The 469,517-nt window shown below is 50.2% G+C and overlaps 3 protein-coding genes and 1 pseudogene across 4 annotated transcripts; 2 read left to right on the top strand and 2 right to left on the bottom strand.

The window, feature by feature from the left end:
* Positions 1-8,623: 8,623 nt before the first annotated feature.
* Positions 8,624-16,738, bottom strand: CHMP6 (charged multivesicular body protein 6). Its single transcript, XM_008013207.3, has 8 exons — positions 16,591-16,738; positions 13,891-14,000; positions 13,711-13,798; positions 13,065-13,151; positions 11,728-11,793; positions 11,446-11,526; positions 10,336-10,390; positions 8,624-9,659 (listed from the first exon to the last, which is right to left on the bottom strand). Exons 1-8 carry the CDS (start codon positions 16,651-16,653, stop codon positions 9,604-9,606), a joined length of 606 nt encoding a protein of 201 aa, XP_008011398.1. The 5' UTR covers positions 16,654-16,738; the 3' UTR covers positions 8,624-9,603.
* Positions 16,739-36,922: 20,184 nt separating this feature from the next.
* Positions 36,923-39,952, top strand: LOC103243706 (uncharacterized; annotated as a pseudogene).
* Positions 39,953-42,948: 2,996 nt separating this feature from the next.
* RPTOR (regulatory associated protein of MTOR complex 1) lies at positions 42,949-454,586 on the bottom strand. 2 transcript variants are annotated; one of them, XM_008013198.3, is made up of 34 exons: positions 453,619-454,586; positions 377,868-377,970; positions 359,631-359,713; positions 300,790-300,948; positions 271,285-271,431; positions 247,073-247,248; positions 210,683-210,742; positions 181,448-181,548; positions 180,529-180,673; positions 164,880-164,955; positions 156,518-156,619; positions 148,092-148,175; positions 145,838-145,948; positions 124,611-124,685; positions 121,613-121,678; positions 121,126-121,317; positions 119,692-119,832; positions 112,486-112,603; positions 111,446-111,586; positions 110,445-110,603; positions 98,560-98,678; positions 85,464-85,567; positions 84,520-84,703; positions 82,653-82,763; positions 66,232-66,337; positions 60,638-60,752; positions 59,069-59,193; positions 56,919-57,023; positions 51,709-51,815; positions 49,275-49,402; positions 48,169-48,255; positions 47,085-47,201; positions 46,666-46,795; positions 42,949-45,072 (listed from the first exon to the last, which is right to left on the bottom strand). In XM_008013198.3, exons 1-34 carry the CDS (start codon positions 453,778-453,780, stop codon positions 45,004-45,006), a joined length of 4,008 nt encoding a protein of 1,335 aa, XP_008011389.1. In that variant the 5' UTR covers positions 453,781-454,586; the 3' UTR covers positions 42,949-45,003. The 2 variants fall into 2 exon arrangements, with proteins under 2 accessions (XP_008011389.1, XP_072861578.1); XM_073005477.1 differs by lacking the exon at positions 453,619-454,586 and adding an exon at positions 422,799-423,133.
* Positions 400,365-401,907, top strand: LOC140708795 (large ribosomal subunit protein eL31-like). Its single transcript, XM_073005597.1, has one exon. The coding sequence runs from the start codon at positions 400,635-400,637 to the stop codon at positions 401,160-401,162; it is 528 nt and encodes a 175-aa protein (XP_072861698.1). The 5' UTR covers positions 400,365-400,634; the 3' UTR covers positions 401,163-401,907.
* Positions 454,587-469,517: the final 14,931 nt, after the last annotated feature.

Raw genomic sequence — 469,517 nt, 5'->3', positions numbered from 1 at the left:
GCTAGAGTGCAGCAGCGATCTCGGCTCACCGCAACCTCCACCTCCCAGGTTTGAGCAATTCTCCTGCCTCAGCCTCCTGAGTAGCTGGGACTACAGGTGTGCACCACCACCAGCTAATTTTTGTATTTTTAGTAGAGACGGGGGTTTCACCACGTTGGCCAGGCTGGTCTCGAACTTCTGACTTCAAGTGATCCACCCGACTCGGCCTCCCAAAGTGCTAGGATTATAGGCATGAGCCACCGAGCCCTGCCAGCACCTTGCTAATTTATTAAGCAGAAGATTCTGAATATAATTTGAACTTTTACTGCTGACTCAGGGGCAGCATCGTAAATATAAGTTAGTGAGGAGGTTGTTACATCCAATCAGGTAGACACTTCCATTAATGAAGTCTAAGGTCACATTGATGGAGTTAGCAGCTGGATCCCACAGTTAACTCGCAGAATGTCTGCCAGCAGGCAAGGTTTCCTATTTTCCAAATGCATCACTGCCCAATATAGTTTTCTTTGAAGCCAAGAACTGACCTTTATGGGCTTTTTACTGTATTTTGTTGGCATGTCATCTGGTTGACTTTGGGTACAACTCTTGCCGTCATTTTGAGTGTTGGTTCTGTCCGTAATTCACTCTGTTGACTTCCCTCCCAGCACTGAGTGATACCATGAGAGGTCTACATCCCCTCCAGGCTGAGGCTGAGCCGTCAGTTCTCATTGGGAGCAACTGTTCACCTGACTGCAAGACCACCTACAAACACACCAGCGTCAAACTCATGTTTCATGATTGAATCTACAAGAATATCATAAAGACTGACAAGTACACACCAGAAGTCAGAGTAGTTCTGACCTTACGCTGACCTGCTAGCCCTGGACCGCTAACCCGGGCCCTGCCCTGCCCTGCGCAAGAAAGAAAAGGAGATGAGAAAAAGAAAGGAGGAGACCGAAGAAAGCGAAAGAAAAAGAAATGGGTTAAATTTTTCATGAAACACTCTTTGCATGGACTTTTTCTTCCTGTTTTTAGTATTTTTGGGCTGGGAGTGGAATAGAAAAATGTGAAGTAAAGATACCCACTTCTAGTCAACATTGTACTGAGGCTTTAACCAGGCAGTCAGGGAAGGAAATGAAAGGCATCCAGGTTGGAAATTAAGAGGTGAAACTATCTGTCTTTGCAGGTGACCTTATCTTGTATATAAAAAATCCTAAGGATTTCACTAAAAAAAACAAAAACAAAAACAAAACAAAACAAAAACTAATAAATAAGTTCAGCAACATTGCAGGAGACAAGCTCAATATACAAAATCAGCTGTATTTCTGTATATTTACAATGAATAATCTGAAATTGAAATTAAGAAAATTTCATTTACAATAGCACCAAAAATAAAACAGTAATAAGCCGAACAAAAGAAGTACAAAATTTATACTCTGAAAACTACAAAACTTGGTTGAAAGAAAGTAGAGAAGAAATGGAAAGGCACCCTCAATCCGCGGACCTGGACTTCATGTAGTGGAGATGGCAGCGCTCTCAAAACGCATCCACAGATTCAACGCAACTCCTATCAAAATCTCACTTGGCTCCTCTGCAGACACTGAAAAGCTTATCCTAAAAATTCACATGGAAATTTGAGGGACCCAGAATAGCCAAAACAATCTTGAAAAAGAAGAACAAAGTTGGAGAACTCACACTTCCCAATTTCAAAGCTTACTACAAGGCTGCCATGAGGAGGTAAGAATAGACACACGGGGCCATGGGACAGAACGGAGGGCTGGAAAGAAGCTCCCAGCTACAGGCAGCAAGTGTCCACACGGTGCCAAAACAATTACACAGGGAGAGAGCTGTCTTTTTAACAAATGACGCTGGGACAGAGAAATACCCACGTACAAAAGAAACAAGTCAGGCCGGGCGTGGTGGCTCACGGCGTGGTGGTTCACGTAATCCCACCACTTTGGGAGGCTGAGCTGGGCAGATCACCTGAGGTCAGGAGTTCAAGACCAGCCTGGCCAACAGAGTGAAACCCTGTCTCTACTAAAAATTAGCTAGGCGTGGTGGTGTGTGCCTATAGTCCCAGCTACTTGGGAGGCTGAGGCAGGAGAATCACTTGAACCCAGGAGGCGGAGGTTGCAGTTAGCCAAGATTGTGCCACTGCACTCCAGCCTGAGCGACGAGAAAAACTCCGTGTCAAGAAAAATACATAAATAAAAAATAAAAAAAAACAAAAAAATAATTAGCCCAGTTGGATGGTGTGCATCTGTGGTCCCAGCTACTCAGGAGGTTGAGGTGCGAGGATCACCTGAGTCCAGGGAGGTCAAGGCTGCAGTGAGCTGTCACACCATTGCACTCCAGCCTGGGCGACAGAGCGAGACCCTGTCTCAAAAGCATATTTATATAAATATAAATAAACTATAAAACTGTTAAGAAGAAATCATAGACACAAATCTTCATGATCTTGGATTAGGCAGGGGTTCCTTAGCTAGGACACCAAAAGCACAAGGAATAACAACAAAAATAAACTGGATTTCATCAAAATTAAAAACTTTTGTGCTTCAAGGGACACCATCAAAAAAGTAAAAAAGACAACCCAAAGAATGGGTGAAAATATTTGCAAATCATCTACCTAATAAGGGTCTAGTATCCAGAATAAAGTATTACAACTCAATAAAAAGACAACTAACCCAATTAAAAATAGGCGAATGATCTGAATAGACATTTCTCTAAGATATACAAATGGCCAGTAAAACCCACGAAAAAATGCTCAATGTCATTAGACATCAGAGAAACACAGGTTGAAGCCACAATGACGTACCACCTCATGCCTGCTGGAGTGGCTGTAATCAAAAAGAAAATAAGAGTTGGTGAGGCTGTGGAGGGACCAGAACCATCACACACTGCTGGTGGGAGTGAAGTGGCACGGCCACTGTGGAAAAGAGTGTGGTCGTTCGTCACACGGATGAACATCCAGTTACAACATGACCCAGCAATTCCACTCCCCCGTGCAGACCCAAAAGCAGACCCTGCCACACAGAAACCTGTAAAGGAATGTTTTTGTTTAAAAATTTTTTTTTGTTTTATTTATTTATATCAGATGGAGTATCGCTCTGTTGCCAGGCTGGAGGGCAGTGTGCGATCTTGGCTCACTGCAACCTCTGCCTCATGGACTCAAGCAATTCTCCTGCCTCAGCCTCCACAGAGCTGGGACTACAGGTGCGCGCCACGACGCCTGGCTGATTTTTGTTTGCGTGTTTTTTGTTTTTGTTTTTTTTTTTTTTTGAGACAGAGTCTCGTTCTGTCACCCAGGCTGGAGTGCAATGGCATGATCTTGGCTCACTGCAACCTCTGCCTCCCAGGTTCAAGCGATTCTCCTGCCTCAGCCTCCGGAGTAGCTGGGATTACAGGCATGCGCCACCACGCCTGGCTAATTTTGTATTTTTAGTAGAAATGGTGTTTCTCCATGCTGGTCAGGCTGGTCTCGAACTCCTGATCTCAGGTAATCCACCCGCCTCGGCCTCCCAAAGTGCTGGATTACAGGCGCGAGCCACCTGAGCCGGCATTGTTTTGTTTTGTTTTGTTTTTAAAGACAGAGTCGTGTTCTGTCGCCCAGGGTAGAATCCAGTGGCACGATGAGGTCTCTGCAGCCTCAAACTCCTGAGCTCGAGTGATCCTCCTGCCTCAGCCTCCTGAGTAGCTGCGATTATAGGCGCCCGCCACCACGCCTGGCTCAATTAAAGACAAACACACACACACACACACACAAAACCCCAAAAAACAAAAACAAAACCACCTCCTCCCCCCCCCCCCCCCCAAAATACTGGTCCATACGATAGCACAGGTGAGCCTGGAAAGGCTGTTAGGTGAAAGTCACAACAGATGCCAAGGTACAGATTGCACCTACAGTGCCGGACAGGGGGCTTTACGGACCGCGGGGCTGCTGAGGGCGGGCCGGGGACCGGATGGGGACCAGGAGGGTGACCGCTGAACGGTACAGGGTTTCTTTCGAAGAGATGAAAATGTTCTGAAACTGGCTGTGGTGATGGCGGCGGGTTTGTCAATACCACGCAGGACCCCTGAGGTGTACTCTTAAAATGGGTGAGTTGCATGGCAGGCGAGTAATATCTCGACAGAACTGTTGCCACAGAAGAAAAAACCAAAACCCAAACCCACCTCCAACCGCGGGGCCGCTGCGGGAAAAGACAGCTCAGCGCGCTCTCCACGCCCCTTTCTCCCGGGGCTGCGCCCACAGCCCCTGCCGCCCGTGCGCTTCCCTCCCGGGATCATCGTCCCCACGCACCGGGTGCTCACTCCTGGGTCCACCCGGGGCTCGCCCACGGGCCCTCTGCAGGCAGCCAGGGGCTGTCCCGGGTCGCTCTGGAGCGCTGGGGCTAGGGGTGCGGATTCCCAGGGAACGCGCCGGGTGCTCCCTGGTGATCCCCGGGAAGGCGGCCCCGCGTCCCGCGCAGCCGGGTCCAGCTGCAGCCAGGAAGGGCGGGGGGCGCGCGTGGAGGGGCGGAGGCGGCCGAGGTCCCGGCTCCTCGCAGCCTCCGGAGCCCGCGGCGTTGCCATGACGACGCCCGTGAGCCGCCCGATTCTTCCCGCGCCGCTGCCCCGGGAAGGGCTGGGCTGGGCAGGGCTGGGCGGGGTCCCGGGGCGCCCCTCCTTCCAGAAGCGTCCTTACCCGAGGTTGGGTGGGCGAGACCCACCCCCGGGTAGGGAGCGGAGGCCAGGCGGGGATATCTCGGGTCCCACGATCCCTCCCGCAGGTCCAAGGACAGCCCCACTGAAATAACGGGAACGCCCACCTCCTCCCCCAAGAACCCCCGCAGAGCGCCTGGGGCCTTCGGAGGCGGGTGTCTGAGAAAGGCGCAGCTCAGGGTCACTGGAGAGAGAAAACTCCGCCCTCACAGCCCCGTGGCAATGTCCCTAGCAACTCCGCTCACAGCCAGCGAAAAGCAGCCAGACGTGCATCAACCAACAGCAAGGGCGGCACCGGGATTATTACCCAGCAGGGAAAAGGGACAAGCATTTGGTACTTGACAGCTTCATGAGGACAAAGACTTTGTGCAGAGAGAAAGGCGCCAGAAAGGTGACCCATGGTCGGCTTCTGTTTATGTGACATTCCCGGAAAAACATTATGGGTTGGAGGATAGATCAGTGGTCACCAGGGGCTGGTGGGGTTGGGGGGAAGGGGCAACCCTAAAGGGCTGGCGGGAGTTTCGGGGGTGATGGAAGGTTATTGTGGTGGTTACACGAGCCCACATGTGCTGAAATTACAGCACTGTAGGTAAAATCGATCTTCTGTTTTCCTGGGGTTTTTTTTTGTTTTTTGACACGGAGTTCATTGTTGCCCAGGCTGGAGTGCAGTGGCGAGATCTCGGCTCACTGCAACCTCCGCTTCCCGGGCTCAAGCGATTCTCCTGCCTCAGCTTCCTGAGTAGCTGGGATTACAGGCGCCCGCCACCACACCTGGCTAATTCTGTACTTTACTTAGAGACGCGGTTTCTCCATGCTGGTCAGGCTGGCTTTGAACTCCCGACCTCAGGTGATTTGCCTGCCTCGGCCTCCCGAAGTGCTGGGATTACAGGCGTGAGCCACCTCACCCAGTAGTCCTGTATGATCATTGTTTTAAAGCTATTAGCCTGGGCAACATAGTGAGACCGCATCTCTACAAAAAACAAAAATTAGCTGGATTTGGGGACACATACCTGCAGTCCCAGCTACTCGGGAGGCTGAGGTGGGAGGATTGCTTGAGCCCCAGAGTTCCAGGCTGCAGTGAGTCATAATTACACCACTGCATTCCAGCCTGGGCAACAGTGAGACTCTGTCTTAACACACACACACACACCCCAAACTATCAGTGCTGCTCTCAACATCTGTCTGCTGGCAGCCTGGAGGGGCTGCTGGATGCTGTTGAGTTGGATGGACCCTGTCCCCGCAGCCCAGCAAGCACTGGGGCCGCACTGTTCTCTCCAGGATTATGTAAAACGGGTCATGGTTTCACTTGGGGTTTCTTTAATCACCATGGTCGTTCTGTTCAGTGTGGTTATTGTTCCTTCCACGCTTTCTGCTATGGTTTGAATGTTTGTCCCCTTCAAAACCTGTTGATGTTTCATTGCCTTTGTAACAGTATCGAGAGTGGGATCTTTAGAGGGTGGTTAGGCCGTGAAGGCTGCATCCTAACAGCGGGGATTGGTTCTAAAAGGGTGCGGTGGCTCCCCTCCTGCCTTCCACCAAGTGACAGCGTAGCTGGACGGCCCTCCCAGATGCTGGCACCTTTCCGGTACTATGAGCCAGTTGACCGTTTGTCATAAATTACCCAGTTTCAAGCATTCTGTGATAGCAGCACAAAATGGACAAAGCGTTTCTAAAGTTGAGTGCCTGAGAGACCAAATGTCAATATGTGCAGACAGTTTACAGGCTGGGGACAGAAGTGGACTCAGAGCTGGAAGAGACCCCCAAGGGCCACCCCCAAGACTGCATTTGTGAAGAAACCAGGGCCCAAAGGATTCTGCAGCCAAGCCAGCCAACAGTTGGGATTTGAGTTTGGAGCAAACCATCTTCCCTCCCCTGAGTACTTGCTCTGCGCAGGAGCTGGCTGAGCGCGGGCACGCAGGGGTCAGGGGCCCCATCCTGTCCAGGCCGGCCCCTCCATTCTGTCCCACACATTTTTTTTTTTTTTTTTTTGAAAAAGTCTCGCTCTGTCGCCAGGCTGGAGTACAGTGGCATGATCTCGGCTCACTGTAACCTCCGCCTCCCAGGTTCAAGCGATTCTCCTGCCTTAGCCTCCTGAGTAGCTAGGATTACAGGTGCATGCCACCACGCCCAGTTAATTTTTCTATTTTTAGTAGAGACGGGGTTTTACCAAGTTGGCCAGGATGGTCTCAATCTCTTGACCTCATCATTCACCCACTTTGGCCTCCCAAAATGCTGGGATTACAGGCGTGAGCCACCGCGCCTGGCCCGTCCCACACATTTCTAACTGCCACACTGCCGGCACCACAGCCAAGTGTGCCTTCCAGAGAAAGTGTCTGCAGCCTCTGAAAACAAGGACACCATTTCCACATTATGCCCCATTCCCTCCCTGAGAAGTCCTCTGTGGCTGGCGGGCTCCAACACCCCTCAAAGCTGCTGGTTATGGCTCCTCTACGCCCCTTCCCCACTCTCTGAGCCACCCTTTGTGTGACTCCCCCACCCTTTGTGTCCCTCTCTCTGCAGCCTCTCCTCCTCCAAGTCCTCCCCAACCCCCCCCCCCCCCCCCCGTCCCCAGGCATCTCTGGCAGGACACCAGCTCCACCCTGAGGTTCCACACCTAATTTTGACTTGTGATTGTCATGGTCCTGTGTCCCCAACCTAGATTAGGAGATCAGGTTGGTCGGGCTCCAGCCAGCACTGGGCTCTGCACTGACAGAACTAGGAGCCAGCCAGCCAGGCCACACCAATGCCAGAGCTGGGAATCAGCTCAACGTCACCCTGGGTTGTCCAGACAGACCCTTACGAGGTTCAGGAATGAACACTGGTACGCAGAACACGCTGATTACTCAGGCTCTCACTTCTTGGATAGTAGGAGGGAACATGGACCCCACCCTGCCCCCGACTGTGCTGCAGCAGGGACGGACGGTTACTGGTGTTCCCTGGATGGCCTCCTGGGCTCTGACCAGGAACTTGGCACAAGGGGTTGGACAGCTGCTCCAGTCAGGGCTGAGAGCAGAGTCCTGCCACAAAATGCTGTCAGAACACCTGGCCTCTCTGGTGGAGGCCCCTGGGTTCTAAAGGAGGCAGAGGGAAAAGAGGGATCTGCCCCACTGGCAGGGTGTGGAAAGGCTGTGACTGAGGCCTGGGACCTACAGGAGCCAAGGCCCCTCCAGCCGCACCTGCAACTCCCCAGTGCAGGCTCCTGGTACCTCCATGCAGTCTGGGACCCTGAGCTGGTGCTCCACGGGCCTGGGACGCACTGCTGCAGGAAGCAGGTCATGGGGCTGGAGCCTCATCATGAGACGCCCTCCAGGCTGCCTGGCAGTCCTGGGGACAGACAGGGGGAGCCCCAGCCAACTAGTTTTCTGCAATTCCCGCAAGGGTGGTTGGAAGACCCCCTCACCCCCAGCTGACATGTGCACTGCAGGAGAGCTGCCACCATGCGGAGAAACAAGACTTTCCCGAAAAGCCAGGTCTTCAGCTTCCTCAGTCCCGAGACCTGGCAGTGCAGGGTGTGGAGCCACCCCTTGGGGGCACCTGCCCAGCATGTTCCCCGCACATCAAGATTCCCACCTGGACGCCAGGACCCCAAACCCACGACCCTCTGGGGGCACCGCACTGTCTGCGTCCCTCCATGAGTGCCCACCCTCAGCCCCAGGATTACACGAAGCCACTGGAGGGAGACAGGCCGTCAGCCTGGTCAGAGCAGCACCCTGGCCCTCAGAGGGCAGCTGCCCAGAGGTGGCCCTCAGGGCCCAGAGCCTCCATCTCACATGTGCAGAGCCCAGGCCTGGCCTGGCTGGGCAGGCGCCCTCCAGTGAGTGTCCCCATGTTGGTCAAGGGGCCGGGCTTCGGTCAGGGTCACCATGGGGGAGGGGCCACACAAACCCACCCACACTCCCACAGAGGGAGCCACGCCTAGGTGCCCACTGCGCCCAAGTCCACGAGGCAGTGGGCGTGCAGGGCCAACTTTAATACGGGCTGGCCTGTTTGGGGGTCGAGATGGCGGCTCCCTTTGTCCTTGTGGTTTTCCACAGGCAGGGGCAGTCCCAGCGAGATCGTCTCATAACCAAACCAGCCCTGTGCACGAGAAGTCACGCCATGCCCCACAGCCTCCAGTCCTGGCTGCTGGTGGCTCAGAGGCCTGCAGGGCAGGAGGGTCCTGGGTCTCGCAGTTCCATGAGCCCCAGCCGCAGGGACCCCCGTGGACAAACTTCGGGGGCTGCACCTGCTGGAGCAGCGTCTCCCGAGCATCGGAGGTCCTTTCGCAGCAGGGCCGAGCCCTGGTGGACAGAGCCGTGAGTGGCAAGCGGGGAGTCAGAGCTCTGGGTGTTGTCAATCCAGCAAGAACACCCCTGGTCGGCCACCTTCAAACGGGAGGTGGGCGTCTAGGGCGTGGAGGCAGAGGCACGGAGAGGTTCAGCACATGCTGGTCTCCTTGGGGTCCGCCCACCAGCAGGGAAGCTGAGGTGCGCCAGAAGCCAGGCCAAGGGAGGGGCCCCTTAACGGAAGCCTGCACCAGCGAATGGGAGCAGCGAGGAGCGAGAGGAAGTGCGGGGACCCCAGGGTCTGGAGGTGTCTTCCTCACAGACGCGTGAGCCACGCGGGGGGCTGGGACTGCAGGGGAACAGCACCAGAGGCATCGGGCCTGGGCCACGGCCACCAGGGGAGCCACAACCAGCAGAAGCTGGGCTCAGCCGAGGGTTTAATCCAGAACGAGAGCAGGCCAGTGGCGCCTGAGTGCGTTCAGGCTCGAGGTCGCCAGGAGACACTCTGGAGTCCTCCTGCACGTGTGCCTGTGTGGCTGTGGCTCTGCTCAGCACCGTGCGCGCTGGGCTCCAGGGAACCCGGTCAGGGGCTGGCCACGACCCAAACTCTCTGTGGGCCACAGTCCCTGGGGCACCCCCGCGAGTCCCGCCAGAGGAGGACACATTACGAAGCTGCCACCAGCTCCGCCTGCCTGGGCCTGGCCTTGACAGGGACGTTTTCTGTGGAGGAAACAGAGATGTTTATGACACGCCAAAGACCCACAGGCAGAGACCTCCAGAGAGGAACGAGGCCACAGGGGCGGCAAGGGCCAGCTCAGGAGGCTTCGCACTACGGAAGGGTATGCCCAGCTCTGGGGGAGGTAAATGACAAACAGGAAGCCAGTGGGGCTGACAGACAGGGCCAGGGACACGGGACAGTGGGCCCCAGAGAGAAGAGCCCCAAAGATGGGTAAAGGAACAGAACAAATGTGGATGGATGATTCTAAAGACTCAGGTTCCCAGCGGGCAGGGTGGAGAGCCTGGGCTGAGCGGTGCCACGGGGAGAGCCATACCTGGCTGATGGCTAATCCTGGGCTAGACCCTGGGAATGAGCTGGAGTTGCTAAAGAAGCCTTTCCCAGTTCCGATTTCTGAATGTGCCTCTTGGAATGGGGTATGGCTCTCTTACGAGGTTACCCAGTTACCCAACCCCTGGGAAACCCAAGCCAAACCCCAAGGCCAGGCACACATGCCCCTGAGCCACATAGCCAGGCACGCAGGGCTCAACCATGGCCCAGGAAGGCCGGGACGACCTCAGACAAGTGGGAAGGGCTGGGAGCATTCTGTCTTGCTCCCTTCTAGAATCCTCTGTTCTCCTGTGAATTCCCACCATTCAAAAGAATCAAGCATGGAAATACCTGGGATCTTCTCAGGAAGGGGCTCGGAGGGAACCTCTGGCAGCTCTATTTGTTCCTGCAAGAAGCAAAGGGTAAGGCCATGAGCAGGTGACAGGTCGGCCCCGGGCTTCCTGGGCCTCTGTGAGAGTACACGGATCCTGTCAGTCAGCAGCTCTCAGCTGGAGTGAAAGCGGGACAGGAACGTGCTGCTCAGAAGACCCAAGTCTGCACCCGCCCCAGCTTCTGGCACCACCAGAATCCCCCGGGAGGTGATGCGGCTGCCACCGTGGAGGCTCCTCCCAGCAGACCCTGAGGCCCCGAGGGGCCGTAAGGTGGCCACGTCCTGGGTGTACCCCAGAGACCCTGGCTTTCAGGGACCAAGGGGTGGTGACACAGACACCCAGGTCACGCTGGTGTCCACCAGTGTGGGGCGGGCTGTGGTACAATGCTGTCCCAGCGAGCCTGGCTGCCTAAGCCAGCAACGGTGCTTCCGCCTCTCAACTGGCCTGCCCTGGAGGCCCCCGAGGACTCGGACCCTCAGGAGAAAGTAACTGAGCCGGCAGGTGGGCGCAGCGCACCACGGGCCACACAGCACCAAAGCACTGGGGCAGCTGGCAGCAGGGCTGGGGCAGAGGCTGGCTCTGGGGGCACCATGAGAATCTGGCAGACTGAGGCAGGGGCCCACAGAGAGGACAACCCCTTTGTCGGGGAGTGAACTCAGACTCAGAGCCTGGATGTGAGCGTGGGGCCAGGACGTGACGCCCATGGCAAGGGCCTGCATAGGGCGTGAGTCAGCAGCCACGGCTGGGGAAAGCCAGCCCATGAATCAAGCACCACATCCGTGACAGCCAGGCATAGAAAGGGGCCGAGGCACCAGGAAGGCCCAGCCTCGCAGCTCCATCCAGGGCACGGGCCAGCCTGCCTGCACCAGACTGAGCAACCCTGAAAACCACGTCACCTCAGGTAGAAAGCTAGTCACAAACCCCAGACTATTAAGGGACACCACATACGGCATCACCACGGGCAGGGCCTACTGGGGGTCTGAGCTCTGGGGATCCCATTGCCTGAGTAACTGCTCAGTCCCGGGGGTCCCGTCGCCCGAGTGACTGCTCAGTCCTGAGGGGCCGTTACCTGAGTGATCGCGCTCAGCTCCTCCAGGATGGCGTCTTCATCCTCCTGAGTGAAGCTTCCTGCCAGGAGCTCATCTATTTGCTGCAAAAGGACAGGTGGTGGTGAGAGCAGCGAGGAGGAGGCCCCTCATGGAGGAAGGAGACGGCCTGTGGCTGGGTCTCGTCCCCTTGAGAGAAGGCGGCCGCTGTAGGGTGTGGGACAGTTTGGTCCACATAGGGGTGGACAGAGGGTGGCCCTGTGGGTTCCCACAGTTGGAGGCAGGCTGCTCAGGGTGCCACCTACCCGCTGGTACTCCACAGCCTCCTGCGTCTCGTCTAGGATCCTCTCCACCTCTTCAATGGACATCACCTGTGAACGAGGGTGACGGGGGGGGGGGGGGGGGGGGGGGGGAGGGGGGTTGACTCTTGTGGGTGGGGCCAATCGTAAACCCCGACAGAGGCCTCCTGGGCTCTCATGGCCACGGCCTCACCCCTGTTTATTTTTATTTATTTATTTTTCAGAGACAAGGTCTGGCTGTGTTGCCCAGGCTGGGCTCAAGTGACCCATCCGAGTAGCTGGGACTACAGGTGCATGCCACCACACCCAGCTCCTGTCTCTGTTTAAATGAGGCCAAGCCATGTGTGTCCCAGGCATGGCCCCGTCCTGAGGCCACAGGAGCTGTTCCATGAGTCTTTTCAGAGGCCACGACTGCAGTGCTCTGATGCCCGCTGCCCCTTCTCACACCTGAGTCAGCTCTCACAGCCACAGGTAAAAATAAGCAAAAGGTGGAACATTCTGGGCAGGTGACTTGATTTCTTTTGAGTGGCAAAGTCAAAGGGCCACTTGTGCTTGACCAGCACACACCACCAGTACTCACCAGACACTTGGAAAAGTGGCATAGCCAGACCTCCTGCCAGGTGAGTCCCCAACTAGCCCCACCCACTGGCCCCCCAAGTCAGCAGTGTGATGGGGTTGGTGGTGGAACGTGGTATGGCCACGCTGGGCTTCACATCCATGCCCAGCCTGAGACGAGGCCGGTATTCACCTCCTCCAGGAAGCCTTCTTTTTGCTCTTATCGCCCTGGCTGGAGTGCAGTGGCACAATCTCGGCTCACTGCAACTGCTGCCTCCCGGTTCAAGTGATTCCCCTGCCTCCGCCTCTTGAGTAGCTGGGTTTACAGGTGCCTGCCACCACGCCTGGCTCATTTTTGTATTATTAGCAGAGACAGGGTTTCACCATGTTGGCCAAGCTGGTCTCAAACTCCTGACCTCAGGTGATCTGCCTGCCTCGGCCTCCCAAAGTGCTAGGATTACAGGTGTGAGCCACCACGCCCCACCACCTCCAGGAAGCCTTCTGTGATTAGTTTGCCGGACCCCTCCCTACCCTCAGACTTCCCCTCTATGTCACTTCGGCGCCTGGGGACCCAGTTCCCACAGTTCCCACAGTTCCCAGCCTGTGCCGCACCCCGCCCTCAGGTCACTGCATCCCTGCTTGCCTGGCAGCACCCGACACATCTCTCCTGCCAGCCTCTTGCCCTGTGTCTGACACAAACACCGTGGGACACGCCCCCCACCCTACCCCCAACTCCAGCCCCACTGGGCTCCCCACGCCTCCATGCCCCTGGCCCTGCAGAGACCCACCTGGTGCATCTTGTTCAGACACTCATTTCCAAACTGCAGCCCCTCCATCACCTTCATTTCGATCTGGGTGAACTCAATACTCTGAACCTGAAAAGGAAACCAGAGCAGACGCAGGTGCTGAGGATCCGGCATGCCCTCCTCCTGGCCCAGGGGCAGGGTTCACACCACGCTGGGCGGGTGCTGCTGGGCGTGAGGGCAACTCCTGACACCTGCTCCTCCCTGTCCTCTCCCGCTGCCAGGTGGGGACGCGCAGGACGGAGAAGGTGCCGGGGAGACACTCGGGACCGCTGGTTGCTAGTTAGTAGCTCTGGTTACCCAGGAGCAGAACCACGCCGCTCGGGTCCCTAACGCCAGGGACACTGAGTCCCCCACGCAGACCCCTGACCTACCCACATCACCCAGGCGTGGCCCAGCCTTCCCCACCTCAGTCCTGCGAGAGACAACTTGCCCCCCAGCCCCTTAAGACCATTAGCTTCCTGGCAGACTCCCCAGGATTCCAGCCCCGCCCCACTTCAGGTCAGCTTCAGCCCCAGGCATCTGAGAGGAGGAGCTTTCCGTTCTCGGGAGAAATTCCGACGTCCATGCAGCCGGGCAGAGCTGCCTCCAGCTGCACCTGCACCCCAGGACGAAGCACCCGGCCACCTACCATGGCCTCCAGGCTGCTGATTTGGTTCTCTGTCCTGTCCAGGAGCTGCTCCTGGTATCGCTTCTTCTTGAGCAGCAGCTTGGCCCGTCTGCAGAAGGAAGCCCGAGAGTGACCCACTGTGGCCCTGCCCGGCGTCCCACCCCAGCCGACAGGGTGCCCACGTTGCCCAGGCCCACTCACTCCTTCCTGCCGTCCCGCAGCAGCTGCCGGGCCAGGGCGCGCTCGCGCTCCAGCTGCTGGGCAATCCTCTTCTGGTACTGCCTCAGCTTGTCCCGCTGCTGCTTCAGTTGCTGCCAAAAGAGAGCGGGCCTGGCGTCACCGAGCCCACGCTGCAGGCCCTGGCCGTGCTACTGAGCGCCGGACACGGAGGCCAGGCGACACTCCACGAGTGTCCTTCATGGGGCAGGGGTTGTCTCCCAGGGGACAGGTGGTGCTGTCTGGACACATCTGGGGGGTGGAAGCCAGGGACACTGCTCCACATCCTGCCACGCATGGGGCGGTCCCACCAGAGGGTCCACCTGGACCCCACAGTCCATCACAGGGATGGGAAGGACCGCCGTGGCATTGCCGTGGGTCCACCCTTGAGCCTGTCCGCCAGCGGTACGAACGCTCTGGGCTCAGGTCAGGGAGCTGCTGCCAGGACCTCAAAGGCTCGGACTCGGCCGGGCGCGGTGGCTCATGCCTGTAATCCCAGCACTTTGGGAAGCCGAGGCGGGCGGATCACGAGGTCAGGAGATCGAGACCATCCTGGCTAACATGGTGAAATCCTGTCTCTACTAAAAATACAAAAAAAAAAAATTAGCTGGGTGTGGTGACGGCGCCTGTAGTCCCAGCTACCTGGGAGGCTGAGGCAGGAGAATGGCGTGAACCCGGGAGGCGGAGCTTGCAGTGAGCCAAGATTGTGCCACTGCACTCCAGCCTGGGCGACAGAGGGAGACTGCATCTCGGGGAAAAAAAAACAAAAGGTTCGGACTCGAGAACATGCAGGTAGTAAGTACCCAAGTGCCAGCAGCCACACGGCCAGGACAGGACTCAGACATCCCCCCAGCATCTCTCCTTGGGCTTCAGCCACATGAGGTGCCTGTGGCTTCCCTGCCCCTTTGCCCACCGTTCAGCTGCAGGGACACGCACTCGGTGATGTGCCCCGTGGCCCCGCTGACCGCCTCTCATCTGTGTGCCGCCCCAGAGAGGGCACTCGGCCACTGAGGAACTTCAGCCAGTCCTGCCCTATCAGGCCCTTGAGTTTTCCAAACGTCATCACTTCAGACAATGATAAGCCCATGCAGGCACAGGGATTATGGCCTTAAGGCAGGAGGCTGAGGGGAATTAGCTGGGTCAGGGCCTGTGTGCCTCTTTGAGGCTCTGCATAGGAAGAGAGTGCTCCCTCCACCCTCGGAGTCTCCGCTCCACAGTGCCAAGACCTGTGGGTCCTCCACAGTGAAAGGTGCCCCCTGCCCAGCCCCACTGCTGGGGAGACCCAGGGGGCATAGGTGTGGCCAGGCTGCCCCCTGTAAAACGAGGTCTCAGTGGAGGGTCACAGGCTGCATGGGGAACACCTGTTATCCTAAGAAAACAGAAAAAAAAAAAAAAAAAGCAATCATTTGTGCTACTGTGTGCTAAGGATGCTATTCCCAAGCACCCAAAATCCTGGGGAGACCTACGTCAGCCGGGAACACGGGTCTGCACAGCCAAGAGCCCACAGTGGCCCTTGGCAAGCGCTTGGCAAGTGCTTGAAGAGAAACCGGAACTGAGTCCTTAAAGGGAGGGGAGGGAGTGCCCTGGGGCTGCCAGGGTAGGTGGAGGGCGGACGATGGAGGCTGGGCCCAGCTGTCTTACAGGCAGCTCGGGACGGTGCCCAGCGCTGTGCCCATCTTCTCCAGGGACAAACGTGCCCGTTGTTTCTTTTCATAGCTTATGGACTCAGATGCCAAGGTAAGATCCCCTCTTTCATTTGCATTCGCTTCTCTTTTAGTGTAAAATTATTTCTGTTGCACAAAATTTAGAAAAGCAAGCATCCGAAAAAGCTAGCCCTGCTCCCATTTCGGGGTCTCTTTCATGACACTTTTATCCCGTTACAAAAATGGACTATTCTTAACCCACCGTGTCCCTGACATGCCAAGCGATTCCTTCTCCTACAGAAGCTAACTTTCACATGGGAACAGGCACCACCACCGGCCCGGCTGTGCCCCGGGGGGTCAGTCTGGAGTCGCCACAAACAAACGCGCCAAACAGCGTAACACGGAGGTCCTGCACCCAGGCGCTGCGGAAACCCGGCAGGACCCCGGCAGGCGTTCGGCGCACCTGGCGGCCGCTCCTCGGACCAGGGCAGACTTTCTTCCAGTCCTGGCCTGGATGGGGCGAGGGAGAGGGGATGGCCCCGCACGGCCTCGCGAAGCCGGGAGCACCGAGGGGGCTCCGGCCCAGGGCACCAGGGGGCAAATGAGCCGCGGGACGTGGGCGGGGGCAGCGACTCCGGGAGAGCCGGGACCCCCGGGGCCGGGACCTGCTCCTGCGGGCCCAGAGCCAGGGAAAGCCCAGCGCCGCGCGGACCCCACGGCCAGGCCGCCAGGCTGTGGCCAAGCCCCGAACGCCGGCGTCGAATCCCGCAGTCAGCGGCCGCGCCCACCCCGGCGGGGCTCGCAGAGGCGGACGCGCGGGCACGGGGGAAGTGGCAGCCACGGCGCCGCGCAGGAGACCCCGGCCCGAGGCCCCGCGGGCGAGGAGGGCGCAGGGCGGAGAGGCCGAGTGGCCCGGCTGCGCGCCGCGCCTCAGTTTCCCCACCCGAACGCGGGGGGCCGAGGGCGCGGGGCTCTTCCGGCCCCGCCGCCCGCCCCGGCCCTGGCCCTGGCCCCGGCCCCGGCCCCGGGCCCGGGTCCTCACCAGGATGGCCTTGTCCTGCTCCGTGACACGGCTCTGCTTCTTGCGGCCGAACAGGTTGCCCATGGCGGCGCCCGCCCCCCGGCCCCGGCCCCACCGAGTCCAATCGCTACCACCGCCTCACGGCCACCGTAGCTCGGATCCTCCCGCTACGGCGGCCGCGCCGGGCCAGGCGCCGCGGAACGCGAAGTCCGAGCACCTTCCCCGGCCGCGAGCTGTTGCCGCGGGTTCGAAACCACAGCCCGCTGGTCTTGGCGACCGCCGCGAACACCGCGGCCTCCTTGGACCCGTACAGAGAAGTGGCACGGATACGTGGATGTTAGGGCCCGGGATGTTCTAAATGACGTGTTTCCGTGCACTCTTGTGGTGCAGGTGAAGGCGAAAATTTCTTATCTCCTAATTAGATGGAATCCTTTTAGAGTAACATAATTCAACCTCCTCAGGCTTTCAGGAATCTTGTGCAGGAATGACTGCCCCTACTGGTTCTGAACACAAAATGCTGCGTTTAGTGATGTGATAGCCAACATTTTGCACTTTTTTTATTTTTTATTTTTTTTTGAGATGGAGTCCTGCTCTGTTGCCCAGGGTGGAGTGCAGGGGCATGATCTCGGCTCACTACAACCTCTGCCTCCCAGCTTCAAGTGATTTTCCTGCCTCAGTCTCCTGAGTAGCTGGGACCACAGGTGCCTGCCGCCATGCCTGGCTAATTTTTGTTAGTAGAGACAGGGTTTCACCATATTGGTCAGGCTGGTCTTGAACTCCTGACCTTGTGATCCATCCACCTCGGCCTCCCAAAGTGCTGGGATTACCGGCGTGAGCCACCGCACCTGGCCGTTTTGCACTTTAAAGTGTTCCCTGAAATGCACCCAGCAGCGCCCCTTCACCCAGCCTTTCAGCCCTGGAATCTCCCCTCTTCCACTGCGCTGCTCCCTGTCTGTAGATCAGTGCCAGGAGGAGCCCAGCATGGCCAGGCTCAACTTCTCCTTCCAAGGAATCATGGCTGCATCCCCCACAGAAGCATCTTCTCTGGGGGGCTAAGAAACACGCGAAGGGGGATAAGGGATAAAAGGGAGAAGCCACCTGCTTCCAGCCCCTGGTTCCCACCTGAGTATCCTGGCTGTGGTTCCCCAGCATTCACTAAGTGTCACAGAAAAGCACTTAGCCGAGGATGGCTTGAGGCCAGGAGTTCAAGACCAGCCTGGCAACATAGCAAGACCCCCGTCTCTACAAAAAATATAACAAATAACATCAAAAGAAGAATAATTATCACCTGTTCCAAACCTTTGGACTCCAGAACCTTCACTGAGGTGAGGGGGCCCCTGAGTTTTTGTGGGGTTCCTCTCCCACCCTCTGATTTGTCTCACTAAAGACATCTGCAGTACTTTTTCCTTGGTGTCCATGGGGACATTGGGAAAAAAAGACTTGTTACTCCCAGCTCCTCATGCAGGAGGAAGAGCTGGGTAGAGAAGGCGTGGTCCCCGGCTAGGGATTGCCCCACCGCCTGTGCCCACAAACCTGGGTGAGGACAGGGATTTTTGTTCTCCTGCCCAAATGTTGCATTTCCAGAGACCACCCTGGCCTGCCACGCCCCCATCCTGTGCCTATAAAATCCCCAAGACTCTAGCAGGCAGACACACAAGTGGCTGGACGTCAAGAGCAACACATTGGCTGGACGTCGAGAGGGTGTGGAGGAGAGCATGCTGTTGCTCTGGGAGGCCACTGACCGTGGAATGGTTTGGCCAGGACGATCGGAGAGAGCCCAGGCTGCTCAGTGGTCCCACTCCAGGGGAAAACCCTCCCACTCCATCCCCTTCTGGCTTCCCCCGTCTGCTGAGAGCTACCTGCACTCAGTAAAGTCTTGCACCCATTCTCCAGGCCCAGACATGATCCGATTCTTCCGGTCCACCAAGGCAAGCACCTGGGATACAGAAAGCCTGTCCTTGTGATAAGGAAGGGGGTCTAATTGAGCTGGTTAACACAAGCCGCCTACAGACGGCTAAACTAAAAGAGCACCCTGTAACACACGCCCTCTGGGGCCTCCGGAGCTATAAACATCCACTGCTAGACACTGCCCGTCTGTATGCTCCCCCGGAGGTTTGAGCAGTGGGCACTGAAGAGGCAAGCCGCTCCCCCTGTTGCACGCCCTGCGAAGGGGACAAGGGAACCTTTGCTGTTCCACTTGGATCCGATTAGTGTGCATCAGTGGATCAGTGTGATGTTCAAGGACACCGGGCGATGCAGATCTGTGGCAGGCACTCCGAGTCGGGGAGCTGTGACGGTGTACTGCTGACCAGGTCGGGCAAAAGCAAAGGCTTCTGTTGATCTTTGCAAACTGGTATAGAGGGAAAAAGCGTTAGGCAAGTCGCTAGCTGGGTACCAGGTGCCAGGGGAGTGTGTTCATTTGTTGTAGAAAAGATATTCCTGATGGGGCCGCAGCTACTGGGATGACTGCGACTGATTAAATTCTCCACAATCCCCATTATTCTCTAAGACCCGTCTGACCTCTGCACAGCCCTGAGAGGTGAGTGACACAGGTTGGACCTTTGTCCCCACCCAAACCTCAGGTTGAAATATCATCTCCAGTGTTGGAGGTGGGGCCTGGTGGGAGGTGACCAGATCCCAGGGGCAGCTTCCTCATGCATGGTTTAGCATCACCCTCCTGGTGCTGTCCTCGTGACGGCGAGTGAGGTCTTGTGAGGTCTGGCCACTGTCTCTCGTTCCTGCTTTTGCCACGTGACATGCCTGCTCTCACTTCACCTTCCACCGTGAGTCAAAGCTCCTTCAGGCCTCCCCGCAAGCTGAGCAGGTGCTGGGGCTGTGCCTGTACAGCCTGCAGCACCGGGAGCCAATTAAACCTCGCTCTTTTCACCCTGTCGCCCAGGCTGGAGTGCAGTCAGTGGTGCGATCTCGGCTCACTGCAAGTTCCGCCTCCAGGGTTCGCGCCATTCTCTTGCCTCAGCCTCCCAAGTAGGTGGGACTGCAGGTGCCCACCACCATGCTCGGCTAATTTTGTTTTTGTATTTTTAATAGAGATGGGGTTTCACCGTGTTAGCCAGGATGGTCTCGATCTCCTGACTGTGATCTGCTGGCCTCGGCCTCCCAGTGTGCTGGGATTATAGGTGTGAGCCATTGTGCCCAGCCATTAAACCTGTTCTTTGGCCAGGTGCGGTGGTTCACACCTGTAATCCCAGCACACTGGGAGGCTGAGGCAGGTGGATCACTTGAGCTCAGGAGTTCGAGACCAGCCTGACCAATGTGGTGAAACCCTGTCTCTACTAAAAATACAAAAATTAGCTGGGTGTGGTGGTGCATGTCTATAAGCCCAGCTACTCAGGAGGCTGAGGCTAGAGAATTGCTTGAACCTGGGAGGTGGAGGTTGCAGTGAGCAGAGATTGTGCCACTGCACTCCAGCATGGGAGACGGAGCGAGACTCTGTCTCAAAAGAAAGGAAAAAAACAAACCTCTTTTTTTTTTTTTAGATGAAGTCTTGCTCCGTCACCCAGGCTGGGGTGCAGTGGCATGATCTTGGCTCACTGCAACCTCTGCCTCTCAGGTTCAAGCAATTCTCCTGTCTCAGCCTCCTGAGCAGCTGGGACTACAGGCCCGTGCCAGCACACCCGGCTAATGTTTTTATATTTTTATTAGATATGGGGTTTCACCATGTCAGTCAGGCTGGTCTCAAACTCCTGACCTCAGGTGATCCGCCTGCCTCGGCCTCCCAGAGTGATGGGATTACAGGCGTGAGCTGCTGCGCCCAGCTGGTCTTTTGACTCTTTGATGGAGGCACTCATCTCTGCAGTTCCCAGGGTTCAGTATTGTTTTGAGTTTACTGTCCTGGCACAGGGGAAGTTCTCGTGGCTTCCACTGTCCCCTTACAAGAGGCCACATGTGGAGTGTGCCCATGGCCATGTGCCCCTCATTCAATTACACATTCAAGAACTGGGGACAAACTAGAGGGTGGATCAACGTGCTCAACTGGCCCCTGGGAGTCAGACATGGGCTGAGGCTCCACCTTTCATCTCATGACCGAAAATCCCCCTTTGATTGGTGGTTCACAGTGGTGTTTTGAGTCGTCAGAAATTGGCATTGGTCTGGCCAGGCGCAGTGGCTCACATCTGTAATCCCAGCGCTTTGGGAGGCCAAGGAGGGTGGATCACCTGAGGTCAGGAGTTCCACATCAGCCTGGCCTAGCATAGTGAAACTTCGTCTCTACAAAACTACAAAAATTAGTGGGGCATGGTGGTGTGTGCCTGTAATCGCAGCTACTTGGGAGGCTGAGGCAGGAGAATTGCTTGAACTTGGAGGTGGAGGTTGCAGTGAGCTGAGATCGCACCACTGCACTCCTGCCCGGGCGATAGCACGATACTCCATCTCAAAAAAAAAAATAGAAATTGGAATCCATTTGATGCCAGTGTCTTGTCATTCCTGAGACTCTTGAGTATTTCCCTCCCCCTGTTACATGTTACTTTGGTAAACAGGTGCAGGTCCCTTAGGGGGAGTCTTCCCGTGGCTTTGCTGCTGTACTCCTCGCAGCAATGCTTCAGGGGTCTCCCTCAAGGAACCTGCTCCCCACTCACGGGCTCCAGGTCTGTGAATTGGCTCAGCCTGGAAACTGGTGAGAGGCCGTGGCTGTCCACTGTGGTGACTCAAATCAGGTTTGGCCGCCAGACCCAGAGTTTTGTTTCTGTTGCGTAAGACAAACGGCACTCTAGTCTCCCAACCCTTTGTTTCATCGGGGCACTGTGATTCGCCGGAGGCCCCTGCAGGCCTTGGCACCCTGAGTGCCAGTTCCTCCTGCCGCCGCTGGCGCACACAGCCCGCATGGGACTTCACGGCGGCAGGTGCCTCCTGTCCTGCTGCTGCTCTGGGATGTATCACCCCATGGAGATCAAGGAGCCCATCTCAGTCGGGGCACCCCTCTCCCCGCGGTCACACTTGGCCTACGAAGGAGAGCAGCAGCAGGACTTTTCAGGGGGCAGGGGCTCCCCTCGCCAGGCTGTTGCTCACGTCCGGGAAGGTGGTGCTCCTGAACCTGTGGGGCGTGGCTGGGTGTGGGCGTGCAGGTCACACTCACGGACTGCCCCTGTCCTTGGACCTTCGGGTTCTCTCCTCCACAGCAGGCCGTGGAGGCTCTGGGGTCTTGGACTCGTGACCTGCGGGCCTCTGGGTCTGAGCTTCAGCTGTCACACAAGGGAGCTCTTAGCTGATACCCAGCAGAGCCAGCAAGGCCCCCAGATCAGGGACTTCAGCCCCCTCTAGCGTTCGGATTCGGCGTTCTCAGTCCAACCCCCAATCCACTCCCACAGGTTCTCCCCAGGTTCCCAGCAATATCTATCTGAAATATCTCTGAATTCTTGTAGCATGTAAGCCACGGTTTGCCAAACTACAGCCTGTGGGCCACATCCGGCCTGGAATCTATTTTTTTTGTACAGCCTTTGAGTTAAGAGTGGATTTTACATTTCTTAAGGATTGTAAAACACACACACACACACACACACACACACACACACACACAATAACAACACCGAAAAGGCGGAGGAACGGAGGAGGGAGAAGGAGAGGAGTGAGAGCGAGGTGGCCAGAGGCTGAGCGAGGTGGCCAGAGGCCGCATGTGGCTCACGGAGCCTGATATTTACTGTTTGAATTTTTTTTTTTTTTTGAGACAGAGTCTCACTCTGTCACCCAGGCTGGAGTGCAATGGCGCGATCTCGGCTCACTGCAACCTCTGCCTCCCAGGTTCAAGCGATTCTCCTGCCTCAGCCTCCTGAGTAGCTGGGATTACAGGCACCTGCCATCATGCCCAGCTAATTTTTTTTATTTTTTTTTTTGTATTTTTGGTAGAGATGGAGTTTCACCATGTTGACCAGGCTGATCACAAACTTCTGACCTCAGGTGATCTGCCCACCTCGGTCTCCCAAAGTGCTGGGATTACAGGCGGGAGCCACCGCACCCGGGCGCTGTTCAGTCTCTTACAGAAAAAATTCCCAAGCCCCCACATGAGCTATTGTCTCCTGTGTGGCGCTGTCCTGGATCCCTAAGGTTTGATGCTAATTGTAGGCCTCGTGGCAACAGGAGGTGGCTGCTGTGCTGGCTTGAGGAGGACAGGTAACCTCTCGCGAGGGTCTCACAGGTGGGCTCAGAGGGTTTTCAAACTCAGGAGCATCAGCAACCTCAGCCACCACCGCTCCCACTGGCAAGGGAGCCTCGGGGCACCCTGGCAGGAGCAGATCGTGAGTTCTGCGGGGTTCCGGGCGCTGCCTCCTCTCTGGGTCAGGGGTGCCGTCCTGTCAGCGTTCTGCCTCTCAAGTGAGGACACCGGCAAGGCTGTGTGCTCGGCTGACACTGTGATCAGGTGACGCACAGGACTGAACATTGTGTTTGATTTTCAGCAATGTCAGCCCTGTAGGGACAAGAAACAGCAGCTCCTGTGGGGGCTGCCACGAACATTCTCTGCCTCTCAGCTGCCCTGAGGTCTGGGAGGAGCTGCTCCTGCCAGCCATCTGATTGCTGTGAACACCCAGTGCGTAGAGGAGGAACCCCCAGTCCGCAGCCCTGGGGCGTCCTTGTTGTTCTGCTCTGAAGGGCAGCAGCCGCTTGGGCACCCCGGCACCAGCCTCATCCAGCCCTTTCTTTCACCCAACCAGAGGCCACGGCGAATCCACTGCGAAGCGGGGCCTGGCACCCCGTTTCCCGTTGGCAGGAAGCTCAGCCAGGCATTCACACCCTACGGACGATGCAAACTGTCCCCAGATGCCCTGCTGGGACACTCCTCGTGCTAATTCTGTACCATTAGGTTCCAGGCAGGAGACAGACTCCACACCAGTAATTTGAACAGGAACATTTAATATAAAGAATCATAAACTGGAAAAGGATGCGTCACTATTAAAAGGTTACAAGATAACTCGGAGGAATACAGGAATAGCAGTGCCAGAAGCAGCACGTGTTTCTAGGACAGACAGGGAGCACACGGGAAGAAACCAAGAACCTGGAAGAACATTCCGCCGCAAGGCTGGGCCTGGCTCTGCTGGACCCTGCAGGCTTCCCCTGCCCATGGTGGAGGAAGTTGCCCTGGGCTCTGCTGGAACCTGCAGGCTGCCCCTGCCCGCGGTGGAGGAAGTTGCCCTGGGCTCTGCTGGACCCTGCAGGCTGCCCCTGCCCATGGTGGAGGAAGGTGCTGCAGGGCGAGAGGCTAGCTGTCCGCGGGGAGCCTGCCTGTTGGCCGAGAAACTCGCTGAGGGGTGCATCTGGGCCAGAGCTTTTCCCGCAGAAACTCCTTTCAGGTGCTTGATAATCCTGCTGGGGAGTGCGACAGACGGGCGGTGTCTGCGAGAAGCAGCCCATGGGTGATGGAGACTCATGGAGGAGTCACCCGCACACAGAGCCACTGGCAGCTTCAACAAGGAAGGGGCCAGACAGGGAGGCCCCTTTCTCTGCCAGGCCTTGCTGCAACCTCCAGCGCCCTCTCCTGTCAAAGTGTCACGCTGAGCTGGCCCGTAGAGGAGAAATGTCTACAGGGTCCAGCTCCACCAGCACAAAGCAGGCCTAGGAAGGGTGGACTTGGAGCTAAGGGCTGACAGTGGCACACCGCCGAGCCTTTAATTATGGCAGCAGTGGTGCCATGTCACTTCCAAGACCAGGTCATAAAAGATGACACAAGGCTGGGCGTGGTGGTTCACACCTGTAATCCCAGCACTTTGGGAGGCTGAGGCAGGAGGATTGTTTGAGCTCAGGAGTTCAAGACCAGCCTGGGCAACTCAGTGAGACCCCCCCATCTCTATTTAAAAAGAAAAAAAAGATGGCTGGGCATGGTGGCTCATGCCTGTAATCCCAGCACTTTAGGAGGCTGAGGCGGACAGATCACTCAAGGTCAGGGGTTTGAGATCATCCTGGCAAACATGGTGAAACCCCGTCTCTACTAAAAATACAAAAATTAGCTGACATGGTGGTGCACATCTGTAGTCCCAGCTACTTGGGAGGCTGAGGCAGGAGAATTGCTTGAACCTGGGAGGAGGAGGTTGTAGTGAGTTGAGATTATGCCACTGCACTCCAGCCTGCATGACACAGTGAGACTCCATCTCTAAAAACTAAACTAAACTAAATTAAAATAAGACACAGTGTCTACCTGGTGTCTCCTGGACTCTTGTTCTTGGAACTCAGCCACCAAGTCAAGAGGAGCCAAGCAGCCCCTGGAGGAGCCCCCAGGGCAGGAACCGCCCATTGGCACCACCTGGCCAGGCATGGGATGGGCCTTCTTAGAAGAGAATGTTCTAGTTCCCTCATCAGCTGAGCCACCCCAGCTGATGTCGCATGGAGCAGAGACGAGCCTTCTCTGGGGTACTTTGCCTAAATCACAGATTTGTGAGCAAAGTAAATGTTTGTTATTGTTTTAAGCCACTGAGTTTTGGGGTGATTTGTTACACAGCAAAAGATGACCAGAGCAATGGTTGTAGGTGCTTAGAGAAGGCAGCGGGAAGATTTGAAGGCATCGGCGTCTGCCTTTCCACGGAGAGGCATGTTCTCCCCTTTATTTGGAGGCCCAGTTCTGGGACTGGTCAGGCCGGGGAACTGGCAAGGGGTTGCCACTCTCCATTAGGGTATTTCATGGCAGGTCTGGTTTTTTTCTTTTTTCTTTCTCTTTCTTTTTTTTTTTTCTTTTTTTTTTTTTTTTTTTGTGAAACAGTGTCGCTCTGTCACTCAGGCTGGAGTGCAGTGGTATGATCTTGGCTCACTGCAGCCTCTGTCTCCCAGGTTCCAGTGATTCTCATGCCTCAGCCTCTCAAGTAGCTGGAATTACAGGCATGAGCCACCACACCTGGATAATACTTTGTATTTTTAGTAGAGACGGGGTCTCACCATGTTGGCCAGACTGGTCTCGAACTCCTGACCTCAGGTGATCCACCCACCTTGGCCTCCCAAAGTGCTGGGATTACAGGTGTGAGCCCCTGCGCCTGGCCTAGATCTGGGTTTGTTATTGTAGAGTGTGTGTGTGTGTGTGTGTGTGTGAGAGAGAGAGAGAGAGAGAGACAGGTCTCATTGTTGCCCAGGCTAGAGTGCAGTGGTGCTGTTACAGCTCACTGCAGCCTTGACCTCCTGGGCTCAGGTGATCCGCTCCACTCAGCCTCCCAAGTAGCTGGGACCACAGGTGCACACAAGCACACCTGGCTAATTTGTGTATTTTTTGTAGAGATGTGGGGGGTTTCATTATGTTGCCGAGGTGGGTCTCGAACTCCTGATCTCAAGTGATCCTCAGTCCTCATCCTCCCAAAGCACTGGGATTATAGACAAGAGCTGCCGCGCCTGACCTGGCTTTTAAAAAAATGATCAATTTAAGCTTTCATAGACTGTCCATCTTTTTCAGTTCTGGGGATGCTTGACCCATTGGCCAAGGGCCCTGACCCCTGCAGCACTCTGCTCCCAGCTGGCCGCCCCTTCCGTCACCATCTCAGACTGTTGGTCTTTGCCACTCCAGGGTCCCATGAGAGATCAGGGGACACAGTCTTGTTGGCGGCGTCTCTGTCGTCTGTGGCCTGCAGAGCTCAGAGGCTCCTTGTGGGCAAGTCGCAGGCCTTTGTAAAGGGAATGTTTTGGGGATGTGATGAGGGACAACCAGTGGGTTGCATCTGACGAATCCATTTGACATTCCTGGCTCTCTATGCCGTTAGATTCTTCTCTCTGTGCTCTACTGAGAAATCCCTGGCATCTCAGCTGGGTCACTGTTAAGTCCAGCTTTCTTTCTTTCTTTCTTTTTTTTTTTTTTTTTTTTTTGAGACAGTCTCATTCTGTTGCCCAGGCTGGAGTGCAATAGCGTGATCTTGGCTCCCTACAACCTCTGCCTCCTGGGTTCAAGCGATTCTCCTGCCTCAGCTTCCTGAGTAGCTGGGATTACAGGCGCCCACCACCACGCCCAGCTAACTTTTTGTATTTTTAGTAGAGACTGGGTTTCGCTGTGTTGGCCAAGCTGGTCTCGAACTCCTGACTTCAGGTGATTTGCTTGCGTCGGCCTCCCAAAATGCTGGGATTACAGGTGTGAGCCACCGTGCCCGTCCAAGTCCAAGTTTCCAGCAACAAATAGAGCGAAGTGCTCTGGTTTCTCACAGATGCTCAGGCAGACAATTAAGCCCAGAGTCCCTGGAGTGCACAGTCGCCCAGACAGTGGGATCCACGCTTACCATTAGTCTCCAGCTTGAATTAGCAAAATCGTGATAATCTTGGGGTGTGGCAGGTTTTTACTTTTCTCCCTGGAGTCAGCTGGGATCTCAGTCCAGTTATGGGGTTAGAGGCAACCAGGGGTGATGGGCCTGGATCTCAAGGGGTATCAGCCTCCTGCCGCAGGCAGGTGCTTCAGGCGAGGTCTCCCAGGGTGGGAGCTGCCTCAGATAGGAAGGAGGGCGGCTCCTGCCGGCAAGCAAGGCTGAGTGGGACTCCCTGGGCAGGGGGTCAGGGTTACCTCTCAGCTCCTTCCAACCCCACTTCCCCCCTGCTCTGCTCTAAGGTTTACACAGGCTACCTGGGGAGGCTGAGAATTTAATTTCCATTGTAATCTTCCGAGCCGTAGGGTAAAACTTGGGAAATCATTTTCAGATGCCGCGGTCTTGCTACCGGAAGATTTTCTTCGCTGGTCCTCCTTGTTTTCTGATTTTCTCCCTCTGACTTGAACTGAGACTGCAGGGCTCTTATGTGTGATTTTAAAGATGTCATCTTTCCCCTGCTATCGGAAATTGCCAGTCTGCCCCTGGTCCTTGCAGGCAGCAGGGGGCATTCCTTCTGAGGCTCTGAGGGAGAACACGGCCCATGCCTCCCGCTGGCCCCGGTGACTGTGGGCAGCCTTAGGTGTCCCTTGATTTGTGGAAACATCACCCTGTCCTCTGCCTTCATCTTTCCAGCGTGTTCTCTCGTGTTATGACTGTGTCCAAATGTTACCTTTTTATAAGGACAATATAGGTTATATGGAGGAACCTCCCTGGCACCACCTACCTTAACTAATGACATCTGCAATGATGCCATCTCCAACTGAGGTCCCGTTCTGCAGCGCTAGGGGGCAGGACTTCAACCCGTGAGTTTTGGGGAGGCACAATCTGCCCTTAACACAGCCATGAGGTCAGCACCTAAGCTTTGCCCGGAAAACAGGAACCCTCTGGGCATTTCAAGAAGGGGAGGTATTTAAAACAAGGATTAAGTCCTTCAAAAATCATTAAGAGTTGGAGGAATGAAGGCCGGGGAGTCCCATCCCTGGATCTTGGGGACATGGCGAGTGTTTAGAGTCGGGAGGTTGCAGGGACCACAGGAAACCCTTGGTGATGGCCACAGCTGCCCCCAGCACCACTGTGAAAATGCCCACCCGCCACGGCAAGACCTCACGTGGGCCAGAGCCAGGAACAAGGACACGGATTCTTCTACTCTCCCACTGCCCCCATCTCACAAGAGCCCTTCCTGCTGGGAACACTCGCCCGGGATCCCTCAGCAGGCAGCATGGAGCCAAGCTGCCTACCCACAGCCGACCTGGAACACGAGATGGGAAGGCTGGGGGGGATCCAGGAAGGTTCCAATTAGGAGGTGACATTTGGGGTGGCCTTCAAATGACACACAAATGGGGAGGCAGCCGGTGAGATGTGGTACCTGTGAGGCCAATGATGTCAACATGACTTTCATCCAATTGTTCTCTCCGCCCAGGTGTCCACCAGCCTCTGGGGGTGGTGCTGGTGGCTCCACTCCACGGAGGTGGCCCCAGGCCTTCTGGGTGCAGGAACTGACCAATGCAGTCACTAATGGAGGAAGCCCTCCCACTCTCTGTCCCTCATCTCCTCTTCCCTGACCATGCGGCCAGCTTCGTCCTAGGGCCGGAGGGCCCCCCGGTGGAGAGGGCAGCCCTCCTTCTCCACCTTCCAATCCCAGCCTAGTCAGCTGCAGCCAGGGCAGGTAAAGGCCTATGGTTACCGGGCCTGGGAGTAGCACCCACGCCTGAGCCCGTGCCTAGTTGGGAGGGAGGGAAGGTGGGGCTGAGAAGCATGGAGAGAGGGAAAGGGTTTCACTGTGTCGCAGGTGACCTGCCTGGGCTGCGTGCTGACGCCTGGCTTGGGCCAGGAGATCCTGGGATCATGAAGCGGGGACTGCACCTGTCCTGGCAGGTGCCCCGCATCGGTGGGGCCCAGGGGATGTCGGGGAGCTGCCACCTTCTCCACGCCCCTGGCGGGATCTTCAGGGTCAGACTAAGCAGTGGTGACGCAGGGAGCAGAGAAAATGATGAGCCTGAGGAACATTCTGGAATAAGTAAAAGAAGCAAATCCCCAAGGCATGGGCGGGAGCCCGGGAAGTGCTGGTGCCGCACACAAGCGCGGGGTTGGAGGGACCCGCGGCTGCAGACACTCCCTGGCGGCCTGGGGAAGAGGTGTTCCTGGAGGGGCTGGCGCCAGCGCCGGGGAGGACGGGGCTGCTCCCAGACGGGGCCCCGGTGGCCCAGAGGGAAGATCCTGCCTGGTGGGGACCCTCAGGGACCCGTGGAGTAGGGGCGCTGGGTTGCAGGGGGTTAAGGGTGAAGACATCTTTTGGGTGCTCGAGAGCTGCGGTAGAAACGGGGCAGGAAGGGGTGGCGCGGGGCCTCGGGGCTGACGTCCCAGCAGCCGGTCCCGCCCCGGCGGGCAGCGGCGACCCCCGCGCCAGGGGAAGGAGCAGCGGCTGCGGCGGCCACGTGGTGGCGCTGCAGGACCAGGGAAACCGGTGGCCCTGGCAGCTGGGGCGGCTCCCAGACCCCGGTGGGAGAGACCCGGACCCCGGCGGGCGGCTCCCAGACCCCGGTGGGAGAGACCCGGACCCCGGCGGGCGGGACCCCAGACCCCGGCGGGCGGCTCCCAGACCCCGGTGGGAGAGACCCGGGCCCCGGCGGGCGGGACCCCAGACCCGGGTGGGAGAGACCCGGACCCCGGCGGGCGGGACCCCAGACCCGGGTGGGAGAGACCCGGACCCCGGCGGGCGGGACCCCAGACCCGGGTGGGAGAGACCCGGACCCCGGCGGGCGGGACCCCAGACCCGGGTGGGAGAGACCCGGACCCCGGCGGGCGGGACCCCAGACCCCGGTGGGAGAGACCCGGACCCCGGCGGGCGGGACCCCAGACCCCGGTGGGAGGACCTCAGCCCGGAGGAGGCGGGACCCCACACCCCTGCGGGAGACACCTGCAGACCCCTAAGGGGCCCCCAGACCGCGGCAGGCGGCCCCGGAGTCCTCGCGGGCCCCTCCGCTGTGCAGGAGACGGGGCGTCCCGGAACCCCGCGGGGGCGGGGCGGGGCACGGGGAGTGGGAGGCCCTGTGGCCGCGGGACCTGCGGGGCTTGAAGTCACTCCCTCACTCATTCACTCATCCATTTATTCACCTGCTCCCTCCCTCCCGCTTCACTCATTCCTTCCTTCATTCATTTATTCACCTGCGCATTCACTTCCTCCCTCATTCATTCATTCACCCCCTCATTCACTCACTTCCTTATTCACTCATTCATTCACCTGCTTATTAACTCCTTCACTCCCTCTGTCCCTCACTGACTCACTCACTCATTCACTCCCTCTCTCACTCATTCACTCCCTCTCTCACTCATTCATTCCCTCTCTCACTCATTCATTCACCTGCTCATTAACTCACTCCCTCCATCCCTCACTGGCTCACTCATTCACTCATTCATTCACTTACTCGTTGATTCATTCATTCACCCACTCTTTAACTCTCTCACTCTGTCTCTCCGTCCCTCACTGACTCACTCATACATTCCCTCCCTCCCTCATTCATTCATTCACTCACCCACTGCCTCACTCATTCACTCATTCATTCATCCTCTCATTCACCCACTCATTCACTCACACACACACTCATTCACTCATTCACTCACATACACACTCATTCACTCATTCACTCATTCATTCATTCGTCATCTCATTCACCCACTCATTCACTCACACTCATTCACTCACACACACATTCACTCACACACTCATTCACTCATTCACTCACACACATTCACTCGTTCACACACACATTCATTCACTCATTCACTCACACACACATTCCCTCACTCATTCACTCATTCATTCATTTCATCCTCTCATTTACCCACTCATTCACTCACACACTCACACATTCATTCACTCACACACACACACTCATTCATTCATCCTCCTATTCACCCACTCATTCACTCACACACTCATTCATTCACTCACACACTCACACACTCATTCATTCACTCACTCATTCACTCATTTATGCACTCATTCACTCACACAGTCACACATTCATTCACTCACTCATTGACTTACTCATTCACTGACTCACTCATTCTTTGACTCATCCACCCACTCACCCACCCACTCACCCACCCACCCATTCATACATTTGCTCATTAACTTTTTCACCCACTCATTCACCCACTCACTCACTCATACACTCATTCATATTCATTCATTCCTTCAGCGCCTACCATGGGCAGGCCCTACTCTGAGAACTGCAGTCCCTTTGTCATGGGGTTTGCATATGACAGGGGATACAAGGGAATGGAGGGGGTGCTGAGGTGGAGGGATGCTGCTGGGTAGTCAGGGAACTCTTCCTTGAGGATATGGGATCTGATCTCAGGAGCTTGAACCCCAGATACAGGGACAGCGGGGTGACAGTGCAATGCCAGGACTGGCTGGTGGGTGGGACATGGCAGCCCCGGGGCTGGTCCGCCCCTGTTCTCGGCCAGCCAGAAGCACTTGGCCCTCACCCAGGAGGGAAACAAGCTTGGAGGCCATGGGTCGACCTGGTGAGAGCAGCTGGATGGGCAGGAATGGCCCTGAGGGGAAGGGGCATGGGGGCGAAGTCAGCTTTTGGCCTAAGCCCCTGGGCAGACGTGATGCCACTTAGCAGATGACATCGGCTGACACAGGGGTCACAGGCTGCACATACACCACTGCCCCAGATCCCACACAGCCAGCCTTCCAGGAGGACGGGGGACCGTCTGCATTCCATGGGGGAAACCGAGGCAGGGAGGAGTATAGCGGCCTGTGTGGGGTGGAGCTGGGACTGCCAGGCAGGCAGCTGCAGTGGCCCCCCGGGAGTGATGGTGGTGGCCGGAATCAGGCGACTGGGAGGCTCACATGCCTGAGGGGACATGAGCAGCCAGGAGGGGGATCGCTGGGGCCTGGAGGGTGTGTTTTGGGTGCGCTGTGCCTATGATCTGAAGCTCGGGAAGGATGCTGGGCGGGATAGCTTGAAGAGAGCCAGGAAGGGGCCAGAAGACCAAGCTTGGGGCAGGAGGAAGCTCGGGGAGGTGGGATGAGCTCACATCAGCTGTGGCCACAGGAGGCTGCCACAGGCCCTCAAATGGTCCTTGCGTCCCCACTCACACTGCGCTGGGTTGGTCTGAGTGACCAAGGGCAGAGCAGAGCGATGGCAGGTCACTTTTGAGATTGGGTCATTAAGGGCACGGTGGCCTCCCTCTTGGCTGACAGCTGGATGGCCACCCCTGGGAGACCCGAGCCCGGCTTCCTGCTGAGCCACTTCTGGTCTCCTGGCCTGAGAGTGTGTGCGATGATGTCAGCTGCCTTCAGCTGCTGAGTCCTTGGGTCACTTATTGCGCGTGATAGATGATGAATGTGTGTGGCACAGGCCGCCCCTGGAGTCAGAATTCTGCAGCTCTGCTGCTGGCTGGCTTCATCTCAAGCCTGGGAGGCTGCCGGAGTCGCCTCCACGCTCATCTGAGTGGTTGTGGGCAGGAGGCCTCAGTCCTGGCCACAGGGGCCCCCCTAGGTGACTTCCCCCAGAGATGAGGGGATCACAGAGCTGGGGGCCGGGCTGCTGGCCTCGTGACCATGAGAGCAGTGGGTCCCTGGGGCTGCCTGATGTTCGCCTGTTTTTCTGGGCTGTTCCAGGCCTGGATTTGTGTCTCATGACTCAGGCCCCTTAGGGTCCTTGGCGAGTCCTTGGATTCTAGTCTGTTCATGCTGCTGTAACAGAATTCAGAGACTGGTTAATTTGTGAACAATGGACATTTCTTTCTTGCGGTTCTGGAGACTGAGAAGTCCAAGGTCAATGTACTGGAGGTCCCGTGTCTGGGGAGGGTGGCTCTCAGCTTCCACTGTGGTGCCTTGAGCACTGTGTCCCCCTATGGCAGGAGGCAGGAGAGCAAAAGGGAGCCAAGGTGTGAAGCCTCTTATACAGGCCTTAATCCCACTCACAGGGGAGGCGCCCTCATGACCCAATTATCCTGAAGGGCCCCGCCTCTTAATACGCTAGACTGGGGATTCAGTTCCAACGGGGGTTTGGAGGCACACGATGTTCAGACCAAGGCAGCAGGCACCCTCCCTCTCAGGTCGCTCTCTTAAGAGACTTCTGTTTCTCACAGCAAATCCTCTCGCTCGAACCTGGAGGGACCAAAGGCACGACCGAAGCCGCGTTCTCTGGCGTCAGTTTGTATTTTTGTCAATGAAAAAAAATGGGGCCGGGTGCGGGGGCTCAAGCCTGTAATCCCAGCACTTTGGGAGGCCGAGACGGGTGGATCACGAGGTCAGGAGATTGAGACCATCCTGGCTAACACGGTGAAACCTCATCTCTACTAAAAATACAAAAAACTAGCCAGGCGAGGTGGCGGGCGCCTGTAGTCCCAGCTACTCGGGAGGCTGAGGCAGGAGAATGGCGTGAACCCGGGAGGCGGAGCTTGCAGTGAGCCGAGATCCGGCCACTGCACTCCATCCTGGGCGACAGAGTGAGACTCCGTCTCAAAAAAAAAAAAAAAAAAAAAAAAAAAAAGGAAGTGGAATTCATATAACGCGCAATTAACTAATTGATTTTATTTTTATTTTTTAGAGACAAGAGTCTCATTCTGTCACCCAGGCTGGGGTGCAGTGGCAATTATAGCTCACTGCAGCCTCCAACTCCTAGGCCCAGGCAATCCTCCCACCTCAGCCTCCCGTGTAGCTAGGACTACAGTCTGTGCCACCACATCTGGCTAACAACGAACCATTTTATTTTATTATTTATTGATTGATTGATTGAGACAGAGTCTTGCTCTGTTGTCCAGGCTGGAGTGTAACGGTACAATTTTGGCTCACTGCAACCTCCGCCTCCCAGGTTCAAGCAATTCTCTTGTCTCAGCCTCCCGAGTAGCTGGGATGACAGGCATGCACCACCATGCCTGGCTAATTTTTGTATTTTTAGCTTAGATGGCATGTTGACCAAGCTGGTCTTGAACTCCTGACCTCAGGTGATCCGCCCACCTCAGCCTCCCAAAGTGTTGGGATTACAGGCATGAGCCACCGCGCCCGGCCCCATTAACCATTTTAAAGTGTACATTTCAGTGGCATTTAGTGTATTCACAATGTTGTACAACCACCATCTCTATCTGGTGTCAAAACATTTTAATCACCCCAGAAAAATACTCAGTAAGGGCCAGGTGCGGTGCCTCACACCTGTAATCCCAGCACTCCGGGAGGCCGAGGCGGGCGGATCACCTGAGGTCGGGAATTAGAGACCAGCCTGACCAACATGAAGAAACCCCATCTCTACTAAAAATACAAAATCAGCTGGGCATGGTGGCTCACGCCTGTAATCCCAGCACTCTGGGAGGCCGAGGCGGGCGGATCACCTGAGGTAGGGAGTTCAAGACCAGCCTGACCAACATGGAGAAACCCCGTCTCTACTAAAAACACAAAATTAGCTGGGCATGGTGGCGGGTGCCTGTAATCCCAGCTACTCGAGAGGCTGAGGCAGGAGAATCATTTGAACCCAGGAGGTGGAAGTTGCAGTGAGCCGAGATTGCACCATTTCACTCTAGCCTGGGCAACAAGAGCAAAATTCTGTCTCAAAAAAAAAAAAAAAAACAAACTTAGTGTCACCGCTCATTCCTCCTCTCCCCTCAGCCCCTGGTACCACCAGTCTCCTTTCTGCAGTTGGGATGGTTTTACCTATTCTGGATATGCCATATAAAAGGAATTGCACAATATGGCCTCTGGAATCTGGCCTCTTTTATTCCATGTGTTTGCAGGAGGCATCCTCATCATAGCATGCTTCAGTGCTTCCTTTTCAAGGCTGCATAATATTCCATTGTGTTTATCTATTCATTCATCGTTGCACCTTTGGTTGTTTCTGCCTTTTGGCCATTATGAATAATGTCCTATAAACATTCCTGCACAAGTTTCTGCATGGACATGTTTTAATTTCTCTTCGGTGTATATCTTGGAGTGGAATTGCTGGGTCCAATGGTGATCCCAGGCTGAACTTCTTGAGGAACTGCCGAACCATTTTCCCCAGTGGCTGCACAATTTTCCATTTTCACCAGCAATGCAGGAGGGTTTCAATTTGTCCACATCCTCATCAACTTGTGATTTTCTGGTTTTCTTTTTATTTTTTTTTAATTGTCAAATGATCCTTTATTGAAGTATTTTCCTTTGTGCTTCTTAACTAGCTGGGCTTTCCCCAGCACCATTGTTGATATCATCTATGTCATGAGGGTGACGGCCATCAGCATTGCGGCCCGGAGACTGGGTAGTCCCCAGGATCTTTGCAATGGCTCCAGAGAGTTCTCTGGCTAAAGGTCAGTGCCGCATCTGTGGAGCAATGTTGACGATCTCATCAAAAGTGACATTTCCACTGTGTTTAATGTTTTTCTGTTTCTTTTTGTCTCCTGGCGGTTCCTTGAGGGCTTTGATGATCAGGACAGAGGCAGAAGGCACCACCTCACTCTGGGCCTGTCTGTTCTGAATGGTCCGTTTCACTGTAATCCTCAGACCCTTCCAGTCGCTGGTTGCCTTGGCAATGTCACCACCAGCCTTTTTTGGAGACAGACCCATGGGGCGGTCTTGGGAGCCAGCACAGATGTGACACCGACTTTGCCCCCGCTCACCTCAGGTATATGACTTTGACCTTGTTTTTTTTTTTTTTTTTTTGAGACGGAGTCTCGCTCTGTCGCCCAGGCTGGAGTGCAGTGGCGTGATCTCTCGGTTCACTGCAAGGTCCACCTTCTGGGTTCATGCTATTCTCCTGCCTCAGCCTCCTGAGTAGCTGGGACTACAGGCACTTGCCACCACACCCGGCTAGTTTTTTTTGTATTTTTAGTAGAGACGGGGTTTCACCGTGTTAGTCAGGATGGTCTCGATCTCCTGACCTGGTGATCCGCCTGCCTCGGCCTCCCAAAGTGCTGGGATTACAGGCGTGAGCCACCGCGCCCGGCCCAGTCTCCTCCCTTTACAGGCTGTGAGGATGGCATCCTGCACACGGTCAGGGCTTTCCTAGCCAGCTGGGTTGGCAGCAGCGCCTCATCTGGATCTTCCAGTTAGGCGAGAAGCTGGGCTCAGAGTATGAAGATGGGGTCGGCTGTGTTACTGCCCAGGGGCTCCTCCTCCTGCAGGGCAGGTCATGCTACCGTGCCAGTGACAAACTGCCTCTCCTGCATCCAGCCCCTCCTTGCTATGGCTGGGGGCCTTTCTGGGAGCCCTTAAGCTCTTGTCTCTCACAGGGATGGTGTGCGCCACCCAGGCAGGCTCTGTTGGTCCAGATCCCGTGCCCACCTGGGCCTCTGCTCCACGCAGGTGGTGGCTGGTTCCGCTCCACAGTCTGCATCTACTGCCTTTTCTTTCTCCTTCTAACATGGAGGCATGGAGGGGGCTGTGGCTGGTAAACCCAGTGTGCCTTGCTTGCACTCCCTGGCACCTTCTGGATCCCAGGCTGCTCGCTGGGGGGCTGTGAGAGGCCCTGTGCCGCCCTGGGGCTGGTGCTTTCTGGGCTGGCTCCCCCAGTGCTGGGTTTGGGGGCCCCTCGCTGCAGGGTGGGACCTGGTTGGCTGCAGGTGGGACCTGGTTGGCTGCAGGATGGGACCTGGTTGGCTGCAGGTGGGACCTGGTTGGCTGCAGGTGGGACCTGGTTGACCCAGCAGCTGCTGAAGGTGGAAGCGGCCGGCAGTTGGGAGCTGGTTCTCTGTGGGGCGAACTCTGACCATGGTGAGCCAGGCAGGGGCCAGGACTGGGGAGCGGTTGGTGGGGGTATGCAGGCAGTTCTCTGGGCCTCCCCTTGCTGGGAGGTGAGGCTGGGACCCCATGTGGGGAACCCCTAGCCCCCAGCTCCTGCCAGCCCTGAGTTGGAGGCTGTGGAGCTTCCTGGCCCCACAGCTTGTCCTTCCTGGAGGGCCCTGGGGATTTAGACCCTCTGGCAAAGCCTTTCCACCCACCCCTCCAGCTCGCCTGTGGTGGATGGTGGATGACCCTGGAGGGCAGCCAGGAGAGCCTCCAAGGGGAGGCCAGAGGGGAACCCACAGCTTTGAGGTACCCCGTGCCTCTCCCTGCAGATGCGGCTGTGGTTCTGTTGGCCCCGCCAGGCTGTGGGGATCTCAGTGGGGGTCCTGGGGTCTGGGCAGCTCTTCTGACCTCATCAGATGGTGTCTGCCCTCCAATGCTGAGCTGTGAGTGACATCAGCCTTCTGGGCCGGGAGGCCACCTGGTGGGATGACTGAAGCAGCCTTGGGTAGTGACCTTGGTGGCTGTTGCTGGTGGCTGTGAGCCCTGCATGAGTGTCCCTGGCCTCAGCGCTGGGGGCTCCTCACTTCCCGGCCCCTGGAAGCAAACTCGGAGTGTGCCTGTGGGGCCACAGGCTGTTTGGAGGACGCTGCAGTGATGGCCTTCTGGGAAGTGAGAGCTGGGTTTTGGAGGAGGAGGTGGGAGGTGGGGGGTCCTGAACTGCCTTTCCTGCCATATCAGGACCCAGGGCCGGGGACAGCGGGTGTCTCAGGGGCTGCATGGACGATGGGGGAGGAAGTGCAGGCTGGCAGGGGAGGGGTGGAGCGCATGGGCTGCCTGGCCCTGTCGTGGGCACATGAAGTCTGGTTTGCCAGGTGGGAACTGAGGGACCTGTGCTCCAAGAGACACATCCAGGGGCTGCGATCAATTTCCAAAGGGCCTTTTCTCCTTTCAGCGATGCTGTTAAGAAGGACAATGACTCATGTGCCACAAGCATCTCGGGAGAACCCATGAGCTCAGGAGCCGGCGACAGACCCCCATTCAGAGCGCTCTCTGCACAGCTACACGGCAACCCCGCCCCCACCCGTCGGGACAGCTCCGCAGCTGCAAAGGGCGAGCGCTTGGTTCTGAAGAGAGGGCCCGGCGCCACGGCTCTCCTCCATGAGCCTCAGGGACCCGGTGACCACGGCACCCCCAGTTCTCCCCAGAGTTGCTGTTCCCACCTCTGACTGTGAGGCAGGTGGCGTGGCAGAGGGAGCTGGCCTGAGATGTGGGCTCCTGCTGTGAGCGGCACGGTGGGGTTTGTCATGCTGACACCGATGACAGAGGTGAACTCATGGCCCCCCAGCCCTGGGGAGCAGAGACCCCACTTCCAGGCAGCAGCGGGGGTAGGTGCATCCAGGCCACCCAAAGCTCTCATCCCAGCACCCTCCATGGTCACAGCCCTCCACCAGGCGGCAGGTCACGCCATGCCTTCTCTGTCCTCACAGTGGGGTGGCGGGGCTGGGCGTGTAACTCTTGTCCTGTGTTCTGTGGACACTGGTGCCTGGGTCACACAACAGTGGATGGAGCCTCAGAGCCCCAGGAGCCCTGTGGCTGCTCCTGCCCCTGGGATGGCAGGGCCAGCACGGGGACTGTGGGGCCCAGGAGGAGGGACCCCCCGGCTCATTATGCAGAGGAGGCCGAAGTTAGGCCGACGGGATGCGCAGGGGAGGATGGGATGGGCAGGGAAGCCATCTCAACAGCTGCAGGAGGCTCCTTCCCAAGGTGGAGGAGCGGGAAGGACGGGCAGGGCCCACGCGGTTGGGCTCTTCCTCCTCCAGCTCAGGAGCCACCGACAGGATATGGCCTCATCTGGGTGGCACCAGGTGACCAGGCCCAGCTCAGGGTCCGCTCTCCTCTGATGGTCCAGGTGGATACCGTGCAGCCCTGGGACTTGGCACTGGCTGAGCTGTATTCTTCCCAGCTCCCAACCCCTGTGGCACCCGCAGTTGTGAAGTCCTCAGGTGTGACCTCGGACAGGGTCCATCAGGTACTTCCCTGGTGCCCGTGCCGTTCTGGAAGCTTCTGTGATCTTGTTTGCTCACAGCACTCCTGCCTGCAGTAACTGTCCCCATGTTAAGATGAGGTACAGGCTGGGGCTTGGAGGTGCCACGGTGGTGTCAGTGTCCCTGGGCCACCTAGCAAACCACCGTGGGCCCAGCAGCCTGAGCAGCAGGCCTGTATTCCCTCCCACCCACCCCGTCTGGAGGCTGGACATGGAGATAGAGGGGCCTCTGGGCTATCTTCTTCCTGGACCACTCTCCCTGGCAGGTAGGCTGTGTCCTTGCATGGCCGTCCCTCTGTGCACAGCTGTGTCCTAATCTTCCTTCTCATAAGGACACCGGTTCTATTGCATTAGGGCCACCCCAGTGACCTCGTTTCACTGTACTCACCCGTGCAGAGGCCCTGTCTCCAAACACAGCCTCAGGCCCAGGTGCAGGGATTCCGGTGCTGGGGCTTCCGCAGGCGGATGTGGGAGGCCCCGCTTGGCCCCTGCCCTGGCCTCCCCGCCTGCCCTGTGTCCTTCAAGGCTTCCTTCCTGGTCTGTCCCTGACTCTGAGGCTCTGTTCCGTCTGGGTACGTGTGGGCTCCGGACCCCGGTAACTGAGTCTGAGATGCAGACCCCCAGAGGACAACTGCTCTGCCACCTCCCGAGGGCGATCTGCTGAGACCCCTGGAAGGGGGCCAGGTACAGATGTGTGTTGGAGGTCACAGCTGCCCATCTGGGGGGTGCCTGTGGTCCCACCCAGCAGAGCTGAGATGAGCAGGAGCCCCCATGAGAGGTAGCCTCAGTGGCTGACACTCCTGTGGGCACTCCTTGGTGGGACAGCCCCTGTGGCCACCCCTGGCCCTCATCAGTCCCTCGACGGAGGACTGAGCGTTCCTCCACGTGGTGTCACCAGGCCTGGCCCCTTCGCCACAGCCACGCGGGGTCTGGTAGCAGCAGGGGCAGGTGTGGGCCTGACTCAGCCCTCGCCTCCCCCGAGGCCGGCTTCTGATGTGCGCCCATCCCCATGTTTACAAGCACTCGATTTGTACTCAAGTCTCAGTGACAGAAAAACTGATGCTAATGGGAAAAATATGACTCTCTCAACAGACGCCCGCCCGGCACAGCGGCGTGAGTGCCAGGCGTCCTTGCCTGAAACAAACTGCAATTCAGTGCAGAATTCCAGGATTCCATGGCAACTGCTCGCGCCCTGCGTTCCGGCCCTGGCTGGGGCTCGGGAGCAGCCGCTGTGTCACGGGGGATCGACTTGTTTACCGGCAGCCCCAGGCACTCGGACGTGGTACCAGCTCCCCATGCCTTGGCCCTGAGGTCTGGGAGGCCCAGTGGGGCCGGTGCTTCCCCCAACCCCACTGAGCATCTCCTCGCCCTGTGCCACCCACCTGCTGCCCAAGACCCCTGAGTGTTCGTGGGCTCTGCCTGGTGGGGGGGTCTTTGGCTTGCAGACAGGGATTGGTTGGCAGCATAGTGTCCCCTAATGATGTCCACATCCTAACGACGTCCACATCCTAGTGGCAGCCTGCGACTACCTAGCTCGGGGGATCCAGGTTGTATTTGAAACGAGGGTTGGATCAGCTGACTTTAAACTAGGGAGGTGACCCTGGAGCATCCAGGGGGGCCCAGTGTAATCACAAGTTCCTTAAAAGTGGAGAAGGGGCTGGCGTGGGGCTCACACCTGCAATCCCAGCGCTTTGGGAAGCCGAGGCAGCAGGATCCCCTGAATCCAGGAGTTCGAAGCCAGTCTGGGCAACAAAGTGAGACTGAGTCTCGACTCTTTGTAAAAGTAAACAAAAATTAGCCGGGTGTGGTGGCGCATGCCTGTGGTCCCAGCTCTCAGGAGGCTGAGGTGGGAGGATTGCTTGAGCCTAGGAGGTCAAAGCTGCAGTGACCATGACACACCCCTGCACTCCAGCCTGGGTGACAGTGAGACCCTCTCAAAAAAAAAAAAAAAGTGGAGGAGGGAGGCAGGGCGGGTCAGGCTCAGTGAGGAGGTGAGGACTGGACCAGCCACTGCTGGCTCTGGAGAGAGAGGAAGGGGCTGGAGCCATGGGCTACAGGCTGCCTCTGGGAGCTGGAACAGGTGAGAAAGGGGTCTGTCCAGGGGAGCGCAGCCCGGCCAAATCCTGGATTTTAGCCCAGTGAGCCTGAGTCTGCATCTGTGTTGCTCTCAGTGGCCACAGCTTGTGGACGTTGGTGGCCGCAGCCACAGGAAGCTTCGGGCAGAGTGGCTCTGTCATTCTGGGGACACAGGGGCCTCGAGGCCAAGGCTGTTCTCAAATCTTGGCCCTCCGTTCTCTGCTGTGCCCCCGCCCCGGCCACACCCACCCAGCCTCCATGTACCCACGTGTCCCACGGCAGGCGCTGCTGCTGTCCCCGGCCTGGCTGACCCCCACGCCTGCCCACCCTCTAAGGACCTTGTCAAGAGCCTCCAGAGGTGCTTTCCCGGCCTCTGCCCCTCCCAGGGCCACCCAGGCTGCAGTGACTGGAATAAGGGATGACATGAACACGAAGAAAGCCCTGAAGGGCCATTCAGTGCAGTGCTGAGCGAGAGAGGACGTCCTCAGGAGGCACGAGCCCTGGTGATGAGGCCGTGGTGGGTGGGGACCAGCAGGTAGCAGGCGCCGCCTCTGGGTCCCGAGCTGCCACTCCCACCAGCCTGCTCCAGGGTGGGACATGCCTTGCACAGGCAGCACCTGTAGGTCCAGAGTGTGTGGCTCCCCCAGCCCCAACCCACCCCCCAGCCCGAGTGTTGGAGCAAACGTCTCTGCACATGGCCTTGGGGTGGTGTTAGGACCCAGTCACTGCCACCACCCGACAGACAGGGCTTCGGGCAGGTTACTCAATGCCTGACACCCCACATCTGGTCAGGGGACAAGAGCCTGTTCCCAAGCTCTCCAGGAAGTCAGGGCCCTGTGGTGGTGCAGAGTGGCTGACATGACCGTCCCCACAGACCCTTGTCTCCCACTCACCCTGCAGGACCATGCCCAGGCCTGTTGCCTCTGCTGTGGCTTCCAGAACATTCTCCCCAGCTGCTAACCCCTGCACAGACCTTCCTGCTTGGGAAAAGCCCCAGGGGACAGACCACGACCTGCAGACAGAGTGTGATCTAGAAACAGGAGCCTTTAAAGAATTAGCCAGACAGGGACAGGCGTGGTGGCTCACGCTGGGAGGCTGAGGCAGGTGGATCATCTGAGGTCAAAAGTTCAAAACCAGCCTGGCCAACATGGCGAAACCCCGTCTCTACTAAAAATATAAAAATTAGCCAGGTGTGGTGGTTAATTACTCATTACTCGAGAGGCTAAGGCAGGAGAATTGCTTGAACCCAGGAGGCAGAGGTTGAGGTGAGCCAAGATCGCGCCACTGCACTCCAGCCAGGGTGACCGAGACTCTGTCTCAAAACAAAAAACAAACCCAGAAAGAGTTGACCAGAGGGATGTGCAGATGTGATTAGGACTAAGGACCCGCACAACCCGAGGTGGGCGCGGCCCCAGGCCTGGAAACACTTCTGGGCTGCATCAGGAGGAGAAGTGGTGGTGGGCGCAGCTCAGAGGCCCTGAAGTGGAAGGGGCCACGAGCCAAGGAGAGCGGAGGCCTCCAGAGGTGGGGAAGTGGCTTCTCCCCCAGCAACTCTGACGTGGCCCAGATTTCAATGCAGACTTGAAAGGGGCCTCTGACTGTGAGAGGGTAACCGTCATTTTAAAGAGAAAGAAATGTGGGCCGAGTGTGGTGGCTCATGCCTGTAATCCCAGCACTTTGGGAGGCTGAGGCGGGCGGATCACGAAGTCAGGAGATTGAGACCATCCTGGCTAACACGGTGAAACCCCGTCTCTACTAAAAAAAAAAAGAAAAATACAAAAAATTAGCCGGGCACAGTGGCGGTCGCCCGTAGTCCCAGCTGCTGGGGGGGCTGAGGCAGGAGAATGGCGTGAACCCGGGAGGCAGAGCTTACAGTGAGCCGAGATCGTGCCACCGCACTCCAGCCTGGGCGACAAAGCGAGACTCTGTCTCAAAAAAAAAAAAAAAAAAAGAAATGTGTCCGGCTTACGTCACAGCACAGCTCTCACCACAGAACGTGCTCCCCAACGTGGGGTCTGTGCCACAGGGCTGGGGGGTACTGCCTGGGAGGAGCATTGCTGCCCAGGAGATGAGGACCGAGACCTTTGCACACCCCTCAACATGCCAGGCCCCCTATGGCTGTGGTGCCTGCCTGGAGAGTGCCCAGGATGCAGAGCTGCTGTTGGCCCTGGGGACAGCAGGGGGACCTGGGCAAGGTCCCCCCACCCCCAGCTCTCCTCTGATCTACAACCCCTGCGGTGGGGGTGGGCAGTTTTCGTAAAGACACAGCCGCCAGCCAGAGTCTGCGCGTGTTGTTTACTGTTTGTCCTGCTCTTAGCTTCACATTGCCATTTTGTGTTTTGTCAAAGTCTTTCTCAATTAGCATTGGGTAAAATAAATAGAGATAAGGAGCCTTTAGGCTGGCGCGCTCTCAAGCCCTGGTTGACGTCGTGATTGAATTTCCGCATCAGACCTGTGAAGACAGCCCACGTGCAGGTGGCACGCGGAGCCCGTGGGGGCGGCTCCAGGGCGGAGCGGGCGCAGGAGGGTCTCGTCCCCTCTGGAGCCACCTGCCTTTTGACAGGTAGTGGTTTTGTCTCAAAACAAACAGAAATGCGTGTTAGGTAAGAATCGAGTTGAAGGACTGGATGGGAAGCTGTGTGTGCGGGTGGAGCTGGGCTTCTGGAAGATTCTGGTGTTGCCGCCTGGCATGCCCTGTGAGCTGAGTGAGGCCGGGACTTGTGGGGGTTGGGGCTCTCTACACCTTCCGGACCTGGTCTGCTCGCTCGGCCCAGACGTGGGGATGGGATTCGTGCCGGAACCTTCTTCTGGTGGGAGCTCGCATTCCAAAAAAGAGCAGCGGAGCGGCCGCCTCTGTCCCACCTTGTCATGTCCCGGCCAGCCCCAGCTCAGACTCCAGCTCAGCCCCCTGAAGACCAGGTGTTTCTATGACCAAACGCAGCCAGGCACGGTTCCATCCACCCAGAATATTGGCCACGGCAGGACGCCAGTCACACCACAGGGGAGCCGGGCCTCGCCGCACCCGCTCTCACTCCCGTGGTCGTGGGCCTCTTACCGCCACAGTGAAGCCACTTGGTTCCTCCACCTCTCGATAATCCTGATTCCCGACGAACATGGAAAAAATGCTTTTCAAAATACCATCATTGCGGTTGTGTTCTGTTTGCAAAACTGCTCACACATACCCTGAGGCCCCTCCTGGGTGGGACTGTCCACACAGCTCCTGTCGGCACCACAGGCCCAGCTGCAAGCCAAGGTGGCATCAGCATGGGCGACTCAGGGCTGGAGATGGGGCTGGTGTCACCCAGAGCCGTCTAGGACCCAGCAGTGCCTCTCACCTGTGTGTGATGAACGTGTGCGGACAGAGCAGGGAGACCACGCCGCCTGCATCTGTGCCCCCAGGGTGCCAGCCGTGGTGCCCGCACATGCGTGTGCTACACCCGTGTGCGGGCACAGGCACGGAGACCACAGGCCGGGCCGCCGTCCCTGCGCACGCGGGGAAGAGCAGCCCTTCGGAGGGAAAGGAGCCCTGTGGATTAAGGCAGGGGCTACACTGCCAAGGACCTGCCTCTCCTGTGCGTGGCCACTGAGGCCCCTGATGACAGCGCTGTGTGAGAGGGGCCAAAACTAGAGTCTAGAGACCTGGAGGTGCAGGAAGGGTGGGCTGTGGAGGAGGCGCTGCGCTCCTCCTGTTCAGTGATGTGGCCAGCAGCCAAGGACAGCCCGGCCCCCCGGGCGGCTTTCTTCATACCGCCAGCTAGAGGGGCGTCTCCTTCTTCCCCTCTCTTGGTTTCCCGAATTTCCAGTGTGCCCCAGCCGGCTAGGAAATGTCCCTGCTTGCGTGCACTGACTGTGAGAGGCGGTGGGCCTGGCTGGGCAGCACCTCTCGCTCGCTCTTGGCCTGATGGGGACGGCTGCTCCAGGGACCCGCAGGAGCCCCAGCGCCTGCCTCTCCTCCAGGGCTCGCTCTGGGGGTTTTGCTGCAGCTAATGCTCTGATTACATGGAAATAAAATGAGGTGTTGCCCCTTTCAACGTCTCGGAGAAACAGAACAGGAGAGGGACAGAGGCGCTGCGGCCGCGGGGGTGCACCTGGATGCTGGTGCTCAGTGGGAAGCCACTGTCAACCCAAGCCCTCCCCATCCCTGACGTTCCGGACACGACAGCGAAGACAGACAAAAGCGAGTAGCAGGGCCCTCCTGCCGTCATCAGCAGCTAAGGCAGCAGCCAACGTTCACACTGTGGGGTCGCAGCAGCCGACACCCCGCGCCCCGGCAAGTGGCAGCTTCACTATGTACAGCAGGCGGCCGTGGCCTGGTGGCCCGGGTCGCGCCGCTATCTGACGCGCTTCTCCACCGAGTACACGGAGATGTAGTAGTCGTTGCTTCCCACGGCCAGGTGAGGCTGCAAGGAGGGAGCAGAAGGGGTGGGCAGGGGTTCAGGTGCGGACACTGCGGGCCAACCCACATCCTTAGGCAGTTCCTGCCGGGGTCTCAGGAATCCCTGCGCCCGCCTCGCGCCCGGAAATGCTGGGCCGGTCCCCCCCGTCCTCTCTGCAGGGCCCATGCATGGTGCACTCCGTGAGGGGTGTGGTGCTGCCCCCGGGCCCTGCATGTTTTTTTCAGCACTGCCCCCCAGGGACAGCTCTGGGATCTAATGTCACACATGTCAGCAGAGCTGCATGCCTGAAGCCTGAAGGCATGAACGCAAGAAGGCAGGTGGGCAGGATCCTAATCTAAAGACAATGGCCTGAAGCCACGTGGGGAGGCTGCAACCAAGGCCAGAGAGCCGTGCAGGTGGGGCCCAGCTGCACAGGGGACGGGGTGAGGACTCGGTCACACAGGGGATGGGGTGAGGGTTGCACAGGGGACGGGGTGAGGACTCGGTCACACAGGGGACGGGGTGAGGGTCGCACAGGGGACAGGGTGAGGGTCGCACAGGGGACGGGGTGAGGGTCGCAGAAGGGACGGGGTGAGCGTCGCACAGGGGACGGGGTGAGGGTCGCAGAAGGGACGGGGTGAGGGTCGCACAGGGGACGGGGTGAGCGTCGCACAGGGGACGGGGTGAGGGTCGCAGAAGGGACGGGGTGAGGGTCGCACAGGGGACGGGGTGAAAATTTGGTCACACAGGGGACGGGGTGAGGGCCGCACAGGGGACGGGGTGAGGGCCGCACAGGGGACGGGGTGAGGGCCGCAGAGGGGACGGGGTGAGGGTCGCACAGGGGACGGGGTGAGGGCCGCACAGGGGACGGGGTGAGGGCCGCAGAAGGGACGGGGTGAGCGTCGCACAGGGGACGGGGTGAGGGTCGCAGAAGGGACGGGGTGAGGGTCGCACAGGGGACGGGGTGAAGATTTGGTCACACAGGGGACGGGGTGAGGGCCGCAGAGGGGACGGGGTGAGGGCCGCAGAGGGGACGGGGTGAGGGTCGCACAGGGGACGGGGTGAGGGCCGCACAGGGGACGGGGTGAGGGCCGCAGAGGGGACGGGGTGAGGGCCGCACAGGGGACGGGGTGAGGGCCACAGAAGGGACGGGGTGAGGGCCGCACAGGGGACGGGGTGAGGGCCGCACAGGGGACGGGGTGAGGGTCGCACAGGGGACGGGGTGAGGGCCACAGAAGGGACGGGGTGAGGGCCGCACAGGGGACGGGGTGAGGGCTGCACAGGGATGGACACCCTGAGCGACCCTGCCTGGAGGTCCCCAGGGATGGCTTTAGTGCAGGGTCTGAGGGCAGGAGCTCTGCCCGACCACTGTGCATGCGCCATCAATTCTTCCCAGAGTGACGAGACTGGAGCTCTGCTTCTGGGGTGAGTGCAGGGTGGGGCAGGGGCCCTGGAGATCCTGGGCCCCGGGCAAGTCTCTCCCTCAGGTGGCCAGTGGACCCCACTGTGGTGTGGGGTGCCCAGGCAGGACCCCTGCTGTCTGGCCCCCTTGCCTCCCATCCCTCGCCCCTGGCCCCCGGCCCCCAGCCCCCAGCCCCCACCCGCCGCTGCACTGACCCAGTGTGGGTGGAAGGCCAGGCAGCTGATGGCGCCGACCCGCTGGCCCATGAAGCCGTCGTAGTACTTGATGTTGTTGATCAGCTCGCCGCCCCCATTGTAGATGGCGGTGAACTGATTGACGGAGCCACTGTGGGGAGAGAAAGGGTCCCAGTGTCACTGCCCTCTCCTCTGAGGATGGAAGAAAGACAGGTGCACAGGCCGAGACTGCAGGGACAGGCTGGCTCGGGGCAGGTGTGACCCTCTGGTCACTCTCACTGAGGACTCGGGCCTAGCAGAGATCTTTTGTTTTTATGTCCCAACAGCAGTGAAATCCTCCCCTGCCCTCCTTCAGCTCCTGTGGGGCAGGCACACAAGAGCCTCGTGTTTGCACAGAGGCCGGAGGCGGGGAGCGGGGAGGCCAGGGAGGCGGCGCCTACCATGCGATCAGGTCCGCCTGGGGGTGGATGTCCAGGGCTGTCAGCCCCTTCACGATCTGAAGCACATTCACTGACTCGGGCATCCGGGGATCAAAGATGCGCACGTCTCCGTTGACGCTGCCAAGAGAGGGTCACGGTGACACCTCCACCCGGAGCTCCCAGGAGGGGCCTGACCGGGGGACGGCGGAACCGGGTGTGGGGGTCGCACGCCTGTTTGCACACACACTGCTCAAGGAAAAGGCTGCCTGGATGCTCAGCGCCCCCCCGTGAGGCTGCCCAGGCGGGGCCCAGACACGCCCCCGCACTGGTCTCAGGGCCAAGGCTGCCCCTCGAGCTCCCTCAGAGCCAGAAAAGGCCTGGAGCTTTCCAGCCTAGAGAAATGGCCACGAGCTCAGACGCAGGAGGCGGCTGTGAGCTACTGGTTTCATTTCCAGCCAGAGATTAGATTTCATGCAACAGGGGCCTGCAGTCCCGGGAGACAGAGCCTAGATGGCGGGCTGCGGCCTGAGGGATGGCCTGGCCCTTCTGAGGCCCCATGGCTCCTGCCTTCCACCCTAGCAGGTGTCCATCCCGAGAGTTATGTCTGGTTTTTATATCACAAACAAGGGGGGAAAGAGCATCTCTTTGAAGAAACGCTGGCTTTGTGTTCATAAATTACATTCTGCTCTCCCTTTAACAGGCAAATAAATATTCCCTGCTCTTGGTGCTGTATTCACCAAGCAGCAGAACTGAGTTTACGTGCAGACAACTGCCACATGCCTGGCGGATGCGCCGCCCCTGCCGCTCGGCCACCCCTGCTGTGGAGGGAGAGCCGCTGCCCAGCTCCCCCCGGACCCTCCGCGCGGCAGCCCAGGAAAGTTCCCACAGCGCCTGCAGGTCAGGTGTCCCCCAGCAGGGGGAGCAGCCGCGGCCCTGGGCCCCTGGGGGCTGTGCCTGACCTTTCTGGCCAGTTCCAGGGCAGGAGTTAATTACTGCCCGAAATGCCATCCCCTTTCAGCTGTTTAAATACCAAGGACATATTTTAAAAGGAGGGGAAAATAATGTTTTTACAGCAGAACGGCTGCTAACTATCGGTGCTCCTCACCTCACGCTCACGATGTGGCCGTCGGGGCGCTTCTGCAGGGAGGCCTTCACCACCCAGGCTGTGTGCTCCCGGTACGTCATGACGCGGCTGCAGGGGAGGGGGCGCGCTCAGCGTGGGCTTCCCCGAAGGACGTCCCCACCCTTCGGGGCTCTCACCGGGGGCTGCCCAGTTCTGCCTGTGCCAGCGGGTCCGCACCAGGGACTGCCCACGTCTGCCTGTGCCAGCGGGTCCGCACCAGGGACTGCCCACGTCTGCCTGTGCCAGCGGGTCCACACCAGGGACTGCCCACGTCTGCCTGTGTCAGTGGGTCCGCACCAGGGGCTGCCCACGTCTGCCTGTGCCAGGGGGTCCGCACCAGGACTGCCCACATCTGCCTGTGCCAGCGGGTCCGCACCAGGGACTGCCCATGTCTGCCTGTGCCAGCGGGTCTGCAGGCCCTCGCCTGTCTGCTCCCCAGGAGGAGCTAGTGCCCACGCAGGGTCAGAGCCCCCTCCAGGTGACCTGCTCCAGCAGAGACCCCCTGTGTCCTCCCCAGGCCGGCTCAGGGCTGGGCCCTAGGTCACCGTCAGGCCTCTGGAGGACTGTCTGAGCCACATGGGAGCTGCCCAGGAGGTGGCAGGCAGTGGCAGTATTCTGTTTAGGTGAGCACAGAGGTGGCAGGTGTCTGGCTGGGGCCCCCGCCTCACCCCGATAGCCTTTGCCTCCAGTCCACTGGCTCATCCCACACGGCCTGTACCCTGTGCTCCTCCACAGGCTGTGGGATGGGCCTCTGTGGGGGAGCCCTCTGTGGGATGGACCTGTGTGGGGGAGCCCTTTGTGGGATGGGCCTCTGTGGGGGAGCCCTTTGTGGGATGGGCCTCTGTGGGGGAGCCCTTTGTGGGATGGACCTCTGTGGGGGAGCCCTCTGTGGGATGGGCCTCGGTGGGATGGGCCTGGCGGTTTTGGGGAGCCCAGCAGGACTGGCGTAAATACTCCATTGTGGGCTCCTGGGAAGCTTTGCATCTCACTGAGAAACCTGGACCCAACCAACTGGCAGTGACACGGCCTCTACCACCTAGAAGGCATCCTGCCACCACTGGGGGAGGGAGAGGACAGGGCCAAGGTACCATTCGCTGAGTGCCATCCTTCTGTCATAGACGCGGATGGAGCCATCACCGAGGCCAGCCACGATGAGTGAGCGGTGGGAATCACAGGACAGACTCGTCACGCAGCTGTCTGCTCCCGTGGGGATGTCCTAGGGCCAAACACAGGCAAACACAGGAGCCCGGTGAAGACCTGGGCACTGAGCTGCCCTCCCTGCTGTCCTGCAGTACCAGGACCCCTCTTGCTGCCTCCCTGGCTGTGGGGATCCCCCTCCCTGGCTGCAGGGGCCTTTCTCTTTATCCAGGGAAGCATCAAAGGCCCAGGGAGCCCAGGAGTCCCAGGGAGAGGCAGGGGCTGGCAGGGCACTGAGTCACACCCTTGTCTGTTGGCCTTGGAGGGACAGCCCTGGGCGCCTGGGCCCCAAGCCAGTGAGGCAGAGCCCAGCCCCACCCCGAGCGGCGGCCTGCAAACGCCTCTGGGAAGGACTGGCTGTCAGTGCCAATTAAACTTCCAACCTCTCTCTGCTTCCTAAAAAGGAAAGCAAAGCACATTTTGGCAAGGACTCCTCACTGGCTACTTCTCAGAACTTCTAATGAGCTACGGGATGAGTCCAGGAGGGGTCGCCTGGCTCCCTCGGGGGCTATAAGTGCTGGAGAAGTGGGGGTGGGAGGCGATGGCACCTGCCAGGGACGCAGGAGGAAAAGGGCCACGAGAGGGAGAGCGCTTTCCATGCATGAAGGGCGGTGCTGGGCTGTGTACTCCAGGAGGAAACCCAGGCGTGGGGACGATGGGGCCGGACCCCTGCGAGGGGCAGAGGTGGCTCTGGGAACACCTGCTGCGCTCTGTGCCTCCACGCACCTCTGCAGGAACAGCACCTGCCCCGCAGGCCACCCAGGCCTCTAAGCCCCAACTGGTGACCAGACCCTGGGGATCAGGGTGTCCACGCTGTGCCCTGAGGGCCATGTCTCGTGTGGAGCCACAGTTCCAGGCAGGCCCAAGACCCCTCCACCCCAAAGAAGGTGCCATGAAAGCTGCTGGTGCCTTGTGGGATCCGTGGTCAGGTCAGAGGAGACGCTGCCCACAGGGAGAGGCCTGGGCCAGGTTCTCGGGCTGCTGCTGCCCAGAGCAACCACAGCGGCTTTGAGCAGCTGAGGGTGCCCAGGCCTCCCCTCTGCTGGGCCTGCACCACACCGCCCTCTACGGCAGGGCTGAGCCCTCCCTCCTGACACCAGACGGCCTGGGAGAGAGGCTGGGGACGGCCTCTGCTCCGCACCTCTCCCTGGGGACCCGGAGGAAGGGAATCCTGGCTCTAAAGCCACCTCAGGCACTGTCCCTCACAGTATCTGTGGTCTCGCCTCTGCTCCAAACGAAGTCAATGCAGTTAGATTTCTGCTGAGCGCGGCCTCCTTAGGTCTCTACCACTTTTCCAGGCTGTTTTGGGCAAAACCAATGTACTCTGCTTTTTGTCAAAACTGAAAATAACAGATGCTTTAAGAGGCAAAGAGGCTTCTGGCCAGGCGCAGTGGCTCACGCCTGTAATCCCAGCACTCTGGGAGGCTGAGGTGGGTGGATCACGAGGTTAGGAGATCGAAACCATCCTGGCTAACACGTGAAACCCCATCTCTACTAAAAATACAAAAAAAATTAGCCGGGCGTGGTGCAAGCGCCTGTAGTCCCAGCTACTTGGGAGGCTGAGGCAGGAGAATGGCGGGAACCCGGGAGGTGGAGCTTGCAGTGAGCTGAGATCACACCACTGTACTCCAGCCTGGGCGACAGAGTGAGAGTCCGTCTCAAAAAAAGAAGCAAAAAGCCTTCTGTAGTGGCTCACACCTGTCATCCCAGTGCTTTGGGAGGCCAAGGCAGGAAGATTGCCGGAGCCAGGAATTCGAGACCAGCCTGGGCAAATACTGAGACCCCCGTCTCTACAAAAAGTTTAAACAATTAGCCAGGCGTGGGGGCGCGTGCCTGTAGTTCCAGCTACTTGTGGGGGTGAGATGGGAGGATCACGTGGACCAGGAGGTTGAGGCTGCAGTGAGCTGTGACTGCACCACGGCACTCCAGCCTGGGTGACGCAGGGTGACAGAGTGAGACCCCATCTCAAAAAAACAAAAACAAACAAAAAACCCTACAAATAATCATTCTAATTTACAACGGCTCACCCTACTGATTTCTGACATTCCTTAACTTGCAGAGAGAAGACCCTACTTGAAAACACTCAGAGCTGGCACAGGCTGAGCCACACTAGCGCGGGGCTGAACGCTGCGGTTCACCTGCATCCACCGGACTCAGGCAGCCCATGTCTCCTCCCGGCATTGCCCAGCACTGTCCTTCCAGGCCCTGCCTCCGCCCCCGGGACGGCCAGGCCTCACCGCACACTGTGCTGGGCTCTGTGATGAGGACCAGCCCTGCACACACTGCCCCACAGGCCTGGGGCTTGGGGGACACCCACATGGTTACCTGCACCTTCATCTCACGGTCTGTGTCCCAGATCCGGACGATCCGCACGTCCCCCGAGCTCATGAGGAGACCGGTCTCCTGCTCCCAGTCCACCACCATCCCAGCTCCTGGAAAGACACAGTGGGACATGGCGTCACCCCGTGGGCCCTCGCCTTGGGCAGGCTTTGGGGCCTGCTCTGGGCAGCCACTTGGCCAGTGGCTCCAAGGAACCCCTGCCACCACTGAGCCCATCTGGTGGGTCCATATGCCTCACATGAGCTCCTGCTGGGGCCCCTGGTGTGCCCCACGTCCAGGCTGGGGCGACAATTCTGAGCTGGAACTCCAAGCCTTCCCCTGACTCGCCTATGACCCAGGCATCTGCTAGAGGGAGCAGTGCCTTCCAGGAACGTCTACGATGCCCGCCGTCTGGAGCAGAGCCTTCCAGGAACGTCTACGATGCCCACCATCTGGACACCTGGGCAGAACTGGTAGGTCTCGGTGACTTTAGGAAGGCTGTCAAGGCTTGAAGATGAGGGTCCTCCTTTTGGCCCTGTCAAAGCTGGAGGAGGCCAGTTCTTCTGAGACAAACAGGAGCTCAGCATGGGCCACGGGCTGGCAGACTCCAGACAGCCAGGGGCTGACTCCTGACGGCCGGCGTCAGCAAGAGATGGACGGAGAGAACGGGGCAAGGGCTGCCCTTTGTGCAGGGATTAGACAGAGCAGAGCAACCCCACCTCACGTGACGGCCTCTATTTAAAACCAGATTCAGTTCTAGAAGTGTAATGGTAACTATTTTAAATACAGAAAGGAACACCACAGTAATCCTTGACCCACCACTCAGCTCTAACTTTGCTAACTTTTTACCACTGTTTGCTCTTTTTTTTTTTTTTTTCTTAGAGAAGCATAATTTTAGACACAGTAAACGCATCGTCTGCCTCTGCCCCTGCCCGTGCCTGGGAGAGCCATCCCGTGGGCTGAGGGCGCCCCCCAGGGGCCGCTGAGGTTCTCCTGCTTACGCACGCCCATCGACGACGTACCACGCCTTCCACATTTCAGAAAGGCTCTTCAATGTCAAAATGGGGCCTCCCTCCTGGCGACTTGCTTCTTCACTGTTAGGCTTTGAGGATTTATCTGGCCCAAGACACGCAGCTCTGGTTAACTCATTTAATCTTGTGTTACCTTCCACTGTACAACTAACCCCGTCATTTGAGCTGCCCCTGGCTTTGTGAACCATGTCACAGTCAACGACTTCACGTGTCCTTGCAGGTGGAGAAGGAAGCGCCTAGAAGCGGAACTGCCAGTTGTGCGTCTTGCATGACTCCGATCTCCCCAGGGAAGGCCATTTCATTTCCCAAATGGGTGACCATCTACACTCCTGGCAGGACACACACAAGCCAGTGTCCCCAAATCCTTATTGATGTGTGGTGGTTGCCGTTTTTTTCACATCAGACAGTCGCACATATTTTTATATATATTCTGTAACTCATAGATACTGCAAATATCTTTTCTTATTCTGCCACTTACATTACAACCGTGACGTTTTTCTTGTAGTCATGAAGAAGTTTGTAGAGTCAAACCTATCGACGTCTTTACCCTCGGTCTCCTGTTCAAGCTGTCGTTTTGTTCCTCACGGTTATGAAGATTTCCTCTTGATTTTTCTTTGAAAGGGTTAGGTCTCTCGCTGATATGTTGTGTGCATAGTGTGAGATAGGGGTGTCACCGCATCTTTTTCCATAGGGCACTAGCTGTCCCAACACCATTTAGCAACATGGCTCCTCCCGCAGTGTGCAGAGGTACCCTGTCATTTGTGGCCCTTCTGGGCTCACTGCTGCGCTGAGGGCCCTGGTGCCTCTTGGCCCGGCTGCCCTGCAATTCCAGCTTCTTAATGCCGTCCACGCCTCTTCAATATTACCTCGGCTGGTCTGCATTTTATAAAAATCTCTCCTGGGAATATAATCAGAAGTGTATGAATAAATGCACAGATTAATTTGAGAACTGCCAGTCTCACGATGATGAGTCTTTTCATCCACGGCTATGGTGCTGTCAACACTGCATGGGTCTTTTATAGTCTTCATTTAGAGTTTATGCTTTGATGTGTGAAGAAGGAGCATGTGTTGGATTCATTCCTAGGTATTTTGCAGTTTTTATTCCCGTGGTCCATGATTTCTTTCTTTCTTTCTTTTTTTTTTTTTGAGATGTAGTCTTGCTCTTTTGCCCAGGCTGGAGTGCTATGGTGTGATCTTGGCTCACTGCAACCTCTGCCTCCCAGGTTCAAGTGATTCTCCTGCCTCAGCCTCCTGAGTAACTGGGATTACAGGCGCCTGCCACCACGTCCAGCTAATTTTTGTATTTTTAGCAGAGAAGGGGTTTCACCATGTTAGTCAGCCTGGTCTGGAACTATTGACCTCAGGTGATCCATCTGCCTTGGCTTCCCAAAGTGCTGGGATTACAGGTGTGAGCCACCACGCTTGGCCCATGATGTTTTATAATTACATTTTCTAGTTGTTAATTGCTGGCATACATACATTCTTTATTTTACTTTTGAAATGCAGTCCCAGGCCAGATGTGTTTACACCTGTAATCCCAGCACTTTGGGAGGCCGAGACAGGAGGACTGGTTAAGCCCAGGAGTTCAAGACCAGCCTGGGCAACATAGCAAGACCTTGTCTTTACAAATAACAAAAGATTAGCCAGTGTAGGCCAGGTGCAGTGGCTCACACCTGTAATCCCAGCACTTTGGGAGGCTGAGGCGGGTGGATCACTTGAGGTCAGGAGTTCGAGACCAGTCTGGCCAACATAGTGAAATACCGTCTCTACTAAAAATACACAAAATAGCCGGGCATGGTGGCAGGTGTCTGTAATCCCAGCTACTCAGGAGGCTGAGGCAGGAGAATTGCTCAAACCCGGGAGGCGGAGCTTGCAGTGAGCCAAGATCCGCCATGGCACTCCAGCCTGGGCAACAAAAGTGAAACTCCGTCTCAAAAAAAAAAAGACTAGCGGTTGTGATGGTGGCGCCTGTGAACCAGCTACTCGGGAGGCTGAGGTGGGATGATCGCTTGAGCCCAGGTAGTTGAGGCTGCAGTGAGAGCAAGACCCCATCTCAAACACAAACATAAACACAAACAAAAACAAAAAAGGAAGTGTAGTCCCTCTACTGTGATACAACTGAATCCAGGCAGGAAGAAATGTCCCAGCAGGTCAGAAGCACGAGCCGTGGTGGATCACAGGCTCTCAACTTGCAGCCCTGTTCCTCCACTGGGAGCTGGGAGTGAGGGCCCGTGTGTGACCTCAGGGAGCCCAGAGCTGTGCCTGGTGGCCCCAGCCCACAGCTGACACGGCCTTCGGGGACTGGGGCCTGGAGCTCTTATGCCTAGCGAGATGCCTCTGCTGCCTTCCCCTGTGGCGAGAGCCTCGTTCTCTGACCCCAAGACCCATGAAGCGCAGCACAGGCTCCTGCTCCGAAGGAAGCACTGGGGGGTCTGGGCTGAGAAGGCCACTTCTCCTCAGGGCTGCTTCCTGATCTGTAAGCTGGGTTCCGCTGTCCTGACCCGGACAGACTGAGAGCCCGTGGGACGGCACAGGCTGCAAGTCTAGTCTCCTGCAGCGTGGCCCAGGAGTGGACGTGTGGATGCTTCTGGGGGGTCTCAGGGACCCCGGGGCCAGCCGGGAGTGGACGTGTGGATGCTTCTGGGGGTCTCAGGGACCCTGGGGCCAGCCTGTGGGTGCATCCTTCCAGCACTGCATTTCTGGCAGGTCCGAGCCTTGGACAGGGTGGGAAATTTTCACAAAAGCCAACAAGAGAAAGGGCAAAGCAGAGCCAGGGCTCAGCCAGGCGCTCCCGTGCTGAAGCCCAGCTCCTTCCACGGCACCCCTGCCTCTGAGCGACCCCAGTGATCTTTCCTCTCTAGCAAATGACACAGTGTCACCAAACTTGGTCTTTCGGAGACGCACACAGTGGCCAGTGAGTGGTCTGACCCCCAGGCTGGCCATCCAGCTGTCTCCCGGGACCCCTCCCGGACCAAGGTCCTGGGTTGGGGCTCACTTCTCCTGCCCTGTCCCAGGGAAGCTGTCATACCCCAGAAGAGGGTTGCCTCATGGGGGAAGCAGAGCCCAGAGATCAGGACAAAAGCAACAGGAAAGGGCCTCCGTGGAGTGTGGGGTGTGGATGGTTTATTCTGCTGGATGAAACTTAAGAACACGGCTACATTAAAAAAAAAAATCCAACATTCCAGGAAATGTCCACCCTGGAGCTGTCCCCATGACGTCCCCTGAGGCACATGAGGGTTGGCATCTCCTGGGACAGGCGCTTGGACAGAAGGGCAGAGACAGAGCCACGTGACCTAGGGCAGAACCAGGGCAGGCCCCACACGGATGGCTGACCACAAGGTGTAAGGCCACATCCACAGGCTACAGACGAAGACAGAAATCACAAACCGGCAGGAACCGGCAGAGGGGGGCTGGCAGGGTAACCATTCACTCAGCATCGCCAAGGGCTGCAGGATCCGCTGAAGGGCGATGACTCCTAGAGGTGAATGCCTGGCGCTGCGGAGGGGCCTCTGGAAATCCAGACTCCAAAGCCTGACCCTGGGAGCCTCCTACTCCGCCTGAGTCCTTCCAGAACGACCTGCGGGCCCATGCCCCGGCCCTCGTCCAGGCCATGCAGCAGTGCAGGCAACACGCAGAACTGTACCCAGAGCCTAACTCCGCCTGAGTCCTTCCAGAACGACCTGCGGGCCCGTGCTCCAGCCCTCGTCCAGGCCATGCAGCGGTGCAGGAAACACGCAGAACTGTACCCGAGCTGACACTGCAGCCACTCCGTCCCCGCAGCCTGGGCAGGCCAGTGAGTGCATGAGGCCCGGTGGCCATGTGCACCGACCAAAGAGGAGTTAAATTTGGGCCCAAAGAGCGCGTGACGCAGGTCCTTTAGGCCCTGCCAGCAGTGATACTGTCCCAAGCAGCACATGTCTGCAAGCCACGGATGAAGGTTGGGGACAGGGGCACCCACGAGTGGCTGACCATGCCCAGGGCTGGGACTCCGGCCAGGCAGTGCACTCAGGGCCCTGGGGCTCACATGCTTTCGGGGACATTGGTGGGGAGCTGCTGCTTTAGGATTCTGGGGACTCTGAGGTGGAGCAGCCTGTGTAGAGACAGCCCCAGAAGGGCCTTGGAACTTTGAGAGTGCCTGCAGCCCTGGAGCACATTCTGCTGCGGGGAGGAGCAGGGCGGACCCACCTCGTGTTGTTGGCAGCATGTCCGAGAGCCCCTGCCACGCGGTCACCATCTCTGGGTTCTTTTCCAAATCAGCAAAATTCTTCCAGACCCTGATGGCACCGTCGTCTGGGGAGGGAGAGAGGGAAGAATGGGAACCAGGCCCGGCGCTGGCCCGGCCTGTGCTCTGTGTGTGGGGGTAAGAGGCCTTCCTGGTAGACGTGCTGCAGTGACCCTGGGCAGGCAGCTTGACTTGCTACCCATGGTTCCAGATCTCCGGGTGCCTGCCGACTCGACTCTGCCCTCAGACCCACAGCTGGGTGAGCCAGGAGGAGGAGTCGCAGCCTGGGGGATGGGAGACCACAATCCTGTCCCACCCTGGCCACAGAGCTCAACTCCGAGTGAGGTTTGGCTGCCCTGGGACCTGGCGCTGCCCCTTCCTCCCTCCAGCTCTAGGGCATCGGGTTCCCTGGTGGGGAGGCAGGCGGGCAAAGCTTGGTTGGGTGGGTGGGGCTGCGTTTTACCCTCTGGTGAGCCAGCCTGTGCCAGGAAGCAGAACGAAAGGCCAGCTTCACAGAGGACACCTGCACCCTCCGCCCCGTTCCTCTCTGTGCTCCAAAAGAAAGCAGCCTTGACTTGAAGGGACAATGCAGACATCTGGACTCTCTGCCTAAGATGCGGGCGTGGACGCCGTGCCCTGCTCCTAGGGGCTTAGAATGGAGCAAACGGCCCTCTGTGTCCTCCAGCAGATGCGCAGGGAGGTCAGCTTGGGTGTGGGGAAAGCATGTGGGTCCTCTGAGCCTTCCGGGAACCCCGCCCCCTGGCCTTGCCAGACCCTCCTGAGTGGCCCTCAGGTGCTCTTCAGGCCCCAAGCTGATTGGCCTGGTGGACAACGGCCTCGCCTCCACCCGCCTGCCTGTTCCACTCTCCGCTCTCCACCCCACAGCACACGCTCCCAGTTCTGGAGCCCGTGGCCTTCTCCTGCTGTCCGGAGCCGGCTCTGTAAAGGACCCCGGCCCGGCTCCAATGCCTGCTCTCTCAGCCAAGGAACTGCCCTCTCCCTCTAGTGCTCCGAGATGCTCACATCTGGCCTCTCTGAAACCGTGGGCTGAGCCTGGCTGGTCCCTTGCCCTCTCCGCCCCAACTATACATCTCCTCCCGGTCACATCTGACAGCTACAGGGACAAGGACGGGCTTTTGACATGGGTTGATGCTACTTGGTCCTGAGGTGGCAGTGCTTGGAGGAGGCGCTGCATGAGGACACGTCCCCATGGCCACGCCCCTCACCAAGAGCCCACAACCATGCTGAGGGCTGCGCACTTGCCAGGACAACCAACTCGACACTCTCAGAGGCTCAGGTGTCCAGGGGCTGGAGCCGACAGGAACAGGCTGGGTGGGATCTGGGTGTCTGCCTTCACTTCTCTCAGCTGTGCTAGCCTCTCCCGCCTGCCTCCCAGCCAGTGCTCTCCAATCTCTACAGGATGTACTGTGTGACTGACAGCGACTTCTCATCAGTGACAGGCAATAGACGCATGTTTTTAAAGCGCTAAAGAAAAACGACTGTCAATGTAGGGTAACTGACGTGGAAACGATTGTTCCAAAGTGAGAGTGAAACTAAGACATTTCAGACCCCCTCCAAAAAAAAACCCCTCAAAACCCAAGAAAACCAAAACCAGAGTGAGACCCACTATGGCAATGAACCACTGGTCAGTGACCATGACGGTCAACGATGTCCTTTCGGGCACAGGACGGGACTGGAGGAGGGTGACTGCCAGCTCCCGGCGGGGACAGCAACTGGCAAATGAGCCAGTGATGCCAGGAGACCAGCCGGGGAGGACCTGGCACGTGTTGTGGCTTGGGGCATCCTCCCTGATTCTCGGGTGTCACGTGGGACCCACCCGGTCTCTCACAGCGGTTTAAGGACAGAGGCTGTTCCTGGTGCTGGAAGAGCCAGAGGACTGAGATGAGAAGACAAGTCCCTGGAACCCTGAAGGACAGGGTCATCTTTGCTTTCCTGTCTGTGCTGCTGAAACCCTTCCCTCATATACCTCCCACGTCGGAATGAGCAGGGCTTTCTGTAAGACAGATGTGCAAACACATCTCAGGATCGCACACCCTCCCTGCCACTCCTCCAGACTCCGGGTTCCGATCCCGGCTGTGCAAAGCCCGCTCACCTGTGGCCGTCAGCAGGAGTGAGCAGTCCTGACCGTTCAGATACTCCATGGCAGTGACCCTTGTGTACCGAGGGTTCCCATTGTGGAAATAGTCCAGTTTCTCCCCTTTCTCCCAGTCCCAAAAGCTTAAGGGAAGAAGAGAGGAATAAAAAGGTCATTAGGAAACTGCAAACCCAAATGACAGTGAGATACCTCCTGAAACCCACCGGGATGGCTGCTATCAAAAAACCACACACTACAGCCGGGCACGGTGGCTCACACCTGTCGTCCTAGCTACTCGGGAGCCTGAGGCAGGAGGACTGTTGGAGCCTGGGAGCTCAAGATCAGCCCGGACAACAAAGTGAGCCCCTGTCTCCAAACAAACAAACAAAGAGAATAATGGTGCTGGCAAGGATGCGAGAAATCGGAGCCACAGGCTGTGTGGGTGGGAAGGGAAGAGGATTTCCTGTGGAAAACAGCCTGGTGGTTCCTTCGAAAATTAAACAGAGCATCACCATATGGTCCAGCAATTCCACTCTGGGCGTATCCCCAAAAAACAGAAAGCAGGGACTTGAACAGATACTTGTACACCAATGTTCACAGCAGTGTTATTCATGATAGCCAAAAGGTGGAAGCTGCCCAGGTGTCTACGAACAGATGAGCAATGAGACAAAGTGTCGTCTGTCCGTCCACACAGTGGAATATTACTCAGCCAGGAAAAGGAAATCCTGACGTGCTATAGCTTGGGGGAATCTTGAAGACACTACGTTGAGTCCAATAAGCCAGGCACAAAGGGCCAAATTGCGGGTGATTGCACTGGTATGAGGCTCCTAGCGTGGGCCACTTCAGAGAGACAGAAGGTAGAACACTGGCTCAGGTGGATGCAGGAATGGGGAGCTGGTGTCTGATGGGGACCAAGTTTCGGTTTTGTGCAATGAGAAGGTTCTGGAGACCAGTGGGGGTGACGGTCGCATAACAATGTGAATACGCTTCATGCCACTGGCTGTGCACTCAAAACGGTTACAATGGCAGATTTTAGGCTATGTATGTTTTACCACAGTTTTTAAAAAGAGAGGAGAAAGAAATGGAGGTGCGAACCACAGGGATTTTACAAACTCTAAACTCTAAAGGGAACCCTTCCCACTGTCCTCCCCGATGAAGCGGGTCATCTCTCCATCACGTAAGGGCGATACTTGCTGTGGGTTAAACTCGCTTCTCCCCTGGGGCACCTAGCGTCTTCTCACTGCTTGTCTATCACATACTTGCTTCTGTGGGCAGGGCAGCAAGCCGGGCCCCCTGTGTACACCTCTATTACAAGTGGGATCGGGGAGCCCCTGCCACTCCTCTGTGACCTCCCTCTGGACTGTCTTTCAGTGACAAGGACAGAGCCAGGCCCGGGGCAGGTGTGGGCGGGGCTCGGTCAACGAGGAGAAGGTGAGTAGGGGCGTTTCTCGGGAAACAGTGCTAAGGGCCTCGGGGTGAGTGTCTTGCATCGGCTTTTCAAGGAAGAGGAGTGGTGATCGGGGTGAACAGGGCATCGCTGGGGCTGCCGGTCAGCCAGAAGGGAGGTCCGACAAGCACGGTGCATACCAGATGCTGTCCTTGTCGGCTACGGCGATGCACGGTGTGAAGGGGTGGAACTTCACCACAGAGGGGACGCCGGGATTCCTGTTCAGAAATATCTGGTCGTCCAATCTCGTAATGCCTGTCAAAAGAAACACCAAAGAGTGGATTCAGGAGCCAGCGTCTTTCCCCCCCCCTTTTTTTTTTTTTTTTTGAAAGACAGAGTCCTATTCTGTCGCCCTGGCTGGAGTACAGCGGTGCGATCATGGCTCACTGCAGCTTCCACCTCCTGCTTAAGCGATCCTCCCGCCTCAACTGCACGTAGCTGTGGGTACAGGCGTGTGCCACTACACCTGGCTGCTTTGTTTTTTTGTTGAGACAGGGTCTTACTAGGTTGCCCAGGGTAGTCTCAAATTCCTGGGCTCAAGCGATCCTCCCACCTCGGCCTCCCTAAGTGTTGAGATTATAGGCATACTCCCAGCCAGTCTTTTTTGTTTTTTTTTTTTTTTGAGATAGAGTCTTGCTCTGTCACCCAGGCTGGAGTGGCGAGATCTTGGCTCACTGCAACCTCCGCCTCCCAGGTTCAAGTGATTCTCCTGCCTCAGCCTCCTGAGTAGCTGGGATTACAGGTATCCACCACCATGTCCAGCTAATTTTTGTATTTTTAGTAGAGATGGGGTTTTGCCATGTTGGCCAGGCTGCTCTCGAACTCCTGACCTCAAGTGATCCACCCACCTCGGCCTCTCAAAGTGCTGGGATTACAGGCGTGAGCCACCGTGCCCAGCAAGCCAGTCTTAATTTACAATAAATATTCACAATGTATCTTATCATGGCCGACGTCAATACCTTGTGGACGTGGAGAGGCACAAAGGAAGCAGAAGAAAAGCAGGGACTGAAGGGAGGGGCCTGACCACCCGCTGAGGGGCAGGCACGTCTGGGCTCTCGGGCGACGGCAGCCACTGAGTCCCCAGAGTGAGGGCCCAGGGCCCTGGCCGCAGGGTCCATGCCTTTGCTCAGAACCCCCAAAGCTCCTGATGCCGAGTTGGATACGTGGAAACATTCAGCCGATGCTTGTCAGCAGTGGTCAGGTTCATATAAATTATTTGAGTCGGATTATATGAAGAAAGTGCTGAAGGTTTCAGAATAAGCTGGGTAGGGCTCTGATTCGTAACAGACTTAAGGAGGAGACACAGGTGTGGCCATCAGGATCCACACTGCAGCCAAACTCTGGGGGTCTTTCAGTCTAGAAAGATGACAACTCAGAAATTCCTTGATTGAGGGATCTATTACAGAATCACAGATTTAACAGAAGAGGGGAACGTGGACTTCACCACCAGGCCCCCAAACACGAGCACTAGGAAGTAGGTCGCTTGTGACTCTGAAAGGCTTTGTTCTAGAAGGAACCATAAAAGGAAGCTAAAAATGCAGAGGGCGTCAAGATGGATCCAACACATCTTGGTGACTGAGTGGGCAGCAGGGGGTCTGTGGGTGCACAAGCCTGATTGTCTGTTGCAGTGCCAGGGACACAAGCCGGGCTGCCTCCTGGCCTTGGCTGTGGTCACCTGCGTGGCCTCTGGGCAACCAAGAGGGTGTCTTGGGGACCCCCAAGCCTTCCTCAGCTGGAGACACAGCTCTAGGTGGTACAGAGCGAAGCCACCTGACTTTTACTAACCATGTCCTCACCTGAACTTCTGGTCTGGCCCGGAGGACCGCGTGACCCGCGTGACCCGGAGGACCACGTGACCCGGAGGACTGCGTGCCGGAGGACCGTGTGACCCGGAGGACCGTGTGACCCGGAGGACCACGTGACCTGGAGGACCGAGCCGGCCTCAAGTCTTCCTTGTGGGGAGTGGTAGGCTTGTGCTCTGGCAGGAAGTGAGACAGCCAAGTATAAAGTGGTCCCCAGAGAAACTCCCACCGGCCTGCACACTGGGACAACAGTAGGGAGCCATAGAAGTTGGTGCCCTTTGCAGAGAGAGGAGCCCGGCTCTCCCAATTCGGGGTAGAACCTGGGATCCAATCTGAGGCGGGAAGAGCACCAGCAGGACTCCGGCTTTGCGGGGAGGCCCTATTTACGGTCTTTTCCTTCTCGCCCAATAAACCCTGTCCTTCTCACCCTTCAAAGTGTCTGGGAGCCTAATTTTTCATGGTCGTGTGACAAGGACCCTGTTTTTAGCTGAACTAAAAAGTCCTACAACAGAAGGAGCCTACCCTCGGGGCACAAGGTCAAAGCTGTGTGACGGGCACTCTGCTGCAGGCCGCTCTGAGCTGGGCTTAAGCACAGCCAAGGCCACCCACCCCCAGCAGCTGACAGCCCCTCCGCTTGTGCCTGGCACTGTCCAGGTGGCACCAGGGCCGCAGCGTCTGCAGGCTGAAGTGTCGCTGATGCTTGGTGTGTGCACGGCACCTCGGTGAGCTACTCTGTTTCCAACACTGTCAGTCCCCAGCTTCAGTCCTTAAACAGCAAACACCCAGAACCACGGAAAGGAGAGGCATGCCAGGTTATATAAGGAGGGTCCGCACTCACAGAGGCGGGCAGGCCCGAAGCCTTTGGTGTGGCAGCAACACCGTGTTACCCTATGGTCCCTCCATTCGCAGCTGCAGGGATATTTGGACAGAGTTTGGGCATAATCTAAGCACTGACAGACAAAGGGAAACCCCACCCAGCGTGTGTTCGGTACATTTGAAAATCAGTGCGTGACGGCCAAGGTCGTGAACGTCACCCAGGAGAAGGCTGAAGAGCCGGGCAGGGGCCTGTGTGGCACAGGCTTTCGCAATCCTGCCTCCTGGGTAACGCCGACTTCTCTGGTTCTCGTCCATCCACAGGCATCAGTTTCTCCTTTTTCTTAACGCTCATGTCTTTCCCAGCACACAGTTGGCTGTTAAATGAAAATAAACACCTGCACTGAATCCGAATTCTGAGGACAGAGGACAGGGAGGAGGGCGTGGCCTCACTCCTCAGTGGCTCCCGGCGCTACGCCTGCTGGCACCGTCCCCTGTGTCTTCAGGCCTCATTTGCTGGTGTCTCTAGCGGCTCGCAGCTCCTCCTTTGTGTGTCTGGACAATCTCTCTCCCTTTTTTCACAAAGAGAACTCTCAATTCTGGTTCACAAAGATACTCTTTTTTTTTTTGTCTAGAAACCTCCGTTTTGGGTCTTGAATGCCAGCTCTGTTTCACGCCCTGCTCAATTCTGACCACAGGCTCCAGGCCAGAGCATCACCTTGGCCGTCAGGGGTCAGCTCATCTTCCGATGTTGAACTGTGTGAGCCAGACTCAGCTCCCAAGCCTGTCTCAGGCAGCAGGCAGCCCCCGTGAGCTGGCCATCCCAGCTAGCAGGCTGGGGGGTCCTAGAAAACTGCTAACCTCCAGGAAAACGGCCTCCTGTCACCGCCACCCGGAGGTGGCTCATCCAGCAGGGTCGTCTGTTCTCTCTGCTGGAGAAGGCCACCCTGGCTGCAAGGTTCAGTGGCGGCATGCACCGGATCACAACACGGGATGTTTAAACCTGGTCTGCCGCCAGCTCTTCAGATACACAGAGGGCTACAAACAACCACAATTAGCTTTCGGCACAACAGCCACCGTCTGTGTTAATGCGAGACGAACCCCAGGCCTTTACAGGGAGAGCTGTATGGGAACACGCTTCAGAAATGCCGCTGGTACCAGAAGTCAGCAGTCTCTTCGGTGCTCAGCAGAGTGGAGGCGTGAGCTGGGCCGAGGCATGCTCGCTGAGGACGAGCTCACGGCGCCCGTGCTGCCTGCAGGCAGGGCCTGGACAGAGTGCGCAGGTCCCTCAGCTTTGGCAGGAGGGACGGTATCTGTCTTACGGGTCACCAACCCCAACTTCAGAAAGTAACCCAAAATAATCTTCAGACTTTTACAGGACAGAGATGCAAAGTCAGAACAATAAACCCGCTCACTGGGGTCAGAGTCCTTGATTCTTGATGGGGCTGATTTGGTTGGCGGCAGTTTGAGGTCCCCCAGCCAGAGCTGGCTCAGTGGTGGGAGCCCATGGCCGCGGGGTCAGGGGAGGAATGCGGAGACACCACGGCTGCTCTGTGCCCTCAGTGTCCTCAGTGGGGCCACAGGGCTGGGCCTGGGCCTCTGTACCCTCCTGGATTCTGGGGAGAGGCCAGGGTCCCTGGGATGGGGCTGCCTGACACCCTCATTGCTGTGTTGACTCTCAGGGCCTCCCTGCTCCCCACAGTCTCTGCGACCGGGGTCGCCTGCAGCCCGGACCTCTTCCGCAAGGAGCCCCCTCTGCTGTCTGTGGCAGCACACACGGCCCCTCCCGGGCTGCTCCCTGCCCCTCCACGCTGCGTGCAGCTGGGAGAGCACACGGTGAGGCAGGCGAAGGGGACATCTGCCCCTCCACGCTGTGTGCAGCTGGGAGAGCACACGGTGAGGCGGGCGAAGGGGACATCTGCCCCTCCACGCTGTGTGCAGCTGGGACAGCCACATGGTGAGGCGGGCGAAGGGGACATCTGCCCCTCCACGCTGCGTGCAGCTGGGAGAGCACACGGTGAGGCGGGCGAAGGGGACATCTGCCCCTCCACGCTGTGTGCAGCTGGGACAGCCACACGGTGAGGCGGGCGAAGGGGACATCTGCCCCTCCACGCTGCGTGCAGCTGGGAGAGCACACGGTGAGGCGGGCGAAGGGGACATCTGCCCCTCCACGCTGTGTGCAGCTGGGAGAGCACACGGTGAGGCGGGCGAAGGGGACATCTGCCCCTCCACGCTGCGTGCAGCTGGGACAGCCACACGGTGAGGCGGGCGAAGGGGACATCTGCCCCTCCACGCTGTGTGCAGCTGGGAGAGCACACGGTGAGGCGGGCGAAGGGGACATCTGCCCCTCCACGCTGCGTGCAGCTGGGAGAGCACACGGTGAGGCGGGCGAAGGGGACATCTGCCCCTCCACGCTGCGTGCAGCTGGGACAGCCACACGGTGAGGCGGGCGAAGGGGACATCTGCCCCTCCACGCTGCGTGCAGCTGGGAGAGCACACGGTGAGGCGGGCGAAGGGGACATCTGGCATCTGGTGGCAAATCTGGGAGAAGGTTTAGGAAAATCATGACTGAAGTGTTGGGTGATAGAGCTAGCCACCATTTCAGGGACAAGGTGGAGGCCACAGGTGAGGAAACCAGGGCCTGGCATTTTCACTTTCTGTTTCCAGGGAAGGACACGCCATCTGCAGGGCCTGGCACAAAGACACCCGTCCGGGTGGGGAGATGTGGGCTCTCAGAGGCCTTCCCTTCTGGAAATATCAACGTGCAAAGTTCCGCTTCCATGAGTTCCACCCGTGCTGATAATCCTGCGGGCTAGGGGCTGCCCTTGCGGGGGGAAGAGGCAGGGTCCTGGGACAGCCCTCTTCCCAGGCGGTGGCTGGGCTCCCACCTGGCCCCGCCCCCCACTCTGGGCTGCAGAACCTTGAGTGGCAGCAGCTTCGCCTCCACCAGCCTTGATGTGCTTATCTGCAAGGGAGACGGGGTGCAGGGGGCGGGTCTGTTGTGGACAGTGGATGGCTGGAGAAGGTTGTGCATGGACTGCGGGGGGCCTGCTCACGGGGGCCCTCCCCCAGCCCCCACCCCCAGAATGAGCTCCTGGCTGGCTGGTGGGTGCCCTTACCCTTCTGGATGACTTGCTGGGCCTGCCTCCTGACGCGGCTGTTTCGCAGGAACCGCCACTCCCGCTCCTTGCGGATCTGACTCTCCAGGTCGTGCTCTTCTGGGATCTTCAACAACAGAAAACACCCAGTTAAGCCCAGCAATGAAACAGGGTCGTCTCTCAGTATCAGTGGGGGACGGGTTCCAGGACCCCTCGGATAGCAAAACCTGTGTGGCTCAGTCCCTGATGTGAAAGGGTGTGGCACCCGCGTACAAGCAGCACGCGTCCTCTGGCACACCTCAAACCCTCACTAGCTTGCTCACCATACCCGATACGGCACCCTCTGGCACACCTCAAACCTGAGCTAGCTTGTTCACCATACCCGATACGGCATCCTCTGGCACACCTCAAACCCTCACTAGCTTGCTCACCATACCCGATACGGCACCCTCTGGCACACCTTAAACCTGAGCTAGCTTGCTCACCATACCTGATACAGCGTCAATGCTGTGTAAATAGCTGCTATGCTGTATTTTCAAAATTTGGATTGTGTTTTGTTGTATTAAATTTATTTTTGTTATTTAAATTTGTTTTTTTATCCAAAATTGGTTCATCTGCGGATGCAGCTCCTGTGGACATGGAGGGCTTGGCTGTAGTTATTTTCAGATAAAGGCACCTCTTTCTCAAAGGCTGAAGGCTTTGGGCTTCTCGTCTGGTGGCGCACCCGAGGCACGGGCTGTTGGTAGGTCCTACATCTGCTACAAAACACATTGCTGGTCCCCTCCCCGGAGCTGGGAGAGGCGCTCTCCACATCTGTGTTCGCTAGTGTTGGGGCTCTGAGACCCCTGAGTGAGTGGCCTGTAGGTGAGGCTGACAGGTTGATGGGAAGCAGGGCCTTGGGAAATGCCTCTCCAGGGAATGGGGGGTACTGAGGTCAGCACCGAGCAGCAGGGCAGGGGGACACCGAAGTGCCACTTCAAACACTGAAAACACAATCAGGAGGCAGGTGCGCGTGAGGAGACACGGCCTTTATTCTCTCTCTGATGCCAAAGGGAAGCAGGCAGCTGGCTGGAGGATGAGGGAGGTTACGAGGCAGGAGGAAGACAGCCTCACGAAAGGCGAGGCCGGGCCCTGAGAGGGTGCGCGACCTTCCTGGGCAGCAGAGGGGGTGTCCCTGGGCTCCCGACGGTAGAAGAGCTAGGAGGGTGCTGAGCTGCAAGTCTGGCTGGGGTTAAACTAACTCGTGAGACTTTAGTGCCCTTCTCTAACAAGACAGCTTCAGAAAGACCAAGTTAATTTTCACTTGAAATTTGCAGACGCCGGACATGCTGCTGTCCTCTCTTCCCTGAGCAAAGGTCCTCACTTCTGGACCTGCGTGTGCATGCCTGTGTGTGCGTGTGCATGTGTGCGTGTGCGTGCATGTGTCTGTGTGCACGCACATGTGGGTTGGGGTGTGCACGTTCAGCGTCTAGGAGAGGTCCATACTTGGCAAATACTAACTAGGATTTAATCGACTTTACGCAGCAGGATGGCCACTTGTCTGTGTAACACAGATGCATTTCCTTAAGCATACATTGACCGTTCAGTCAATCTGGCTGAGTCTGTTCCTTGCTAAGAAACTAAGACTTGTGAAGACCCAAAATACAAAAGAAACGAAATAAACAAGATAAGAACCCTAGTTCCTTTTGGCTCAAAACAACTCTGTCTCGACAAAGGAAAAAGCCTGCGTTAGTTATTAAAAAGTCGCTTTCTCTGATAGAAGAAATGGGAATAAAGACTATGGCGCGTGGCCATGTTTGTGTCCCTGCACGTAAATGTGGCAAGAAAATGGTTTCTCCATGTGGGGTTTTAGGCGGTCATTGCAGGTGGTTATTATGTGCAAATGTTTACACAGCATTCTTTGTGTCTCCTCCTCCAATGCTTTGTGTCAGCTCTGATGACAGAACAGAAACAGGCAAACCCCAGACCTTGCGTCTGACCCTGTGCTCACGGATGGCTGTGGCTCAGTTCCTAGTATTTTACTGCTCTGCTTCCATCTTTTTCTTCTTAAAAGTCAAAAACCACACTTGACAACGCGGCCACAACACAGCAAAAAAGACATCCAAACCCGGAAACGATAACCACAAAAGGTGGCAAATGGCTCCCTCCGCACATTTTCTGGTTTAGAAATAACCCCACAATGGCAAACGGGATAGACTGTGGATTCTTAACAACCGGCTTCACTTTATGACAATCCTGAGCTTATTAGAAAAGAAGTGACAAATGACCAGTAACCTAGACCAGTAACAAGAAAAGACCCACAGCCGAAAGACTCAAAGCTGCGCAGGAACAGAGATATTGCACTTTCATGAGACTCGGGCTTCTCTGGGAATAAATTAGAGGAAGAGTCTAAAAGGCACTTTCCAGTGGGAAGGGAGAGGAACCCGATGCGAATTCCAGGTCCTTGGCCCGGCACTCTGTGGCCCCGGGTCTGAGCTCGGGCAAAGAACTTGGGGGCAGACACGGGGCAGCTTCAGAGCCTCAGCTTCGAAGACAACAGAAACGAAGACTGCAAGGTCGAGAGGGGGTCTGTGCCGGAACAGGGAGGGGCACCAGGACGCCTGGAGACAGGAGCTGAGGGGTTTCAGGTGGACTGGCATTTCTCCTGTTGCCATGGCACTGCAAGGGCCCTCTCCCAGCCCAGGAGCTCTGCCTCTAAAGGTAGGTGGCTGCCACTTCCCTAGTCTGAGCTCAAGGAGAGAGCCCACAGCCTTCCCTTACAGCCCTTGCGGGGCTGGGAAGAGACTTCCTGAACGGGAACTCGGTTCTGAAACCACCCCCAGTGTCTGTGTCAGGACAACCAGCTATGACCACGAGCGTCACAGGACCAGCAGAAGTGGAGGTGCGGTGTGAGGCAGGAGGGAGCGTGGTGGATGGAGAGGCCAGGGGAGGGCAGATGCCGTGGAAGATGCGGGCACCCTCCCTGGGAAGCCAGGATGTGACCGCCGCTCAGCACAGAGGCAGCAAATGACACTGCAGCTCTTCATCATCGGCCTGTCACCTCCTCTCCACCTGTTTCTCTTCAGGCTGAATAAAAGCTTTTCAGTAAACAAGGGCCCAGGCCGAGTGCAGGCTGAACCTCCCTGTAGACAGAGCTCCTGGAGGCTGTGGGTGCCGCTGATCCTGTTACATGATGAGGATCTTGACACTCCTGTTCCTCACACCTCTTGGCTTCCACTCAGACAAAAACCAATTAAGATTCTGAAGCCTCCCACAGAAGCGTCAGCTGAAAGCCAATGAAACACAGCTCCTTTCCTGTTGCAAAGAAAAACCTGGGGCTCAGAAACAAAGGGAGATTAGAGGGTCCCCAGAAGACTTACGGGAAAGCAGCAGTTTGGGGCAGTTTTGGGGTAAATCCTTATCTGTGGAATCTGGGAGCCCTAGGGCTGAGTCTTATTCAATCTCTCTGAATTTAGAAAGTTCAGGGTGCAGGGGATAAAATTCAAAACAGGAACATGACTATCAAGATTGAGAAAGACTTGGGTGAAAGGCAAAAGGGGAGAGGAACCCACGGGAAAAGATTGCTAACACATTAAACGCTTACGCTCCGAGCTCCCTCCCTCTCCACCCACTTAGCTTCTGATTACATGAAGTAAGGGCAAATTTGCCTTTTCAGATGTGCTTTTCCCCTTGACGCTTTTCATTATTTTCCCCACTGTTTAGCAACAAACTATCCCCCTCCCCACTGAACAATAAAGTCCCCCTTCATGAACAGAGGCAGCAGAGGAGGTGGAGGAGGAGGAGGAGGAGGAGGAGGTAGTGGTGTGCGTCGTGAGTCCACAGGCAACAGAGCTGATTTGATTCTGCCAATGTCTCGTGTGCATTACATCCAAGGACACAGCCTTTGCGTTACCACAAATTGCCAAGCTATGGAGCAGGGAGAAGCTCTGGATGAAGCTGGGAGCTTGCTGCGCGCATTCACTCCAAAACACACATTTACATCATCTTTCATGTGACTTCAGCACAAGAGGGAAAACGGTCTCTTCTCCCCGTAACATGAGGTTGATGGAGATGTAATTACATACAGTGAATTTCACCCTCTTTAGGTACAGGCGGAGTTTCGACACATGTTTACGGTCATATGACCACCCCTAAATCAAGATATAGAACAGTTCCATACAGTTTTGCCTTTCCTGGAATGTTATATAAATGGATTGCACAGGATGTGGTCTTTTGAGCAGCTTCTTCCATTTAGCATGATATACTTGAGATTCATCTGTGCCACTGCATTTATCAATAGTCCACATTTTTTTCTGATGAGTCTTTCATTACACCGTTACATCAGCTTCCCTCTTTACCAGGTGAAGGAAACTTGGGTTGTTTCCAGTTTTTGGTAAGTATGAATACAGTCACTATAAATACTTACATACAGGTTTCTGAATGAACATGTTTTCACCTCTCTTGGTGAATATCCAGGAGTAGAATGGTTGGGCTGTATGGCAGGTGTATGTTTAACTTTGTAAGAAACCGACAAACTTTTCCAAGGTGTCTGTAGTATCTTGTAGTTGCAGTAGCCAAGAATGAGGGTTTTCTTCAGATGCTCTGTGTCCTTTGCCAGTACTTGGTAGATTTCAAGATCCGAGGCATTCTAACAGGTGTGTAGTGGGATCTCACTGCAGGGGTCCGTACTTTCCTGTGATTAAGATCCTTAAAAATGAGCATCATTCCATGTCCTTATTTGCAACCTGTATATCTTCTTTGGTGAGGTGTCTGTGCAAATCTTTCGCCATTGTTTTTTAATTGGGTTGCTTATTTCCCTATTATGGAATTTTGAGTGTTCTTTATGTGTAACAGCCACAAGATCTTTATCTTATGTGTTTCATAATTTTCTTTCAGTCTGTGACTTGTCTTTTCATTTTCTTAACTGTCTTTAAAAAGCAGTTTTTGGCCGGGCGTGGTGGCTCATGCCTGTAATCCCAGCACTTTGGGAGGCCAAGGCGGGCGGATCACAAGGTCAGGAGATCCAGACCATCCTGGCTAACGTGGTGAAACCCCATCTCTACTAAAAATACAAAAAAAAAAATTAGTTGGGCGTGGTGGCGGGTGCCTGTAGTCCCAGCTACTCGGGAGGCTGAGGCAGGAGAATGGCTTGAACCCGGGAGGTGGAGCTTGCAGTGAGCCGAGATCGCGCCACTGCACTCCAGCCTGGGCGACAGAGCGAGACTCTATCTCAAAAAAAAAAAAAGCAGTTTTTAATTTTGATGAAGCCCAACTTATCATTTTTTTCTTTTTTGACTTGTGCTTTTTGCATCTTATTAAATAAGTCATTGCCTAACCCAAGATCAGAAATATTTTTTTTTGTTTCCTTCTAGAAGTTTTATAGTTTTAGGTTTCACACTTAGGCTATGATTCACTCTGAGTTAATTGTTGTATAAGGTGTGAGGTATGGATCAAGTTCTTCTTCTTTTTTTTTTTTTTTGTGGCAAATGGATGTTAATTGCTCCAGTACCAATTTTTGAAAACAGTATTTTTTCTCCATTGAATTGAATTGTTTTTGCACCTTTGTTGAAAATCAATTGAACGTATTTATGTAGATCAATTTCTGGGCTCTCTATTCTGTTCCATTGATCTATGCGTCTAATCTTTCACCAATCCCACACCATCTTGATTACTTTTTTATAGCAAGTCTTGAAATAAGACAGTGTGAGACTTCTAACTTTGTTCTTCTAGTTCAAAATTGTTCTGGTTATTTTAGTTTGCTTTTCCCCACAAATTTTAGAATAAACTTGTTGATTTTTACCAAAAAAATCCTATTGGGATTTTGATTGGGGTTGCAATAATCTATGTATCAATTTAGGGAGAACTGGAATCTTAATATTATTGAGTCTTCTACACCAGGAGCATGGTCTCCATTTACTTAGGTCTTTTGCTTTCTTTCATCAGTGTTTTATATTTCCCAGAATACAGATCTTTCACATATTTTGAAAAAATATTCATACTTAAGTATTTCATGTATTTTGGTGCTATTTTGAACAGTATTGATGTTAAATTTCAATGTCCAATTGCTCATATGGAAATACAACTGATTTTTGTATAATGCCTTTTTTTTTTTTTTTTTTTTTGAGACAGGGTCTTGCACGGTTGCCCAGGTTGGTCTTGAACTCTTGGGCTCAAGCGATCCTCCTTGCCTTGGCCTCCTAAAGTGCTGGGATTACAGGCATGAGCCACTGTGCCTAACTGGAGCTCGTTAATACGATGCTGAGGACTTGGGAATCTGTGCTTTTTACTCTTGTGATCTCTTTGGTTTTCATACAGAAAAATGCTGCCTTCATATACTGAGTTGGGAAGTGTTCACTCTTTAATTTTCCGTGACAGGTTGTGCAGAAGTGGCGTTATTTCTTCCTTAAAGGTTTGGTGCGGTTGCCAGTGACACGATCTGGGTCAGGAGTTTTCTGTGTGGAAAGCTTTTCGTTAAAAACTCATTTTCTTCTCTAGATGCAGTGGCTCATGTCCATAATCCCAGCACTTTGGGAGGCTGAGGTGGGGCCACTGCTTGAGCCCAGAAGTTTGAGACTGGTCTGAGCAACACAGTGAGTCCCCATCTCTGTAAACAATTTCAAAATTAGCTGTGTCTGGTGGTGCATGCCTACAGTCCCAGCTACTGGGGAGGAAGAGGTGGGAGGGTCGCTGGAGTCCAGGAGATCGAGGTTGCAATGAGCAATGATTGTACCACTGCACCTCAACCTGGGTAACAGAATGAGACCCCATCTCAAACGAAACAAGAAAACTTCATTTTCTTGAATAGACAGGAACTATTCAGGTTATCTCTTTGTTACTGAATGACGTTTGGTAGTAATCTCTTCCAAGGAATTTGTCTGTTTCATCTAAATTTTAGAGTTTATGGACAAAAAGTAGTGATGGAAGGTATTGCACTGCCGAACCCCAGCTTGGGCAACAGAATGACACCCCATCTCAAACAAAACAAAACAAAACAAGAAAACTTCATTTTCTGGAATAGACAGGAACTATTCAGGTTATCTCTTTGTTATTGAATGACATTTGGTAGTAACCTCTTCCAAGGAATTTGTCTATCTCATCTAAATTGTAGAGTTTATAGGCATAAAGTAGTGACGGAAGGTATATTTCTGGGCTCTCAGTTCAAATCCACTGACCTGTATGTCTGCTCTTAAGCCAATGTCAGTGTCTTCATTAGTGCAGTTATGTAGTACGTTTTGAAATCAGGAAGTGTGAGTTGTTTAATTTGTCTTTTACAACATTTTTCTTTTGTGTTATTCTGGGTCCCTCACGTTGCAATACAAATTTTAGTATCAGCTTGTCAATTTTTGCAAAAAAGCCTGCCAGGGATGGTGCTGATGGTGCCGAATCTGTAGAGCTATTTGGCGAGTTCTGCCAACTTCATGTTAAGTCTTCTGACCGATGAATGTGTGATTTCTTTCCCTTTATTTAACTCTTCTTTAGTATCTCGTTCAATAATGTTTCAGTGCAAGTCTTACATTTCTTTTGCTAAGTTTATTCCTAAGCATTTTATTATTTTTGCTATGACTGTAAATGAAACTGTTTTCTTGATCGCATTTTTAGGGTTTTCATTACCAGTGTCGGGGAATCTGATCCAAACGGTTACTGGATATTGAGCTTGGGGGTACAATACTGCTGCATTGGGTTTTAAGTTCTGAGACTTTATTAAACTGGATTTCGAATGACTTTCAATATTCTGGATCATGTCATCTGTGAACAGAGATGGCTTTATTCTTCTTTCCAATATGATGTGTTTTATTTCTTTTGCTTGCCTAACTTCCCTGGCTATAATTTCCAGCACAGTGTTGAAGTGGCAAGAGAGGATATGTTTGTCTTGTTACCTTCTTTTGGGGAAGATATTTTTGTGTGTACAGAATTCTAGGTTACAGTTTGTTTCTTTCAGCACTTTAAAGATATTACTGGACTATTCTGTCTTACACCATTTCTAATGAGAAATCTGTGGTGATTCTTGTCCTTGTTCCCCTGTAAGTAATGTGTCCTGCTCCAGAGGTCTTCAAGGTTTTATCTTTATCTTTGGTTTGTGGTGGCTTAGATATGATATGTCCGGCTGTGTGTGTATATGTGTGTGTGCACGTGCATGTGTGTGTGTGTCTGTATATATCATGCTTTGGGATCTTTGCTGGATTGGTAGTTAGATGTTGGACTCTTTTGTATTGTCCTCAATCTCTCAGATGATCTGCAATCCTGTTTGTTTTTTTCCCACTTTTTGTAATCTTTGTGTTTCATTATGGGTACTTTCTATAGACCTGTCTTTAAATTCACTGATTTTTTCCCTCGGCTATTTGAGGTCACAGATAAGCCTCTGGGGAGGCATTCACTTGACTCTTAGTCTCCAACTCTCTGCTGGAATCCCTCATCTGTTCACGTATATTGTCTGCCTTTGCTATTAATGCCTTTAGGTCACATTAATCTTGGTTATTTCCACTCCATCTCCAATAGTTCCAACATCTGGGTTGCCCTTGAGTCTTTCTCTGCTTTGTCTCTTGATGGCGGGTGTGTTTGTCTTATATTTTTGGGGTATCTCATAATTTTCCTTTGTTCTTTTTAGTAGACATGGGGTCTTGCTGTGTTGCCCAGGCTGGTCTTGAACATCTCGGCTAAGTGATCCTCTTGTCTTGGCCTTCCAAAGTGCTGGGATTACTGGTGTGAGCCACCATGCCCAGCCTCTCCTAATTTTTGAATGAATTCCAGACTTCATGTGCAGAATACCAGAGACTAAGGTACATATATATACACATATGCATGCCTGGAAATGGGTATGCCTCTATTACTAGACTTAGCGAGTTCAGTCAATCCAGCGAGGCACTGAAATGGGCTTGGATTTTACTGTTGCTATGGTGACACTCAGCACATGGCCAGCTTCAGATTCCTCTCACGCTACCTCGTGCTTAGAGCAGGGTCTGGGTTTCCGGAGGGTTTTTGCCAGGGTTCCCACCCCACCACCCCTTGGTTTTGGCTTTCCTCGTGTGTCTGCACCTTAGAGGGCTTCTCTCTCTATGCCCTTGTGCCTCTGCCAGAGCTCAACTGCTGTGCCTGCTGCCTGGAGCCTGCTGGCCTGGTGGAGGGGTCTGAAGGGCTCTCTATTGCTCTGGCCCAGACTCTGACTGAGGCAGGGCCTGTGTCTCTGGGTCTTGGGGCGGAGCCTTCTCAGTGACTCTGCCCTGCTCCCTGCAGTGTGCCACACATGGCAGGTTCTTGCCCTGCTGGAGACGGAAGGTTTTCCTTTGCTGTTCTTCTGTGGCAGTGGGTCTCTGCCTGTGCTCTGGGGGCGACAGGGTTTGCTGCCTTTTGTCAGGAACTGCAGGTTATGTTCTGTGGCGGGCAGGGCAGGAGAGCCTGCTGCAGGCCCACACCTCTGAGGGTGCTCTTCTCGTGACGGCCAATCTTCCGGGTGACGGCCCAGTGGACGTGCATGACCTGTGCAGCCTGTGGCTCCTGAAGGTTTGAGATTCTCCACTGCTCCACGTTCAGTCTTGCACAGTCCACTGCCAATTTCAGGTGAGTGTCTCCCCGCCGGCCCCTTCTGCTCTGCTGGAGGGAACTGGCGCTCACGGCCCAGCTCTCCTTGGAGGCACCTCTTCCCTTCCCTGCTGGGCAACTCACTTCCCTGCCACCCCAGTTCTCTGATGGGTTCAGGAAAAGTCAGAATTTTACAGTTTTTCTGCCCTTTGCTTATTTCCAAGGTGGGAGTGGTGCTCCTTCCAGCTGTCTACACGCGGAGGTGGAACCCGGCTGGGGCTTTTGCCAGAGCGATGCTTCCCACACACTTGAGGCTGAAGGAACTGCCCACAGGAGCCTCTGCACGTGCAGCCAAGCAAAACCAGGATAAAACTCTCTAAGAACGAACGGTCAGAATAACTGTGTATTTAATTTAAACAATACTGAATAATCACAATGTTCTCTGAAACAAGACTGTCTGACTCGGCTGACAAACCTGACCCTTGACTGTTTAACACTCAGCAGTCGTTTACCAGACAGGCGCTGGCACTACGGTCAAGCGTGGAGCAAGGTGAGCAGAGTGGCACCACACGGTCCCTGCCCTGGCTGCCAGAGGAAGCTGTCCTGCCGCTTCGGAGACTGTGAGCACCAGAGTCCAGCTGGTGGTGGCCGAGTGGAAACAAAGTCAGAGAAGCTATGTCTCCCACTTCCACCCACCAAGTGCGTTCTTCATGCAGCTTCCATCCAAAACCAACGACTCATTCTATTCTGGTCTTCCTGGAGGGGAATCGACCTATCCATTTGCTTTCCTTCTGAACTTTCCAGGAAAGAACAGGAAGCACCCGTTTTAGAAGCTGCAGCTGGGGTGGAGCCAGCTGTCCTCCTGAGGCGGGTGAAGCCCACAGCAGACTGAAGTGGATGAGCTGAGGATGAGCTGGGATGAGCTGGGGATGAGCTGGGGATGAGCTGAGGATGAGCTGGGATGAGCTGGGGATGAGCTGGGATGAGATGGCGATGAGCTGAGGATGAGCTGGGGATGAGCTGGGATGAGCTGGGGATGAGCTGAGCTGGGGATGAGCTGAGCTGGGGATGAGCTGGGGATGAACTGGGGATGAGCTGAGCTGGGGATGAGCTGGGATGAGCTGAGCTGGGGATGAGCTGGGGATGAGCTGGGGATGAGCTGGGGATGAGCTGGGATGAGCTGGGGATGAGCTGGGGATGAGCTGGGGATGAGCTGGGATGAGCTGGGGATGAGCTGAGCTGGGGATGAGCTGGGGATGAGCTGGGGATGAGCTGGGATGAGCTGGGATGAGCTGGGATGAGCTGGGGATGAGCTGGGGATGAGCTGGGATGAGCTGGGATGAGCTGGGATGAGCTGGGGATGAGCTGAGGAGGAGTTGAGGATGAGCTGGGATGAGCTGGGATGAGCTGGGGATGAGCTGAGGATGAGTTGAGGATGAGCTGGGATGAGCTGGGATGAGCTGGGGATGAGCTGGGATGAGCTGGGGATGAGCTGGGATGAGCTGGGGATGAGCTGGGGATGAGCTGAGCTGGGGATGAGTTGGGATGAGCTGGGGATGAGCTGGGATGAGCTGGGATGAGCTGGGGATGAGCTGGGGATGAGCTGGGGATGAGCTGAGCTGGGGATGAGCTGGGGATGAGCCCGGGATGAGCCGGGGATGAGCCGGGGATGAGCTGGGGATGAGCTGGGGATGAGCCGGGGATGAGCTGAGCTGGGGATGAGCCGAGGATGAGCCGGGGATGGGCCGGGGATGAGCTGAGCTGGGGATGGGCCGGGGATGGGCCGGGGATGGGCCAGGGATGGGCCGGGGATGCGCCGGGGATGGGACGGGGATGCGCCGGGGATGGGCTGGGGACGCGCCGGGGATGAGCTGAGTTGAAGGTGGCACAAGGGAACTTCTCAGGCTCTGCCTGCTGCAGGTTTGTATAAAGAATGTCACATAGTGTCATTCTCAGAGGAGAAAAAACAAAACAAAACAAAGCAAAACAGAAAAAGTCATTTTTGTTGGAGAATGTATGACAGGACACTCAACGTTCATCGCATAGTGGTAAAAGGAGACTGCAGCCGTGCACACAGAGCAACCCCAGTGGTGGGAGGGAACCCTGTGTGGGGACTGTGGCCATCTCAAGTCACTTCTTCACTGTCTGAGTTTCTAATGGTGCACGGAAACCCCAGCTGCACAGCCGCAGATCTGATGACAGGCAGCGCAGGTTCCGCATCCACCCTCCAGCCGCGGATGCTCTCGGGAGTGGCCGAATGGAAATCCCCGCTGTAGCTTTAAGGGCTGTGCGAAATCAACCGGGCTCTGTGCGTGAGGCCTCCCAACAGTGTATCAACTCTTAAAGCTTTTTATAGTTAAAAATGGTATTTTAGTCTGTTTTAAATTGCAAAACCAATAACTGTTCTTTCTAAAAAATTCACATCACCCAGAAGTAGATGATGAAAAAAAGAATAGTCCTCTTGCCTGGCTCCAACCCCACCTTCTAGAAGTCACTGTGTGGCCAGCCTGCTGTGTAACTAGCCAAGCTTCCTCCCATGCTTGCTCCAGTCTACAGAAGCACAGAGTTTGTGCAAGCATTTTGTACAATCTGATTATTTTACCTTGTGGATCAAGGACATCCAACGAAGCCCTCATAGAAAGATACAACTTAAAGAATTTTAATGGCTGTATAGTATTCTATCACATGGATTTATCATTTTAAATTAACTCTCCTACTAAGTCATTTCTTTTCAACTTTTTCCCATTACAAATCATGTTATCATGGACATCTCTGGGCATAATCATTTCATGGAAACTATATTAGTGGTTTCTAAGAATATACGACTCCTAACAGGATTGCTGGCTTTGCAGGTATACCCATTTCTAATTCTGACAGTTACTGCTTAATTGCCCTAAGCAAAGGGAGTACTGCACCCACCCAGCACTAGCGTCTGAGAGCTCACATCCCCTACAGCCTTGTATGCCAGCCTCTGGATAGAATCAAGTTTTGAAACTTTCCAACTGAGAGAAGAAAAAAGTCATATTACTTCTGTAATCAGAACACAATTCAATACATCTTTATCTTTTTGAAGCACAGGACAGACCATTTTTAATATTCTTTCATGGTTTCTAATGCAGACACGAGCTCTGTAAACCAACATAGGGAAGAAAGGAGGTTGTTTCATCAATCAAAGGTGAGCCACATACAGAACATGGTTCTTTCTGGTCACAGAGACATGAAAGAAATCTGACGGTGAACTAATGAAAAAGTGAGCGGAAACTGTCCTTGCCACGGTGTCCTTGGATGCTCGTCCTGCTCGTTGCTGGTTGTGTGTTAGTGTAAACTCCTCATTATTTTGTGACTTGGTAACTATCTTAGTTTCTTAGATACCTTTAAGAAGTTTTGGGTTTGCAGTTCTTCTGTTCTTTTTTAGGTTCAATCCTAGCCTTAGAGCTATTTTTAGTTTACATGTGAAGCAGGCTAATGACAAAAAGTTCCTAATGCAGTTTGTTACACAAATGTCATTAGATTATGAATTAAATCAGTAAAATAATAATATCTTTATGAATACCACCTAGAAAAAGTAGGAAAATATATATATTTTTAAACAAGATATAACATGTCCTGCTTCCTCTTCTAAAGTTCAGAAAAGGTCTCTAATGTTAAAGAAACCCCTAAGACTGTAGTTGCCATCAGGAGTTACAGACAACGCCGACCACAACAGGGCACTCTTTTCCATCACGACAACCAGAGTGAGCGTGTGTTTTCAAATACTCGGCAGGGACAGAGGAATACAATCGTTTACTCATTCAGCAACCGTTTCCCGATTAACCTCCTGTGTGACGGCAGCTCCTACATGCATCTCCTTGGACTAATCTCCTCTGCAGTGTCCACACTGCAGGACCTGCTGGAAGGGCCAGACCACAAGGCTGACACCTTCCAGCCCCTCTGTGTAGGTGGGAATTCTCAGATGTGCAAATGGAGCAAGATGAGGGCAGAGAGAGGGGCTGCTAATCTGAGGAAAGGGAGAGAAGACTCTGGCTTGGGGCTTGCACACACCGGAACAGACAGACACACACGAGATATACACACAGACACAGAGACAGAGATGCACACACACACATCCACAGACACACACAGGGACACACATACTTAGAGACAGACAGACACACACACACGGCCTTCCACATGCCTCTGGGGACCTTCCTCCTGTAATCAGCTGCTGTGTACTTAAAAATGCTTAGGAAAGGAAAGCAAATCCTTTGGGGAAAAGTCAAATTCATTTTTAAGTTTAAGAGCAATGAGTTTTGGATTATCTATGCCATTTCTCTTTCATCATAGGATAGATGACTGAGAAGAGGCATTTTTCAAGGGCTTCAAGAAAAGCCCCTCATTATCACATCAAGAAATTATGGTCATGTACTGCCACTGCCATTCCAGCAAGAGGGGAGACCAGACCATCTGGGTTTCTTAGTCGCCTGACCTTATCTGCCTTAAGCACGAGAATCCATCAAAGACACCAAGCTTGTTAATATTAGACTAAATTCCATTAACTTTTCAACAGACTGGGCCACAGTTCTAAAGGACAGCCTGGCACCCCCGACACAGTGTCCAGCCACCTCCCAGCTCCGGCTCACTTAAGAGTTTGGGTGGCTCCTCTTCCTACATCCAATTCCAGAACTTGTTTATGCTTTCCTTTCCTAACCAGAAGCCTCCTAGTGATGGGAAAGGGCCCTTCCCTTTATCTGCAGGGGATGCCACCCTCATGCCACCACAGGTAAGCAGGGGTGAGCCCAGAGGGGACAATACCCTCATGCCACCGCAGGTAAGCAGCGGTGAGTCCCGAGGGGACGCCACCCTCATGCCTCCCGCAGGTAAGCAGCGGTGAGTCCCGAGGGGACGCCACCCTCATGCTTCCCGCAGGTAAGCAGCGGTGAGCCCGGAGGGGACGCCACCCTCATGCCACCGCAGGTCAGCAGCGGTGAGCCCGGCAGGTGGGCCTGGTGGGGGGCTTGCGGACGAGGACTGAATCCAGCAGCCTGAATGATCTCCCGGGGTTTGTTTCTTTAATACTTTTTCCCTGACTCTAAAGGTGCTTCAGGCTTAGGGTAGAAGAGACACAAAAGAAGCCCAATTCAGTGCCGTCGTGGGCGGCACCGTTTGCCAACCTCCAGTCAGGAGCAGGCTCTTCTGGTCTCCGTCGTGTGCACATCTGTGTCTGCGCATGGGAAGCACGGCTCTGACTGTTCTGTGATCCGGGTTCTTGGTCGGCATTGTATCTTTTTAAGGAATGTTGTCATGAGCACTTCCTTAGGACACTATTTTTAATGTTTAACTTTTCAGTAGCTCCAATAATATCTCATCAAATATTTCATAACTTTTTAACTATTCACGCTCTGTGGACATTTAAGTGAATCTCAATTTTCATTCTTATAAATAACACAGAAGTCATCTGTATCTCTGATTATTTTCTCAAGACAGTATTTTAGGAGAGTCATGACCGGGTCAAAGGGAATGGCAATTTAAGGTGTTTGATGCTTCCTGGCAAGACGCTTTCTAGAACAGCCGGGCCACTGTCCACCCAGGTTCATTTGAGAAGTGGGAGGCGAACTCCTCTCTCTTTGCAGTAAAGGGCTCAGTAGTTCAAGCTTTATGGCTTGCCTGCCTCAGGGGCTGCCTGATGGTTCTGTGTTTTTATGAACAGAAATCAGCATTCACTATGAGGACAGGAACACAGGGGCTGAGCTGTCAAGGGGTCTAAATACCATTCACGGAGATGACTAAGATGCAAGCTTGATATACAATCGAGCATAAGCTGAGAGTTTCAGCTTTCAATTATGTATGAGGGAAGAGGAAGGTTTTCTCAGAATGTGCTTTAGATTTACAGAAAATCTCCACGAGTTTCTGCCGGACTCTGGCAGAGAGATGAGCACCGGGACTGTGCTGACAGAGCAGCTCCTGCCCTGTCCCTTGAAGAGGCCCAGCGCTACCGCCCTGCCCCAGCCTGCAGGGCCAGAGCCACCGCGTCCACAGCACGCGGCACTTGTCAGGGCTGTGTCAGGGTTGAGCCTCAGAGACCGACTTGTGGTGTAACCACAAACGCGCTGGGACTGGCTGCAGCAGGCTTGGTCTAACAGTCTCCAGACCTCTGTGCCACCCAAGCGTGGCCTTGGGATGGGTCTCACGTGATTTTCACCATCAGGGAGTGGGAAGGCCTGTAGTGACCCTGTCAGTTAAGGCAAAGTGACACCTGTCACACTGACAAGCTCCGGCAAGGTAGGTTTTCTCTTTTTGTTTGGCAACAGGAAGGTAAATGAAGTCTGTTTCTTTTGTGGTTCTACCTTAACCGTGAACACCACTACCACAACCACTACCACAACCACTACCACAACCACTACCACAACCACTACCACTACCACTACCACTACCACAACCACAACCACTACCACTACCACAACCACAACCACTACCACAACCACTACCACTACCACAACCACAACCACAACCACAACCACTACCACAACCACAACCACTACCACAACCACTACCACAACCACTACCACTACCACAACCACAACCACTACCACAACCACAACCACAGCCACTGCCACTGCCACTGCCACAGCCACAGCCACTGCCACAGCCACAGCCACAGCCACAACCACTACCACAACCACTACCACAACCACTACCACAACCACAACCACAACCACAACCACTACCACAACCACTACCACAAACCACAACCACAACCACTACCACAACCACAACCACTACCACTACCACTACCACTACCACAACCACTACCACTACCACAACCACAACCACAACCACAACCACAACCACTACCACAACCACAACAGCAACACTCCCACAGCCACAAGCCCTGAGCGTTTATGCTCAAAGACGTGGGACGGACACACGTTTGCTAGGACTCTACTCTCAACCCGGTGCTCTGGGCATACCTTCATGACGGGCTGGGCGAAATAGCGGGCACTCCAGTCGCAGAACCCCGTCTGCACCGTGGCGGAGATGAAGCTTTTGTGTCCAGCAGCATCGTCTGCGTCGTCTGCAGTCTTCAGGGTTTAAGCAGGAGGGGTGGAAGGAAAAAGAAACACCAGTCAGTCATGCCACTGTTAAGCTCAAAAGAGCTCCAGCAGGGGACAAAGGCATTGCCGGGTGCTCCGGGCTGCCCCTAAGGACAGCACTTCTGTGCTCTGCTCACTTCCATATCCTGGTGACCGAGAACCCCTGAACATCTGGCCTGGGATTGAGGGGCCTGGGCTGAGAACCCCTAAATGTCTGGCCAGGGATTGAGGGGCCCGGGCTGTGAAGCGTGAGCCACGTCTGTCCCATCATCCCCAGGGCCGACCCAGCACAGCTCCCAAGTCAATTCTAGCCGACTGTCCAGACAGTGCCACGTGCGTCCCTGTGTGCTGGTCTATCAACCCCCAAAAAGCCTCCGCCGCGTGGTCCCAGGACGGCTCCCCTGATGGCCCCGTGACAGCAGGCTGAGAGCGGGGACTCCGTGTGACGGAGCGTGCGGCTGTGCAGGCCGGCTGGGCTCCCAGCCCCTGGAGAAAGAGGATGTGGAGCTGAGGAGGACTGAGCTTTGCGTGTTTCCTGTTGTGGAACCTGCGGCGGCCAGGGCTGTCAGAGTCTGTGTGTGTTTGTGCAGTGAGGCTGGGCACCAGGGGTCTCCCGTGCTATGCCATATGCGTGGGGGTGGGCCTGCTGGCCTCTCTCCTGCTGTGTCTTGGCACAGGGAGCTCCCCATGATCCCAGGGCAGGCGCAGTGAGAGGTGCATCCCCCCCACCCTAGGCAGCTGCTCTGGCTCCGCCGTGAGAGCCATGGCCCAGGGCGGGGTCAGGTGGGGGCGCTGCACGTGCCGGCGGCACTGCTCCCCAGGACCGCGGCCTCCTGTCCCCATCAGGGGCTGGCCAGGAGGCTGACCCTGCACTTGGGGCTCGGTGGTGGTTCTCGCTCCTTCTCTGCCAAGACACGGAAAGTCCAGGTGGGCTGGGGCTGAGCAGCACCTGTGGGGACCTGCCTGCCCCTGCTGTGACAGCTCTTCTACCCCAACATGGCCATTTCTGCTCCAAGGCACCCTGCAAGGCGGCCACTAACTTCTTTTAAAATCACTGAATGACCAAGCGAGCCCCGGACCCCACTCCGTTGCTGAGTTGATCATGCTGTCAGAACCCAGAGCAGCTGGGTGTGCTGGGTGCGCCCTGAACCACCTTCCTGAGCCCCGGTACCCTCAACTGACAAAGTGGCAACACCTGGACGAGACAGCCAAGGTCTCCAGACCAGCCGCCGCCTCACAACGCTCGCACAGCCCCAGCAAAACAAAGCACACATTCCTCTCTCCAGAAATTTCTTTTTCAACTTAGTTAAAGGCAAAGAGAGCGCACCTATTTATGCAGCGTACTGGGACGTTCACAGAAAAGACAATACATTCAGAAGAAACGCTCTGCAGTGCAGCTGCCCCTGAGGGGACGCAGAGTGCTGTAGCCCAGGAAGGGGAGAGCCGGGTAACTCCACGCTCCTGTTTCGTTACATGGAAGCTGCCAAGAATGGTGAACCCAGAACTAGGGGCAGAGAACCGGGACAAACCTGGCAGTACTCCTAAAGAGTGCAGGCAGGGGGTGCATGAGCAAGGGGCAGCGCCCGGGTCTGCAGAGGCAGAGAGCAGCCTACAGACCCAGGACAGCAGGGTGGGTCCCGTCCCATCCCACGGCGACGTAAACAGCCTGAGGCCGAGGCCATGAGCCCCGTCTGAGGAGCAACGCTCTCAGTGTCCAGGTCACGAGGCAGCCGGGGCTCCGTACCTGCTCTGGGCCCTTGTCGAACATCTTCCGTGTCCGGGGGAACTGGTGGGAGTGAGGGGTGTACTGTGCCCCCGCAGGGCCTGTGGTGCCCGGCCGGCCAGAAGGCAGGTCTCGACTGACCGGCTGCTTGGCCACGTCGTTGGTCAGGCTGGAGCTGCTGGTGCTGGACGCTGGAGGGGAGCCCCTGCCATTGGGAGAAAAACAAACACTGCATTCTCTGTGGAGTCTGGAGCTTCGAAGGGAAACATGGAACAACTTCCTGGGCCACCTGCACCCTCCCAGATACCACCAGGGCCCAGGGTGTCCTCAGTCTCCTGGCACACCAGCTGCTGGTGCCGAGTCCATGCTGCTCAGTTGCCCGCCTGGCAGGGGGTAGGGGTGTCCCTCATTGAACTCCAGCGCCCTGGAAGGCAGTGTGGACAGCACGAAACCAGCTCAGAGCCGAGTGGGCCGGGATGCACGAGCTCAGCGCACAGCAGTGCCACGTCCTGAGGTGCAAACACCTGTTGGTTACCCACTCGGAGATCTAGATCCCCTCTTAAGAACTCTGAAAGGCCACAGAGACCAGGCTTAGTTCAACTTTTGCCAACACGATGTGCAAATGAAGGGTTTCTCAAGATAGGGGAGAGCTCAGGCAGGGTACCGGGGTGTCCAGGAGGGAGAGGGAAAGAGAGCGCCCGTTAGAGAGCGGGGAGGAGACAAGGTGGGTGCCGGGGTGTCAGAGAGGGAAAGAGAGCTACCGTTAGTGAGCGGGGAGGAGACGAGGTGGGTGCCGGGGTGTCCAGGAGGGAGAGGGAAAGAGAATGCCCATTAGAGAGCGGGGAGGAGACGAAGCCAAGACAGGGCGGGGAAGGAGGAGGATGGGGAGGCCGGCTCAGGGAGAGCTCAGCCCGTGGGGCCCTGGTCACCACCGTGGACCTGCAGGCTGAGTGGGCAGCACTTACCCCGCCTGGTGAATGTGCACACCCTTGTTGGTGGGGCTGGCAGGGGCCGACTGTGTGAGGGAGGAGGTGTCCAGGACGCGCTGCGGCCGGGCATTCACGGTGGCCTAGGGGCAAAGGTATGGGGGTGTAAAGGTCAGACGGGACGCGCTCCATGGAGGCCGCCACAAGAAGCAGAGGCTGGTGGCTGCCATGGAGCCGCTTCAGTCCCAGAAAAGGCCTTTGACCGAGGAAGCGCCAACACCAATGGAAGGCCCCAGCTAGATTCCCCCCAAATGCAACCCTGAAGCTCAAAGGGCATATTCTTTACTCTTAGAGGACATGCACCCGCTGGGCCAGCCCTGGCGTGGCCGTGGGAGCCGGGACGTCTGGGGAGGAAGCTCTGCCTGAGGCTCCTAAGGGGTCAGGGCCTGAAGCCTCTGAGATGGACGAAGGCCCGCCCTCCTCACCTTCCCTGCCAGAGGGACGGCTCCTGGGCGGCCTCAGTGTCCTCCCCTTTGCCTGAGGCTGGGCCTCTGCACCGTCCTGGCCTTGAGTCCGGTGCTCCCCAACACCTCAGCTCCGGGGTCAGAGGCTGAGTTGAGGGCCGGGAAGAATCCACCAGCCACGCTCTTTCCGGAGCTGGGTGACAGTGGCATTCGTGGAGGATCAGGGAGGGCTTCATCTACCCAGGACCTGGCTGGTGGGCATGGGGTGGAAAGTCACAGCAGCCCGAGGCCTCCACGCAGGCCACTGTTTACACCCCCGTGTTCCTCAGGAGGCCATGGAAACTGTCCAGGGTGCAGCAGCATCAGGGAATGCCTGCAGGGGGCTTGGGCTCTCTACAGCGGCAAAATGGGCTCTGCTGCCTCGGCTGTGATGGGGCCTGGAACTCAAGACCGCCCTTAACACCCCCCTGGCCAAGGGGCTGTGGTCATCCTTCCCCATGGGCGACATGAGTGGTGCCAGGTGCACTGCACGGACGGGATACCTTCATCTCCAGGGCAGATGTGGCTGAAACCTGCCCTGGGGAGGGACACACTGGCAGGGGGAGGGGACGGCTGCTCCCGGGGGGGGGGGGGGGAGCAGGGTGGTGCACAGCTGGCACAGCTAGTGGGCAGCATGAGGCTCCAAACCACCCCTTCAATGCAGCCATCTGCAGATGAAGCCGAGACCCTGGACCCTGTGAGCCTCCTGCCACAGACACCTGCAGGGCTTGAAATTCTACCACAGAAAAAGGTTTGTACCAGCTTGAGCCCTGGCATTCAGGGGGTAAGTGGTTTTGCTTTGATTTTTTAAGCGGGTTTTCTGTGGATCTGGAGACCAACTCGCGGCGTTAGTGAGCATCTGTGAGAAACCGTGCAAGCCAGGGCGTGTGCTGCCCGGCCGCCGACAGGACCTCGCCAGGGCCCGGCTGCTTCGGGGCGGCTTTGTTCTGAACGCCCTGCGCAACGCGGGGGCCGCGGGTCCCACTGGGTTCTGAACTCCAGAGGCTGTGTGTGTTCGGAAGGGCCTGATGGTGCCGGGGTAACCTCCTTTGGGATCAGGAGGACGGGGCCAGCTGCTCTGTGAAGGTGCCCACCGATCCCGCAGGCATGAGCCATTCCCTGAGCGCCGGCTCATCCCAGGCTGCGCTGCAGCCAGTCAGAACCCCGTCCTGTGGGTTCACATCTGCATGGAGCCTGCACTGTCTCACAGCTTTTTTTTTTTTTTTTTGAGATGGAGTCTGGCTCTGTCGCCCAGGCTGGAGTGCAGTGGTGTGATCTCGGCTCACTGTAAGCTCCACCTCCTGGGTTCATGCCATTCTCCTGCCTCAGCCTCCCGAGGAGCTGGGATTACAGGCGTCCGCCACCTCGCCCGGCTACTTTTCTGTATTTTTAGTAGAGACGGGGTTTCACCATGTTAGCCAAGATGGTCTCGATCTCCTGACCCCGTGATCCGCCCGCCTTGGCTTCCCAAAGTGCTGGATGTCTCAAGGCTTTTAATTATTCACTTAGAAGTTAGGAACTTGAACCTGCAATTCAGCCAACAGAACACCAAGGAAAACAAAACAATCCTGCAGTCTTCACTCATGTAACATCGATGCTTCCCAGATCGCCCTTTCCTTCAAAACGCAAATAGCAAGAAAATGGAACCATAACTCGTCTTGAAGCAACGTTCCTATTTTATAAACAACAAGAGTTGTTCTTTCTGAACTTGTTTTGTTTTGGTATTAAACTATTTGGCCAGCCCTAGACACACACAGCCACCCCACAAAACCTGCCAGACATATGATCCCTTCAAAAGTCTAAAAAGAGAAAAGCAAGTTTTCGACTCTGAACTTTATATGTGCCTTCTCAAAATGTCTGGAAAAACAGTGGGAGGTGACGGGGAAGACAGAAAACTTCTGGAATTGAAATGAAGCCTTCAGCAAAACCCACACATGCTCAGACGCTCACGGAGCACAAAGGCTCAGGCGCTGCTGGGCTGAGGCGGGTGACTCAGGAGCCCTGGGGTGTCCCGCTCAGCTGCCCGGGGTCTGTGCAGCTCCCGCCCCACCACCCTGCATGGAAGTGCCCGCGGGAGCACCGTGTGGGAGCTGTGGTGACGAACCCTCTGCTGTGTCCATTCTTCTGGGAAGGGAACTGATCCTGGCCTCGGCAGGAATTCTCACAGCCCCTGGGGTTATGAGATGAGATCATCCTGCGTTCACATGGCTTGTACTTGTAGCTTCTGTCACAAAACTAATTTTCTACCACTTTTGGAAATCTCGTGAGAGATGGACACACCCCTGGTTCAGGAACCCCCCTCATGTCCCCCGCCCGACCGATTAGTGTAGTGACTACAGGGTGTCAGCCTGGGGGAAGCCTTCTTTCAGCCATGCACTTCCTATTTGTTCAACAAAGATTTACTCAGCGTTGATTGTGCTGGATGTGGCTCCAAGACTGTGAACACGAGCAGCACGTCCCTCGGGGGTGACCTGGCAGACCTGCCTGCCTGCGGCGTCGGTGTGAGGACAGGGTGCTCAGCGAGCAAGGGCTGCGGGGCGCGGCTGGGGCAGGGGCAGGGGCAGAGGAGGAGCAGGGAGAGTCCTTTCTGCTGGTCCCTGCCACCATCTTAGCGCAGCACCAGGAAGGGTGACTAGAGAAGGCACAGCGCTGGCAGAGGCTGGGTTTGGAGGTGCGAACTGGAGGGCATATATAGCCCATGATATAGCCAATACACCCCACATAGCCTCAGTGGGCCCAGACCTGCCTCCAGGACACAGCGCCCTTCTCAGCGTGTACACCCCCAGAACCCCAGCTCGCTCACAGCCTGCAGTGGTCTAGGGTGTGCAGACACGCCCTCTAGGGAGGTCTGAGTCCAGAGAGGACGGCAGCTGTCAGACGGTCAGGGTGACGGCTACAAGACAGGGCCATTCTTCCGCTCCCCAAGCCAACCTTCAGCGGTGGCAAAGAGGACTTTGCTAACAGTCGAATTCTCAGCACAGACGCTCTCTTGGGCCAGTGTACACATAAACACTCTTGGAAGATGGAGTCCTGGGCATCTTTTATCCACCCCTGCCTGTGTGCAGCTGGTGGAGCGGGGACTGGAATGAGACCCACCCTGTCTCCTGTACTGGGAGCGCCACCTCACAAGGACACGGGGGGTCTGAGCCAATGCAGATAAAAATACCATGCATTTCAGAGACGTGGACAGTGAATTTTCCCGCTGGGTCTTGACACAGGGCTGCGGATGCCAGCGCCAGCTTCTGGCTGCTCTATCTTGGGAGGAAGTGGAGTATTTCAGAAATGTTCCTGTTAATTTTATATCGAGGATCTGGGCTCATGTGTGAGAAACTCTTAAAAAGGGATTCCCAGAGGATTATCCAGAGGCACTTTGGGGCTAAGAATAGCGCAGAGGCTGCGGGCTGCTTGGTGGGGGAGAAGAAGCCCCTGCAAAAGCATGTGCTGCTATTTCTTCAAGTCATTTTTCTGCAAACTGCGTTTCCTAGATACATCCTACGAACTCTTCCTTTGGAAAAGTATGTCCTGGGTATTATTCCATTAAAGCAACATGGTGACTCTTAACTAGCTGCCCAGTAGTTACAAAGGAAGCCTTAAGGAGTTTCACTTGGTGCCACGGCGCCCTCAGTCCTAGGTGCTGCGGGAAGAGAACTCCACGTCAGTGGAGGCTGAGGTGTCTCAGCCCACCAGCTCCCTCCCTCTTCAGAGCCAGGCATGAGGGAAGGCTCGGGAGGTTCTGGAGTTGCTGTGGCCCCTTTTCCACAGAGGATGGTGAGATGGCCAAGGAGGTGACGGCGACAGACGCGGGTGCCGACAATGCAGCTTGCTGTGTGGATCCCTCTCTGCACCTGGGCGGCACAGGGACACGGCTCTGCACTTCTTACCACAGCCCTAGTGGGGTGGGGGTCGTACCACGATCCCAGTTTTAAGTTTTAGAGATGGAGAAATGCAAGCTGAGAGGCAACAAGTCACTGGCTGAAAGCCAGCAGAGCTAGAATGGGGCTCAGGGTAAAGCTGGTGCTGTCCCTGCCTGAAGGAGCCTCAGGCCCTGAGAGCCACCCTAGTGCCTCGTGGCTATGAACCCCTGTGGGGGTGCCCGTGGGGCAGCCGCTGCCTGCAGCTCCACAGAACAGTCTCATTGAGAACAGATTCCTGGCCACCACCCCAGAACCCGGAGTCTGCATCTCCACAGGGGAACAGGGCATCTCCATCTGGATGGGCTCTCCAGGGGCACTTCTGCTCTAGCTGGGCAGGGGCCCACGGGCCGGCATTGGGCTGCGTGGCTCTAAGGCAGGGCCATGTCTGATTCTGTAATCCAGGCTGATGCTGCCCTCGTTCCCCAGGTGTGCAGGGAGGGGAATGAGCACGCACATGAAAAGCTTTCAAGCCGTAGACGTGACATGTGTCCAGGCTGTTCATTAGTGCTGCTGGTGTGCCACATTCCGGGGGTGGCTCTTCCCACTGTTCTGAGCATCCCTCCTTTGGGTGGAGGTGCAGGAACTAAGACAGGTGAGGCGAACGCTCGCGGAGGATGCAGAGAGTGGTCACGCCCGTGGCTTGGTGGGAGAGGCAGGCGGACACTTCCACGCAGCAGGTCACCACTGAAACCAGGCAGGGGTGGCACGGGCAGCACGGCCTTCAGGGGCTGGAGGTAGAGCTCACGATTCCCGGAGGGGCCCTGAGCTGGGAGAGAGCCCGATGGCGTCAGAGAGGTGTGGTTCTAGAGGGAGGGACGACGGCGACAACAGAGAGCTGTCCGTCTCAGTTAAGGAAATGCTGTTTGACGAAATTAAAAAGAAATCAGAATATCTATATGCAGATCGGCTGAGATCACTGGAAGAGAAATTTCAGAGAATTTCAGAGGTAAAGACAATTTTAGCAAGTGCAGAACTACTTTGGTCGAGAAGCTAATTGCAAACATGCTGAATTAAGAAATCCTTACGATTCAGGCAGATTGAGAGAACAGAGGGTAGGGACAAACAGACCAGGCTCTCTGGGTTCTAAGAGATGCTGTCAAGTAGGAGGAGAGAAAATTCTGACATGACAGTGTGATTTTAAAACAAATGTATCCATGGCCAGGTGCAGTGGCTCATGCCTGTGATCCCAGCACTTTGGGAGGCCAAGGGCAGGTGGATCACTTGAGGCCATGAGGTGAAGACCAGCATGGCCAACATGGCGAAACCCCGTCTCTACTAAAAATACAAAAATTAGCTGGGCATGGTAGTGCGCGCCTGTAATCCCAGCTACTCAGGAGGCTGAGACAGAAGGATTGCTTGAACCTGGGAGATGGAGGTCACAGTGAGCTGAGATCGCGCCACTGCACTTCAGCCTGGGTGACAGAGTGAAACCCAGTCTCAAAAAAAAAAAACAAAACAAAAAACCCTATCCATAAGTAACTCACGGTACGAAAGCATGAAGCCAGGTGTCAGGCTTAGGCTGTTTAGTGCTTTGGCATATGCTTTCCTGGGTATCTCAATCTTTATTTTCACTCTCTTTTTTACTTTGTTTTGAGATGGGGTCTCGCTCTGTCACCCAGGCTGGAGTGCAGTGGTGTCATCTCGGCTTACTGCGACCTCTGCCTCCTGGGTTTGAGCAATTCTTGCGCCTCAGCTTTCTGAGTAGCTGGGACTACAGGAGTGTGTCACCACACCCAGCTAATTTTTGTATTTTTAGAAGAGACTGTTAACCAGGCTGGTTTTGAACCCCTGGCCTCAAGTGATCTGCCCACCTTGGCCTCCCAAAGTGCTGGGATTACAGGTATGAGCCACTGCACCTAGCCAATGTTTATTTTCTTTATCAGTCACTTAGGTCTTCATCTTATAAGTAGATCAAAATGTCATGGGATCCTTGGGGTGTTGCTTTGCCAGCCAGAAACCTCTGGGACTGGTGATGCCTTTGCCCAAGTTTTCACTTGGGCCCACTGGACTTGTTATGCCCATTCAGCCTGGCAAGCTGTGCTTGGTTCACACTGCTGGCCTGAATCTCACACCTGCCAAAGGCAAGCCAGGTGCAGAGTGGCGAGAGTGAATGTGGGGTCCAGCCACTGTGCAAGCCACACATGCAGGGCAGCTCTAGGCACTGGCATGGGTGCCAGCTCCCTGCAAGGCTGTGGCTGGGCCAGGTGTACTACAAGCAGCTTCAACAGCTGGCACTGGGGACCATGGTGGCACCTGGAAGCTTGGAGACACCAGGAACTGTAGAGCCCCAGAGATGGCATCAGAGCCCTATCTTGGGGAGCCCCTAGGTCTGGGTTCCCTGAAGGGCTGCAGCTCTTCTCTTCTCTCCTTCTTGTTGTCTGCAACATGGCAAGCAAGGGGCATGTTTCAGCCCTGTGTTATAGCTCTTGTAGTCCTGCCATTTGGCGGGTCCTGAGTTCTTGTCCTGCGTCCAGGAAGAATGAGGTACATGGACAAGTGGAGGGTGAGCAAGCTGAAGAGGAGCTTTATTGAACAACAGAACAGTTCAGAGGAGACCCACAGTTGGTAGCTCCTCTCCAGAGGCAGGTTGTCCTGAGTATTCTGCTTTCAGCAGAAAGGAGACCCTGGAGTGGGTAGCTCCTTTTCACAGCTGGTTTTCCTGACGTCTGCTTAGCTCTCAGCAGAGAGGAGACCCTGGAGCGGGTAGCTCTTCTCTCAAGGCAGGTCATTCCATTGTTTCCTCAAGTCTGGCTGAGTCCGGGGTTTTTATGGGCTTCAAAGAGGAGGAAGTGTGCGCTGACTGATTCATGAGCAGCTATGGGCAGGCTCGGAAAAAGCACCATAAGTTCCCATTCTGGTCCATCAGCCCAGCCCCCAGGCTTCAGGCTGTCCCTGGCTTGAAGGTGGCACTTCACCGTGGACCAGCCCCTTTCCGCCCAGGACTCTGTTTGCCTCCTGCCATCATCCACAACACCCAGGCTGATTGTGCTGAGGGGCACCTGCAGGCTAGTGCCAAACTGCCCTCAGTCCCTGCCCTCAGCCTCCCTCCCATGCTCGTTGGTGCCCAAAGTCCAGAGGGGGCTGAGGCAGCAAGAGGTTGGCATGTTAGCCCTGCCTCGAGCGTGTGCACAGCTGGTGGGGTTGCAACGGCGCCTGGGTTCAGCCTCAACTTTGCTCCGAGACTGAAGTGGGTGCCAGGAGCAGGGAGAGGCCAGGCAGCGGGAGTAGACACTTCCGAGCCTGCGGGCGTAGGGGTGCTTCCTGGGCCCCTGACAGCACGGAGGAGCCATGCCAGGTGGCTGCAGCTGTGCCTGGGAGGATGGGGTTCCTGCCTGCTCCTGGGATGCCTGGATCCAGAGCTGTGGCTGGGCGGCTGCAGCTGTGCCTGGGGAGCATGAGGCTCCTGCCCTGTCAGTTTGGAAGGGGGGGGGGATTCCTCCTGTTCCTGCCTCCTGCCAGCTTCGTGGAGCACGTGGCCCTGGCCACGCCTCCCCAGCTGTAGCTGATGTCATGGCAGTGGCTGCTCCAAGACAGGCTGCCATTGCCATCAATTTGACCTTTCGTTAAGTACACTCATTTCTCATCTCTGTCTGCATGTATGAGTCCTGCAATAGAGGCAGCGGCCAGCGCATGCACACACTCTTCACAGCATCAAGAGGCTGCAGCAGTGCTTCTAGGTGAGTTTGTACATTTATGCTCACACATTTTCTCATAAATTATAATATAAGCAGTGATCATGAGCATGTGTGCCCTGACAGGTGACCACCTGTGGCTTGAAGGTTCTTTCTCGGCATTGTCCTAAAACCACACGGCGAGAACTGCTGGGGCCACAGGCAGGCTCCTGAGGGGCGTCAGTCCCTTCTTTCTACTTCTACATAGTCTGAAATTTTCCTCAAAAAAACCTAAAAGCAGGCCAGGTGCAGTGGCTCATGCCTGTAATCCTGGCATTTTGGGAGGGAAATGTGGGTGAATCACTTGAGCTTAGGAGTTTGAGACCAGCCTGGGCCACATGGTAAAACCCCATCTCTACAAAAAATACAAAAATTAGCTACGCATGGTGGTGTGCCCCTGTAGTCCTGGCTACTTGGGAGGCTGAGGTGGGAGGATTGCTTGAGCCCAGGAGGTCGAGGCTGCAGTGAGCAGTGACTGGATCACTGAACTCCAGCCTGGGTGACAGAGCGACACCCTGTCTCAAAACAAAACAAACAACACCCCCAAAACTAAATCAAGGGAAAAGGAAGCTAAAAGCAAAATGAAAACCCGAAGCCTATGGAATGGGAATCGAAATACATCAGACACACATGAAATCAGACCACATCTCTGGAGCTGTGTGGGTTCTCTCATACAGAGTTGGTGGCAATTTCTGTATTTGAATATAGAATTCTACGGGGCATTCCATAGTAATAAGGCTGTTTTAGACTCTGATGAACAAAAATTTGGCTCCAGAGTTAAATATCTAAAATAGGCTCATTTCTCTGTAAAATGAAATTTAATCCCTTCAGTTCCTAGAGCAGGAAAATAAGGCATTTCTTGAAATTAAAATGAAGACAAGAAAGATTTATGCTTCCAAATGCTTTAGTAGCAATGTTTACTCTTGAACCCACACACACTTATATACGCTCAGACACACACACACACACACACACACAAGCTCATGCTGCATTGTGCTATGTACAGCAAGGTCTCTAGCAGAGGACTTCTCTTGACTCTGGTCTCCACTCCTCTGGCTGTGGCGTGTCTGCCAGAGTGACGGCCATGTGCCTTAAGGTCTGTGTGTCATTCTAGGACAGCAAAGCAGGCACAGAAGGCAAATGCCACTTTTATGGGGGTTTCTGGAGCTCAATCAGATAGCACGACAAGGTCCTGTGTTCAAGTTGCTGTAACCTGCTAACATGAAAGGTACATGCAGGTGCTTAATTGCCTTACCACGGGGGGAGAAGGGGGCGGGCCGTCCAGCTAGACTACGTGTCACACACAATCCAAAAGGGCGCTGGGCTGTGGAGGCCGTGCTGGGACGTTTGCTGCAAAGCAGAGAGCAGTGGCTTGTGTGCTACACATGCTTCCCAGGAGGAGCTATTTAACAACTGGAGGCCGGGTCCACAGGAATGCACTTAAGAGTCCTTATATTTCAAGATTAGGCACTCGGATTACAGTTTAAAATAATTCAGGCTAATTTTTTTAGTAAGGTTAAATACACTAAAGCCACTGAAAAATAAAGTTAAATTGGCTGAATACTGATTTCGTCAGGATAAAAATACCCAAGAAGCTAAATTAATTGGGGGAAAAGGATCAAACCTAAATAGCGCTGGCCTCCAACTGTGCAGTAAGGACAGAGCAGGGGTGGTCCAAGGCCACAGCCATCCTGTGCCTCCAAGAGAAAAGAAGAAGCCACCGGACACTCCTGTGTGTCAGAGAACTGCCGGCTGAGACGGCGAACTGGCCCTCAATTCTAAAAACTTAAACCATTTATCAATGTTCATAAAAAGCTTTTAGAATTATTTTAGTGAAAATGGCTATTTAAAACCCAACCTTGAAATTTTAAACTAAAAGTGGTAGAGGCTATTTAGAGTCTAAAAGGGCAGTGGGAAGTGGTAAGAACTGATTTTCCCTAATCCGTAGCAGGCACATGTGATGATTTCAGTCCTAATCCTCCAGGGCATCAGCTCATCTCAGAGGCCTCGGGACCTGCTGCTCTGGCTTGGGGGCTCCGTGGGTGGTTTCCTCAGGGGTGCTTGTGCAGTCTTATGACTTTCTTTTCTTCCTTATTTCCTTCCTATCTGCTTCACTGCCTCCCCCTCTTGGTCTCAGACCACAATATGTAGCAAACATACATTTTTCAACATTATTTTAAAAGACACGGTCTTGCTCTGCCACCCAGGATGAAGTGCAGCGGCACAATCATAGCTCACTGTAGCCTCGAGCTCCTGGGCTCAAGGGATCTTCCAGCCTCATCCTCCTGGGTAGCTGCGTCCACAAGTGCTTGCCACCACACCTGGCTAACCTGTTACTATTCTGTAGAGATGGGGTTTCACTGTTTTCCAGGCTGGTCTCAAAACACCTGGGCTCAAACAATCCTCTCACCCTGGCCTCCCACAGTGCTGGGATTACAGGTGTGAGCCACCGCACCCAGCCTAAGTTTTATTTTTGTATTTATCCTATTCTTAGTTTAAAAGCAAATAATTATATTATTTCTTAGTTTTCCTACCGCATAATGAAAACATTAACTTAATTGACTGGCTATTTTCAATAGGCCAGTGACACATAAAAGAAATTGGAGGAGACGGCCTGCTGCCTGGGGATGAACGTCGCCAGGTGCCTGTGCAGCTGGCCACACCACACGGTGACGAAGGAAGCAGCAGAGTCCGCCGCAGGGACGCGGTGACGAAGGAAGTAGCAGAGTGGTCCGCTGCAGGAGGGGAGGCCAGTGCAGAATTAAACAATCTGGATCTTTCTAAGTTGGCCAATAGGCTACTTGTGACTATTACCTGTGATACTATAAAGAACAGGCTGGGCACAGTGGCTCACGCCTGCAATCCCAGCACTTTGGGAGGCTAAGGCAGGCAGATTACGAGGTCAAGAGATCGAGACCATCTGGCCAACATGATGAAACCCCGTCTCTACTGAAAACAAAAAAATTAGCCAGTGCGGTGACTCACGTCTGTTGTCCCAGCTACTCGGGAGGCTGAGGCAGCAGAATTGCTTGAACCTGGGAGGTGGAGGCTGCAGTGAGCTGAGATTGTGCCACTGCACTCCAGCCTGGCAACAGAGAGAGAATCCATCTCAAAATAAATAAATAAATAAATAAATAAATAAATAAATAAAAGAATTGAAGCAGCAGCAACTGTAGACAGTAAGGTGATTTCAATCTGTCAGGAATAAGACATAACTAGACCAACAGAAAATAACTTAGTTGAAGGAACCGAAAGCCACACAAATATAATATCAGCAAAAGTTGCTGAGGAGCTGCAGGAACCCCGGCTTGACGGCCGGCCAGGACCCAGAAGGCCGCAGCAAATCAGAGGGGAGACTCGATAGCTCACTTGGAAAAAGCAATGGACGAGGACGGAAAGCCGTGGCTCCTCAACCCTGCAGACCCTGGCAGTGAGTGACACCCCAGTCAACTCCGCAGCGGGGTCGGATGAAGACGGAGAACACCGCGGAGGCTGCAAGAGTGTGGCCTTTCCCTGCGTTCTTCTTGCAACATTTCTGTAAGCTTTTGAAGTTTTATCAAAAAGTTACAAAAAATTTGTTAACTGCTATAATGAGTGACTTCTAATTCCATGTAAATCATCCAACTTCCATAAGCAACTAGAAAACCAGGAAAAATACTGTAAACAGCTGTTTTTGGACACTGGGTGCTGGGTGTCGCAGGCCTGTGATCCCTGAGGGAAGGGAAATAAACAGCTGCCCTGTGTCCAGCTTGCACGTGGTTTCAGGCAGTCCCAGGCCACAGCGCAGAGAGGGTGAGCCCAGCGCTTTCAGGGAACAGGAGACAGAGACTGGGGCTCCAGGGAGGCTGAGGTGGTGAGAATTTGCAGGACAGAGCACTGGAGAGGGGAAAGCTTCCAAGGTCTGCAGGGGAGGCCCCCAGAGTCTTTGACTAAGTACTCATCTGCTCACGGTAGAGTGACAACCCACGAGGTAGAGAAAACACAGCGGGAAGGGGGTAGACCAAACGCCCAGAGCTCACAAAAGGGACTGAGAAGAGTTTACAGTCTCCAAAGAGAAAGGACTAAAATCAATGACCTCTGCTTCTACCTTAAGAAACTAGGATGAGAAGAGCAAATTAAACTCAAAGTAAGCAGAAGAAAGCAAGCTTTACTGATGAAAGCATCAATCAATAAAATGGAAAACGGTCAAACGACAGAGAAAAACCAATAAAACCAAAAGCTGATTCTTTGAAAAGTTCCCTTTAGCTAGAATGGCCATGAATAAGAAACCATTAGCTAGAAGGGTTTTGAATGAGTCAAAAATGACTGCTGTCAGAAATGGAAGAAAGGTCTGGGTGTGGTGGCTCATGCCTGTAATCCCAGCACTTCAGGAGGCCAAGGCAGGAGGATCACTTGAATTGAGGAGTTAGAGACCAGCTTGGGCAACACATTGAAACCCTGTCTCTAAAACAAATTTAAAAATTAGCCGGGTGTGGTGGTGTGCACCTGTAGTCCCAGTTACTTCCAAAGCTGAAGTGGGAGGATTGCTTGAGCCCAGGAGTTGGAGGCTACCGTGAGCCGTGATCAGGTCATTGCATTCTAGTCTGGACAGAGTGAGACTCTGTCTTAAAAAAAAAAAAACAGGCGTGGTGGCTCACGCTTGTAATCCCAACACTTTGGGAGGCTGAGGCAGGACGATCCCTTGAACCCAGGAGTTCAAGACCAGCCTGAGCAACACAGGCAGACCCTGTCTCTTATAAAGAAAGAAAAAAAAAAATGGAAGAAGGGCCAGCACTGTAGCTCACCCAGATATCAGAGGATCCTGAAAAATAATGGCAGTCCTCAGTCCTCCCCTAACTGCCTTGACAGGGGTCAGTAAATCCGGCGCCCTGCCCACACGGGAGCGGCGCAGACAGTGTTCAGGGTGTACTGTACATCTCCAGATTCAAGATGTTTGCTGAAGCTCACTTTGTTTATTTTCTAAACCGTGGTGTGGACCCGGGCACGCCTGGGGTTCCTCGCGTGCACTCATAACCCAGAATCAGCAGCGGGAGCGCCCGGCACGTACCTTGTAGGCGATGCTGTTGAGGACTTTCATGGCCACGTCTGAGACCTCTGGATAGGGGTCAGCAGCCAGGTGCAGCAGGACTCTCCAAATCTGAGTGTAAACGCTATTAAAGGAAACTCCTAAGAGAGAAATGGGAGAGGTTTTAGTAGAAAGTAGCTGCCAACGAGGCTTCTAAGGCAGCTGCATTTTCTGAAACCCTAACCCTGGTATCGGAAGCATTGCTTTAAAGAGTCGAGGTTACAGGAAGCCCCCGTTTTGTTATTCTGGCAATGGGTCCTGAGATTCAAGAATCCTAGCTGATCACGAGGCTTGATCACATGGATCCATCTTCTGACGCTGAATCTTTCTAAAAGGAAAACTGCATTGGAAAGGGTGTAACTTTCCTTGAAATGCCTCAGCAGATTGGAGGGGACAACCACACCCCTGGAGGAGCATCTGATGTCACGTCTTAGATTTTTAGGAGCCTCCTTGGCCCACGGGTAGTGGTGCATGTGGCCTGGACGTCTGCACCGCACCAAGTTCAGCACGTGCTGCTGTGCACTGTGACCCAGACAGCGCTTCCCGCCCACCTCCGCACGCCTCCTGCCCACCTCCGCGCTGGCCCTGCTCTGAAATGCTGGGACTTCATGAAAGGTTGATGTGCTGTGACTTCTGTCCCTAAGCCTCTCCCGACTCACCCGACACTTGATACAAGGTCCTGTGCTGTTCGTTTGGATACAAATACAGACAAGGCAGGACCCAGCAGGGACTCGGACTCGTTCATAAATAACAACAGTGAGTCGTGGGCACGGAGGGAAGCGCTGAGGCTTTGTCAGTGCGGCTGCTCGGTCCTATTTAATTCCCCAGCAATCCTACAGGCGGGTATCACCCCCAGCATCACCGAGGAAGGTGAGGCCCAGAGGATGAAGGATGTGAACGCGCACCCATCTGACCTTTGAGCCATGCCACATCCACAACACTGCGCAGCCTCAGAGAGACGCAGGAAGGAGCAAGAGTGACTCCTCCTGTTGGCAGTGGGCTAGGAGGTGAAGGGTGGGAAGGTCTGGCAGAAGAGGCACGAAGGAGCCGGGCTTTGAGGGGAAGGAGGATCATTCTCTGGGCAAAGGAGGGTTGGAGCGAGGGTGGGTAGCACAAACAAGATCTAAGACATCAAACAATAAAACGCAGAGGTGATGGGGACGTGGAGCCTTGGGGGATACTCGACAGAAGCCTGCAGGAGCAAATCAGAGATTGCGGGGTGGGGGCCGTGAGCACTTGGAAACCAGAAGGGAGGGGCAGGCACTGACGGCTTCCGGCGCAGTCAGCATCGGCTGAGGCCAGGGAGGAGGCTGATGGAGCAGGCGTCGCGGAACCGGTGTCCATGCCACGCTGGATCCAGAGAGGCAGAGAAGGGAAGCAGCAATCCTGGTAGAGGCAGCAGGTCCAGCAAGGGTTGGGCTGAGGACCAGAGGCACTGAGTGTGGAGGGCAGAGCAGGGCCAGGTGGTGCCTCCCCTGCCTGTGGGCACCAGGAGTGCCAGTTTCCTGCCAGGCCTTACCCCGGAGGCCGAGGCAGGCAGGGCCCTGCCCTTGGCACTGGGAGTTGAAAAGGGATCCAGCCACCATAGAACTCCATCTTCTTTCTTTTTGGGGAAGCTGGACAATTTGCTGAGAAGCAAGTGCTTGTTCATTAGCGAGTCAAAGGATTTCGAGTGAGGCGTGATTCCAGGCCACCCGACTGCTGGCGAAAGAGCTTAGGCATCGAAAGCCAGTGGAGGACCTCGTCTCACTGCGTGCACATGCTGTGCACGTGGAGTGGGTTCTGCACGGCCCGGTCAAGTCCATGGAGATGGAGGTGGGGTGCGAAAGTCAATGTGTGTGTGGGTTCTGCAGATGCCTGCGGCCACCTATGGCTTCCGTTCAGCGAGCCCGAGACGGGCTCTCCTTCAGCTCCACGTATGGAGGGCCGGTACCCCTGCTGCACGCCCCCACCGTGAGTGCAGAGGTCAGGGAAGCCCCGCGCCCGCGGCTCCTGAAGAGGCCACCACGAGGAGTGTGTGTTGCAGTGAGTGAGCGTCTCCAGGACTGAGCCGTGTGGAATCAAGAGCTCAGCTGCCATCAAGGAGGTCACGCTGTGCCGCTGTGCCGCTGTGCTGCCCGTGCTGGAGTGAATCATGAGAGGCTGGGACCTTTTCTGGGAGCTGACATGTCTCACCCCACAGGGCAAGTTTACAGTCTTCAACCAAAGGAAGCATTCTTCCCAGGGACACGTCCCTCGCAGGTCTTGCCCATGCACATATGCACCTGGCAGGCGGTCCCTGTGCTTGAGCCTCGCACCCAGGAGGTGGCACTGGGGACGTCTTGGGAGTCTAGGGCCCAAGCACACCTGGACTTCGGTGCCACAGCACCACGCAGATGTACCTTCTGCTCAACCGTGGTCCTGCACCACGTGGACTGGGACAGAACCGAAGCCTTCCAGCTCAGATCGCACAGCTCTGCCACAGCCGTGTGGATTCACAAGCAAGTCTGAGAAATGTAAAATCGGTCCAGACTCCGTGGGCACACTCCCTAGACTCTTCTCTATCCCAGCGGATGCCGGCTCCTAGGAACTGCTCCATGCAACACAAGGACATCGGCGACGGCTGTGTCCTGTTTTTTTAAAGAGTGGGCGGGTGGGCTAGGAGATTTGGCTTTGAATTCGCCCCTGCAACAGGCCCTGGTGAGGAGGAGATGTGGCCTCACTGGAGAAGTTTGCTTCCGCCTGGCTCCATGACACCCTCCACCGTGGGTGACAGCATGGCCCCACAAGATGCCTATTGATGACTGCCCGCCTGAGACCCACTCCCCTTGATTATTCTGGGGTCCTGGGATCCCCACAGCTGAGTAAGGCATCGAAGCAGCTCCCCGCGAGGCTCAGCTGCCAGGTGAAGGGGCTGTGAGGGGCAGCTGGCCTTACATGAGAACCCGCCTCATAAAACCCGGGGGCAGGGAGCAGGCTACGGCGAAGAAGAGGGCACTGGGCACACCCGGAACCCAGGGCTGGCGTGGCAGGAGGCCCCCTGCTCCCGGCTGCCCTGACGGAGTGCGAGGAGGGTGCAGGCTGGTGGCTGCTTGAGCATCACCCATGATGTGGGAGCCACAGACGTGGGCACCAGGGGTCTAGGTCAGGGCTCCACAGGACACTCCAGGAAAGGACCTTGGCACTGTGCGGGGCACTGCCGGGGCAGGGGGATGAGATGGATTAGCTGCTACTGTCACCTAATTTTTAAAAACAGATTTTTATTACGGTTGGCCCTCTACATCCATGGATTCAACCAACCACAGATCGAAAATATTTGAAAACAAAACAAAAATACACATTAAAAAAAAACAAACAGAAAAACAACAACAACAACAAAAAAACAAGAGAGCATGACCACTGCTGACACACTGTGCTGGATTTGGTATTCTGAGGAATCTGGAGACAATTCAAGCACGGTGGAGGACGTGTGTGGGGGACGCAAAGCTGTCACACCTTTCCTAGCAGGACTGAGCGTCGTGGGCCCTGGGTCCTTGGGGTCCTGGAGTCCCCTACGCGTACTGAGGGACAACGCTATTGCTATTGACCTTCGTGCAGATTTCGACTTATATCAAAGTCGAAATACTGTTTGTGACTCAACAGGGGGAAAAAAAATCTAATTTTTGCCAGCCTGTTTGCGACAGTGGATTTTATAACTATGTACTAGTAAAAAATATGACGCTGTGATCAGGGAACTGCTGTCTTTATTTCACGTCTTTCCTTGGTTTGGCCACAGTCTTCTCTCAGGCTCTGTTATATGAACTGTCCTGTTGTAAAATCTGCCGGTACCCAAAACAGACCGCAGAGACCCTCCCATCGGATTCGAGTCCACCAGGAAGGAGGTGGGGCTGCCCGGGTCCTGCCCTGCAGGGAGTCAGGGACCAGGGCTGTTGAGCTTAGAAAGGGCCCTGCTGGCACTCACAGAACTCCCTGTAAGCACGGAGAACCTATTTTCATGTCTAGACTAAAAGTAATAAAAGATCATAACAAATGGTTTTAGAAGTTATTTTTCAGAGCAATGGCCACAGCTTTCCAAATAGCGTACAAGGCAGGGAAACTGACTCAGAGCTCTGGCCAGCTGAATCCCAGAAGCTCTAGGTCTGGCGGACCAGCTCAGAGAAGAGGTTCCTGCAGGCGACAGCTGCCAGCCGCCACCCGAGGCTGAGGCGTCGGCAGAGCAGGTTGTGCCCTCCGATGTGCTCACTCAGTCTGTGGCAGCCAAGACCCTCTGCCATCCTGGGGAACCAGTGTCCCAGGCCGAAGGCTTCCGCAGCAGCCCCTTTCTTGTGACCCCTCCTGTCCCCTCAGGGGCTGCACCCACGACTCGGTGTGACTGTTACGAGAATCACGCTGACCAGCTGCTCTGCCCTCCCTTCCTCCTGGGCCGGCCAGAGCTGTGGGCCCTGCAGCTGCCCACAGGGAAAATGCAGCACCTCCCGGGCCGGGTGAGCGGCGCGTCTGCATCGTCTCCTCAGCGTGCTCAATACCCCTACGAGACAAACTTAGTAATGGCCTTTAGTTAAGGACTTTTGCCCTAAAACATAATCCTGTAGCACTGGAAAACTGTTGTCCATTTTCTCACCGCTGTCTTCTGACGAGAGTAAATCCGATCTCTGGGTTGTGAAGCCTTCCTTCCAAACCCGCATCGTTCCTTTGGCAACAGCCCTGCTTAGCTTTCTTTTGGTTGAGCAAACACCAGGCTTTTTTCCTGCAAAGGCAGAAACCAGTACCTTCTCCACCCTGAAGCCCAGACCTCGAGGCCTGGCCAGAACTCACTACTGGGGGTCTCTGGAGCTGCACGCAGGGCTCGTAAGGACTCTTTCAGCTTCTTGATGCCTTGGAAAAAAGGAAGGAAACTAGTTCTAGGTACTCAAGAAGGTGAGGTGGGAGGATTGCTTGAGTCCCGAAGTTCAAGGCCAGCCTGGGCAACATAGTGAGATCCTGTCTTTAAGAAACATTAAAAAAATAAATGAAGGGAGAAGCAGTTGCTATGGCCCGTCCTGTAAACACCAATGAAGCAGCAACCGGCCAGTGTGTGCAGCTGAGAGGCCTGGGTGGGCCTGGAGTGCAGGGACCGCCGCTGTTCTGTGGCCTCCCAGGAGCCGGGCAGTGCCCCAGTTTCCAGGCTTGGGTCTCCGGGCTCCTCTGTCCTCCAAGGGCGGTAGTTCTGGCTCCCAGACTCTGAACGAAGTAAAGGGGTCAGGACTGGACACCAGTTCTCCCGCAGAATCTCGTGTTCAGGTGTGGAGAGCACAGGCGGCCTGCGGGGCTCTGGCTCTGCCGCTGGCCGGGCCCCCAGCTCCTCCTCTGGGTGAGCAGGGCACTTCCCACAGCCGCACCAGGGCCAGCTCCACACTCCGCGGGGCTGTGCTCCTTTCTCGCCCTCCCCTCCCTTGCATTAGTCCATCCTGGATCCATTTCTATGGTAACACATTTTCAAAACTGTAAAAAATGTCACCGTATTTAGCAGAGTCGTGAAAACTGGTCCCGTCTAGCCCAGGCCTCTGATCTGTGTCCCCACCAGTGCTCTCGGGATGAGGCTTTCCGCGGGAAGAGCACTCTCAGGCCACCAGAGCCCCGAGCAGAATTAACTCTCGCCTCGTCTCTCAGCACGGGTGTGCCTGGACTCTGGCCGTGACGCAGGGTTTCGGGAGGGAAGGCGGGTGGAGCACATGGCAGCGTGGTCCCCCATGGGACTGCACTCTAGCTGGCAGCGGGGGCTGGATGGATGAGCGTGGGGGTGACGTGGTGTGGGGCCATATGCATGGGTGTCTGGGGGTGAGGAGGGCACCTCAGGCTGGGTCCCAGGATGTGTGGACACAGGCCACAGACCCTCTCCAGCCGTCCTTCTGTCCTGAGCAGCTCCACAGCCACTCGTGCGCGTCAGGAACACAGATGAGTGCAGAGGGCAAACGCATGGGCTGGGGGCCGGGACAGGTGAGGCCTGTGTCCACATGTCCATGCGTTAGCAAGGAACAACTTTATAGGACTGTGGTGGTGACGATGGTGACATCATGCTTTGATGTGCTGGGTCAGGCACCTACATGGGGATCCCAGCGGTGGGCCAGGGAACCTCCCAGCAAGACCACCTGGCTCTGAGCTGCACAGACGGCAGAGGGGCTGGGCCAGGGGCTGCAGGCAGGTGCAGTGGAACAGCTGCTGCTGAGGTGGGGGGCGAGGGGGCTGAAGGAAGGCCTTGAATATCAGGCAACGGTTTGGCCTCTACAGAAAATGCGGTTTTAATGAAGGCTTCACCTGGAGGGTAGTGAGGAGCTGGCATGAGAGGGGCCTGCCCAGCTGTGGTCTGCACAGAGCAAGACCCAGGGCAATGAGGCCTGACGGGATGGGGGCACTGGAAACAGGAGGGATTGATTTAGGGGATTCTTGTGGATGTCAGGTCAGAGGAAGGGCTGAGTGAGAAACAAGCAGGATGGAGACATCAAACAAGATTCTAGAACCTGAGACAGTGCTGAGACCTGGGTTCCCATTTAGTTTCACAAACATTTATCCTGCCCCATCACGGGCCAGGCACTGCTGGGGGCGGGAACCTGGGCTCCATCAGTGATCGAAGGAAGCCAAGTACCAGCCAAGGGGCTTCACTGCCACAGGGGAGACGGGAAACACGTGACTGAGGGTGCAACAATGCAAGTGCTCTGGGGAAGGCAGAGCGGGGAGGGCGCTGGCGATGGGGCTTCTGGGGGGCCGGGAAAGATGGGGAGACATGGGCGCTCCAGGTTGCCATGGTTCTGAAAGCCTCTGCAATCTTCAATGAAAGGGCCTCAAGAGATTGCAGTTCTTTGGCTGAAATGAAAGAAATTGGCTGGAAACAGGGAAGTGCTGCGCGTAATGGGGTTCTGTGTAGGTGATGAATTCTGAATGCTTAGGTAAGCACGGTGGTTTCCAGGTAGCGTAAGCGACAGCTTCCTGAATATGAATGAGGCTGGCTTTGCGGGGGCGACTTTGTTTCTCTCCTTCCTAAACTCCAGCTCATTGTGAAACTCTTCCCTGTCAAATTTCCTAAGATTTGAATGATATACGAATAAAACTCAGTTTTCGAATCAGACTGTGTAAGAAGGATGGTGGAATGGGGACTCCAGCTCCTTCGAGAAGACAGAAAAGAAAGAAGGGGCAGAGGAGAAAGCTCATGGAGGCCACGCCCCTGTCCTGGCCCCAGGCTGCTGTGTGCTTCCCGTCTGGGTGACCCTCAGATGAAACTGATTCTTCGCCCTGTACTCCACTGAGACTAGTACCGAGGATAACAGCGGCATTCACTCATCACAGACAAGAGCTAAGTTTCACACAGGAGTTGGGTGGGGTCCCCGCGGTCCCTCTCGCCTGTGGACAGCACCCAGGACCTCAGGCATGGCACATGCACAGTAAACACGAGCCTCAGCAAGTTAAGCCACCTGGAAACTCCACAGTTGTGAACTTTCTGCAGCCTTCACCAGCAGAAGGGGAGACGCCCACGTGGTATCCAAAATGCCCAGGGAGAAAGGGAGGTGCAGTGGGCACGGGGACCTGTAGACAGAAGCTCTTAGTGGTGCCATGGTGACCCAGAGCCATACCGCCTGGCTTGAGCTCCCTGGACCAATAAAAGGTGCAGTTCTGCATGCTGGCAGGCCAGGTGCAACTTTTTATTTTGATTCTTACTTGACGGCCAGATACGTGTGAGTGGAGGGACGGGAGTGAACTGAGAACGCCACAGAGCACGGGTTGGGCAGGGCGGTGGGGCGACCAGGCCCTTGGCAGACGGTCACCAGGTGAGCACCGAGGGGTGATGCTGCTGTAGCTTCCTGTGAAAGAGGAAGGCCAGCCGGGTGTGGTGGCTCACGCCTGTAATCCCAGCACTTTGGGAGGCCGAGGCGGGTGGATCACCTGAGGTTGGAAGTTCGAGACCAGCCTGACCAACATGGAGAAACCTTGTCTCTACTAAAAATACAAAATTAGCCAGGTATGTTGGCATGTGCCTGTAATCCCAGCTACTTGGGAGGCTGAGGCAGGAGAATCACTTGAATCTAGGAGGTGGAGGTTGCGGTGAGCAGAGATCATGCCATTAAACTCCAGCTGGGGCAACAAGGGCAAAACTCTTGTCTCAAAAAAAAAAAAAAAAAAAAAAAAAAAAAAGGAAGGCCACAGTGAGCACACGGCCCCAGGAGAGCCACAGTGGAAGCAGGGAGACCCGGGAGGGAGCTGCGACCACCAGGCCAAAGAGCTGCTGGCTCAGGTGGCTGCAAGGCGGGGAGGAGACTGGCCACAGATGCCCTGCCGAGAGAAGGATGTGTGGGGGTACAAAGAGGAGTCTCTGACTCCTGCCCAGGAGTCAACCTGAGTAAACGCCGGTCCCCTCGGCTGCAGAGGGAGGACGCGTGCTTCTGCAGGGAGGGGAAGGAGATGCCCAGAGCCGATGGTACCGGCTTCGACACAGGTGGCACTGGGTTTGCCTGTTCTGCACTTTTGTGCTCCAATGTGCATGCACAGTGGCGGCACGGTCAAAATATCTGGCCAATATGTGGAAGAGTCTCAAGCTCTCTGTCTGACTCACAGGAGTGTCCTCAGAGGAGTGTCCCTGCAGGCTGGGGTGCGGGCAGGGTGTGCTCTGCTCTCAGGATCTCTGAGCTGAACTCGGCCTTGTTCTTCTATGGCCTGTGTATGGTTCTTATACTTTTTAGGTGGTTGAAAAAAAATCAAAGGAACAATATTTTGTGATGTGAAGTTATGCAAAATTCAAACTTCAGTCCACACGGTTACATAGCAACATGGCCAAGTTCATTCACTCATGCGGTCTCTGGCTACTTTTGCACCACAACGGCAGCGCTGGGGAAGTGCCAAGGGGCAGTCCCACCTGCAAAGCTCTTTCATAGGAAGAGTCTGCAGACTCCTGCTCTAACCCACACGTGACGGCAGGGAGCCACCACCTTGACCTTGGTGAGCGTGAACGGGGGCAGAGGTGGCACTAACCTGCTGGAGGTGCTAGAGAGGTACTCACAGGAGCTGTGGCCGGGGCCAGAGGAAAGGTGTAATCAAAACAGAATACTATGAATTTACATTTTCTAGTACTTAAAAAAATATTCAAAATACCTTTTTTCATTGCAGATTTATAAGTAGAATTTCTGCAGACAGGTTTTAAAAGACACTTGTAGGCTAGCCTGGAAACCTAACCACTATATATAACAATTCTATTTAAAAAGTGTATTCCAGTTCAAAATAAACATCTTACAAGTGACTTCAGAGTATATTTCATTGGTGACTTGGCAATACCTCGATTTATACTCTAATATACAGTGTCAACTCTGCGTTTTCTGGGTACTTGGCATATTTTAGCAGACAACCAAACACACAAAGCTGCAACGTTATTTCTCAATGAAAATTAACAAGTTGGTCTGTCTGGGCTAAGCTGGCATGTCTGGGTTGTTGTGTAGTGAACCTTTCAGTTCTCCATACCCTGGAGGGCATGGTGCAAGCTCTGGACTCATTCTATCCAGAGGTGCTCAAGGCAGCAGCTGGCCAAAGCCGGGAGCACACCCACAGGCTTGCCCGGTGGGAACTGCTTTGGCGGATGCCCTGCGTCTGTTTCAGGTCTTTAGGTTCCCATGCGCTGCTGTCTTTGTGGCTGGACTGCCGTCCCCAGGAACCACAAGGGAAGTAGAAAGAGAGCTTGAATCTGAACGCAAGTGAAAAGCCCATCATCAAAGCTCACGAGATGGAGATGGCGGGGGGAGCGAGACGGCAGGGGGAGCGAGACAGCAGGGGGAGCAGGCGGGGGGAGCGGGCGGGGTGGGGGAGACGGCGGGGTGAGTGGGCCAGAGGAAGACGGCAGTGGCGGGGGTCCCGCAGACCTGAACACACACATTAGGAAGGAAGAAAAACTCAAAAGTTAATGAGCTATTTTTATTTTGCACTTGAGAACTGAAACAGGACAAGAGGGTGATCCTAGAGAAAACAGAAGAAAGGAAACAAAACAAAGTACTGGAATAGAAAAATAAAGATAAAATAATGCAGTAAATTCACAAAGCCTAAGTTAGAACTTGAGGACACTAAAGAAATGAACAAATATCTCAGAGGATTAATCAGTAAAAAGAGGAAAAGGCAAATAAACAACAATAGGAATAAAAGGGGACACATCTAAAGAGACAGCGGATTGGGAATGACAGAGCAGCTGGAACAATAAAGAGATTAGAGACTCATGAGAATACTGCAGACAGCCTCAAGGGAAAGGATGAGAATACTTAGCTGGATTGAATAAAATCCTAGAAAAATAAAAGTTTTTGAAGCTAGCTTAAGAAGAAATAGAGAGTGTAAATAATCCTATCAGCATTAAAGAAATGGAATACAGAATTCAAACCCACCCTCACAACGTCACACTAGCCCAGACAGCTCAGGGGCAAATTCAGGGGAGGCTTCTCGGCAGGTGCTGCCGGATGGGCGCTCTGAATGCCAGGGGAGCGGTACCATATGCCCGAGAAGAGCTTCCCCACCGAAGCCCAGGCTGGGGGCCGCGAGGGCCGGGGCCCAGCAGAGCCGGGCGCAGCGAGTGAGGGGTGTGTCGGACGTGGGGCTCCATGGTGGCAGGGGCTGAATTCTGAGTTTGCTAATTAAAAAAAGGAACAAAAAGGAAGAAGAAACCAGAACCAGCCTCACAGTGCCTCACAGTGCCCCGACAGGAGAATGGATAATGGAGTCATGGCAGATAGCAGAGGTGAAGGAACAAAACCTAGATGACCACCAAAGATACAGATTGAAGTCAGAGCCAAACAAACAGGTTTTGCAGGCCACGCGTTGTGTGATGGCGCCAACAGGAGTTTGTAAAAGCCTCTAAGCAGGTACCACGTATGTGCCAGGGCTCACGGCCAGAGAGGGAAAGGGTAACGTTACCAGAGGGAATGGGACTGGGGTGGGCTCTGGGGCTCGACCTCTGTAATTCCTTAAGCTGGGAATACAACACACACACACACACACACACACGCGCGCGCGCGCGCAAGTCTCTGTAAATTTTTACATGGCTAAAATGTTCCTTAATATGAAAAAAATTCAAGTGAAGCCGGTCAGCCATTCTGGATAGTCAGAACAAGAGGAGAGGAGGCTCGTTTGGTTAAGCCCTAAATCTGTTACCAGCAGTGTGAAGATGAACACAGCTACACAATAAGAAAACACAGTGAATTCCTGCTTCTCCTGCTTTACATCAGCAATCCTGGTGGTAGAACCCAGGCACACACCATTCATGGCAGAACAAGAGAAGAATCCGACCCTTCTATCAGATTTCCATCTCCAGGCAGTGCTGCGTCCAGCTGCTGGGATGGAGGGAAAGTTCTGTGGAGATTCCACAGGTGGGCAGGGCAGGCCCCAGCCCCGACCGCAGGACCCTCTGCCGCTCACTGTGGACACCCTGTGTTGGGGCCGATCTGGGCACTGGAGGACGTGAGCAGCTTCCTGGCCTCACCCACTGGGGCAAGGAGCACCCCTACTGTGCCCTAGTTGCACCTGCGGGCAAAACCAGCCACGATTGAGAAGCACTGCCCTGCATCACTGGGGTGTCCAGCACTCATGAAGAACGCTCATCCATCTACGGAAGAAAGATGGAAGGTTCTGGCAGCCTTCCTACCCGGCCAAGCTAGCCAGCGCCCATGGCTCCGGAGCAGCCTGTAAAATACCATCCCATCACAACAGTGATTTCAACTTTCCCACTTCCCCCAGCAAAACATCCTCACGTCCTCGCAGTCCAGCTGACTTTTATTCTCTTTTGAACAGATAGCTTCGACACCCACTGACCTGATGCAGACACAGGTTCGTGCTGCTCTGTGTCGGGAGGAGACCCTCGGCCCTCGGAAGCAGAAAGGGGCACGCGGACTCACCGATGAGGGAGTTGAGGGAGGAGTAGGAGCTGGCGCGGCGCATCTTGTCGATGGTCTCGAAGGACAGGATGTGCTCCTCATTCTCGGGGCTGCCCAGGGTACTGCTGGCACTGCTGCTGGTGCTGAGGTTTCCAGGGGAGAACGCCACCGCACCACCGGCTGCCCGAGACACAGTGGGGTCAGTGGGGTGCTCCCGGGACCCTCCTTTTGGTCTTACAGTTAATGGCATGACTGAGATATGTATTTTCTTCTAAATAAAGCTCAGCACACCCGGGCACAAACACACCCTGGTACACACACACCCTAGCACACACACCCTGGTACACACACCCTGGCACACACACACCCTGGCACACACACCCTGGTACACACACACCCTGGTACATACACCCTGGTACATACACCCTGGCACACACAGCACACCCAGACACAAACACCCTGGTACACACACACCCTAGCACACATACCCTTGCACATACACCCTGGCACACACACCCTGGCTCACACACACTCTGGTACACACACCCTGGTACACACATACCCTGGTACACACACACCGTGGTACACACACCCTGGTGCACACACACCCTGGTACACACACACCCTGCTACACACACACACCCTGGTACACACACCCTGGCACACACACAGGCACAGGCACTCACTGATCTCCCTGGGATCCAAGCTCCCCACCCACAGACTGGGGCAGGGCACGGCCCTCCAAGGAGCCACCACTTCGCCTGCGACTGCACTTGAGCTCTGCACTGGTAACGCGCCCGCTGGCTGTTCTGGGGACTGGCCTATGCTTCCTTGCCAGGCTCACGTCTGGAAGGGTGACTCCAGACGAGGACAGCTGGCTCATCACCATGGTGCCAGACGGGACTTCGGGGCATGCACTTAGAGAAGGGGCAGGGGCACAGTGATTCTTGCTCAGACAAAAAGTTTTGGAAAATACAAGCCCAATCTCTCCCAATCCAAGAACCCAGTTTCCAGGATCTTACATTCCTCTGTCAAGCTCAGGTTCTGCAAAGATTTGTTGAGGCTCCTGGCTGTGGCGACAGCACGGATGTTTCCGTAGGAGCTCACGGAACGAAGTCTGGGGGTGCACGGGCTGTCTCGCACTGGGGTCAGACTCCCTCCCTCTGGGAAAAGAAGGAGAAAGACAAGTTACGACGGGCTTCCAGGCGCAGGCCGGCGTGTCTTCTGACACTCAGCAGCTGGGACACTCGGTGACGGCAGCTGCTACCTGTGCTGGAACGAATGTGAACGCAGGAGCTGCGCAGCTCAGGGAGACTCAGACGTGAGCAGAGGCTCTGCGGGACGGCACTGGACAAACGACAACCGCTTGTCGCTCTGTGGATATTAAATTACAAAAGACAACGGGGAGAGGCTGATGGCTGTGGCCTGTCCAAGCGCACACGAGGTGCGTGGTGACGTGGGCCGTGAGCCGTTCCCCGGGAAGCCGCAGCAGAGCAATGACCGGCCGCACTCAGTCTGGCTCACCCTTCCCCCTTCCTGGGCTTCCTATAAGCAGTGAGGCTTCACTGTTGATGACAAGCCTCTGCACGGCAGAGACGGCTGTGTGGCAGGGGAGGGGCTGCCAGCAGCGATGAGACAGGAACTGTACTCTCCAGTCAAAACGACACGTGTGAGAAAGGACTCCTGATGTGACTCACCGAGCCACGGAGCCAACAGCAGTGTGATGAAATGACTCACGGCAGGAAGGCGGCCCCTGCGCTTTTCTGCAAGCTCCTATTGCAGAAGTTTTGTCATATTCAAGGTTTCTGTGAGTTTAATTTCCAAAAAGGGTAAAAAGAAAGGAAAAATGTAAGAGGGTCAGTGTGGCCCTCTTTCCTGTCCTTTCGAATCTGACAGGTGCCTAAAAAGATGAGAAACACAGGGACCCCTTGCGGAGGGATCTGGGAAACCTGAGCTTAGACTCTGCGCGAGTCAGCAAGCGGCCAGCCGTCCTGAGACTGGGCCGGGGCCTGCACTGGAACCGCCAGGCAGGTGCTCAGCGGGTTCACAGAAGACGCCGTACCTGTGGTCGCTGGAGAAGGCAAGGGGTAGTTCTTTTCCTCTTCTATGAACTGCAGGGCCACGGTGCAGAAATTGCTTTCGTACTGAACCACGAGATGACTCAGAGCCACCACCAGCTCCTGCCGAGAGGGAGACGGGACAGTAACACTCACTGGGGCCGGAAGATGACTGAGGAGCAGCAGTGAGACTTGAGTCACCCACAGAAAAGAAAGGTTAAGACAAAAGCGTGCTGTCGGCGTCAGAAAAAGGGACCATCCCTTTTCGAACCCAGAAGCCTTGAACAGCAGTGCTGTGGAGATGGCAGGCCACCGGCTCACGGGGGAAGCCCAGAACGCCTGCCAGGATCCTCACCACCGCTAGATGCGCACGACGCGTGGGGGTCTCATAAGGACACGGTGAGTCACAGGACTCCAGGCGGGGAAAGGCAGGAGGCCTCACAGCCTCTCGCTTACGGTCACCACTGGGACCCCGGCTGAAAACGCCGCTTTAGATCACACCCGATGGCTGGCGGCCTTTCTGAATCTGAGCACCCCAGGGCCGAGCGCCCCGGACAAGCTGAAGCCTGCTCTTTTCAACACACGTGAAACTTTCACTGGAAGACGTTTCTAGTCCCTAAGAGGGAATGGGAAAAGTTGTGGAACTAAAACATCATCTTTAGGCCCAAATGCCTTGGTCCAAGGAAACAGACACAATTTGCCTCTGTTTTAGGACAGTTCAGTGCCGTGACAGGAACAGCTGGAGATCCTAGAAGTCACTGGGAAACAGAAGGGGGATGTAGGGTTAAAAAACAGAAGGAATGCTTTTTTCCCTACGACAACTTTCTCTGCCTTTTTTTTTCTACAAAGAAAAAAGATGGATTCTTAGCAGAAAGCCAAGTGCTGCGACAGGACCCCTTGCTTGCTGCGTGATGCTCCCGTCTCCGCAGCGGCAGGATGAGCAGGCTCTGGATGGGCGCCCACCAGGGACCAGGGTCTTCTCGTGGCCGCCCACTCTCCGCCTACACACTCTCTGTCCACGCACTCTCCCACCCCAGCTTTACACGCCCTGGGCTTCCTCCTGTCGTGCTTTGTGGCTTCCCTGATGCTGGCCCCTCACTCTCCTAGCTCCAGGCTGGCTGTCCAGCTGCCGGCTCTTCACCTGCACCCCAAACTCTCCCTGCCCTGTGAACTGTGGGCACCGTCCACTTTCCATTCAGCCTGTAGCGCCCTCTTGATTTGCACTGATGGAACTGCAAGTCTCGCACTGCTCAGAATGGAGCCCTGGCATCACCCTCCACTTGCCCCTCCCGCCCTGCTGGGCACCAAGGGTCGTGGCCCAGTGTGCATCTTCACCGCCATGGCCCACACCCGGTTCTGGTGCTCATCTCCAACTGCCTAAGCCACTGTCTCAGGCTCCCGGACAAACCACAGAACCCCCGCTGCCTTCCCTGTGCGGAGAGTGAGGCGCTGCCCAGACGGGGCCTCCGACAAAGCGAACACCCACCGGGCCCCTTCCAGAGAAGATCAAGGCTGCACCTGTCTTCAGAAAGTACCGATTTTTTCCCTTTCCTTCTGACATCAGGTGAGAAAAGCCAGAGTTGCGCCCTGGCATGGATTAACGTGCACTGAGGTGGTGGGCCTTTCGATTCAGGGGAGGTCAACAGGGGCCACGTCCATTATTCAAGGGGAACATCCAGAGAGCACTCACTCCCGAACACACATCCTGCTGCATACGGCGACCTCGCTCGGAGCCGCACATCCTGCTGCAGATGGTGGGCCTTGCTCTGGAGGCTGCTGCCTGGCACACAGCAAAGAGTTCTCCTTTGCGTCAGACCCTTCCTGCCCTTCCTGAATGGAGCTGGGCTCTGACAGCAGGACACACAGGCACCGGCCTTCTTTGGGACATTTGTGCAGAACCCATCAGAGGGTCTGGCAGAGGGGCTCAGCCAGGGGTGTGGGAGTTCCCCTCTCTCTCAGCTTTTGCAAGATGATCTTGGCTTGTGTTGCCACGTGACCCCTTCACCCTGGGGGCTCCCCAGCAGCACACAGACGGGGAGGCCACATTAGTGGCCATGGGCTCCACACTGACCAGCCTTCCAAGGTCCTCTGACCAGTCGCTTGTCAAAGCCATGGTCTGTCTTCCTGATCCCTGGCTGGGGCTGAGCAGCCTCCCTCGAAGGGGCAGCTTCGCCTGGACTCACACTTCCACCTGTCAGCTCAGCCTTTCCTGTCGGCTCCCCACCTTCGGAGTCCATGCGTGTTCCTAGAACCTGCTCCTTCATGGCCGGCCCCTTCAGTGAGGAGCAAGTCTACTCTTCTGTTGCTCAGACCCAAACCCCGGGGCTCCCTGTCTTCCTCTTTTCTCTACCCTCTCCACCTGCGAGCAAGTGCTGTGAGCTCTGCGTTCAAAGCGTGCGTCTCTTCCTCCCTGCACCATCCCTGCAGCTGGGCGAGCGGCCCTTCTGATCTGGGCAGCCAAAGGCAAGGTCCTGCCTCCAAACCCCTCCAGGCCGCTGATCACGAACAACAAGGCTTGTGCGTGGCTGGGCCACCTGCCCCACTGCCCTCCTGGCCTCTTGTACCTGGCCCTCTGATGGGTATGCCCCCTGCTCTGGGCCCCTCCCTGTGGCAAGGCCTCCCTATGCCCCCAGCCCCATCCATACTAGCTCTGCTCAGCTGCCACCCCGGCCTACCACCCTCATACCCAGCCCCTCCCCCAGCTCCAGGAACACTTTCTTGAGAGAAAAGCTAGGGTTGCCCTGCGGGGTCACTGAGGCCCAAGCCGGCCCAGCACACAGCACGTGCCTGACAAGTGTGTTCTGGGGGAGTGCAGCCCTCCCTGCAGGGGCGAAGTCTGTAACACATGGGTTACTTTCCAACTGTGAACTGGTGCCAGGACTCAAGGACATCTTGCTTGGGCACATGCCCTGCCCCGCTGGGGACCCACGCACCTCCCGGTGTTGACATGGCTGGACTGACCATGGGCTGCCGGCCCACCTAGCCTCCGCCCCTTGCCCACCTGCCCTGAGGGTCACCCACTCCACATTTCCAACAACATGCCACTGGGCGGCTAATATTTGTCTTGTGACCTGTGCTCAGGCATCATAAAACTCAGCTCCCGTGACCACGGCAGGCCCGAGCAGCGCCCTGGGAAGCATCCTGGGAGGCCAAGGCCTGGGATTACAGAGTGGATCCCGTGAGCCCAGGAATTGGAGGCCAGCCTGGGCAACACAGCGAGACCCCATCTCTACAAAAAAGAAAAAAATTAGCCCAGTATGGTGGCACACGCCTGTGGTCCCAACTACTCAGGAGGCTGAGGTGGGAGAATCGCTTGAGCCCGGGAGGCAGAGGTTGCAGTGAGCTGAGATCACGCCACTGTATTCCAATCTGGGCGACAGAGCGAGACTCCGTCTCAAAAAAAAAAAAAAAAAGGAGGATGGATGTAACCTTTTTGGTATCCAGTACACACTGCTTCTATGGAAAAGCAGCAGTAACACCCTCCTGTCTCCCGCCCCAGAGGGCGGCAGGAGCTGCTCAACCAGGCCTGCTCCCCGACCCCAGCCCCACAGCGGGCTCAGGACAGGCCCTGAGGAGAGGCTGCAAGAAGGGGGCTGGCTCCATACCTGCCAGGCTCCTTGCTGCTTGTGCCTGTGCCCAAGTCCCCTGCAGAGCACCGTTCCCACTCATGGTGGTTGGCAAACAGGAGAGAAAACCAGCTGTGATGTGGCAGGACTCCATGACGAGGACGGAGGTGCACCCCCGGAGCTGGCACCCCCAGAGCTGGTGCACCCCGAGTAGGCCACTCCCCGAGTCGGCACAACCCAGAGTCAGTGCACCCCCCGAGTCGGCACACCCCCCAAGTCGGCACACCCCAGAGTCGGCGCACCCTCTGAGTTGGCATACCCCAGAGTCGGTGCACCTTTGGAGTCAGTGCACCCCAAGTTGGCCACCCCCCCGAGTCGGCACACCCAAGTCGGTGCACCCCGAGTTGGCACAACCCAGAGTCGGTGCACCCCCCGAGTCACTGCACCCCCCAAGTTGGCACACCCCACAGTCCGTGCACCCCCTGAGTCGGCACACCCCAGAGTCAGTGCAACCCTGGAGTCGGTGCACCCCAAGTTGGCACACCCCCTGAGTTGGTGCACCCGAGTCGGTACACCCCCTGAGTCAGCACACCCCAGAGTCGGTGCACCCCCCGAGTCGGTGCACCCCCCAAGTTGGCACACCCCACAGTCCGTGCACCCGAGTCGGCACACCCCAGAGTCGTTGCACCCCTGGAGTTGGTGCATCCCCTGAGTTGGCACACTCCGAGTCAGTGCACCCAATTCGGTGCACCCCCTGTCGGTGCACCCCCTTAGTCGGCACACCCCAGAGTCGGTGCACCCCTGGAGTCGGTGCACCCCGAGTTGGCACACCCCCCGAGTCAGCACCCCCCGAGTTGGTGCACCCCGAGTTGGCACACCCCAGAGTTAGTGCACCCCTGGAGTTGGCACAGCCCCCGTCGGCACCGTCCCCAGAGTCAGCGCACCCCCTCAGAGTCAGTGCACCCCTGGAGTCTGCGTGCCAGTGCAGCCTGCTTGGGGAGGCCTCCTGGTCACACGTGAGTGATGGTGTCTTTCTCTGACTCCTCACTACCCTTCCTCCCTCCAGACATCACCCTGCCAGCTGAGGTTATCAGCTCTGTTTGCTGCTTCTCCTGCTAGAACGCAAACCCCCTGAAGCCGGGAAGCATCTCAAGTGCCTGATGTGGTACCCAGCGCTGGGCAGACACCAGAAAAATACTTGCTGCAAGAGTGAACCCTGTTAGATTTGTAAGAATAGAGCACTTATTGAAGGCACATTCTTGACAGCTGGAGCCTGGCACTCACAGCTCCTGCCTTCAGCCTCACCCCACTGCCCCTCCTGCCTGCTCAATGGTCCGGCCACGTGGAAGGAAGGTGGCCCTGAGCCCCTCCATCTTCCCCACGCCTGAGCCTCTGGCCACTCAGAAGAGGGGTGGCCCTGAGCCTCTCCATCTTCCCCATGCTTAGGCCTCCGCACACGCTCCTCCCACTTATCCAGCCCCTCCTGGGTGACGTATGACTCACCCTCCATAACCAGGTAAGAGCTGCCCCTCCACAAAAGCCTCTGCCTACCCCCTTCCCGCTCAGATGCAAGCACAGGCCCAGCTCTCAGGAGCTCCAGAGCACTCCAGGCAGCACTTCTCCACAAGGCTCTGGTGTAATGACTGTATCTGTATCTGTCTCTTTGATTAGACTGCATGCTCCTGGAGGGCAGGGGCTGTCATCCCCCCTGCTCCACACGCCCTACCCAGCGTCCCCGAGACAGCTGTTTCCCGGTCGGCAGCACCTCCTCTGAACCCCATGGTGTCCTCGCAGGCCACATCTCCAGGATGCAGGTTCAGCAGGTGGCCGTGCAGGCGAGTGAATGCCGAACCACTCCCAGTGGAGGGTGAGCTTCATCTCAGTGCCCCAGCAGCCAGGACCACACCACGGGACACAACCCGGGACGGACACCCAGCCCCAAGATGGCTCTTGGAGAACGCCTCACAGCTAACGCCCTCTCTATTTTCACATTGTTTTTGTAAAGAAGAAACAAAGCTTTCCTTACTTTCAAAAGAATTTTAACAGACAAATCGCTGATTTGCTGCTTTGATCAGTGATGTCCACTAAAGGTGATTTGATTCGGGAAAAAGAATCTGGCAGGGGCTGAGAGAAGCCAGGTTCAGAAACCCGGCCATGAGGAGAACGTGAAGATAACAAAGTCAGAACCAACAGAAAAGGCTCGCCAGAGTCTCACTTCATATTTTCAAGATCTCAGTAGAAAATGTAGCATCCTAATGACTTGGGCTAATTCTAGAAGGGAATGCAGGATAGAACGTGCCTCTCCACGCTTCGTCTGTCTGAGGGAAACCCGGCCAGATCACGTCCCTCCCAAGTAAAGCGGCGGCATCTGCTCTCCCAACAAACAATCTCCAGCCCCTGGTCCACGGCCCGTCTCCTGATAGAGCCCGTCTCCAAGAGAGAGTCATACACAGCCCGCACAGGAACGCGTGAGGTCCTGATAGAACCCATTCCAAGAGAGAGTCACACATAGCCCGCACAGGAACGTGCGAGGTCCTGATAGAACCCATCTCCAAGAGAGAGTCACGCACAGCCTGCACAGGAACGCGCGAGGTCCTGATAGAACCCATCTCCAAGAGAGTCACACACAGCCCGCACAGGAACGCGCGAGGTCCTGACAGAACCCATCTCCAAGAGAGAGTCACACACAGCCCACACAGGAACGCGCGAGGGGAGACACAGACTCCCCACCCAGAAAGCAGCTCTGTGCTCCAGCTGTCGGATGAGTTCTCTGCAAGAGCAGCCTTCGATCTCACCAGCAAAGGAGATCGGGAAACCAGTGTCTTCCTAAACACCCCTTTTGCGCTGCAGTGGGTGGGGGAATTTGAGGGTGTGTGGAACCAACTTTTTCTAGGGGTGTGAAACCTTGGACAATCATCAGTGATGTTTCTACATTTAAACAGGTGAGTAAGTTTTCAAGTTTATAAAACTGTTTTGGCCAGGCACGGCCACTCACGCCTGTAATCCCAGCACTTGGGAGGTCGAGGCGGGCGGATCAGGAGATCAGGAGATCGAGACCATCCTGGCTAACACAGTGAAACCCCGTCTCTACTAAAAATACAAAAAACTAGCCGGGCGCGGTGGCGGGTGCCTGTAGTCCCAGCTACTCAGGAGGCTGAGGCAGGAGAACGGCATGAACCCGGGAGGCGGAGCTTGCAGTGAGCCGAGATTGTGCCACTGCACTCCAGCCTGGGCGACAGAGCAAGACTCTGTCTCAAAAAAACAAACCAAATCAAAACAAAAGTGCTGACATACGGGGGGTGTGGGGGGACCCAGGCCACAAACCTTCCCGCCACCTGTGGGCGGCTGCGTCTCTTTGGAGCCGCAGTGGTGCCTGTGTGCGGTGCTCCCAGGCCGGAAGGAGACTGCTACACAAGCTGCCGGGAGGCGCGACCTACTAAATGCCTTTACGTGAAGCAAACACACGGGTGTCTGGTAAAGAAACGCATTTTGGAGAGAATGAAACATGTAAAGATCTGCTCTCGAAATGACACACAGTGGAAACTGAGTGCTCCCTGCTGCGGTCAGGGCCACGCGGGCTTCGCCCCAGGTGTCGCGGGGTCTGGCCTGGGCACCCTGCTGCTGCCGGGCTGGGGGTTCACGCACCTTCCGGACCATGGGGCTCCCGTCGCTGACCAGCTGGGCCAGCATCATGGCCACGTTGTGGTCAATGGTGGTGGAGTGGTCCGTTCTCTCTGCAGAGTTGCCCACGAACGTGCCAAGGGCGAAGACCGCCGCGCAGCGGACCTGCAAGGCAGCAGGGGGTCACACGCATGTCCCACGCTGGGCCATGCTGCAGCCTGCCTTTCTGCCAGGGCTGTGTGCAGGTGAATCCAACCCCACAGGTGCTTGCTGAACAGCTCTCCAGGCCCCAGGCTCTCCTCGCACTGCCAGAGAGGCAACAGGGAAGGAGGTGGGGAGCAGCAGGGGCAGCCGCCCAGCTCCAGGGCCGGACGGCCAGGCTGCAGAGGCAGGAGCTGCATTGCCCTGGGAACTGAAAGACCAAACCAGGCGCCAGGGAATGTGCTGATGAACAAGGCAGGAGTTAGAGGAGGGGGCTGGGAGGGGCCACAGAGCATGGGAGGGTGGAAAGAGGGGAAGGTGCAGGCACTCCTGGAGGCAGAGGGGCATGGGGGTCCCGGAGTGCACCAAGCACACAGGCCTCAGCCAGGGGAGCGACACCATGTGGTCCTGGGGTTCGGGGACCCTGGCTGAGCCCCTGCCTCCAACACCACGTGGTCCTGGGGTTCGGGGACCCTGGCTGAGCCCCTGCCTCCGACACCACGTGGTCCTGGGGTTCGGGGACCCTGGCTGAGCCCCTGCCTCCGACACCACGTGGTCCTGGGGTTCGGGGACCCTGGCTGAGCCCCTGCCTCCGACACCACGTGGTCCTGGGGTTCGGGGACCCTGGCTGAGCCCCTGCCTCCGACACCACGTGGTCCTGGGGTTCGGGGACCCTGGCTGAGCCCCTGCCTCCGACACCACGTGGTCCTGGGGAGAAGTGACGGTCCCTGACTTGCTTCCTCAGCTGTAAAAATGAGCAACACCCTGTACCCTGCATAGGGCAGGGCGAAGTGAAGCGTGAAGGCAATGGTGCATGCAACTCCCAGAGTTCCAGCCTGCGGCCATTCTGTGGGCAGCGCCCTGCGCCTTCCCCAGCTGCACCAGGCACAGCCACTGGCCTGTCTCCTTCCCCGTAAAGTGGAGATCTAGTAGTCCTTGCCTTGAAGGCCGCGGTGAGGACACAGAGCAGCATCCAGAGAGCGAGCACGTGACCCCTGCCTCTGAGGTGCCCTCCGGGACCCCCGCTTGCAGCTGTGCCACTGTCCCCGGGAGTGCACTCTGGGCCCGGGTGCAAAATCCCCAGGGGCGTGGCTCTCCTCTCACTAAGGTTCCACGGTCCTACTCTTGTTAGCGCGCAGCCCTGAAGTTCCTGGACGTGGGCCGGCCACACCTGCACACGAGCAGACCTCTGCCTCCCCCGGGAGCTCCCGCAGTCAGCAGCCAGGAGGATGGGTCTCTGAGCCCCGCCGGACTCACCTCGGGAATGGGGTCGGAGAGGAGGCTGTAGAGCTTCTCATGAGCGCTGTCCCTCACGCCGCACCACCTCGCCGAGTCGAAGTTCTGCCAGATCCTGCCAAGGCAGATGGCCACCCACTGGCGCAGCAAGGGGTGCGGGTCGTTGAGCTGCTCCAGGCAGATGGCAATGAGGTTTCCCTGAAGGCAGGCTTCCTGCAGAGGCAGGACCACAGACAGGTGGGCCTCTGCCTGCCAATGGCGGGCACGTGGTGGGTGCCTGTGCGGGACGGTGGTGGCCACCCGTTCTTGGGAGGCCTTGATATGCTCAATTTTCCCCATTGTAAATTCCTGATTCCTATTCACCCTGCAAATGGCTGGCTAGACGAAGGGCCCGAGCCTCTGCTGGACACCCCCTCGCCCCCACGTGGCACCACGTTTCCCAGTGGGCCCAGCTCCTCTGCAACGTCAAGGGTGGGCTCTGGGGGCTGGGGGTGGCTGGGGTGCTCACCTGCCCCGTGTTATAGCTGTTGACGATCACGGCGAGAATGAAAGCCGTCATGGTCCTGTGTTCGGCCTGGAAAACAAAAGCCAGTCTCGGTTGTCCCCCCTCAATGGCAACTCTCATTCCCAAAGCACAACAGCGTGATCCTTTCTGAATCTTCACGATATGCGTGGCGCATAATTAAAGTAATGAGAGCCAGCTTTGCTGCTGGATTTTGAGTGGACTCTACAAAAATGAAAAGCCATTTTCAAAGGCCTGAGAGTTCTGGGCTCCCCTCCCAGAGTGAAGAGACTACTCCTTGGAAGGCCTAACACTGCAGGACGGGCACAGACCTGGTGGCTGTCTCATCTGTCACAGGCCAGCCACGGCTGTCGGTATGAAGCACCCGGACCTCACCTCCCCAGCCTGCCCAGCATTCTGTGAACGCACGGTCCTGCAACCGGGGGCTTTGGCAGCAAAGCCATGGAGGCAGCCCTCGAACTGTGTTTCACTGTTTTCTCCTTTCTGCTCTTCTACTGTGACTCATTTTCATTCTCTCCTGTCCTCTGTGCCTCTGCTGACCTGGAAACCAGAGTCTATTTGTAAGTTTTTAGTGGTGCCTTAGTTTTTTACGTGCACACCGCATGGTCTAGTGCGTCCTACGCTAGACCAATAATCCAATAATCTTGGATTATTGCAGGGCTCCCAAGGTACCCAATTCCTCCTCTTGTTTGACCCTCCAATTCGCCATGAGTATTCTTCATTTTTGCAAAGCTTTAGATGTGCCAACATGTTTGCCAACTTCTTGGCTTTTTGCTGTGTCCCACATCTTGCTTTTCCCTCCTGGTTCCGTTTCCTCCTCGCTGACATGTGGTCTTTCTAGCCATCGTCTGTAGGGTTCGGAAGGAGTCAACTGTTGGTGTCTAAACGCTGCTTACTGCACCCCCATTCCTGAGTGGTGACTGAGCTGGGTGCGGGCGACCCGACCACGGCTGCTTTCCTCTCACGCCGAGGGCTCCCCGTCCCCTGCCGAGAGCCACTGCTGATGAGAGGTCTGCTGTCGGGGCCAGCGCTGTTTCCTCCTTTGCTGACAACGTTTGTTCTGGGAACTTTTAAGGTTTGTCTTTATGCCTTTGATATTGGCTGTTTTCATTATGATGTGCCTGTGTATGAATTTGTTTCTCTTTAACCTTCTCAGGATTCATCCTGCTTTTAAAATTGGAACTCTCCTTTCTTCAAATCTGGAAAATTCACAGCCACTATCTAACCAAAAACCGCTTCTCCACTTATTCTCCTCTCTCGTTCTGAACCATGCTGGCTACATGGTGAGCGCTTCCAGCCCAGCTCTTAGCCCGGCTTTCATATCTTCTCACTCAGCTTCACGGACAGCGCTCCAGGTGGCTCCTTCACGAACCCTCTTCTTGGCTGTCTGTTCTGTGATTTAATTCATCTCCCGAGTTTTCAATAACAGTGCATGTCTTTTCTTTTTTACAGCTTCGATTTGTTTTTTCAGATCTGCTTACGAGTTTAGAAAAATCAATCATTTCTGAGGATGAGTAGGAAGCTCTGAATATTTTCTCGTAACAGGCACAAAGCGCTGAAGAAACAAAACAATGGTTGACGGTTTGACAGAATCACACCAAATTCTTTCCAGTTAGTCATTTAAGAATATTTATATTATTTATTTACTTAGTGGAGACAGGGTCTCACTCTGTTGCTCAGGCTGGAGTGCAGTTGTACAATCACAGCTCATTGCAGCCTTGACTTCCCCGGGCTCAGGCGATCCTCCCACTTCAGCATCCTGAGTAGCCGAGACCACAGGCGTGCGCCACAACACCCGGCTAATTTTTTGTAGTTTTGGTAGAGACGGGGTTTCACCATGTTGCTCAGGCTGGTCTCGAACTCCTGAGCTCAAGCAGTCCACCAGCCTTGGCCTCCCAAAGTGCTGGGATTACAGGCATGAGCCACTGCACCCAGCCTCCTTTTCATTCTTTCAAACATGGCTGTCTCCTCAAAACTTCCACAGGCTGGTGGCTGAGGTGGGGCCATTCTTGTGAGCTTAGCTCACTCTCGTGCCCAAGTCGCCAGTGGGCATTCTTCCTCACTTCTTCTTGTGGGATTTGCTTTCTTCCTTATTGTTAAGAATGGGAAGTGATGGTTTCCAAAACTGACATAAAGTATAAACTTTAACTGCCTGTGATGATGTTTCAATACAACACAAAGTGCATGTACTATTTACCTTTTGGAAAACAGTCCTGTTTGTTTTCTGTGTTTTAAAAAATCATTTAGCTTAGAAAACCAACTAGGGGGTGAAATTACATACAAAAGTTCCTTTATACAGCCAAAGCCACCTACCACTGTGTAAACTAGCTAATATACTTAAATATTCTGGCAATATTTAGTTATGGTAAAGAATTATTTAGGATATATTTTGTTCTCATTACTAACCTGGGAGCTAGAAATAAAACATTATGAAACATTTACAGAATAACTATATACCCTATTCATGAATTACTAATTTTTAAACAATTTAATACAATAAAATATACTGAAAATGTAAACTTTCGAACAACCTTCTTTCCTTACTTTCCTCTCTCCCTTCCTTCCTGAAACGAGGTGCTTCGATATCTTGTTGTGTTCCAAGACCTTCCTAGGTGCCGGAACCATCACATTAGAGATGTGCCAGTGCTTGCTAGTCTAATGCAGTGGACAGCAGGGAGAGTTGATTTGACCATTTTGCAAAGTGCCAGTGAAAACAGACTAAAATAAACCAAAACAATCCATGTGTCCGGGTTAACTGCGCTGTTATTTAGAGACAGACATGAAACAACAGCTGCACTCATGGTGCTGAGCAAAGGGCCGTGTCTAACATGAAGCAGTTGCTGACCCCGCGGATGTGGCCCCTGCTGTGACCCTTGACCTTCCTCCTGTAGCCCCCGTCAAAAGGCCCCACCACAGTGCAACATGTGGGCAGAGGCGAGTGCTGAGTCCTAAGCCCGTGGAGAGGGTGCTGCCCAGTCCTTACTGGCATGTAGGGGTCCGCCAGGACCGACAGGAAGTACTTGTGGCCGTTGTCCTTCACGAGGTCCGCCTGGCACGACTGGAGAGAAAGAGACAGAGGAGAGGCAGTGAGTGCAGCGTCCCGCAGATGCCTCAAGCTTCTCGTTGTGCACGAACAAATGAGGGCATGGACTTCTTAGACCTCAATTATTTCCTCCTCTCAAGCCCAGTTTTCATTTGAAAAACAGCTGCAGCGGCGCCTTGGCTAAGGGGAGGGATCCCACAAACGCCCAGAGGAAAGCAGCTCCCAGACATTCTTTCACACCGCCGGGGTGCCTGCTGGGGAGTGTCCTGCAGCCCCTGACTGCACCCCACTCCTCTCCAGGCGGCCCACTCCCTCCCTCTGCCCTCCACACTGGAGCACATCCAACCAGCACTCACTCGGAACCAGCCTGTTCGTGCAGACCCGGCCCCGCTCAAGCTTTTCTTGGGGGTTTGCTTGGACTTACAAAATACTGAAAAGCAATCATGTGCGTGAGGCAGTAGCTCCCAGTGGTTTGTGTGCAGTTCCACTTGAGCAGGCGCTTCCCACTGGCCCGACTCACCTTCACAGGCAGGCCCCAGGTGGGAGGTTTCCTGGTGCTAAAGCTGCTGTCAGGCAGGGGACCTTCCCACGCTTCAGGCCATTCTGTGCCTGTCCACACAATCACAGACACACGGCCATGGCTTGCCACAGTCGTGAGGACCTACTGTGTGCTGCCAGCACAATCGCAGCCTTGTGGCCATGGCTTGCCACAGTCATGAGGACCTACTGTGTGCTGCCAGCACAATCGCAGCCTTGCGGCCATTACTCGCCACAGTCATGAGGACCTACTGTGTGCTGCCAGCACAATCGCAGCCTCGCGGCCATGACTCGCCACAGTCATGAGGACCTACTGTGTGCTGCCAGCACAATCACAGCCTCACGGCCATGGCTCGCCACACTCGTGAGGACCTACTCTGTGCTGCCAGCACAGTCACAGCCTCACAGCCATGGCTCACCACAGTCGTGAGGACCTACTGTGTGCTGTCAGCACAATCGCAGTCACGCTGCCATGGCTCGTCACAGTCATAAGGGCCTACTGTGTGCTGTCAGCACAATCACACGGCCATGGCTCACCACAGTCGTGAGGACCTACTGTGTGCTGTCAGCACAATTGCAGTCACGCTGCCATGGCTCGTCACAGTCATAAGGGCCTACTGTGTGCTGTCAGCACAATCACACGGCCATGGCTCATCACAGTCGTAAGGGCCTGTGTGCTGTCAGCACAATCACACAGCCATGGCTCGTCACAGTTGTGAGGACCTACTGTGTGTTGTCAGCACAATCACGTGGCCATGGCTTGTCACAGTTGTGAGGACCTACTGTGTGCTGTCAGCACAATCACAGCCATGTGGCCATGGCTCGCCACAGTTGTGAGGGCCTACTAGGTGCCGAGCACTGGGTATTTGCACCCAGCTGAGCACAGAGGCTCATGTCTATAATCCCAGCACTTTGGGAGGCTGAGGCAGGCGGATCATGAGGTCAGGAGTTTGAGACCAGCCTGGCCAACATGGTGCAACCCTGTCTCTACTAAAAAATACAAAAATTAGCCGGGTGTAGTGGCACGCACCTGTAGTCCCAGCTACTCGGGAGGCTGAGGCAGGAGAATTGCTGGAACCCGGGAGGTGGAGGTTGTAGTGAGCAGAGACTGCACCACTGCATTCCAGCCTGGGCGACAGAGCAAGACTACATCTCAAAAAAAAAAAAAAAAAATATGTGCTCAGGTCGTGGAATCAGAGATGAAACCACACATGTGAAAGCAGTCTGAAACTGTAGTGCAATGTACAAATCATGGACGCTGTGTTTCTTGGAGAGGGACCCACAGAGCATGGGTTTCTAGGATCAATACCTAGAAACTGATCAGTGACAGACATTGCATCCACAGAGTGAGGCGTGTGTTCCGCCAGCTCCCAGCATGCTCCTCTCCAGAGGACGAAGGTCATCCAAGGACAGAGGACCGAAATTTTAAGAACTGGTTGTCTGAGGATCAAGAAGAGAACGACTCTTCAGTGCAGCCCTGCATGGCTGGCCCTTTCCCACTGAGGCAGGAGTGATTTTGCAGAGGGAATCTGTTGGTTATGCAGCCCAGAAGCCCCTGACCCCGCTATTTCTCAGGGGTGCTCTTATAATGAGGTGTTTCTGCCTCACATCAATACACTGATGAGGCGGGTTATGGGCTGGGCTGCTGGAACAAGAGCTGAGTGTGATGGGGAGCGGGTGGTCAGGGAGCCGGGCGCCAGCCTCAGATTGCCAGCTGCTCCACCGAGCTGAGGAGGCCAATTAAGCAGGCAGTTTTCAAGCAACAACTGGCTTTAGCTGGAGGTTTTGACAAATAAACTGAGACACATCGACCGCTGTCCATGTAAAGACTCAGCCCAGAGGGCCAGGGCAGCAGAAAAAGCACCCAGTTCTGAGAATGAAGGCACATTCCTTTGTTTTAACCGGAGGTTTCACAAGTCAAATCGAAGCCCACGCATTCACAGTGAAGTTCCTCAAACATGTCTCGTGAGCGCGTAACGAAGCATCACTGACTCAAATCTTACTAATTCTGAATTTCAGGCATGAAATCAGGGTGGGAGAACTTAGATGTGCCCTCGGTATCAGAGTCTGGCAACTCTGTGGTGTGTACTACCAGATCTCTGTGTCGGAGTCTGGCAACTCTGTGGCGTACACTACCAGATCTCTGTGTTGGAGTCTGGCAACTACGTGGTGTATACTACCAGATCTCTGTTTTGATATGGTCATCGTGCCAGGTGGGAACCATGGATGATGATGCCTTTTCATACCTTCATTTCAGCGCTCAGCAGGGGTCATTTACATATTGGTTTAATACACAGATTTTCACTAACTCAAACCGCCCCCACCCTCCCCGCAGGCAGGAACCTGGGAGCTCCCACTTCACTGGCTGAGGGGACTGGGGTGGACTCTCTCAGCTGCTGCTCACTAGCCCAAATTACAAGCACACTTGGACCAAGGGCCTTGTTACACAGAAGAGGAAATAAGACTTGAAACTACACACATGCAGAACGGCAGCCAGCAGGCGACACACACACCCTGGGTGGCACGGGCTTGGTGGGAAGACCCGGCAGGCGACACACACACCCTGCGTGGCACGGGCTTGGTGGGAAGACCCGGCAGGCGACACACACACCCTGCGTGGCACGGGCTTGGTGGGAAGAGCCGGCAGAGACTAGGGGCTCAGAAGAACGGCACGGTGCCAGCAGCACGAATCTGCCAAAGCCACCTTCTCAACAGGCTCCATCTTGCTGTGCTCATTTTCTCCAGATCAAACTATAGTGGTGACATGTTAAGGCCAGAGTAGAAAGCAGGTGCAGAGGAAAGAGCAATATGAATTTTTTTTTTTTCTGAGCAAGCCCCCTTTCCTTACCACACATTGAAGCCAATTTTGACTCTTCTGCGTGTCACGATTTCAGGAATTTATATATCTTTTAATGGGGAAAAGGGAGGTGAGGAAGGGAAGAGCAAACACAAAGTGGGAAGATGCAAGCATATATTCATTGTTGGAGCAACTACAGATGTGGTTTGCAAACAGATACGACAATGGGGCAGAGACCAGGAGGAGTCCCTGGCCAAGGCCCTGCCTTCTGCAAGGTGTACCCATAAGGCCAGGGCGGGCTTTCTTCCTCTGAATATTCTGGCAAAAGATGTCATGGGAAGAGACCCTCCCTTTATTCTCCTTAACGAAGTTTTTAAGGATTATTTTATGGAGAAGCAGGAACACAAGAATTACGCCCAGGCTAACAGACCACCATGCCTGACGGAGAAGGCTTAAAGAGGCAGGATGATGAGCCAAGCTCTGAGCAATTTCATGCGAACACCCTGCCACTCACGTTCTGATATGAACACAGAGACAATCACAGAGCTACGGGGCCATGGTTCATGTCCACTGGGTAGAAGTCTCTCCCTTGTTATGAGCAGGAGTGCTGGAAAGCAAAGAAAGTTTCCAACAAGAAAATAGCTCCTGAGTGAGCCTTCGGTGGCCTGTTACCGTAACATGAGGATGCTACCGGGAAGCCATCTGAAGGTAGATGGAGGCGGTGGCCTGTTACCATAACATGAGGATGCTACCGGGAAGTCATCTGAAGGTAGATGGAGGGCTGCGCTGAGATGTTTATATTTGCAGTTTTCACAGTGGTGGGTGCTAATAAAACTGGTAGTGCCTGGGAAAATAATACCAAAATAGGGATTTCTGTTTACTGGTCACAAGAGCTCACTGTTCTTCACGACTTCAGCAGAACATCCACTGAGCAGTGGAAGACAAGCTTTCCACCTCAGGCCTTCACCCTTGGGCACAGTGCATTCCCCACTTGCCAAGAGGTAAGATATTTAAACATAAATATATATATTAATATAGACATATTGATTTTCTATAAATGGTTAATTCTAATCCACCACTTTGGGAGGCTGAGGTGGGCGGATCATGAGGTCAAGAGATGGAGACCATCCTGGCCAACACAGTGAAACCCCATCTCTACTAGAAACATAAAAATTAGCTGGGCGTGGTGGCACGTGACTGTGATCCCAGCTACTCCGGAGGCTGAGGCAGGAAAATCACTTCAACCCGGGAGGTGGAGGTTGCAGTGAGCTGAGAGATCAAGTCACTGCAATCCAGCCTGGTGACAGAGCGAGACTCTGTCTCTAAAAAAAAAAAAAAAGCCCTTTAGTTATTCTCAGGCCAGACATAACTACGTCTACAGTGGCCCTGAATGCTGTGTCTGATGTCCATAGCAAAATCACTGGCATGCTTTCCATCTTTTTCAATCTTTTTTGTGCATGTCCTAAAATTTGTAGGCATCAAGGATCAAACATTAAAATGCTACAGACAGGTACAGACTGAGACATCCTCTGCTCCTACATGTAATCCTTATTCCACTGCTCATCTCTTCCGGGGGACCCGCTGTTCAGCCCGGGCTGACTTGGGTTCACACGTCTGTATGTCCACACGTCTGCGCGACTTCCCCAGCACAGACCGAGTGCTGTCCTGCCGGGCCTGACACACTGTCCCTGAGGCCACACTGAGTCATGGTAAGTAATGTCCTCCCCCATGTGGCACTGACAGTGAGATTCTTCACAGTCTGGTGTCAATAACCCAGCAGTGTGACAGTGGTGACTGAGAAACATTTCTGAATAAAGAAACCCATCTTCCCCTTTCTCTTCAGCTTCTCAGACTTTGGGGCACACCGAGCTCATTTTTTTGCAGCTTCGGGAATGTGGCCGACACACAGAGCTCATTTTTTTGTGGCTTCGGGAATGGGGCGAGCTCCCTCTGCCTGTTGGGCCTTTGTCCTCTCCACCTGGGGCCCTGCCCCCCAGCACGGCCTCTGCAATGGCTTCTCTCCCCACCCTTTGCAGGGACTTGGACTGCACTTCCCAAGCTGCTGCATTTGAGTTAGCCATTTCAGCTCTGTGAGGACAAAAACGTACATTATTAGTCTTTATTAGTCCCAGGAGGCAGCATGGCCTGGTTCCTGTTAGCCGGTCAGTAAACGTTTGATGAATGAATAAAAGAACCCACGTTTGTGCTGTGGAGAAACATCACAATTTCAGATCATGTATGCCAATCACACCAGGACCTGCTTCCCACCTAAAGCTGCTCTGTCTGCGGTGAGCAGTGGAGGGGCTCCCTGTGCCCAGTGTTGCCAGTGGCAGGGCTGGCAAAGGAGCCCTTGGACCTCACAGAGCCCTGGGCATTTCTGGCTGGAGCAGGTGTCTGAGCTGGAGCTTTCTGGGCCTGCGATGAAGCCAGCCTTGACCTCAGGTCAGAACTGTGGTGCCTTTCCCATCTCAATCCCAATACTAAGAAGAGGAAACACAGCAGCGAAGGAGTGCAGGACAGCAGCCAGCCACGAGCAGGGGGAAGCCAGGCTGGGGCTCCCCTGCGGGCCTCCTCAGTGGTGGGGGGCTCGCTTTTGGCTGACCAGGCTCCCCATCCCCTCTCCCTCGCTTACACCCAGCAGGCTGAGCTGAGATTTGATCAGGCTCCAAGCAGCCTAACCATAAATCATGGGGCCCTTAAGTTGCCACACAGAGACAGCCTCTGTGGTCGCCCTCGGCACAGCCTGCCATGCCACCTCCACCTGCTAGGCCCCGTTGTGCCCATCCATCTTGCAAAGGGCGAGCCGTCACCCCCGCCAGCGCTTGGTCTACTCTGCCTGGGTGCAGGCAAAAGAGCCTGGAACTGGAATGGCTGAGCGGACAGCCCCCTCCTGCTTCCTCTCTCTTTCGTTCATTTCATTCTTGGCAACCCAGAGGCAGCTGATACAACTGTCTCCCTCCGGCCAAACACCTCCCACCTTCCCAGGGGGTACCGACAGACCTACTCCACTGCCGCTTGGCCTGTCACCAATGTGCTTGTCCACCTGGCCTGGTCTCTTCTGGGGTGGGTGGTCTCCCAGGACCAACCCAGTGCCGGGACAGGTGGCCCAGCTCATGTGGTCCGGCTTCCGTGGGGGTGGGAGGAAGGGGCCTCTGCCTTTCTGGTCCCCAGTTCTCCCGGGACAGCACGAGGGTGTGTTGGAATCTGCCCAGAGTAACACCATTCTGAGGGCTCCACATGGAACTAGGAGGATGGCTAAAAAGGAGCCATTCTGCACGGCAGTGCTACTTCTCAAATGATGAAAGCGTCACCCAGAGTCCCCTCAATAGCACCTCCTTGCCGATTACAGTTTCTGTGGAAGACGCCGGCTTCACAAACATGCTCCCTGGCAATGCAACCTTGCTGATTTTCTGCATATCACAACCTCTCTAGCTGGGAAATTCCATGGACCATCAAGGCAATTAAACTATGTTAGATGAGCAGGGGGAAGGCTAGGTGACATTTTGGCCGTTCCTGGGACTCACCCAGCTCTGGGCACGGGTGCGCTCCTGAGTACTGCTCAAGGGCCCCTAGCTGGCACAGCTCCCCACAGGAGGGGTAAAACCGTGTCCACCATGTCCACGGACAGTCAGCTGGAAGATGGTAGTGCAGGAAGGTTAGCTCAATAGGGGCAAACTGAAAGAAAGAATACTAAAAATTCCCAGAAATGCAAAACAAAACATAACAAAATCAAACAACTCCAAGACTAAGCCTTAAAAAATAAGCCTATATAAATAACAAAAGGAAATTAAAAGAACTATATTTAGACCCTAAAAAGATAATGAAACTGCAGGAAGGAGTAAGTTTAACCACAGACATAAAGCAGTTTAGGTAACACAAGCCCAGCCCATCCAAGCAACTTCCTTCCAAAGAGCAGCCTGCTCCGGAAGGGGCAGCAGCGGCTTCACCCAGGGGAAGCCTGACCTCAGCCGGGTTAGCTCCACCTCAGCCAGGGACCCAGGCCAGCGCCACCAGGGATCTGCCATTCCAACAGCACGCACCCTCGTTATGACGGGACCAGAAGGGCACTCCCCTTTGGGGTCTTCCTCTCCAAATACCAATCTAATCAGGACAAAAACATCGGGCATGGCCGGGCGTGGTGGCTCACGCGGTCAGGAGATCGAGATCATCCTGGCCAACATGGTGCAACCCCATCTCTATTAAACAAAATACAAAAAAATTAGCCGGGCGTGGTGGCACGCGCCTGTAATCCCAGCTACTCAGCAGGCTGAGGCAGGAGAATGGCATGAACCTAGGAGGCAGAGGTTGTAGTGAGCCGAGATCGTGCCACCACACTCCAGACTGGGCGACAGAGCGAGACTCTGTCTCAAAAGAAAAAAAAAAGAAAAACACACACACACACACACACACAAAACGGGGCAAATCACAACAGAGGGCCAGTCTACAAAATCCCTAGTACCCCTGAAAGCCGTCAAGCTCATCAAAAACAAGGAGAGTCTGGGAAACTGTCACGGCCAAGAAAAGCCCAAGAAGACACGAGGACTCAATGTCATGTGGGATCCTGGTACAGAAAAAGGACGTTAACAAGAAAATCTGATAAGAGTATCAACTGCAGTTAATGAGAATTGATTAACATAAGTTCATTGATCGCTGTGACAAACGCCGTACTAACAGACGATGTCAACAGGGAAAATTGGGTATAGGGTACACGAGAATTCTACTACCTTTTCAAGCTTTCTGTACATCTAACACTGTTCTAAAAAATAAAATGTGTTAACATAGAAACTATAGGAACAAGAGTTCAGGACACAAGCAAACAAAATCCCAGCACAGGAGGTAAGATGTTTGCTCAGGTCCTAACTAGACGAGCCCTTGCCAGGGCGCTGCCTTCTGCTGTGGGACCAGCAGGGGCACATGCTCTAGATGGCACTCTCTTGACCACTTGGTGAGACTGAGTCATCGCTGGGTGAAAGAGAAAGCGAACCTTGCACATTTTTTGAATTGAGTTTTGTGTGTACGTGTGTGAGAAATTGGGAGTGAGGAAAAGTGGAGAAGCAGGAAGAGGAGAGGCTATCAACGCCAGCAGACATGAACTGTGGTGAAATGACTTTGCAGAGAAAACAGTAGAGAATTTGAGCATGGGAAGGAGAACCGGCACAGACGTGGGGGCTGCAGAAACAAAATTCTAAGACTCTCTCATATGCCTTTTCCTCATAGCGCGGGTTCTTTCTGGGGACCACAGCAGCCTGTTCCTAGGGGGAAGCCTCTTCGAATATCCCAATCCAGACTTACTTCATGAACACCGTCACAGAGTCTCTTTCCAGATCCACTGACATTACACCCTTGGAGTTCCCTGGTGGTACCATAAACACAACTTTATTAACTGTAACTCAGAAGGTCAGCCTGGACTGAGTATTAATTTTATCTACGAAAAACCCTCATTTAACTGGAACTTTGCCTACGGGAGTCCTTAATTAACTCTCCCCTTCCTAATCTTGCTAATTAGCAGATAGACAAATGATAACAGCAGGCTTGAGGAACTTATTAAAACAACCACTGCCACCATCCTTGCAAAGTGTGACCAGCGGGGGACAGCTGTGGCCACATCTCCTGGACTTTCTCATTGCCAAGTTCTGCTGCTCTTTCAGCTCTGGTCCCATCACATGACCCTAAGGACAATTTCAAAAAATACTCTGCCATGTTTGCTTTCTGCTCCCCGATCCCCTGTGTTTTTCTGCACTGTGTGAAAGATGCAGATAGCGTGACGCTTTGCCCAGAAATATTCCTAAGGAAAAGGACGCTTGCTTCCATGAGCACAAAGCCATGATCACACTCCAGACACGTGACAGCCACACAGTCCTCCCGCCTGACACGCGGTCCAGAGTCAAACTCCTCCAGATCCTCCCGCCTGACTCGCGGTCCAGAGTCAAACTCCTCCCGATCCTCCCGCCTGACACGAAGTCCAGAGTCAAACTCCTCCGGATCCTCCCGCCTGACACGTGGTCCAGAGTCAAACTCCTCTGGATCCTCCAGCCTGACACGCCGTCCAGAGTCAAACTCCTCCGGATCCTCCCGCCTGACACGCGGTCCAGAGTCAAACTCCTCCTGATTGTTCACATTCGTCCTCTGTGAGCCTCTGGTTTTTGATCCAGGATCCAACCAGGAACTGCACTTAGCTGATATACATCATTAGGCTTGAGAATAAATCCCCCCACATTTTTGGGGGCATTTCTTGAATTAAAAATCTAGAGCGGGGGAGGCGGGTGTGGTGGCTCATGCCTGTAATCCCAGCACTTTGGAGAATGAGGCGGGAGGATCACTTGAGGTTGGGAGATTGAGACCAGCCTGGCCAACACGGGAAACCTCATCTACCAAAAATATAAAAATTAGCTGGGCTTGGTGGCAGGCGCCTGTAGTCCCAGCTACTTGGGAGGTTGAGGAAGGAGAATCGCTTGAAGCCGGGAGGTGGAGGTTGCAGTGAGCAGAGATCGTACCACTGCGCTCCAGCCTGGGTGACACAGCAAGACTTCATCTCAGAAAAAATAAAAAAATAAAATAAAACCTAGAAGAGAACAGTACAGTTCTTTGTAGACTGCCCCACAATTAGAATTTTTTAGCAGCCTCATTGTGGTATAAGCGACATATAAATTTGACGTACAGAATCTGACCATTTTGGATGTACGTCTACACCTGTGAAGCTACCGCCACAATCTAGGTGGGGTCTGGCCCCCCAGACGTTTTCTTCTCACCCTGTGCCCCCACCCTCACGTGTCCCGAGCAGCAGCTCATCTCCTGTGACTACAGTTTGCATCTTCTCGAGTTTTAAATGAATGGAACCATACTCTTTCACTCAGTCTAAGTATTTTGAGATCGGTTCATGCTTTTTTATTGTTGAGTAGGATTTCATTGCATGGAGAGATTGCAGTTTGCTTATTCATCCACTTGTTAATGTACATTTAGGCTATTCCCAGATTTTAGGCCATTATAAATAAAGCTGCTAGGAACATTCATGTACAAGCCTTTGTGTGGACATGCTTCCATTTCTCTTGGGGAATACCTAGGAATGGAATGGCTGGATTGTATGCTGAGTGTGTGCTAAGAAATTGTGAAATAATTTTGCAAAGTGGTAGTGCACGCTTTGCACTGCCCTCGGCAGCATACGAGGGTTCCAGTTCCTCCACGGCCTTGCCAACACTTGACGGCATCAGCTTCTTAGGCATCTACTTGGTGTGCAATGGTAGATAACTGTGGGTGCAGTTCGCATTTCTCTGGTGACTAATGATACTCAGCATTGTTTCATGTGCTTATTTGCCATTCGTACGTCTTTGGTGAAGCGTCTGCTCAAAACGTTTGCCCACTTTTCTTTGTCTGCTTGTGTTTGTTTTCATATTGAGTTTTGAGAGTTCTTTCTATACTCTTGCCACTAGTTTGTAACAGAAAAACGATTTGTCAATATCTTCCCAGTCTGTGTCTGGCCTTTTCATTCTCTCCATGTCATCACAGGGCAGGTGTTTATATGTATGGGTCTATTTCCTGACTTTCTTCCTGTTCCATTATCTGTTTGTTCATTTGATGCTATTTCCGATCTTGAGTACTGTGGATTTACAGTCACTCTTGGAATCAGGTAGTATGTCCTTCAACTGTGTTTTTCTTTTTCCAAGTTGTTTTGCCTACTGTAGGTCCTTTGTATTTCCATGTGGATCTCAGAAGCAGAAACCATGATAATGGATGATCTCTTCATTTATTTAGGTCTTCCTTCATTTCTTTTCACAATAGTTTGCAGTTTCGGTGTACAGATCTTGCCTACCTTTTGTCAGAATGTATCCCTAAGTATTTCTTTTTTTTAGTGGTACTGTAAATGTTCTCCATTTTAATTTCAACTTCTAATTGTTGATTGCTAGTGTATATACATAAACTGAATTTTGTATATTGATCTTATAACCTGTAAACTTACTAAACTTTTTCTAGTAGCATTTTAAAATAGATTAAACCGGATTTTCCACATAGGCAATTACGCTGTTTGAAAATACAGTTAAACCTCGTCCTTTTGAATCTGAATGCCTTTTATTCCTTGACTCACTCTACTACCTAGAACTTCCAGTACAATGTTGAGGGATGTGACAAGAACAGATGGCTTGATCTTGCATTCAGTCTTTCACCATTGTATGGTGTTGGCTGTAAATTTTTGGAGATGCTGTTTGTCAGGTAGATGAAGTTCCCTTCTATTAGGAGTTTGCAGGGAGTTTTTTTTTTTAATCAGAAGTGGATCTCAGATTTTGTTAAAATACTTTACATCTCTTGAGATGGTAATATGGTTTTTATCTTTTTTTAATATGGTAAATTACACGGACTTTTCTCTCTCTAAAAATAATTCTCTAATAATCTGAAGAGGCATCCATTGATTTTTCAATCCTTAAACAGGTTTACATTCCTGAAATAAATCCCACTAGATTATGTTTTATTGTTTTTATATAGCATTGAATTTAATTTGCAAAAATTCTATTTGGCATTTTTGTACCTATGTTCAAGAGAATACTGGTCTGTAGTTTTCTTTTCTTGTAATGTGTGTCTAAGCATTGGTGTCAGGTAATGCTGGCCTCACAGAATGATATGGGAAGGTGCTGAGATGTCATCCAAATATGCCTGCCTTCATGTTCAGTAAAATCCACTGGCAGAGTCACCGGGACCTGCAGTTTTCTTTGGAGTAAAAGTTTTCACTACAAATTTCATTTGTAGTGACAGGCACAGTGACTCAGGCTGTAATCCCAGCACTTTGGGAGGCCAAAGTGGAAGCATTGTTTGAGCCCAGAAGCTCGAAACTAGTCTGGGTGATGTGGTGAGATCCAATCTCTAAAAAAAAGAAAAGTAGAGTGCTATTCACATTAACTATTCACATTAACAAGCTCTTCTTGAGCGAGTTGTGCGTGTCATGCGAGGAATCAGAGTTATCAAATGTTCTCCCATCAAGTTGCTCATGATATTTGCTTATCATCCTTTTGATATCCCCAGAATCTTTAACGATGTCACCTCTCTCATTCCTGATGCTGGAATCTGTGTCTTTGTCTCCTTATCAGTCAGGGTGATGTTTCACAGTTTTATTCATCTGTTTTAAAAAAATATGTTTTGTTCAACAGATTTTGATGTTTCACTGTTTTCTTTTGTATTAGTCTCCAGTCTGATCTGTATTATTTCCTCTGGCCAACAGCTTTGGGTTTACTCCACTCATGCTGCTCTCTTAAGGTGGAAGCCGAGGTCTCGGGTTGGAGACGGTCCCTCTTTTCCAACGCATCGTCTAGCAGCTGCTACACATTCCCCTCTCAGCACTGCTCAGAGCTGGGTCCATGTATACTCAACCTATTTATTTTACATCTTAATATACATGTTTATATAATGGATTTATTTAATGCAACTATTTATAATTATATGTACATTATATATGATATATACATACTTAGAGTAATAAATATTTTATATAAATCTTTGTTATTCATGATTTATAATATCTATGTATCTTAATATTACATATTTATATTCTATTTTGTATTAAGCATATATATATTAATATAATTTACTTACAATGTTATGGAATAAAATGAAAATCATTTATTTATCTAAAAGCTTCTGTTTCTAAGTGCTTAGAGACATTCCTATTACCTATCACTGATTTGAGTTTGACTCCACTGTGGCTGTAGAACACGCCTGTAAGACTTCAGTTCTTTAAATTTGTTGAGGTTTATTTGGCCAACGGTCTGGCCTGTGCCGGCACAGGCTCTGTGCACTCCGTGGCTGCTGTGTGGCATGTTCTATAAACATCAGGGCTCAGCTGCTGGAGAGTGCTGCTCAAGTCCCTGCTATTCTTACTGATTTCTCTTCGGCTTGTTACTTGTTACTGAGAAAGGGGCACTGAAATCTCCAAATGTAATTGCGGATTTATCTATTTCTCCTTGCAGTTCCATCAGTTTTGTTGGATGTATTCTGAAACCGTTATTAGGTGGATAGACATTTAGGACTGCGACATTCTCTTGATGAACGATGAATGGACTTCTGCAGCATTAGGGAATGTCTGTCTTTATTGCCAGCAACATTCTCTGCTCCCAAACCTCCTCTGTCTGATGTTAACATAGGCCCTGCAGCCTTCCTCTGCTTAGTGCCTTCATGGCAGAGATTTTCCCATCCTTTTACCTTTAATCTACTCGTGTCTTTATGCCAAAAGTACATTGCTCGTAGCCATCGTATGGTTTTTTCTTGCTCTTCAACCTGGCGGCCTCTGCCTTCTCATTGCAGTGTTCGGTCTCCACTCCGCAGTACGGGCAGGATTAGGTGTCCATCCATCATCCCGCCTTTTTCTATTTGTTGCATCTACTCTGGTTATCTTTTTCCTTTCGTGTTGTCTATATCTATGATTTCATATCATCTATGTTGTCAGCTAGTTAACTGCAATTCTTTTTAAAATTTGAGTGGCAGCTTTAGGGTTTATGGACTACTGCAGTTCGTCTTCAGGCAGGTGATACAAGACCACTTCAAACAAAGCCCAAGAATCTTACAATAGTATTTCTTCATTCTCTCTCCTCTCCATCTTTTTGCTACTGTTAGCACACATTTTGCTCTTACAAATGTTATGCATTCTGTGGGGTGCCGTGGCTTGTGCCTGTGATCCTGGCTACTCGGGAGGCTGAGGCAGGAGGATGGCTTGACCAAGGGAGTCTGAGCTTACAGTGACCTGTGATCAGGCCTGGGCAACAGAATGAGACCTTGTCTCTTAAGGAAAAAAAATTAAGAGTGCAAAAGGCTTATTGAAAAAAAATTCATCGTACATTGTTACTATTTTTCTTAAAAAATTATCTTTCAAAGAAGATTTACATAAAAAGAAAGAAATCCCATATTTATCCACATAGTACTTATTTCTGGTGCTTTGAATTCCTTTGTGTAGAACCGTGTTTCCCTCTGAAGAGTAATTCTCCTCAAGCCTAAAGGACTTCATGTTTCTTGTAGTGTGTCTGCCGGGGATGAGTTTTCATCTTTTGTGTGTCTTCAACAGTCTTTATTTTGCCTCCATTTGCAAATATATTTTCAGTGGGTATAGAATTCTAGGTTGACGGTTTTTTCCCTTTCTCTGCTTTAAAGATGCTGTTCCGCTGTCTGCCTTTTCCATCTGTAGGAAATCCGCAAGAAGAAACCTGCTGTCATTCTCACCTTTGCGCCTTACTAGCTTTTTACTGGCTGCCTTTAGACTTTTGAATTTATCACTGTTTTTCAAGCAATTCGATTGTGATAAGCCTTCGTGTAGTTTTCTTGTGCTTAGGGTTTGCTAAGCTTTGTGGATCTGTGGGTTTATAATTTTCATCAAATTCAAAAAAATTTTAGCTATTGTTTCTTTAAATACTTTTTCTCCCAGCCTCCTTTATGGACCCCCAAACAGTATGTTATGTCACTTGCAGTTGTCACACAATGGAATGATATTCCTTTAATTAAAATTTTTCTTTTTTCTTTTCTTATCGTGCTTCATTTTTGTTTGTTTCTATTGCTATTTTCTTTCTTTCTCAGAGGCAGGGCCTCACTCTGTTCCCCAGGCTGAAGTGCCATGGCACAGTCATGGCTCTTTGCAGCCTCGACCTCCCGGGCTCAACCGATTCTCCCGCCTCAGCCTTCTGAACAGCTGGGCCTACAGGCGAGCGCCACCATGCGTGGCTGAGTTTTGTATTTTTTCATGTAGAGTCGAGGTTTCACCATGGTCCTCAGCCTGGTCTTGAAATCCTGGACGTGAGTCGTCTGTCTGCCTCAGCCTCCAAAAGTGCTGAGATTATAGACGTGAGCCCCGTGCCTAACCGTTTACTGCTTTTTCCTGCAATGCTTAACTGGTTGTTAATCCCAACAAGTATATTTTTTCCCATCACATATTGCCATTTTTATCTCTAGAAATTTAAGTTGGGTTCTTTTTATATTTTCCATGTCTCGATTTAACTTTTTGAGTATGTGGAATAGACTTGTAATATTTTAATGTCCCGGCCTGCTAATTACACCATCTGCAGCGGTTCCGAGTGGGTTTTAATGGGTTGGTTTCCTTTTCTTCATGACGGGTCACACTTTCCGGATTCTCTTTACCTGCCCGGTAATTTCCGGCTGGTGGTGTGGAGTGCAGTGTAACCTGGCATGGGGAGTGAGTCCGGGGGAGGCCCTCTGGGATCAGAGTCCTGGGAGAATCCTGGAGAGACGGCTTTCTTCACGTGCTCCCCTTGGTGCTCCTTGTCCTGGGCAGTGCCATCGCTGTCAGATCAGTGTCCCCACTGTGCCCTGCTCTGTCTCACGCAAACGGCACACACCTCCTCCCCATGGCACACGGTGCTCTTCCGTCTTGTCTTCTGCCCGAGGCCACCTTCTTTAAGGCCTCCCCCTGAATCCCTCAGAGCTTCTGGCACAATGGGACACAGGGTGTGCCCCACAGGTGCTTGGGAAATGAGGGTGGTCCCAGGTTCGCCCTTCTGCTGGGCCCAGCCTGAGTGGGCACGAATCCTTTTCAAACTCTTAAGTGTGCCCTGAGGGCCGGCTGGCAGCAGCAGAGGGATGCTGAGAACACTGGGAGACTGGCTGGCCTCTGTCTGCGCCTCCGAACCTCTGAGCAGGCTCTGTGATCTTTACAAGTGGACCTGTCTGTACATCATGTGCACCCCGATCTGCACAACGGCAAGCCCCAGGAGTCACGGGGACGCGGGGGGCTGCAGGAGGCACTCATCATGCGGGGGCGGAGCGCCGGAGGACCACCAGCAACACAAGGAGGGGCATGCACACATTATGCCGGGTGCACACATCATGGGGGGTAGGGGTGGAGCTCCGGAGGACCCATAGCAACATCCATAGCCAGATGTGGGGAGGGGAAGGGAGTGGAGGAACGACCCCTCAAAAACACAGGGAAACCTCATCTCTGAGAAGGTATCGCCAGGGTAACGATGGAAGGAAGGGCAAGACAGGTGAGGTAGATGAGGCTCAGTTTCTACCAGAAACACTTCAAAATGCTCCTCAGTGGAATGATTGCTTTTAAATATGCAGGTGCAACAAGCTGGTTAAGAAATTAATTCACAGGAAGGCCTGTGGTGCCTGCAGGCAGTTACAAGAACACTGCAGGCAAGGGCATGCCCAGCAGGCTGTGGGAACAGCTCCCCAAGCAGTATTGAGCAGATAACCCCTTCAGCATCATGAATACGAAACCTGAGGCCCTGGTATCTGCCTGGAGCAGGGTGTAAAACGAAGGCGCGCTGCAGCCTCTGTGCTCACGGCCACGTTCTGCCATTTGGGGCACTCGAAACTAACAGGCCCTGGGAGATCAACGGGACCAAGAGCCAGTTTTGAACAAGACGCCCTGCACTGCAACACGATGATGGGCTGTGGATGCAGCGAGAACGTCACGATGAAGGCGGTCCCCTTTCACCAAGAGCCACCCCTGAGACTGAAAATAAAGACATCATCAATTTCCAGGTCCTAAAAGGTACTAAAAACACGAAGTCTGAGAATCAAAGTTGGCTTGGACACGTTCCTGCAGCACTGGAGGGGCTGGGGCAGCGATGGGGAGCAGGCTCAGGCAGCTGTAATCCCAGACCCCTGCATGCGGACGGCATCTCCTCCGCCCCTTCACCCTGGGCTTTGCGTCACATGAATGTCACCGTTTTGTGCATCTGGGAGCCTCTACACATGGTCCTTCATCCATGGCCAGGTGCCAAGACATTTCTAAGTGTGTCCATGTAGATGACTGAAGACACTGGGGTAGGAGAGAAACCATGTTTCAAAATGACTTCCTGCCAAACACCCTTTGTTTACATAATGTGACTCTTCGATGAATCTGAAGAAGAGTAAAATAGAAATGATCCAAACCTCTCGCTTCCTGACTCACAAAGTCAAGCTTTCTGTTTAGCAAGAAAAGGTTTTAGTGCAACAGAGGCAGGCAGGAGAGATGTGAGATTTACGTGGTGCCCCTTCCTGGTCCTGTTCCTCTATCATTTACACAGCAGTTTTGCACAACCTGGTTCTGAGCTCTGGAACTGTGGCTGGAGGCAGACAGCCTAAGGATCGCTGCCATGATTTTGCAGAGGCAAATCATGGCCAACGAGGTGAAAATGACTTGTCAGAGCAAATGCGGTGATGGGATCAAACTCACGCTTTTAACTCTTAAATCCAGGGCTTTAGCCAATCTTTCAAAGCAGTCATTCTTTATCCGTAGTTTAATGGGTGGCAGGGAAAATATTTTGCTGAAATATATGGTATTCCGGTCACCATTATGGAGTGTTCCCTGGTCACAGCCAGGTCTGCAGCACTGGGCCCAGGAGCGTTCAAGGTTGAAGTGAGGTCAAGGTCAGCCTCAGCTGCGCTGAGAGGAGGAGAAGCAGCTCCTGGCATCCAGCTCAGGAAATCAGGAGCAGAGATGGCAAGCATGGCAGCCGGCAGAGCCATGGTCAGTGCCCCAGGCCCAGAAAAAGAGTGAGAGATCCCGGAACCGGAAGAGGGGCTGGAGGCTGCTTCTCGGAGAGAGCATATACACAAAATCCCAGGGCATCTACAAGAACCAGCGAACTAGCAGAAAATCCCAGGGAATCTACAACAATCAGTGGAACTAGCAAGAGGGCAACACTGCTGCTGGGTGGGATCGACACACACCTCCAAGGTGGAAGCCCTTGCCGCCTCCCCCCTCCCCTGCTTTGGCGGCGGCCTCCCCCCACCCCCGCTTCGGCGGCGGCCTCCCCCCTCCCCTGCTTTTGTTGCCACACCAAAGTCCTAGGTGAGCCCTTGGGGTGTGGGGAGGCTATGGTCAGGGCTGGGTGCGGAGAGCACAGGGGCTGAGCAGGGGCCCAGGGGTCCGTGGGCAGCACAGTTGGGGACCTGATGGCCTGGGCTGGACCTGAGTCAGCAGGGGCTGTGGGTGGGGGACACAGCAGTGGCTTTGTGTGGGGTGTGCAGGGCTGATGGATGAGAGCGTGCAGTGCAGCTCGGGGTGCCTACCAGTGCCTGCACAGCGGGGGCAGTGAATTTGGCTGAACAAAGCCCAACGTGGCAGCTTCAGCAAGCACAGCAGGTCCTGGTGGCCGGTGCAGCATGGCCAACAGGGCTAAGGATGAGGCCGGGTCTCAGTGCCAGTGACTGGACGGAGGAGCTGATAGAATCTGGCCCAGGGAGTGCCACGGCAGCAGGCAGGAGCCCCGGGGGCTGTAAGCTCCGTCCACTCTCCCCTCACCTGCCTCACAGAAAAGGAAAGGGTGGCCTTTCCCGGCTCCAAGCCATGGCTTCTCCAAGGTGGTCTTGGCATTCTCCCATACCTGCTCTGTGACTCTGCTAAACCCTCCCTTTCCCTGTGTGGGCAAGGAGCTCCAGACCCAGGCAGGAGCCCAGCAAGGTAGCTACGTGGCCCCTGCTCCCTCCTATGGGCGGTGCCTCACCAGTAAATAGGATGCAAATTCATGCTGACTTCACAGGGGATGTAGGAGTTAAGAGACTTTGCATATGAAAGCCGCTGGACAGGGCGCCACACACACACACACCCAAGTGCCCGTACACATCACCACCCCGGCACACACATGCACCCAGCAGTTGGCTGAAGTCCAGGGGGGAACGTGGACCTGCTCTTACAGGCCTTCCAATGAGCTGCTGGGGTTGGTTTGCTTCAAAACCAAGCAGGGAGCAAAGCCAGCCTTGCCCAGATGCCGGCTCCTCCATCCTGCTCTCCTCACCCAGGGCAGCAGCCCTAGAGCAAGACTGGCTTGGCTTCTACCTGGGGCTCCCCGCCAGCCTGGCTCCGACCCCACCTCTGTATCACACCCGTGTCCCTCTGCACATGGACAGCTAAAGGCAAAGACATCTCTGGGACACCTTTGTCCCCCAACAACTCTGCAGAGGGCAACATATCCCCCAACTCCATTCCCAGCACACACCCTTTGTTCCAGAATCTTCACATTCTGTAAATGGGCCCTTCCCAGACCCTGTGCACCACTTGGTACTGCTCTCCTCTCCACTGTGCCACGAGGAGCTTTCCAGCTTCCCGCAGCTGAGCCTGCCACATTTTCCTTCGAGGGTCTCGCCTGCCATCACCACTGGGTGGACAAGGTCCCCCAGTCTTGGCCTTGGGCCAGCCCTGCTCCCAGGCCGCACAGGGCTCCTGACCAGTTGTCTCTGGAAGGCTCCCTGAGCCCTGGCCGGCCACACAGGCTCCAGCCCGAGTCGCCTCTCCCCACCTAGGCTTGGTGCCACCGCCCTCTCTGCCACCCTCCTAGCCCTGCAGCCTGACCTCCTCCGCCCATGCACCTGGAGGAAAATGCCCCCACCCCGTGTTGCCCCACAATCCACTTGACTCCCAGGCCAGGCAATGTTTATAAACCACAGCTTCATTCTTTTGATGTCTTTGTTCCAAAATCTCTAATAATCCTCCACCTGCTAAATGATGTTCAGCTGCGTCTACCTGGAACTGTGTACCCTCCGCCTGGATGGGGCCTCGCTGCGTGTCCCTGCACACAGGCCACACGGGGCGCGGAGTGGCCTGCCCTCCTCTAAACGTCTTCCTAGCCGGCCCTGCCACCTCCATGTTTGGACCCCTGCCTGACATCCACCCTCTCAAGGCCCTTCCTGGCATTTCCAGTTCAGCATAGGCCGGGTCCCGCCCACAGGACTTCTCAGCCCCACTCCTCTGACCCATCTCTCTGGTAGCTCCTGGAGGAGGTGACCCCGCCTCACAACAGGGCTGGTGTCACCTGCAACCCTCGCCCGCACCTAAGCATGAGCCGCTGGGGACAGGGACAGCTGACCTTGTGTCTCTCTTAACATAGCTAAATATGGGTCCCTGGCCTAGATGATTGAGGGGTGAACATGTGGCTGCAGGGCCAGGGCTGATGTCCATCAAAGAGGGCAGAGTCGGGCAGCCCCATGTAAGGGGGTGGCCCCTAACACCTCGGGGCCTGGCCCAGACCACCTGTTCAGGGTTGAGGAGGGGGCGAAATGCAATGGTGGGCACAGGAGGGGCCGATGCGGGGTCTGGGCGAGGCAGAGGCCAAGTTCACTGCCATGGCGGGGCTGTTTCCAGCCAGGGTCAGGAGCACAGGGGGAACCTTATGGGGGGTCAAACATAGGCAGGGGAACAGAGTACAAGGCACCAGGGGAAGGCCAGGGACAGGCCAGGCCAGCGAGGACAGAGCGCAGGGCACCAGGGGAAGGCCAAGGACAGGACAGGTGTGGGGGACAGAGCACAGGGCACCAGGGGAAGGCCAGGGACAAGACAGGTCGGGGGGGGACAGAGCGCAGGGCACCAGGGGAAGGCCAGGGACAAGACAGGTCGGGGGGGGACAGAGCGCAGGGCACCAGGGGAAGGCCAGGGACAGAACGGTGGGTGGGGGGTGGGGGGGAACTGAGCACAGGGCACCAGTGGAAGGCCAGGGACAGGACAAGCCGGGGGGCGGGGGAGACAGAGCAAAAGGCACCGGGGGAAGGCCAGGGACAGGACAGGCGGAGGGGGAAGACTGAGCGCAGGGCACCAGGGGAAAGACAGGGACAGGACAGGTGGAGGGACTTAGTGCAGGGTACCAAGGGAAGGCCAGGGACAGGACGGTGGGGGGCGGGCAAACTGAGCACAGGGCACCGGGGGAAGGCCAGGGACAGGACAGGTAGGTGACAGCCCTCATGACCCAGAGGTGGCTGCCGAGGTGGGGCGTGTCCCATTTTACCCCGGAAGAGAGGACGGGATTGGCTACGGCGCCTGGCCAGGGAGCGAGGCTGGAGAAAGGGCAGGCCGGAAGCACAGGGCTTGGCATTCCCAGAAGGGCCGGCGGGTTCACATCACCCTGGGGAGGAGGGCGGGGATACTCACGCTGTCCACTGCGAGGATCTTGGCCCAGATGAAAACGAGAAGTGGCCGCAGCTCTCGGGCCGAGCTCTGGAGCAGCTTCAGCACGTAGGGGAAGATGCCGACAGACAAGGCCTGGGGGAGAGGGAGGGCGTCAGCGCGCCAGGGCTCTGCCTGTGCCGCAGCGAGGGAACGGGCAGCAGCAGGGGTGCCACGCGAGACCAGCTGCAGTGTTATCTTCAGCACATATGGGAAACGCAACAGGAATGAATGGGCCTCACTTAAAGTAAAGAGGGGCTTCCTCCAGATTTATTCATCTCTGATTTATTCCTAGAAGCTGCCACGTACTGCTAGCCTAGACTGGTGTCAGGAGACTGGAATTAATCGGGCGGCAGCTTTTCCTTGTGGAGGTGCAGGCTGCTTGCGCCTGGGGCCCTCGCCTGCCCTCGGTGGCCCCGTCCGCTCTCAGCAGCATGGCATCAGGCGCCTTCACTGTGCTGTTCACATGTGAGCCACGGCCACCTCTCCGTGACGGCGTGGCCAGCTCGCTCAACACTCACATCAGAGCTTCAGACACACCTTGGGAGAAAGATGCCTGCCCTAGGAAAGGCAGGGAGGAGCAGGGGTCGCCCAGGGGCTCGCTGGAGCCCGGTTCTGGCCGCGTGTCATTCTCAGGGGACTCTGCCCTCAGAGGCAGGGGAGGGACAGCGTGGAGGGCATTGCCACGTGGAGGATGCCTGGCAAAGTATGGCTGCACTCGACAGGCAGGGGTTTCTGCTGCGTCCTCATCTCAAAGCTGCTGGAATTTCACAGATATTCCAAAGGTATCCCTTTCCAATAAGTGAGGTCCCCTACAACCAAGACAGGAAGTGGTGCTGGGACCCAGGCCTGGGTTCCTTCCCCATGAAAGGCCACATTTAACAAGGAAAGAGCAGTTTCTCTGGTTCAGGTGCCTGGGCCCTCACCTGAGAGGCAAAATCTGTACCTGTGAAAATACATTTATCCAGCCTTGGTTCATGTGTTAGCAAAATAAAGGGAAGAAATTGGTTTTAAAATATTAATCTTAAACATGAACCTCTTTCTAAAATCTTATGAATACATGCTTCCTGTCTTCTTAGAGTGCCAGCAATACCACGCAGGCCTCTCCAGGATGACCGAGTGACCGAGTCACGCCAGCCTCCTCCGATGACTCAGGCCCCGACTCTGTTACAAGCTATTTGTGGCCTCAGGCACCTGGAGTGAAAATGGCCCAGTGGTGAGTGTTAAATGATTTTTCCTAGTTTTGGATGTTTTCTCTCCTCCTTCGGTGCTGGACTATCAATTATCACTCTTTGTCAACATTATATGATGAAAATAAATACACCAGACCCCAGGTACCCACCACCCAGCTTCCGTGACAGCGGCTCCGCACCCACCGCCCCACCGCGCTGCTCCCAAGCACAGTAAGTTAAGGCTCAGATGTCATGTGATTTCACTGGTGAATATTTAGTGTCTATCTCTAAAAAAATTAGGTCTCTTTTATGAAAACACGATCCAGTACCATTACCACACCCAATAAAAACGAACAGTGATTCTTGAATAACATATAAATCCAGCTCCTATAAAATTTCTGATCGTTTTATGAGTATTCATTTTTGGAACTTCAACAGAACCAAGTAAGGTTTACTGTACACGGCAACTGGTCGTAGGTCTCTCGAGTTTCCTTGACTCTGCAGTTCCCTCTCAGCCTCCTTTAACTTTCCCCGTGAGTTATTTGTTAAACGCGTGTTGCTTCTTGATCCTGGCTCTGCCAGGCTTTTTTTTTAGTGGCCATCACTACTCTTCTATAGGATGAGGAACCAGAAAAGCGTTTCCGAATTGTGCCTGTCATGACGGTGAGCAGACAGTGCTGAGGATCCAGACTCCTCCTGGGGGAAGCAGCAGCACGAGGCGGGCGCTGCGTCAGGCTCAGGGGCGCCCTGCTCCTCCCCAGCGCTGGGTGGCCGCTCAGGAAAAGGTGACCAGCCAACACGCTCACTCCTATGTCTAACATCGGACGTACAGAGGGGCGACAACCCCAGAACCCCAAACGCCAGGCAGCACTGCAGGCTGCACGGGTACAGAGGGGGCTCCTTGAGGGCCTGAGGATCGACAGGACACCACCACGGTGGACACACTCGCCCTGGGTCTCACGGCTGCGGGTGGCTCTGGATCATGAAATACATGCACAGACTGAAACACGGAGCCTAATTTCTGTCCCACCTCCCTCAGCCCCCAGGTTAATGAGGAAGGCACGTACCAGGCTCACTGCCCAGGGACCCAGGTCCAAAAATCTTCCAAGCAAGTCCAATGCTCTCAGCCGGTGCACTTGGCTTAACAGCACCTGGAAGAACAAGAAGAAAATGGTATCACTGCAAACCATACTGGTGTGCAGCCCCGAAAGGCTGCTGCACGAGCTGCCAGCTTCAGAGCGGTCTGACCACAGTTCAGATCTGTCTGCTGCCTCAGTCACAGTTACCTAGAGCCAGTGCTCCTTTCCTTACAAGTTCATGCTTTTAGACAGGTGAAGAAAACATGCTTTATTCCTTTATTACACAGATAAAACACACTCAATGTAGATAATATTAGAACAAACATGTTTTACTTGCATTTAAAAAGCTAACTCGCTGGTGATATTTTGGTACATGAACCCAGACATTGTTCTCTATGTCCACTTCTCTTATTGATTCTGAACTAGATAATAAGTGACTATATTTCTCAGCTCCTTTTTTAACTAAATAATGCACCGTGAACATTGTTCATTTCACTAGGTATGTACTGACCATATCATTCCCAATGCCAGCACAGTACTTCCATTACACAAATGGACACGATTCTTTTAAACAACTTCCCCACTGATAGATATTTAAATTATCATCAAAATGTTCCTACTTTTAAAATTTTTATTTATTTATTTTTGAGATAGGGTCTTGCTCCATTGCCGAGGCTAGAGTATAGATGCCAGATCATGACCACTGCAGCCTCAACCTCCTGGGCTCAAGTGGTCCTCCCACCTCACCCCCGAGTAGCTAGGACCACAGGTAGGTGCCACCATGCCTGGTTCATTTTTGTATTTTTTATAGAGATGGGGGTCTCACTACATTGCCCATGCAGGTCTTGAACTTCTGGCTCAAGCAGTCATCCCACCTCAGCCTCCCAAAGTGGTGGGATTACAGGCGTGAGCCATCATGCCTGGCTGAAATGCTGCTCTTATAAATAATACTGTGATCAATATCCTAATAGGTACATCTGCACACTCACATGATTTTTTTCCAGTAAGATAAATGTGAGTATTAAAAAGGTAAGGTCGGAGCATAGAACTTCAGTTACCAAATGACCGTGCGGCTGACCCCACTCACACTCTCGATGGCACCCAGCAGCGCTCACTGGGGTGTGACTCTGCACAAATTACTTAACATCGCTGAGCCTTGATTTATTAATTCATAAAACACATACAAGACAACACCTGCCCGTAAGAGTTGCATTAAATTAAATAACAAATTTAAAGCTTGTGGGACAATACTAGCCCATATTACACTATCATTAGCCAACAGGACAGGGGAAAATACATCCTTTTCTTCTGGATTTCTTGGATTTCAAGGGGAGTACATTTTGCAGGTTGATGGGTCATTTCCACAGTAAACTTGCCCTGCATGCCTTTAGTTTTCTACTTCAATATGTGGCTTTTTCTTATTGACACGTCAGAGTTCCTTATAAATTAGAGTGGGCTTTGCCAGAGGTTTTGCACATACTTTTTTTGTTATATCAAAGTTTCACACTTTTTTTTTTGAGACAAAGTCTCGCTCTGTTGCCCAGGCTGGAGTGCAGTGGCGTGATCTTGGCTCACTGCAAATTCCACCTCCCGGGTTCACACCACTCTCCTGCCTCAGCCTCCTGAGTAGCTAAGACTACAGGCACGTGCCACCATGCCCGGCTAATTTATTTTTGTATTTTTAGTAGAGATGCCTGAACACACAGACCCCAGGAGGCCCTGACCTGGCCTCACTGGAGGCCTCGGAGGTTTTCCCTCCCTGCAGGAGAAGATGCACAGGACATAGCTGGGCAGCGGGTGCTGGAGGTGACGTGAGGGGGTTACCGCGTTGCAGGTGGAGAGGCTGGAAGAGCTTGGGTGTCTGAGGATGCACAGGCCATCGGTATGACTGAGGTCAGTGACAGGAAGGGGGTCGGATCAGGAAAGGCCCCGCAGACAGTGTGCAGAGAGGTCAGTTTGTCTCGAGATCCAGAAGCCACTGAGCGATGTTAAGCAGCAGTGACTGGTCCAGTGTGCACGCTTTGGGGACAGGCCTGGCAAGAGGCGGGAAGTGGGGGAGGCAAGTAGAAGCGGGTGGGCTTGACCAGGGTGCTGAGATGGAGATGGGGAGGAAGAGACTGTAGCACTGGCCAGAGGCTGAGAGAAGAAGGGGTGAAGAAAAGCAAACTCTAGAAGAGAAGGTTTGGGATGAGTTTGGAAACCCTCAAGAGAGGCAGGGAAAAGGGACGAGGAGGCCAGTGAGGGTGGAGGACAGGGAGGAGGGGAGAGGAGATGGCAGCCATCTGGGCTACGCTCCTGGGGGTCGGCCAGCACGACTTCCATGGCGGAGCCACCGAGTCAGGAGGATGGGCCCTGTGGGGCCGTGGAGAGGGAGGAGCTTCCCTGTTGGGGGCGAAGAGCGCTGGCAGGGGGACAGGGAAGGTCACAGGTGGCAGCAAGAGGAGGTGGTTAGCCAGGCTGGAGGGGCAGCAGACAGGGTGCGGGGGGATCCCAGCATGTCCAGCCCTGGGGGCAGAGAAAGAGCAGTGGGAATGCGGTGTCACTTCCCTTCTATGTGCCTGGAGCCAGCTCCCACGCGGGGTTCACCATGGACCCAGGAGTGGCAGGTTTCCCGTGCTGGCGATGCTGAGAGTCTCTGATTAAGAGGCTGGGAAAGGAACGTGGGACTGCTCGCAGGATATGTGAACTGGAACCGGATCCCTTTCCCGTGCTGAACCTGGGGGATGTCGCATGCCACTGCTGCCTGGAACTCGGGTTTGATGGGCCAGTCGGTGGAAAAGCACGGGCTCTGGGGCCGGCTAACCTGATGTTAACCCTGCCTCCATCTCTGCCCAAGTATTGGCTTAAATTCCTAACTTTGGGAAACTTCAATATCGTTATCAAGAAAAATGGAGACAACGGTACTTGACTTGGGCTTATTCTCAAACTTGAGTGAGACAGAGTCCGCAAAGCATCTAGCACAAAGCTGTGTGCACCAGGGTGCCCAGCGGATGTAAAGTCACTATCGTAGCATTTGGCTTCCGGATGTCTCCACCATCCAGGGTTTTGAGGACTGACTCTCTGTGTGTAGGGACACTAGGCTGCCTGAGGCTCAAGTTTCTAGATGGCCCAGGGAGAGGAGAGGAGGAAGGTCTCGCCATGGCTGCAATCATCAGAAATCAAAGACATCATCAGATCTAAAGCTTACAGAGATTGTTTTCTGATTCTCTTTGTTATTTCCAACACTGTAAATAGGGACAAGCCTCCGTTTCTAAGGTCAATAGTTGTAGAGCAAATGGAAGAAGTGGCAGGACGGGGTGAAGAGGTCTCATCAAGACCAGTTCCTGTTACTGTTTTACCAGGACACTAGCCTGGCACTAGAGGTCTCCTTAGAATGTGCTCCTTACAAACAACAAAAGCAAACGGGACGCTGGTTCACAATCACTACCGCGATGTGGTCCTGAGTGTCGCACTGTAGGAGCTGCAGGTGCTGAAGAAACACCCGCTGAGGCCTTGGTGGCCCACCTGCCTGGGAGTCGGCGTCAGAGGTCTGTGGGCAGCACGGGATTTGGTGCTGCAATTATTTCATTTGCAAAGAAACATCGTCAATAAAGAGTATTGCGGAAAATGTTAAGTACTGTTTTTTTTTTTTTCAAACATTACATCATCTTCCTGCCACCTTTTGTTGATTTACATTTTTTAAAAACTGAAGTCAACAAAAAGCAAAGTTATTTTTAAAATAGGATTGGCTTTTAGGAAAAAATGCCAATGTTGTTTTTGTACTTAAAAACAACAAAAACAAAAATCTCCTGTTTTGGACCATCCCAGGATCTATGGAAATTACAGAAGTAAATGATGGTGAGCTGAGTGACTTACTGAGATTTACTTTCCACCGGTGGTAACCCAAACTAAAGATTAACCATGGTGGCCGGCATGGTGGCTCTCGCCTGTAATCCAAACACTTTGGAAGGCTGAGGCTGGAGGATTGCTTGAGGCCCGGAGGTCGAGACCAGCCTGGCCAACGTGGTGAAACCCTGTCTCTACAAAAAATACAAAAATGAGCCGGGCGTGCTGGCGCATGTGTGCAGTTCCAGCTACTCAGGAGGCTGAGTCAGGAGGGTGGCTTGACCCCAGGAGCTGGAAGTTGCAGTGAGCTATGATCACGCCACTGCAATCCAGCTGAGGTGACCAAATTAAAACAGAATTGCTAAGGCTGTCAAATTTCATTGGCCTTGTACACAAAGAGAGTGCTCAGACCGACATACTGGAAGAGCTGCTTCATGAGAAAAGATTCTCCAGTTCCAGCCCTGGAATGACGGGTGCTGCAGGCCAGGGTGCCTGATGAGTGGGGCGGTTTTGGAGTCCCCGATGTATATGGTATGTATAATATCACTCTAGTTTGTCACGCTGCTGTCACTTGGTAATGATCCCCTGTAGTTTCAGACCCCACGTTCTATTTGTAAAAAAAAAGATGCACGGAGAGAGAGCAACTAGACTTCCTAAATGAAATGCTCACACTGATTTGTGACATCTAGGAAAAGGGACTAAAACTTCATCCTATAAAATCACTCTTGGCCAGGCGCGGTGGTGCACACCTGTAATCCCAGCTACTCAGGAGGCTGAGGCACAAGAATCGCTTTAACCCAGGAGGTGGAGGCCGCAGCGAGCGGAGATCGCCCATCAGCAGAGGACTGGATGAGGAAACTGCGGCATCTATGCATCATGGACTACTACTCAGCCAGAAAAAGAATGGAATCGTGTCTGTTACACCAACATGGGTGAAACAGGAGGCCATTACGCTCAGTGGAATAACTCAGAAACAGAAAACCAACTGCTGCATGTTCTCACGTAGAAGTGAGTGGGAGCTAAACGACGGGCCCACAGGGACACACAGGTGGAATAACAGGCACTGGAGACTCCAAAAGGTGTGAGGGGCTGAGAAATTACCTATGGGGTACAATGTCCACTACGTGGGTAGCAGGTTCACACAAAGCCTAGACTTCACCACTACGCAGTGCGCGCATACAAGAAACCTGCACCCGTATCCCCTGGATCTATTTAACAGAAAAAGGGCCAAGCAAATAAATGAACACATAAATATCACCGTCACCTTTTTCCTGAAAAAGAAAGAAGAAAAGTCACTTTCTCTCCTTTCTTCCATAACCTAGGTGCTCTTCATTCCCCTGCCTGGGCTTCCTGAGCCACCTGCGGGGGTGCACAAAGCAATGAGTTCCAGGCGAGCCACTGCAGACAGAGGGCAGACACACCCTGCAGGCCATGAGAGTCCGGAGCGCCTCGTGAGAAGATGGCGTCCAATAGACACCATCAATCAAGGGAGTGGACAAAACAGCAGTTTTTTTAAACATTGTATCTTCCTTCTTGTTCCTCTGTTTATTTATATTTTTAAAAGTTAGAGAGGATATTGAGGCTGGAAAGCAGGAAAGGCCTGTTCCACGCTCACATTTACAGGAGGGGCTGTGACTCAGCCGGGCCTGATGAGACACCGCGCATGACCCTGGAGGGTCACCAGCCACTGCCTCTGGCTCAGGGACGAAGTGGCAGGGATTTGGAAAACCAGGAAGTGTGTAGGAAAATTCCCTTTCCCTTAAGTAATGTTTTCTGACTTGCCAAGGCACTAGAAAATAACTTTAAGGATTACAGGGTTCCAGACTTTGGCAAAAATAAAGGCTCTGAAGAGAAAGCGCGGGGAAGTGAGCCGAGTTAATGAGAAACAAGCCAGCCCCGGGGGATACGTCAAATGAAGCCGATACCCCATTACACTTCATCTTTCCCTGCTTTCTCGTTAAGTGTAGGTCTGCCCAATGATCCCGGCTGGGCACAGCCAGGAGACAGACCCTCCAGAAGGAGGAGGAACCTGCCGCTCACACCTGCTGGAAAACCACGCGGGAAATGCCCCACACTCTGACCGGGGCTGTCTTCGCATACGTCAGCGTCAGAAAGCTGCCTCCAGCAGATCTTCTCCTTCCTTGAGGGAGTGTGGGTGGCCAAGGGAACATTGAAAGAAATCAAGAGAAGGCCATTTACAAAAAGATTATTTGCCAGACCCCAAGAAACTGGATGAAACATGCTTGGCATCAGGCCCTGCTTTGGAGAGGGCCGATCTTACTCCAGCACACTGCTCAAATAGTAGGAAGGTCAGTAGGAGAGCCAGTGTCTTCTGAGGGACATCTTGGTGACCCAGGTGACCAACAGAAGCCGTGGGGCCCAGCATGGGCAACCCATGGTGCGACTACCCCTGGTCATCCATGGCCCACACAGCCAGCCACCTTCCTGCACTCACGGGAAGGGAAAACGCGGGCTTCTGTCAAATGTTTGGTTGCGTTGCTGCTATCACTGCGTGTTCTTGGTTTTGAACATGAGCCAGTTTATTTGTTTACACCCCACTCTACAATCTCAGGATAGTCTTAAATGAATCTAGGTACATACAGGAGGAACAGTAATAATGTCTGTATCCTTTTTACAATGTCCAGAAAGCAGCCGTCATAATGTAGCAACAGCAGCTGAAATACACACTGTGAAATGTGGTACAATGTTGTTTTATTTTGTAAAGATGGAGTCTCCCTGTTGCCCAGGCTGGCCTTGAACTCCTGGGCTCAAGTGATCCTCCCCGGCCTTGGCCTACCAAGGAGCTGGGACCGTGACACCAGGGCAGCCGGCTGGCACCCGGCCTTGGCCTACCGAGATGCTGGGACCATGACATCAGGGCAGCCGGCTGGCACCCGGCCTTGGCCTACTGAGGAGCTGGGACCGTGACACCAGGGCAGCCGGCTGGCACCCGGCCTTGGCCTACCAAGGAGCTGGGACCATGACACCAGGGCAGCCGGCTGGCACACTGGTTCTTTGCTGCCCTCCTGAGACAATGCCAGCGAGGACAGGCCGGCGGTAACATCTTCAGCACATCCACGTGCACGGTTCCTTCTCCCAACTTCTCTTTCGCTGGCTGAGATTCTTGGGGCAAAGTCCTGAACGAGGTGAAGCCTCAGTCCTACAGCGCACCTGTGACGCTGGCTGCCACTGCTGCAGCACAGACTGAACGGCGGAAGGGAAGGCTGCCGAGGCCATGGCTGTGATGGAGATAAACTGGACCCCGTTTTCTAATGATCTCTCAGAGGCGGGATGAACACCTGGTCCAGTGAAGATTGGTGTGCTGTCCGTCAGTGTGGTGAGCGGCCCTAACCGGAAAGTGTGAGCTTTGGAAGGAAGCAGGGCAGGTGGGGGGCGCCACTCACCGCCCTCTCCACGGAGGCACCGCCACCCAATCTGCTTTCTGGGAAGGCGAGGACCCCACTCTGCCGACTGTCAGAACTCAGCACCGTACCGGAGGTGGGGCTCTTCCTCTGTGTGTGGGGAGCCACTCAGCTTTAAACCAAAAAGGGCGGGGCCTGCTCATTCCCTGCCTGCTGCTGGGCAGCCCCTCTGCACGGCCACGCACAGCTTCTTGCCAAAGTCCAACCGCACCACGCCAATCACAAAAACACTTTTCCAGCTTTTAAATTGAGTTCTTAGACCTTGATAGCTACACTGACCAGTGGATTTTAAACTCCTTTGAATCTGACCCAGCCCACACACCTCCCCACAAGCACTCATTCACTGAAACAAAAGTTCTGTGGGATCTTTCTAACTTCACTACCTGTGACAAACTCTTCAATTTCCGTGGCCTCCCAACCTATCTGTGACCAAAAACCAGCCAGCAGGACCCACCGCGCTGACCTCCCAACCCACAAACCGGTCACGGTCCGCATGTGAACGGCACTGACACGACACAGGCCCTGTGGGCGCTGGCATCTGAAGGGCGTGTCCCAATAGGGCCTATTTGTTACAGCAGCCGTGACAGCCCCATGTAAGGGAAGGGCTGCCAGCTTCTGGGTCTGTGAGCTTCAGGGCGTAACCTATGGGGCTGGGCTACAAAGCCCGCTCCACCCACTCCCGCTGGTCAGCATCTGCTCAGGGAGCCTCCTCCCTCCTCTCCCAGGATTCACTGCCAGCTCCTGTCCTTTCCGAGAGAAGGAGGCAGTGGTGTTGAGAGCCCGCGCTGAAGCAAAGCCCATCTGGAGCAGAATCTCAGCAATTCCTCAAGTGGAAATGGTAGCCGGGGAGAGGGGGCTGGTGGACTGGCTGATGACTCCCCAGTCCCAAAGTTACACTTCACTGAGGGTGGAGGAGGGAAATCAATGGCTTTAGAGGAAACCCTTTAGGAATGAATGTACGATCAGCCTAGTGACTCCTGATTGGATCTGTGTGATCCGTTCACCCAAATGCCACCTGACCCACGTGCCATCATCTTCGGGGCAGAGGGGCTAGGATGTCAGTGACCCACAGGGCTCAGGGAGACAGAAGGCACTCCTGGGTTGTGCAGGCATCTGGTTTCCTTCCTGTGGGACCTCGGCAGTCTGGCCCGGTCTGAAGAGACTCACCTGCAGGACGATGGGCAGCTGTTCCGGTGGGTTCCGGTTCTCCACGCCCATGGTGAGCCACACCTGGAAAGCGGTCAGCTGCTCGGCGAAGAACGGGCTGTGCTGCAGGGCAAACAGAGAAGGTGCTCGTTAGGGCCACGTTCCCAGACGGCCTGGTCTTGCCCACCCCTGCCACCTGCCGACCACCCAAACCTTCACAAAGGGACCACCCTGCAGGGCTGTGAGGATGCCAGGCATCTGAGAAGCAGGCGCTCTGGGCATGTCACAGAGGGAGAGTCTGGGGGGTGTGCAAAGGGACCAGAGACGGGCAGGAGAAGGGAGCAGCTGAGGATGACTCCAAGGTTTGGCCAGGGCTCCGAGCTGCGGCTGCAAGAGGAGTGTGCTGGGAACCAGCCGTGGACACGTGGTGCTCACGACAGTGGCTGGACAAGGGAGTGAAGACACCGGGGGCAGAGGACCCCATGAGCGTGTGGATCAGCAGGCGAGTCTGGCTGGGGACACGCTTGGGAGTCACGGTATGTGAACCTTTTTTAAGTTAAGTGAGAAAGGAAAGGGACCCAGGATGGAGCCTCTGCTATGGAGACCAACGAGATGAGATGGGGCCACAGAGGGGCCGGTGGGAGCCCAGCCATGGAGGGAAAGCAGAGCTCAAAGGTCTGGACGCCAGGGAGCAACGTCCAGGGCAGAGCCACAAACCAGCCGTGGGCCAGGCGAGATGGGGAGGAGAGCTGACTGGGCCCTGGATCAGCAGCGAGAACGCTCTGGAGTTGGGCAAAAGCGTAGCCGGAGTGGGTTTGAGACAGGGGTGAATTCGGTTTTGGGTGCAAAGGGGAAGAAGAGAGGCAGGTAGTGGCTGGAGAGGGACATGGGGTCAGGAAATGCTTTCTGTAGATGTGGAGTAATGGGCACAGGACGCCCGTGAGAAAGGCCCAGCTGGGGGCACGGAGGGTGGGGAGAGGCTGCTGGAGAGCTTCCTCGGGCTGGCTGGGGGACAGGACTGGATGCACAGGCTGGGCTGGCAGAGCAGGGCCACTCCCCAGGGGAACCAGGCAGGGGGCAAAGCCAGGGGGCCCAGATGCAGAGAAGTTGGGGGAAGGCGGGAGGGCCCGGCAGAGGCGTTCGCGCGACTGCTGCTTGTTTCCTCAGCGAAATGGGAAACGAGGGTGCTCTCTGGAGTGAGAGTGGGAGAAGCGGTTGCAGCTGGACAGGGAAGGCATGCAGGTGAGGGAGACCAAAAAAATGCGTGGGGTCAGAATGTCAGGCAGCAGCAGGGCCCCACGAGGGGGTGACATGAGTTCTCTGTGGGCCACGCCGGCTGGGCCTGGGCTCCCGGTTAGCCCAGCCATGTGCGTGCAGGCACAGAGTGGAGGGGGATTCGCTTGGGTGCCGTGGAGCAGGCGGGCAGCAGGGCTGCTGGGCCCGCGGCTGGAGAGTGTGAAGGCCGCAGGGGAGGCTGCCGTCGGAAGGTCTGGGAACTGAGCGGCCAGGCAGGAGCAGTCCGGCCTGATTCCCTCCACGGAGAGTCACTTCCACTTAACACACAGCTCTGCCTTCCCCGAGCCCCAGACACAAAGAATTAAAAAAACAAAAACAAAAACAAAAAACCAACCCAACCACCAGCCTCTCTCTCCCATCTACTATCCTCTCTTCCCTGTTTGTTTGATTTTGCTCAGGGGGAAGGTGGGTGGCTGCAGTTGGAGGTGCGTGTCCCGGTGAGAGGAGTCGGGAGGAACCCTCCCTCCGCTCATCTGGCCAGGGCCGGCTGTGCCCCTGGGTTCCAGTGAATGTGGACACACGCGGACAGGCGAACGCCAGGAGCAGGGCAGGTGCCTCCGTGAGCCTAAGTCCAGGAGTGCTTTCAGCAGCCTCCACAGAGGAGCCTGGCGGGCAGAGTCCCCTGGCCCCACCTCAGAAGTCAGCTGAGAACACTCACTACGTAGGAATCTGTGCTCCTGTGCAGCCAGCTTACAGAAACTTAATCACAATTGGAGGGCAACCTGTGGAGTTGGCATGAAGCCCCCAAAGTGATTTTCCTGTTTTCAAGTGCGAATTATTCATAAATCGGTTAAAAAAAGTCTCATTAAGTACCCCCTCCTCCACATCCCGTGAGAACGTCGTTCTCCTGAGTTAGAGAAGGCTTGAGTCTGTGAATGGAAGTCAGGTAATTCAGATAATTACACCTCTTCTTTCTTTCTTTCGCATTAGCTTTGCCTGATGGATTTTCACATCTTCCTCACTGCTGGAGTCACCACTCCAGGCAGAAAGAGAAAAATTCCTGACTCTTCACCTCAAACTGACAAGAAAGGAAAAGCACACCTTTGCCCAGCAGGTGCACAGTGAGGCCCGTGCAGCTCCCTAAAGCCAAGGGGAGGCTGACAAAGTAGAGCCACCGCCCGCGGAAAAGTGGCCAGCACTTTATATGATGTTCTGGAAAACATGTCGAGAGCGGCCCGTGTCTCTACCCACGATTCACAGGGCTGATGTTTTGGGCCAAATATTGAGATTTCCTCTACCCCATGAAGAGCTCCTGAGCTGGCCCCTGTGTGCAGGGGAGCGGAGCCATTCAGCGGGACGGAGAGCTCACAGGTCCTGTTGGGCTGAGTGTCTGGGTTGCCTGGCCACAACCGCACACCTGGCTCTCCCAGGACGATTCTGATGCCAGGAGTTTTGCTCTGTTGTCAGCCTGTGTGCCAGGCAGTTTGGCATATTCTAAAAACAGGGGCAGCAGACTGAAAATGGGAAGGCCAGCTGAGAGGCTGAGAGCCTCTGAGTCGCACCTGAGTGGAACCCGCCCAGCTGGACTTCTGCTACCATCAACCTGAGCATACCTGCCACCTTTCTCACCATCCAGACATTCTGAGACGGCTGCTCTCCGTCCTGACAGTGGCACAATACATTTGCCACTTACAATGAGCTTGCTGCTTAAAGAGGGTAAAAGTTCACTGCCAAGGGGACATTCTGCCCCTCTGTACGGCTCTGTAGGGACATTCTATCCCCCTGTACGGCTGCTCGGTTTGCAGAAGGGTTCCCTTTAATACCCCCAAGAAAATCAATTAGCCCAAGCTTTCTACTGCAGGGGAATCATTCTGGCTTCTCCTCCTATCCCAGTAAACCATTTTTTTTTTTGAGACAGACTCTCACTCTGTTGCCCAGGCTGGTGTGCAGTGGCACGATCTTGGCTCACTGCAACCTCTACCCCTGGGTTCAAGCAATTCTCCTGCCTCAGCCTCTGAAAAACCTCAATCTTGATAGGGCTCTACATCACTGTTAATAGAGAAAAATCAGAAAGTGAAATTTTAAACGATACCATTTACAACTACGTTGAGGGAGGAGAAGGCTCCATATTATAGAGGTGGTGACTTCTCCCAAATCAATCTGTAGATTAATTGTAATCTCAATGAAAATCCAGCAGGTTCTTTGCAAAAATTAACATACTGATTGTAAAATTCACATGGAAATGCAAAGGACCAAAAGTAACTGAGGTAACCTCGGGAAAAAAACGAAGTTGTGGGACTTAGTCTACCAGCTTAGAAACTGTCGTGTAGAGCCTGTCATTACAACTGCGTGGTCCTGGTGCAAGGAACGAGAGAGCAAAGGACAAACGAGGGAACAGAGGCAGCCATGTGGACACGGTCCTTGGTGCAAATGAGGGAACAGAGGCAGCCACGCGGACACAGTCCTCAGTGCAAAGGAGGGAACAGAGGCAGCCACGTGGACACAGTCCTTGGTGCAAATGAGGGAACAGAGGCAGCCACGTGGACACGGTCCTTAGTGCAAACCCCACCAGTAAGCCAAGCATTCACGGGGGACGTGAACTGTGAGCAGATGCAGGTCCAGATGTGAAGGGAAACACACAGGCTGCTAGCTCAAAGAGCATAGCGTCTGCTCAGAATGCTCATCGCAGAGGAAATAAAGGTTTCATAAAACAGGATACCAAAAGCCCAAACCATAAAGGACAAAAATTTGACTAATTAGATTTTGTTAAAATAAGGACATTCTGTTCATCAAGAAAAAACTTTAAAAAGTGAAACTCCACAGAGCAAGAAAGTTATTTGTGATAGGTGACAAATGACTTGTATTTAGAATAGACACAGAACCACTACGGATCAGTAATAGATAACACACAAGAAAAATGGTCAAAAGTCAAACAATTTACAAAAGAAGATACTCCAATGGCCAATAAAAATATGAAACAATGCTCTATTAACCATCAGGGAAATACACGATTAGCTCTTAAGGAAATACCTTTCCATACTGAACCATAATAGCCAAATAAATAAATAAATAGCAGCTAGAACTCTCGAATGCTGCAGGCAGGAGTGTAAACTGACTCAGCCACTTTTCAGAGCGCTCTGGCAGCATCTGTTGAAGCTGAATATGGGCAAACCCTGGGACCCTGAAGGGTCACTCCGAGAAATGTGCAGGAGGGAGCAACCTCTGAACGGGAGGACAGCCAGGAAGGGGAGGCCTTGGCCTCAGGCACAAAATTGGCGCTAGCAGGTGGGGTACCAAAAAAAAAAATCAGTCATCAAGACAAATGATATTTCAGTGCAATATTTACAAAGATACAAATTAATGCAAAAATCCATACTGAACAAGATATCAACATTTCAAAGGGAGGACCAATATCACAGAATTCCCTTTTGTCTCAGGCTCTGATGTGACACAGTCTGGCTCTAGCCAGCAGTGTTAGTGAGGACTGAAAATGCCCAGGGGCCCTAGAAGGGACACATGAATGTTGGGACACCCAATGGCGTCCACCTCGCAGTGAGTGTGAGCTGTGGCGTGTGAGCTGCAGTGCCGTGTGAGCTGTGGTGCAGTAAGAGTGAGCTTCAGTGTCGCTGAGTGTGAGCTGTGGTGTCATGTGAGCTGCGGTGAGCTGTGGCGTAGTGAGTGTGAGCTGCAGTGCCATGTGAACTGCAGTGCAGCGTGAGCTGTGGTGCCATGAGAGTGAGCTGCGGTGCCATGAGAGCGAGCTGCAGTGCAGTGAGTGTGAGCTGTGGTGCCGTGAGAGTGAGCAGCAGTGCAGTGAGAGTGAGCCGTGGTGCCACAGTGCCGTGAGAGTGAGCTGCAGTGCCATGAGTGTAAGCTGCGGTGCCGTGTGAGCTGCAATGCAGTGAGAGTGAGCTGCGGTGCACTGTCAGCTGCGATGTGGTGCAGTGTCAGCTGCGATGCGGTGAGTGTGAGCTGTGCTGTGTGAGCTGTGGTGCTGTGTGAACTGCAGTGCAGTGAAAGTGAGCTGCAGTGCAGTATGAGCTGTGGTGCAGTGTGAGTTGCAGTGCAGTGAGAGTGAGCTGTGGTGCAGTGAGAGTGAGCTGTGGTGCCGTGAGAGTGAGCTGTAGAATAGTGAGAGTGAGCTGTGGTTCCGTGTAAGCTGCGGTGCGGTGAGAGTGAGCTGCGGTGTGGTGAGAGTGAGTTGCGGTGCGATGAGTGTGAGCTGTGGTGCGGTGAGAGTGAGCTGCAGTGCAGTATAAGCTGCAGCGCGGTGAGTGTGACTGCAGTGTGGTGTGAGCTGCAGTGTGGTGAGCGTGACCTGCGGTGCAGTGTGAGTTGCAGTGCGGTATGAGCTGTAGTGTGGTGTGAGCTGCAGTGCGGTGAGAGTGAGGTGTAGTGCGGTATGAGCTGTGGTGCGGTGTGAGCTGTGGTGCAGTGAGAGTGAGCTGTGGTGCAGTGAGTGTGAGCTGTGGTGCAGTGAGTGTGAGCTGCAGTGCGGTATGAGCTGTGGTGTGGTATGAGCTGCGGTGTGGTGAGAGTAAGCTGCAGTGCGGTATGAGCTGTGGTGCGGTGTGAGCGGTGCGGTGAGAGTGAGCTGCAGTGTGGTGTGAGCTGCAGTGCGGTGAGAGTGAGCTGCGGTGCAGTGAGTGTGAGCTGCAGTGCGGTATGAGGTGTGGTGTGGTGTGAGCTGCAGTGAGAGTGAGCTGCAGTGCGGTATGAGGTGTGGTGCAGTGTAAGCTGCAGTGCAGTAAGAGCGAGCTGCAGTGCGGTATGAGTTGTGGTGCAGTGTGAGCTGCAGTGCAGTATGAGTTGTGGTGCAGTGTGAGCTGCAGTGCGGTGAGAGTGAGCTGTGGGGCGGTGAGTGTGAGCTTACTCAAACAATGCTGAGTGACAGCGGGCAGGCACAGAGACTACACCCTGTGTGACTCCATGCATCCGAGCACAAAACGGGGCAGGAAAGTGGCCACTGCTGGGGAAGGGAGGAGCTAAGAGGGGCGCCGAGGGGGCTCACGGGCGCTGCTTGATTTGGGTGTGATTCCACGAGTATGCTCAGCTTAAAACTTCACCAAGCTGTACATGTATGATGTATACACTTTTCTATGTGTAAGTTATACCTCCAATAAGATAAAAACAAAAAGAACCTAGTGTGTGGTCCACGTCAGTTATCCCCGGCTTGTCCTGACACCCCAACATGGTGAAATCATTCCCAAATGCAGAATATTGATTCTCGTAGTTTAGCACAGATAGAGTAAAATCCTTGAAAAGATACTTGGCAAAGATACCTGGCACAGAAATCTAAGTATCTATTTAGAAAGAGCACACACGCAAATAGAAACTGCATTATTTTATAGAAAAGCAGATTGTCCTGATCTCTTAGAAGTACTGAGTGAAGTCAGCTCGGAGTACAGAAAGGCCAGTTTCCCGAAGGTTTCCAAATATCTGTTTGCGGCAACAGGCCCATAGCTCTTCGGAAGAGCGCAGGCTCTCCGGGGCCACTCTGGCAGGCGGAGGGCGGGCAGGCGGCGTCTGTGAAGGTTTGCCACTCTGCAGGAGACCCTGTCATTGCCCCCAAGGTTTGTGGTCCAGCAGGGAGGGCGGGAAGGCCTTTGTCGAGAAGCCCAATGTTGATGCCAAGCACATGGGGGGAGCTGGCTTCGGCCTCATGGTTTAAAATGCGGGGCGGTCTGCAATGCCCTTGAAAATGCATGAATACAAAGATGGGGCAGAAGTAAGTGGTGGGCATGGGGTGCTCACTGTAAATTTCTTCCAGCTTTGCTGTAGGTTTGAAAATTTGCACAATCAAATGTTGCCAAAACATCAAGCAATAAGGGGAGGGTAACAGAAGATTATAAAAGAGAAGAAAGCTCTCTTAAAAGGCCGTTTTCTCAGTCATCCCATCCGTGGGGGCATGTCAAAACCATCTGAAGTTAAAACACCCCACACAGGCATACCACACACACTTCATGCACACCCACACACGCGTGCACACGCACGCACGCACCCCCAGGCTCCTGACTGCGTGTGTTAGAAGCTTCCCCGATGGCTGTGATATGCACTAAAAGTTAAAAGTCTGGGCAGTGGATGGAACCCTTCCTGACCATCGGTGCCTGTGCCCTGGGCTGGAGGGTGACACTCTCGCATCAGTGACAGCCGGCTCCGGGGCAGTGGCCTGCACATGAATTCCCAAGGGCCCTGTGCTGGGCTCTGTCCAAAGCACTTTTCCTACATTAACTCACTCTGTCTTCCCAGCGCCCCTGGGGTTGGATACCACCGTAATCCCTCCCTTAAATGAGGAGACCGTGACACAGGAGGCGACCAAACTTGCCCTCGGTGGCACAGCTAGGCTCTGTGGCTCTGAGGCCTGATGCGGTGGTGTCTCAGGCACAGCCCCAGTGAGAGGCGGGGGTGCTGGTCCCCTCCGGCTTCTGCCCAGGCTGCTGTCCCCCGATCCCCGGCCTCCCCACGTCTACCGCACCTACTGATTCCTCCCTTGCATTCTGCGTGGATGTGAGAGGCTCCTCTATCCTCACAGGTTTCTGGAGGGCAAGGCCTCTGTCTTATTTATCTATTTTCAGACTCGACGCCTCACATAAGGCAAAAGCTCATTAAGAAACCATGAGGGGGTCCAAGGGAGCTGCTGCGAAGGCCCGGGGCCACCCTCACTCGCGGGTGCTGTGACTAAACCAAGATTCCGCCCTAGGGTAGCTCGGCTCTCCAGCGCCCGTGCAGTGTGGCTGGGGGCAGAATGCCCCTCCAGGGCTCAGCACCAGACCCTCTGTGGGGCACTGTCCCACAGGGCTGAGTCAGAGGACTGGGGGAGATCCACAATGCGTCTGTGGCGAAAGGGCTAGAAAGTGTAACATGATCACCACTCACAGGGAGTGAGTCTGCATGAAGAAAAGCGGATCTGTAATAGCAAAATTTAGATAGGATTGTTTTAAAAGTTCATTCTTTCAAAGTCTAACTTTAAACCCTGGTTGACTCGATGTTTTAAACTCTGGCAACTACATTTTTTCCAGGCAGGTAAACAAAATCTCTGACACCTGAGAGTCCTGGGCGCCACCCCGAGTCTGGGGGCTTTGAAGTCCAGGTGCCCAGAGAAGCGGCTACCGCCGCAGATGCACAGCACACCCTTGGAGGGACTCACCCGAAACGCAGTGCCTTCCTCGATGATCGTCGGCAGCTGAGACAGACAGATGTCAACAGCCAGGTCCCAGGCTTGCCTGCGGAGAGAACAAAGGAACACCCACTGAGCATTGTGGACGGGCTTCCACACGAGGCCACTTCACGGGGCACAGGAGGAGCCGGCTGAGCGTGGGCAGCAAGGGTCTGGGCAGAGGCCATGGCAGCTGGCGGGCGGCATGTTTACCGTCTCACTGCTGTTCAGCTTTGGGCTGCAGAAGACGTCCGAGGGGAGGCCAGGGGAGAGCGCAGGCGGGAACGCTGGTGCTGCCAGCATTCTCACCATTTTGTTTGTCACATTTTTTTCTCTTTAAAACAAAATGAGAAAAACGCCTGGGAAAAAGACACGAATGCTTCCCATTTTCTGCTGTGGCTTCTGACTGTGACTTGAACCCAAGTAGCAGCAGCCCATGTGTTCCAAGCAGCTGCGGTCCCTGCACAGGCTCTGATGGGGCAGTGTCCTGGAGGGATGTGGGAGAGACACCGGGGCCAGGCCAAAATGCCCCATCAGGAGGGGTCAGCGTGCAGTCAGGGAAAGCGGTCCTGGCAGTCAGGGCTGAGCTCTGTGCTATGATGGTGCCGTCGGGCCCACCCCCGTTCCTTCCCTGCCTCCCCTCCACTGCTCCCTGGTGTGGACGGCCACCTGCTCAGTCAGTCCCTGCCGCCTCCCCGTGGGTCTCACCAGGCACCCTGCAGTCTGGGGTCTCCTCCCATGCATACAGCTGCTCCCCGCAAGCCACAATGACTCCACAGACCACCCAGGTGATGTGCTTCCCCTGTCGAGACCCCTTGTCATAGTAACCGACCACACTGTCCCTCTTGAGTTCTCCCTCTTGGACATTACAAGGCTTTCTCCTCGGGCCTCCCTCCCGTCACTGTGAACACAAGACAGCCTCCTCCCTGGGCTCCCGACCCCATCCTTCAGGGCCGTGCCGCCGCAGCTTCCACAGCCCTCTCCTTGCCTGCTCTCATCCTTGCTCAGGGCGCCCACTGCCACCTGCTCACTGACACCCCCAGACACTATTTAAAACAGCCTCGCACCTCTCTCCAGAGCTCCACACCCCGATTCCATCGTAGGACTGGCCAGCAGTTTGAATTGGACCTAACACCTCCAGGCCAATTCCTGGGATTCCCAGGTGTAGGCAACAGCCTTGCGGGGCACCCCCAGCCACCATCACCGTCGCCACCTTCCTAATGTGGCCTTGCCAGAGTCTCAGTGTTGTCCTAACAGCCCCCTCCCAATGGGCCCCTCTGCCAGCACCTCCGTCCAGGCCAGCTGCCCTGTGAGCGTTCTCGGAGGCTCTAACACGGCACCCCTAAGCCCTTCTGTGGCTCTGGCCTTCTCGTGGTACCCCAGGCTTGGCACACCCCAGCACCTCCGCCATCTCCGGCCCTGTGGCGGAGGGACAGCAGCTGCCTCTGACTGACCCCTGCTTTGTGTCAGCTGCTCTACAAGGACACTGTGGGGCAGACATGATCATGAGACTGTTTCATCCCAGAGAGACAGAGCCCTGTGCCTGAGGCCACAGAGCCACATGCTGAATTACAGACATCCCGCAGGTGCCCTGGCATCCAGCCGTACCCAACTTCTTTCCCAGTGCCAGGCACATAGCCGGCTTTCAATAAGCATTGGCTAAACGAGTGGGGGCGAGCAGGAAGGCGCTCTCTGTGCATGAGCAGACCTGTGTGAGTTTCGAAAAGGAGAGAGGGAAGAAAAGAAGGTCTGACCGTGAGCCACGAGCCTGGCCTCTGCTCCCAGCTCTGCTGCCCACTAGCTCCGGCCCAGGGAGCGGCTGACCTGCCTGCCTCCCTGCCTTGTCCAGAGGATGAGGGCCTGGCCAGGGAGCCCATGTGGGAGGCCGCCTGGTGAAATTCAGCGTGTGGCTCTGGGGCCTTGGGCACGTGGCTTTGTCTCTTTAGGATCCGTGTCACCATCTGTGAAATGGACTCATGATCATGTCTCCCTCACGGGGTCCTTGTAGAGCGGCTGACACAAAGCAGGGGTCAGCGAGAGGCAGCTGCTGTCCCCCCCCCACAACATCCAACATGAACTCTAAACTGGAAGTGAATAATCATCTCACTCTCGGCACGGCCACAGAGCACAGTCTTGATTTCCACGGATACAGGTTGAATATCTCTTTTCTAAAATGCCTGGGACCGGAAGTGTTTTGGATTTCCGATATTTTCAGGTTTTGGAATATCTGCAGGTTTTGGAATACTTGCATATACATAATGAGATCTCATGGGGATGGGACCCAAGTCGAAGAGCAAACTCCATTTATGTTTCATATACCTCTTACACACACAGCCTGAGGCGAATTTTACACAATTTTGTGCATGAAATAAAGTGCGCCCGTGAGGTCGGGAGGGGAACTGTCCACCTGTGGCAGCATGGTGGCCCTCACAGAGTTTTGGATTTTGAATCATTTTGGATTTTTGAATTAGGGATGCTCAACCTTCATGGTAGGGATGGAGGAAGGACAGCAACCCCTTCAGCCCTACTCCCCCTTTCTGCTAGAAATACGTTCCTTGTGGAAACCCAGTGACAGTCAGTATCATGGATTCTGCTTCTAGCACTGTGCTCTCTTCTCCTGGGTAATTTTCTAAGAGACTTGAGGACTCTGTGTTATTTTTTAGGCTAATGACACTCCGTGCTGCTGTGTCAAAGGGCATATTTTCTCAATGTCTTAGTAAAGGACCAAAATGAGAATGAAAAATGTTAAAATCAGAAAAAAAGTAAAAATTTAAGATGCACAAAGGGACTAAAGAACAATTTTTCACTTTCAAATACATGAAATATATTTCAATTTTCCCAAGACTGGCCCTCTTTGCACAAACATGCCCTTCTCCTGCCAATAGAGTTAAGAGGCAATCAGGAGATAATCAAAAGCGCCTCAAAGTACGTGCAATAAATAGCTCCCACACGCCCCGTAAATCCCCAGCTGCAGGCAAATGGCATTCAGCAGCACCAAGGGAGACTTACTCCCTCAGTAAAAGCAGCAAAGCCAATTATTGCAATTAAACTCTATAAAGATGCCTTGAATTTAATCAAATAAAAAGTTTCTGCTTCAGGAGTTAGAAGAAAGTATGTACAAGTTAGGGGAGGTGGAAGCGAGAGAAGGGCAGAGAGGGTGTCTGGGCTGTGGCCCGACAAGACCAGCGTGGCGCCCAGTGTGGCCTCGGTCAGTGCTGGGTGGGGCACCTTTGGAACTGTGCCTCCCGAAAGCCTATTTGCACGCTCTCCAAGGCCTTTGCTTGGCGCTGAAGGCCTGAACTGCACTGGAGACATGGCTCAGCACACTGGACAGGATAGCGCCCAGTGAAGCTGTGTCAGAACCACGGGTGACAATCTCTCTCGGACTCGTGACCCATGTCGCTGCAGTGGGACGCTGTGCTCCTAAAAGGCTGACAGCCCACCTGGATCCAGCCCGGGGGTGGGAGGCGGGGACTGACCCAGCTCCACATTTCACAGACCAGAAAAGCAGCCCCAGATGGTTCTGGTTTCACTGATGCAGAGGCTCAGGAGGCTGCAGGGATGAGACAAAGCCCAGGAGGAAGGGCTGTGGCTCGGCGCCTGGACGATGCTAGGAGGCTGCTCAGGGACGTCCGGCTACCCAGGGCTACGGACTCGAGGCAGAGCTGTCTACATGAGATGAGGAAAAGAACTTTGTTCAAGTACTAATGAGAAGAAAGGATGTAAAAGAATACCTACAAACTGCTGAAAGACAAATGCTGGAACCCGATTATTAGCACACAGTGAAGTGGCCCTGAACCTCAAGCTACGGCTCAGCCTGGGTCCAAAGGACAGCCCCACTCAGAGCAAGGCAGGGAAGACGAGGTACTGGGAGGAGCTCAGCCTGGCACCGCCTGCTGAGCAAGCCAGGGGCCCTCTCAGGGCCGTGGGCGGTTTACTTATTTATTTAACCAAATTAAAGGGCCAGATTAGATGACCATAGGGCTCCCATTAAATTCTAAAATTGCACGACAACCTTTTTTTTTTTTTTTTTTTTTTTTTGAGATGGAGTCTTGCTCTGTCACCCACGCTGGAGTGCAGTGGTGCGATCTTGGCTCACTGCAACCTCCGCCTCCGGGTTCAAGCGATTCTCCTGCCTTGGTCTCCTGAGTAGCTGGGATTACAGGAATGCGCCACTCGCCCGGCTTTTGCATTTTTAGTAGACACGGGGTTTCATCATGTTAGTCACGCTGGTCTCCAACTCCTGATCTCAGGTGATCTGCCTGCAGTGGCTTCCCGAAGTGCTGGGATTATAGGCGTGAGCCACCGCCCCTGCCTGCACCACGACCTTTTAAACAGCAGAACAATGGTATTCTCTAATGAGCATTTATCTGTTGATTAAAACTGGCTACATTTTCTAGGATAAAATCAACACAAACTTGCAGCTCTAATTTGGGATTCCCAACTAAAGGCAAGTGGGAAAGTGGGTCCTGTGTACACGAGAGACCATGGTGGTGGGCTTCGGGAGTGGCCAGCCCTGCGAGGTTTGGCAGCACACGACAGCAGAAGGTGGGAGGGGACCGGGAAGGTGTCTGGATTAGCACTTCCCACAGCCTGCGATCACGCCGCCTGGAGACGCAGGGCTGGAGGGCTGGAGTGCAGATCTGAGGGGAGGCTGTGATTAGCTGTGACCAGCTCATCTGCATCGTGGGCTCCTCCCCGCCGGCAGCTGGGGGCAGAGGGACTTTCTAAGCCGTTGGCTGCTCTGATGAGTCACTCGCCTGGAAAACATGTCATCCAGGCAAGAGCTGGGTTTTCAGGAAACAGCCCTGAGATGGCGGGCGCCCAGGAGGTGGGCTGGAGGAAAGCCGTCCAAGTCCGCACAGCCTCCATCTGCACTTATCAGTCAGAGAGCGGCGCCCGCCCCGGGAACAGAAAGCACAGGTTATTACCGCGGAGAAACGCAAGGTTTCAGGACCCCTGAAATTGAAAGTGAAGGAGAATGACTCCCCGATGACTTTGCATCAAAAATTAAACAGGAAGCCGGCTCTGAGTAGTCATCACTGCTGCCGCGGCCTGAAGCGAAGTGTAAATGCAGATTACTTTGTGTTTTAACCTCAATTTCTGTTAGGCTTTGTTCCCTTTTTCCTCTTGCTAAAAATTCAACCTCTCCATCACCACCCAAGGAATATAATAGCTAGACCGTAAATTATTTATTCCACATGCTCTTTTCTGCTACCTTTCCTGTGTGCTCCCTGGGGATGTATACACTTTGGTCTATTGATGAGGGGAGGAAAGAGCTCTGGGCATTGTGTTCGTAGCAGACAGCCGTGCAGAGCCCCCTGTGATGCTCCTATGGCGAGGAGCCCACCTCCGCAGCGGCTCAGTCCTCAGCTGCAGTTGGCAAAATCTAGTAACAGAGGTGAGCCCGATTCCGTTTCTGAGCCGAACGTTCTCCATCTGTGCGTCTGTCTGCTTCTCGCTCCTTTGTGCCTCCCTCCCTGCCCTTGTTAAGGAACGGGATTTGAGCTGGGACATGCCACTCAGGGTGGAGGCCACATTCCCTTCCTCCCTGGATGAGGCTGGACCAGACATTGCCACAGGACAGGGGGGCGACGGGCGTGTGAGTCTAAGTCTGCCCCCCGGCCTGAGGTGCCTCATTCACTCCTCATGGCCTTCCCACCTGCTGGAATGTCGCCCCAGTGGCCAGCAGGAGCATCCACGGGGGATGGGAGCCTCCAAGACAGGAGTCGCCTGCACCCTGACACCTGGGGCCACTGCAGCCTGTGCTGCCTATGCTCACACATGCCCATTTGTAAAGCACCTGGATCATGGGTTCCCAACGAACCCGTGTTTCAATTAGCACACCTAACTACCTCCAGGGAGGAAGGCAAACCATTCAATGGAGTTTTTCTACACTGACCAAGCTGGTGTCTCCAGAGGGGTGTTGGCTGCATGCCCTCCGTATCTAGGCAGGTACCAAGCCTTTACAGCCAGGTACCAACATCTTCCTCATCTCCGGCTCAGCATAGAGGCTCCAAATTAAAGACGATTACCAAGCCTGGGTGGTTATCCCCTCCCTACATCTGCAACGTGGTAACATGGTGGAATGGACTGGCTTCTTGTTAAATTTTACTGTGTGCACAGTGACACACAGGGACACACAGTGACACACAGGGAAACACAGTGACACACAGTGACACACAGGGACAAACAGGGACACACGGATACACAGGGACACACAGGGATACACAGGGACACACAGGGACACACAGGGATACACAGGGACACACAGTGACACACAGGGACACACAGGGATACAGGGACACACACGGATACACAGGGACACACAGGGACACACAGTGACACACAGGGACACAAAGGGACACACAGGGATACACAGGGATACACAGGGAGATGCTGCTGCCCTCTGTGGAAGTCACTGTCATCAGAGATCTGACATCGCTGTCTCCAGAGCGTTGGCGGGATTCCGATGGACAGTGATAAAGTCATGCATCAAATTCATCACAAGCGGCAAGGACTGCTCACACCTAAGAAGGCCTGGGGTTCCCCAATCTTCCAGAAGCCTCCCTCCTGTCCAGACTAGTAAACTCACTCATGTTAAGGATCGTGGTGAGAGTGTTTAAGAGTTAGAATTAGACTTCGGATGTGAACACGCCTAGGACAGAGTGGAGGTGAAATTCTGCTACGACGGACTCCACAGAGTCAAATGCCTTATTGGAGTGGGGTTTTCTCAGGGCACATCGACTGAGGAATCAGTCTCCGCGGGGAATGGAGAGGAGGCAGTGCTGGGGCCTGGTCTCTGGGCAGTGCAAGTGCAAGTACATGACTCTCTGAAACGCGGGAAGGACGTGGAGCTAGTGCAAGCGAAGCCTCTGTGCTTGCCTCTCCTCCCTCCTAAGCTCCCTAATTGTGTAGCGGATTTGACACATCGGAACCACACACGGCTGTTACGGAATCCCCGCTGGGAAGCAAAGAGCTGCTTTAAAATGATGTTCCCTGCTGGGCGCGGTGGCGCAAACTGTAATCCCAGCACTTTGGAAGGCTGAGGTGGGCACACTGAGCTCAGGAGTTCAAGACCAGCTTGGGCAACATGGTGAAAACCCATCTCTAGAAAAAATACAAAACAATTAGCTGGCCGTGTGCCTGTAGCCCCAGCTACTTGGGGGTCTGACGTGGGAGGACTGCTTGAGCCTGGGAGGTTGAGGCTGCAGTGAGCTGAGATCACACCACTGCATTCCAGCATGGGTGACAGAGCGAGACCCTGCCTCCAAAAAAAAAAAAAAAAAAAAAGATGAAAATGATGCTCCCTGTCACGGTAAGCCTCTGGCATTCCCGAGGAGCAGTGCACCTGCGATCTCACCTCAACTACCAGACTCCTTTTGGAGGTAATGACGAAGCCACTGGACAGCAGTGGCCCGTGCAAGGTGGCTCAGTGCAGGGGCGCTGTGGCACGCAGCAGCCTCATGCCGTGAGGAGGCTGTGCACGAGCGGCTTCGGCAGAGCACCTGAAAGGGTCTTTTACAAACTGTCGGCACTCAGAACTGGGGGGTGGCCTACTACCGTTAAACTAATTCCGATACATTTTTTGCACATGTAATGAACAGATACAGGCTGACAAACCTCCATTTTTGGACATATGTTTTGGTGGCAGTGAGAGGAGAGGAAATGAGAGAACTGGGTGGAGCTGGGGTTGGGGCAGGGTGGGGTTGGCACTGGGCAGTGGCCAAGGTGGCAGGTCCACCTCAGTCAGGTTTATCCTCTAGAAACTGAGGCCGGTGGAGCTGCCCTGACTCCAGGAAACCAGGAAGACGCCACAGAACAGAGTAGCTGGCGGGGAGGATCTGTGCACCCCTTCAGCGTGGGATGTGCTGTCCCGGCTCCTGACCAGCCAGACCACATTTCCAGTCTTTCTTCTCCTATGAGGCTTAGGATCTTCTCCAAATCTAAAGCCCAATTTTTACGTTCAATTCCCTATCAAAGTTGGTTCATGATATAATTTTCAGCATTAAATGGAACTGACTAGTGTTTACTTTTGAGCTCCAGATTGATGCTGGCAGCCTTGTTGCTGAAAACCCTCTCCAGAGAACATGTGTGAAATGCAAGTGATTCTCCTGAAATTACATCATCATTGATTTCTGTACAGAGAACTCTTTAATATTACTTATTCCCAGCACAGAAAGAGAAGAAGCCACGATGTCAGACCTTGCAGAAAATACCCCCACCTGGAGAGGACCCTTGGACACGCACAGGAGGGGCTGAGGAAGAAGAGTGGGGGAAGCGTCCTGAGACTCAGCCGCAAGTCGCCCTGGACGCCGCCCTCCCCATGCACATGGCACTGCCATGTGTATGGGCCGCCCCCTACGCTGGGAGCCGAGGCACCGATGGCTTCACCTAAGCCTCTGACCCTAGGGGTTCATGGCCCAGCTTGGAGCAGGCAGGCTGCAGGCTGCTGTCTGGTGGGATGTGTCCGGTTGGGCTCGCGGAATGCTTTTTAATGCCACATTAGATATCAACATCGAATAATCAGATCATTAAAAATGAAAATATGAACTTTTGGCTACTCTATGACTGGCAACTGTGGGCCAAAACCGCCCCACACAGCCCTGGTTGGACTGAGCATAGCCCGAGTGCTGCCCTACCCATGCCCGTGCCCTCCTGGATGCCAGCCCGGTCTTCCTGCTGTCTGACAGCCCCCACGCCTGCCTCTTAGGCAACTCTACCAGTCATGTTTCTCCTCATGTAAAGAAGTATTCAATTATTTCTTCCGTGTGTCTCTAGTTCTGAATTTATGAACAATAATGCCTTAGCCATAAAGACTCTATTTTTAAAAATGGCTTTTAGTGCTTCGAAGGCTTAGAAAATCTACAGGCAGATTTTTAATTAGCCAAAGTAATATTTATCTATTTTTAGAATGGAGAACCATCACCCCAAGTGTACCACCCTGGCACAAACATCATTGATGTTTATTTGTAAATCTATTCAGTGTTTTATTGCTATGTGTACTACGTATTTTACCATAGATATTAACTATATTGCTGATGCAATTTGGTGTTCTGTTTCTCATTTAACATATCTTTTGCATAGTCATGAATAAAATGTTAAGACTGCTTCCATTTTCTTTTAAGTATCTAGATCTTAATTTACATTCCTATTCTGTTAGGTAGTAGAGTCATTCCCAAATTTTCCCTCTTAAAACCAATGTTCCGACACGTGGCTTGATTTGTCTTTGTCTTCCAGAACATCCCATCAGTCCCGTTCCTTGGTTTTTCCTTAGCGACCCGCTTCAGTTACGCTCCTGAGCCAGGTCACGGTTGGTTGTGGGGCAAAGGGGCCGGGCATTCAAAGGCAGGGCAGGCTGTGGGCAGGCAGGTGGGTGGCCACCGGGGCCAGCACTGTAAAGGCCGTAAAGCCAAGGCAGGGGTCAGGGGTCAGAGGCCTGAGGTCAGTGAGGTCCCAACCAAGGGCAGGCCCGAGCCAGGCAGGTCTTGGCCGGGCATCGAAGGGTGGGAGTCACCGAGATGACTCGGATCCCAGGACAGGGCTGCCAACTCCCCAGCAACTTCTCATGTCCAGCTGGAGGGAAAACCCCAGGGTTCTGTTCTGCAGGTGGGATGTGGCTGACTGCAGAATGCAAGGAACGCCACCAGCCACAGGGTTCTCATATGAGGCGCACGTCCTTCCTGAGACCTTGCACGGGCTCCTGCTCCCAGGAACATGACTACAGCAGGTCGCTAAGTGCCACTCCCTGCTCGTCTCTGCCTGATCAGACTCATTCAGACACCGGGGAAGCTTCCGCACGCTGACAACGATGCTGTGATCCGCCAGCACAGCGGCCATGTGTAACAAGAGGCGACAAGAGCTTTGCTCCCTGGTTAAATGCCACTTCTGCCTGGGTGCACTCCTGTCCCAGGGATCTGCCTGAAACAGAAGCTCATGCACATACATATCATGACTCAGCATGTACACCGCTGAGTCAGCATAGGGCAGGCTGGCGCTAGACGGCTGGAGCCACGGCCTGGCCCAGCCATGCGGGTCCTCACGCACCCCAGTTTCCCATCAGTAAAATGGGCATATTGACAGCAAAAACTGTAGCTTTATAGCAGCACCTGCTGTGAGAGGGAGATGGCCTAACAATTATAAAGCTTCAGAACACGCCCAACACGCAACAGGCGCTTAATCACCCTATTCTTACATGACCCCTGTGGTCACCTGCCATGACTGCTGTGCCTCAGGGGAGCCGTGGTCAGATCGCTCCCTAGGCTCTGCGACTTCACTCTCAACCTCTCCAAACCCCAGCATGGTTCACCAGCTGAGGTGGACAGGTTCGAGTGTGGCCCCAGGACTTCTGTCCCAGGTGTGGTCTCTCCCTGGGAGTGCAGGTGGGACCTGAGACTGCTTTCGATCAGCAGAATATGGCAAAGGTGACGGCTGCCGTGACCGTGTGTGGCACTAGGCAAGGCTGCAGCATCCGGCTCCTGTGCTGGCTCTGAGGGGTGGGAGGCCATGCTAAGGACCCCAGCTGGTAATATTAAATAGTTCTGTCAGACAGGAGAAAGACGGGGGACGCTGGGTGGTCTCAACTGCAAAGGCAGCCTTAACCTGGTGGGACGCTGCACAGAGAAACTGGCTGAGTCCCACAACAGGCACCAGACCTGGAGGCTGTGTGCTGTTCTGAGCTGCCGGGTCTGCAGGGGCACTGCTGTCACACAGCAGTAGATGGCCGGCACCCTCCCTAATGCTGTTTCCGCCTGCAAATTCTATTTTCCACGAGTGGCGCTGGAGGAACTCCTATTACTAAGCAGAGGGAGACGCGTCCATTGGAAGGGCCATGACTGGTATGTAATCTGTGAATTAGGTTTTCTTCTTTCAGCACAAATCAGCTTCAATTCGGCACAGCGGCTCCCCTGGGCGTTCGCATTCACTGCTTTGCCATGAAGCCTGGAGGCCAAGCCTGGCGTGAGTCACTCCCACTCACCTCTTCCTTCCCGCGGGCCGAGCGGCTGACTAAGACTCCCTTTGTGCTCACGTCAGTCGCCAGGGCAGGACGCAATGCATGCCCAAGGTGTGAGTTTCAAAAAGAAAAAGGGAAACATCCAAGCGTGTAAAGCTTCTTCTGCCGGTTGAGGGTGAAACCCCAAAGCCACCCTGGCCGTCGGCATCAGCGGGGTGAGTTCTAGCCGCATGGCTGGTGGAGCTCACAGGTGTGCCCACTGGTGACGGCACGGTGGCCCACTCTGAGCACCCCACAGGAGGAGCCCTGCCCTTCACCACTCCTGGCCTGGTTCTTCTTCTGTCTTCATCCCTGAGGTCCATCAAACCCAACCATGCGGACACAGTGACACCCAGCAGAAGGTTGCCAGGGACCAGGAGGAGGCCAGGGCAGTGCTTCCCTGCCCCAGCCTAGGAACTGAGGGGGTCGCTGCTGTGATTCTACATGAACAGAGTTCACTCCCCTGTACCTGGGCTGGCCTGGAGGCCCCGGCTGCTGGCAGTGGCGGCACCAGTGGCTGCTCCAGCGGCCGGGTGCTGCTGGCTGCTGTCTTCTAGGCCAGCCCGCAGTCACTGCCGCAGGCCTCAGCAGGGCGTGATGATACACAGCCGACCGGGAAGAGCCACTTTCCCGGATGAGGAGAGGAAACATGTCTCTTGCAAACAGGCTGTGCACTTGTGGCAGAGCTCCTCTGCGCTGCGCTTCCTCCTCTCTCAAGGGCCCCGTCGAAATGGGGCTGGCGGTAACAGCAGACCCAGGTAAGGCAGGTGAGATTTTCTCTTACAGCAAGACACTGTGAGGGAGGGGGCCAGGATCCCCTTCAGGTTGGGGGCACCACAGGGCAGGCGGCTCACGGCTGTCAGGCCCTCTTCTGGGTGGCCTATGTCTGACAACCAATGCAGAATGCAGGTGAGCCCACTCACCTCCCATCCCATCCTCAGAGCTCCCCAGGGCTGGTGGAGGTGAGCCTGACTTCTCTCTCCCCACCCCTCCACCGCTGACCCAGGGCTGGTCCACTCACGAGCAGTGTCGTGACACCAGCCTCCATCTCCGCTTGCTTCCCAAAGAGCCTGCCCCGCAACAACCAGGAGGATGCACCCAAAAGGGAAGCGGGAGGACGTAACCCCAAAACAACCAGGAGGATGCACCCAAAAGGGAAGCGGGAGGACGTAACCCCAAAACAACCAGGAGGATGCACCCAAAAGGGAAGCGGGAGGACGTAACCCCAAAACAACCAGGAGGATGCACCCAAAAGGGAAGCGGGAGGACGTAACCCCAAAACAACCAGGAGAATGCACCCAAAAGGGAAGCGGGAGGACATAACGCCGCAGGCCACGTATGGTGGGATGATGGACCACGCGGGCTGGAACACTAAAGACGCACATTAGCCCAAGCAGAGCCTCTGACACATTCAGGAAGGTCAGAACCAGGAGAGGAGAAAAATCCGAGTGTCCACAGTGACCGTCAGGAAAAGGGGCTTCAGGGCACCCATGTGATGCTGTCCCCAGGTTCTCTGGGCCTCTGTGGATTGCGATATCACCTCATGATTCTCTAGCACAACAAACAAGCACAGGCGAGGGCTGGCTCTGTGAGGCTCCAGGAAGCGGAGTCTGCAGAACAGCCAGCCTTTTTCTCGGGCAGGGAAGGGCAGCCCCAGCAGGGCTGGGAGAGGCTGCAGCTAGGCCTAGACGAGGACCTTCTGTAAAGCAGGACTGATACAAATGCCGGCACTCAGAAAGCTTCTGAGGGGCCAGTACTAGAAAGCAGTCTGTAGACGGAAGAGGTGGGATGTGGCTGCCCCATGCCAGCCTCGCCACGCGGCCTCTAGATGGAGGGGGCGATGTGGCTGCCCCACGCCAGCCTCGCCACGCGGCCTCTAGATGGAGAGGGGGGATGCGGCTGCCCCACGCCAGCCTCGCCACGCGGCCTCTAGATGGAGAGGGGGATGCGGCTGCCCCACGCCAGCCTCGCCACGCGGCCTCTAGATGGAGGGGGCGATGTGGCTGCCCCACGCCAGCCTCGCCACGCGGCCTCTAGATGGAGAGGTGGGATGTGGTTGTCCTGTGCCAGCCTCACCACACGGCCTCTAGACAGAGAGGTGGGATGTGGTTGTCCTGTGCTGGCCTCACCACGTGGCCTCTAAATGGCCTCGCCATGTGGCCTCTAAACGGAGAGGTGGGATGTAGCTGTCCCACACCGGCCTCGCCACGCGGCCTCTAGATGGAGGGGGCGATGTGGCTGCCCCACGCCAGCCTCGCCATGCGGCCTCTAAACGGAGAGGTGGGATGTAGCTGTCCCACACCAGCCTCGCCACGCGGCCTCTAGATGGAGGGGGCGATGTGGCTGCCCCACGCCAGCCTCGCCACGCGGCCTCTAGATGGAGAGGTGGGATGTGGTTGTACTGTGCTGGCCTCACCACGTGGCCTCTAAATGGCCTCGCCACGCGGCCTCTAGATGGAGAGGGGGGATGCGGCTGCCCCACGCCAGCCTCGCCACACGGCCTCTAGATGGAGAGGGGGGATGCGGCTGCCCCACGCCAGCCTCGCCACGCGGCCTCTAGATGGAGAGGTGGGATGCGGCTGTCCCATGCCAGCCTCGCCACGCGGCCTCTAGATGGAGAGGGGGGATGCGGCTGCCCCACACCGGCCTCGCCACACGGCCTCTAGATGGAGAGGGGGGATGCGGCTGCCCCACACCGGCCTCGCCACGCGGCCTCTAGATGGAGAGGGGGGATGCGGCTGTCCCACGCCAGCCTCGCCATGCGGCCTCTAGATGGAGAGGGGGGATGCGGCTGTCCCATGCCAGCCTCGCCACGCGGCCTCTAGATGGAGAGGGGGGATGCGGCTGTCCCACGCCAGCCTCGCCACGCGGCCTCTAGATGGAGAGGGGGGATGCGGCTGCCCCACACCGGCCTCGCCACACGGCCTCTAGATGGAGAGGGGGGATGCGGCTGTCCCACACCAGCCTCGCCACATGCCCCTCCCAGCACCCATCCTCGCCCGCTCACCCCTCCTGGCTGCTCTTTGTGCTCTGGCTCTGGTCTTTGAGCACGGACACCAATGTGATGCCACTGTCTTTAACTCTATGCAGCTAAGCAGTCAGACAGGTGCTTTTACATCTGGAGAAAACATACGCCAGAAGGAAAAAGGTTTCCATGGACTGATTCCTGGTAAGGGGAATCTGCAAGCCTGGAGACCCTGCCCAGCCCCACTCTGAGTGCTCAACCGGCTCCCAGCACTGAACTAGTTTTTGATCCAGGATCTGATGTGGCACTGACCCCTTCAGCTCTTTTTTTTTTCTTTTTCCTTCTCTTTCTAAAATAAATTTATTACAAAAACCTGTCTCAGAAGAAATAGAGACAGCATTTAAGGCCTTACTTTACTTAAAGGAATAAGGCCATTTTGAGAATATACTCTTTCAAAAATGCTCTATTTATTTTAAAAAATGTTTATTTTAAATATTTATTCTAAATATTGCAAAGGCTTTTCAAACAACTCTCTTTTACAGCTCTGTTATTCATGGATTCATGAAAAATAAATGTGTGGTGGTTTTATTTACACATTATTTAAATGGTGTACTTCAATTTTCTTTTCTCCTTATCAGGGTTCTCTATTTTATCTTACAGACTCTTAAGAAGGACACAGATCATGCATGCTTTAACTTTTTCTGTTTAAAGTCCAAGTGCTGTGCTGGGTATAATGTATTTTGATCTATCTCATATAAATGTTGACTATAAATATTAAAAATTAGATTATTTCTAACTTTTCTGGAGTGGGTGATGGGTAGTGAGTTTAGATTCCTTCTTGCTTCTCTGCAGTTCCAGTGTTGAGGGAAAGTGGTCACGTATACATTTAAAAAGAAAACACAAAACACTAGCTAAAGTCAACCTGGCCAGGAAAATATGCCATACAATAGCTTCTGAGGCTAGGAATACATTAATCGCTCTTTTAAAAATATTCATGTTGTTAGGGTTTCTCCCATTGATGAACAGAAATATTTTTCTTTGTTTTAATACCATTTTAGAATTTGCCCAAACCTGCTTCTGTTAGGGCAGCCACAGAACAGAAAGAAACCAAACGTCTTCAAATATAATGTCCAGACTAAAAACAAATCGCATCGCTGTTACTGTGACTGCCATTAGGAGTTGCATAAATAGCAGCTCAGCAATGGGACAGAACTATAATCAACACTCATAAAAGATTACACTTATGAGCGTGTGTGTATGTGTGAGAAATAAGCATAAAAACTAATTGATCGTGAGCCCAACAGTTTAATTCTCCAGGGCGATCTTGGATGCGCTTCATAAATTCAAGTCAGCAAGTTATTTTCTCACTACTGGTTTCTAAAAGGTCAGAAACTCTCTTGCAAAGTGCTGCCCCCCCGAATTGCAGAGCTGTGAGGTTTCAGCTGGCCGCTGCTCCCGTGCAGTCCTAAAAGGCCCTCCAAGCTTTCTGCCCTCCGAAGGAGACCCCCATTCCGCCGTGAGGAGATCTCTGGGAGCCCTGCATTTAGCTTCACTTGTTAATGCTACACGGGGCCCCCAAGTTAGATGTGGGGCCTCCCTGCCCAGCTCTGGGCAATTCCATGACATCACAGTGCTGCGAAGGGCAGGGGAGCACAGCACCCGGAGGATCCTGAAACACTCACCACATCGCATGCATGTACGTGGGCGGCAGACGCGGGCTGCTGACGGGAGTGCAGTTGTACGACCTCATAATCCTTTCCGCCAATAAAAAATTTCGAAACAGACTAGCCACCAGTAAGTCCTGTCTGAAGAGCTTTTGGAAGAGATCTGAGGAGAGATCAAAGATAAAAAGGAATCTTCAGTGACTTGTGTCTAGCATTTAAAGTCAAATACACAAATTCACTTCTATCAAAAATTGCTAAAAACAAGTTGGGACTAATATGCATATTTCCCATCAGCACCACACACTCATGCTGAAACACACACACATGCTTACACACACACACGTGCACGAATATACATGCATGCACACACGCATGTGCACACATGTACACAATGTATACAGATACACACCTATACAGATACATACACATGTACACACATGCACACAAATACACATGCACACATATGTAAACACACAAATACGCATATGCATACACACGTGTGTACACACACACGTACACGTGTACACACACACAGTGCACATATACATAATGTGAACAAACACCCAAAATCAACCAATCAACAAACAAAAAACACAAACAAGTCTTACAACAGCAATTCTGGTTTTCGGCCAACGTGAATAATGCCAGTGACTCTGAAGACAAGCCGCTGGTGCGCGGTAAAGGCTGTGCGAACGGTCAGGGCCAACGCTGACACGCAGTCTCTCCACACCACTGTTCTGAGGACCCGGCGTGCAGTAACTCACCCCCTCGCAGAAACCTCCTTAGGTGGTCTCATTCTACTTTTCAGCCCCTCCCACTGTCTTCCTCACTAGTGAGGCACTCATGGATCCTATCTGACTCCTCTCATGTCCAAGGGTCGGCTCCCCGCACACTCAAGGCCATAGCCTCCCTCCCCAAGGCCCGGCCCGCGCCTCACCCCGAGGGAGCACGTTCCACGCGATGGTGTCTGTGATGGCTGTGAAGATCCAGTTCAGCTCACCCAGGGGCGTCCTCCTGTCGTTCAGGCGGCCAGGGATCCTAGAAAACACCGGGCGTTCTCATGAGTGATGCCACAGCTCTGAGAGCAGGGAATGGAGGAGAGGTTGCAAGAAAAACGGGCGCAGGTGGCGAAGGGCTCTGAGCAGAGGGAGGAAGGGTCTGAACAGACCCTCGGCGCATGGCCGGAAGAATTAACCTCTCCATGAGCTCACAGCTCAGAGCTCAACCTCCATCTGCAGCTTTCCTCCCTCCCGCACACCTCCAAAACGACTGCTTCTTCCGGTGTCCCCAGACATACAGACCAAGCCCAGCTCGTCACACACATGGTTCCCATGGACCATGGACTGGACCCCAAGGGCAGTCCGTGGCACGTACTGAAAGCAGTCCACATCATGCTCTGCAGGTTTACATCTCAGCCAGCGAACGCTGTGGAAGCTCACCATCCACGCTGGGGGGAGTCTCGCCCACAAGGTCTACTTTGCCCCTGTGTATTCAACACGCAGCTGATACCCACGACAGGGATGTGAAGATGGGCAGTGTGCGCCCAGGTCCTGTCCTAAGGGAGCCGGGTCTGGGGGAAGGACAGGTAACAGGCAAATGAACAAGCACACGAGTGGTGCCAAGTGACGGCAGATGACGCAGAGACAAACATGACAGACAGTGGGCGGGGGATGAGGCTGCTGCTGTTTCGCACAGGGCAGGCGGCACCAAGGACCACTCCTCAGCCGGGAGGACAGAACCATGACTTTTGCAGCAACTTGGATGGAGCTGGAGGCCATTATTCTAAGTGAAGTAACTCAGAATGGAAAACCAAATGCCACGTGTTCAGAGCCATGAGCATGATTCCGCTATCGAGATTTAGCTGAACAGCAATTCCCACCGTAGGAACCATCTGATGGCACCGTCCTCATAGGAATAATATTCAAAGAGGCGATGCATCAGCGACACAGGGTAGCTGAGTTAAGTGAACTTCTTTTCTTAAATTGTTGTTGTTGGAGTCCTGTTGTGTTGCCCAGGCTGCTCTTGAACTCCTGGGCTCAAGGGATCCTCCCAGCTCACCCTTCCAAAGTGTTGGGATTACAGGTGTAAGCCACCATGCCCAGCCTAAGCGAGCTTCTTAATATAATTCTTCAACACATGCTCTTTCCTCCCACTAAATGCCTTTTCCTTTAGGAATAAAAAACGTCTTATTTCTTCAAAATAGGCTCAGCGATAGCATAAGAAAAATGAGAAATTGAGAAGTCGGTATAATATTCTGAAGCAGCACTGTGGCTCAAACAATGCAAGAAGTCTCAAAGATTTCCAAATTCAAGAAAAATTTTGACCTCCACAGGGGAGACCAGTTTGCCCAACATCAAGGTTTTGCAGTCAGGCTGCTGGCCAGGGCGGGGATGACTGAGAAGCACCTTCTGTGAGCCGTGTGGGGAGGGGAGGGAGGGCAGGCATCATGACGGATTCCCACCATTTAAAAGAAACCAGGGCCTGGAGGTGAACACACGGCACAAGGACAGCAGAGTCGTCTCAGCCCCTCTTCCTTCTCCCCAGCCTGCTCTCGCTTCAGAACAACCATGTCCACTGCGTGCAGGAGGAACGGCCAGGCTGCCTGCCCTCCGACCTCCGAGCAGGGGAGTGAGGAAAAGCAAAGGCGCCCGTCCACCCAACAACCTGCGACAGAGCTTGGCCCACGGAGGGATGTGAGGGTGGGGCGCACCTCCCAAAGAGAAGACATTTCCTTATGAAACGCAAGCAAATAGCCCGGGAACTCATTTTACCAGGTGGCTCATCTCAGCCCTCAAGCGCCAGTGCAAAGAGGGGTGGCTGCTCGGGACATGGCCCAGGGAAACAGCACAGAGAAGGGGCATGGGGGGCATCGTAGGGTGGACATGGCCAGTGCAAACAGGGGTGGCTGCCCGGGACATGGCCTGGGGAAACAGCCCGGAGAAGGGGCATGGGGGGCATTGTAGGGCGGACATGGAGCCCCAATACACTTGTGTCTTGGGTCCCTCATCTGCAGATGAGAAACACATATGCTGAAACCTTTTTAATGAAATTATTGACAAGATCGTCAATAACAATGTTCCGCAAAAACACTGCCTCTTTCAAGCTACGGGACTGCCACCGAGCGCCACTGCCCTCCTTACCAAAGCCGTGCAGAGGAGGGAGGGCACCCAGGCCACACGCCGAAGCTCTGTGGTCTAGGACCAGTAAACACACAAGTGGCCCAAGTGTACAAGGAAGGCGGGCACAGGAGGTGCTGATCTTGAGCATCCTGTCGTGGGTTCTCTCTTCTCTCTCAACGTATCTGGAGTTAGTCAAACTATGAGGGCAGAGGACCATCCCCAAACCTCAAGAAGAGAGGTGCCCAGGGCAGGGTGGGACCAACTGCAGAGCTCAGGTCCTCGCTGCATGGGGTTCAGACATGTTACCCTCCCAGCACGACTCTAACAACATGCCTGGAGCACTGTCAGCCCGGGAAGTGCCCAGAGTCTGCGTGTTCAGAGTCACACAGACACAAACGATTGACTGACTGATACGGCGTCACTCCAAGTCCACACTCTACATTACACGGCTGGTCTTTCTGATGTGCGGAGCCCCCATCGTAAGGCAGCTGGATGCGTCTGTCCCTGCCCTAAACAAAGACACTTCTATCCTGCATGAGTGTGCGCTGGCACTACCTTCTTTATCACGTGTAAAAGTCGGGAAAATCTACATAGCTCATTACATCAACTTCCAGGAACCAACCAAGCCTGAACCGGAAGCACGATGGGGACGGGGGATGCAGGGAGATGTGTGGCGCTGTGTCATCTGCCCTCGTGGAGCCCGAAATTCACTCCGAAACCGACAAGGGAGAAATGATTAAACAAACCATGCAACAACCACAACGCAGCAGCTACAAGCAATTAAATTGTTATGAACATTTCAATGATATGGGACAATGCTTTCTAACATTAAGAAGCAAGATAAATACTCTATCGTCACGATGACATCAAACATGTGCAAGAGAGACAATTGGAGGAAAAACCCTCAAAATGTGATCATGGGGATACTCTTGTCTTTATATCATCAACATTGACTGCAATGAGTGTGCCCACCTGAGTAACAGGGAATCGTCGAAACCCTGGCTCCTGCATCTCCTCATCCTGGGCCCTGGTGATGCCGGGGAGGGAGCCTATGGGTGCAGCACAGCTCAGGCAGCTGCGGGGGCCAGGACTGCATCTCGGAGGAAGGGCAGGGACCATCACAAGCACAGACAGACCATCTGCCCACAGGCTGTTTGCAAACCAGGACTGAACGCATCCCTAACGTGAGCCCAGGTATCCTGAATGGAGTGAGGCTCACAGAGCCCCTGCTGTTCTTGAGTCTGTGACCCCTGGTTAACAGAAAGCTGCATTCTGAGCAGCAAAGAGCTTCCCATGAGGTCACACCCCCAGCACTGTCACTGGATGGCCAAGCCGTCAAGATAAACAGAGGCCAGATAGCACCAGTGTGTACTTAGTTGTGTTTTTACAAATTGGTATCTTGTGATAATCACCAGCAGATAAATGCAAAGCTAGATTCCCCCAAAAGGGTCCTGAAAATCCCACTGCTCTCTTCCCTAAGCTCATCGTGAAACTAGACAGAGCCATCTGCCCGGCCAACTTCAGACAGACCCAGAAATCATTCAAGTAGATAAACCAACCATCCGGTGAGTGAAATCTGATGTGACTTCTTGATCCAGCAGACCTGGTCCTACCGGGGGTGACCATGTGGAACCGAGTTTTCACGTCACATAAAATTAAATCTTTACAGAAACAATTTGTTTCTGGTTTCCTTTCTGTGCCTGATCTAACTAATGCTGGGCCTCGCCCAACTTGGGAGGTCACTGGGATCATGACGGGACCAGAGAAGAAGCCTAGTGGCATGGGGTGTCCGCATCAGACCGTTTCATTCTAGAAGTTTCTTTAAACCCTCAAAGGGTTAATGATCAAGGTGGCTCTTTAAAAATTTAAATCCAGAGTGTTAATCAAGGACTTCTATGCGAAAACCGTAAAAAACCACAGTTCAGGAAAAGATCCCTGAACTGGGAGACAAGAAAACTCAAGCGCTGGTCCCAGCTGTGCTGTGGCTGGATGACTCGTGGCGCCGGTTACTCTGCTGAGTCAACACAGCTGACCTTGATGCAAAATGGCGACTAAAATAAAACAAATCACACTCCAACAACCGATGTGGCATGATGCCAGGGGTGGCCCCCTGACAGGGCCCACACCTCCTCAAACTCTCCTTCGCTGCCATCGCCAGGAGGGTTTATCTCCACCTCCCCCCACACTTCCCGGGCTCACCTGCGGCATTCAGTTTCTTGCCAGTATTTATCTTCCATACCCCAATATCCAGGCCATCATGGTGACTCCGGCCCCGCTAGACGCTGGCAGAACTTCAGCATCCATACCCCGTTTGTGCAACCACCGTAGAGTGCCAGGCCAGCTCCGAAATGCCAAGCAGGTGCCCTTCCCCTAAGGCCCCTTCTTCTTCCCTGACACCTCTGGCTGTCCCCACCACCACCCTCTGCTGGGAACTTGTCACTCAACAAGAATGACTGTGTCCCCGGCCCTCGTCTTTGATTGTCCACCAGCTGCCTGAGGGGTCACAACCTATCACAGTCACTCTCCCAGGGGTGCTCCCCCCTTCCCCCTCCTCCCTCCCCCCTTCCCCTTCCCCCTCTCCTGGACCTGCCCGGCTCCCTGTCATCTGCCCTGTCATCCTGCCTGCTCCCCACTTCCAGTACAAGGTGCCACCCACTCCTCGGGGCCCTGTCCCTCCCTGGGTCACCCACAGGTGCCCATCTGGCAGGTGCTCACCTCCCAGTCTCTCCTGGTTCCTGCTCTCACCCGGATTCTCAGGGGTGCCTTCAGCTCTGTCTGCACTCAGGAGCCACAACACATGATCCCTTCCCCATGGGGTGGCCGCCTCACTGTTGTCCCCAGCCCCATCCATGCGGAGGACAAGGACTAGGGGCAGTGAGGTCATCAGGACGTCTCCCCTGCCGACCCCCCCCGCCTTCCTCTTCCTTCACCTGCAGGCCTAAACTTGGCAGCCAGACGGACAGGGGCTTGAATTTGGCCAGAGACTGGCTCTGTGACCGTGGACTGGCTGCCTAGCCTCTCAGAGGCCTGGATTTTCCTCAGCATGGACATTACACTACCTCCACCAGCGCTGCCAGTCGGGCACTCATGCCATGCCTCCTGCTGTGTGGCTCGGCAGACCCAGGCCCCCAAGTCACCCACCTGCCAAGCCCACCAAGACTTCCTTCCCAGTGCCCTCGCCAGGCAAGTCTTATGTTCACATGCTTTTCAGACGGAGCAACTGAGGCTCTAGGAGGGTGTATCTTCCACTGGAGACAAGCGGCGGAAACCAGACCCAGGCCCTGCAGCCGCCTCGCAGGGACACGAGGACCAGGGATGGGCCGGGGAGACCGCTGGCTGCTGGGGTTCAACACACAGTGGCTGCTGGGGCCTTATGCCTGTCCACCCTGGGGAAAACCCATGTGGCCCTGAAGCTCGCACTGGATAAGCTCTCCGTGGGCCCCTGCAGGCTCCTCTTACCTGCCGTGCAAAAGCTGGATTCTGTCCTCGCCATCCTTCCCAGACACCTCCTGCCAAGCCCCTCACTCCAGGGGCCGCCCAGCCTTGCCTTTCCTCATTTGCTGAATCTGCGGATCCTGACCGTCTCTCCCCTGGCACCCTGCTCCTCCCTTAGTGACGTCTGGGAGCACTGCATCGCCAGCTCTTTCCACACCCCGGCCTGTGCTCCAGCAGCGGCCTGCTCCTTCCAGGTCTCACCACAAGGCGCTTTCCTTCACCCTCGACTTGCCTGGCATCGCAGCTCAAGTGTAACATGTAAAATCAAGCACAATGTCATCATCTCCACTGCTGGTCCCCACTCCAACAGTCCCTGTGGATTCGCTTTTCACTGAGGCTTGAAACCCCAGAGGCCCCAGGCCCTCGGCCGCTCTCTGTCCCTGCAGTGGGGCTAGCCAGGCTTCCCACCTCCAGATGCCGCTTCCCACCTCCTCTGCAGCACCCGGCAGCCAGGCCCACGAGGCGTCCAGAAAGCATTCTCGGGCCAGGCCCTTCTGCTCTGGCTCACACTACGCAGGCTGATGGCTCTTAACACACAGCTGGGTCCCCAAACCAACAAGGTTCGCCATTGATCATTGCAGTGGTTTTCCATTACTTTTTAGCCACTCAAACAAAATCTTATGCAGGACAAAGGAAAGCAAAACCCCTCTGGCTGGAGGAGTGAGGGCCAAGAGCCCAGGAGCTCTCTGACTGCCTGCATAGAAGCTGCGTCCACGCCCCTCGGGTCTCGAGAATTGCTCCGTGGAAGCCGTCTCACCAGCCAGGAGGGTGCTCTGCATGTGATGGACTGTCCAGCTCTGAGTGACAGGGCATGTGGAAGCCACCCCACCAGCCAGGAGGGTCCCTGCACGGGACAGACTGTCTAGCACAGGATGACAGCTGAGATCCTCCTCTCAATTTCTTTGGTGCTCAACTAATCCCTTACTTTTTCTTTTTCTTTTATTACCCACCATTGTTCCACTGTTAATTTTCTGTGTAGCTAAATTCCCGTGGACAATGACTTGCTTTCCTCGGCATAAATCAATCTCACAGTTCCCGGCAGCTCGTTAAAGCACATCGTGTGATTTCCACAGTCCACAGGCCTGGGCCACGTCACTTCCTCACTTAGAAAACAGCTGCTCGCACTGATGCCGATGGCTGTCTGCTGCCTGTCGACATGGGCTGGGTCCTTGGCGGGAAAAAGTGTGGTGCAGGCACAGCCCCAGCTGGTATGCACAGGGGCTGGTCCAGTGTTCAGATGAGGCCTTGCTCTGTTCTGGGTGGCCCTGTAGCACAGCGGAGCTACAGAGACTGGCCACCTGCGAGTTGGACTGGCAGCTCTCTCTCCAAGAGGCCTGCAGAGGCTGGGCCACCTGTGAGTTGGAGCAACAGCTCTCTCCATGGGGCCGGCAGAGCCTGGGCCAAGTGTACATCAGGTCCATCTTCTGTCCTGGCCTCTGACAGGTGTTACTTCCAACAAACCTTGTGCACCCCTAGCTGCCTAGTGTCTGCTCCCCAGCACAGCCATGCGGCCAATGTGGTGGAGGCTAACTCAAGTGTGTTTACCTTCCTTGTGCTATTTTCTGTTTTTCCCCATCTTTCTATTTTACCGAATACGTTGCTTTCCAGCCATGTCAGACTTGTCAGTCTCAAACATCCTGTGTGCTCTGCTCAGACCACCCTCCTGTCTTCTTGGCTTAGGGGACACCTATGAATCCTTTATCATTTGGCTCAAGTCCTGCCTCCTCTCAGGACACTCCGCTGGGGCCTCTCCCACCCCAGCCCAGGGGGCCCCCGCTGGCGGCTGTGGCTTTGATGCCTGCCCAGAGGACTGTGAATGTCTCTGCCGTAAGAGACGCTGCAGTCCAGGCTGTGTCTAAGCTGAGGCTTGCAGCTCTCTGAAAGTGAGGACTAAATTCTTTCTTCATCTCGCTGTTACGATGCTTAGCATGAAGCGTCGGATACAGAACAGGTGCCGCATACATACTCGATGAGCCAACGGGTGAGTCCCCACTGAATGATTGTCAGGCTGTACACAAACAAAACGTCAAATGAAAAACTACGGCTTCCAAGAAATAGGACAAACTCACTAAAAATACTCACACGATGATAAAAAAGAAAACAAGATAATACAAATCATCCCCAATTGCATCATCTAAGAGGCTCGTGAAACACTCTGGTGGCCATTCCCCTAGATTATCTCTTTGTGCACAAAATCAAAAACATACCCAAGAATACACTTAGACAAAAGTCTGGAAGGGTGTACACAAAGCGTTAATAATGATTATCCTGGCATGCTGGAGAAAATGCATGATTTTAATTCTTTTTGCTTATGTGTACTTAAAAATCTATCCTGAAAACATACAACTTACATATTAAAGAAAAAAAACCTTTCCCCCCTTTTTTTAAATAAGAAGGAGGCTATAGCAAGTTTCCTGAAAAGGGAAGATATTTCAAAACTGTCTTACGAAAAAAAAATTTTTTTGAGATGAGGTCTCACTCTGTCACCCAGGTTGGAGTGCAGAGGCTCGATCTCAGCTCACTGCAACTTCCACCTCCCAGCCTCAAGTGATCCTCCCACCTCAGCCTCCCAAGTAGCTGGGACAACAGGCACACGCCACCACACCTAGCTAATTTTTTGTATTTTTGGTAGAGATGGGGTTTTACCATGTTGCCCAGACTGGTCTCAAACTCCTGAGCTCAGGTGATCTACCCGCCTCGGCCTCCCAAACTGCTGGGATTACAGGCATGAGCCACTGTACCCGGTTAAAACTGTATTATTTCAAAAATTTATATCATCTCAGATTAAATTCAATTAAAGAAGGAGGTCGGGCGCGGTGGTTCAAGCCTGTAATCCCAGCACTTTGCGATGCCGAGACGGGCGGATCATGAGGTCAGGAGATCGAGACCATCCTGGCTAACACGGTGAAACCCCGTCTCTACTAAAAAATACAAAAAAAACTAGCCGGGCGAGGTGGCGGGCGCCTGTAGTCCCAGCTACTCGGGAGGCTGAGGCAGGAGAATGGTGTAAACCTGGGAGGCGGAGCTTGCAGTGAGCCGAGATCCGGCCACTGCACTCCAGCCTGGGCAACAGAGCGAGACTCCATCTTAAAAAAAAAAAAGAAGGACACACATTTAAATTTAAACGACTACTATGAAAATGACAGTGTAGAGAAGTTTGGGCTGGTTCACTTATTGCAAATAATTCATTACTTACAAAGGTTCCATGACAAGGTCAGGGAGGTGAACTGAGCAATTTCTTTATGGAAATAATTCTTTTGAAAATCCAGGTCAGTGCCTAATGGTTAGATTACTAGTAAGAGGAAAGCTATACATATGTATCTCAGGCTAGGGGTTCCCCACGGTGGGGGCTGGAATAACTGGGGGCTGCAGATCAGAGTTACTGAAAGCAATCGGAGCACGTGCACAAGCGTGACGATGGGTTCATCCAGCTTTCAATGAACGCTGCATTGAAACCATATTATAAAGCATGCACGTTATACATATGGTAGAGGGAGGCTGAGGCTTGTTGGAGAGGGCGTGGCTGTGTCCCGTGGGTAGAGGGAATTTGGGACCTTGTTGGAGAAGGCGTGGCTGTGTCCCGTGGGTAGAGGGAGGTTGAGGCTTGTTGGAGAGGGCGTGGCTGTGTCCCGTGGGTAGAGGGAGGTTGAGGCTTGTTGGAGAGGGCGTGGCTGTGTCCCACAGGTAGAGAAGAACACACGTGATGAAATGCAAGAAAAATCCCGCAATATATCAAAGGGTAATACACCATGAGCAAGAGGGGTTTACCACAGAGATGCAAGACTGTTTAACATCTGAACATCACTCATGTGATGAACCATCTTTACAGGGTAAACAGCTGTACAACCCCCTCCACAGACACAGAGGAAGCCGCTGACGAATTCCAACACCAACTCATGCAAAAAACTCTCGGAAAACTAGGTCTAGAAGTGCACTTCCTCAACCTGATAATGGATACCTACGAAAAGTTCACAGCACATATTAGACTTAGTAGATTCAAACAAAATGTCTCCCTGTCATTGATCCTGACAGATCAGGGCTTGAACAGCCAGCTGTACTGCTTCCATTTAACATCACACTGGAGACATCAGGCAGTTCAAAAAAGCAAGAGAAAGAAATTAAAGACATAAACATTGGAAATAAAGAAGTCAAACTGTGTGTATTTTCAGATGATATAATTACACACATAGAGGATCTTAAGAAACCTGTAAAACAGCTCCCAGAGCCAGTAAGTGAATGTAGCAAGGTTAGAGGAAATGAGGTCACTATGCAAAAATCAATCACGTTTCTATATGCTGTACTAAGTAATTTTTAAACAGACATTAATTTAACAAAAGATTTGCAAGACATGAACAGATAAAGCTATAAGGCACCAAGACAACTAAACCGGTATGTGATGATTGTGGAATCTGAAACCACTATGCTCATGGGTCAGAAGACTCCCTATTACTAGGATGGTAATTCTCCTCAAATTGATCTAGATTTAATGTAATTCCAATCAAAATCTCAGCAGGCTTCTCATTAGGACTGATAAACTGATTTTTAAATTCATATGAAATGCAAGGATCTATAGCAGCCAAAACCATTTTGACAAAACAAAACAAAACAAAATAAAAACAAAAACAGACTTAAAATAAAGCTACAGTGATCAAGGTAATGTGGTATTCCTATCCTTATGCCAATAAAGATAGACACACAGATCAATATAATAGAACTATACAGTTATAGTCAAATGATTTTTATCAAAGGCACCAAGGAAATTCAATGACAAAAAGATAGTCTCTTCCACAAATAGTGATGGAACGATTTGGTATCTATATGGAAAACAACTATCCTTGACCCTTATTGCATACTATATTAAAACAACAACTTGAAACGGATCACAGACTTAAAAGTTAATCATAGTTCATTACGTTCATCATAAACATGAACGTTAAAACTAAAAGTTTTAAGAAACAGAAAATCTTCACAACCCTAGGGTAGGACACAGATCATAAAATAAATGGTGAAATCAGACTTCATCAAAATGAAAAACTTCTGTTCCTCAAAAGACTGTTTTATTTATTTATTTGAGACGGAGTCTCGCTCTGTGGCCCAGGTTGGAGTGCAGTGGCACGATCTCAGCTCACTGCTAGATGGACTCAACATCTGCCTCCCAGGTTCACACCATTCTCCTGCCTCAGCCTCCCAAGTAGCTGGGACTACAGGTGCCCAAAACCACAGCTAATTTTTTGTATTTTTAGTAGAGACGGGCTTTCACCTGATAGCCAGGATGGTCTTGATCTCCTGACCTTGTGATCTGCCCGCCTTGACCTCCCAAAGTGCTGGGATTATAGACCTGAGCCACCGCGCCTGGCCTACACTGTTTTAAAAATAAAAACACAAGCCACAGACTGAACAAAAATGTTCACAATATATAGATAGGACAAAGACTTGTGTCCAAAACACACGAAGGGCTCTTGAAGACAAACACCACAATTTGAAATTTGGCAAGAAACCTGAACATCCACTTTATTAAAGAATATAAATTAATGGCTAATAGCAGCACAGAAAAAGCTGCTCTGGCATAATTCGGCAAGTGCAAATTAAAATAATAATGATATTGTGTTATACTTCGGTAAGATGGCTGGGCGTGGTGGCTCTTGCCTGTAATCCCAGCACTTGGGTGGCTGAGGTGGGCGGATCACTTGAGGTCAGGAGTTCAAGATCAGCCTGGGCAACATGGTGAAATCCCATCTCTACTAAAAATACAAAAAATTAGCTGGGCGTGGTGGCACGTGCCTGTATTCCCAGTTACTGAAGAAGCTAAGGCACAAGATTTGCTGGAACCTGGGAGGCGAAGGTTGCAGTGAGCCGAGATTGTGCCATTGCACTCCAGCCTGCACAACAGAGTGAGACTCTATCTCAAAAAATAAAATAAAAAAAAATGAAAAGACAGAATGCCAAGTGTCGACATGGATGCACCACGACTGGCATGCTGTTACTACTGGCAGGAACTCAGGTCAGTAAACCACTTTGGAAAACAGTTGGGCAATTTCTTATAAAGTTAAATGTACACCTATCATATGACCAAGCCATTCACTCTTAGGTATTTATCCAGGAGAAATGAATATATATGCCCACACAAAGACTTGCACATGAATATTTATAGCAGCTTTGTTCATAACAGTCAGGACGGAAACAATTTAAACGTGCATCAACAGGTGAAACAAACTGTGACACACAGGATGATGGGCTGTTACTTACGATGAACAGGAATATGCTACTGATACTCCCAACAAGGAGAAATCTCAAAGGCATGATTCTGAGCCAAGGAAGGCAGACAGAAAAGAGCACATACTTCATCATTCTGCTTACAGAAAGTTCTGGAAACGTCAAATCTAATGGAGAGGGATTAACTGGGACAGGTACAAGGGGACACATGGGATATACCCTGACTCTGGCGTGGCTCCACAGGCACAGTGCTCTGTCAAACTCATCAATGGTACAGTTTAAGTGGGTGTGTTTTATTGAATGCACCTCAATAATGTTGATTTGAAAATGTGAAAACAAAGGAGAAATGATCGCATTTTCAAACAAATAAAAACAAGAACGTTTTACCAGCAGATCTGTACTAAACTAAAGGGGACTCTGTTTTTGTTTCTTTTAGCAGACGGGGTCTTGTTCTGTCACCGAAGCCGGAGTGCTGTGGTGCGTCACAAGCCACTGCAGCCACAACCACCCGGACTCAAGTGATCCTCCCACCTCAGCCTCCCAAGCAGCTGGGACTACAGGGGCACGTCACCAGGCCCAGTTGATTTTAATTTTTTTCTGTAGAGCTGGGGTCTTGCTATGTTGCACAGGCTGGTCTTGAACTTTTGGTCTCAAGCAATTCTCATGCCTCAGCCTCCCAAAGTGTTGAGATTACAGGTGCACGCCATCATGCCTGACTTTTTTTTTTTTTTTTTTTTGGTAGAGATAGGGTCTTATCATATTGCCCAGGCTGGTCTTGAACTCCTGGCCTCAAGTGATCCTCCTGCCTGCCTCAGCTTTCCAAAGCATTAGAATTACAGGCACGAACTACTGTGCCAGGCTTTGATTAGATTTTAGTAGCATGCATGTTGTAGTTTCTAAAGCAGTTAACCAGAACTATGGTCCAAGGACCATATCTAGCCAGCAGCAAGTTTTTTTAAGCCCTCCAGGCTAAGAATGGTTTTTAGATTTTTAAAGCGTTGTAACAATAGGAAGAATATGAGGCAGAGACCTTACATGGCCTGCAAAGTCTAAGGCATATAGTACCTGGCAGTTAACAGAAAAAAAAGGATGCTCAAAGTATAGTAAAAGAATATAAAATTAACAAGCCAACAGAAGAGAAGAAAGGTGTAATAAAATTGCTAAATCAACTCAAAAGATGGTAAGGGAGGAGAAAAAAGAAAGGTTAAATAAAGGGGGCTTGGCCGGGCGTGGTGGCTCACGCCTGTAACCCCAGCATTTTGGGAGGACGAGGTGGGAGGATTACCTGAGGTCAGGAGTTCAAGACCAGCCTGGCCAACATGGTGAAACCCTGTTTCTAACAAAAATACAAAAATTACCCAGGTGTGGTGGTGTGTGCTTGTAATCCCAGTTACTTGGGAGACTGAGGCAGGAGAGTCACTTGAACCCAGGAGGCAGAGGTTGCAGTGAGCCGAGATCACGCCATTGCACTCCAGCCTGGGCGACAGGAGTGAGACTCCATCTCAAAAAAGAAAAAACGGGCGAGGGGAGGCTAGAATAAAAAGCAATAGGAAAAGAAAGGATGAAGTAAACAGGAGGCAGACTTAAACCCAAATATGTCAATTACTACTCTAAATGTAAACAAACTAAATAATTAAAACCAAACATTTTCCAACTCTATTTAAAGACAAAACTACATAAAAGCTAACTACATTGCCAACAAACAGATATACCTTATCTATACATGGATAAAAAAGATGCATTCTGCCAACACTAACCAAGAGACAGTTGTTTAGCTATGATACTATAAAAACGTGGACTCTAAGGCAAAAGGCATTACCCGAGATAAAGGGTGACATATCTTGATGATAAAAGGTTTGTTCATTCTCCCAGGAAGGGTAAGTGGGTGCGGTTAATCTGGCCTTCTTCAGTTCGGAGAGGGAATGCATGTCGTCAAAAGGGAAATGAGCTTTTAGAGTAAAATATAAAAACTTGTCCAAATCATTTCTTCAACAAGAAGAGGCTGTTAAGATGAATGTATAAGCAAAGAAAATTTTTAAAAAAGAAAAAAAATCAAAGAAAAAAGATATACGTATATGCAATATTCCTAATTAAAAATGGGACAGATTATAGGAAACCATAATATGGCACAAGGCTGATGATGGCAGAGTAGGGATTTGGGGCAAGGTTGTTCTTAGAAAACGACGAGGTATTCACAACACTGATGCGAACTAAAGTACAGGCCATTAAGGTGGTCAGCATGTCTAGGTTCCCAATTAACATAAGACAGAGATCATTTAAATAATAAGCTTTCAAACTTTTTTGATCATGAGCCCTAGGACGATTTTTGGTGACCAAACACACATACACAACCACATATAAAGATACATATTCACAGTTTCATACTCTCTCCATGCGTCCAAAAAACAAAAACAAAAACAAACAAACAAAAAGAGAGAAACATGTTCCAGCAACAGAACCAAGGAACACTCGTCTTACTAGGAAAACAATGATATTTTCTTTTTTAAAATGCTGGCTGTGACCTACCTAACTGGTTTCATAGCCACTAATCAACCATGACTTGAAATCTGAAAAACGTTGACTTAAATGAAGCAGTTGTCAATTTCTCCAGGAGGATATACTGGCTCAGGGGTATCGAAACGGTTTGGTGTGAACACGGCACCGGAGAGACATTAGAAACTAGAAAGTTCCACAATTCCACCTCGGCATAAGCTCACTGGTCTTTTAAAAACCACCAGAGGCGGCTTGTTTTTTTAACAATTTTTAAAAATCTCTGCTCGGTTTCTAAATCAAATGGTTCATATGTACAGTGCTGCCATCTCTTTGGATCCCATCTTTCCGCATTTAATGGCTCCCCTAGTATAGAATTCTGCTCATCTTTACTTGTGCAGTAAATGTAAGTTTGAACTCTGGAGGAAGTTTCCCTGACTTAACAGTAAGCAGAGTTAATATTACAGGAGATAATTCACCTTTTACCTGACTTATGATAGAACGAGAAATTACTGCCCCTTCCTGGAGTCAGTCAACAACAACAATGGACAGGAACGGCCACTCTGGAGGCTGCAAACAAAAACCAAAGGGAGAGATGGGGCCACAGCGAAGCGAGGGGTCATTCCCCATTTTCTTTTTCAACATGTTGATGACATAATGAAAAGCAGATTCTTTTTTACTAAACGGGCAGATTCCAAAGCCCTTCAGAAAGACATCTGAGCCCATGTTTATTTTTGAAGCAATCCTGCAAAAGCGGATTTTCCATGGGCTTCCCAGTGTCAGGGCCGACCTTCAGACAGGCCTATCCTGAGAGGCAGTTGCAGCAGTCATGTGGGAGAAGCCACCTCCAGGCAGAGCCTCCTGAGAAGCTGCCGAAAGGCTGGCCACACCGGGAAGGGCAGCTCCTAAAATAAGGGGAAGGAGCACAGGCCCCAGCGGAGCCGGGGTGGGGAGCACTTCCCTCTGGAGGCACTGGCCGCCTCCAGGCTGTCTCCAGACGCCCCTCTCACCTGCACGCTGTACCTCACCCAGGAGCTTGTCTGCAAAAATCTGGCCTAAAGAGGGTGGGAGGGTGGGAGGAGGGGAGGGTGAGCTTTCAGGATGGCGCGTGGAGCTCTCCTGCTGTGGAAGTATCTTTCACGAACACTCCACGGTTTTCTGACAGAGATTGCCACCAACTTCCCCCGACTGTCCTGAGCTCATCTGGATCTTTCTGCCTCTGAAAAGATGCTGAAATCCCAGAGTCACTTCCTAGCCTGGTTGTAAATTCTGTCTCTTCCTGTGAATTTGTTAAAACACCCCAGGAAAGAGTTTCCAAATACAGCCAGCCTTGTGTGGTTATGCCTGATTTCTGGGATAATCCTCTGAGGTTCTCCTGGTGCGCATGCATCACACAGAAGGTCAGCACTCCTCCTACCACCGGGCACCCAGGGCTTGGGTCCAAATGACCGGTCTCTCCTCCTATGCTGTACATGTCCCCTCTTTTTGTCAGGTCCACATGGAACCTGCCCTTTGAGACCAGGTATCTTGATGCATAAAACTCACGCCACTTTCCTCAGAATGCACACCCACAAACACGCGGAGGGACGTGAAGGGACGGACGTCCTCCCACGCGCGAGCCGGAGCAGAGTTGAGGGTGGCATCACACGGACCCAGGCTGGAGTCCTCCAGGCTCGGCCACTCCTAGCTGTGTGACTTTGGGCAGGTTAGTTAACCTCTCTGAGACTCAGTCACTTCATCTATAAAATGAAGGAAACACCTCCGCGTGGGCCTGGAGCTGTCTTCGGGGCTCACTGCTGTCCTCCCTGGGACAGGCGTGGGACAGGATGCCTTTGTCTCTGCAGATCTATGTCTTGCTTTAGGGAAACAGGGCAGGCAAGCAGCTCTCCTGCACTTGCTTCTGAATTGTCTTCAGCCCAACAATCCTTCATATTTCGGGGAGGCACATTCTGGTCTCCAAAAACAGCTGTAAGACACAGCAGCTATACACGCAGCCACACTGAATCTGTTTGGGTTATCATCCATGGAAATAACCTTAGAGATCTCTTAGCCTCTTCTAGCAAAAGGAGTGCTTGCCCGCCTTCTTAGGCGAGAACACCATGACCCTCCTGCTGGCCGTCAATCGTCCCCGCTCCCTCTACAAACGAAGTCACTAGTCAGGATTGTGCCGCCACCCCTTCCGTGGCCACTGCGGGTCACACCACTGATTCATGGAGCAAAATGTCCTTTGTAGGTAGCCATCAAGCTCCTAAGTGCCTCAGTTTCCCCATCTGATGCAGTGGTCTGAGTCAGACTCACATAGGCCACTGTAGACCCATTAAGGGCTGCCAGGTTAGCGGTGTTAATTCTAAATACTGAAGCTACATATGCCTCTTTCAAAGAAGGCCCTTGCCACACAGCCCGAGCTCGTGCCTGGTCACAGGCTGTGGGGTTCCCCGTCTGGAATGCTGCCCCCTGGTCCTGACATGGCTGCTCCCATCTGGCCAGGTGGTCTCAGTTCCAGTGTTGCCTCTTCACTGGCCTCACCAGGCTGCCCAATGAAAGAAGCATCCAGGAACTCTTGTGTGCGACCACATGGCATTCCTGGTACACTCACACTCCTCTTACGTGTGTTTCTTCCCCTAATCAGGGTGTAAGTTAACAAGCGAGGACTTGGCTCCAGAGCCTAGGACAGGCCCTAGCACACAGCAAGACCATGGCGGATGTCTGCTGAATGAGCGGTGAATAAACAAACACGCAGAGAAACACATGCGGGGTCTGAAAGTGCGCTCGAGCCTGGAACCCGAGGCCCCGGTGACGAACTGGCCGCTCACACATGGCATACTGGCTTAGAGGTCAGAAGACACACGCACCTCAGAACTGGGAGGTCTTTCTCTGGAGGGCCACAAGGTGTAGCGACCAGGCTCCGATAGAGGGGACCATGCAGCACGGAGCAGCAAACTCAGAAGCCAGCAGAGGTGGGCGGGGGCAGACACAGGCTCCACCACTAACAAGAGACCCTCGTGTGACTCTCTGACTCTCAGCAAGTTCTTCCATCTCCCTTGCCTCAGTTTCCAGAAGTTTAGATGGAGACGGCCTCAGAGGTTGCTCGCTGGGCAGCTGTGATAAGGACCGGAAAAGCTGCCACACACCTGGGGTCCCCGGTTGTGCTGGCGACTCACGCCACACTGCTTTATCACCGACTGCAAGTCTGCAGTCACGCACGAAGGAACGACAGTGGAGCGTTGAGTCCTGCAGGATACACAGATCCAAGGAGGCACCCCTGCCAGAGGAGGCACTCCGGACACCCCACTAGAACCAGAGCCTGCGAGGAACCGAAGGGCCATGCGGGCAATGGAGCTGGAGCAACAGACTCTCAGGGAAAGCTAAGGAGGAACGGCAGACTGGACAGAGGGAGGTGCACCTGCCGAACTACGACATGTCTGAAAAAGAGGCATTGACGGGGGCTGAGCCTCATCCCAGTCATGTGGCCGCAGTGATGTGTGCCCCATAGGTACTAAGCTGTCTGAGACAACTCCTACACAAGAGCAAATGCCAACACCAGAAAGGACGGCTGAGGGGCACTGGCCAGGCACACGCTCAGCCTCACCGTGGCCTCTTCCTCACTCTGCGCCTGGGAGCCTGCCTTCAACGAACGGAAGCTGCCCTCCAATCAACCTGTGCCCCTGCATCTCTGCAGAGCGAAGGCTTCCTTTAGAGACATCCAGACACATGTATTTTCTTTTTCTTTTCTTTTTTTTTGAGATGGAGTCTCACTCTGTCACCAGGCTGGAGTGCAGTGGCCTGATCTCAGTTCACTCACTGCAACCTCTGCTTCCTGGGTTCAAGCGATTCTCCTGCCTCAGCCTCCCGAGCAGCTGGGACTATAGGCGCGCGCCACCACGCCCAGCTAATTTTTGTATTTTTAGTAGAGATGGGGTTTCACACTGTTGGCCAGGATGGTCTTGATCTCTTGACTTCGTGATCCGCCCACCTCAGCCTCCCAAAGTGTTGGGATTACAGGCGTGAGCCACCACGCCCAGCCCACATTTTCTTTAGGATGCTGGAGGTGCCTAGCCATGAGGAGGTGGCGTGAGTGCCACAGATGTTACAGCTCCGTGCTCTGCTGCGCAGGCCTTTGTTTGGATGACAAAGACCAGGGTTTGGGTACCACTGTGAAGGAAACGGAAGATCTCTGTGCTGTGTGCAGGTTCCCTGGGGTGACCTCTGAACCTCTCACATTCCCCCTTGGCTGCACGTCCGCAATTTCATCTCAGAACCAAGCCTCCTCCACGCCCGCCGACCCGGATGAGCTACGGGGGTCTTGCTGGGGTGTGTATCGAACACAACGGGGACCCAGTGCCCGTCTTCCCTCTGCCCGTGGGGGCACCTGAATGAGAGGTGCCCGGGCACAAGGACCCCAGTGCAGCTCCATGTGCCCCGGCGTGGGGCGCACGGGAACACTGAGGAGGCTGTGCTCGGGCAGGCAGGGGTGCTCTTCTGCTAGGTGGCGGCAGTGCCACGTTTCTGCCAGTTACTCACACTCCCCTCGCTCGGCGATCTCTTGGGTTTTGTTTCTACCTCTTCATTTCTAAGTCAGCGTCTAGTGCCTCGTTCCTCATCTCAGCAGTGACTGGCAGACGTTAATGAATTACTGATTTTCACCTTCACCCGCCAATATTGTATATTTATGTTGGAAAGAAAGGTACTTTTTGAATCAAGACTTGGATCTTTTGACAGTTTTCCTTTCAAACATAATCCATGTGTATGACTTGTCTCAGTGAAGTGAATTCTAATCACAGCCGCTGTGCCTCTGACGCGAATGCCGCCCCTCGCCCAGCCCTGTGTAGACCTTCTAGAGGCCTGGGTCCCGTGCTCCGTTCACACAGCTCATGCTGAGGGGAAGGAGAGGCAGGCTCCAGGGAGGCTACCAGCAAATCCCTATCCCAGCTTGTCCTAACGGTATGGTGCTCGGCAGGCCCCGTGCCTGCTGGGTGCCTCAGTTTCCCCATCTTTTAAAAGGTAGGTAACAACAGCACCTACCCTTGAAGGGCTCCAGGGAGGACTAAGAGGTAATGTTTGTAAAGGCCTCCGCTCGGTGCCTGGCACCATCGGGGCTCAGTAAATGGTTCCTAGGGTCACTATCATTCCCGAGGAAGCGTGGACAGCCACGTGCTCTCAAGCAGCGGCTCCTGGGTCTCCTTACGTTTTCCGCACTGCATTCCCAGGCTCAGATTAGACAGAATTCCCACAGAGGGGAACCAGAGATCAGCTAACACAGTGCTGAAGGTTTCAGAGTCAGAGTCAAACCCAAGCTTCAGGGTTGCAGGGCTGCAGCCCTGCGCCTGCTGTCCCCGGTCCACAGGGGCGGCCGTGCTACCAGAGCCTCCGAAGCAGCAGCACACGGAAACTCATTTATTCACGACGCTGGATTGTTAGCGGTTTAAAATATGCTGTGTACACAATCAATGTTAATCATGAGTGAGTTCTGGGTATGCTCTGAGCCTTCAGTGATCAGAATACTAACTAGCAGCCTCGTGGAACAGGTTCACATCTCTCAGGTGCCCCGGAGCTTTCTGAAAATTCTAATATTTCTAGCACTGTTTAAGCGTTTCATTACTTTGTTTCAGGGCTGAAAAATGCCCCTTAATTTCCAAGCATGGATCTTATTGCCACTCTCTCAAAGGATTCGGGATATAAATACGTACTGCAGCAGCAACAGGCTTATTCATCAAGCTGTAGGTTAGCGTAGATAATTAGAAACTGAGGGGTCGCTGGAGGAAGGTTCACTATAATTTACTTCCAGACACAGCAGCTTAATTAGAAAGCAAATTCCTCCCCTAGCTTTAAAGACTGCTAAATAATTATGCACAAACTGCCCGATCTTCTCTCGTCTTGTGCTGAGATGCTAAACAACATGTTTTGCCCATTTGACAAGAGTGGCGAAAGCTAGGAAGGGGTTAATACTGGATTTCCTGAGGAGCTTTGATTTTGAGCGCCGCTGTTTGAAATAAACTGCATTTATTATGGAAGACATATCGTGCGGCAGTTCTGAGGAACGAAACCACCCCGCGTCTCCAGGGCTGACAAAGACGAGGATAATGATATGATTCGGGTTGGATTTCTGACCGTCTGGGGGCAGCAGGGACGCTGTGCCCTGAAACTGCCATTGAGCTGGTGAGGAGGCCAGGTCACAAAAGCCGGGCCTTCCAAAGGGCATGAAAGTGGTGCTGTGCCACACTTAGCCCCCAAACCCCAGACAGCGGGGTCCTGAGGCTCTCTGCTGGGGACTGCCTGCTGTGCACTTAGCAGCACGGCGTCTCACCGCTCAGGATGGCCCCGACACTGACCCCTAGAGAGCTCTGGCCTCGCAGACCTGGCACACCAAGGGCCAGGCGTTGTAGGACGAGGGTACATCCTCTCAGATGGCAGCAGGCAAGGACACATGGGCACGGGGCAGGTACCTGCCGTGCAGGTCTCTGTGTGCCAAACACACCTGCCCATCTGTCACGTGCGTGCTGATCACCACCTGGCATCTACAGCTTGCACTCAGGATCATCCTTCACATGCTCCCAACGAGGGCCGCCGGGGAGGGAAGGGGTGTGCAGAGCGGCCACCGGGCAGGGAAGGGGTATGCAGGGTGGCCGCCAGGGAGGGAAGGGGTGTGCAGAGTGGCCACCGGGCAGGGAAGGGGTGTGCAGGGTGGCCGCCAGGGAGGGAAGGGGTGTGCAGAGTGGCCACCGGTTAGAGAGGGGGCGCGCAGGGCAGCTGCCAGGGAGGGAAGGGGTGTGCAGAGCATGGGGCAGACCTGGTTTTACCTCCTGCAGGTTATGAAGCTTGACGGAAACAAGAAGCCCAAGAACACTGGCCCGTTAGTCTCCTTGCATCACGTGACTTGTCACCCTAGTCAGGTGAGACCCAGGAACCAACGTCATCCTCACGCTTAGTGGCAACAGAGGTATTCTCGAGGGCAAGAAATTTCTATGTCGTGAGTTAAGACAAAAGAACGAAACTGCAAAACTAGTTCTTCAGAATCCCTAAAAAGCTGGCAAAAGCTAAGAGTAAATCAAGTCCAACCCCAGCTAGTGTACGCACAGGTACCCCAGGCTCCCTGGCATCTGCACATGCACACAATCTGTTCTGAATGGGTGTCACTCGAGATGTCACACAGGTGCGTTCTAGGTGCTGTGTTGTTGTGGGTTTTCCACCCCCCCGGTCTACAGTCCTTAGGATTCTGTTTACAATAATGAACTGCTAAAACATAAATGAAATCAGACCAAGCACGAGAGCCTGTTTCTGTCCGGTCTTAAAACTATAATTAAAAACAAGTTATCCCACCATTAACCTGGATCCAAGATCAGTTCATGTAAGGAAGGCAGGGACGCCCATGCAGGTTCTCTGGCTCTAGGTTCAAAGGTCATCTCTCTCCTGGGAGGGTCTTGGCGAAAAGGACAGCAAATGCAAACGCTTCCCCAGGGAGGTCACGTCGGCACGGACGCGAAAGTGACGGATGACTGCGTACGTTTTAACGTAGGTGTGACTCAAGGAACCCGGAGCTCCGTCTCAAGGTGGACAGGAGGGCAGTCATGTGTGCAGGGACATGGGGGTGTCACCCAGACAACCGTGTGGCTCTCACCTGGCACCCACTGACAGCTCTGCCAATATTGTGCAAATGTTTGTATTAAAATCTCTCAACTATTCAAAAACGTATATATTTTGAAATATTCCTTGGCTACTTATGAAGTTTGTGGACACACATGCTGCCTGGAGGGAGGCAGTGCCTCAGCCCCGCTTGGCGCAGTCCTGAGGCCAGGAAGGCCACTCAGGTGAATGTACATCATAGGGTGCGGCTTCCGAGACCACACCGCTCCTGCTCCCACCTGTGATGGGAGGAGCGGCCTCAGAGGAGCACCGTCCTGCTGTCTCTGGAGCAGGGGTCAGGCGGTGACCCTCCACATGTCAGCCCCAGAGTCTGGGAGGAACAATTCCCAAACCCCCTGAGGGACGGGTCCCCCAAGCAGGAGCAGGCAACTAACTTCTGACCACTGCATTTTAGGAAAGTGTTGGAAAAAACACACAAAAACTCAAAAAGGTTTTGTGCATGTCAGATGCCTCCCTGGGAGGTGGCGTGGCCCTGCTGGCCACATGCTGTGACACATGGGAGCCCTATCCATGGTGTCCTTCCCTGTGGCACGGGCAAGGAGGCTCCAGAGGACATTCCACAGATAGTGGACACTGCCACATTTCCAGCCCTGTAAGGAGGGAAGCTGGTTACAGCGTCTACTTCCAGAACACAACCTCTGGGCTTCCATGTCAGAGAGGTGACTCCCTCGCCCGGCGCACGCTGGTGACAGGCACAGCCTGGAATGTGCTGGGGGCTCTTCCTCAAGCACCCTGGACCCAGCGTCACACTCAGGACAGGGGACACACAAGGACATCGCAAACATGGCTGGCGTGCTCAGCGAAGGGAAACAAGGGGGCACTCGGTCTTGGTTGCCTGGAACACAGGGGTCACATTCATCAGCAGAGCTTGATGATGATCTGTTTGTCTCTGAACTGTACCGCACGGCTGCTTTCTGAGTGGATCTGTCTCCCCTGACACATGGGCTAGCATTACAGGAGTTAACATATGCTGATGGGACCTCCGTGGAAAAAAGAAGGGGCCCTGAAGTAGTAGAAAGGCTGGCCAAGAGGGTCTGAGCCATAGAGGTCACTGTAACCAAGATCAACATATTTCGAGAAGAAATCTTCGGAAAATGAGAAAGTATAAAAATAATGAGGCTTTTTTTTTTTTTTTTTAATAGGAGTGTCCTCTGAATATAAAAAACACAGCAGCATGAAATATACTATTAAACATAGATGTGCTGAATTTTCTGCCTCACTTTGTAACTGCAAAATCAAATCTACTTCTTAAAAACTTTTCTTTGGCTGGGCATGGTGGCTCACGCCTATAATCCAAGCACTTTGGGAAACCAAGGCAGGAAGATCACTTGATTAAAAAGATCACTTATTTAAAAAGTAACTCATGTCCTTTGTAGATAATACAATATGCAAAAGACATGGCCAGGCGCAGTGGCTCATGCCTGTAATCCCAGCACTTTGGGAGGCCAAGGCAAGCGGATCATCTGAGATCAGGAGTTCAAGACCAGCCTGGGTAACATAGGGAAACTCTGGCTCTACAATAAAAACCAAACAACCGAAAATAAAAATTAGCCAGGCATGATGGCATGCCTGGCTACTTGGGTGGTTGAGGTGGGAGGATCATTTGAGCTCAGGAGGTTGAGGCTACAGTGAGCTGAGATGGCGCCACTGCATTCCAGCCTGGGCAGCAGAGCGAAACCCTGTCTGGAAAACAACAACAAGAAAAAAACCACACACAACCAAACAAAAAACCTTTCTTATGAGACTAAACATAATTGAGGAACAAAATATAAAAATTAAAAAAACGTAAAAATAGTGTTTTAAGTGGAGAAGTCACTCTGTGCATGTTAAAAACTGATGTTCACTTGGAAATAGAGCTAGTGGCAGCTGTGGCTGGGCAGCTTTTGGAGCAAAGATCTGGATTTCTCCAGTGCTGTATAATTCTACAGTTAGGAATTTGTCCTAGCATAAAAAAAATAAACATAATTCAGCCACTTGCATTCAATGTAACCTCTGTCACACTATGAGGGGAGGTACCGCGGGAGTTTACCCTGCAAGTGTGACGTGGGTTCCAAGTGGAAAACACTAAAACAGGTGCTTTTGCTGAACTGCTTTCAGAAAACAGCAGCTCAGACCCAAATCCACACACTTTCAGAAGTTATTCTCAATAAAGACTGAGGTGCCCACAGTGACTGTGATCTGGTTTGGCTCTGTGTCCCTACCCCAATCTCATCTTGAATTGCAGTCCCCACGTGTCGAGGCGGACACCTGGTGGGAGGTGACTGGATTATGGGAGTGGCTGTTCTCGTGACAGTTCTCACGAGATCCGCTGGCTTAAAAGTGTGACACTTCCCCTTCCCTGGCATGCTCTCGCTCTCCTGCCATATAAGATGTGCCTTGCTTCCCCTTCCCCCATGATTGTAAGTTTCCTGAGGCCTCCCTAGCCATGCAGAACTGTGAGTCAATTAAACCTCTGGTATTGATAAATTGCCCAGTGTGATGGTTAATACTGAGGTCTCCAAGCTCTGCAGCTTTGGGAGTCGGACTGGCTTCCTTGCTCCGCAGCTTGCAGACAACCTACTGTGGGATCTTGTGACTTTCTGAGTTAATATTAATCAATAAACTCCCCTTTACATTTATATCTATCCTATTCGTTCAGTCTCTCTAGAGAACCCTAATACACCCAGTCTCAGGTAGTATCTTTATAGCAGTGTGAGAATGGCCGAAAACAGCCTGCTAAGCCAATTCACCTCAGCGATGGGCCTCGAGAGCATGGCCTCTCCGGTGCCTTGCCATCTCTCTCTAACTGCAGTGAGACCAGGGCAATGATGCCTGGGAGTAGTCAGTGCCTCAGCTGATGGCAGATGGAGAGGCGTGGGAGACGCTTACAGAACTACAGGAATGTGGAGTGACAGCAGCCACCATCCAAGCTGCAGCTCTGGGAAGTGCTGAGAAGGCAGAAGTGTCTGGCGGGAGGTGGCCATGGGCTGAGAGCCGAGGCCGTGTCAGGACGTATGATGCCCTCAGCACTGCTGCTGCCTAGTGAGACCCGAGTGGTGTCCCTTTGCAGGACAGAGACAGACCCAGAGCAAGGAGGTGCCCAGTGAGTGCGGCTCAGAAGGGTCAGGAGGGAAGGATGGGGCTGCTCTGACTCCAACGTCCATATTTTTCCCAGCACACTCTCCTCCTCACACCCCGAATCCCTAAGCAGGGTGTGTTTTGAAAACTGCCTACTATTAACAGTTCATTGTCTCTTTAAATTTAAAAATACAATAAACCTTTAGCATTTAGCCACCTTCGTAGCATCACTTGGCACAGGAGAAGGGGAGATGCGAGAAAGACGAGGACACTGCCCTAACCTCCAGCAGTCACGATTGCACTGGCTGAGAAGGGCCTTTCGTGCTGGGGAGGGAGGGGACGCACTGGCTCTGGGAAGAACACGAGCGGCTGCAAACGCTAACGTCATGATTTAGGGAAAAGGCGTCTGATGAAAATGACTAACATCCACGGTGGATGGGGGAGGGTGTTTGCTTCTTTTTCAATCCTCACTCAATCCTATTTTAATAATAAGAGTGAAGGTATCTTCCCAGAAACAACAGAGCATGCTGCTGTAGAATTCACATCCTCTCCCAAATCCACGTCTCCGTTTCCCTGCACCCCTCGCTCCCCAGGCCCATGGCTTGTTGTTTGCAGTGGTGGCCAGCCCTGTGCTGCCTCTGGTCAGCACTCTCTGGCCTACTCACTCTCGTGAGGCTTTTTTCCCTCCCCTACACTATGTATTACTTTTACTTCAGTTGTCAAACAGCAAAATGACTTCTGCAGGTGCACATGCTATGGATTAGAACACGTGGGTGGATCTGTGGAACCACACCAGCATCTAGGCCCCACCCAGGCCCCTCCCGCCAGCCTCACAGCCACACTGTCCACCCCTCTAATCCCTGGCGACAGCTCATCTGTTCTCCGGCCCCTTGTTCTGTCTTTCCCAGAAGGTAACGGAAAGGGAATAGAACCGTGTGCTACCCTTGGAGACGGGCTTCTGACACTTAGTGTGATACTTCTGGGAACCACCCGAATGGCGGTGGATACAGAAAGCCTGTCCCTTTTTCCTGTTGAGCAGAATTCCACCATACAGATGCTCCACAGTCTGTATCCATTTGCCCTGCAAGGGACATTTTGGTTGCTTCCGGCTTGGGGGAACGAACAGAGCTACCACAAACATTCACGCACAGGTTTTTGTGTGATCCTAAGATTTCACTCTTCCGGGGTACAGATCCAGGAGTGGGAATGCGGGGACACGGTGGCAGGTGTGTGGACATTTATGAGAAACTGACAGTTCTTCCAGAGTGGCCGCACCATTCTGCATTCCCAGCAGCTGCGATGCGAGTTCTCAACACAGGGTTGGTCAGCCTTTTAAATGTCATCCATTCTAACAGGGACACACGGTGCTGTCTCACTGGGTTTTAATGCATATTTGCCATCCCTAAATCCTCTTTGGTGAAGTGTCTCTTCACGTCTTTTGTCTATTTTCTAATTTCTTTTTCCCCCTTATTTTTGAGTTCTGAGATATCTTTATACATTCTGGATACAAGTGTTCTTTGTCAGACATGTGACTCGCAAATCTTTTCTCCAAGTCTATAGCTTGTCTTTTCGTATTAGCAGTGTCTTTCAGAGAGTAAACATCTTACATTTGGATGAAGTCCAATTTACCAATTTTTTTCTTTTGTGAGTCACGCTTAGGATGTCATGCTGCTGTGCACATTTTAAGTTTTGGAAAGAAACGGGAGGCAGCTTGTTCCGACACCAAAATCTTGTTCAAGGGAAAACCTCCCTGGGTTGGGCAGACCACAGTGGGGCTGTCCTGAGACCTGAGCTCTAGGCCAGCCCTGCCCGAACCAGGCAGAAAAGGTCACCCAGGAGCTGAAGTGGACTAAATACCAGGTTCTCTTTCAGTCAAATAAGGGGTTTGACTCAATAACTTAAAACAATTTTTTGTCGTAATCACTAGGTGATTTTTAACAGCCCTTTCTGCGCTGGAGACGTGGAACTCATGGTGCTGTCTGAGCTCACGTGACTCAACATGCACTGGCAGGGCCCTGTCCGGAGTAGCCACAGGCACAGGTGACCAGGGTGGACAGAACAGCACACAGCAGCCATCCAGGACGGAGACGAGACACTGACCCACACGGAGATGGAGGTGTGGGCAAGGCTCGGGCTCCTGCTACCCGGCGGAGGAGAAAGGATACTGCGGCCCTCCCACCTCCAGAGGAAACCATGGAAATAGCCACAGGGAGGGACAACAAACGGAAAATGCCAAGACAGTTTTCACCCAAGAGCTGCCTAAATAAGCCAGCCCAGCAAGGATAAAATATAACTGCTGAAATATTAATGGATATGGTTTATTTAATAAATTAGATATATAATATATATACACAGGTGAAGTGTCCCTTTATCTGAAATGCTTGGAACCAGAAGTGTTTCGGATTTTGAATTTTTTCAGATTTTGGAATATCTGCATTATACTTACCAGTTAAGTTTTTTGGATTTATCACTAATCCGAAAACACAAAGTCCAAAATGCTCCAAAGAGCATTGTCTTTGAGTAGCATGTCAGTGCTCACAAAGTTCTCGATTTTGGCCTTTCACAGCCAGAATCACTCATACCTGTAATCCTGGTGCTTTGAGAAGTGGAGGTGGGAGGATCGCTTGAGGCCAGGCGTTCAAGACCAGCCTGGCCAAATACGGCAAGATGCCCATGTCTATTTCTCTTTTAAATTCATTTAAAACTTTTTTTTAAAGTTTGGAGTATTTTTGATTTTGGATTTTTAGATCTGGGATATGCATCTGGTACGTGTGTGGGGAGGGGCAGAAGTGGTGGGGGCAATCTATACGTTACAGGGAATAGAGAGTTCTGAAACTCAGACAACAGAGGGGGAAATAAAAGCCCCAAAGAAAGTGCACAGCAATGACCAGTTAACACATCTCATGAAATCTCATCAGGGAACCAAACTAAACAGAAGGGGAGGGGAGCACAGATCATTTAGTCCCAATTTTTTTTTTTTTTAAGTTATTTTCCATGTGATGCTTCTCAGAGACTCCACTATCTGTTTAGCCTTTGGAAACAGTCTTTTCAGTCACAGCTTGCACTGCTTGGAAAGCCTCTGGACACTATGCTCTGTTAGGCACCCATGCTGGGGACTGCTCACTTAGCACATCTGACAGACCACTCCACATCAGGACCAGCGCAGCTTCCCCGGCCTTCCTACTGGCCACATGGCCACGTTCCCCGGCGGGAGTGAACCACGATGGAGCTCACCGTGCCCTCGTGAACGCAGACACATAATATTTTGTATTTTTCCTGATACACAAGGCAAGTGTTTTCACAAGAGAAACTTGGAAGTGGGTTTGCTTTTCCTGCCTAATGTAGTAAATTCAGGCCCTAATATTAAGATACAACTTTGTATATTAAGGTGTAGAAAACAATTATCTTGCATGTTAATTCCAGAAGAAATGGGGTTCCAAGCCACAGGGTTTAAAATAACTCCAAAGTTCTTCCATGCTGCCTGGATGACTCAGGATGAGTCACGATGAATCCGACGCACAAACAAACAGCACAAGGCAGTGCAGGCCACGCTCCAGGTCCTGAGACGCCACTTCAGATCCAAAGAGATCACAGCGAGGGACAGACAGGTTGGCCAATGGGACCGGAAGGATTACGGGAGGCAAGTGCCACTGACTCTTCATGGGAGGCCTGACTTAAACCCCGTCACTTCATCGCTCAGGTTCTGAAATCAGTTTGCCCTGAGATAGTAAAATGGAAATTGGATGGAGACAGGTGGGTAGGGGATGGAAAGTTACAGAATATTAAAGAGATAGTTTCAGAAAATAAGGTAAGAGCTAGCTATGATCTAGCTGCCGTTTCAGTGGCAGCAGAAATGATCTGTATGCGAAGTGCTATGTTCTTGTATTGGCTTAAAGTCTGGAGATTTTTTAAATGTTCAAAGGAATCCAGCTTTTTATTATTTTTCTTTTCATATGGCCCATGTTTGGTTATCTCCTGCACTAAGCCCCAGTGTGACAATCACAACCACAGCCTTAATCAGAGAACAAAAGAACATAGCCACATGAAAGGGAACATGCCACGCTGATAGAAAGTACTTCTGAGAAGCAAGAGCCTTCAAAAAGGAAAAGAAACTCATCAGATCCAGAGAGCCACAAGAGCTTAAAAATCCTACTTACTTTTCTATCAAATCCAATGTGACGCCAGGCACCAGACTGACACATTTCTGCATGCAAAACCTGCAGAGAAAGAAAAGAATGTAAGTGAATGGCACGAATGGAACAGTCACCCGGGAAATTCAACAGACCTGCAGAAAAAGGAAAGAGTTAAAGGTGGGGACAGGGACTGCCCTAGTGAACAAGTACACTCGGATTTCCTTAATTCGGCAGTTTTAGATTCGTAAAGAAAATTTCATTGCCATCCTGTCACGGCGCGAGACTACAGAGCTGCCACAGTGCGTTGTCAGGAGAAAGGAGAGAAGCCATTTGCAACCACATGAAGCCCAGTCCCTGGAGAGGAGCGCCGAGATGCTTAATAAAGCTCAGTCTCCAAACGGGATGCCGGAGTGGACTGGACTTGCCACTTCTTTCTTTCTTAAGGAAGTGAGCTGGGGAGCCTGCTGGAGTAGAATAAATGAGTAGCCTCAAGGCACACAAAAGAAATGCAAATGCAATGATGTCACGTTCCTAATCATAAAATCCTACAGGTCATAGCTGGCTTCATGTCTGAGGCAAGTCCATCCTCAGGAGCGCGTGTGGAGCCGGACAGGCTTTCTCTACTGTGACGCCAATGGGAGGCAGGGAAAGCATCTCTCCTCCCACCCGGGCTGCTGGCATACAGTGGGGCAGAACCAAGGCCGCAGAGTAAAAAGCCAACACAGTATTTTTAGTAGGAGAAATACAAAATGTTTAATTCACCTACTTTTAAAATTAAGAACAAATAACACACCTTAAAAACATAATGGCAGGTGCAGAGCAAGCACGCACATTTCCAAAACACACTCACGGACTGTTGGCTGGAAGTGAGCGATGGAAGAAGCCTGGAGAAGGACAGTAGCCCAGGGGAGGGCACAGTACAAGGGTCAGGCACTTTCGGGGGAGACGTGGAAGTGACTCCTCTATGGGGGATGGCGGACCCAGGAGGGCACCCATAGCAGTGGGATAGGAAATGGGAGAGGAACTGAGAGATCCAGAACCAGGATGACAACGAGCTGAGGTGTGAAGATGGTCTCACTTCTGCAGCCCTGCAGGGCGAGGGGAGGCTGAGCTGGCCGTCCTGGACCCCATGCACGGCTGCCAGCCACGCTCACTCTCTCAAGAAGTGATACCTGGCTCAGCCAGCAGAGAGGAAGTTATATTCTTGGTGGTGGCTGCAGTAGTCAGTGTTTTATTGTTCAAAGAGCCGAGAAAATAAAAGTGAGGCCCACGTTTGCCTGAAGCTAGAGAGCAGCCCTTTCCCACGGCGTCAAGTGTCCCGTGTGGCCCCGATGCTTCCCCGAGCCAGTCAGTGCCACTCTGAGTGGTCTCCTCTGCTGGCTTCACTTGCAGATGCTCTCCTTGGCTGTGCCCAGACACCTCTGCACCAGCGCAGATACATGCAGCTCCTACGGTGCTCCCAGGCAAACTAGAATTTCTCTGTGGATAAAAATGATCTACAGGAAATGCATTTTCAAATCTGAGTCCTATGCGAACCATGCTACTTTGTCTTTTTATCCATAATGTACTTATTGACTGGGATTTCTGGAGTCCAGTAATGACAGAATCACTTATATCAGACTAATCCTTTTGCCAATAATGATAAACTCTGGACAAAATATTCAAAAGCCATTTGAAGATTCTGAACAACAAACAAATGCAGGCAGAAACTGGAAGGGCCGTGACCCCTAGAAAACGAGAATAGCCCTGGATGAATCACCTTCATCTGGCTTTTCCCAGGGGTGCTCCTCACTCACACGTCACGTGGGGGATAGCATGCAACCGAAAGGCAGCAGCCTTACTGGGCTGAGACCACGTTCAAGGCTGCCAGGATATTGCAGGCAAAAGCCCTAGGAAGAAGGGAGCCAAAACCCGCATGTAAACCTTCCCCAAGTCGGAGGCTGGCTCCTGAAGGGCACACACACAGGATAATATTCCCGGGATCCCCGTGGAGGACAGCAGGAAGGTTGAAAACGCAGAGGAGAGATTTTAACATCTGCTTGCCACTGTGAAGACAGAGGAGATCAGGTCCTGCCAAATTACAGGGCTTGATCACATCTGAGGCATTCCATGGACACCCCAGAGGGATTACGAATCGCATCTTAGAACTAAGATCAAAGCCAAAAGAGCCTAGTTCTATAACCAAGCCTCTACAAGACCAGTGTAACTGCCCAAAAGAAAATAACAGAATCTAGAATGCCTACAATGCCTCATCCACAAGGTAGTATACTATCTAAAATCAAGAGAAAAAACCATCAGTAAAAACAGATCCATAGTTGGCCAGATATTGGAATTAGACAGAGACTTAAAAATTATAAAAATAATTATTGGCTGGGAAATAAGCATTATTATAAATTCACTGAAAATATAATGTTCCCTTAAATAAAAAATTAAAATAGGATTATCATGCAACTTTATTATAGTATGGCTATACGAATAAGAGTAGCATGCATAAATCAGTCACTTCGTACACAAACTTCATTTTAGCCAAAAATGTAAATTATCTTTATACCAGAATTGCTAACAACTGGTTTCACGTTTTACACGATTTCTTTCATTCCCCTACATTAGAGTGTTACTGAGCAATGAAAGGTCAAAGACCGGGCAAAGGCAGAGGTAATAAAAATGGCTCAAAAAATCCATAAAGCTGAATAGAATGATAATATAACACAGCTGATGCTTATTTGGTGCTTATTATCTGGTGGTCATTGTTTATGTCTTTTATACTGATTGTTTTAATCCTCACATTCTGTGAGGTATTATGATACATTATACAGATGAAGAACATCATAAATTAGGTACATTGTAGTAAAGATCAAGAATATTAAAAAGACAATGAAAATACATACAAAGCTTCCAGAAAGAAAGAGCAGATCACATTCAAAGAAACAAGAATCAGATCAACACAGGATTCAGGAAGACAATGGAGTGGTGTTTTTATTGATTTTATTGATTTTATTTATTTTTGAGACAGAGTCTCGCACTGTCACCCAGGCTGGAGTGCAGTGGTGTGATCTTGGCTCATGGCAACCTCTGTCTCCAGGGTTCAAGTGATTTTCCTGCTTTAGCCTCCCGAGTAGTTAGGATTACAGGCTCCTGCCACCACGCCTGGCTCATTTTGTATTTTTAGTAAAGGTGGGGTTTCACAATGTTGGTCAGGCTGGTCTCGAACTACTAACTCAGGTGATCCATCCGCCTCAGCCTCCCAAAGTGCTGGGATTATAGGTGTAAGCCACCACCCCCAGCTGATGTTTTTAATTTATTAAAGAAAAGTAAGTTAAAACCCAGAATTTTGTATCCAGCCAAACTGTCATTCAAATGTGTGAGCATGACAAAAATACTCTCAGAGGCACATATGGCCTCAGAAGACTTGTCACACAAAGACTCATGAGGAAGACACTTGCAGATGACAGGCTAAAGTTAGAGGGGAGAAAACTCCAAGAGACGCTGGAGGAGATCTATGAAGTGATGATGACACATAACCTTGGTAACATTTGTAGTTGTCTTAAAATGAAAAGCAAAAAGGTGGGGGCGATATCCATCATAACCAGGATTGAAAACCTACATATAAATCCGCAAGAACATTAAAAATCTGACAGAAAAATGGATGAACAGACATCTCAAAGATGAGGCCATACCTATGGCCACTGAATATGAGGAAATGCTCGACATCATGCGATATCAGAGAAACGTGAATCAAGGCTACACGAGATATCATTCTAAACCTACTCAGCAAAAATGTACAAGAATGGCAATGCCAAGAACTAGAAAGGACGTGGATCAGAGGCTGTCTCCATCACCACTGCAGGAGTGTAAAATGGCACAACCACTGGGAAAGCACCTTACCGTGATCCCTTAAAACTGAACATTCCTATACACTATGATCCGGCAACTCTGCTTTTAAATACATATGAAATTCTTGCATGTGTTCAAAAGAACACATGGAAAAGAATGTTCAAAGTATCACTGTTTATAATAGCAAAAATACAATACAACACACCAAAGCAAAGCAAAACAAGTAAGGAAAGAAGCTGGAAAAGCTCAAGTGTCCATTAAGGAGTAGCAGGTGCACACAGTGTGGCATATTCGCAGAGTGGAATGTTACAGGCAGTTAGAGGGGGGTACTCTAGCTAAACACACATGGATATGGAGGAACACTAGCAACACAAAGCTAAGTGGAAAATGTCCACATTCCAACCAAAAGCATTTTTTTTTTAAAGAGTCCTCAAAATCACATTCAGCACTGAAGCCTTTAACAAATTTAAAATCTGAAAGAAAAGTAATGGTTTTAATGAACGCACACAGATGCATAGTAGCAATTTAGAAAGGGCATGGAAGGGATGATGAGCCCGGCACTCAGGGCATGGTCACGGGGCGGGGGTGGCAGGCGCGTGCACACCAAGGGCCCTGTGTGGTGAGCGCAGGTCATCATTAAGGTCTGGGTTTTGGTTGGGTGGTGGTTTGGGGAAACCCATTATGCTATAAAAATACCTGTTAACTAACTACTTAAAAAGAGGCCAAATATGGACTAGTGATGAGTGTGGCATGAAGGAAGAATTATGACTGATCCAGGCTGGGTGCGCGAACAAGTGGCCTCGAGAGTTCTATGATGTTAAATTAAGTTTCGCCTAAAGGCTGCCTCCGTACACGTTTTACATTTGGCCTAATGGTTCCATATACGTGGTGATGTATAAACAGCCTGGTCTTGTGACAGGCAGCTGAGTCTCAGACTACCACAGACGGCCAACTGTTCAAACCGGGCTCAAGCAAGGCAGATCCCCCGTATTCTCTGGAGTCACTTTCCTTTCTGCCCATGAAGGTATCCAGCCAGTGGCAGTCCCGGAGTCGCTCTGAACCTATTCTGGTTCTGGGGCTGCCTGATTCAAGAATGGTTTTTTGCTCAATTAAACTCTGTTAAATGTAATTTGTCTAGAGTTTTAACAATGAAGAACAAATTAACGTTCAGCTCGGTAACCTTGTCAAGTATCATACAAGTAACTACTGAACGCTGTTTTCATTTTTGAGAATGAAAATTCCTTTGTTTCCTCCTAATTAAAAAACACTCCACATGTATTTACCATAAAAAAGTGAAAAATTTGTATAAACCCACCACGTTGAGATAGTTTCGCATTTTCATATTTACCTTTTACGCAACACTGAATCATGCTGATTTATTTTAGAATAAAAGCAAATAGCGGCCACTACAAAAACCCAAATCATACAGATGTGTGTCACGCAAAAGTGCATCGGTCTAGCCTTCACTCTCCCATCCCACTGTGCCGAAGCGGCCTCTGTTATGACCTTCAGGACTTGGCCCAGGCATAGACAGTCATCCCTGGGGGACTGGTTCCAGGACACCACCACCCACCCCGCCTAGCCACTCCTCCCCACGGACAGACGCGCTCTAAAAACTCCTGAACAAGGAGAGCTTCCCGGTTGGAAGGTGAACACACGATGTGCTGGAGTGTGGCACCCCCTGCTCTCGCCAACATGCAGAGCTCCCCGTTCTCTAGTGGTGAAGACATAAGTGGCTTCCCTGGAGGTCTTGCCATCAGCATTCCCTGTGCAGTTCCACAGCGAAGGAGAGGAAAAGGCCCTCAAAACCCATCCCTATCATGACTGTCACTGTCATTGTGAAAGCTGATCATACAAACTGGGTCATTCTTGTCACACCCAACTCAATCAGAGTCAAGGGGCCAGGGGAAAGCACTTGGGTCACAAAATATCCTCGAGGAATGCAGTTCTCTGCCAGCCTGGCCGCTGAAACTGCCTGCTGTCACTTGATACCAGTTTTAACTAATGGCGACTGACACAACCTGCTGTGACTCGGACACTAGTCTCACCCACTCACCAGTCGGAACTTGCCAGCTCCCCAAAACCTTAACGCGTGTCAAAGAACCTTCTCAAAGAGCAACGCGAAACACTTCTCCTCTTTATAAAACCTCCAACCTTTTCTTTGTTCATCAAGAGATACTGAAGCCCACCTGGTCTGCCTGTATGCCTTCAACTGTAAATCTTGCTTCCCAAATAAAGTGTTTTACATTTAGAGATTCATCTCTCTATTTTATTTGACTGTGACTCCAGTCCCAACCATCCCTGCTCATTTGTAGTCTTTGGTAGTTGCTTTTCTGTAACCTGACCAGAGCTTTTCGTTGTAATGAGTGGGACAGAGAGGCTGTAGGTGGTTTACTTCACCTCGGCTGGCACGTGAAGTCTCTAGAATTTATACTGATGAAGGTGTCATTGAAGCTTTCACAGACTTGTGTATTTTAACCTAGTCATACAGAGACACAGCAAACTGCTGGAGGGGTCTGGCTTTAAATATTCTTTTTCAAAAAAGGAATTTTTGAATATAGCTCAAAGTGGCAATAAATACACAATTAAAAGTAAAATAGCACTTTGGGAGGCCAAGGCGGGCAGATCACCTGAGGTTGGGAGTTTGAGACCAGCCTGACCAAAATGGAGAAAAAAAAAAAATACAGCATTAGCCAGGCGTGGTGGCGCGTGCCTGTAATCCTAGGTACTCAGGAGGCTGAGGCAGGAGAATCTCTTGAACTCCGGAGGCGGAGATTGCAGTGAGCCGAGATCGCCCCACCGCACTGTAGCCTAGGCAAAAAGAGCAAAACTCTGTCTCAAAAAAAAAAAAGTAAAATAGGCTGGGCACAGTGGCTCATGCCTGTAATTCCAGCACTTTGGGAGGCTGAGGTGGGCAGATCACCTGAGGTCAGGAGTTCAAGACCAGCCTGGCCAAAAAGGTGAAACCCCATTTCTACGGAAAATACAAAAATTACCTGGGCATGGTGGTGGGCGCCTATAATCCCAGCTACTCGGGAAGATGAGGGAGGAGAAATGCCTGAACCCAGGAGGCGGAGGCTGCAGTGAGCCGAGTTCAGGCCATTGCACTCCAGCCTAGGCAACAAAAGCGAAACTCCATCTCAAAAAAAAAGTAAAATCAGCCAATTTCTTCAACTCTCAGCATTTCATTTAATCCAGCAGGTTAAAAAAAAACCCAAAGAACTAAACATCCCCATATGAAACTAATGTGCCAAATCATGCGATATTTGTAACTAAATTTAAAAGTAAGTGGTTTTTTTGGCTCATGCCTGTAATTCCAGCACTCTGGGAGGCCAAGGCGGGAGGATCACTTGAGGACAGGAGTGTGAGACCAGCATGGACAACATAGTTGAGTCCCTGTCTCGACAAATAAGTTAGCTGGGCGTGGTCAGAGGACTCAGGAGGCTGAGGCAGGGGGATCATTTGAGCCCAGGTGGTTAAAGATGCAGTGAGCTATGATCGTGCCACTGCACTCTAGCCTGGGTGACACAGTGAGACCCTTTCTCTTAAAAAAAAAAGTATGCCTTTCAGTATTATTAGAAGAAAACAGAGTAGGAGTGACTTTCCTAACTTGCGAACGTTAAACAGCTGCACTTTGTAATGTACAGAAAAGCTTACTCTATTCAGGAGCTTCTAGGCCAGTAATCAGGACAAGATACAAATTAAGTGCAAGAGTTTGCTATTTCTTAGTTGTCCTCCGTGCTACAGAAGTAAGTTAGCAAAAAGGAAAACCAATTATTCCATTAGTAAGAGAAATACAGATGAACACCTCATCTGAGCTTTCTGCCAACCAACATAATGAACCGATCCCATCTGTCTTGTTCTGCACTACAGCCCCATTGGCAGAGCTGGCTGGATGTCGGAGGAGCCCCTTAGGCGCCTGCGGGATGCAGGAGCCTGGCCGGCAATGGAAAACACCTTCCATGGGAACAATGCTAATTACAAGGGCTCTGCCATTTGGGTGCAGAAGACATTAAAAAGTTAAGATAATTTGGTTATAAGGAAAATATCAGTTTTTTTAAAAAGAAATGATTATTTAAGTGTTTAGGTGGTAAAACATCATGATGTCTGTAATTTAGCAAACATATCCATAAAAACAAAACAACAAGAGCAAATAATTGTAAAATGTAGGTGATATAACATATACAGAGTTCGCTTCATCATCCTCTCAACTGTTTCACAGAACGGTTGAAAACTGTCGCATAGTAAAAAGTGAAAGGGATGGGGACAGAGACGAGAGAGAGGGGCAAGAGAGTGTCAACACAGGCACTCCTACACTGATGAGTCAAGTCAGGAAATCATTTAAGGAAGCCACCTTCTATTTTCAAAGAAGGCCAAGACTGAAAGGCAGGCTCCTTGCCTCTCCCTTCTCCACTGTCCTTGAGATGATCAACAGTTGGCACAAATTTGCAAAAGCAGAAAACCAACTCTTTCCTAAAAAGGTAAACCTCTTCCACGGAGGTAATCATGACTGTCACCCACAGGAAACACACACGCAGCACACAGCAGGCTTCCACCTCCCCCAGTAGCTCTGGGGTGCGCCTTGCCCTGGAGGAGCCCATTTACAGCCAGCTCGTTTGGGACAACTTCAGATTCTCCGCGCTCCTTGGCCTGATTCAAATCTTCATGTGTTTTTACCTAAGAAACTATCAATAACATGGACTGTGTTTACACTACATACCGACAGAGCTAAGATGGGAGTAATACCCAGGTTGCCTGAAGGAAGTCAAGCTGAGTCAGGAAGTGGGGCAGCCACAAAGCACTGGAGTTTCTCACGTGCAAATGCCTGCAGAACTCGGGTCCTCTCACCCCGTGACCCCTTGAGAGCCAGGGCTGCTCAGTCCTAGTTCAGTACAGAGATTCCATGACTGCGGTGCTGAGGAACAGCTACAGGGCAACGGCTGGGGCTGCCATCCTCGGAAACCAAGGTGTTCCAGGATCAAGGGAAAGCGTGCCTAACGGCAAGAGGGCATTTCCCGCTAAATATACCATTTATTTTCACATGTGACTGCTGGGTCCTCACCCATTCTTGTCTGGGATGTAGGATGGCCTTGTGGTAAACCCATAAAACTCAGTTCTTTAAAAACAAGTGATTCTTTTAAATTACAAAGAACCAATACTTAAATGACACATCATTATGTATCTTTCCTGCCGTCTGATTTGTTCTTTCTATATAAAGAAGCTGTGCCCTTGACCCCCAGCCTTCCCTACATCCCACAATCCACTGTGTCCATTTCCGCGCGCATTCACAGGGTGGAGGAAACACGGGCCAGCCAGAAACCAGACGCTGCCTCCGCAAACAGGGCCAAGAGGGTGCTGCAGCAGCGCCAAAGGCTCAGCACTTACTACTCAGTGACGACCCCTGAAGAGCTGACCCCACGTGAAACACAGGCCAGCGACATGCTGGGGGACCGGTGCTGCTGCAGGCTCCAGGGCTGCCTCGCGCGGCTCATTTTAGAATCAATCAGTCCCTATGACAGGGACGAAACCGAGGTCGCTGCATAGCTCTGACCCAAAGCCAAGCCGTGACTCTCTTCCAAAGTACAAGTGAGAGAAGAGCTCAGCTAGGAGAGTTCTAAACGGGGTTGGAGAGCAAGATAAGCCACACACAATCACAGCTCCTTCTGCAACCCAAAGATCAAACAAAAGACCCTCCGGTGCAGTGCAGGGGCCTTTGCTGGAACAATGCAGACATTAATTTCTCTCGTCTTCCCATAGCAATAGGCCTCTCCCTATTAGGAGGTTTCTGAAAGCTAGAGTTGGGATTGAAATGTAGTCAAATGGGCGGTCCAAGCCCAGTCTACTGAGATTCGATCTCGAGTGAGATTTTACTCCAGAAGAAACTGCCAGATGTCTCGGCTGTTGCCGAGGTCCCATGCGAGACAGCGTGGCAAAATGTACTCTTAAAAATATCCACAAGAAAGGGCCCTTTTTGAGTAAGTTCTGTGTATTTGAGACTTGGGAAAGTTCTTCCTATTAAAAATTGTGAAATCTTTGACCGAGTTCCTTTTCGGCAGCACCAGGTCTAGCTCCTCAGCACCCTCTGGGAAGCAGAACCGCAGGGCAGCCACGGGGAGGATGCGTTGTCTTGGGGTGGCAGCCATGAGCTGACCCTAAGATGAGGGAACTGAAGGCAAAGCTTAAGATTCTATTTGCCAATTTAAAAAATTCCTCTAAGTTATCTTGTCAGTTAAAAAAATTAATTACAACAAAAAACTGAAATGCACACTCCTCCATCTGCCTAAGCCCTCACCCTTCCTCCTAGCTCACACCAGGCAATGTCACCAGAGAACCTGAGAAAGATTCAGACTATGGCCACGACATCGCCCTCCCAGTTTAGACTGTAACATCACCCTCCCAGTTTAGACCAGAACATCGCCCTCCCAGTTTAGATGTGTGTCATTATCCTTCCTGTCCTGGATGAGGGGCAGTTGAGGTTCAGAAGATTCTGAAACTCACCCCTGGCTACCCGGCTGGCTAAGTGGCTGGGCATAAGAAACCTCCTCTGCACCCAAAGACCACAATGGGTGGAGGCGACAGGATCCTGGAGCATCTTAGCCAAGTCAAAAGTCACACACAAGTGTATGCCCCTGACAACTGAGAGAGCATGCTCAATGCACTGACAAACTCAATTACGGAATCCGAAAGAAAAGAGGAAGACAGTTAAGGTGAAAGCTCATGAAAAGAAGGAGGAAGGAGAGGCCATGTGAGTGAGGCCCCAGGGTGGGGGGGGCGGGGAGGGGGGAGCTGCAAGAGCCACCCTGCCACAGGCTAAGAAGGAACTTACTCTGTGACTCTTTACAACTCACCTGATGTGTGTGCAAATTCCTAATATGTAAAATAAAGGTAATCTAAAAATAGCATAAACGGCGCAAATATGAAAAGTATATGTATCTCAAGTCACGGTTCTGTTCCGACCAGACAGCACCCGTGTGCAGCAGCCCTGCCGAGATGTCTTCCACCAATCCCCGTCTAGCCCAGGCCGCCTCTGACGGTCAGAGGGCGTCAGTAGCCGTTTTTCCCAACAGACGAGTTCAGAATCTGCTAGAAACAAACCACTGTCTATCCAGTTGTCCTCCTAAGCATTTAAACCATGGTGGTTTCTGCACCCAATATCTAAAATTAAACAGACTTTTTGTACATCCCTGTCTCTCGCTGGTCCCCGTCCTCCTAACACCCAAGTTCTCCCTTTCTGTCTTCTCCACTGGTGGCTCCAGTTATACTTAGGGAAACTGAAGTGCCCAGAACGTGATTCTGAAATTCATTGCACACAGGATTTCAACTTCTTATGATTGGGACATTTATCAATTAAGTCGTCTGGTAAGAACCAGATTTTTGATCCAGCTGCTTTGTGGGCCATGTGCCTGTGCCCATTAACTTAATAGAAGCAGATGGACACGATGAGAACACCACTGGTTGAAGGCTACTGAGCAGAAATCCAGCCAGAGGCGTGGAAAATGTCCACAGGGAGTGAGTTTCCGGCAGCAGATGAGAGTCGCAGCAGCACGGAGTCGGGCCAAGGAATGGAGCCTGGATACCCTCGGCTCCTGCAGAGCCTTAGGCCACCACAAAAACAGGGGGCTAAGGAAGAGCACCCTGAGAACGGAGCTCACTCCTGGCATTCTGGGGGCAAACGAGTGAACTCACATAGATTTTCCAACTAACTTTGAAATGCACACTGTGTTGTTCAACATGCCTGAAACAGTTTGTCCATGAACTCCTGAACTGGGTGGGGGGTAGGAAACTATGCCAAGAGCTGGTTCAATCTGTCCCCCTTGCTGCTTTTATCTGCTTGTGTTCCTGGTCTACAGTTTCGACGCTAGGTCAGCAGCCTCCAGATACACGCCACTGAGGGTCTCTCCCAACTGCCCTTAAGAGGCAGATTCCACAAGCAGATGAACCCCACTGTGTGGAAGGGGCAGCACCTGCGGTCAAGGAATTTCACATTTCTTTTTTTTTTTTTTTTTTGAGACGGGGTCTCGCTCTGTTGCCCAGGCTGGAGTGCAATGGCACCATCTCGGCTCACTGCAAGCTCTACCTCCCGAGTTCACGTCATTCTCCTGCCTCAGCCTCCTGAGTAACTGGGACTACAGGCGCCTGCCACCATGCCCGGCTATTTTTTTGTATTTTCAGTAGAGACGGGCTTTCACTGTGTTAGCCAGGATGGTCTCGATCTCCTGACCTTGTGATCCACCTGCCTCGGCCTCCCAAAGTGCTGGGATTACAGGCGTGAGCCACCGCGACTGGCCAGGAATATCACATTTCAATGTCCACACAGGAAAACTCCGACTGTGATGGAGTCATCTCCCCCTTCTGTGACGTCAGCGCACGTAGGCACGGCAGAAGCATGAGGAAATCCACACGCTGCCTGTGCCGAGGAGCTCCTCGCCAACTACAAGTCTCTCTCTTCAATTCCCCCAGAAAGCCACGGAGGCGCCCACTTTCACAGGACAAAACAGTGCCTGCTGACCTGGCCAGAGCCCTCAACAAGACTCCAGACAACGGAAGGAAACTGAGAGTGAACTGGTTCTTATTTTCATTTATCTTATGGACAATTTTGGTGTTTTTATAGGAAGAAGTTTGTATCACTGAATGGAAAGCCAGCTTATGGGAGCACACATGAGCTCGAGTCCTCACGCCTAGTCCCACAGGACCATTCAGCGTGGGGTCTGCGATGAGGCTGAGGACAGCCAGGGGCTCAGAAGGTGCATCTCAGCCCACGGCTGTGCTTCTGTATCAATTAACAGCATGGCTTCTCCAGTGACTATGACAGGTACAAACTTTTTGTCTTGGTTTTGTGCTAAGCCACAAAGACATGGTCCAAACACATGGCAATGTCCAGTCCACGACAGCACACAGATGTCTGGTTCCCCTCCAAGACAAACAAGAGCAAAATGCACTCATGGGCGCTGCGGCCGCAGACACCACACGTGAGGTGTCACGACAGTTGTTCTTCTTTCTCTGAGGTCTCGTGATTTTACTGTCCGGATCCTCAATCAACATTTTATTCTTTTAAGAGCTAAAGTCTTGCGCCACTCTGCCATGTGGGCTGGAGTACAGTGGCATGATCTCAGCTCATGGCAGTAGTAAACTCCTGGGCTCTAGTCATCCTCCTGCCTCCTTCTCCCGAGTAGCTGGGACCACAGGCGCACCACCATGCCGGGCTAATTTTTTGAAGAATGTTTGGCACAGATTGGGTCTTGCTCTGTTGCCCAGGCTGGTCTCAAACTCCTAGTCTTAAGTGAACCTCCTGCATGGACCCCTTGAAATGCAGAATGACCATTCTTTAATCATGTGAGGTGCGTGGAAAACGCGATGAAGAAAAACACAACAGAATTAAAATGGAAGGAAAACTTTAGAAAGACTATTTCTTTGTGATTTTTCTAACTGCTCTTTCAAATGAGATGGGTAAATGACTATTCCAAAGGGTGCCGAGCATATAAACAGCTGATGATTTTCCTTCTTCAGAGGTCCTGGATTGCATTTGGTTTAATAAGGAAGAGCATGGGATTAGGGGAAGCAGTTTCATATACCCTGAAGAAGGTTAATTTTCTATCTGACATCAATTTTTATCTGTCATTAACACAGGATCCTAAAAGCTGCTCCCAAGAGCAGAGAAGTCACTGGTCCAAGCATCTTGTAGCACAGAAAGAGTGATGCGGTGTGATTTTAAAGTAGTGTTGGTGATTTGATTACTCCATGAAAAACAATACTTTTTCAGAGTTGTTATATGCTCATCAAACTAAAATGGCAAACTTTTATGGAGTAGATACAAATGCCCTTAAGTTTTGTCTTTTCCCAATTTGATAAACTGCATAATGAAATAACATTGTATCTAACCCCAGCCAGGGATGGTCCCTATAAAGAACCCTGCTGGGCAAAGAGCTCCTTCCCTCTTCAGCCTCTGGCATTCACCTTTTCTTTACACAATTCCAAAGTCACACCAGCAATACATCTATTTCTGTCATTTCTGCAGAAGACAATTCTCAAAGTTAAAAATAGATCCAAAGTTCAAGCTACACTTATTTAAGACATCATCACACCATTTACAAAAATTAACAAAATAGACCCTAAATGTAATAGCTAAAACTATGAAAAGTGCTGGAAGTCAGTGCCGTCAAACTTCATAACCTTGGATTAAGCAATGGTTTCTTTTTTTTTTTTTTTTTTTTTTGAGGCGGAGTTTCACTCTGTCGCCCAGGCTGGAGTGCAGTGGCCGGATCTCAGCTCACTGCAAGCTCCGCCTCCCGGGTTCACGCCATTCTCCTGCCTCAAGACTCCCGAGTAGCTGGGACTACAGGCGCCCGCCACCTCGCCCGGCTAGATTTTTGTATTTTTTAGTAGAGACGGGGTTTCACTGTGTTAGCCAGGATGGTCTTGATCTCCTGACCTCGTGATCCGCCCGTCTCGGCCTCCCAAAGTGCTGGGATTACAGGCTTGAGCCACCGCGCCCGGCCAAGCAATGGTTTCTTAAACATGACCCTAAAAGTACAGGTAACAGCAACAACAAAATAGATAAGATGGACTTTACCAAAATAAAATAAAAAACGTTCCTACCTCAAAGGACTCCATCTCAAAAAAAAAAAAAAAAAAAGAAAAAGAAATAGGCAATAAGCCCATATAAAGATGCCTGACGTCGTCAGTCACCAGGGAAATGCAAAGCAGAACCGTGAGACACCACTTCACACACAGCAGGACGCTGGAACCAAGAACACCAGAGACGCTTTCTCTAGTCCTGCTTGAATACTCAAGTTTTTAATAGTTTTCAACCACATATTTAAAATTATCAGTCAATTTGGAAATAACATGAAACCAGGTGATATTTCCTGTCCAAACGACCTTTCCTGTCCCTTCCTCCCACACTGGCCTCTGCTCCCCCTTCACTTTATTTTTATTTTTTGGAGACAGAGAGTCTTGCTCTGTTGCCCAGGCTGGAGTGCAGGGGTGCAATCTCGGCTCACTGCAACCTCTGACTCCCTGGTTCAAGTGACTGTCCTGCCTCAGCCTCCCCAGTAGATAGGATGACAGGCACATGCCACCATGCCCAGCTAATTTTCGTATTTTTAGTAGAGACGGGGTTTTGCCATGTTGGTCAGGATGGTCTCGAACTCCTGACCTCAGGTGATCTACCTGCCTCGGCCTCCCAAAATGCTGGGATTACAGGCGTGAGCCACCGTGCCTGGCCTCCCCCTTCACTTTCTAATAAATAACTCAGCACTTGGGTTCACCAAAAAGATTCGGTCCAGATGTCACTGTGGGGCCTTCTCTGTCTCTGGCCTTGTAATCCTGGTCCTTTCTTGCAGCCACGTACGGGACCTACAGGACACAGTCTTTCCCCTGCAATATGCAAAGTAGGGAACATTTTCTCTCGGAAAATAATGTTGTGTTGAAAATGGCACTTTCATATATGTGTGATGTGGGGCCGTGTAATTAGAGCAATCTTTTAGTAAAGAAGTTTGGCAGGGCCAGGCACAGTGACTCACGCCTGTAATCCCAGCACTTTGGGAGGCTGAGGTAGGCAGATCACTAGGTCAGGAGTTAAAGACCAGCCTGGCAAATATAGTGAAACCCCATCTCTACTAAAAGTACAAAAATTAGCTGGGCGTGGTGGTGGGCGCCTATAGTCCCAGCTACTTGGGAGGCTGAGGCAGGAGAATCGCTTGAACCCAGGAGGCAGAGCCTGCAGTGAGCCGAGATCACGCCACTGTGCTCCAGCCTGGGAAGACAGAGTAAGACTCCATCTCAAAAAAAAAAAAAAAAAAAAAGTTTGGCAAAAGATATCAAGAGCTATATACTTTGACCTACTGATCTTATTCCCAGAAATATATTCTAAGAAATAGTCCAAAATGGCCGGGTGCGGTGGCTCACGCCTGTAATCCCAGCACTTTGGGAGGCCGAGGTGGGTGGATTACGGGGTCAGGAGATCGAGACCATCCTGGCTAACACGGTGAAATCCTGTCTCTACTAAAAATACAAAAGAAATTAACCAAGCATCGTGACGGGCACCTGTAGTCCCAGCTACTCAGGAGGCTGAGGCAGGAGAATGGCGTGAACCTGGGAGGCGGAGCTTGCAGTGAGCCAAGATTGCACCACTGCACTCCAGCCTGGGCGAGAGAGCAAGACTGCATCTCAAAAAAAAAAAAAAAAAAAAAAAGAAATAGTCCAAAATAAGAAAATATTATTATTTTTTTCTTTTAAGAGACAGGGTCTCACTCTATTGCTTCGACTGGAGTTGTTTTTTGCTTTTTAAGAGATAGGGTCTTGCTATGTTGCCCAGGCTAGAGTACAGTGGTGCAATCATAGCTCATCATAATTTTAAACTCTTGGGCTCAAGTGATCCTCCCATTTCAGCTTTCCATGTAGCTGAGACTACAGCTGCATGCCACCATGGCCAGCTAAGGAAAGACGAACAGGAAAAAAATCCTTGCAAGCACTATAATTTTATAAGAAGGAAATGATTAAGTAATACTATCTATAAATGTGATGGAATACTAAATTTGAAAATATCAGTAGCAATATAAGTGATCTTCAGATTTAAAAACAATATAAAATACACAAAATTCCAAATAAGTAAAATTATGTGCATATATGGAGAAATGTATGAAGAATATGGAATCACGAAAACAGTGGATTCTGGGTAATTTTTCTTTCATTTCTTCCTTTTCATTGCTTACTATTATAATATTGTTTGTGCAATAAATTAAAAGCTAGCAAAGGCTCCCTCTGGGGTTCTTACAATGATGGGTATTTCTGGGTCATGTGGTTTGAGAGCCAAACATGTGGGCTGCGTCCGTTTTTCATCCTATGTCCAGCAATGCTGTACCCTGACGCCAGCACTTCTGCGCGGAGAATAAACTTGATCTTCGGTGGGAAACCATGGCTGGCTCTGCCCCCTGGCTTCTGTTGCACTTTAGTATTTTCAACATTCTCAACTACCCCCTGAAGCATCTGCGAAGAAGAAAACAACTCAAGAAGCCTAAAATCAAGGTAAAGAAAAGAGAAGACTGGGTGGGTGTGGGGGTCACACCTGCAGTCCCAGCACTTTGGAAAGCTGAGGTGAGAGGATTGCTTAAGGCCAGGGGTTTGAGACCATCCTAGGCAACATAGCAAGACCGCTACCTGTTCAAAAGAGAAAGAAAGAAGACTAAGAACAAGTCAAAGACAGAAGACTAAGACCAGGAAAGTCACAGGAAGAAAGGAGAAAAGCAGTACAGAGCAAATGGCTGAAAACAAGAAGAAAGTCGGAGTAAAAGCCCTGCAGAAAAGGCTTTCCCATCTTCTCCACTGCAGGAAACAGGTGTTCTGCCTTTGGGTTGAAGCAGTGGCTGGAAGCTCACCCTGCACACGGCACGCAGCCCCGGGCTAGGCTTGTTGGGTGGCTGAGGGGCCAGACTTACACCAGGAGGATGCAGACAGCAAGACAGCAGGGGACCAACAGACACAGGCCCAGGAACCCAAGGGAGGAAGGTGCAGAGACCCTGCCAGACGACACACAGGCGGGCCCGTGGAGTAAAGCCGCATTTTAAAGCAAGCAACTTAATTACCTAAAAACCTTCCACAGTAGAGGGGCAGAGAAAGGGAATGATGAATGACTTGAGGACAGACACTGTGTCCGCATCCTCCTTGATTTCTCTGTGGCATCTTACAGTCCCCTGCACACAGCGAGTCCTCAGAAAACACTGCGGGACTGCAGCGCCACAAACGCTACTTTTCACAGCTTCCCAGGGGCCGCCCCCGTTCTGTCCCTGCTGAAAGCTCTATAAAGTCCCCAGTGGGCAGCTGGTTCTCGTGTAAAGTACGGCACGGCATCAAGTAAAGTGATAACATGTAATACCTTCAGCTCACGTTGGTGAAGGCAGGCAGCATGGAGTAGTGAAAATAATACAGGATTTGGGATCAGAAGATCCAGGCTCCTGTTTGGCTCTGCTATAAATGAAGCTGTCCACCCCGGACGGCCGCACACGGAGCATCTGGTACCTCTTCGGTAACACAGTGATGTTTTATGCACTACATCTGCTTTGACGAGTCTGGGTTATTAGCAAGAGCAAATGTGACACCATACGGGAGAATACTCTCTGGACTGTGAAATAAGACACAATTCATACTCAACAGCTTGCATTACATTGCGGGTCCACTTCCAAAGCACTCTCCCGTGCCGTCTGTGTCACCATGCAGCTCCCGTGCCGTCTGTGTCACACGGGAGTGTGAGCATCATCAACACACAGGCATTGTTGAGAACCAAGAACTTAAGGGGAGTAGAGATGAGACCAGCTGATGTCCAGACTCCCAGAGTCCCCGCTTTCTCCGGATGTCACAGCACCCTCGAGTCACACCAACAGGACAGGAGGCTTTTAAAAACTTGAGGTGTTTTGGCTGGGCGTGGTGGCTCACGCCTGTAATCCTAGCACTTTGGGAGGCCGAGATGGGCAGATCACGAGGTCAGGAGATCGAGACCATCCTGACTAACACGGTGAAACCCCGTCTCTACTAAAAATACAAAAATTAGCCGGGCGCAGTGGTGGGCGCCTGTAGTCCCAGCCACACGGGAGGCTGAGGCAGGAGAATGGCGTGAACCCGGGAGGCGGAGCTTGCAGTGAGTGGAGATGGCGCCACCGCACTCCAGCCTGGGAGACAGAGCGAGACTCTGTCTCAAAAAAAAAAAAAAAAAAAAAAAAAACAAAAAAAACTTGAGGTGTTTCTAATGAGCACAATGATCTGTGCTTCTTTCAACGAAGAAATAGAAAAATAGGGAGTGATGGTTTACATTAAAGCCTGACTCAGCCCTGTTCTTCTGACAGCCCGAGAAGAGGGCCTCTGTCAGGGTTCAGCACCATACCCCCTGCGTGTCCACCGGGAGCTGTCTGGAGGGAATCAGAAGCGGTCGATGTCTGAGGCAGCTCTGTTGCACAACAGAACACACTGAATACAACCAGGCACCAAGCGTTCCTCTTCCAGAAAGAACAGTTTGCTGGCAGTGCCACAGTGACTGCACGTCCCCAGTAAGGCTACCCATCCGTCCCACCAGCCTGCCCAGGCGCCTGCCTGGAGGAGGGCCTGGTGCCAGAGGAAGCAAATCCAAGTAACATCTAGGAGCCGGCCAGCTCGGAGCAAGGCTGCAGGGCTGCCTCGTAAACAAACAGACCGGCCAGGCCTCGGCGAACGGTTCCAACCAAGTCCTCGGTGTAAAACATGCCCCCAGTGGCCTGCCTTGGAGCAAAGCACAGGCACAAATCAAAATAAAAGAAGGGCCTTTCCAACAAACTTCAAGTCCAACAATTGGCAAGGGAGTGAGAAAGAAGAAGAAAAACTGACCTATAAAAAGCAGAGACATTGTAAATGACTGTCTTCCCATGCGCCCCCAGAATATACTGCTTCAACAGCCACGGTGGATACTAAAACCCACTGCCAGAGGCGCTGTTCACCAGAGTGGGGCTTGGCTGCAACTGCAGCACACCGTGGCATCCACAGTCTCTCTCTGTGGGAACAAAAGATCCCCACTAGCTGTGTCTCTCTCACAGTCCCTCTGGGCTTTGGTGACAAACTGCAGGTGAAGCGACAATGTCCAGGGCCAACAACAGCGCCTGTCTGCCTGTCCCAAGAGTGGTGGTGCTGCTCCCGGGCGGCCCTGTGTCACTGGCTCGGCCACACGCCTGCTTTCTCTGGCGGGAGAGACCCAGGAACAACTCTGTGCCTCCCAACAGCACAGTGTCAGCGCACGCCGCCTGCACACACAGCTCTCCAACAGCACAGTGTCAGCGCACGCCGCCTGCACACCCGGCTCTCCAACAGCACAGTGTCAGCGCACGCCACCTGCACACACCCGGCTCTCCAACAGCACAGTGTCAGCGCACGCCGCCTGCACACCCGGCTCTCCAACAGCACAGTGTCAGCGCACGCCACCTGCACACCCGGCTCTCCAACAGCACAGTGTCAGCGCACGCCGCCTGCACACCCGGCTCTCCAACAGCACAGTGTCAGCCCACGCCGCCTGCACACACCCGGCTCTCCAACAGCACAGTGTCAGCGCACGCCGCCTGCACACACACGGCTCTCCGACAGCACAGTGTCAGCGCACGCCGCCTGCACACACACGGCTCTCCGACAGCACAGTGCCAGCGCACGCCGCCTGCACACACACGGCTCTCCGACAGCACAGTGCCAGCGCACGCCGCCTGCACACACACGGCTCTCCGACAGCACAGTGCCAGCGCACGCCGCCTGCACACACACGGCTCTCCGACAGCACAGTGCCAGCGCACGCCGCCTGCACACACACGGCTCTCCGACAGCACAGTGCCAGCGCACGCCGCCTGCACACCCGGCTCTCCGACAGCACAGTGTCAGCGCACGCCACCTGCACACACACGGCTCTCCGACAGCACAGTGTCAGCGCACGCCACCTGCACACCCGGCTCTCCGACAGCACAGTGTCAGCGCACGCCGCCTGCACACCCGGCTCTCCGACAGCACAGTGTCAGCCCACGCCGCCTGCACACACGGCTCTCCGACAGCACAGTGTCAGCGCACGCCACCTGCACACACGGCTCTCCAACAGCACAGTGTCAGCGCACGCCACCTGCACACACGGCTCTTTGAGAAAATCTGATTTTAAAAGCCCTGCATGTATTAAGCCTTTTAAGTGGTGATGAGCAGGCAGAAGGTAATGACGAGCAGAGCTCTCAGGTCAGAAAACCCCGGTTCAAATCGCAGCCCTGGCCCTGCCCTTGCACAGCCCCAGGCAAGTTCACACCTTGATGTCTGGCTGCCATCACTTACCTTTCACTTACTTGATGAGGATACTGGAACTATAAAATAGGAATTACTGAGATTAAAAGAAACAAAAAGTTTTAATATGCACCTGGTACTTAATAAAAATTAAATACACATTAGTCTGTTCCTTAAGATTTTTGCTCACAAATTCAGTAATGACCTCACAGTGCTAGAGCTGGTGCTTTACTGAATGAAACAAAGTCCAAGCCATTGGATGAGCTGTGTGGCTGGTGAAGTCGCCACAGGAGAATGGGGGTAGCTGCCCCTCAGGGAGCCCGGGGTGGGGGGTGGGGGCGGGGAAGAGACCAGGCATGTGGTGGGGAGGGGCGAGGACCCAGGTATGCGGGGGGAGGGGTAGGGAGACCAGGCGTGTAGGGGGAGGGGAAGGGGGTCCAGGCATGTGGGGGGAGGGGCGGGAGAACCAGTCATGTAGGGTGAGGGGCGGGAGAACCAGTCATGTTGGGGGCAGCACTGGTGGTCCCTGCTGGACTGGGGTCAACCCAGCACCATTTGGGTCAAATGACAAGGAGGTCCAAGGGCTGCCCAAAACAATGACGTCTTCAGAAAAATTGCTATTGTTTTTGGATGTGATATTAAGGAAGACAATCCAAGACAAAGATGTACATTTGTATTTTAAAAGCAGCCAAGCAGTGGCAGATGAAGGCAGGTGAACAGATTTCGACTCTGGCCTGTGCAGTCCAGGCACTCATTCACGGCCCTAATACCTGAGGTGCCCCCACACCACACTTCTGTACACACCTCTATGCACAGAAATTAGTGTCAGGCCTGTAATCCCAGCACTTGGGGAGGCTGCAGTTGGAGGACTGCTTGAGGCCAGGAGTTCAAGACCAGCCTGCACAATATAACAAGACCTCATTTCTACAAAAAATGTGAAAAATTAGCCAGGCATGGTTGTGTGCACCTACAATCCCAGCTACCAGGGAGGCTGAGGTGGGAGGATTACTTGAGCCTAGAAGGTCAAGGCTGCGGTAAGCTGTGACTGCCTTGCTACACTCCAGCTGGGGTGCCTGAGCGAGAAGAAGGGCAAGTCAGATCCAGCAACAACAGCTTCCCCCATGTGCGGGGCGGGGCCTGGAGGCAGGCATGGCAGTGACCAGCTGAGGGACACAAGGGTTCAGAACTCCTGGGAGATGCCAGCCGGCCGCCACCCACCCCACCCCCCCCAAGTCCGAATGGAGGCAGCAGGGTTTCCTGTGTCATTCCTAAGTCCTCTCAGGTGATGCCTTCCTTCCATTACACAGAAAAACAAGAAACACAAACAACCAGGGTAAACACCTATGGCTGGGAGGGAGAGGGGGCATTCCAGGTAGAGAAGACCTGATTACAGGCCGGGCGCGGTGGCTCAAGCCTGTAATCCCAGCACTTTGGGAGGCCGAGATGGGTGGATCACGAGGTCAGGAGATCGAGACCATCCTGGCTAACACAGTGAAACCCCATCTCTACTAAAAATACAAAAAAATTAGCCGGGCGTGGTGGCAGGCGCCTGTAGTCCCAGCTACTCGGGAGGCTGAGGCAGGAGAATGGCGTGAACCCAGGAGGCGGAGCTTGCAGTGAGCCGAGATAGTGCCACTGCACTCCAGCCTGGGCGACAGAGCAAGACTCCGCCTCAAAAAAAAAAAAAAAAAAAAAAGAGAAGACCTGATTACAATGTTGAGGGCTGGACAGGAAGGGCAGAAAGCTTGGGAGGTACCCCCTTCTGTCCTGAAGCTTAATTGCACCCGGAGGGAAAGAACTAGGCAGTGAGGCCCAGGAGGGCCAGCGGGCAGCGGGAGTGTCCTCTTGCTGGGGTTGTCCTTTTGTTTTAGGCATGAGAGGCTTATGCAGGTGTAATGACGAGGAAAGCGCTGGCAGAGGGACAGCCTGAGGAAAGAGGGATTATCTCAGCGAGGTCAGGATGTGATAGCTGGATGAGCTGCAGTTTCTCAGAGGCAGAAGAGTACGTCTAGAAGAGGGCCAAGAACACAGCTGGGGCAGATCATACATCCAGGTGCAGGAAGAGAGGCCAGTCAGAGAGTGGGAGCTACAGAGAGGCAGCCGCAGACCCCAGGGCAGGGAAGGAGGTGGTGGAGGGGGTGTCCCTTGCTTCAGCTCTGCAGCGGACTCCTCAGGGGCAAGGATTAGGAACAGGCCAGAGAGGCTGACAGCTCAGAAGGCAGCGATCGCCTCGACGGTTCTAGGAGAGCTGCTGGAGTGGCAGGAAGGCAGGGGGCTGCCCCGGGGCCGAGAGAGGCAGTACACGCTGTATGCTGGGAGAAGCCCAGTGGCAACAGCAGCACAAACCAGACACTCTAAGGGGAAGACGCACAATTTAAGGAAAGAGGTCGCTAGGCTTAGGTCAGTTGCTTTCTGTGCTTTGTTGCTGGTTCTGATGGGGAAATCTGAGTCCACACATCTGTGGATTGGAAGGTAGGGGTCTTGCGGACAGCAAAAGTGAAGAGAGGAAGCGTCTGAGGCTGGTAAGTGGGAACCACAGGCTGAAGGCGCTACCAGCAGTGCGTTTTTCCTCATAGAGAATGCAAACAGCATGGCCTCTTGAATAGTAACAGAGAAGATGTATTCACAACCGACAATATCGTTGTCCTCCGTTAAAAACGGTCGGTGACAGACATACCTGGATCCTGAACCTGCCTGTCCCTCCGACAGCCACCGCCATGCCCAGCTCCAAGCCTCACCCACCCGGGTGAGCTGCCCATGTTGGATATAATTTGTTCCTCTGTGTTCCCAAGTGCCCTGGGCAGCTTCCTCAGGAGAGCCCGGACCACGCTGCCGCTGAGCTACGAACGTGGCTTCTCCAACAGGCTTCCATTTCCTGGAGGGCTGCTACGCTGCGGAGGCAGGTCCCTCCTAAAATTCCTGTCGGAACTGAGGACCCGAAGCGACAGTGCTAAGAGGCGGGGCTTTAGAAGATGGTTACATCCCAAGGCTCCACCGTCCTGAGTGGGATTTTAGCAACCTGATTTAAGGCGGGGGTGCTGGAGGAACGCAGCCTCTCCTGCCTTCTGCCTCCTGCTGTGTGAGGATGCGCGGTCCTCCCAGGAGGCCATGGGAAAAGACACCACCTCGAACGCAGAGAGCAGCCCTCACCTGACCCCAAAATCGCCGGTGCCTTGACCTGGGACTTCCAGCCTCCAGAACTGGGAGAAATAACTCTGTTCTTGATAAATTACCCAGTTTCGGGGGCCTGTCCAGCAGCACTGGTGGGCTGAGATAAGGGTGGAGACCCCCGTGTGACTGGCTCTGCAGGCCAGGCCAGCCCCCGCAGCTGCACAGCACGTACCACAAAGAAGGTGCTGCCAACAGAAGAAATCCCAGCCCGAGCTTCGTGGTCATGGACCCCACGCTCCCTCTCGTGTCCTGGCCACCATCCTTCTCTCAGATGCCACACTGGGCTGCTGGCCCAGATGCGTTCAGGCCTCTGAGCAGGTCAGGGTGAGTGCCTCACAATGCCTTTCTCCACCTCCTCTCACTGGTGAAACTTCACTCATCACAGGGGGTGGCATGAGGACACTCCAGCAGCAGTGATGCCGCCTGCCTCCAAGGCAAGCAGAAGGAGTGTCCCTACTCTCTCCTCTGTCTCCAAGAAGAGCACTGATCAGAGGGAGCGCCTCTCCCTGGAGACCCTCTTTTCCTGGCGCACAGGGACTGTGGCTCATAACCCTCATGACTTAGGTGTTTACCAGCTACCTGGGCCAGGCCGGGAACTCAGAAGTTCTCATTGCACAGAGTCCTTTCAACCTGCGAATAAGCAGCACTCGGGCTGTTCCCAGCGACACTGGTGACGGTACTCAAAGTTAGGTTTAATGCCCAGTCTCAGAGTGCACTGAAATGGCTTCTGAATCCAGTTTAAATTGTTCTATGTACCGACTATGCATCTACAGCAACATTTACTCAGCAGTACAAATAACGAGAAACCAAAGGAGGCTAACGTCTCCTGGATTAATTCACACCATTTTATAACAAGGCTGGCAACACCATGCCACCATCCTTATGGGTTCACATGTCAGCTTGGTTCTGGCATGGGACACCGTGCCACCCTCTACACAGGCCTACATGATGGCATGGCTCTGGCATGGGACACACGCCACGCTCCATACAGGTCTATGTGACAGCACGGTTCTGGGGTTCCAACAATGATGCCATCGAGACAGGCATTACCTCAGCACAAGTCAAATGAGGATGAAAATGGCTTCCGCAATACACTGCCCAGTTTAACACAAGTCAAATGACTACTTTTTTATTTACAAAAGGGTCATGAATGCCTCCTATTAAATACGGAGCTGAATGCACTGCCAGTTTTTGCATGCAATGTGACCTAACGTCACTGATTAAATACAGAGGCATGTGCATGCTTAGGCACATAAGTCAGAAAAGAAGCCAAACTACCACTAAAATGCCCAGAAGTTTAAGAAGAAGATACAAAGAGGCAAACAAGTAGTTCACTGGTCATTGTGTGATAAATGTGATATAAGTCCGTTGTTCAGCAGGTATGATTTCAAGCAAACACTGAAGCTAATTTGGAACATAGTGATGATGGCAACAAACAGAAGACAACAAACGCCTTTCTTCCCATTAGACACGGACAGTGAGGAGGCCTGGGACAGGCAGGAGTGAGGCCAGGGGCTGAGCACTCTTTCCCGCGCAGTATTCCACCCCAGCTGATTTCTGAGAATTACACGAATAACTCAGCAGCTATGGGAGACCCACTGTGGGCTCAACTGCATAGTCTTAATTCTTTTCTGAATGTTCCTTTTACGTTAAAAGAATACTCTGTGTACACTTGCTACCCTTGAGTCCTTCAGACACATTTCGGATGGATGCATTCAAATGCTCACAAAGTCTTTGGGACTCACTAAGCGGCCTACTGGGACTCCAAGTGAGATCATGCACTCCCTGGCTCTCCCGTTAGACAGACATGGGAGAAGGAAATGTGAGCCGACAGTGAATGACTAGAAGGGAAGTCCCAACATGAACCAAAAACATAAAGGCAAGCAGCTCTTAAAAAAAAATTCAGGGGCTGGCGCGGTGGCTCACGCCTGTAATCCCAACACTTTGGGAGGTCTAGGTGGGCGGATCATGAGGTCAGGAAATCGAGACCATCCTGATTAACATGGTGAAACTCCATCTCTACTAAAAATACAAAATTAGCCGGGCGTGGTGGCGGGTGCCTGTAGTCCCAGCTACTCGGAAGGCTGAGGCAGGAGAATCGCTTGAACCAGGGAGGCAGAGGTTGCAGTGAGCTGAGATTGCGCCATTGCACTCCAGCCTGGCGACAGAGCAAGACTCCGTCTCAAAAACAATAAAATAAAATAAAAAACATAAAAAAATTCATGTAACACTTTTTCTTAGGGAAATAAGGTGATTTTTAAAAGGCTCTCTGGGTGCATAAAATTTGGTCAAATTAGTCAATAGTTAGGCAGTGGCCTTACAAATATTTTTTTGGCTTTTACCATTACTAATTACACTGCGCCTTGGGACAGCAATTTGATATAGTCAGCAGATATTTAAAAATTTCACAAAGGTTGTCTGTCTACTCTGTTCAGTCTTCAAAGTTTGGCAGAATTCACTAGTAAAGGTATCTGGGTGGGGGGTTATCTTTATATGGTTGTTAACAAGAAATTTAATTTCCTGAAGAGATATATCCTATCCAAATTTTCTTTTTCTTCTTCTGTCAGATTTGATAACTTGTGTCTTTCACAGAATTTATCCATTGCATCTAAGATGACGAATTTATTGGCACATGGTCCTTCATGATTAAAATGATTCCCTTATTCTCCTTTCATTTATTAATTTTCGTTTTTGGAGACAGGGTCTCACTCTGTGGTCTATGCTGGGCTGCAGTGACGTGATCACTGCCCTGCTCACTGCAGCCTTGATGCCTCTCAGCTCAGGTGATCCTCCCACCTCAGCCTCCCAAGTAGCTGGGACTACAAGCGTGTGTCACCACGCACTGGTAATTTTTGTATTTTTTTGCAGAAATGGGGTTTTGCTATGTTGCCCAAGCTGGTCTTGAACTCCTGGGCTCAAGCAATCCACCTGCCTCGGCCTCCCAAGTGCTGGGATTACAGGCGTGCGCCCTCGCACCTGGCCCCTTACTCTCCTTTTAACGTCTGTAGGATCAGAAAGCATGTGCCCTCCTTCATTTCTGATGAAGGTCATTTGTATCTTCCCTCTATTTTCCTTGAGCACTGTATGAAAAGTTTTGACAATTTTAATGAACCTTTCAAAAACTATCAACTAGTTTCATGAATTTTCACAAGTTTTTGGGTCGATTTCTGTTTACTTTTGCTCTTTATTCTTTTTTTTTTTTTTTTTTTTTTTTTTTTTTTTTTTTTTTTTTTTGAGACGGAGTCTCGCTCTATCGCCCAGGCTGGAATACAGTGGCCGGATCTCAGCTCACTGCAAGCTCTGCCTCCCGGGTTCACGCCATTCTCCTGCCTCAGCCTCCTGAGTAGCTGGGACTACAGGCGCCCGCCACCTCGCCCGGCTGGTTTTTTGTATTTTTTTTTAGTACAGACAGGATTTCACCGTGTTAGCCAGGATGATCTCGATCTCCTGACCTCGTGATCCGCCCGTCTCGGCCTCCCAAAGTGCTGGGATTACAGGCTTGAGCCACCGCGCCCGGCCTCTTTATTATTTCTTTTCTTCTACTTACCTAGGGTTTAATGTATTCTTTTTCCTTCTGGTCTTAAAGAAAAACTTAGACCATGTATTTGAGAGTTTTCTAATTAAAAACTATAAATGGCATTAAATTTTGAGATCAATTATTGCTGGTATATGAACACCTAGTTCAATAATGATGCCTGTTTCTTTCCATAGTGACAAACAGTGAGCTTACAAACAGCAGTAAGAAAGGGTACAGTGCACACCTCTAGGTGGACCTTTGCAAGCATTTCTATATACTGCTAACAAAGAAAAAGGACTGCCAACTAAACAGGTACGTTACTTATTGTAAGATCCTCCTGGACCTCAGACATGTTAAGCGTGAAAATGCACATGCTGGATCAGGCGTGGTGGCTCATTCCTGGAATCCCAGCACTTTGGGAGGCTAAAGCGGAAGGACCACTTGAGCCCAGGAGTTCAAGGATGCAGTGAGCTATGACTGTATCACGGCGCTCCCACAGAAGTAAAAGTGAGAGACCCTGTCTCTATTTTTTAAAAAAGGACCAGATGTGGTGCCTCACACGCTTGTAATCCCAGTATTTTGTAAGGCCAAGTGAGCTTAGGAGTTCGAGACCAGCCTAGGCAACATGGTGAAACACAGTCTCTACAAAAGATACAAAAACTAGTCGGGTATGGTGGCATACAACTGTAGTCCCAGTTAGTTGGGGGGCTGAGGCGGGAGGATTGCTTGAGCTCGAGAAGTTGAGGCTACAGTGAGCCATGTTCACACCACTGCACTCCTGCCGAGATGACAAAGCAAGATCATGTCTCAAAAAATAAAAAAAGCACATACTAGAATCAGTGAATTATGTTAGATGACCCTTACTGTAAACAGATAACTACAAATGTTCACATTTCTTCTGCTGGTTATGGAGCTATCTTGTCTTACTGGGGGTCAGGAATTCTAATACTGTTTTAGTGCTAGAATCTTTGCCTTATTCCCAGCTTCGAAGGGAAGACGTCTCAAGTCCCTCCACTAGGCTGATTTGCTGAAGAGCTCTGACGCTGCCTTTACCAAGTTAAGTAAGTCGTGGTAACCTCCATTTAGACATGAGAGACTACCGATGACAGTGATCTCAACTTCCTCCATAACGAGAGAAAAAGAACAGGACAAGAGGGAGAGCCCCAGGAAGGAAATCATGGCAAATGAGTGGCGCTGGGCATGAGAAGAGAAGCGGAACAACCACAGTGGAGGCTGTCAGTTCGGGGGCCCGGGCACCCAGCTTTGAATCCTGGCTCTACCAGTTACTCTCTAAGCAACCTGAACTTCCTCATCCTGAAAGCAGCACTAATGCTAGTCCACACCTCACAGGCGTGTGGTGTTAGGTGAGTTCATTAGTGGAATGGCTCCAGCGATGCTTGACAAATGCTAACTACTGTTATCCCTGTAATTGTAAAATGTCAACCAAAAAGAAACAGTTGGACAAGTGGTAAGTGGCTCAGCAGAGGTGAGAGAAGTGAAGCCTTCGACCTGGATGGTGCAAAGTCAAAATGAAGCACTCGGCTCTCAAAGCCTGGTATGAGCAAGGATCAAGAAGGGAGACAACCAGGTCTCTCGAAGGAAGAACGGAGAGCAAGTGCCCAGCTGAAAACCTGGGAGAAGAGTGTCCAGAGGCCCCGGACGCCTCTTCCCACACCGGCAGGGCTCTCAGGCAATGAGACCTTCTGGATGCAGACATGCAGCGGACGGCGTAGGGTTGCCTTATCTTCCAGATTCGCTCTCTTCATTTTGCTTTTCATCTGTTTATTGCAGTTTTCCCCTGGCTCTTTAAGGCGAACATTTAATTTTTCTTGTTTTTTTAATCTTTGTTTTCTGACTAAACGTATTAAATCCTCGCCTGCTTTGGCTACATACACCCCACAGACAGGAAAAGTGCTATTACTAACATCTGGCTGTATTTTATCAGTTTTAAAGTATTTCCTCTTTAATCCAAGGATTTTAAGATTTTAGTTTTCAGACTTTTGTTAAAGCTGTCCTTTCGTTACTGAGTTCTAGCTTCATTGTGTGTGGTCTGCCATGGAGTTTACATGAAGCTGATTCTTCTGGATTAGTAAAGCTTTCTTTGTAGTCACGTGCATGATTTATTTCTGTGAATGGTCCGCATATGTCCACATTCCCTGCTGGATGTATGGCCCTGTGTGCCTCTATGAGGTCTGGCTAATTAATTCGGCGACTAAAGTCTTCTCTGTTTCGCTTCCTTTGTCTGTACTTGGTGTCTCTGTATCTAAGCACATTTCTCATTCATCTGCTTCGATCCATACTTACTTCAGTTCTCATCTTACCTAGTTCAAGGCCATGTTGTCAGATGCACACGGATTCATGATCAGTATATACCTTCCTGCTTTCCTGTTCCTTTTACCACAATACAACATTTTCCTTTGCCCCTGTCAATAATGTATCTCAGCTTCTGCTTTGAGTCATATTGGAAGTAGCCACCTCAGATTTCTTTTAGCTCATATTTCTCTTTTTCATCCTTTGATTTCCAACCTTTGAAAGGGGTCTTGCCCCGTCACCCAGACGGGAGTGCGGTGGCGCGATCACAGCTCGCTGCGGCCTTGAACTCCTGGGCTCAAGTGATCCTCCTGCCTTAGGCTCCAGAGTAGCTGCGACCACAAGCATAAGCCACCATGTCTAGCTAATTTTTAAATTTTTAGTAGAGACAGGGTCTTGCTGTTTTGCCCAGGCTTAAATGTTTTGCTTTAAACGTGTGTCTCATGGACAAGAGACTGCTGTATCATAATTTTAACCAACACAAGAATCATGGCCCTTTGAGAGGTGAGTTCAATTCATTTACAGTTACAACTTTACTCTAAAACATTTTAGCCATCGTATCTTACACTTTCTATTTACTAAGCTTGTCTTTTCTCCTTTTCTACCTTTTTTTAGAGAGAAGAAAATTTTCTTTCCTTAGATATTTAAACTTTGTCTCTGCCTCTCGCTTTTCTCCCCTTCCCTCTAGCTCCGTCCTTTTGCTGGGAATTCCTCAAACAAGCTTCCCAGCTTCCTGGTTTATTCTTGGCCCTATCTATAATGTTGCTTTTCAATCTATCTCTTCAATTATTCCACCAATTACATTTTTCATACTCAATGCTTCCAACTGGTCTTCCTTCCTGTTTCTTCTTATTTCTAATTGTCTTTTACCACTTTGAATATATTTATTATTGGATTGCTTCTTGCTTCTCTTTTCACAAGGGCGGTGGGACAAACCCTCTTTCCTCCCTCTTATTTTCCGTCTTTCTGAGCCCCAAACACAGCACAGCAGGCCGTGTATATCAAGGGCAACTGGGAGGAGAGCCGAGCGCCCTCAGCCTTGCCTGCACCCTGGGGCCCTCACCACCTCCACTGTCTCCTTCGGTCTCACCCCTCACCCCAACCCCCAGTGGGGACCCAGCCATCTCGAGGGAGCAGCAAGGTCTCCGGCTGTGCTGCTGAGTGGGCTCCCTCCAGGATCCATCAATCTCCCTCTTTCCTGTGGCACCCGAGGACAGGGTTCAGCCGGGGAGTCAGCAGCCCGTGCCCCTCCGTCTGCTTCAATTCCCTTTCTTACCGCATCCATCAGATGGTTTTTACATGTCATCTTTTTAAAAGGGAGCTCTATTACAATACATTATGATATTCATCTTAATTGAGTGTATGTCAAGAGACTGGAACAGTGAGAGAACACTGTCTAGTTTGGGGAGAAAAAAATATTCTTTGGAAATGGCCTGGAAGCCGCCGCGGGGACTGTGTGAGATCCATGATGCTGAGGCTCTACTGTGAAAGGCTCCACATTATAAAGCCGTTTCTCCAGACGCGAATTCCAAATTAAACTCGCCTACTACTAAGGTCTAAGATAGAGTGGGATACTACAAAAGAGCATTTTATTCAATAATGTGTCCTGGTTACTTCACCCTCTGGGAGCACCAGTGAGCTCCTCTCCCTTCACACATAATGCGCGAAGACACAGTCATCGGACTGTTGTTGAAAGGAAGCAGCAAAAGACCCAAGAGCACTGGATGGGCAGAACAAAGTGTGTTCTCTGGCAAAGCAGATATATTTTAGAAGACTCCTTGGAGAACAAATGGTTAACTCTATCATCAAAACCACAAGAATTTATGTTTCTAAAGGTAATTCTGAATGATTCTTGGTTGAGTCATCAAGAAAAAACACGAAGCAAATGTCAGAGCAAATGTCTGAAATGAGACAGGCACTGCAAACCGCTTAGCCTGGCCAGATAGAGCCACGCTGAGCCTCCACCCCACCTGCGTGCCAGGAGATCTGTGCCTCTTCCGTCTCCTGCAGGCAATGCAGGAGCGAAACTTTCCACGCTGACAAATCCACGTTAATGCTCTATCATTAACATTTATACTCCTGGAAATCCTTCAACTTAATTGAAAGAAAGGAAATAAGTTTTCTGACCTCTTTTCAATCCAAAATAATATCTATCATTTTCATTAATAGACAATACTAGTGCACGCAGCACAGTGCAATAGACATCAATCTGTTTTATAGCAAGTCCCACAGCAAATTAAGTCGCACTGGGTTATAATTTTCAGTAGTATACAAATAGACCCATAATAAATCTAAAATGGTATTATGCCACTCAATCAAAGAAGTAGAAAACAGCCAAGGGAAAAAATATACTTTGGATTCTTACACTGTATTGACGTACATGGTGAGTAAGATAATAATTTATATGGAAAGTAATGTCATTGCTCATTTTGGAATTATTGAAATCAGTTTTTGAAAATGAAAAAGACTGAGGCAAAAATGAAAAAAAAATTAGAGAACAATATCTTCCAACAACTAGTTCATCATCAAATAAGATTCATAAATACACTTGCCACCAAATACAAATGTACACATTTTGTCCAAATGAAGCAAAGCTGTATGCTATTTACCCAGCACACCGCATTCTGCAGCAGCTGTGCCAGCATAATGAGAGCAGCGTGCTTAGAAACCGTTCTCTTATTTACATAGGAAAGGGAGGGAGGGAGGGAGGGAATCCACCTTCCTGAGCATCACCCTTCTCCAGGTCACCTGCCGACCGGGCAGACACGCACAGCCGTCATCTGCAGCCCAATCCTGGTTCCCTTTTCTGGAGCAGGAAGTGCCAAGCTACAGCTCCCGGGCCAAATCTGGCCAACTGCCTGTTTTCTTAAAGAAAACTTGATGGAGGCCTGGTGCGGTGGCTCATGCCTGTAATCCCAGCACTTTCGAAGGCTGAGGCAGGCGGATCAACTGAGGTCAGGAGTTTGAGATCAGCCTGACCAACGTGGTAAAACCTTGCCTCTACTAAAAATACAAAAATTAGCCAGGCGAGGTGGCGGGTGCCTGTAGTCCCAGCTACTTGGGAGGCTGAGGCAGGAGAATCACTTGAACCGAGGAGGCAGAGGTTGCAGTGAGCTGAGACTGCACCACTGCACTTCAGCCTGGGCAACAGAGCAAGACTTGGTCTCAAAAAAAAGAAAAAAGAAAAAAGCAAGCTTGACTGGAACACAGCCATGCTCATTGGTTTATATATTGCCTGTGGCTCTTTCGTGCGGCCAACAGCAGACTTGGGACTGTCTGGCCTGAAAAGCCTAACCCAAGTGCGTCTGCCCCTTCACAGAACCAGGTCTGCCGACTTCCATCAGAGTGCTAGGCTGAACCTCCCCACCCTCATACTCCTGATGCCTAAGTCCTAAAGCCCTAGGCTCTGGCTAAATAAAACATGGAACTTCAACATAGTGAAATAGTAAAATGATACTTACTAAGAGTCGCTAATGATCTAGGGCAGGGAACTCTAGTATAATGCTAAGGGTTAAGGATACGAAATAGTAAATTCTGTCCACTTCCATCACTGCAAAATGTACATGCACAGAAAAAAGGCCAACAGGCAATACATCAAAAAGTGAACACTAGTTGTCCTTAGATGGTAAAATCTTGGATAATTTTTTTCTACTTTTAACTTTTTAGCAATTTTCTGAAAAGAATGTGTATTTCATTTTTAATTAGGAAATAAATTGACTTTTCAAAATGAAAAAATAAAACTGTAATCCTAAAAACATATGTAATTACTGTCTGACAAACTATCTCATTCTTCCACTGGGGGAAAAAAAAAAAGCCCTGGTGGTTTTTAACTTAGCTCACACAAAACTACACATTTCACTTGATAATTCTTTAATGAACATAGTCCATTACCACTCACAGGCTACAGACACCCAGCAAAATGTCATGTTCAACCTAATTTCAGCACTTCAGTATGGGAGAAAGCAGTTTACTGTAAAAGAGCTGCCACCTGAGACACCGCTCAATTGTTCCAGGCAGTGGTTATCTGATGACCACTGTCTGCCACTGTGGCATATTGATTTCAAAGTCCCTCTTATGGTAACTGTATCAGTTTGTTTTTCACTGCACTTCCTACTAAATGCTTACCTTAAAAAATCTGACTGTGTCCTAACTCCCACAAGGATTTCAGAGGCTACTGGGATGATCCACCACGTCTTGGTAGAGAGAAAGCACATTCCCCAGTCAGAGGGCAGGTACCCATTTCAGAAATAACAAGGCCAGCAGCCCTCAGTGTGAAAGTCTGCTTCTTTATTTTATTTTATTTTACAGATGGGGTTTCCCTGTGTTCCTAGGGCTGGTCTCAAACTTCTGGGCTCAAATGATCCTCCTGCCTCAGCCTTCCGAGTAGCTGGGACTACAGGATGCACTGCCACATCTGGCCCAGGCATCTTTAGGAGGGCACGGCTGTGCGCGGAGGGAAGCCAAGTCCTTCCCACTCATGGCGGGAGAACGAAGTGCCTGAGAGACACCTGTCTACTCGAGGAAATGCACTGGGTTTGTGCTTGTTCTCTCAACACGGGACACCTCCAGTCTGCATGTTGGGGCCTCTATCTCCCTACTCTGCATCTCCTGGCTTTTCTATTTCCCATCTCGATCCTTTCCCATGGCCTCCTGTGAGCCCCCACTGTAGCCTTCCAGGCCATTCATTTGGGTCCAGCAGTGTCTCTCTTGCTATGGGTCCTATCTACTGTGTCCTTCATTTCAAACATTACAGTGCGCCAGTCTTCCCGCAGCAAGGACACCAGTGTAACAACTGCTAGCACACACAGAAAGCGCCTTCATACAAACCAGAAATTACGTGAGCGCTCATAGTACCCGGTTCAACTTCATGTTGTTGAAAGAGGCACTGAGAGGCAGAAAAAACAGTCTTGAAAAGAAAAGAAAAATGTTTGAGGTGATGGATAAGTTGGATAGATCCCAGTTACCCTGATTTTGATTGTTACGCATTGTATGCATGGATCAAAATATCACCTGGACCCCCAAAATACATACAGCTATCATATATCAATTTAAAGAATGCAAAGCAAATTCATTATAAGTTACTCAGTCTGTTGTATGCTGTTATAGCAACACAAAACAGACAGACAGACAAGAAAAAGTACTATAAAAGAAGAACCAAGCAGAAAATCACCCAGGGGCCTATAGGCTGAAGCTTCTGCAGACGCACAATGGACACTGCCAGGGAACAGGCCTCCTTTCCACTCATTTTCCCGTCCCCCACTCCCGATTTCCTGCATGACTGCTTTGGTGCCCCCGAAGATAGGAGGTGGATCGAGATGGTGGAATAAAAGGCTCCACGAGTCCCATGTTGGCCAGGCTAGTCTCGAACTCCTGGCCTCAAGCAGGACTGTGGGTGAGAAGGCAGGAGACTGTCCGGAGTGTTAGGCCATCTTGACAGAAGCCTCAAGAGTGTCCTCGGCCGACAAGCAATCTGCCTGCCTACCCTCCCAAAGCATTGGGGTTACAGGCGTGAGCCACTGCACTTGCTATTTTTCTATTTTCTTTATAGAGACAGGGTCTCCCTATATTGCCCAGGCTGGTCTCAAGCTCCTGCGCTCAAGGGATCCTCCTGCCTCAGCCTCCTAAAGTGCTAGGATTACAGGTGTGAGCTACCACGCCCAGCCCTCTTCCCTTCATCTCCAACAATTTTGGGGTAACAGTAAAAGGAGGTCTCTCCCTGAGTGGAAACCTGCAGCACCAAAGTCTGGGGGGGAGGGCTAGGGACAGTTAGTGTGAGGGCTGCACCACAGTCACCCCAACATCATGAACCCCCAGCCCTGGGGTCTGGGATCAATTAGGACTTGGCTGCAGAGGCAGAGCAGGAAGGCCAAGTTTTCCTCCACCTAGCAGTTAAGGACACCCTCAGGCAGCCTTGCCCCTCCGGCCCCTCCCAGGGTGTCCCTGGGGGCCCTTACTTTGCTGTGCTGTTAGCCCCCCGTGTCCACCCAGGGCTGTGGGTGAGAAGGCAGGAGACTGTCTGGAGTGTTAGGCCATCTTGACAGAAGCCTCAAGAGTGTCCTCGGCCGACAGCACGGTGTCTGCTGCACAGCTGCACCATTCGCACGGCACCTCAAGGGAGAGGTGTTTATCTACTAGCCGGTAACAGCCACGACATATAAGCTTTTCAGCAAAACATAAAATGGGAAAGTAGATATTAAAGAGTGCCAAGATGGTCTGGGGAGAACACTGGATTTGGAGGCAGGAAACACATACATCCCATTGTGCGTTCTGCCGGTGATGTCGGGGCTGAAATGTGGCTTCTACCATCTTGGAATATCACACACATTTCTTCAGTTATGTTCCCAATGGCTATAACTTTTAAAAAGGATGGAGATAGAAAAATCATGGCTTTCTTTTCATTGCTAAAAATAAATGGAAAGATTACGCTTCAACTCAAGCAAGGGATTCAATGACTTCCTTTTTCAGAGTAGCCTTTCCCTCCCCCGGAAGAAAGTCCGGTTTCCAGTGTGGCCAGTCCTGGTACTAAGACACCTCCGAAGTGAACAAAGGTAAGGAGAGGGCGTTCCTGGAAACCACAAAGCAGCGAGCTACCCACGAACAGATCAGAAGGAAGAAAGGATCTTGAACTCTCAAAGAGTAAAACCCAAGCCTCCACCAGGAATCCTGAATCCTGAATGACACAAAAAGAAGACGGGGTACACTCATGTCTGTCACGTGGGCTCCTGGGACGACGTGAATGCCTGGGGCCCACATGGGCTGGGATTCCTGTGGGAGAGCCCAGGTGAGTGGGTCCCAGGGGCACAACAGGGGCCACTCACCAGCGCAGGGCGATCTTGATGGGCGTGGTGAGGCAGGAGGTGAACAGGTCAGCCGGGAGGTCAGGGATCATGGGCAGCAGCTCGGTGGCCTCGCAGGCTGCCAGCTGGATGCAGTTTTTCATTGATGGAGGCAAAGGCATCTGAGCAAGAGGGTGATTTGGGTTGATTGCAGCTACCTAAAGGGCAGAACATTTGGGAAAAGAGAGTGTGACTTAGCTGCTGGTCACAACCAAAGAGTAAGCTGGAGCTGTAACACAGAAGGAAAGAAGAAATCAACTCAGGCAGTCAGTTTTCACCAGAAAGTCCTCTGGAGAGAGGCACCGCTGCTGAACTGTCTCTGGAGGCCAACTGTAAGCCTGGAAAACTGGCCATCTCATTCCCTTCTGATGGCACAGCCTGGTTACGTCTCAGTCAACTCTGTTTTCTTCCCGGTTTTCCTCTTTGCAGGCCCCTACTTACCCTAGGATTGTATCAGTGTCCACCAGGTCTTTCATGGTGTCTTATGGTTTATTTATTTATTATAATAATAATAATTATTATTATTTTTGAGACGGAGTCTCGCTCTGTTGCGCAGGCTGGAGTGCAGTGGCACAATCTTGGCTCACTGCAAGCTCCACCTCCTGGGTTCACACCATTCTCCTGCCTCAGCCTCCCGAGTAGCTGGGACTACAGGTGCCCGCCACCACGCCCAGCTAATTTTTTGTATTTTTAGTAGAGACGGGGTTTCACCGTGTTAGCCAGGATGGTCTTGATTTCCTGACCTCGTGATCCACACGCCTCAGCCTCCCAAAGTGCTGGGATTACAGGCGTGAGCCACTGCGCCCGGCCCCTTATGGTTTATTTTAAATGTTCAATCTTTAATCCATCCTAACCTTATTTTGTTATGTTTAATGATATGGGAAGATGTTCAGGTTATGTGACCTGAACTCCATCACCCACAAAAAAGCAAAGCACAAAATGTGAGTCTGAGTGGGCTGACTAAACCGACCTATCAGAAGAGACTGGAAAACAGACAGAGCGAGTGAGTACGCACGTGTCCCCGAGTGGAGCGAACGCGCATCCCCGAGTGGGGGATTAGGGAGGGTTTATTTTCTCCCATCTTCATCGGATTTCTCTAAATGTTCTACAAACAAATGTGCAATAATTTTGTAAATGACGAGTTAATGGGTGCAGCACACCAGCATGGCACATGTATACGTATGTAACAAATCTGCACGTTGTGCACATGTACCCTAGAACTTAAAGTATAACAAAAAATTTTTTTAAAAATTTTGTTATCAGGGAGAAAGGTGGGGTGTTTTTTAAATTCAAAACTTAATCTCTCTTTAAAGTAGGGATAGGAATGCCGGTTGATATTTATTTCAATGAGACTTTGGTCATGTAAAACTATCATATGTGAAGCTGATATCACGGTGCCATTTTAGGAAGAAAAGCACTGAGTGAATTGTTGTTTACTACTAAAATGCACAGAAAATTTCACTTTTTACCAAACGAAATCTAATTGAAAGTGTAACTCTTCCTTCTTTTTAAATAAGGCATTACATTCAAAGGTTTAAAAAACGATAGGGCTGTCTGATACATGAGTTTGCTACACTGCCAAGGATAAGCAGGTGGGTTCCTCTTTTACCAAAAAACCACAGCACTCAGCAAAACCCAGGATCCTTATACTACCAAGTACAATTATTCCAGCATTGAGATTGTGATCCCTTTCCCTGGCTACCGACATTGCCTGTATGTGGCCATTTCGGTAATCCACAAGAGGTTTTGCTGTTGTTTTCAGAAATAATGAAGTTCCCAAGAATTCCTGGCATTTTGGCCAGTAAAATTTAATAAGCGTAACACACAAGGGATTATGTACGCACACTGCTCTGCCTGCTCCTGGAAATAGCTGACAAGAGCTGGACAATATCAGAACCAGTTCCGCCAAGTAGAATGCTTTCAGCTGGGGGTGTCCTCAGACACCGTGGGCTGCGTGCAGGGCCCACCTGCTGGAAGGGAGGCCCCGTGGGCCCCGGGAGAGCTCGGCTCGCAAAGCCCCTCCAGCGGCATCGTCGAGGCTGGTCCTTTGTTGCAGGGAGAGGGGAGAGGAGAAAGGGTAGCAGGAAACAAAGGGATAGAAAGAGACAGGGAACAGACCAAACAAGAACACACCACAGGCTGTGGAGACGGAATCTGCATTGCCTTCACTGCAGTTACCCTGAAATGTGATGCCTGGGCATATCATGCAGATAGCTAAAGGAATGAAAACACAAAACCCCAGAAATGCTGATCATGTAGAGCCACATGGCTTGCAGAACTCCTTCATTCACGTGTCTACAGATACCTATTATTCGGCGGTAATGGAAAGCATTCTGCTGTACGGCCCAATCTCGTCTGCCCATCTAGGCCGGGGACGTGGAACGACAAGGTACCGAACGAGGCTTCAGACGGAGAGCACCTCCTGCTAATGTGGGGTCGTGGAACAAGCGGTCAGCATGAGGGCCGGAGCATCACATGACAGAGACTGGTCGTCCCAGATCCAGGGCCTGGACACTGTTTGTGACTTACACAATTCCTAGGGCTTGTTTTGTGAACACCACAGGGACGAGATCACTTTTCTGTTTACTCAGACTGTGGCAGGCCTCCATGAAGAAGAGGCGCTATTATAAATGAATATTATAAGTGACGATGAATATGAGGTGGGGGTGAGATGTATCCAGAACACATGGCTTTTAATCACCAAGGGCTACGATGTGTTTCACGGCTTGACGGGGAGAGAACATGTCTGTGTCTGCGTTTTTGCTCCTTCCTTGCGCCTTCCTTTTAGTCACGAAGTTCTTAGTATTTGTCGCAGCCCTTTCACATATATTATTTCATCTGCTTTTTACCATCCCCATGAGGTTTCAGCTCCATGTTAAAAGAGCTTTGACGATGAGGACACAGAGGGCCCAAGGATGACACGGACTGCCCTGCAGCTGGGCCAGCACATGCATCCAGAGTGCCGGGCACTGCCCCTGATTTTAGGGGCACCATTATCCCATTTGGATCCTCCTGAATCTCCACCAAACACCTACGACGCCAACATGAAAGCTGCCGAGCCTTCTCCAGACAGCACTCCCAGTGCTTTTGGAATGAAATACACACAGAGGTGTGTTCACTCACAGCCACCTCGCACAGCGGTGATGCTACAGAATGCACTGTCATCTGACTCTGGCAAAGTTTGTTTTCAATATCTCAAATTTCTCAAATGGAAGGTACTAACGACTGCTAGTTTTATTAATAACCCATTCTACCACAGGAACATTAAACCCAGAGTACAAATCAAATTCTCATATACTTAATAATATAAACTTTTCAATAAAATCTGCAATTTCTAGAGGAATGAGGTTTTTTTTATGACAGTAAATTACATGTAGCATATAATTTGCCATGCTAACCGTTTTAAATGTACAGTTCAGCGACGTTAGGTATATTTACAAGCTGCGCAACAATCACCAAGCATCACCAAGGAGTGGGTGATTTTAAAGAAGAGGGAAGAGGGAAGGGAAAATCACGTTTAAAACCATTTCCTGGGCTCTGGGGTCTAGGCTCTATAAGCTAAAACAGCATCAGCGACGCAACCTGCTCTACACAGAAAATTAGTTTCCAGGTCTGCTGTGACAGGCCCACTAAGCCAGATGATGGGTCCAGGCACGATGTGGACCTGCACCTATTCAGACCCGCATCACAAAAGGCGGATGGGATGGGTGGGAGCGGCCATGTGAGCCTGGTGCTGGGAGGGCACGGGAAGGCTGTGAGGAAGTGCTGACTCCTGTGCTTGATGGAAACGCACTCTCCCTGGCCTCCGGAAAGGGGCTGGGAGGGAGGAGAGGGGGAGGCATCTGAGGCAGACCTCTGCAGAGTGAAGCCCACAGTCCTGAACTGTGGGGAGGGAGGAGAGGGGGAGGCATCTGAGGCAGACCTCCGCAGAGTGAAGCCCACAGTCCTGAACTGTGGAAGGCGCCATTTGCGATGTCTGTCTGGGACTGTTGGCAGACTTGTGTTATTTTAATCAGCACCACTACCACTGGCCCTGTAAGAATGGCTGGCAGAGGATTAAAAAGGAAACAACTTTAAGTGGGAGGAAATGGCCCTTTATGCAAAAACTAAGTTCAATATTCCTATTTTCCTTTTCAAAGGGATATGTATATAGCAGAAATATTGCAAAAAATACCAGTGTGGTTTACTAGTTTTAACTTTTCTTTTTATAGAACCAGGTGTGGTGGCTCACATCTGTAATCCTAGCACTTTGGGAGGCTAAGGTGGGAGGATCCCTTGGGCTCAGAAGTTCAAGATGGCAGTGAGCTCTGGTGGCACCACTGCACTCCAGCCTGGGTGACAGAGCAAAGCCATCTCTAAAAACAAACCAAAAAAAAGCCCCCCTATATGAAAAGCTTTTCTTTTTGTTAAGTTGCTGTTAAATTTACTGTCTAACCATTACTGAGAAGTGAGCAACAGGTTCTTCCACCACAGCCTCTAAACACTGCAGTCCCTCCATCCATCCAACAGTCCTCCCACCACAGCCTCTAAACACACACTGCAGTCCCTCCATCCATCCAACAGTCCTCCCACCACAGCCTCTAAACACACACTGCAGTCCCTCCCTCCATCCAACAGTCCTCCCACCACAGCCTCTAAACACACACTGCAGTCCATCCATCCAACAGTCCTCCCACCACAGCCTCTAAACACACACTGCAGTCCCTCCATCCATCCAACAGTCCTCCCACCACAGCCTCTAAACACACACTGCAGTCCCTCCATCCATCCAACAGTCCTCCCACCACAGCCTCTAAACACTGCAGTCCCTCCATCCATCCAACAGTCCTCCCACCACAGCCTCTAAACACACACTGCAGTCCCTCCATCCATCCAACAGTCCTCCCACCACAGCCTCTAAACACTGCAGTCCCTCCATCCATCCAAGAGTCCTCCCACCACAGCCTCTAAACACACACTGCAGTCCCTCCATCCATCCAACAGTCCTCCCACCACAGCCTCTAAACACACACTGCAGTCCCTCCATCCAACAGTCCTCCCACCACAGCCTCTAAACACTGCAGTCCCTCCATCCATCCAACAGTCCTCCCACCACAGCCTCTAAACACACACTGCAGTCCCTCCATCCAACAGCTCCTCCCACCACAGCCTCTAAACACACACTGCAGTCCCTCCATCCATCCAACAGTCCTCCCACCACAGCCTCTAAACACACACTGCAGTCCCTCCATCCAACAGTCCTCCCACCACAGCCTCTAAACACTGCAGTCCCTCCATCCATCCAACAGTCCTCCCACCACAGCCTCTAAACACTGCAGTCCCTCCATCCATCCAACAGTCCTCCCACCACAGCCTCTAAACACACACTGCAGTCCCTCCATCCATCCAACAGTGCTCCCACCACAGCCTCTAAACACACACTGCAGTCCCTCCCTCCATCCAACAGTCCTCCCACCACAGCCTCTAAACACACACTGCAGTCCCTCCATCCAACAGTCCTCCCACCACAGCCTCTAAACACACACTGCAGTCCCTCCATCCATCCAACAGTCCTCCCACCACAGCCTCTAAACACACACTGCAGTCCCTCCATCCAACAGTCCTCCCACCACAGCCTCTAAACACTGCAGTCCCTCCATCCATCCAACAGTCCTCCCACCACAGCCTCTAAACACTGCAGTCCCTCCATCCATCCAACAGTCCTCCCACCACAGCCTCTAAACACACACTGCAGTCCCTCCCTCCATCCAACAGTCCTCCCACCACAGCCTCTAAACACACACTGCAGTCCCTCCATCCATCCAACAGTCCTCCCACCACAGCCTCTAAACACACACTGCAGTCCCTCCCTCCATCCAACAGTCCTCCCACCACAGCCTCTAAACACACACTGCAGTCCCTCCATCCAACAGTCCTCCCACCACAGCCTCTAAACACACACTGCAGTCCCTCCATCCATCCAACAGTCCTCCCACCACAGCCTCTAAACACACACTGCGGTCCCTCCATCCATCCAACAGTCCTCCCACCACAGCCTCTAAACACACACTGCAGTCCCTCCATCCAACAGTCCTCCCACCACAGCCTCTAAACACACACTGCAGTCCCTCCCTCCATCCAACAGTCCTCCCACCACAGCCTCTAAACACACACTGCAGTCCCTCCATCCAACAGTCCTCCCACCACAGCCTCTAAACACACACTGCAGTCCCTCCATCCAACAGTCCTCCCACCACAGCCTCTAAACACACACTGCAGTCCCTCCATCCATCCAACAGTCCTCCCACCACAGCCTCTAAACACACACTGCAGTCCCTCCATCCAACAGTCCTCCCACCACAGCCTCTAAACACACACTGCAGTCCCTCCATCCATCCAACAGTCCTCCCACCACAGCCTCTAAACACACACTGCAGTCCCTCCATCCATCCAACAGTCCTCCCACCACAGCCTCTAAACACTGCAGTCCCTCCATCCATCCAACAGTCCTCCCACCACAGCCTCTAAACACACACTGCAGTCCCTCCATCCAACAGTCCTCCCACCACAGCCTCTAAACACACACTGCAGTCCCTCCATCCATCCAACAGTCCTCCCACCACAGCCTCTAAACACACACTGCAGTCCCTCCATCCATCCAACAGTCCTCCCACCACAGCCTCTAAACACACACTGCAGTCCCTCCATCCAACAGTCCTCCCACCACAGTCTCTAAACACACACTGCAGTCCCTCCCTCCATCCAACAGTCCTCCCACCACAGCCTCTAAACACTGCAGTCCCTCCATCCATCCAACAGTCCTCCCACCACAGCCTCTAAACACACACTGCAGTCCCTCCATCCATCCAACAGTCCTCCCACCACAGCCTCTAAACACACACTGCAGTCCCTCCCTCCATCCAACAGTCCTCCCACCACAGCCTCTAAACACTGCAGTCCCTCCATCCATCCAACAGTCCTCCCACCACAGCCTCTAAACACTGCAGTCCCTCCATCCATCCAACAGTCCTCCCACCACAGCCTCTAAACACACACTGCAGTCCCTCCCTCCATCCAACAGTCCTCCCACCACAGCCTCTAAACACACACTGCAGTCCCTCCCTCCATCCAACAGTCCTCCCACCACAGCCTCTAAACACACACTGCAGTCCCTCCATCCAACAGTCCTCCCACCACAGCCTCTAAACACACACTGCAGTCCCTCCATCCATCCAACAGCTCCTCCCACCACAGCCTCTAAACACTCACTGCAGTCCCTCCATCCATCCAACAGTCCTCCCACCACAGCCTCTAAACACACACTGCAGTCCCTCCATCCATCCAACAGTCCTCCCACCACAGCCTCTAAACACACACTGCAGTCCCTCCCTCCATCCAACAGTCCTCCCACCACAGCCTCTAAACACACACTGCAGTCCCTCCATCCATCCAACAGTCCTCCCACCACAGCCTCTAAACACTGCAGTCCCTCCATCCATCCAACAGTCCTCCCACCACAGCCTCTAAACACACACTGCAGTCCCTCCATCCATCCAACAGTCCTCCCACCACAGCCTCTAAACACTGCAGTCCCTCCATCCATCCAACAGTCCTCCCACCACAGCCTCTAAACACACACTGCAGTCCCTCCATCCATCCAACAGTCCTCCCACCACAGCCTCTAAACACACACTGCAGTCCCTCCATCCATCCAACAGTCCTCCCACCACAGCCTCTAAACACACACTGCAGTCCCTCCATCCAACAGTCCTCCCACCACAGCCTCTAAACACACACTGCAGTCCCTCCATCCATCCAACAGTCCTCCCACCACAGCCTCTAAACACACACTGCAGTCCCTCCATCCATCCAACAGTCCTCCCACCACAGCCTCTAAACACTGCAGTCCCTCCATCCATCCAACAGTCCTCCCACCACAGCCTCTAAACACACACTGCAGTCCCTCCATCCATCCAACAGTCCTCCCACCACAGCCTCTAAACACTGCAGTCCCTCCATCCAACAGTCCTCCCACCACAGCCTCTAAACACACACTGCGGTCCCTCCATCCAACAGTCCTCCCACCACAGCCTCTAAACACACACTGCAGTCCCTCCATCCAACAGTCCTCCCACCACAGCCTCTAAACACACACTGCAGTCCCTCCATTGCTGCCAACCATTTGTGTCAAGCTTCTGAAATATAACACTTTTCATACCAACACCACCTTTCTTCCAAGTCAGCACTGGAACACAGGAAGGCATGGGGTGGTGGGGCGAGTCTCCAGTGTTTAGGAGCCACATGAGAACTCAGCAGGTTTGAAGGGGACTTCCTTAGGGACCAAGAAGTCTGTGTCTTGTCTAGTGGAGAGGCAAAGCCCCCTGTGGTCCAGACACTGCTGGGTTTGTGTCTGCTGTGCCTATCTCAGTCTGCACCCTGAGATGCACAGGCGCTTGGCCTAACACCTCCTGAAGCACACTGGACACTGCAAGCATTCTGTGGTTGCCAAGTGAGCAGTCGGACAGGTAGATGTAGAAAGAGCTTTATCGCAAATATGCCTACTAGAAACTCCACTTCCCGATTCAGTGTGATCACTGACAGAAACCCCACCTACTTAAGAAGACCCCAGAGCACGTTGATGTATAGACAAGACGACATGCCCTTTCACTGCAGAGGTTCCAAGAGCAGGTGACAGGCAATGACAGTGCTCCACTCACCTGGTACCTGTCTGCCAGGCCCAGAAGGAAGCATGCTGAATTCCTTCTTTCCCACCACACTACTGGGTGTATGGAAGAGTACATAGGAGAGCTCTTTGCTTTAGGTGTATTAGAACCAATAATACATATATTAAATATATATGTGTGTGTGTATATATATATATATATACACACACACACACTTTTTTTTTTTTTTTTTTTGAGAGGGAGTCTTGCTTTGTCGCCTAGGCTGGAGTGCAGTGGCACAATCTCGGCTCACTGCAACCTCCACCTCCAGGTTCAAGCGATTCGCCTGCCTCAGCCTCCTGAGTAGCTGGGATCACAGGCACCGGCCACCAACACATCCAGCTAATTTTTGTATTTTAGTAGAGACAGGGTTTCGCCATGTTGGCCAGGCTGGTCTCGAATTCCTGACCTCAAGTGAGTCGCCTGCCTCGGTCTCCCAAAGTTCTGGGGTTACAGGCCTGAGCCACTGCGCCCGGCCAAAACCGATTGCATTTCTAAAAAACATCCTGATATTCAAGCCAAAGCGTTCTGCCAATGAACATTCTTCTAAGGGTGGCTAACCCAAGGAAAAAAAAAAAACCTATTTGAACAGATGAGTTATTTCCTATATATTGTTTTGGTTTTGCATTTATCTAAGATATTGACCCTGTAACTGAAACGATCTTTCAGAAGCAGGCCTGCGTGTAAGGCTGAGTACTTGGGATTGGCCAAGCTTGTGAACAGTGCCCAGGCCTAAAAGTGACCAGTTCCAGCCCGGAGCCACGGTTTTCCTGAAGAGCAAGCCCAGGCTGAAGTGTGCCCAATGGGGTTTCTCCTGGGGAGCCCGGGGACTCAAACACAAGAAAGATTCTCATCTTTAAACGCTCTCCAGAGTCTTCTGGAGGATTTGGGAAGGATCCAGAAAAGTCTTGCGATGCGATACACAGCAACCAGATCCAAAAAAGACATCTGCTGCATCGTCCCCACGCGTGGGTAACGTGGAGTCAGTGCACGCGCAGTTCACGAAGTAAGCGGGCAGCTCACCCCAGGCCTGCCATCCACTCCCTGCAGAAAGCACTGCTGTGGGGGCAGTGGGGACCACCTGAATGGCACTTTGTTTTTTTTTTTTTTTTGAGATGGAGTTTTGCTCTTGTCGCCCAGGCTGGAGTGCAATGGCATGATCTCAGCTCACTGCAACCTCCACCACCCGGGTTCAAGCGATTCTCCTGCCTCTCAAGTAGCTGGGATTACAGGCATGAGCCACCACATCAGGCTAATTTTGTATTTTTAGTAAAGACTGGGTTTCACCAATGTTGGCCAGGCTGGTCTCAAACTCCCAACCTCAGGTGATCCGCCTGTTTCAGCCTCCCAAAGAGCTGGGATTACAGGCATGAGCCACCACGCCCGGCCTCACATTTTCTAAATAAAACGTTAACACTGGGCTGCTTCTTTCCCTTCTCAAATCCATATAAGAGGCATCTTTATAATGAGATATGGTACTAATAACTCCAGAGGAGTCTTTACCAAGTATTTTCTGAAAATAACATCTCTTCAGTAACACTTTTAGTTCTGCCTTAAAGTAACTTTTATTCTCAATTCAACAATACCTAATTACAATGGCCATCTTTGCAAAGTTCAAAGAAAGGCTGAGGCTGCTAAAGGAGTCAGTGTATTACTTATCCAACTCTATTAATAGTCAAAGATATTAATGTGGCATCTATCATGTGACACACAGTGTACCAAAAACAGCAGATGCAAAGCAGAAGTCGTATTTTTAATATACCATTGATATAATTATGTACATCAAATATTAGATTTTAATTTAAAAACCAAGTTGTGCCTATTGCTGGCAACTATCACATCCAGGCTGAGAGAGCAGAAGGAGCTCCTTCTGGTGGATGAAGACTTCCAAGGACGTGGAGAAGCCTCAAGCCTGCCCTTCCAAGCCCAGCTACAGCCCCTTCATAACAACAGTTTGTCACAATTACCCTGAGTTTCCCCTAAATGAAGCATTCATTATTTCAAAGTCACTTAGCTATTAGCAACTCAACAGTTTCTAAATGCTCTGCGATCATTCTACAACTCTGTGAAGATGGTCAACCAGAAATTACGCTAATATCTCTCATAGTCGACTAAAGGAGATACTGGAAATTCTGCACTCTCTCTGTCAACAAGAGATTTTCAGGAGGAAGGCTTAGCTGACCAGTGGCAGGAGGGGGAGAAAGAGCTAACTCATGGCATATTCTTCGGGTAGTCTCTAGCAGAGGTGGCTAGTAGCCAGGACTGTGCCAGTAACCAGGACTGTGCTAGCAGCCAGTGCTCTGATAGTAACCAGGGTTGTGTTAGTAGCCAGGGCTGTGCTAGTAACCAGGGCTGTGCCCCCAACCCTTGCTGCCAAGGGCAAAGTAGCAAAGTGAGTTATAAAAGCAGCAACTGGGTTTAAAGTACTACTGGCTTTATGATTTGTTCCATGATTTCTAGCCCACGCAGACACCTTTCCCAAAAACTGATGACCTCTTCCAGACCTGGCAATGCCCAGCACTCCGGGCACACTGCTGGAGCTCCCTACACAAGGGGATCATGTGTCCTGGCCTCTCCTGCCTCTGTCACTGACGTGCCTTTCCTACCTGTCTTTATGCTGCCAACTTCTTATGTTCTACAGCTCAGGTCAGACATCTCCTTCTGGCCACCCTCGGTCCTTGCGGCTTCTTCTCTGCATGGCGGAACCTGCAAGAGGGCCCTGCCCCCTGCCAGATGGGTGCCTTCACCCCCGGAAACATTTCGTTCATCATCAGCTGCTGTGTTTCTGCTTACTTAACTCTAATGAACTGAGTATAAGAGAGAGAGCCTTGGCTAATTTCAGGAGAGAGACAGGAAGACAGGAAGGGTTCCAATTCTGTTAACAAGGAGGAGAGGGAAAGCTGGAGAAACTAGGAAGAGCTGAGCAGAAAGTGGGTGTTATTCCCAGCGCGCAAAGGACAATCTAATAAGGCCGGATCCAGACACACGTACTCACTCCACCTTCCAAAACAAACACCAATTAGAAAGGAACGTATGTGAAGCACTAGGAATGTGCTGTGGCATGGCACCAAAAGCAGTATGTGTATGTGTGTGTATGTGTTTAGGTGTCAACATGTATATACATGTGTATGTATGCATGTGAGTATACAGGACTCCATGTGTATATAGGTGAATGTGTAGATGTGCACGTCTGTCTGTATGAGCATGTACCTGTGTATGTATGTGTGCATGTGTGTATGTGTCCATGTTTCTGTGTGCATGTATATGTGTGTATATTTATGTATGTATAGGTAGGCATGTATATATGTGTATATAGGTGTATGGGTGTGTATATGTGCATGTATGTGTGCATGTGTCTGTGCACATGTGCATGTCTGTATGTGTGCACATGCATGTATATATGTGTGTCTATGTGTCTCTGGGTATACAACTGTATGTGTATGTGCATGTGTGTATATGTACATGTGTGGACATGTATGTGTATATGTGTGTCCATGTGCACATGTGTGTGGCATCTATGCATGTCTATGTGCATATCTCTGTGTACATATATGTATGTAAATGTAGGTGAGTATACGTGTACATGTGTGCATATGTTGTCTACGTGCATGTGTATGTGCACATGCCCGTATGTGCATGTGCTTACATACGTGTGTGTATGTGTGTGTACCTGCTCCTCCTGTACTCGATTGTGCTGTGTGTCTTCACCCTTCCTCCAAACCTGGCCTCTGTGCGCATGTGCTGCCATCTCCCTCCGAAATGACCACGGTCCACGCTCCTCCTCCAGCCAGCTCCTCCCCTCATGTACTGGATGCTGTTCCCTTCACACCTACTTAAGGGCCACCCTCATGAGCTCTCTCTCTCTCCCACACATCAGCATCAGCTTTTCCCTCTCTGCCAGGTTACTCCCATTAGCACAAACACATGCTCTCATAATGTCCATGTAAAGAAAACAAACCACCCTCAGGAGCTTCCACACAGCATCGCCCACCCTCGCTTGGATAGTTTAGAATCACATGAGAGCCCACCACCCTGCGCTGAAACTGCTTTTGTTAAGTCCAGCTATGGCCCTGTGTCCACAAACGCAACAGTCCATCCTCAGTCCTCATCGTGTGAGCCGCTCAGCAGCACAGCAATCAGCAAACGGTCCCTACTTCTAGAAGGCTTTCCTGAGGCTTTTCCTGACTTCCTGAGGCCATGAGTCCTGGTTTCCCTCCAACTCCCCGGCTACTTCTCTGGTCTGGTCTGTCAGTGCCTCTCCATTTACCAGACTCTACACACACCACCGAGCACAGGCCTCGACTGGCCTCTCCTCTCCAGCCACACGAACCACATGGGGGCTCGTCACCACCCCGTGGCTTCAGTCATTGTCTGTTCCAGGATGACATTGACCACCTTCTGATGCACTCTCAGGAAAGTACAGCCAGGGTTTGTCCACTTGTGTGCTGCTGTATGCCCTGTCACCCTTCCTAATTTACAGGAGATGCTGAACAAACATCTCTGATGGGACCTCACACCCCACACTGCCTGAGCAGAGCTCTTGTGTCCTACACCCCAAGACCTCCATCCAGCCTCTAGCCTCGTGGTCCTCCTGGCTCAGGAGACAGCCGCTCCATTCCACCCAGGCCAAAAACACTGGTGTTGCCTTTAACTTCTTTTGCTTGCGTCCTCCATCTAACCTTCATCCTTCACTTGTGCAAATCACTCGTCCTTCACAATGAACCCCTGATGCAAACATTTGCCTTGCCAACATCTACCACCTTAGTCCAAGCACTGCCACCACCTGCCACGGCCTCCTGCACTGCCCTCCACCTGGATGGCCCTCACACCAGCACCACCCTCCACTCGGAGCCCCCACACTGCCAGGCAGGAGTCTTGTTAGTCTGCTCATTAGCCAAGCCAGCAGGGGTCAGCTGAGTGCCTAGCATGGGCCAAGTGCTATTCTACAGTGCACGCCACTCTCCTGCTGGGTCACGGGCTAACCCTCAGTTTCACATCTTGAGAACCTTGCCAGACTATTTTCTGAAGCACCGTACCATTTTACATTCCCACCAGCAGTGTGCAAGGATTCCAATCTCTCAACATCCTCACCAACACTTGTTATTACCCATCTGTTTTATTGCTGCCACCCTAGTGGCATGAAGTAGCACCTCACTGTAGTTTTGATTTGCATTTCCCTGATAATCAATGATGTCTTTTTCTTGTCTTATTGCACTGGCTAGAATCTCCAGTACTTCTATTGAATAACAGTGATAAGAATGGATATCCTTGCCTTGCTTCCAATCTTAAGGGGGAAATATTCAATCTTTTACTGGTAAATAAAAGGATGGCTGTAGGTTTTTACAGATTTTTAAAAAATCTAATTGAAGTTCTTCTCTATTCTTAGTTTACTGCAAGTTTTTTTTTCTCTCTCTCTCATGAATAAGTGTTGTGTTTTGTTGAAAGAGTTTTCCGCATCAATTGATAGGATCATATGATTTTTCATCTTTAGTCTGTTGGTACGAAGTACATAATTAATTTTTAAACACTAAGCTAGACTTCTACAGCTGTAAAAAATTCCCACTAAGTCACAGTATATAATTCCTTTTATAAATTGCTAGACTGATTTGCTATTATTGTGTTTGAGGATTTCGGCATCTAAGTTTGTGACAGATACTGGTTTGCTGTTTTTTATTTTCTTTGTGAACGGTGTGTCTGGTTTTGGCATTAGGATAATAATAGCCTCATAAAATGAATTGAAATGTGTTCCCAACCCTTCTATCTTCTGGAAGTGCTTGTTCTTTTTAAATGTTTGGCAACAGTCTCCAGTGAAACCACGTATGCCTGGAGATTTATGTTTCAGACAATTAGAATCAAACAACAAATTCAATTTCTTTCATGATTCTAGGATTATTCAGATTATCTAATGCTGAACAGATAATACTCAGAACAGTCAATTGGTTGAATTTTGGTAGCTGGGGATTTTCGAGGAATTGGTCCGTTTCCTCTAAGTTGCTGAATTTAAGAGTGTAAAGTTCATTATTCTTTGAATGGCTGCAGGATCTGTAGAGATTTTCCCATCTCCCTCTTGATTCTTCTCTGTTGTTAGTATTGCTAGGAATGTATCCATTTTATTGATTTTTTCTGAGAATCAGCTTTTGATATTTCTCCATTGTTTTTCTGTTTTCAATTTCAATGATTTCTGCTCTTTATCATTTCCTTTCTTCTGACTGTTTTCGGTTATTTTACTCTTCCAATATCTTGAAGCAGGAATTTATATTAATAATTTGATATCTTTCCTCTTTTCTAACACAAGCATTTTAGTGCTATAAATTTCTCTTTCAATACTGCTTTATCTGCATCCTATAAATACAGATATGTTGTATATTCTATTTTCATCTAATTCTATGTATTTTTTAAAAATTTCCCTTGAGGCTTCTGACCCATTATTTAGAAATACGTTGTTTAATTTTTTTCATAGATTTTTCTCTTGTGTTTATTGACGTGTAGCTGATTCTCTTGTGGTTAAAGAACACATTCTGTGTTGTTTAAAACTTGTTGAGGTTTATTTTATGACCGACCTTGATTAATGTTCCACGGACATTGGAAAAGTGTGTGTATTGGCTGCTGTTGGATGGAGTGTTCTGTAAATCCCAAGGTGATACTTACGGCTGACATTTCAACACGGGTGATCACTGCATCTTCAAGAAAAGATGGTCTAACTTCTACTTTTCTGATCTCTACGCCTGTTTCCTGCCCTTGCCTTCTGAGCAAACGGGCTTATCGTGTGATGCTGGAGAGGATGGGTGAGAATGAACACCTCTTCCGTGTTTCTGACCTCAGTGTTCAGTGAAAGCACTTACTTCCCATTTGCCCCTCTCCTCTCATGAGGCTCCACCTTCAGCCAGAAACTCCACTGCCCTGTGTCACCAGGATCCCTTGTGAATCCCTTGTGAAAGACATCTGCCTCAGTGTCGGGGCAGGGTGAGCCCCCTCGGCCTCAGTGTTGGGTGCAGAAGTGTTCCTGCGACAGCAAGCAGCGCCAGGCAGATGGATCCTGCTGGGATCACAGTGTCCCATTCTGCATCTCATAGTGCTGGCCATCATCTGTGATCCAGAACATCAAGCAATTTCAGATAATACTTTTAAATAGACGAAATTAGGGGGAAAAAAAAAAGGTTAAACTCTAAGAATTTGGGGAAAGCTCCTAGTTTTGTGACAAGCGCAAATAGTATATTGTATTCATGGATTAAGGTTAATCAAGTTTTCTTTGTTTCTTGTCACATTTCATACAAATCAATTAAAGATCAAATATATTTAATGCATCATAGATACATCTAAAGAAGACAACTAAAGGTAGTTTATTCAAATATATATTTATCTAGTCAAATCTACAGATCCTTCCTGAGCATCAATTTAACATGAGGCACTCCTGACAGGTTTACACAACAGATGTAAAGTAAGCTGACAACAATAGAAGAGAGGCTACAAGACAACGCATAATTGTCAAAGCCGCTGTGTAGGAGATTACTGTATCAGGTCAGCCGAGGAAGATTTCAGGCTCGGGAAAGCATTTGTGAAGAAAGGAGAACTTCAGTTGCACTCTGGAAGTTGTCTGTGCTAATGATACGCTTTGCTGTGTCTGTGAATTTCATTTAAGATCATCAGCGGTAAAGGTTCTTAAATCTTTTATGCAGAGAAATCACTTTTCTTTTTACTGAAGCCTCCAAATTCTAGGACTGGGAGTTGTGAAAGGTGCCAACAGAAAAGACCTTTATCTCCCCATGCAAACCACAGAAAGGGACGGTGCATGGGCACAGAGAAGCAGCAAAAGCTTTGGCGGTCACATTTAGCTCAGCTGTGCAGACTGAAGATGGATGAAATGGCACAAATGTCCCACCAACCGTGAGACGTCACACAAACCAAAGGCGAGGGTGTCCACAGCCCGAGGCCTGCCAGGTACATGGTGCCAGGCTGGGTAGCTCCTGCTGCCTGCTCCCTGTGGGGCTGCCCTCCCAGCACCCTGGCAGGCGTGGACCTCATCTTCCCTGGGCCTGTGTTTCCCCCCCCCTTTTCCTGTGACCTATTTCCTTTCTGATTGGCAAGTCAGCTTGCCAGTCCACTCTAAGCGCCAGCCCTGCCCCACTATCCTCTTAACCTCTCACAGTGGCTTCATTCTTCCCAGCGGTGCTTTGGGGATGGTCGTTCTGTGGATTCCAATTAAAGGGGTTTCTACTGTATGTTTTGGATGACCTCCCCTTCTGCCATAGACAGTGGAAATGGTAGCATTTCTGCTAAATGAAAAATGCTTCTCTTCGGTTGTTGTGGAGGTGGTGGTGGTGATGGAGTGTGTGTGTGTGTGTGTGTGTGTGTGTGTGTGTGAGAGAGAGAGAGAGAGAGAGAGACAGAGAGAGAAAGAATGAATATATGTGCTTCAACTACATTACAAATCTCTTAACACCAGGGAGCAGATATTCTAATGTTTTGAAAACCTTCACAAGTATGGGTTCTTACAGCTTACTATAAATAAACCATAAGGTATGTAAAATGACTTTGGCCAACTTTTGTTAAAAAGAAGAATTGAAAGTGTCTAGGATGCATACAGAGAAGGGAAGTGGGAAGGCGGCCCCTGTGCCCAAGCCTGGAATGGTGTAGGCTGGAAGGCATGGGTTACCTGAAGACCTGCCATCAGGAGAGCCAACGTCTCACCTGCGTGCCTGAAGCCAGGTGTCCTGCAATGATCCTCCACCACCACCCTCCCCAGAAAGCACTCAGGGTGGTGGTGGAGTTTTTTTCCTCTAAAGAGAGTTACTGACGTATCTGGGGAAAATTAAAGGCAGCTAGTGTGGTCGTTTAGAGCCCAGAGAAATAAAGACCTCAGCGTGGGGGCGTCAGTGAGTCCCCAGTGCAGCAGACAGCGTCCCCTACTTCCCATTGAGCAAAGCCCTCTGGCCAGCACTTCTGACACAGACACGCAGTGATGGGCAGCGTCTCTTCGTTCTTAAATATGAGAAACAGTAAAATCATCACATACCTCTAGTATGGGAGAGAATCATCAAAATTAACCAAAGCAAAAAAAAAAAAAACCTATGCTGGAGGAAACAGAGATAACTTAGAAAAGAGGAAAGCATCTTTTTAAAACCTAAAAATTAGTGTCACTTGACAATACAGTTGTGACATAACAGATGACAGCTCGTGTCCCTACTGCCTACAAACAACCAACTATGAGATTACAGGGGAAGCACTTATGAAAATCATCGTTTGAAAGAGAAACACAGGCGAGCCTGAGCTACCGTGGAATCAGCACTGCAGATCCCTCCTCTGAATCACAGATGCCATGACAACGGCAAGTCCGTGGAGAAGATTTGCAAACTCACACACACAAATTCCAATTTAGGAAACGGTGATCAAGAAACACACCTGTTGAGAGGTACCCAAAGAACTAACTGATGGTATTCAGCAATCACTACAATCACAACCTTCAGCCTGAGAACTGCCTTTTGCTGCAGAATTCCATGCCAGGCATGCAGTGTGCCCATCTACAGGAGTAGCAAAGGAATGACAAAGATTTCAGAACATGAGTACCTTAGTTCTGTGAGACACGCATTTAATGTTTTTGAGGAAACTTGAAGATTCTAGACGTTAGTCATTTTTGGCAGAATTACAATATTTATTTGACATAAAATTTAGTTACAGGGATCAATGCAGGAAGCCAATGTATCATCTATCGGTTTTCACATTGGTGGGGGGGCGGAGCGGGGGCGGCAGTTAAGTCACTGCAGCTTCGGGGATGCTGCAGACCCAAGCAAGCTTCTCGCCGTGGCAGTGAGTGACCATTTGACAGGTTTCTGTGCTTTGGGAGTGTACTGCTAGAGGTGGCTGGACTGGACCACACAATCGTGTTTAGAGACACCATACAAACATGATTTACTTGGAAGCATCCTGAGAAAAGGCTTGTAGAGTGTGGGGGAAGAGTGGAGAAGTGAATTGTGCCCGTGATCCACAGGCTGAACTTTTTTTTTTTTTAAAGAGATAGGGGTCTCACTCTATTGCCCAGGCTGAAGTGCGGTGGCACAATCACGGCTCACTGCAGCCTCCAACTCTGAGCTCAAGCAACCCTTCCACCTTGGTCTCCAGAGTAGCTGGGATGACACGTGCACGTCACTACAGCTGGCTAACTTTTGTATTTTTTGTAGAGATGGGGTTTTGCTATGCTGCCCAGGCTGGTCTTGAACTCCTGGACTTAAGCCATCTGCCCACCTCGGCCTTCCAAAGTGCTGGGATTACACAGGCATGAGCCACCGCACCAGCCAGAGCTGAACTTTCATACAAGACTCTTCTGACAGAACAGCAACTTCTTCTCCAGAAGTCATTCTCAGGCTATTTTCATGGCTCCCACCAAGAACTTGCCTATGCTCCAGCCCCAAACCAAACGAAGATGGCTACATGCAGAACAAAACTTACTAGAGCAGTCAAGCCTGTGCTGTCCCATCAGAAGAAAGGCGTTATTGTCTTTACCACCAACCGAATTCGCTACTGGCCTCCCATTAAAAAGAAGAGAAACTCACCTAGATTTCACTCCGGGCTTGACTGCCGTCTTCAGTGATGGTGAGTTGGACTGCCCTTGAGAAATATCCACTAGAAGAAACTGATGGACAAGACTTCATGGGCTCTGTTTCCAAGAGCATCTGTGTCTTTAAGACTTCACCTTCCTTTCTAGTTTATAGGCTAAGGATTTAGTATCCAAGATAAAAGTTGTTACAAAAACATTTGAATTCTCTTTTTTCTCTCTAACTCAGTCAATACATATACTGTGTACGATGACTATAAATATTCCTCTTATGGCGTTTATCTGGATGGAGGTGGCAGACTTATCAAGAACATCTACTCATCCACTGCAAGTAGTAATAGTGCTACCATTGGAAGGCTGAAAACTGCCTCACATTCCATATCTACACTATGGATAATGGATGTAGTTAGAATGATGACATTACCCAGGCAATGTGGCTGATGGTCCTCAGTGGATCATCTCACAGATACCCCCAAGTCCACTCCCTTTAGCCACTCCTCAACCACAGCTGGGGTGCTGCGTGACCTGGCTCTGGCCAACTTCATCTAAAGTGAAGTCGACTTGTCACAGTCATCCCTCAATATCCCCAGGGTATTGGTTCCTAGACCCCCATAGATGCCAAAATCTGCCAACGCACAGATAAAAAATGGTGTGGTGCTTGCATGTAACCTACACACAGACTTTGGTGTACTTCAAATCATCTCTAGATTACTTATAACATCTACTACAATGTGAATGCTGTAAACACAGTTGTTATACTGTACTGTTTAGGGAATAATGGTGAGAGAAAGTGTACATGTTCAGTACAGTGCAATTTTTTTTTCTGAATGTCTTGGAGCCACAGTTAGTTGACTCCAAGGATGTGGAAGCCACAGACACAGAGGGCGGGCTGTTCTTTCCTTATAAAAGAGACAGCTGTGGCCAGCACTGCTCCTTCCCCACTTTCTCCTGCCTCCCAAGCAGGAGACCTGCAGGAACACCTGCAGATGTGGTGGGCATATCGCAACCATGAGGATAAAGCCAGCCGGCCAAGGATGCCTGGTCTCCAGGGGCACTGCTGAAAAGTCAATCATTTGCCTCAGAAACCTTATTAGTGAAAAAGACAAACTGCTATTTGTCTAAAACCCAGTAATGAGATTTTTCATTACTTCCACTGCTTCAAATACTGACGGTCTCAGATTGCCAAACATCCTTTCTTAGGGTGGTGCTTGAGGATTTCCTCTAGAACAACGGAGAAAATCGAGAGAGGGGAAGTAGCGGGATCTAGACACAGGGATGGATCCCGGAGAGTTACAAAGGGGAGCCAGCTGACGCTGGGGAGGAGGCCACAGGCACCATCGGCTGAGCGAGGCAGGAAAGACACGAGGGGAGAGGGTGCCTTCTGTGCTCTGCCGCTCTCCTTACAGATCTATCAGTGGTGGAAGTGGTAACGGTAGATAATTCAAGAAGAAAATAGGAAATGTCCAGGAAAAGCAAGCAAACAAACAGAAACAGTTATAAAAATGGAAATCACAGTACTCTACTCTATTTAGCCACTAAGTGAGCAATATTTATGTGGCCATAATCAGGTAACAAGGTTTAATGCTTGTCTTCCTATAGAATCAATCTCCACTCAAGCACAGAGGTGTTAATCGTGGTCAGAGAACGACAGACAATCGCAAAAAGTGCAGATAACAGAAGCTGTAAAAAAAAAAAAAAAAAAAAAAGGAGAAGAAAGTACAAGGAAGCTAAGAGCTTTGAAAATGGAATAAATGACCCATTACTGATAAAACCAGAAATATAAGCATAAGGATATTACTCAAAACCGCAAAGGTTACAAAGTATAGAGACACCCAACAGAGGGAATAAGAGGGAAAGCAAGAAGGTGTCGTGAGTGACGCAGCCTCTTCAATCTAGAATTTTCTCTTTAGAATTCACTATTGAATACATAGGAATTTAAACCAGCATGTAATCTACATGGAATCGACTTCTTTGCTAACAGGCTTTCACATCGTTTCTCCATTCTTTAAACAGGACTTAATGGCAGCTCTGTTCTTGGTTTGTACCCTAAGAGAAAGCCCACAGATAACCTCAAATCGACGAATCAAGAAGCAGTGGTCTCAGCATGTCATCTACAGAGAAGGAGACACCCTTTGGAAGAACTAGAAATGGAAACAGGGAAAGGAGGTGCCTTTGGTCACAGATTCTCAGCAGAGAAAGTGTGGGGCCGGGAACTATTTTATTCATCATAAACCTTCTGTATTATTTTTCAAACCATGGCATATACTAATTTGGTAAAAATAAATATTTATAAAAGAAGACTGAAAGCGGAGAGACTTGAATATTATCCTTAATTTTTAAATTACAAAGAAATATGACACAATGACAAATATAAGCAGGATTACTGAGTGACGGAGATGCCATTTTCTGGCTCTGATGGTCTGATGTGTGTGCAACACTGTATCTGTGCTTTGATGAAGTCCTCTTCTACTCTACCTACGGCACTCCTGAGAGAGAAGCACACGATAAATAAACCTCCTGGTCCCAGGACAAGCACTGTGCCACTAAGAATATGAAAGCTGATCATCATCTCTTAACATGTATGTCACTCATGTTTGTGTTAATGTTTATTATTTGGAGGCTTTCTGGTTCAAATAACCATTTTCTTGCATTACATTTAATCAATTCTTTAACACTAGAACAAATCATTCACCTGTCAATTTCTTTCAGCTCACATGTCATACAATAGAAAGTATTAAAACGTATTGTAAATTTATAAAGAACTTGACCAGCTGTAAAGAGGCAAAAAATATTTTAAAAGAAAAACCCTAACAGGCTGCACAGGACTGCTGTTTCTCTAGCAGATAGTAAAATGACTAAATGAACATTAAGATATTAGTTAGGAGCTAATTTTACCATTTTAATTTCCACTGTTTATGTAAGAGACCAAGTGAACAATAACCAATAATAGTAAGTGTAATAGAAACACACAAGACTAATCTACATTGTAATTAAAGAAGGAAGATAAAAATCAGAGCTAATTAAAGACATACGGTATCGCATTGCCTTGCCATCTATTTGCCAACTCGGTTAACATATTTTTCATCTGATCTCTTTCGTGTGGAATGAGTCAATTAAACATTTTTTTTTCCCCTAAAAAAAGATGCATGGGAATCTTTTCTGTTACACTTGATGAAACGAACAGTGTCTTAGGCGGATTAATCCCTGGCAACATACAGCGAGCACACACGGTACTGCCGGAGCACATGCTCAGAGCGCTGGGATGCAAACATTTGATATTATGCATGAGCTGGAGGTGCTGGTCTTATGCTGAAAGGGGAGCGGGTCTCTATTTAACATGTTTTAATTAACTAAGGCTGATGGATTGGTCTTTCCCTTAGCCACTCTACAGCCCATAAATCTGGTGAACTCAGGAAGGATTCTGTGGCATTTTTATTTACATATTATAAATGTAAAAATCTGCCTCTTTTTTTTGTGGCAATATTTATTACTTGATGCAAGGAAAAATAAATTACCTCTCAATGCTTTGAGTTCCTTAATGCTCATTAGATAACCTATCCCCTGGGTAAACCAAGATGAAATGCCTAAAAGCAAGGGAAAAAATTTGATCATACAAACCTTGATCTTTCTTTCCCTCATCACAGAAAACAAACAAACGTGTTGCAGGTGGACCCTTTTTCACGGACAAAGCACATTATACTTATCACTCTTTTGCACTGTCTCACATAAAGACTTAACAAATATAAAATATTCAACTCTACACACATTAACATGAAAGTCTACCAAACAGAATTTCAAATTTTGTTGCCGATTGTTTCAGCACTTTCCTCTGATGAAATGTGAAAGCATAATACATTAAAATGGAATATACTCAAAAAGGCTTGAGGAAACATACTCAAGACCATTTTTGCTCCTAAATTGAGAATTTCTTATACTGCAACCAGTCAGAACTCATGACCCCCTGGAGGCTGCAAAAGGTTTCGTTCTGACACTCTCGTGCAGGCCACAAGATGGAGGCCTCTTAATTGAAACTGCCTCTTCAATTTGTCCTCAGAATTCACTGTTTAATTCAAACATCAAATATTAATTAAAACAACCAAGCGAAATGTCTCTTCATTATCAGAGCGGTGCAGAGGTTCTCCGCTTTTTGAAGTGGGAGCTACCAATGGCAGCTGTTTTCGTTTGTTTTCTATCATTTTAGCTTAGTGGTTGTCGCGGATTTTTTTTTTTTAACACAACAGAAAAAGAAACTGGGGCAGTAACAAAGGCACTGGTGGAAGTGAAGACCGTGGAACTGAAGCTGTGGGTCCACGTCTCCTAAAATAAACGTGTCTGCTTTATTTTCACATTTATCTTGGAGGCAGAGACTGTTGGGGCACAAATCAACCCTATTAATGTTATCAATTGATGTTTGGATTAAAAACGACATTGAGTAAAATGAGATGTAAAAATAAGCCTGTTAAGTTTGTACTGGGCTGGGCACAGTGGCTCAAGCCTGTAATTCCAGAACTTTGCAGGCTGAGGCACATGCATTGCTTGAGCTCAGGAGTTTGAAACCAGCCTGAGAAACATGGCGAAACCCCACCTCTACAAAAACTACAAAAATTAGCTAGGCGTGGCGGCATGGCGTGTGCACCTGTAGTCTCAACCTCTCGGAAGGCTGAGAAGGGAAGATTGCTTGGGCTCAGGTGACAGACGCTGCAGTGCCCGGAGATGGCACCACCGCACTCCAGCCTGGGCTGTAACAGAACATGTTTCAAAAATAAAAGTGTGCTGAGTGCCTCCCTCGCTCCCGGTATTGAATATGCCATCCTGCCCTTGGCATTCTGAGCCCTGCTCCATTCAGAGAATGTCCAACACCTCCCAACCTCCCCACCCAAACCCCACCCCCAGGGAAAACAAAAGCAAACCCAGCACCGCTCTCCGAGCACCAGAGCGCTCACCTCCAGCTCCTGCTCCCGCTGTAGTGCGAACTGCTTGAAGGACTTGACGATCAAGCCAGCGTTGGAGCAGTCATAGACGAAGATCGACGGGCTGCCCATCCATGTCTGCAGGTCATATATGGACAGAGGGATGTACTGCGTGTAGTTCTAGAAAACACACAAAGTGCGCGCGTTACATGTGCATCTCAGGAATACGGGCTGCTGGTGAGTACTGCACGTCACAAAAGGCACACACATTGAGCCTGGTTGCTGGAGAGACGCTGAGTTAGCCTTTACACAAAACGATAAAAACAGTAAACCGGCCAGGTGCAGTGGCTCACACGTGTAATCCCAGCACTTTGGGAGGCTGAGGCGGGCGGATCACCTGAGGTCAGGAGTTCGAGACCAGCCTGACCAACATGGTGAAACCCACTCTCTACGAAAAATACAAAATTAGCCAGACGTGGTGAAGGGCGCCTGTAAACCCAGCAACTTGGGAAGCTGAGGCAGGAGAATCACTTGAACCCGGGAGGCGGAGGTTACAGTGAGCCAAGATTGCACCATTGTACTCAAGCCTGGGCAACAGAGCGAGACTCAGTCTCCAAAAACAAAAACCAAAACCATCAAACTGAACTTCTCCACATCTCCTCAGATGCTGCTTTACTCCAGTAGTGCCCGCACCAGGTGGCTGCCGAAGTCATCATCCCGAGCCCCAGGCTCCTCCGCAGCTGCCGCTGGGTTCAGCTGCTGGTCAACTCCTTAAACTTGTCTCAGTTGCCACTGCGGGGCCTCCCTGCATGGACCCCACAGCCCAGTTCCCACCGTGGGACCCCCCTCCATGGACCCACAGCTGCCTCAGTTCCCACCACGGGACCTCCCTCCATGGATCCACAGCTGCCTCAGTTCCCACCACGGGGCCTCCCTCCACGGATCCACAGCTATCTCAGTTCCCACCGTGGGGCCTCCCTCCATGGATCTCACAGCTCAGTTCCCACCGCGGGGCCTCCCTCCATATATCCACAGCTGTCTGAGCTCCCACCGTGGGGCCTCCCTCCATGAATCCACAGCTGCCTCAGTTCCCACCGCGGGGCCTCCCTCCATGGGTCTCACAGCTGCCTCAGTTCCCACCATGGGACCTCCCTCCATGGATCTCACGGCTGTCTCAGTTCCCACCATGGGACCTCCCTCCATAGGTCTCACAGCTGTCTGAGTTCCCACTGCAGGGCCTCCCTCCATATATCCACAGCTGCCTCACACATGTGCTCATCACTCCATGTCTCCATTTGTCCTTTTACTCTGTCTCATCTCTGTGTTTATATAACACAACACACACCTCATTTACAAGGGAGGGGAGCTCTGAAGAGTTGGTCGGGTCCTCCAATTTGCATGCCACTGTCCCTTTAATTTCCGAGAGGCCCATAAGCACTTTGTCATTGAGATGACTTCTGAAAGATCATACTTAAGGGGTATAAGTGGGTTTGGCTGTATAAATGTATTTCAATCGCAGAACAATAACCTACTAACACTAATCCGCTAAGTGAAACATTTTTCCGAACACACTGTACTGTTCAGCCCTTGAACAGACACTAGTGATTCTGTAAATGCAGAGAAGAATGTTCTCATCTCACCTGAGAAACACTTACAATCCGCACACAAAGCTAACACTTTTAAGGAATTCTCCACAGAACACGTTCATTATTTACCTTTCCTTGGACATCAAGAGTGTGAGTAGTGAAGCTGTGGCAGAAATGAAATTCCCAGAAATCGGCAAAAATCAAACCCCCAGCAAAAGTGAGCTTGTTTCTTAGCAGCTAAGCCACACATCCTGCCGCTAGCACTGCCTGGATTGTTTATAACTCAAGAGAAAAGGGACAGAAGGCCAGAAGATCAAGCAAAGCCTGGGGAAGTATGGCACAGAGGCAGCCTGCAGAAGCTTTGTCCGTGCACAGCAAAGAAGCAGACAAAAGTTACATTTCAGACATGAGCTACATCTCAGACCTAAGTCGTATCTCAGACGTGAGGACGCAGGCTACCAACAGCCCAGGTGTGTGCGGGGTGTGTGGAGACATGTACATCACGGGCAGCACCCCACTCTACCGAAAATGTTGTTAAACTGTCTGCGTTTGGTGGGCTGCTTATAAGCACCACTGTAACAGAACTCCTGGAAATGCTCTCTGTAAATAGACCCACTGAAGGATTTGAGAGATGTCAGTTCTTGCCTAATGAATCCAAACAGTCAGTGCAAGCCTAATCAAAATATCTGCTGGTTTTTCCCATTAATGGAATTTCACAAGACGATTACAGAGTACAGAAGAGAGGAAAAAAAGCACAAGAGTAAAACAAAAATTAATAAAGAATAATGAATAGGGACTCACACTGCCAGATATTAAAGATACTATAAATCTATAGTAATTACAGGATGGTATTAGTGAGGGAGACAAACAAATCAACAGAAAAGAGAGAGCCCAGAAACAGAGACACACATGTAACTCTAACGAGGACAGTATTTTAAATCTGCAAAGAAAGAATTAACAATTCAATAAGTGATGCTGGAAACTCTAACCCACCATTTGGTATTGCTATATGACACACACACACACACACACACACACACACACACACACACACACCAGAGTGGACTGAAAACCTAAATGTAAAAGCACAAAAAAATTTTCATTTATTTTGGCATATGAAAGGTCTTAATTAAGCAAGTCACAAAACCTACTAAGTCTTGAGACTGACTGATACAGTAAGATAAAAAATCTGTAATTCTAATAAAGACACATATCAGTGACTAGCAATTTTAAAGAAAGGAGGTACACAGTACATGACAGGGAAGTTTTTAGATGTGTCTCATATAAACTTCTGCTGCAGATCAACAAAGGGACGAAACAACAACAAACAGGCAAAACACACAAACAGTCCATTCACAGAAGAAAGAGGAATCATCAATGACTCTGAGTTTCATGCTCCTGATTAGAAATGCAAATTACAATGAGAATCTATCTATCTACCTATCGATCCATCCATCCATCCATCCATCCATCCATCCATCCATCCATCCACCCATCCCTCCACCCATCCATCCATTCCACTTTTATCCAGCAAACTGGAAAGCAGGATAAAATGTGAATAATGCCCCATTGTTGAAGGATGCAGGGCACTCATTCATCAATGGTGGGAATGTAAATTAATGAAGCTTTTACAGAAGGCAATTGGGAAGTACTTATAAAAATTTTAAAGGCACATTCCTTCTGACTACTTCAAGATATCCACCCTATAGAAATACTTGCATTTGTACATGAAATGTTTTGGCTGGCAGAAAAGCTGCAAATTATCTAAATGCCAGTGTGGTAGAGACTGCTAGTCTGTATCTGATTTTGTCTCTCTTCTAAAGCAGTTGTAGCTGAGCACATTGCCCAGTTTCCTTTCCAGTGAAGTCTGTCCCGCAGCCAAATTCTGGCCAGCGCGACATGGTCAGAAGTGCAGCATCCACATTCTCGGAGCATGACGTGGTCAGAGGTGCAGCATCCACGTTCTCAGAGCGTGACGTGGTCAGAGGTGCAGCGTCCACGTTCTTGGAGCATGACGTGGTCAGAAGTCCAGTGTCCACGTTCTCAGAACATGATGTGGTCATGGTCAGAGGTGCAGCGTCCACGTTCTTGGAGCATGACGTGGCCAGAGGTGCAGCATCCACGTTCTCGGAGTGTGACATGGTCAGAGGTGCAGCATCCATGTTCTCAGAGCGTGACATGGTCAGAGGTGCAGTATCCACGTTCTCGGAGCATGATGTGGTCAGAGGTGTAGCGTCCACATTCTCGGAGCATGACGTAGTCAGAAGTTAGGAGTCCACGTTCTCAGGACACGACGTGGTCATGGTCACAGGTGCAATGTCCACGTTCTCGGAGCACAATGTGATCAGAGGTGCAGCGTCCACATTCTCGGAGTGTGACATGGTCAGAGGTGTAGCGTCCACATTCTCGGAGCGTGACGTGGTCAGAGGTGCAGCGTCCACGTTCTCAGAGCATGACGTGGTCAGAGGTGCAGCGTCCACATTCTCGGAGCATGACATGGTCAGAAGCCCAGCGTCCACGTTCTCACAAGACGTGGTTATGGTCGGAGATGCAGTGTCCACGTTCTCGGAGCGTGACGTGGTCAGAAGTCTGGCATCCGCATTCTCAGAACACGATGTGGTCATGGTCAGAGGTGCAGTGTCCACGTTCTCGGAGCGTGACGTGGTCAGAGGTGCAGCGTCCACGTTCTCGGAGCGTGACGTGGTCAGAAGTCCAGCATCCACGTTCTCACAACAAGACGTGGTCATGGTCGGAGACGCAGTGTCCATGTTCTCGGAGCGTGACGTAGTCAGAAGTCTGGCGTCCACATTCTCAGAACATGATGTGGTCATGGTCAGAGGTGCAGTGTCCACGTTCTCGGAGTGTGACGTGGTCAGAGGTGCAGTGTCCACGTTCTCGGAGCGTGATGTGGTCAGAAGTCCAGCGTCCACGTTCTTGGAGCGTGACGTGGTCAGAGGTGCAGCGTCCACGTTCTCGGAGCATGACGTGGTCAGAGGTGCAGCGTCCATGTTCTTGGAGCGTGACGTGGTCAGAAGTGCACTTCACCACGCTTCCTCCTGGGGTCAGAGCTTGCAGACTGCACTCACAAGTCCCCAGGGGTGGGAGGAAGTGTGCTCCTCTCCTCCCCCACCCACTTCCATGCTGCTGCCAGGGGAAAGAAGGGCCAAAAGACGTCCTTCAATTGGGCAGGGTCACCTCCCACGCTGACAGGAGAAAGGATTTTGGCAGCAGCCTGGGAAATGGGTTCATCTTCCTACCCCCAGAACACTGTGTGCTATTTATTTACCTCCTATAATGTTCTGGGCTTAGCGAACAGCATCTGAATACAACTTGCCCAGCCCTGACCCTACAGCCACCTGACCCTCCAGCCATCTCACAATGTCCTCTGAGCCACTATCAGTGAAACGGGGGCTGCTGTCATCTTTACTACCTTCTAGGTACAAGTCTGAGGGTCCCAAGGCTGCAAAGTGCCATGAGATGAAAGACACTTTAACACACCATGTTCTCAGGTCCTGCTTTTTGAGCTGAAATCTATTTCCCACATTTGCCAAAATCAAAATCTCCATTTTAAATGTCTGAGGTGCAAAGTTCAGAAAGATGATCCGTCGTGACCACGAGGTGCTGCTGCACTAGGACAGCACTGGCAGCCTCTCCCTCCACGCCCCGTGATCTGCAGGCAGCCAGCGCCAGGTTACAGGCGGGGTCCTCGGGGCCCAGTCCTGCGGAGGCTAGACCGTCTCCAGCTCCCAGCGTGCGTCCAGGAGACAGCACGGCACAGGGCTGCGGATGGCCCCAGTTGGTCTCGGCTTCAGGACTTTTAGTTCTAAGAGGGGCTTTCACCCCGTAAGAGCCACTGGGATGCTGCGCCACGGAACGGCTTTCCCGGCCCCACCTGCCCTGAGAAGCCTGCTTGGACGCGGGTCTCTGTGGTTGCTTCTCTGTGAGCGGCGTCTGTCCCTCTCAGCACCAGGGCCATTTGGGTCCGGGTCACTCCTTGTGGGGCTGTCCTGTGCACCACACAATCTTCCGCAGCACCACCGAGCCACCCCGCATACCTGGATGTGACAGTCTCCAGGTCGCTGGACACTGCCAATATCCCAGTGTCCCCTGAGGGGAAAAGTTTTCCTGGTTGAGAGCTGCTGCCTTGAAGGAGAGCTGATTTCCTTCCAAACGCGAGCTGTATACATTACAGTTAGTGAGACTGCAACCATTTGGAAGTCTGTATCCCTCAGGGAATATAAAACCAACTCTATTAAGCCACAGTGTGGAAAATGACCTTTGACAGCGAATCCTGATTAGAACAGGGGGTGCAGACCTCATTTCCCATCTCAGAGGTCCTGGGTCGTTTGTCAAGCTCCAGGCCAGAATTATGGCCCTGCAAACCAGCAAACGGCAGCCTGCAGCCTCACAGCCCCGGCTGCAGGGACAGAAACAACGTCCACAGTACAGTCACTCCTCGTTGTCCTGTGGAATATTCCTGTCATCCCGGCTGCACCAACCCACACCAGCCGAGAACGGAGAAGCCCCCTGAATACACTGAAGGCTGCCTGGAACACCCAAGAGCTTGTGGCCAATGGTTTTCGTTTCTTCTTGACCCAAAACTAAAAGTACAGAGAATTCCCAATCAAAGCGTCTCTTCTTTCTCTCCAAGAAACATATTCAAGGCCATGTTTTCATTTCAAACAAAGAAATAGAAATGGGTTTTAGATAATTTATTCATTACAAATCCACTTTATCTGTCAGGTGATATTAAACATCAGGGGAAGAGTCCGCCTGCCTCACTAGTCTGTCGCCGCAGCCTGAGTTAGCCACCAAGGCAGCCATGGCCAGGAGAGCCCAGCCCACTGAAGCCTGCAGGCCATCTTCCCACAGAGTGCAGCCCAGCAGCCCAGCAGCCTCCAAGGAGCTTCCCACTATTCCACATCTCAGGGATTTCTGGTGGAAAGACTGAAACTGGGTTTTGGCTTAAGTTAAACGTGAGCGTTTTATCCCTTTAAATTACAGGGCAGAAGACAAAACGCAAAATCCCTCACACACCAAACAGATGACTACAAAGAAGAGAATGTCCCAGGGGAGGCAAGGGGCGTGGTGGCAAGGCGTGGCAGGAAGAAGCCCTGGCCTCAGGAAGTTTGCATCCAGTGGGTGGGGCGGGCAGAACAACACGTGCCACCACCCCGTGCTCCAGCTGAAAAGGCAAGCACAAGGGTCGTGTGGGCGTCTTCCCCTCCCACCGCGCCCCCTCAGATCCAGGCACAGCAGCTCTGACACTGCACAGAGGAGGGAGCGGGGGGGGCACATCAGACAGGTGCAGACAGTCACCCTCTGGAAGGGCAGGTGGGGTGTCCCAACCCCAACCCCAGAGGCTGAGCAGGTAGATATGAGCCTGGAAATTTCTGGCATTGCCGCTGTTGGGATGCGAGAATTTGCAAGCATCTCTGTGGATCGCTGGGATGCACGGGAAGACTGCCATCAGCTGAAGGACACGGATCTCCAGGTGGCCTTACCCAAACCTGATTTGGTCATTTCATTAGCCCTGCAAAGATACCATCCTACTTTATACAAACTGGGGTATTCAGCACCTACTAATCAGATCATAGCAGCATTTTCCTCAACATAAAGAAAAATGCCAACTATGCCAGACAGTAAACATGAGGAAGGGGGTGGGTTGCCATGTCTCCTCTCTCCTGACCCTTGCATCCTGGCACTCACGGCCCCCACCTCTCAGGACATGGCCTGGCTTCTCACTGAACAGGAGACAGGCTCCAGGGGGAACCAGCTCTCATGTCCAGCTTCAAAGCTCTGCCACATTTGTATTCACCTCTCCTTCCCTCCCACGTCTCAGAGAGGTGTGCTTGGGCTTGCCAAGTCAAACGCTCTATCTCTGTACTGAATGATCTTCTCATACCTTCCCATTTCTCATCCTTTACTCCAGTGATTTATACTTTCTTCAGCAACCCCCTTCTTCTAACTACAGACGTAAGTTACCTCTTGCAGAAACTAAACATCCCTCTTTAGCCTTGTTCTTACTTCAAGGTCCCCCCAACAGAGAGCCTCCTCTAATCACATGCTCTCTATTTATTTACTGCAAAAATCGTATTACAGAGAAAGCTAGAAAAAACAACGTTATTCAGTAGTATCACCAAACTTCTGGAAAGATTAGTCTGTTTCAGTCCCTAGTCCCTTACCTCCTGTTTAGTCATTAAAATCTAGTTTCCATACCTGTACATAGATGCGCAAATCAATATGCATGTGTTTTTAGCTTACTATACACAAATGCATCACTTAGCTATGTCCATGGAGAGGGCCTAGGCCTAGTAACACTAACGCTCCAGTAGTAACAAGCACACAAAGAGGCCACATCTTGGTTTCTAAATACCACTCTCAAAAAAGCCAAAGATCCTTGGAGAAATGGTTGATCCAGGGCTGTGACAGAGAAAATACTAGGGGGTGTGTCGGTGGTCAAAGTTGAAATAATTTCAGTGACAAAATAAATAATAATAATAATGGATTATAACCCAAAAAGTAAAATAAGTATTAGTGGCTCCATATGGATATAAACAACCAACCAAGTAAATAAACAAGAGAAGCAACAATTCCTTCATACAGAAGAATTCCAATTACTAAACGTGGAAGGAAATAGAGAGATACAGCACTACCATTAGAACACCAGGGCAGTAATCACGCGTGGATGTTAGAATCAGGGCATGGAAGTTTAAGGAGAAACAGGCTATCTGAATACTCTCAAAGTATCTCCTTCAAATGCTTATGAATTACAAAGAAGGAAATAATTACTTCACATTGGAGAAACACACAAGGCACCACTTCAGCCGAGTGATCAAGGTTGGTACCTGCAGTAATAAGAATCACACACACCACGCACCCCCGGGCCTGATGCACTGAGAATAACCCATCTGCATTATTCTTCCCCAAACTTTGATCCTCAGTCTCATCATGAGAACACACCAGACAAACCCAAAGAGAGGGGCATCCTCCAAACACCTGAGCAGCATCTTACAGTGTCATGGTCACGAAAGACAAGAAACAGCTGAGGAACCATCTCAGCCTGGGAGGACCTGAGGACCAGGCAGCCAGTGTGGATGGGGCCTGGGCTGGACCACAAGACACACAGAGGATTACAGCGGCAAAGCTGCAGGCACCACGGAGGCTGTGTGTGATTGGCAGTGCTGTAACAACACACATTTCCTAGATTTAATTGCTGTACTGAGGTCGTGTAAGAGGCTGACACTGGGTAGCTGGCTGAAGGACACACAGGAGCTCTCTGTGCTGCCTCTGCAACTCTCGTGTACATTTAGTATTATTTCAAATTGCTTTTAAAAAATGAAAATCTAGTTTTGATCCTGACTGCTCTCCAAAAATTACTGAATACAATCAACTCTTCACATGCTGCATCCCATGGTCTCTTCCATTCCTGCCCCCACTTGTCTTCTCTGCGCCGTCTCCCCTCAAACACGCACTCCGTCCCCAGGTCTCTGGCTGCCTCAGCTCGTTCTTCCAAAGCTTCCCCTCTTGGGACCCCTCTCTTCCACCCTCCCCTTAAAAACAGATCATCAGGGGCCTGTTCTGTTCTTCTTATTCCACATCTTCTCCCAGGCAATCAAACATAACTCCCTGGTTTTAAATACTGCCTGAACATTGAAGTCCCAAAAATCTTCAGCTGCAACTATCACCTCTAAGAGAGTTGGTTATTTTCACTTGATTGCCTGTGACACCTCAAATTCAAAAATTTGAGAAGGGAAAAATAAAACGTATCATTTCCTCTCCCAAACTCAGTGATGATGATGATGATGATGACGACGACGACAGCACTTTGCAACATGCCAAGAACATGCCACACCCTTTAAATGAATGACAACTCTATCACTACACCCATTTTAACAACGAGGACCCAAGGATCAGAAAGCTTCAGCACATCGCTCAGAGCCACAGGATCACTAGTGTCACAGGAGCCCACACTCAGGTCTGTCTGTCTCCAGGGTCTGGGCCCAGAATCAGGACGCCTTTCTGCCTCTTTGTATTCCCAGTTCCCACTGATGCACGTCTGTTGCTAATAAACTGCCGTCAGTACTCATCGCCACCTCTTTCTCCTTCACCCCCACATCCACTGCTTGCCGCCTCCAGCTGATCCCTCATCCAGCCACGCATTTGCTCTGCTACGGATCAGCCGCTGTGCTCCGAAGTGGGACAGAGCGGAGCACAACATCCTCGTCATCCCGGCAGTTCACAGGCTAGCTGGAGAAGGCAGACAGGTAGACCCTGGGACAGGGCGGTCGTGGTAAGATGAAGACACACACAGGGTGGTCATGGTAGGATAACGACATTCACAGGGAGGTCGCAGTAAGGCGAGGACACACACAGGGTGGGGCATGGCGTCACCACGCCTGAGGTCTCCATGTGGCCTGGCCTGAGTGGGGAGAGTGGTGCCTGAGCAGTCTCCAGGAATGGACAGGAGTCCGCGAGGGGCGTGGCCGGAGCTCCCACAGGTTCTTCCACCTCTCGGATTCTATGAGAACATCACTATTCATAATATTATTATTATTCCTACTAGTTCCCATGTTCCTTGGACTTTCTGAACTGACTGAGTAGTCGCTTCTTCCATGAGCCTTCATACGTTTACTCACCTGATGCTGCAATCGGTTTCTAACTGTGACCCACTTAACTGGTCCTTTTCAGCAGGTCCTACAAAGAACCTGAATGCAGCTCAGCCAGCATTTCTGTTCCTGAGGTCATCAGATCCTGGGTCGTGGAGACCCAGTTTCTTCATTCCTACTGGCTAGAGTAACTCTGAAAGGACGCGGCAGGAGCACAGACAGACGCATCTATTCCCCAGTTTGGTTTTAATTTAGGAACACGCGTTCAAGAGTCAGGACTTCCTGGACAATTTCTGCAAGAGTGATCCCCCAAGCTGTGAGAACTGTAATTCAGAGATTCTCCACCAAACAGGACAAAAAACTACCATAAAATACTATGGCTGTTAGAAATGGCTAAACTTGGAGCCAAAGGCATACCCTACACCATTTCAACGCACACGGACAGCACACAATGGCAATCACTGCCTCCAATCAGAACTCTGCATCTCACAGAAAAGACTGTTACCTTCTGTTGTATTTATACACATTGTAAGGCTGAAAACTCTGCAATCCATTTTGGAAACAGTGATTATTAACACCAACAAAAAAAAAGGTTAAATTTGCTTACAAAATACAAATTTTGAATGTTTAAAGAAAATACCATAAACTTCAAAATGGTTTCAAAGTAACATCCAATGAGATCCACCAGACCCGCCTCCACCAAGCTTCTGAGCTGTTTTCAGGCGATGCGTTTGGAAGCAGTCCCTCTTCCATACTCTCAAGCACCCTACAGAGCTACGGGGCTCTTCTCAGGAAGAAATGCACTTGGCCCCCGCAGGGGTAAGCCTGTGTCTAGCTCATCCCATGAGCAACTGACAGCCACATCCAGAGCCCCTGCTTAGGCACAGCAAGACCACCACTGTCGGCAGGGACTGCCAGGGTTCATTAACGCTGTCAGAGACCACATGCGTTTCCTCCTGCCCTTTCTCCCACCTCTTCTTTGATCCATAAGTTTCTGTGTAAAAATGTTCATAGAATTCTTTATAATGCAAATAAAACTAGAAACCCGAAAGTCCACCAACAGGAGAAAGGTGAATTGGGAACATGTCCAAGTGGAGATATGAGCTTGACAGGGAATTAATTAAAGTAAAATGCACAACGGCACAGATCAATTTAGAAAGCTAGAAGTTGAATTTTAAAAGTTAGCTGCATTAACTTGATAACATTTGTATAAAACTCAAACATAAGCAAAACTAAACAACGTACTTCTAGGGAAACAAAAGTATGTCGCAAAACTATTTTTCAAAAGCACAAAATTCCAGCTTGGGCAATATAGTGAGACTCTGTCTCTACAAAACATTAAATGAGCTGAGCACGGTGGTATGCACCCGTAGCCTCATCTACTCAGGAAGCTGAGGTGGGAGGGGTGCTTGTGTCCAGGAGGTGGAGGGTGCAGGGAGCTGAGATTGCACCACTGTGCTCTGGCCTGGGCGACAGAGCCAGACTGTCTCCTCTCCCCGCACTGAAAAAAGAGCACAAAATTAACAGCTGCTGTTTCAAGAGGGGAGGTTTGTCAGGAGAATGGGACTGTGGACAAGAAAGTCCCTTCGAGAGAATTCGTAACTTTCTGTTCCTAGTGATGGAACTAGGATGGGTTGAGGGTTTGCAGCTCCGCCAGGGTTCACAGCTTGTATCTTCCGTACATCCTTTCGGACCTGTTGCACCCACGTGTGCACGAGCACAAATTACACAAACACATCTGGGCTCCTTTCTCCAGCAGCAAGACAAGCCATGCTGACCACACTGCTCTTGCCACTTTTGAAAACAGCGCAACACCACGCAGGCTGTAATCGTTCTCAGTGAACCAAGAGGATATCTGAGGCATCAGTGCTTTCCCTTGGACTGAACAGCGATTTCCAGTTAGACACAGGGTAGTTCCTACAACAACAGTAAGGACTGTAATAAGCACATTATAAAATAAATATATAATTAGATAACTATTAGAGATAATATTTAAACATATAATAAAAATATATCTAAATACCTAACTCATGAGTCAACACCAAAATGTACACATTCACGTTTTGCTTCAGAAGCTGAAGAACACTCAGTGTGTTAAGATAGCCTGTGACCCAGCACCCTGTCCTCATCGTGAACACGTTACACAGCGAAAGCCTGTGTGCTTAGAAAAATTAATATCCTAAACACCGAAGTGAATTCCAGAGTATGTATAAAACCCATCCAGCAGGGGAGACGAATAGATGGAGCCTATGTGAATCGGGATGGCTGCACCCACGAACATGAGCGGGAATGGAAAACATAAACTGCGTGAGATACGAAGAATGACACCGCTCACAGGACTGCTCCGGGGTGTCTAAAATTACCCGCGCATATGGGAAAAGTACATGGGCATTACTGCGGACGAGAAAACCCAAATCCCGGCTAGTGATTACCACTGGAAGAATGAAAAGGAGACAGAATCCAGACGGAGAGGTGAGTCCAACTCTGCCTGGACCACTGTGTGTCTCAACGTTTCTGCCTTTACCACGGTGTGTCTGAACGGCCCCACCTGTACCACGGTGGGTCTGAACAGCCCCGCCTGTGTCTGAACGGCCCCGCCTGTATCGCGGTGTGTCTGTCCGAACGGCCCATCTGTACCGCGATGGGTCTGAATGGCTCCGCCTGTACTGCTGTGTGTCTGAAGCTAGACTGTGGGTAAAGGTGGTGAGTATATATTTTTTTGTATGTAAAATACTTAACAGTTAAAAACTATTAACATAAAATTTTAGAAGAACCTATAGACAAGCATTTACTTTTTATTTTTTTTAGAGACAGGGTCTTGCTCTGTTTGTTGTCCAGGCTGGAATGCAGTGGTGCAATTATAGCTCACTGCAGCTTAGAACTTCTGGGCTCAAGCGATCCTCCCACCTCAGCCTCCCGGTAGCTAGGACCACAGGCACGAGCCACCACACCTGGCTAATTGCTGCTGTTGGTGTACAGATGAGCTCTTCCTATGTTACCCAGGCTGGTCTCGAACCCCTGGGCTTGAGCAGTCTTCTCACTAGGCCACCCAAAGTGCTGGGGCTGTTTGCAGGCAAAGCCACCATGCTCAGCCCAGACAAGTGTTTACAAAATAATTTTGACATACAGAAATCCTTCTGAGCATTTCACAAAACTCAAAATCTACATGGAAAGATACTAAAACATTTCATTACATAGAATTTTAAACTTCTGTATGGCCAAAAAAATAGTAAATAAATATAGTTAACTGACAAATGGGGGGAAATATTTGCATTATATGAGACAGACTATGGACTAAGACTAATTTCCTAGTATATAAACAACTGTTATAAATAAATTAAAAATCTAGGCCGGGTACAGTGGCTCACGGCTGTAATCCCAGCACTTTGGGAAGCTGAGGCAGGTGGATCCCCTGAGGTCAGCAGTTCCAGACCAGCCTGACCAACATGGTGAAACCCCATTTCTACTAAAAATACAAAAATTAGCCAGGTGTGGTGGTGCATGCCTGTAATCCCAGCTACTTGAGAGGTTGAAATGGGATAAGTGTTTGAACCCAGGTGGTGGAGGTTGCAGTGAGCGGAGATCATGCCACTGCACTCCAGCCTGGGCAACAGAACGAGACTCCATCTCAAATAAATAAATAAATAATTTTTTAAAAAATTAATTAATTAAACATCTATAGTACCACCACAAGAGAACAATAAGCAGAGGATATGTACAGGAGTTTAAAGACTGAGAAATACATGAAACGGTTTGACTCATAAGCAAAGAAATAATTTAAGAGATGCCATTTTCATCTATTAGAGGAAATGGGGAGGTTAGCATGCCAAGTAGTGGTGAAGGGTTGGGAAACATCCCACCTCAAACAATACTAGAGCAAGCATAACTGCAGCAGCCCTGATGGGGTCTGTGGCTTTGATCCTGGATCTCATCTTCTAGGAATAGGTTCGATTCAGCTGCTGTGCTCAAAGAGGTGTGCAAACATAACCATCAAGATTATGAATGCAACACGGTTCGTAAAGGCAAAATTTTGGAAACAACGTACGTAGTTATCATGTGGGCTTAATACATCACCTTTGGCACATCTATCTTTAAAAACTATAATGCAAAAGTTAAAAAGAATAAATGACACATAAGGGTGCTCAGTAAATTAAGTTCAAAAAAGGAAGTTGCAGAACGCTCTATAGAAAACATAATTCTAGTATATTTAAAAATTATATGTCCTTCCAGAAACTTTCATTCATGTTTAAGTACATTTCTCTCCCTCTCTCTCTCTCTCATACCTATCTATCTAATGAAGTGCCTGAGAAGACACATAAGAAATAGCAGAGATTACCACTAGGGAACAGAACAAAGGCCTGGAGGGAAGGAAAGGAAGAACTTTTATTGTTTATTTTATACTTATCTACATCATTTGAAAACAAATGAATTTTATAATAAAATATTTTAAAATTAACTAAAAGAAAATCGTGTTAAAAGCCTCCTGATCTTAGATGTGATAACAAAGAACGCACTTCCAATCCCTTCTGTGTGTGAAGTCAAAGGAATTTCCCATCAGCAGCACAATCCACAAGGAATAGGAAGGAGCTGACCTTTGCCCTTAGCTTCATTAAAAAAACCTGAAATAAATGAATATATATATACATACACACACACACACATACACATACCAAATTGGATAATAATGAAGACTTGTTCTTTTTCAGCTGGCAATAACTTTCTAGCAGAAATGTCCTTCTGGCTATCTCAAGCCTACAAATAAATAACAGAGGAAAGCTGGCTGTGTTCCCCAGCATTTATTTTTTCAGTGGATTAACCAAAATATTTAATCCTTCTCCCCCAAAGTGCATTTCATGTGTATGAGTGACTACCAAAATAAGCCCAGGTACCCTGAGGAAGCTTCCAGCACATTCCAGCATGATGGGCTGGAGACACCCAGTTGCCCAGCCCCGCTGACTGAGGTAAGAACCCAAAGGATGGTCCTGCAAACTGCAGCACCCTGACAGTCCCAGGTGAGCCAGGAGAGCCTACCGCTGGGTGCGCCTCTTTCCAGGGCCAGATGCACACACAGCAGGAAGAGCCAGGGTGGCTTCTGTTGCTGTTCCTGTGTCAGGTGTGTGCATACCCTGCCAAGGAAGCGAGTGATTCTCGCACCTCCTTGCTTACCCCTGACGTTACTTAACTTGCCATCCTCTTTCCCACTTGCACTTCCGTCGTGTCTGGGAGCCTCAATGACTCACAGTCGTGGGAACAGTTTCCACAGTGCTGCCTGTGCTGCTGCGACATCTTTCATCCTGCTGACCCCAGGATGACGGAGCACTGGAACCACGTCACCTGCTCCCCACCGTGTCGCCGGGTCAGAGGGGACTACTTCCTGTCACCAGAGCCCCCTTGCACTCCCAGGCCTCCCCTTGTCTAGCTGGTTCTCACTCCTGCTTGGAGACCCGGCAGATGGGGCCCCTCCTCACCTCCGTGCCTCCCACAAGGCCTTGGTGTTTCCACCCTAGACGGCTAAAATTAGAGATGGAAAACAAAGGTCGGGGAAGTGTCTCTCCCAATGCGTAAGAAGCAGAGTGACCCCAAACCGTAAGATGAAAATCCTGCCTGCAACTCACACCACACTGTCCATACCAGGGGTTCTGAAAGGCAGACAACCCAGACAGCAGCAGAAGCGGCCGCAGCAGCCATTTTGTGGGACGCCCAAGAAAGCCCAATTGTCAGGCCCCACCCACGGCCACAGAAGCAGAGGTTTGGGGAGGGCCTGGCAGTCCGTGTCTCCGTGAGCCTGCAGGTGATGCTGGGCACACTCAAGCATGAGAACCGCGGCGCTATGACCATGGTTTTAAATGCAGGCCACCTGCGAAGTCCGTTCAGCTGCACTCTCAGGTTTTGTATCTCTTAGCATCAAGGAAATCATTTGTTAAAGTTTAAGCTCTTATAAAGAAATACTCCAAACATTTCCAGCACTTCTCCCAAAGAAATGGAGTTTTTGTTAATGGCCTTCTACTAGCCATTAACTAGCACACACAAAATGCTAGAATTTCTCAGAGAGAAAGGTCAAGTTTACCATAAAACTTTTTTCTTGGACACTGCTAGATTGTCAAGACGAATAAAGTAACAATCTTAACAAATGATAACTGTGGTCTAACATAAATATCACTTTTTTAAAATCACATATTTTTCTGATAATAGTGTATTTCGAAAGCTTTATGATCCACCTTTCTCTTTTTTTTGAGACTGAGTTTCGCTCTTGTTGTCCAGGCTGGAGAGCAATGTCACGATCTCGGCTCTCTGCAACCTCCTCCTCCCAGTTCAAGCGATTCTCCTGTCTCATCCTCCTGAGCAGCTAGGATTACAGGTGCCCGCCACTGTAATCCTACGCATGGCTAATTTTTTTCCGGTATTTTTAGTAGAGATGGGGTTTTACCATGCTGGTCTCGAACTCCTGAACTCAGGTGACACGCCCGCCTCGGCCTCCCAAAGTGTTGGGATTACAGGCGTGAGCCACGTAATCCCGGCCCACGATCCATCCTTCAACAGAAGCAATAATTAACTGTATACCAACATAAGAGGCATCTATTTGATAATGATAATCCCAATTAAAAAAACAGAAAACCAATACATTCTATTAAATATTTATTTAGAATTGCTTATGGAATAATTATTTAACTGTAATAAAAGGGCAGAGGAAGTATCAAAAACACCACCACCAATGACAATAAGCTTGCAGTCTTACAGATTTTACAGGACTGGGGTTTCCTGGTGATGTATACTCGAGTTGTCGGTTCACAAGTACCGCTTCCCCTGACACCTGACCTTTCAGGGCCATGACCCCCTGCTTCTGGTTGATATGTATTCAAGAACCCACTTCAGGAGGAGGACAAATCTGCTGACCCCTGTCCTTTGCCCTCCTCTGAGAACAGCGGCACCACAAGTCCATCTTTAGTCCAGGGAAAGTTGTGGTGGCAAATCCAGATGAGACCACAGTTCCTGGCTGAGAGTTTAAAGGAAGCCTGCGCCCCTAAGGGACTTTACAGGAACCGGCCCTGAGACGATGCCACTTTAATAGGGTTGAGAATTCTGATTCACATTCTGAGTTCTCTGGCAGAAGATGTACTCAGCATCTTCTCAGAAATGGGCAGCTGCTTATTTGGAATGGAACTGCTTCACTTGGAAAATGAAGTGCTCTTCTTGCTAAGGGGCCAGACTCCTTGGAATAATGGATATCAATTCCATCTCTATTCCTCCGGGCTGACAGGTGCCCTCCCCAGCTTCCTCCATGCCATTTTCTCCCAATTCTCCTCCCCATCACCTGCTGGGATCCTCTTCTGCTCCCCAGTTTTCACTCTCTCTTGGCTTTCTTCGGCTCTAGAAACTGTAATTTGGAAACTGCCAGCAGCACATCTGCCCCTACTTCTCACAACCCCACACTCACGGACCCCAGGCCTACTCACAACCTAGGAATAAATGCCCACAAGCTCCTTCTTCTCGCTTCTGGTGCCTGGTCACAGTCCAGGTCTCACCTGCTCCCTCTAACTCAACCTCCACCTGTCCTAGGAAGGTCCTGAGGGCCACCCCACCAGCCTGACTCAGGGTGCCGCCACTGGCCTCTTGCATACGACAGCCTTCTAACTGGAGTTTCTCTAGCCAGTCTTTTCTCCCCAGAGCCAGCCTTCACATGGCACCAAAGGGATTTATCTAAGCCCACATCCCTAAGAGTCTGCAAGGTGCTCTATGCCTTAGTCTGGAACCCTGTCTGGCCTTCTTTCTTTTTAAACCCATTTCAGGCTCCAGGCTCCCACAGCACAGGACTGCTTGTAGTTTCCAACGAACACCATGCTGGTTTATTATATCATCTACTTCCTCTGAGATCATCCCCTCCAGTCCCCTCTCAGGCACAACTGTTGACTTTGTTCTCTTCTTAGGACTCAGCCCGAGCAAGCACCGCCTCCTCCAGGAGGCCCCCTCCAACCTCGCCTGCCCACCATGCCTAGGTTGGCACAACTCCTCTCCCTCTCTCTGAAGGGGCCGATATTTTCCCTATATTATCACAATACATCATCATGCAATTTGGCTTTCGTTTAAGCTAGACTTTAACCAATAACCCGAATGAAACAGTTTTTGCTTTCCAACTGTGCTCCCCATGATAAGATCCACTTTATGTTCCTATTTAATGTCCAGAAGAGTAGGACATTGTGCAAGATAGAAATGGCCTTTGAGGACGATTTTGGCAGAGGGTGAGGTAACGGCTGTAAGCATCACAGGAAGACCACTGGAGAATTAAAAATTATCCTTAACTAAAAATGCAAAACCACATAAAACTCCAACTTTATGTTCAGTAAATTAAGGAAAGGCAGGTAACCTGGAGTAAAGCTCATCCTACCTAGAGAGGGCATCACAAGCTTCACACACAGGGAAAGCCTTGTAGCTTTGTGCCTAGGTGCACAGCAAAGGGTAGAAATAGCTTCTGGTCATAATGGAACTCTAAAAAGCAGAGAAAAAAATGTATCAAGTGGGAAAAACCTTTCTCCTTTTGCAAAGAAGAAAAGGCAGACAGGGTCTAAAAGCTAATTGGGAGTATCTGAGTAGTGGATTAATCTTTCTCCCGATAAACGGTCTGCCACATGAATTCTTAATGGCCACAGCTGCCAGTCCTAATGGCCTGAAACAGACAGAGGAATGGAAGGGAGGGCAGTGGATGGGGAAAATCTGAGTCCAGGATTTGCTTAAGTCCTGAACCTTGGTTTTCTGCTGAGGCTGAGAACACAACCAGCAACAGAATAAATGGTGATTAAACAAAAAGAAAAGTATAGTTAAAACTAGCGTGCTTAAATGTTTTAAGTCTTACATTGTGTACCCACAGTGTACCATCTATAATGCTGCAGGCTTCGTTCTGATAGAGGGAGCCCATCTGAAGGCTGAAAGACTCAGCAGCAGGACTGCATGCTCTATAGCGCAGCTTATGGCTGTCTAGACCTGGAAGAACACGCGCCTGTCTCTGGTGGCATGCCATGTGACATGAAAAAATAAACCTATGAGAGGATAAACTAATGGGATAACACGGTGGGGGAAAATACAACCAAGAAAGACTTGGCTCTAGGGATCATTCTGTTGCTTTTACGACATTAGCTGTAGAACGCAGCAGACATCGAATGACCCATTCCTATGTTCTGAGATGCTTGGTTTTACGTACCCATGATAAAGCAGTTCATAAAACAAAGACCTCGTTATCCTGGAACTCACACATTTTAATGGAGACATAGAGATAATACATATAAGACTGGGGGCAAGCTGTGGAGAAAAACAGACCACACCAAGAGGACTAAAGAGTCAAGGAGAAGGGTGCACGTCACACCTGGTGATTAGATGGCATTTCAGTAAAAATATCCACTCATTTCAATGCAATTCCCATCAAAATACCACCATCATTCTTCACAGAATTAGAAAAAACAATCCTAAAATTCATATGGAACCAAAAAAGAGCTGCATAGCCAAAGCAAGACTAAGCAAAAAGAACAAATCTGGAGGAATTACGTTACCTGATTTCATACTATACTATAAAGCCATAATCATCAAAACAACATGGCCCTGGTATAAAAATAGGCACGTAGACCAACGGAACAGAATAGAGAACCCAGAAATAAACCCAAATACTTACAGCCAACTGATCTTCAACAAAGCAAACAAAACCATAAAGTGGGGAAAAGACACCCTTTTCAACAAATGGTTCTCCGATAACTGGCAAGCCACATGTAGGAGAATGAAACTGGATCCTCATCTCTCACTTTATACAAAAATCAACTCAAGATGGATCAAGGACTTAAACCTAAGACCTGAAACTATAAAAATTCTAGAAGATAACATTGGAAAAACCCTTTTAGACACTGGTTTAGGCAAGGATTTCATGATCAAGAACCCAAAAACAAATGCAATAAAAACAAAGATAAATAGCTGGGACTTAATTAAACTAAAGGGCTTTTGCACGGCAAAAGGAACAGTCAGCAGAGTAAACAGACAACCCACAGAGTGAGAGAAAATCTTAATCTATACATCTGACAAAAGACTAATATCCAGAAATCTACAATGAACTCAAACAAATCAGCGAGAAAAAAAAATCCCATCAAAAAGTGGGCGAAGGACATGAATAGACAATTCTCAAAAGAAGATATACAAATGGCCAACAAACATGAAAAAATGCTTAACATCACTAATGATCAGGGAAATGCAAATCAAAACCACAATGAAATAGATACCATCTTACTTCTGCAAGAATGGCCATAATAGAAAAATTAGAACACAGTAGATGTTGGCGTGGATGTGATCAGGGAACACTTCCATACTGCTGGTGGGAATGTAAACTAATACAACCACTACAGAAAATACTGTGGAGATTCCTTAAAGAACTACAAGTAGAATTATCATTTGATCCAGCAATCCCACTACTGGGTATTTACCCAGAGGAAAAGAAGTCATTATACACAAAAGATACTTGCACATGCATGTTTATAGCAGCACAATTTGCAATTGCAAAATCGTGGAACCAACCCAAATGCCCATCAATCAATGAGTGGATAAAGAAAATATGCTGGCTGGGCGCGGTGGCTCGAGCCTGTAATCCCAGCACTTTGGGAGGCTGAGGCAGGTGGATCACGAGGTCAGGAAATCGAGACCATCCTGGCTAACACAGTGAAACCCCGTCTCTACTAAAAATACAAAAAATTAACCGGGTGTGGTGCCGGGCGCCTGTAGTCCCAGCTAGTCTGGAATCTGAGGCAGGAGGATAACGTGAACCTGGGAGGCAGAGCTTGTAGTGAGCCGAGATCGCACCACTGCACTCCAGCCTTGGCAACAGACCGAGACTCCATCTCAAAAAAAAAAAGAAAGAAAGAAAATGTGGTATATATACATGATGGAATACTACTCAGTCATAAAAAGAAATGGATTAACGACATTTGCAGTGACCTGTATGAGATTAGAGACTATTATTCTAAGTGAAGTAACTCAGGAATGGAAAACCAAATATCGTATATTTTCACTGGTATGAGGGAGCTGAGCTATGAGGACGCAAAGGCAATGAATCATACAATGGAATTTGGGGATTTGGGGATGGGGGCGAGGGATGAAAGACTTCAAGGGTGCAGTGTATACTTCTCGGGTGATGGTTGCAGCAAAATCTCACAAATTACCACTAAAGAACTTCTTCAAGTAACCAAACACCACCTGTACCCCAATAACCTATGGAAAAATAAAAAATTGAAAAAATATATAAAAATAAAAACATCCATTCATCTACCCACCCATGTGACTGACAATTACCAAACATGTGTTAGGGTAACAGACACTATCGTAAGAGCTTGGAATGTAGCAATAAACAAAAGAAAAAGCCTCTGGCTGCACAGGGATTAAATGCCTGGCATGGCCTTGGAAAGAAGCCCATTGATACAGGGTTATTCAGATTATTTTCTATGCCTGGCATGGCCTTGGAAAGAAGCCCATTGATACAGGGCTATTCAGATTTTCTATGCCTGGCATGGTCTTGGAAAGAAGCCCATGGATATAGGGCTATTCAGATTTTCTATTTCATTTTGGGTCAGTTTTGGTAAGTTGTATTTTAAGGCATCTGTCCATTTAAGTAAGTATTTAAATGTATATAAAATTAATAATATTCTCTTACCTTTTTAATGTCTGTAGGATATGTGGGGATATCCTCTCCTTCATGGCTGATGTTGATAAAATGTTTTCTCTCTTGCTTCTCTACCTACCTAGAGATTCCTCAACTTTTACTGATCTTTAAAAAAAAAAACAACAAAAAACAAAAAACACATACACATACATTTTAGCTACATTGTCTCTGTTGCCTGTACTCTATTTTATTGATTTCTGCTGTTTGTTCTTTCCTTTTGCTTTGAGTTCAATGTGCTCAGCATTTTCTGTTTCCTTAAGGTAGAATATTAGATTTCAGGCTGGGCACAGTAGCTCACGCCTATAATCCCAGCACTTTGGGAGGCCAAGGTGGGTGGATCACTTGAGTTCAGGGGTTTGAAACCAGCCTGGCCAACATGGCGGAACCCTGTCTGTACTAAAAATGCAAAAATAGCTGGGCGTGGTGGTAGACGCCTGTAATTCCAGCCACTCAGGAGGCTGAAGCAGGAGAATTGCTTGAATCCAGAAGGCAAAGGTTGCAGTGAATGGAGATGGCACCACTGCACTCCAGCCTGGGCAACAGAGCGAGAGATTTTGTTTCAAAGAAAAAAAAAAAAAAAAAAGATTTTCATTTTAAATATGTTTCTAAAATATACCTTTCTATGTACGACTTTAAAGCTGTATATTTCCATAAGCACTGTTTCACCTATATCCTATAAATTTGGGTGTCATAGTTTCATTATTTTTAGGTTTGAATTATTTTTTATTTTCCTTTATGATTTTGTCTTTGACTCATGTGGTATTTCATTTCCAAATATTTGGGGCTTCTCCAGATATCCCATAATTTTGAATTTCAAGAACAGAGAATATACTCTATGATTTCAATCTTTCAAACTTTATTGAGACATCTTTATGGCTCAGCATATGGTGAACATTCCACATGCACTTGAGAATGTATATTCTGCAGTTGTGTGGACGGCTGTAAAAATGTTAATTAAGTCGGGGTGATTGATAATATTGCTGGGTCTTTTACATTAATACTGGCTTTTGCTTTGGACTAGAAAAAATACACTATGCCTAGAGTCTTCTCGGTAAGAAAGTTTTTAATTACAGGGCTGGGCACGGTGGTTCACGCCTGTAATCCCAGTACTTTAGGAGGCCAAGGCACGTCAATCACCTGAGTTCAGGAGTTCAAGACCAGCCTGGCCAACATGGTAAAACTCCATCTCTACTAAAAAGTCAAAAAAGTAAGCCGGACGTGGTGGTGTGTGCCTGTAGTCCCACCTACTTGGGAGGCTGAGGCAGGAGAATAGCTTGAATTTGGGAGGCAGAGGTTGCAGTGAGCCGAGACCACGCCATTGCACTCCAGCCTGGGCAACCAAAATGAGACTCCATCTCAAAAAAAAAAAAAAAAAAAAAATTAACATCAATTTTGTCTATAAATTTTAACTCTCAGTTTAATCTATCAATTACTAAAAGAAGGTCTTCTAATCTCCAGCTATGATGATGGATTTGCAAACTTTTCCTGTTAATTCTGTTCATTTTGCTGTATATCCTTTGAAACTCTGATATTAAGTGCACATACACTCAGGATGGTGTGTGCCTAACTCGTGAGCTGGTCTGTTTATCACCAGGAAATGGCCCTCTTTGTCACCAATAATACTCCTCATCTTGCAGTCTCTGTTCTCTGACTAATAGAGCCACGCTGGTTTTCTACGACTAGTATTGGCATAGTATATCTTTTCCCTTTCTTTTACTCTCAACCTTCATATGTCTGTGTATTTACAATACATCTACTATGGACAGCACAAAGTTTGATCATACTTTTTTTATCTGGTTTGACATAAACTCGTGAAAAAGCAAAGAAATTAAACTAGAATGTGGGACATCCTGGAGGATCACTGGTCCAAACTCGTCAAAAAGCGAACATCCACTGCTAAGAAAAGAAAATGAGCAGCCACAAACTGGGAGGACATATTTGCAAAACACGTATCTGATAGAGAACTGGCATCCGGGCCGGGCACAGTGGCTCACGCCTGTGATCCCAGCACTTTGGGAGGCCAAGGTGGGTGGATCACTTGAGGTCAGGAGTTTGAGATCAGCCTGTACTAAAAAAAAAAATACAAAATTAGCCGGGCGTGGAGGCGGGCGCGGAGGCGGGCGCCTGTAATCTCAGCTACTTGGGAGGTTGAGGCAAGAGAATTGCTTGAACCCAGGAGGCAGAGGTTGCAGTGAGCCAAGATCACACCATTGCACTCTAGCCTGGGCAACGAGAGCGAAACTCCACCTCAAAACAAAAACAAAAAACTGGCATCCGAAATATGGAAAGAACTCTCAAAACTCAGCAACAAGAAAAACAACCTGATTCTTAAAATGGGCAAAAAACCTGAAGAGATACCTCATCGAAGAAGATATAACACAGCAAATAAGAACATGCAGGCCGGGCGCGGTGGCTCAAGCCTGTAATCCCAGCACTTTGGGAGGCCGAGACGGGCGGATCACGAGGTCAGGAGATCGAGACCATCCTGGCTAACACGGTGAAACCCCGTCTCTACTAAAAATACAAAAAACTAGCCGGGCGAGGTGGCGGGCGCCTGTAGTCCCAGCTACTCCGGAGACTGAGGCAGGAGAATGGCGCAAACCCGGGAGGCGGAGCTTGCAGTGAGCTGAGATCCGGCCACTGCACTCCAGCCCGGGCTACAGAGCAAGACTCCGTCTCAAAAAAAAAAAAGAACATGCAAAGATGCCCAATTCCACATCATTATGAAATTGAAAATGAAATAATAAGATCCTCCTACATACCCACCAGAATGGCTAAAATCCAAATACTGACAACATTAAATGCTGGTGAGAACATGGAGCAACAGAAACTCTCGTTCAGTGCTGGCGGGAATGCAAAATGGTACAGACATGTTGGAAGACAGCTTCACAGTGCCTTATAAAGCTAAGCATACTCTAACCGAACCATCCAGCAAACACATTCCCAGGTATTTACCCAAATGAATGGAAAGCTTATATCCATACAAAAACTTGCACACATATTCATAATAGCTTTATTCCTAATTGTCAGAAGTTCAGAGTAACCAAAATGCCCTTGAATAGGAAAACGGATAAAGCAGCAGTGTTGCATTCACACACTAGAGTATTGCTCAGTAATCGTAAAAAATGAGCTATCAAGCCACAAAAAGACATGGAGGAGTCTGAAGTGTGTATTACTGAGTCAAAGAAGCCAGTCAGAAGACGCTACATACTATATGATTCCAACTATAGGACATTTCGGAAAAGACCAAATTCTAGGGAACAGAAGATGAGGGGGAGCAGAGAGGACTTTTAGGACACCACTACTCTGCGTGGCGACATAACGATGGGTGCAGGACATCACACATTCAGCAAAATCTGCAGCGTGTACATCACCAGGAGTGAGCCTGGGTGTAAACTATGGACATCGTTAATTATAAAGCATCATTACTGGTTTATCAATTGTAAAAAACATAACAAACCAAAGTAAGATATTAACACTAGAGGAAAATGAGGGGGAGGAAGTATATAACTCAATAAACTTGCTCAATTTTTCTGTAAAATTAAAACTGCTCTAGACAAACGAGGTCTATTATTCTAAAAAAGATTGCTGGGCATGGTGGCTCACACTTGTAATCCCAGCACTTTGGGAGGCCAAGGCAGGCAGATCACTTGAGGTCAGGAGTTGGAGACGAGCCTTGTCAACATGGTGAAACCCTGTCTGCACTGAAAATACAAATATTAGCCGGGCGTGGTGGCGGGTGCCTGTAATCCCAGCTACCTGGGAGACTGAGGCAGGAGAATTGCTTGAATCCAGGAGATGGAGGTTGCAGTGAGCCAAGATCATGCCACTGCACTCCAGCCTTGGCGACAGAGGGAGACTTAGCTTCAAAAAGAAAAAAAAAAAAAAAAAAGATTGGTGTATAGCTATATGCTAACTTCCCAAAAGAAGATAAACTTTTTAAAAAGTCACTAAAAAAGTCAATGTCATAAAATGAAAGGCAAGAGGAACTAAAAAGGCATGAGGAACAGATGTAGTGCATGAACATTAATTAGATTCTGGGTCCACAACAAAATCAACAAGTAAAAAAATGCCTACTAATTTAGTGCACATTTTGCAAACACTTGGGAAAATATGGACGTGGACTCTATAGTAAATGACACAGAACTGATGTGCCATTTCTTGAGCAATTTGATGGTACTGTGGTGATACAGAAAGCCATCTTCGTTCTTAGTGTCAGGATGTCTGCATCTTTCAAATGGTTCAGGGGACAAAAAAAAGTGTCAAAGTGGCAACAGGTGAACAGTATAAAGGTATTCATCCTACTGTTCCTTCCATCCTCTGGAGGGTCAACGATGGTAAAAGTTGGGTCTGAAAAGACTCATAAAAGGTACATCAACTCCTCGTAAGAATAATCAACAAGAAAAGAGAGAGGGCACAAATACCCAGCACCAAGAGCAAAGGCAGGCACCTCACTCACAGATACCCCTGATACTGGTGAGTTTCTAAAGGGGTATTGTGAGCCAGTTTATGTCAACACATCGGGAAGCTTAGGAGAAACAGACGAGGTCCTACAGAAGTCAGTTGACAAAGCTAACAGAAAAACCCTTTAACCATGAAAGAAGCTAGATCAGTAGTCAAAAACCCTCCACAAACAAAGGAACACCCCAGAGAGCTTTCTTTGTAAGTTCCACAACATTCAGACAACAAATACTTCAAATATCACAAGAACTATTCCAGTATATATACAAAGAACGAACTTCCTCAACTTACTTTCTAAGGCCACAGTTATTGATCACTCCGCCTAGGCAAGGACAGCAAGAGAAAAAATTCCTGGCCAATCTCACTCATGAACACAGATTTAATACATGAAACAAAATGGCTGCAAACGGAATAAGCCATGCACAAAACGCATCGTTCATCGTAACACAGGTTACCCCAAAAAGAAAGGTGTGTGTAACAGGAGACGGTCAGACAATATCATTCAACGTAGCACGAGCCTAAGGGAGAAAAGCCCTGTGATCACCTTAACACACATACAAATAACCAAGAGAGGCAAATCAACATCTAGTCCTGATTTTTTTAAAAAACCAAATCAAGAATTGAACTTTCTTAATTGGATAATGGTGATTGTTTTTGTTTTACAAAAAGCCTGGGGCAAACATCTTACACTGAACACAGGAGCTCCCCAACCCTGCCCCGCGCCCCTCCACCCAGTCCCCACTTCACTCCACTGAAGGCATGGGCCAGCACAGCAAGATGAGAACAAAGAAAAAGCACAGCTGAGAGTGGGGCACAGTGGGTCACACTGTAATCCCAACACTTTGGGAGGTCAAGGCGGGAGGATTACTTGGACTCAGGAGTTCAAGATCAGCCTGGGCAACATGGTGAGACCCTGACTCTATAAAAAATACAAAAATTAGCCAGGTGTGGTGGTGCACACCTGTAGTCCCAGCTACTTGGGAGGCTGAGGTAGGAGGAACGCTTCAGCCCAGGAGGCAGAGTTTGCAGTGAGTCATGATCATGCCACTGTACTCTGGCCTGGGTGACAGAGTGAGATCCTGATTCAAAAAAAAAAAAGTTTGGTTCTGTAAGTTACCAGAAGTGGAAGAAGAAGAGGAAGAGGAAGAGGAAGAGGGAAGAGGGAAGAAGAAGGAAGAAGAAGGAAGAAGAAGAAGAAGAAGGAGGAGGCGGAGGAGAAGAGGAGAAGAAGAAGGAGGAGGAGGAGGAAGAGGAGAAGAAGAAGGAGGAGGAGGGGGAGGAAGAAGAAGAAGACGACGATGACGACGACAAATCACATCATAAATTCAGAGAAGAGAGACACAATTCATAAAAATCATTACTGTCTGGAATACAAAGAATTCCCTCAAATTGACAGTAAAGGGCAAGCCACTGCAGAGAGAAGTGGACAGCATACAGGTGCTTCATGCAGCAGGGAGCCAGCGGACGGACACAGGGTGCTCGACCTTAATGGTTATCAGAGGAAATCAGAGCACGATACAGTCTATCATTAGAAAAACCTGTGACAACACCCAGTGCTGGAGAGAAAGCTGGGCAGCTGAAACACCCATGCGGTTTACAACAGAAACAAGATGGGAACCAGCCCAGTGCCCATCTGCAGGGAAGGCACTGAGAAGGGCGGGGTCCCGGCAGGGGACAGCGAGTGTGGGAAGAGGCAGGGCTGCAGGCCCCTGGGGTTGGGGGCACGAACCTGCAGAGCCTCCAACCGAGTGAGCAAAGCGCACTGCGGAAGAGCGCGCCAGCGTCCGCCCAGCACATCAGCAGCGAGCTCCCGGATTCGCCGTGCCTGAGAGCCAGCACACTGGGGGCTCCACAGAGAAGTGCCAGGGAAGGATGAACTCAAATTCACTGTGCCAGGCGCCACCGTGGAGGACAGGGAAAGGAGAGACTGCAGCTGAGAAAGACACACCAGGGGCCTGTGGTGCATGCCTGGTGGTTCATTCCATCCCGCTTCCGTAAATTCTACTTCCTTCACAATGACCGCTTCGAATTTACCCAATATTGAATGAAAGGAATTAAAATCAAGCTGGTGTCCAGATACACACGGGGAGAGATGGCACTGCCCTGCAGGAGGAGCTGGGTGGACACCTTTCTAACTTCCGAGCCCGGCTACTCCTCAGTGTCCAGGGTTGGAAGCCTTCCTTGAGGTCTCTGCTCTGGGCCCACACTGCATCGCCACCTGTGCCGAATGCTAGCCACGAACATGGGACGGGGGGCGGGAACTGAGAGTTCAGTGTGTGAAGAAACAGAGTCCTCACTACGATGGCAGGAGGTGGTGTCCACACTAAGGAAGCGGAGGCCCAGGAGGCTGACAGCACAACCGAAACCGGAGGTCGGGTTTGCTGGATTCCAAATCAGTGCCCCCACAGACACGCTCAGGCACACATGGGGCCACTACACCCTCCAAAGAACTGCTTTTCGTGCATCATGCAGAGTGCAGTGAGACCCACAGCTGGCTGCTCTTGGACAGACCAAGGTTCCCACCCTGGAGGATGAGGACAACAGTCAGCACCCACCACCCACAGTAGTAGCTACAGAAGGGGAGCGAGCGCTTCATCTGGTCCTGGGCGACGGAATTGCAAAAGGCTGGCGATTCTGACCTTGGGGAGGGAAGCCTGGAGGCTGCACCTGCAGGGCAGCTTGGAATTAGCCCTTTAGAATATATAACACATTTAAGAAAATCACTGATGCTTAAAGAAAGATTCTAACGAAATTGAGAAATTGTGCAATTTTTCAAACTAGGAGGCAGACACTCCCGAGGTCCGTCCTCGGAGAATACAAACGACTGCTGTTCTGACAGAGGGAATGGAAACCACACGCACCATGCTTCAAGGCAGGCGTTCCATGAACATGTTCTGCCACAGAAACAGCTCCCTCCTTGTGCCTGATTACCTGGTCTGTTCAGTTACTGCCTTTGCGTTTGGTGAAACACAGTAAAGATCGATGGCTTAACAGAAGCTACGGATGGGCAGGACCTGCTGCCGACCACCACAGCTGGCATGACTTCTGGTAGAAATGGGAAGTTGGAAGGCCTTTGCGTTTGGTGAAACACAGTAAAGATCGATGGCTTAACAGAAGCTACGGATGGGCAGGACCTGCTGCCGACCACCACAGCTGGCATGACTTCTGGTAGAAATGGGAAGTTGGAAGGCATACCCACCTTGTTGAAGACCCAGACCTCCCCGTTCACTGTGGGCCGGGGCACCCCGTGGCCATTGTAGTGAAAGAGGACTCGCTCCTCTTTGGCGTTGCGACGTAGGGACGTGCAGAGCTTCTTGACTTCATCCACAGTCGGGTCAAGGCTCTGCTTGTACCGGGCCTGTTGTAGGAGAAGAAATGAAGAAATTTACCATGGACTCCAGGGAATGCCTGGAACTCATCCCCTACTCTTTCCTCTAGGTTTGCAGTTAATAGCTGTGTGGTCCTGGACATATGGCTCAGTTTCTCCCTCTATAAAATCGGATAATGCCAGGCACCATGGCTCACACCGAAAATCCCAGCAGCTTAGGAGGCCAAGGTGGGAGAACTGGTTGAGCCTAGGAGCTCAAGATCAGCCTGGGCAACAGAGTGAGACCCCATCTCTACAATTAAAAACAAAAAAAGAGCCAGGTGTGGTGGCACACACCTGTAGTCCCAGCTGAAGTGGAAGGATCGCTTAAGCCCAGGAGGTTGAGCTTGCGTTGAGCCATGACTGCATCATTGTACTCCAGCCTGAGTGACAGCGTGAGACTGTCTCAAAAAACAAATCAAAATACTAGATAAAAACTGCCACACATGATGGTTATAAATATTCATTCAACAAACATTGAGAACTACCAGGAACATCAAAGAGATAAACAAGTAATGCCTGTCACATGGCCACACCAAGTCAAACACAGCTGCCACGGGGATACCAAGTGTTTCGCAGAAGTATGGGGTCCTTCTGAAAACATCTGGAGCATGGAAGAGAGAATTTGCTCAAATGAAGGAACCTGCATTGTACACACAGCAGCAATGCACACATGACAGCAATGGCAGAAGAGTGAAGAGACCGAGTACGGAACTTCCCTGCTGAAAGCTCCTCCCTCCGCCTCCTGCCTGGGCCCTTCCGGATGCCTGTGAAGAATTCCCTGAATTAGCAGAACCTAAAGCTGACATAGAACTATCAATAGCCTTGATATATACAAATAATAAACAGAGGACATCATGGCAAAGAAAACCCCATCTAGAAAGCCACAGAGCAGACTGAACGCATAGGAATAAGTTCAACATGAAATGTGCAAAACATAGACATGGAAGTTTTTCAGAAATCTCCTAGAAAAATACAAGTAGACGTGAACAAATGGGAAGATGCTCCCTGCTTGCATCAACATTCTTAAGACGTCAGCTCTCGCTCGCTTAATTCACAAATTCAATGCATTCCCAATAAATACCCCAAGGAGCTATTTCACGGAGTTTAACAAGCTGCTACTGAAGGTCACATGGAAAAACAAACAGGCAAGAAGGGCCAGAAAATCATGAGGGCGACCTGGCCTTGCCAGACACCGCAGGCTCCTCTAGGGCCTCTCATTAAGACAGCGACACTGGGGGCACGGAGACCAGCAGCCCAGGGAACTCACACACAAAGCACAGAATCAAGACCCACGTACACACGACTTGGCTTTCTTGAGAACAGTGTCTACATAGTCCTAATGCTATGAATGCTGATTTTATTTTAGTAAAAACTGTGCCAACTTCCAGAGAACCTGAGTGAGGAGGGCAGGCCAGGGAGGAGACAGATCTGGCTGGGTGGCAGGATGCTGGAAAATGGGCACAGGCAGCACAAGGAGCTACTCCAGTTCCGTCATGCTCTTTGTCTGCAAAGCACTTCTCGTGGTGAACTTCCAACAAAGAAAACCTGACAGAGCAAATCTACGACCTTCTAGGGCGGGTGAAGGGAACAGCGGGTGTGAAAGTGCCGGGGCCACACCAGGCAGTCAGGGAAGATGCCCTGAGTTGATGAGTCAGTGCAAAGCAGCACCAACACATGCCACTAAAACAGACAGCTAAAAGGGTTTGCCTCTGGGTGGGGATTATGTTTTTAAAAAGTGATGTGTATGTTCATCACTTTGGTAAACTTTTAAAATTTTATTTTAAACACAACTAAAATAAGTAAGGCCAATGCCACGATCATCACTTGAAGAAAAATGACATTAAGTGTTTGGAACGTGCAGGGGACGCTGCGTTTGAAGGAAGGCCTGGGCTCCCGCTGTGCCCAGGCTGGGCACACAGATGCACAGGAAGCACCTGCTGATGTGACTGAAAAAGGAAGCAGAGAGGACATGCCCTGAGGAGGGCACACCATTCATGCTTAAGAAAGGTTCCCCTGCCGGACACGGGGGCTCACACCTGGAATCCCAGCATTTCGGAGGCCAAGGTGGGAGGATCACTTGAGGCCAGGAGTTCAAGACCAGCCTGGGCAACATAGTGAGACCTCCTTGTCTCTATGAAAAAATAAAAATAAAGAAAATAAAGGTTCCTTGGCATTTCCAGAGAAAAAGAGTTAGATGTGAGGAAAACAAGGCCCAATTCCTGTAACATAGATCCTCTGTTGAATATGATACACATTTGGTGTCACCTAATTATATACATTAAAACTCTAATTTATGACAACATAAAACCTCTTGGTATTCTAGACCTTGTACTTTGGAAGTAGTCAGTAGATGTATGAATATCTTTAGGATGATGAGATTTAAGAATTTTTCCGGGTTCCCCCAATTTTTTGTACCTGCAAGCAAAGCCCATTAGAGAATCAAAAGCTAATCCAAGGCTAGCAACCCTGCGTCACTGCAGGACAGTGCGGAGTGCTGGTCTGAGGCGGGGTTAGGGCGGCAGAGTGGTCTCCCCTCTCAGTGTCTCCTCCCTCAGGACCAGAATGCTGCTCGGAAAATAGAGTCATGAAGGAGACTTGAGAGAGAGCTAACCAACTCATAAGGCGGGATCTTCAAGTCCGTTTTCATCTATGAAGGATGTACACTGACACCCACAGCGGGCTCTGCCGGGATGGGGCTGGCCCGCAGGGAGCCCAGGGCCAGGGGGAAGGAGGAAAGGCTCAGAGAAGCACGGAGCATGACGGGAGGGGTGCTGATGCGTGGCCTGGGAGGCAGCGTGTCACCTGCTCCCGTAGGTGGGCATCACTGGCCCACAGGGGGCCCGAGCCATGCGGTGGCCAATCTGACCCACATGTTCTGGAGGAGCCTGTTCAATGCCCAGCTCTCCTACAAAATTCCTTCTTGAACCCCTTCAGCAGGAAATAATTTTTTCTTTTTCTGATTTCACTTACACTGCTCACTATACATTCATGTGCAGCTATCTCAATTCTATGTGGACGGTAAATCCTGTGGGGTCAGCACTGCTCACCCACATGTCTGCCTTTCTGTTCACGGCACAAGTTTTATGTCCTTCCCCCAGGCTTCCAACACACTCAGTTACCAGCAACTAACTGATGAGTGACACTCAGATTTTTACTGACAGTGATTACAATAACTAATAAATCCATTTGTAGTAAGGAAACTGATGGGCTCCTGCCTGAGGTTGAAGTGGTGTAAGTGACTGTCAACATAATACCAGAAAGTATGTGTGTATGAACAGCTGCATCCAGGTGCTGGGTACCCAAGGCGTCCGTGACGTCATCCTTTCTGCTTTGCTACCTGAGATTCTGCATACTAAGACTTAAGAAAATGATGGACACGTTGTGGATTCATCACTGATCAACTGTTTGTGTTGTTGGTGAGACAGAACCAGTCCACTGAGTCTTAATGTTCTAAATACCTGAATTTGGGTTGATCCCATACAACAAGTCGAGGGCAGTTGATAAATGAAAGCGCAGTTCTGGGAGAAAGAAGGAAACATTTTATTCAGCTGTCACGACCTTGGCTACATGCCCTCTGAAATCACATCCACTCAAGTATATTTTAAATTAGAAAATAAGTCTGAAGTAGAGGGAGTTAGACATTCTGTCTTCAAACGGGTAGGTAGAAAGAATGGCAGACACATAGGACGGGGTCAGTCTGGGGAGATGGCTTCGAATTAGCGTGGAGCAACAGCCCCATCTCACCCACGTCTCTCCAAACCCAACAGAAAAGGTCCCGGAGAGGACTTGGTTTACCTGCTCCTTCAACCCAAACGCCTCAGCTGTAAGACCTGCATAAACAAAAAATTTAGGCTTTTCTCTGAATCAGAGGTGTGATAATGGCCTGTCCAAGCAGCAGGCCACATCCCATTTTGGTCTGGACCTTTATGTAGATTAAAACAAATACCTATGCATTTTTAATGAAAGTGCTTTTTAAAAAGTGTCCTGGCTAAGTGGGTAGAAACAATTAGAGGGTCTATGCATTTTCCCACCTCCAGGGATGCTTTAAGGCAGCTCAAGTAGGGAAGAGCAAAAATGGAGAGGTAGGATTCAAAAAAAAAAAGTTTCATGGATGCTAAAGGAGTATCTCCTTGAATCCTCCTGGGTCTCACACGCGAGGTGGAACAGGTATTCCCGGCTCATGTTCGCAGTCCGGCCAGGGGAAGTGAGCCACCTGAGCGCACTTTAATCAGGAACGTCCACTGATGCTGACTTCCGACCCCTTCTCCAGGGTCTGGGGTGGGGGTGGGGTGCGGGGGTGGGGGTGGTGAACGCCTGCCTCTTTTCATGCATATTAAAACCACTTCCCCTTAATGAACACAAGATATGTTTTTCAGAGTCAGAAAGACTTCTAAAGTTATGGGCTGTAGATACAGACGAGGAAAGAACATATGCAGGGCTTGCCAAACTGCGAGGCAATCAGAAGGATGGAAAAAGGGCTGTAAACTAAATTCGAGATTTCAGGGAGTCTCCTAATTCCACATACCCTCCCTGCTTTCTGGCTGCTAAGGCTACAGAAATCCCCTGTGCAAAGTGGTGAAGAAAAAAGGCACGGCAAGATAAGGCACCCCAAAATAAGAACAAGCCACAGTGCTGATTTCCGCATCTGTCTCCCTGGAGCACCGGCCATTGATGTGCAGGGGCTGGGTTCACCGGAGGCCCACAGATCGCTGGGAGATGTTCTAGTGAAATTGCATCGAAGGCCCACAGATCACTGGGAGATGTTCTAGTGAAATTGTCAAGTGCCTCCTGCTTCCCGTCTCCATCTCACTTATTACATGACTGCTGTAGCAGTTTTTCTCAATTCTACTCTCCTCAACACAGCCATCGAACTAGGATTGCTGAAGCCACAGCTCCACAGGAAAATCATTCACTGTCTCCTGAGACTGCTCCTGAATGGGAGTGCTGCTCTTCCACGCCACACAGAAGGCCACGGGGTAGAGATTATTCAGAGACGTCAATAAAATTAAGGATTCGTTATTTCTGACCTTGACTCTATGAAGGTCTTATCCCGTGGGGCTGCGAAAAACGAATTTCGCTTCATTTTCTGACCTATTGCGTAGAGAAGGCACATTAGCGGACTAGCATGAAAGGCGCCACAGATATTAATAATACGCCTCCTGGGGCTTCATGGGAATTAATTAATATTTTTAAGGGCTTTGAAATGAGAAACACTAAATTAAATGTCACCACATCGTGTTAAGGTTTTGTTTCACAACTAGAATGCCAGGGATAATGGCTGTGTGGTTTGAGAGACAGGGGAGGCACGGGAGCATCTGATTATCTGGGGGAGGGGGAGTTATGACCATTTCCGCTGGGCATATAAAATGACAAAGCAAGTCTCTAAAATACAGCCTATTGTGCTAGGCATTTTTCCTGAAATGCCAAATCTCAAAGTGCAAGAAAATATATGCACGGGAATTTTGGAGGATGTGATACCAGAAGATAATAAAATAATGAACAACCGAAGAAAAGAAAAGAAAAGAAAAGAAAAGAAAAGAAAAGAAAAGAAAAAAAAGGGCCCTTGGCTTAATGAAGGAAAATGCAGCTCCAAATTTCATTTCCTTCTCAGTGACGGGCTCTTGTCCTAAAATGACACCTGGTAACTTTATATGCTAATAAGGCCTAAGAAATGCTACTGCAATCAGATTCTGCATTTTCCATGTGGAACTTGATTGCTGCTGGAGCTCCTTCTCATGCAAGTACAGACTTCAGACCCTGGAGAGCCCTGAGTGTGAGAGGGACTCTGCTCCCAGCGGCCCTGGTGGGAGCGTGGTCCTGCCAGAAGCTCTGGTGAAGCTCCACAAACTGCCACTGTTGTGAATCAAGGAGAGCCACGGCCACCTGGGAAGAGGAGGGGCTCAAGGGCTCTACTTGGTGGGTCTTCTCTTTTGACAAAATCCCACCAAGGGGAGCCCTGTGCTGCTGGGGCGGGCTGGCCATAGACATCTGTAGAGTTTCTAACAAAGACACTGGTGTCGTACTGGGCTGGGTCTGTGAGTACAAATGATGGCACTGCCATCCTTCCGTCCTACAGCAATGAAGAGCAGGTCAAGTTTAGATCCAACAAACTGAAATGCCTGCGACACTCTCAGAACTGTCCTGGAGGAACAAATGTCATTTCAGGACTCAGGCCAGTTCTGGCCCCGTCTTGGGTCTGGTGAAAGTTTCACCCTACCCCTCTCCTTCCCAAGTAGGATGCAAAGATTTCCAGGGACATGTTGGTAGGAGGGACCTTTCGGTGGACCTGACCCTCTTGCCTGCCCGGCATTTCCCTGGAAGGCCTCCCCTCCTATAGCCCTTGTTTACCCTCACCCTTAAGGGTGTTAGGATGAAAAACAAGTAAAATAGAGAAAAACAAAACAAGAGCCAAAAAGAGTGATGGCAAATGTTACCTTTTGGTTCATATGGAATGAGCAGCATGGTCTCTGTGGAGTAAATAGCAAGAATATATAACCTATGCCCTTTCCCATGATTCCACCCCAGTGCAACCAGGTGGAGCCACTGAGGACACAGAGACTTCACGGCATTTGTTCCCAGATGGGAAGCAATCCATCAGTGTGTCTGAGGCCTTCCAGCAGAGAGGAAGTGTCCGGTGCACACCTTCTGTGGCTTCCCTCCTAAGCTTGCTCCCGTCCCTCCTCAATCCATATGGATGGGGTCACTAACCATTTGGACAACAGAAACCCGAGAATCACCCTTGACACTTTCTTGTCTTTTACCCTTTCCATTTTTATGTCATCAATCATTCCATCCTGTTGAGCTTACCTGTTCAATCCTGACTGAGTCCATCCACCTCTTTCTATCCCCACTATCAATACCCAGGCCCAGCCACTACCAAACCACCACCACCACCATCATCTCTACCATCACCATCACCATCATCACCACCACCGCCATCAGCACCACCACTATCTCTACCATCACCACCATCACTACCACCAGCACCTCATCACCAACACCATCATTATCTTCAACACCACCACCATCACCACCACCACCTATTTCTTAGATTATTGCAGTAACTTCCCAACTAATCCTGCAGCCTTGTTTTGCTCCAAATCCATTCTCCAAAACTCAATAGGTCCTTCTCCCGCTTAGAAACCTTTGATGGCTTCCCAATAACTTCGAAAACTTTTTAGAAAGACCTACGAGTCCCTGCAAGATCTCCAGCCTGATCACTAGACACAATCTCTGAGAGTCTACTCTTCAGACACAAGAAAGGATCTTTTAAGTATTTTGCCTTATTTTGTTCTAACCTACTTTCCAGTCTTCTGCCCAGAACCTTCTTCCTTTTTTCCATGTCCAATTCCAAGTCTTGCCTGGTCATTATATATTCATTCTTCAAGTATCATGTTAAATGTCCCTTGTCTTTTTGAAAGCATCCTTCTTGGATGCTTTTCCAGACCCTGGATAGGAAGTCATGCCAAAGGCTGCACAGCGCCTCTAGCTCCCCATCATTGTACCAGGGTACTGTGCACAGCACCTCTAGCTCTCCATCACTGCACCAGGGTACTGTGCACAGCACCTCTAGCTCTCCATCACTGCACCAGGGTACTGTGCACAGCGCCTCTAGCTCCCCATCACTGCACCAGGGTACTGTGCACAGCACCTCTAGCTCTCCATCACTGCACCAGGGTACTGTGCACAGCACCTCTAGCTCCCCATCACTGCACCAGGGTACTGTGCACAGCACCTCTAGCTCTCCATCACTGCACCAGGGTACTGTGCACAGCACCTCTAGCTCTCCATCACTGCACCAGGGTACTGTGCACAGCACCTCTAGCTCCCCATCACTGCACCAGGGTACTGTGCACAGCACCTCTAGCTCTCCATCACTGCACCAGGGTACTGTGCACAGCACCTCTAGCTCCCCATCACTGCACCAGGGTACTGTGCACAGCACCTCTAGCTCTCCATCATTGTACCAGGGTACTGTGCACAGCACCTCTAGCTCTCCATCACTGCACCAGGGTACTGTGCACAGCACCTCTAGCTCTCCATCACTGCACCAGGGTACTGTGCACAGCGCCTCTAGCTCCCCATCACTGCGCCAGGGTACTGTGCACAGCACCTCTAGCTCTCCATCACTGCACCAGGGTACTGTGCACAGCGCCTCTAGCTCTCCATCATTGTACCAGGGTACTGTGCACAGCGCCTCTAGCTCTCCATCACTGCACCAGGGTACTGTGCATAGCGCCTCTAGCTCTCCATCATTGTACCAGGGTACTGTGCACAGCGCCTCTAGCTCCCCATCACTGCACCAGGGTACTGTGCACAGCGCCTCTAGCTCTCCATCACTGCACCAGGGTACTGTGCACAGCGCCTCTAGCTCTCCATCACTGCACCAGGGTACTGTGCACAGCGCCTCTAGCTCCCCATCACTGTGCCAGGGTACTGGACTCTACCTGCTGGTTTACTCACCAGCCTTCACAGTTGACAATAAATATTTATGTACATACAAATGATGAATAAATACTTCCTATTAGAGTTTACACAGCCTGATGAGCTTCTCCAGAGACAGCTGTTTTATCAAGAGCTTGGGGTCTCTATTTTTATTCTGAGGGCATTCTAAACAATTCCGTTTTGATAGGTTGGAGTACAGCAGTGAAGCAAGGCTTTTGCTGCAACACCCACTTTCCTTAGCAGACAATCTACTGCCCAGACAAAGGGATCTGCTGCTCCACGCACATAAGCTCGAGGCAGATGCTGGGGGAATCAGCTGGGGAATCACGGGCGCCCGAACATCCAGGAAGCACCCAGGGTAGCCTAGCAATCAGACACACGCTGGAGCTTCCTGGCCAGCAGGCTCGCCTGGGTTTCCCCGGGAATTGGATGGGTGTTACCCCCGGAAGAGCTGCACCACTAGTCATGTGAGGGCCAGGACAGCCTTCCCTGAGCAAGACAGAAGGAAAAGGACTGACTTGGTGACTGGCAGAATAGACTTGTCTTTCATGGATTATACCTGCAGGAACAGTAATTAATAAAAGACATTTCCTTTGTTCCAGACAAGGCTCTGGAGAAGCAGCGGCACATTTGTCTATAGGAATCTTTCCATACGTAAAGATTAAGGAGAAAAGAACAAAAGGGAGGACGTGAAATGGTGACGAGGCTGAGGAGACTGACCAGCTGCCGGCCTAGGGTGGAAGGTGCCCCCATGTAATGCCAGCTCTTTCCACTTCCCGCTTCGTTTCCTTTGGCTGCAGGACCATGTGGATCAACGGCCGGAATGGCCCCCGTGGAGCAGGCCATGACCACACGCTGGTGACAACAGTGCAGAAACCTCTGGGAAGGAGGAGCTGGTGTCTCTGCTCCATCTCGTCATTTTTCACGCTATCCTCCACATGGCTGCTGAACCTAGATGGCTCCAGCAGGAGTCAGTGAGGCCTGGGTGGGGGCGGGGCAGCAGCCCCTCCGCACGGGGTCCAGTGCCTGCCGTGCCCGCACTGGCCTCATGTGGCTCCCCTGCTCACTCGGCCTGCCTGGCCTGTCACCTCTGCCTCTGGCCCATCCTCCTCCGTGGACCCTCAGTTGCCTCCGTTCCTCACCCTCCTTCTTTCACACCATTTCCCCAGTGCGGCAACTTCAAGAGAAATCTATGGTCAAATTCCCCACCTTGCCCTGCACCCACCCTTCTGGGATCGTTGTTTACTCACTGGCACCACCAAATCAGCCAGCAGAAACCTCACCATTACCCTCAGCTCCTACTCCTGCCGTCTCCCCGGTGCCCGGGGGGTCCCAGGACGTGTCCCTCTGACGTCGCTGTACCACCTCTGCCTTCATGGGGGCAAACACCCCAACCACCTTCAGGCCTCCATAATGACCCCTCTCCAAGTCCCCCCATTCTGTCAGAGCCTTCCTCCTCAATGCACAGCAGTCAGGCCACCAGTCCCTGAGACAAACCCTCTGTGGGTGGGTCAACAGCCTCCCTGCCCAGCACCACCCACAAGCTCAGCCCAGTGTCCTCACCATGGTCCCAACGAGGCTAATCTCTCATGATTCCGTGCCTCTGCACAAGGTGGCTCCTTGGCCCAGACTTTCCCAAGTCCTTGATGTGGCTGTGCACGGTGCCACCCGCGCCTACCCCACCGTCCTCCTCCTCCCCTACAAGGAGGTCCTCACCGGCTCCCTGGGGCTCACAGGGTGCTTCTGATAGTGATGGGAGGTAGCCAAATGCCTAGGCAGACTGGGGCAGGTCCCTGGTGAAAGCCTACCTCCAAGTCAAATAGCTTGAAGGCTGAAAGACCAGACTGCTGGTCCTGGAGAAAACCCAAGACCCAGAGTAAAACTTCTGTTCCCGTTTGCCTACCCTTTCCCCATTGATTCTGTCTGAATAATGCCTTTTAACCAATCAAACGCTGCCTTCTCCAATACTACCTACAGCCTGCCCCTCCCGTATTCTGAGCCCACAAAAGCCCCAGAGTAAGACACATTGGAGGGATTTTCCCACCTTTGGGTGGGGGGACCACCCCTACGTCCCTTCTCTGCAGAAAGCTCGTTCATCACTCAAAAAACCCTCCGCCTTGCTCACTCTCTGACTGTAGGCTCATCCTCATTCTTCTTGGATGCTGGACAAGAGCTCAGGATCCACCAAGTGCCGGTACCCAGAAAGGCTGTCACACCAGCCAGCCCTCTGCCCTCGCCGGCAAACGGCAGCCACCCTACGTGATGAGGCCAGGGGGCGACTGAGCTGCTAACCCGCCATCATCTGTTGGACTGTGGATGGCAGAACGAAAGAGCTAATGAGCACAGTAACACCCACTCTGGGGCTTCAGGGTCACGAGCACCCTTGCCTGGGTGCCACTATGCTCCCCTCAAGGTGACACAGGTCTGGCTGCGGGCCCTGCATGGAGTTTGCTCCTGTGTTGGTGCTTGGGGAGGTTGGCTGGATCCCACCCTCGCACACTCACGTGCTCCCACCTGCAAACGGCTGAGTTCGGTGGCACCCCTGCTGCAAGTCCAGGAAAGGGGCCAAGAGAAAACTCCTGTGTCACTTCTGCACCCACTGCAGAGCTCCAGGCTCCACCACACCAGAGGGCCTTGCCCCAGGAGGCCATGGACACTAAGAAGAGGCCTCTCAGGTCCCAGTGAGCCCCTTGCCTCGAGGTACAGAGTCGTCACCCAAGAAAAGGCTGTGGAATGAATCCACATGGGAATTCTGCTTATTTGGATTAATATCCTGCTCACTTTGAACTAACGAAAGCCGAGCTCCACCATCCCAGTATCATTTTGTTTGTCCCAACGTGGACCTCAGAGTTAAATTTTTATTAGGAAAGATGTAGGGCAAGAGGCTGTGCAGCACAAATTCCGTTCCATTCCATTTGCATATTTTATTTGCTCTTTAAATGTTTTCAATATTTCATGATGAGATGCCATTCTGTGTAATCTTTTCCTGATGCTATCATTGTAAGGCTGGTTTCCTCCCCTCCAAAATCTCTTCATGAAAAAACAAAACAATACAAAGCTGCCACTTATCTTGTCTGTTTAAATGGAACCCTGAGTCTTTGAAACGTAAAAGGGAGAGGAAGCCTGAACTCCAGGCTGCAGCCCTGCCTGAAAAATCTATCAGCCCTACAGGGACTCACAACAACGAGGCCAGCTGCCAGGTGCCGCCTTGGCTCTGAGAGTCGCACACTCAGAAACAGTGGAAACATGGCCAGTTTTCATCTAAGATGTAACCAGCGTCCTCTGCAAACTCTTCACAGAAAGATGTGTCTGGGGTAGATCAAAGCCAGTTCACCAGGTAGAAAAGCCAGCCACGAGGCCACGCAGGGCAAAAGTGGTCGGCGGCCCTTGGCCCACCAGCTCCACCACCCCCAACACTGCTCCCTGGCCTTGGTGCCTCTGCATCCTGAGCTCCTGCCACTCTGGAAAGATGCACCTAGAGTGACTTGTTTTTCAGAAATAAAAGAGGTGACCTTTGGAAGAAGTCTATAAATACAAAAGTCACACCACTCCACTGGCTCCTTCTCACGATTATTCTGGAATTCCGGGTAACGTGAAGAGACTAGGAAGCCCAAGGTCGTCCCGCTCTGTTTCCTGTAAAACAGCTGCTTTGGAAGACGCTGGCTCTGGGTGGCTGGCAGGCATCCCTAGGCACTCCCACACTGGAGGTGAGCTGGAGAGAAGCGACGCAGGTGAGCCCACACGTGAGCCACCACCTGCCCCTCTGTAACAGGGGCCACCATTATGGGGAGAGAGCATAATGGGTCCCGCCCAGAGATGAGAAATTTAAGGCTCACCCCCAAAGCAATGATTCACCAGCCATTCGACCTGGGAATGTCATGAACAAAACCAAACTTCAATTTTCTCCTCCACAAAACAACTAAACTAACACGGGCCCTGCCCAGTTGGGCTGATATGAAGGTCTCATGTGGAAACGCTTGGGCCCCTGTGGCAGACAATGCGGGGGTGAGTGACCGCACAGCACGGGTCGGGGCAGCCTCTGTTCTGGGCACGTGCGTTTCACCCGCCTCACTCTTACCACCATGCAGTGGGCATTGCCATCGCTCCTGCCTCACAGACAGGAGGCTGGGCACAGAGAGGCTCAGTAACCCTCACGGGGCCATACTGCCAGCCCAGCACAGGCCCATGTCAAAGTCAGGCAGCCCTGCTCAGCCCCCAGGCTTCCCGCTCACTACCCTGATGACACCCACGGAGGCCCAGAGGCTTCTGGGGGAGCACACTCGCCCTCCTTGGATATGGCTGCCCGTGGCGCTGAGTCTCTGGCACACACTAACAGGCCATGAGTTACTCAACCCCTTCCCCTCAAGAAGGCCGACATGCCCATGAGAGCCAGGGAGGCTGCCTTCAGGAGGCCTGAAGCCAGGAACCGCCGGAATGGGGGTGGATGGTGCCAGCAAGTCCCAGACGGAGCCAGGAGCTCACGACAACCTGATCACTCACTGCTGCTGACTTCCCAACAACTCCGACCAATACCACATGTCCTCAGGAAAATCACTCCTCCTTACGTGAGTGCGGAGCTACCCCCGGCAGTGATCAGCAGCTGCGCTCCCAGACACTCTGTATGTGCGCGCCTGCCTGGCAGGCAAGGCTGGGAACCTGATGCTGGACGGAAGGAAGGGGCGCAGGGAGGCTCCACCCTGGTCACCAGAACCCACACATTCACGGCAAACGAGACACTCGACACACAAGCCTTCCGTGCCACGGCCCCACGCACGGAAGACACTCACACTCCAGGAGAGACTGCGACCGTGGAGGCAGACCAGCACAATGCACAGGAAAACAAACATCTCACATGCGCCTCATCTGGGTGGGAAATCAGTATTTATTCAACGGCTGCCAGACCAGGCCAGCAAAGCCATCTGCGAGGGCCATGCCCGGGCATGCCTGCCCCCTGGGACCAGGCCTGAAGAGGTCCCCTGCTGCGTCAGGGATTCATGAGCTCAGGGCAACTGCCTGGACCTGTCGCCTCCCCACCCACTCTGAATGAAGCCCCAGATGAGGCACCTGAGGCTGCAGCAGTGGCAAACCAGAGCTGAGACGTCAGAGCCGCCTGTATTTGCTCTACAGCTGTAAACACGAATCTTCAGCTTGCATTCTTGACAATGCTCTTTACTTTCCAAAGAAATTTCGAATTTCTTGTCAGATTTCATTTCAAGTTCACAATGTCCCCCTCCGTTCAGAACAAGCCCATTTCCGTGCAGAGCATCAGCCGCCAGGAGTAAGACAACGTGAGCCGCTGGCTGCGTGGATGCTCCTGACCACCAAGCTTGTTTCCGCGCATAACAATGGCCGCCAGGAGCAAGACAACGTGAGCCGCTGGCTGCGTGGACGCTCCTGATCACGCCGGGCTCTCCTGACATTCCCTAGCCTCTTACTAGGTGTTTAAAGGAACCTGTTCCAGGCCTGTGCCCACCTGATCCACAGTCTGTTTTCCGGGACACTATCTGAGTCGGCTCTCTGGCCCCTGGCAAAACGCTGTTTCTCACAGCACCACCTGGACGCCCACACTGCGTGGAAGGGGGTGGCTGTCCCTACAGCACCCAGGGCTGGCATAAGTCTGCTGGAGTCGGGGCTGACGGATGCTGAGGGTAGGAAATTGCGTGCACCGAACCCAAAGGGACTACAAGGTCATAGTAACTCGTAATGCTCTCAACACGTGTCTGGCCCAGTAAGGGCAGAGTTACGTGAAATTTGTAAAATCATCGACTCTTTCCTTTATGTATTATTCAGTAACAATTCTTCCTTCCTTCCTTAATTTGCAGAAGAGGCAGATGAGAACTAGAATAGCTGGTTTATTATTCAAAGTCCAAAAAGAAAAGCTATTGCTTCCAGATGGGGCCAAATCCACTTCTGAAATGAGGGGGCTTCTGTGGTCTCTCAGAACCCCCCAACTGAACCCGAGAAACACCATCTCCACTGGGAGCAAGTCCGCCCTCGGGGGCCACTGGTGTTGTCTGCAGATGGGCTCGGTCGGCACTGCTGGGAGGAGTGGGCCCTGCTGGCATCTGATGGTAAAGGCCAGGGGACCTGCTACACATCCTGAGACCGTCCACACAGCACGTGGGCACAAGACCACCACAACCATGAATTAGCTGATCCAAATGTCAATCGGGCCAAGCTGGAGAAACTCTGCTTTAGGGGAAAGAATGAAGCTTTGATTCCAATGAGGACACATGGATTCTGGTCTAATATAGCAACAAGAAGCAAGGTAGAAGAAATCATGTATAACATACAGCACTTCCCTACAGAGGAAGCAACGTGTGCATGTGTGTATATATAAATGTACCCAAGGTTATGCATACGTGTCATCATATGTGGTACACATATTATTAAAACATTTCAATGGTGACCTACAGAAGAAAAGATAAAATAGGCTCACCAGGACGGGAAGAGCAGCCAGGCTCCTTTCAATAAACCTCATTTTGTGTATTTAACTTTGGACTCATGAAATATTTTACATAACTACAAAGCAAAATTAATTTTTCTAAAAAGTAATCCAATCAGGCACAGCGGCTAATGCCTATGACCCTAACACTTTGGGACCCTAACACTTGAGGTCAGGAGTTCAAGACCAGCCTGGGCAATGTAGGAAGACTTCGTCACTACTAAAAATAAAAATAAATAAATTAGGCCAGGCACGGTGGCTCACGCCTGTAATCTCAGCACTTTGGGAGGCCGAGGCAGGTGGATCACCTGAGGTCAGGAGTTCAAGACTAGCCTGGCCAACATGGTGAAACCCCATCTCTACTAAAAATACAAAAATTAGCTGGGCATGGTGGCGGGCACCTGTAATCCCAGCTACTCAGGAGGCTGAGGCAGGAGAATTGCTTGAACCCAGGAGGTGGAGGTTACAGTGAGCCGAGATCGCGCCACTGCACTCCAGCCTGGATGACAGAATGAGACTCTGTCTCAAAAAAATAACGAAACATAACATAATATAACATAACATAACATAGCCACACATGGTGGCGTGCACCTATAGTCTCGGCTACTCAAGAGGCTGAGGTGGGAGGATGGATTGAGCCCAGAAGGTTGAGGCTGCAGCGAGCTATGATTCTGCCACTGTGCTCCAGTCTGGGCCACAGTGAGACCCTGTCTCAAAAATAAATAAATAAAAATACAGGGTAATGTCACTCGCCATCTGTGCCTAACATGAGAAGGAAGGGCGAACGCCTCGGCAGCGGCTCTCAGTAACCGCATCAGAGGCAGTGCTGGCGTTGCTCTCCGAAACTGTTGGGTGTGGTGCAGGATAAGAGAATGGGTAATTACTTTGGTGTTCATGGACAATCTGAGCACTCCGTGTGGGAGGAAGCAGATACAGCTGTAAGACCCATGAGAGTCAGCAAACCTTGCAGACCTGAACCTGGATGTGTAAGAGCGCCTTCCTGTTTTATCTTTGAAACACACACATAGAAAAAGCGGACTGAACAAGGGGCAATGAGCAGCCCTGGGGCCCAGATTGAGCTCTGTCCATACCACTTCCCGCTGAAGGAAACCAAGACTCCCTGGAACCCAGATTAAGCTCTATACCACTTCCCGCCGAAGGAAACCAAGACGCCCTGGACAGAGACGTGGCTGATTTCAGGCCTAGGGTAGGAGAAGTACAAAATGGCACAGAACATGCTGGCTTGTCATACCACATCAAAATGAAGCAACTGAGGACTGCGAGAGCTGCATCACAAGGCTCAGGGGCCAACACAAAGACGGAACAATGCGGGCATTGGTGAGGAACAAATGCAGTAGGTAGTGAATTCAACAGGGTGGCCACACACGCCACACCACACACACCTGTGTGCACACACTGGCATGTGTGCACACACACGTGCACACACACATATCACATCCACACCCCCCCACACACACACCCCACACTAGTCACCTTTGAGAGAAGCGGTGAGAAACGAATACAGTAGGTAGTGCCTTCAACAGGGTCATCACACACACCACACCACACACACACCTACGCATGCACACACGTGCATGCACACACACCCACATATCGTACGCACACACATACACCCCCACACACCCCTTACTGGTCACCTTTGAGAGAAGCCCACACACAATTTTGAAAACTGGTTAATAAAGGAAAGTAAGTATTGATGCTGGCTTTCCTCTGTACCTTGAGCTATCCAAATAATTGATGAGAGGGTTTCTTTATATAGAGATACTCCAGTTAACAAATAAGGACAGCTAAGCACAGTGGCTCGTATCTGTAACCCCAGCACTTTGGGAGGCCAAGGCAGGAAGATTGCTGGAGGCCAGGAATTAAAAACCAGCCTGGGCAACACAGCAAAACCCTGTTTCTACAAGAAATTTAAAAATTAGCAAGGCATGGTGTCATGTGCCTATGGTCCCAGCTACTTGGGAGTCTCAGGTGGGAGGATCGCTTGAGCCCGAGAGTTTGACGCTCCAGTGAGCCAAGTTTGTGCCACTGCACTCCAGCCTGGGTGACCAAGTGAGACCTCCGTTGCAAAAAAAAAAAAAAAAAAAAAAAAAAAAAAGGAATGACATAATAAATATAGCACCATCTTTTCATAATCTCTAATAAATGGATCCAGGCAATGATCATCATAGCTGCTAACATCACAGAGGGACTATCAGACATCCTGAAGCAAGGACATAGCACCACACATGAAACATTCCCCGACTGAACCAGAATCTAGGGGAGCTGCGTCCACCACCTAGAGGAAATTCAAGGAGCAGAGGTGAGTGTGGCTCACCCAGGGCAAGTGGGGAGAAGCCACTGATGAGATCAAGACCACGATAAATTCTACAGGCTACATGATCCAGTTTCTTCAGTCAATCGACTGCAGGAAGAGACAGGCAGACAGATGCACAGAGTCCTGGGGTGAGGGACTAACTTTTGGATTAATTACATGGATTAACAGAGTAGATGAAGTAACTCACAACACATTCACCTTACTTGCATCCTGATTCAAACAAACGTGTGTGTGTGTTGTGTGTGTGTGTGTTTAGAAGCATACTTATCTTTAGAGAAAGTAAATATTTCTTTCAGAAATATTGACAGATGAAATTACATGAAGTCTGGGGTTTGCTTCCTCATCAGCCAGGGGAGTGGGAAGGAGGGAGTGGGTGGGGGCACTGATGAAAAGAGACTGGAACTGGCAGCTGAAAACGACTGAAGATAGATGATGGGTATATGCTGAAATTTTCCATAATAAAAAGTTTAAAAATAAACAAATGAATAAGCCATAAAAACAAATAAAGAAGCAAATGAGCAAACGCATTTGAAAATGTTTCAATGATTAAAATAATCTCCCCCAGAATGCTTTTACATATAACTTAACGGTAAAGTAAAATTTGCTATTTTAATTAGAATCTGCTTGCATGACGCGTTTCTCCAAGGTGTGGCCATTTTTAAAAGGTGTCTAGATGGATAGAAATCTTAAATGTGTTTTTAGCAAAGGTATACACACCAAAAATCTGAAAGACTATCATACCTAGAAAAATATGTTTTCTATTGAATGGGAGAATGTTTGAAGGCACTGATCAAAAAATTTAAAAATGAACATTAAAAAGGAAGGAAAAATAGGTTTCATACATGCAAAACACTGACAGCGATATGTCTCAAAAAGATCTTCTCCAGTCTTACAGACAAAAAGTATAATGATGGTGGAAGGTAGAATCAGCCTACGAACTGCCTCCAATTAGCTTTCTGACTTTTCACTGCAGGTCAGCAAACATGGAGACCATGCTGTGCTTTTACACTTCCTCACTAACTATCTGATGAAAGCCTGTAATCTAGTAAATTCCTCATCACAGCAATCCTTGGCGCTTACAAAGCACTTCTCGCCACATTATCTCCTCTGACTACATTATCTCCTCTGACTAAGACCAGGCCTCACTGCCCACACCCGGCAGAGGGCTCCAGCGATGGCTTCGGAAAGACGGACGTCAGGGAGCAGGTGGCGTCCTCCACCCCTGCTCCACCTAGAACTCTCCCCGCGGGGGAGTGCATGGTTTCTATGAGTAAATAAATGATTTATCATGCAGACTCCAAGATACAGATGCAACTTCTCTAGGAATAATGTTGCCAAGGGGAACATAAAAGTGAATGTGTTCATCTGCTGACTAGCTTCTGGCTGTCTGGGGAGATGAAAGTATTTACTGACCTCATAAGGTAGTCCTGCCGCTTTAAGAATGCTGCACAGACATACTCCCGTACACATGAAATCGTTTGATAAATGTTTAAAAACACTTAAGGTGCCATTTTCAGGCACTCATATCCAAAGTCAAAAATGCCCCTTCCTTGCCCTTAAGTTATCTTGCAATTTATCAGAACAGCAACAGGGCAGCTGCTGTTCTGCAGGAGAGGCCACCTCTACCCCTTGGGGTGCCTTGAGTAAAGCAGAAAAAGGCACTCCCTCTGGGCAGACTCACTCGCCCACCAGGCTTGGGGTGGAAGGCAGAGAGCCCGTGCTCCAACATGTGCCAGTCTGGGCCAGGCAGCAGCCCCAAGCTGGCCAATGTCCTTGGAGTCCATTCCTGTCACTGCCCTCGAGATACATCTAGTTTAAGTCACAGTAACCACAAAATTAACAAAAAAATGATGGAGCAGAGAGTAACACCGGCTGCCTCTCCAGCTCCCTTCTTCCCGGCCGGCATAGCACCAGAGATGGTGAAAGTGCCCCAGGCATCAAGTCTGGCCAGTGCAACCCATGCAAAGTCAGTGAAACAGCGTGCTCAAAGGAGAACGGCCGTCCCTTCTTCCTCCTCCCTTTGAGCCCAACTGTGAGGCTGTGATGTTTGGAGTGGTGGCAGCCTTCTTGTCATCATGAGGGAAAAGTAATCAGAGAAACTTATCCAGAACCTGACAATACTGAACCATTTACCTTCAGACTTCTTGATAAACCTTTTAATTATCGATCTAGAGAGAAAGGTGTAACGGTTGAGGGATGAATTTTGGACACACACAAAGCCCATGCTTATACCAGTTTTGTGACCTTAGCAAAGTCTTTACCTTCTTTGTGCCTCCGTTTCTTCGGCTATAAAATTGTGTATTTGGGGGTAGAGGGTGAAGGGAGTGGAGAGGATAGTGTCTAACTTCTAGTTTCTGTCAAGATTAAATGAACTAAAACATCAAAAGTCCTTTGACTAGTGCCTGGCTAACGGGCAGCAGTACTACGTGAGTGTTCATAAACGTCATTTAGCAGGCATCTGATTACTTATCAATAAAAGCATCCCAATTAATTATTTCCCCCATTCAGGTACTCAACCCCCACTACATGCTTTGGGCTACAGCATGGAGACTGTCTGCTGAGTGGAGGTGGGTGTGGCCCGTGTGAAGCTGGTGGTGCTGACGTGAAGCTTCAGGCAGTGCTGGGACATGAAGCCGGCCACATCTTTTGAGACAGGGGCCTGCAGGCGCTGACCTGGGTATGCCAGCGGCAATGGACAACGGAGGGTGAACTGAAGGTCGTGCAGGCATCCCATTTCTCAGCTTCCTACAGCTCACTGTCGGCCTCGCTGCATTTCACGTTTTAGAGCTTAAACACTACACGGTGAGGCCACGCCTCCGTCTCAGGGAAGGGATGCTCTAAACAGGTAGCCCTCAGAGATCATCAACACCCACGGCGCTGCCCCTTTCATTCCCCTTCTGAAACCGATGACAATCATTCTGTGGCTGTGCTGTGGCACTCGCTGTTCGCATTTCTCCACGCAGACACAGAGGTACAACACCCAGCTCAACACACACCAAGGGGTGCCCACCAAGCGCAGAGCAGTGTGCTGGTGTGGGGCAGAGGCAGGGGAGACCCACTCACCAAATGAAGTCCCTGCCCTTAACCAAACAACAATGACAGAGAAAACGAGACCTGGACGCAGATAGATACAGTGCAGGCCAAATGCTAAGGGCACCGGAGGAAGAAGCTCAAAGACGGTAGTTCCTTATGGACAAGTGACCAGTGGCAGAGTCCTCACAAACATGGGCTGAGTGGGACCATGGCTGGATCAGATGACAATCTGAAAGAGGACCCCATGGTGCACGTGAGGGATGGGGTGGTGGGAGGAGAGACAGGAGAAAGAAACAGGGAGAGGGTAACGAAGGGCAAACGTGAACCAGACTGGGAGGGTCAGAAGAAGACTGGACAGCAAGGAGAAGTGGGAGGGACAGAACTCTCCGTAGAGAATGCGCCAGAGGCCTGCCCTGGAGGTGCTGGCCATTAGCACTTCGCCTGCAGAAAAGGGGCCTGCCCTGAAAAGGCCCAACCACAAAGCCTCAGTTATTAGGAGGCATTGTGTGGGGTGATGTATTTTGGTTATGGAAGACACAGACAGATTCTACTCTTTGGTTACTGAACTGAAAGAACAAAAGAGTTTGCCATCAGCTCTAATTGGAATTGATAGATGCAATAAGCTGTGTGATTTTAACCCGCATAGCATCTGCTTTTAAGGCTTCCCATTAAAGTAAATCTCCCTCAAGATTGAAAACAAATTTCATGGAAGAGTCCCAGCCTGACTCTGAAGTGCAGGTGCTCAGGAATCACGCAGCTGGGTGAGGGGCTGGACCACTCATCCTCTCACAAAGCTGACTTTGTAAAAGTCAAGCAAGCACCTCTTCATATTTAGTGGCGTGCTTGAGACACTGGCCTCAGTAGAAGAGAGCCTTTCTTTCTAGCCTTCCCAGGAAGAGCACTTTCTAAGAGACGGATACGCTGCCGAGAACTCTGAATCATGCAGTAAGAAGTGTTTCAAGAGTGAATACCAATGAGTCCCAAAAGGTAAATACTATAAATTTACCTTTCTCCTCATTCGTGGGGCAAAAACATGGCTTTGTCAAGAGGGTAGAACCGCACTAGACAGTGACGCACGTCTCAGTTTTCTAATCTGTGAACTGGGAACAACGGTTGTGTCTACTTCAAAGGAGTTGCTGTGAAGCTGAGGTGAGTTGATGCATAGCAAGTGCTAAGCCCCACATCTGGGCACAGGAAGACTCAGTGACCAGTGCTCTATAAGCCATGACCCATCCTCCCGATCCTTTATCTTAGAGACACGTAATCGCAGAAATGAACAGCACCAGATGGGTCGGAGGCCTGAATCCCTTCTAGAAAGCCTCTAGCAATGCTTCCGTCCCTCCAGGCACAGGATGACCCTGCCCTCGCAGAGACCACCAACACTGTCAGAAGAGCTCTGAGAACTGGAAAGTGCCCCCATCTGATGAGGAGAAATAGGGTTCTTGTCGGGTATTTCCGAGTGCTGCTCCCAGGATGACTCTGGGGGGTCCATCTTATGCTTAGGACTAGAGGGAGTTCAACAGCCAGAGGCAGCTGGGAAGAAGCTCAAAGGAAGCACCCCACGATGTGGGGAGTAGTAGCTGTCGCTAGGAATTAAAAGGCACGGAAATATAAATCATTCCGTGAGGCAAATGGCAAAAGACATGTCAGACAATTCACAGCAAAAAAAAAAAAAAAAAAAAAAAAAAGGAAATGGCCCTAAATATACAAAAATATTAGCCAGGCATAGTGGGTCACACCTGTAATCCCAGCACTTTGGGAGGCCAAGGATGGAGGGTCACTTGACCCCAGGAGTTCGAGTAACATAGCAAGACTCTATTTCTACAAAAAAAACAAAAAAATTGTTTTAATGGGCCGAGCATGGTGGTGCTACAGTCCCAGCTACTCAGGAGGCTGAGGTGGGAGGGTCACTTGAACCCATTAGGTCAAGGCTGTAGTGAGCCAAGATCGCACCACTGCACTCCAGCCTGGGAGACAGGGCAATACGTCAACTGACTTACAATAAAAATAATGCAAATTACAACTACACTGAGAGCATTTCTCATCTCCCAGACTGCACACACCGGCATACACTGGAAACACAACCAGCGACTCCGAGTAAGGCACGACTCAGAGTAAGGCACGACTCCGAGTAAGGCACGACTCCGAATGAGGCGCTCTTCTATGTTGCCGAGGGGAATGTCAAAGGGTACACAACCCTGAGGCAGGAAGGGAATTTGGCAATCACTAGAAAAAAACTACATCCACGTTTTTCCACCCAGTGACACTGTAAATTTACCTTGAAGATACAGTCTTAATACAAAATACATCTGAACAAGGTTATACAATCTGTAATTGCAAAATGTTACAAACAATATTAAGATGTCCACGGAATAAATGTTGGCACTCACATAATAAAGTACCATACAGCTCTCAAAAAAGGAAGAGAAAGTCCCTAGAAACTGACATGGAGTGATTTCCAGGACTCGCTGTGTAGCGGGAAAAAGCAGAGTGCAGAGGAGCGTGCCTAGTACACTATCTTGCCAGGTAAGATCAGGACGTAAGAAAATAAACATGTATCTCCTTATTAAAAAAAAAAAAAAGAAAGAAAGACAAGATATGCCTGAAAGTAACGAAACACAAGGCAGCCTGGAAACAGGATTGGGGAGATGACATTACTCTAGCTTTATATAGTTTTGACTTCTGGAACCACATTAATAACTTGCAAACCCATAAAATAAGAAATAAGCAAGGATAAGAGAGCCCTAAAATGGAACAGAATACAAACTAAACACATGAACTTGAGAACACTGCAAATAACAGGCCTGAACAGAGGGGACAAGCCCACCCAAGTAACTCTGACCATGGCACCTGACTCCACCCCTCAGTCCACAAGCAGAAAAGAACTGAGAACAGATACTGAATTCACATGAGAAAGTTTGCTGCTTACAATGGTACAAGATGGCAATTCTGAATTTACTTCCTGCGTATTGTGGCACCAAGCAACTGAGCAGTATGTTGAGGATGAGGGAGTCAATGCCAGTGAGCACTCCAGGAGCCCACATCTTGGCTTCTAAGTCCCATTCTGTAGAAAAGGAACCAGGCCTCCTTGGAAATGTGGCTGATGCCAGGACTTGGGCCATGGGGGTAGAATATGAGGCTGCTCCACCTTCTTGTGCCCAAAAGCAAGGAAGTGCTCAAAAATGAAGGGAACACATAAAAAACACAAGTACAGGAGTGAGTTTGGAGGGTGGCAGCCAAATCTGGGACAACTAGAGCATCAAAATAAACAATGACGGTAGCAGACGATTTACGGGATAAAATAAGAATTTATATTAGAATGATACAAAGGAATGAATGAAGGAATGAACGGGGGTAAAGAGAAGAAAAATATCCTATCAGAAAATCAGCATTTGGCAACCATCACAATTATAACTGATGTGGGCAAGAATTATCCATGGGTGCAAAACCAGCACAAGAAACAGGGTATGCACAGAGCCAGAGTCCTTGTTACTTACAAAGGGAAAACAACTACACAAGGAGAAAGGTGGGGACGCCATCTTAATCGAGGCCAAAATGAGTATGGCCAATCACGGGACAAAATGCCATCAGCACCTCTGACGGCACGTGAGGAGGCTCCGGCATCACTTCTGCAGCCCTGCTGCCACAGATGCATGCCCTGCTCTTGTCGGGAGAAGACGGGAGGAAAACCCAAACTGAGGATTACAACTGAACTGGCCTGCATCCTTCAAAAATGTCCAGATTGAGAAAGCAAAGCTGAAGAGGACGAAGTGCCAGCAAAAACCCATGTGCAGTCCAGGGTCAGCTCCCAGGCCAGGGTGGAGGCTGCCAAGGACAGAACTGAAACAACTGGCAGCATGTGATGAAGAAATGAATTCGATCAGCTGAGCGCTTGGCTTGTGCCTGTAATCCCAGCCCTCGAGGAGGTCCAGGCAGAAGGACAGCTTGTGCCCAGGAGCTCAAGACCGGCCTGGGCAACATGGTGAAACCCCATCTCTATAAAAGTACATAAATTAGCTGGGTGTGGTGGTACGTGCCTGTGGTCCCAGCTACTGAGGAGGCTGAGGCAAGAGAATCACTTGAGCCCAGGAGTTTAAGGCTGCAGTGAGCTATGATGGATCACGCCACTGCACTCCAGCCTGGGGAACACAGCAAGATACTATTTTTTTTTTTTTTAAGAAAAATAAAGGAAACAAATTAGAACATAGGACAGAATCAATGTTGTATTTCCTAACTTTGATAAATGTACTGTGGTTATGTAAGAGAAAGTCCTTGTTCTCAAACTGTATAGACTCAATTATTTATCCAAAATCAGTAAGTCAGCAGGGCCACGCTCCCTCTGGAGGCCCTGGGGGCAAATCCATTCCGGCCTCTTCCAGCTTCTGGTGGCTGTGGGCACACCCTGGTGTTCCTTGGCCTGTGGCCACACCCCTCCCGGCTCTGCCTCGGTTTTCACATGGCCTTCTCTTCTGTCTGACTCAAAGCTCCTCTGCCTCTCACTCATAAGGACGCGTGTGATTGCATCTAGGGCTCACTCAGTCCCAGACAAGCTCTCCCTCTCAACAACCTTAACCTGGCTGGGTGCAGTGGCTCACGCCTGTAATCCAGCACTTTCGGAGGCCGAGGCGGGCAAATGGCTTGAGTCCAGGAGTTCAAGACCAGCCTGAGTAACATAGGGAGACCCCCGACTTTACAAAAAAACTTAACAATTAGCTGGGTGTGGTGGCGCAGGTCGGTAGTTCTAGACACTTGGGAGGCTGAAGTGGGAGGATGGCTTGTGCCCAAGAGGTCGAGGCTGCAGCGACCCATGATTGCGCCACCGTACTCCAGCCTGGATGACAGAGCGAGACTCTGTTTCGGGGGGGCGAGGGGGGGGGAAGGAAATCTAATCACATCTTTCACCACATGAGGTAATATTCACAGGTTCCAGAAAATAGGACGTGGCTAATCTTTTTGGGGGCCATCGGTCAGCCTGCTACATCATATTAAAGAACTGATGAGATTATGTCATATCAAATACAGGAAGATTCCATATCATTTACCAAGATTCTAATACACTGAGAGAATATTTAGACAAATTCATTCTTCCTGTGTTCATGACAGGAAAGATGGTAACTACGTTTATTATCTAATTTTTCAGCCAAATATTTAATAATCAAATGAAATTCAACCTCATGAAGGTATAAGAGACTTCCGTGGTACTGGTGTAGAACTAGAAATGTTGAATCACACACAGAGAACTGGTCCTCGACACCGCACCACCGGCCTTCCCTCCACTCCCCGCAGCACTCGAGAGCTCGCTCACAGCGCAAGGTGCCCCTGAACACCTTGTCCCTGCCAGGGACAGCAGCGGCGTGAGGAATGCACACAGCAGGCGCGCACTCTAGCAGGGCAGTGTGAGGATGGAACGAGAGCCGCGGCCCCGCAACTTTCTGCCATGAGGCCTAGAGAGCTCCGGTGTTTCCACAGCTCAGGCACTCTGCTCTTTACTTAGTTTGAGATGGCTCTTAAAGATGCTCTTTTCCTAAAGAGTTATCGATCTGAATAAAAAAATAAAGCGAGGCACTCGGCTGCCAGCATTTGGAGGTGGTGTTTTGCTGACTGACACTAACTGGCCTCCACAGAACACGTGGCAGGCGCTATAGAGAAGACGCCAAACCAACCCCTCCCTCCACGAGGCTGGACTCCAACGCGCCAGGCCCCTCGCCTCTGACAAACCTACGCATGCCTCAAAGCCCAGTCCCGAGTGGCTGTCTCCCCGCACTGACGATGAGGCTCACGGCTCCCTCTCTCCTCTGCCGCCTGTGTGTTTGCTGTTGTCTCCTGGTGAAAACCAAATGCCACCTGAACACGAAGGCCACATTTCAAAGCCCATCTGCTGGGTTTAGAGAGGGTCCATGTAACCTGTCCACAGACAAGCCTGGCACCTGTGTGCAATGCGAGATTTTATACGCGGATCTTTGCCTCGGCACGCAGGGCCGCTTGCGAAAGAGCTGTATTTCTCCTCTGTCGCTAACTAAATCCCCTCGGATGTGGCACACAAGATTCAATATGTCACTCATTGGCTGATCTAACAATTTATCCAACAAATACTGAGGGAGCCCTGAGTATTTTCCAGGCATGGTTCTGAGTTTTTTATTTTTTAGACGGAGTCTCACTCTGCTGCCCAGGCTGGAGTGCAGTGGCTCGATCTCGGCTCACTGCAACCTCTGCCACCTGGGTTCAAGCAATTCTCCTGCCTCAGTCTCCTGAGTAGCTGGGATTACAGGCACCTGCCACCGCACCCAGCTAATTTTGCATTTTTAGTAGAGATGGGGTTTCACCATCTTGGCCAGGCTAGTCTTGAACTCCTGAACTCATGATCCACCCGCCTGGGCCTCCCAAAGTGCTGGGATTACAGGCGTGAGTCACCGCGCCCATATGATTATGAGAATTTTAACAAACCCCCTTCAGAGGCACAGCACTATCATCCTGTCATTCTGTTCTAGGATTGCACAGTTAGAACAGAATAAGTCAACAGGAAAGAAACGAGGTTCTAGACTTGAGACAGGGGCTGAGGTGGGACAATGAACAGGGAGTCTGAGGCACAGGGCTGGAGTTCTGGTGAGAAGATGCGCCCGGAGGAGGAGAGCAGGAGCCCGGCAGCCCGAGGTCCTGCATGGAGGAGCCGGCAGGCTGAGTAGGGCAAGAGGAAAAACAAGTAACTGTGACCCATTTGGGGGTCTTGGCCCTGACGGAGAACCAGAGGCTCCTCTCCAGGACAGGGACCATGGGGCTCCCTCCCCGTTCTGGGCTCTGGGGGACCATGGAGAGGATGCCTCACCCAGCCCGGAAGTGGAACTGTTAACCCTGCCTCTCGAGATGCTGGGAGAATTGGGAAGAAGAGAAAGCAGAAGAAGGAAGGCTGTGTAACTGATGAGATCTGGGCATACTTGAGGCAGAACTTTGAATGACAACAGTTAAACTGAGCTTCAAATAAATACATAAATATTAATTCTGAAGACACTTCAACTCCTTACAGCTATAAACTATTTATGGTTTACTTTTTCACAATCTGCCTTTTTCAAAACAGGATTTAAGTTAGTAAATAAGTTATTCTCAGAATAATAAAAATTTAAAGCTTGCAGGCTCAAAAAATAAGCTAAGAGAAACAAAAAAGGAGGAAAAAAATGACAGAAATTCTTATTTTTAAATGCATTCAAATGGGTCTGTGAAGGCATCTTCCTACTCCTGAGCTGAGTAAAAAGGAAACGAAAACTTCGAGTAACATGATTAACCACCACCCCCCAAAAACCTATTCTGTGAGGTGAGGAATGAGGAGAACACGGCTGTGCGGAAGGCTCTCTCCTCCCGCCCTGCCCTGAGCAGCGCTGAGCCCGAGCCAGCCGACTGCCCTCCGGGAAGTGAGCCTAGCCGTCAGTTCACAAGAGACCTGTCTTTCTTTTTTCCTTTTTGGAGACGGGAGTCTCACTGCCACCCAGGCTGGAGTGCAGTGGCGCGATCTTGGCTCACGGCAACCTCCACCTCCCAGGTTCAGGCAATTCCCCTGCCTCAGCCTCCTGAGTAGCTGGGACTACAGGTGTGAGCCACTGCGCCCGGCAGAGACCTGCCTTTCATCCAGAGGAAAGAAAGGGGACGAGGAGTAATCAATAACGGACAGTGTGAATAATCAGAAGAAACAGGGGCCACTTCTTGTGAAGAGCAAGAGAAGAGCCCTGGAAGAGAAACAAAGCCACTGTCGAAATAAAACAAACACAAACATCGCCCCCCGTCCCTCCCCCCTCCCACGCAGCAGTGAATGCCACTGGCTTGTGGGGCACGGACAGCAGAGGGCTGTGATGACACACGCAGACAGAGAGCGTCTCTGGAGGGTCCCAATCCATGCACAGTGAGGAGTCACTGAACCAGAAACATCGCAAGTCCACGGTGACTCAACGCCACGACACTGCAATTCCAGGGCGCCGCTCATTCCACCTTCTTCATGCATTATTTAAAAACCAAAGAACCAAAAAACAACTGCACAATCTGAAGTTAGAAAACGTGAATGAGTGACTGTCTGTTCTGAGTCAGGTGCTGCTCCGGCTCAAGTATAAACAGGCATAGCCACTGCTTTCCTTTCTTACTTTTTATTTTGAAATAATTTTAGATATTCAGCAATGCTGCAAAGTTAGCACACATAGCCTGAACCCAACATGCCTGACCATTAGGTCTTACATAACAATAGTATAATTAACAAGACCGGAAACTCATTTGTACAGTACTATTTGTTTTTTGCAGAGAGAGGGTTTTGCCATTTTGCCCAGGCTGGTCTCGAACTCCTGGGCTCAAGCCATACGCCTGCCTCAGCCTCCCAAAGTGCTGGGATTATAGGCATGAGCTACCACACCCAACCTGTGGTTGTCTCTGTCTGCAGGACCCTAAATTTCCCCTGCTGATTCTTCTTCCTTTCGCCATCCATCCATCCATATGTCAAAAGGTTCTTCTCCTTCCTTTTTGTCTTTTTCTCCTGCAAACTTGTTCCTACAATTTTCTGTCAACTACCTCCAACCCAAGGCGGACAGAGCCTTGTGGCAGTGGGGAGATGGCGTAGGGAGACGGGGGGACACCAGGAATTCCATGTTGGATTTGGGGGTTACCTCTTTTCACCATTTTCTTTTTTTTTTTTTGAGACGAAGTCTCGCTATGTCCCCCAGGCTGGGGTGCAGTGGCACGATCTCGGCTCACTGCAAGCTCCACCTCCCAGGTTCACGCCATTCTCCTGCCTCAGCCTCCTGAGTAGCTGGGACTACAGGTGCCCGCCACCGCGCCCAGTTAATTTTTTTTGTTTTTAGTAGAGACGGGGTTCCACCATGGTCTCGATCTCCTGACCTTGTGATCCGCCTGCCTCGGCCTCCCAAAGTGCTGGGATTACAGGCGTGAGCCATCGTGCCCGGCCCTTTTTGCCATTTTCAAGTTGAAGCATATTGTGTCTTTCACACTGAGGACATGGCTTTTACAAAGTTTACTTTTCTCCTTCTTGTTCTTCTACATTATTCTGGAGGAAATACTTTGGAGACAGGAACCTAAGATGCAACCATTTCATCAGCTACCCAGAAGTCCCCATCCCTTATTTTCTAGAAGACTAGAGACCAGTGAGCAATACTGATACCAATGCTGCTGCCGCGATCATTGCAAAAACACACCTTACAGTTGAAGACAATGATGGAGTAGGAATCACATCCTGTGAAAGAATAAAGAAGTAGATATCTTTCTTGGGGTTTATTTTGTTATTCTTTTGTAAGGTAGAAAGGATTAAGGATTTAGGACCAGCTTCCAAAGAAAATGACATCAACAGCAAGACTTGATGCATGAACAGAGTTTAACGAGTAGAGGAAGAGAAAACTGCCCAGCAAAAGCCTGAAAAGGTGGAACGCACTGAAATGTCAGCAGTCAGGCTGCAGTCTGGTGGGAGGGAAGGTGGGAGGTGAGGCTGGAGTCTGGTGGGAGGGAACGTGGGAGGTGAGGCTGTGGTAGAGAGCAGGGACCAGATCAAAAGCAATTTTTCCTCCCAGGTAAAGAGTTTAGACTTTGTACTGGGGCCAATGAAAAGCTGGTAAAATGCTTTAAGCGGGCCAAAATCCCTCTGAAATGAAACCTAGAATGTCTCCAGAGTGGAGGGTAAGTGCCAAGTTTAGGAATTACTGTTCAGTTTTTGGGTTACACTTTCTTTACTGCACTTCAAAGATGTGGAGAAGAGTTATGGCAGCTGACAAGCACAGAACTGAATCACAGAATTGTGTCTCAGAGCACACTGTCAAAGACAAACGTTAACACAGCAGTTAAGAAAGAGGTATATTCACTGCTAAAGATGAGAAAGTGATTATTTTCTTATCACAATAAGAGCTCATCACAATAAACAACCAGAAGAACAACAAGGCATAATGCAACAGCGCGCCCCTCCTAAGTCCCTCACCTTTCTCTATGTTTGGGTTTTCAGGACCTACCTGAAACTGATGACTAAAACAAAGCTCTCCTCCACACAGGTGACTTTTTATCAGATGAGGTGGCACTAGGTAACGGCCACCAGGCTGCAAATTAGGACACCTGGTCCTGCTCTGCCCTGGCTAGTGACGAGTCCTGCACCTCCCTGACTCTGTTCTCCACGAGATACACAGGGACAGAGCCTGAGGCCACTGAGGCCTGCACGGTTCTGCCGCAGTGGGGGCCGCAGTGGGGACCGCAGTTCAGTACCACGCAGGCTTCCAGGCTTGGAGAAGCGGCTACCCGGCTACTTTACATTTGGTTGCTAATGCTCTGCCTCAAAATCCAAGTTTCTGCAGTATTCCAACCCCGCTGACCCTCCAGATGCTGGCACACCCAGTCCAGCCTCACTCACGGCAGAGACAGGAGCTGGCGCTGCCTCATCTGCCCTCACGTGTCAATTCCAAGATGACCCGCGGCGCTGACGCCCAGAGGTCCTGGGGGCCCTGGTGCCTGGTGCTGGCTACCCTGGAACCAGAAGAGCTGCTGGTTTCTTGACACGCTGGCCATTTTGTTTCTTTTGATACTATTTCCGAACTGTCATTTAAATCAATAGTCGGGGGTGACTCCACCTACACAGTGATTCACTTTCCTCAGAAACTTTTACATTTAATCACATCCCATTTGCCATTCATCTTTACTTAACCACTTCTTACCATCTGGAACTTTCTATATCGATAAAACAGTAGTAGGACATTACCATTCTGCATAAACATAACAAACTCCTTTGCCTCACACTAAGCCAAGGCTCACTGACCTATCAATTTCCAGAATTATCCTCAATTCTTAGTAAACAAAACTATCCACCAAATGTGTATAATAATTTATCACCAGAAATGGCTACAGTTGATACTAGACACTCAGCTACATTTTCTATTTCTTTCAGAACTGTCTGGCTGTACACCTTTCAGAGTTTGTGATTTAGTGAAATTCACACTCTCAAAAATTCAAAAATACTTCATCATATCTCTTAATTTTAAGAGTAGAACCTTGAAGAAACAAGCAAGGAAATCACATCTGTGGTAATAAAAGGACCACATGCAGAAAATGCCCAGCAATGTGGTGGATTCAGGCTCCAGGTTCCTCTCACTAACAAGTGAAAATGCTTGGAGGTGGGGGACAGACGAGCAGGCGGGGGCACGTTCTGAAATTCATGGATGCGCTGGTGTGGCAGCCCTGGGCCCAGCCCGGTGAGCAGCCACGTTTCCCTAGAGCACGCCTGAGCCCCGTGAACTGGAGTGGGGCGTTTGCAGCCATGAGTGGCCTGTGGGGCAGGAGGCAACGCTCAAGGCCCGTGCTGGCCTGTGGAGGCCGAGGGAGGACATCCCTCCAGAACAGTGGGTGTGCAGTGGACTGCAGACCCAGAGCAAGGTTTACCCGAAAGTAAACCCACCCCACTACGGCACTGCAAGGAAAATTCTCTGCTCCTCAGCCTAACAGTAAGTGGAGAGGAAGGAAGGCTGGCCTTGACCCAGGTGGGATAGAAAACCTCAGACTGCCAGGACCTGTAAGTGCTTGACAGAAGCAAACCTCATAATCCTGAAAGAAGCCAACTTAATCCCAAGCTTCAAAGATTTCACACACTTCAATTTCAAAGGAAAATAACTGTCAAAATTTAAAAGGACATTAGGAAACAGGCACCATGATGAACAGCCAACAAAACCTGTCGCTGAATCAGATACAAAAAGACTTCAGATAGCCAAATTAGAAATAAATAACTACACAGAATTTGTAAGAAAAAAACAACTTAAAATGAAACTGGAAAGGCTTCAAAAAAGACTAGACATAGCTGAACAAAGAGTCTGCAAACTGAGAATCATCCTAAATCTCCGACACTCTCACAGCGTGTCTCCTGCCCTTCTGAAGCCAGGGGTGACTGAGTCCTTTGGAAGCAACTGGTCACCTGAGGATTCCACCTCCACGTCAGGACGATTCATTTCCACATTCTTAGTGTATATTTGATCATATCCCAAGATGTTGCATACTTAGAACCAATTCAGAAAGATTACAGAAAACTCCAAAGCAAATACATTCTCTTCCGGGCGTGATAGCGAGATTTTAGCTAAGTTCAGGTAGAAAAGAAGAAATTCAGCATCAGCAAGGATGGCGCCTCTGCTAGAAGCTGCTTGTTTTCCCCAGTATCCACCCCACCCTTTCCTAACTAGAATCCCCATTTCTTTATTTGCACACAGGGTCACCCAGGCATTTTCCAGTTTCCCAGAGAGAGTGCTAAGTGTAACTTTTACGAAACATCCTTGAAGGAAAAGAGTGGGGTCTTTTTCCCTACTTCTTCTTTCTGGAAAGGTGAAATGTACAAAGGGTTTTCATGTTCATGAAAAAAAAATAAATAAATAAACAACTATGCATGCACTTCAAAAAACATTTTGCCCCAAAATAAACTCATACTAACTTGTCATGTAACGTGTGTAAACGGGATCTAGTTTGAGGCAATAAGAAGGATAAGATACCAGCTTGAAAGGAGCCCTTATCAGAGCAACACGAATTCTGCTAAAATTGAAACAGAACAGACTTCAAATTTAGAATGAAGCTTGGGTGGGAGAATGGTGAAATCACTGGTGCTTTACAAAAAGTTGATGGGGGCAATGCACCAAAGAAATCAGTAGTTTGCAAGTGGACAATTACTTTTAAGGAGGGCCAAGATGATGCTGAAGATGAAGCTCTCAGTGGCAGACCATCCACACCAATCTGCAAGGCAAGACTTCATCTAGTCCATGCCCTACGTGAAGAGGACTGACAATCAACAACACAAATGACAGTCAATATCGCAGACATCTCCCTCGAGCTTACACCATTCTGACTGAACAATTACAGCCGAGCAAACTTTCCATTAGATGGGTGCCAAAGCTGCACCCAGAGGAGCTGCAGAGCAGAGCAGAGCTTTAGACAGAAATCTCAAACAAATGGGGTCAAGACCCTGAAGCATTTCTTTGAAGAACTGAAACAGGAAATGAAGCCCAACTTTACCAGCACCATCCTGAAGAGAAAGCACAATCAAAGCACTGGCTACCGAGAAGTGGCTCCATCAAAGCAAAAGGTCACGGCAACCGCTCTTTTGAGATGCTCAAGGCATTTTGCTTGTTGGCTTTCTGGAGGACAAACAATGATGACAGCTGCTTGTTATGAGTGTTTGAGAAAGCCAAAGCTTGAGCAGAAAAATGCCCAGGAAAGTGTCACCAGGGAGCCCCCTCCACCTCCACAGTGACAACAGGGCTCCCGCTCATTCTTTGCATCCAACAAGCATCCAACAAGGGGAACTTTGAGAGAGTTTTTGTGGGAAATAATCATTAGACTCTGCCTTACAGTCCCGATTTGGCTCCTTCTGACTTCTTTTTGTTTCCTAATCTTTAAAAACTCTTTATAGGGAATGTATTTTTCCTTCTGTTAATAATGTAAAAAGAGGGCTGGGCACGGTGGCTCATACTTACAATCCCAGCACTTTGGGAGGCCAAGGTGGGCAGACCGCCTAAGGTCAGGAATTTGAGACCAATCTGGCCAACATGGTGAAACCGCATCTCTACTAAAAATACAAAAATTAGCCAAGCGTGGTGGTGTACGCCTATAATCCCAGCTATGTGGGAGGCTGAGGCATGAGAATCGCTTGAACCCAGGAGGCAGAGGTTGCAGTGAGCCAAGATCGCGCCACTGCACTCCAGTCTGGGTGACAGAATGAGACTCTGTCTCAAAAAATAAAATAATAATAATGTAAAAAGACTGTACAGACACAGTTAAATTCCCAGAACCCTCTGTTCTTTATGGACAGATTAAATGGGTGGTATCATCATTTACAAAAGTGTCTTGATCTTGTTAGACCTTATGTTGAGACGTTTGTATTTTTTTAATCTTTTAATTCTGTTTTTCCATGAACTTTTTGAAGTCCCTCATATGTGCAATGGCTGGAGCTGGAGCAGCCATCTTGGACAATGAGGTAACCATAAAAAAAAGAATATTTGCACATTAAGGTAAACATAGAAGGAGCCCAAGGCCCTGCTATGCTGGAGCACCAAACAGCCTTGGAATGAGTACTTCTAGGTAATCTTAATGTCAGTAAACAAACTTTAATTCCAGGTAATCAACTTAATGTGAGTGAACAAACTTTAATTCTAGGTAATCTTAACATGAGTGAACAAACTTGAATTTGATTTACACAATTGTTATTTTCTCCCCCCTGTAACTCTCAGCCAAACCTAATCTTTCTATGGTGAGCATGAAAAGATCTTAACCCGACCTTCACAGACGAAGTATCCAGGGCCACTTTCCTCTCCAGTGTCTGAGTCAGAACACTTCGTAATATAGTATCTGCTCAAAAACTTATCTTGTGATATTAGCCCTTTCTTTAAAATAAAGATAAATCAACCTACTAACCATTGTATTTGAAAAAGAAGCAATAGATTCAGTGTACAATGGAAGTAGCTATTGGAACCTAGCCAGGGACATTTAAGGCTACAACAGCTACTTGGAAATTAAGCCTACAGTTATATATTAAGCAATGACAATAATTGCCTCCTTCAAAAATTCCATGGTCATCTTTGTGGGCAAAGAATGCCATGCACGCCACAATCCTTTTCCCCTACTGGTTACACCTATTTCCAAACTGAGAAGGCAATTCCACTGCCAAATGGAACGCCTACTGACCAGAAGACCATGGGTCAGCGCAGAAAGAATATGCAGGCTGCAGATGGCGTGCAGAAGTGTGCTCATTTCTCCAGTAAGTCCCACATTCCCTCGCAACTACGCAGCACTGCTTCTCTTACCATTATTTGAAGGATTTTTGAAAGTATCCCCCTTGTAATATGAGTAGACCCCCTTCCCCAACCGACTTCAGTTCTTTTTTAAAGGAATGCTAATCTATTTAAAATCATTACAAAAACCTGACTTGTGCCTGCAGTATTCTACTCAGCACTGTTGACAGAGAGGGCAAATAGATACATCAAATGTCAAGAGCAGGAGGAAAGAAACCAATAATTAGAGAGTGTTCTGGCAAGAGGAGAGAAGAACCCAATAATTAGAGCGTGTTTTGATTTAACCGAGATGCTTCAGCAGGAACTCTCTCTCTCTCTCTCACACGCACACCCATAAATTTGATTATTGGGAACATTGGCGCTTCCTACTGTGCTGAGCCTGGAGGAAAGGCCATTGGCTGCTGGGCGGCACAGAGGACGAAGAGGACAGGCTGCAGAGGGCACTAAAGGGCAGGAGGGGTCCGTGGAGCAACACGTCAGAGACGGTGAGCCCAGAGGAAGCAGGATATGACTTGGACTCTGAGAAATGAAAGAAAAAGAAGAGAAATTCAGGACACAGCAAAACAGAAGAGGAAATACCGGGCCACGCTCCAGGGCCCACACTCTCCCCAGGGCCAGGTGCTTCAGGGGCTCAACATGGAGGCAACCGACCTCCATGATCACTGACCCCGGCGAGGATAAGTTCGAGTGTGCAACCCAGCTCCACCACGGAGAGGGTAACAAGGACAAGTGTGCGCTCCCCTAGGACCAGGCAGAATCTGTTCCCCTGACCAAGCAGACCCTCGTGGCTACCAGGGAGGGTTTATGCTTAAGAGTAATCAGAAATGAATGTGGGGGTAGAGTTGGGGGGCTGATATCAAGGGTCCCGCAAATTCAACAACTACTGTATGTTGTCTACAGGCAAACGCCAGGTGCTGCCACACTACACATCTATCGTATACCAGAGCTGAACGTGTGTGTGGTTTGCGGATGACTGCCTGGTCAGAAGCTGGAGATACATCTGTTACCAAATGGATTACAACTCCTGCCCTCCTACAGCTCACAGTCGAGTGGGGAGAGACCCTAAACACAATAAACACGAAAACTGCACAATGTGTGAGAGGTAGCAAGTGCCATCCAAAAAGGAGGGTACAAATAGAAAAAAACTAAGCAGTGGGCAGGCATCATGCCAAAATCGAGTGCTGACAGCAATGCTCTGGAAGGATAAAAGGCTTAAAAAGGTCAGAAACAGAAACATCTAACGGCAACAGTGGCATGACAGTGAGGCTAAAGTATAAACCCTGAGAATTAGAACAAGGAGTGGGAATGGAGAGGAAGGCGCAAATTCCCAACATTGACAAGGGACGGGTAGGAGCTGGTGACTAAGTGGACCGCGATAAAAAGAAGAGGGACAATTTAAAGGTGATGTTCTCGTATTATGGCCGGAAATGAGATGGTTGTGACAAGAAATTGGCTTAAGGGCAAACTTTACAGTGAACAAGAAACCAAGAAACCTGGAGTCCGGTCTGGAGTCGATGTCACTGAGCAAGTCACTTCCTCTGTCCCAGACTCACCACCTTATCTTTCAGATGAGGGTAATGGTTTTAAACTACTATTCAGATCTCTTGTAGATCTAAAGCTATCCAATTTTAGGATGAATTCCACTTAGACAAGACAAATCTAAAGATACTGAGTGATGTTGAGGACTGTTTCAAATACGCAATTTGAGCAAAGACCGAGGCCGGGCCGGAAGAGGCATTCAGAAATCAAACATGAAAGTGACGACTGAAGAACAAAAAAGATGAATTATTTGAATAAGTATCAGGAAAAAAAAGAAAGGGAAGAGGAAAGAGAGATGATCCACAGAGGGGAGGAGCTCCTGGTACAGAAGACTGACCCTCCATGCAGAGGTCTGGGGGTCACCAGGGTGCAGGGGAGAAACATAACAATATGTTTTAAGAAAGAACTAATGGGCAGGGCACAGTGGCTCACGCCTGTAATCCCAGCACTTTGGGAGGCCGAGGCGGACAGATCACCTGAGGTTGGGAGTTCGAGACCAGCCTGACCAACATGGAGAAACCCTGTCTCTACTAAAAATACAAAATTAGCCAGGCGTGGTGGTGCATGCCTGTAATCCCAGCTACCCAGGAGGCTGAGGAAGGAGAATCACTTGAACTTGGGAGGCGGAGGTTGTGGTGGGCCGAGACCGCGCCACTACACTCCAGCCTCAGCAACAAGAGCGAAACTCCGTCTCAAAAAAAAAAAAAAAAAAAAAAAAGAATGAACTACTGTACGCAACAGGGACGACGTTCAGGGAAGTTCCCCAGAAACCACTGATGCTATTAACGCAGAAAGGGCAGCACTCTAGGTGTTCTGTGACTTACAGAACCCGCGGAAGGGCAAGAGCAGCAGAATTGGACTCAGCTTTCAGGGAGGGCAGAAGGTCAGGACGAGTGGCCTGTGCAGCAGCTGAGAAATGCCCCCTACCCACATTCCCATGCCCTAGAAAGCCCCAGAAGCCCCCAGCCCCTGGCTGCTCCTGCTGAGCCAGCAGAACGGCAGCTCCCACCATCTCCCTCAGTGCACACTCAGGGCAGCCTGGCCTCTGGCAAGCGTGTCCCTGAGCAAAGCCCTGGCTGCAGGGGCACCTGGCTCTCCAGCCGCTGTAGGTGTGAGAAGCACCTGGGAGGCAGCAGACCCACAGCACTGCCACGACTCTTTCTTTCACTGATATTCAACTCGTCCTTTACAGAACACTGGACAGAATAAAATTTGACCTTTAAAACAGTTGTTCTTCTCTGAAATCACGGAAACAACATTCTGACGCCTGAACCCGAATGTGGACAAGCCGCTGTCCTGAGACTAAACTCCAGCAGGACCTGCTCTGCTTGTGATCCCTGGGGCAGCCGCTCTGCTGAACAAAAGGTTTCTAACAATAAGCAACGAGGAATAATGACTGCCAGGTAGCTGGACAGAAAAGAGGAGATCCCTGCGATGGAAGTGACCTAAAGAGCTGGTTTTCATTTGTAAAAGCATAGGCACACAGCCGAGAACTGCTGACGTATGCAGACATGGGAGACGAGGGTATCATCTTTTCTGACACTGGTCATTGTTTTATTTTGCTGTCTGCTTGAGAGGAGGTCCTTTCTCCAGAAGTCTGCAAGAATGGCCGTGGCTGGCTCTGTCTGGGAGAACAAGTACATGCTGAGGGGACAGGGCACGAAGACCTCCCGCTGCCACCTATCAAAGGCCTTTCTGCAGAGAACACAAGCCTCTCTATGACCTCGAGTAATACTTAGAACGCGGGCCTGCCAGCCTAGGAACATGATGAAAATTATCTAACTCTGTACTTTATAAAGGCTAGTAATGAGTAAAAATGGACGGAGATGGAAGAACCTTGGAGATTATCAGGCAACCTCAGTAGCCACCCTCGTTGACAAGCTGAAAGCAATAGAACTCAATCGGATAAAGTTTGTCGAGTAGAGGCCCAATCTGCCTCTCCGCTACCCCTCAGGCCTGCTACACTAAGGGAAATGCGGTAACTGTTTACTGCTACAGTATCTGAAACCTGCACTGAAGAACAGGGCAGGTGAGATGCCCGTGCCTGAAACCAGACATTTTCTCTGTGCAGTTTCCATGTCATCTGTTTGCATTAAACCCCCTATGGTTCCAGAATCCCATCTGAAGGTCGTTCTGCCCACGGCATTTTTGTTGTTGACAAAATGGCAAACCCTTGCAGATTTTCCCACTTAAATGATTTCACAAAAAGGTTAACTTGTTTCTAAATGCCAGGCTGCCAGTGGGAACCAAATGAACGAAAAGCAATCACCTGCCTGGTTTTATGTGCATTATCTCAATCACAATTACACTACTCATTTCACTGAAAATCTTTCAAGTCACCTCTGCAGGCTTAAGTCCAAACTGCAATTAGTATAAAGCAAATGAAGCAGCCTCCATGTTTGTTCCATGAAACCACAAAGAATATTAACATTCTCTCCCACGTGCCAATAACTTGTTATCTTGGTCCCAAGAGACTCAGCTCCACAAAGGTCATGGGTACGAAGGGCTTACTATTTGCTATGACTTTCGCTAACATCTTTAAAATGGGAAGATAAATTATGCAACTTTATTAACTCTGGGCGTCTTAGTCAAAATAGTTAAGAGAAATAAACTTTGAAAGTGGTATGAGTAGAAAAAAGGGCGCCTTACAATGCTCTTGTCAGCAAGGAAGGTGATCCAGTCCTTATCCTATATCCACTCCAATACCTAGTCCTTACTCCAGTAGGAACAAATGCACAGTCCAGCCTGCTCCTCTGGCTTCCACTGGAATGTCCACTCACACTTCCCCTACCTGGCCTGGCCCTGGTCTCCCTTCACTCCCAGCTCAGACATCACCAACTCTATGGAGCTTCCCCCGGCTGTCCCCCTCCCGTCTCTCCAAGACCCGTCTAACTCTTCCAATGCGGTACGGACTCACTTCCCCGCCTCCCTGGGAGGCAACAAGCTGTACTGGAAAGATCAACACGCACCGGGGCAGGGATCCAGCAGAATCTACCATCGGCACTGGCACGCTGGGAAAGGGAGGTGGAGACGGGAACGCCTTCCTCCCAGGGTTATTGGGAAAATCCAGGCCCTGATGAAGCAGTGCCCTAACCACATAGAATGCCCTCAACAAGTGCCACCTACTGCATTCCTTGAGCAGACAATTCCTGGAATGCTGTTGGCCTGACTAGAAAGCCTTCTCTGGGGATACGGTAGCGGCCTAGAAGGCGCGATCAGAGGACACAGCAGTGATTCACACGGCTTCTGGTCCAGAGAACTCGCCCTCCACCTTCACAGACTGCATTCTTCCTTTCATGGCACTGTCTCAGTCGACCGTTCACTCCTCAGGCGGGTTCGCGGGCTGCTCGGCCGCCCATCTCCCCACGAGGCTCTGCCCCACGACAGCAGGGGCAATGCTGGGCGCTGCTCACACAGGCTGAAGCACAGTGGAATCCCAGTAAACATTTGCTGGATGAATGAATGATGTTTATTTTCCCTATCAGACTTAGAATTCTTTGCCAGTAGGAGGTATCACTTATTGTTATATCCACGGCAACTAGCAAAGTGACGCATACATGGCCAACAATCAACTTCTTGCTGTGTTCAATCAAGTAGTCATTTTCATCCTTGCGCCCTTCCTGAGCCTTGCCCAGGGCTGTGATTAGATTCAGGGTCACTTGTTTCAGCCTCACCTATACTCACGGTAATGACCTAACTCTCCAGGTTCACCCTGGAGACACCAGTAGCTTGTTCTAGCACTTCTTCTAGTCTCCATCTTCTGTGTCTGCAGCAGGTTTGATCAAGGGAGAGGGAAGAAAAGTCTTCTTAAACTCATAGCAAGGAGAAATAGTTGATAATAAACATTTATTTTGGCAAAACCAAATTTGGAGAAGAGTAGTATTTCAGGTAATATCAAATGGCAAAAAGATTTTTAATATTTCATACTGAAAGGCGTCAAAAATACAGCTCTTTGAGGGAGAGTCACTAAAAATAAAAGGTTTGTCCTTCCTTCTCAGCCCAAAAGTCCCCGTCAAGGCACGGTAAGCATTTCACAACAGATGCAGGATGCGCCGGCACAGGCAGACGGGAGCGAGAGATCTCAGTGGCCTCCAGGGTTTACGAGGCAAGCAAGACTTCCTCCAACTTTCCCACGAAGATCTTCCGAGAGTTCTTCATACTTCATATCATTTCTAAAGAAAGAGTTTCTCAAGAAGAAAACGGGCAGCGTGGTTAGGATGCACGCCGGTAATGAGGCTCTTCCATGCCTCCCTCCTCTCCAGGAAACTCAGGTCTTTGATGTGTGACAACCAGCAAACCACCTAATTAGGAGGATGGGGAGGAGTCCAGTAAAAATCAGAGACAGCAGGTGGGAGGGGCCACTGCACCCTCGGTTGACAACAGCAAAAACAGGTAAAGTCCTTGCCCAAAGATCTCAGTGATTTCCTTTCAAATGTTTTCATTGACAGATTAAAAAGAGGGAAGAAAGGCGGGAGAAAGGGGAGGGGAGAATGCAGAGGACAGAAGCAGGAGAAAAAGGTCTCTGCAGCTCAGGGAGAAAAAAGCCGAAACTTTTTTGTTCCTTTCGAGGAGTAATGCAGATTAAAACTATAGCAACATAAATTATGTTAATATAAACATAAAATTTATAAAAGTATATTTCACTTTGTAAGAAAAATTCCAACTCCTTCTGAAGCAAATGAACACTATAAATTTATCTCAGGCACTTTAGAGTTAAAAACCCACATTGTAATAAACGGCCCATCTCCTAATCAGGCAAACTCCCAACAGCCATCATTCCTCTGGAGACACAGACTCCCTTCTCGTTCACATCCCTTCATTAACCAACACTTCCCAAGCCTGCCAAGGCCAAGGATTCTGAGTGCTACTAAGTGCTTCTTAGGAGACCAGCAGGGACGGAGGAGGAGGCAGAGGGAGGGGCAGGAGGAGAAAAGGGTGAAGAGTGGGGGGAAGAAGACAAGAAGGAAAGGAGGGAAGAGCAAGCACTGGAAGGGGAAGGAGGAGAAGAAGAAGGGGGTGGGCGCAGGGAAAGCAAGGAGGAGCCTGGAGGATGGGAGGCCATCGAGGAGGAGAAGGTGAAGCAGCAGCAGCAGCAGCTTCAGTGGGAGGGGGGAACACCCTAGCACCTGAAGCAAAGAATCAATACTGAGTGTAGAAATTATTTTCTCAGGATTGCTTCTGTTACTTAGGGAACAAAAATAAACACAGCTAAATGCATTTGTGCTGGGCATTAAAGAAGAAATCGTATTTTTAATCATTAACAAAGAATAGGAAGCCTCACAGCACATTTCAGGAGTCTGGAAGCCCAGCCCCCGGAAGCACAGATAGGACAGCAGACCTTCCAGGGAACAGGGCGCTCCACAGCCGAGATGGTGTGCCCGTGAGAGCCCTCTGCCCTAAGTCGTAAACACTCCACCACCGAGTCCCTCCCAGACGCAGCTGTGGAGGAGGCCTGCATTTTGCTCCAACAGAAGCAAGTCCTCCAAGGGTTTCTGTCTCAGCCACGACAGGGTGAAGAGCAAAAGCCCACGCGGCTGTCACGGGGAAGATGCAGAGCAGGGGAGCCTGAGGACCCAGATCCTTGGGAGATGAGCCTCAGAACAAACACCCAGCGCAGGACGCTTCCGTGCCAAAGCAGGGCAGGCCAGCCCATCTCGCGCACACATCTGCTTGCACACATGCACACGTACAGAACCACTCTCAGGAAAAGCAGAGGAAGGCACGAGGCCCAGTCAGGACAGGGTGAGCTCAGGAAGACAGAGGAGGCTGTGACTGGGGAGGGGCTCAGAGGGGGTTTCAAAGGCAAAGTCACCTTCCATTTCTTAAGCCCAAAAATGCATAAAAACAATTCATTCTATTATTTTCCACACGGTACACAGATCCACGTGCACACTCCATAAAAAGCACAAACGTAGGCACAGGCTCCCTTCACTCCCTGCCATTCAGGAACATGCACCGTTTGAGGGGAAATAATGTCAATATCTCACCTAAGAATTCAAAGACAACCAAATACCTCCCAGCTCACTGATGCCTACGCTTCCATGTCTCCAGAGTGCTGGAGGGAAGTGTAAATAAGATTCCTCGCAGATTGCCTGGCTTTGCAAAGAAAGAGATGATGGTTGTCATTTTTGTCAGTTTAGAGTGGCTTGCAAAATATAACTGGAAACATACAACCAGCCAATGACCTGCAATCCCACACAGTCCAGAGAAATGAAAATAGATGGTCCACACAAGACTTGCACCCCAACAGTCATGGCAGCTTTATCCCTAAAAGCCAGCCGCTGGAAACAGGTGCGGTGTGAACCTGCGGGAGAGGGAGTGTGGATGCACATCGCACGGATGTACAGGCTCCGGAGCATCCAGCAATGAGCTGCCGCCTGGACGAGTCTCAGAAGCCTCACCCTGAGTGAACAAGGCCAAACGCAAAAGCAGAAGAATACATCACGTGTGGTCACTGTAGAGAAAGGTAAAAAGTAAGTGAGGCCACCTGGGCAAGATTACGACTGGGAGGAAAGGCTGGCAAGGCTGATTCCACCGCCCTCCTAACCTCACAGGCGGCTGCCCTCACCCACTGCCGGATGTAGGCACAGCTAACCATGGGATGAATTCAGTTTGCAGTTGAACATTAAAGCAAGAATGACAACAGTCCCTCCCTAAAACTGGTTCCCTCCTGGTTCAGGGACTGAAAGCACCTTTCTAAGACTATGGAAAGCCACAAGATTAGGATTACGTGAGGAGTCTGAATTCTGCTAAGATGTAAATGTCGCTAATGATACCCAGCCATCAGCCCTAGCTTGCCTTTCTATAATTCCTTGCTGCTCAGGAGTCGTGGCCAGGGGTTATAAAATTTGCGACTTCCCCAATGGCTCCTGTAGAAAACAGCACTATTACAAAACCTAAGCTTGGTCTCTTGAGATGTTTTTCAGAGTTTTGCATTCTGGCAACCAACTGACCCCACCTGGACCCATCCTGTGCCCCACCCAGAGGCAGACTCAGTGCAGAGGACCATTTTTCCCACCCCATGACACCAATCAGCAGCACCCATTCCCCAGCCCCTGCCCACCAAATTAGCCATACAAACCCTAGTCTCTGGGTCCTCACAGGGGCTGATTTGAGTAATAATAAAATTCCTGTCCTTCCACCTCATGGCTTTCAGTTACTCTTTCTTTCCTATAATACTGCAGCCTCCGTGAATTGGTTTCATCTGTGCAGCAGACAAGAAGAACCCATCGGGCAGTTCCATGGGCAAAACTAGCCTCTGGTGATAGGAGGCAGAAGGCGGCTGGCCTCAGCCAGGAGAAACTGACTGGAAAGGGGGACTGAGGGTGCTTTCTGGGGAGTGGAAATGTTCCCTATCTTGCTCTGAGTGTGATTAAACGGGAGTATACAATTGTCAAAACTCATCAGACTAAACACTTAAGATCTATGCATTTTACTACATATAAATGGCATCTAAAAATTGCCTGGAAAAAAGTTTTTAGAAAGGCATATAAAAAAGGGGTGTTCTAAACTTCAAGAGATTTAGAGAGGCATGAAATATACAAAATGGAAAATAGAATGGCCCTTTCTGTACCCCTCTAAATCTGTTGTTTTGATTGTGAATTACTGAGGCCCTGGTGTGCAGCACCGTGAATCTCGAATGGTGTGGAGTCCAAATGCCAACCTAGAGAGCCAACCTAGAGTTGCTGACACTCTCAGCAACTCCATTCATCACAGCCACTGTCTTGGAACCACTGGATAAAAAACCCATCCTAGGAGAACCAGGAGGCAATAGAGAGCAACTCTCTGATGTACCATCCTGAGAACCCACTAAGAAAGGGGGTGGGGGGTGGAGGATCCCTTTCCCAGCAGCAACAGAAACTCTAAGAAGAAACTTAACAACACATGCATAGGAGCGTCAGGGAGAGACTCTCCTACCTTATCGACGGACATAAAAAGGCAGAGCAGAATAGCCCAAGAAGCCACCACTGCCACGGCTGCAAAACACCAGGTCTCCCCAGCTGACCTACAAGCTCATATCACCCCAATCAAAAGCCCAACACCGTGGTAGAGAAGGGTTGTTAGCTGGGGCCTGCTAGGAGCAAGGAGAGTCCTGGGGCTCCCACTCGGCTCCTCTGCTGAGACCTAGAGAGCTGGCCTGGCCACAGCGGCCTCCACCTCTGCCTCTCCGGCTCTGCCTTCACAACAGTGAACTCCATCTGCTCCTCACAGCCACCCACCTTGTGCTGAGACTTGGAATTGCTCTCCTCCTCCTAATCCATCCACAATCAATGCAGACTTTGAGAACAAGGCACTTCAGATCTCCCCCACATCTTAAGATTTCACCAAGTCAGCCATGCTCACACCCTAACTCAGCTCGTTCAACCCCTGCCACTTCCAGTCCTGCTCCCGTGCTCAGGGGCCAGGGCCGACAGAAGATGGCAGCAGGAGAGAACCTTAAGTGGGGTGGGTCGGCAGGGAGACTTAGACAAAGAAGAAAAAGAGCCTGAGAAAGATGAGCAGGCCCAAGAGGAGGAAACACAGCAGAGGGAGAGGAACACCGCCAAGGGCAGCCGGGCTGGGGGTTGGAGCTTGATCTTGACCTTGCCTTGTTTCCAGCAGGTGAGCCAGAGTCACAGGGCACTTTAGGAAGCTGATTGGGGGTGGCATGGAGGAGGCTCCTGCTGAGAGAAGGGTGGGGAGATGGGGTGGGGAACAATGGGAATGGGGGGACCAAGGGGCTGCCTGCATCCGGGACAGTGGCTGACCATCCTTCCGGCAGTCAGTTACAGCCAGCAGGGGTCACTTAGGGCTTGAGGGAAGGATGGGACTGCCTGTATTGCCAGGCGCGCATGGCCCTTGGTAGTCCCTTGCTGCAAAAGGGTAGAATATAAAGAAAATGGGAAACGGGGCAAGGGGTGATCATGGGTGGCAAATGGGGCTCTGGGAAGACCTGCAGGAGGCCAGTCATCATCAGACTCTTCCTGCAGCTCCACTGTGTCCCCAGCTCTGCTCCTCAGAGTGTGACTATAATTTCTACAGAACAGATGCCACTTTTTCATAAACTCTAGGGTGCCAAAGGTTGTACGATGCATCACTGTCTTCTATGTTACTAAGGAAAAAACTGCCAATTAAACTATGACACTACACAACACTTTCTCTTTGAATGGAATTGTTATCTGATACTTAGTAAGAAGAGCTATGATCAACTTACTCAGACATGTTTCTCATTTATCATGCTTTTTTTTTTTTTGAAACAGAGTCTTGCTCTGCCGCCCAGGCTGGAGTGCAATGGCGCGATCTCGGCTCACTGCAGCCTCCATCTCCTGGGTTCAAGCAATTCTCCTGCCTCAGCCTCCTGAGTAGCTGGGATTACAGGTGCCCACCACCACGCCCAGCTAATTTTTGCATTTTTAGTAGAGACAGGGTTTCACCACGTTGGCCACACTGGTCTCGAACTCCTGACCTCAGATGATCCGCCCACCTCAGCTTCCCAAAGTGCTGGGATCACAGGCGTGAGCCACCGCGCCCGGCCTCGTTTAACATTCGTGTGTGACAAATGTCACAGCCCAAAGGCGAAAGCCCCAAGTGGCTCCTTCTGCCCCAAAGTCCCCTTCCTGCTTTGAGATGACACATGGTGAATAGGTCTTTTAAATTAGTTGCCTATTATTAAAGCAAAAAATAGTCACGGTTTTAAAACAGAAGGCACATAGAAGGGTTTTGTGTGAAAAGGTAAAAGTCCCATTCTGCGTCTGCCCCAGGTCACGGTGACAAACATTCTGTGCTTCGCCTCATTTGTGGGACCCTTGCCCCTTCAAATCACGTTTTATTCTGGAGTTAGATTCTGAAGTCAGTACAGACCTGATTCAAAATGTATTCTGAGGCCAGGCGTGGTGACTCATACCTGTAACCCCAGCACTTTGGGAGGCCAAGGCAGGTGGCTCACCTACAAGGAGTTCGAGACCAGCCTGACCAACATGGTGAAACTCCGTCTCTACTAAAAATACAAAAATTAGCCGAGTGTGGTGACACGTGCCTGTAGTCCCAGCTACTCGGGAGGCTGAGGCAGGAGAATCGCTTGAAACCGGGAGGCAGAGGTTACAGTGAGCCGAGATTGCGCCACTGCACTCCAGCCTGGGTGACAGAGCGAGACTCCGTCTCAAAGAAAAATAAATGTATTTTGACCCAGTATGCTGCTTTCAATACTAGAATGAGTCAACACAGCAAAACACCGAGAGGTGAAGGAAAACGAGAACGACTAAGGAAGCCACAGGCTGATGTCCCCCTTTCGTGTTCACTCCTTGGCATCTGAGTGAGTGGAGGAGGGGCAGATCCACCGACTTGCCCTCCATCTATCTATGGACCTACCCACCCATGTACACATATGCCACACCCACCTACACACATTACATATGACAAGCAGGAACGGCTGACTCCTATCGGTCATATGTGCACACACTAAAACTGTTGAATACATTTTCTTCTTTTGCATTTTAAATTTGAGGTATTTTAAGCTGGGCACTGTGGCTCACACCTGTAATCCTAGGTACTCCTGAGGCTGAGGCAGGAGGATCACTTCAGCCCAGGAATTCGAGGTTAGTTAGCCATGATCACACCACTGCACTCCAGCCTGAGTGACAAAGCAAGACACCACCTCTACAAAAAAAAAAAAATTAAAAATTAGCTGGGCATGGTGGCACACATCTGTAGTCCCAGCTACTCGAAAGGATATGGCAAGAGGATAGCTTGAGCCTAGGAGGTTGAGGCTGCAGTAAGCTATGACCGCATCACTGAACTCTAACCTGGGCAACAGAGCAAGACCCCTCTAAAAATATAAAAACAAATAAATAAAAATAAATTTTAAAAAAACAAAACATATGGCTCACACCTATAATCCCAGCACTTTGGGAGGCCGAGGCAGGCAGATCACTTGAGGTCAGGAGTTTGAGGCCAGCCTGGCCAACATAGCGAACATAGTGAAACCCGGTCTCCACTAAAAATACAAAAATTAGCCAGGCATGGTGGCACGTGCCTGTAGTTCCAGCTACTTGGGAGGCTGAGGCAGGAGAATCTCTTGAACCCAGGAGGCTGCAGTGAGCCAATGTCACGCCACTGTGCTCCAGCCTGGGTGACAGAGCAAGGCTCTGTCTCTAAATTAATAAATAAACTATGTTTTAGATATCTTCCTGTAACAGAAATTAGTCTTAAATAATTCTGTGTTCTGTCCAAGTCTGAAATCCTTCAGAGGGAGGAGGATTAGAAAAGGAATGTTTTGGTAACTTTCTCTTTCTTCTATGCCTATCCATTTATTTTTCTTTACTATCTTTTCTGAGGTCAATTATGGTCATTTACATTTTCCTAGAAAATTATGCATCGCATACAAGTTTTCCAATTTATCTGCAAAGTTTTGCAAAGCACTCTTTTATGACTCTCGATTTCCTCAACTCGAGTTATTTCTCCCTGATTATCTGTGCTTTCTTCTTGACTTTTGTTGGAATTTAGCTAAGATTTTTGTATAAAAACAAAACCTATAACTAAAAATTCTACACAAAGATGACGTGACCTCAGGGCACGTTCCAGGCTGGGGTGAGCAGCGTGTTGATTAAGGAGCCTGCCACACATGCAGCCCTTTAGAAGAGACTCTTCCTTATACAAGCCGTGAGTAAGCCTCCCGGTTCTGCCATGCGCTTTAAATCCTGCCACCCAGCCCTCCAATCACAGGTGATTCCAGAGGACAGCCTCACTCCCTCAGAACCAACCCGCAGACGGGCCAGTTACCCGGGGGACCGCATGAAGCTAAGCAGAGCTGAACGGCCTCTCTAGGTTGGGAAGGCAGTGGACTGCACTCAGTCTTCCACGCGCTGGGCCGGGAGCCCACTGAGGGGAGCGCCCTCACCACAGCCCGTGCAGCCCTCACCTGGGAGGGGCCTTTCCGGATTTCTGCCTCCATGGCTCCTCTGTTGTGCCTTAGCATCTGCACCAATGGCTCTCAGGCATGCCCCCAGTTTTCTGTGTTTCAGACACCACAGCGTGGGGGAGTCTCCTAATACTGTAGTCCAAAATGAGGGTATGACCCCCTGGCCTAGGGGCCACATCACAGGGCACTGGATCTGGCGCACCCTCTCTCTCCTCTTGCTGGAAGTAAATGGTACCACCTGAGCCTGGCATCTGGCATCTGTTCTCAGGGACTTTGAACCCCACACTCCCTTGTCCCTGGGTGGCACTTGTCTGTCTTTTAACACGGGCCATACAGCCTGGCCATCCAGTGAAGCGTCGAACACTCTTGTGGGGGAAATTTAATGTTGAAAATCCAGTGACACAATGCAGTGGGCAGAGAGCGGAAGCTGAAGCAACAGAGGAAAGGTCAGAAGTTGGTGGTTTAGGACTAGGGACCACTAGCATGTGAGCCCAGCTGGCTCCTGTGGGGACCCCTGGGCCCAAGCAGACAGAGTCCCAACAAAGATGACTACATCAGAAAGGAAGCACCCAGCCCTCACGCACAGGGAGGCGTAGGAACGTCCTGCAGGGTAACTGCCGAGTGGGGAGCAGAGACCCACAGGGCTGCAGCACGGTGGAGACCGGGCACTGGCGTGGACATGCACCCCCTCCTGCCGAGCTCCCGGTCCACCAAGAGCCTCCAACCCGCAACCAGACTTCACAGAGGTCCGGCTCCAGCCACTCTACCTGCACGCACCCCGACAGGAGCTTTCTCCCGACATACACTCCAGGTGGAGAGACCACAGTTCTCAGAAAACCAAGACTCCTAACGAAAACACACAGGAATCTTCAGGGATTGCTATTAAACTATATACTATATCTATGATCAGTATAGTCAATAGTCATAGAACCTCTTTTCCTTTTTCAATTAGAGACAAGGTCTCACTGTGTTGCCCAGGCTGGTCTCCAGCTCCTGAGCTCAAAGGACCCTCCTGTCTTGGCCTCCCACAGGCACGAGCCACAGTGCCTGGCCGAACCTCTTAACAGTTTTATGAAACAAATTATCAAGACAAAGGCTCTTTTAAGAATTAAATGTTATCATGAGGCTCTCAGAAGACACCACACATATTATTTGGAAAGGAAACAAGTCCTCACAACAGAAATTATACCTTATTCAACTGAAAAGTCTCCATTTTGAACTCTTAGAACTCAACAATAAAGACAAACAGCCCAAGTAATAAATGGACAAAGGATTTGAATAGACTTTCCTCCAAATGGCCAATAAGCACATGAAAAGAAGGGCAACATCATTAATCACCAGGGAAATGCAAACCAGAACCACGTGAGATGCCACCGATCACAATAACAACAATGTAAGAAACAGGAAGTCGCAGATGTTGGGAGGATGTGGAGAGACTGGAGCCCTCATACACTGCTAGTAGACGTGGAGAAACAGTACAGCCACTGTGGAAAACAGATGGGGAGTGCCTCAGGGAGGTAAAACACAGCGTCATCATATGACCCAGCAATCCCACTCCTGGGCAGAGGCCTACACAAACACGAGTACGTACATATTCATAGCAGCATTATTCAAACAGCCAAAAGGTGGAAACCACGCAAGTGTCCATCAACTGATGAACGCATAAAATAGAAATGTAGGATATCCATACAATGGTTTTTCAGCTATAAAAAGAGTTGAGGCTGAGGCAGGATGATCACTTGAAGCCAGGGGTTCAAGACCAGCCTGAGCAACAAAGCAAGACCCTATCTCTACACATGCACACACAAAAAGGATTAAATTACTGATACATGCAATAACATGGATGAATCTTAAAAACATTCAAGATGCTAAGTGAAGAGCCCAGACGCACAAGGCCACATACTGTACGGCTCCGTTTGTGTGGAGAACCTAGAACGGGCATCTCCAGAGACAGAAGGCAGACTGCAGGGAGGGGAGATGAAAAGTGACTGCGGATGCGTTTTGGGTTTCCCTTTGGGGTAAGGAAAGTGTTCTGGTACTAGGCAGTTATGACAGTTGCACAAGATTGCAAAGATGTTAAAAACCAATTGAGTTGTACTTTTTTTTTTTTTAGATGGAGTCTCACTCTGTCGCCCAGACTGGAGTGCAGTGGCGCGATCGTGGCTCACTACAACCTCCACCTCCTGGGTTCAAGCAATTCTCTTACCTCAGCCCCCTAAGTAGCTGGGATTTCAGGCGCCCACCACCACACCCGGCACATTTTAAAAATATTTTTAGTAGAGACAAGGTTTCACCACGTTGGCCAGGCTGGTCTCCAACTCCTGACCTCAGATGATCTGCCCACCTCGGCCTCCCAAAGTGCTGGGATCACAGGTGCGAGCCACTGTGCCCAGCCGAGTTGTACATTTTAAAACGGTGAACTTGACGTTACGTGCTTTGTCCATTTTTTAAAATCTCCATTATGTGTCACACCAACAAGTAAATTGTGGACATTTGGGAGGGGGCTGTCCAGAAGCCTCCGTGAACACCCAAATTCAAGAACACCACTGTGACATATGGTTTCCCCTGCAAAATGAAATCAAGTACCGCAGACACTTTGAAGTGGCCGTCCCCCTCCAATCTGTTATTGATCGTTTCCCCCTTGATCAGCACTTTCCAATTTGGCTGGAGCGGGATTTTACAACTCTTCCTAGTTGCATATGGTGAGCATACGGTGGGTTCCTCATCGTCACCTCCAAATTTAGCTTTCCATTCTTTAACACATCATCACATCTTCCACTTTCTGACTTCAAAGCAGCACTTCCATCCCTCGCCCGGCACCTGCCTGTCCTTCAAAGCCATCTCCACATCGCTCTGTATCACGGTCCCCAAGTTAACTCAGGAAACACACATGGCACGTGAGATCTGTGAAACCACGACAGCTGAGCTACGGTTTTAGTCCCAGCCTGACGGTGGGGGGCCCTCATTTGCAATTTGTCACACACACAGACAACTCCCTTGTTAAAGGGAACATGATGATGAGAGATAATATCCTCAAGAGGCCTGTTAAGGACAGAGCTAAGCCCCTATTTCTCTCTAAAAATATTACACTTCAAGTAGGTCAATTAATAGAGGAGAGTCAGGAAGAGGAGATCCCAGCAAGAGGATAAAACCAGAGACAAGGCAGGATGGGGAGGGGCTTAAGGCAGCAAGACTCTGGGCAGAATGTTCTGGGAGTGGCCTCCACCACCTCAACCATGAGGAAGAGGAAGGGATAAGGGACAGAAAGGGACAGGAAGTAAGGATCTGATGACCAACCACCATGGCCTCCCTGGTGCAAATGCTTTATATACGTTTATTCTCTCCATTAATTCTCATTTGCATGTACAAATCTTAAAAGTAACTTGTAAATAGTAACTTGTAAAAAGTAACTTGTAAAAGTAACAAGTAAATAGTAACTTGTCCAAAGTTACATTTCTAAGAAGTGGCAAAGCCAGAACTAAACCAGTTCACATTCTTTCCCCAGTTAAGCTCTCCCCACCCCACTCCTCAGTGCACTGGGAGAGAGGAGACCACATTTCCCAGGGAGCTTCCCTGCCAGTGAGAGGGGTGCGCCCACCCAGGAAGGGAAGGAGCGGCGAGCCCAGCACGAGTCTGTGGACCTACGAGGCAGAGGGGAGGAGGCGGACTCCACCGATCCTCCCCGGGCCGTGACTAAACGGACTGCGGCCCATGCTGCAACCCACTCTAGTCAACATGCGCGCTCTTCAATCCCAAATGGGCTCTCCAGTGAATCCCCTCGGTGGTCTCGGACAGCAAGAGTCCAACACAGGGCTGGCCAGCAAGGGCCCCTCTGGGACCAGCTCCAATGGACTGAAACCCTGAGGGGTCTAGTCACAACTGGCTGCCATCCTCCGGGCGGCTGCAGAATGATGCCTTTCTTTCGTCCTTCTTTCTGTAGTGTGTTTGGTGTGCCTAAAAGAATTTATAGGTCACGTCACTAAGGTACTTGGAGGGATGGCAGTGGGTGGCAACACCTTTACACTCTGGTACAATTGATCTAAAGAGTCTGGAATAAACTGCTTTGCATAATCTAAGCTCGCTTCCAGAAGCTGCTTCCAATACCATGGCCTCTGGGGACAGGGCAAGGCAGGAAGTGCATGGGCAGAGCTGACTACAAGGCTTCTGGCTGAAGAGCATGAATCAGAATTCTCACTGAACACGGCACGCACGTGTAAAAGCTGTCAGGCGAGAAGCGCTAGAAGGGAGGGGAAGACGAAGTGGGAGAGCACGGCTGAGGCCAAGGCAAAAATATAAGTAAAATGTTGGTCACAGAACAGTTCTTAACTTTCTGGGCAGTAAGCAGTTAAGTGAAACTGTCAAAACGGAACAGTTAACCCCAAGACAACCAGAAGATATGGTCTGTGCCATCCTGCAACTGTAACGAGTACACAGGCAAAGGGCTTCACAGCAGGTGCTGAATTATGCAAGCTGTGAGCCATCCACCCACAGCTCTGCCTTTGCCCATGAGTGCTCATTGGCAGCTTGTCACAGAAACTCAAGGTAGATGAAGCCCAACCTTAGGACCCACAGAGAAGGAAGTCAGGTGAGTGTGGGCAGGAGGAGGGAGGGCTGGCGGCAGGGCAGACAGCAAGACAGGGATGGATGATAGAATGGGAATGGCATCAGGGTAGCATGCCAGGGGATGCTGCCAATCGCAATTAGAGGGCCATTTTCACCAGCTGAACTGGACTGTCAATTTGGAACTAATGTCGCAACGTGAATGCCCTAAGCAGGAGTCACCGCGAGTAACAGTCCACCTTGGGCTGTTCCACAAATAGCTTTGGAGCACCTCCAGGTGGGGGATACAGTTCTAGGGCAACTTAGCTGCTGCCTCCCCGATTATCCACATCTGACCCTGAAAATCCTAAGAAAAGGTAGAACTCACTCATTTATGGGTCTTCACTGCATCTGTATTAGCCCATTTTCACGCTGCTGATAAAGACGTACCCAAGACTGGGCAATTTACAAAAGAAAGAGGTTTAATACACTTAGAGTTCCACATGGCTGGGCAGGCCTCACAATCATGGCGGAAGGCAAGGAGGTGCAACTCACGTCGTACATGGATGGTGGCAGGCGAGACAGAGCTCACGTAGGGACCTGAGACTTATTCACTACGGACAACAGCACAGGAAAGACCCGGCCCCATGATTCAATTACCTCCCACCAGGTTCCTCCTACGGCATGTGGGAATTGTGGCAGTTACAGTTCAAGATGAGATCTGGGTGGGGACACAGCCAAGCCATATCGGCATCCATCTATAAAATTCATCCCAAAACATTTGGGGGTGGGGGGCACCGCCAAGCGAGTGACTTGTGCTGATACCGATTGCTTTGCCCACAAAGCAGGGGCCTGTCTCATCATCCCAGGGAAAAGAAGACACGTGGATCTTAGAAGCCATCCATGTAGCGCTCCCCAAAGCCAACACAGCCACCTGAGCAGCGGGAGCACTCTGTACCAAGGGTTTCACAGTTTGTCACACATGGCCACACGACACTCCCCGTGAGGCAGACAGGTCAAGCAGCAGCCCCATTTAGGGACAAGGAGAAGACGTCTGGATTCCAATTATCCTCACTACAAACCCCTATACAACACGGAATTACACATAAACATGCAGTTCTGCAAGTAACACTTGTGCCTAAAATCCAAAAGACACACCTGTTAAGTGTCCAAAGTAGAATCAAAACTGTCCACTACTGGCCTTCACAACCCCCTTGCTCCCCGAACCCTCTCCTCCCAACAGGAGGTATAATCATCAGCTTCGGTTCATTCAAAGCATCTCATAAAAGCATACAAACAACTCTATTATCAATACCACGGAAAGAATGATTGTCATTTACATTAAAATGCAATAACAATTTCTACTGGGCTAATGAACCAGGTCTTGGGAGCTGTTTTGTTCTCTCCTTGAACATACTCTGCTTGGGGTTAGGCACTATAAAAAACATGTTTATCTAACGGTAAAACCAACTTTCATCCCTTAACCACAAATTAACTGTGACACATCTGAGAAGCACGCTGAACTGAAGGGAAGCTGGCATTCAAAACCTGTTCACTGTAATCCACAAACCAGGGCTGTGCGTGGATAACTAAGAACTGTTGGCCACATGGAAACTGATTCAACCTGACCACTCAGCTCCCTGGAAGCCCCACGGCTGCCACATGGGACTTGCTGCCTTCACTACTCACAGACCTGGACAAGATGAGAACGAGTTCCTACAACAACATGGCTCCATGACTGAGGAGCACCTTCCGCCGCCGCCTCTAGACACACCTGCCCGACGGACGGACTCGGTCAGTGGAGGCACCGCCACGCTATTTCATCTTCCTTAGTAAACGATACATATTCCCAAAGAAACTTATTTTTAAGGCACGGGAAGAATTAAAGCTCACCCCAAGTGAAGAGGTGTGGCCTCTGCTCCTGGTGTTGTCCACTCTCTCTGGGGAAAGAAGGACCCAGAGAGCGAGGTCCCTCCTGTGTGCCTTTTTCCACAGGCTCCAGCTCCTAACTTCCACCCTGTACTAAACTGCCAGAAGCCCCAATCTGTTAGAAAAATTCTCTTAAAAGATAAATTCTTCACTGTATGCTCCCAGCTTTATAATAATCTCCTACTCCCAACTCCCAATAAAACTTTCATTTGAGACTTATGATGGAATGAGTGAGGTTTTACTGCAGAATTTTCCACTGAAACAACGGTCGGCATTTTTCCTCCAATCTCTGGCAGAACACAAATTTATGCACCTACGAGGTAATAAGGCAAAGCCTTAAATTTAATCAGAAGAAACATTTCATCAGTGGCAAACTGATAAATTATTTAGAAAAGGGCTCAATGGGCCTAAGCAAGGAAATACAGGCCAGACAGTGGCTGGCAGCCTTCAGAAAAAAATATAATCACCATGGTTTCTCTCAATTCCTTTTGAACTGGAATCACCTATATCAAAAGCTAGAAAAATGAAGAAGAACAAGTCCAAGTGTTCCAGCATCGGCAAGGAAATCATTAGAGGCTTCCAGGTACCACTCTGGTGCCACCGATGGGGGTTCGGCTTTCTGCACCTCCTGGGTGGACACTACTGTTGAGGAAACAGGCATTTCCTACTCTGCTCCCATCCATGACAGCGTGGAGGCAACGACTCCGGCAAACTTTAATGAAAATAACCTCATTTTCATTAAATGACCCAAGGTTTTCCACTCTTGCAATAAAGGACACTGAGAAAGAGAAAACCAGATATATGGGTCTTTCCATCGAAGGCCTGGGAAATTTAATAACGCCCCCATTGTTTTACTGCAGATGGCACATCAGCCTCTTTTTATTACTGCAGAAACTCGAGAGCCCTGTAGAGTGCAATCAAGTGGTGCGTGTTTAGCCTCGCAATGTTTCAAAGGACCCTGATTTACAGTCAGGAACCAGGCCCCTTGCACACAAACATCTGAGCTTGCTAAGTCCCTCCTGTTCTGTGCAAACTCTAGAAGGCAGCATGAGGTCTGCCCCACACTGAGAGCCGCGCTATCTATGCCAGGCCTCCCTCGCTCTGTCCTGTAACCCACGGAAAGCCGTGAGGAGAAGTGTACCACGCGCACCGGGGCAGGTGCTATTATTACCCAGTGCATATGGCACAGCCCCACGCTCACACCAGAGAGCCGGTCAGAGGTATCCTGTGACATCCGACACCTTAGGCTAATTTCTAAAATAGATGAGGCCCACCCATGGTTAGTAACAGGAAATTTTAGAACATTTTTATTGTACTTAAAAATGAATGCAATAGTGTTGGCATTCGAAAAGCAAATATTAGGTATCCATTGTTGTGGTTTTGCTTCCTGAATGCAGACAAAAGATCCCACTCTGTGTGCATGAACGGCTTCTTTCTAGGCTGCGGCGGATACTTTACTCCAGATTCCACTTCATAAACCAGCCCAGATGGGATCCCGCCTGCGCTGGTACCTTTTCCGAAGCATCCTGTAATCTTGACACATTCTGCATCGCACCAGCCCTTCAAACGATCTCTTACTCAGAAAATTATTTTGCACATCCATTCTTGAAATGTGGCCAACTTTAACAAATTCTCCCAGACTACAGATCATCCAGAGGACTGCACCCCTTTGCACCTGTGCTCGCCGTCCGAGTAAAACTGTGCCACTGCCACAGGAAGGGAATCCTCCATCCCGCACTGAGTCTGCACTGTCATCTTTCTGGCTGTCATCACTGACCCACATAGAAAGGTGGCCTTCCCTACCTCATGATGCCTCTTCTCAATGCCATGGAGAGATCTGCTCCTAGACAGAAATTTAGATTAAAAATAACAGATGCCACTTTAGAAGATTCCATTTCCTGTCAGCTAGCATCAACGAGCTGGTATCTACCAAGCAAAACTAATAATAAAGCTAGCAGTATATCCACTCTTAGCACTCAAAAAAAAATTGTACATCATAGCAAATGGAATACACATACAATATCTTGAAATATTAAACACATGTATTCTGAAAGGCTATATTTCCTTATCCAATAATTCTTGGAAAAGAAGAAACAAGTTATAATGGCAGAGACTCAGTCTAGAAAGAACACAATTGGTAGATCTGAATTTATTGGGTTGCATTCTTTTTTAAACAAATGTATCTAGTAAAGCGCAAAGGTACAAAGCCAAACCCAGGAGATGGGCAGAAGTAACCAGAAAGGCATTCCTCTGAATTCCCATGGTGTTGGTTAATGACACGCCATATACCAACACGGCCATGTCTTCCAATACTGCCACTCTGCCCCACACTCCTCCTGTAAGCGCCCATCTCACCATGCTGAGACCCTAGGGTACCTTCAAAGTCTTCAAAGAAGCTATTTTCTACAGAAAACACAAGGCATCTCGACTACATTTTTACAGGACTCCGCCATCCAAATCTCTCTCCAGTCCTCATCTCATCCCCAAACGCACTGCGCTCTCAAGAAAAAGGCTATGGCATGTTTACATAAACCACCAAGAGGCAACGAATTTGAGAGAGGAAAAAGTAAAGCCATTAGGCATCAATAAAAAACCCATGAAGACACTGCCTTCTAAAGAACAAAAGTCTGCTGTCATTGACTTGACAAGTCGGCAACGCAAAGCACAAAGGTACACCCTAAGACACAGAGATGCTTCCTAACAGTTAGCTCACGACTGGAAGCAACAGCAGAAATGACCTAAGGGCATTTTTAAAGGCAGGAAAAAAATCATTTTTGGCTATTCTCTTACTCTAAGAATGTAAATAATGCATAAGGAATCCCTAAATCCCAGATTATGTGGATAAATGATCCACAAATCAAAATTCCAACCAAATAAGTGTTCAAAAGGTTCCATAAATCATGTGTTTCCATGAGGCTTACATCAAAAAGGGGAGAGTAAAACTCGCAGGAGACGTGCAGGTAAGGCACCTTCTCAACCTGCGTTCTTCATGATGTTCCTTTAGGTAACTCGAGTTCCCACCACGCAAAGCTGAATACAGGGCACCTCCATAAGCACCCAGATTCCTAGTTTTTTAATTAAATTTATTAAATCTCCAAACCAGTTAATAAGAAATGCTAAAGGTCTTTGGGTGGATTACAAGTAACCTAAGATCTTAAAGGCAATTTAACACAGTTATATTCTATGCCACTTTTCTTTAAAAAAAAAAAAAACTGTAAGATATAAGCAAAAAAAAAACCCCACACACACTAATTGGTAACTGGCTCCCTAAAAAGAGCCTTATCTTTTGAATCAAAGACAAAGTGTATAATAGGTGTCATCTTTTGAATGTTGGGTGCTTTTTGCACAACTATTTGAAAACTGAAGACACGAGGAATAGCATTAACTAGTTGAGGTTAAAGAAAAATTACTGAAAATACATTTCCTGAGAAAAATTAAAACCATGGTTAAGAGCAACAAGAATACTTTTTCTTTTCTAAAAATCTGGAACAAACTTAAGCAAAATAAGTTGGACTGTCCAATGCAAGACTCACAATAATGTGTACGTCGTCAAGACAATACAGCCACCAACAGCCAGCAGGCAGAACGCAGGCCCACGAAACACAGTGCGCAGGCGCCATGCCGCACAAGGGCAAGGTGTGCATGGAATTCTCACTTGGATCCAAAGAGCGTTGGAAACCAAGGAACTGGAGTTTCCCTGTAAGAAGGAAAGTGAAGCACGCTTACCCTTGGCTGCCAGTTCTCGTACTGCTTCTGTAAATTTGCACCGATGGTTTCCAGAGCTTTCTGAGGACCCATCGACAGAGGATCTGAGGAAGCAATGGAAAAGAGAAAGTTCTTTATGTCTGTGTTTCCTCCTCTGCTAGGCCTCTCTTCCACAGTTTCTCCTTATATAACGCACTGCAAAGTCACCTTTGACTAAAAGCCACACAACGCTTAAGGTTGATCAGTGTTAACCAGATTTACAGAACAGCTAAGGTGCTCAAACAAGCGGACACGCCGTGAAAGCCAGTGTTTTAACATCACAGGCAAGTGACTGCTGTTCTTCTACCCACATTCATTTGTATTTCGGCACCTGCAGCTTTCCCACACTTGCACTGTTTTATTCTCAGGCTCCCGCTCAGGCTTTCTATGAGAAGGCAGCTCTGCAGTGACAGAATATGCTTCCTCCTGTTCAAACTATGGCTCTCATTGGTACAGGAAAAGGAGGAGAGAAAAAGACAAGGAAGTGACATTTTTTAATTAATTTTCATCCGCACTCAGTTTTCCCACAAAAAAAATCTGTTTCACAAACATACATTCATGTCCAGGATTTACCCGTTTATTCCAGGAGTGGGCTCCAGAGCAATTACCTCTAAATCAGCAGTTCTCAAACTTGTTTGGTCTCAGGACCCCTTAGCGCTCTAAAATTATTGAAAACCCCAAAGAGCCCTGATTTATGTTGTTGTATCTATCAATATCTACTCTACGTGAAATTCAGATAAGATTTTTAAAATATTTTTCTTCATTTTAAAAACAATAACAAACTCATTATATTTTAACATATTTATTATAAAAATAACTATTTTTTCCAAAAAAGTTTAGTGAGAAGAGCAGCATTTTTGTACATTTTTGCGAATTTCTGGAATATGTGGTTTGGTCGAGGATGGGTGACTCTCATCCATTTTTGCATTCGCCTGTGGCAATTCACGGTTTCAGTGACTGCACACGTGGAAACCCCTACCTCACACACATATCTGTCATTAGAAAACAGAAGAGTATCTTAAAATGCTATTTTACATAATCATGACTCTTTTTGTTTGATACTACACCAAAAATTATCAAGTGGTAATTTCCTTCAGATTATGAGATGTACTATCTGAAACCACATCGACGAACTTTTTATATGCTATCACATTAAAATTAACTGCTCTTTGCTGCAACTTGAGTGGATTTTTTACCCATATATTATTTTGTACCATCATGCATTGACCATTTGGAAAATATCGGCTCATTGAACTATAAGATCTTATATATTTCATTCTCCAATATTTTTTTAAAAATCCACACTCATTAACATTATCATGATCTCATCAGAAACGTCTTAAGTACTAAGAAGTTGCCAGGCTCAGCCAGGTGTGGTGGCTCACCCCATAATCCCAGCACTTTGAGAGGCCAAGGTGGGTGGATCACCTGAGGTCAGGAGTTCAAGACCAGCCTGACCAACACGGTGAAACTCCGTCTCTTCTAAAAATACAAAAATCAGCCGGGCGTGGTGATGGGCACCTGTAATCCCAGCAACTCAGGAGGCTGAGACAGGAGAATCGCTTGAACCCGGGAGGCAGAGGTTGCAGTAAGCCGAGATCGCACCACTGTACTCCAGCCTGGGTGACAGAGTGAGACTCCGTCTCAAAAACAACCACCACCACCACCACAACAACAAAAAAGTTGCCAGGCTCATAGTGGTAGGTATAAGGTTTCCAAATTTTATTTTTTTTATTTGAAATCTCCAATTTTATCAATGGAAACAAACACGGTCAGTTGCTTTCCTCAACGTGACAGGTTCATGTCATTCATTTTCCAGAAAACGTATGCCAACTACTCCAGGTCTCTCTGTTGGGGGTAAAATGCTATCAAACAGCACCACATGCTACAGAGAAATGCTGCGTGAAAGCAAGAGCCAATCAATGCAGCAAATTTTGTTAGTGTCTTAAGAAATTCCCGTAGTCACCCCTACCTTCAGCAACTACCCGCCCATCAGTTGGCAGCCATCCACATGAGGCAGGACCTTCTGTCAGCCAATTAAATGCTAAAAGATTATGACTCACTAAGGCTCAAGTGATCATTAACATTTTTCAGCAGCTTTTAAATGAAAGTGTGTATGTTCTTTTGGACACAATGCTACAGCACACTTCACGGACTACAGTACAGTGTAAAGGTAACTTTTATATGTACCGACAGCAAAAATGTTCACGTGGCCCGCTTACTGCAGTCGTCTAGAGCCAAACCCGCAGTATCACTGAGAGGCACCTGTATAGTTTTTGGCACTATTTAATTTTTTTTTTTTTAGCTATATGTATGCTGCTCTGATAAAAAAAATTAAAAAAAATAATAATAAATAAATAAATATCATGACATTAATAAGATTCTACAACTGGAAAGGGCCTTCGCCCATAGATAGGTCAATGTCATCAAGGGCTTTTCAAAACAGAGATGCCAGGCCCTAACCTTCTGGAAAGTCTAATTCAATGGTTCTAATTCAATGGACACCTCTGGCTGAAAAAAGCTTGGTAAAAATCAGGTAATATTTAACTTCTCTGCAAGAATTGTGGTAAATTTGTTATAATCCGTAATCCGTGACTTCAGAAATTACATACTGGTCTTCATTTCTCTCAGGAACAAGGTTCTAAGGTCTCAAAAAAAATCACAGTGATCCAAATCAACTGTGCTGTGGTCGGACCCACAAGTTAGGAATGGATTGGGATCTGAAAAATGAAAAACTGGGGCCACGAAGTGCATAAACAAAGCAAAGGAAAGCAAAAAATAGCTTTAAGAAACAGATGCCAAAGAGCAGGCCTTGCCACATGCATGGAGGAGCAAAGCAAGTGCACAGGGCTGGCCGGAAGGCACTGAGCGCAGAGGGCTGGCCGGAAGGCACTGAGCGCACAGGGCTGGCCGGAAGGCACTGAGCGCACAGGGCTGGCCGGAAGGCACTGAGCGCACAGGGCTGGCCGGAAGGCACTGAGCGCAGAGGGCTGGCTGGAAGGCACTGAGTTCAGTCACCCATACTTAACTGCGGCAGCCAGCATGGTCGCAGCCCGCGGCTGTCATCTATGGTAAGAAAACAGAAATGGTCTCCTCCGCACAGAGATAAAAGACCGATCCATGCATTACGATGGTCAGCGGTAGCTCACACTATGCATGGTCTCCAGTGAACCACGGACAGAGGGAGAAGGGAGGGAGTTCCCATTCAAGGAATACCCCCTCCTTGGATTTCACCCCTTGGAAAGTCCAGGCCCTTCTCCCATCCCACCCTCTCCCCAGTGTTGACAGGAGGCAGCCACTGTGGCACTTCCCTGCATCCCTCACAACATCCTGCAGAGACACGGGGCCCTCGTTAGTACAGGCAGCCTGGAAGGGGCCCCACTCTCCCTGCCCTGACTCAGGTCAGGACACCTGCCCACCCAGGAGGGGTGAAGCCACTGCCGGCTGCTCACCAGGCTGTGACCAGCTACATGGCGCTATAACCTCCTATCCACTGGGAATCCCTGTGGTTCGTTAATTGCATGGTTCTCTCCCAAGAATAGGACACTGGATAGGAGAGCTGAAATGAGAGGCAGAGGAAAAGACAGGAAAGAGTGAGGTCAAATAAAACGATGCATTTAGCATTTGATTAAGTATAATGTAAATAAACTAAAATTACATTCCCACATGGATATTGCTGACAATAGTATCAGTCTGATGTGGGGTGAGGTGGACAGATCATAAACTTAAAACTGTAGTTGTGTCTCTAATTCCTTTTGAGTTTCAATTGAAGGGGAACCTGGGAAAGAACTAATGAAACTTTAGCGGCGAGTGAGTGTGTGGGTAACTTGATGAATGATGTGGATGGGTAGGTGGATGGAAAAGGAGACGGTAATTCGTATTTGTATAAAATGTTTAGCTCTTTACAAATTTTCCTATTTGCAAGATTTTCAGCATAACTCCTCTGAATTTCAAGACACTTAGAACTTTACACTGAAAGGAACTTGGTCCAACCCACCTCATGGGACAGAAGGGTAAGCTGAAGTTAAAGCAGTCAGATGACTTGGTCAAAGGTTACTGACAGTGCTGGTATTCAGCCAGCCTGAAGGGGTGCAGTTTTTTCTTTTTAAACCTCTCCATCTTCTTCCTATGCACCCAGTTTGATTACCCGTCCTATCCATTTCACCTTCCAAAGAGCTGGCACTCCACCATCCACTGCTAATGAGTTCACCCAGTCCGCAGCACTTCACGACACTACTGAGACTATCCCACCTCCCAGCTGGATTCCTGAATCTGACCCAATGACTCCAAAGAGGGTAGTGCCCCAGGCACGGCCAGGGCCACCACTGACCTAGTCTTTCTCTTCTCGGTCCACCCTGAAGATGGGCGCTGGCCGACCCCCCCCCACCGAAGCCCACAGTGCCGGCTGTGTGCTCCATGTAGATGGAAAGCTGTCGAGAGTGGAGACCCAGCGGTGGGGCTGGGAGAGGGGACCCGTAGGTGACAAGATTAGGCCTCTGGGCCACTGGTCATGTTGTTCCTCAAGCTGGAGTCCATAGGCATGATCTGTTTAGGATACACTTGGGTTAGGTGCGGTTTCCTATGTGTGCTATCTTTTCCTTCAATGAAAAGTTTGCACTGAAAGCCCTGTCCAGCACTCACTGCTCAGAGAATCTTTGTAGCTCTTTGTACCTTGTATTTAGTAGACACTTAATAAACATTTGTTAATTGACTTATTAACTGAGTGCTGCCTACTAAATGAAGTGCAAATTCTCTGTGGCTTTCAAGGACTCTGTCACTCATTAGTTGTGTAGCCTTAAACAACTCATTTTTGACTGACAAAATACATAATGGCAAAAGGGCTACTTTGAAATTAGAAATGGTTTTTAATGAGTCTTTGTTCTCCTAACCATAATGCTGTCCCTGTCTGTTTTGTAATAATCAGTCCTGTACACAGTGAGAGGTGTGTAGATCTTCCTCAGCTCAGGGGCAAAGCTCGGAGCCACACAGCTGCAGGCACCCGGAGCAGGAAAGCTTCGGCCGGGACCCGCAGCCCTTGCGGCGTCTGTGGGGCTGGGATGGGAGCCGTACAGGAACCATCTTATACAGCCTAGCACCCTTCTAACCACTAGGCCTCACTCCTCACATAGCTACAATATTCTTGTATTGCCTATTGCTGTATTATACAAAAACCAGGAGCTATATGGATTTTCAGCAGGTATGAGGGGATGAACATGTCCTGTTTTAAAAACAGTCTTCGCTTTCAAAAGTAGATAGAGGAGAGAGGCGGGCTCCAAGCAGTTAACCTTTTTCTTTCAGATTCCTTCAGAGGGGAGCGGAGATACCACCTTGAGACACCAATGCAACTGGGCAGAGAAAACTGTGTGTGAAGCCTGGACAACAAAATGAGACCCCGTCTCTACAAGAATTTTTTTTCTAAATTAATCGGCGTGTTGGTAGCATGCCTGTGGTTCCAAACACTCAGGAGGCTGAGGTGGGAGGATCGCTTGAGTCCAGGAGGTAGAGGCTACAGTGAGCCACGATCACACCACTGCACTCCAGCCTGTGTGACTCCGTCTCAAGAAAGGAGAGAGAGAGAGAGAGAGAAGTGGGGGGGAAGAGAGAGAGAGAAGGGGAGGGGAGGGGAGGGGAGGGGAGGGGAGGGGAGGGAAGGGAAGGGAAGGGAAGAAAACACAGCATTTTAAACCATGAACCCCAAAGAGTCAAGGTTTCAGCTGCAGGCACAGAGCTGTGCTGGAGCATACGGCTGTGACTGGCCGTGGCTAACCGGTGCCACTGACCTCCCAGGCCCAAAGGGAGCCCAGCTGGTGCGCCAAAACCCAGCCCCTCGGACCTCAGAGTGTGAGCTCGCACTCCTCCTTCGGCTCTCCGCTCCCACCGCCGGCCCTGACGTCTCTGCCGCAGCATTCTCTGGCCTCCAGGCCATTCAAGCTTGGCCTCGTACTGGCCTCTGTTCTACTGCGTGAGTCCTAGTCTCACCTCCCCAGCTGTACTACCACTGCCTTGAAAGCAAGAGCGCAGCTTACAGTTCCTTGTGCATAGCACTATGCTTAACCTATACGTTTCCACCTCACCAATATTTGTTAACCAACTTGACTAGTCCATGAATCCCTAATGGTTGCAAGAATCAACGGGGAAGTCCATGCAAGTGCTCTGTAAACCCACCAGCCACCGCCAAGGGCGATCACGACTATTTTCAGCTCATCTACCCAAGGTCTCTTAATGCTCACGTGTATGCATTAAGAAGAGAAAAACAAAGCTAAGAGCCTCCCAAATGTTCCCTCGGGATGACAGAATTTCCATGCATCTGACAAACCTTGGGCATTCCCACCTCTTCGGATAACAGCTACCATTAGCTGGCACACAAACCCATTTCCGTTAAACGACGCCCCCTGCTCAGCATGCAGCTCATTCGCGCTCTGCCGCCACAGCCGGTCCCCAAGAGTGGGGCACACACAGTTCTTCAGCAGGATTGTTTTCAGTATTATTGTTGTAGCATTTAATGTCGGGCCATAAAACAAAACAGCCTCTCCCGTGCCTCTCTGAGAAGAGACAAGTGTCACTTCCATGAACTAGAACAGCATCTTATTATCCAGAGAAGGGAGGAGCAGGGGTGGGAAAAGAGGCCTTGGCCGTTGGCAGGGGCAGGGCTGGAAACGCAGGTGTGTACTGCGACCCCTTCTCGCCAGTTCCAGCATGCTCAGGACCTGGATCCCATTTCTCACGAGCTGACTCCACAGCCCCGGGCTTCATCTGGATGACCTAGCAGGGAGGCCACACTGTCCAGAGCCGCGCTGGGCATTGGCCCCTTGTTTGCTCACAGACAGGACACCTGCTCTCCCTCAGCTCTGGAAGGAGTGCTGTCTTCGGGCGTGGTTCAGGCACAAACAGTTACCCAAAAACAAACAGAAAGGTAAGGCTGAGTCTATTTTTCAAGCTTCTCATATCCCTCTGACATCAGCACAGACCACCTTCCGCTCCACCCCATCCTGCCCAAAAATGAGCCCCATCCTCAGGGTTCTACATAAAGCACAGGGGATTCACACATACTGCTACCTGACACACTGGATGTTTAATCTGTACAACGAAATAAGCAGCACCATGCATCTACTCCCAGAATCTGCTGGAGACCTTCAACCCTGAGTAAGTGGCTGTCCCGCAAGGCTGCATGCCCGGCAGTGGGGCTCAATGAGCTGTGTTCACTGCAGCCCTCTTTCATAGTCAGCCCCACAGAAAGCAGCGGGAGAGGCACGGATTCAGGCAGCAGCTCGTGCAGCACTGGGGCCCCTGCTCCCCATGCAGCACTGGGCGTGTCGGGGGGTGTGGTGATCTGGAGTGGGGGCACTGGGCATGTTGGGGGGGTGTGGTGATCTGGAGTGGGGGTACTGGGGCGTGTTGGGGGTGGTGATCTGGAGTGGGGGTACTGGGGCGTGTTGGGGGGGTGTGGTGATCTGGAGTGGGGGTACTGGGGCGTGTTGGGGGTGGTGATCTGGAGTGGGGGTACTGGGGCGTGTTGGGGGGGTGTGGGTGATCTGGAGTGGGGGTACTGGGGCGTGTCGGGGGGTGTGGTGATCTGGAGTGGGGGCACTGGGCGTGTTGGGGGGGTGTGGTGATCTGGAGTGGGGGCACTGGGCGTGTTGGGGGGGTGTGGGTGATCTGGAGTGGGGGTACTGGGGCGTGGTGGGGGGGTGTGGTGATCTGGAGTGGGGGCACTGGGCGTGTTGGGGGGGTGTGGGTGATCTGGAGTGGGGGCACTGGGCGTGTTGGGGGGGTGTGGGTGATCTGGAGTGGGGGTACTGGGCGTGTTGGGGGGTGTGGTGATCTGGAGTGGGGGTACTGGGGCATGTTGGGGGTATGGTGATCTGGAGTGGGGGTACTGGGGCATGTTGGGGGTATGGTGATCTGGAGTGGGGGTACTGGGGCATGTTGGGGGTATGGTGATCTGGAGTGGGGGTACTGGGCGTGTTGGGGGGGTGTGGTGATCTGGAGTGGGGGTACTGGGGCATGTTGGGGGTATGGTGATCTGGAGTGGGGGTACTGGGGCGTGTTGGGGGGGTGTGGGTGATCTGGAGTGGGGGTACTGGGCGTGTTGGGGGGGTGTGGTGATCTGGAGTGGGGGTACTGGGGCAAGTTGGGGAGGGATATGGGTGATCTGTAGGGGGGTACTGGGGCTGGTGCTATGTTCTGAATGTGTCCCCCAAAATGTATGTGTTGGAACAGAAGCCCAATGTGATAGTATGAAGAGATGGGGACTTCAGGAGGCGATCGCGTCTCATAAAAGGGCTGGAGGGAACTAGTCACACCCTTCTGCCTTTCTGTCCCTTCCACCATGACAGGACACAGTGTTACAGCACTGGAAGATGGACAGGGCCCTCAGGAGACACCAGGCCTGCCAGTGCCTTTATCTTAGACTCCTCAGCCCCCGGAACTGTGTGAAATGCATTTCTGTTGTTTATAAATTACTCAGTCTTGGGTATTCCGTTAGAGCAGCAACAATAGACTAAGACAGGGTTGTAGGGGTCGGGCTGCTTGGGCGCCATGACATGGTGGTCGGGGTATCTGAGGTGTTGTGATGTTGGGGTAGAAGTAGGGACTGGGGTTGGGGCGGCGGAGGTGAGGACCAGTCTCTGCACCAAACTGGGTCTCTGCTCCCAGTTAATTCCCCAGCCCCACTAGCTCCACTTTACAGATGAGGAAACTGAGGCCCAAAACAGTTAAATGTGTAGCACAGCTGGAAGGAATAAAGCTGGAGTCTTAACACAAAATCTCGATTTCCAGTAATAGACCTCAAAATGCTAAGACCAAATATAAAATCCTGAGCTCTGACTTCTAAACGGTAACAGGTTTTTAAGTAATTTGACTGCACCGATCCCTGTAAGGAAGGCTTCCTCCATGGCCCCAGTCATTCTCATCTTGAGGAAGGCAGAGCAAACCCATCGCCGAGCCCAGCCCCATCACTAGCACCCCACTCCTCGCCTTCCTGGCCAAGCCGTCCCACAAGCTTCCCCACTTCATCTGCCTTCACTCTTCAGGTCGCTACAATCAGCCCGGACCCCACCTCTCAGCCTTGGCAATGCTGACCAGAAGCTCCTCCATGCACTCATCCAGAAGCACGCTGGTCCTCCTCTTCGGCACCCCTCTCTGCACCCTCAGGGCCCTGCCTCTGCCCCACACCCTCTGGTCTAGTTCGTGCTATGCGGTGACCTCCCCTCTAGTCTATAACAAGCCCCCTTCTCCCACCAGATTCGCTTTCCGCTGGATGGTGGCTCCCTCGGAGGTTCCTAGAAGCACCTCACCATGTGCAAATGGTATCCCACCATCTGCCCAGCCGGCCCAGCTCCCAGTCTTGGTTACTGGTGTATCATCCTTCCCTTGGCTGGCCAGGCCTGAAACCTAAAGCACTTGTTGAAAATGCTAAAATCCCTTCTTTTAACAATCCTAAAGCCACAAGGTGGGTCTGGGAAAAGCTGGCATCTGCCCCAGGATGATGGGAGCCACAGTGGCCTGGAATGAGCTGTCAAGTCTGACTGGGCCCAGAGCCCATGCAGAGGAAGGAGAGGTGTGGTTGCAGGGAGGTGACCATATGGGTGTTGGACAAGGACAGTGAGAAAGGTAGATACTGGGGATGAAATGGCAAAGGATAACGGGGTCAGAGAGGGACAGCAATGGCAGAGAGAAGAGGGTCCACACAGGAGGAGGTACCACATTAGCCAATACAATAAAGACAAAGGATACCAAGGTTGTCACTGTCAGAAGATGGAGCTACAAATACGGAAAACCCTCATGAGGTGGAATAGGCATGAATGTAAATGTAGAGAGGCACAGAAATACTGAGACAAATGTGTATAGAGAGAAGCACACGTACACAGTATGCACACACACAGTATGCACACGTACAGTATGCACCCATACATACAGTATGCACACGCACACAGCATGCACACACAGTATGCACACACACAGTATGTACATGCACACAGTATGCACACACAGTATGCAAGCACACACGGTATGCACAAGCACACAGTATGCACACACACAATATGCACACACAGTATGCACACGCACACAGTATGCAAACACACTATGCACACGCACAGTACGCACACACACACACACAGCATGCACACAGTATGCACACGCACATGGTGTGCACACACACAGTATACACACGCACACAGTGCGCACACACAGTATACACACGCATATCAGTATGCATGCACACAGTATGCACACACACGGTATGCACATGCACGTGGTACGCACACACACACAGTATGCACACAAAGTATGCACATGCACACACGCACACAGTATGCATACACACAGTATGCACGCACATAGTATGCACGCAGAGTATGCACACACACAGTATGCACACACAGTACGCACACACACAGTACGCACACACACACAGTACACACACACACACAGTATGCACACACAGTACGCACACACACACAGTACGCACACACACACAGTATGCACACACATGCATTTCCTTGCTCTGTCCAGCAAGAGAGGTCCCGGGAACAACAGCACGCCAGTTCAAAGAGAACACCTGGCACCCACATCTCAGTTTCTAACACCACATTCCACTAGGAGGAACGAGGCTGCAAAAAAGACTAGATAAGACAAAGTAAGCACATGCTCCATGAATGATGGAAGCAAGACAGAAATCAAAGAATCCGGCCCAATGGGTTCCCAACAACCAGAGGGAGACAAGCTCGGCACCAAAGGATAACACTGGATTCTAAATTCCCTGAATGAAAATGGAGGCAATGAGTTCAAAATGAAGAAACTGAAAGTGACGAGGAAAGGAATATTTGCACAATCTCAAAGCACCTCCTCCCGAAAATACCTTTCAACTGCAAAGGGGAATTTCACATGAGGTCCAGCAGGTGCCAGCTTCATCAGCTGAGAAGATCTGCATGACCAGTAACGGATAAATCACAGCCCCGCACCACCCAGCGCAGCCCGCGCGAAGCAAGCAGCTCTGCGCGATGCTCCTGCCAGCGAAGCACGACCTAAATGGAATCATTAGGAGACACCGAAGACGTTCTACTAAACCAAGAGGCTGCCATCTTCACACGCCAGGGTCGGGGTGTCACGGAATGCCTGTGGAACTGCTTTAGACTGAGTGAGAGGAAATCAGGATGGTGCATGGATGAGCAGGATTCTGGTGCTACAAAGGACATTCCTGGGACACTGGCAAACCTGCATGCAGCTGAGGCTTACGTGGCAGTCACACGTCCATGCGAATCTCCTTGATTTTGGTGACTGCATTGTCGTCTGGAAAGAGAAACTCCCTGTTGGCAGGAATTAACACTAAGGAATTCAGAGGTGCTCAAGCACCATGTCAGCAGCCTTCTCTCAATGAATCACAAAGGAAACAGCTTAGTACTATACTTGCAACTTTTGTAACTTTTTTTTCATAATAAAAAATGGGCCTAGTGTGGTAGCTCATGCCGGTAATTTCAACACTTTAAGAGGCTGAGGTGGGAGGATCACTTGAGCCCAGGAGTTCGAGACAGCCTGAGCAACAACATGAGACCCTGTCTCCACAAAAAATTTTAAAAGCGTGGGGGATGCACGTCTACAGTGCCAGCTACTCAGGAAGCTGAGGGAGGAGGATGGCTTGAGCCTAGGAGTTTGAGGCTGCAGTGAGCTATGATCACGCCACTGCACTCCAGCCTGGGCAACAGAGTGAGGTCCTATCTCAGAAAAATGAAAATTTTAAAGTAAATAAATAAACTAAAAAATAAAATGTGGGCTGCTACACACTCCCGAAAACGTGCCGATTCCAATCACTAGGCTTCTTGTCCTCTCATGCCATATTGTTAAAACCACCATCACCAGGACCAGGCACCTGCCCACTTTTTAATGAAGGCCAAATAAAATTTTTCCAACTTAGAAAAAGCACGTGCCCTTCTAAACTCAAAACTCACTTGAAATTATTAGAAAGTAGACTATATTTCTAAACTGCAGAAAAACTTTTAAAACACAATTTTCAGAAATCTCAATTGCCGGATCTTCCACACCAAGAAAGAAGCATGGAGTTCTTTCCATTCTCATTAACATTGTGTAAATACTGATCAAAGAGACTGTGTGGGAGAGGGCGGTGAGCTCTGACAAAATCTCAGGCTCTTCAGGCCGGGAAGAGCAACTCGGATCCTCAGACGACACCACCTACACAACCCCACAGGGCCTGTGTGTCCCCGGAACACACACTGGGATCTGGATGAGGAGGGCTTCTTCTAAAAGCCCAACATAAGCATCGCTGCAGAGGAAGAGGAAACAACTGATTACATTCAGCTGTGACAAGGGACAGATGAAGCGGAAAGAGTCCACGGTGCCTAATAAGAAGTCAATTTCAACCAGCACAGTCACCGGGAGCCAGCAGTGAGCCAAGAGAGCATCTGAGAAAATCAGCCACAAAACACAGCGGCTCCATCATGGGGTGTGGGGGACAGGCAGCCTGGAAGGGGTGAGGGAACTGTCATCCTAAAACACCCTCACGTAGTGAGACAGCCAAATAATGCAGGAAACACTTTATTTCCAATTCAGATCAGATTAGATTTAGATGAGAAGAATTTGGGGTTTTTTGAGACAGGATCTCACTCTGTTGCCCAGGCTGGAGTGCACTGGCACTATCACAGCTCACTGCAGCCTCGACCTCCCAAGCTCAAGTGATCCTCCTGCTGCAGCCTCCAGAGTAGCAGGGACTACAGGCATATCTGTCATCTCAAAATCAGCCACCATGCCCCCCTAATTTTCTGATTTTTCGTAGAGACATGGTCTCTTACTATGCTGCCCAGGTTGAGAATAATTTGTAATTTTTGTTAAAGTAATAAAGGGAACTTCTGCTTTTGCTTAGGATGTAGAAAACTGGGGGGGAAAGAGTTGCTCCAATCCTATCAACATGAGAAAGCTGAATAATCACCAACATCATCACTTTTCTTGAGCTCGTAAGAGAGCTGAGACCGTAGGGCAGACAAATAAACCAAATCCCACAGGCCCGTCCTCTCTGAGAGCCCAGGCACATGCACAGATCATCTTCAAAGAGCACAGGTCTGCAAAAGAAACCAGCTAAGATGGTAACGCGTCCTCAAGGCTCCACTGTGGGCTCACATATCCGTGTGGAAACGCAGGGGGTCCAGGCACAAGGGGCGCTCACACTCCCCTGCATGCACCCTCACTGCACGCTCATGAGAAGCACCCACTGGAGGCAGCACAGAGTGTGGAGAGGTTAACGCCCACCTGCCCCTAGAGACCTCCTCCCCTAGGAAGCAAAGCTGGATCCCAGGGGCCAGAAGCCCCTCAGTCCACAAGAACAGGCAAACACTCCTGTACCTGGAGGGTGGGAGGAGATACAGACAAAACCTACCTTGCTCACCATGGGCTTAGAACACATTGTCCCAAGACACAGGTGAAGGGCATGGAGGATGGGGTGAGGGAAGGTGCAAAACGGCCTGCTCCTGGGTTAGGAGCAGAACACGCCCTGGGCACAGAATTCTACACTGAACCGAGGCAGACGTTTGCCACCACTGGGGGGACAGGTGAAAACGCTGCAACTGCACTCCGCCCAAGGCCCAGACACCCAGGGCCTGCCTGAGACTAAAGAGAAACCAGGACCACAGAGAACTGCCACCACTCCACAGCCTGGCGCTGGGTCACTAGCAATGGAAATCCTGTGCCAAGAGACAGGCAAAGCCAGGGACCACTCGGTGTGGCAGGTGGGCAGACACGGCTCAGGCTAGGGGTGGAGCAGGAACCCTGGGAAAGCCCCCTGGCATGCCTGTGCCCACCCTAACACAGGAGGACTGTGCTGGTCAGGTTTATGTGTCCACTGGGCCAGGCCACAGCATTCAGCAATTCAATCAAACACGAACCCAGGTGCCACCGTGAAAGTACTCTCTACACGTGGTGACATCCACCATCAGCTGGCTTAAAGGAGATTTTCTTTGGTAATATGGGGGGTCTCACCCAAATAGTTGAAGGCCTTAAGAGCCAAACTGAGGTTTTCCTAAGAAGAAATTTCTGCCTGAAGACTACAAGACATGCATGCATACATACATACATACTTATACACACACACACACACACACACCCCTACTGCCCCTGTTTCTCTGGAGAACCTTGACTGATACAAGCACCAACTAATCACTCTAAGAACTAAGTTTCTGCTGCAGTAGGTATAACCAACTACAACAACAAATTCCAACCCCAGTTAATTACTTACTAAACTCTAGACTATACGACTTACCTCATTCGCTATTGTTCTACACGCAATGTCCTGCATGCAATTAAAATTTATAAAGCACACAAAAAAGCAAGGAAAAGCACGTTGCAGTCAAGAGATAATAAAGGAATTAGGAGACTCAGACTCAGGGCTGACCCTGATTTCTGAACTATAGGTCAAGGATTCTAAGGTAACTATGATGAACGTAGCAGAGGCTCTAGAAGGAAAGGCGGGCGATATGCCTTTCCCCTAGAGATGGAAACTAACACAGTCAATGGAAATGCTAGAAATAAAAAACTCAATATCAGAGAAAAAGAATTCCTTTGACTGGTTTATCAGCAGACTAACAAAAGCTCAATGAGGCATGGGAGAGAACAAACGGAAGAGCTGCGGGACAATGTCCAACAGCACAATACATAGAGAGCTGAGTCCCAGAACACAGAGACACATGGAAGAGCTGCGGGACAATGTCCAACAGTGCAATACATAGAGAGCTGAGTCCCAGAACACAGAGACACACGGAAGAGCTGCGGGACAATGTCCAGCAGCGCAATACATAGAGAGCTGAGTCTCAGAAGAGAGAGAAAACATCAATAAATATTTGAAAAGACAATGGGAACTTTTCAAAGATGAAGACATCAAACTACACATCCAAGAAGCTCACAGAAACCCAAAAAGGATAAATTTCACAGGTGCACCCACAGTCCCAGCTACTCAGGAGGCTGAGGCAAGAGGATCACTAGAGCCCAGAGGTTCAAGCACAGCCCAGCCTGGGCAACATTGAGAGACACCCATCTCTAGAAGAAAAAAAAAGGGTGGGGAGAATAAATTCCAAAACAAACGAACAAAAAAAAAATAGGTTATAGATAAAGCTACTGAGAATACAAAGGGAACACCTTAAAGGTTGCCAGAGAAAAATGAAACAAAATATACAGAAAAACAAAGAATTACAGCAGACTTCTCAGAAACTGCTAGCCAGAAAATAACAGGTGACTATTTTAAAAGACAGTGCTAAAAGAGTCAACAGAAAATTATATACCCAGAAAAAATACCTTTCAACCACAAAGACAGAATGAAGAATTTTCCAAACAGAAATCTAGGAAAATGTAATGCCTATAGACCAGCACTGCAAGATACGTTACAGTAAGTTCTTCAGGCATGATGATGATGATACCAGATAGAAACTTGGAACTGTGGAAAGAAATGAATGGTCCTCAAAACAATAAATATGAAGGTAAATATAAAAGACATCTATTCATTATTTTTAAAAATCTTTTAAAAAACTGACAGTTCAGCAGTTCCTTAAAGAATTAAACATACACTTGGCCAGGCGCAGTGTCTCACGCCTGTAATCCCAGCACTTTGGGAGGCCGAGGTGGGTGGATCACCTGAGGTCGGGAGTTCGAGACTAGCCTGACCAACATGGAGAAACCCTGTCTCTAGTAAAAATACAAAATTAGCCAGGCATGGTGGTGCATGCCTATAATCCCAGCTACGCGGGAGGCTGAGGCAGGAGAATCACTTGAACCCGGGAGGCAGAATATTTACCCAGAGAAAATATGTACACACAAAGATCAAGTGCTTATAGCAATTTTATTCATAAATGCCAAAAACTAGAAACAACCCAAATGTCTGTCAGCTAGTAAATGGATAAACAATTTGTGGGAGAGCCACAAAAATGGAATGAAGCAAAAAAACTACTAATACATGTAGCTACACAGATGAATCACAAACAAATTCTGCTAAAGGAAAGAAGCAAGATACAAGAAACTACAAACTATACGTCACCACTTAAATGACATTCTGTAAAAGGAAAAAATCAGATCAACGGTTTCCAGAGGCCAGAGAAATGAGAGGGGATCGATTACAAAGGGGCCCAAGGGAACTTCCTTGGTGTGACAGAAATATTCTATACATTGATTATGGCATTTGTTACACGACTGTATATATTTGTCAGAACTTAAAGAAATGTACACCTAAAAAATGTGAACTTTACTGTATATAAATGGTATCTCAGCCACGCGTGGTGGCTCATGCCTGCAATCCCAGCACTTTGGGAGGCCGAGGCGGGTGGATCACCTAAGGTCAGGAGTTTGAGACCAGCCTGGCCAACATGGTGAAACCCCATCTCTACTAAAAATACAAAAATTGCTTGGGCATGGTGGCAGATGCCTACAATCCCAGTTATTGGGAAGCTGAGGCAGGAGAATCACTTGAACCTGGGAGGCGGAGGCTGCAGTGAGCCGAGATCATGCCACTGCACTCCAGCCTGGGCGACAAAAGTGAGACTTGGTCTCAAAATTTAAAAAATTTAAAAAAACACTGTATATCAATAAATTTGATGCTAAAATAAGAAAAGTAGATATAGTGTGGAATGGTTAAGAGCAGTCTCTGATGGAAGAAAAACTTTGCAAACCGTACCTCTGCTAAAGGACCAATATTCAGCATATATAAAGAACTCCTACAACTCAACAACAACAAAATAAACAACCCAATTCAAAAATGGGCAAAGAACTTAAATAGACATTTCTCCAAAGAAGACCTATAAATGGTCACAAGGCCCATAAAAGATGCTCAACATCACATATCATTAGGCAAATGCAAGTTAAAACCACGAGATCCACTTCACACCCGTTAAGATGACCATTAGAAAAATAAATAAATAACCACTGTCGGCCAAGACGTGGAGAAACTGGAATCCTGGTACACTGCTGATGGGAATGTGAAATAGTGCAGCCACTGTGGGAAACAATAGATTGATTGCTCAAAAAACTAAATGCAGAATTACCATGTGATCCAGCAATTCCACTCCTAGGTATATATCCAAAAGAATTAAAAGTAGAGACTCAAACGGGTAGTTGTACACCCATATCACAGCAACATGATTCACAGTAGCCAAGAGGGAAAAACAACCTAAATGTCCACCAACAGATGAATGGTTGAAGAAGTGCGGTGTACCTACACAATGAAATACAATTCAGTCTTAACACGGAATGAAATTCTGACACAGCTACAATGTGGATGAGCTTTGGGGGTATTATGCTAAGTGAAAGAAGCCAGAAACAAAGGGACAAATACCTTATCAGTCTACTGATACGAGGTCCCTAGAATGACAAATTCATAGAGACAGACAGTGGAATGGTGGTTACTAGGGGCTGGGGGAAGGCAGGAATGAGGAGTTGTGTAATGGAGACAGAGTTTCCGTTTGGGATGGTGAAAAAGTTCTAGAGATGGACAGTGAGAATGCTTGCATAACATTATGAATTATTTCATGTCGTTGAATTGTACACTTAATAATTCCTTGGTATTTTGTGTTGTGTATGTTTTACCACAATTAAAAAACACACACACACACACACACACACACACACACACAGTCTCTGGACTTGAACTGCATAGGTTCAAATCCCAGCTCTGCTACTTATAGGACAACCGTGAGCAAATTACTAATCTCTATGTCTCATATTCCTCAGCTCTCAAATGGAGATAAGCAATAAACCCCACCACACAGGGTTGTTGTGAGCATTGTAAATTGTAAAGTGCTTCCTATGGTACCTGGCACACTAGAAGCACTCAGCAAATGCTGGCCACTATTATTATGGGCCATAAGCCATTATGTGATGCTTTGCTGGAAATGGTTCCATTTACCTTTTCTACATTTCCATGCAGGTATCAGTCATTCCATTTTTTTTTAAGTGTACATAGATACTATGCCAGACAGAACAAATTTAAAGTAGAAAATTATATAATCCAATAATCATTATCTTATTAATTTTTCTTGAAACACTTTCTCCACTACAAATCACAGGTGAATGCATCTGAAATTACTTAAAGGTGATGTGATTCCAAAAAGAAAAAAAATCCTGATTTGCACAGCTGGAGACGGACCCCTGGACCAGACCACAGGCTTGGCGAGCCCCGCCCAGCCCAGAGCCAGCCAGAGGGCCTTCGTGGCAGCGGGTGAGAGAAGTACTCACCAATCCAGCATTCCAAGCGCGCACAGGGCGTGGTCTTCACCACATCGGGAGGGTCCACACCAACATTCAGGCACAAAACTAAGGCAACACTGACTGTCTTCATCTGAAAGCATAACAGAAAGACATATATATATATATATTTCAATATGGAACTCATTTATGTGTTTTTCCAGCTTTTAAAATGTCCCCCAGAACACTGAGCCCCTTCCCCACCCACCTGCCCTCCAGCCAGCCTGTCACCTGGCTATCCCAGCCCTAGTGCAGGAGTGACACCCTTCTTTGAAGGCAGGGTTTCACAGCAAGGGTGGCAGGTGGTGAGAGGGACGTAGCAGGAAGGGCTATTCTCAGGTTTATGATAAATCTCCAGAAACGGAATTATTTGATCAAAAGATATAAACATTTTAACACACTCAATACATTCTGCCAAATTCCTTTGCAAAAAAAATTAGACAAATTTACACTCCCACCAGATATTAAACCAGATATAAAATCCTTGTTATTTAAAATCATCAATCATTTAATGAGAAAAGCTGTCGTATTGATTTAGTTTGCATTCGTTCACATCAGTGATGTTGCCTGGTTCTCCTAGTGTTGTTCACTGCTCTCACTGCCTGCGTTGTTCACCCTCCGTGGACCATCTACTCATTCCTCGTACTTACACTGTGGCATGGCCACACTGACCTCTCGGCCCTCAAACCCACAGTTCCCTCTGCTGGGAGTTCCCCTCCCCCAGGTCACCTGGCCGGCTCTGACTCTCTCCTCGGATCTCAGTTTAAAGATCAATTTCTTGGGGAGGCCTTCTCTGGATACCCCTCAACACACCTTCCACACTCCCCATCAGGGTGGAACCAGCTGGGGAACGCTGCGATCGCACCTGTCCTTTCCTCCTGGCAGAGCGCCAGCCCATGGACACTCCTCAGTGGGCCAGAGGCTCAAGTCCACTCGTTTGAGCAAAACCCTGGCCCTGACTCGGTGCTAACTACCTGCGGAATGAGGGAAGACATGTATTTCAGTACAGTGTTGCTGTTTTACACTGACCCTTTAAGCTGTCTGGATGTTACTTATTCTGGTATATGACACAAGAAAAGGATTAACTTTTTCTCATAAAACTAGCCAGTTGTGTCAATCTCTGTTAAATAATCTGCCCCAAACTCATAGGTGTGCACAGATACATATATTAATTCTCACAGAGACAAAATTCTATTACTGGGTAATCAAATCCATCCCATTAACCTATCAACCAATACTTCTACTAGTACTACATTAATTTAACTAATTTATCTTTATATTTCATAATACTTGGGTCATTTTTCACCCTCAAATTTTTTTTTTTATTTTACTTAGCTATTTATATTCACTTATTTTTTTCAAATCAGTTCTTCAATCTTTTAATCCCATTGGGATTTTTATTAAAATTGCACTGAACTAAAATTGCAGTGAAGTTTAATTTGAACTTAACGTTAAGAAGTAACATCCTCATAATATTCTATTTTCTATACAGAACATAATACGGTTCTCCATTTACTCAATGTTCCTTTAACTGTTTTCAGTAACATTCTTATAGTTTTCTTCACGAATAAATCCTGTGCATTTCTTACTGGGATTATTCCTAAGATCTGGGTGTTCCATAGATCAGTAGAGTGATGACAGTTAACATTAATTTAATTGACAGTACATTTCGAGCAGCTAGAAGTGTGTGGTGGTGCGCACCTGTAGTCCCAGCTCAGGAGGCTGGGGCAGGAGCATTGCTTGAGCCCAGGAGTTTGAGGGTACAGTGTGCAATGACTATGCCTGCCAACAGCCACTGCACTCTGGCCTGGGCAATACAGCAAGACCCCATCTCTAAAAATAAATAAATGAATAAATCATTTTTAAAATACCTAAAGAAAATAATTCGCATGTTCCTAGCATAAAGAAAAGATAGGCTGGGCACAGTGGCTCACCCCTGTAATCCCAGCACTTTGGGAGGCTGAAGCAGGGGGATCACCTGAGGTCAGGAGTTCAAGACCAGCGGGGCCAACATGGTGAAACCTCATCTCTACTAAAAACACAAAAATTAGCCAGGCATGGTGGTGTGCACCTGTAATCCCAGCTACTAAGGAGGCTGAGACAGGAGAATTACTTGAACCCAGGAGGCAGAGGTTGCCGTGAGCTGAGATTGTACAACTGTACTCCAGCCTGGGCAATAGACCAAGACTCCATCTCAAAAAAAAAAATAAAAAGAAAAAAGAAAATGATAAATACTTAAGGTGATAGGTATATAAGAAAAATGGTTAGTTCCTTTACTACATTCTTAGTTAAACGTAATTGCTTTTTGGTGATTCTTTCAGGTTTTGAAAGTACACAACTATACTATCTAAGAATAATAAGTCTGCCTCGTTCTTTCCAATAGATCATTCCTCTTGTTTCAGTTTTAGACCTTCATCTTTTATCAGGAGAAAGCACTGAAAATCAGAACAAAATCACTGTATTTAATTAGTCATTCAATATTTAAGTAATATTTAAGTAATCGGTATCCATAATCCCAAATCCCAATTATTGTATAGCAAACTCAGCCTTTGAGGATAAACTGCTTAAAACTAGACATTTTCTGGAAACGTTTCTGTGGTCTTCCTGTGGCCATGATGAACACCTGTGAACACCTGCCTCACAACAGTTTTCAATCAAGGGTTTTCCTTTCCTGCTCTGTAATAATGAGGAGGAATGGATTCAAACCCCGGAGTAAGTTCCAAGCTGCTTCCTAAAGGAAGAGGCTGGCTTTGCCTACAGCCATCTGCAGGGGCCCTCTGTGGGAAGGGAAGCCTTCTAATGAGAAAACAATCTATACCATCAGGCTCTCTAATTTTCATAATAGACTGTGTGCTTCCCCACAGCTTAACTGGTTCCCAACTGGCTTCTCTTATCTTGTTCCTAATCTGCAAAGAGAATATGCCTTAAACTGATGTCAGGCTCCTGTAGCAAACTCCAGTGGACGAAACAGCATTGACAGGCCAACTGGAGACACTCACCGGCTGCTCCCATGGCCAAGTGCCACCACCGCTGCCCTGGGGCTTGTCTGGCAGTGCTTTCTCCCCGTTGATCCATATTCTCTGTGCGCCCCAGGAAAAGGTGGGCAAAGCTGTCTTTCTGGGCTGATGTATGCTCAGTAACTTCCCATACAACCCTGTTCTTTCTTGCCCCCCGGAAGTTCACAGCCAGGTTTGGGGCTCAGTCCCAGCACTTCTGATCAATGGTGACCTCGCTGTGCTAAGGTGCTTGTGTCCTGAGCCGTGCAGTGTAGACACACAGTCTACTTCATCCTTCACCAAAGGGTCATGAACTAGGTGGTGGCGTTCCCCTCCCAGCAGGGCCTCCAGGGAGTAAGGGGTGGATGCAAGTCCAGGGAGACAGCAAGTGGGGCAGCCAGGACTAGGGCAAGCTCGCTGGGCGAAGAGGCTCTGCGGCTGCTGGAGCTCCTTCCTCATCTGCGTATCGGGGCTGGGGAGGCGGTGGAGGCTGACACAGGGCAGTGAGGCGGCATTCCCAGCACCCCTGACTTTACTCCTATTTCTGCTACCTCGGCTGTCATTCCAGACAAGTCATATTCCCTCCACCCCTACACATGCAGCTCATTAAATTTTTAAACGTCAACATTCCCAGTCAAATGAGTAGTTCTAGTTAATTATAAAAATGATCTCTGAAGATCTCCAAGTCCCTCACACAAAACTACTAACAGAAGCCCAAGAATCATCCTTGAGTCCCACGGGATGACTAAGGGGCCTCACCTCACTGTGCCTGTCAGTGAGTGTGGTCTTCCTGACTCACCAAATGCTACTCAGAGAGACGTTTTTGACTTCTTTACAGGCCAGCAATAGGAAGGCATGGCCCTCAGCTGGAATGTGTGAAATTAGCTACACTATACAAAGACAAGAGCCAAGACAAGAAAGAAATTAATTTGATTCATCCTTGTTTACACAATACACACCTACATCCTGCATTCTACTTTGAAAGAAAGCAAGAAAAACACCTGAGAATACACTGACACATAAACCAGAACAATGTGTTTGCTCTAACATCTAGCTACCAATTTAACTCCAAAACTGGGCAAAACACAGTGCTACTACATATCCTCAAGCCAAAAAAAAATACGTCTTGCTCCTCTGCAAATTTTAACATTGTGAGCCTAATTTCAAATTTGGTCAGTTGTTTGTTTTGTTTTTTGACACAGACTCTCGTTCTGTTGACCATGATGGAGTTCAGTGGCACGATCTCGGCTCGTTGCAACCTCTGCCTCCTGGGTTCTAGCAATTCTCCTGCCTCAGCCTCCCAAGTAGCTGGGATTACAGGCGCCTGCCAGCATGACAAGCTAACTTTTTGTATTTTTAGTAGAGACGGGGTTTCGCCATGTTGGCCAGGCTGGTCTCTAACTCCTGACCTCAGGTGATCCACCAGCATCCGCCTCCCAAAGTGCTGGGATTACAGGTGTGAGCCACCACACCCAGCCTCAAATTCAGTAAGTTTTTTAATTCTTAGCTATACCTAAAACGTCTTTTTGGCATTTTATTTTCATTTATATGGCAACCTCGTTCCAAAAACTCTTGATTAATGTTTTTTAATAACAGTTACAGAATGTTTAAAATGTAAGGGCTATCAAATTTAATGTGCCAAAAACTGCATAATATTACATAAATAAGTTTTTTGACTTTAAGACATTTTCCTCCAATGCAATGTAATTTAAGATGACATGGTTATAGCCCCATAGGTTAGTTGTGAATTTGAAAAGAGTATCATTTTGAGAAACTACAAAACCTTAAATGCTCATTAACAATGCATGGCCTTGGACATGACAGTTAATTTCAATCCCTCCTGAAAAATTTCCTCATCCTTAAAGTGAGGGGGTGGAGACAAATGACCTCTTAGGTGCTAAGGATTTTTCAGATTCTGAAGTTCTGACTCATGACTGGTCTTCCCAGCCATCCTGGAGGCACCCACTAAAGTCTGGAGCACACACCTAAGGATCCTGTGCCCCGCCTCAAGGTCTCCACGGCACTTTGGATTCCAGGTGGGAGAGGCTGGGGGCCATCAAGCAGTGGGGTCCTGATGGTATTATAACAGCCTGGGCAGTGTTCTTGATGGTCCTTTGGTGCCAGCTTGGTTTTGAAATTCCAGTGTTCACCTTGGTGAAAGGATAATGTGATCCCTCTGCCCTGTCTCACAGAACACACCCAAGAGGGTTAAAACACCCAGGAGGATTTGCAGCGGCACCCAGGAGGGTGAACACGCCAAGGAGGGTTTGGAGCGACACCCAGGAGGGTTTGGAGCGGCAGCCAGGAGGGTGCACCCAGGAGGGTGAACACACCCAGGAAGGTTTGGAGCAGCAGCCAGGAGAGTGAACACACCCAGGAGGGTGAACACACCCAGGAGGGTTTGGAGCAGCAGCCAGGAGGGTGAACACACCCAGGAGGGTTTGGAGCAGCAGCCAGGAGGGTGAACACACCCAGGAGGGTTTGGAGCGGCAGCCAGGAGGGTGAACACACCCAGGAGGATGAACACACCCAGGAGGGTTTGGAGCGGCAGCCAGGAGGGTGAACACACCCAGGAGGGTGAACACACCCAAGAGGGTTTGGAGCGGCACCCAACATTCACCATGTTAACATTTCCACTCTCCATGGAATCAATCAAGAGTATCCAGTCTCACCCCAGCTCAGGCCAGGCGTTGCCGCCAAATGAGCTGTTAAATAATCCAGTGTTCAGAGCATCTGGGTGTCACAATTGCACACAGGGCCTGCAGATGAGATCACCTCTACTCGAAGGCCTGTAAGCTCAGAGCATGTCACCTCGCAGGTGAAAGACGTATTAATGCCTGTCACCTCCCAAAGAATTCAAACCAAATGGCAAGGGATTTCCTTACTGGAGTCTTCCTTCATAACTGATTGGACAAAATCATATATATTTAAAAAGATACAGGTGATCAGGTGGCACAAACAAGCTTGAGTATAAACTCCCAGGCTGACGCGCAGTGACACCTAAGCCACCGTGCAGAATGAAGAAATTAAACATGTTCAGCAGCCCAATCGCTGCCTTCTGTTCCCCACATTGAGAGTGTGGCTCACACTTATCCTCCCAACAGCAACAACTGAGACTGGTGGAAAATAAACAGAAAGCAAGACTGGGGCTGGCCACGCGGGTCACAGCATTCACAATCCCCTGGTTTGTCTGAAGGCAGAGCCACCCAAATCCACCCAATTCCCGGGAGCGCTCATTAGGATTCACAGCATCAAGCAGAAACTCGGAGCAAAGCCGAAGCTACACAAATGCATAATTTATAAAGAAAGTCAGAAAACTAGAACATATAGCAAAGAGAGTAGATATACCTCGCAGGGAAGGGGAGGCGGATAACCAAGTTGTTGAAGAGAAGGAAAAGCCAGTTTGCCCCCTCACTTCCATTCCAAGCACTGCTACAAAGTGAGCACCAAGTGCGCAGGAAGCACATCCAACTGAATTTCTGCAAGCAAACCTTGCAGTCCAAAACAAGACCATCATCACCAGCAGCAACTGCGTTAGCTTGGGAGACTCCCTATTTTTATATTCCTTTGTTCATTTCAATGGGAATTGGGAATGAGGGGAGAGGTGCTTGAATTTATGAGCTCAGTTTGTTACCTTGAGCCAGAGGCCTCATTTAGATTTAAGCACTACTCTTTTTTTAGGCCAAATTCTGTCTATGTATCACTGCTTTTAAAATCTGCCTCCACCCCTGTAGAACGTCCTGATCAAAAGGAAACGAGAAGAGGAAAATTTCGGCCTCAGGGATGAGGAGGCCTCACCCACGGCGACCTTCGCACACAAGTGAGGAGTGCTGCAGTCCTCACCTGGCTCACCCCTTCCTGCGCCACGCAAACTGCACAAGGGACTTGGTGTGAGTTGAGTTCCAACATCACAGACCCTTGAGAAATTTAGATTTCTGAAAGTCAAAATAAGAACTGCATACATAATAAGTTTCATAAAAGGAATCGTTACAGCTCACTTTAAAGGTGCTAGTTTTATTCTGGGGGAAAAAAGTTTATTATAGAAATTGTAACTGTTTTGGCCAGGCGTGGTGGCTCACGCCTGTAACCCCAGCACTTTGGGAGGCCAAGCCGGGTGGATCACCCGAGGTCAGGAGTTTGAGACCACCCTGGCCAACGTGGTGAAACCCTGTCTCTACTAAAAAGGAAAATAAATAAATTAGCCGGCTGTGGTGGCGTGCACCTGTGGTCCCAGCCACTCGGGAGGCTGAGGTGGGAGAACTGCTCGAACCCAGGAGGCGGAGGTTACAGTGAGCCGAGATCACACCACTGCACTCCACCCCGGGCGACAGAGCAAGACTCCGTCTTAAAAAAAAAAAAAAAAAAGTTGTAACTATTTTAAACAAACTAAAGAAACTCCTTTCTTAAGGAATTCTATACTGAATCCTTCTGTGGTTCCTCCAAAAACAAATGGTCAGCCCTGGTGCGGGTTTGTGAGCCAGGAGGCTATGCCTGGGGTCTCTAAAAGAACCGCTTCCACCCTGAGGCCTAGTGTGCACAGCCAGTCAGCCCACCAAGGACTGAGTGAGGAGCTAGGAACCATTTCTTTGCCTCTACCTGAAACGCCTTATAGAGTGAAATTAACAAAAAAAGAAAAAATTCTTCAGTCTCCTTACCTAAAAAGTGAAAATAAAAATATTTTGTCAAAGAGCGAAAATACGAGGGTATATATACACTTACAAATTAATTCCAAGTCATTCAACAGCATAAAATCTAAATATGATAAAATGTATTCTATGGAAGCCTAAAGTTCCAAGTTGAAGGGCATAATTAAATGGCATATATTAAACAGTGTTATATGATAAATAGTATATGTCCTTTACAAAAACATACTTTCAGGTTGCACAACTGCTGGTGAACTCTGTTGGTAAAAACGGGTGAACTCTGGGGTAGGTGAACTGTATCTCAGTAGAGCTGTTTAAAAAATATGTTCTCAAAGAATATTAAATGGCACAGGACGTGCTCAAACATAATTGAAAAGAGGGGGTTACGAAACTGTACCCACAACTGTGATTCCAAATATAAGGTCACACCAAATGAAAACAACAAGACGTCACGAGTGAGTCTGACCTCCACAGAGGAACGTGGATCATCTTTTCTTCTTTGTACCTGGCCCTTCTGCGTATGCACTTTCCATCTACCATAAACATGTTATTTCCATAAGCATGGGGGCAGAAGTGGGGATAAAAATGACTTTACCACAATAGTCAAAAATTTTTTTCATGGTTGTGCATGTATGTCTATACAACTGTCTTTATACCCTGAAGATATAGAAAATAACCTGCTCGGTCAGCTGAAGCTTGGGCGAGTATCCCAGGTAACGAGCGAGCTGGGCTGGCGTGAGGAATGTGGTGCCGGCGGTATCAGGCACACTGAGAGATCGAGCCGTGTTTCACTTATTCCTGGGAACTCTGGTCCTTAAAAACCAACAAACAATTGGTCTTCGTAAAATAAGTATAGCAAAGGGCTCTAATATTTTTTTTCTCCACTCCTTCCCAGTTCAAGATACAAAGTGAAGCCTATTGCTTCAATAGGGCTCAAACGATCCTCCTATCTCAACCTCCCGAGTAGCTGAGACTACAGGCACACGCCACCATACCTGGCTAATTTCCTAACATTTATTTCGTGGAACGAGATTTATTTCATGGAAATTTATTTCAGGCCGGGCACGGTGGCTGATGCCTGTAATCCCAGCACTGTGGGAGGCCAAGGCAGGCGGATCACAAGGTCAGGAGTTTGAGACCAGCCTGGCCAATGTGGTCAAACCCCACCTCTACTAAAAATACAAAAATTAGCCAGGCATGGTGGTGTGCACCTGTAATCCCAGCTATTCAGGAGACTGAGGCAGAAGAATCATTTGAACCCAGGAGGCAGAGGTTGCAGTGGGCTGAGATCATGCCACTGCACTCCAGCCTGGCCAACACAGTGAGACTCCGTCTAAAAAAAAAAAAATTCAGTTTTCAATAAATGGAATGATTTCAAGGCTGTTTAGAGATTTATTTGATAACACACTGGGCCACAGCTTTACTATTCCTGATGCAAATTAAAATTAGCCACATTATCATAGGACTGAGTCATTCATTCTGGGTTAATTTTCCTTCCACTCTTCATTATCCAGCAATATGTTACCCATGGTACAGGCTTCATCACATCTACCCCAAGGCAAGTAAAAATATGCAGGGCTCCCAGGCAGGCTGAAGACATAAACCCGTGGCATTTCTCAACAGAAAACTCTCGGAATGCTCAGAGCTTTGTTCTGCTTCTGTACCAGCCTTCTGCTTGGGCCAACGCATCTCATGAAGCCGTTCCAAAGGCCCCATAGCTCCAAATAGACGCGGGAGGTGGATTCCAATAACAGAGGCCTGGAAGAAAGGCCTCCGGGCCCCACTGCAGCTGCCACGGCATAAACCTGGCTAAATGGGATATTTTCAGGAAGATGACATCTAACATTAATGACAAGGGCTAACATTTACTTGGGAAGAAAACGAATGGAGGAAGGGAAATTAGCCAGGAAGCTGTCATGGTGAAATAAGAAGGCTGGAGCTGGTGTGGCAAGAGTGGAATGGGACAAGGAAGAAAGAAGCCTCAGTTTCAAAGAGAATAGGGAACAGCATGTGCTGCTAAGTGGGTATCAGAGATGAAAGGCATGGGTAAATCAAAGGTCTTGCACAGCTGAAAACCTAGTAATAAGCTGTCCATTAAGATGCCCCCTGGGGAACCACAGCAGATACCTGCCATCTGCAGTTCCCCATCATCTTTTTAACACCTTCCGTATATCCTGACAATTTCTTATGCTCCGGGTCCTGGCTTACTAAGGTGGGGAAAAGAAGAACTGTGTCCTGACTCCCGCAGCGAAGGGGCCAGCATGTGACCTGGGTTCCTATGATCAGATGCACCTACAAGATCAAACTCTAGACCCCGAGACTCCAGGCCCCCGTTCCACAGGGAGGTGAGCACCCTGTGAGCTGTGCGGCAGCGGCGCCTGGCCTTCCAGGACTCCTCCAATGTCTCAGTTGCTCGGCAGCCACAGAAGCCCCCTTGAGGTCTACCGTAACTTCAGGGGCCGGCTCTCGGGTCTTCTGGAGATCCTTAGCAAATCCCCTTTCTGCTTAACCTGGCAGGAACGGACTCAGATGTTTTCTCTGAATGGCTTTTTTGCCATCTACATAAGAATGATGGCTTAGCAAACCTCACCTTGGTAAAATAACGGTAGAACTCTCCCCATGACCCAACTATCCAAAGGAATCCGAAATGAGGAATTACCGTAGGACAAGGCCAAAGGTGGAAGGAATTATCAACGTGAAATAACAAAGAGCATCACTGCTGTTTTCCTCCAAGTCCTGGTGATGAAGGCGACGGCACACGCAAGTACCCTCGGGGATTATCGACGACTAACCCAGCTGTGGGCAGAGCGAGCTCTACAGTCAAGTCCACAATTTTACAGATGCAGAGCGGCACACAATCTTCCCCGGGTGCTTCAAAGCCTCTCTCGGCTACAGATTTTAAAATCTAAGCAGTGAGATGGCTTCTACAGCCTGCTATTCACTACACATATTTCTTCTTGACATTCTTGCAATTCTAATTGCCCAAAATATTTTTTTCTTTAACATTCTCTATTTGGTCTGATCTCATAAAGTTGAGAAAAACATGTAACACAAAACAAAGAAGGCCACATTGAACACCACAGAGTTCCATCTGAACAAGAAAACCGCACCTATAAACACAGGCCTGCAAAGGCAACACAGAAGCCAGCACAGGAATCGGATATTCCGAAGGGGCCACCTAAGTCAGAAATCTTTTCTTGATATAGTAGTTGTTAAAAATTCAAGCAGAGCCTTTCAATATTTGGATTTTTTTTTTCTCTACAAAATAAATTTCAAAAATGGCGTTCTTCAGGAAATGTTTCAAGCATGAGACAAGGTGAGGCCTCTGAAACACAGGGGACAGGCCCCCTCCTCGGGGAGGCCACTTTGCTGTCCCCACAGGCCGGCCTGAGCACACCTCTGGGACCCCCAACCGCAGCACGTGTCTTGGCGAGTATATATTCGGGGTGGGTTCCCCTGGCTCTGGGGGGGTCTTCCAGGCCTGGCTTGTCTTTGCGCCCCCAGCACCTAGGATCCTTGCTGACATGAAGAGTGTCCAGCCGTTTCCTTGTCAGGAAGGGAGAGGACAATGAAACGCCCCAGTGAAGTGCAGCACTGTCTCAGGGGAGGCCTTCCACCAACACCAGGGGGAAAGCCAACCTTCTTCCCGAGATCTGCGGCAGGAATCCCCTCAGCACGGCCACACCTGGGCACAGAGACGCTGCTGCCATGGACGCCTCATCATGCTCCACAGCCACTTCTCCAGAATATGCAGCCCAGCCCGAGTCCCAACACCGACCACCTCATTCAACCATAGAGAGCTCCTGTGTCCACACAGCAAGGCCCAGCCCGAGTCCAACACCGACCACCTCATTCAACCATAGAGAGCACCTGTGTCCACACAGCAAGGCCCAGCCCGAGTCCAACACCGACCACCTCATTCAACCATAGAGAGCACCTGTGTCCACACAGCAAGGCCCAGCCCGAGTCCAATACCGACCACCTCATTCAACCATAGAGAGCACCTGTGTCCACACAGAAAGGCCCAGCCCGAGTCCAATACCGACAACCTCATTCAACCATAGAGAGCACTGTGTCCTGTTAGGTCTTCTTGAAAGTGTCCTTATGTGAATGTTATTACATATTAAATATAAGCACGTGAAAAGAAGTATGAGGAGACAGAGATTCTGAATGTTCACTTTGAATGTCTTCATTAAATGCCTGTGGCATCAGAGTCAGGCTGGGTCCCAGGGGTGCAGTGCCCTGATGAACAAGATGTGCCCTGTCCCTTCCAGGAACGAGAGACACACATAACTTTCCTTCCAGAAATGCCCAGAGTGCCATGGATCTCACAGGAAAGACTTAGAACTAACCCTGTCTGACAGCACTGGGCAAAGCTTTGCAAGGCAAAGTGTCACTCGAGTCTGGAAAAAGAATTCAGAGGCAAACAAGAAGTGACGGGCCACAGAGGCTGCCAGGAGCAGAGGCAGGAAAGTGGCCAGGTTCTCCAAGCAGAGCCAGCAGGACTCCCGGGGAGGACGATCACTGAAGGCCACACAAGGGGGGCCTTCATCTTACAGGAGACGCATCCAAGGGGGGGCCCTGGCTCTGTGGACAGAGGCTGATGCTGACGGACCGTGGACTTTGAGATGCTTTTGGTTCTTTTTATAACTACACATACGCGCTCATATATATTACTTTGCTCTTAAAATTTCCATCCATGTTATGGCCTTATATCTTTGACAAACGATTTTTTGTTTGTTTTTGAGCCAAAGGTCTCGTTCTGCCTCCCAGGCTGGAGTGCAGTGGCGTGATCACAGCTCACTGCAGCCTCAACCTCCTGGGCTCAGGTGGTGCTCCCACCTTAGCCTCCCAAGTAGCTAGGACCACAAGTGGGAGCCACCACACCAAGCTACTTTTTTTGTATTTTTTGTGGAGACAAGGTCTCGCTATGTTGCCCAGGCTGTGACAAATGATTTCCAAATCAGTTTCAACTAAAAGTTCAAAGAAGAGTATTTACACCCTTCTTCGTACATAAGACACAGGCTTCAGAGAACAAATGAGCCACAAGGCAAAGGCTGCAAATAAGAATGGCTTCAGATAATTCGACACCGGAAGCTAAGCAAGCCAGATTTACAACATAGAATTTAATAACCAGACAATTAGTTACGTGTGAAGACAGAGTAAACGTTAAGATTCATATTTTAGACCCAACAGTGGCTCACACCTGCAATCCTAGCACTTTGGGAGGCCTAGGTGGGAGGATCTGTTGAGCCCAAAAGTTTAAGACCAGCCTGGGCAACACAGCAAGACCCTGTCTCTCCAAAAAAAAATTTTTTTTAACTAGCCAGGCATGGTGGTGCACACCTGTAGTCCCAGCTACTTGGGAGGGTGAGGTGTGAAAATCCCTTGAGCCCAAGAGTTAGAGGTTACAGTGAGCTATGATGGTACTACTGTACTCTAGCCTGGGTGAAAGAGTGAAAGCCCTTCCCTTAAAAAAGACGCCTATTTTTAAAACTGTCCTATTTTAGAGTGAGAGCAAATCTTCTAAGTTAAAGACTGATCACTTGCTGGTGTAATGCAATGTGAAGTCATCAACAACACTTACGAAGCATTCTTGCCAAAAAGACTTAATGTGGATATAATCAAACCTCTAGATTGAACTTCTAGTTTGCAGGAAATGCAGGGAATGAAAAAACAGGTGGAATGACACCATGAGGAGACACACCCAGCAAAACCTAAGCGGGACACTCTCCAACACAAGCAGCAGGACCCTTCCACAAGAAGTCCATGTCATTTATGGGGGGAGAAAAACGTTCTACATTTAGAAAAGACGAAAGAAACAAATGTAATGAGTAGATTTTGGTTTTTTTAAAAAACAGCTATATGTTATTGAAACAGCTGAAGAAATTTCAACATAGACGAAACATTTAGATAATATTGTGGCAGTATGGTCACTTTTCTTAGGAGTGATATTGGTATCATGGTTAGACAGGTGAATGATGTTTTAATTCTTGTGAAATGTGTGCAGGAGTATTCAGGAAGAAAATCACTCGCCAGGCATGGTGGCTCACACACAACACTTTGGGAGGCCGAGTCCGGCAAATCACTTTAGGTCAGGAGTTCAAGACCAGCCTGGCCAATGTGGTGAAACCTCCTCTCTACTAGAAGTACAAATAAAAAATTAGCTGGGTGTAGTTGGTGCATGCCTATAATCCCAGCTACTCAGGAGGCTAAAGCAAGAGAATCATCTGAACCCAGGAAGCAGAGGTTTCGGTGAGCCAAGATCACACCACTGCACTCCAGCCTGGGCAACAAAGTGAAACTCCATCTCAAATAATAATAATAATAATAGGCCGGGCGCAGTGGCTCAAGCCTGTAATCCCAGCACTGTGGGAGGCCGAGACGGGCGGATCACGAGGTCAGGAGATCGAGACCATCCTGGCTAACACGGTGAAACCCCGTCTCTACTAAAAATACAAAAAACTAGCCGGGCGAGGTGGCGGGCGCCTGTAGTCCCAGCTACTCCGGAGGCTGAGGCAGGAGAATGGCGTAAACCCGGGAGGCGGAGCTTGCAGTGAGCTGAGATCTGGCCACTGCACTCCAGCCTGGGCGACAGAGCGAGACTCTGTCTCAAAAAAAAAAAAAAAATAATAATAATAATAATAATAATAATAATGTGTGCTACTTACTTTCAAATGATTCAAAAGCAAACAAAAGTGTGACAGAAAGAGCAAATACAACAAAATGCAAACAAGCTTTGTGTCAAAGTGGTGAGTGTGAGGTGTTCATGGCACCATTCTTGCAGGTCTTCGAATTATGTGAAAAGTTTTCAAAATAAAGATCTGGAGGCAATCTGCATTGGAAAAACAAAACTGACCACAAGACTTCTAGGAAAAATGCAATCTATTGCTTGAAATTAGTTTCCAGGTAATAAAAAGCATTTTACCTTCCTAGAAAGGACAAGATCGAAAACCCATTATATTCAACAGACTGCACATATATCTGCATTCGAAAATTCAGTAGGAAAAGCAGACGTGCAACAATATTCAGGTGTCTGACACATTATCTTCCCTTCATGCTAAATTGGTGTCTAAGATGATGATACCTTCAGTACGACAGAAGTCAAAGAACTTTCCGAGTTTTCTTTCCTTCAAGAGAAGCACTCTAACAAGTCGGGGAGGGTATCACTTCCTCTGGGCTTCTCCTGGTGGGTGGCACGGGGTGCTCCTCGGGGTCTGCTGTCGTGGAGATCATCCCTAGGTTCGGCTGAAGGGTGGCATCAGGAAGTTTCCCTTGCCATTCACTCCCGCTCAGTGACAGCCACCCAGCAAAAAGCACCTGGGGGTACAGCCACGAGGCCATCAGCCTTCTGCCCTTTCCTCAAGCACAGGGTACCTACTGGGCACCTCCACACCAGTTCATAAATGCCCCCTGCACCATTACCTGCCCACACGAAGGAGACAGCAGGCAGCATCTCAGCCCCGTCATCTCAACTCCCTGAACCTTCTTACTAGCAAGATACACTTGCTCACTGTCATGAGCGACAGTAACTGACAACCATGGGAATGCGACATATTCCATCAACACAAGTCAGACATGTTTTCTGTCTAGATCATCATTATGTTGTATAATCAAGCTTTTGCTGCACGTATCAGGAACAGGAAATGAAAGATTTCACATTTTGCTGAGTGTATAATGAATGTGGTAAAGCTGAACAAATGTAAGGAGGGAAGGAGAAGGAGAAGAAGGAAGAGAAAGAGGAGGAGAAGAGCTGATGAGATAAAGGAGGATGCGGAGATAGAGGAGATGAGGAAAGGACAGTAAAACAATAAATGAAAAGAAAAGCAACTCTATGACCATTAGTGGAAGTCAAAAATGAGAAAACCTTATTCTCCCCCCTGATGGCCAAGGCCCCATGACCCTCAGGACAGGCCCTTGATGCAAGAACCAACTTGCTGGAAGGCCTCGTTCCAGGACCCAGCAGGCACAGCAGGGGAACGTGCTATCTACACCCCGGGCTACACTTTTCAATTGACTAAATGTCAGTTGCAAGCTACCATTTTCCATTGTACCCTTTGAAGTCTATTACCACAAGCATGTAGCCTACAATGGCTCTCTTAACAAACACAAAAAACTAAACAAACCTTAAGCTTTTTTTGCTTTTTTTTTTTTTTTTTTTTTTGAGACGGAAACTCACCCTGTCACCCAGGCTGGAGTGCGGCAGTGTGACCTCAGCTCACTGCAACCTCCACCTCCTGGGTTCAAGCTATTCTCATGCCTCAGCCTCCTCAGTCGCCGGGATTACAGTCACGCGCCATCATGCCCAACTAATTTTTCTATTTTTAGTCATCTGGGTTTCACCATGTTGGCCAGGCTGGTCTTGAACTATGACTTTAAATAATCTGCCCATCTCAGCCTCCCAAAATGCTGGGATTACAGGTGTGAGCCACCCTGCCCAGCCAAATCAAATTATTATACACATCTCAAGACGTATCAACATTGTTTTCTGGCTTAAACTACTAATCTGGAAGCTTCCAATCACTAGCAGTCGTGAAGCTACTCAACTCAAGGTGAAACCCACTGTCTCCCAGAAGGCAGAATATTAACAGCTAGAACATTGACTCCAATTCCTGGACAGAGCGTGTCATTTCCAAACGCCCCTTCTGACCTGCGCTGCTCACAGTGCAGAACTCTGTGGGCCTGAGAGCAGAGCAGCCAGCACAAACCCGACAGAGAGGTCTGCACACAGTATGCGCTCCCCGCCCCCTGCAGCCCCGAGGCAGGCTGGTGACACCCTCTCCACACAGGCCTCGCTGTGCTCTCCATGCTTCCCTGGGTCTGTTAGGGCACCTGCAGCACAGCCACTTCCTCCTCCCAACTCTCTCCTCTCCTGGCCTAGTGCCTCCTGCCCACTCTGACCTCTTCTTGTCACTGTAACACCTCCTAGGTCAGTAAAAGGTATTGCTCATCCCCGACTCTCGCACTGGGTGCAGCAAATTTTGCGATTGATAGGCATCCGACCTCCCTCAGCCACGTGCTCAGTTATCTGCAGACTGTAGCGGTCCCATCTGAACCACACGCAGAAGCACCTGTTTCCTCGTCTGGACGAGGGCACTCCATAAACACCAACGACTCTGAAGACCAACACGGTCAGCTACTGCAGGTGGACCTCAGCACACCATCGCCAAGAAGGGGGGAAAGTGCCCTGAGTGTGCTGGACTCAGCAGGCGGCAGCAGCCCTGAGAAGGCGACAATGCACCCGGCCTTTGTCTAGGCACACAGACCTAGGGTGGGCTGCGTCCCCACACACTTCCATCTGTCACCTCAGTCACGTCCGTTAACCTCTCTGAATCTCAGTGTCTTCTCTTCCTGATACCCCCACCGCCACCTACTTCAGAGGGTTGTTTGAGGTCCAAAGAAGATATAATCTGGATTAGCAGTGACAAACCTCTAATGAGATTAGAGTATACGTTGTTAGAAAAAACAACGGCTGTAAAGATGGCAACTCCAATGGTGGCCCACAAAGTTTTCCATGCACTCATAGGGAAGACCTCGAGAATATTCTGTTACATGAAAAAAGAAAATTGCAGAATAACGCATATAGAATATTACTTTTCTCCTAAGGGGGGAAATTAAATTGTATATTCCTATTTGCTGCCATTTGAACAAAGTACTAGAGGGACACACGGAAAGTCGCTGTCACCGTGCTGGGCCGTCAGGCAGGGGCGGGTGGCAGGAGTGGGGGAACCTTCCTCAGTAAACTGAAAAATAAGAGAGTCTATCACTTGCAAAATCAAAAGAATTAAGTGACAGCAAGCAAAAACCTTAAATACAAATACACTCTTTCTATCAGGAAACCCAACATTAGCAACACACCATCAGCAAAACTACATCACTTTGTCACATTAAATTAATGGTGTTCATTTACTGCCTTTGTAGTTGGATTTAATTTGTATGTTTGGGATTTACAGCTGCACAAAATTCCTCTAACCATAAGGAATTTATGCCTAGCCTTGGGTTTTATATGTTTAAGTAGCATTATAATAAAAATCATGTATGCATATTTTTATCTTCAATATGGGGTTTAATTAACTTTAAAAAATTGGGGAGCATGTGGATGGTGGTGCAGGTGGTACAACAAGCAGACACCTGATGAGGACTGCAGCTCCAAGCAGCAGGTCCAGCCCTCATCCTGCAGCACCCAGTGCTAAAAACTGTGGCCAAATTTCTCTGAACAAGCAATGCCAAAAAATCAGGGAGATATAAAAGCAAACTGAACTTAAACATCATTACATATACGTATATAAATGGCATATAAACACATGCATGCCATTAAAAACTTTAGGGAGATGAGGGGCAAAACATCAATTTTAAAGTAGGCACAGCTGAGTGTAAATCCTGATTCAACCACTTAGTGGCTAGATTAGAAAGCAGGACAGGTTACAGAAATACTCATCAACTAGTAAGCTAACATATATAGAAGGGCAATATAAAAGATACTCTGAAAACGACTGATACGTGACATTAAAACCACTAAATGATACATTTTTTGAACATTACCAACACTGTCGTTTTAGATCCAAAACTACCTTCAGTTGTAAATAAAATCTGGTACTGCCAATAGCTACAGAGTAATAAAATGTTTAAAATAGTTTTCAGGTTGAAGAAAGCTGGGCACAGTGGCGCACACCTATAATCCCAGCACTTTAGGAGGCTGATACAGGAAGATCACTTGAGGCAAGGGGGGCTTTCAAGACCAGCCTGGGAGACAGAGTTAGACTCCTCTTCAAAAAAAAAATGCTGAAGGACGCCCTAAGACCATGGGGTCTAAGCCTCACGTGCATGCACCTCACTCAGCTAAGAAGTAATGTGTGCGCGCCTTCATGTGCTGCATCTATAATACGGCCTATTATAGATTCATTTTCTTGTTAATGAATCCTTAACCTGAGTAGCTCCCTCCAGAAATCTAGAGTTGAATTTCAACCAGGGAATGGCCTGATTCATTGTCTGCTGATTGCTAAGAGGTATTACTTGTAGGTAGATATGCAGTGCAATTAAACTGATACACCCCCAAAAAGAACTTTAATGGATGGATGGATGGACAGACGGAAGGGTAGGTAGGTGGTTGGACAGATACGTAAACAACAGTGAATAAATAAATGAACAGATAAGTAGACAGATCCATTCAGACAGAAGGTTGAAATGTGCCCCTGGCAAATGACTTCCCACAGTGTCATCACTAAAACAGAAATCAGAAAAATACAAGGAACAGTAACAGGACTATTCCCAAAGTACCAATTAATCAACTGCTTCAGTCAAGAAAAGGTAGGGTGGGAAAAAACTGTCAATCACTTTAAAAATTGCTACACAACTGCATGCATTTTTAAAGATCAAGTAAAAAATTTTCAAAAGCTACCGGAGACCTCCTAAAAAGTTCACTGGTACCAGGAGTTCAAGACCAGCCTGGGTAACATAACACTCATCTCTAAAAGAAACAAAAATAAAATAGCAGGGCATGATAGGCCACACCTGGAGTCCCAGAAAGATCTGTCTCAAAAAAAAAGAAAAAAAAGGACAGGCATGGTGGCTCATGCCTGTAATCCCAGCACTTTGGGAGGCTGAGGCAGGCAGATCACAAGGTCAGGAGATCGAGACCATCCTGGCTAACATGGTGAAACCCCGTCTCTACTAAAAATACAAAAAATTAGCCGGGCGTGGTGGCGGGCGCCTGTAGTCCCAACTACTCCAGAGGCTGAGGCAGGAGAGTGGCGTGAACCCGGGAGGCGGAGCTTGCAGTGAGCCAAGATCGCAACACTGCACTCCAGCCTGGGCGACAGAGTGTCTGTCTCAAAAAACAAAAACAAAAAAAAGTCTATTGGTAAGAGACACGCATAGAAAACACCACCACCACACCTGATGCACCTACCACCTACCAACACCTCAAGCTTTACCTTTATACAATGACTCACATTTCCAAAACCTGGATAATGAAGGATAATCAGATCCAGAGCGACACCAGTGCCCAAAGAGCGAATCCACCCTCCGTCCGACTCAGAGCTCCCTCTTACTGCATAGCTAGTCCATGCCTGAGACATAACGGGCATTCGTCATGAGCAACTGAACACAGATGGGTCTGTGACCGCCTCCCATGTGTCAGACACTGTGCGGGGTGCTTTGCATTTTCAAATAACCTGGCACGGTGTGTATCACCAGCTCTATTTTACACCTAGGAACTGTAGCTCCGAAAGAGAAACGCCCAGGTGGTCTAGGCCTCACTGGTACCCAGTTCTGTTTTGCAGCCGATACACCCCATTTGTGTTGGGTGATCACTAGACAAGAGACTTAAGACCATGCATTTCCTCTCGGCCATGGTCCAGAACTGAGACACGGTTTCCTCAATTCATCACGGACACAGTGACGGAAAAAGCCTGCGCTCCCAGCAGTGCATTTTCACTGACCCTCACACATCACCTGCTCCATCACCCACCACCTCCCCACCTTCTTTTTCCTTAATGTAAAAGAAAGAAAACCTGAGAGGTTATACACCTGTCACCACAAAGCCCCTCTCCTAGTAAAAGTGGGAGGATGAGAGCACATCCACAGCTGTCAGTCATTGCTCTCCTCAACAATGAGTTCAAGGAAACAGTCTTTCTTCCTTCTTCACCCAGCTGAAAACTTAACCTTGAGAATTAGCAACACTGGCCATGAGCCCCCAGCCCCAGGGCATCTGAGTGCTGGTGAAACATGGGCCATCCCACATTGACATGGATCACCTTAACCATCTCGGCCGTACTTTACTCCAACTCGTAAGAGAAAATCAGCCGGGTGTGGTGGCTCACACCTATAATCCCAGCACTTTTGGGAGGACGAGGCAAGAGGATCACGAAAGCCCAGGAGCTCAAGACCAGCTGGGCAACATAATAAGACCCACCCTCTCAAAAAAAAAAAAAAAAAAGGAAAAAAACAAGATATGATTTGGCTCTGTATCCCCACCCAAGGCTCATCTTGAATTGTAGCTCCCATAATTTCCATGTGTCGTGGGAGGGGCCTGGTGGGAGGTAATTGAATCGTGCGGATGGATCTTTCCTGTGCTGTTCTCATGGTAGTGAATAAGTCTCCCAAGATCTGACGGTTTTATAAAAGGCAGTTCCCCTGCACAAGCTCTCCTGCCTGCCACCATGTGAGACGTGACTTTGCTCCTCATTCACCTTCCGCCGTGATTGTGAGGCCTCCCCAGCCATGTGGAACTGTGAGTCCATTAAACCTCTTTCCTTTATAAATTACCCTGTCTCTGGTATATCTTTATGAGCGGCATGAGAACAGACTAACACAGGAGGATTTTACCTTCTGGACCAACAGGGACAGCATCGTCAGCAACTCTGCCCCTGGAACAATTTTCTCCTGCTTCTCCTGTTCCATCAAAAAAGTAGCTCATTATTTTGTCCAAAGATATTATCTACCTTTATGAAGACTGAGAAAGTTACTTTAACCACTTCTGTAATGCAAATATATTTTATAGGTACTTAATCTTTAATTACAATTCAATGCTGTTCTCACAGAAGTAACTCCGCCAGCATTCTGTATCTGCACAGCACATAAGCTCAGAAAAGTTGTTTCTATCCAAGTTAACATACAATTCTAACAAGTTTTTTTCTTGCAACAAACCTGCTACTTCCCCTTTGTGACTACAACTATATTATATTTCAGCATTTGGTTGAAAATAGCTAATTGAAAGTGGTGATGTATATGTCAACATTCGCTTGTTTTCAGGTGTTTATTCCCCCAGTCTGTGTTTGAGAGAGATATTAATCAGAAAGGAAAGGATAAGTTGATATCTGTGCAGAAGAGGGTCAAGAAAGCAGGCTCCAGCAGCCCTCCTTTCAAAGCCCTGCTTACAGGGGTGGCACGTGGCTGGGGTCTAGGGACTTGGATTTCTGGAGGGTTCCCACCACCCTAACTAGTAAGTGGGGTTCGCTGTGCCTCAACTGTTTTCCAACAATATGGTTTACACTGAAAGCCTGCTTTCCTGCCGGAAGGCTGGGATTTGGGCAGAGGCTGCCTGTCATCAGCCTCCAATAAAAACCCTGGGGGCTAAGTCTCAGATGCGCTTCTTTGGCTGGCAGCATTTCACTGCAGTCTACCTTGTTCCGGGGGACACGAGCCCCTCCCGGGAGCCTCCATGGGGGCAGGGCTTTCAGAAGCTGGGGCCTGGTTCCCTTCAGACCCCACCCCATGCACCCTTTCCCCTAGCTGGTCTTGCTTCGTTATCTTTCTACCGTAATAAATCATGCCAGTAAGTACTAGCTCCTGAGTCCTGCGAGTACTCCCAGTAAATCCTCGAAGCAGGGGGTGGTCTTGGGGACTCCACCCAGCACCCCATTTCCACAACCAAACAATAATCAACTTTTCGCCCCTCGTTCCCTTAAGCCTTCAAAGGATGCACCAAGCCCCATGAGCTTCTTGCAAAGCACGCAGGGTCAAACACGCCTGCTTTCCCAGTTCCCTGAATTCAATGTGTGTTCGCACTTAGTATAAATTAGACCATCGCCTAGATGTGAAGCTCTCAGAAAAATCACCTTTTCTGCCATGACCTCCTCATTCTGAGTTCTCACTGCTTTAGCGGTTTCTTGATAGGTTTCTTTTGGTTTGACAACAAGATAAATTAGATTTAAAATTATTTCCAATTTTATTCAACAAAGTCTACAGGTTAGATTGTCTGGGTAAAAGTGAGATTAATCTTATTGATAGAGATGGTTTTTTTTTTTTTTGTTTTTTTTTTTTTTTTTTTTTTTGAGACGGAGTCTCGCTGTGTCGCCCAGGCTGGAGTTCAGTGGCGCAATCTCGGCTCACTGCAAGCTCCGCCTCCCGGGTTCCCGCCATTCTCCTGCCTCAGCCTCCCGAGTAGCTGGGACTACAGGCGCCGCCACCTCGCCCGGCTAGTTTTTTTGTATTTTTAGTGGAGACGGGGTTTCACCGTGTTATCCAGGATGGTCTCGATCTCCTAACCTCGTGATCCGCCCGCCCCGGCCTCCCAAAGTGCTGGGATTACAGGCGTGAGCCACCGCGCCCGGCCCAGATGTTTTTCACAACAAAAACACACAGGATGATGAGGGAGATAGGCGCCAAATCCAGCCACCATGAATAGTTCCTACTTTCCACCACTCACCAGAAAAACATCCCTAAACCATGTGAACATGAAAAGTACAAAGAACCCATCTGGGATGACCACCCAATGGACAACCCAAGAAAACTCAACTGTCCTTTTCCTCTCCAGCTTGGACTCGGCAGAATGGCTCCCGCAGAAGAGGATGGAGAGGAAAAAGGGCCGTTCTGCCATCAGCGAGGTGGTGACCCGAGAATCCACCGTCGACATTCACGAGCGCATCCACGGAGTGGGCTGCACGAAGCCTGCCCCTCGGGCATTCGGAGAGATGCAGAAATTTGCCATGAAGGAGATGGCAGCTCCAGATGTGCGCATCGATACCAAGTTCAACAAACCTGTCTGGGCCAAAGGAATAAGGAGTGTCCCCTACCGCATCCGTGTGCGGTTATCCAGAAAATGTAATGAGGATGAAGAGTCACCAAATAAGTTCTATACTTTGGTTACCTATGTACCTGTTACCATGTTCAAAAATCTACAGACAGTCAGTGTGGATGAGAACTAATCGCTGATCATCAAATACATCAAATAAAGTTATAAAATTGCCAAAAAGAAAAGAAAACTGAACTGTCTTCACCAACAGCAGCAAAACCATAAAATCATCTACCAAGGAAGTTTAAAGAAGGCTGGGATGTGTGGGATGAGAAGTTGTGCCCATCTGCGGGGCCTGACCAGCCATCCCTGACACAGAACCTGTGCTCCTGAGACGTGGGAGAGCAGCCTGCCTGCGCTGGGGCTGCACAGCCAAGTGACCCACCCCTTAGTGATGTCCAGCAATCATTTTCTCATTCCTGCAGGGTCAGGAAATCAGCTTGTCTCTGCTCCACAGTGACCAGCTCCTCAGAGGGCAAGATACAAAGGCTGGTGATGGCTCAGTGGCTGGCACTGGCACCGCCGGAAGCTTCTCCACTCACACATCTGGTGGCTGACGGTGGTGGTCACTGTTAATGGGAAACCACCTCCTCCCATGGCCTCCTCCGGCAGCCTCTCCAATGGGGCTGGTCTTGGGTTCCGAGAGAACCAGGCAAACGGTATGTCGTCCTCAGCATGCCAGCCCAGAGCACCATTTCCCCCACAGTCACAGCCCATCCAGATCCAAGGGAGGGAACAGCAACTTCGCCTCTCAATGGGAGGCGTTTCACAGTCACACTGCCGAGAGGGCATGTGGGGTGGGAGATATTGCTGGGTCATCTCTGGAAAATACAATCTGCCACTGTCCATCCTCTGACCACCACACATCACATCCTCCCACATGCAAAATGAACCTGACACCTCCCCAGGGCCCCCAAGGCCCATCCGATTACTGCCATCAGCTTGAAGTCTGGGGTCTCATCACCTAAACCCTGCCCAGCTGAGGAGCCTGTGTGCAGGAACATGCAGTTCCTCAAGTTCACCCCTCCTCCCTCCCCGTTCTTCCCAATCCGGGTCTAAAGAGCTGACCTGGACGCACCCACCCCCCACACACAATGTCCCACCCAGGACAGCCACTCGAGGCAGGCACACAGCGCCAGCACCTGCATCAGGGCTCTGTCCTGGCACCTGGGACTTGTTCTCTGGGATCTCCGCTCCGCCTTCTCACATGTACTTCATTTTCCATGAAAAGTACCCCACGTTTACAGCTGGGTGATTTTCACAGCCTGCTTCCTCCTCACACAAGTCTGGGGGCCCAAAGACTTCTTTTCATTTTGTATTGCCTCTGCTCCTTTCAGTCCAGGCAGACACATAATTTCTTTAAAAACACTTGGTGGGCTTTTTGTGTATTAACTCATAATCTACTCCATTAGACAAGCCACACCCATAAAGAGACAAGCCCTTTTCTTCCTGGGCTCCCAGAAGAGGCTGCGGCATGACGACGCCCTTTGGATTCTCAGAGGCCAGACTGGGGATTTAATGCAAGAATCTGCAGGCCTCTCCTCCAGCTGAAAGGCTGGACACTGTACGTGGATCTCAATCTGAAGCCTTAGGAACGTAGCTCATAGCCCAGTCCAGATTCACTCTTTGCCTGAAACCCTTTCTTCACTTGAGGAGCCTGGAGAAGAGGCTGGGAATGAGAAATAATCTTATTTTTGAACCCAGCAAGTCCTCTTTCTTTACACCAAGTAGAAGCCAGGTGGCACTTTGAATTTTCTGCCTGGAAATCTCCTAAACTAGATGAGCAGGTTCATTAAATACACACATATTTTCCTCTTTCCCATAGCAACAATGACACCAGGCTTCCCCCCACCACCTAACAAGGGGCCCCTTTCCTCCAGCGTGCAATGACGTTCCCTCCTTTCCTTCCGGGGTAGGCAACAGGCAGCCAGCAGGCCAAGTCCAGCCTGCTGAGGACCAAATCCAGGGCACCCATGTGATGGACACTGTCTGCAGTGCCTTCTCACATTGGCAGAGTAGGAGGGACGGTCATCACGTGCCACCCGCAGGCTAAAATATTAGACCCTACTACCTTCTAGGAGGCCCTTCGGGCAGCCAGCAGCACTCTCCTGGAGGCCCAGAGGCTTCTGCCCAGCACCCCATCCCAAAGCCAGAGCTGCAGGCATTGGGATTTGATTATGGCCACACCCGGTTCCAGCTTCCAAAACATGTTCAAGTTATCCATTGCTGTTTAACAAACCTCCCTTTACTTAGCAGCATAAAACAACCACTTCATTATGCTAACAGGTCCCACGGTCAAGAATTAGGAAAGGGCGCCACAGGTCTCAGGGGGCCTCAGCTGGGAAGACTTAAGTCTGCGGGGGAGCGTCTTCTTGGGGAAAGAATCACTGCAGGGTGGCTCACCTTCACAGGGCCGCACCGCATGGCTGTGGGGTTTCCTCACAGCACACGCCCCAGCAGATCCGGGGGAGAGAGCCTTTTATAACCTGGTCTACAGTCATGAGTCAGCCCTGGTTCAAGGGGAGGGAACGGGGACCCCACTCTCAATGGGAGAAGTGTCAAGGTCACGTTATAAGACGAGCTTTGCTGCGGCTATGTGAGGACACCACCATTTGCCAGTTACCCAGGGGGCCGGGGTGGGACGATTGCTTGAGCTCAGGAGGTTGAGGCTGCAGTGATCACACCACTGCATTCTGGCCTGGGCAACAGAGCAAGACCCAGTCTGAAAAAAATAAGTAGATAGATAGACAGACAGACAGACAGATAGACAGGCAGACAGAATTAAGAAAGTTTAAGGTCAGTAAGCAATACAAGCCTTCTCTAGCGTCTGAATGGTTAATGTCTCAGCTGCTTTACTGAGCAGCTTTTCTGGATTCTACTGTCACGGCATCAGCTTCATATCCAGCGCCCTTCATACCCCCATTCACTGCTCCATGCAGGGAAAGCACAAATTCCACCTGTGGAAAGAAACCAGTTTGTCAGCAGGACCCCAGAGCTGTGAGCTCACGAGGCCCTCCAGAAGCCTCACAGGCGGCGGCAGAACCACCCCGCACAAAAGATAAGCAACTCGGACTCACGGCTCTCAGTATCTGCAAATGCAAACATTCCTGAGGACTCTCTCACCCCAAAAAAATGCAGATGGCCTTAACATTTTTAAATACCTTTTTGTCTCCAAATAAGAAGCAATGACCATCTTAAAATACAATATCAAAAACAGTCCAACCCAGAAATCTCAATTGATTCTTCCTCCCTCCATGAATTGTCTTTGCAAATTACAACATTCGTTACCTTGGGCTGCCCCACAACCCACCACTTCTATTAGATAAGTTGTCAGAGCCGTTAATTTCTTTCTAGACGCCTCTCCGCCGTGGTCTCTTTACCTTCATCACCATTTCTACTCCTCCATGTTGAAATGGCATCATATAGTATCTGGAATTCCCATCATGCTTCAGGTGACCGTATCCACTGGTCTACCTCCTTCCACACCCCATATCTCAAGCAGACGAATTTTTTTTTTTTTGAGATAGGGTTTCACTCCGATGCCCAGGCTAGAGTGCAGTGGCATTACCACAGCTCACTGCGGCCTCGGCCTGATGGACTCAAGTGATCCTCCCACCTCAGCCTCCTGAGTAGCTGGGACTACAGGTGTGCGCCACCATGCTCAGCTAATATTTTTAATATTTTGTAGAGATGGCACTTCATTATGTGGCCCAGGCTGGTCTTGAACTCCTGGGCTCCAGCTGTCAATGGGTCCCAGCCTCCCAAAGTGCTGGGATTACAGGTGTGAAACACCACACCCAGTCAGATGAATCTTTAGGGGAAAAAAAAACATGGTCAGGCACAGCATCTCACTCCTGTAACCTCAAACACTTTGGGAGGCCGAGGCAGGCAAATGGCTTAAACTCAGGAGTTCGAGACCAGCCTGGGCAACATAGTGAGACCTTGTCTCTACAAAAAATAAACACAAAATTAGCTGGGTGTGGTGGTACATGCCTGTAGTCCCAGCTACCTAGGAAGCTGGGGTGGGAGGATCTCTTGAGCCCAGGAGCCAGAGGTTGCAGTGAGCCGAGACCGCACTGCACTCCAGCCTGGGCAACAGAGTGAGACCCTGTCTCAAAAACAAACAAAAAGGATAAGAAAAGGAAAAGAGAAAACAAAGCCTTTCTTTCACCTATTTAAAACTTCCACTGCTCCCCATCGCCCTTACAATATAAGGTTCGGATTCCTTCACCTGGCCCCCAGGCTGCTACAGTCTGGCCCTGGGGTGAGTAATCTGAGTCAGGTGAGTCATCCCCACCCAAGCCATGCAGACACTCACACAGTTCCACGAAAAAGCTATGCTCCGTTTCCTCTCAACATCTGTGTGAATGCACTCCCTACACCCCACATTCCCTGTCCCTTCTCTTAGCCTTCCTCAAGTCCCAGCTCAAGTTCTATCCCCTCTGCGAGGCTCTCCCAACCATTGTGCACCTCTCCTACTGCCAAATGCCCAGGCTTGAGCTTGGTACTACAAGCTTCAAGGTTTAATCACAGCTGCCTTCCCTTTCTGTGCGTCCCTGTTTTAGGTGTGCTAGTCCCACACTTGGGGTTCTAACCATATGAAATGATGCTGTAACGTTCTTGCAAACTCCCTCCAATGACAGACCAAATACTGCCACACAAAAGCACACAATCAATACCTGCCAAATGAACTGGCTGTCCAGCACTGCCTCTCAAAACAGCCAGGAATACCAAAGCCCCAGGCCTTAAAAACGGCTGCTAAAATGCCAGCATCTAAATCTTCTTTTAAGAGGAAACTACATTTTGCTTTGAGGAAAATACGTGACAGCCTGTGGCGTAGTGGTGAGTCCCTTCCTGGTCACCACTCCACTTCCCAGCCAGCCTCTCTTTGTATCCACCGAAATAGAGAAAAAGGTGTTATTTTATCAAGGCCTTATCTAATGAGGTATCAACATCATCAAAATTAAAATTGCATCAGGTTTTCTCCAAAATGCTTTCTAAATGGGTTCCTAAACACTAACACCATCATCAAGCATAAAAGAATAAAAGAAAAAAGTTACACAACCTAACAAATAAGTAAAACATAAACCTTAGTATCCTTCTCCTGATCACAGAAAACCACTACATACAATCCTATCATTAGCCATAAACCCTGCACACCCCAACCTATGCCCACAAATGACTAGCCCATAAGAGCACCCACCACTATTAAGATAAACATGTAAAACAAAAAGTCGACCTAATAGTGCCCGCTATCCTTTGAAGAACTAGGGGAAGAGAGCACAAAGGGAAAATTTAAGCACACAATGTTACAACAGGTTTAACCAAAAAGATAACACAGTTCTCTCTGACTCAGGTTTCTAACATTTAAAAGGTCTTGATATAGGTCAATTCTCTTCACTTATTGGTTCCAATCCCAACCAGGAAAATGTGAGCATGAGATCAAGGCAGCAAAAAACCAATTCCCTTAAAATAAAATGTAAATATTAATGATAGAAAATGTAAACAAAATAGCTGCCAAGGAAATTGCTTCTGGAGGACAATGTTTTCCAACATGCATTTCTTCACAACATATACACGCTAATAATCTCTTTCAATCTAAGACAGCATGAACCAACAGTCAAACTCATCTCCCTAGCCTTTAGTTTTAAATGGTAATAAAACAAAAACTATAATAAGAGAAAAATTGTCAAGGCCTATCAACTTGTATAGGTCCATTTAGTAAAGTTCCCGATAATATCCTCAAAACACTGCATCCCAAATAGCACAGCAGCTGGTTGATGGTCAGGACTCCTGTAAGAAAAATCAAAATGGCCTGGCAGTGCCGGAAAGAATATCAAAACCAAAGCCACACCCCACCCTGATGAAGGGGAAGCACATGTTCATAAAAACCCCCCTGCCACTGGGCACGGTGGCTCATGCCCCAAATCCCAACACTTTGGGAGGCCGAGGTTGGAGGATCGCTTGAGCCCAGAAGTTTGAGACCAGCCTGGGCAACATAGAGAGCCCTGGTCTCTACAAATATTTTTAAAACTAGCCAGATGTTGGTGGTGCACACCTGTGGTCCCAGCTACTCAGAAGGCTGAGGTGGGAGGATCACCTGAGCCCGGGAGGTTGAGGCTACAGTGAGCCATGATTATGCCACTGCACCCTAGCCTGGGCGAATGAGCGAGACCCCATCTAAGAAAAAAAAAAAAAAAGCCGGTCTGCTGAGATGACACTGCCCAACTCAGCAGACCACAGAAGCAGCCTGTGTGTAACAAAGAACAGGCGCGTCCTCATGACGGAAAGCCACAGTGTTTTACTGCCGGCTTCAAGACGTCTATCTGCTGTGCTTTTGCTTTTTTTCTAATAAAACTAGATGTTTAAGGGAAAAAGCTGGAGTTAGTGTAAAGGTTGGTTTCCTTGTAAACAATCGGCAGATCCATCTGCATGCTCACTGTTACACTGCAGTAGAAACCCCCAAATCAACCCACTTAATAAAGTCAACGCATCAATTAATACAGGAAGAAAAGAAAGTGAAAGGGTTACCAATGAATTCAAATGCTAATCCCACCCATTCCCCCTCTCTCTCCTCCTCTCCCCCCAGCCCCCACAATTTCTCTCTCTCTCTCTCTCTCTCCCTTCCTCTTCTCCCTAGTCCCCATTCTCTCTCTCCCTCTCTCTCTCTCAGGCACACACATCAGCCGAGGCATTTACTGAACACTTTTAGAAGGAGCCTCCTGTCTCTAACCTCTGAAATATGCATAAGCCAAAGTAAAAAGGGATTTTGTTGTCACAAGAACAGATGTTGCAGGGGTTTATCTCTAAGCGCTTCATGGGAGAAATCCTACTCACCAACTGGCAATTTCCCATGGCGCCACAGTGCAGCCACTGTTATTAACATTCGCCACACTTGAGAAATAAAGGAAAAGAAGAGCCACCCGGTGATGGATATTTTTAATTAAAACATTCCATTTTCAGTAATGGCTGGTTCTCTCTGCTGAGTTCTAAAGGCTTTCTTCTTGTGCTGTGCTCACAGCCTGACCAGCTTCTTCACATGCAGAGCACATATGTTCTGAGTTAGGTAGAAGGAAATCCTGTAACGGTGTTGGTCCGTGCAGTTCACATGGCTAAGGGGATATAGTTCTGCACAAGTGCAAGGACCCTGTGGAAAGCATTAGATTCCAAGAACACTGACAGAGAAAAGTCCACCTTTAATAGCAGAAAACGCTGGTATCAAACTCAAAACTCAAAGTTCATTTCCTACATTTAAAGAACTGCACAGCCGGGCACGGTGGCTCACGCCTGTAAAACCAGCACTTTGGGAGGCCGAGGCAGGTGGATCACGAGGTCAGGAATTCAAGACCAGCCTGGCCAACGTGGTGAAACCCTGTCTCTACTCAAAATACAAAAATTAGCCGGGCGAGGTGGCAGGCACCTGTAATCCCAGCTACTCGGGAGGCTGAGGCAGGAGAATGGCTTGAACCCAGGAGGCAGAGGTTGTGGTGAGCCGAGACTGCGCCACTGCACTCCAGCCTGGGTGACAGAGCAAGACTCTGTCTCAAAACAAATAAATAATAAAGAAAGAACTAAATGCTTCCACTTCTATAAACCAGTATTTCTCAGATTATTTCTCAGATGTTTCAGTCTCAAGGCCCCTTTACACTCTTTAGAATTATGGAGGAGTCCAAAGACCCCCTTCCCAATTCTCACTACCAAATGTTACCATGTTATACACTGAAATGACAGTCTTCTCATTTGTATTAATTCATTTCAAATTAACAATAAAAAGCCTATTACAGGTTAACATAAATAACATTTTTATTCAAAATAAAACTATTTTCCCAAACAAAAAATTTTACTGAGAAGAGTGGCCATGTTTTTCATTGTTGCAAATCTCTTTACTGTCTGGTTAGGAATAGAAGTCACTGGATTCTCACCTTTCCAATTGTATTTAATCTGCTGCAATACATTGATTCAACTGAAGCACAGGAAGAAAATCCAGCATCACATATGGAGCTTCACGTGTATATGCAGTCTTTTGAAATAACTGTCAGCATTGTTTGATACACACCAAAACTCAACACGCTGTAGTTTGTTGGATAGGAAACTGTTTCAGCAGCTTTTTCATACTCTGTTACATTGAAACCCTCTGTCCTATCTGGCGCTTGAAGTGGCTCCTTACCCACACACGGTGTTGTAACAGCACGCACTGGTCATCTGGAAAGATGGGCTCACAGCTGTGCGGAGCTATTCCGCAGCATCAAACACGCCCAGCAAGGCCACCGCGGTCTCATCAGAACAGGCCTCAGGCGCTGGTAACCTCACAAGTTCACTGCAGACGATACAGGTTTTTTAAAATTCTAATTTAATTTACAGTTGAAAGCTCAATTTTTATCACTGGCAACAAATGCCATCAGTTGTTTTCCTTGAAGTGACAAGCTCACTTCATCCTGTCTGTTATTCTTTCAGGGAAAAGCAGCATTCTACAGGGAAACCCGACAGGCCCCGCCCAGATCCCACAAGGGCCTGTCCTTCAGCAACCAGCAGATCGCAGTCTGTGCAAAGGCACGCAGTGTGGTAAAAACACGTGCAGAAGGGCCCAGATTTGACAAAAGTAGTGTGTTTTTGTGGCCACGTAAGAGGCTATCATGGATGCAATGACTGGGTCAACTGGGAGCCACTAAGACTCCGACAGCACTGCCCGCCATTGCTCCTGCCATCAGTGCAGATCTAGGCGCCAGGGAAATGCAGGCCTGTCCTAGCAACTGACCTCACAAACCGCCAAAAGGGTCCTGAAGACCCCCAGGATACTACAAGCATGGTTTGAGAACCAAACTACACTAAATTTGTAGGAAAGTGAAGACATACTGCACCAAATTCTGTATTTATGGAAAGCATCACGGGAATACTTACAGTAAATGTTTCTAGGCACTCCTTGCCCAAATAAATCTCCCATTCTGTTAGGACACGAAATAATCATAGAGGTAAGTGAAAATACAAAGCTCCAGCTCACTGAGATCCACCGGGCCACACAGAACAGGTAATGAGCTGCCCAACAAAAGTATCCCAAACGAGCCTGCCGAGCTGGGCGGCCACGTCCTGTTCCCTTCCCAGATGCACACAAATCCAGAACCTGTCGTCCCGCTGCCATCAAACCCAGGGCAAGCCGCCAGCACCTCGCCCCTGCACTAGAGCAGCCTCACAGGACTCTTCTCCCTTCCACTCCTACCCCTACCATCCCTTACTCTAGTCTCTTCAATATAAAGCAGATCACAACACCCCCTGCATTAAACCCCACAGCTGATCTCTAGCACACCTGAGTTTTATTTAGTTCCTTACCCAGGTCTGCAAGCCCAGGCACAATTTAGTCTAGGCCTCTCTCTTCTACCTAATCTACTGCTCTCCTCCTCACTCACAGCAACAGCCAAACTGGCCTTCTATTTCTGAACTAGGCCACACTCGCTCCAGCCTACTTCGAATGAGAGAGACAAATAAAACCCGGTGGGAAAAAGCAAAGCTGCACTGGGAGGGAAAAGTATAGCCATTAATACAAATACAAGAGAAAAAAGAGAGCTGACGACGAGTAAGCATCCATCACAAGAAGATAGACCCAAAGAAAGTAAAAGGAAGGAAGGATCCAAAGCTGACAGAATGAGAGCAAATATATAACAAAGAAGATCCACAAAGCCACAAGTTGGTTCCCTGAGAAGAACCAGCCTCTCATGCAGTGACTCTCGACCTGTATTTTATTATCACCCAATCTTTCCCCTAATCTTTTCCCTAATCCCCCTCCCATGAAATGTTGACGTGGCAGGTATACGATGGATCTGTTTGTGCACTGCACACAATTCTGTGCTTCATTCATAAAAAGCAACATTTTTGCCATCATCCCCATGCCTGCTCTAGTAAGACTAACCCAGAAAGAAAGGCTGGACACAGTGGCTCATGCCTGTCATCCCAGCACTTTGGGAGGCCAAGGCACGTGGATTGCCTGAGCTCAGGAGTTTGAGACCACCCTGGACAACAGGGTAAAAACCCTGTCTCTACTAAAATTACAAAAACGAGCTGGGCATGGTGGTGTGCGCCTGTGATCCCAGCTACTCGGGAGGCTGAGGCAGGAGAATCGCTTGAACCCAGGTGGCAGAGGCGGCAGTAAGCCAAGATCACGCCACCGCACTACAGCCTGGGTGACAAAGCAACACTTCGTCTCCAAAAAAAAAAAAGAAAAAAGGAAAGGAAGGAAAGAAAGAAGCAAAACTCTGTCTCCAAGAAAAAGGAGAGAAAGAGAAGAAAGAAAGAAAGAAGAAGGGGAGGGGAGGGGAGGGGAGAGGAGGGGAGAGGAGGAGAGGGAGCCAGGCAGGCAAAACCACCGTACAGAATTCTAAAAGGGAGAACTATCCACATTGACAAGAGGTGACTTTGAACAACTTCAGGCCACTAAACTTTCGAAGTAACAAAGAAAAAGACAAGTTCCTAGAAAACACAACTCACCAAAACTGACTCATAAAGGCATAGAAAACATGATAATCATTTTAGAAACAAATCATAATTTTAAAAAATCATTCCACAGAGAAAACTCAAGACCCAGATGAGTAACCAGGAAGTTCTACAAATCTTGCTAAAAGCCAGAGGTAGAAACAAAATAGAAAAACACTCCCCAAACTCATATTTTTAGAATAGCATGACCTTGGTGTTAAAACCCAACAAAAACTGTACAGCAAAAAATTAAAGGTCACTTACTTTAAACAAAAAGAGATACAAAAATATTAAACCAAACCCAGAAATGCATAAAAAGTGTAGACAGATTATACCTGAAATACAAGGCAGGCCCAACCATTAAAGACACTGTGTGTGCACACATGTGCGCATACCTGCATGCTTACTTTACCATGCTAACAAATTAAAGGAGAAAAAGCATATGATCATCTTGATAGATGCACAAAAAAGCATTTACTAAAATTCAATACCCACTCATTAAATAAACAATGCTTATAAGCAAGAAAGAAACCTTCCTTATCTGATGGAGACTGCTTAAGAAAAGTTAGCCCAAAAAAATCATATTTAATAGGATAAATGTGTTCCCCTTTGGGATAAGAAAAAAGTTAAGGATGCCCCCACATCTATTCAACACTAGTCCTGGTCAATATAGCACAGTTAAAAAAGAAAAAAAGAGAGAAAGTATAAAGATGGGGTAGGAGGGACTGTCATTATTTACAGAAGACTATGATTGTGTTTATAGAAATCCAAATAAATATGTGAATATTCAAATTAAAATATTCCGTAAGGTTGCGGGATACAAATCAGTCAATTTAAAAAACAAAAACAAAAACAAAAACTGTATACTGTATGCTGTATCCTATGCACCAGAACAAACAACACACAATTTCTAAGACCCATCAAAATAGCATTTTAAAATTCTGGGAATATATCTAACAAAAGCATCTGAGAATAAATCTATCAAGAGATGTGAAACACTTCTACATGAAAAATTAGAAAACTTAATATTGAAAAGATGTCAAGTCTCTGCCTAAATGATCTATGGACCTACAGATTTGATTAAATCACAATCAAAGCCTCAATATGTTTTTCTGCCTCTCAGTGGAACTTGACCCACCGATTTTAAAATTTCTATGGAAATGCAAAGGGACACAGGGAGTCAAGAAACTCTGGAGGATCCAAATGGGGAGATGTGCTTTTTCAGACCATCAGAAGCCACAGAGACTGGAGTGTGAAGCTGGCACACAGAGAGAAGCACCCCCCAGAACAGCACAAGGGGCCAGAAACAGACCCAGACACGTCTCAGCCCTTGGTTCCCACAAAGACGGCCTGCAGAGGAGTAATCACGGTCCCTGCAAGGGAAAGGAGCTGGGACAAATTAAAATTCATATGGAACAGAGCAAAATTGAGCCCTTACTTCATACCATATGCAAAGTCATTGCTGGATGGGCAATAGACTGGTGTGGTTATTAATACATTCTAATTATTCATCCCTAGGACTGCCCTGGGCACACGGGGACTGGCAGTCATCCTCATTACGGACCCCAAACATAAAAAACAAAACTATGAAGCTTTTAGGATATATTATGGGACAAAATATTGACCTTAAAGTTGGAAAACATTTCAACACAAGCATAAAACACAGGGAAAGCACTTACACATTAAACTAGAATAGAACTACATATTTCTGTTTATCAAAAGAGACCATAAACAGACTGAAATATTGCATCGCAGAGAAGATGTTTCACAGGAGAAGAAATGTTCCACATATAAACACATTTTAAAAGGACTTTTCCCAGAATGTTTAAAAAATTCCTACAAATCAATAAGAAACAATACAACAGGAAAAGGGCAAAAATCCTCAACAGATACATCACAAAAGATCCTAACCAAATCACCAGTAAGAATATGAAAAGGTGGGCAATTTCATTAGTCATGAAGAAAATGAAAATTAAAAACAGAACTTGCATACAGAATCCAGCAATTCTGCCTCTGGGTATATTTATCCAAAGGGACTGAAATCAACACGTTTCAAGACACATCTGCACACCCATGTTCAGCGTAGCCTGGTTCACAACAGCCGAGACACGGAATTTACCAAGGTGTCCAACAAAAAATGAGTGGATAGGCCAGACGTGGTGGCTCACACCTGTAATCCCAGCATTCTGGGAGGCCGAGGAAGGCAGATCACCTGAGGTCAGGAGTTTCAGACCAACCTGGCCAACATGGTGAAACCCCATCTCTACTGAAAATACAAAAATTAGCCAGGCGTGGTGGTGCACACCTGTAATCTCAGCTACTCAGGAAGCTGAGGCAGGAGAATTGCTTGACCCCAGGAGGCGGGGGTTGCAGTGAGCCGAGTTTCCACCACTGCACTCCAGCCGGGGTGACGGAGCAAGACTCTGTCTCAAAAAATAAGAGTGGATAGAGAAAATGTGATATACATGCACATGGAATACTACTCAGCCATTAAAAAAAAGAAGGAAATCCTATCATTTGCAACAACATGGATGAACCAGGAGGACATTACGTTAAGTGACATAAGCCACAGAAAGACAAACACCACGTGACGTCACTCATATAAGAAATCTAAAACAACGAAACTCACAGAAGCAGAGCAGAATGGTGGTCACCAGAGGTTAGTGGGTGGAAGGGGTAGGGGAGACACTGGTCAAAAGGCACAAGGCTTCAGTTGGACAGGGAGAGTAAGTTCAGAGATCTACTATGCAGCATGCTGACTACAGTTAATAACACTACATATTTGAAAATTGCAAAGAGATTGTAAACGGTCTCAACACCAAAAAAAAAAGATACATATGTATGGTGATGGTTGTGTTGATGAGCTGGATTTAATCATTCCCCAATGTATGTATCCACCAAAACATCACATTGTATCCCATAAATAAACACAACTTTTCAAAGTGGGGGGTGGGGGAAGAAAATTAAAGTCATGATATAATACAAACCCACAGGAATGACCACAGCGAAAATGCGTAACAGTGTGGGCCGGAGTGCAGGGCAGCAGACGCAACCTCAGCTAAAACCCAACCTGTTTCCTTCGCAGTGCCACTCCTAGGTAACTACCCCCCGAAAATCCACACAGAGGCTACCCAAAAGTCATATATAGAAATGTTTATAGCAGCTCTATTCATCATACACACACTGGGCAACCCAGGTTTTCGACACGGCCATTCAATGGCTCACAACAACAGCAAGAATAACTGCGGTTGCACAGGGCAACAGAATTTACCTCGGGTATCTTACAAGACAGAAAAGAGCGCAGATACTATGATGATGTTTATATACGCTTCCACACCAGGCAAAGCTATATTACTTCGGGGATGCACACACAGCTGATCAAACTGTGAGAAAAGAAAAAGGCAAGGGAGTGCATGCTGCACCATCGGGGAGGGACCGCGGGGGAGGCCAGAGGGGCGAGCCGGGCTGCGCCTGCGCGGTGAGGCGCCCTGACTGCACTTGACAAGACCCGGGTTGTTTCTGGATATTCCACCGCATTCCTTCTGTACACACAGCACATTCTCGAAGCTCACAAAGGTCGAGAACATTGCTGACGTGGCCCACGACCTGCTCGTGTTTTCATCCGGCAGACACGGAGCAAGCTCCACACTGAGCATGCTCTGCAGGGCCTGCTTGCCAGCAAGCCCGCGGAACTCCACTCCGAGGAACATGAACAGCTATCACACATGGCAACACGCGAGAAAGGCCATGAGAAACATATCAGGTTAGAAGAGGAAAAACTAGACCTTTGGGCCAGACCCTGAAGAGCTGCTGGTGATATCTGAACACTCAAACTCGGGACAGCCTTGGAGTAGAAGGAACGGACACGGGCGTCCCTGCGCGTGATGGGCTGGACAGGAAGGTGCAGCGCCTGGGACTGCTCTTCAGTTCCCGCCTGGCAGCTGAAGCACAGGCCCCGATGGCAGAGGGCGAGGAGAGAGGAGAGGGCTGGCACGCCCGGGCCCTGCCCAGTCAGAGCCACACAGGCAGAAACAGCGAGGCGGGTACCGGAGCACCACGCTGGCCCAAACTTTTTTACTGCTTTTTCCTTTTAATTCTTTGTTACTTTTTTGAAACAGAAACTGAAGTGTTGAATTTTTGGCCAAATGGAAAGTGGAGTGAAAAACACCCACCCACATCTTTGAAGGCAACTTCCCCCAATCCATGACCTGTGATCAGGACGCCGTTACTACATACAGGATCACGGGGCAGGCAGGAGGCACCAATCAGTCGAGAGACTCAATTTACCAAAATCTATGACAGCCCAAGTGTGGATTTTTGTCTCTCAGGCTCAATTTCAGAGAAAAATAGGCCTGTATAAAACTAGCATCTGTAGAGAGATCAGGATGGGCTGAAGTAGAAGTTAATATATGGCTTCCCAGTTGAACCAAACAATTAAATCTATGCCAGAAACGGGGGATTGATGCCCTCACAGACTCTCAGCATCCTGCTCGGCGTCCCCTCCATCTGCCTGGCTGCAGACCGCCTTCCGACAAACTGCAAACAACATTATGACAGATGTGGAAATGTTAGCTCACAGCCACCGCTGAGAACGGGGCTCAGAAGACCTCGGAACAATATTTAATGCATTGTACTGAAGAATTCTGAGCAGAGAGTGTACATACCTAAATTACAAGATGAAGCAGATTTAGAATGAGTATTTTTCATAAATACTACAAATTTTGAACCTCTAGCCACTACAGAATTGGTTAACAGGCATTCAAATACTTTAAAACCCAAACCAAAAATAATATAATTCCTAAATTAAGTATACCTCCAGGCTCGTCTTCACATTACACATTATAAAATCTAATCTATATATAAGTGGCTCCAAGTAGAATTCACTTTAAGCAGCAGCACTGTGCCTAAACTATGCAATTGCTTAAGGCCCCTAAGCCTGAGCGTGGTAGCAGCGCGCACATTCGGGACCACCCTAGGCAAGTGCTGTGCACGGTTCCCCCGGAGCTGCATGACCCAGGGTCCCCCTCACAGGTGCAGCAGCCCTGTGTGCCTCCAGGGCACTGAGGAAAAAATAATAAGAAACCGGCCGGGCGCGGTGGCACACGCCTGTAATCCCAGCACTTTGGGAGGCCGAGGCGGGCGGATCACTAGGTCAGGAGTTCTAGACCATCCTGGCTAACACGGTGAAACTCCGTCTCTACTAAAAATACAAAAAAATTAGCTGGGCATGGTGGCGGGTGCCTGTAGTCCCAGCCACTCAGGAGGCTAAGGCAGGAGAATTACTTGAACCCAGGAGGCAGAGTTTGCAGTGAGCTGAGATCGCACCACTGCACTCTAGCCTGGGCAACAGAGCCAGACTCCGTCTCAAAAATAATAATAATAACAACAATAATAATAAACCAAAGCACTGGAACAAGAACAGGATATTATAAAACTAACCACATTCTTATATAATTTGGTTTTAAGTCAATTTCCAAATGGCACCCCTCCCCAGCTTTCTACAGCTATTCACATAAAAGTCTCATTTTCTTTCAGAAAAGTGTAACAGAGTTGGGGGAAAGGATACAGAATCCAGTCATAGCCGGCTCACGCTCTTTCTATATTTTATGAATCCATACAAATAATATGTGGCTTTTCTTAAATGTTTGAACTCTGGTAACATCTTGTCAGTGAATACCCAACACATCTGAGGTCAGTTTATGTTAATAAAGCCTCATGACTCACCAGCCAACACAGCCTTGGTTTCATTCAAGGATCAAAGCATAATTCCCATTTGCTCATGATAACAAGGTTTCTAAGGGATGAAGGCAGTAAACACACTGATGGCCTCCACACTCCATCCCGACGGGGCCGTGAGGCTGAATTCTGCGGCTGGCCAGTCTCTGATAAGGGGAAGCCCCGAGGAAGTCGAAAGGGGGAAAGTTGTGGGGAAAACGAAGCATGGGGAAAGGACTTTCTCTGCCATTTTATTGAGACATGGTAAACAGAGTAACACGTAAAGGGGAAACTCACGCTCCGGGCAGAGTCTTCCCTCCGTCCACAGATGGTGATTCTGCGGGTTTCTCTAGCAGTAGTCTTTGTTCTTTGTTCTAGGTGGTCAGGAGAATTTCCACAGGGCTTTTTCCCAAAAGAATTCCACTCATCTTGAAAGGCAGTTATTTATGAGTCACCTTATAAGGTTTAAATTATTATTTTTTACATTTTTTTTTTTTAGCTCCCCTGAGTTCTGACCTTAAGAGCTCAAAGAAAAATTCAGCACTTCACAATCCTCCTCTGAAACCCCCAGGTGACTAGTTTCTCTAGAGCTCTCAGTAAAAATCCAACACACAGAAACTAAACTCCATCAAAGTGCAATTCAAGGCAGGATACTGATTCCCCTTCCCAGCTTAGAAAGAACTCAGCACTCAGAAGAAAACATTCAAGATAAAAGTGGGGGTCTCCTCGGCCTGGCTGAGCCCGCACTGCCTGGCTCCAGCTCCCTGCTCGGTTGCCATGTGCCATGCCCCGACCTCTCAGAGCAGGCCCCACAGCCAGGGCTGGGAGCAAACAACCAACAGCACCTTCCCCGCCTGCAACCACAGGCAGCTGCCCGAGGACAGGAGGCAGAGGGTGACCACTGCAGAGCTGGGGGACACCCTCCGCCACCGCCTCAGTGACATGGACACCTGGGCAAAGGTCTCTTTCTCCACTCACCATGGGCCAAATAAGAGCATGTTGGGTACCCCCTTCCTCCTCCTGACCAGCGGCAGGGCTGGAGGCAGCTGCACCTCATACCGTCGGAGAGCTGATTCCGGGGGCGCTTCCTGTTTCTACTCTGCGATAGCTTTCCTCAGGGGAACCTGGAGCACCTTCCAGAGATGCCCTTGTTATTCCCCCTTCATTACCGGGTTGGGAGCCAGTGGATTATCCTCACAGTACAGATGAAGACTGAAGGCAAGAGGCAGAGTGGCTCCTGGGAGCACAGGTGCTGGGCCCAGAGGTGGCATGGGCTCCTGCCAGCCCTCAAGAGGCCTCCACCAGCTCACAAGGCCCCATGCAGGACAGGCCTCAGGAAGAGGCAGTGCACAGCTGGGCATGGTGGCTCACACCTATAATCCCAGCACTTTGGGAGGCTGAGGCGTGCAGATCACTTGAGGTCAGGAGTTTGAGACCAGCCTGGCCAACATGGCAAAACCCCGTCTCTACTAAATGTAGAAAAATTCGCCTGGCATGATGGTGTGTGCCTGTAATCCCAGCTACTCGGGAGGCTGAGGCAGAAGAGAATCACTTGAACCCAGGAAGCAGAGGCTGCACTGAGCCGTGATCACGCCACTGCACTCCAGCCTGGGCAACAGAGCAAGACTCCATTTCAGGAAGAAAAAAAAAGAGGAAAGAGGCAGTGGACAGGGACCACAGTTAGTATTTTCTAACGTACAGCTTGGTTGACAACTGCCTTTACGTGTACTGAAAGTATAACTGAGAATATTTAGCCGGGCATGGTGGCACATGCCTGGGGTCCCAGCTACTCAGGAGGCTGAAGTGGGAGGATTGCTTGAACCTGGGAGGCGAAAGTTGCAGTGAGCCAAGATCACACCACTGCTCTCTGTCAAGCCTGGCCGACAGAGTGGGACCCTGTCTCAAAAAAAAAAAAAAAAAAAAAAAAAAAAAAAAAAAAAAAAAAGGATAATAGAGGCTTAAAATTGTGGAAAATTTTTCTGATAGATTTAAAACAGCCCATTTGTCCTCTGTCACACTCACACTTAAGCATAGGTGTCAGATGCACACATGTATGTGCGATCAGAGAGGGCCGTGCAGCTCAGGGGAGCAGGATCTGCGTCCACACAGTCTAATTGTTCAGGGAACAGAAAAGAAGTGGTTCCAACCTGCTGGGCCTGCACTCAGGGACTTGGCAACAGCCCCCCTTTAGATATTCGCATCAATCACAGTATACACGCATCCTTACCCTACTTCACAGGAAACTGATGTTCTGAGTGTTTAAAGGCTCAACCCATCTAAGTCCACAAGCCAGGAATCGGCTGAGCTGTCCTCTGAATCCAGTCCACCTAGTACCCATGCTTCCACCACAAGCACCTTCCCAGCAACATAGAAATCCCATGACATCCTGAGAGGGGCCATTTAGTTCCTCCTGGAATGTTCAATGAGTGAAATGAGGCTGCTGCATGGCAGCATCTACCTGCAGCTGGTCCTCAGAAGCCATAGTCGGAGCTCTCCCTCTCTAGTGCCCAGGGAGGCACTTCTCAGCCTGAAAAGGAGTATCCAAGTTCCTCCAGAGCCTTCTCTCTCCTTCAGCTTCCCCAGCTCTCTGCAGCTCTCCCTAAGGGGCACTGCTTCCAGGCCTCTCCGCGTCCTACATCACCCCCCTTGGCCACCATTTCTCAGGTATGCTCTGTGAAGGCAGCTCAAAATAGAAGGTCCCGAAGAAAATCAGATGCTCCATGAGCCGTCTCCGCTTCAGAGAATAATAGGGATCCACTGGCCCAACGTGCAGTCTCCGCTGCAGAGAATAACAGGGATCCACAGGCCCGAATATGGACAATGATTAAGGCCACCACATACACAGGGGCTTTCACAGGAATGGCTAAACGTTTATCTGCATTTACACAATCGATGGGAAAAATAAAGGGGGAAGGAAGGAAGGGAGGAAGAAAGCAAGGGAGGAAGGTGCAAGGGAGAGAAAGGGGAGACTAAATGCAAGACTTTCCAAGTATCTCTGTTATATTTTACCACAATCTACCAGCATGTCATCCTTTCAAGGGTGGGGTAAACCATGAGTGTTTCATCTACATCAGTACCTGTCCTTCCCAACTTTGTATCACCAGCGCTCAGTAATCACGCCTTCCAAATCTGTATCCAACACACTGATGAAAATGATGAACAGGAAAGCTTTAATCACAGAGCCCCAAGTCACACTTCCAAGGGGACCTTCCTCGAGGTTGAAAGAGGAACAAAATAATCCTCAGGATATGGGTGGCCACAGATTCACCTAGTATGAAAGGCCACACAGGCTAGGCATGGTGGCTCATGCCTGCAGTCCCAGCACTTTGGGAGGCTGACGTGGGAGGACCACTTTAGCTCAGAAGTTTGAGACCAGCCTGGGCAACAAAGGGAGACTCCCATCTCTACAAAAAATAAAAATAAAAAATTAGCCGGGTATGGTGGCATGCACCTGTGGTCCCAGCTACTCGGGAGGCTGAGGTGGGAAGTTTGCTGGAGCTGAGGAGTTCGAGGCTACAGTGAACTGTGATCATGCCACCGCACTCCACCCCAGGCAACAGAGCGGGACCCTGTCTCCAAAACAAAAAACAACCAAAAAAAACCCCACACGGGTCACTTTTCACTGTTTTACTTACAAGTGGACAAAGGGCATAAACATTAAAAGTAATGAAACTGACCCATAAACATATGTAAAAATGTTCAACTACACTAATAATCGAAAAGTATCATTAAAACAATGAAATGGTCAAGTGTCTACTTAATTGCAAAGATATTTTTGAATGGCAATGCACAGGGCTGGCAACCGAGCCAGAAAAAAGCCTCCCTCAGACCCCATGAGCAGGCACATAAAACGGGACACACTTTCCAAAGAGCAATTCTGCAAAACGTGCCAATTCCCCTAAAGTCGATTTATTATTTATCCAGTTACTTATATCACTTCCAGAAACCACACTGAGAAAATAACCAGAAATCTGAACAAAGATGTATACACTGCCTCATCATGTTAGTTATAATATTGAAAAATCAGAAACAACCTAAATATCTGATAGCACAAAAGTGGTTACATTATAGGTACTTCCCAATAATAAAATATATGCGTGTATTTCCAAAGAGTCTCCTGAAAAAGCAGATGAGATCAGGGAACACGCCTGACTGTGAGGAAGCCATGTTTGCACATAGTAATTGGCCCTTTCTTTTCTAAGTAGTTCTAAGTCAATTATTTTAAAATTCTAGTTCTCTTTCTAAATACAGAAGCAAAGCAGCCCATGACAGACGCCGTGCTGAGGCTCCTCTTCCTAGGCAGCTCTGCATCAGGAGTGATCCCACACTCAGAATCCTTGGAATGAGAAGTATAAAGGGGAGAAGTTAATCGCAGAACTTCAAAAAGACCTGCACTGAAATCCTCAACTCTAGTAAATGACACTTAACTACCCCACATGCAGATTTTTAAGAACATGGCTTACGAAAAAGGTTGGACTTTCTCATTCACATGGATCCCAGACCCCTTGGAAATATCTTAATTTGCTCTCTTCGTTTAAAAGAATAGTCCTTGGGCAAGGCCAGCAGGTTCACAGTGATGTGGCTGTAAGACTCCGCCTCTGGGACAGAGAAAAGACTACATCCTCTTCCTCACCTCCAGCTCTCCTGACAGCTTCCCAGGGCTTCAGTCAGGTGTGAAGTGTTGTTGTGGCAAAAACCTCTTGCCATAAAGATTAGGAAGGGCTGGAGTGGTGGCTCACGCCTGTAATCCCAGCACTTTGGGAGGCCAAGGCAGGCGGATCACCTGAGGTCGGGAGTTCAAAACCAGCCTGACCAACATCGAGAAACCCCGTCTCTACTAAAAATACAAAATTAGCCAGGGTGGTGGCACATGCCTGTAATCCCTGCTACTCGGGAAGCTGAGGCAAGAGAATCGCTTGAACCTGGGAGGTGGAGGTTGAGGTGAGCCGAGATCGCACCATCACACTCCAGCCTGGGCAACAAGAACGAAACTCCATCTCAAAATAAATAAATAAATAAATAAATAAAAGATCAGGAAGGGATCCACAAAGTCCTTGAGGCCCTCCCTCGGGCAAAGCGCAGAGGCTCAGATCCCATATGTAAACAACAACCCAGAGGGCCTGTGCTGAGTGCCAATGCAGAGGGCCTGTGTAAGGTGGTTATAAGTTGCAAGGAGACAAAGCAAGTAAGGAGAGTTGCAAGGGGACAAAGCAAAACCCTAAAATTATTGCTACCGCATGAACTTCAAACCCGTCCAGGACCCTCCAGGGAGGCTGGCAGGTGAGGAGAGAGGATGGTTCCCTTCCCAGATGCCGGCCACCCCCACGCCCTCCCGCTTCCTTCTGCTCCCAGGCCCCCGCACTGTGCACCTAGCAGCGGTGCCAGCAAGCGCCAGGCTGTGTCCCTACCTCAGCGGCCCAAGCCCCAGCTCACTGGGCCCCTTCTCTAGCCATCTAGATTTTAGTAACTCCAGCCTCTTCTATTTGCTCCCCCAGCCCTAGCGGCAGCGGCTGCCTCCTGCAGTTACTGTCTCAGCCAAGGTTTCCTTTTCGCCCTTTCAGCCTCTCGAACGCCTGTAAAACCAATTCCCTACCTCAATCCCCTTGGTTGAGAAACCCGGTGTTTTTCTGTCTTCTTTACTCGATCTTGGTGGATACACCTTCTAATGCTTCAACTCAAAGAGAAAAGATACACATAAATCAGAAGCAACAGAGCCCACGGAAAGCAGCCACGTCTGTCCTGTTGTTTGGCCATGCTGGGAAGCGGGACAGTTTGTGCTGGTCAGAAATCACGACTGCAAGATATCCTTCTCTTCCCTCAGCGCTCACACCACTTGGGAGACATTCAGGCCTGAGTTCAGGGGACCTTCTGCAAACTACTTCACCTCTCAAGCCTTCAATTTCCTCCCTTGAAACTCAGGACCAAAGCAGTGCCAACACTGCAATGACTGTTGACATCTGGAGTGAAATGTGCCGCCCCCGCCCCACCCGCACCACTCACTCATGGAAGATCCTTCACTCCACACTAAACAACCCAGCTCCCGACTGCAGTTCCTCAGATGACAGTTCGCGTCCCTTCACTATCTCAGCCACGCACCTTGAATAAACTCCAATGTAACGCGCAATCTTTTTAAACAGGGCACTGTTGAAAGACAGCTCAAGAGCAGAGAGGCTACCTCCGCCTCAGTCTGGAAGCTGTACTCTGTTAACACAGCCAGAAGCCCACAGCCAGGGTCTGATGCATTTGGCTTCACAGCACATCCCAGTGTCAGGCCATATTTTGCCTTCAATCAACTAAAATAACCTAAACATGTTTTCACAAGCGTAAGAGTGTTCAAACTGACACTGCTTCATTAAGCGTAGGTCTTCCAGATTACAAAGAAAGCCCATTCTGCATCTTAGCGATTCATCCTCTCCCTCTAGGAGGGCTGCAGGTCCAAGGCCCTTTGAAGAGAATGGCACGGAGACGAGCAAGCTGCTGAAACACAGCACTGAGAAGCCTGACTCCAGAGCTGGACTGGCAGCTTCCACACAGCGTGACACTCTGGCCATGACACCCTGCTGCTACCTCTTTATCTATTGCTTGATGAAAAGTGTTGGCCGGGCGCGGTGGCTCAAGCCTGTAATCCCAGCACTTTGGGAGGCCGAGACGGGTGGATCACGAGGTCAGGAGATCGAGACCATCCTGACTAACACGGTGAAACCCCATCTCTACTAAAAAATACAAAAAACTAGCCGGGCGAGGTGACGGGTGCCTGTAGTCCCAGCTACTCAGGAGGCTGAGGCAGGAGAATGGCGTGAACCCGGGAGGCGGAGCTTGCAGTGAGCCGAGATCCGGCCACTGCACTCCATCCTGGGCGACAGAGTGAGACTCTGTCTCAAAAAAAAAAAAAAAGAAAAGAAAAGTGTTGACTGTACACTTACCCAATTCTTCAATGACTTCTGTCGAAAGCACTGTAAATAAGCTGGAGAGTTGGGCGCAATGGCTCACGCCTCTAATGCCAGCACTTCGGGAGGCCGAGGCAGGAGGATTGCTTGAACCCAGGAGTTCAAGACAAGCCTGGGCCACACAGGGAGACCCTAGCTCTACAAAAAAATTTAAAACTTGCCAGGTGTGGTGGCATGCACCTGTAGTACCAGCTGTCCTCAAAGTCTAAAGGAAAACATGACTCTAGAATTCCATCCCTAGGAAAAATACCTTTCAAGAATGACAGCTGAGGCCGGGTGTGGCGGCTCATGCCTATAATCACAGCACTTTGGGAGGCCAGGTCAGAAGGATCGCCTCAAGTCAGGAGCTCAAGATTAGCCTGATCAACATGGTGAAACCCCATCTCTACGAAAAATACAAAGTGAGCCAGACATGGTGGTGCCTGCCTATAATTTCAGCTACTTGGGAGGCTGAGGCAGGAGAATCATTTGAACCTGGGAGGCGGAAGTTGCAGTGAGCTGAGATCGCACCACTGCACTCCAGCCTGGGCAACAAGAGCAAAGCTGCATCTCAAAAAAAAAAAAAAAGAATTATGACTGAATAAAGATATTTTCAGAGGCCGGTCATGGGAGCTCACGCCTGTAATCCCAGCATTTTGGGAGGCTGAGGCAGGTGGATCACCTGAGCCCATGAGTTCGAGACAAGCCTGGGCCACAGGGCAAAACCCCATCTCTACAAAAATTATAAAAACTTAGCTGGTTGTGGTGGTACACACCTGTTGTCCCATCTACACAAGAGTCTGAGGTGGGAGGATCGCTTGAACCCAGGAGGTAGAGGTTGCAGTGAGTCAAGGTCACACCACTGTACTCTAGCCTGGACAACAGAGCAAGACCCTGTCTCAAAAAAACAAAAACAAACAAACAAAAAGATATTTTCAGACTAACGAAGTGAATGCGGCATCAGTAGACTATCATGAGAAAAGAATTCTGAAATCTCAGTCAAAGTAGGTGGCCCCATAGGAAAGTTCTGAGATGCTAAAGTAAAGGAGAGCGAAGAGTCAAAAGTATGTGCCTCACCCTGAAAGAACAATGACTGTCAAAAACAAGGATGGTAACTTGGGGTGTTAAAAAATAAAATACTGACACAGCAATACTCACATATAAGAAATAAATGGATTAAATAATTTCCTAAGTCTTGGATTGTCTAAGAAAAGAATAAAGATCGTAACGGACGTTATACCATTTTCAGTATTCCTACTGTAATTTCTAAGAAACTATTACAAGAGGAAAAACAGTGCACGGCTTCAAAAATAGTAAAAGGAAAGAAATTAAATATTTTCAATCCATAAAAAGGCATTCAAAAAAAACAGTACAGGAAGGACAAATAGAAAGCACAAAAGAGATGGCAGATTTAGGCCCCAATGTAGACTAAGTGCTCCAACTGAAAGACAAAAATCATCAGACTGATCTGTTTTAATCCAACTACAAGCTGTTTACAGGAGACATATGAAAAATATAAGGCTACAGAAGTGTTGACTTATATAAAAGGACAAATAAACAAGACCGACACTAACCAAGAGAAAACTAGTGTAACTATCCTGAGACAAAACAGACTGTAAGGCAAAAGGTTTCATTAGGGATAAAGAGTCACTTTACAACAATATAGACTCAATTCACCAGGAAGATACAACAGGTTTACAACAATATGGCCTCAAAATATAAATGAAGCACAAATGGACAGAGAATTATGTCTAAATATGTCTAATAAGGAGAACTAGACGTATTTACAATGATGGTGAGAAGTGTTGATACACCTGTTACTGATAGACATAGTCAAAAAAATCAGTAAAGTATAGATGATTTGTACACCACAAATAAAACATTTGACTTAATGGACACATATAAAAGGTGGCACCAACAGCCATACACGTGCATCGTGTTCAAGTATACAGGGAACATTTACAAAAACTCACCACACACAGGCCCATAAGGCACAGAGCAGCTGAAATTCCAAGCATGTGCATGCATGCACGCGTGTGCACACAGCGGTGCAACCTACACCATCCGCAACACGAGGGGGCGCCATTCGCACACAGCAATGGCGTGGATGGCTCCCCCTACAGACGTGCAGTGCACCTGCTACCGCCCTGCTGACACAGATGTCTTCCGATCAAAATGCAATTAAGAAATCAAAAATAAATCCTAGGAAAAGTCTTCTATGTTTAAAAATTACAACACTTTTAAATAATAAATTGATCAAGTCAAAATAAAATTTAGAGAATAATTTGAACTGAACAAAAATAGTGTATATCCAGCCAGGCATGGTGGTTCATGCCTATAATCCCAGCACTTTGGGAGGCCAAGGCGGGAAGAGCCAGGTGTTCAAGACCAGCCTAGGCAACACAGGGAGACCTCGTATCTAAAATAAATAAAAGGCCGGGCGCGGTGGCTCAAGCCTGTAATCCCAGCACTTTGGGAGGCCGAGACGGGCGGATCACGAGGTCAGGAGATCGAGACCATCCTGGCTAACACGGTGAAACCCCGTCTCTACTAAAAATACAAGAAAATTAGCCGGGCGGGGTGGCGGACACCTGTAGTCCCAGTTACTCGGGAGGCTGAGGCAGGAGAATGGCGTGAACCCGGGGGGGCGGAGCTTGCAGTGAGCTGAGATCGCGCCACTGCACTCCAGCCTGGGGCACAGAGCAAGACTCCGTCTCAAAAAAAAATAAAATAAAATAAAATAAATAAATAATAAATAAATAAATAAATAAATAAATAAATAAATTTGTTTTTAAAAACTACTACTTGTTGAATGCCACTAAGCATTTACATTTTTAAATGCTAAGTGCATACATTAGAAAAGACCATTGGCGGCCGGGCGCGGTGGCTCAAGCCTGTAATCCCAGCACTTTGGGAAGCCGAGACGGGCAGATCATGAGGTCAGGAGATCGAGACCATCCTGGCTAACACAGTGAAACCCCATCTCTACTAAAAAATACAAAACACCAGCCAGGCGAGGTGGCGGGTGCCTGTAGTCCCAGCTACTCAGGAGGCTGAGGCAGGAGAATGGCGTAAACCCGGGAGGCGGAGCTTGCACTACATTCCAGCCTGAGAGCCTGGGTGACAGAACGAGAGTCCATCTCAAAAAAAAAAAAAAGAAAAGAAAAGACAGTTGGCTGAAAACTAGTAAGGTAAGTACTCATCTCAAGAATCTCCCCCTCAAGAATGTGGGAAAGGCAATAAAACAAACCCAAGGGAAGTAGAAAGAAGAAAATAATAAGATATAAAATAAACTAAGGGACCAAGAATGGTGGCTCACATCCGTAATCCCAGCACTTTGGGAGGCCAGGGCAGGAGGATCACTGGAGCCCAAGGAGTTCCAAGATGAGCCTAAGAAACATAAGGAGACCCTGTCTCTACAAAAAATAATAAATAAATAAATAAATAAATAAATAAATAAAAATTTAAATAAGCTGGGCATGGTGGCACACATCTGTAGTCCCAGTTACTTGGGAGACTAAGCGGGGAAGATCACTTCAGCCCAAGAGTTCAAGGCTGCAGTGAGCCATGATCGCAACACTGCACTCCAGCCTGGATGACAAAGCAAGATCTTGTCTCAAAAAAACCAAAACAAAAAAAAAAGAGTGGACACACAAATCTCAATGTCAGGAATAAAAAGGAAACATTACTACAATCCCATTGACTTTAAAAAGATCACAAGAGGATGTTACAAACAACTTTATGCCTATAAATTTGAAACCTAGATGAAATCAACAAAGTCTTCTTAAAATGTAACTTACCAAAACTGACTCAAAAAGGAAAAAAAAAAAATGAAAAGCTTAAATCAGAACTTTAAAAACTTTTTTACAAACAACACTTTAGGATTACATGACTTCACGGGCAAGTTCTACCAGGCATTTGCGGAACAATTTATTCCCAGCCTGGACACAAACTCTCGGGAACTCAAGAACTGACATGAAGCCCAAACCTTCCCCAGACCCAGGCATGTGGGCAGATAGCTGTAGGGCTGACTCTTGCAGCCCTGCTGCCCTGGAAATGCACCAGTTAAGATAAACGGGGAAGGCTGGTGCTAAGAGCCGATTCTCCACCTGGGTTCCCATGAGGCTTCTGATCTGTGGACGTCCGGGAGTAGAGGAGTGTAAGGTGGCCTCATGATTAGAATGACACTCAAGACCAGCACAAAACCACAGCTGGTTCCTCTGTATCCACACCCCTCCCGTAACTGCATCCCATCCCCAGCAGCCTTACACAGTCTTCAGGATCAAGGGGGCAGGAAGCTGTGTGCATGGCTGCCGGGGCTCCTGATGACATGGAGATATCATGAATGCCGCATATAAAGCAATATATAAAAATAATTTTTATTCTTATATACCTACCAAATAACAGGCTAAAAGCTTAAATTTTTTAAAGGTGCCTCTTAGGACAGCATCAAAATAATATCAAGTACTTAAAAGAATTCCAACAAAAGATGGGCAACACCTCTACAGGGAAAAGTGTATAACTTAATTCAGGGAACTCAAAGAAGACCTATCTAAATAGGAGATATGCCACATGTGTGGGCAGAAGTCTCAATTCTGAAAAGATATCAAATCTGTCCAAATTGATGTACAGGCTCAATGCAATCCCCCAAATTTCCAAATACCCCCCAAATTTTATTCCTTTGAACTCGACAAGCTAATTGTTAAACCTATATGAAGAACAAAAGAACAAGAATAGCCAAGACATTCTCAAGAAAAACAAGTGCTTCCTTCACACGATATTTTATAAAGCCCTAGTAATTAAAGCAGACACAGTGGTGCTAGGGCTGACCAATGACACCAGCAGATCAATGGGATAAACAGAAAGTCCCAAACAGACCTACACTGGTCACTTGGCCTATGACAGAGCACTGCAACTGAGGAAGAAGGATGAGCTTTTCACAAAAATCTACTGAAACAACTAGATATCTACATGGGAAACTAGATCCCTACCTTAAACCATACACAAAGTTTATATAAAACATAAACGGGAAAGAAAAAGCATAAAGCCATAATAGACAATATAGTAGATTACTTTCATGCCATCAAGGGAGAGAGTTCCTAAACAAGATGCAAAAAAAGCACTGACCTTAAAAGGAACAGACTGATTATCAGACCACATTAAAATGGAGAATGTCAAAAGACCCCATAAGGAACGTGAAAAAACAAGCCTCCGAGTAGAAAGATTTTGGAATTTGGTTTTGGTTTTGGTTTTGGTTTTTTAGAGACAGGGTCTCACTCTGTCACCCAGGCTGGAGTGTGCTGGTGCGATCTCGGCTCACTGCAGCCGGAACAGCTGGGATCAAGCCATCCTCCTGCCTCAGCCTCCCAAGTAGCTGAGACTGCAGATGCGCACTACCATGCCCGGCTAATTTTTTTTTTTTTTTTTTTGGTAGAGATGGGGTTTCACTATGTTGCCCAGGCTGGGAGGTATTTATAATGCACATTCAAAATATGTAAAAGCTCCTAAAATCAGTAAGAAAAACACAACTCAACAGAAAACTGGGGGAACGACTTCAACAGGCATTTAAAAAAAAAAAAGAGAAGAAGAAAATATACAGTGATCTTATATCTTATGCCTGCTTATGTATACCAGAATATATGAGGATGCTCACTTCTCCCAGGAGTTTGAGACCAGTCTGGGCCACATGGCAAAACCCCATCTCTACAAAAAAATACAAAGAAAAAGAAGCCGGGTGTGATGGCACCTGTCTGTAGTCCCAGTTATGTGGGAGGCTGAGGTGGGAAGATCACCTGACTGCGGGAGGTCGAGGCTGCAGTGAGCCATGATGGTGCCACTGCACTCCAACCTGGGTGACAGAGTGAGACCTGGTCTCTAAATAAATAAATAATGCTAATTTCAACATTGTTCAGCAGTAGAATGGATAAGTAAATTGTGATATATACATGAAATGAGATATTACATAGAAGTAAACAACAGATATTCAACCACCTGATTCTTTGTTTAAAAAAGAATTTAAAATAGTTACTCTACGCCTACAGCATACCCAAATGTTTTTCTCAACCCACCTGATTCTTATCAATACAATACTGAGAAAAGAAGCAACCCACGAAAAACTGAAGTACAGTTTTTAAAGATGCACGCATAGGTAGGAAAACCATTAAGAAAAGTGAAGAGGCTGGGCATAGTGGCTCACGCCTATAATCCCAGCACTTTGGGAGGCCAAGGCAGGCAGATTGCTTGAGCTCAGGAGTTTGAGACCAGCCTGGGCAACATGATGAAGCCCTGTCTCTAGAAAAAATACAAAAATTAGCTTGGTGTGGTGGTGTGCACCTGTAGTCTCAGTTACCCGGGAAGCTGAGGTGAGAGGATCAATTGAGCCCAGGAGGCCGAGGCTGCAGTGAGCGATGATCACACCACCTCACTGCAGTCTGGGAGACAGAATGATACCCCATCTCAAAAGAAAAGTGAAGAAATCATTATTGCCAATAAAAGGAAGAAAAGTATTTGCCTCTCGAAGAAAAGGAGTAACTGTGATCAAGGTGCAACACATAAAGAACTCCTAGGGTACCGAAATATTCTATATCTTGACTGGGCTGGGGGAACACATGTTTTTATAAATACTGATGGAATTGTAAATAGATGTTTTCTGTACTCTTTACTTCCTAATTTTAAAAAGAAATCAAATCAGACTAGAAAGGACCTTCTTAAACAAAATAGCTAAATGAAAAGAACAATTAGACCATTTTCTATAGGACTTGAACAATTATTAACACCAGAAGAGGATTTCTGTATAATTAACTAAATCTTTAAGGTAGCGAGCCAAATCCGGCACTCTAGCACTACATGACTGAGTGCCCAATTTAGATCTGTAACACCAAAACAGGAGGATTTTATCCTTAAATCCTCTTACGTGTTTAACAATTATTTCCGTTTCAACCTCTGACCTACCTGGCTTTATAAAGCCCAAATGAAATGCAAATGTTTCTATCAGAGAAAGGAGAAACTCTAAATCTAGCCTTGTAAATTAGTTGTCTAGGGATTACGAAAGCTGAACTCTTCCAAACTTTAATCTGTACTATTAATGTGATATACCAATGTAATCTTAAATATTAATTTCGTGTGAAAGTTGGAAAGTGAAACTCCACTGGAGGGGGAAAATTAGGTTCAGTGAAAGAACAACTCATTAATACATAACAACTTATTAACTGCAAAGAATCAACCATCAGGCCGAGCACAATGGCTCATGCCTGTAATCCCAGCACTTTGGGAGGCCGAGGCAGGCAGATCACTTGAGGTCAGGAGTTTGAGACCAGCCTGGCCAACATGGTAAAACCCCGTCTGTACTAAAAATGCAAAAATTAGCCAGGCATGGTGGTGGATACCCGTAGCCCCAGATGTTCAGGAGGCTGAGGCAGGAGAATCGCTTGAACCCAGGAGGCGGAGGTTGCAGTGAGCCAAGATCGCACCATTGCACTCCAGCCTGGGCCACAGAGTGAGACTCCGTCTCAAAAAAAAAAAAAAAAAAAAAAAAAAAAATCAACAATCAGCTACTCTAACCTACTTAATAAAAGGTGATCTCGTCGTGTCATTCATCTATCTAGCACTTTCTTTCATTTGCCCCTTCTATATCATACTTAGGGGGACTGCCACTTCCAGGAAAAGATGGACTAAGTAGTAACAGCCTAGCCCTTCCACCATACACAACTAGAAAACTGAACACAATACATAAAACACTTCTTCAGGCATTGAACAACGTGTCACACAGGAACGTGGCCCCTGAGAGAGGGAAGACAAATGAGGTGTGCCCCATGACACAGGAGCTTTCTGCGTGGAGACAGGGGCCCGTGCAGACCATGGCAGTCACTGAGCTGAGGAGACAGAGGTCTGAATTCATGACGGCCAGAACAGCCAGAACAAGAGCGGCAAGTAACGAGGAGACAGCCACAAGGAGGAGGCGGAAACGGAGCTGGGCCCCTTGAGTCCCTGTCTGAATACAAGGCAGGGCGTGCTGCTGGTTAGACTCCAGGAGGCCAGGTAAAGAGCAACCACAGGGGAAGGAGAAGCGGAACAGAGTGAGACACATTCAGGTTCCAACAAGGAAGAATGAAGGGACCTCATGAAGCACCATCAGCAGAGACTCAAAGGCCACAGCGTTAGGCACAGGGCTAAACTAGACCAAAAGTAAAGGCTTCTCTAGACTAGGGGTCACCAAACTTCCTGCTGTAAAGGGGCAGAGAATATTTTAGGTTTTGTGGGACATACAGATTTTGCCTCAACTTCTCAACTTTACCACTGTCACACGAAATCAACATTGACCATCCCCAAACAATGGGCCTGTGTTCCAAAAGACTTTATTTATAAAAACAAGCAGCCGGGCGCGGTGGCTCAAGCCTGTAATCCCAGCACTTTGGGAGGCCGAGATGGGCGGATCACGAGGTCAGGAGATCGAGACCATCCTGGCGAACACGGTGAAACCCCGTCTCTACTAAAAATACAAAAAATTAGCCGGGCGAGGTGGCGGGCGCCTGTAGTCCCAGCTACTCGGGAGGCTGAGGCAGGAGAATGGCATAAACCCGGGAGGCGGAGCTTGCAGTGAGCTGAGATCCGGCCACTGCACTCCAGCCTGGGAGACAGAGCGAGACTCCGTCTCAAAAAAAAAAAACAAGCAAGGGGCCATAGTTTTCCAATCCTGACCTAGACCTGCTTTTATTTATTCATTTATTCATTCATTCATTCATTCATTCATTCATTCATTTTTTTGAGGCAGAGTTTCGCTCTTGTTGCCCAGGTTGGAGTACAATGGCATGATCTCGGCTCACTGCAACCTCCACCTCCCGGGTTCAAGCGATTCTCCTGCCCCAGCCTCCCAAAGTGCTGGGATTACAAGCGTGAGCCACCGTGCCCAGCCTAGAACTGCTTTTAAAAGATAGAAAACAAGCCCTGAAAGAAGGCAGCTGACCCACAAGTAAACTAACTTCCTGCCAGAACAAAACTTGACACTGTTTAAATGCAGAAAACAAAATGCAGATGCTCAACAACGTGGCACTCCCTATGTCCAGCATCCAATCAGAAATTACTAGAGGTAAGAAAAAGCAGGAAAACCTGATCCACAACCACAAGAAAATCAGTCCATCTAGACCCAAAAATGAGAGTGACAAGGAAATAACAGAAAAGATTTTTAAAACAATATTACAAATGTGTTCAAGGATTTAAAAGAGAGTATGAATACGAAGAAAGAAATCCAAATGGAACATTTAGAGAAAAAAAAATAGCATCTGAAATTTTGAAATACATAGGATGAGCTGGCTTAAAAATATGGTAGGGCTGGGCACTGCGGCTCACACCTGTAATCCCAGCACCGTGGGAGGCGGAGATAAGAGGATCGCTTGAGCCCAGGAGTTCAAGACCAGCCTGGGCAACATAGTGAGACCCTCCTGTCTCTATAAAAATAAAATAAAGAGCATGTTAGAAACTATAGAAGAATAGATGAGAGAACGTGAAGACATTACAACAGAAACAACTCAAATAAATCACAGAGGAAAAAAAGATGGAGGGAATGGGGATCCTCAGTGGGACAATATCTAGCATCTAAAATAAATGTAAACAGAGCTCTGAAGATTGAGGAGGAACAATGGAAGAAATAGGAAAACTGGAAAAATAATGGCAGTACATTTTCCAAAATTTTGGTGAAAAGTATAATCCTACAGATCCAAGAATGTCAACAAACCACAAGCAGGCTACTCACAAAGAAAACTACACCAAGGTATATTGTAATCATACTGCTAAATTCCAATGACAGAAACATCTTTAAAGTAGCTGGAGGAGAAAAAGAATATTACGTACTAGAGAACAAAAGTAAGACTGACAGCAGACTTTAAGAACAAGGCAAGCCTGAGACAACAGAACATCCTTAAAGTGCTAGGAGCATAAAGGTGAAATAAGGACATTCTCAGACAAACAAAAGCTGAGAAAATGTGTGGCCAAAATACCAGTATTATAAGCAAAGTTAAAGTTCTTCAGACTGAAGGAAAATGATACCAGATTCAAGTTCAGAGCTATAAAAGGCATGAAGCCTAGAAACAGAAATATGTGGGCCGGGTGCAGTGGCTCATTCCTGTAATCCCAGCACTTTGGGAGGCTGATGCAGGCAGACTGCTTGAGGCCAGGAGTTCAAGATCAGCCTGGTCAACGCGGCAAGATCCCATCTCTACTAAAAATACAAAAAAATTAGCCGGGCATAGTAGTGCACGTCTGTAGTCCCATCTTCCTGGGAGGCTGAGGCATGAAAATTGCTTGAACCCGGGAGGTGGACATTGCAGTGAGCCGAGATCACACCACTGCACTCCAGACTGGGCAACAGAGTGAGACTCTGTCTCAGAAAAAAAAGAAAAAATAAATAGAAATATGTGGGTTAATATAAAAGATATTCTTATTTTTAAATTTATTTCTAAGATAATGGACTTTTATTTATTTATTTATTTTGATACAGAGTCTCACTCTGTCACCCAAGCTGGAGTGCAGTGGTGCCAAAGCTGTCTGAGTGCTAGATGCAGCTCCTGGCTCACCATGTAACAACCAAATAATTTGGTAAGGTTGGATGTGCTCTCCAAATAGCCTCAGTTTACTCAACTGTAACAAAATGTGCCTGCTAAGGCCTTTGTCAGGATTAGGGAAATTAATCCACGTTTTAAAATATTTGCAAATTATAAAGAGATACAAAGTACAGAGCAAGACAGCTCCCACACCCATGCCTCCCTCCACCTCCCAGCCCGGGGGCTCTACCCCCTCCATAGGCAGTGCGCCCTCCCTCAACCTCCCAGCCCTGGGGTTCTACCCCCTCCACAGCAGTGCACATCTCTCTCCACCTCCCAGCCCTGGGGCTCTACCCCCTCCACAAGCACGGCGCCCTCCCTCCACCTCCCAGCCCTGGGGTTCTACCCCCTCCACAGCAATGCACGTCTCCCTCCACCTCCCAGCCCTGGGGCTCTACCCACTCCACTTCCCAGCCCTGGGGCTCTACCCCCTCCACAGGCAGTGCCTCTTCCTTCACCACCTTCTCCCCTGTCTTGACTCTCCCTTGTACTGGCTCCTTCTCGGAGAAAACACTGGTTTACTGTGGCCTCCTTCAGTCACCACTTTGCTCCTCCCACACCCCTCGTGGTGTGTGACCACCATCTCCCCTTCCCTTTGCCTTCTTAACAATTATTCCACAGCAATTCAGCTTCTACCAAGCTACCTATTCCACCAAACCTCACAAAGTCACTGATGGCATTGGCAGAGTCACCCAACAAACAGTCACAAAGACTCTCCCGTGTAACAGACACTTCCTAGTATTATCTGTACAGGTCTCAAGGGTAAGGACTGTAGATGTTTTTCTACAAAACTTTCCAGATAACATGCATTCCAGGTATTGGCAAGCATGTGGAGGAACTCGGACTCTTGCACAAAGCTAGAAACCCTTCTACCATAAAGACACACATGCTTATGTTCACTGCAGCACTATGCACAATAGCAAAGACGGGGAATCAACCACTGCAGCACTATGCACAATAGCAAAGACGGGGAATCAACCACTGCAGCACTATGGACAATAGCAAAGACGGGGAATCAACCACTGCAGCACTATGCACAATAGCAAAGACGGGGAATCAACCACTGCAGCACTATGCACAATAGCAAAGACGGGGAATCAACCTAAATTCCATCAATGACAGATCAGATAAGAAAATGTGGTACATGCCAGAGATCAGCATATTAAAAAAAACAAAACGTGGTGCATACAGGCTATGGAATACTATAGGCTACGGAGTACTACAGGCTATGGAATACGACAGGCTATGGAATACTATAGACTATGGAATACTATGCAGCCACAAAAAAAAAATAAGATCATGTCCTTTGTGGGAACATGGAGGCCATTGTTCTTAGCAAACTAACACAGGAACAGAAAACCAAACAGCGCATGTTCTCACTGATAAGTGGGAGCTAAAGGAAGAGAACATGCAAACACAAAGAAGGGAACACACACTTGGGCCTACTTGAGGGTAGACAGTGGAAGGAGGGAGAACATCAGAAAAACAAAGCTATTGGGTACTAGGCTTAATACCTGGGTGACAAAATAATCTGCACACAAACCGCTGTGACATGAGTTCACCTATATAATAAACCTGCACGTGTACCCTAAACCTAAAATAAAAGTTGTTCTAATATGAAAAGATACAATACAATACAAACAGCGTGGCAGCATCTCCTAGGGCTGAACATTTGCATTCTCTATCTCCCAGCAATGCCACTCCTAGGAATCAACACCAGAGGCATATTAGATACACATTCTAATAGGTATTAGATACATATTTATTAGATACACGTTCTAATGTGTATTAGATACATATTAGATACATTAGACATGTGAGAGAACATTCCCTGAAGCACAATGTTAATAGCCTAAATGCTGGAAACCACCCAAATGCCCATCAGCAGGTGAGTTAACTGTGGTCCAAGGGGGTGAATGAGCATGGCTACTAGAGCAGCATGGACGTATCTCACTGACAATGCTGAGCGAGAGAAACCAAAAGCCGAAGTACAGTCACACCACCCTGGACATCAGGAGCACAGCTTCCTGGGGAGGGGTGGCCAGCGACTGGGGGCATAGATGATTTTCAGGGCGGAGTTGTTCTGTTTCTTGATCTGGTTGTAAGAGTGTCTACTTCGTGGCAACTCATCCGGCACTTAAGATGTGCTGGGCATCCTTAGACAACAGAGTGGCTTAGGGAAATTTAAGTGAGACTCGTCTTTGCAACCAAAAGAACCTGACTAAAACAAATATCTTGATTTCAAAACAAAAAAAGAAAACAGAACTTTAAGTATTGCTTTTTTTTTTTTTTTTTTTTTTTTTTTTTTTGCAGATGTGGTCTCATTCTGTTGCCCAGGCTGAAGTGTAGTGGTGCAATCTCAGCTCACACAACCTCCCCTCCCAGGTTCAAGCGATTCTCCAACCTCCGCCTCCTGGGTTCAAGCGATTCTCCAGCCTCAGCCTCCCAAGTAGCTGGGACTACAGGCACCCGCCACCACACCCAACTAATTTTTGTATTTTTAGTAGAGACAGGGTTTCACTATGTTGGCCAGGCTGTTCTCGAACTCCTGACCTCGTGATCTGCCTGCCTCAGCCTCCCAAAGTGCTGGGATTACAGACGTGAGCCACCACGCCTGGCCTATTTTTTTAAATTAATTACTTTATTTATTTTCAAGACAGGGTCTCACTCTGTTGCCCAGGCTGAAGCACAGTGGTACAATCACAGCTCACTGCAGCCTCAATCTCCCTGGGCTCAGGTGATCCTCCCACCTTAGCCTACCAAGTAGCTGAGACCATAGGTGCCACCACCACATCTGGCCTTTTTTTTTTTTTTTTTTTTTTTGAGAAGGAGTCTCACTCTGTTACCCACAATGGAGTACAGTGGCGCGATTTCAGCTCACTGCAACCCCCGCCTCCTAGGTTCAAGCAATTCTCCTGCCCCAGCCTCCCGAGTAGCTGGGATTACAGGTGCCCGCCACCACACCGGCCAATTTTTGTATTTTAGTAGAGACAGGGTTTCACCATGTTGAACAGGCTGGTCTTGAACTCCTGCCCTCAGATGATTCGCCCACCTCAGCCTCCCAAAGTGCTGGGATTACGGGCATGAGCCACCACGCCTGGCCTTAACTTATTTTTCAGCAAACTGTATTGAAGCCTAACATAGATATGAGTGCCATCTCCTATTGTGCTTCTGCTTCCAAAGGCCTTCCTACCACTCAAGCTGGGACCCGTCTACCCACCTTCCTTCCCTCCACACCTTTCCCATCTCTCACAGTCCAGCTCAGGCCTACATGACAGAGAAGAGGACACCAAAATATCAGCAGTGGCATCTTGGTCCACTCCTACTGCTACAACAAAAATACCTAAGACTGGGTAATTTATAAATAGCAGGAATGTACTTCTCACGGTTCTAGAGGTTGAGAAGTTCACAATCAAGGTGTCAGCATCTGGGCGTCTAGTGAGGGCTGCTCTAGGCTTCAGAGACAGCACCTTTGTGCTGTGTCCTCACTTGGCGCGAGGCAGGGGGCGAAAAGGGCCCAGCTAGTGCCCTCCACCCCTTCCAGAAGGCACCCATCCCACCCAAAGGGCAGAGCCCTGCGGCCTAATCACCTCCAAAAGACCCCTTCTTTTTTTTTTTTTTTGAGACAGAGTCTCAGTCTATCGCTCCGGCTGGAGTGCAGTGGTGTGATCTCGGCTCACTGCAACCTCCGCCTCCCGGGTTCAAGCGATTCTTCTGCCTCACCCTCCCAAGTAGCTGGCACTACAGGCACGCACCACCTCGCCCAGCTAATTTTTGTATTTTTTTGTATTTTTAGTAGAGACAGGGTTTTACCATGTTGGCCAGGCTGGTCTAGAACTCCTGACCTCCAGTGATCTGCCCGCTTCGACCTCCCAAAGTGCTGTGATTACAGGCATGAGCCACCGGGCCTGGCCTGGCCCCATCTCTTCTGTTTCACTGGGGGCTTAAATTCCAACATGAATTTTGGAGGTACACAAACATTCAAACCATAGCAAGGGGCGTAGTGGGATTTCGTGTAATTTTACTTCCATTGTTATGTCTTTCCATAGGTTGTTCTAAACATTTTACAATGATATGTGTTATTTTTGTAATCTGAAGGAATCAAAACAAGTTTTCAAGGAAGTGGGTTACTCCAAATTTAAAAAAAAAAAAAAATGTTAAAATGTTTTTCAACTATTAAGGCCATTTTCAGTCTAAAGTTTTATTTAAAGAACAAAAACTCTTCAGGCGCCAGGCACAGTTGCTCATGCCTGTAAACCCGGCACTTTGTGAGGCTGAGGAGGGAGGATCACTAGAAGCCAAGAGTTTGAGACCAGGCTGGTGGTTGTGTGCACCTGTGGTCCCAGATACTCTGAAGGCTGAGGTGGCAGAATTGCTTGAGCCCAGGAGTTCAAGGCTGCAGTGAGCTATGATTGCACCCCTGCACTCCAGTCTCGGTGACACAGCAAGGCCCTGTCTCAAAAAAATAAAAAAAATAATAAAAAAACTCTTCAGGGAAAACATTCATGCCGGCTGACCCAGTAAAAACACATCTTGGTGAAAAGAGTTGTGTGTATGAAGTAAAAGGCTGCACAGTGGTTCTCTGGAGCCTGAGCCCTGAGGCCAAACTGCAGGTCTGACCCAAGCTCTGCCACCTGCCAGGCCAGACCAGCAACAGACCAGGAACCATTGAAACGACCCACTATTGATGCAGGATGGTAACCCGCCCAATGAAGCCACATGTGCCAACATGAAGCATCTTCAGGACATCGGCGACAAGGCAGGCAACGGTCACACCTAGCTAAAAACTAAATCTGGACCTTAGTAAGGACTTACAGAAAATCCAGGAAAAATCTGATTTAACTTTTTGACAGTACTTTTGTTTTGATATATCTTTAAACTGCTTGTCCGATCTACCTTGTTTTTTGTTTTGAGACAGTCTTGCTCTGTTGCCCAGGCTGGAGTGCAGGGGTGCAATCTCGGCTCACTGCAATCTCTGCCTCCCAGGTTCAAGCGATTCTCCTACCTCAGCCTCCTGAGTAGCTGGGATTACAGGTGTGCGCCACCACACCCAGGTAATTTCTGTATTTTTAGTACAGACGGGGTTTCACCATGTTGGCCAGGCTAGTCTCGAACTCCTGACTTCAAGTGATCCACCCGCCTCAGCCTCCCAAAATGCTGGGATTACAGGCGTGAGCCACTGCGCCCGGCCTTGTCTGATCTACTTTTAAGGATAAAATAAAAAGCTCTCCAAGAAAACATCAAACTAAAAGATGCTCACTGTGTACTGGGGAAACTGTCAAGACCACCCAGCCCCCAAGCAGGGGAGCGAGGGGTAGTAGGGGCAAGTGAAGGCCAGACATCGAGGGCACAAGATCAGTCATCGTTTTAGGCAACAATTTCAGCACATCCCACCAAAACATTCTGTAAGTTCTCACAAGCAAACACGTGTTCTTTGGCTTTCCAAATGCCCGGTGTATCTTGCTTTTCTCCTACATCCAACTAGGAGGCTGTGTGTCACCCTACCTCCTCCTGCACCCAAGCAGTCACCAAGGGTCTCAATTCTTCCAGGGGCTCTTGCGGCTGCCAGGCCTGTCACTCCCAGCCCCAAGCTGCCACCAGACCCTCATCTCCTCCTACCCTCAAGAGCCTCCCCTGGCCGGGCGCGGTGGCTCACGCCTGTAATCCCAGCACTTTGGGAGGCCGAGGCGGGTGGATCACAAGGTCAGGAGATCGAGACCATGGTGAAACCCCGTCTCTACTAAAAAATAGAAAAAAAATTAGCCGGGCGCAGTGGCGGGCGCCTGTAGTCCCAGCTACTCGGGAGGCTGAGGTAGGAGAATGGCGTGAACCCAGGAGGCGGAGCTTGCAGTGAGCCGAGATTGCGCCACTGCACTCCAGCCTGGGCGACAGAGCGAGACTCCGTCTCAAAAAAAAAAAAAAAAAAAAAAGAGCCTCCCCACCCCACACCATGCTCCTCCCTCACACACACACACACACATATACTCACAAATACACACGCACTGACACATACATACGCATAAACACGTACACACACACACACAACACACATGCATACACATAAGCATATGTACACTCACACATACACAGACTCAAACATATACATATTCATACATACACACTTACAGGTATACAGTCACACATACACACACACATAAACACATGTACACACTCAGACACATATACACATACTCACACACCCCAGTCTGCAGCCACAGGGATCTTTGTAAAATGCCATCCCCTGGGCTGGGCGCGGTGGCTCACGTCTGTAATCCCAGCACTTTGGGAGGCTGAAGTGGTGGATCACTCGAGCCCAGGAGTTTAAGACTAGCCTGACCAACATGGTGAAACCCTGTTTCTACAAAAAAATACAAAAATTACTCAGGCATGGTGGCACATGCCTGTAGTCCCAGATACTCAGAAGGCTGAGGCAGGAGAATCACCTGAGACCAGGGAGGTTGAGGCTGTAGTAAGCGGTGACTGCGCCACTGCACTCCAGCCTGAGTAACAGTGAGACCCTGTCTTAAAAAAAAAATTAAAAATTAAAATAAAATAAAATGCCATTCTGAACATGTCACCACCCTGCTTTAAAAGCTTTCTTACTTGTCCTTAAGATAAAATCCAAATTCCTGTGGCCTTATAAGCCGGTCAGGATCTGTCCTATCCAACCCGCCGGCTCACAAGTGTCTTAATTCTTCTCTTCTCAGGGTCTCTGCTCCCTTCTTTGACTCAACAAACAGTTATTGATCACCTATTGACTGCCAGTCGCCCCAGGAACAGTGGTGAACACAGTGGTGAACACAGAGTTCCTGTTCTCTATACAACATCCTAGTGGGGAGACAAAACAAACATGTAGCCAAGTGTTGGGGAGTGGCCGTGTGGGAAGGGAATGGCGGCACAGAGCACGGGGCAGGCATGAGCCGGCTCCCACAGTGCAAGGGAAGGCCCCTCGCAGGAGGCCCCCAACAGCGTTTCCCTGAAGACCCCACTCACTCACCTCCCAGCTCCTGCACGTCCCAGTTCCTCCGGCTGAACTTTCCGCCCTCTCCCCTCCGTTCTGTTTCAGCTACTGGCTTAGAGCTCCCACCTGCAGAAGGGCTGTCTCCGTCTGGCCCATCCAGCCGCCACCACCTCACACGCTGCCTCCTGCACTGTCATCCATCTGCCCTGATAGACTGGAAAACGCCTTCAATGCAAGAATTACTCCCCACGGTATCTGCAGCACTTAGCCCAGTGCCCGGCACAGAGAAGGGGCTCGATGATAGTAGCTGAATGACTAAATTCTATAAATCAGTCCTTTGTGAATTCATTGTCCATCCTCCGCCCTGCTCCCCCAGCCACTCCGCCTGAGTACACAGATCTTCGTCTCAGCCACCATGGACTCCACACTCCATCCAGCAAGGCGCTCAGCCAAGTCTCTGGTACAGAACAGGCACCATCTCAATGGCCAGCAGCAGAATTCCTGAAATCGCTACTTTGTTACTCAAATGCAGATAGATCACGACTGCACTGTGCTTTCACTCAGCTGCTATAAGGATGTTGTTTTTCTCTAACAAGATGTAAATTCCTACAGGGCCACGACCATGCCTTCCATCCCCTTCACCCCATGGAACCCTACGTGCAGTGCCATCCATGTAAAACAACAGCGATTTCCCCACAAAACACTGACTAATGCTGACACTTATTTTTAGACAGCATGAGCCGATTGTTCAGATAGCTGAGGTCTGTGCATTTCACCATATGTAACGTTTACCTCAGAAAACAATGAAGTCAACCTCTTGTAGCATTGCTTTCCCAAGTGGCCAGGGTTAGCCATTCGGAGGCTCCCTTCTGTGCATTCCAGGTTGGAGCCGGTGATTAACTGAGGACAATGGAGCTGGTTTCCCACAGCTGGGGAGGGAGTGGTAGTAGGAAAAGCGGGAAGGGCAGAACAGATCATGGTGAGGAGCTGGACTGGAGCTCTCTGCACATCCATGGTTTCCAGCATACACAGAGAAACAGAGGTAAATGAGACACAGAGAGCGCCATCCTCTCTCCTGCTCAGAGGGCCAACCAACAGGAGACGTATGCCATACCAAGGGCCTGGCACACAGCCCCAGCTCTTAAATGCACACGTTCTTGGCTTCTCAATGCCATTCGCCACTAACAGGAACCAGGCTCCTTGGAGAAAGGACTGGGGCAGGGAGGGCATGGAGTGAGCTTGGGCCCTCTGGCTGTGCTGGAAAGCCAGGACGTGCTCCTAAACAGGTATGGCAGAACGGCAGCATCAGCCAGGAGGCGGCCACTCAGCAAGAAAGGGCTTGATGGTAACGGGTCAAATGAGCATGACAGCACCGGGACAGAGCACCACTGTGTGCTCCTGATGGGATTCCCGGAAAAAGACGCATCATTACCCCAAATGCCCTACCTCAGTGTGAGGATGAGGAGAGACGAGGCAGCTCAAAGTCAGGACAATCTACAACATGCAAGGCCAACAAGTTCACAGAGACAGAAAGTAGAACAGCGGTTACCAAGGGCTGGGGAAGGGGAATGGGGAGTTGGTATTTAATGGAGACAGTTTGGGAAGATGGAAAGCTTCTGGAAATGGCTGCTGGTGGCGGCTGCACAAGCATGTGGGTGTGCTTACTGCCACTGAACTGTGTGCTAAAAGATGGTCGAGATGGTAAATTCACCACAATTAAAAAAAATCAAGGTCAAAAAAGTCTAAAACAGACTGAGAGACTCCTTTAGATTAAGGTAGGCTACACAGACACAACCACCAAATGTGACACGTGATCCTGGGTGACGGGCGGGGCATCATGAAGACAGTGCTGGGCACCTGACCTTCTGAACTGCAGAGGGCCGGGAGCACATGTCCATGACACACGTCCTGCCTCTCACAACTGCACTGTGCTTACCCTGACCTTCTGAACGACAGAAAGCCGGGAGCACATGTCCGTGATACACGTCCTGACTCTCACAACTGCACTGTGCTTATGTAAGAAAACGGCCTCCTCTGCGGAGACAGACGCGGTGTTTAGGAGTAGAAGGGGGACAGCATCTCTAACTCAGTCTGAATATGTAAATGGAGGGCGACAGTAAACAATGCGAGACGTAAACAATCTGGGAACCTGGGCAAAGGCTATAGGGACGCTCATGATACTATTCTTACAAGTTTCCTGTCAGTTTGAAATTACATCAACATTTTAAAATACAAAAAGTACTAGTCAAGAACAATAAACGCACCTGAAAAATATACCGACAGCTGGGTAAAATTCAAACTTGTTATTAGGGACTGTCTCCTCTTCAGCTGTTTCCTGTTCTGCCTCTAAAGGCATGAAAATTCTCTGCAGAGTCACACCTACCAGTACGTGACAAGTTTAAAGGTTTCAGGGTTTTTTTTGAGACAGGGTGTAGCTCTGTCACCCAGGCTAGAGGGCAGTGACACGATCATAGCTCACTGCAGCCTCGACCTCCCTGACTCAAACCATCCCCTTGACTCAGCTATCCGAGTCGCTGCGACCACAGGCGCACGCCACCATGCCCGGCTAATTTTTCATATTTTGTAGAGCCAGAGTTTCACCACATTGCCCAGTCTGGTCTCAAATTCCTGAGCTCAAATAATCCACCCTCAGCCTCCCAAAGTGCTGGGATTACAGGCATGAGCCACTGTGCCCAGTCTAGAATACAGTTAAAGCATTGCTTTATAATGCCAAATATTTACTGGAATGGCATTTTCCATATATTTATGTACTTATTTATTATTATTTTTTGAGACGGAGTCTCGCTCTGTCGCCCAGGCTGGAGTGCAGTGGCACAATCTCCGCTTGCTGCAACCTCTGCTTCCAGGGTTCAAGTGATTCTCCTGCCTCAACCTCCAGAGTAGCTGGGATTACAGGTATCTGCCACCATGCCCGGCTGATTTTTGGATTTTTAGTAGAAACAGGGTTTCACCATGTTGGCCAGGCTGGTCTCAAACTCCTGACCTCAAGTGATCTGCCCTCCTCGGCCTCCCAAAGTGCTGGGATTACAGGCGTGAGCCACTGTGCCCGGCCATTTTCCACATATTGAGACTTAGAAAAGGTATCAAACTTCAGGTCTCCTGAAACAAGTATTGTAGATGACCAAAATATCTTTTTATTTTTGTACTGATTGATTGATTGACTGATTGATTTTGAGACAAAGTCTTGCTCTGTCGCCCAGGCTGGAATGCAGTGGCATGATCTTGGCTCACTGCAACCTCCACCTCCCGGGTTCAAGTGATTCTCATACCTCAGCCTCCCAAATAGTTGGGATAACAGGCGTCCACCACCACGCCTGACTAATTTTTATATTTTTGGTAGAGACGGGGGTTTCACCATGTTGACCAGACTGGTCTTGAACTCCTGTCCTCAAGTGATCCTCCCACCTTAGCCTCCAAAATTCCTTTTTAAAGTCATTTGAATAATAGGAGGATAGAGTCAGAAACCTGGAGGACAGATCCTGTGTGTAATCCACATGCTATCTTGTTAAAACTCTAGCTCTAGAACTCCACAGGGTGATAATGAGGAGGAAGTGTTCATATCCATTTCAAGACTCTTCCACAGCTCTTCAGAACGAAACAATGAGACGGAGTTTCACTCCGTCACCTGGGCTGGGGTGCAGTGGCAAGATCTTGGCTCACTGTAACCGCCACCTCCGGGGTTCAAGCGATTCTCCTGCCTCAACCTCCCAAGTAGCTGAGATTACAGGCACCCGCCACCATGCCCGGCTCATTTTTTGTTATTTTTAGTAGAGACAGGGTTTCACCATGTTGGCCAGGCTGGTCTCAAACTCCTGACCTCAGGTGATCCACCTGCCTCAGCCTCCCAAAGTGCTGGGATTACAGGTGTGAGCCACCGCGCCCGGCCAGCATGTTTTAAGTTTTCTTTTTTTAATCTAGGCAGATGGTCTCTTTGTGGCTCCTGAAACTCACATGAGACTCACTAATGACAAGTATATCCACTTCAAGAGCAAATAAAAAGAGCTGAACTGTACCAGCCAGCCGGTCCACACTAGACCCACAAACTCCGCCCACTGGAACCCACCCACTTCACACTCTATTTCTACCTTCTTTAAATCAGTAGGATCCATGCTCTAGTGCCCATTTCTACCGCAGCTGCCTCTTCTGTGGCTCCCAAGGTTTCTTTTTTTGCTGTTTTTATTGAAGCAGGGTCTCACTCTATTACTCAGGCTGGAGTGCAGCAGTGCAATCATAGCTGACCACTGCAGCCTCAACCTCCCAGGCTCAAGTGAGCCTCCCGCCTCAGCCTCCTGAGTTGCTGGGACCACAGGTGCGCACCACCACGTCCGGCTTATGTTTTACTTTTTGTAGAGACAGGGCCTCACTTTGTTGCTTAGGCTGGTCTCAAATTCCTGGGCTCAGCATGTAGTTGGTGACAGGGAGCTGCCCCAGAATCCCACCCAGGGAATTGTTGGGCATACGTTTGTGTTTAGAAAGATCTTGTTGTCTGTGGATGCCGTAGAGGGGTCAGAGAGGGGTGAGACAGACTTCTGGAGAAATAGGAGGCCCTGATGGTGGCTATGTGGCCACATGTAAGGCCACTGCCCTTACAATCACACAAGCACTCGTGTGAGTGTCTCATGTGAGTCTCAGGAACCACAAAGAAAGTATCTATCTAGATTTAAAAAAAAAAACTTTTTACATCCTCCCAGCTCAGCCTCCCAAAGTGCTGGAATTACAAGTGTGAGCCACCAAGCCCGGCCCTCAGGGTTTCTCACCTGGATTAGCACAACTCCTCTCCACTTGGTGCTCCCACCTCCAGCCTCGCCCCTCTCCAATCGCCCCACTCCATCCATAGCCAGTAAGGTATTTCAAAACACAAGTGTATGCACAACAACTCCCCAGCTGGAATCCTGGGGCAGTTCCCCATCACCAACTACATGAAGTCACTGGCTGCTGGGAGTTTAATGCTGGTCAATGTGAATGATTTCTTTCATAAATGCAGTTCAATGCAAATGATTTACTTATTTAATACTAAATCAAGATGCTCCCAATAATAATGCCATTCTCACCTGTAATTACTATGATTGATACCTATACCTGTGTATTATAATTTGGTGCTACCGTGTCTGTCAGTCTGTCTAGGCAGCAGGGCCCTGGAGAGACAGGACATTGCCCACGAGCTGTCCACCTTGGCTGAACCTCTGGCCACCTCCTCCTTGCCAGACAGAGTGGACGTTCCTTCAGACAGACTGGGTGTTCCTCTACTCCCAGCACAAGAGCTACTGGGTAGGTGGTGGTGCATCTCCCTCTGGACACGCACTAGAAATCTGGAGCAATAGGAGGGCCTGAGCCGAGATCACACCACTGCACTCCAACATGGGCAACAGAGCAAGATTCCGTCTCAAAAAAAACAAAACCAAGAACACCTATCCACTGGTGAACTTTTTGTACCCTATTACATTAAAATCCACTGGTCTAACATTGAATGGATCTTTTACCCATAGATGATTTTGTAATATCATGGATTGGTCATCTGGAAATACTGGTTCACTGAATTATGCTAATGTTCCAAATGTGGGCACATTTCATTCTACAACATTAATTCCATTCATTAATATCACTATGGATCTCACGGAAACATCTTTAAGTCTTGGGAAGCTGCCAAGCTCACAGCAGCAGATACAAGTTTTCCAAAACCAATTTTCACTTGAAGGTTCAAATTTCATGACTGGCAACAAATACTGTCAGTTGTATTCCTTGAAATGACAGCTCACTGAGTTCATTTTCAGAGACACGTCTGCCAAGTACACAGGCCTGAACATCCAGAGGTGGCCTGTCGGTGATTCCATTGGGGCATGCTGTGTCCATGAAGGCAGCAGATGCTCCTCCTCCAGGCAGCCACTGGGCTTTGCCTGCAGCAGAAGCAGCAGCACACACAGTCTGAAAAAGATGTGTGCTCAAGAGTCAAGATTTAGTAAAAGTCATCATTTTCACTGCTTTATTAGCAAGGACATTCTCTCCATGTGTATGGCAAAGAAATCAGAAACTATTAGTACATCTGGGCACTGCTGTCTTGATTCGTCACTTTAGCACTGTCAGTGCAGATATCAACAGAGTGGAAAAGGCCAGTGGTGTTCCATTATTATGAAAACAGTTTTGACCTTGTGGATCCCTCCAATGGTCTAGGGGAAGCCCCAGCGCACAGGGCACATGCTGTGAGCAGACTGAGCATCATTCTCTGTCCGCCCAATGTTGGTCTGTTTTTCAGTTGAGACATTATGATACAGTTTTGTTTTATTTTGAACTAAACTTTGTTTCTCCCTCTGGACAGGTTCCATTTCCTCTCACTGCTGGCCATGTTACTTATGTAACTTTAGGCAAGTCATTCAGTTGAAACCTCAGTTACCTCATCAGTAACACGGAAATAATGATCCCTAGGTAATTTATGGTGCTGTTGAGCCTTAAAGATAACGTATGTGGAAGTCCTTTGTAAACCATCAATTTTGTATCAGTACAGTTTTATTGAAGCCCTACTATGTGCCAAGCACTGTCCTATGGACTAGCATAGACTAGACTAGGTCCTTGCTTTATGATGAAAAGCGCACATCTCCAGGAGGAAGTAGGGAGAAAAATATCAGAGAAATAAAGAGCCAGCATGAGGGATTATGAGTGATAGGGTGGCTGCTTCAGATGGGGTGATGGTGGGCCTCTCTGAGGAAGGGATCTAGATGCTAAGTATGAACGACGAGAAGGAGCCAGGTGTGCAAAGATCAGAGAGAAAAGCATTCCAGGAGTTTCTATCCAAGAAGCAGAAAAGGCAGGCAGAGGCCAAATCATGAAGGCTTTGCGAACCAGCAAGAGGAGTCTGCGTTCTACTTGAAGCACAGAGAAAGCCAATGGAGACCACCAGTAAGGAAGTAACAGAATCTGATTCACACTTTCAAAAAATCCCTCTGGCCAGCTGCGATGGCTCACACCTGTAATCCAGCACTTTGGGAGGCCGAGGTGGGAGGATCACTTGAGCTCAGGAGTTCAAGATCAGCCTGGCCAACATGGTGAAATCCCATCTCTACGAAAAATACAAAAAATTAGCCGGGCGTGGTGTCATGTACTGGTAGTCCCAGCTACTCGGGAGGCTGAGGCACGAGAATCTCTTGAATTTGGGAGGCGGAGGTTGCAGTGAGCTAAAGATTGGGGGTTTAAGCATCACTGGTGTGTAGACAGTATTTAAAATCCTGGGCCCTGATGAGATCTGCTAGGGAGGGGCGCACCCAGAACAGAGAATGGAGTCCAAGATCAATTCCTGGGGTGCCCCTGCATTTAGGTGTCGGGTAGCAAAGGAGTCTGAGAAGGAACAACTAGTGACCTAAGAGGAAAATCCAAGTTTCGTGAAGGCACAGAAGCAAGTGATGGAAGAGCTTTATGAAGAGGCAATGGTCCATGTTGTGGGATGCTGCTGAAAGATGAAATAAGGACAGAGAAGAGAACTTTCGATTTAGCAACAAACCGGGGCCATGTGGAGAGCAGTCTCAGGGGAGTGGAACAGGGCGCAGCTGGAATGTGGAGAGGACGCGAGTTGAGGAAAGCAGAGGGGGTAGTGTAGGATTATGAAGGATCGCTATTACCCTTGCGGAAAAGGCCGCCTAAACCTTTGGCAGTCCATGTATTAGCTGAACAGATCTACTCTGCTTCCTCCATGACCTATGCAAAGTATAGCTACAGAGCAATGCAACTGAGCCTAGAGAATGGTTTACAAAATAGTCTTCATCTTACCGTTACATCCCCTACACATGTAGACATAGCATGCCTGTCAGTGGTCCTCCACATGCATGGAAATAGTGTCTGGCAATGACCCCACACATGTGTACACAGAACATGTCTGCCAGGGGTGCTACCTGCATGCAGACAGTATGTCTGCCAGTCTACATGTGTGTAGACATAGCATGTCTGTCAACACTTTCAGAGCAACAGCTCTCAAGCATCCCTGATTCCAGCCCACATATTCCAGGCAAAAGAGTCATCTGAGACCACTTATCCCCACTACCCACTTTCCAGTAGGAAAATGAACTCTGCGGTAACTATAAAGTATCACAGTTAGACCAGGCGCAGTGGCTCACACCTGTAATCTCAGCACTTTGCAAGGCCAAGGTGGGTGGATCACCTGAGGTGAGGAGTTTGAGACCAGCCTGGCCAACATGGTGAAACTCCATCTCTAATAAAAATACAAAAAAAATTAGCCGGGCCTGGTGGTGGGCGCCTGTAGTCCCAGCTACTCAGGAGGCAGAGGCAGGAGAATCGCTTGAACCCAGGAGGCGGAGGTTGCAGTGAGCCAAAAACACAAATAGGTGAGATATATACATATATGTTTTAGCCAAAGGTCTGTGAATGATTCATTCTGAACTACAATTCATATACGTCTAATTATTTGAAAACTGTAAGCTAAAAACACTATGGATGCATGCATGCCTCATTCACTATAAATAGCAGAATTAACCAAACAACAAACTAACTTGATAATAATAATTTTAAACTAACAGTTTAAAAGTAGAAACTTAGAAGTTAACTTAGAAATTAACTTAGAAATTAAAATGTGGTAAAAGTGGCATGTGAAAACCAAGACTGATTGAAAACAAAGATGGCAGGCGTCCCAACTGCGAGCGGGCATGGTCTGTCGCTCTGGAAGGATGCTGGATGTTGAAGAGCAAAAAAAACTTCTTAGGAATCATCAGTCAGTCAGCTCTGGTAAAGATGTCAACTTTAGGGATCTGTAGCAAGGCCACTAAATAGGATGCCAGCGAGTAGTCATTACTATATGCACAAAATAAAAGTGTATGGAATTGCACGTTAGTCACAAGAAGCAAAATCTCAGCTTGCATTTAGGACAGTCAATGGCCACCAGGAAGGAGTTGATGTAGCTCCTAGCACAGAACAACCACACTCATGCATTTCACTTTACAGTCATGCTGCTCCACCAGACTGGAGGCCACCTCCAGCACAGTGAGACAGTGTGGTCTGGAGGCCTAGGTAACAGAGATTCTTACATAGGTAACCCACTTGTCAAAAAATTCCCCAGGGCCAGGCGCTGTGGCTCACACCTGTAATCCCAGCACTTTGGGAGGCTGAGGCAGGTAGATGACCTCAAGTCAGGAGTTCAAGACCAGCCTAGTCAACATGGTGAAACACCATCTCTATTAAAAATATTTTTAAAATTTAGCCAGGCGCCTGTAATCCCAGCTACTTGGGAGGCTGAGACAGGAGAACAGCTTGATCCCAGGAGGTGGAGGTTGCAGTGAGCCAAGACCGTACCACTGCACTCCAGCCTGGGCAACAAGAACGAAACTCCATCTCAAAAAAATAAAAAAAAAAAAACTACCCCAGGCTGAGCATGTTGGCTCACGCCTATAATCCTAGCATTTTTGGAGGCCAAGGCAGGAGGACTGCTTGAGCCCAGGAGTTCAAGACCAGCCTGCGCAACACAGTGAGATTCCCCAACCCCAGGCATAGTGGCACACACTTATGGTCTCGCTACTGGGGAGGCTGAGGTGGGAGGATCATTTGGGCCCAGGAGGTTGAGGCTGCCGTGAGCCGTGTGATCTCACCACTGTACTCCAGCCTGGATGACAGAGCAAGACCCTGTCTCAAAAAAAAAAAAAAAAAAGAAAAGAAACAGAAAAACACTCCACAAACGGGGTTTGTTCAGCCTACAGTGTTGGACTACAATGTGTTTGGAAATATATCTGAATTAGTAAGAATATTTACAAATTGGAAGACTTTACATTTAAAAAAATAAAAGTTTGCTGGCTTCTCAAAGACAAAGAAAGAGAGAGGCCTGGCCAAGGCCCAGTTGCCTTCAGTTACGGCATCAGGGAGCTCCTGTTCCCACCCTCCAGAAACTGTCACACACACTGTGTCAAATGTCAGCTGTCATTTATCTTTATATGTGAACCTATGCCATTATTCTTCTTAAATGTGGCCTGTTTCATTCACTTATGCTACCTTCTCACTCTCAGTATCATTTGAGTTTGCAACTTCTGTCCTATGGGGTGTGTGAAACGGTCCATCAAGGTCTGACCTGAGGGAAGAGATGACAAGATTCCAAACTCCCACAAACTCAACTGAAGATGTTAGCTGCTGATTTTCTCCACTGAAAAACAGATACAGCAAACTTTCTCCCCAGCTGCTTTCTAAGCAGTAATCTCAGTAGTTACTAAGAATCACAGAACTTCTGTTTCTCTTAACAACCAGTGAAAAGCTTATTAGGGAATGTTGATCATTCACAAATTAATGTTTTAATTAAAAGATCAAATATATACCCATTAATCAGTTTTGAACAGTTGGAACATAGGTTTAGGACAGCAGAGGGAACTACATTTCAAAAGAAAAAAAAACTGCCCTCTACACAGAATTTAAAAAAAAAAAAAAGTATTTTCATATATGTATAGCTACCACAAAAGCTTTTAACTATATAATTACTACTAAAGATGTCCATAAGATAGAATTTATACAACCTCCCCCAATGTCTAACTTATTTAACTCCTTAAACTACTTTTCGGTGAAACAAATTTTTCTAAACTTTTAGAAGTAAGCCAAATCAGTAACTAAAGTACTGCTTACTACTGACTGACTAGAGTTACCAGAAGTGTAATCTTTATTTATTTATGTATTTATTTTTGAGACAGACTCTCATTCTGTCTCCTAGGCTAGAGTGCAATGGCACGATCTCAGCTCACTGTAACCCCTGCCTCCCAGGTTTAAGCGATTTTCCAGCCTCAGCTTCTCAAGTAGCTGGAATTACAGGCAGCTGCCACCAAGCCCGGCTAATTTTGGTATTTTTAGTAGAGACAGGGTTTCACCATGTTGGCCAGGCTGGTCTCAAACTCCTGACCTCAGGTGATCTACCCGCCTTGGCCTCCCAAAGTGCTGGGATTACAGGTGTGAGCCACCGTGCCCAGCCCAGAAGTGTAATCTTATATATGTTCATCATCAGATATTAAAAAACAATAATATTCCATAAACATATACATAAGCCTAAAGGAAATCAAACCTTGTAACACCAACTTCCTCTTTTATACCACTGAAATGTGCAAATAAATAAAAGCAGCCTGGAGGGAGAACATAACTTACAAAAAGACAAATTATAAGTGTGCATACATGAGAAGCAGTACCACCCTTTTGCTTTTGAGACCAGGAAGTAGATGGTGTCTTATGAAGGACAAATTCAACAAAATTTAGCTGTTTTCTTTCCTACCAGCTACTTGTGAATCACTCTCCACACTCCAACACCATGAGGACAACCTGAAACCTGCACTCAATGCCTCATACCCTAACTCACGATTAAAGAAATCCTGTCTCCAAGTTACAGCAACAGGACCCTACATAAAAGGAGGAAAGTCTAGCTTCAAGACAAATTGTTGAGAAGACTAGAATGAAGTTCACTGTAACTTTAAAATAACTTTGCACTAATTTGTTACTAGTTGAACATTTTCCAGTAATCTCGTTTCCTAGCATAGTATATCAGACTTCTGCACTTCACCCAGCTTGGAAATTTTACAAAGTAGACTAATTATGTGGGTATAAGCATTATATCGCACGTTGCCCTTCCTCTAAGTGTTAACAGAACAAAGTAGTATGCCGAAGAGCATGTAAATACTCGCAATGCTGTATTTCAAATTTGCTTAACTTTTATTATCTGAATCAGAACTTAGTTGGAATTGAATTAACACTACCCAGTGAATAACGACTAATCAAAACAGCCTTTCCCATTTTCAGCCAAAAACTGCAGTCTGAAATGGCTTTTGCTTTCTAACTGACTTACAGCGTGTGGCTGGGGGAAAATGTCGGCGTTTTCCCAAGGACACTTTTCAGGCTGTAAACTTTCTTTGTTGGAGAAACTACCAAGTTCAAGGGGTGCCTTCAGAATCCACTTACCCGATCCTTCATCCTCCAGCTCTGAGCTAAGGATTTGGAGCCTTCAATTTTCTCACAGTGCCTCTTTTTCATAAAAGCCAAAGGTAGGTTCCAGTCTGTAAGATCAGCCTCATCTTCCTCCCCCAGGCCCAGAAGAGGCGACTGCAGCATTTCGGACTCCATCAGTGGGGGAGGGGGTGGGGGAGTCCTTGGCAGCAAGCGCTCAAGAACCTCCAGCCTTAAAAACTAGCGTGTACCAGAATTGGTGAAATAAGTAACAGAAAAACGGGAAATCGAAAAACAAATGGATGGAGAGTGCAGAGACCCCTACTCAGGCAAAAAGTCTGAGATCCTTATCGCTAACTCTGGGCGGGAAGTGGGGAGGTGGGGGCCGCTAGGAAATGGGGCAGCCCAAGAAGCTCCGCAGACACACCAGCCCAAGTCTCAAGCCACTGGCTGCTCCTGGGGCTGCACGTTTCCAGAGGGGCTGCAAGCGGAGCTGTCAAAAGCGTAAGAGACTTCAGGCCTCACGATGACCCTGCTCTCGGCCTCCAACGCCTCAGCAGTTCCGAGGACAGGCAGGCCGCTCTTGGTGCCGGTTCGCCCACTGGGCCGAGGTCTCCAGCCAAGGGATCGGGTTCAAAGGGCCCAGGGTCTCCTCCAGCCACTCTCAGCCCTGCGGGTCCCGCACTCGTCTGAGCTGCCGCAACCAGAGCCAGGACCGGCCCATCGTGCTCGCCCGCACCCGGTTCCTCAACCTCAGGTCCGCGCGGCCTGGCTGGTCCTGGCTTTCAGCCCCGAGGCTCTCCCCTGCCTGAGAACGAGTCCTGAGAAACGGGCGACACGGAACCACGGAGAAAACGGACAATGAGGGCTTACTGGGTCAGGGGAGCTTTGCCCTCTGGTTTGGAGCTACAGGGAAACTCATCTCATCAGCACATCAAGGAGGACGCCATATTGCCAGGACCCAGAATGCACCGCGGCCTACGGCGTGGCCGACAGACCAAACCTCCTCAGAGCGTTCTCGCCGCGCCACCCAACAAGTAGCGAAGGAAAGGGAGTCCCTGACCCCATTACCTCGGTTACCGTAATTCCGTTTTACCCAGTTAATCGCCATTTGTTCAGTAGAGGCGTGTTATTAAAGTCAGTCATACAAATGAAACTGTCGGTTTAATTTATTTTTCAAAAACATTGTTGTTATAAATGAAGCTACATGCTCCTGAAATTAGAGGAATCAACCGCCTTGTTTCCTCCAGATTTTGAAAAAGCGGCAAAAGCTTCAGGAAAACACACTGATAATATTAGAAAATATAGTACTTTTTTTTTTTTTAATGTAGTGTCTTCCACAGAGTCAATCAGATTTTCTCTTTTTCATAGAAAACCAAGTGAAAGGCTGGGCGCAGTGGCTCACGCCTGTAATCCCAACACTTTGGGAGGCTGAGGCGAGCACCTCACAAGGTCAAGTGATCGAGACCAGCCTGGCCAACATGGTGAAACCCCCGTCTCTACTAAAAATACAAAAATTATCTGTGCGTGGTGGCACACACCTGTAGTCCCACCTACTCGAGAGGCTGAGGCAGGAGAATCGCTTGAACCGGGGAGGCAGAGGTTGCAGTGAGCTAAGATCAGGCCACTGCACTCCAGCCTGGGAGACTGCGCAAGACTCTTCAGAGGAAGAAGAGTCCGAAGCAAGATTCGATGAAAAAAAAAATTCATCGAATACAATTCTTTGTTTAATCTGTTTCGTTTGCTGAGCAGTTTATCCTTTTTAAATTTCTTTTCTCCTGTCTCAGCCTCGCGCACCACCACGCCCGGCTAATTTTTTGTATTTTTAGTAGAGACGGGGTTTCACCGTGTCAGCCAGGATGGTCTCGATCTCCTGATCTCGTGATCCGCCCACCTCAGCCTCCCAAAGTGCTGGGATTACAGGCGGATCACGAGGTCAGGAGATCGAGACCATCCTGGCTAATACGGTGAAACCCCGTGTCTACTAAAAAATACAAAAAATTAGCCAGATGCGGTGGTGGGCACCCAGGAGGCAGAGCTTGCAGTGAGCCGAGATTGCGCCACTGCACTCCAGCCTGGGCGACAGAGCGAGATTCTGTCTCAAAAAAGAAAGAAAGAAAAGAAAGAAATTCTAAGTGAGCACGTTGAAGTCCAAACCCACCAGGTGGTCAGAATCGCCCAGGAAACTAAAAATCAGGATGCCCAGCTTCCGCCCCAGACCCCCAGATCCGGGAGCAGGGAGACTGGGATTCAGAATCTGCACTTTTTTTTTTTTTTTTTTTTTGAAGTTTTTACAGTTTTATTTAAACACCAAACACGCACATGTGTCTACTCATTTTCTTCGCTGCGCAGCCTGGCATGGGGGACAGTGACTCTGACAGCCAGCTGGGCAGCTCTTTCCACGATGGCTTCGCGGTTCCTGGAGGAACGCTGTGAGCGATCTCAGCACAGTAAGATTTGTTGCACATCAGCAGCAAGCTCCTTGACGTTGTAGACCGTGAGCTTCCGGAAGCCAGTGGGCAGCATGGGCTTTGTTTTTTTGTTGCTCCCATAACCAATGTTGGACATCAAGATCTGACCCTCAGCCAGGCACAGTGGCTCACACCTGTAATCCCAACACTTTGGGAGGCTGAGGCAGGTGGATCATGAGTTTAGGAGATCTAGACCATCCTGGCTAACACAGTGAAACCTATCTCTACTAAAAATACAAAAAATTAGCCGGGCGTGGTGGTGGGTGCCTATAGTCCCAGCTACTTGGGAGGCTGAGGCAGGACTCTTTGCCAGGCTGGTCTTGGACTCTTGACCTCAGGTGATCCACCTGCCTCAGCCTCCCAAAGTGCTAGGATTACAGGCATGAGTCACCACACCTGGCCTCAACAACAACAACAACAACAAAAATGTTTAACTTAGCCAGGCATGATGACATGCGTCTGTAGTACCAACCACTCAGGAGGCTGAGGTAGGAGGATCACTTGAGCCCAGGAGTTTGAGGCTGCAGTGAGCTGAGATTGCACCACTGCACTCCAGCCTGGGCAATCAAGCAAGACTCTGTCTCAAAAAAAAAGAAAGGGCAGAATAACCCTTGGCCTGCCTGAACAGAGTGGGAGCACCTTGTCCTATAATGTAAAGGTGGAGACCAGATGACTCCCTCTAGCCCTAAAACTTGGACTGTTTGACAAATAGAATTACAGATACAGCAAAGTGAGCAAGAGAACAAATATAAAAACCTGAGTGTTGGGGGCAAATATGACAGAAGGTAGGAGTGAATGCAGGGAGAAATGCAGGGGAAATGGGAGTAGGGGTTGCATAAATGGCTCAGATATATAGCCTTTGCCAGGAAGAACTAAGGCAGCTGGATATTCAGTCTCTGAGTTCAGCATTGACCCACTGCAACTGACCTAATCTTTTCTCAAAACAGAACACCATCACAGCTGAGGCATTCCATTTGCAGGCAGAATGGGCTGCGTTCCATCCTGCAACATTGCCGCTTCTCTGCTAAATCAATCAAGGGCATTGAATGTGTTTTGTCATCAAGAATCAGGAGCAAGACCGGAGGTCAGGGAACTTGAGAAAACCAGGTGCTTCGCTGAGTTGTTGTTTTCCACGCAGGGAGAACAGCCAACTCCGGTCCTTTCCAGAAAAATCTATGCTTAGCTTAAAGGAAACCAAAATAGACATGAAAAATGTTGCTATTGTCTGAGCATCATGACTCTGTTTTTAGTAAAACCCAAGTCACTCCCCTCTGCAGGTCAGATGTTTTGTTGACAGTGAAGTGAGAAGAGGAAGGAAAAGGAGGTAACAGGGCCGCAGCATCACCTTCAGCTGGGAATGTGAGGCTGCCAGGAAACCAGCAAGTCTGTCTCCCCCTCTCCACCCGTCTAAAAATATGGTGGTATTTATGCATGTGATTTTCACCTTCTACAGCACACCTTTCTATTTTATTCATGATTTTTTAAAATAATAAGCATGTAGATCGATTAGCAGAAACGAAGTTATTCCCATTTTTAAGAGGGTCCCTGGGTAGCATAGGGACTGTGGTGAAAAGTGCCTCTTACTGAATAAACTTCACCCACTGTCCACATTTCTTCCTTCAGAAGTGAGGATTTTTGCATAGCCCCAGCCTTAAAAAGCCAGCCAAGGAAAACACGGCAAAGATAGAGCCGAGAAGGAAATGCATCAGGGAAGGGACTGCCTGAGAGCCCATCACAGAGCTGGGACCTGCACCCTAGCTTCTCCTTCCCACCCTGGGCTGTTTTGCAAAGGGCAGTGAAGAGCCTCTCTGGGACACCTGGGATGTAGAGCAAGACAAGGGCAAAGCAGCTGGGAGAGCAGGTGTCCAGGCCCAGTCCCCGCTGGGTGGCCTTCCAGCCCGGGCGCCCTGACCGATGAGTCTGGATGGACTCGGGGAGCCATCTGCAAGGCTTGACAGCATCAGACGCTGCTGTCTATGACCCTGTGGATTCTTTGTGGAGAAGGGATGAAGGTCAGTGTCCATTCAAGGTCAAAAATCCCATTATTGGGAGTCCCCTCCTTCCTCCCCCAGATCCTAAAGATGGAATCACAAAGATGTGGTCTGTACCTATACAGATTTTAAAAGAAAAAAGGGGCTGGGTGCAGTGGCTCATGCCTGTAATCTCAGCACTTTGTAAGGTCGAGGCAGGCAGATCACCTGAGGTGGGGAGTTCAAGACCAGTCTGGCCAACATGACGAAACTCCGTCTCTATTTTAAAAATGCAAAAAATTAGCTGGATGTGGTGGTGCATGCATGTAATCCCAGCTACTTGGGAGGCTGAGGCATGAGAATCGCTTAAATACAGGAGGTAGAGGCTGCAATGAGCCGAGATCACGCCACTACACTCCAGCCTAAGTGACAGAGTGAGACCCTATCTCAAAAAAGAATAAAAAAGAAAAAGAAAAATGGGGTGGGGGAGGAAAGCTTATATGATTGAGACTATATTGAGAAAATGTATTATCCAGTAAATAATATGCAAACTGGACGGGCACAGTGACTCATGCCTGGAATCCCAGAACTTTGGGATGCCAAGGCGGGCGGATCACCTGAGGTCAGGAGTTCCAGACCAGCCTGACCAATATGATGAAACCCCGTCTCTACTAGAAATACAAAAATTAGCCAGGTGCGGTGGCATGCACCTGTAATCCCAGCTACTCGGGAGGCTGAGACAGGAGAATCACTTGAAACCAGGCGGCGGAGGTTGCAGTGAGCTGAGATCGCGCCATTGCACTCCAGCCCGGGCAATAAGAGCGAAACTCCATCTCAAAAATAATAATAATAGGACGGGCACAGTGGCTCACGCCTGCAATCCCAACACTTTGGGAGGCCGAGGCAGGTGGATCACGAGGTCAGGAGATTGAGACCATCCTGGCGAACACTGTGAAACCCCATCTCTACTAAAAATACAAAAAAATTAGCCAGGTGTGGTGGCAGGCGCCTATAGTCCCAGCTACTCAGGAGGCTGAGGCAGGAGAATGACGTGAACCCGGGAGGCAGAGCTTGCAGCGAGCAGAGATCACACCACTGCACTCCAGCTTGGGCGACAGAGCGAGACTCCGTCTCAAAAAAATAAAAATAGGCCGGGCGCGGTGGCTCACACCTGTAATCCCAGCACTTTGTGAGGCCGAGGCGGGTGGATCACGAGGTCAGGAGATCGAGACCATCCTGGCTAACACGGTGAAACCCCGTCTCTACTAAAAATACAAAAAATTAGCCGGGCGTGGTGGCGGGCACCTGTAGTCCCAGCTACTGGTCCCAGCCAGAATAGTCTTGATCTCCTGACCTCATGATCCGCCCACCTCGGCCTCCCAGAGTGCTGGGATTACAGGTGTGAGCCACCGCACCAGGCCCATGCCTGGCTAATTTTGTAGAGACAGGGTTTCACCATGTTGCACAGGCTGGTCTCGAACCCCTGAGCTCAAACAATACACCTGCCTCGGCCTCTTAAAGTGCTGGGATTACAGGCATGAGGTTGAGATGTATTTTAAAGACAGAGTCTTGCTGTGCCCAGACATGTGGACCAAGGGTCACAGGACAAGAGATGGGGGACCAGAGACCCGCTGGCATTATAATCCCAGAAATACCATTTGACATTTTAAACGGCATCACGTCATACTTTGACCATTTTTATTTTAAATTTTAAAAGTAAAAAGTAATAGATGCTTGTTGGAAGAAATTGGAAAATGTTCCCAAAAATGAAGAAAATAAAAGTTAACCAGAGGAATCAGTGTTCTGATTTTGTGAATTTCCTTTTTTCCTTTTCTTTTTGCCACATATATATGTTTTTAAAAATTGTTTGACGTTAAAAAAAAAAATTACTCTGAAACATTTTGAAAATAAAAGATCATCGGTTGGGTGCAGTGGCTCACACCTGTAATCCCAGCATTTTGGGAGGCCGAGGTGGGCGGATCACTTGAGGTCAGGAGTTTGAGACCAGCCTGGCCAACATGGTGAAACCCCGTCTCTACTATTATAAAAATCAGCTGGGCGTGGTGGCACATGCCTGTCATCCCAGCTACTCAGGAGGCGGAGGCATGAAAATTACTTCAACCTGGGAGACAGAGGTGCAGTGAGGGGAGATTGTGCCACTGCACTCCAGCCTGGGTGACAGAGTGAGACTCTGTCTCAAAATAATAATAATAATAATAATAATGATGTTGATGATGATGACTGGGTGCGATCGCTCACACCTGTAATCCCAGCACTTTGGGAGGCGGAGGCGGGCAGATCACTTGAGGTCAGTAGTTCGAGACCAGACTGGCCAACATGGTGAAACCCCGTCTCCACTAAAAATACAAAACTTAGCCAGGTGTGGTGGTGTGGGCCTGTAATCCCAGCTGCTAGAGAGACTGAGACACAGGAATTGCTTGAACTCCAGAGGCGGAGGTTGCAGTGAGCCAAGATCCTGCCACTGCACTCCAGCCTGGGAGACAGAGTGAGACTCTGTCTTGATCAATCAATCAGTAACATTCCAGATACCCCAACTGCACCCATTTCATCACCATGTTAGAAGATGGCAGCCCAGAGTCAGCCTGGACTCCCAAGCGATTCCATGCATAGCAAAACGTGAGAGTCACAGCTTTGTCCTGTATTCTCAACCATTGTGTGAATCACATACAGGGAACCTGTTTCCAGCCCGCCTGGGCCCTGAAGGCGGTGGTAAGGTGCTTTTCTGAAGAGCGAGATTCAATCAAGCCTGAGAGAACTCATCCAAGCCCCTGAGCTATTGGTCAGGGCTGGGTCCAAAACTGGGAGGGAGCTGCTCAGAGAGGGTTTGTCCGGGGCTGGGTTGGTCTCCTAGGTGGCCAGAGGTCCTGCCTTCCCTGAGGCAGCCCTGGTTCTCACTCATTGCTCTGGCATAATTATTAATAGCATCCTCTTACGCTCTCAAAGATGTTCTGATTTGATAATAAAACATAGTCACCCTACCTTGTATCCACTCCCGTGGGACCCTACACATTGTATTCATTGCATTCATCACTATTCTAATTAAACATTGTTTTAATGTCCCTTTGCCCTGCCAGATAGAAGCTCCACGAAGACAGGGATCATGCCTGTCTCATTCTCCGTTTTACCCCCTGCAGAGAGCCAGAGACTGGTATGCAGTGTGGGCACCTAGTATTCGTTTTTTCATTTTGTTTTGTTTGAGACGGAGTCTCACTCTGTTGCCCAGGCTGAAGTGCAGTGGCACGATCTTGGCTCACTGCAGCCTCTGCCTCCTGGGTTCAAGTGATTTCTGGCTAATTTTTGTATTTTTAGTAGACATGGGGTTTCCCTATGTTGGCCAGGCTGGTCTCAAACTCCTGACCTCAAGTGATCCCCCGCCTCTGTCTCCCAAAGTGCTGGTATTACAGGCTTGAGCCACCATGCCCGGCCCAGTATATGTCGAATGACTCCAGTGAGCAGGACTCCAAGGAGCTACTGCTAGAAGCAGAAACAGGAGCAGGCAACACACAATGGCAGGGAGAATCTGAACGGCTCAGACAGCCCAGAGTGAACACCACCCCCAAGGCATGCTGATGACTGTCTCTGGCCACAGCAATGGCATGAACCCCGAATGGAGGGAACAGTGGGGCAGGAGGCTGACCTGGGGAGCGCCTAAAGGGACCCCTATGACATCCCAAAAGGAACGACTGCCCAGAAATGTAAAGGACAAAGGCTTGGGGTCATGCTGCCCTGAATATTAAAAGAAAAGTGAGTGGCGCAGTGGCTTATGCCTGTAATCCCAGCACTTTGGGAGGCCGAGGCGGGCGGCTCACCTGAGCTCGGGAGTTCAAGACCAGCCAGACCAACATGGAGAAACCCCGTCTCTACTAAAAATACAAAATTAGCCGAGCATGGTGGCACATGCCTGTAATCCCAGCTACTAGGGAGGCTGAGGCAAGGAAATCATTTGAACCTGGGAGGCAGAGGTTGCAGTGAGTCCAGATCATGCCATTGCACTCCAGCCTGGGCAACAAGAGGAAAACTCCGTCTCAAAAAAAGAAAAAAGAAAGAAAGAAAAGTGACTTCTTGCACCCTGGCTGCCCCCAGTAAATGATGTGGAATATGGAAACATCCTGGCCTGTGTATCTTTGCTTTTATTTGTCTCTGATTATTTCCTTGTATTAGCCAAGCTATGCTAAGTACTGGAACAGTAACTCTCCAACCTCAAGAGAAGGTCATTTTTCACACATACAGTAGTTTAGTAGGTGTTAGGGGGCAACCTTGGGGGCACAGACCCACGAAGGGGAGCACAAGGTTTCCATTGCCCGGGTCTGGCGTTTATGTCACTTCTGACCACATTCTATTGGCCAGAATTCGATCACATGGCCATAGCTAACTGCAAAGGACACTGGGAAATATAGTCTGACTATGTGGAAATAAAAATAAATGTGGCAAATAATGAGCTACAAGATTTCTTCCTAGAAGTGAAAGTAAAAGCCCAAAAGGAGTGTATTAGTTTGTAACCCGGCACAGTGGCTCATGCCTATAATCCCAGCACTTTGGGAGGCCCAGGCGAGACGATCACCTGAGGTTAGGAGTTCAAGACCAGCCTGGCCAACATGGTGAAACCCCGTCTCTACCAACAATACAACAATTGGCCAGGCATGGTGGTGGCAGCCTGTAGTCCCAGCTACTGGGAGGCTGAGGCAAAAGAATCACTTGAACCCGGGAGGCAGAGGTTGCAGTGAACCAAGATCGTGCCACTGTACTCCAGCCTGGGCAAAAGAGCAAGACTCCGTCTCAAAAAACATAAAAATAAAAATAAAGAGTGTCTTAGTTTGCTAGGGCTGCTGTAACAAAGTACCACAAACTGGGTGGCTTAAAGCAACAGGCGTATTGCTCTACGGTTCTGGAGGCCAGAATTCCAACATCAAGGTGTCAGCATGGTTCTGCTGCCTCCAGGCTCCTGGGAAGAATCTGTTCATGCCTTAGCAACCTCCGACATGCCTTGGCATGTGGCTGCATCCCTCCAACCTCTGGCTCCATCCTAACAGGGCCTTCCACCTCCCTGTGTGTCTCTCCTCTCATAAAGACAGCAGACGGCTGGGTGCAGCGGCTCACACCTGTAATCCTAGCACTTTGGGAGGCCGAGGCAAGTGGATCACTTGAGGTTAGGAGTTCGAGACCAACCTGGCCAACAGGGTGAAACCCTGTCTCTACTTAAAAAAAAAAAAAAAAAAAAAAAAATTAGCCTGGCATGCACCTGTAATCCCAGCTACTTGGGAGGCTAAGGCAGGAGAATCGCTTGAACCCAGGAGGTGGAGGTTGCAGTGAGCTGAGGTCACCCCACTGCCCTCCAGCCTGGGTGACAGAGGGAGACTGTGTCTCAGAAATAATAATAATAATAATAAAATAAAGAGAGCACACATACCATCTTAACTTTAATTACATCTGCAAAGACCCTATTTCCAAATAAAGTCAAATTCACAGGCACCAGGGTTAGGACTTGGAACTGTATTTCTGGGGGACACAATTCAACTCAGAGCAAATCAAGGCAGGGAACTTTTTTTTGAAACAGAGACTCGCTCTGTTGCCCAGGCTGGAGTGTAGTGGCGCAACCATGGCTTACTGCAGACTCTGCCTCCCAGGCTCAAGGGATCCTCCCACCTCAGCCTCCTAAGCATCTGGGACTGCAGGCATGCACCCCCACATCCAGCAAATACTTTTTGTATTTTTTGTACGGACAAGGTTTCGCCATGTTGCCCAGGCTGGGCTCAAATGATCCTGCCACCGTGGCCTTCCAAAGTGCTGGGATTACAGGCGTGAGCCACCACACCTGGCTGTGAACTTTTTACAGATTCCTGAGACACTCCCCCATTCCTTCCGAAAAGATCATTCTAATTTGCAAATGAACCAGCCTGAGGACACTGTGTCATCCCACCTTCCCCAAACCGAGTGCTGTGTTTTGGTTTTCTTCCTTAGCTTTATTTATTTTTTATTTTACTTTATATTTTATTTTATTGAGTCAAGGCCTCACTCTGTAACCCAGACGGCAGCGCGGTGGTGTGATCGTGGCTCACTGCAACTTTCAACTCCTGAGCTGAAGCAATCCTCCCTCCTCGGCCTCCCACAGTGCTGAGATTCCAGGCCTGAACCACCACACCCAGCCTTCCTTAGCTTTATGATCTTGATTTTTGCAAATCTGGTGAGCAGGGTATCTAATTTTTGACTAGAAAGTTTAAAAAGTGCTTGGGAATCACGTCGCCGGTTACAGTTGAAGGATGGTGCCCAGGCAGGACAAAGCGTTTGTCGGGCCATAAGTGGCTGTCGCAGGATGCAACCCAAGCAGGGAGTCAGGAACATTTCACTAGCTGTAGTTAGATGCCTGGGTCCTAGCTCTCTGCTGGCAGAAGACAAATATCAGAAGGCAAAGAGGACAAAATATTCCATTTGTCCATCTAAAATGAATGTTTCTAGCAAGGAGGCCTGGATGGCCCTCTGCAGACAGCCCAGCTGCTGTGGTGCGTCTTGTCTGGTTTGCTTGTCACAGCGGCAGCTTCCGTCTGATGGCTGCAGAGGAGGAAGGTGGCGGCTGACGCTCAGAATGAGCCATCCCCAGTGCAGCTCCACGAGGCTGGCGGAGTTGGGGGGAAACGGAGGGGGGCTGTCGCTCACGGAACACTCTGTACTCATCCAGGAGCCCCCACGCCCGGGAAGGCGGCCACCTTATGATATGTGATCTGTTCCAGGCAGAGTCTCTGTCAGCCAGGGAAACGTTTGTAAACATAATTTGTGTTCTCCATTTTTATCATAGTTTTGGTCCTTATTTCCCCCCCATAACTCACTATTTTCCTCCCGTATTTTTCCTTCTGGAGGTTTTAATCAGAGGGACATGTCCAGAGTGTCCTGGAAAGTCTGGAAATTCTTTGCCTTTCCTCGGAATGTGCTCTCTCGTGGCAGCAAACATCAGCAGGCAGTGCAGCCTGCAATTTACAAGTTTATGTTTACGATCCTTATTTTTATTACCTTTGAGTGAAAGTGATTGCTATGGTTATCTCCTTCTCTGATATATATATATTCCTTTCATTTATTTTGAGGATGGTTTGAATTTTTATGCATCTTCCATCCCATGCTCCCAAAAGAAGTGGGAAGAGCAGCGGGGAGGATTGGGGGCCCCCTCCTCTTCCCGCCTCACAGCAGACGGCATCTCTCAGAGCATCCCCCAATCAAGGGACAGTCTCCCTCCTCTGCTCCCGGGGAGTGAGTAAATAATCCCCTCCACCTCCACACTCCCAAGTAAGCCTGAGGGGCTTCCCGGGGGGCTTCGGAGAACCCCACCTATAACTCAATCAGGGAGGTTGGTAGAATGAAACAGTAAAGGAAGAAAAAAAGCATGTACTTGCCAAGCTGGTTTCCACTGGGTTAAAGGCCTCTGTGATGGCATCATTGACCTAAAATCATCCAACATTGACACTGTCTCCAAGGTGACAGGCTCTGAATCTTAGGCCCGAGTCTCCTGCTCAGAGGGTCACCTGTGACTCCCACCTCTCTCAGGCTTTCCAATACAGCCACAGCTACCCGTATAATAGCCCCCAAGTGCTTGGTTAGGTCTCAGTAGTGACGGGGTGCATCTGGAAGACCAATGTCTCAGGAGCTGATTCACTTCTCGAAGAACTGAGTTGGACCTTACCACCACTCATTTTGGCCCTGACACCATCCTGGCTTTGGGCCTGCAGAGCAGAGTGGTCGAGCCATTCCTACTGCAGGGCAACTGGAGTGGGGCCTGTAGAGTGAATCTGAGCCAGATGCCAGCGAAATTCAACACACTCAAGCTCTGCACTGTCAGGCAAGTCACCACCCTGTCTCTCTGTGCCTCAGTTTTCTCATCTGTAGAATGGGGAAAAGATTACCTGTATATTGATTTGTTGTTGTTGTTGTTGTCTGAGATGGAGTCTCACTCTGTCGCTCAGGCTGGAGTGCAGTGGTGCGATCTTGGTTCATTGCAACCTCTGCCTCCCAGGTTCGAGCGATTCTCCTGCTGCTGTGATTACAGGTGCCCGCCACCACGCCTAGCTATTTTTTTCTTTTGTATTTTTAGTAGAGATGGGGTTTTACTGTGTTGGTCAGGCTGGTCTCGACTTCCTGACCTCAAGTGATCCGTCCACCTCGGTCTCCCAAAGTGCTGGGATTACAGGTGTGAGCCACTGTGTCCAGGCAATTTGTGAGGATGTGGTGATGGAGTAGATAGCGGGAACTTTGCAAAGTGGATCTCTTAAAGCTTAAATCTGAGGAGGAACCCCCAGGGCTCAAAAACGTCCAATGACCCCGTCTCATGCAGGATGATTCCAGAGTGTTTAACATCACCCCCAAACCCTACAGGATCTGACCCGCTGAATTCCAGGCGTGCTGACCCGTGCTCTCCCTGGGCCACCCCAAGCCCGGCACTTGCCGTTGCCACCGCCAGCAACACATGCTTGTTCCCTCACCTCCTTGAGGTCTCTAATGTCATCACTCAGAGAAGATTTCCATGGCTGCCCCCAAAATAGCCCCCTGAGCCTCTCTCCACGCCCCCCTCCTGTGTGGTCTCTCTTCACTGCACCACCACTGCCCGCCATAGTCCAGCCAGTGTTTATCGTCTGCTTCTCCTCCGCAGGAGAGGCCGGTGAGAGCGGGGTCTGCCTGGGTCTGCTGTGGTGCTGGCGCCCATCAGAATCAGTGCTTGGGGATGAATCGGTGAAGGGGAATGAATTCGTTGGATGAATCAGTGAAGGGGAATCCTGTGGCCGACACACTGAGAGGATCTCCACAAAGTGGAGAAGCCTCTGGAGAAGGCTGAGCCCAGGCATTTGGGAGGCACACGTCCCTCACACGGGATCAAGGGACCACAAGCCAGACATGGCCTCTGTCCTGAGGGGAGAAGGATGATGGGCCGTCAACTAGCGTGCACTGCAATAGGGCTGGGGGCCCAGGATGGGGCACTCCACCCGAATGAGGTGGTTGAGAAGGCTTTGTGGGGAGCAACATTTTTCCTCCATTATCTGCATTCTAGAAAGAAGGCACCATTTGCACGGAGCCCTGAGGTGGGAAAGAGAGGCCCCTGGAGGATGCAGAAGCGCAGGTGACTCTGCCTGGCAGGGGGCAGGGGCTGAGGTGCAGGCAGAGAGTCAATGGGCCAAGCAGGTGCAACACCACCAGGTCCCAGGGAGCTTCCCGGCCACTTCTCTGGTGCATGGCGATGAGACTGGGCCTGCCAGGGGCAAGGAGACCTCGGGGTTGGCTCCAACTCAGAGCACAGGAAGGACAGAGGCAGTGCGCCACCATCTTCCTCACCCCCATCCGCACCTTCCAACAGTTGCCAACAGCAGCCTGGGAGTCTGCAGAGGTAATCCAGGTAAATTGTAATGGTGGCCCAAACCCGGGCATAGGGGAGGGATCTGGAACTATTTGGGAAACAGATGATAAGGGTTCAGAGGCTGACTGGCTGGGGACGGGGAAGGGGGGAACTTGGAGAGCAGTCCCATATTCCTGGCTCATCCGGGCCCACGGCAGGAGGGCCACGGGGTGTCTGAGCTGTGAGCTGGAGCCAGGCTCTGGGGGAACTCCCACCTCTGCCTCTCTGCACTCCCGGACACGCACAGATGCTGCTGTTGGGTTCGGGAATGGGGGGAGATAAAGCTGATGGAGGTGTGAAGCCAGATGACAAAATGTGGCTGAGCTTGACGGGATGGTTCATTAAGACAAGACGGCAGGTTGGGTGTGTCTGAGGAAGCACCCCGCACAGACACTGGCTCTCCTCTGGCAGAGGAACTTCAAGGCGGGTGATATAAAACCAAGCAGGCCAACAGGAAGAGATGAGGACCTTCCCTGATGACCACCTGCATCTCAAGCTTGTGGGAAGCTGCTTGGAGAAATAGGGCTGCGCAAATGTATTTGCCAGTTACTGTCCAGTTATTGGCCACTGAGACAATAATGTCCCAGGGTAAGCTGGGACTGGAGTGCCTGTGGGTACGAGTGGGGCAGGGTGGGGGGCTTTGGGCAACTGCTGTTGGGTGTTTTGATGGTTGAGTGACATGCATGTGAGATGGCCATGTTGATCCCTGCACAGTCATGGCTACTTACGCAGCCAGCACCACTGCTGTGGTTTGAATGATGGTGTCTCCTCACAATTTGTTGTTTTTTTTTTTTTTGAAAGAGAGTCTTGCTCTGTCACTCAGGCTCGAGTGCAGTGGCGTGATGTCCGCTCACTGCAAGCTCCGCCCCCTTGGTTCATGCCATTCTCCTGCCTCAGCCTTCTAGGTAGCTGGGACTACAGGTGCCCGCCACCACACCCAGCTAATTTTTTGTATTTTTAGTAGAGACGGGGTTTCACCGTGTTAGCAAGGATGGTCTCTATCTCCTGACCTAGTGATCCACCCGCCTCGGCCTCCCAAAGTGCTGGGATTACAGGCATGAGCCATTGCGCCCGGCCAAAAATTTGTATGTTGACATTTACTCACCAATGTAATGGGATTAAGAGGTGACGCTGTAAGAGGTGATGAGGTCACGAGGGTGGAGCCTTCACGGATGGGATTAGGGTCCCTATCAAAGGGCCAGAGGGTGTGGGTCCACCATGTGAGGCCTCAGCATTTGCCCCCTTCCAAAGATGTAGCCACACGGGCCTTTGCCAGGGAGGCTGGGAGTCTGAAATCCAGGGCTCAGGAGCTTCACTGTCTGGAGAGGGTCCAGCCTTGCTTCCAAGATGGCACTTGGAGCACTGCCTCCTCCTGGTTGGGGGGACACTATGTCCTCATGTGGCAGAGGGCAGAAAGGCAAGAGGGAAAAACTTCCTTCACAAAAGCTCTTTTATTAGTAGTAGTATTTTTGTGGTAGGGTCTCGTTCTGTTGCCCAGGCTGGAGTGCAATGGTGCAATCACAGCTCACCGCAGCCTCGACCTCCTGGACTCAAGTGATCCTTCCACCTCAGCCTTCCAAATAGCTGGGACTACAGGCATGTGACTCCATGCCCAGCTATTTTTTTTTTTTTTTTTTTTTTTAGAGACAGGGTCTCACTATGTTGCCCACGCTGGTCTTGAACTCCTGGGCTCAAGTGATCCACCCACCCCGGCCTCCCATAGTACTGGATTGCAGGCATGAGCCACTGTGTCCAGCCTCAAAGCCCTTTTATAAGGGCACTAATCCCTTTACCGAGGGAGTTGCTCTTGACCTAATCACCTCTTAAGGCGATTAAGACGCATGGACATGAAGTTTCAACACCGAAGTTTGGAGAGGACACACTCGAACCGCAGCACGCATGCATCAGGTTTTCCTTCCTTTGTAAGTTAGGGCTGAATAACGTGAGGGGCAGATGATTCTTGGCTGTGGGTCCATCTGCTGTAGGCGTTGAGCAGTGTCCCTGGCCTCTATCTACCAGATGTTACTGCACCTCCCTCCACCCAGTTGTGACAATGAAAAAGGCCTCTAGACTTTGCCAAATGTC

This window comes from Chlorocebus sabaeus, chromosome 16, assembly GCF_047675955.1.
Source record: "Chlorocebus sabaeus isolate Y175 chromosome 16, mChlSab1.0.hap1, whole genome shotgun sequence".
Lineage (NCBI taxonomy): Eukaryota > Metazoa > Chordata > Mammalia > Primates > Cercopithecidae > Chlorocebus > Chlorocebus sabaeus.
Note: the sequence above shows the minus strand (reverse complement) of the source record. Positions and strands in the feature narration are given on the sequence as shown.

Coding starts and splice junctions, on each gene's coding strand:
- CHMP6 (XM_008013207.3), bottom strand. CDS start 16,653: ATGGGCAACCTGTTCGGCCGCAAGAAGCAGAGCCGTGTCACGGAGCAG. Junction 13,152..13,710: donor TCAGCAGCCTGGAGGCCATG/GTAGGTGGCCGG, acceptor TTTCCTTTTCAG/GTTCAGAGTATTGAGTTCAC. Junction 11,794..13,064: donor GTCTGAACAAGATGCACCAG/GTGGGTCTCTGC, acceptor CCTCGTTCACAG/GTGATGTCCATTGAAGAGGT.
- LOC140708795 (XM_073005597.1), top strand. CDS start 400,635: ATGAATAGTTCCTACTTTCCACCACTCACCAGAAAAACATCCCTAAAC.
- RPTOR (XM_008013198.3), bottom strand. CDS start 453,780: ATGGAGTCCGAAATGCTGCAGTCGCCTCTTCTGGGCCTGGGGGAGGAA. Junction 156,620..164,879: donor AGGAAGGCACTGCGTTTCGG/GTGAGTCCCTCC, acceptor TTTGCCCTGCAG/CACAGCCCGTTCTTCGCCGA. Junction 121,679..124,610: donor TGGCGGACCCCTACATGCCA/GTAAGGACTGGG, acceptor TTTGTTTTCCAG/GCCGAACACAGGACCATGAC.